This window comes from Halichoeres trimaculatus, unplaced genomic scaffold (genome assembly GCF_033239565.1).
Source record: "Halichoeres trimaculatus isolate MK-OKI-2021-1 unplaced genomic scaffold, fHalTri1.1 fHalTri1_scaffold_16, whole genome shotgun sequence".
Classification (NCBI taxonomy): domain Eukaryota; kingdom Metazoa; phylum Chordata; class Actinopteri; order Labriformes; family Labridae; genus Halichoeres; species Halichoeres trimaculatus.
The window spans coordinates 15,445,001-16,014,251 of NW_027437194.1; the positions used below are offsets into that span (position 1 = coordinate 15,445,001).

At 40.4% G+C, this 569,251-nt stretch overlaps 22 protein-coding genes and 1 long non-coding RNA gene across 40 annotated transcripts; 14 read left to right on the forward strand and 9 right to left on the reverse strand.

Annotated features, from left to right (window-relative positions):
* The first annotated feature begins 14,598 nt into the window (after window positions 1–14,598).
* On the forward strand, window positions 14,599–94,243 carry slc12a2 (solute carrier family 12 member 2). Of its 2 annotated transcripts, XM_074690519.1 has the most exons (27): window positions 14,599–15,610; window positions 53,533–53,652; window positions 55,745–55,820; window positions 57,644–57,739; window positions 60,814–60,953; window positions 61,599–61,709; window positions 62,162–62,270; window positions 62,392–62,516; window positions 63,463–63,547; window positions 63,632–63,786; window positions 63,866–63,973; window positions 64,053–64,176; window positions 64,423–64,524; window positions 66,741–66,896; window positions 67,445–67,544; window positions 68,156–68,267; window positions 71,111–71,251; window positions 73,526–73,632; window positions 76,359–76,438; window positions 76,726–76,869; window positions 79,299–79,346; window positions 81,553–81,675; window positions 83,428–83,539; window positions 86,229–86,315; window positions 88,136–88,271; window positions 88,554–88,621; window positions 90,169–94,243. In XM_074690519.1, exons 1-27 carry the CDS (start codon window positions 15,032–15,034, stop codon window positions 90,302–90,304), a joined length of 3,480 nt encoding a protein of 1,159 aa, XP_074546620.1. In that variant the 5' UTR covers window positions 14,599–15,031; the 3' UTR covers window positions 90,305–94,243. The 2 variants fall into 2 exon arrangements, with proteins under 2 accessions (XP_074546620.1, XP_074546621.1); XM_074690520.1 differs by lacking the exon at window positions 79,299–79,346.
* Window positions 94,244–95,854: 1,611 nt separating this feature from the next.
* Window positions 95,855–114,982, reverse strand: minar2 (membrane integral NOTCH2 associated receptor 2). The gene is made up of 5 exons (XM_074690332.1): window positions 114,892–114,982; window positions 113,996–114,117; window positions 100,596–104,002; window positions 98,401–98,652; window positions 95,855–97,184 (listed from the first exon to the last, which is right to left on the reverse strand). Exons 3-5 carry the CDS (start codon window positions 100,740–100,742, stop codon window positions 96,984–96,986), a joined length of 600 nt encoding a protein of 199 aa, XP_074546433.1. The 5' UTR covers window positions 100,743–104,002; window positions 113,996–114,117; window positions 114,892–114,982; the 3' UTR covers window positions 95,855–96,983.
* ajm1 (apical junction component 1 homolog) lies at window positions 103,142–126,226 on the forward strand. Its single transcript, XM_074690331.1, has 2 exons — window positions 103,142–103,364; window positions 119,618–126,226. Exon 2 carries the CDS (start codon window positions 119,672–119,674, stop codon window positions 122,948–122,950), a length of 3,279 nt encoding a protein of 1,092 aa, XP_074546432.1. The 5' UTR covers window positions 103,142–103,364; window positions 119,618–119,671; the 3' UTR covers window positions 122,951–126,226.
* Window positions 126,227–132,439: 6,213 nt separating this feature from the next.
* Window positions 132,440–143,519, reverse strand: mapkap1 (MAPK associated protein 1). Of its 2 annotated transcripts, none has more exons than XM_074691044.1 (12): window positions 143,343–143,519; window positions 140,047–140,538; window positions 138,720–138,809; window positions 137,960–138,108; window positions 137,036–137,208; window positions 136,785–136,961; window positions 135,771–135,880; window positions 134,859–134,966; window positions 134,168–134,308; window positions 133,559–133,696; window positions 133,366–133,463; window positions 132,440–133,025 (listed from the first exon to the last, which is right to left on the reverse strand). In XM_074691044.1, exons 2-12 carry the CDS (start codon window positions 140,327–140,329, stop codon window positions 132,903–132,905), a joined length of 1,590 nt encoding a protein of 529 aa, XP_074547145.1. In that variant the 5' UTR covers window positions 140,330–140,538; window positions 143,343–143,519; the 3' UTR covers window positions 132,440–132,902. The 2 variants fall into 2 exon arrangements, with proteins under 2 accessions (XP_074547145.1, XP_074547144.1); XM_074691043.1 differs by having other exon boundaries at window positions 135,759–135,880.
* A 4,719-nt stretch (window positions 143,520–148,238) lies between these two features.
* On the forward strand, window positions 148,239–160,070 carry mvb12ba (multivesicular body subunit 12Ba). 2 transcript variants are annotated; one of them, XM_074690716.1, is made up of 10 exons: window positions 148,239–148,447; window positions 152,879–153,001; window positions 153,235–153,342; window positions 153,428–153,524; window positions 153,696–153,825; window positions 153,955–154,098; window positions 154,849–154,943; window positions 155,156–155,211; window positions 155,342–155,401; window positions 156,899–160,070. In XM_074690716.1, exons 2-10 carry the CDS (start codon window positions 152,891–152,893, stop codon window positions 156,983–156,985), a joined length of 888 nt encoding a protein of 295 aa, XP_074546817.1. In that variant the 5' UTR covers window positions 148,239–148,447; window positions 152,879–152,890; the 3' UTR covers window positions 156,986–160,070. The 2 variants fall into 2 exon arrangements, with proteins under 2 accessions (XP_074546817.1, XP_074546816.1); XM_074690715.1 differs by lacking the exon at window positions 148,239–148,447 and adding an exon at window positions 148,454–148,573.
* Window positions 160,071–162,447: 2,377 nt separating this feature from the next.
* Window positions 162,448–199,075, forward strand: LOC141805382 (LIM/homeobox protein LMX-1.2-like). 2 transcript variants are annotated; one of them, XM_074690417.1, is made up of 9 exons: window positions 162,448–162,711; window positions 165,811–166,109; window positions 167,996–168,185; window positions 190,101–190,333; window positions 190,415–190,584; window positions 191,329–191,406; window positions 194,545–194,611; window positions 197,351–197,518; window positions 198,227–199,075. In XM_074690417.1, the coding sequence occupies exons 2-9, from the start codon at window positions 166,043–166,045 to the stop codon at window positions 198,373–198,375; spliced, it is 1,122 nt and encodes a 373-aa protein (XP_074546518.1). In that variant the 5' UTR covers window positions 162,448–162,711; window positions 165,811–166,042; the 3' UTR covers window positions 198,376–199,075. The 2 variants fall into 2 exon arrangements, with proteins under 2 accessions (XP_074546518.1, XP_074546517.1); XM_074690416.1 differs by lacking the exon at window positions 162,448–162,711 and having other exon boundaries at window positions 165,745–166,109.
* Window positions 199,076–211,712: 12,637 nt separating this feature from the next.
* On the forward strand, window positions 211,713–214,931 carry LOC141805397 (steroidogenic factor 1-like). The gene is made up of 6 exons (XM_074690440.1): window positions 211,713–211,814; window positions 211,906–212,047; window positions 212,435–213,069; window positions 213,916–214,035; window positions 214,144–214,291; window positions 214,494–214,931. The coding sequence occupies exons 1-6, from the start codon at window positions 211,713–211,715 to the stop codon at window positions 214,745–214,747; spliced, it is 1,401 nt and encodes a 466-aa protein (XP_074546541.1). The 3' UTR covers window positions 214,748–214,931.
* Window positions 214,932–216,982: 2,051 nt separating this feature from the next.
* On the forward strand, window positions 216,983–220,524 carry psmb7 (proteasome 20S subunit beta 7). Its single transcript, XM_074690114.1, has 8 exons — window positions 216,983–217,126; window positions 218,022–218,115; window positions 218,230–218,327; window positions 218,473–218,613; window positions 218,726–218,841; window positions 219,043–219,101; window positions 219,216–219,367; window positions 220,029–220,524. Exons 1-8 carry the CDS (start codon window positions 217,065–217,067, stop codon window positions 220,138–220,140), a joined length of 834 nt encoding a protein of 277 aa, XP_074546215.1. The 5' UTR covers window positions 216,983–217,064; the 3' UTR covers window positions 220,141–220,524.
* nek6 (NIMA-related kinase 6) lies at window positions 220,415–239,475 on the reverse strand. Of its 3 annotated transcripts, none has more exons than XM_074690113.1 (10): window positions 239,200–239,475; window positions 227,945–228,039; window positions 227,611–227,751; window positions 226,669–226,731; window positions 226,460–226,570; window positions 226,269–226,377; window positions 225,957–226,064; window positions 225,759–225,853; window positions 223,577–223,690; window positions 220,415–223,233 (listed from the first exon to the last, which is right to left on the reverse strand). In XM_074690113.1, exons 2-10 carry the CDS (start codon window positions 228,017–228,019, stop codon window positions 223,123–223,125), a joined length of 927 nt encoding a protein of 308 aa, XP_074546214.1. In that variant the 5' UTR covers window positions 228,020–228,039; window positions 239,200–239,475; the 3' UTR covers window positions 220,415–223,122. The 3 variants fall into 3 exon arrangements, with proteins under 3 accessions (XP_074546214.1, XP_074546212.1, XP_074546211.1); XM_074690111.1 differs by having other exon boundaries at window positions 227,945–228,042; XM_074690110.1 differs by lacking the exon at window positions 239,200–239,475 and adding an exon at window positions 236,106–236,232 and having other exon boundaries at window positions 227,945–228,042.
* A 2,086-nt stretch (window positions 239,476–241,561) lies between these two features.
* Window positions 241,562–261,461, forward strand: dennd1a (DENN/MADD domain containing 1A). 2 transcript variants are annotated; one of them, XM_074690225.1, is made up of 23 exons: window positions 241,562–241,710; window positions 245,365–245,429; window positions 247,858–247,901; window positions 248,425–248,474; window positions 248,943–249,062; window positions 249,583–249,652; window positions 250,200–250,280; window positions 250,766–250,819; window positions 251,301–251,411; window positions 252,426–252,526; window positions 253,140–253,185; window positions 253,294–253,395; window positions 253,489–253,614; window positions 253,978–254,079; window positions 254,255–254,342; window positions 254,442–254,482; window positions 254,582–254,653; window positions 254,835–254,891; window positions 255,136–255,285; window positions 255,535–255,599; window positions 255,855–255,992; window positions 257,080–257,326; window positions 257,486–261,461. In XM_074690225.1, the coding sequence occupies exons 1-23, from the start codon at window positions 241,694–241,696 to the stop codon at window positions 258,509–258,511; spliced, it is 2,973 nt and encodes a 990-aa protein (XP_074546326.1). In that variant the 5' UTR covers window positions 241,562–241,693; the 3' UTR covers window positions 258,512–261,461. The 2 variants fall into 2 exon arrangements, with proteins under 2 accessions (XP_074546326.1, XP_074546327.1); XM_074690226.1 differs by lacking the exon at window positions 255,855–255,992.
* Window positions 261,462–265,335: 3,874 nt separating this feature from the next.
* crb2a (crumbs cell polarity complex component 2a) lies at window positions 265,336–288,129 on the reverse strand. The gene is made up of 13 exons (XM_074690679.1): window positions 288,031–288,129; window positions 275,724–276,416; window positions 272,675–272,870; window positions 271,850–271,989; window positions 270,749–270,919; window positions 270,561–270,674; window positions 269,502–270,455; window positions 268,802–269,373; window positions 268,232–268,397; window positions 267,253–268,123; window positions 266,137–266,253; window positions 265,915–266,041; window positions 265,336–265,787 (listed from the first exon to the last, which is right to left on the reverse strand). The coding sequence occupies exons 1-13, from the start codon at window positions 288,095–288,097 to the stop codon at window positions 265,566–265,568; spliced, it is 4,410 nt and encodes a 1,469-aa protein (XP_074546780.1). The 5' UTR covers window positions 288,098–288,129; the 3' UTR covers window positions 265,336–265,565.
* Window positions 288,130–291,374: 3,245 nt separating this feature from the next.
* fbxw2 (F-box and WD repeat domain containing 2) lies at window positions 291,375–302,515 on the forward strand. The gene is made up of 8 exons (XM_074689795.1): window positions 291,375–291,654; window positions 294,732–295,024; window positions 296,923–297,145; window positions 297,241–297,435; window positions 298,581–298,714; window positions 298,822–298,908; window positions 298,996–299,165; window positions 299,494–302,515. Exons 2-8 carry the CDS (start codon window positions 294,758–294,760, stop codon window positions 299,780–299,782), a joined length of 1,365 nt encoding a protein of 454 aa, XP_074545896.1. The 5' UTR covers window positions 291,375–291,654; window positions 294,732–294,757; the 3' UTR covers window positions 299,783–302,515.
* A 1,051-nt stretch (window positions 302,516–303,566) lies between these two features.
* LOC141805082 (ras-specific guanine nucleotide-releasing factor RalGPS1) lies at window positions 303,567–378,739 on the reverse strand. 4 transcript variants are annotated; one of them, XR_012599686.1, is made up of 21 exons: window positions 378,366–378,739; window positions 365,527–365,657; window positions 363,119–363,223; window positions 362,551–362,601; window positions 361,842–361,925; window positions 361,433–361,522; window positions 358,733–358,825; window positions 354,970–355,096; window positions 326,671–326,808; window positions 326,490–326,583; window positions 320,462–320,529; window positions 311,381–311,507; window positions 310,475–310,626; window positions 310,307–310,355; window positions 309,117–309,197; window positions 308,403–308,508; window positions 308,225–308,317; window positions 307,938–308,043; window positions 307,759–307,850; window positions 305,672–306,429; window positions 303,567–305,545 (listed from the first exon to the last, which is right to left on the reverse strand). XR_012599686.1 is itself a non-coding variant. In XM_074689793.1 (20 exons), the coding sequence occupies exons 2-20, from the start codon at window positions 365,581–365,583 to the stop codon at window positions 306,400–306,402; spliced, it is 1,743 nt and encodes a 580-aa protein (XP_074545894.1). In that variant the 5' UTR covers window positions 365,584–365,657; window positions 378,366–378,739; the 3' UTR covers window positions 303,568–306,399. The 4 variants fall into 4 exon arrangements, 2 of the variants coding, with proteins under 2 accessions (XP_074545894.1, XP_074545895.1); XR_012599685.1 differs by having other exon boundaries at window positions 303,567–305,198; window positions 305,263–306,429; XM_074689793.1 differs by having other exon boundaries at window positions 303,568–306,429.
* LOC141805510 (angiopoietin-related protein 2-like) lies at window positions 339,042–351,224 on the forward strand. The gene is made up of 6 exons (XM_074690603.1): window positions 339,042–339,121; window positions 346,042–346,716; window positions 346,792–347,049; window positions 347,869–348,062; window positions 349,960–350,230; window positions 350,521–351,224. The coding sequence occupies exons 2-6, from the start codon at window positions 346,077–346,079 to the stop codon at window positions 350,724–350,726; spliced, it is 1,569 nt and encodes a 522-aa protein (XP_074546704.1). The 5' UTR covers window positions 339,042–339,121; window positions 346,042–346,076; the 3' UTR covers window positions 350,727–351,224.
* Window positions 378,740–380,559: 1,820 nt separating the features above from the next.
* Window positions 380,560–400,948, reverse strand: LOC141805172 (rapamycin-insensitive companion of mTOR-like). 3 transcript variants are annotated; one of them, XM_074689976.1, is made up of 39 exons: window positions 400,791–400,948; window positions 400,585–400,632; window positions 399,215–399,312; window positions 398,912–398,976; window positions 398,700–398,831; window positions 398,246–398,309; window positions 397,281–397,407; window positions 397,004–397,173; window positions 396,860–396,921; window positions 396,667–396,734; window positions 394,887–394,969; window positions 394,501–394,588; window positions 394,341–394,431; window positions 394,178–394,244; window positions 394,010–394,090; window positions 393,808–393,908; window positions 392,945–393,110; window positions 391,926–392,027; window positions 391,683–391,729; window positions 391,459–391,594; window positions 391,181–391,377; window positions 391,072–391,095; window positions 390,294–390,420; window positions 389,928–390,092; window positions 389,770–389,846; window positions 389,338–389,416; window positions 389,116–389,225; window positions 388,875–388,965; window positions 388,297–388,389; window positions 388,110–388,216; window positions 387,778–387,980; window positions 386,797–387,694; window positions 386,503–386,680; window positions 386,339–386,423; window positions 386,023–386,217; window positions 385,768–385,926; window positions 384,700–384,823; window positions 384,478–384,616; window positions 380,560–383,662 (listed from the first exon to the last, which is right to left on the reverse strand). In XM_074689976.1, exons 1-39 carry the CDS (start codon window positions 400,840–400,842, stop codon window positions 383,591–383,593), a joined length of 4,971 nt encoding a protein of 1,656 aa, XP_074546077.1. In that variant the 5' UTR covers window positions 400,843–400,948; the 3' UTR covers window positions 380,560–383,590. The 3 variants fall into 3 exon arrangements, with proteins under 3 accessions (XP_074546077.1, XP_074546079.1, XP_074546078.1); XM_074689978.1 differs by lacking the exon at window positions 391,072–391,095 and having other exon boundaries at window positions 388,875–388,962; XM_074689977.1 differs by lacking the exon at window positions 391,072–391,095.
* A 5,748-nt stretch (window positions 400,949–406,696) lies between these two features.
* LOC141805526 (proteinase-activated receptor 3-like) lies at window positions 406,697–410,619 on the forward strand. Its single transcript, XM_074690625.1, has 2 exons — window positions 406,697–406,863; window positions 409,183–410,619. Exons 1-2 carry the CDS (start codon window positions 406,797–406,799, stop codon window positions 410,265–410,267), a joined length of 1,152 nt encoding a protein of 383 aa, XP_074546726.1. The 5' UTR covers window positions 406,697–406,796; the 3' UTR covers window positions 410,268–410,619.
* A 1,840-nt stretch (window positions 410,620–412,459) lies between these two features.
* LOC141805749 (synaptic vesicle glycoprotein 2C-like) lies at window positions 412,460–479,277 on the reverse strand. Of its 2 annotated transcripts, none has more exons than XM_074690939.1 (13): window positions 479,227–479,277; window positions 451,780–452,663; window positions 439,547–439,727; window positions 434,922–435,073; window positions 424,906–425,039; window positions 421,986–422,075; window positions 421,752–421,862; window positions 421,584–421,672; window positions 419,651–419,815; window positions 418,668–418,801; window positions 416,340–416,543; window positions 416,094–416,253; window positions 412,460–415,997 (listed from the first exon to the last, which is right to left on the reverse strand). In XM_074690939.1, the coding sequence occupies exons 2-13, from the start codon at window positions 452,384–452,386 to the stop codon at window positions 415,814–415,816; spliced, it is 2,211 nt and encodes a 736-aa protein (XP_074547040.1). In that variant the 5' UTR covers window positions 452,387–452,663; window positions 479,227–479,277; the 3' UTR covers window positions 412,460–415,813. The 2 variants fall into 2 exon arrangements, with proteins under 2 accessions (XP_074547040.1, XP_074547039.1); XM_074690938.1 differs by lacking the exon at window positions 479,227–479,277 and adding an exon at window positions 461,740–462,051.
* On the forward strand, window positions 479,261–487,092 carry LOC141805752 (uncharacterized). The gene is made up of 4 exons (XR_012599730.1): window positions 479,261–479,336; window positions 479,623–479,711; window positions 480,034–480,156; window positions 486,886–487,092. It is a non-coding gene; the product is annotated as an uncharacterized LOC141805752 (long non-coding RNA).
* Window positions 487,093–488,394: 1,302 nt separating this feature from the next.
* On the forward strand, window positions 488,395–517,571 carry LOC141805750 (ceramide transfer protein-like). Of its 2 annotated transcripts, XM_074690940.1 has the most exons (18): window positions 488,395–489,049; window positions 491,077–491,211; window positions 504,833–504,949; window positions 505,051–505,116; window positions 508,692–508,799; window positions 508,928–509,066; window positions 510,206–510,295; window positions 511,175–511,332; window positions 511,457–511,549; window positions 511,634–511,720; window positions 511,802–511,894; window positions 513,749–513,844; window positions 513,972–514,104; window positions 514,194–514,264; window positions 514,349–514,477; window positions 514,565–514,694; window positions 514,955–515,091; window positions 515,183–517,571. In XM_074690940.1, the coding sequence occupies exons 1-17, from the start codon at window positions 488,939–488,941 to the stop codon at window positions 515,080–515,082; spliced, it is 1,884 nt and encodes a 627-aa protein (XP_074547041.1). In that variant the 5' UTR covers window positions 488,395–488,938; the 3' UTR covers window positions 515,083–515,091; window positions 515,183–517,571. The 2 variants fall into 2 exon arrangements, with proteins under 2 accessions (XP_074547041.1, XP_074547042.1); XM_074690941.1 differs by lacking the exon at window positions 505,051–505,116.
* Window positions 517,572–517,642: 71 nt separating this feature from the next.
* Window positions 517,643–525,546, reverse strand: LOC141805437 (3-hydroxy-3-methylglutaryl-coenzyme A reductase-like). The gene is made up of 20 exons (XM_074690503.1): window positions 525,399–525,546; window positions 524,089–524,295; window positions 523,894–524,005; window positions 523,700–523,787; window positions 522,684–522,768; window positions 522,483–522,588; window positions 522,293–522,399; window positions 522,097–522,216; window positions 521,686–521,819; window positions 521,314–521,600; window positions 521,093–521,235; window positions 520,817–521,011; window positions 520,570–520,728; window positions 520,336–520,493; window positions 520,081–520,186; window positions 519,821–519,991; window positions 519,596–519,736; window positions 519,365–519,523; window positions 519,112–519,266; window positions 517,643–519,020 (listed from the first exon to the last, which is right to left on the reverse strand). Exons 2-20 carry the CDS (start codon window positions 524,251–524,253, stop codon window positions 518,972–518,974), a joined length of 2,640 nt encoding a protein of 879 aa, XP_074546604.1. The 5' UTR covers window positions 524,254–524,295; window positions 525,399–525,546; the 3' UTR covers window positions 517,643–518,971.
* Window positions 525,547–526,364: 818 nt separating this feature from the next.
* Window positions 526,365–531,148, forward strand: LOC141805778 (beta-1,3-galactosyl-O-glycosyl-glycoprotein beta-1,6-N-acetylglucosaminyltransferase 4-like). The gene is made up of 3 exons (XM_074690969.1): window positions 526,365–526,453; window positions 528,186–528,260; window positions 530,026–531,148. The coding sequence occupies exons 1-3, from the start codon at window positions 526,365–526,367 to the stop codon at window positions 531,146–531,148; spliced, it is 1,287 nt and encodes a 428-aa protein (XP_074547070.1).
* A 3,304-nt stretch (window positions 531,149–534,452) lies between these two features.
* Window positions 534,453–554,205, forward strand: LOC141805036 (AP2-associated protein kinase 1-like). Of its 3 annotated transcripts, XM_074689712.1 has the most exons (21): window positions 534,453–535,461; window positions 536,677–536,795; window positions 538,076–538,184; window positions 538,329–538,471; window positions 539,007–539,128; window positions 539,395–539,476; window positions 539,674–539,806; window positions 539,924–540,027; window positions 540,289–540,371; window positions 540,509–540,669; window positions 541,046–541,167; window positions 542,219–542,548; window positions 542,666–542,799; window positions 542,887–543,062; window positions 543,146–543,235; window positions 544,553–544,648; window positions 544,854–544,961; window positions 545,212–545,382; window positions 545,873–545,980; window positions 552,818–553,258; window positions 553,361–554,203. In XM_074689712.1, the coding sequence occupies exons 1-21, from the start codon at window positions 535,299–535,301 to the stop codon at window positions 553,450–553,452; spliced, it is 3,087 nt and encodes a 1,028-aa protein (XP_074545813.1). In that variant the 5' UTR covers window positions 534,453–535,298; the 3' UTR covers window positions 553,453–554,203. The 3 variants fall into 3 exon arrangements, with proteins under 3 accessions (XP_074545813.1, XP_074545812.1, XP_074545814.1); XM_074689711.1 differs by having other exon boundaries at window positions 552,818–554,205; XM_074689713.1 differs by lacking the exons at window positions 552,818–553,258; window positions 553,361–554,203 and adding an exon at window positions 546,231–551,227 and having other exon boundaries at window positions 534,457–535,461.
* Window positions 554,206–554,355: 150 nt separating this feature from the next.
* amacr (alpha-methylacyl-CoA racemase) lies at window positions 554,356–558,396 on the reverse strand. 2 transcript variants are annotated; one of them, XM_074689715.1, is made up of 7 exons: window positions 558,329–558,346; window positions 558,037–558,117; window positions 557,111–557,367; window positions 556,835–556,978; window positions 556,562–556,722; window positions 556,245–556,431; window positions 554,357–556,161 (listed from the first exon to the last, which is right to left on the reverse strand). In XM_074689715.1, exons 3-7 carry the CDS (start codon window positions 557,355–557,357, stop codon window positions 555,752–555,754), a joined length of 1,149 nt encoding a protein of 382 aa, XP_074545816.1. In that variant the 5' UTR covers window positions 557,358–557,367; window positions 558,037–558,117; window positions 558,329–558,346; the 3' UTR covers window positions 554,357–555,751. The 2 variants fall into 2 exon arrangements, with proteins under 2 accessions (XP_074545817.1, XP_074545816.1); XM_074689716.1 differs by lacking the exon at window positions 558,037–558,117 and having other exon boundaries at window positions 554,356–556,161; window positions 558,329–558,396.
* Between the last annotated feature and the right edge of the window lie 10,855 nt (window positions 558,397–569,251).

The following is a 569,251-nucleotide window of genomic DNA, read 5'->3' on the forward strand; positions in this document are numbered from 1 at the left end:
AATCCACATGCAGCAGTTATTCTACCAGAGTCACAGAAATGTAACACAGAGAAACTAAACAACCACTCAACTATGCTAATATCCACAAAAAATACACAAAAGGAAAACCAGGAAATGGATATCTAGATGAAAAGTTTCAGTCATAACTGTTTTTTTTGTTGTTGTGTTTTTTTTAGGCGGATGGAGAATAAATTCAAAGCATTTATTAATTTTACTTGATAAAAATAAATACAAATGGATCATGCTATAGATCTCAGAACTTGGGTTTGACGTGTTATCGTGGTTTTGCAGCTTTCAAGCAATCCCTTCTAGTTATCTTTGATGAAAGAACTTAAGCAGCTCTCGTCCCCTCTTTGATTTGTTTCATTTCTTGTCAAGCTGAACAGATCATCAGTCCTCCTCTGTGCAGGCAGCATTTCTGTTTCTTCAGTTTTCTGTCAGGTCAAAGATGAAAACCTCACAGAGATTTTATATTTGCTCTCACCTCTCCTGAAACATTCCCGTGCTGTGTGGTAATTTAACACGGCTCTGCAGACTGACACTAAAGGTCACACCAACCCTCGGATGGCTTCAGAGGACTCTGCAGACGTTCACATGTTAACCTGTTGATTCAGACTCACTGCAGAAATAACTCTGAGGGTCAAACCTGTGGCACACTTCTCAGCTTACAGAGAAGGCAGAGGGGACGGAGAAGCAGGACAAGGATGTTTCTTTCTGTTCTCCTGATGGGGGCTGGGTCTTTTCTGAAGCTAGACTGATAATTTGGCTCCATATCAAACACACAAACTGCTTCTGAGTTTTTTTTTTTTGTTCAACTGTTTTCATAATGATATTCTGGAGGAAAATTTAGAGCAACTTGCATGTGTTGGAACTTGCCTCAAAAGTTGTATTTCCACATTTGTTAAAATTCTCCAACCTTCCTGATATTCTCCGGGGAAAGCTGCCAGCACCCAAATGAAATCTCCTCAAGAATTCGGAGAAAACTTATGTAAGGTCTGACAGGAAAAAGACTGAGTAATGTTCGTGTTCAAATTTCAGCTCCCTGCAGCCACTCATGCAATAGGGGAGAGTGGGGTGAGTTGAGCCATTCTTTTTTACTTATACTGTCCTCCAGGCAAGGGAAAGTAATAAAAAGGTAAAACAAATTGGTCTGACTTATTTCAGGATCTTCCTGTTAGTGGAGATGTTAAGGATGCACCCATGACAAAAGGCTATGAAAATATGACCTACAAGGATTGAACTGTAGATGATTGGGTAAAGGTTCTCTTCAGTGATGAATCCAGTTTGGAGTTGATGCCTACTCCACCCAACTTACTGGTTAGGAGGAGGCCTGGAGAAGCTTACCAACCAGACTGGGATGGATGTGTGATGATCTGGGGTTGTTTCAGTATGGGTGGAACAGAGCAAATACAACTGTGTGAAGGGCGAATGAACCAAGTCACGTAAAGGGCTACTCTTGAAAAAGGTCTTCCTTTATCAGCTGGAAATCTCTTTCCTGCCTCAAATGACTGAATTTACCAACAAGACAATGCCCCTTGCCACACAGTAAGGTCACATAAAGTCTGGACCAAGGGTGGCCAACCTGCAGCTCGTGAACCACATGCGGCTCTTTGCCTTTCAGTGTGCAGCTCTTCTATCCACTGTATAGTTATGAATAACAGTGTGCCGATCAATCTAAAATATTGATATACTGATGCCAAAGTTGGGCTCAGTATTGATTAATACTTGGGTAATGAGATTGATACTTAAGTTTCAGTTTCTCTTCTCTACATGTGCTCCTCTCTTGAGCTCATCTATGTATCTAACTATGTATCTATGTATCTATGTATCTATCTATCTATCTATCTATCTATCTATCTATCTATCTATCTATCTATCTATCTATCTATCTATCTATCTATCTATCTATCTATCTATTTAACTATCTACTGATAGATAGATAGATAGATAGATAGATAGATAGATAGATAGATAGATAGATAGATAGATAGATAGATAGATAGATAGATAGACAGACAGACATATGGAACATTTGTCTTTGACACAGCTCCAAATACAAATATAAACGCACTTACAAACACAATAAATCTCGCTTTGAAAATTGGAAACATATTCAGTTCCATTTTATGTCATTTCATATATGTGTGAGGGGAAGTGCATTTGTATGACCACGTGCGTGATGTGGCCCTTTGAAGTACCACGGTGATTTCTGTGGCTCTTGGTCTCTGACTGGTTGGCCACCCCTGGCCTGGACAGAGAACCTAAACATGTGAACCATGCCTTTGCCAGCTCAATCACCAGATCTAAATCCAACTGAAAACATCATCGAACTCAAAATGGAGAACCACAAGCCCAAAAAACAAAGCAGATCTGTTTGCATTTCTGCGACAGGAACGAGCTGCTGTGACAGCAGAGCGGTGTCAGAAGCTGGTTGGGAGCATGCCAAAACGCATGGCTGCAGTCATCAAAAACAATCGTTATGCAATCAAGTACTAACTCCTGTGTGTATTATGTGACTAAAACAGACAGAAATAAAAACATGGACAGCCTGAATGCTGTGCTTTTGGCAGTACAATGCCATAGTTATTAATGCAAGAACCTAAGTGATTTTGGTTAATATCAAGAAAACCATGGAAAACAGCGAGGTAACAGCCCTTAAATAAGCTCCAACAAGCTATTTTTTAATCATTATATTTGCCCAAAGAAATGTACTTAAAGCTGTACCAGACATTAAAATGAATTAGAAATTAAAGAAAACAAGAGGAGTCTTATATTTTTTTCTGACTGTATGCGGTTTGTTTGGTTCGAACCTAATAATCTGTCTCTTTATCCCTGTTCAAAAAAACTTCCTGAGTGATAAGTAAGAAAGGAAACGCAATAAACTGACTAATAAAACATGGATCATTATAATTGTGAAGCCCTAGTTTAGAGAAACACTTCAAATATGAAGGTCTCAGCAACATGTGCTTGACACCATCTGACAAGATTTACTCCACCCCACACCAGTTCAGCCACTGGTTCAGTTTACCCCAAGGCATTTGGCTGACTTTACCCAACAGCCACCATATTGGAAAAAAAATGACCTAGCTTAGGAATTCAGACTATTCTTTAGCTAAATGTTTCGCATGGTTTAATATGCTGGCAAATCATCAACATGTATGATAAACATTTTTAGACCTGGATGAAATTTGAAGCGTAAAAAAACAAAAACAAAACAAAACCGATTTTTTTGTTGATGAAACTCAGTTGGCAGCAGAATTTGGGATCACATGACTACAAAAATTGGGTATTGCTTAGATACAGAAGGTGGGTCAACATACCCACTGGTTCATCTTAAATCTCTCCCCTCTTAAGTAGCATTTCCAGACCTGGAGGCTGCAGATTCAGGTCCACTTAGTGCTTTTAATCACAGAGGATCCCAGTTTTAGTGTCTAACACTCACCATAACTGTAACTGTAGCACAAAAACAAGGGCCCTCGAGGTGCAAACCTGAGACCAAAGGCTTCACCTCTGCAGTAACATGTAGCTCACCCTGAAAATGATGCTAATCTCCAGGAGTTTGTCAATATGACAAAGAGCTTGTGTTCATAAATTGAGCTGAATTCACTGCAGAAATCTTTACAGCACATACAGAAAGTCACCTGGAGACTCCACAGGAGCAAAGAGACGTTTCATTGTTAGGCTGCAGAACAGGTTTGCTGAAAAGACCCTGCAGCAGAGAGGAGGCCCTGCAGGACCTCAGGAGGCCATCCCCCATCACTGAGGGAAGAAACGTGAACCGGCTAATCAGCAACCTGGAAACACATGATACATGATATGTGTCTTATGTCACATGACTCACGCTGCATTTGTACAGTGCATGTCAAAGTGAATAGAGCCATGAGCATGCAGCCAAGAGACTGTCTGTGGAGCTGTGACAGGAGCACTGAGTCATACTTTTCAAAAAGAGTCACATCAAAAATGTTGATCAGCTGATCAAGAGAAAGAGAAAGAGCAAAGACAAATAAAGGAATGCTCCTGAAAAGTAAATGTAGCCTGGATCTGACTCTTCACAGAAAAGCCACCCCAGAAGAAATTACTCAAATTCAAGATGAGCAACATATCTCCCTCTTCTTTTCTTTCACACATTTTGCCTTCACTTTCTGAGATAAAGCTCTCAGGTGATCTACATACTGCTGATCCAGTCAAAAACAAACAATGACAACTAGTCCATTATGTAAGTTAGGACCAACCAGCTTTGGAGTAGCTTTGGTGTGCCTCAGGGATACGTCCTAGGGCCTGTAGTCATTCAGTTTTTTAGACTCATGTACAGTTTTACAGACTTTGCAAAAGGATCTGAACATGGTCTCTGATACTTTTATCTGTTGATTGTTTTGTGTGTTTGTTGTTACCTGGATTGTGTTGTAATATTACTTTGTGTCCTGTGTAAACTTTGCCTTTTCAGGATTTTTATGTTCAACCTTTGTTTGTTTTTTTGTCTGCTTTGTTGATCATATTCATCTTTCTTAGCCACCACGCTAAAACCCAGAGTTTCCTAATTCCACCATGCATGAGATTTTCATTCGCTTAGCACCAGGTGTAGCGTTACCACCGTGATTTTGCTTCCAGGTCACAGTTCATGGAAATGACTCACTGTTTGTTGGGTGTGACTGTGCTGTCACTGACAACAGCTCCAAGGTGAATGTTAAATTTGTTTACAATGAAAACTCCCTGTAAAGGTTTCTACATTCAGAGGTGAGCACTGGAGGAGAAGCCGGGCCTTTACTCTGAACTTTCTTCAGTTCTCAGATGTAATTTAAATCAGCTCTACAGCACTTTTGGTAGATTTTCCTACTCTTTAGAAGCATGTCAGGGATCTTTTTGGTTCTCTAATATCTTCAAATAAGACATTTTTCTTGACTTGTCAGTGTGGCTCATGTTAAGTTTTTAAGACAGTTTTATAAAAGATAAGACACAAACACTGCCTGAGATTTCAGTTTTTTACAGCAGTGAGGGCACTGGGTGAAAGCTTGTATGCTCTTTGAACAGGTATGAATTTTTCCAGACAGTCCTCTTCAGTGTTAACAATCTGTTTCGATGAAGGCTTCAGTCCATGTGGCCGCTGTCCTCCAGTCCAAACATGTTAACTAAGATGATTTCCCTGCTTGTGTTGGGACTCTGGTGTAAGTACAGTGATTATGAGAAAAACAGCAGACAAGCCGTGACTTGAGGGTCTCATTAGAGACCCCGCTGGTCGTGTGAGAGTGTAGTTATGTTAATGCACTGATACAGTTACTCTATGTGTGTTCAGTTTGTGTGTGTGTGAGCTGAAACGACACGAGCAGGTGGAATATTTCAGGGTCCTGTTTCGGTCTGTGCAGCAGTGACAGCACACTACTCCTCCTTATATGATGGGTCAGCTCTGTCATTGTATCACCTGACTGAGACCACACAGGTTGCAGGATCAGGTCATAATTCGGTTGACTTCTGACCACCTGAGGCGCTGAATGATGTGTTTTACAAATTTTAGGGTTGTGATTTAACTCGCATACCATATTTTTAATGTACGTTAAAAAATCCCAACCTTTATATCTACTTTTCAATGGAGCAAAGTTTCATCTAGACCTGATGACAGCTGGCTGGACTTCTGCTTCTGCAGCTGTAGATTAACATTTTTCCTTTTTTTCTCTAACATAGTTATCAGTTTGTATCAGTACACCTGATCTACCAAAACCTCCAGGTGAAGGATTACCAGGTCCTGGAGTCATTTTGTTGTAAAAGATGCTGATAAATGCAGAACCACTCTGCACGAGTGCTTCACTTTCTGAGGAATTTAAAGAGACATCAGGTTGTGACAGTGTGTCTGTGTGAGCCCGGAGGATGACCTGTGACCTGCAGCTTTAGTAATAATTAGTCATTGTAATGATGTTTCAGTGAGAAGTAAAATCTTTTCATTTTCAGATTTAAAAAAAAAAACCTATTCTGGTGTCCCCTAAGGATGAAATCAGTAGTGTTTTTCCAGAAGGAAGACCAGAAAGTTACCCATCACAGCCTGGTTGTTCCTATTTCTTCTTTTAGCTCTTGTAAAGTCTAAATAATGTAAATATGCACAAAGGGATTATTGCAGGTTAAAGACAACAGTCAAGCAGTTGATAGTATTTCAACCTAACAACAATATTTTGAAAGAAATTTGGAAACCAGTAAACCACAGGGTCACCTGGAGACATTTTAGTACATTTATTTTTTTACTTCTGCATTAAAACCATAAAAGTGGACTCAATGTCCTGTTGAGCCAGTATTTTTGCATCCATCCATCCAAGTGAATCTTAATCATCTTAATGAATGGTCAAATTAAATAATACTCAGGAAGAAATCCAATAAACCCAACCCGAAATACAATGTCATATGACACAATGTTGACAAAAAGCATTTTAAACAGCTTTACCGGAATTTTTTCTAAATTGGTGCCCTTATTCGTCAGTTGAATAATAAAACCAATGATTGACTGGACTTATTTTACTGCCATTATCAGACAATGTTAAAGGCTAATTTACAAAAATAAAATGAAAAATAAAATAAAATAAAATAAAATAAATAAAATAAAAATAAAATAAATAAAATAAAAATAAAATAAAACAAAATAAGATAAAATAAAACAAAATAAGATAAAATAAAATAAAATATAATAAAACAAAATAAGATAAAATAAAATAAATAAAATAAAAATAAAATAAAATAAAAATTACATAAAATAAAATGAATTGAATTGAAATGAAATGAAATAAAATGAAATAACCTGCAATATGCCCTTTAACTAACAAGCAACGCTCTGAATTTAAAGTTTCTCTGTTCTTAAATACTTTAACAGAATATTTTTTTTGATAATTCTGCTCCAGTATGAGCTGTGAGGACAAAGCGTTAAAAAAGAAGAAGAATAAATTAATAAAAAGATTATAAAGACAAAAAAACTTGATAACTTCTTAGTGCAAAACTTTACCAACAGAGACACTTCAGGGTGAGTGATTAAAATATCCCCTTGACTTTGTTTGCAGAAAATCCTGAGTGAAGGCAAAAAAAATCAGTTTAGAGAAATGACTTATCTATAACTAATCTAAAAACTAATAACTAATCTGGTCACTGATAATCTCATTTTATGCTGAAGGTCATGAGTAGAGAGGTTAAGACAGTCCTCCAGCCTGTGTTCAAATAAGGTCATAATATTAGACTTTTCCCCAGAGAGTTAAACATAAAAATCTGGACTGAAAACTGATGTTGTTGCATAAGTTGAAAGGAGAGAAAGACATGTCAGGAATGCCTCAGCTACTCTATCAGCAGCTCGCTTTGAGGGTTTGAGTATTTGCAGCTCGAGATGTCGAGCTTGAATCAAGTCATTAATTAGTATTAATGAAGAGATGACAGGGGAATGTAATGAGGGAGGAGATGCGGGGTGTGAGCATACTCAGAGGAGAGAGGAGAGGCAGATGTTTGCTCAAAAAGCCTAAAATGAAGCATCTGTCAACAGATAAACACAAAGCTGCCACAAAGTCCAAGTGAAGAGGAAATGTTCCTCTGATTCTCCACTTTTCCTTCACCCAATCCTTTTCTTTCAAAGCCTGTTGCAGCTGCAGGCGGTGTGCAGAAAAACAAGGTACAAGAGGGTGAAGTCCCAAATGTGTTTTCGGACTGACAAGTGCTTAAATCTATTCACACCTGTAAGAGCAATTTAAAAATCCAATTCAAAAAAGAAGAGTCACAGAACATGAAAAACTCTGCACAGAGTTGAGAGTTTCACACGTTAGAAAAGAAATGATAACCACTGAGTCATCCTGCATTATTTATGACAAACTTCAGGGACAAACTGTCTCTGCTGAGAGCTCAAATATTCACAGAGCAAACATTTAGCTCCACTAAATGAATAAAAAATAGAAGCAGCACTTTTTCTAACATTTACTAATTTATTTGGTCCATCCATTAAAGTTTTTTTTTTTTTTTTTAGATTCAAATGCATTATTCTATGTCATGTATTTCTAAGATTTCCAGCTTCCAGTGTGGGAAAAGTTTTTCAAAGTGTCTCATTAGCAGGGTCAGGCTCTGTTTACACAAAAGAGTTTTCAGAGTTAAACATTATACAACTGGGATCAGCTTTTCAGATTATTAAAAACACAAACCTTAGAAAAATGGATACAGAGTGAGAGTTTTTTAAAAATAAAAACCCCACTTTTGCATAGTAACCATGTTGTCCTCTGAAAAGAATGATGTCATATCCCTATTTGCACATCCTTATGATGTACCCAGACAAATGGCCATGTAGGAACAGTTTTTTAACCAGCTGAAAAACATCAATAATCAGACCAGTTGTATCAATGGCTAAGACAGAAATCATTATAAATGCATTTATTTTATACTGCCATACTGTTATTCTCTTCTCACTTCTCTCTGTAAATCTTCCCTAAATTGTTTACGATCAGTTCAGATCACTTCAGCCAGAAGGTCACTCATGACATTTTAATATGGGGCTCTTTTTAGACCTCCTTACAACTGATGACATCATAGGGGTGCACATGTATTTTGATGATGAAAGTGGCATCTAGCTCTATCCATTTAGAGGAAGCATCAGTCTCAGGTTAGAAGTGAAGAGGCAATGCAGAAGTGCTACAAACTGCAGGTCATTGTGTATCTGTTTGAGACTAACTCCTGAAGTACCAGAAATCAGGGACACACCAAGTCAAAAAGATGATTTTTACGGCAAAAAATAAAGATGTTTACATCCCAGTACAAGAAATGTTTCTTGTCTGAGAGCTAAGTTCACCAATGGCACACACAGCACAGGGTTTGAATTGTTTTGTTGCAACACGTAACTGTAGACGTTACAAACAGTAAAAGGGTCTATAGCCCTGTTCCCATCAAGCAGTTCAGTTCGTTTTGTGTTTGTACAGCACAAATTTTGTAATGCTTATTTTGACCAATCCCAAGACACGTCCCAAAATTATTGACCCAAATTTTTGTTTTTTGGGACCCTTTCGTATGGGTGCCGGACTGACTTCCGCTCTCGGAAGGTGGAGCTACACACTGCAGACTATTGATTGGTCAAGAGAATCGTCACTTACCCCAACAGCGGCTGTATTTCTCCTGGCGGCACACAGACTTCTCTGAAACAAAGCTTGATTGCACTTTGTATCAAAGAGCTACATGTCAATCACAGAGAAGACAAAATGCTGCATGTCATCCATCTATGCTCTTTGTTTACTGTGTCGTGTTTTTGTTCTTCGTTGGATTTATTAGCGGGGTAAACTGTGTCGTGCTGCTAAGGCATTATGCTATTGTTTAACATCTGGGGCTTTCAGCATCCGGCTTACACGCCGCCTACCACAAGAGGGCACAGTTGTGGAAACGCAAACGGAATCAAGCTTAACTGTAGCAAACCGTGCCAAACCATACTGAACCGAACCGGACTGCTTGGTGGAAACGTGGCTATACTGATTTGACCCCAGAAGGTGGAGCTAGAAATACTGCAGTCGGTTGATTGGTCGAAAGAATCGTCACTTTCTGTGCGATAGCAGCTGCTGTATTTCTCCTGGTGGCAGCCTTCTCCAAAAAAAGCTTGGTTGTGGTTTGTAACAAAGAGCCACATGCCAATCACAAAGAAGATAAATCTTTGCTCTTTGTTTGCTGCATTAAGTAGGGCACGGTTGGCTATGGAAACAGAAATAGGATCAGACTTTACTGATCTGACCCGTACCAAACTGAACTGATCAGTATCAGACCACTCGGTGGAGAGGGGGCTTACGAAGACTGACTCACTTTACAGGAAAAACTCTTGTGGACCGTTCAAGAACTGCAGTTTTTGACGTTTTACTCACATCCCATTTGCCCTCCCCTGAGATGACCATCTGCCTCCTGCTCAGTCTTGATGCCTTGTTTTGAGCAAATAAAGAATACTTTTAGAAAATTTTATTAGAGATTTTGTTGAAAACAGAGCAGATGTGGAGTTTGAAGTCACTGAAGCAGGACTGTCCTGTCATGTAGTGCAGAGTCAGAGAATGCAGCTCAGTCCTGCCCAGTTTCAGTAATGATCTCCAGCTGTAAAGAGCAGCATTAACAGGATTAGCGGTCCTGCAGGCTAATGAGAAGGAGAAACTTTCTGGGGGGTTTGACCCTCCTCACTGCTCAGAGAATATACAACAGAGGCTGTCACAGTGTGAGCATCAGCAGGACATAGGAGAGGAAACTTCACACTTACAGGAGCAGCTGAAGAACTGTTTATATGTGATAAAGTCTTACTTGTCTGCTGTTTTAATGATTTAAAATAATGTCAATAATTTACCGTCTCCTTTTTTGTCTGTGCATGAAACATCAAAACCAAAGAGTCCCAAAACACTCCAGCCTCTGGTTGTCTGAACATGTTTGGGGCACTTTGACGGGGCTAAGTTTCACCTGAAGTTGGTCCACACCCATGAGTAACAGACCTGTTTTTGGGTTATTTGTGCCATAATGACACTTTCGAAGATCTCCTCTCTGATTGGCTGACAGGGACAATGGCTGCCTAGCCAGAGAAAAGGTGCTTGTTGGTCCACAAACAAACCTGGTGGCCTTATTTACATACTAAATAACACTTTTCTCGTGACGTAAAGGTGACGGGGCTCTTTAAAGTGATCAAGACAGCTAAGAAAGCAAAACCAAACTCACAAAAATGTACAAACGTGGCATTTTACAACACCTCCAAAACAAAATAAAAGAAGAAACAGATTATTAAAAAAAAAGAAAAAGGAAAACCTGAAACCATGAAACAAAAAGCACAGAGCAGGCAGTTTACACAAAGGTGGACACACATGAGGTCATTTTATGAAGCCCTTGGGATCAGAGTTTCCTCAGCACTGACTTATTGACCTATTGATCACAGTAACTTTATAATAATATCGTGTGAGACATCATCGCCCCACTCTGTCCCCTCAAATTGAATCTCAGTAATTAGGTTTGGCTGTTTGGAGGTAAATTGAGTTAGGCGCGGGACAGCTCGGTGTCCCCAAACACAGGGAATAACTGGATTCTGAAACTGCAGGAGAGGCTTCCCTGCTGCTCTCTGGAGGGGTTGGTCCTCAGCTGTGCTATTGAGCATATGGAGCTGTGCAGTCAGACAGAAAAACACAAATTAACTGAAATTTTATCTGGACACATGATGCCAAAACAGTACTTGACGTGACACAAATTTACTAGATGAGAGAGAAGCTTCCAGGAGACAGATTACAGAGTCAAATGTTCACACAGCAACCCTGCACCCGAGCTGTCCACTGAGTCAGAAACTAGTGATCCACGGGTGTGAACAAAGAGAGGCCAACCTAAAACAATCTCACAATAATGTTTTGTTAACTGGAGGAGTTATCCTTTTATAAGTGTTTAATAGAGCCAAGAAAAGCTGCTTATTTTAAGTTAAAACTTTAATGATCTTAAGTGACCTGCCCCTGTTATAAGATGAGCAGCTGAAAGTCTGCTGAAAGTTTTGTCTAGAGTGACTACTAACATTAAATCTGAGCTCAGAATTACAGGTTTGTTCTAAACACAGGCAGTTTACAGAAGAATTAGTTTTGTTTCTGTCTAAATAAAACATTTCACTTTGTTAGACCTATAATTTTCTTTGAGCTCAAAGATTTGAGAGTTTGTCCTCTATCGGTGTAACAGTTTGCTCAAAACAGCATTAAGATGAGAAAGGAGCTGTGTCACACATATGCCAGCATGTAGTCCTCTAATGACTCATTACAGAAGATCCAGTTAGGAAAAGACTCTAAAACTGTGCATAAAAACATGTGACAGTGCTACTGGGTAAACACCAAAAGGAGAGAAAAACACATACCAAAGAAAATTAGTTTTACAGAAAAATATAAAAGCAAAAGTTTAATAAAGTGAAGAATGTCAGACAGCAGAGGAATGTCCAAATCTTTCACTGAGGATAAAGGACCAGAACAGACAAAGCAGATGTTATTTGGAATATATTTTATTGAACTTAGAGTTATACAATACAATATCAGCATGAAATAAAATTAGCTGTGACCAAAATTTTAGGTCTTCAGTTCAACAGCAGTTCCTCTCTCGATGCTAGGCTAGGCTAGGCTTGTTCTGGGGTCGGGGGACAGGGGTCCAGCTCAAATATGGTGTTTGATTAGAAATCCAAAGATTGAGATCCAACACACAACAGCTAAATGAGTTACCTCTTAAGGGTCTCTGGACTTGTTGCTGAGAAAATAAAGTGACACGCCGGGTATGGTTTGCACCAACAGAGGAGGCTGATGATCAACGTTAACCTACAGCCTTCTTCGACAGACAGTTAAGAGATCATACAGATTTTTTGTCTGATATTATATAAACAAATCTCTGAAAGGTTCCAAAACAACAAACACTGCCCAAAGGTTCAGTTTAAGGACTGAAGGGACACCTTGCAGACAGCTGGCAGCCTCCATTTGTCAGTCACAGAAGCCGCTCCCCCAATTCTACCTTTAATCCTGAATCTGCAGGTGAGTTATAGGTAAAAAACAGACCATACAGTTGACTTAAGTGGAAAAATTAGAAATGCTCTGTGAAGATGGGCACTTTACCAAGCTTTTTGTGGACTGACACACAAACCTGCAGTTGTCCAGCTCTCCTAAAGTGAATCAGTCCCGTGGAGCCACATGTCAAAATGTCCACTGGAGGAACAGCACCTTTTTTTCAGCTATGGAGGTCTCTACTCAGTCATTGCTTGAAGCTGGATGGACATATCAAAATAATATCTTTTTTAAAAACATATTCTCAGTGACTGCTTTTGGACCATTCATTTTTGGGTCCAGTTAATTTCCACCTTCTCTAAAGGTTAATATCCATCCTACCCTTTAGTGCTCCTCTGTGTTAACCAGCCTGTCTCTAACTGTGTCTTTCTGCTGCTAATCAAATGGTGAACAGTGGCATTTACAGCCTTCAGTCTTACAACCACCACCTGCTGGGGCATAAAACAACACCATTAAAGCAGTGAGAGTGAACCAGGACTGTAAAGTCACAGCAGGATGTTGAACAATGAGATGAAACTTGAGCTCAGGAGGCCAAGATTAGCAGCCGATTTGGTCATAATTCTTTATAGAAGTGCAATAAAGAAAGCTATTTACTTTGGTTTTATATAGTTTAATGTGAAATGTTATAAAATCCTTGATTACAGATTACAATCACTCATATGTGACCTTTTACACAGGGGATTTCAAACATTTGTTTTTTTTTAAACATTTTTTTTAACTGTGTTACATTTTCCCAGTTAGTCAAAACTGTTGATGTACGGATTTTAAAACAGGGGGAAACAGATTAAAAGTAAAATATTTTTCAAAAGTCAGACCTACAGTCTAAGTACAAAGTGTAAAAAAATAATGTTAATGTTTGTACTTAACTTTTCTACTACTTTAGCATGCTTGACTTTATTGCTGACAATTGAAACTTAAAGGGAGTTTGAGGAGTTAGAAAGTGATCTTCAAAAAGTCTCTCTTATAGTTATATGCCGATTGTAACTCACATTTTAAAATTAAAATTATCAACGCCCAATAGGTCATTTTGAAAAGCTTCTTTATGTCGAGCAAGACTGGATTGATTTACGACACGTCCAAGTCACTGTGACAACACGTAGTTTAGAAGTGGCATATGGATATGTCATAGCACAAGGCTGCTACTAGCACATATAGCTAGCTACTGGCATACGATACAAACTTACATTTGCTTGTTGTCACATTTGAAACCACAGCATTACGTAACTGTACTGATAAATACCTTACCTTGTCACATTGTATTGGGCAAAAAGTTGTCTTGAACAAAGAAAATTAGTTCCACACAAAAACAAACACACGGCTGGTTAAAAGTAACACTTTTACGACAGTGTGCATGAGACTCCAGGCCAGAAGGTGGCGAGGCAGTCCAATTAAAAAAGATCCTCCTCACAGCATCTTTAATATCAGACTCCAAAATTAAGTCTTATTGATCTTGCGCTTTTGTGTTGCTATAATACTCACTTTACAAATGAACCAGATTTTTTTTTTTTTGTAGATTGTGACCTAGCTGCACAAGAGGATAACTCTCAAAGTATCAAATGTGGGTTTTTTGGTTACATCTTAACTCAGCTTTAATTTTTATTTATTTATTTTTTTAAGATACATCTTTATGTCACCACTAGCTAAAGATGCACAGATAATATGACTCATCATTCCCTGAGTTTATAAGAGTTATATGTTCTGTGGTGGATCTGAACACCGTGGATTTGAGGTTGGAAGGAGCACAGGTGCTTGACTTAAATCTACTTTTCTGGGCTACCTTAAAATTAAGCGTTAACCCCTCCACTGAGTGACTGAGTCAGTGGTATTAGCTGTAGGAGCCACCATATGGCAGCACACACTTGTCTCAGTTTACCCACGTGCAGCTCACAGACGGACGGACAGACAGCAGCACGCGCTCACACAATGCTCGGCCTGTTGGTGGTGCAGAGTTTCACCCCCTCCCCTCCTCGTCCTTGAGTATTGTGATGACTTCTCGCGACAGTTCCCTGCCCTTTGAAAAAAGAGACGGGATCGCTTGCTTATCGCGAGAGCTGCAGCGGCAGGAGCCCACCCTTCAGTGATGTCGACTGCAGTTGGTATAATAGCAGAGAGGGAAGCGCAGGGAGTCTAGGAGGAGCTGCGGCAAGGTCGACAACAGCATCCTGCTCCAAACCATCGACTTACCGACACTCTTAAGACCCGAGACGAGAGACCTGAGACCCGGTCTAGAGGGGAACCGGATTAAGTCTACCGGGGGGAATTTTGGATTTACTGTGGCAGAGGAGGAGGAGAGTGTCTGAAAGTTTGTCGCCTCATGTTCAGAGGCTGCTAACAGCTACCCTCCACGTCTCTCCGCGCCGCTTTCTGCGCCTCTCTGCCCGGAGCAGAAGCTGTAAATAGAAAGCAAGTGGTGCGAGTGTTGCGGGACTCCTCCCGGGCTTTCACACTTCCTCCCGTTAGTTTGTGAGTCGTAACGTGGCTCCCTCTCACTCGGCTTTCACGTTTGTTTTTGTGCCATGTCAGCGACATCTCCCGCGCCTTCCGCCCCGGCAGACAGCGCCGCGGCTGAAAATGACTTCCTAGCCCCGGATGCGGGGCTGAGGCCGCCGGGTCCGACGCCCAGCCAGAGCCGCTTCCAGGTGGACCTGGTGACTGAGGCTGCGGGCGCCGCCGCGGACTCGTCCCCGAGCTCCGACGCCTCCACTACAGCACCATCCAGCGATAAGGCCACTCCCGCTGCTCCGACAGATGTGCCGGATCCAGGGGCTGGTGGGGAGGAAGCCAAAGGCCGGTTTCGTGTGGTGAATTTCGCGGATCCAAGTGGATCGGGGAGCGCGGCCTCTCCGGAATCTGCACCCACGGAGGGACTGCAGAATGGGGACACGGTGATGAGCGAGACCAGCCTGCATTCATCCACCGGCGGTCAGCATCACTACCACTACGACACCCACACCAACACCTACTACCTGAGGACTTTCGGACACAACACCATCGATGCCGTGCCCAACATTGACTTCTACCGGCAGACAGCTGCTCCTCTGGGGGAGAAACTGATCAGACCCACCCTGTCTGAGCTGCACGACGAACTGGACAAGGTAAGCCGACACACATGAGTCAGAGACGGGCATGGTCATCAGTAAGTTTCGCTGATGATCACAGAGGATGAGCAGCGTGGCTTCCAGAGGGCGGTGAAGTCCAGCTCACATCTTCAGTCCATCCTGAAACCCCACACTGCCTCTGGTCATGTGTTGTACACACATGTAGGCTGTTTGTGCACATGTGCAGAGGAAACATGTGTTTCTCTGCTCCGGAGCAGATTTTAGCAGGTGGATAAACTTCAGTCACAGAGCAGGTCAGGGTGTTATTGATCAGGTGATTTCATTTGCTTCTCTCTTTATTTTATTTTTAATTCAATTAAAACTTTACAGCCCATTGGAAGTTTTCTGAAGTTTCCTACACACCCTCTTTTTTTAAATGCTGAACAAACAGAAGCATGAAATATCCACCTATGTCAAGTGAACATTTCCCTCTCATACATGAATGTATGAGCCACTACCACAGCTATCACTCACGTTTGAAGGGTTGCCAGCAGAAAGGATGCAGGGCTGGTTGAGGTTGAGGTCAGGTCTCTCTTTGTGGAGCTGCCTTTGTGAGCAGGGGTTATTGTCATGGTGACACAGGAAGGGATCATTTCTGTTTCCACAAAGTTGAAAGAACAGCAGAGTCTGAAATCAAAATGTTTGCTGTAGCACTAACTCCTCAAAAAGGGGGGGATGACGCTTGACAGCCAGGCTTCAGCTACTGATTTCAGTGACCAAAAAGGAGGCTGTCGCTTTTTACTCCTCTTATTTTCAGCACATTATCAATCAGCAGTGTAATGAAGATGTGATGTGAGCGAATGTGACAATGGAGGTTTGTGTTGTAGTGTCCCTGCAGACTTTGTGGCATGATTTTCTGTCAAGCTTTCAGATCCTTCACCTCCAAAGACCTCACTAGCTGTCCTTTCAATTTCTCACATCTTCCTCTTTGCTGCTTGATAAACGGACACATTTTCTGCCAGTGTTCAAGGACTACAAAACTGTTGAAACACACACTTCATTATCTGAAGTTTCTTCTCAGCTGTTTCTAAAGTAGAGCAAAGGAATCAGTGCACCTGCAGTGTTGACCCCTATTGCAAGAAATGCTAGCAGGGTTTGTTGTTTTTGCCCGCGTTGTTCTGAAAGAAGTGGTTCTCACTTAAAACTAAACGTTGCAAGCCTCTGCAGATGGATTTGACGAGCAACATGGCAACAATTGCTGTTTAAGTAGTTTTGACCACTAACTTTCTCAAACAAGCCTCAAAGTAAATCCAAAAGTTTCAACATGAACTTGTCGTGTGGTTACTGATAAATTTCCAATAACTAACTGATAATCATGTCGACTGATGTATAAACCTTTTCAAAAAGGCTCATTGCAGTTTCTGACAACTGAACACAGCATTTGTCAATGGCACCTGTTGTTGAAAGACTAGCAAAAAAAATGACAAAAAGGTGGAAATTACTCAATTTGAGAAGGTAAACCCAATTTCAAGCTGTAAAATTTAATTTTCTCAATACTTGTCAAATTTAAAGCTCATAACAGAAACTTTCGGCTGTGTTGGTTATGGCACCCCCTACAGACAAAGCAGAATGAGCCATCTCTTTGCTGCTCATATCCTAAGCATCCAAGACAAAATAGTCTTTCTTTTTTTTTTTTATCTCTGAGGGGTAGCTTATATTGGATTAGTTAAGAATCTGCATAAGCTTCAATTTTGACTTGCGAAAGTAGATGAACACCACTTTCACTTCCCATCAGAGGGAAAGCTCAGGCATTAGAACTCATACTTACGTATTTTCACCTGTTATTTGTCACCTGGTTGTATTTTTTCTTCCTCAGTCAGGCTCTGAAACGCTTCATCGTGTCCCGTCATGTACCGCTCTCTTCCTCCAGGCAACCTGAAGACCTGACAGATTGGTTTCCCCTCAGCAGACGTTGTTTTTTTTCTGAAATCAGCTGCTGTGTTTGTTGGGTATGAAGGTCACTGCAGCATGTGACCGATGACAGCTCTGTCTTTAAGATGATTTAGGTGACCTGATCTGATTTTGCAGTGTTTGTTTGCAGTATCACTCCCGCTGAATGTGAGCATGTTTCTTTCTCTGCACAGTAAACATGCAGCTATGAATAGAAGACTTTCATAACATGCAGTAATCTGTCTCCACCCGTATTTAAACATCATGTCCTTGAGTGCTTTTTCTGATTTAGAATACTGTCCTTTGATGCTGCTCAGAAGATGGTTATCAACGTTTAGTACTAAACTTAAACAGCGGTTATCAGTAGGTCACTGTGCTCTGGAAGTGTAATTAAGCTAGTTCCTGTAATAGAGCACAGATTTTATTTCAAAAGTTTAAAAAGAGCATGACTGTACTGCATGTGTGAGGCTGTTGATACTCGTGTTTATCAAAACAGATTATCAGAACAATCTCTGCTTGATTTGGTGACACAGATTTCTATATCAGCTATAGACTGTGAGAGGGACATTTTCTGAAGGTAGAAATAGAAAACATCTCTCAGGGGTCTGAGTCAGATATCAGAAGGCACTGGTGTCTGCATGGAGAGCAAAAGCAGGAGGAGCATGAACCAGCTCCCATCTGTCATGATCTGATGATGATTTAACTTCCTCTATAAACAGATAACTGCATTGAGAGCAGTAAATAATCTGTTACAGATCAAAAACATTTACACTGACACCAGCTACTCAGCGTGGGGTCACTGAAGAGTAGGGATGGGTACTGAATTAGGTACTTTTAAAACCAAAAGGTAGCATGTTTAGGTACCTAAACACACACATGTGACTGTGAGGGAGTGGAAGAGTAGGCGATTTTCCATGCTGGACATGAACACAGTATTGCAAGTTTATATATTGAAGAATAAATATGTTCAGTTGAAAAAAAAATCTATTTTATTTAGAGCCCGACCGATTAATTAGTTGGGACGATTAATTGGGCCGATTATGCCTGTCACCGATTGATCAATATCGGCCAAAATATAGCCAATTATAAAAATTTTTGCTCCACGGAGATTCTGTCACTCCTGCTCCTGTGTGTCTGTGTGTTGGGCTGCACACTGCCCGCCCCCTGCGTCCACCATTATGTAATGGAAGACTTAAGAACGGCGTTTTAATGTCGAGTTAGTTGCTTTTTTGAGAGATAAACAGAGATAAATGGTACTGTTATTTCACACGTCCACCATTATCTAATGGAAGACTATAATTTTATACTTACTGTGTTTAAAGTTTGACTCCTTTAATTTAATAGTGTTCTGTCTCTGTCTTGAATCATATAGGTATTATAATGATTTGTGATTATATACAGTTTATATCCTGTGTATATCAATGAATTTATTATATATATCAGCCGATATATCTGATATCGGTCAATATATCAGATATCGGTTGATATATCAGATATCGGTCGATATATCGGATATCTTTTTTTTTTGGCCCCAGTATCGGTATCTGCATCGGCCCCAAAAATCCCATATTGGTCGGGCTCTAATAAGATTTATTCTTCTCTTTTTGAAGGCAAAACTAACAGTAGAAAGGTGAAAAAGTAGAAGACAATCCCTGGCTTACTTTAGCAGTATGAAAATAAAAACCTGGGTCAATCCACCCTAGTCTGAACTTCTGTCACAGGGTCATTTCTTAGGCTGCTGATTGGACAGCAAACGGAAGTTTTAGCTGGAAGGTGAATTTGCTTCTCTTTTGGGGCCCAGTTTGACCCAGTCAGACCAGTATACCCCCCACGGTCACATGATAGTTGAGTCTACATGGCTCACATTCCAGTGAACACAGCAGTCATAGAACAGATGCTTCATGCCTCTCCTTCCTGTTGTTGCAGATCTGAAACTTGTATTGACTTTTCTTCAGAATTTATCTGTGTTGTGTCTACTTCCCTTTAACTCCTGTTAACAGCAATTCAAGGAGTAAAATCTACATTTTGGCCTGTTGTAAATGTGGATTGTTATCCAGGCGTTTGATGGTTCGGAGAGAAGATAAACAGTCAACTGTTGTGAGAGACATTATGGACAACTTTACGGTTGTTCACTTGTGAGCAGTAGAAGTTGAAGAGTGGTGACGTTCACACTGACCTTGTTTTAAATTCATCAAATATTCAAACAGAAATATCAGCCTGTTCAAGGCAAGGCCACAACGAGAATGTTAGCATTCCTCAGAGAGATATGAAAATGATTTGACGCATATTTAAAGACACTTCACCCTAAGCCATCACAATAATTTCCAAAGACTGCTGGTACCAGATACCAGTTTGGTAAGAGAGGAAGTCTGTCCTGTCTCCCGAACTCTACGGTTAGACTCTAACACAAGTCTGTCCTCATTAAAAACTGCTCTCCTGTGTTTCTACAGTGTAGAAAGTAAAGAGTCAAACACAAAGCACACATTTCTCTAACACTAATGAGCGGTTTGATTTATTCTTTAAGAAACTCAAATTAATTATGTGCCAGTGAAATGTGAACAGTTTCTTGTTTCTCTCCTTTTCTGTGACACAAAACTTAACGAGTTTCAATATAACAGCTTCACTTTTTTAACCTCTTTTCTTTTATGAGCCCAAAAAACTCATGAACTTCTCAGAATGTAGTCCTGCTTGTACCTTTTAAGGAAACAGTGAAAAATAAATGTTTGTTGTTCAGTTTTCCAGAGTGCAGATTTCCTGGATTAGACATATAAACTTTGTTTCTATTCATTTTGAATCTATGAACTCATTGCTTAAGAATCTCAGAGCTGTTAAAATGTCAACTCACATTAGCTCTGTACTTTAATGTGCTTGAATCATCCGCTCTGTAAATGTATGATGTAGGAAAGTAAAGTATAGAGTTTGTGACCTGGTATCCAGCATGTCAGGATTACCCTTTAAATCAGGATAATTAGCCTCCGTCATTGGGCTGTAACTGGTCTAAGCTGTGACATACATGCTGATGGATCTTTACATTGATTTGCTGCCTTCAGCTGGAAATGGTATGATGAACCTAAAATCCATTAGCATCACAGGAAGTTATGTAACAGCTGATGGGTTATGCATCTTCAGTCGTTGTTTTTGTCCTCAGCCTGCTGGACTTAATTCTGCATCGTTCTTCAGCCTGTGAACTACAGCATGCTTTAAGTACAGCCTCTTTATTTGTAACTTTACTGTAAGACCTCAAATTTACTCGTTACACCAGTAACAAGTCAGGTTTGGTTTCACCCCCCATCCTGGGTATTCTGTAAACTCTACACAGTGTCTACCACACCTGCCTTATCCGACAGGTCAAACTTCACGCTATGAGGGACACGTGGGACTAACAACTTTGGAAAACTGCAGTGGTAGATTTTCTCGAAACTGGAAAATTGATGTGTGAAAAGAGTTTAAATAAAAAAAATACAGGGAACATAATACAGAAAATAATCATAAAAAGTAAAACACAAAACATAGTTAACAAAAAAATAACATGCACCATAGAAAACATTCACTTTAAAGAAGTAAATCTGATGATCCCATCTCTAGGGATGGGTACCAAATTAGGTACCGTGTGTAGGTACCTGAATGCATCCTTGTGACTGTGAGGAGTGGAAGAGTTGTTAGTTTTCCATGCTGGACATGAACACAGCACTGCAAGTTTATATTAAAGATTTGATATGTAAAATTTTAAAATGATACATTTTATTATTTAACAAATTGATATTTTTTAGCACATGAACACAAAAAAGTACCAAAAGTTGGTACTGTTGAGTACCGGTACTGATTGCCAGGTCCCAGGCATCGGTACCGAATCGTTTCAAATCTTAAAAGTACCTATCCCTACTCATCTCACCTTACACTTATCTGGGTCCAAATTGCATTGAAACCTGGACTGTGTCTACCCCAGGGTCTCCTACCAGCTGGGCATGCCCATAACACTCCCCCAAGGAGGCTTACAGTAGACATCCTCACCAGATGCCTGAACCATCTCATCTGGCTTCTCTGGATGTAGAGGAGCAGCGGCTCCACTCTGAGCCTTGAACTGTGTCTCTAAGGCTAAGCCCCGAGACCCTGTGGAGAAATCTCATTTCAGCCACTTGTATCTGCCATCTTGTCCTTTCAGCCACCACCCACAGCTCCTGGCCATAGGTGAGGGTCAGTGCGTAGATTGAGCAGTAAATTAGGAGACTTCCCTTCTGGCTGAACTCCCTCTGCACCACTAAAAGCCGCTATAATGTCCACCCGTCACTGCTGACGCTGCCTGTTTGTCAATCTGTCACTCTATTTTCCCCTCACTTGTGAACAAGACCCCATATACTCGAACTCCTCCACTTGAGGCAAAGACCCTCTCCCGACCCTGAGTGGTCAGTCTACTCTTTTCTGACTGAGAGCCATGGCCTCAGACTTCGAGTTGCTGATCTTCTTCATCCTGGTGTGAGCTGGAAGTCAGTGTTCGATGAGGCCTGTAGGGAAACATCATCTGCAAAGATCTGATGATGTGAGTTAAAATTACACATGAGAGATAAAGTTCAGAGGACATACATAATATCACAAGATGGTTAAGAAAAACTCAATCATGTCCCCGTATTCCTAGAAAACTGAAATGTAATTTTTCTTCAGGAATCAATAAAGGATTTCTGATTCTGATTCTGAAAACTTATAAAGCTCCACTTACATTATTTTTTACATATGTCTCTGTGTTTAATAACATGGAGTTACAAAGTCATCAGAATTATATGTCACATGATCATATTTTAATTTTTGTTTACTTTTATTATCATCAACTTGGACAAAGGGGACAAAAAGGGTTACTGGGTTAGGACTTTGCCATTGAATGTAAGTCAAAGTCTTCTTCCCGTTCTTTATATTTTAAATGAAGAATGTTGAAAGCGTCTCTTCCTCTTCCTTATCGTGGTCCTGAAGTGATTTGTGATGAAAGGCTGCTCTCATATTTTCTCAAGGTTGCTCAGCTGACAGAGAGCTCCTTTCTTTAGTCGGAGTATATCAGCTCTTACCCGCAGGTTCATAAGAATCAGGAGTTTCATCACTTGTGAATTAATCATGTGATGACAGGATTTAATTATCTGCCGGGATCGCTCGGCTCACAGGGACCGGGCTGGTTGGACGGGTGTTTGTCAATCAGGTTTAAAATCAGAGAGTTTGAGTGTGTTTGGAGGTCGCTGTGACCGCTTCGTTTCCTCGTATCTCGTCTATCAGTGAAGAGTTTCCCTCTGAGAGGATCGAAAAAACACACAATGGAAATTCCACTGTAAGCATTGACTGATGTTCATGGACTGAACCAATCAATGAGTCATATTCTGTGTACTCTCAGGGCACATACTCACTCAGTGCTGCTGCATTATCGGCTGGTTAATGGTACACATTTGCATGCTCATGTGTGCAAAGTTTTTAGGTCACAGTCTGGTGTGATTAGTGAGCAGGAGAAAACTTTATGAAACATTTTTACCACTGAGTTTGAGACGCACAACTCGGGCAGAAGAAACCACAAGTTCATCTGCAAACAAAGCAAACCTGGCACCTTCCTGTCCGTGTTCGTGCGAGAGGGTGGATATCTTCATAAGTTCTGCAGAGAGTAACTGCTGTGAAACAACCAAAAGTAACAGCAAATTTTTCTTCTTCATGACTCGTACACTACTTCTCTTCTTCCCCTGCTTAGTTAAGATAATACTGTAGGTCTGATGAATGTTTGAATACAGTGACACTACAAGTGCAAGGCTGGCTAACCATGCTAAGTTACTAGCATGTGATAAATCTTTCGTCGAACTCTTTTGCCAAACTTAAGCAGTGTAAATAAGACTTGATGGTCCTAATTTAACATTTCGAGGAATCCAGATTTAAAAGTTATTAAAGAACAGATCTTTGACCATCCTTCCTGAATTACATCCCCCAAGGAGGTTATGTTTTTGGTTTGTTTGTTTGTCTGTGAACAACATAACTCAAAAAGTATCAAATGGATCATGATGAAAATTTCAGGAAATATTCAAAATGGGATAAGGAAGAAGTGATTAAATTTTGGAGGTGATCTGGATCACCGTCTGGATCTAGGATTTTTTTAAAGGATTCTTCATCATTGTGAGATAGGGCCGTTTTCACCATATGTCTATTTAGCTCCATGATAAATGGTCGGGTTGCTTTGCAAAGGAACACAAGACAACGTCATGATAATCTCTGACAGATGTAAAAGTATGATCCAGATCCTGCCAATATTCTGGATACGAAGATCTGGAATATGAAATATGTACTGGGTCATCATAATTTTCGACACTGTCAGATGTCAAATTATCATGAAAACCTGCAACTAACACCAAATTGTAGCAGACAGTCTGCTGAAAGGGAGTATAACATTAAAGTAGGACTAAAGTGTTCTGTGACATTCACAATATGCTTGATGGAGGTCTGAGCTCTCTGAGTGCTTGTTGTACAGCCATGGTGGTGTGTGTGAAGTGTGTGAATCAGCAGCAGCAGAGTTTTCTGTGCTGTAGGTCCATATTGACAAGCTGAAGGGGAAACAGTGACAGGACTGATTGATTGATTCAGGTCGGAGTGGGAGAGCATAAATGTGTTCTGCTTAAATATTGATGGGACTCGGTGTGGGGCTCCAGAGCTGCACATTCATTGTTTTCTGAGCAGGATTAGAGTCATGTCGAGCTTCTCTTCCTGAGATTTAGGCCAGTGGTTCTCACGCTGTTCCTCTTTTTGGACACAGATTTAACTTTCAAGGCTTCAGCATTTACGTGTTTTATTACATGAAAAAAAACGGAAAGCAGGAAGAAGTCATGAACTCTGTTAAACTGAGCTTAGGTTTGCGTTTTACTTACGTTTGATGGTGGACTAGTCATTGATATCTGAACCGATTACTTGACTGTTCATATATGACTTATCACTTATCTCTTCCAATCGCTCTGATCAGCAACAAGATCTGCTTCATAAATCCTGCACAGTCCTTTTCTTTGAATGTTTGGGGGGAAATACTTGAGACTTTCGGAGCTTGATGTGATGGTGTTGCATCAGCTGTGGTCGTTTTGTTCTGGTTTGTTTCCAGTTTGCAGTAGAGTTGGGACATTTATTGATCTTACAATATATCTTTGACTTGACCATACAATGATCAATAAGGACTGAATGTTTACATTTTAACTTAATGAATAAGGCTTTCTGAATAGCTTTCACAGACAATGTGCGTTGCTATGTTATGACTCCATGTGGTGGCGCTATTGAAATGACATGACATTAATCCTGCAAATTACCTTCTAAATTGCATTTTTTATTCTTTGGTTGATCAGATATTGTGATTCTTTTGCAGTATTTGTATTGGATGGCATTGTATAGTGGTTTAAGATAAAATTATCAGGCAATGTTAGTTTAATTTGAAAGCACCCTACATACGTAAAGAAATAAGAAGTGATTTCAAAGGAAGCATTTATGGAAGCATCTAAAAATGTGACAGTGAGTAAAAAAGGCTTTAAAACACAAAATATAGTCAAGTATAATGAAATACAGGATGGAATGACATTTAGATTATTTGGGATGAGATAATTAGAATGAAGTAAGGCTTGAAATGGATTGATTTTCTGCTTTTCCTCTGTAGGTTTGGGTTTGTCCTCTGTTGGAGCAGAGCATGGTGTTGTGCACCAGGGTTGTTGCGTGTCGTGCATTGCACAGTTGTCATGGTGTGTGTGCCGTGTCCCCTCAGCATCTCAGGAGGTCTGTTAATGAGAGTGGCTTGTGTTTACGACGTCTTCAGACCTGCTGTTTGTCCCATCCAGTGGCGTTAACCCCTTACACACACAGACACACACAGACGTCTCCATGGACACCATATGGAGCCACTGGGTGTGTAAATGTGTGTGTGTGAGACAGCAAGGTCATGTGACCTGTTGCTTGTTTTCACAGTGAAATATGCCGTGACTGTGACTCCTGATCAGCTCTGTGCAGAGATGCTCACGGTCAGTTTTTCCAACCTCTCGTGGGCTGAAATCAAAAACACCTTCTGGTCCTGAAGTTCCTGATGTGTCTGTGTGAGGAGAGCTGGTGGAGCTCCATGTGTGCAGGATGTAGATGTGAGGAAACATCTTGAATCTGTGAGCAGTGTTATCACGGAGGTTTCTCACATTTCACACACTCTTCCTGAATGTGAAAGATGTGTGTCGCCTCGTCAGTGACTCACTTTATTTTCTCATTTTCCAGCTGCGCGGGATGATTATTGTGTTTTTATTCAACAACATCTTCTCTGTCTTCTCTGTGTCTGTCTGTGTAGTCTACGGCTGTTACCATTTTAACATCTGGACAGCCTTGAGTCCATGTGCCGGTTTTTTAAACCTGGGTATGACGAGTGAGAGTGAACACAGCAGAGGTTGGTTTTAACGGCAGGAGTGTCTGACTGATGGATGTGAGATGTTTTACATCACTGATGTCTGAAGTAATCTGCTCATCGATGTTTGTTTCTTTTTATAGGATGTTTATGACATGCACTTTAATGTTGTTTTTGTAAATACATGAAAAAAACAACAGTTATTCTGCAGTTTCCTGTACAACAGATAATTTTTTGCTATCCAGGCATTAACTTTTGTTTCCTACACTTCAGAAGCAACGCTGCTTTTACCGGCTTCGCATTATAAACAGTTACCATACCTCAGCTTTGAGCCGAAACCTGACACAATATCTGCAAAGCTAAAATCTCTGACAACTTCTGTTTCATGACCCTGCTTTATGAGATGCTTTATATAAATTAGCCACTTGAAATATGTAGATTTAACATGATTAGCCAATTAAAAATAAAAACATATGTCTGCAGAGTGTGGACACTGCAGGTATTCTCCCTGGTAGGGCTGTTTTTGAGCAGCGTCAGCGACCACATACTCATGCTCATGCTGTGGCATAGTGAGAAACATGCCAATGATAAGATCTCACATGACATTACCTGAGTGAAAGCTGTAGGATTTAAGACCTTATTACAAGCACTTGAAACATGATCCAGAAAAATGTAAGGCCCCATTTACGATATTTCATCCCAAAATACTAAGACACAGTGAAAAAAAATCTGCGTTTACATGGAAACGCTGATGCACTGAAAACGTTGTAGTAAGCATGCCAGGCCTGTGGATGGTGCTGTAACTGTCTTGTCCAGAAGCCGCTTTTGGGAGATGTTCACCTAAGTAGAGTTGAACTGATCATCTGGTGTATTGGCCAATACGAAGTGCAGAAGTGTAGCAACAGATGCACATTTTGTTGAAAGACAGTCAGCCAGGGTGTCCGCGGGGTCTTAAAAAGTATTAAAATTTGATAAATCAATTTTGGAAAATTCTGAAAAAGTATTAAAAAGTCTTAATTGCGGTTTTAAGAGGTATTACGTTTCATAGGTATTCAAGCTTTCACCCAAAAAATATCCATGAATATTCATTTCCTCCTTGCAACTGTCCCCTGATTGGGACATTAAACATTCAGCCAATATAGTTCTAAAATAGAATAGAATAGAAAAGAATAGAGTTACTTTATTGATCCCAAACTGGAAAAATGTTGTGTTAACAGCAGAAATCAATGGAGTCAGTTACTCTAGTTACAATAAAATACAACAATAAGGATTGTGAGCGGTATAAACACCAGCTATAAATTAACGTAATTTCTAGTTTCATAAAGAGTAATTAAATACAACATTAAAGCAAATCACACTATCTCCCGCACACGTCCTAAATTTTAAAAATGATTAAATAATTTCTCATTTTCTTCAGCAAGTTGGCCTCGAATAACTGCTGTTTCTTTTTGTGGGAGTGTTGATAAACCTGCCTTTAGTTTCATTTGTTCGTTCAAGCTTTATTCCTCCTTAGCTTACATCATTTCTGTAAAAATGTAAACTACAACTGTTAAAAAGTGGATGCCAACCACAACTGAAAGTTGCGATAAAGTCTTAAAACTTTTTTAAAGGTTTTTGAAAAAGTCTTAAAAAGGTATTGAAATCAACCTCAGGATTTTAGCATACACCCTGGTCAGCAGATTCAGGAGATTGAGCAGCACAAGCACAACATTGTCGTCCGCGACGATTGTAACAATGGTACTGTTGTACTGTTGTTTGTGCTTGCATGAAGCGAAGCATGACATCAGCGTTTCCTCTGAAAATGCCGGCTTACTGTTGACACGGCAACAGTGTCGGCAGTGTTTCAGAAAAAATGTACTCTCGAATCCCTTTTCCAAAAGTTTGCATTTTGGGTCGGCTAAAACACAGTGTCCGTGACGTGAGGCCAAAACGTTTCTAAGTCTGCCTAGAGCTAGTTATGTAGAACTGAAATGCATGTGCATTATTGGTTCCATGAATCTTGGAAATTTGCAAATGAACCGGTTTTCGATATTCAACCCTAGTCTCTGGTTTCCATATTAACTACTGGGCTCAAGCTCCTTGCTCATGTCCTTTGCTCTGCTCCTCATTGTTAAAAATTTAAAAGGCAATGTGGTGAAATCTTAGTCATCAGTAGTTGTTGACAGCTTTGTATGCAACAGTAGCTAGTTCATTATACAGAAACATCAGTGAACTCACAGTATTTTTTTTCATTAAACTAAGAAAATACAGCAGAGAAAGTAGTTTTTTGAAGTAGACGTGAACACCTAAAACATAAGCAAGTGACTCGTAAGGCTAAGTGACACAAGCACGATTTAGCTGTTGCATCACAGTTGTGGTTGGAGGGCTGATGAGATCATGATTTATTGAGTGACCTTTACCTGCGTGAGTACAAGGTGTTCTCAGCTGTTGTTGTGAAAAACAAGACGTAAAGGTTTGATCAAGTATTATTTATCCACTTATTTATCAGTGTTTTACTGCTGAGCACCTAAACACTGTGTCCTGAGATTTAACCAGATTCAATCAGGTGAATTACTCCTCAGATTGACGTTCAGGTTATACCTTCTGCACCTAACAAACAGAAGTACACACACCCTGACAAACACACACACACACACACAGTGAGGTACTCGGGTTCAGCTTTCTGCTTTTACAGGAGGTGTTGTGAGCCTGCACAAAGGAACCTCTGTTTGACTGTTACGAGAGTTTTTCTGGTTTTTTTTTTAAGAGTCAGACCCCCCCCATCCTGACCCTCCCCCTCTGCCTCACCTCCTCCGCCCCCCTTTTGTTTGCTGCACAGACTGTACACAGAAATCGGAAATGAAGGACACCCGCGCCTCTGTCTCTGCATCAGGCCAGTGGCCCTACAGCTGTTCTAACACACATTGTAAACCACACACACACTCACACACACACACACACACACGCAGACACACTTAATCACGCACGCATGGACAAATCCCAAAAAGCTCCTAAACTTCTGTGTGTGTGTGTAAGAGTGTAAGCCTTTTGACTGCCAAGGACCTGGCTTCCTCCTTATCCTCACATCCAAGTGCGTCACACACAGACTGATGTCAGAAATAGACCATACCCCTAACCCTCCCACACACACACACACTCACACACACACACACACACACACACACACACACACACACACACACACACACACACACACACCTCCTGGGACCATTTGTACCCACTCCAGTGTGTAGTTATTAAACTGAGACTGTTGTAGAGTTTGGGTTGTGTTTTCCTGAAGCTTTCAGTCAGTTACAGCGTCAGCAGCAGACGTTGAGTTTCAGTGTTCAGAAAAAAGTTGAAAAGTTGTTGTGTAAAAAAGAAAAAGTTGAAGATCTTAGTTTTTTACGTTTGTAACACATAAGATAATACTGACTCTCACAAACTTTTTTTAGTTGTAACTGTGAGCTGAGACAACCGTAGTAAATACACATCCATATATATGTCTTGTCAATTAGACTGGGTTATATCATTCATTTTGCTTTTTGGTTTCAATTTCTAATTTTCTCTTTTCCAAAGATTCATGATGAAGTATTATAAGTTTGCTTTCAGTTAATCATTTTAATAATTTGTACATTTTCTAGGGTTACTTTTATGCAGGCATGTAAAGATATGATGTTGTTGTTGTTATTGTACAAAGAGGTGGAAAACATCTTTGAAATGCCATCATGTAAAAAGAAACAATTTGAGCAAAAGTTAAAATCTCTTTTCTTCTTACTTTGGATATGTGATACAGTGTTATTATTTAGTTGATGTTGAATGTCGGCTAAATTTTTTGCTGGTGTTTACAGTCCGCTGTGCAGCTTTCAAACCACTCTGGTTTATTTCAAAGACTATAGCAGAGGGTGGTGCTGTAAGTTGTATCCATTCCTCACTTAACTTTTGGTCACAGCAGAAGAAGAGCAAAAGTGTCTGGGGAAAAACATCTAATGAAAACAAAATGGTGAAAAACGGGAAATAAGACCTTGTTTCCTTGTTGTTTCTAACAGCTGTTTACCTCTGAACAACCACACAGGAAGGAGCTGGACTCTCCATCACCTGCTGCTCTGAGTTAGTCACGACACCGCTAACTGTTCACCTTTACAGCCTGATAGTTTTGTCAGATCTTTTTGGCGCCGCTGAAGTTGTTTCCCCATCTGCTTCTGACAGATAAGTGTCTGCTGTGTGTGAGCCTCACAGTTCTGCACAATGGTCACCACGTGGAAATGTCCAAAATGCAGCAACACGAAGAGCAAACCAGGAGGCTGATCCACAAACCCTTAACTAGATCACAAGTGATAACTGAGAGGAAGTATTTTGACCTTTACCAGCAGAGGTATCAGCGCTGTGAGCACTTCGGTAATCAAGAACAAGACAATAACTGAACTTTTCGATATTCATCAAATTAAAATCCTCTTGCTTCTACCCCCTGTCCTCAAGCTGTCAGAGTGTCAGGGCTCAAAATCACCTTCCAATTTGCCATTTTTTCCCTGCGTGAGGGAATAAACAACAGAACATTTGAAAGCAATAAAGCAGATGTCCACGTTTGCTTTGGTCAGTCCTGACATGTCACACACTCGTGTTACTTTTAATAAAACTTTCAGCTGAACATCACTCAAAACAGCTGAACCTCTGCTTTCAGTTTTCTTCTTTGGGTTTGTAGTTTTTGGAATAAACAACCAGCTGTAGAGCCGCTTCCTGTTTACCCTGGCACGCACATGCCCAGTACACTGTATGAAGTTTGACATCATAAGACTTACATGAGGAATCAATTTAAAGCTCCTGTGAGGAACTTTTGGTTTGTGTCCATTAGGCGCCTCACTGTAGCACTTTCAGGCATCCACTCCAGAAAAAAAAAAAAAGGAAGTCAACTGGAGGGTCTTTTTTTCTTTTTCCAGCTCCTTAAAGAGACATCATTAATATTTCCAGTCTGTTTTATAATAGTTAAAGACCCCACAGTGGTTTGAACCCTGAACACTAACTCACAGTCATAATTCATCACCTGCTACACGTCTGACGTCCCTAGAATCTGCAGAAGCTCATTGGGATTGGTGGGAACAGAGAATGTGGGTTAGGATAATATTTTCTGAGCAGAACAGAGGAATTTTTGAGCCTTAAAGGAGTGATGACCTTCATAATCACATTTCCCGTTGCCTGCAGTCTTTTCTCGCTCTGCAGCTCCGCACGGCGGATCGACTGTCGGCATAGGCTCTGCTACGCTCAGCAATTCACAGCACGGGGACTATTTTTACTCTGCACGGCATGGGAGGTGAATGTAGACATCAGTTTCTCACATGATATAACCCCCCACACACACCCACCCCAACTCCCAAAGCTCAGCCCCACACGAGAGGCACAACATACTCTGACAGGCGGCATCAATGGACGGACAGCGAGGAGTTAAAATGTGGCAAAAATTGACTTTTCTGACCAGCAAATCAGAGTTGACCTTTTTTTATCGGCCTCTAAGAAATTATCCAACATCTGATCCAAATCAACTATTTTAATATCGCCTGTGTCTTATGTTGGAGGGGAATTCCTGTGTTTTTATGACCTTATTATTATTTTTTTTGGGGGGGGGGGGTTGTACTGGTTTACAGGTGGCTTAAAATTTTGAACTTACTAATTTATATTTCTTCATCTTACAGCAGGCAAACAGGCTGCAAAGTAAACATGTATATGCTCAGAGTGCGTCCTGACAGAGTGACTTTGAGGGTCCTAGCACACTTTGACCCATCAAGGATCCATCAAATCTTAGACTTATTGTGAATCTGTCATTTTCTTGAAGGCAACCTCTCTGGACCCCATGTTGGCTGGACATCAGCAGCGTGACGTTTCAGGGCTCAGGCTTTTGTTGACACTTAATTTTATTCTGAAAGTCACCGGGTGTTTTCCTGTGCTTTCTGATGTCCAAGTTGACACATTGACATGAATAGAGTCGGTGCCTTGATGAAGCAAAGACAGAAAGGAGACACGTCTGGTGTATTTTGGTTGTAAGATACTTTGTTTAGCTGATGTGTAAAAAAAAAATTTGACTGCCTTTGTGGATATACCGCTGTTTTTGAGATGAATCATTCCACTGCTACTGTCGTTATCCTGTCTGAGTCATCTTAGGGGCTTTGTCAGTCAGTACGTTTATGTGCACACAGCTGTCTGACTAAGGTCACAGCTCAATCGTAAAGTCACAAACGGGCCATGAACGTCTCACTCTGTCATTTCTGCTGTGTGCTTATCAAACTAGTTTCTGTTCACCTGAAGAGGAAACAACGTTTTAGGGATGATTCCCGAGATGGATTTGGCTGTAGCTTTCTGTTTCTGACATACTACGTGTGTTGATAACATTACGTGGTGTTTGTTGTGGTCGAGTGCAGTGACCTTATTCATTATAGTCATCTACTTCCTCTTCAAGGTGAAGCTTGCTTGTGCTAAATGCCAAGGTGTATTGAGTCCTGCTGAATCCAACCACAGTCTGACAGCAATCACATCAAGCGGAGCTTGTGGCACCGCTCTCAGTGACGCAGAAGAGAGGGGCGGTATCAGCGGTGGCTCATTTACATATTAAGGTCACGCCCACTAAATCAGACCGTTCTGAACAGAGGGGCTATGAGAGCCTGGAAACAATGCTGCTGTGCTTGATTTATTGGCTTTTTGGACCAAAACATGTTACTACCATTTCATAAAGAAATCAATGATCCATATTAAACTGCAGAAAAGGAGAATAATATGGGACCTTTAAATGAACTTTGCTTAGTCTGGTCTCAGTCTGACTAATCTGTTTACATGCATCTGAATGGTCCAATCTTGAGCTGACCAAGCTTATAACCTGATTTTTTTTTTTTTAAGCAGTATGTAAACTTACTGAGGGTTTCATTCTCCCCACTGTGGTAACAATTGACTAAGTTTATTTAATGAGGTTTGAAATTCCAACATCTGCCTTTTAAAGTGAAACTTTCCTTTAAAACGAAAAGGTATGTTTGGTAGGCAAAGCTCTCAGTCTGTCTGACCTTGATAGAGAAAACTTACACTTAGACTGGATCCAGGTTTCAGAGTGCTCTGTCCTCTAATCTAACCTTCAGATAACTTTCACGCTACTTTTAATAAAGTCAAGGTTCCCAGCTCTCTGTTGTCCCTGTGGACCTGAGGACCTCTAAGAAAGGGAACTTTTGTGTGTGTGTGTGTGTGTGTGTGTGTGTGTGTGTTGATAAAGCTCATGTTGAGACGGCTGTCACCAGAACGTCACTAACTACTGTCTAAGGGTTCGTTTGATGTGACAGCTGCAGAATTTCCTTCTGAAGCTTAAATCAACTTCCTCCCGCTCGTGGTTAGCATCATGGAAAATCGTCACACATGAGTTTTTATCTGTTTACAAGCTGCCACATGTTTGCTTTGTGTGCTGCACATGCAAGCCGTATGGCAGGATGTACCCGCAGTCCGCTCAATTTACATCCAATCACAAAGTGAAGTAGTTCCTGGTGGCCCAGTTCTTCCACTAACACAGATATCCAAAACAGATGTGGTGGAAAGTTGGAAGTTAACAGGGCATGGGAGCAAAATGCCACTGGAATGTCACAATGAGACATTTTCACCAAACACAAAAAGAAAGAGGCATCAGGATCAGTGAGAGTGACGCTCAGAGTGCAAAGAAGGGGAGGCGTTTCAGATAAAGAAAAAATTAAAAATGTTCTTTGTTCATCTTTCTCACCAAATGTGACGAGAATACAGACAGTCAAGATTAAACAGAAATGAGTTGTATGTGCGTATTAGTGAGGCAGAGGGACAGAGACAGAGCAAATGGAGAAAGATTAGTTTAGCTGTGATACAGGAGAGAAAAATGAAATATCCAATGAGTGTAAGAATCCTTATCTTCCTCTCCAAACTAAAAGTTATCAATGTTCCCAGAATGAGCCCCCCTGCTGGAGTCCATTCACAGATTCCCTTACCTCTCAGATCAACAAAGCTCCTCTCTGTGCACAGAAGTCTCACTCCTCACCTCTTTCACGCTTATGCCAGAGTCCTACAGTAATTCGACACAATTCCCAAAACAAGAATGTGTGTGGTGTGAGTCTGAACCTTTCTGCCTCTGTCAACAGGCCTCAGCGGGCAGCAGGGAATCAGACTCTGGGAGAGTTTCAGCGCTCTGGAAGAATAATGAAATGAGTGGTGGGAGGTTTTTCCAAACAATGGGGAGATGTCTGAGGCAGTGGACACCTGATCACTGACAGAGCCACTCAGGCAGGGCGGGGGGGCGGTCAGACTGTAATAGGTATCTGTGAATCCATCTGCACCATTTGGCTCTGAAGAGGCGTACACTGCAGAGGAAACCAATACACGTATATCAGACACAGTGTACCAGGAGACACTGATGTGGAGATATTATTTACAAATAATAATGCTAACATAGCATGCTAATGGCCAGTTAGGAGCTGACTGCCTCTGCTTGTTTATGACAGTACAGTCTATATATTTGGTTTAGTGAATAAAACTTGAAAAAAGTCACAACAAGTTAAAGTTTGATCTGTCAGAGTCAGAGAAGACCAACAACTCCAATATTCAGCACAATAAACTTCTGTTTAGTCGGTGTAGTCTGATCTAGAGAGGGAGTAAACAGCAGTTTGTGGTTAAAGAAATCATCCTACGTTTTAACCAAAAGCTCTATCTGTGTAGGGATCTTTTCTGTAACGTCAGACTCTTAGAGTCATAAACTGAGGCTGTCAGGGACAGAAACGAGAGCATTTAGTGAACACACTTTGATTTGAGCAGTTCTTGCAGTCTGTCTCACAGCTGCAGTATAAAGACATCTACTGGAGTCATTGAAAACTTGGCTCTACAATGTCAAAAATAGAGGTTTAGGGTAGGGATTAGTGCTGCACGATTTGGGGAAAAGGTGCGATTTGCGATTAGGTGGACAATATTACGTTTGCAATTGTGCTTGCGATTAAATAAAAAAAGTTGTGTCATGATGAGTCTACAGACTTGCTTGGTTATCATGGAGAAAAATCTGAATTGCATGTGCTGACATTGCGATTGTGAGTGCAATTGAGATAATCGTGCAGCCCTAGTAGGGATGCACTGATACCAATCCTGATATTGTGTATTCGTTTATAGGTGCCCCCAAAAGCTGGATCAGTATTGGTAGGAAGGAGCCAATCCTTGGTGCCTATCAAGGCAAACAGCTCCATGCCTTTTTCTTTTTTTACTGGGGTTCTTGGCTACTTGATTTTGAATATTACCTGTGATGCACTTTGTTTTTTTTTCTACATTGCCAATCTCCAGGGTATGAAAGTTTACAATTAAAGTGATACTCCGGGATGGAACAAGTTGGGTCCTATCACAAGGTTTAGGGCAGAAATTACTCCTACAGCACTGTTTTTGTGCAGCAGAGGCCCAGGGCGCACGCACCAAAGACCCCCTCCCTGCTTGTCAGCCGGTTTCCTCTGCACTCAGATGGGGCCAATTTTTACTTGACCAAAATCACAAATAAACGGACTCCCTCCGAAAAAATCTGAAATCGGTCTGCATTCACGCTTTATTTAGAGAATTTTCCGTGCGTTACTTTCACACAAAAACACCGCTAAATAAGGCTCTAGTTCTCATCGTGTCGTAAAACAGCGCTACCTCCGCTGCAGAGCCACAGCTGGCTACGAGGCGCTCGCCGCTTAGTGTATCAGTCCTCGCGCGCGGCGTGCCAGATATAAACAAATGCAGGTAGTCTGCCAGGACAAAACACGATGAGAACTAGAGCCTTATTTAGCGGTGTTTATGGGCTTCTGCTTAGAGCTGCACGATTTGAGGAAAAGGTGCGATTTGCGATTAGGTGGAAAATATTGCGATTGCGATTGTGCTTGCGATTTAATAAAAAAGGTTGTGTCATGATGAGTCTACAGATTTGCTTGGTTATCATGGAGAAAAATCTGAATTGCATGTGCTGACATTGCGATTGCGATTGCGATTGCGATAATCGTGCAGCCCTACTTCTGCTGCACAAAATCACTGCTGTAGGGGTAATTTCTGCCCTAAACCTTGTGATGGGACCCAACTTGTTCCATCCCGGAGTATCACTTTAAATGGATCTTGTATACATTCTGAAGCATTGTTTTGCTGGTAGACATCTAAATGTTTTGTAGCTTAAACAAATTTGACTTCACTAAATCCATATAGTCATTTTTTGCCTTTTACCATGTTGGTTAATATTTATGTTGAAATGCTGACTCAGCATTTCAACATATTGTTCTCCTGTGACTTTATTCTTTTTTTTCTTCTTCTTATTCTTCCGTACGTTTTTTGGTTCGCTAAAACTCCTTCAAATTTTGTCCGATTTTCACCATTCAAATTTTAAACTATTCAGCTTCTTCTGGAGAAGCGTGCTATGACTCTTGTGGTATATAACCCTTAAACTTTTTGAATTATTCAGCTTTTTATGAAAATTATTCCCCATCTGAAATGCATTGGAAACTTCAGCTTCTCTTGAAAAATCTCCTTCAACTTCCAGAAGTTCTAGCCTCCTCATACTTCCACTTACAGACTCCATTTAAACTTTAAAATATTCAGCTATCTTTCCACTCTTCAGGTTTTTATCTGCTCTTAAATATCTTTTACTGTTTTTGAGATTTCACTGTTCAAGCAACATAAACTTTTCCCACTTTGCCCTAAAATCTCAGCTTCCTTGAGTGCAATCATCGTTAGTTAGAGTGCGGCAACTCTTGCAGAAAGGTTGCTGCTGTCTCTGGAAGAATTGTCATAACTTCTGAAACATTTACAGTACAAACTTAAAAAATACATCAAACAGTACTTTATCTTGTGCTGCTTCTGACAAAGTGGCTTTTAAAGCAAAAACATCAAGCACTTTATCACAAAATGACCAGCTGTCATGAAGTTTTTACACCCTCAAGCCATCTGCTCCAATGTTAATTCCTGAGGAGTTTTCTCAAAGATCAGTGGAATTTCCCTCATTTGCAAACTGCTCTCAATGACACAGTTCTGCATCTTCATACATGAAAGTTGCACCTTCAGCTTCCCCAGGATCTTGTGCTTCTTATGGTGTGTTTATTTTTATTCTAGCCCTCACGGTTTTGGCAAGATGACAGAAGATTCAGACTCTTGCTTCACCTCAAAATGCCCAGAGTAACACATGAGCAGGGCAAAGTTCTGCACCTGCAGACTAACGAGCATGTCTCCTTGACAACCTCTGATCTCATGCAGCTGTTTATACTCACTCATCAAAACATCCAGGAACAAAGACACACATGTACTTCAGTTACTTATAAGACCATACCTCCCCCTTTGACTTAATCTACATGCTCCACTATTCATACAACTTTTTCCCACACCTTATAATTCTCAAACTGCTACTTTTTCTTCTATTACTAGTGCTACATTAATCTCTGTACTGTTTTGTCCCCTATTTCTCCTACTTCTTCTCTCCATTCCACACTTTCAGCTCTGGTTCATATCTTAACCCCCTTTTTTTTAAACATTTCAAATGATTAAACTTTATTTAAAACATTTTATTGACAAAAACAGAGACTCAAATAATCTCCTGATCCACTGCAAGTCATTCAACTTCAACTGCTTCTACCCTCTGCAGACTTTGACTTAAAGACCTCATTCACAAATTGAACTGGTCCTATTACCCTTAATCCTATTTACACATTAGTCATAGATTTCTGCTTTCTTCTACATTTTTGAAGATTTCACTTTTTGATCTTGCTCTTATTTTTATTCTTTTATTTTAACTTTGTTAGGATGATTTACATTTCCACTATATCTATTAAACATTTCATCTCATGCAGCTGTTTATACTAACTCATCAAAACATTCAGGAACAAAGACACACATGTGTGTGTGCTCTTTCTGTCCCTCACACATCCCAGACCTTTACATGCAGTGATATTTCCATCACTACTTCAGTTACTTAAAATACCATCCCTCCCCCTTTGACTTAATCCTCATGCTCCACTATTCATACAATTTATTCCACCGCTTTTACTTGTCAAACTACTGCTTCTTCTACTAATATTAGTGCTTCATAAACCTCTGTATTTTTTCCAATTTATGCTAATTGTTATTCTGTCCATTCCACATTTTCAGCTCTGCTTCACATCTATAGCCTTTTTAAACTTTATTTAAACAATTTTACCAACAAAGACAGACACTAAAATAATCTTCTGATCCACTGCAACTCCTTCAACTTCAACTGCTTCCACCTTCTGCAGACTTTGATTTATGACTCTGTTCACACATTAAACTGTCCCTATTATCCTTTATGCTATTTACACATTAGTCATAGATTTCTGATTTCTTACTTCTGAATTACTACTCCTTCTTCTAATACTAGTGCTACATTAACCTCTCTACTTTTTCTCCCCTATTTCTGCTACTTCTTCTTCTCTCTATTTCACATTTTCAGCTCTGGTTCACATCTCAATCCTGTTCTTTACATTTAAATGATTTAACTTTATTAAAAAAATTTTACCATCAAAAGCAGAGACTGAAATATATGCTGATCCACTAAATTAGAGTTGCCCAATCCTGGTCCTGGGGACCCCCTGCCCTGCATGTTTTAGATGTTACCCCTCTGCAGCACACCTGATTCAAATGAATGGCTCGTAATCAGGCTTGAACAGAGCTTGATGGCATGCTGATCATTTGAATCAGGTGTGTTGGAGATGGGAACATAATACACATGCAGGGCAGGGGGTCCCCAGGACCAGGATTGGGAAACACTGCACTAAAAGTCCTTCAACTTCAACTGCTTCTACCTTCATCAGACTTTGATTTGCAACTCTGTTTACACATTAAACTGGTCCTTTTATCCTTTATGCTATTTACACATTAGTCATGGATTTCTGCTTTCTTCTACATTATTGGAGATTTCACTGTTTGATCTTTCTCTCTTTTATTATTTTCTTATTTTTTAAAACTTTTTTAGGCTTATTTATATTTTCCACTGTATCCACTGTCTTTATCCACTTTGTCTTCACTTTCATTGTCCTTACTTATTTTTTCTTCACTTTCTCTCAACTTTTCTTTTACTTTCTTTCTCACTTTTTCTCTTCTGCCTTTCTTCTTCACTTCTACATCACTTTTACCTCAACTTTTTTCTATACTCCTTCTTTACTCTGTCTTCACTATTTGTTCCCTTCCTCTTCCCTCATTCTACACTCCAAATTTTCAGTTCATACTTTGTTCAACTATTTAGCTGTTTTCTTTCACATTTTCAGATTTTTCCACTAGTATTTTTATTTCTTGAGCTTCAGCATTTCAACGCATTTCCTACAAGGAAATGCAATTTCTCTAGTTAACACTGTTATCGGTTGATACCCAAAGCCCAGGTATCAGTATCTGAACCAGGAAAGTTGGATTGGTGCATCTCTAATTTAGGGTACAAAGACACTAGAAATATGAAATAAATCCATGTTCTACCACACAGCATGATACACTGTGATGCAATGTGATGTAATCTTACCATTTTACCACATGGTAAGATGAAACAGGATAAGATGATACTCTTATCCTTAGTTATCGCCCTTTGAGAGAAGTTTGTCCTTGTATTTGTTGTTTTCTTCATCAGAGCTGTTTTGAATACTATTCTGTCCACACCACAACAAAAACACTGGAACACACTCTGGTGGAGAATATGTGTCTTTCACTTCAAGCATCATTGAAGAATATTGTACACATTGATTCTGAATGTCTTTTTTTAATATAATCAGCGTTCTTAAAACTGTGTTCAAGTGATGGAATCAATTCAATAGACGTATTCTCTTAACTATTTCTATTCCTTGATATTAATATGAGGATGAGGCTGAGAGTTATGTTCAAGGTTTTCTAAATCTGTAAACCAGAATAGAACAAAAATATGTTTAAACTCACTGTATTATTATAATTTTATGGGATTATAAATATATAGGTGTGTGGTGAGTAATTTTTTAATACTAACAGGAATCACTTTAACTGTGTCCATCTAAATTGGGAATACAAGTGTGAAATACCCCCCATACCAGTGATGGAGTTCAAACACATGGTTCATACTTTTGGAGTCTGTATCAAACCAATAACCAACACCTGAAACATAACCTGACTTCCTTTGTTTTAATTCTAAACCATGAGCTGTTGCTTTAAAACGAGATGTGAAGTATTTCTCAGACACTTCCTTATTGAACATGAATGCATTTGTTACTTTACTTTGTCTCCAAACAGTACCTCAATATCCTCTATAAACTTTCTGTTCTCCTAACAAAGCTCCTCCTCAAACCATGTTTTTACGACCACTGAAGCAAACTGCTAAAAGTCCTTCTCATGAATAGATGAATGGTAATAATGTGATTGTCTAGAAAAGACTATTCTAGCTCATATCGTCATCTCTGGGACTCGTGTCATCTCCCGTTTGTGGTTTTTTATTTAAAAGTGCTCCACTCTTACACAAGCTGACACAATCCCCTCTTCAGTAACGCTGAGTGCCAGTACTGATGTCTGATTTTCCATGATGAAGTGTTTGGAGTTCAGAGGGGAAACTGGCAGCATGGTGAACACAAACAGCAGCCTTATTGTTTTATGATTGGAGTCGCTGTGCCTCTCTTTATGATTTATTGGGGCTTCATTATTGTTTTGGGTGTAGTCAACAGGACAAAACATGTGTTTACTGGAACTGTAGAGCTGTCCTCTGAGGATGTCTTGTTCTTGATATCAAGTACTTTTTGAATGGCTTCTCAGAACATCTCAAACTTAAAGATGTTTTTTAAAGCAGGTTTTTATGAAGCCTTTCCTCCTCATCATATTTTCTACCGATGCCCTCAATGGAGAGTCATGGTACAGTGTGTGGTGGCGTGCTAAGCTCTCGATGCTTTGTCATTGTTGTGCAAAGCCAGCCTTTGTGTGGCTTCAGCCATGTAGATAATGTTCACTAACTCATCCTGTGTCCTCTGCACGGTTCTCTGTGCTTCATTCAACAGTGAGAGCTCTCAGCAGATACACCTCTTGAGTCCGTCTGTTTTATTCATGCAGAAAGTGAGAGCCGTTTAACACGGAGTGGAACCATCGGACATCCTCTCTGGATCTGCAGGGTTAAGAAAATACCTTCAATCAAACAGCTTTCTGAACTTCAGAGCTGTTTCCCTTGAATACTGCTACTGAGGCAGAAACAGGGGGACTCTTTCCAAGTTTCTCTGTCAGATTTGACAACAGTGGGACTCTTTTCTTTTAGCCTTTGTTCTGTGATTTTCCCAACTGGTCCTGAGAGGAGACAAAGCCTTGAACAGAAACAGAGCTGAGTGGAGCTTCCTGTCTTATATAATTTAGCTTTCATTTCCTAAAGTCCAAATAAAAATTCAGTTCAGCCCATAGAGAATCTTTTAAAGCAGAAAACCCTCACATCTGAAAGTTTTTTATCACTTTTTCGAGAAGTAATAAAATCCTTGGAGTCATTTTCTACTCTCTCAGTGTTTAACACACCGTTCGTTTAAATCTCAAAGACACCCAGTTGGCATCACCCCTGACCCTCTCCCACAGATCCTCCAAACAGATGTTCCCTCGCTGACAGAGTCCCTGATGCCTCGTCAGCAGCAGACATTTATATCAGCATTGCATAATGACAACAGCAGCTTGACCTCACATCACTTTCAGCTGAGAATGAGACGTGCCCCTGCACAGCTGTGTCCGCCTGTCCCTTTGGTCACAAACAGATTTAATCACACTCGAAAGGTTACAACAAACCTGACAGTATGATGAAGCTTAATTTGATTTTCATTCATTTCAAAATGACAACCTCGTTATAACAGATGAAGTTTGTTGTTAAACCCAGTCTGGTTGCTGTGGAAGGCCGGTTGTAAAATGCAGAGTTTAATGAACTAGCAGCAAACGTCTTGTGGAGGCTCTCTTTGTGCAGCCTGTCGTATGGTTGTCCCTGGTTAAAATAAGAATTTTGCTAGTTTTATTTGGTCTGTACTAGGCCTGTCACGATAATCAATAAATCAATTAACCGAACGATAAATAAAAACATCCTCTGTAAGTTTGCCAGCCTCGATAAACTGACACGCGCATGCATATTTGTTTTCCTCCTCTCTTTCGACCAAAGAGGCTGAATGAGAAGATGGCTCACTACGTCTATCTTTCCTAACATTGGGGTGCATAGGTTCTATAGCGGATTTAGCGGATTTATAGCGGAGTGAGCATCTGTCAAAAATGCGATCTTTGGGTTGAATACGGGGCTGCTCGCGCGTACACACGGAGAGAGATGAAGCGAGCGTCCTGAGGGGTAAGGAGTAACACACGCTAATATGAGTGATGGTACAAAAGATACGGTTCTTAAGCCGCCTGCCACAGTCCCAGTGTGGGAATATTTTGTTTTTTATCAGAATGAACAAAGTGTGAGCTCATGAACACCAACGAACTGATATGTCACATTTGTTTGAAAATAGTGGCGACGAAGAAGAAGAAGGGGAGGTGCCTTGTTCTTTGACAATCCGCTCTTACTGAGGCTTTTGGTCTGCAAAGTAAATAGAAATAAAAGCTCCAAATGGTGGGCGCTCAAAGACAGCTACATTGCCAAAGAAATGCAGCCCTTCAATACGGTTGAAAGCCAGAAATGTTAAAAATGTTTGACAGACAGTACGGATTGACTGTGAAAAAGTATATGTTACAAACAATTCAGGAACTGTATAAACTCCCTTTTATAAAGGCTATATATTTTATTGTTCTTTTATTTTATTTTATATATTTTTTTGAGTTTCATTTTTTATTTAGAGACAGGGTCTATGTTTTATTATTTATTTATTTATTTATTATTATTGTTTTCAATTAGTATTAATTATTTTCATTGACATGTATTTTTTTCTAAAAAAAGAGTCCATTTCATTTTCATTGTATTTTTTTCCTCTTTCTTGTTTGTTAAATTTATTATATTTTTTGTTTAATTTATTTTATTTAAAAAATCCTGACCTTTAAATTACATTTAAATACTCTTAAGAAATTAATTTTTTGATATGGTGTACTCACTTTATTATCCCATTTATCATAATTACATCAATGAAAAAATGGAAAAAAAAATCAAAATAATATTGACAATAATTTGGCAATAATATTTTGGAAGATTATCGCCTAGCAAAATTTGTTATCGTGACAGGCCTAGTCTGTACATCTTGTACTTGGTTGGTTTCATCTAACTGTTTGGTTACAGTTTTACAAAGCTGCCGCTTGTGCATTTGCAAAGTTTTGTGTCAGAACAACACAATACCAGAAAGAGTGACCAGGGCTTGTGAATGTACTTTAAATCCTCAATATGTGGCTGGACCCCTCATTGCGAAGCAAATGAAGGCAGGCTCCAACTTTTGGCCCAGAGTTTTTTTATCTGCTATGTCTCCAAACATTGGGCTGATATTCAGGTCTTTAAAGTTTGCAGCTCTGAGCAGTTTGCCTTAATTTTTGCATCTGGCTTTAACTGAAATCTGCTGTTAGCATCTCCACAATCCTCTGCTCAGAGCTGCGCTGTGGGCTCTCATCCTGTTCACTGTCTGATGAGTTGGATGGAGAAAATAATTTTTGACCATTCTGTTGTGTTGTGGGGTTATAGCAGATGTGACACAGATTTCACAGTTTATATATTTAGCGTACTTCCTGGAGCTAGTTTGCAAAAAAAGAGTTCATTCACTGCCACGATACAAACAAAAGAACTTCTTTGTGCATAATAGCACTGCCTGTGTGTGTGTGGGGGGTTGAGCTTTAGACAGCCTGAGGCTAATTTAACCCTTAATCATCAATGTCAGAGTAAAATAATCGCAGACTTTATATTATTTCTAGGTCATTCAGAATTGGAATGGTTGGAGCATGATGCTGCGTATAGTGGGTAATGAATTCCTCCAGCTCTCAGCAGATAGTAGATATGTAACTGTGGCTGATCAGGGCTGTTGGCATGGATGTTAATGCATCAGGTGATTTTTGCAGCAAGGCTTGTGAGCATGGAAAAAGGGGACATTTACTATAAACTAATGCAGGATTGCTTTTTTTTTATCTAAGCATTCAACAGTGGTGCACAGAGACTCTCACTGGTGTACAAACATCACTGAAGTGCCAGTCAACAGGTACTTTCACAGTGGGAAATAGACAGATTTTATTTAGGACTATTTCTCCTTCAGAATAAGGAAATTGCTGCGCTACATCAAGGTCTTGGGATGCTTTTGCTTATCTCATCAAAAGACCACCAAACCACCAAAAGACATTAAGCGTGCTTTAACAAACCTGGTAGGTAACTATTCTGTAAAGTTTGGCTACATTTAATCAAAGCAACAGATACAGAAGAGGCACTTTATGTACCAAAATGGTTACACACTTGCAAGGTGGACTCTCCATGTCCAAGCACGTCAGCACTGTGAATCACAAACTTTAGGTTGAAGCACAGTCATCGCCCTCTTCTGCTCATGGCAGCTACACCCAAACTTTGTCGTCTTGTTAGTTAAAAATGGTAATCCCACTCTGAATTCTATGTTGAAAATAGCCACTTAATAACACAATATAACTCAATGTAACTCTATGATGTGTTCAGGGTTGGGTCAGTAAAATGACTAAGGCAAAGTTTAATAAGAGGTTGTTGATAAAAGCAGAACCAGTTCTGTTAAAGCCTTTTTTGCGTCATATTTCCACTGAGAAGAGAAGTCCACCAACAGTCAGATCTTAAAGTGATGCTCCAGGATGGAACAAGTTGGGTCCTATCACAAGGTTTAGGGCAGAAATTACCCCTACAGCAGTGATTTTGTGCAGCAGAAGCCCAGAGCGCACACACCAAACACCCCCTCCCTGCTCCTCTGTCAGTTTCCTATGCACTCAGACGGGGCCATTTTTTACTTGACCAAAATCACAAATGAACGGACTCCCACGGAAAAAATCTAAAATCGGTCTGCATTCACGCTTCATTTAGAAAATTTTCAGTGCGTTACTTTCACACAAAAAGACCGCTAAACAAGGTTTTAGTTCTCATCGTGTCGTAAAACAGAGCTACCTCCGCTGCAGAGCCACAGCTGGCTACGAGATGCTCGCCGCTTAGTGTATCAGTCCGCGCGCGTGGCGTGCCAGATATAAACAAACGCGGGTAGTCTGCCAGGACGAAGAGGCACGATGAGAACTAGAGCCTTAGTTAGCGGTGTTTTTGCGTGAAAGCAACGCGCTGAAAATTCTCTAAATAAAGTGTGAATGCAGACCAATATCAGATTTTTTTCCGTGGGAGTCCGTTTATTTGTGTTTTTGGTCAAGTAAAAATTGGCCCCGTCTGAGTGCAGAGGAAACTGGCTGACGAGCAGGGAGGGGGTGTTTGGTGTGAGCGCCCTAGGCTGCACAAAAGCACTGTTGTAGGGGTAATTTCTGCCCTAAACCTTGTGGTAGGACCCAACTTGTTCCATCCCGGAGTATCACTTTAAAGTGTGCTCACATCTTTCAGGTCTGTGTTAACCTCGGACATTTTGAATGTTTGTGGGTCATGCATTATTACATTTTCTCCCTCCCTCTCCTTCATCACATCGACTATCGTCCATTAACTGAGTCATCATCACCCAGAGCTCCATGATGTCATCACTCTGCTCTTGCAGGGTCACCCCCCCACCCCGTAGAGTCCTGTGGGGGTTTCTTTCAAAGAACAACGGGTGAGACAGAAAATAATTCAGATGAGCAGATGGAAGTGTGAGTCATGTGGAGTCAGAGTCTTACAGTAAGAGAACACGGTTTGAGTCACAGCCTCAGAGTCCTTTAATTTCCTGTGTGTGTTTGTGAAGCTGGTTATCTCTTGGATTGACTTCAATACAGCACCTGCTTTTATTTCCATCCTTATTTCTTTGTTCTATCTTTAATGATTAGTTATTATCTAACAGACTTTGCAGACTGTTTACTGTTTAACAAACCAGTCATCAGTGTACCCATGGGCTTGGCAGTATTTACATCCTCCCATTGTCTTATTAATATCCCTTCAAGAGAAGGGTGGGGTGGTTTCTAATGAGGAAACAAGATGTTCTCTGAGTGTCCCGCTCTATCTTTGTAATTCCTGACCACTGCCTCTGAAAGCCCAGTGGTCTACCACCAAAAATAGATTTTTGTCCTATTAAAAAAAACACAGGATTAACATACAAACATATTTTGAGTAAGAATTGTTCAATTGATATTAAGAAAGCAGTAACTATTTATGTGTAGGGAGAGACTCGGTGGGAATCTCCAAGGTTTAAAAAGCCTGAAGCTGCAGTTCCTCAACTGGCCACTTGGGGCCCTGATATGAGCTATCTCATTCCAACAAAACCAGGTGTCAACTGTTCAGAAATTAAGAAGTCTTCAAAGCTGAGTAATGATGTTGAAGCTGAAGTCCCAAAACTGCAGTTCTCTGAGTGTCCACTAGAGGCGCTCCTTGGTGAGTCAGTCCTCAAAGTGACGTAAAACGTCCAACTTTACAGCAGAAATAAACTTGTTTACAGCCTAGTTCAAAACTTATTCGGTCTCTTTAGCTTGTTTCTCTATGACAACTGTTCAGCTGGACTTTACGTTAAACTCGCCTCAATAGGTCAAAGATTGCTACTGAGTGTTAACAGGTGGGACATGGCTCAAACTCTAAAATCCAAACACATGCTGAATAAATGTTTGTCAAACTTGAATTCTGTCATAGTTGGTTGTAGGCCTGTCACGATAACAAATTTTGCTAGACGATAATTTTCCAAAATATTGTTGCCAATAAATGATATTATTGTCAATATTATTTTGATTTTTTTCCATTTTTTCATTGATGTAATTATGATAAATGGGATAATAAAGTGAGTACACCATATCAAAAGCACGGTCACGTGACCCTGAGCTGTGCCTCTGATTGGGTGAGCTTGTGATCTTAGGATCCATGAGTATCTGCTTCTGTTTTGTTAGAGGAAGGAAAAGGATACCTCTACCTCAGCTTCACCAGCTCAAATGCTTCTGTGCATGTCATAGATCCAAAAAGCGTCACCAGGTAGATCCATCCACGCCATCATAACAGTGCTCTGGCTTCACTCTTTCACAGTGGGAGGAGATGAAGTCTGGTTGGTATTTTCTTTACACAGTCACTGGTGCGGCCTACTTGGCTAATAGTTGTATTTCTTTGCATATGGTGAAAATCTGAGTGCTCTCTACTGTTTGCACTGCATCAAAACTGTGACAGCCTCAGCACTGAATTTGAAAGCTCGAAACTTCAAACAGACTTAATGAAGAGTGACGTCATTGTGGTTAATAAGCAAAAGTTTCCCTTGGTGTGTCGAAACAGTACTCCAGTGTTTCTGTTTAGTTAGAATAAACAGCCACAGCTCCAGATCCTGTGTTCAGGAAATAAAACACCTGACTTTGAGATGAGGGTTCAGGTAGTGCAGAGCTATGAGCACAGTATGTGCTGACATGCTGTCAAATCCTGACTGGATCTCATTATTTCCCAGAAGGAAGCCAATGTGTCTCTGAGTGGGAGCAGAAATGTCATTTAGCTGACAGTGACTTCACACTTTCTTACAGCCAGACTTATTTTTTGCCCTTTTTAGACACTTTTTTCCAATCTCATGTCTTTTGAAAGGTGATCCTCAGCTATTTAGTAGTCAGAGTTGGACTTTAAATTACAAAAGGAGGAGTTTCCCTCCTGAATTACTGCTCGTAACTTAAATGAAAGCATCCTCTTGTGAGAGAGGATGTTTTCACGGTTTATTCTCCCGTCTCCTGCTATGAAGTGTTGTCAAACCATCTGAAAATGTTGAATCTTTCTCTGATTGCGAGCTCAGAGAACATCCGTTTTCATTCAGTCTGTCTGATGAGGACGTGTTCCTGCATAGCACACTCACATTACAACAGATTGATTTCCTTCATGCACCTGATTTGTCCACGGAGCAGCAACAAGGTGCAACATTTAGATTTTCTGGTAATTCAGCATTTTCCTGCACATCTTGATTTCCTCCCTTGTGTGTCTTGAGCATCTTGTGCAGTCCTCCAGCAGCCACAGTCAGATCCCTGCAGTGTTGCTGAGTCATTGCGAGGACACACGCGGGCTGATGGTGGTGACAGATGGATCAGGTGAAGTGAAGCTGAGTGATGCCCCCTCCCTCCTGCAGCTCGCTTGTGTTCATGTCAGAGAGCGGGCAGCCTTAGATTATTTATTACACCAATCAACCCACCCCAACACAGTATCGTCTTTCACATTTACTTTCTCTATCTCGCCATAAATCATTAAATCTATCTGTGTGCCACCATTGATTTGATAAAGGAGATTCCAAAGAAATGTTGGCACTAAGACCAAAAAGCTGTTCACTAATGAAGACAGTGACAGAAGATATTAACACGTAAACTCTGCTGCATGAACTTCTTTTGTACAGACCTTCGTTTTTGTTTGTTGATAAATTGCAGCTGTGCTGTCCTCCTGTTGATATTTCACCTGATAGATATCACACAGATTCATTACGAAGTTTGTAAGTTGAGGAAACTTCGAAATCCTTTTTTTTGAAGGTTTTAAATGTTAAAAGAGCATACAGAAAAAATCAATAACTAAAACATGACCTGCATCTTGTGAGTCAACCAAAAAATAAAGATAAAATAAAATCATATAATTAAAAGAACTTTCTATAACTTATACAAATACTATTTTAATCTGCTAAGTTCCATGTTTGGCGTAAATCAGCAACATGAAGGTGACCATTTGAAGTATTCACCTAGACTTTATAACTTTAATTGCATTTGTAGCAACACCTTTAAAAATATGAATGAAATATTGATGAGTGAAAAATTATGGGTTTTGATTCAGGATGGAAATTGCTCAGATTTTGTTTCTACCAGTGGCCTTATCTATTCTGCTAATTGATCAAATTATTTATTGCTGACCTGGGGAGAACATTTTTTGTTAAGTTAGGCCTGACAGCTGTTTTTAGCTAATTTTGGGTGATGATTTCACTGATTTCATTTTTTCTCTATCTTGAGAAGAAAGAAACAGGCATGACTGAAATGTTTATATATTCATTCAACACTATTATGTTTTTACAAAGGATATGGCTACTGGAGGGGCTACAGGAGCAGACATGATCTGGAACAAAGGAAATAAATACCTATGTAAATAAAACACTAAGATGAAATAGTAACAAGCTTTGAAAACCCCCCCAGAAGCATAGAAAAAATAGAAATGGTTTGCAGATAACTGATAGTACTGACCTATTGTGAGCTGCACACACCTCTCAGCAACTGTCTCAATTATGACTGCACAAACAAGTTGCCACGTAGCGGTAGATGAGTCCATTTGTAATCAGCTGTCAAGTGTTACTACAGCTAATCAGTGGAATTCTGCTTAATTGGAGGGTAAGCTGTGGAGACAAGACTCGGACCCCCCCCCCCCCCCCCCCAAAAAAAAAAAAAATTATAATAATAATAAAAATAAATAAATAAAATAAAAATCGAAAATAAAATAAATATGATAAAATAAATGAAGAAATAACTGAAAAAAAAAAAAACTGCAATTGTGGAATCAGCATGCCAATTTTAGTTTTAATCAGCACGAAAATCTGGCCCAACAGAAAGTCTTTTTCAGCTTGTTCCCCAGTGTAATTGATAAGATAATTAACTACAAGTGACGTTGATGGCATGATCCACTCAGATCTGGTTCTCATCTGGAGCTGGTTCTTGATTTCCATCATTACTTTTGTGTCTTGAATGAGCTTTAGTTTCACTCTGGGAAGCTTTACAGTCTTCAGTGCTCTCTGAAGGGAGCCTGTTTTTCTCTGCAGTTGAAAATGTATTCATATGAAAATGTTTTTGTAATCTAACCCCCTCTTCATGGTGGAAATCTGCCCAGGAGCTAAAAATGTCAGGGAGCAGAATTTCTCTGAGTCACGACATAGATAGGGAGTTTTGTCCCCTCCTTCCTCATTAAAGGTTTCACTGCGTGCTCAGCCAACACCAGCATTTGAAAATTATATTCTTCAACAGTTTCTCAAACAATCTGCTCCTCTGTTCCATCTTATCTTTTTATTTCCATCATCTGTGAAACATTCATTATCATCCTGCGAGGGACAATGCTCATTCAGTTTTTGTCTACAGTGAGACTACCTGGATATCTCTTCTCTCATCATGTCCTAATGAAAAGTGATAAACTCGCACAGTTAACTGGTGTAATTTTTTCACTGTGGGGATGTGCACGTTACACTCCTCATCAGTGCAGCCTGAGGGGCCGTGCACACATTACTGCTGATCAATGAGCAGCAGGTCAGGACTGTAACAGTGCACTTCCTCTGTCTGCTGTGAACCGGCACAGTGAGGATCCATTAAGCTGAAGGTCATCCATACAAACAGGAAACTCTCTGAATATGAGCGTTGAGCTCAAAAACATGTTTACAATAAGAGTCCAGGTTAGATTTAGAAAGTTCAGACTGTGATCTGTTTTGGTGATCACTGGGTTTCTAACCCTCGACATGTTCTCTTTGTGAGCTTCGTTCTTAACACCTGCAGGTATGGACTCTTTGGGTGTTTCCCTCTGTTGACAGCGGAAGTATACTGAACATCATTAGCATGTCGTAGCCTCCAGAGTGAGAAACTGAACTTTTGCATACATCAATGTTTGCTTCACAGTGTGTGGTAAGAGCGGAGATGAGGTGCAGCTCTCTGACCCCACAAATGAAATCCTCTGTTGGTTCCACTTTCTGGAGCCTTTTCTGGAAGCTTCCTCAGTGCAGGGTTTGAACAAAGTGTACCATGTAACAGGCAGGCAGACAGGAAGTTACTCTAAAGGCTTTCATGTTCCCAGAAGACCAGGCTGATTTTAGAGCAACCAGAGCTTTTCAACAAAACCTTAAAGATCAGGAAACCTAAAGTAGAAGAAGTAGAAGAAAAGAAGTCTGTTTTTAACCTGCACACAGAACAACAACTCTGAGTTTTGTAGTTTTTAGTTTGTAAAAAACAGATTGGATACATTTGGAATGGACAGTCACTGATAGAACTGATACAGGTGGGATGAGAGATCCAGAGAGCTGGTGAAAGGAAGTTAATGTTTCACCTTTCTGACTTTTTCTCCAGAGTCATTAAGGGCTGACTGAGAAGAACAAATATGTTTAAGTTGATTATTTCAGGAAATATTTGGATGTAAAGAATTTGATAAGATTAGTTAGATTAGTTCAGTTAAAGGCAGGAAGTGGGTCTGTGAAAGAGTCCTGATTTCTGCTTGACTTCCCTACAGATGACCTGTGTGGTACACCTGTTCAGACTAGTGCTGCACGATTTGGGGAAAAGGTGCGATTTGCGATTAGGTGGACAATATTGCGATTGTGCTTGCGATTTAATAAAAAAAGTTGTGTCATGATGAGTCTACAGACTTGCTTGGTTATCATGGAGAAAAATCTGAATTGCATGTGCTGACATTGCGATTGCGATTGCGATAATCGTGCAGCCCTAGTTCAGACATTGAATACAATGATGACTAGGGATGCACGATATTGGATTTTTGCCGATATCTGATATGCCGATATATCGAAACCCCAAGTTTGTTTGTTTTTTTCACTGTAAAGGAAACTAAGTCTATCCTGTACTGGAATTTATATGTTACTCTAATTGTGACGGTCTTATTTGTTTAAGAAACACACACAAAACAAGACAAAAAATATTTGATTTTACCATAAATAAGAAATGTATAATCTTTTCAAACTCAAGACATTCAGTTTTGAAATACAGAAAAATGATTTCTTTAGATCACATGAACTTTAAATGTACAATGCATTTTTAAATATAACCAAGTTGCATTTGATTATTTTAGAGCTACTGTAACAACCTGGTGACAGACACAGAGCTCTGCAGTGCAAATAAATGAAGTGCTACATTTTATTTAAGGAGCTTATTTTTCAGATGGAAAATAATAATACTAAATAATAAAAAATAATAAAAATAATAAACGTGTTTTTAAGCTTTTATCAGCCGATACCGATATTGTGCCGATAATATCGTGCATCCCTAATGATGACCGCCTTTTATGAAGAGCTTCTCAAAATATTAGATGCAAACAAATAAGATAAATTAATAAAAATAAAATATTAGGAGCAAAGTGCCTTACTTTGACAGCTGAAAAATGCAAAAATCAAATCTTTTTGAAGATGTAAAGGTCATTTTAAAGGTTTGATTTGATTTTGATATGAATAAAATCGAATGAAAGCGAGCCTTAATAAAGATCTCTCAAATTTTATCTTTTGATGTATTTAAGCCTTTTAGGTAGAGTCTACGGGATTTTCCATAAAAAATAAAATGTCAACTTTTACAGGAATAATCCTGCTCAATTGTCTCCTATAGGCCTCTATAGATGTGTGTTAGTGTCTGTGTCTGCCTCAACCCCTCCTCTGCCTGTATGTTGATGTTTTGGTTGTATGGGGACATTTCTGAGTGTGAAGAGTAAGCGTGGTTACATCAGCCAATCACAGCCGCCCAGCAGACGGGGTGGGCCTAGTTCTACTGAACGGTTACAGGTAGGGAATCTGTCTAAATCTTACAGCTATCAGTAACCACAGACTTAAAGGGTTCTCCACTTCTTGACTGATCTAACAGGAGACCTAAAGGATGATTGAAACCCCACAGCTCCTACACAAATGACCCACAGGTGTTCTTCTTTGTCCTCAGAGGATAAACCGTGTGTGCTCTCGGTGATCCGGTGCAGTAACAGTCACATAAAATCCTCCCGTAAAGTTGACGCTGATGTCTCTTTTTGTTGAGGTGTTGTTTGAGATGTCAGAGCTTGTTTCTGTCTGACATGGGGGTCCGCCATGTCCGTCCGGAGGTCGTTACCAGAGCGATAAATGCAGTCAGGACAATAAGACATGTTCTCCAAAGAGTCCAACAAGGACAACGACAGCGTCACCAGCATTGTGTGCTCACAGGGGGGAGTCTTCCTGTGTGGGGCCGCCGTGCTGACACACGCTCTGAGTGATTTAGAGAGAAATGAGGCGTTTATGTGTCCCGGTGTTCCTGTGTGTGACCGCACTGAAGTGAGGCTTACAGGTCACATTTAAATGCAGTCGGTCTTTTTTATTTTTCCTTTCAAACACAGACACCAGATTATTTGTTTTTTTAAAAAGTAGCCCTGCTGTGGAAAATTGATAGACAGCAAACTGCCTCAAACACCTGAATCCTGTCTTCTCCCTGCAGACCCCCAAACTTTCACAGCCTAACAGTTTATGAACTTTTTACAATGATTATTCTTTAAAATCACAATTTGAAATAAAAAAGGGATATGAACATCAATTCAGTAAACAGACAGAAGTCAGTGATATTTACTGGCATATTAAGAGCAGTGTGTGAGAAATCGTCAAACTTTGTCAAATTTACATGGACAGAGAAAGTCTGCAACAAAATCTGAACTTATTCATCCCAGCCCTCTTAAACAACAGTCAGTGATGAACCATTTCATTTTATCATATTTTGTTGAACAAAAAAGTTCTGCAAACTTACTTTTGCACATAGTTTCTACACATTGTTTTAACTATGTGTAGAACACTACTAACTAGTGTAAAAAGAGATCAGGGTTGAATCTAACAGTCTGCTTTGAGCATTTTGAATGAGTGAGAGATTGAATATCTCAAAATGCTCAAACATTTATGAAGTTTCTGTATCTGAACCTGAGATATTCAAACCTACATTGTTGTGTTTTTTTTGTCTTTAGGAGCCGTTTGAGGATGGCTTTGCAAATGGTGACGAGCTGACGCCGGCTGAAGAGGCAGCAGCTAAAGAAGCAGCTGAGTCAAAAGGAGTGGTGAAGTTTGGATGGATCAAAGGAGTGCTGGTGAGTCACTTCATTAAGTCGATTCAAGTTTTTTGTTTCCGTTTTGTTTCATAATCCTTCAATCTGTCACTGAACTTCCATGCCAAGAGAGCTGTTTTTTTTTCTACAAAGTGAATCCACTGACAAAAACTGTATATTACAAAGTCTTGAAAGTTTCAAAGAAAATCTAGCTCAAGGTTTAAAGGCAGGATCATACATTCTGGTGAAATACTCAACTGAATCTGAAGACTGAAAGTTATCTTAACAAGAAACAAAGTGCAGCAACCAAAATAACATCCAGGGCACCTCAGATATAAAAACCAAACTGTGAAGTGACTGAAACATGTTGTTCTTCAGTGTTTCGTCCTAAGTGAGAAAGGTTTTCCTCCTGGCCTCCTTCTGGCCTGGGTTGTCATTTTGTTTGTAACAGTTCAGTCTTTTGGATCTCTCTGGTTTTCATTTTTCTTTTGTTTTAAAAAAAACAAACAAAATAAATAAAATCAGAAAAAAACAAAGTCAGAGAGTTGAAGGATGAGTTACAAACTGTGAGCTTCACATGAACAACAACACTGAAAATAATGGCACAACTGAAAGAAAGAAAGAAAGAAAGAAAGAAAGAAAGAAAGAAAGAAAGAAAGAAAGAAAGAAAGAAAGAATGAAAGAAAGAAATAAAGAACTTTGGTGTTTTTCAAAAGGCTCAATGAAGGTATAGTTTTTTTAACTCTTAAGATAAGAAAACATTGACTTAGCCCTAGAGAGGAAATTCCTCCTGTAAGATAAATAAAGAAACTTTTCTAAGACAGAAAACGTAAAACCAACACACCTGAGAGTGGCTCTGATCTTGATGTTGTCATTCTCTCTCATACTCAGTTGGGCTGATTGAAGTGGAGCTCAGGTGAAAAGTGTGCCTCTATAAACTCACCTGAATGTGTTAGCACATCACACTGAGCTCAGGATTTTAGAAACTGACTGTGAATTACTCAGGGTTCAGTTAGAGGCTGTTGGCTAAAACCACAGAAGAAGAAACCTCCACTACGTGCTGAACTCTGAGTTTTATGAACTCTGCAGAAGACGCATCTTTTTGTTTTAAGACGTGTCTGGATACTATCACAAGGCTCTTATTTTGACAGGAGATGTCTCTAACTTCCTGGTTAGTATAAACATCACACATTGTTTCTACTTTTTTAAAAGTGTAGGAAATACAGTTTCTAAACTCAGTTGATCCATGAACATCCACCCTGCTTTTCTGGAGCTATGAGGTTCTTCTGTATGCAAACTGTGAGCAGGGTGGGGAGAAAAGAGGAAGAATGAGAAAAAAGGAGAAGAAAAGAAAGAAAGCAAGTTTGAAGAAATTCAGCCTCCAAATTAAGAAAGAAAAACAAAAAACAAACAACAGGAAATTCTCTTGATGACTTCACAGACTGTGCAATGTTTGTACTCATGGTTGAAGATGTCCTACTGTGCAGAATTATGAGGGGTTTTTCTCTTCCTTTATAAAAGATGTCCATAAAAAGTTTAATTTCATGAAAATTCATTTCTTGATTTGAAGTTGTCTCTCACATTCAGAACTCTTCAAGGCCCCAATGACCCCCAATACCCAGTCTGGATTAGTCATGTTAACTTTATGTAAAACAACAACAATTTCAATCAAAAAAGGTTGCATCTGTCTGAATTATAATGTTTTTATCTCAAAGGTAAGGCTTGTTTTTAACTGTTTTGATTGTGTTCTTAATCTGAAATACATAATTTCTGGTATACTCAGCAACTCTTGAGTGAAAATTTATTTCAACTTTTTTTTTATGGTTTATCCATAAATACATTATTTTTTCCCTTTTGGGGCCACTGGGTGTTAGATTAGGGTTAAACTTGCAGCAACCTCTACAGGGCTAACATGTAGAGACATAGACAACCGTTCACACTCACTCCTATGGACAATCTAGTGTGGCTGATCCACCTGTTGAGCATATTCTGGACTGCTCGGGGAAGTCAGAGTACCTGGAGAGAACCCAGGCTTGCACAGTGCTGTCCTCAGCAGCAGTTATAGTTTTTGTTAAAACTGTAATATTTGGATTGTCTAAACCTGCTCCCACAGTAACCGTCTCTCCCTCGACAGGTTCGCTGCATGTTGAACATCTGGGGTGTGATGCTCTTCATCCGCATGTCCTGGATCGTGGGTCAGGCTGGAATCGGTAGGTAGAGGAATCTGAATTTAACCTGTTAAACATTCAGTCTTGGTGGGTAAACAATGAGGTTGTGTAAAGAGTGTGAAACGGTTTCTTCACAGGAAAGAGTCGGTGGTGAAACATGCTTCCTTGTCACGAATGTGGTGTAATTTATTCTGCAGCAGTGTCATGGTAGAATGAGGAACAGAGGAATCAACAGTGACAGGTCTGTTATGACCTGACCTGCTTTAAACTCAGTGGAAATACTCTTCACCTGTTCACTTACGCACACACATATATACACACATATATACACATACTTATATATATACTTTAGCCATCCTCCAGCAACAACTTTAAGCATATGGAAGAAAAAAAGCCTCTGCAGTGTTTCTGTAGCCCACCTCCTGGAAAAAAAAACACAGCTTTCACTCAGAGATATTAGTTTGTTGTGCAAACATTTGTTGTTGTTGCCAACCAGTTCACCTCAGAGTTCTCAAACAACAAAGGCTACCACATGACATTATTCAGGAAAAGCAAGAAAGTCACAATAACAATCAAATTTTAGAGCACATCCCAGAGATATACAACACTTCAACACTCTCCTGTTCAGGATCAGATTCCATTTTAGATTCTGGATCAGATTCTGGATCACATGTAGAGTGGCCCAGGTTCTTCTTGATCCATTTTTTGTTAAGTGTATTTCTGCCTCTGCATCTTCCTTCAGATCCTCCACAGAGGCTGAATTCATGGTGTTTTAAAACTAAATTGAAAACTATGCTTCAAAGACAAAGATGACATGTCGTAATCTGCTAAATAATCTCATAATATGGACCTGTAATCTGGGTGACGTGTACAAGGTGTTGATAGTCGCCAGTACTAACTGATCAAATGGGATCTATAATGTTCTTAAAGGAGAAACATCAGCCTGAAAGTCATTCATTTAAACATGCAGGAGGCTTTAGTCTGTTTCCATGATCAGCTGATCTATCGGGGTTACCGTCTGACCCCACAGTCTGGTGTTTTTAACATTTGGCTCGGATCAAACTGGGTCGGATTCTTTTCATCTTTTATTGGTTTTAAAAAAAGTCACGCAGGCTTTTAACACCACTTATCTCCATTACTGTAAAGCACTTAGCTTAGGTGTTAGCCTAGCCTGTCTGATTCACGTGTAGTTGGTCTCCAGCTGGTGAACAGAAATATGACCACGTCCCCTGTTACTGCTTCCCTTCACTGCCCTTTTAATGATTCATTTTTGAAATCTTTGGCTTGTTTCTGTCTTTCTCTCTGATCTTTGATTTATTTCATCTGACGCACTCAGATCTACTGCCCAGCTGATTCTGCCTGTCCTGAGATCTAGACTCCAAAGCTCTGGACTCATCCTCCCTGAATTTCTTGTTAACGTCACATTTCAACCATCACCTCTAACTGAAGTCTGGTTAAAGAGGCTGGCCCCCGAGTCAGTTTGATTCACACTGATGTTTCACTTTGATGTGCCAGAGTCGGCACCAGTCTGATAAAAACCTCCCTCTTCAGAGAAGTCAGCGAGCTGTGCGGCACGTGGCCCATATTTATTGACATTTGGGTCTCACTGTGTGGCCGGCTCGTACTGAGTGTTCGTCCATCTGTGTCAGTTATTTTCTCACTCCCCACTGTCCCTGAACCCCCCCGTGTCATCCTCCTCCGCGGTACTTGTTGATAATTGTGCGCTTTGATGTGAAATATCATCACACGCTGACGCTCTGATGTTACTTTTCTCAGAACGGTTGGAGGAACCTGCTGGAAAACTGTTAATAGTTTCACATTCTCCTCACTCTGAAAGGTTAAACTGCTTCTTTTATTCTTCACAGCTCTCTCCTGTTTGATTGTTGCCATGGCTACCGTAGTGACAACAATCACCGGCCTCTCCACATCCGCCATCGCCACCAATGGATTTGTACGAGGAGGTACACGCCACTTTTCTTTCCTTCCACCCCCCCTGTAGAAAGGCAGAGTTTTCTCCTCACATTCAGCCTCGTCTTCCTGCTGTGCAGTGTGAAACCAGGAGATCTGTGTGTGTGTGTGTGTGTGTGTGTGTGTGTGTCAGTGATGGATGAATGGCAGCTGCTCATGCTGTTACACGCACACTCTGCGGTAACACGTTTGTATTTTTATTTTTCAGTGAAAAAGGGGTTAAAATCACAGCGTCTCAGTGAGAGCAGAAACTCAATCAGATTACGGCGCCAAGGCAGAGTGGGTGGTCTGACACAGATATTAACACATTCCTCCGTCACATTTGTCACCGGATTAGGCCGCTAATTAGGTCAATAAAGATTAAAATCATATGGAATAAAAATTACACAAGAGTTCAGTTTATCCTGCACTTCCTGGACTCAGTCATGGAGATTTTTACCTCATGGGAAAAAGGTTTTTAGATCAACGAGATGATGCTTTAATGAGAGTCTGTCAGTTTCCAACGTTATGATACACGAAAATAAAAGCTAATATAACTCTGCCTTTTATGTAAACTTTAAACTTTGCCGTAGGAACAAAATAAGGTTATAAAAAACGAATGGATAAAGGTCCTTTAGGGCCTTGGGCAAAATTTAGAGGGCGCCTCTTAAACCAGCAGTCATCAATTATGTTAATTTCACATCAACTTAAATTGATCAAATTTGTAGCTTGACAGTTAGCTTTGAGCAAAAAACAGATTTCTTCTCTAGGAAAGAGGAAAAAGCTGTTGTGAAAGTCAGCTGTCTGTCCCCTTCCTTGAATATTATTTCTCTGGAAGTGGCACCAGGTTTGTTTTGGTAAAATCGCTAAGTTGACTAGTTATTGAACTCTTACTATAGTTCATTCATGTTCTGCTGGCTGAGCTAACATGCTAACTGCTGTTGCCACAGCTCTCATTCCTGACCCTGGTGACCCATACTCAAACTGAATTCAGGTGTTCTCATTATTTGCCTGTTTGTGTTTTTAAAAGTAAAAAAAATCCAAAAGAAACACCAAGTAATTCCTGAGGACGGTGTTTCTGTCACGTTTTTACCTGTATTGACAAGAAGAAGAATCCAAACTGAGGTCTTTTCTGACAAACCTAGTGTGAGAGTGGGTTTTAAGTAACACCCAGAGGCTTATTTACAGACGACTGGAGCTCTGTTTGTTTTGAACTTTATCTAAGACCTCATCATTGAAAGTTTTCTGAGGATTACTGGAAGTTAAACAAAGAGCTACTTAGCTGTGTTCCCATAACAAAAGATTTTCAGTGAGTATGGAGGAAAAAAGTTACATCACTGAAACATTACTGCTGATAAAAAGAGATTCAGATGTTTACATTTTATATTTTAGTTTCTCTTTGATTTCAAAGCAGTTCTGTTTTCTTTTTGATAAGAATACTGTCTGTATAAAATGTGGGTGACGAGCCTCTTACACTTTTCCCTCTACTAAGCACTGATACGAGAGAGTGATGAAGTCCTGCCCCTCCCTTAAACAAAACCTGTGTTTCCTTTGTTGTTTCTTCTGATCTGAGCACAAGTGGCTGGTTTAAGTGAGAACGATGCAGCGCACAGAAAACTTTCTGAATTACCAACTGCTTGGTCAGTGCTGTGTGGTAGACCGTCGGTTTTAGATGTTCTGTCATACTGCAGTGTTTTTGAGCACACCGTCCCCTCCTTACTGAAGGCTGGGTTACAATAAACAGAGGCATTCTGGGTATGACTTGGGATCTGTAGCTAGGCTAAACAGCTGGAAGGGAGTAAGGTGTGCACTTTGATGTGAAGGGAGGACAAAGAAGGATAAAGAAGAGAGCCCAGTGATGCATGAGAAGACCGTGTAGCTACTCAGGAGAGGAGCGCTGTCATCTGTTTGGAAGTGTTTTGATTTTTTAAATATCTCTCAGGGACCAAAATTTATTTCCTGTAAAATATTTGGCGTTATAGTTATCTAGGGATGCACGATATATCGGTATCAATATCAGTATTTGCCGATAATGGTCAGTTTTTTAACATATCTGCATCAGCTTATATTTACTCATTAGTTACCGGCCATTTTCTGAGCATCTTGAACGATCTTTCAAGACCCATATAAACTGTTTTCTATGACTATGTAAACACCAAAACTACCCAAGAAGAGTGAACTCCCTTTTTTATGTTCCTCTGTCTGTTTTTGATCCAAAAAAACAGACAAAACGTACTTTTTTATCGTGTTCATCTTGGGTGCTACATCCTTTGATCCTCTCCATGGTTGTCTTTTCTCTCAATAACGCCCGTCTTTCTCTCAAAACTATCAGGACGCATCATCTCAGATTTTTTTTAACCAATATTAATAATGGTAAATATCGGTTATCTGCCATAACAGCAAAATTAAAAACTAAAGCCAAACTTTTCATATTGCTGCATCCCTACAGTCGCCTGATCTGAGACCGTCATCTTCTATGAGCATCAGTGAAACAGGGCAGAAATACTGCCTCATACTGCCCAGTACTATGCTCAATGCTCAGGAAAAACAGAGAAGCTGGTCATCATTCACAGAGGCATAGGGTGTGATAGGACAATTTATTTGGGACAAAGAAACAGATACTTTTTTATTTCTTATTAAGATTTGGGAACCAGTAATTCCCATTTTCTGACATTTTATACACTCAACAGCTCAAAGATTTGGGGGAATGAGCCTTTGTGTTTCATTCTGCTCAGTTTTAAGGCTTTATTTTTGATCAAAGCAGCTGGGAAGTGTTAGAGAGTGTTGGTGTGAACAGCTGCTGAGCTGCAGCTGATGCAGACAAAGTGTGAAGGAGTGAAAGTGGAGGTTTTGTGGATCTCTGTGGTTAACCTGTGAGGCCATCAGAGGAAGTTTGGTGTCTTTCTAGTCACTTTGGTTTCTGAGTAATACTGTGTCAGCCCCTGAACACCATCAAACATGTTCGTTTTCTCCAGAAGGCTGCTTGTAATTCCCTCCCAGGGTAATCCTTCAAGATGCAGACATGCTGTTAGATTATGACTCTATATGCCAAATAGAAATGCTAACTGACTCACTCATTCACCTCCAGGTGGAGCGTATTACCTAATCTCCAGGAGTCTGGGTCCAGAATTTGGAGGCTCCATCGGTCTCATCTTTGCCTTCGCCAACGCTGTGGCTGTGGCCATGTACGTGGTCGGCTTTGCTGAAACCGTGGTGGAGCTGCTTGCTGTAAGTCTCTCTGCGCGTCATGACTCTGAAACAATTACTGCTTCTTGTCCTGAGTTTCTAAAAAACTTTCAGTGAGTTTGGCAGAAAAAAACATAAACCAACATTATTGGTTATCACTTTTTGGGTCTACTAGCTGCTCTCCTGTGTCTCCTGTTGGCCTTTATGTAGGGTCTTAAATGTAAAAGGAGAAAGAAAAAGGAAAACAAGCAAATAACATTTGTTTTTCTGCTAAAAGCAAAGCACTGAGACCTGCCAACTCCAGAGCTGCTGGGAGTGTTTTTCTGACATTTCATCCATTTAGAGGAACGATGCCATTAAGCTGTCTGAGTGGGGAGGGAGGGAGGTGTGAAAACTGCTGTCAAAGTATGACCTGACAACATTTCTGTTTGTCTGACGTCCTAAATAGTCATGTTTCCTCTTTTACATACCAGCAGACAACAGCGTGCCTGTATAAAAATGATCGAAATCAGTAAATCAGTCTGTTTTTATTTTATTAGATGGAGTGACACAAGACAGAAAACAGTGAATTGATATTTTAGTAACATAACCAAATTTTGTTGGTAAAAACTACAAGGACTCAAAAACTGGTTCTGCTTTTGTCACGTTTTTTCTCCCATTCATGAACTCTTTGTTTTATTTTTTCAGGGTGTAGACGCCATCATGACGGATGAGATCAATGACATCCGAATTATTGGCACCATCACCGTGATCCTCCTGCTGGGCATCTCAGTGGCGGGAATGGAGTGGGAGGCAAAGGTGAGACCAGGGTCCCACCAAAAGCTGAGCATCATTTGCTGCTCGTAGCTGCTCCACTCAGGTTCTGATTTACTACGAGAATCGCTCAAATGATATTAAAGTGCAGACACACCCAGTGTTAATTTCTATCCACACACACATGGTGAGCTGGATGGAGAGGGATGTGCTAAAGATGGTCGGGTAATTAAGTCAACCTGTCTCAGCTCCACCTCTCTGCTTCCTACTGTACTGTGAGTACCACTCATCAAAAGTTGGTTAGAGTCAGCTTCTCTTATCCGGAGACCACTATCTTTGAGCTCCATAATGTTCCTTCAGAAACCACTGGATGATGTCTCAGAGATTACAGCCACATTTTATATGGTCTATGGGTAAAATTCAGCAGTACTTCAATCTGATTTGATGTAAATGTGGTCTTAATTGACAGTAATGAATTGTTAATGTGTTTCTTCCAGGCCCAGATCTTCTTGCTGATTGTCCTCATCACAGCCATTATCAACTACTTCATCGGCACCTTCATCCCTTTCAAATCAAAGGAGCAATATGGCTACTTTGGTTATGACGGTATGACGGATATCTGTTAAACTTCCAAACCCCTGATAGTTTTTTATATCAAGTATTGTCAGAACTGGCTTTGCTTTTTCTGTTATCTTTTTGCTTAAACATCTATTTTTTATTTCATCAGGTGTCATCATGTGGGAAAATATGGGTCCAAACTTCAGAGAAGAAACGTTTTTCTCCGTCTTTGCCATCTTCTTCCCTGCAGCCACTGGTATTTTGGCTGGAGCCAACATTTCAGGAGACCTGGCAGTAAGTTTCCTGAAACAAGACATTTATAGATGTGTAGCACGGTGTACGGGACGCACCGATCCAACTTTTCTGGTCTCAATAGTAGTTTATTATTGTTGATTCTTGAAGTTGGGATTTGATTCAATATTGATTTAAATTCTAAATAATTAGAGTTTCTATTGTCAGTTTTTAAATATTTATTTTCATGTCCATATGGTGTGTGGCCTCACGTTTGAGCATTTTTTTGTTGTTTGGTCTAGCGCGGCCTCATAAGCGCCCCCCACTGACCAGGAGGTGGATCAATTCAGAGAATTTTCTGAATCAGTTTTAAATAGGGCAGGGAAATACTGTAATGCATCTATTAATCAATATTTTTACCCACCCCTACTCAGCACCAATACTGATACCTGGACTTTGGGTATCAACCGATCTGATACCATTGTTAAATTAAGAACTTGTTTGTCCTGCTGTGTGATAAAACTAGTAATTTTCTGGGTAATAGGCAAAAAAATGAGTATACAGAAATACTGAGGTTAGTATTTATTTAAACTATGTAGTTTTTAGATGCCTACCAGCTGTTTGGTAAAAGCAAATCTTCAGAACGTACAGAAAATAATACTCAATGTTAAACTTTTATACCTCGTAGACTGGTAATGCAGCAAAATACAAAGAAATTGCATCAGAGGTAACATCCCAAATCAAGTAACAGAGCGCCCCTCAAAAAAAAGCATAGAGCTGGTGGCTTTGATCGGCACCATGAACTGGGCCCTTCCCACTGATACCTGTGTATCCCTGATAGTAACATAAGCTTCTTATAAACCAGAAAATTCAGAAAACGAGCCCAAATGCTATTCCAACTCTTTTCTGCTGCATCTAAGTTTCCTCTTAATGCTGATCTCTAACTTAAGGCTCAGTTTTATTCAGATTAAAGTTTTGTGCATCTCAAAGCCTGTTATCCTTTTTCCAGGACCCCCAGCTGGCCATCCCCAGAGGAACCCTTCTGGCCATCCTGATCACAGGAATCGTCTACCTGGGAGTCGCCGTCTCCACAGGTGAAGTAACATGCCTTGTTTTTAACCGATGCTGTTGAGATTTCTACCTTCTTACACTGACTTCCATCCTGTGAATCACACCAGGCTCATGCATCGTCAGAGACGCCAGCGGGAGCTTGAACGACACCCTGAGCTCTCAGTTCATCAACTGCACCGATGCAGCCTGCAAATTCGGCTACGACTTCTCCTCCTGCAAGAGTGACAAATCCTGCAAATACGGACTCCACAATGACTTCCAGGTACTGACTTGAAGGTGAAGTTAAAGCGAGAGCTAAAACAATCAAGCCATGTCAATTTTTTATTAAATCTTTCCTTTAGGTGATGAGTCTGGTTTCTGGGTTTGGTCCCATCATCACTGCTGGAATCTTCTCTGCCACGTTGTCCTCAGCTCTGGCCTCATTGGTCAGTGCACCCAAAGTGTTCCAGGTAAGTGAGAAGGTTTTATTTTAAGCTCAGGTAACAGGGAAGTATGACCAGCTGAATACCAAATAATCTGTTTTCACAGGCTCTCTGTAAGGACAACATCTACCCCGGCCTGAGCATGTTCGCCAAGGGCTACGGGAAAAACAACGAGCCCCTGCGAGGTTACATCCTGACTTTTGGTATCGCTCTGGCCTTTATCCTCATAGGTAGGTATTTTATTACAATAAACGAAGAAAACTGGTTAATTAGCTGCTTCTCATTCTTGGCTTAATGAACTATTGGAGTTGTAAATAAAAAGAAAGGTGGTGGAAAAGTTTCTATCACACCGGGCTGGCTAACAACCAGCATGGGATGTGTTGTTGAGATGTTGATGTTGTGATAAAAAGTGGTTTAGCCTGAGAGTTGAAGTCTTCTGACCTTGTCTAAGTTAACCGTTTGTTTTCTTCCTGCAGCTGAGTTGAACGTGATTGCTCCGATCATTTCCAACTTCTTCTTGGCGTCGTACGCTTTGATCAACTTCTCCGTGTTCCACGCCTCTCTGGCCAACTCTCCAGGTAAGATCCAGACCCAGGAACAAGCGTACAGGATATTAGAATCACAACATGATGGATGATCCAGGAATTCAGACAGCAGAGCAGCTTCTTATCCCCTGTCTGATTGTAAAAACCAGAACCTCATCAACCAGGATGTCTGAGTCACGAGTCCTGTGCTGTTTAACCCTGACTGTGATTGGAAATGACGAGGATTCAGAAGGATTTACTTGAAGCACTTAGACGTGGCCGGAGCAGCGAAGAGCTTAGTGCCGAGTTTTACTGCTCGTATGACTCCTGTCTGACTGCCGGTACAGAGCTAATGGAGATCTGAGAGAAAGCATGCTACATTAGCATAGAGATAATCAGTTAGAGTCAGACAAAGATCAACACGGCTGTAAACACAGCTGTTCCCCATTTTAATCTATCGGTCACTGAAATAAAACTGAAGCAGAGAGTTCGGGAGGGTTGGCGTCACTGTCATTGAGACACAGCCACATCAGAAAAATAATTTCTATGATTCACTCACTGATGACACTGAGGGAACGTTGTGTAAAGTCAGAACAAAGATCTTCTGTTATTTTTATTTCTGTTTGTTGTTTAATGGCTTCAGCTCAGTGTGATATTTAATGTGACAGAGACACTCTGCATGGATTTATCTCAGGGGAAACCCCCAGTGGTTTCCAATTTTTACAAACTAGCCTCAGAGACCACTACAAGTTTTTCCTCCTATCAGCATCCCTGCATGCATGCAATCAGCTCCTCTCCAGTGTCAGAGCTCCAGCTCAGACACGTCTCCTTCAACGTGATGAGAAACTGCAGTGATGATCAGCTGATCAACCAAAGGGACAGACCAGGAGCTATTCCACCAAATATTAGTTTCTCGATTGATCTTGAGTTAAAACAAAAGTGTTATGTGTTGGATTTTGCATTTTTGAGCTCTGAGAGTTCTGCATCTTTTTGATTTCATATACTAGTCTCTGTTTTTTGTAAATAAAAGACCTAAAGAAAGCTGGGAGAAATGTTCAACGATAAATTGTTGGGGCTTTATTTTGTCCCTCTGGTACCCTGTAGTAGCTTTACATGACTTACAGTGAAAAAAAACATATTTTCTCCTCACATTAGTGTTTTAGAAACTCTTAAATCAGCCGCAGTCTGAAACACTTTGTTGCTGTCTGTAAAACAAAAACCCTCTGGAGTCTGGGGCAGTTATGGTCAGACCTTGATGTTTGAGGCCCCGTCACTCTGGCGTATACTATGACCTTATGACCTCATATTTCAGTAAGTCTCCTGAAGAGATGGTGGTGTTTTTTGAACTGATCATTTTAAACAGCTCCCTCAGGGGATCCTAAATCAGGGATTTATTTTCATATTCAAAATATGGGAAAGCAGAATTCCCCCTCTTTAGATTCAGTCAGGTCAAATTATTCATAAATGCAAAACTGGAATTGGATCAGTCCTTTTGATGTCAGTTCTGATTGACTGGGTGAATAATACTCAGCCTCTCTGCATGAAGAAATACTTGTTTGAGAAAGTGTTAACACAGTTGAGTGATTTGAGTGAACTAACCCTTTAGATTGCAGTAAATGAAATGCATCTGGTTTGATTTTGTGCTCTTTTCCACTCGATACCAAAGCTCTTGCAGAACTCCAGGTACAGATTCCCTCTCCTCCCAGCAGGTCGTTTTGTAATTACATGGACGTAAATGGTACATGGCTCCATATCCATTAAGAGACCAGAAATAAAGAGTTAAAAAAACACAAATCCCTGACCCCACATTGGTGCTCTGATCTCTTCAGGCTGATTTCTCCTCAGAGAAATGAGGAGCAGCATCATGTACCGTCTATGTCCTGTGGTTAGACTCTGTCATTATGTAACCACACACAGTCCCATCACTAAAACCCCTCTAGTCTAGTCTCTGTGAATCCCAGTTCATAAAAAACTCTCCCTAATGTCCGGTGTCACCCTCCGGTGTAACCCTCTGGTGTCCAGGCTAACAGGATGCTAACTCTCATTCTTTAACCTGACTTTGTTCATGCACTGTAACAGAAACTCTGACTGTTTTAAACCACATTAAAGTTATCAGTAATGCTCTCTTTTAAATCGCAGGTCTGACTCTTCTTCCCAAACTAAACATGAAGTGCATTTCCTCTGTTTACCATGAGTATTAATATTTAAACACCTTTGTGTACAGTTCTTGCCTTTGCTTCTCCCTGACTTGTGTTTGCTTGGTGCTTCAGGTTGGCGTCCCAGCTTTAAATACTACAACATGTGGGTTTCTCTTGCCGGAGCCATCCTGTGCTGCGTGGTGATGTTCGTTATTAACTGGTGGGCTGCTCTGCTCACCAACGTCATCGTCCTGGGTTTGTTTATCTACGTCAGCTACAAGAAGCCAGGTGAGACACTGAGAGTTAACTAAAGATTGAATTTAAAAAGTTATGGAGTTTGAGGAACCCAAAGAATTATGCTCAATTTAAGTAAAATACTTCTCAAATATGAGATTGGCAAAAGCAGTGATGCAAACGACTTTAGTGTGTGCAAGGTAACCCTTGATGGCTCAAAGTGTGATCACTAAAATATGATTTCTCAATATGAAAACGAGACAGTTATGAACTCAATCAAACTGTTTCTTTTGGATGGTGAAAAATAAAACAGTGACCTTTGGATGGTGTGAACTGTTTGACCAGATTCACCAAATCAAATTCATGCACTAAGTTGCCAGACCCCACAAAGCATCGAGTCCTCCCTTCCCCGTCTGTCCCTGCAGCTCTGAACACACACCTGTGTGCACACTCAGTTTGACACACAGCTACACACACATTCAGAGTGTGTCGGTGCCTGTGACGCCACATGGGTCAGCTGACCTGCGGCCCAGCAGGATGACCTGTAAACACTCATCCTGACGTCTCCGTGTGTCTCTGTCTGCGTGCGTTCTCTCCTCCAGATGTGAACTGGGGCTCGTCCACCCAGGCTCTGACCTACCACCAGGCCCTGACCCACACTCTGCACCTCAGCGGAGTGGAGGATCACATCAAGAACTTCAGGTAACAAAAACACACAGAAACACCTGCTGGTCATATTTCTAATTCACCATACTAATAAGCTCACCATTAGCATGCTTAAATGTAATCCGTTGACTTCTCTGATGTTACCAGAGCATGTGATGAAGCTGCCATCAGAACATGTCAGACCTCAGCAGGCCGTATCAAACATACATGTTACACATGTTTTTTTATCTGGCTACACATGTATCACATGCTCCAGTCGTGTGTTCAGGAGCATATTAGAGCTAATGTGGCTTCAAATGTTCCCATGTCAGCAAACCACTGGGGAAATTAAATGAAAGACAGTTGATGATGTCTTCAGAGTGCGTCCATGTTCCTCTGAGCTCTCCTCTCACCACCTCCCATTAAATCCCACAGAGCTTAACATATTTGCTTTGATGTGAGCTACTCTGCTCCTGTTTTTCCTTTTCTTTTTGTCCTGTACTAAGAAGACGAGAGGCCGCCGTGAAGGTCAGGAGAGAGTGGCTACGAGTAATCCTCTACATGTGGAGGCAGAGATGAAATTATGAAGATATTTGGTTCTCGGTAAAAACTGGCTGTAACCCAGCTGATTCCTCTCCTCTGTGTGTGCTGTGGGTTGTTTATTTCAGGCCGCAGTGTTTGGTGATGACAGGTTACCCCAACTCTCGTCCAGCTCTCCTGGATCTGGTTCACAGCTTCACCAAGAACGTTGGCCTGATGCTCTGTGGTCATATTCGGACGGTGAGAATGTAATCTTGTGTTTTCCCTTCTGCTGAGACTCAAAATGCCTCCACGGTGGACTAATGTGACATCACTGTGAAAGGAAACCTACAGAAAACAAACCATTTAGTCAGAGATTCCTTCAAACCTCTCAGACTTTTATCACATGAGCTGCTGGTCTACCTTCCTCCTCCTTGATCAGTGAGTTTGTTTAAGTTATAAGCAGCCTCATTGTTTAAAGTAGTTATTCTGGCTCTAACTCAAACTCTGTGGGACAAAAATAATGCAACAAACCACAAACACATCCCACCCAAGGTAGATCATCAACCCCCGTGGTCTGCTTGATGAAATCACTGTTTGGTCAGTTGAGTTTGGTGGCTTTAAACTCAACAGAGAAACAACTTTTTGGTTGAAGATTTTTACTTCAATGTATTTTGGATTTCACCACGCTCTTTTTAAACCCTCCTGACTCTTAGAAAAACAGTATTTTTACTTTTGAGAACACAGGAGTTGGTGGTCTACCTCTGCAGGGAGAGAAGAAATCCTTTAGGTCATCAGGTACCTTAGTTTGAAGCAAAACATATTTTGTTTTCAGTATTTTATGCTCCTCAAATGTGTTTTATCCAAACCTGTCACTAAAATCAAACAAAAGAAAGGTAGAGCAGCAACTTCTCATCTCAGAGGAGAGACTCTTTTAAGAGAGGGGTGTGAAAGCTGTTTCTGGTATAAAAAAATCATAGTTGTTCAACAAAAATGTCTTGTCTCTGGTCAGGAAATTTTCTGTAATATTGTCTGAGTAACTCATCAAACTGATGACAGAATTTTTTTATACTACAGATACTTCCTCTTTTTATTGTTTCTCCATCCCTCATTAGGCAGTTGTCATGTTTTGTATATTTCATTTTTAAAAGCCGAGCTCCTGTTATACCTCACAGACTGCCATCAGTAAGCGAGCTGAAGGGAGGCTTAGCTCCTCTCTCTGGGCCCCTGTGTCAGGTTACTGCTACTATGTGTAAATCTATTTCTCAGTGAGACTGTAAAGTCCACACTAAGCCTTTGGTGACTGTTGGCTGTTGTCAAAATACTGATTGATGTTGCTTCGATCATATATATAGCTTCTACAGGGCTTGGTTTGGTGTTAATGAGACGAAAAAACACATTTAAAGAAACTTTTAATTAAATTAAAACACATCCTTGTCCATTCAGAGGTCTCACTTTTCCCTCTCTCCCTGCTCCTCCTATAGCTCGACTTGCTGTTTTTCATTGACAAGAAATTTTATGGTTTCTTCTGTTCTTTTTAAAAGTGTTGGAAGAATCAGATGCAAAACCAAGCAGTGTTATCGTTTAAAGTAGAAAGACAGTCAGACAGCTACGACCATACACTGCAAAAACTGAAATCTAAGCAAGTTTTGTCTCCTTTTTCTGTAAAAACAGTCTCATCAGACTGAATTTGAGCCACATTTACCTCACAAATCAAGCAAAAATGTCTTATTTTAAGATATTAAAAGACTCCTGGATTCACTGCAAAAACTGAAATCTTATCAAGTGTTTTTGTCTTGTTTTCAGTGGAAAATTCCTTTTAAGACTCAATATGAGCCACATTCACCTCATCAGTTCAAAAAAATGTCTTGTTTCAAGTTATTTAAAGACAAAAATGAGGTCTGAATTGCTCGTAACCAGTAAAAAAAAATCTGCCAATGAAACAAGAGAAAAGTAACTTGTATACAGACATTATTCTAGACTCAAGGAAATTTTCAAGCAATTTTTTCTTGTTCCATTGGCAGATTTTTTTACTGGTTACAAGCGATTCAAGCCTTATTTTTGTTCTCTGATAACTTCAAACAAGACATTTTTCTGGATTGATAAGTTGAATTTGGCTCATATTGAGTAGAACAAGACAATTTTTACTTAAAACAAGACAAAAACACTTGATAAGATTTCAGTTTTTTGCAGTGTTGCTTATGAAGAGTAATTAAATCTGCCAGTGGGAAAAATGACACTTCAAGTTTGTTGCATTAAGACTTGATTCTTATATTTTAAGAAACTTCAAAAGCACATTTTTTTACCTCACCCATGTTTTATTTGGGATAAATTTAGCCTCTAGGAAATTTCAGGAACTCTTCAGGAGCTTAGTGTGTGTGTGTGTGAATACAGCTTTGGAGAACCTATCCTAACCTGACAGTGACAAAGCAAAACCTTTCAGTGGATTATTTGATCACTTTAATGAATGTTTCAGATTTCACTGCCTGAGTTTTCTGCTGCAGGATGAAATCATCTCAAACAGCAAATCAGGCACTTTTTACACCCGTCAGTTATTTTGACCCTAGAATAATCAAACCTTGAATCTTTCTTTGAGCATGCTCACAGCTCAGGATCAAACTTGTCATTAAACCTCTGCAATACGCCTCATTCTTTCAATGCTTGCACCCTGTGTTAAAAGCCTTTCACTAACCCTCCCTCCCCGCCAGGCATGAACGCTCCACAATGATTGGATAAAAACAGTTCTGTGGAACACGCCGACCTCCTCGAGTGGCCTCCGATCTAAAACCTCAGCCTGCTTCTGTTGCCTCCATTAAAACTGAGTGGAGTGTGTAAACATTCCCAGCTAATGTAGTTACAGTTTCCTGGCTGAGTAGAAGCTCTGTGAGCTTTTTCTGCAGGACTGGGATCTGAAGGTTGAATCCCTCAGTGTAAAAATCTGGAAATGATGATTTTAGATTCACATGATCCAAACCTCTGCTGTGGTTATAACTCTGTGTGTGTGTGTGTGTGTGTGTGTGTGTGTGTGTGTGTGTGTGTGTGTGTGTGTGTGTGTGTGTGTGTGTGTGTGTGTGTGTGTGTGTGTGTGTGTTTGTGTTGTGCAGGGCTACAGGAGGCCAAATTTCAAAGACCTGCTCACAGATCAGGCCCGATATCAGCGCTGGCTGCTGAAGAACGAAACCAAGGGCTTCTACACGCCTGTTTTTGCTGAGGACATGAGGCAGGGGACACAGTACCTGCTACAGGTAGGATGAACAGTTTAGAGGGAGTCAGACCCTGGAAGAAACCGCTGTGTGTATTGGCTGTGTGTGTGTGTATGCATTATTCCCAGGAAACATTAATCCAGCAGCAGAAAACTGGAGGAAAGCAGTTCAGTTTGTGTAACTCTGAACATGTCTGTAACAATTTCATATCAAGGATTATTTAATTCATTCAGTTAAAGCCTCTAAAGTTAAAAAAAACTTCTGGCCAGCATCTCTTTGAACTGTCCAAAATCATTTCAGATCCTTTCATGCATTTTTCAACACACAAAGTCTCATTAAGCTGCACAGAAACACATTAATAAAGTTCCACCAAGCAAATTCAGCAGAGAGGCATTCTCTGCTCAATAAAGCACAGCACTGACACAATGTTTCGTATTGTTTATTGCTCATAAATCCAAAGACATAACCCAGATTAGCATGTTTCTGTGAGATGTCTGACTCTTCAGCTTCAGGTCCTTCAGCTTGTGCTGAGGATACAGATTACTGACGGCTCATAAATTAACAGTTTTATTCTGAAACTGCTTCAAGCTGAAGATTAATCCACATTTATGGAGTATTTGAGTCAGTGGAATGACACAGACTCACTAAGGCTACATCATTATCTTTGAAGTAGTTTTACACGGCTGTCATTCTGATCCTCTTTTGTCAAATAAACCAGTTCACACAGATTTACAGATCTACTGAAGGAGCAGACTGATGGTTACAAGGTTAAAAAAAGAACCAGAATTGAGTTTTGGAGGCAAAGGTCTGTTGTTTCCAGACGTCTCTCCAATCCATCAGTCATGCATGTAGCGTGGAATAAGTCCTGGAGTTGTTTGCAGATGTTTTCTGTGTCTGCAGCTGCAAAATCTGTTGTTCCAGTCACACCACATCCATCATGAGCTGGCTCTGTCCCACTGAAGAAATACAGACTTTTTCCATTTGATTTCTTTTCAAACTACTTAAAATGTCCTCAAAATGTTAGAGAGGAGAGTGTGATATAGATGAATTTATTAAAGTCTGAGGGCACAGGTGGAGAAATACAGCAGGGGGGTGGGGGTGCAGACGCTGCTGTGCATCATGAGACATGTCGGCACTAAGGCTTTAAAAACTTTTGAGCTTTCAACACCACATGCTTCAAAACAATACAGTCTGTTATTGTTTTATTTAGTAAGCACTGAAGCTTGTAAAAAAATATATGTAGAGGTGTGAAAACATTTTATTATCTGATTATTTTTCACTGTGGATGCTTCCAAAAATAGATTATCATTACAAATGTACAGAAAGAAAAGTTCAGGATTTGGTTTGTGTGTGTGTCTCTGCTCTGGTCTCCGTCAGAGCCACCGCACAGTTAACAGATCTCACTGACAGACCAGCAAATGGCTTTTTTTAATCGACATCTATTGTCTCAGAATGACACGTGTTACTTTTACATCTTTAAACAAAAATTCAAACACCCTCCCTGAACAGAAAAACATTTCCCCTGGTTTATTATGGAAAAATTCTGAGGAAATATTTTTTTCTTAGACATAATTTCCAGGAAAGTCATGAAATGAAACTGCTTTTTGTTTATTTGTTGTTGTTTGTTATTAACCTTGTCTGAAATGTTGCTCTGTGTTCAAAGAGTCAAGAGTGTTGAAGCTGGTGTAATCATAGTTTTATTTTAACCAGCACACCGCAAAAAATGAAGTTTTATCATGTGTTTTTATTTTCAGTAAAAAAAATGTCTTTTTAGACTTGATATGAGCCACATTCACTTGATAAGTCCAGAAAAGTGTCTTATTTCAAGTTATTTAGAGACAAAAATGAGGTCTTAATTAATTGTAACGAGGATAAAACTCAGTTGGTGAAGAAAAATGTACTTATATTAAGACATTGTTCTAATCTTGATAAGCTCTTATGCTCTTTTTTACTTGTTACAAGCAATTCAGACCTCATTTTTGTCTTTAAATAACTTGAAATAAGACATTTTTTTGGACTGATCAAGTGAATGTGGCTCATATCAAGTATGGAACAACATTTTTTTCTGAAAATAAGAGAAAAACACTTGGTAAGATTTTTGCAGTGTAACTGCTGAATTTAAAATTCTGGTATCATACCAGACTCCTTGAAAACAAGATGCTGCATCTCAAAGGGCTGTGCCTCAGTAAATTCAAATTCAAATACCTCTGGTCTGCACATCTCATGGAGCATGAGTTCAACATTTATAAACAACGCCAGTTAAAATCCAGATCTAACAGGTTGACAGAAACCCTGATCCCTCTCTCCTTCTTCCAGGCTGCCGGTCTGGGTCGCCTGAAGCCGAACACTTTGGTCCTGGGCTTCAAGAACGACTGGAGGGACGGAGACATGATGAACGTGGAGACATACATCAGCATGATCCAGTGAGTGTCTCTGGGTGGACAGATTTATATCTCCTCTTTTCTGTAACTGTGACTTGAAAAGGTCGAGACATCTCACATTTGCGGAGTAGATATGTCAGTGGAAGCTGTGCAGTAGAATAATAGTGGCTGTAAGATAAATATTATCACGATCTGAGCCAAGGTGAGCTGGTTTCTGGGAACAGTGATTTTTATACTTTATTAAACAGAGAGCAGAACAGTATTTCCTCCCTGAAGTCCCAACTGCAGTCATCAGTGTGCTGCTTTTGTTAAAACAAACACTCCCCACACAAAGACTTTTTGTTTACTTCCAGAAATGACAGCTAATCATCTGAAAAAGCTGGAAGCCGAAAACGTCTGACTCATTAGAAAGAAAACCAACTGAAGCGATCATGTCGTTATGAAAACACTTGGTTATCCATTTTCTTTGAATCCTCTCCCTCAGACCTTTGCCGCTCTAATAGAATACGTTCCTCCTGCCATGTTTTATTCATCATTAAGAGTATAATTTTCCTGGTCCCTCATTTTGCACACACTGCATCAGCCTTGGTGCAGCCGGCTCCTGCAGAAGCTGTGTGCATGAATACTGGATGAAGTGCTGTCAGACAGCAGGAGGGCAGGAGAGGACACTTTCTGGGACTGTTTTCAAGCTGTTTAGTCTCCACAGACTCATGAATGCAGGACTCAAACGTTGAGGAGTAAAAGAAAACTTGTGAGGTAGCACTGAGGCCCACAGACAGCCAGAAGTAGGCAGGAAACATCCTTATGCTGAAAAAGTTTAAGGTTACTGAAGACAGATTTGTTTTCATTTGTCTCACATCTTGAGTCAGTTTTGTTGTCTCGTCTGCAAACAGAAAACTTTCCTCAGAAAGTAAAAGTGAAACCTCAGAGATCATCAGCTCACAGTCATACAGCAGGGGGAGAATATAAATTATTAAAATTGCAGAGTGTGTGTTCAGTCCCAGTGTGTTACACTCAGCCTGCTCTCTTGCAGACAGGCTTCACTAACACCTGTGCTTTTGAAGCAGGGAGTAGATGAGAGGTTTAGGTCCAAACCTGCCTGTGTAGACTCACCTTTCTGTCTGCATGAAACCTGCAAACAGCAGAATCCAGGAATATCGCTGAGTTTATACACGGCTGAACTCTACAGTCTGTGCTCCATGAACTTATTTACATATTCAAAGAAAAGTAAACTTTGACTTTCTCCTCAACTACTCTTCTTGTCATCTTTATGCTTCTATTTCTTCCTCTTCTCCTCCATTTACTTCCTAATCTTTTTTCTCTGCATCTCCTCTTTTATCTTGTTGTCGATCTTCAACTTTGTCCAAATGCAGCTCTTCCTGTTTTGACACATTCTTTAAAGGAAGCTCCGTGTCGTCTACTGAAACATGACAGTCTTATCTCTTCTCTTCAAAATAATTTTAGATGAATTTGCTGTTTGAAAGCTCTTTTTCTTTTCTAACATTTGTACCACCAGTGATAACATCCTAACCCTCCAAATCTTTTTTGATAAGCCTGCATTGAATCTTGGGAAATGGAGGGTCACCAGTGATTGTGTCTCAGCTGTGAGGAGACTGAGATGGTCCTTAAAGGATACTTAGAAACAGCATTATGTCTCCTTCTTTCTCGCCCTCATCGTATCCTTCTTTAATGTCTCTTTCACCATCCCTTCCCATCTTTTCTCTGTCTCGTCTTCTTCTTTGTCCTTTCAATCTGTACCTCCTTTTTTGTGATGCTTTTTCTCTACCTTGTTCCTTTTTCCCAACTCCTGCTTTTTTGTCTTTCTCTTTGTCTCCTTCTTCCTTGTCTCCTCTGCTTCTTCTTCATTTCTGTCTTCTTCCCCTCCTCCTGCTCTTAGTATTCCTTGATTTTATTGTCCTCTTCCATCTTTCCTCGTGCTCTTCTCAGTCTTGTGTCCTTTACTGTTTTTGCTCTTCCTTCTTTCTTCTTCGCTTTTATCTCCTTTCCCCCTCCTGTTTGCCATCTTCTCTTTCTCCTTTTTTCCTCTTTCCACTCCTTCTTCTTTTCCTTCATCTCCTCTCTCCTGTAGAATCTTATCTGAGCTGTATATTTTTTTATACTATTGCACTGAAGTGTCAGTGTGCTTGTTCCCTCTCTTGCCTCTGGTGGGTGGATGTACATTTTCTTGTTACACCGTGTGTTTGTGTAGCCTAACAGTCACAGTCTCCATATGCGCCCACAGAAGGAGTAAGAGGTGTAAGGCTGCTGAGCTGAGACTGTTTCACACAGTAAATGAGCAGTACAAGTCTGTGTGTGTGTGTGTGTGTGTGTGTGTGTGTGTGTGTGTGTGTGTGTGTGTGTGTGTGTGTGTGTGTGTGTGTGTGTGTGTGTGTGTGTGTGTGTGTGTGTGTGTGTGTGTGTGTGTGTGTGTGTGTGCGTGCGTGCGTGTGTGTGTGTGTGTGTGGAATCTGTCCCCCCTGCTGCTCCCTCATTGGGTCATGTGAGTGTGTGTTTGGAGACTTTAATCTGAAAGAGTTTCTGATTGTAACGTGTGAGGATTAAAGTTTTAGAGCTGAAGGTCAGAGATGGTTCAGCTCCAAATATAAAAACCAGTTAATACGCTCAGCTATGTGCCCTTTGATTTACTCAGCAGCGTGTTCACACACTTGTTTGTGTTTGTTAGTCTTTCTTGGTTGATGTTTATGTCAGTGGGTATGCCTCAGTCTTTTTGCTGATCTGAATCTTTATTTCTTTTTTTTTTCCCGCAGTGATGCCTTCGACTTCCAGTTTGGTGCCGTCATTCTGAGACTAAAGGAGGGACTTGATGTGTCTCATATCCAAGGACAAGGTACCACACACACACTCTCACACACATGCTCACACACACAAACTGAAGTCGATTTCTCATATGTTTGAACTCCAAAAAAAACTCCCAGAAATTTCACCAATGGCTGAACACAAACAGTCAAAGATTTTACCCCAGCTTCCTCAGAGGTGACCCTTCGGTCCAAAGTGTGTTCATGTGTGTTGTCAGCTAAACCCTGTGGCTACATCTCATTTCCTGTGTCCTGTTTTCTTTAAATTTTTCTCACCCCCTGCTCCCTCTTCCTCCCTCTTCCTCCCACTTCCCCCCAGACGAGCTGCTGTCCTCTCAGGAGAAGTCCTCGGGGATGAAGGATGTGATCGTGTCCATAGACACCAGCAAAGACTCTGACGCTGATTCATCCAAACCGTCCTCCAAGGCCACCAGCCTGCAGAACAGCCCGGCTATTCAGAAAGGTCAGACACACCGTGAGCTTCTCCACAGATAAAATAACATCCACTCTTTTTCTAAGTTATTCTGCTGAACAGGTCTGACGGATTATAAACAGCTCTGCATCATTTTTTACATCACTGATTAATCCACACACCAGCTGATTGTTTACAGTGACATAAGCAGCAACACGTCCTCATGTACATGAGTATGGATCTAAAAAAATACCACTTCACTCAAGTTGTCAGAGATTTCTTTCTGACAAAACGCCACCTCCAAAAAAACTCTCCTTTCCAGATAAGACTGTCTTTGTTCATCTATTTCCTTTAATGTCACTTGCTCTTTCCACTTCATCGTCTCTGATAATCCTATTTTAACACAATCTTAATCCAGATTGTTGAGATCCAAGTTTGATTGAAAACTTAAGCAGTTTTTTTTCTAATTATTTGAATGAAAAAATTTTGATTTATAAAACTGAGCTGCTATAGACTGTACGAAAAATGGACATCGTCTTGCCTGTCTCGAAGTGGAGTTGCATCAATAACTGCTCCCCCTGGTGGCTGGCTGCAGTATAGGTAAAAAAAAAAAAGTCTGTCTCTCCAGTCATTCCAGATGGGCTGTGGTCAAACTTTAAAAAATGAATACACCTTATAAAAATGTTTCTCAAGTACGATTGTTGTGGTGATTTGAAGATATCATTTGGCCGTCTTGTATTCAAGTCCTCTTTTTTCTGAAAAGTTTCCTTTTTATTAGTTATAGAGGTTAAATACAAGGTTCTATGTCCCGTTTAACAATGATTGGCAGCTGCTGTTCTTGTGTATTTTTTTCGGGGATCGTAAAATATGTTGGGAGGCAGAGCCAAGAAGACATTAGACTCTTGAAAGAAAACAATAGTTATTATTTTTGTCACCCGGCTCCACTCTGATTTTCCCAGAATCCCTCCCTGATCAGAACCCTCAGGGATGGTGCTATGGCTAACATTAGCATTAGCTATTGTTGGTGTGTTGTGTCACATTACAGAATGACAGAATTGTAGGTTCAGGAGATGTAATCACACTGTGGGAGCTTCACATAGACACACACCCAGACAGAAACTAGCACATTCACGCACACACACACACACACACACACACACACACACACACACACACACACACACACACACACTCACACACACACACACACACACACACACACACACACACACACACACTCACACACACACTCACACACAGACTCACACACAGCGCTATTCCACCCTATCACCATCAATGAGAGGGGGCGCTACAGGGAGGAAAATACCACACATTAATTGGGCAGTAAGAAAAATGTTTCACTGTTATCTTATAATAATGATAGCTAGCTAACCAGAGGTTATTTATACTATGCTCTTCTTCTGATTGGTTAATCTTTGCCGTATAAACTTAAAATGATGATGAAGAGTTTTCAAGTTTGGACTCTGAGTGTTGGTGTTTAACAAAAAGGCCACTTAGACGTGGCACCAAAGAAGAAGAGCTGAGGTGTGGTTTTGGTTGTTTTATCACTTTTTATTTGCTAATAGGTTGATTAAATATTTTTTCTATTCCAAAATGAAAACACTCGGCTTAAATGTTTTTGTTTTTATCAAAACCATCTTACACACATTGCTCACAGCATTTCAGGTCGAACAGAGGAAGTCTGTTTGACCTGAAATCAGTTTAACACAGCTCCCACTTCAGAGTTAATCCATCAATGGTTCCTTTATTCTATAGCAAACACACACACACACACACACACACACACACACACACACACACACACACACACACACACACACACACACACACACACACACACACACACACAGGAAGTCGCCCCAGTGACCCTCGACCCCAGTGTTCCCACTGCGCCCAGTTTGTTTGTCCACAGATGTCTCAGGCCATTGTGTGTGTGTTTGTGTGTGTGTGTGTGTGTGTGTGTGTGTGTGTGTGTGTGTGTGTGTGTGTGTGTGTGTGTGTGTGTGTGTAGCCTCAGACTGTGAGAACTGTGAGTCTGGATGACGTCTGAGTGATGTTTGTGAGCTTTAGTCGAACTCTTCTTGTTGAATTGTCACAGATCGTGTGTGACGCTGACCGCTGCTTCACTGTCTGTGAATATTAATGATTATGAGCTGATGAAAAGGTGAACTCTAACAGATCTAACAGAAAAAAAACACCTGTAGCCTCCTTAAAGCTCCTGTGAGGATTTTTCTGTGTGTATTGAGTTTGGCGCCTCCTGTGGACAAACTGCTGCATCATTGTCTTTGCTAAATTTGTCCCACAGGAGCTTTGAGGTGATAAATTCAGTGGTAATTTTTGTATTTGAAGACAATCTTAATTTGAATACTTGAATTTGATCTGTTACCCAGAAACCTCTTCAGATCAACTTTTTACCTCATCCATGATTTTTTTCTCTCCCTCTTTCTCGTGTTTCTCAGATGACGACGATGACGGCAAAGCTCCCACTCAGCCCCTGTTGAAAAAAGGCAGGAGATCCGTTTTGTTGAGTTGCCTTAAAAACCTTCCTTTGCTTTGATTTCTCTGTTTCTTTGCTCCTTTCCTTCCTCCCTGCTCTGTCTTTTTGTCACCTGACCTTTGACGGTATATTTTGAATTCCTGTCCTATTAACACACCGTCCTGCTCCCTGCCGTCTCTGCTCAGCATCTCTTTGGTGTTTCCGGCTTTGGAGGAAAACATTTAGCCTTTCTCTCTCCTCCTGCTGCCCAGCCTCTGAACTCTGTCTTTGAGCCTTTAACTTGATCCAAGTCTGGACTTTTTGAACGTTGTGAGTGTGTGCAGATGTCTCACTTTGGGTCCCTCTCTCTTTCTGCTGCTTCTCGTCTCTCTGAGGTGACACTTTGTCTGCAGCTTCTTTTTTCCAGGATGAAAACTGCTCTCCTGTTTTCATGTTTCAGCTGACTCTTCCTGCTCCTCTCACAGCTTCTCTCCCTGTTTGTTAGCAAGTAGTATTGATGATGTTTCCCCTGTTCATTTAGGTCAAAATCAAAGAAATAAGACCATTAAATTTTTAATTAAAAAAAATCTGATGAAGTAAAATTCTAGAGAAAAATCATAATCACTGTGACAGTCTTTGTTTTCATCCACTAAACCTCATTTCATAGTTTAACAGCCTTTGTTTTCAATGAAACCAGCTTTCGGCAGCTAATGCTAGAAAGCATTTCATGGAGACGGAACTGTAACCATCTTTTTTACCATACCTCCCTCTCAAAGAGATTTGTGTTCGTTTTAAAACCTTTTTTTCTTTTTGGTCGAGTTACAAATCCTAACCATGGATCCCCCTGAGAATCCAAACATCCAGTCTCTGACTTTTCATTTTTCATTCCTAGAAAACTTACTTTTAAATCATTAAGAAGGATTTTCAAGCATCACTGTCTTCCCAAAGACGCATAATGCTACAGTAAGTGATAGACGTCACAGGAGGCTTGAAGGGTTCAGTTTAGTGTTTGAAAACTTGAACTGTAATAAAAAAAAGATTTTACAGGAGGGAGAACAAACAGGTTATGAGCAGATGCCCTCAGGATTTGTGTTTTCATTCTGACTGTTTCAGAGCTCCTGTTTGAGGTCAACAAAAGAATAAGGGAGCACAAATTTTCATCTGCTGATGCTTAAAATTAACAAAATTGTCTCAAAACAAATAAAGTAAACACATGCAAATTTAAAGATCATATCCACCAAGAAGAATTGTTAGAGTTGGTAATTATATTTTATTTTATTTTATTTTATTTCATTTCATTTCATTTTTTTAAATTTTATTATATTATATAATATTATATTATATAATATAATATTATATAATATTATATTATATTATATTATATTATATTATATTATATTATATTATATTATATTATTTTATTTTATATTATTTTATATTATATTATATTATATTATATTATATTATATTATATTATATATATTTTTTTTTATTTTATACCATATCACATTATATTGTTATATATTACATTATAGATAGATAGATAGATAGATAGATAGATAGATAGATAGATAGATAGATAGATAGATAGATAGATAGATAGATATTAAAATTTTGCCGACTGGATTTCTATTCATCAGTTAACCACAAAGAAGGGATTGAAATGTATACGTTTTACTTTTTTCTACTCCTTATGGAAATGTAAAAGAAGTTAAGTTGAAGGTGCGACACATTGGCCAATGGAACAAAAGAGTGGGAAACTGTGAATTTATTTGAAAAGCAGATTAAAATCTGCTGCAGCCTTGAAGTGGAACAGTCACAGAATAAAAGTAGTGGACATCATTGAAATTTTTGAACCAAGTATTTCAGCTGCCATCAAACTATGGTTTAAATTGAGCTCTATGATGAATGGGTGTTCAATTGTGTTTCTGCTGCCTCTGGTCTCAAATATTGAAAATCCCTCAAATTTGACAAAAGCCAATAAATGAACAGAGGAAACAAAGATCTTTGAGGTGTGACAGCTTGTGTTTTGTGTTTTAAAAAAAGGGCCTCACGTGGTTCTGTTCATGACTGACAGATAAACTGCTCGGTTTGTTTTCTGTCCATCCTGAGCTCTCCCCTCAGGACTCTCTCACAGACCAACAGACGGCAGTTGTCACGTCTCTATGTTGCCGTCTAAATGGGCTAACTGTTTGTGCTGTGTGTGATTGTGTCTCTGCGCATGTGTGTGCCTGCAGACAAGAAGAGCCCGACTGTCCCCCTGAATGTGTCCGATCAGAGGCTCCTGGAGGCCAGCCAGCAGTTCCAGAAGAAGCAGGGGAAGGGCACTGTGGATGTCTGGTGGCTGTTTGATGATGGAGGTGAGGCTGAGAGAAAGATGGATCCTGTTTTGTCACCCAGCACAAAAAACATCATGCCGATGGTTCACGGCAGTCCAAAAGGGTCAGACTATATGACGACTTGGAAACCTGGAGACTGCAGAGAATGAGGAGCAGTACAGACTGCAACAACCTTAATGAAATCCAAAACTTTACAGCTGTTTAAAACATAAATTTGATTTTAGTCCTTGTGTCACTGTGTTGAAGTCACTGTGTCCACTGCATGGATCCTCTTCATGTTACTTTACGATGATAGTTACAGAGAAATGTTTGATTCGTGTTCGACTGCTTCAAAACCCAAGTCTGTCAGTGATCAGAGGAGCTGACAGATGATACGTCAGAGTGACTCACTCAAAGATAACTTATTAAAGTCACAGGGCACTGGTCCATCAGTCAACAGCTGATCAACGCACAGTGTGTGTTTTTCTCCGAGGCTGACACACACAATATGTTTGTGTGACTCACTCTTTATGGAGTCTGTCAGCACAGCAGTGCATCAACATGTGAACCAGGCCACAGGCATGACTAATTTTCTGAACACAGTGTCACGTGTGACGGCTCGGGTCTTCATCGTCATCATCAGCATCACGTCTTTCCCCTTCACTACCAGGAGCACACACTTACACACACATTTCAACGCTAAATGACTATAAAACTGAAGCTATGAGATCATTTTTTCAATGTTTTTATTCCCTTTACAGTTTTTAACAGTCCTCTTTATTTTCATGGTTCTACCTTTGGGTGTGTTTCGCTCTAAATGTAATCCAGTTAGGAATAATAAGCATCAGGTGGGTTGTTACAGCAGAAACAATCCCTGGCAGGCTTTTTCAGGATTGTTGAACATGAAATTTGGTTTGTTAAATGTGTTTTTACCAAATACATGAATTATTTCCACAAAAAGCTGCTTAGAAAGGATTTATTGATCAGAAAATGAAACAGTTTTGTTTTTTCGACCAATCAGAATCAAGATTTCACAGCAGTACACAAATTACAATAACATCTCATTTACAGAATAAAACTAACATTGAGCATCTTTTAGACAGAGAAAAGGTAAAAAAAAGAAACGCCACGTGAAGAAATGATCAACGCTCTCACTGAGCCCCAAAGCCTCCACATGTCCTCCGCTGTGACCCTCACTCCTGAATTTTCATCACATCAGTTCAGCGTGAAGCCGTCTGCTCCTCAGCCGTGTGAACTCCGCTCCCTCTGAACCTCTTAATCCTTCTTGTTGACCTACTTGCAGTAAATTGCTCGCTCCGCGTCATTAGCTACTGCTGACTGATAAAATGTTATCAGAGTTACCGGCTCGTCCTTCATCGTTCAGCACATCAGTTGGCCTTTTTCGCCGTCTTTAGAAACAAGATCACAAATATGAGGGGTCAGCTGCTGTGACTTGGCTTTGTTCGTTAGCTTGAGATGGAAATTCAAAACAAGATGAGTTAAAAACAGCTAATAAATAAAAGCTCTAAAACCTCCTGGAGAGAGAAAAAGACACCTCAGGATCTTTCTCTCATTGTAGGAAATTATGCATGTGCATATGCATATGAAAAAAAGAGTGTCACAGTCTGCAGATCTCTCCTTTCTCTGTCCAAGATGCCTCAAACTTAAATTATAAACTGAGCCTCAGGGGAAATGTTGAGATTCAGGAACTCTGTTTTTTATCCTCCAGCAGCTGTTTCATGTCCACATGACAGGAGCTGCTCTCCCACCACCTGTTTCTCGTCTCTGTTTCAGGTCTGACCCTCCTGATCCCATACCTGCTGACTAACAAGAAGAGGTGGAAGGACTGCAAGATCCGCGTGTTCATTGGTGGAAAGATCAACAGGATTGATCATGACCGTAGAGCGTAAGTCCTAAACACACTCGTGATCCAGCACATTTGAAGATCAATAGGAGGAGAAGCAACATCCTGTGATTATCTGATGAAACTAAAACTGATGTTGGCGATCTACACTCTGTCAGCATCCAACAGAGCAGCTATTTGTGCTCATCTCTTCTGCAGAAACACATTGGACATGACTTTTCATTAGATTACTGATTTAACTTTGGCTGTTTTTAGTTTAGTTTACTTTCTATGACTTTGGTTTAAAAAGCTTTATTACAAATCTCTTTCTCTTTCACATTGTACTCAGGCTGAACGTGTTGCAGATTTTAATCAAGTATTACAAACTTTGAGCGTATAGATATGTTTATACTTCTATCATCTGTTGTTGCCTTGATTGCAGGACATGATGTTGCTCCTCTTTTCCTAACCAGAGTGGTTGGAGTTGGGATTTTTATGAGGCTCTGACCAATCAGAATCAAGCATTTATCATATGCATAAAAAAGTATATTAAGTTTGAATTACTATCCTGAGAAAAAACACCTGCTCTACTGAGAATAAATTAATAAACCATCAATAAACCAGGAACCGGAGCTTGATCCTGTTAAACACAGCCACCTGGACTGAACCCAGAGTAAAGAAATCTACCTGCTCTATATCTGAATAAACCCTCATGACAGAACATACACACACACACACACACACACACACACACACACACACACACACACACACACACACACACACACACACACACACACACACACACACACACACTTTCACCCCACGTCTCTGTCACAGTCTCTTATTGTCCCCTACAGCTGCCTCCCACTTCCTTTTGTTGGATAAAATTAGCATGGAGCTAGCAGCAGAGGCTTTTATCTCTGTGTTTAGGCTCATGGCTCGGTGTGCACTCTGAATCCACCTTTTGTTTGTTTGCTGCAAAACTAATAATCATAATATATTAATTAGATGAAAACTAACTTTGGACATGCTTCTGCAGATTTTTTTTCCAATAAGTTAGGCCTCGCTAGAGCCTGAAACGTAACAATGTCCCGAAATCGAATAAAACCCAAAATGTGACTCGTTTTGGGCTCAGCATCTTGTTACATTTTGCGTCAGTTATTACATTTGGGTTTTATTACATTTATTTTATTACATTTTGTTTGTTTTAGGTTGTTGTTACAAATCGTGCTCTAATAGACAAACAGCAGGTACGACATCCTTAATGGGTCAAAGTGTGTTCACTTAAAGGTTGTTTTTTCCTCCTTGACAAATTTAAAATTCTAACTTTAAAGGTGTCACAGGCAGGATTACCCAGGTAAGAGTGCGATTTGAAAACAAGCACAGCCCCTGTTGTCCTGTGTTCTCTGACATCACGCCCTTATGCAAGTTTAGCCCCTCCCACAAGGAGTTTACACACGAGTTTACGATTCTTCTTTTTGCTCTTCTTCTTCTTCTTCTTCGTGCTGTCCTGGTTTAACTCCTTGCTGTTTTGGGGGTTGAAAGTCCGACAAGGCAGGTAAATATGCGAGCCAGGACTTCCTCATGCGCGTTCATGAGAATGAAGAGCTTTACAACCAATCTCAATGAAGGACGAAGCGCCACCCCTCGACCAATCAGGATAGAGCCTCAGGGGCTCTTCTGATTGGTCAAAGATACCCGGAGCGGTCGAGAATCCTTGTCAGCTCATAACAGAAACAGATGGAAATGCTGCGACCTCGGGGTAGTGCAATTATACTACAATCATAAAGGTTTATCAATGGATACTCTAACATTTAATCCATAGAAGAAAAAATTAGCATTGACTAGCTAAATCCTGCTTACGGCACCTGTAAGTGTCTGACAACATTGTAGAAAAGATCCCAATAAGTATGAAACTTTTTAATCCTTTTTACCCCAAAACAGTCTTTCTAACAGACTCCATTGGGAAAAAAATGTATTGTTATCTGACAGGAACATGTCACAGCATGTTTACAGCAGCCATGATTCCTCTTTTTTTTGATTGTTTATGGGACTAAAGACGAGGGTTTTTTTGGTAAATTGGTAATTTACACAACAATTATACGACAAACAGTAAAACCATTGAAAGGAGCTCTGCTGATATTTGAGATAAAATGATGTTTTTTTTCTTAAAGAAGTCTGGTGGCTCTGAAGGAACAATGTAAAATCTGTTTTAAGAGACTTGACCTTTTCCAACATGTCGCCCCTCATTTTATATTCCACATAATTCCCATCTTTTCTTCAGCTTTCTCATCAATTTAAGCAACAATGCCTCAAAGATAAGTGTAAAAATGGCCCAAACTGTCTTTGCTTTGGAGGTGTGCCAGCACTTTGAAGCCTGCATCAGAGCTACCTGAGATTTCTTTTTATTGTGGTCTCAGATTTCAGTGCAGGGGGGTGACAGTTCAACATAAACCTTCTTCCAGAAAAGGATTTATAAAGCTCCTGAGCACTCTGTTTCTTTGAAGCTGGCTCTAAAGGAAATTACCGTCATACACAGAATGCCTCAGAGCTCCCAGTAAAGCCCGTCATACGTGCCTCCACCCTCCCAGAGTCTCCATGTTCAAACAGATCTATTTAAAACAGCTGAGCTAGGTCTCTGCTGTGACTCAGAGCTGTTATCTCACCCCACAGCTCCTTGAATGTGAAATGTCTTGCAGCTATTGTCCTGTATATATCCTGAAGCTCTGTGTTTGCTCTCTCTGTGCAGGATGGCCACTCTGCTGAGCAAGTTCAGGATAGACTTCTCAGACATCACCGTGCTGGGAGACATAAACACCAAGCCCAAGAAGGAGCAGTAAGTTCTCTTCAATACACTTCAAAAAGAGAAGAGCTAAGACACATTTTTACAGTTTGGATCATCACTTCTTGTTCAACATGCTAGCTTTGCTTCACACGCAGCACCAAGAACTAGTCTCCAGCTACAACGCACCTGTCTGTCAGTCAAATCAGCCCTGCCCCTAATTATGCGAACTCATTTAAAACTCTTACCCTTCATGTTATCTTTACCTCATTTTCATAACATTTTTGAAACACAGGCTTTGTTTTTCAACTTCCAGCTTCATTTTAAGTGATGCAAATCTCTGCAGGTCTACGCCTCACCCACAGTTGCAAGCAGACCAGAAATCCACCATCACCTGAATCTGAACCTGTCTGAATCGCTGTTCATGTGGAAAAACATTAAACAAAAAAACACAGTTGTACAGCTTAGTTTTATTTTTATGTAGAGGTTTTAATCATTGAAGATATGAATATTTAAAGTTGCACATTTGTCACTGCCATCAAGGAATAAAAAACTCATTTATGAGGCCAGCACAAAAGTGAATCACTGCTGCCCTCTAGTGGTCTGAGTGTGTAATGAGGACACTGAGACAATGTTTCAGCTTGTTTTGTATGATAAAGGTTTTTGTGTCTTTCTGTTTTTATTTTGATTAAATAATGATACTAGATGTGCAACCAAAGATTACACAAAATACTTGTTTGGATGTTGAGGACAGAAAAATGGCTGCAGTCATTCGAGAGGTTCCCAGTTTTCAGTCTCAGTCTTTTTGAACTGGTGGATGCCAGGAGCCAATCAGACAGGCCAACCTCTGGCTGCAGTAAATCATGTGTTAAAAAGAGCAAAATCTGCAGTATTCCAGAAAGTATACCTGAAAGTTTGACTGTTACAATGCACAGCACTCCATGCAAACCACTTTAAATTTATCAGACCTCAAGTTGATGATTCAGAAACTTTTTTTTTTTTCTATCAGCTTTATTTCTGCTTTCTAAACTGAAAACTAGCACAGCATACAACAAAACAGACCAAACTAAGCTCATAATAAACTACATTTCAAGAACACTACCATGTTCTATGCAGTACATTCATATGTAGCATGTTGTTGTAGTAGGCAGGTCATAAAACTGCTTCTGATCTCTGTCTGCTTGTCTTAGGACAAAGATCCACTCACTGACAGAGCACTTGCTCCCTAACACATGCTGGTGTGACTTCACCCCCCTTCAGCTCTGGTCTAACGTAGGAAACCTGCTGTTATTGTAATGAGGGATTATATTTCAGATTGACTTTGATGCAGTTTGACCCCGAATGGTTCAGATTAACTGGTTCGAGCTCTCTAATGGTGACTGCTGATGGATGTTCTAACTGTGGATGGTGTCATATGCGGCTGACAGACACCAGTCTTGTATTTCATCACATTTTATGACATATGACTGTCAGTTTGAATGTTTATGACTCATTTGGCTCATATGATCCCTTAGATAGACAGTGATCAACAGCACTCTGCCTCAAGAGCCTTTTATTCACAATGTCAAAGAAGCAAAACCTTTAGCACATGGACACGACAAAATCTCAAAGAGATGTGAGAAACCACTTTTCCTCAAAGGAGCTTCAAGTCCAAAAAAAAACAAGTTTACTATGAGACAAAATATGAGAGAATACATAATGAAATTAAATCATTGATGTTTTACAACCTTTACACAAAATAGGTTGTATGATGGGAATCATGGGAAAAATAACAAAATGAAGACTTGTGAGATGGAGGAGTCTCTGTCTGGTTCTGTTTCTGCCGTACTGGAGGATACTGACCAGTTTTCTTCTCTCTCCTTTCTCCTGTGAAGCGTGGCGGCCTTTGAGGAGATGATCGAGCCGTATCGGCTGAAGGAGGATGACATGGAGCAGGAGGCAGCCGAGAGGCTGAAGAACAGCGAACCCTGGAGGATCACCGACAACGAGCTGGAGTTGTACCGCGCCAAGGTCAGTTCATGCTGCTCACTGCGACTCTCTGTTGTCGCTCTGAAACACTTTGTCTTTATGTGATTACATCTTCAATGCCTCTGCAGCTCAGAGAGGTCAGAGGAGAGATTCCTCTCTAATCCTCTGCAACTCAGTTCATCCACCTCAATAAACAGTCTGAGCCTGATCCAGCTGTGTGTGTGTGTGTGTGCCTGTGAGAGGGAGCTTGCTCAGAGTCAGAGTGTGATAATTATCAGGTAATCTGACACCTTAATCTTTGAACCTGTTTCTGTTTGTCTGCAGACGAACCGTCAGCTCAGACTCAACGAACTGCTGAAGGAGCACTCGAGCACCGCCAACCTCATCGTCATGTAAGATGCCACTGTGTGTGTGTGTGTGTGTGTGTGTGTGTGTGTGTGTGTGTGTGTGTGTGTGTGTGTGTGTGTGTGTGTGTCCTGTGTGTGTGTGTGTCCTGTGTGTGTCCTGTATTAATGTTAGTGTGAAGGGATTTGCTCCTATCCACTAGCTGATTGGGTATTAACTCTCCAGCTCCTTCAGAGGTGATGACTCTAGTGTGATTATAGGAACACCAAAGCCTCAGACACAACAGGCATCAAAAACAAAGTTTAGTTTAATGATAAAAAGATTTTTGTAATGGAGACTGTGTTTTAAAAATGCTGTTAGTGACTCTGGTATCATCAGCTCATAAAAGAAGCAAGGTTTCCTCAATTCATTTTCTCTTCTTAACACCGACTCACTTAGCTAAACAGCCAATAACGGATGTTTACCGATATCAATATTTGTAAAAAAAAAAAGAAAAGAAAAAAAACTGAGATGATCAAATTTTGAGCATACTGAAAAACACGCAAACTGAATTTTTCAATATCTTTTTTTTTTAAATAAGGAGGTGACAGGGCCACCGTAAAACAAAAGTAACAGTGTTCACTCCACTTAAACTCAAATCTGTGAAAAAGTTAAAATCAAAAGATGGAGCGCCCAACATGAAAGTGATCAAAAAAAGTACATTTTGTCTGTTTTGTGGATCAAAAACAGGAAGAGAGACATAAAAGAGGGTCCACTCTTCTTACGTAGTTTTGGTTTTTACATAGTCATAGATAAAAATTTCATTTGGGACTTAAAAGATTGTTCAAGATACTCTGAAAATGGCCAGCAGCTAATAAGTAAATATCTGCCCACTTTTAGTCACACATTAATCACAGACTTAAAACTCTTCTCTACAAACGTACAAAGTTCTGGCTAAAAGCAAATCAGAACTGTGATCATTCTTAGTTTGCCACATTTTTTTTTTATTATTTATTTACTTTGAACTGGTTTGTGTAATTACTTGTTTTTATGTGAATGTGTATTTTATTGTTGTTTTGTAAACTTTTTTATTATTTTATGCTGTTAAATATTGTACATTTTCTGACTTTTAAAAGCCCAACTAGGGACAAGAGTTGGAAATTAGCATTTGCTATAAACTCTCTGTGCAGCACATCAGATTCATACTTAGTGATGGAACTATGTTAAACTGCATCGTCCCTATTAAATAAATAAATTCAATTTAATTCAACATCGGCCAATGCCAATATGTTAAAAAAATGACCTACATCGGCAGATACTGATATTGATACCAATATATCGTGCAACCCTAGTGTAGAAATTTGCCTACCTTCAGGTATATCAGGTGGGTTGTCAGTGCAGAAGAGTAAACCAGGCTTAACGCTGTGCTGATGTGTTTGTTGTGATATTAAACATTAAAAAAAACAGAAAGAAATGACCTCACTAAAAGCTGAAACACTGGTGTGCACAGTTAGACTTTTCTTCTTCATAGTTAATGAGTTTGAGGATAAATGAGGTGAATAAATTACACCCCACTCCACTTTCTCTCCTCCTCCTCCTCCTTGTCTTTCTGCAGGAGTCTGCCGTTGGCCAGGAAGGGCGCCGTCTCCAGCACTCTGTACATGGCCTGGCTGGAGGCGCTCTCCAACGATCTGCCCCCCATCATCCTGGTCCGTGGAAACCACCAGAGCGTCCTCACCTTCTACTCTTAAACACACACACACACATTCAACAACCACACACACACACATACACACACACCCACACACACGGAGGAGAACATCCATGTTTTTATCCAATGTCACATCCACCTCTGCCTCTGGGAGCAGACGCACACACACACCTCCCAGTCCAAACCTGACAGTAACCACACACACTCCAGAGACGTCAACACACACACTGACCGGATCAAGGCTGGGAAGCTGAGTAAAGATGGAGGATTGAGCGGTGGAGAGGCGCTACGAGTGATGGAGGAATGTGGAGGTGGGGGTGGGAGGTGGGTGTTAATGTCACCCACTCTGCTCCTTTCTTTCTATTTATTCCAAGATGTGTTTTTTTTGCTTGTAGCTCTAGTTTTTATCTCATTTCCTTGTTTTTGTTGTTGTCAGAGTTGATTTCTCTCAGGCAGTCGTGCACAATGTTCACGTCGTTCCCATGATTCTGAAAAATCTTGATGTCATACGGAGTAAAATCGGACCAGTCGTCGTGTTTGTGATGCAGCAATAATCACCCCGTCGTTTTTCCTTAAATGTTGGGAGAGAACTGCAGAACGCTTTGCAACACCTTCTAAAGCCTTATGGATGTGCCTTCCAGATGAATCAGATGACAGATTATAATCCAGATTGAGGATGTTACCTATGACGCTGGTGAAGAGTAGTTTTAGTGAGTTTTAAATGTGATTCCTTCGTAGTCGGAGCGTTGTATTTATGCGAGTGGATTGCATAAACTGAATGAAGGGTGTCCACTTGATTGCATTTCTCTTTCTCTCTCTTTTATCCTAATCAACATGTGTTTTATTTTTATTCACTTTTGAGTCTTCCTATTTAAAGCTGTTGAATATTAGCCGTCACCAGACACAGTTAGGTGTTTTTTGTCTGTGGTTAAAGACATGAACTGGTTTTTGAATCGCCCAGGTAGCTGCTCTGTGATGATCTTTTTTCCTGTGTTTTTGTGTCCACATGTTTCGTAAAGAAAGAGAAACTGCTCCACACAACAAGCTAGTTAAACTTTGCCTTAATGCTAACGATTGTCACCAGTTCTTTTCTCTTATAAGCCATACTGGCTGGACGCTTTGTGGGTAAACGCAGAGTGCGATCCATTCGTTTCTTCTGTGCTGTTCATTCATCTTATTTATACCCATCATCCCCTGCTTTAGCCTGCACAGCGCTGACTGTAGGTCCACATGTTGCTGCTGAAGTGCTCAGTCTCAGATGCGAACATGTTCCACTTCAGCTCCTCAGTAGTCAAGATTGTTTCTGGCTGTTTGATGGACTGTTGGTCTCTCGTACCCACAATGCCATGCTGTGCAGAGATTGAGCAGCGCGCTGCTTGCAGACAGACCCGCTGGTAGAAAGAATGTGACATGAGAATGTGTCAGGGCTGAGTGAAGATATACCTCTATGCATATGAGCTTGTAACGTACTTGTAATAAAAGTCCATCACTCCTTCATGTCAAAGGAAGGACTGGCCTCAGTTCATTTAAGGAGCACTTTCAGGCGCCTCACTTTTTCCGCACACTAATTATTTCCTACAAGAACACACTGGCTAAAGGTCCCAATGCTGCACGAGAAGCCATGTGTAGATTTAACACTAATGTTTAGAAAGATCAAATGTTTCCCCTCATACTACAGAGTGGATGGACTCTGCCACAGGGTGGGGACACTCGGAGATAACCAAAAAGGTCATTTGTCTTAAATCAAACGGTTTTTGCTGTTACAAAGCACAAGGTTCAGTTACATTCATTTTAAAATTTACACATGAGGAGTGCAAATTTGTTTCAAGTGTCTAGTTGCTAAGGCTAAATTCTGTCCTCATTAGTTCAGATCTTTAAACATGATTGAAAAAGACAGAAGTCTGTAGAGAAATACAGAATGTCAGCTACTTTCTGAAACAGAAATGTATCTGTAAAGTCCAAAACCTGATTGTTTGGCTTAGCTACTGCCTCAATTGCTGTTTGATAACATTACCCAAACAGAGAACACAAAGATTCAGTGAGATAATGTCGTGCTAAATGTGCTGTTATCTAAAAATAACCACATAACTCCAGAGACTGTAGGTAAGAAGTGAACACAGCTGCTGTGACCGTGACGCCCTCAGTTTGGCATTTTGCCAAACTCCTCCTCTGCTTCCTGGTCTGTGTGACTCTAAATGGGACCATAATCCACTAAATGAACACCTGCATTAAAGAAGACTTGAATCTAGAGCTTGAGATCATAAACTCATTTGGTAAATGTTTGCTGAGGGAACCAATCAGCTGAGAGGGAGGAACATTTGGTAAGGCACTGCTCTACACATCCAGACTGTGTTTAGCTCTCTCTGCTGGACATTAAGAAGAATGCAGGTTCGTGAGGCCTCACTTCTCTAACCCAGACTCTGTGTTCACTTCTTATTTACAGGTTATGGAAACAAACTGATCTTTGTCATTCAAGAGAAAGTGAATCTTACCCCAAACAAAGACCAGAATCAGAGGTTTTTACATTTCCAGTTTAAAAACTGCCGCAAACTGATGGAGTAAAACAGGGTTCTCTTTATTTGTAACATTCACGTTTTTTTTTCTTTTCTATTTTAGTTTTTTCCTCAGAAACAAGCAGGTTTAGCATTTAGCATACGTGTTCTCTGTCCTTTTACTGTATGCAATTCCAAAAGAGGAATGTGACACGATACTTAGGTTAGTTGAATGTACTGTAAAATAATAATGACCATGATAATAAACACCGCCGCTAGGAGTTAGCATACATAGTCTGTTTTTGTTTCCTGCAGTTAGCACAGTGTTGTTGTGCTGTTAGCATTTTTACTGCTGCATCCCATCACTCTGTATCACCTGCACAGTGTGTGGGGCCAGGACTTTGGTATACATACAGTATATGTGTATGTGTGTGCTGTGGGGAGAGCTTGTTATGAGTGTGTATATATATATATGTATATGCATAAGCAGTAAGTGTATACACTCATGTTCATCAGTGTAGTTATAATATCCTCAGTACTTTCATACTATGTGTACAGCATGCACTGAGTGAGGATCTTAAATTTTGAGGCACAAAGACCATCTCAAGTTGGCTTATAATGCACAATTGAGCCCCCAGAAGCCTTTGATAGGACTCATGAAAGATTTCAAAATATTATCAAAACAATACAGTGCACATCACAATATTGGGATATACTGAAGTACTGTAAGATTCATGTGTAAAGAAAACACTTTGTGCGTCAAATCAGAGTATTTTTAAAAGTAATGTCATCAGAAAAATACTTTTTTATGTATCATTCAACGTCAGATGATGTCAGCGTCAATTTCACATAACTCACTGTATCAACAACATACATGGATATCGATTGTTAAAGTCTTTTAGTTGAGATTGTACAGAATTTACATCAGTCATCAGTCAGACCAAACCTCATTTAAAAAAATGATGTTTTAAGAACTGTTTGCTCCTCACCTTACAGACTGACCAGACGCATTTTGAATTGAGACTTTTTTACAAATCAGCACCATATTGAAGATATTTTAGCATCCTTCCAGCCTGTTTCATTCATTTACAGATGTAAATAATGCCATCAAATCACAGTAGCGTATGTGTACTTTGACTGAATCACATTAACTGTCATTAAATCACAGTAACATCTGTTTGTTTTGGCTTCATAGCGCTATAATCAGACTCATTTCAGCTAATGGTAGTGTGATTGTTAGATACAGTGAGACTGAGACTCAGAGGAGCCTGATTGTTGAGCACTCCTCAGGTTGTTAATCAGCAAAGTCCTGGTTCTGATCCTGGTTAGCCTCAGGTATCTGAGGAAGGAAGCAGCAGGAGAGTTGAATTAAGGGACAGAAACTCAGCTGGAGGTCTAAGTTACAGGTGATGGTTTGAAATGTATGAAATATGGTGTTTGGTTTCCTGATCTGTTCAGACAATACTTGAAAAAGGTTTGAAAACACACATGCAGTACTGCTCATCGCTTATAATAATGAGATTATTGGTAAAGTACATGAATTTTATGACAATCCTTTGGCACAATTTGATAAATTTATTTGTGGCACAAATTTGGAATTAATATCAGCAAGCCAGGCTGAGATTCTGGCGTTAGGGGGCGCTGTTGTGCATTAAATTTTAACCTAGGAGCGTGTCTTTAAGCTGTTCCTGTTCTGCTGTGAAGCGTCACTCTCCCCTCTGTTACACATTTCAACAAGAACACGGGTTACTCTATATTTGTACATTAAAGACTATATAAATATATATAAACTTGCCTCTATATACACGTATATAAAATGTATCAGTAGGACCTGGAGGGGATCTTTATCTTTGATACACCACAAAGACCTGTCAGCATTTTACAACCAAATAATAATGGTGTTTGTGTGTCGTTGCTTCATTTCTGTCTGATGGATAGATCTCAGACTCTCTGTGTCCTACTGAAGAAACCAAAACACACCTGTACCTGTCCTCATGTCCTCACCTGACCCTCCTGGTTATTACTGTACGTGTTACTTTGCCAAAGCCCCCCCCCTCCCCAGCCCTCCTCTCCATGATGATGGACGCTGTGTAAAAACTCATCCTGGTCTTTATATCTCATGGTGGTCGAGCTCTTCTTCACACTGCGAACATGAACTAACCTGTAAATAAACTTTGTAGTCCAACGGCGTAAATTAAGGGAGGAGAATAATTAATTTCAATAAGGAGAAAGATATTTATTTTAGTTTAGATTTTCTCCACTTTTTTGTCTTCTATGGGTTTTGGTTGTAAGTTAATTTGCATGTTGATTTCTTTTTTTCTTTTGTTGCCTTTTGATTTTAGCAGATTGTCGTTTTTCTCTCAGTGTATTTCTGTCTTTTCGATGCCTTTTTGAAGAAAAGTCTGGAGGACAGCAGCAGATCAGACCTGTTTTCTCTCACACACACTTGTGGATGGAATCGACCGCGCTGGTAGAAGCAGGAATGTTTTGATACACTGTACTGTTAACAGTCACAGATATGCTTTTTCTAACATTTTAACATTTATGATTACCAATACTTTGTACATCTTTATTGCAATAAATAAATCAAATGAAATCTGATCTTTGTCAAACCTCTTTGTGCTGCTTTGATGTCTCAAGTGTTGCTTGTTAATAGTCCTGAACATGGTGCTATGACATAAGCCTACTGTGTAAAACTCATAATTCATAGAAAATAAATCCATACCTTTATTGCACTGAAACATCAGTAGTAACAGCCTCAGACACAAATCAGTGTTTTCACTCTCAGGTCTGAGTCCAGAGTTATCCCGTCGGATCCAGATTTCCCCCGATTTAGCAGAGCCTGGATTTAATCAACAAGATTTGATTTTTCAGTGTGGCAAAATCTGGATTACCAGAACTCGAAGTGAGGCTTCAGACTGCGGTGTTTGTCTAATTCATTCCTTTTTATTGACAATATATATTAGACTGTCGATATCAAAATCCATTTGGAGAAGTATTTCATGGTGGCATTTTTCACAGCCCTAATGTTTTCTTCAAATGTTTTTGTAGCTTTTTTTAATACAGCCTGAATCCAGCCCCCTTCTGTGGATGATCCTTTTATTCACTCAAACTTATTCCAATACACTGGAAAAATATATATATATATATTGCTCAGACACATTTCTGTCTTGATATCTTGAAATAATACACTACTGGAATGGTCTAATAAATCACATTAAATAAAAATTCAAAGATGTTTTTTTGGCTTTTGAAATTAGTGGAGAATGTGGCGGAAGACAGAAAGGGGCTTAGGGCTGGAAGTCTTTGTCCTAAGAAATCAATTGTGACTAAAAATCAAGCTGCAACCTCTTGTCTTAAACTATCAGGCATGCAAAAGAGTTAAAATCTGCAGTTCATCAAGTTGCAGATGTGAGTACTCAGACTGGCAGCAGGTTGAGTCAATAAACTGATTTATTCTGAATACAAAGATTTGTAAACCTTAGACTGATGTGGGACTCCCAAAGATACCAGGTGTCTGTTTGATTTCTTGATTCTTGCTGCAATATGGAAGAAAAACAAGACCCACCCTGCCTTTGAGTTAAGTTGTAAAGCCAATCAAAGAGTCAGCCAAGTTCGCTTGAGCATCCAAGTGTGGAGTTTCAGCTCAACTATAATTATGTTCCCTCCAACCTGCTAATGTAATGGATGTTTTCCCGTGCTGGATGCAGCCTGTGGATCTGAGATGTTACTGATGTGGGAGTCGGCATTAGGATGTGAAAATAAATTTCTGGATAATCTGTGAGTCTCTCAGGAAACAGAGGATAAAACCGTGATAATCCAGAGACACTGGTGAGATCTCTGTAAAGCCTTTCACTCAGGTGACTTCTAATGTTTGATCCTCGGCTCAGAGGAACATGGACACTGTCAGAGAGAGCCACGGAGAGGTTGGATTTACTTTAAAGAGGGGCTTTGAGTAAAGGGATCTGTCTCCAGATCCTTCCTCTGGAGGACATCCTTTATGACCCAAACAGCTTTAAAAGGACTCCTCCTCCTCTGTTGGTCCTCCGTCTGTATCTCCAATGTTTGGATGCCAAGCGACATGTGTGAGAGTGGCTTCTCTGTTCTCTTTCTTTCGCTCCTTGAGGATGCAGCCCAGCCACAGCATTCTGTTTTTACTTAGTTTGTTTCTTCGTTAGGTCACAATAAAAAAAAATCTGTGATGAGGTGAGCTGCTGTCTTCATCCGTCAGTTTTTCTTCTGTAAAACCAGAACTGGAATGATGATCACAACAAGGATCAAACACACTGACAAACTGACTGCAGAAAGGATTTTACAGATTTTTTTCCGTTTGTGTTCAGCTTCTGTTTTCTTCAGTAAAGAGTCAAACCCTGGAGTGTACAGATCCTCCAGCCAGAAGTCCAGATCTCTGGCTGTTTTCTCCTCCTCCTGCAGACAAGGAGGAAAACAAACAGAAACACCATCAACGTGAACCGTGGATCAATCAGACTCTCTTCTACATAATAGTTTATTACAATGTTTCTGACTTTGTTCAGGTTTTCCACGTTATGACTGTGGGTATAGTTCACTGAGTGAGTTTGTGTGTACACGTCTGTGTTTACATCTGTCCAGGGCTTGAGAGGTGCTGATGATGCCAGTGACCCAAGGTAAGGTGATATATATATATATATATATATATATATATATATATATATATATATATATATATATATATATATATATATATATATATATATTTTTTTTTTTTTTTTTTTTTTTTTTTTTTTTTTACTGTGAGTAATCTGAGTGTTAGGGAGAAAATAACTGTGAAAATGTTTCACTTAGTGGAATTGAAGCTGAACATTAGGTGGCAGTGTTACATGCTGTGCTCCACGACTCTCTTTCACTAATTTCAGAGTTTAATTGTTTTCAGTTGTTAATTATGACAAATCATCAAAATTACATTTTGTATTAATTTTTTTTTATTAACAGTCTAAATGTCAGAGATTTTTTCCTCCGTTATTTGCTCTTTTACGTTTCTGCAGGGTTAGAGCTCCAGCTTTAATAAAATCATTTTGGTTACTACCCAGTTTTTGACCCTGTTCCTTAACACTTATGCACTTCAAAGTTAAATGTCTTAGTCTATACCACTTGTGATTTAAAGCTCTTTTTTCTCTGCTTGAGTAATCTGTGTTTAAAAAAAGAAAAAGGAACATTTTACTATTTATTCATTAAAGCAACAGGAGCCTCAGCAGCCTGGCTCATCCTCGAACCGTTTCAGCCTGTCACAACAAAGACATAATCTACCAAACACAAACTGTCTTTATTTCTGTGTTTGTTTACTTAATATAGCTTCTACATGTCAAAATAAGCTCATTCTCAGCTGTTGATGCAGGCCTGGGTTAGTTTTCATGTGTGACAGTTCAAGCTGCTGGTCTTCTTTGTATTATGCATGAAAAAGGTTTCAGCACAGCTCCTCCTCCTAGGGATGTAACAGAGACTCACGTTTTTTTTTTTTTCTTTTTAATCATAGATCCTGGTTTACAGGGTGCTAAGCCTGAAAATTTGCAGTGTTTGGTTTTCTGTGCTCTGAAATGTAACCAACAGATGATTGTTAACCAGATCTCCATCATTGTCTTTCATGGCCTTCATTATCATCTCCCACCTTAAGGTAATCTCCCAGGTTTCTGTTGACGGTCTGAGTGTCGAACTCTCTAACAGTCCAGGATGGTTTCGTCTTCTTGTTGTCTTCCGTGTCCGTCACTTGGATGTCCATGTAAAGAGGGTTTTTCTTTATGTTGGACTTCAGGGTGACAGGTGTGATGTGTTTCTCCAAGTACCTGTCCACAAACACCACCTGTGTGTTCTCTGGAGACGGCGGAGACCTGCTGTCAGTCCGAGCCCTGCTGAGCTCTCTCTGTGGACATCAACGGAGACAGAGCTGTTATTTGACTTCACCTGAACACACATCTATCACGTTCTCCTGTTATTTATGTTTATTTCATTAAATGTTACCCTGGCATTGAGCTCATCTCTGCTCATGTGCTTTATTAAAACATTTAAAGAGGGGGTATCATGATTTTTTTTAATTTTATTTTTAAAATATAAATATAAAGTAAAAATGCTGAGTGTACACACAAAATGTGGCAGATTTTCTAACATCTCTATATTTATATGTTGGAGAAATCCCTCAATCTTTCTGTAAACTGATCAAACAGCACGAGACCTTCATGAGACTGACAGGTCTCCAGAGGGCTGACCAATCAGAGGGAAGGGGGTTTTGTGGAGTGGGAGCCTCAAAGAGGCAGTGTTTCAGACACAGGCTGAAATCAGAGTGTCCTAAAACACCAATGAGAGAAAAACTGGGATTAACTCAAGCTGTAAATCATGTGAGGCTACTGCAGGGGCACCAGAGGGATAGTATGAAGCCTAAATAAAGCATTTTACCCCCTCTTTAAATGCTCCCAGAGCTGCTGCAGAGCTCAGAGAGCAGCTTCATGTGGCGATAGTAACGTTTCATTCTGAAGAACATCTGTTGCTCAGTTTGTTTTTCCTGAGGGGCATAAAATCCTGAAGCTCTGATCATTTGAAACTTAAGAGAGACACCAAATCCTAACTAAGCAGGTCTGATTTCTGACTCTCGCCACTGCTGAATGTGTATTTATTACAATTTTTCTTTTATGTTTGAAGTTCCAGCAAATACAACACATACTTCTGCCAATGTTGTTTATTCTTGAGTCTGTTTTTATTGTTGTTGATGTTATAATTACTTCTCCTCTGCATGTCTCCAGCCTCAACACAGCTCAAGCAGATGTCTGTCTAACATGAGTCTGGTTCTGCTCGAGGTTTCTGCCCGTTCAAGCTAGATAAAGGTGAGATCAAATTGAGTCCCGCCTTGATGTTGATTTTTTTTCAATAATGTAATACAGAGTGAGATCTGAACATTAAACCATAGATAAATAAAACTGTGTTATCTAAAATCACGACCCAGTTTTTGGCAAACTCATTAAGAGGGAGAGTAAAGGACAAGAAAAGACGCTGTGAAGTACAAACTATCAGCACATATACCAACATGTTTCTAAATAACACCAGACAAAAGCTTAGCAGAAAAGACACACAGTCAAGGACACACTCAGCAGCATGAAGGTAGCAGAAAACAGAAGATAAATGAATATGCATGAGTCAACAGTCATTCAGACTGAAGTTAAAGAGGATTATGATGAAGCGAAGCAGCTGCATGGATGTCCTTCATTTGTTTCAGTCATCTTTTTTGTCCAGATACTGCAGCCTCTGCCTGAGGCAGACAGCAAAGAAAGCAGCACAGGTGCTGTATGTTTGAAGACTTTCAGCAGGTAAGGGTTTTTTTTCCACTGAGAGACACATAAAATTTAAGGATTTAGATCTGGTTTATGAGAAGCAGGATGTAGAGGATCAGCAATGACAGGGAGAACTGTGAGTGCACGGACAGATACTGTGAAGGACAGTAAAGGAAATGTAAGAAGATGAAGTTGAAACAAGACAGAGGAGTTGGAAGAGGAGGGAGAATGCCACTTGGAGCCAGAAGGAAAACAGCTCTTCTGCTTTTTCTTCCTCTGGCCTCTTCTCTTTCAGTAGTCTGAGTCAGAACAAGAAGCAGACACCTCCAGCAGCGCAGTTCATGGAGCAGGTAAAAGTTCATTAGAGGTGAGGAGGTAAAGGTGTCAGATCAAAGAGGCTTCTGGAGTCAAGCAGCACAGCTGAGACGACTACAGGATGGAGAGATCCTGTAGGCTGAATGAACATCATTATGAAAGGAACAAAGTTTAGTTAGAGAGCAGAAAAACATGTGTAGATGGTCTCTGTGAGTGTGTGAGTCCGTACCTGTGAGTAGACTCGGTTCTGCCAGTGTCTCTGACTGGACACCAGAGCTCCCACCTGAAACATTCCCGGCAGAGTCCTGACGTCCAGCTGCAGGAACTTCTCAGGGTGGTTGTTGTTGGGCAGAACAGAGACATCCACCCTGTCCATCCTGTCTCTGTAACTACACTCTCACACACCGACCGGCTGCTTCACCTGCCGGCTGGATGCACACGCTCACTACAACCTGCCAGGTGTGTAATAATAGATGAGGAGCAGGATATTAATGAGGCTCTGTCACTATCAGGTGTGTGTAACCTGAGCGTCCAGAGGATGACGTGTCAGAGGTGGAGTCCTCTAACATTACGTAGATCATATGTAGTATTACACAATAGATAATAACTGTATGTCATATGACCCCATTATTACTGATGGAATAACACCACACATGAATCATTAAAAAAAAAGTCTGTTTACTTTAGAAACAGTGAAAATGACTTGGTGCCAGGTCTTTGAGTGAGATGATTTTCTAATTATACACTTCATTAACGTTTATGTGGAAAAGCTTTCAACCACTAAGTTGTAAACAGTGTATAATCTACTGTTTTAATGTAAAAAAAATAATATTGGAAAAAAATATCTTCCTGATTCATATTTGTTATGTAGGGGAAACCAGATATGGTTGTAACACTATTTGCTTTAGCATCTCTAAGTCACTGAATTTTTGAGTCAGAGTTCTCAAACTTTAATGCAAAGTAGCCACATTTGTTTACTACAAATGGCACCAATTCAAACCTCTGCAACAATATCGCAGAGCTCACCAGGTGATGTCAGATACATGGCGGTGCTTTGTTACAACCTATCCCACTACTGGGGTAGGTTGGAAAGTGTTCTGAGGCCCCGTTTACACAACAACGTTTTGTCTGAAAATGCTAAAACGCTGTGAAAACCCAGTGAAACAAATCTGTGTTTACATGGAAACTCTGATAGACTGAAAACACTGTAGTAAGCATACCAAGCCTGTAGATGGTGCTATAACTGTCTTGTCCAGAAGCCGCTTTTGGGAGATCACCACCGAAGTAGAGTTGAGCAGGTCATCTGGTGTATTGGGGAATACTTAGTTAAAAAGTGGAGCAAAAGATGCACATTTTGTGGAAAGACAGTCAGCAGATTCAGCAGACTGAGCAGCACAAGCACAACACGGTAGTTCACGAGGATCGTAACAACGGTACTGTTGTCCTGTTGTATGCGCACGCGTGAGGCAGAGTGTGACGTCAGCGTTTCCACTGAAAACGCTGGCTTACTGTTTACACGGCAACGGTGTCGGGAGCGTTTCAGAAAAATCCCACTCTGGAGGCCGTTTTCAAAAGTTTGCGTTTTAGGTCCGCTGAAACGGCGTTTCTGTGTAAACGCGGGGCTGAAACGCAACAAAACTTTTGCATTTCACCCTAAAACCGTTGCCATGTAAACAGCCCCTTAGTTGTACATAAGGGGATGTAAGACTTTTTAGAGATTTGTTACAACCCACCCCACCCCTGTCAGCCAGTGTTTAGCTGTATTAGCATTGTGGATTGAAATTAGCACGGGAAAATGCATCACATTTTGCCCAAGAAGCTACAATTTATTCTGATACAAGTGAAATGCTTTTATCTGGAATTGTAGAAGTACTAAACAAACTATAGTCTTGGTCAAAAAAATACTTTCTTACCCCCAAATCATTTTTTTTTCTCTATAGAATCTGTATGCACCTGTATCCAGCCCCAACAATCACCGTGCGTGATCAGGGTGAGTGACGCCACACTTATTAAATACTTAAACACATGTACTAAACTTTGCTGCATTAAGTAAAAAGCTATTACAGGAACCAGCACTTTGTAATAAGTCACGCAATATGAAGAACTTATTATATAATGCAGCAAAGTTTGTTACATATTTCATTCAAGCGTTTTATTGCAAAATGCAGCGTTGTTACGTAATGAAGTGAAACTTATTACATTATTATATTGGTGTGTTATTACATTAAGTGGCTTAAAGGGTGGAAGTGGGTAAATATTGAAATGATCATATGACCCCTATCTTATCCCTGATTGGTGGAATTGGTGGTGTTACAACTCTCCCCATGTTACAACCATACCAGGTCTCCCCTATCAAAGTTTCTGAACACCAGGGTTTGTTTAGGAAAAACGAAAGAGGAAGTCTTTCTGGGTTTATACGGTTTCAACACCAGAGGTGGACAGCAGCTCTGAAGCACTGAGAGAGTATGAGCATAGAGAGAGGATTATATCAGATTATATCAAATGTTGGGGATCCCCTGACCCTCAGATTGACCCCTGGGTTACAGGGGATCCTCTGCTGCAGTGGGGCCTTTTGCTAATGATGATGGTGGTGATGTCAGTAATCCTGGGCAGCTTCCTACTGAGAGCATGAGTATGCACAACAGATTTCCTTTATGAAAATATGTTAGTCTCCGGCAGACAGATGGAGGAGGAGGAGGAGGAGGAGGCGCTCAGGCGGACTGCTTGGCGGAGGTTTAAAGCGAGCGAGCTTCAGTCAGTGCTGCAGGCTGGGAGAGAGGGAGGGAGGGTTGTGGCTGTGGATGGTGCAGCGAGGTTGCGCAGCAATCCACCAGCGATGCTCAGATCGGGAGGAGGAGAGTCTGACCAATAAGGCGGATATTGCAGCTTTACCTTTTGCACATGTCCGATGTCGTCATTGGGAAACCACTACCGCTCTGCCTCGGATCATCCTGGAGGGAAGATGGATGAGCAGAGCCTGGGAACCCGGACTGATGCGGTAAGACGTGCAGCCTTTTGATTAGCAGCACCGTGGTGTGGAGCTCAGTGCACGGCTGCAGGGACACTGATCCGCTCCTTGCAGTCGTCGAGCTGGACTGTCTCACCTCTCAATGTGTCTTTAATTTCACGGAATCGACCAAACACGCTGAGCTCGGTATTGCACATCCTGTTTTCTACTTTGTGCATGAATCCAAAAGCATGAAATGATTCGGTTCGTGCAGAGCGCGTCGTCCTGCGTGTGACTGCATGTTCTGCACACATTAGTGTCCGCTGCAGTCACGTCCCTGCCGGCTGATGTTGGACTAACGTGTCCCCGTCCTCGAACACTGACATCATCCTTCATTAGAGCCGAGGCTCCGGGCAGAAGCCCCTCTTCATGCAGCAGCAGCAGAAACCAGGAGCTGCTACTACGCAGTGTTTGCTAGCTCTGCGCTTTAATGCGACGTTTGCTCGGTTTGATGGGTTTCTGTGCGACCCAAGTTCATCCCAGTCAGGCTGGAACAGGCCCTCAGCTCTGCGCCGGTGCAGCCTGGCTGACGGTGCATGGGTGGTTCTGATTCTGTCGTGAGGAGAGGAGGACCGGCAGGTTAGCTTAGCCAGCTGCTGCAGAGGTGTGCAGAGGCCACACAGAGTGCTCTGAGGTAGACAGAAAGATGGATGGATGGATGGATAGGGATGGATATTATTTTGTGCAACTGCTTCAAAAATATTGCATCAAATTATTTCATGAAATAAGACATTGTAGAATAATTAAAAAAAAAACAAAAAACTCATTATCAAAGGACTCTTAAAATGAAAAACTCATGTATCTGTCAGAAACTCCTAACATTAAGCCTCTCCTTTGGCCCCAGTCTGTTCTGAGATTGATCAGTGGTTTACTTTCCCACCCTGTGACCTTGCCATAAATTAGCCAATCATTTAGCACCATGGTTGTGAAATTCACTGAGATGGTTTGTGATGAGCTCTGCAGCGCCCAGGAGGCCAAATATGAGAACATGTCTCTGAGGACAAGATGAGTGATGGAGAGAGGAAACTGCAGCAGAGGGGGAAACACAACGCAACCAGACTGTACTACAGCCCCTACGGCTGTGTTCATGTACACAGCCAGCTGTGTCAGAGATGTAGAGGGATTCTAACAAGCAGCGATGAAAAATGAAGCTTATGCAGGAGTGCAAAATAAAAAATTAAAAAAGCTGTTCCTCCAGTGTCCACTTGAGGGTGTCCCCAGAACCAAAGGAGACCTCTTTAACAATTATGGTACAACCCCCCACCCCCATGGTCTGATGATTTCTTTATTCATAGTCACAGTAGCAGAGTGGATTTTATTTCAAATCATCCATCATGAAAAGAGATGTTTCAAAGCATCTCATTTTCTTCCTTCTTTAAAAAGAAATGTGTCGTATAAATTCTAACTGACTAATCTAAAGAAGAAAAAAAACACTCAGAATTTATTTGAGCCTGATATTGTTTAACATGCCTCAACACAAGGTCACAGATTGTTTTGCTGAGTGTTGCTAAAGTTAGCAGAGCTAGCACCCCCAGCCTTTCGTCCTGTGCTGTCACAAACGGACCAAACAGTGGAAGACAATCTTTATCAAATAAATGCACCGTTCCTTTCTTTTTTTTCCTTTTTTTTTTTTAAATGCACCACTCCTAATTTGTTCATATTAAGGCATGTGGCACAACTTCAACAAGCCTGGTGTCTGTACTTCAGTTTGAATTTTGCAGATTGTCTTTGCATGTGTTTGTAGCTGTTGCATGGCTCAGTGGGCGTGTCTTTCATGCAGCATTCACATGTTCAAAATGTGTAGCGGCTGAGATCTCCACGAGGACACCAAAGCTCATTCATGCCGTCACAATCATTACTTTTATGCCCTTCTTTTACTTTTGGCACCTAAACTGCTTAAAAAGTTGTCCCTTAAAAAGTGGTCCCTAACTCTTGTTCAGCATCATGCTCTTTCGAGGTTCATTATGTTACATTGGCCTAGAAAGTGTCTCATATGCTCTTAATTATTAACAGGAACAGTGTAGAGCCTCCAACTTCCAAACTTTGATGCGGGATGAGAGAGTTTGTTCCCTTTTATGAGTCATATTTTTATTATTGGCATGATTTTTGCAGCATTAGTTTGGAAACTGGAGGGTAAACAGTGCGGTACATAAAGAGGCTGATGTTTCAGGAAGGAGGCCACGTGTGAGAAAGCGATGCTACAACATGCAGAATCATTTGACCTGTGTATGCACATGTTTTACTGACAGTTTGATTTTGACAGAAAGGATGAAAGGAGATTAAGCAATAACCTGCATCATTGCTGCGTTTCATCTGGATTATAGTGTTCTTTTTTCCTTTCACAGCCTCTTTCTCTTATTAGAAATTGTCAGGTATGTTGCAGTGTGTAATACCCCTAAAAAATAAACATATTACTTCAAACCTTGGCATGAAATATTATAACAGCAACAGGCATCTACAGAATGACCCAGCATCCAACACTCAGCGATCTGATTCTTATGTTTGATAATCCCACCCATGCATGCTGCAGCTGCCACACTGAGATTAGGATCTTATAATTACAGATCTCATTAGAAGATTCTGAATCACAATTAATAGATACAGAAGTCTAAATGATAGAAAAAATATCCGTAATTTTTTTTCACAACAGTACTGATTGTTATCAAATGGAGAAGCCTCCAACACTGAACACATTTCTGACACAGACTGAGAGGAAGAGGCTTAGTTTGGCTTCCAAAAGAGGAAAATCTCTAATGAAGTCTTAGTGAGCTCCTAAGCAGTCACCATCACGAAGATGATGCTTTAAAAATGATGCAAGAATTAAATATTAATATTCCTGATCCTGTTAAGAATGATTTTAACATGTTTTACTCTCAGCAGTCAGCTCCCCTCTCGTCATCAGAGCTTAATCGTTCTGATCTCTGTCAAATTAGCTTACACAGGCTTGTTGTGTTTACTGTAGGCTTAGATCAAGTTGAATGTCATGAATAATCACCCAGAGGCCACTTCTGAACAAGGAGAAACCTGCACAAGTAACTGATGTGAAAACGGGAGTCTTGCAGGACTTCATGCAAAGACAGACATGAATCGACCCAGTGTTATATTTTTTTTCCCTTTAAATACATGCAGTTTGGTAATTTAAATGCTGTTAAACACTAGACAGCACCACAGCACACAGCCAATGTGTCCCATGTGACTGAGGTCAGCCATCACTCACAACTACAGCACCAGGGGCATGAAAAATGAAGAGGGACAGTGATCGTCCTAAAGATTACTTCATGAATTATGACAGATATGGAAAAATTAACCTTATCCTGTATAAAACACAGCTGTAGCCTCACCTACTGGTTTCTGGAGTGGTGCTGAGAAGCTCAAAGGTGATGAGAATGCTGACTCAACCAAATTTTTGATTAGTCTAGAAACAGATGAGGAGACGACCAGAAGCGTCCTGCCAAACAGCTCAAAACTGCATCTCAGCTTTTCCATTACAGTGATTGCTTTCTGGTGCCAAATACTGATATTTCATTTGAAAGTATTGCAGCTCTCTGAACAGGTTCCTCTTCCAGTGTGACTCACTACTTCATGACTCTTTACAGTAGCTTTAATGGCATTAATCCTGCTCTTCACCTTTAAGGGGATTTTTTGACCAGATATCCTGAAATCCATTTTTAGTTTTATCTCAAAGTTATTTTTATGCAAAATTGGTCCTGTCAACTCTTATCTCATCATATGACATCTTGTAGGCATGTCACATTTTAACACATTGCATCATATCTGTCATATGACATCTGTTTGATGAGCAGCTGACTCTCAGCTCTGTCCGTCTGGTGTTTATTTATGTTCTGTGTGAATTATCAGCAGAGCAATAGAATGACAGGCTGATGTATTACAAAGCACGTCGTATATAAAAAATGCTGCTGAACAGTCTTGGGGCTGCAGATTTATCCCCTCTGTGCCTCGTACATCAGAGTCGTTCAAGAGACTCCGGAGGCAATCCTGCAAATGGATGCGGGAAAGAGAACAGGAAGCAGCGTTTATAGGGCTGAAGAGTCAGCTCGCTGCACGCATGTAATGGCACACTTCAGTCAAGGGGAGAGTGAGGATACTCCAGAGGAATCAGGAGCTGAAAGCCAGCAGAGGGAGGACGAACATGGAAACAGAAAGAATTATAAACCTTCACCTGTGCATGTGAGGAATTTCATGCATTTCTGTTCATTAAATAGTTTTTGATAGTACACGGCATATACAAGATAATATCCAGTGTTTGAGTTTCAAAACATGAGCAATATTTTTGCCTCAGGTAAAAACAGAACATATTCATACAATACAAGAGCCGTCTACCCAATAGACATTAACATACATGTTGGACATTAGATGATTTCAGCCAATCAACAATTAAGCCAGAGTTATAAACCATGGCTGTTTCCCTAACCGTAAACTACACTAGCAGTGCCTACTATTTTGCCTGGAATTCAGTTTGTAGTACAGGGATGTCATACTCATGCCATGGAGGACCAAGAGGCTGCAGGTTTTCTTTCCAACCAAAAACTCCACCAGCTGAATTCACTGATTAGTCCTTGCTCTCTGCTTGAAGGTGAGGTAATTAGTGAAATCAGCTGGTGGAGTTTCTGGTTGGAAAGAAAACCTGCAGCCTCTTGGCCCTCCATGGCACGAGTTTGAGATCCCTGATGTAGTAGGTAGTATGCAAAAACTTGCAAAATCTGCAGTATACTAAATAACTTATTCACTTTTTAAACCATACGTGGATTATACAGAAGTGGTTTTTCCATCAGCTGTAAAAAGAAAAATCCCTTTCAGATTTATTTGCAGTAAACGATATAACTTTTGGTGTAAGATTATAAATCAAGAAAAAAAAAAAAAAAAAAAAAAAAAAAATATATATATATATATATATATATATATATATATATATATATATATATATATATATATATATATTATCAGTAGCTCCGCTTCCGAAACTGGAAACCAGAGTAGTGTACCACAAAACAGACCCAACAGAATAGTTATATTACATACTACAAGCAAAAGCAGGAGGTAGTATGTAGTAGCTTCCAAATACTACATTCACTTTTAGTATGTTGCAGGCAGTTTTGAAAACAGCCCTTGTGAATGCTATAAACTGGAGTAATGCTAATCTAATGACTGAGCTTAGCAACTCAGCTAGCTGCCCTTTCTGCTGGGTTAGGTTGTTCATTGAGGTTACATTTACAACATCAAACAGCTTTATTTAGTTTTTCAGTCTGGACTTTGGTGTGAGACGTGGTCAGATTTCTGGTTGTAATCTGACTAATCTGCACTTGACCAATCAGGTGTCAGGAGGCTTTGTTGTCTGCAGGAAAAAAAACAGTCTGTATGGAGAGTAAAAGCAGGAGGAGAGCAGCCAACTTTATGTTTTACATCAAATATCAGCTCATTTTGTGTGCTGAGTTTTATTTTCTTTGTCTCATTTAATCTAAAAAAAATTGCATCTCAAACTTGTGATCAAACTATAATAATTCACAGGAGAGGAAGTCTGGGCTGGATGTCCTGATTTACTAACAGCTGGGTATCAGAGGGGGTGAAATATAATCAGATGATAGCTGATAGCTAAACTGCAAGTTAAGATCATGTTACTAATTGAAGATTCACCTTGTAAACACCTGGTTCTTAAATGATAGTAACTTCTATCATAATCAGGATGTTTCTGTGCAGGCAGAATTTTCACATTATGAATGAAAATAAATGTAAAGCTCAGTCTGAGTTTTGTCCGATTGCTCTCCCTTAAAAAGCCAATTAAGACATTAATGACTGTTAAACAAGACAACTTTCTAAGGTGATTTGGAATAAAGTTGCTTCAGTTTCAGGTCAGCATCAGCTGGTATTTAGTTAAGATTAATCATGCAGTACATTAACGCCTGTGGTAGCTTGGGGTGTGTTTGTTGATGAAAAGTAGAAATGCACACACACACACATTCATAACCCAAACTATCCATTATAATTCAACACATTTTGGTGACTGAATTAATCCCTGTTCCTCTTTGATTATGTTGGTATCTGAGTCTTAATGTAAAGATCCCACAGGCAGACCAGGCTGTTTGATTTCTGTGTTTGCTCAGACTGCACAGCCGGCAGAGCAAAGGACTGAGAAAAGAGCTCTTTTCATCATAGAAAATATAAAGTACAAATAATATCAGGATAAAACTGTTGTGGATGAGACTGAAGGCCAACACAGAGTCTATCTCCGGCTCTCCTTGCTCGGTTTAAAGGAGACCTGAACACGACAGTTTCACATCCTCTCAGGCTTGAAAGGCCCAAATCATCTGACCCTCAACTAACAGCTTCTTTATCTGCAGCGCTGTGGGTCACAGAGCACTCACAAAGCTCAGCCCACTGACTGAATAATAATGGAGCTTGCTACCTTTTCTTAGCATTTTGCTAAGTATCAGTGCCTGTCTCGGTGACACAGTGTAGTTAGTCGCCTGACCCCCCCCTGCCGGCTGTATTAGCAGGAGTGAGATAGAGAGTGACATCTAACCTAATTCCTGCTGGGAGCAACACAGTGGAAATTATTGTCCTTTTTTCCTGCTCTGACCTTGTTGCTCTGTGTTCCTTTGCATGAATTATCATATCACAGCTTTTTAAGAAGGGGTTCACATGTTTTTACAAGTGTTACATCATTTGGACTCTGCTAACATCAAACATCTTTTTAATTATTCAATTTTCAGCATGGACTTGGTTGTTTTGGTTCATCTCAACATGACTGCTAATCTGTCTTGATGGCTCCTTCTGAAGGCATGACAATGTACTTTAACTGTACTTAGGGATGGAAGATAGATGACATCCCTCCTTCTACAGTTGTATGACCATAGACCATGGACTTCATCTCGCTCAGTTTGAAGTGAGGTCTCCACAAAAACTGCTCCCCCCGGGTGACTGGCTGAAGTATAGGTTAAAAACTCTGTCCCCCCCACTCATTCCAGATGGGTTGTGTTCAAACTTTACACATTATACACCTTGTAGAAATGTTTCTCTCATCCGTATGGTGTGGTGATATCAGGATCAGAATCAGAAATACTTTATTAATCCCAGAAGGGGAAATTGGTTTTTAGTTGCTGCTTCTACTTTAAAAAGATAAAAGTTTAAAGTACAAAATAAGAAATTATAAGATTTAAGAATATACAAAATATACAGATATAAGAAATTATAAAATTAAAGATATAAGAAATTACAAGCATACAAATATAAGAAAGTGTAAAAATGGAAGCGTAAGTGCACGTGAAATTTAATGTAACTATTAAATATAAGTATTAGCATTTGATGAGAAAACATGGAACATAAGTTATGAACTATTGCACATATATTTAAATATGTTTATTGCACAGAAGGTAATTATTGAACCTATTGCTTAAACAGTGAGTCCAGAGTAAAACTAAGAGACTCTCAGAGTGAGGAGTTGTACAGTCTGATGGCCACATGCAGGAATAATTTCCTGTGATGCTCAGTGGTGCACCTGGGTGGACTCAGTCTTTCACTGACAGTTCTCCTGTGGCTCACCAGCACGTCATGGAGTGGGCGGGACACACTGTCCAAGATGGCATGCAACTTAGACAGCATCCTCCTCTCAGACACATCTGTTAGAGTCCAGCTTCACTCCAACAACGTCACTGGCTCTGTGGATCAGTTTGTTTGATCTGTTGGTGTCAGCTACATGCATAGGGTATGTATGATATATCACATATGATGCTGTGACACAGAGACACCAGGTCCTGGTGAATAAGTTAATATTTTGTGGACTGTTAACTTCTCACTTCTCAAGTTTAACCTTGATTGATTCATGTCACTGTTGGGAACCAAAAACCAGAACTGTAACGCATATGTCTTATTGAATTTAGGCTTCTCAGAAATTTGGAACTAATCTTCATCCCAAAACCTGCTGCTAATTCAGAAGCATTGCATACGGTCAACAATCCTCATGATCAAAGAGTGAACCCAGAGGAACATGCCTGTGTTTCCACAGTCCTATGTTCCCACATTGCACAAACTTTTTAGGCCCTATGTTGCCACTTTTTTATAAATTTGTGTGAGATTTTATTAGGGATGGGTACCTTTCACATTTAAAACAATACCGTACTGATGCCTGGTTCCTGGCAATCGGTACTGATACTCAACGGTTCCAATTTTTGGTACTTTTTTGTGTTTACGTGGTAAAAAATATTAATTTGGTTAAACTCGAATTGGTACCTGGTACTTTTAACAGAATTCTGTTGGTTCCTATAAAAGTACCAAATTTGGCATCAATCCCTAGATTTTATCCCCTTTTTCCCAATTTGGCAGGAAGCTGCACCTAACCTATGATACAGTAGCAATGGACTACAAATAGAATGTAGTTTTAAGCTAATTCTGGTAGTTATAGTTGTATAGAGCCCTCGCATTGACAAGCTTCTGGTCACATCAGTTGTATGAACAACAGCATTTAGACGGAAACCATAGTTTGCTGTGCATCATTACTTCTGGAAAGTTGGGTTGGCACAGAAAGAGGGGGACTTGGAGACACTTCCCAGCGTTTGATGTTTTTACATGCTCTCTAAAATTCAATCGTCAAAACTTGAACAAAGAATAAGATATTGCACTGATCTTAAATTCCAAAGTTTCCCCAATAAGTGTTAATTTTTTTGTCTTTGACTCCAACACTAGAGAGAATATCTACCATACTCCATCTCTTTCATTATTGACATGTTTTTAGTGACAGTTGCTGTACCGTTCATGTTTTGATTGCATGAATCTCTGTAGGTCGCACTGATGGTTTGGTTTTCATTGTGGGTAGCAGGAATAAAAACAGCAGCATCACTTTCCCTACCCCTGAAACCACTCTCCTATTCCCCGCTCTGTCCTCAGCTGGCAGATATTCAACTCTGGAACAAACAGCTCAACCTTCTGCTTTAGGTCAGGCTGCTTTACAGTGCTAGAGCGTACGTTGAGTCTGAGAGCAAAGTAAGACACTAATGTGAAAACCAAAGTGTCAGATGGAAATGGGGCAGTCAGAGTGGTGATAAATGTTGGGGGAGGGGACGTCTAGAGGCGATGAATTAGTTTTGCTGGAGAGTCAGACATTTTCTACGGTCTTCATTGCCATTGGTGCAGTGTTGCAGTGCACTTCAAGCTCTACTCCATAGAAATTACCCACAATGCACCATAAAACAGAGCTCACTGCTCGCTGACCAGAAGTAACACATCTGCACATCCTGAGATAAATGACATCCATTCCTCGGGATCATTGAAGCTCCAGTGTGAGGCTCAAAAATTCATATTATTTTTACTTTACAGGTGCTATGAATCAAAGCAACGATTCGACCTACATAAAGAAATATGTAAAATACATACATAACCATCAGCATACGGATTATGTTGCTGTCAGTGATGTCATGTGTAAACCCTCTGAAGCTCCCTCAGGGTATTTGGAGCAGAACTGACAGACGGAGTGTGAAAACAGAGTAACACTCACTGCCCGCACACATTTGGGATTGTAACGTGTCAGCCTATTACGGGCTCTTACAAATATACATTTTAAAGTCTCGGAAACATGGAGTCACTTTTCAACTCTCTTTTGTAAAGTAAGGTGGAAAAGTTACCTCCTTCCTCAAGGCATTAATTTTTATAAGGATTATGAGAGACCTGACTGAGTCCTGGGATTAAAAAAGGGAGTTTCTTGTTCAAAGAGCTGCATTACATGGCCTCAAAATGAAATCCCAGCACACCCAAGTCAGTGTTTCAATCAGTTTTAAGCCGCAGATGTTATTTCTAGCATACAGTGCACTATGGTGGCTGATCGATCTGATCTTCATCTGGAGAATCTCGCTGTAAACTGAGAAATGATGCGTAAACACATCCAGTGTGTGGTGTCATGTTGAGAGGACACAGGATGTAGGGACCTGTTCTGGCAGTAAAGATGAGTTTCACTTCTTTGTGGTGATTTTAATCATCATTATCTTTCAGAGGGGAGGGTGTCTTTTGAATCTGTGTGTCTTCAGTTCATTTTATAACACTTGGATTCTATCTGCGACAGTCTGTTCTGAGCTACATACAGTTATATAAGCTATTTACAGCCTAATAAGATAAGACAAAAGGCCTGCAAGCTAATCTGGAAATGTTCTCCACAGCTGCTGATGGGCAGAAATCATCAAAGCTGTAAACACAGATAAAGAATAAATCTCTTAAAATGGTGTATACTGTTTGCTCTGGGGCACAGGAATGAGTTCAGCAGTGCTGGTCCAAAACAGATCATGAATATTCGCTTTTACTGTTTTTATTGAAGTCAAACCTGAGTCATTAATTCATTTGACAATGTCAAGAGAGATGAGTGGTCAGAGGAACAGTTAGAGCTGAGATTAGAAAAATAATGTTGCCAAACGTATTGTACAATCTTTTTCTCTTAATTTTTGGGGACGTTTTTGTCCTTCAGAGACGGGACAGCTGAAGAGAGACAGGAGATGTCTGGAGCAGGATGACATGCAGCCATGAGGCTGGAAATCAACCCAGTGACCGCAGCAATGAGGGCTCTAACCTCTGTTTGTGGGGTGTGTGTTTAAACTGCAAGGCCAGAGTGCCGTGTGCAAACCAACCTCTGAACCCACAGGTTGCCATGTGATGATGTTATATCCTCTTGGAGCAACGGCCCACTCTTCAGGACTTCTGCTGTGGTCTGTGGTCCACTAGAGAAGACTCCTCTACTGCTCCCGTAGTCCTGATGGAGTAAACAAATACTATTAGAGAATTTGACTGCACATATCTGTTTAAAGACTCTAATTTAAACTAAATTGCTAATAGATGAGCTCTGTGATTACAGCTGATTGGAATTTGCCCATTTTGCAATCTGCATGCATTTTCCCATGAGCAGGAGATGCAACTGTGTCCTCAACAAACAGAAACTGGAAAACTCTCAAACATTCCCTTTTTGCTCTTTTATTAATTTTCAAAATTAATTTTATTTTTTATTTTTTTCGAAAGTCAGCCTTAAAAAAAAAACAGAAACAGCAGGGGGTGGAATCTGGTGGAAAACCTTTAAACAAATAAAGAGAAAACAATTTCAAACAATTTAATTTGTTTTCTCTACAAACCAAATGGCTTGTTCCCATAATTATTTTTTTTGTCCCCATAACTTAAAAACTCCTTAATATACTAATAATACTATATCATTTCACATTACCTGTACTATTCAACTCTTTACTTTAATATTTCCCATAAAGCACCATTTAACCCTTAAAGAAAGTATCAGCACTTCACTTTTCATTTATTCAACCAAAGGTTTAAGAACAATGGATCGGAGGTTAAGTGGGCACCAGACCCTGCAGCAAATTAATAATCAACCAAATAAAGATCAAAACGATCAAACGACCCTGCCAGCCATCAAGTGTCCTCCTCCAAAGGTCCCTCGTCTTACCAGTTTTCGTTTTGGACTTTTGCATAGATCTCCGGTTTGTACAACTCCACTCAATTAATCAGCGGGAAATGGATTTACCTGGAGTAACCAAGCAGCACCCTCCGAGTTAATTCACCCTCAAGGATCAGTCGCTCCATGTTCCTCAGATCATGTTTTGAGTCGTAGTGTCCTGATGAGAAAGCATTGTTGACAGGCTTCTATGTGTGTAACCTTGAAGAGTTAATACACAGTATATTCATTTTGATTGCTCTTGTCACCACTTCATCTTGGTATTTCTACAGTACTATTTTTGTCTTTTCTATCTCCTTTCATGAAACTGCTTGTATCTTACTCTGCACTTTGCAGCTTAGGAACATGTTTTTCCCTTTTGTTGTTACTTGAGTACAAACTCTGTTTGTGATCTTGGTTGGATGGATGTTGTGGATTTTCAGAGTAGACGTATTATACCAGAGGTTGCAGGTTGTCTGTTACAGTCCCTGTGTTACACACCTGGTGTGCGTCGGGTTGCAGGTGTCAGTTGTTGCACATGTAAACAGTTGACACCTGAACAGTTTGGTGCTTTACCCTAATGTCTAATTTTGAAATCTACCAAAGTTTTGCAGCTCTAGTGCCAGCAATGAGTCGTACTAAAGATTTTATATTCTGAAAATCCACTTCAGGGTGGATTGATCAGCGATGACAGAGCATTCCTTCCTGCAGATGGTAACACCATTTATCCAAAGCCCAGATTAGGATGGAAATCTGGAGCTGTGACTGAAGACGTTTCAAGGGACCTGGATGTTTTGATGCAGAAATATTTAGAGAAGCCTGGTTGTGTAGAACAGCTGAAGAGTAAGCTGTGTAATGCATCTCAATTTCAGGGGGTTCAGCTTGGTGCAGAAGATAGCGCTGTCTGCGATGCAAACTAAAGTTATCCCAGAAGTTTTCACGTTGCATGTCAAAGAGGCACACAGTCGTGCTGTTTTTCGGCATATTTATAAAATGATCCTGCTGTCCTGGAAGACAGAGCCAGTCTAGTAGCCATGGAGTTCACAACTCCAGTCACCTCTTAGAGAGCTGGGTGCATTGAGTCAGAACGTACTGATGTGTTACCTGGAAACTTCAAAGAGAGAAATTCCCCTCAGGCCACTATAAAGCGCCCCTCTCTGGCAGTAATAGTATGGACTTACTGTACGCAGCCCAGATGTACTCCTGTTCATTGGGTAACCATGTGCTTTCCTATGCAGAGGATTCCAGGACACCTCACAAAGCAAGCAGAGCAGAGAGGCAATACGTCATTATTGTGATTCTGAGTCAACAGAGCAGTTTGGTCTGGATGTTACAGAGGGTGAGTGTTAAGTAGAGTATCTACAGACACAGAGGGTATATCATGCTTCTAGGACCATCTAACTTTGTTATACAATGACAAGTTTCAGGGAGTCCAGTGATTTGAAAGAGCAGCAGCAAGTCTGTCGATTACATCCTCATTATCTGAGAGAAAGACAATTGTAAAGGAACTCGGATCTGCTTCTGTATTGAAAATCTCATTTTTAACAAGGTTTACAGATGAGCTTCTCAAAATCTCATTCCAATTTGAATGGCACTTCTGCAGAAACTAGATGGGTGAGAATATAAGGAATAAATCTAAAGGAGGAAAAGCATTTCTCCCAGATGACAGTTATACCTGTCCCTCAGTGCTTCTCAAAAACAGCTTGGATGTTGTCATGAGTAAGAAATGATCATAATGTCTGGATGCACGAGCCTTGCTTCTCCTTAGAGATCTCCAAGTTGCTCTGCTGTTGGTCACAGAAAAGAAAAAAGGAAAATGATGTTACTGCTTTTTGTTTTTGTCAATGTATCAGCTGCACTTGGTCCTAATTTATTTGTTGGAGCGAACCACTTCACCTCAGATAGCTTTAACACCAAGGACAGACCCATAGATGTATAAAACAAGGATATGTCACTCGTCTGTTTCTGAAACAGAAAATGAAAAATGAAGGAAAATTAAGCATATCAGCTATTGCGGCCATATTGGAAGTGGCAAGGGCTACGAGCACAGCTATAGGGCGCCTGCTGGTCACGTGGCCCTGAGCTGTGCCTCTTATTGGGAGAGCTTGCAATCTTAATATCCTCTAAACTGCCGAGTCAGAAAAAAATTAAATTAAAAATTAAAATTAGCGACTCAGGCAGGAGACTTTTTTTTTTAACCAGGCTGTAAATAGGTTAATTTTGCTTTGAAAACAGATTTTTTTGGCTTGGTGTGTATGTGACCTTTGGTACTTGGTAGCCAGCCTCAGGCGGGCACTCAAGAAACAGCAGATTTTAGCACTTCCACAGTGTCTCGTATTCTTGGACAGACCACATAAAGCTTCACTTGAGAGGCAGGAAAGTAGGAAAAGCACTATAATAGTGGACTGGTTGAAGTTCTACCAGAGTGCTCACCTTGTTTTGTTTGGGGCTTTTCCAGCTGTGATCTAGTCTGCCCCTCCCCCCTCATTAGGCGACCAATTAGCACACTGCCTCATCATCATAGCATCCTTGGCTGCTCAGATCACTGGATGGATGATGAGGTTGGAAAGTGAGAGGCTGCAGATCCTCTTCAGATTCCTTTAAAAACCACCATCACATTGGACCTTTAGAACTGGTGTGTGCTGATTGTGTGACCTGGAGCTGGATTGTAATTTATTTTGAAGTCACAGGATGCATCTGCGGCCTTCCCTGAACTCTGACTCAAATGATATTTACAAATGCATTTTGGCTGCAATCGCCACAGGATGTTAGGAGGACATCAGCCATGTCTACACCATAATCATCCTCCATCTGCTGCCGTCTTAGCATCTGTGCTACCAGTTGGTCATGTGGGTCAGCTCCCTCTCCTGAGGTGGACTCACACAGGTTTCAGCAGCTTGTAGTTTTTAATTAGCATAACAGAAAATTTCACTTCTTTGTCATTCTGCTATTTTACTCCTCAGCTTTCACTTTATTCCCTCTCTAAATAGAGATTGTAGTATTTCTAACAGATGCCTGAACTCTCCTGTAAAATTCAGTGAACACCTTGAAATGACATTTTTAATCAGTGATTTTTAGGACTTCACCTGGTTTCTTCTCTCCTCTGGCTGCTCATGACAGATCTCACCACTCAGCTGCATCTCGTCGGCGTGCACACTGTCTGTCACTTTTCATCTGCTGCCTTTGAAATGATATGTTAAATTCATGCGGATGGGAAATGCAGTCAGTAAGATCAGAGGCAGCAAACAGCATAATTTATCATTCACCAGGCTTTAATTTGCAAGTGACTTTCACCATTTAAAGGCTTTTTACTGTATTAAGCTGATCCTTCATCAAACTAAATATCCAATTTATCATATAGAGGGAGGGAGACATGTTTTAGTAATGACTTACAAGTGAGACTAACAACGGCTCAACACTGAAAATGTGCTTTCAGTGACGTCAAATCAAACTCATTTGTGGAGACCATGGGGGTTGAGTTGTTGGGTTGGCAGCTTCTATCTTTGGACTTCATAACTGTCAAGAAACCAATGGGTGATGTCAACCAGACTATCTGCACAGTGTTTATGGTCAACTTTTCAGCATAGCAACCCAACTTAAAAGTATTAAAAAAATTGCAGATTACCATCGCCCCGTAAGTCTATTTTTTTCCAAAAAGACAAGATTCTCTACTCTTCGGAAGACAGTAAACTCATGTAGTTGAGTTTAGTGGAGAATCAGGCCTGCATGTCATTAGCACAGAATTGTAAAACCGCCTCCAATAATCTAACTGTAAAACAGAGCCTCTGCCTCGCTCCTAGCAAGTGTGAGATGCCATCATTCAGATGACATCATGTTTTTATATTTGGCTGTACTTGTGATATCACTGCAATCATTAAAGACTGTGTAAAGTCAAAACTCATCAGAGGAACTTGTTTTAGCCTTCAGTGAATTTCGTGGTTCAGAGAGGACAGACAAATATGAGATGTATCTCAGAATAGATGTTTCTGTCGCCCCAGGAGGATTCAGTGTGTTTGAAAGAGAGAATGCTGTGGAAGTGTGGGTCAGTAAAAACCCACAGTGTGGACCACCAATTTTAACTAAGGCACACAATCAAAAAGTTACATTTGTTTTTTAATCTATTACTTTAGTGTTTCTGAGTTAAAGTCAGAAGTAAAATGTATTTGAAAAGAGATTCAGCTTATAAAAAAATACCAAATCTGCATTTAAATTTCCAACCAAAGGACTCATAAAGTCAAGTTTCAGTCTGTTTTTCAGGCGTTTTTAATCCGGTCCTGCAGAGACCTGTGAAGACTTAGGAAATTATTGAGTAGACACAAAACAAAGGGTGACCATACCATTAATTTTAGATGTAACACAGATGCAGAGCTACAATTTATCCCTGCAAATTGCTGTTTCTAGTTCAGTTCAGCCTCAGTTTTGTCCTCACAGGGCTTAGGTTGGGTCTTCAGTTCGTGCTGCCATTTTATCAAAAGCTCCTGTAATGTCTAAGGGCCAGGGCCATAAAACCCCCACTCTGCAGACGGAGGTCTGCAGAGTGGGGGTTTTATGGCCCTGATATATGAAGTAGAACCCAGTTCTTTTGTTAAAATGAACTGAGTTCTAGCCCCTTCAAAAGAAGAGCGTGTGACAAAATTGTATGGAAGTCCATTAATGTTTCGCACAATTCCTAATACACCATGCTCTGATCAAACAACCCAAGTGCCAGTGTAAAGTTTAGGCCAAAGACTGACTCTGTTATTCCTGTGTCTGACTTTGACTTCTATCTATGACTTTGATGAATGTCACTGACTGATATTCTTGTTTTTCCCTCCAGGCCTCACCAACATTAAAGCAACTTAATGGAGAAAACTAGAGGAGTCCCTTTAAGATGACACGCACAGACCCGCCTGACATACTGGTATCAACTGTGCATCAAGAAATAAAAGTGGTCCCCATTTCGTCACACTCTAAGTCCCTAAAATCCTCCAAACAATGTGATTCTAGAAATTACAGCACACTGGAGGACAGAAAGAGCAAAGTTAACAAGAGGCACTGCCGAACCTTTGACTATAGGTCACTGGAGTACCCAAAACCCAACAAATACTCAATGGAGTCCCCATACAGGAAGGCCGATAGGCATGCAGCCAACCCAGACATCGCCTGGAATGCCTTGGGCCGCCAGCAGAGATATCGCTTTTCTGCTCCAGACATTTTTAGCCATAGGTTAACCCCTCAACCGATGGTTGCAGAGATGGCCAGTGAGGTAGTTGTCCATGAACAAAAAAGAAGGACCAGGTCCAAAAGTGCCCCTCGGGTCCAGACAAGCCTCACACCTGTGTCTTTTGAAGGGTCTTCTTCTTCAGGAAGGAAGGGAAGGGAATCCCAAAGGGCTTCGAGAGACTCTCGCTGGAGACCAGAAGTATCACCGCGTAGGGAATCATCCTATGCAGCTACAAGGGCTCACATGCATGAAGTCCATCCTCTAAAACTACAGCCCCAAATCAGTGACACCAGTAAATATTCATCTCACTATACGGCTGATCATTCAGAGGAAGGAGGGCTGGATAAACCAGCAACCAGTCCTCACGTCAGGTGTCGGGTCGACATCAAACCTGACGACGCAGCATTACATCACTCAAGAGACAAACAGACCACTCCTCACGTGGACATACCGTGGCAGAGACACCACAGTGGAGGGAGCAGGAGTTTGACTGTGCCACGCCATTTCTCCTACTCGAGAACACCAACTCCCACTGATTCTTTGGGTACAGAGAGTCGGCAAGCTTACCAATACTCCCGCAGCATGCCAAATAGCTACCTACAGCCCATGGAGATCCCTTTGCAACGAATGCCTTCATCAGGTGATTACTATGGAAGGGAACGCAGAGCTCATTCCAGTCCTAATGTGCCAACCAAGTTCTTTTATGCAGATGACCCGGGGAGGTACGTTACTACTGCGCCTCCTCAGCCAAGTTCTTATCTTCATGATGAACGTTACACACCAGGACAAGCATATACCCCAAAAGTGCAATATGTGCAAGATCCAAGGACTCGAATGGTGCATGCTGTAGCTACAAGACCCTATTATCCTGAGATGGAGACCTATCCATACTCTGTGCAGACAGGGTACCCCAAACCCTATGCAGCCAATGAGCCAGGGCCCTACATTATACAGACACCTCCAACACGGATATTCTATGGGGATGATCCAAGGACTTATCAAGTCCAAACTGCTCCGCCAAGGTTTTACTATTCCAGCGACATGTATGCAATGCCACCAGAGCATCATATCCCTGCAAGGGCTTACTACACAGAGGGACGAAGACATGCCAGAGTCGTTCAGCCTCAATCAGATGACTGGTATGGCTCTGAGGCATCTGGTTACTCCACCAATCCTGCCTCTTACGTATCCCAAGTCACTCCAACCAGAGTCCGTCAGGAGCCCGTCCTAACCCCCTGGTATGCCAGCCCATGTGTAGAACCTCAAAGAATCGGCACAGACTCCAAGTCTTATTCCAGGTCCTGGGACAATATTCTTAACTCTCGTGTAGAGAGGGAGCAGCCTCTTCCTGTACAGCGGGGTCAGAGCTATGATGATCTCCTTGAGTCCAGAAAGCCTGCTGGGGCCAAAAGTGACAAACCACAACCAGTCGTAGTCAACCTGTCCAGTTCACCAAGACGCTATGCGGCCTTATCAATGTCTGATAACTCACTGATCGACAAAAGCCCTACAGAAGCATCAAAGAGCCCCACGAGTAAACTGTGGTTCGTCACTCCTGAGATAACTATCACTGATAACGACATGCGACCAGGAAAACTGAACAAAGCTGAGGGACGCTCTGCCAGCTGGGATGTTCTGGACTCCAGAAGCACTGAGGGTCCAGAAGCGTCTCAGCATGACTTCCAAAGCATGACCAAAGAGAAGCCACATGACAACGCCTCGCTTCAGCAAAGCCTTGAACAACTTGATGAGCTTTTGGCAGATCTGGTGACTGATTACAAGCCGCCCAGTAGACGAGCAAGTGAGGACATTCTGGATCAGCTGAAGAAGTTAATTGATGAAGAAGAAGCAGTATCCCTGTCCAGAAAGAGCTCAAGGGCTGGTACAGATGAACCCCCTCCTCTGGACAAGCAGCCAACCTCAATCAGAATGAACCCTGATGCTTACCGAGACATGGATGCAGCCAGCGACGCCATGAAGAGCGCAGATGAGTGTTCACCAGATCAGAGCCCGGATGAGGACGACACAATGATGTGCTCAAACAACAAATGCCGGAGAACAGAGACCCTTTTCAACGCTTGCCTCTACTTCAAATCCTGCCACAGCTGCTACACCTACTACTGCTCCCGAAACTGTCGCAGGGAGGACTGGGACATTCATAAAGAAAGCTGCCTGTATGGAAGGATCGGCAGCACATGCCGTCACATCATTAAACACTGCCGGGAGACTGTAGAAGTCCATAAAGCCTTCTCCCGTATTGCCAAAGTTGGCTACCTTTCTCGAGGTAGAGGAGTTCTCTTCCTTGGATTTCCAAACCCTGCGTCATCCAGCAGCTTCCTGCAGTACGGTCTGGATAGCCTGCCCATGTCCCCAACATACCTGTCCCTCCGAGAGCTGGAAAGTTTCAGGGACAATTTGGGAGAGTACTGTAAAGAGCTGCAGGAAGCTGGAAAAGAGTATGACCCAAACGAATGTTTCATCCTGAATGTATCTATTGCTGTTGGTGACCAACTGCCCGACGGGCCATCGCCAAGGAACCAAGCTCCAACTGTGAGAAAATATGCAAAGGTAGCACTGGCTTCCTTCAGTCCTGAGAGAAAGGTTCACAAGAAAGAGAGTGACATGGAGACGCTTATCCTCACTCCACCTCCAGGAACGGCAGATATCGACAAAGAGGGAGAGGAAGGCAGGAAGGCCAGGGAAATCTGCTTCATCAACATACAGCGGGAGCTGAGGATTCGAGGGGTTTTCCTACGCCACGAATACCCACAGGTGTATCAGCAGCTCTGTGAGTTTGTGGAATGTAACAGGAGGTTCACACCCACAACTATTTACCCCATTGATAAGAGGACCGGGAAACAGTTTATGTGCATGATTATGGCTGCCTCAGAGCCCAGGACTTTGGACTGGGTCGGCACCCCTCATCTCCTTGATGACATTATTTAAGTGCACCTTTGGTTGTAAATATATATGTATAGAAATACATATATATTGTTACACATATTTATATATCAATCCAATTACAAACATTTGTAGATAAGTATTTTGTTATCAAAATGATATATATTCATGTGTGCTTGGTCAGTATTATTCTTTTTCAGAATATTTCCTGTCAGGTGCAGAATGAGTACAGTGCATTTTTTATTTCAGTCTTTTTACCAAGTACAGTTTTTTTATCCAACACCAGTCATTTACCTGTTTCCTGCTCATCCACTCTATCAACACGTTCCTCTGATAGAGATTACTTCAGATCACATCCTGGTATGTTTTTGTAATTATGAGCAACGACTTTGACACTTAGTCTCTTTAAATTAGAAAGTTCATCTGTAAGTGAGTACAACATGACTATTTTTCATGTGACTTAACGGTATATCAGGCAGAAACTATTAAACATTATTTTCTTAGCTACTTAAATACTTTCTATGCAAAGTTGCTTCATCAGTTAAGTACCACATTCCTGTAGAAGGGGTTGTATCCGTTATATAATATATTATAAAACAAATTATACAATGTAACATGATATTAAATGATGAATTATTTATTATTGCATCTGTTATGGAAGTTATGTTGAAACTGAGATGAAATGATGGCAACGTGAATCCTCATCATGAGAAAATAAGGAAACAGAGACAGACGTGCTGCTTGAAAAGAAGCGTTAAAAAAAGGCACATACTTTATTGTACCTTCGGTGGGAGAACTTAATGTTTTCCTACGTCTAATGAGGGGCTCTAAAATGATCAGAGCCCCGCTGAACTTTAAAGCAACATCCATAATGGATACTGAAATGGTGCCAGTTAGCAGCCACACATGAGGTGTTGGCCTGAACTGTTCAGTTAAAAACACTGTGAATAGTGAGAGTTAAAATAAAACTTGGTAGAAAACCAAGAAATCATGCAATTTCCTATAACACTGAAGTGGATGAGTTGTATTTTTAGATATATTTACGAACAAAAATATATGAATTAGCAGCTGGAGTTATTGTCTATAGAAAAGGTGAGCCAGGTTTGGCACAGTAGCTATATGGTACATAAATGCTTGGACAGGACATTAGTTGTGTAATTGTGCTGCATTAGGTTTACTACATGTTTACTACATGTTTACTACATGTGTGATTTATATTATCCCTTCTGGTTTTAGTAGACCCATAACCATTGCATCGCTCATTGGTTGCTGACTTCATTCTTTAGTGCAACTTAGCTATGTTACCTTTCCAGAAACTTCTCACAGTTTCATTAAACCTTAACTTTTCCTGCCAGCACACTGATCGTGAAACTCAAAGTTCAGTTTTAAAGAGCCAAAAGTAAAACTGGAATTTTTGGAAAACCAAAATACAAATCAAAAGATTTAAAATTGCATTATTTGATAAATAACTCAACATATCTAAAAGACGTGAAAAATCATTTATCCGTCAGTAAATCTGGTTTTCTTTGATTCATTTGTACTCCAAAGTCACCAAACGCAGCAGCTTGGTTACTGGCTAGAAAATATGGAGTGGTAGGTTCCTCTCCAGTGTCATTTATGACCCAGTCTGGGATCCCATCAGCTGTTGTCTTGTGTCAGGACAGCCTCTTTGAGCTATGGCTGAATTTCCGAGGCTTGAGGTGTCGCAATAAAGAACTTTCTGCCAAGGATTTATTTTCCTTGCGTGCCTTTGTTTCCGTTCTGAGCAACAACTTTAGAAGTGGGAATGGAGTTAGAGTTACACCACATTACCTGACAGAAAGGGATGCACTGATATAAAAATTTTGGCCGATACTGATATCGGATATTAACATTGCTGATATGGCTGATAACCAATCTTTACCGATATCAATATTGGTTAAAAAAAAAAGTCAGAGATGATGTGTCGCGGCAGTTCAGAGAGAAACCATGGAGAGGATCAGAGGATGGAGCGCCTGAGATGAAAGTGATCAAAAAAGTATATATTGTCTGTTTTTTGGAAAAAAAAAAAAAAAAAAAAAAAAAACAGGAAGAGAGACAAAAAAGAAGAGGGTCCACTCTTTTTAGGTAGTTTTTGTGTTTACATTGTCATTTGAAAACAATATTATTTGGGTCTTGGAAGATCATTCAAGATGCTTGCAGCTAATGAGTAAATATCGGCCCACTTGTACACATCAGCCGATGCCGATATGTTAAAAAAAATCACCAACATTGGCAGATACTGATATTGATGCCAATATATTGTGCATCCCAAAGAAAAATGTTAGCTTCACTGACTGTCTTGTTACAGACATGTGAAAGTGGTGTCGTTTGATTACAGCTGAAAGGTTTGGATCTGTTCCGCCTCCCTGACTCTCCTCATGGCAAACACCCAAAGCTCACTTTAATGCAAGTGAAGGCTAACGGCCAAAATACATAAGATTTGTCTCCAGCCCGGCTCAGCTCCACCACGGCACAAGATCAGATAGTTTTCTATTCAGTGTGTCAGCTCACGATGGATATACACAGACTCCTACTTTTGCTTGATGCCAGAGCAGTGACACATCAATTTACAAAAAGCAGATCAGGCAGGACAGGAAGTCATGCACAGAAACTATTTAAAACACGGAGTGACTTTCAAAATAAAACAAGCCATGTCAAAATCAAATTGTATTGACTTTAACAACAAACTGACGTAATGAGCCATAAGGAGCCAGTTTTATGCTGTTTCAATGGCCAAACTCTGTTTCAGCTCTGTTGTGAGATCTCAGTGTGTAAGGTGACCTTCTTATGCTGTTTGGTAACGTGACACTGGAGCAGAACCTACAGAGTCATGTTCTGAAGCCACAAACTAAGCTGCCATATTTGGCCTGTTTGGAGTAGTAACATATTGGTATCCTATTTACATTGTTCTTCACATCAGTCTTTCCCAGCTTATGCCAGCTTCCCTCAGAGTGTCAGACAGAGTTGGGCAAAGCACATTTGGATATGAGTGACGGATGGTGCTGTACAGATTCAGTGAAGAGTTGCTGGCTGCATGTGTTTTCTATGCTCTGATCTCAGTTTAACATGGCGTTGACGATAGTAACTTGCTCGATGAATGGACTTGTGAAAGTGAAACTACTATGCTGTGTAAGAAAAAAAAGTGAATTTTCCATTTTTGTCTGTCATTGGAGATAAAATACCGTGTCAAAGACGGCGAAGAAGAGACCTCACTGAAACGTCTAGTAATCTTGTATTTTTTATACTTTCAACATATGTGTCTGAGTGTGTCTATTTATAAACCATATCTAATAAATGGAATGGGAACTCTGGGTGCTGTCAACTTCATTTTACTCATGCAAAGCACTGAGCGTGATGAGAGCTGGGCTGAAGGAAGAGAAAGATGTCACAGGGATGAGAGACTGTGTGCACCAAAGGAAGTTAAAAGTCTCAACTTTAAATATGTTTGGGAGACTGGACAGTTTTAACTCATAGAATAGATGTAAAATCCTATTTGTGCACGTCATATGACACACTGGTGGCAGAAGATTTTTAAGAGTAAAAAAAAAGTCTTTACACTTAACCTTAAAATCTCAACACAAAGCTGTGCATCTAGATTTTAACATTTGCAAACAATAGTCAAACTTGATCTTTACCTAATGCAGTATATCCTTTTTTACACACACACTTCCATACGTCTTTTGTCAATCTCCAGGATGTGAAAGCTGCTGTGAAAGGAGAGAATGGGGAATTCAACGGAAACTATCCTCACACAAGAGCCCTTGCTCTATGAATTGAAGTGAAGTCTCTTTTGTTAGAGCCCAATCATTTACAATGACCCGAAATGTAATAAATTAAAAATAATAATAATAAAACCTGAAATGTTATATTACTGTGAAACAAAATTGCTGAGCCCGTAGTGTTATACAAAAATTATAAATTAAAAAAAAAAGAATTACATTTTAGGCTTGGCACTTTTTTTTTACATTACCGACCTGTTACATTACATTTCAGGGTTTATTTCTCTCTCTCTCTCTCTCTCTCTCTCTCTCTCTCTCTCTCTCTCTCTCTCTCTCTCTCTCTCTCTCTCTCTCTCTATATATATATATATATATATATATATATATATATATATATATATATATATATATATATACACATATATCTCAGGTTGTTACATATGAGGCTTTAACAGCCTTTAATTTTAAGTTCAGATATTTTTTCACTTCCTTGTGAAGGAATTTGAAGGTATCTGTCTTAAGTTTAACTGAACTTTCACTTTGGCATCTTGAAACAAAAATTAAAAGAAGTGAAAGAGGAAAACTATGGAAGCCCAATGCTGCCAGGCAGAAACAACATTCTGGTAAGGGCAGGTAAGGCTCCATAGACACAAACTGTGCAACGACCCCAAAACCTGGTCACATAAAAACATGATCATTTAGTATCACCTAAAAACATTTTGCATATCAGAATTTAATGTGATACTTATTTCTTTTTTTTCTTATTGTGTGGCAGCAATAATCTTCCGTAGATAACAGCTCACCTGACAGTCTTTGCTCACCATCAACAAAAAAAAAAATCTCCAAACTTTTCAGCCTGCAAAAGTCTTGAACAACCGTGGAGGGACTGATAGTCGATCTCTGGGTTCTGTTTAAAGACTGACTGAAGATAAACTACTGCCATCTCAGTTAGATTTTAACCACCACCCCTCCCCCTTTCTTTCAGCTGGACTTGATGGAGCCTCAGACCTTAAAGGTGAGATGATCCCCCCCACCGTCACTGCTCTGCTGCTCTGACCTCCATCAGTCCTTCATCCCAGTGTGCTCCACCTTCGATTTCACAATCAATAAATCGTTGATCTTTCTCAGGCTTTGTTACAGCTGTGTGTGTGCGTGTGTGTGTGTGTGTCTGAATGTAGGCCATGACAGTGAAAGAATGTAAAGCAGTGAGGGTAGCGAGGAGCGAGGCCGGGGTCCTCTGGCGGAGAGTCAAGCCTCTCAGCTCAGCGTCTTTTGTGACGGCTGGCAGTCTGACAGGCTGTGCAGCCTCAGATAAGTGCAGCACATTAGAGCACTGCAGTTCATTCATCTGTAGACTCCGTCAATACCAGCGCTCTGAAAACCCAGCAGTGAGTGTGTGTGAATGTAGGCCATGTGAAGAGCAGAGGGGTGAGTGCACAGAGCCTCAGGATTCTGGCCCAGAGTCAAAGCTGCTCTCTTTAGTCCTCTGTGGGAAGCTGACAGAGAGGAACAGATACGCTTTAAAACTTTTCACTGACTCAAAGGACTCAAGAAGATATTTAGTTATAAATATATGTGTATCTGTGTACATGACTGGAATAACTTAGTTATTTGCATAATTCAGTGGTGTTTCCAACCCGGTGCTCCAGTTTTTGTGGAGTGTTATGTATAAATGTTTGTTTTGATGTGTCTGTGTCATTGTTTATATCTGGGCCCCTCTAAGGACAGTAATTACAAATTACTTATAGAATAGAATTTTTTTTTTATTGTCATTGTAACAAGTGTAACAAGTGTACAATGAAATTGAAGTCACAGCAGCAATTAAGAAAACAAAAGTAAGAAAGTGTAAAGAAAGTGCAAAAAGGTCCATGAGAAAGTACATGCTCACAGCTTGTCCATCATTTTCCACCTCCACAGGGTCCAGGACTGAGCTTCTTCAGTCATGCTCCATCTCTGTCGCCTAGATCCTGTCTGCTCACAGCAGGTGAAGCTCTTCCAATGTGGCGTTGGTGTCTGGTGTTAGCTTCTTTAGCTATGTCTGTGAATAGCATGATGCTACTTTGCCCTCTGGTATTCCCTCTGTTGCTGGGTTAGCACAGCTAGCTCATCCATCTTATTGGAAATAGATCTTGCATTCCCAATAACGATGGATGGAAGGACAGGTCCATGTCGTCACTTCTTAGCTCACACCTGAGAACCAGCAAGTCGTCCTCACCTCCTTCTCCTCACCTTGTGGGAAAACATCAGGCCTTACACCAGTTAGCACTGACATGCCACAGGCTGCTGACAGCTGAGTTTACATGTGAACAATGCAGCCATGGTTACATGTAGGATCTCCAGACAAGCACAGGAGAAAAAGTAGTAAAAATATCGCTGAAGCCACAAAAAGTTTGGTGTCCATGACCAACAAATGAGCCAAAGTAATGATCCACTCCAAATACAAAGATTGCGAAAAAGAGACGAAAAAAAATTACAAGACAAGGACAAAGAAGAGAGAGCTGCTGCAAAAGGCAGCCATAGCCAACAGGGCGGCGCTTAGCCTCCCTGTTATGGATAATAACTGTACAATATGGAGTAGTTTGAGCCATTACTAATTACTCATAATATAGTAATCCATACCAGAAGATGAATGATACTGTTTTGGTACATGTTTATATTTTCAAATGTATTTCCCAGACACCTGAGGGTGAAAAGCTCATAACCCATCAATATTCAGTTTTTACCAACTCTAACTGTTGTCACTTTTGTTAAAACTTAAAAACACAGATCAGTTATGACTTTCCAGCTGTCATTTTTAATGTCAAAGTCTCAGTCCAGCAACTGGGCTGTTAAACTCATCAGACTCAATGGACTTACGTCAGAAGCCAATAAGCTCCAACGTTGTGAATAAGACTGTGAATGTGTGTAAAGATCACATCATACAGCTCAGCGTAGTATTTAAAATACAGGAAATCACATACACACCCAGCCAAAAAGTAGAATTTAACAGAAAAAAGCCTGGTAAAAACAAAAAACAAAAATGTTTGGGTGCTTAATTGGCACATACTATATGAAGTAAATTTCTTCAATAACTTATTTTCTAAGTCATCAAACTGTCTCCAAAAAAGGTTTGCTTCATCCAACCTCAAATGGATCTCAAGTTGAGTTCAACATTTCTAGTACGACTCCAGTTCCAACATGGACTGCTTATCGGGAACTAATAAAGACACTACATCCATACAACAGGGATGTTCCATTCATTTTTTTTTTTTGCCCATTTTTTTTTAGAGTCATTTGATTTTTAGTATCTGCCAATACTGAGTCCCAATCTAATACCTCTACTCCGATACATCACACTCCTTAGCTTGAAGCTCCTGGCGTGTTCTGCTCTGCTTTATTGCATTCAACCAATAGCGTCACTGCAGCAAAATGATGTCATGTAATGACCAGGTGCATTCAGCCACCTGATTGTGTCGACCATGGACTTTGAAAAAAACAAACAAAAACAAACTTACTCTGCTCAAAGTGAAGTCTCCTCGAAAACTGCTCCCCCTGGTGTTTGGCTGCAGTATAGGTCGAAACCTCTGTCTCCCCAGCCATTCCAGATGAGCTGTGGTCAAAATTTGAAAAAATAAATAAATTTCTCACAACTTTATGCAGTGATGATATTGAGATGTTATTGAGCTGCGTTGTTTAAGTCCCTTTTTTTCTTTCATTAGTTATTAGAGGTTAAAATGGAGTTTGACCTCACATTTAACGATGATTGGCAGCTGACGTTCTTGTGTAGATTTTTCAGAAATATTGAGACAGGTCTGGAAGGACTTCAGAAGCGTAAACGGTAAAAAGCAGAGCTATGCTGTCCATTCTGTATACAGTCTACAGCAAAGAATAAATAAGCACATTTTTTTTATAGATAGAACTATATTGTCTTTTTAAAATTCATGTTGTAATAACCGATTGGAATAATATTGGATCACTTCACTCAAAAACATTTGACCATGTTCACATTTCAGCAGTCTAAAATCCTCTCTCTGGAGGAGTCTTTGGTTTTTCTCCACAATGGTCCGGCTGAAGAGAAACCTGGCGCTCTCTAAATCACCATTACGGTGTCTCTGGGGGCCCAGTCCAGCACAGAGTCCTGCATCTCTTCATGAGTAAAAGCAGATAAAGAGCTAATGATCCAGATGGGCCAAGAAACCTTGGTGGTCCCTGACCAGTGGCTCATTATTATCTCTTCATTTACATAATCCTCCGGCTGTGATTCTCTCGGCAGCGTCTCTGACTCATGTAAACCTGAGCTGAACTGTGCAGCCTTTTACCAGACTTCATTCAGAGTGACTCAGATTAACTGAGGATCTGCTAAAACACCGTCGTGATATGTCAGTCAGCTCTGCTTTAACATCTTAGCTCCACTGCTGATGTCTGAGGCATTAACATCCACAGGTAGAGACTGTGTAAAAAATAACCATAACTTTACTGAAATCAGTGCTTTTAGAATTTAACACACCAGGCAGCCTTCAGAGAAAAGCTATGTTTTTTTTTTGTTTTTTTTTACCTCTAACTTCAAAACATGGTATTTGATTAGCACTGTGAGCAGACGCCAAAGTTTTCTATTTTAGAAAGAGGAATACATTTTGTCTGAACTCCAAGGAACATTTTTCAACTGTTACTGTGAGTTACTACTATGGGCGGACCTCAAACACCAAGGTCTGCCCTTAGCTTTGCCACCAACAGGCCTCTAGAGAGCTGGCCAATCAAAGGGAAGGGAGTTTGTTGAGTGTGGAGCCTTAAAGAGACAGCAGCTAAAATAAAGCACTTCAGACAGGGGCCTATATAAAGGTTTTCTGAAACACCAGTGTAAGAATTTTTTTTTTTGAGCTGTAGGTCGTGTAAAGTGACTACAGGTTACCAGAAGCACAGTATGAAGCCTAAAATAGATAACAATACCCCCTCTTTAAATTAAAAAAATGGTTTGTACTAATTAGTGAGGCCATCAGACTGCACAGACAAATGCTCTGTGGACTGTTTTCTGACTCTGGGTGAAAGAAGAAAGGAGAAAGCCAGTCAGCAACCCACATCAAGTTTCAGCTTTCATAACCTGTGTGAGAAGGTACAGGGTGCCTCGGCTCAGACAGAACCATCATTTCTGTCTCTGATGTGTCAGAGAGTTGTACGTGGGCTCTGTCAGGTGTGTATGTGGTAAGTCTTTCAGGGAAAATGTGTGTTGTCATGTTTTCCTGTGGGGTGAAATTTATTTTCTTTTTAACTTCAGGGAAATTAGAGAAACCATATTTTGTTCAAATAAATAAACAGTGAGTTAATGAGCAGGGTTTTCTGTGACTTGGGATGACGATACCACCTCACCTTACAAACCCAGGTATTTGGTTCATACTTGGCCACCAGATGGCAGTGCAACTGCTTTAGAAAGCACGGGCTACAGGGTCAGAGTATCACAACTGTAAAAAAAGAATATTAGGGCCATCTGCGGCTCAGAGGTACAGTGGGTTGTCAACTTGTCTCAGTTAGGTTGATGGTTCAAGTCCAGCACCCTCCGTCTGCAGGCTCAGCTGTTGTTGGGAAGAATAGTGCAAATTTCTTCCAGTGCTGCAGTGAATACTGTCAGAGGCATAGAAAAATGAGCCCTACCTGTAGATTTTTTAAAATTACGATTGTATTACACTGGACTGGTTTCAGCTTGGTAATGCTGATGAATAAAAGGATCAGGTGATATTTAGTATTTTCTATAAAAGCGATCAAAAATTAATCCAGACTTCTTGTTTTTTGTCATCATTATTTAATTTCATGAATGTAAAATCTTTATGTACAGACATTAAAAATGTGACAGTTTGTGTTAAATCTGTTAAAGATGGAGGACAGAAGCAGAGATATTAGCATGTAGCTTTGATTCAATGTTGGACTATAAGAAGCTGAATGAATCCATCTGAAGATGGAGGCAGTGAATGAAGGAGAATTGATGGCGACAGGCAGCTTTAAATCTGTCCCACATTTCTTCAAAGTCTCTTTCTCTCCCAAAAGAAGGACGAGGAGCGCGTTTCAGCTTGTGGACTCTTCCTCCGTGAGTTTCAGAGGATTTCACAATCGTCTCTTCCCGCTTCTCATCCGTCGCTCTCTCAGCTCATCTGACTCTGACTTCATGTCAGGTCTCCTCCTCTGTCAGCGTGACGCTGTCTGAGTGAGACTGTCAGGCCTTTTAAACGCTGTCTGTAAATAGACAGACAGGTGACAGACAGACAGGTGTCTGAGCAGCGTCAGTCTGTCTACTGACCCGTCTTCTTGTCTTTCTGGAAACTGAAGCTGGTCCTGCGGCTCAGTTTTCTCTGTTTCTGGGCAAAGTAATCGGCCCGAGAGGTGCTGGCCCGCGACTCGAGAATATAGTTCACCTGAAGATAAAGAGGAAGGAAAACAACACCTCGTTCTTTATACTTAATTTTGTTCAAACATACAATAAGTTGTTTTATTCCTTCTTCAAATACATGGGTAACAAACAGGACAATTTATAGGAACTTATAAATTCCTTTTTGAGGTAATCTGTTCCTGGAAAACTGAAAAAAGATATTTCATTGCAAACTTCATAATTTATTCATCAACAGCTCCTAGAGCTACAGCGCTGAATGAATGGTAAAAAGCTCATAAAATATTTGCAAATGTCCCGAGGTTCAGTGAAAAACTGATCGAACTGATGCAGACCCAGACTTTTTAAAAAGGACAACCTAAACTCACCTTGAGCACTATTTCATTGACCGTAGCAGCATCAGACTCAAAGTAGAGAGGCTTGTAGTCATGGTTGCTGAGATAAGTGAGTTTAAAAATGGCATGACCTAAAGAAAAGAAAGAGTTTAACAGACAGTGAATGTCCTGCTCAGGTGGTGATGTGCAGGGCTGTAAAATGGGTGCTGGGTGTGGGTTCACTCACTGGGGCTCCTCTCCTCGACGAGGTCACAGGCACAGAGGTGGTCTGAGTCGATGGAGATTGGTTTCTGTCGGATCCAGAACTTGGTGCTGGCCTTCTGATTGGTGACAGGATCAATCTCCACTTTCTCTCCTGAAATGCCTGAACAGAAAAAAAAAGATTTCAAACATAAATTGTGATTGACCAGCAGGGATGCTGTGCTCCACAATAATAAATGAACGTTGGTGGGTCAGGGGTCGAATCTTTTATTTCCTGGTCGTTTATCTGAAACACTTCAACAGACTGAATGAGGAGATTTTTTTTTGCTTGCTGAACATGAACATCTGAGCCTGTTTTTGGCTCCCTCTGCTGGAATGATTGTGCAGTGTTGGTTGTAGGAGCCTCAAACTGAGCTGTGTAGGAGTGGTAAAGGAAGGCAGGCAGGACAAGGCATCTTGTGTTCCTGGATAAGACATGCTGCTTAAAATTGTTGTTGTCGGATTAAACATCTGGATCTCACTATGTGCACGTACTGAGCCTTTTAAACAATTTAAGACAGTCTTTGTCCTAAATGTGCAATCTGCAGCTAAAAAGAAAGCAACACTTAATCATTTTTCAGGAATCAGTGTGTACCTAGCTGGACATCTGTGGTGAAGCGCAGCTTGTGGATCATACTGATCTTAAAGGACTTGTAGTGGTGACTGCTCAGCATGTCCTGCACTGTAGTGATGTCAATGGGAGGGTCTTCTTCTGAGCTCTCTTCGCCTCTGGAGCCTGGAAACAAAAGAAAATCAATCAATAACACATCTAAATATTCTAAACCGGATTTAAAAATCACTTTTTTGACTGGCTTTGCTAGCTGCTGTGGGGACAATCTGTTTTGCATCAATTGCAGGGACAACTTTGGCCAGAGTCAGAGTCATTTTTACAGGATGAAGACTCTGATTCCCATGAGCACCATCACCGACTGTTGTCATGTCATGCATTTGTTTTCAAAGCAAGTTAATGGAGAGAGGATTGTCTTTTTACACTACTTTTCTTTGCTCAAGAAAACTTTCTGTTCTACATGCTGTAAGTGGATCTGTGTTCCTCTGGGGAAAATCCATCCTGGCCACAGAATGTGGAAGAATAGAATTTGGAAACAACAAAGTTTTGCTCTGATAGTCTCATTTTGAATCATGGATCATAAAAAGGCAAATGTATAAAAGGGAGATTATTTCAAGGTCACTCAAAAGTCCTCACAGCGTCTTTCACAGACAGTTAGAGAAGAGTTTAAAGAAGCTGTTTGTTTTTATTGGTCAGCTGATCTCTCTGTGTAACGTACTGTTTTCTCTGACGAGACAAAACTCCAGGGTGCTCTGAATCTCCAGCGTTGAGTCCAAGTCTACAGCAACATTTGGCTCCGTCTGCTTCTCCAGACGATACATCGGACCTGACAGAGAGCGGACAGGACAGGCGACAGAAACACAGCTTAGAAATTCTTCTTTCAACTGTTGTTCTGGAGCTCAGATGTTGTTTGTTTGTAACCTGTATTACTGTTTATCTGCTCATGACTGTCATGGGGTTGTTAATTCTTATCACAGCACAGACATCATCAAATCTGATCAATTAAAAACTATAAGATTCAAAAACAGCTAACTACAGCAGAAGTGTTTGGTACAAAGCAAGTTTTTGTGTCAGTATTTGAAACAACTGCTTCTGCAGGAGCGAAGATCGGAAATATCATCCTGACGGGAGCAACTCTGAACATCCTAGAGGAAGCAGGTTGACTGAACGTAAGTGAGAAGACAATGACTGTGACTCCGAGTTTAGAATACGTGATCAATACTCATATAAATGTAAATGAGACAGCAGGCATCTTCCAACCGCCTGTGTGTGAAACTGAAAACCATCTGTTAAGTGTGTGCGTGCATGTGTGAGTGTGTAGACCGGCCCAATGCAAACTGTGTGCAACAATAATCTCACCATCTTAAATGGATCCTCCTCTGGAGGTACAACAAATAAGTTAAACAGGAGCTATTCTCAGCTTCAGGTAAAAATATGCAGAGTGTTTTATTTGATGTCTCACAGACAGTAGGTGCTACAACCAACCAAAGTAAACTCCACCTTTTATTTGAAGCTCATCGACAGGACAGGAATATACAGGGAGAGAAAATAGTCGAAACAAGGACAAATGTTCTTCCTTTAATATGAATGAGAGGAAAGAAGGTCGGACAGTTGGTACCTGTGTGATTACCTGAGCCTTTCTGGGAACCTTTCCTCTTCTTCAGCGCTTTCTGGAGGATTTCCTTCATGGTTACCTTCAGACTGTCCACGGGGATCAGAGAGAAACCATGAGCAGCATTTCTAACAGGAGGAGAAACACAGAAAGGGTTAGGTTAGTCTCTGCATCTCCATCACCAAAAACTATACTGACCAGTTAAAGACAGCTGAACAATCAACATCAGAATGATGGAGAAAAAGAAAATATTCAGTTTAAGGTTATTTATAACAAAAATGAGGATGGTTATCTTCATGGGGCAGCATGGCTCAGTCTGTAGGGACTGTGCTTGGGAATCAGAGGGATGCCAGTTCAAGCCCAGGCTCAGGCCGAGGTCTGCTGGAGGGGTGCCAGTTAACTCTTTGAGGAGTGGCCCCACTGCACAAGAAAAATGTGCAATTATGTTGTAATTCAGAAAAATACGAGATAAGACCTTCCTGTTGTCTTTTTTGCTTTTAAATTAAAAAATCTAACTCAGGGTTTTAATTTTCAGCATCATTATTCAGACCTTACTCTGTGGATCCAAAGACTTTACATGTGAATTAGGAGCTTGAATAATTAAAAAACTATTGCTAGTTTCATATCATAATATGGACAGGAACCATTGTCTTAAACAATGAACTGTATTTTGTGTTTGTAATTGAAATGCATTTCTTGTTATCGGTAAAATGTTGTTTTTTATTTATTAATATTTCTCATACGTAATCATGTGGTGATGCTGATTTTACAGATAATACATTTCCTAAACATATGACCATCTTGTACTTCCCTGACTCCCTGATGCCAGAATTTGCTGTGACAATATCTGAACCAATGAAACTTCACTAATTCAATTCCCCACGAGGATAAAATACGCCACAAGCGTAAAAATATCTGTGCCTCTTTTCTTTCTTTCATGCACAGATCAAAGTCAAAACACATATTTGGAGCATGATGCTGGATGCTGTCACAAACCTGGACAGCATCAGGACAGCTCTTTATTTGACTCACATTCTGACAAACAGCGACTGTCTGTACGGGAGGCCCGGTGACGAGTATTTCTCCACCAGAGCCAGCGTGCTGAAACCAAACTTGTGGATCGGCTCGTTGGAGTCCAGAGGAGGAAAATCCGTGTCGACTTCCCCGTCGTCCTCTGCGATGTGGAGGCAGTACGCGTTCACATTCTCACTGCACAGGAGAAGGATTGGTTACGCAGGTTTCCACGAGGTATTAAATCAGTCAGGATCTGTGTTTGCACTGACTTGAGTTTGGGTTCTCGTCCCTCGCTCGTGTACTGCCAGCAGATGAGTCCGATGAGGTCGTGGACACGGGCATTGGCGATGGTCACCACGGTCATGGGGTGAAGCTTCTCCTGAGCCATCTGCATGGAGAGGTAGACGTCGATCTTCTTTGTGGCTGTTGTGCCGATGTGGCCCTGGAAACAAAAAAGATGACAATAAAGACATCAAGGAGATTACCCAATATACAGCAGCAAGGGAATAATAAGTATGAAACATGTTTCTGAATGTCTCCAGTGGATGAATTCATCCTGCAGTAGTCAATGTGCTGTAATGTCTGTGAAATAATTCTTGATGAAGATGTATAACTACTAACAGTTCTTGTTTTCTATCACTGATAGGTTTACGATGTCTGTCTGACAAAACTCTGTGGAGCTCTGTTATGTAAAGCTCTAATGAGTATAAAGGGCTGGTAAGAGCAGAACACGTCGCTGCTTTGGTTGGTTACTTCCTATCAGCAGACCTCATTCAGAGAAACACTTATTTTATCTTTCAGAGTAAATCAGCCTTGTCTAACTCTGTCTTATTAACATCAATTCAAAACAAACAAAACAAAAATGTTATTCTAATACAAACTTCAGAGACCAGGGCTGCAGTAAAACAACAACTCCTGTCTTCAACAAGCTAAAACGACGGTTTTCATCAGTAATGTGTGGTGTGGTGTGCGAGTGATGTAAAAACTGTCTGTGGTTGTGGTTTCACAAGCTTTGTCTCTGTTATGTTGTTAAACACTTAGAGACAAAAACAAGAGCACACTTTGATCCCAACACATGTAGAAAAGGCCTGGAGCTTGATGAAAATGGTTCACCTCAAAGACTCTCTTTGGTTTTGGTTGAGAAGTAATGTGGTCCAGTTTTGACTGAAAGATACCAGAGTGGGATAACTCACCTTCCCGTCAAATTTGGAGTATTCATTGAAGGGGTTGTTGAGTTGTTGAGGACATTGCTCCAGACGAAGTGAGAGGGTAGATTTGGTACCTGGAGTCCGTGGCCGGTCCTTTAAGTCCCGCTTTTCAAACAGCAACCCCAGATCCTCCACTGCTCAGAGAACAAGATGAAAACTTGATTTTGAAAATAAATCTCTTTGTGCTGACAGTAGGTATTTTCTGCAAGAGGAATTTAAATTTGGGGTAGAAAAGTATCAACTGTAGATAACAACAACAAGCTCCTTCTAAACACCAAACGCTCCCATTGCTCTTTAAATCACTTAAACTCCTCAACCATTTGGGCAAACGAAAAAAATTCAAACAGTTCCTGAAAGAAGAGCAGATTAGCTTCATGAGTATGACCTCTGACTCTTTCAAGGACAAAATGACAAAAAGAGTCCAAGTGGCCTGTATAATAATTGGGTTATTGTGCATGTGACAACTTCTCTGTCCTGGTACCAACAGTTTCGGAGTAATCCATTCAAATCTGAATTAATGTATTGGATCAAATCATGTGAAGCATTGTTTACAAGAAAGGTAAGGATCAAAAACTGGATTAGATTTAATTTTTCAATCCGGATCAAACCCTTTTTATTTTGAATACAAACTTTAAGTAGGATTTAGGTGTCTTTGACGCCTGTAAATCTGGATTATCTGGTCCCAGAAACAATGCTGGATTTAATGAACACAATGAGATGTAACATTATCAAAGCTACTACGTACCTGACTGGGAGGACTGCCTCTCTTTCCACTGTATGTTTTTACATTTGATTTGGTTTTGTCGTTCCTTCCTTAATCTTTCAAGTCTTTGGGCTGAAAACAGAAAATAAGCTTTTAAATTCTGTGACAGGAAAACTTCAAGCGGTGCCAAAAACAGCCAGAGAGAGAAAAAACCTCTTAATACATAAAGAACAAAGCAAAAAGGAAAGAACACTGTACACACTGGGTCAAATGAGGGCAACAGCTCGGTGACTGATTACTAATGATGGTTTGACTGTTGCCTTCCTGTAAAGACAGTCACACACACACACACACACACACACACACACACACACACACACACACACACACACACACACACACACACACACACACACACACACACACACACACACACACACACACACTTCATAAATAACATGTTGTCCATCCCTCGTGCCTTACCAGCAACCCCAGGTTTCTCTTGGCTGTCTTGTTGCAGTCCTGATGGAAACAGCCACCACAGGTCAGTGCTCAGGGCTGAAATCTACCCACAACCCAGGACCAGAACCAGGACCAGCACTCCACCAAACTCAGTGCCAAAAAAACTAAAGAAAGCCAAAAGGAGACATCCAGTCTACCTTTGGACTCCCTGTCTCCCCAAATTACCTTCAAATTTAAAAACCTGAATGATGCTCTACAAGATTCTTAAACCCAAATTAAACACAACAGAAACATTTCATGATTTGATGTTGATCAGGCACTAAACCTTGATCAAAGTGACTTGCACAAAAGATCTGGTGGGCAAAACTAAAATCTGACAAACAATTGTCTGCGAAACTGAAATGCTAACACCAAATCTGCCTTGGTGAAGGATTCTTCCTAAAAAAAAAAAAAAAAAAAAAGGGGGGGAAATGGTAGCTCCCTATACCATCTGTAAGCTGGGTGTCGAAGTATATATGAGATCAGGGAGAGAAAAAACTAAATCCATGTAATGACTGTCAGATACTGAGCCCCATCAGAAGAGAACTTATTAACTCAAATCCAAATTAAATTTGACATCAGAATCAAAAACAACAATGACACACACACTGCTTGATTTGAGTGATAAAAAAGTTTTCGTTCATGTTAATCTGATCGGGGATACTCACCATATAAGAGTTAGTAAGATACACGTGATGAAACACAACCTGACCCCATGCTGATGCTTGTGCAACAACAATAATCAACAACACACAATTTGACTCAAGCTGAACTAAGGTCCCGGATCAGACAAACAACCCCAAAACAGCAGCAGAACGGGCTTTCTGAGCACAGGAAGCCAGCCCTGCCTGACAGTGCTTATGTTTACCTGTGTTTGAGCGCCGACGGATGCCAAAGTCCCAGCTGGAGGTGATGTCCATGGACTGGGAGAGGTCACAGGCGTGATTGTCCGTCACACTGGTCCCCCCCTCGCTCAGAGAACCAGAACCAGTCGACCCACAGCTGCTGCCAGGCACCAGAGCCAGCTGGCACTTCTCCAGGTCCACATCCTGGTCGATCAGGACCATCTCACACATCCCCGTGTCATCGCTGGTCACATGAGACTGTCTGATGTGGGCCAGAATAATGGCTGGATTGTCCAAGAAAGCCATTTCCTCTGCTTTATGAGGGGTGGCTCAAAGCTGTGGGGGCCTTCTTCTTCTCTCACGCTCTTTGCTGAAAGCCAGAGGAGCCTTCACGCTCTTCAGTATCTCTCTGAGAGCGTTAAAGTGGAGCCTGATGACGAGTGGAGAGCAGTCATCTTTTCCATCTCCTTCTCTCGGTTAATCTCTGTGATCCGAGGCAGGGAAGAACCGAGTACCTAAGTGAGGAGAAAAAACATTTCATGCACTTGGCTTCATGTCACTGTGTCAGGAACAGACGGGTAACATAGTGTTGTTTTACACAGTTTAAGGTTTGGACAACCTACTGCTCAGTTATGTCTGTGCTACAAGAAAACAAAGCTTAAGGATAGTCAGAAGATGATGCCAGGAGATTTGTTCAAGTGTTGCTGGAAAACCGCAAACTTTAGCAGCATGTTTTATTGATCACTTCTTATTTACAAGACAACAAATCATGACAAAATAACCTAGAGGTAGACAGAAAGACATGCTACAGTTAGGGATGGGTACTGAATTAGGTACTTCTACTGGTGCCGACCAAATTCCATCTGTAGTACTGGATAGTGATTAAATATGTTAAATTGATTTTTTTTTTAATTAATTTTACAAATTAATATTACCAAATAAAAACACAGAAGTATCAAAAACTGATATGGCTGAGAATCAATACGAATTGACCGTTACTGTGCATCGGTACCTGAATGATTTCGAATGTGAAAGGTACCCATCCATAGGTGCAGGAGACAAGGCACTGTGCATCTGGTGTGTGTATGTTCCATTTATACATGTTTATCCTTTTTTTATTGTTTAGTGCTGCAGGTCTGATTGTCTCATTCTAGGTTTTATCACATTAAAACTTTCCTCTCTTGTTTATTTTTTTGTCATTAAAGTTGTTCAGTCTGATCAAATTTAACACACTCATGACTTCAGACATGGTCTGACAACTTTTACAACTCAATAACCTTAGTGACCTTAATAACACTTAGTCTCTAACACAGTCAAGGTAGATGGCTGCCTAACACGAGTGTGGTTGTACTCGAGATAACTGCCTGTAAAAAGGAAGTTCTTTCTTGTCATTGTAATTTGTTAAATGCAAATTAAAGTGCTTTACTCGTGGCAGATTAAGATGAGACCAGCCTTCTTATGTTGTCTTAATGTTGTGTCTTAGCCAGTCCAGACCAGCTAATGATTTTGGAAAGTGTCCTGAGAAAATGTTTGTTCTTGTTTAATGCTATATAAATGAAGATTGATAAAACGTGGTTTTGTTTCCAGAAACTGATTCTAACAAAAACAAAAGGGCAATGAACTAAATATGACTTGTGGTGATATTTAAAACATGGAAGTGTTTATCTGTAATTGAAGTTGAGTGGCTCATCAAAGCAGAAGTGAATATTAGAACAGCATGATTAAAATGCAGTTCACAGAGCTTTAAGTTGTTCTGTGTTGGCCTGGTAGCCAATCACCTGGTGAGTCAGTTAAAGAACAGTGACCTCAGGAAAAAAAATGTTGTGATGTTTCATAAGAATGAACCCCCATTTGTCAAGTTTCTACAATCAAAAATGTATATTAACACTTTTTTTGTTTAAAAAACAAAACAAAAAAACTACTATTATCTATAGCACTGTCTTCCAACCAATGTATAGGCTGCGGCCACACAAAATACCATATGTGTATGTTATCAACTTTTCTATTCTGTGTGATGCAGTATGGTGACCACTGTGGAAGGGGAACTGCTTCAATGTAGATAAACAGGGCTCAAATGCAAATTCATTTTTATTCAGTGATTAAAGACTTCTTTAAACATACAAATAAATATTGTGTTTTATTTCTACCAAGTATTTTCAATAAATGGCACTAAATAAGAATTGTATTTTCGAAAATACCTACCCAAAGTGCCTACCACCAAAAATCTCGACCCATTAGTTTAGTTTCTGCTTCAAATGCAGAAATTTGTTAATGGAGATTACAGTCTCATGAGCTGTCAGCCTAGAGTTCAGAAAGCTGGTCATTTGATCATTTAATCAGGCTAAATATGTGTCCAGTTATTTTATAAATCATCTGACATTCACATTGTAGATCATGACATGTCATGGGGCAACCCCAGAGTCTAAACAATAACCTGGCTTTCTGTTAACTAAACTCAGTTTTCTCCAGTATGTTAGCACCCCTGTATGGACCAGTGAATGTTCCCTCACAAAGCACGAGAAAGACTGTTCTGAGTGTTGACACTGTGGACATGGAGTTGTTTGTAATTTAAACACAGAGAGGAGAGCTGTGTGTCAGGGCAAAACAATTCAAACCCCTTAGTGTCACATTAGCCGGAGTGAGAGCTAGTTAGCATGCTGCATGCTAATGGTGAAGCACACAACAGGTCAAGAATTTGAGCAGTCATTCGCAAACACACACAAATATCATGTTCAGGTCGAACCCAACAGCTCCTCAACTGTGTCGGGTTGCACCTAAAATAAGAAATCACCTTAAAATGCTTCTGACTGTGTGTGCAGCTAATGCTGAAGCTAAGCTGTGGTTTTGCTGTTAAGTTTGCTCTGTCACTTTAAAATAAAACAAGTGGCATGTTAGTTTTATGGTTAATTTCACAAAGAGAGGATATTCTGCTTTGTATTTGTTTTAGGTTGTACCTGTGGCTACCTTTGATTATCCTTAAGCAAAACTAACCAGTCATATTTCCCGGTGACTTCACTAGTTTGACGTTATCTATGCTACTAGCTATTGTGGCTTCTGAATTTCCAAAGCCAACAGGCTAACGCAAATCTCCTCAACCTTGGCTGCATTAACGTCCACCTACTCTTTGACCCAATACTGAAACTTAAATCACATTTAATCTAAAATGTCAGAGCAATCTGCATCTGTTTCATCTACTTAGCTCGTTAGCTTGTTAAGGCTATCATTACTGAATCCCTTTATTGGACAGCTAGCAGCGATTAGCTTAGCAGCTAATCTAGCCTCCCTAAACAGTTAACGTTAAGCAACAGCAGAGACATACCTTCAGAAGTCACATCCAAAGAGGAAAAACTATCTTTGCACGGCCCCATTTTATCTCAGCATCCTCTTGGTACAGATATAAACCATGTTCATAAGTGATAAACCGCTACAGCAACATCATAATAGAACTACAGCTCAAAGGTAACCGCTGTGTCCAGCCTACCGGAAACCAAACGTGTTAGCTTCCGGGGCAATTTCTTCGAAATAAAACACGATTTGGAAAAAGGGACTCATTAATTGGACAAAAAAAAACTGATTATAAAAGAACGCATTTAATCAAAATAATACCAATAATATATTTTTTTCTTTGAATAATTAGGAATTATCAGTTATTTATAACAAAAAAATGAAATAGATGCAATAAAATAAAATAAAAAGAACAATAAATATTTTGTTTTCAATCATAAAAAATGTAGAGTATCCAGATGAGAAAAAGTCATTACTAAAAATCTCTTTTACAGTAAAGAAATAGAAATGATTTCATTGCATCGAAATGTATTGAATGATAAAAGATTGTAAAAAGATTATCATTGCATCAAGGAAAATGAAACAGTACAAAATAAACCAAAAAATAAATCAGAGCACTATTACACAAAAATGAAAGCTCAAAAAGGTACAATATCTGTTTAATGATACGTATGGAAATCAGTGTAGCACATCTCCTTATTTGAAATTATACAGTGGAACAAAATATATGTAAGTTTTAAGTACTTAAAGTGTACATTGTTAGTTAAGTCAGCTAAGAAATATGATTCACATTTTTAAGCCCCTCATATTTTTTTTGCCATCCATGCATTAGTCAGTGGACTAGTTGGATCACCCTTGTCAAACAGTGTAGATCTGCCAAGGAATACTGTGAATTAAAACGAAATAAACATAGAACTCCAGAATTCAGTGTAAGGCATATCCAACTTTTTAAGATAATGCTTTTCATTACATCATTAGCAGCATCACTGTCCTCATCACTGCTGGTGCAGGAGTCTATTTATTGGAACTGTTGGATGCAGCGCACGCATGAGATGCAGCTGAGCGGTCCTAAGTGTTTATGCACAGAGTGGACAGCAGACAGTAGCCCAACTCAATGTGAAGGCTGATAACAGAGCACACCTCTAGGGGAATGTTTTACACATGTGGACACAGCCTCTGCTCTAAGCAGTCTCTGTTTGGACTCCAGCTGCTCCCTCCTGCTGGGTTTAACAAAAGTGTTTCTCTGCAGTTGTGGACATGGAGGACCAGGGTTAGGTGATGTGGGCTCTAAGGCCCCGTTTACACGACGCCGAAAACGGTCGATTCCGCAAACATTTCGTTGCGTTTTGGACTTCCGTTTAGACGAGACCACGTTGCGTTTTCAGTGAAAACGCAAACTTTTGAAAACGCTCCCCAGAGTGGAAAGATCTGAATCCGCTCCGCCATCCAGCTTCGTGTAAACACAGAGCGGAGCGTCTCAGGGTGAAACGCTGACGTCACCGCATGCGCACTCGCAGTTTCAGGTGAAGGCTCCGCGCTCAGCCACATTTCCAGTTGAGCCAGTAGTTGGCGGTAATGCGCGTCATGGTTGGATTGCCGACCGTCTCACACAACAAAACGGCAGAAAAAGAAAAAACAGAAGAGGAGACTTCTCCTCCTGGAGTCGTATGAACGCGGATCGTTTTCACGCCGTCCTCATGTAAACGCGGGTGGCTTTTGAAAACGCAAAGGAAGAATCGTTGCGGGAGTCTCCGTGTAAACGGGGCCTAAGTGTGGGGATTCTGCTGCCCCACGTCCTGGACGGATCAGACAGAGGAAAAGGAAGCTGAGGACCAGGGGTGTACTCCATCAGATTGCAAGCATGACCGACCAGGGTCTGGATGAAGCACAGTGAATGTTTGTTTTGTTTTGTTTTGTTTTGTTTTGTTTTGTTTTGTTTTGTTTTGTTTTGTTTTGTTTTCTTTTCTTTTCTTTTCTTTTCTTTTCTTTTCTTTTCTTTTCTTTTCTTTTGTATTGACTGAAGTAGATAGCTGATAGAGCTTTGTAACATGAATAACAGGTTAATGTTATCATACATCAGGAAGGAAACTTTGAAGTATCTATCTATGAAGGAGGTCTTCTGTGCTCCCTGTTTCGTTCCTCCTCAGTTGACCTCTGGCAGCAGATACTGTACATCTCACAAACTTGGCCTGGGGCAGAACACAGCTTGAGTAGGATCAGATCTCTGCTGCAGCATCAGAACAATGAAGTCTTGCATGGAGACACTGCTATAAACTGGCACAGTGCCTCCTCTGTTCACGTCTGTGAGAGCCTTGCAGGGAACAGTCTGTCAGAGACATCAACAGTGAGTCAGCGTTGTGAGTGGTTGGATGGAGAGAGGATGAAGAGGAGAGCAGACCAGTCTTAAAACCTCCTCTGCCTCAGGTCATGAGATGAGACAGAAAGAGAGAAACTTTATCATCACCAGCTTCTTCTCTACAGTCTCTGAGGGGAACAGATGAGACCACAGGAGCTGGAAGGGGAGGGGATGTTCAGAAACAGAATGATGGAGTTGTGAGAGATCCCTAACCCAGCACACCAATAGTCCTGAAATTATGTACTCAGTATGACTCATTCTTTTGTCTGAATGTTAGTTTGTGTGGGTGTGTTATTCTGTGCAAGATTAGAAAATAAACAAGGAACCCTTGCACTGTTATCATTGCATGGATGTTTATGGGCATGATATGCTCTCAAAAATACATGAGATCAAATAAAGCTCCTCTGTGACATGTTTGACTAAATTCATTTTCAGATCTCCTCTCTTTTGTGTTCTTGTTGTGCTCCCAGCATCATTCACTCTGGATAAGTTCCTGGTCCATGTCCCTGAGGTGAGGATGGGAATAATGGAAAGGGGTGGTGGGGTCCTCAGGAGAGAACCAGTCAGTCACAGCACATTGGAGCTGCCCCATGATGCTCAGAGCTGTTCCTGCTGTAGTGCAGAATGAGACACAGTTTTGACCTGATAGAAAATGCTGCCTATCTCACACTGATCATCCATATTCAAGATTTAAATTTGGGTTTATGTTTTGTGTTAACCCTTAAACAGTTTGACTGATAAATCATCCACTGATGATGAGTTTGGACTATTACACAAACATGAACAGAGCACTCTCTCTTAGTTTGAGGGCTTGGGAGGTTTTAGCTGACATTTACTGAAAGGTCACCACATGTCATGTGTATGTCTTTACCTTTAATGCTCTCTTGTTTTTCAGCTATAACCCCTGCAGGCTCTGCTTACTACCAGCCTGTAGACCCTTAGAACACTGCAAGATTTTAATTTTAATAGTCATAAAGCAAGCTTCATTGTTTGTACAATAGAGATCTTCAGTCATGGTCCCAACAGCCAAACGAGAAAAGATTTACTTATGGTCAATATATTGGCATCTTACAGAGAGCCTGAGAACTTCCTGATCCAGTGGGCTACAGGTTTTACGCTTCCTGCTAATTCTTTTTCCTTCCCCTGCTAAAGGAAAAGTGTCCCTGCTCCTCTAATGCTGTCTGACACATGGTAATAACAGAGAGAGATCTGTCCTGTCCTCTGTCAGCCCCTCATGGATTGGCATTGGGGTGATCTCTTGCTGATCCATCCCCCTGAGATGGTTTTCAGGTTCAGCTGGGGTCAGATGAGACAAGAGAGCTCAACATCCCTCACTGAAGACCCACTTCACTTTACCCCTGTAGATTCAGAAAAGTAGCACAATACAGCAAGCAGTCTTACTATAGGAGGTGAATTTTAGTATTACACAAGCAGTGTTTGCTGATCCACCGTGTGTATATTTTAAACATGATTTTGTTTCATCTGTGCAGCTGCTAGTTTACATGGTTTACAGCAAACTGCCTTCAGCACTTTGAATTTGGCACAGCACTGCATGTGCTTGTAGAAAAGGTGTTTTTGTTTATGTTTGTTTAAAGCCATAACACTCCAGTCCTTCCTCTAGATGGATTATTTTCAACACAACTTTTAAACATACCAGTTTACATTAGTGAGGAGGCATCTCATGAACTGCAAACAAAACATCTCCACCATCTAGTGGCTGAGACAGTAACTGACTTAGTGTACTGTATTAGAAGAGTCAACTTCAAGCACAGTATGCTGTACGTGCATGTGTCTGTTAATTTTCTCAAGATTCTTTCAGGTATTGATAAAAATAGAGGCTTGACTCCATTCGAAATATGATTGGTTGCCCTAAAATTCACAATCATGACTGGCTGGGGCCTACACACCAATCATTTACAAGTAATTTGTCTGTGTCACAACAATGAGCAGCATGAATGTCAGCAGATCTTTGGGTGTAAATGTCACACATTTTGTTTGCACATTGTAGAAAGTTATTTATTCGCTGGTTTTATGACTCAAGTACATCAGAAAGGAATAATCCATCAAGGATTGCAGACGGTCTGACTTAAAAATATATCTTAATGTCAATATTTCCATGCCAAAATGTTCCAGAGATGTGTGTTTGAGCAAACATGACAGTGTGAAAGTAGTTGGATATTACTCAAGTATTTTTGTCTAGTCCTAACCCTGTTGAGCAAAGAGGACTTTACTATTGTCTCCACAGACAGTTTAAATCGAAGACCAGATCAACAGCCCTCCCAAGTGAAGCTGAGAATGTGAGAGAGTTCCTCCGAATGACCACCTGCAGTGTAAGTCATAAAGTCCTGCTGCATGGGTCAAAGCCAAAGTTGGGCCACCACAGTGAAGAAAAGAGTGTACAGGCCTATAAACCTGCTCTTAGGGGTTTGGGCTCCTGATAGACTGCTTGACATGCAGTCCTAATATGATTTCAGTGACTATCATCAATCAGTGATACATTGGCGGCATATGCTCTAGGGGGCAGGCTCCTCCAGATGGCAGCAGCGCTGTTCACTCCCCCTCCTCATACCTCCTCCTCTTCAGATCCCCCCCTGCTGCCCAGACCGCTAGATGGGTGTACCACCATGAAAACACAAACAAAGCAGATTACATATCGAATTACTTCGTCGGTTGTCGAAATTTCACAAAGTATGCGAGTCTCCACAGGACTATGAGAAGGTGCATGAGGGAATAAGTGAAGAAAGCACGCGACGCCTGGCTCGATCAAACTATTTACCTCACTGGTAAGTGGACTAGTCGGCTAAGCTAGTTAGCTAGCATTAGCAGCTACTGCAGATTGGGTGTCCTCAAGCGACACTGTGGTGTGTAAAAGATGAGTTTGGCTCAAACTGTGGAGAACTGCATGTATGGTAAGGTCTTTTATAATCCGGGTGAAACGTTTGTCCAGGTTTAAAGCGGAAAAAAACATTTAGAGTCTTTGATTTCCTTGACCGTTTGTCGCAGTTGGTGTTTGGTTACGTTTAGATTGCGGGCTAGCTTGTTAGACTGTTAGCCGTGTCTCTTTAGCCGACGTGTGTCGGTTACAGTTTGCTATTGGATACATATTAACCATCTTCATCGGGTAACGTAAACGTGCACAACACATCCAAGCAGGATAGCGTTGGCAACGAAACGTGAAAGAATGTTGGCACTTCGTCAGGTAGTTGACTAGCAGGCTGGTCTATCTAGTGTATCCAGTGCACTCCCTGCGTGGTGTTCTGAGAACATGCAAAATCCAATGTGTTTTTGTCTCATGTATTGATGGTTCCGCTTTCTATTGAGTTTTTGACTTTTGTCACAATGACGTGACACTTTGTTTTAACTTGTCAGTGTGTTGTAGTAAATTCGGCATTTGATGTAGATAATTAAACATATAAGATTTTCTAAAGGCAGCACAGATTCATGCAAATGATGTTGACACAAGGAAGTCAACATTTGCTTTGGAGGTGATCTCTGCAAACAAGCTTTACACGAGCAAGTAGATCAAGTGAAAGTGTCTTGAAATGTAATGAAATGGCTTTAACTTAAAATAAAGACAGATTAAACATACTAAACTACAATATTCAGTTAAACTTTTATATTAGGAACAATTGCTTTATCACAAGGAACCAACAGAAAGGTTTATTCAGCCCATACTCTGGTCACTATCCCTTTCTCCTACACTGTGTGAGGTCTATAACTGAGATAATTTAATGAACCAATTAATTAGCAGCTTATTTCCGAGATGCCAAGTCCGTATTGGTTTGATCTGTAATATTTAACACTGAAATATATAGAAAAATATAATTTCCACAGTAGTTTCTCTAATTATGTGGTGGTGTCTTTCTTTTCTCTAAATCTGTAATATTAATGTCATGTTTGAGTGAAACCTTTTAAATGACATCTACACAACAGAAATGTTGAGACTGATTACAAAGAGCCTTTGTCAACATCTGCAGCTGTTACTGAGCAGAGAGACTGTTTCCCATCAGCCACTTCTCTGATCTGAAGCTATAAACAACGCAGCAGAACACATGTCTGTTTGTAATCACTATCAGGCAGGTAACTTGTTTACAAGTGCAGTACAGACGTGTTGTAGCCAGCAGAGGGGCCAGCTGTGTTCTTGTTTGATCTAATTCTTAATCCCTCAGACATTCATAATACGCCTAAAAATAATATGCTTAAAAGCTGAAGCAGTCTGTAGATAGCAACTTACATCCATGAGAAAGTGATCTGACATTTGCTGATGACAGTTTAAGTTACTGTGTTAAAAATAAAGTGCAGCTTGCAGTTCACAGATGAGACTCTGCAGTTTCTATCATGACTAAGTTTGTAACACAGCTCTTCCTCTCAGACAGGGAAGAAGTCTTCTCCCTTTATAGAGTTGGCAGGGTTTGAAACCGTGTCTGGAAACATTAAGGGTATTTCTCAAACCTGATGCTAATCTTAATGTTGCTTTCTATCAAAACACAAAAGTTGTGGCTGGCTCTTTTAAAGATAGTTATCAGAGTTACAAGGCAGGCTCTGACTTATTCTTCTCAGCTAACAGAGCTATTGTTAGCCTAGTCTGATCTTTTTTGGTTTATTACAATGACGAAAGATGTGAGATGTGGTTGCTTATGAACATTTCTAAAGACAGTTTCTTTTTTTTTTTAGATAACTCGTGCTAAGACCTCACAAAACAAAACGCACCAACAGAGCTTCTTCATTGCTGTTGACCGTAACACAAAAGTCTGATCAAAGAGCTTATAAGCAGTTCATCTAGTTTTTTTTTTTTTTTACATTTATTACAGAGCTATTGATTTGATCCAACTTGTACATTGGCTTGATTTTTCTGTTGATGATGCATTTCAGTAGGGCTTGGGGTAAACAATTATTTTTAAAACGATTAATTGGGCGATTATTTTATCGATTAGTCGAGTAATCTAACAATTAATTGGACGATTAGTCTAACGATTATTTTTCCTGTTGTTCAATTATTTAAAAGCCATAATAAATCCCAAGTAAATGCCAAAACGATCTCTCTCATAACAGAGTTTATTAAACAACACTGTTTTGCACAGCAAAATGCAAAATATAGAATAAAATTATAAAAAATAAAAAGGCCAGTTTGTTTACTCTTACAGTCCAATAGGGCTGCAACTAACAATTATTTTTAAAGTCGACTAATCTATCGATTATTTTTTCGATTAGTCGTTTAATCTAGGTTATTTTGTGTTTTAACCTAATTTGACCTTTAAAATGTGCAGACCTTTATAATTCAACCTGTGTGTTGCATTTTCACTGCATTTACCCAGAGTTAGGTTCTCATCTCTGATTGGTCAGCCCTGTGTCATGTTTGTTTGTTTGTTTGTCTTTATTTCATTCATGATGACATAAAAAAATATAAGTACTATAGAAAAAAAAAATCTCAAAATGAATGAAGCAGGTAACAGGGAAATGAAGTTTTTGTACGCAGTGTTGGACAGACCGCTTATTAGTGACTTTGGGCTTGTTTTCTAATGTTTATTTGCTTATTGGGGCTTGCTTTGCTCTCTGTATGATCCCGCCTGACTCTCTCCCAGCTCTCCATGACAACGCGTTTAGTTTCGTTTCTCTACATGCGCTACTTCACTCATGCACATTCCGCCCCTCCTCCTCCCCGCTGAGTGTTACCGGTGCAGTGTGAGCTTGAGAGTGAGAGCTCCATCAGATAAATGTCATCTCTTTTCAAAAGTTAGGGGAGTTTTGACTCTAGTTTGTGACTCAGATCCTGAAAAACTCTCTGTAACAGAGAGTGAAGGAGACTCTCTTAATCACGTTATCAGACGCTAAACTCCGGGAGCTGTCAGTCTGTCCAAACCGGAGGTGCAGAGCCTCCGTCAGTGCACAGCGCTCTCTGGGAGTGGAGATTTTTCCTCATCAATATTCCTCACTTAAACTTAGTGATCTTTTCCCATAAAAGTATCCAATAACACAGCACCTCATGCTGTGAAATGAAGTTACAAATGAGTATTACCCCCTGGTATTTGATTTCACCATGTGACAACCACAATAAAAACAACAATACAGCTATTAAAATTTGTGTTGATTAATTTTTATCGTCGACATAGTTGAGTATGTCGACTAATGGTTGCAGCCCTACATTTCAGGGCTGTAGGATCAAGAGAAGGTAAGAAAAGATCACAGATTTGGCAAACCCCGATATTAACTAGGGAAAAAACTTGTTTAGTATACCAATTTTAAGGCTAATCAATCCAAGGTAGATTTGCACTGATCACATCTTGAAGTCTGCATACAGTAATACATTTGGATTTGTTATCATTCTGTACTGATCTGATTGGAAACCAGTATCCATTTATGAAGATGAGACTGAGACTTGTGTTGTGGTAACTTCAGGCTTCTATAACTTTGTCGGCTTAAATTAAATAAAGATATATTTAAACTTTTTTAATATTTTCAATGTTTTTGATCATTATTTTGAATGCTCTACTAAAATGCATTCAAGTTGTGCTGTTAGTACTTGATACCAGCAGTGTCGTGTCTCAGATCAGTGATCTGCATGGTCAGTTTTCCTTTCAAACTTCAGACACACACATACACCACACACATACACACACGTCAATATGGAGTCAGTCAGGCCTTTATCCTCTGTGTCTTTGTGTGCCGGCTCTGAACAGAGGATTGTGGTGGTCATGGAGACGCTGTGCAGGAGGCCTCTTTCTACAGACAGCTTGAAGAGGGTCTCTGTGTAAATCCCACACTTCTTACTGCTTTTTAATATGCTGCTGAGCTGCAGGAAAACACTTGGCTAGATTGTACAGTTTTCAGTCAGAAATTGTAAAGTCCTGCACACAATGTAACACTGAAAAACAACTTCACCCTCTAAAAACTCAAATATTCCCAGTTTATGATCTGTAAGTTGGCTAATCTTCTTGTTCATAAACTGAAACTATGACACAGTACCTCAGCTTGTGTAGGTGTGTGGGTTCATGGGGAGTGCTGTGTTTTCATTGTGATGTCATGCAGTGGGAATGCTCACAGTTGAGGGTTGAGCGTTCACACGGGGAACAACACTGTGGGAAAGGTCAGATTGGTTGTAGAGTGAGTTTAGTTTATTATTTACTAAATGTCCTGAGTGATTGATAGCCAGCACAGCATGTTAGACAATCCTCTCTCTCCATAAGTGAAATCAGTCCTGATGTGTGGTGTTTCAGATCTGCACAAAGATGCCGGAGGTTCGGGACCTTTCTGAAGCTTTGCCAGAGATGCCCATGGACCCCATCACTGGAGTAGGAGTCGTGGCCTCTAGGAACAGGGCCCCCACGGGATATGATGTGGTAAGTCACTGAAAGCACATCAGCTCAGGAAGATACTTGTCTCCTGAACATTTTATAGCGTATGAATAAACTCAACTTTGAAAATCACACCCATCTTGTACAGAAATCTGGTCTTAAATCTGTTAAAAATAAGCAGATTATGCTGCTTTTTCAACAAATATGAAGGTTTAGAAAGCGGTCAGTCACCCTGACACTTGGATATTGTCTCAGCGTGACTCTTGGTCTTCCTCTAGGTTTCAACAACAACAGACGGCCTTGATGCTGATCTTTGGAAAGACGGCCTCTTCAAATCCAAGGTGACCCGCTACCTGTGCTTCACCAGAGTCTTCTCGAAAGAAAACGTAAGAAACCAAACCCACAGTGTCCACGTTACACTCTAAGCTCACAGATTGAGCATTAACTTGTCATGTTTTCATCCCTTCACAGAGCCATTTAGGAAACGTTCTTGTGGACATGAAGCTGATCGACATAAAAGATACTCTGCCTGTCGGATTCATCCCCATCCAAGAGACTGTCGACACACGTGAGTTACCAAAAATAGAGGAACTTCAATGTGTGGTTCCAAGTGATTGAAAATAAATCCCCTCTGGCTCAAAAAATATGACCTGCTATTCATCTTTTGAGAACCTTCCTTGAGTTAAATGAGGAGAAATCTTGCAGTTCTGTAACACTGGGTTTGTTTTGTGTCCAACAGAGGAGCAGGCCTTCAGGAAGAGACGACTCTGCATCAAGTTTATTCCTCGAGACTCCACAGAAGCGGCCATCTGTGACATCCGCATCCTGGGACGCTCCAAACAGGCCCCCCCTCAGTACACCTTCATTGGGTGAGTCTGTTTTTGCTACAGGCACCAGAGAAAGCAGATTTGGATCTTCCTAAAATAGGAAAAGATGGCATTTAGCCTCTGCTTGTAACTTTTGATTTCTCCTCATTAATGCTTCTTCATTGTTCACAGGGAGCTGAACAACATGGGGATCTGGTACCGGATGGGAAATGTTCCTCGGGCCCAGGACTCATCACACACACCGACCTCCAATAGCATCCAGAACATGAACTCCTCCTCCAGCTCCAACTCAGTCCCTGCTGCTCCCATGCCAAAGTATGTCTACTCTGATCATGTATTTGTACACGTTTGTCACATGTTTCCTGACACTCTGAGCTCAGTGCTGAAGTGAGGAAAGGGATGTTCAGTGTCCTTGAATCCTTCCCTTTGAGGGAGGAAACAGATCTATGTTTAGATCACAAGGAAGGAGGAAACAAAGGAAACTGTCTGACAGTGGGGAAAAAAACCTTTTTAAAGTGTCAGATCACACGAAAGATTCGTTTTTAAGGTGACAATATCCTGCTTTTCATTTAAATGTTGTAGAATAAAGCACCCCATCTCATGATTTAATGAGGTGACGGCAACATAAATTTTTTATTGAAGTGAAAATAATGACACCAACTGGACCAACTTTTTTCCATATATATGATTAAATCCCACCTTTTTAAACTCAGTTTTTGCTTTTTCCCCTAAACAGGATGCCCTATATTTTCTTATTTTTATTATCAAGTCTAAGTCATACTTCATGGCTTCATCATGTCCCTCTTTAGGTGCTCCTTATCCATTAAAATCCCTGCTTTGGTGGGCACATTTGTCATCTTAGAATATTTCAGTAATCACATACAGAAGTACTACTCACTAAGTCTTTAGAGGAAAACAACTCAAATGTTATTATCGAGGTTTCCAGAAGACGCTTAAAGTGCTGTGGACAGGCTGTGTGTGTGCAGTGAGGGACATACTGTGTAAAGTTAGCTTTTAGTTTCATCAGTCTTATCAGAGGCTGTGTGTGCTTTATTCTATGTGAAGGCACATCTCCATGACGCTCCCTGCCAGCTTCAGAGGGAAAAACACCACCAGACCAGACTACGAGCACCAGAACTCCAACCTGTACGCCATCTCAGGTAACACATCGGAGCTCATGTTTCATGTTGCAAAGTTTTGTGTACAACCCCGAAAAAACTGTTTTTCAAAAATATTTTATTGTGTGAATCGACTGTAACACCCATCCCACCACCACCACCCCCCAGCCTCTCTACAGAAGCAGATTAGTTTCTCTTATGATAGTGTTTATTATTGCTGCTCCTGTCAGTGATCTTTGACGTGTCTCTTTCAGCGATGGATGGAGTTCCCTTTATGATCTCTGAGAAGTTCGCCTGTGCCTCATCTGATGTATGTGAGACAAATATTTACCTTAAAAGGGAATGTTTTTTTTTTAGTTCCAGATAATGATTGGTGAAAGGTAAAATTGAGCTGTCCTGGAAAGTCTTGATTTGTTGTCCTCTCTTCTCTCCCTGTTCAGTTACAGCAGATTGATCTGATGGGGATCACCATCAAGTCTCTGGCTGAGATTGAGAAAGAGGTGAGTGTACTGATGTAATCCAGTGTAACCAGCTAATCTGTTGTAATCAGGTAATCTAACACTTAGTCACAGTTCCAAGAAAGTCTGGAAAATTTGGGAAACGCTTTAATGTGCTTACAAGTTTATGAACATGCCTAAATTGAAATGTACTCCCTGAGTTCAAACAAACCTTTCATTTTTTTATTTATTTACTCATACATACTGTTTCCACAGTGAGATAATTCAAAGTTGGATCCTCTGGAACCAATATGACAAAGAGGGGGGCATTTTGACATCCTGGGGTGTCATGATGGTGCACCTGCTTACAGTGAGGGCACGCGTCTTTTGATTTTACATTTGAGCTGATCTCTGTTCATGCTCAACAACATGCCAGGCTGTGGTTCTCATGACAACATTTAGGTATTAAAAATGATCTCAAGTGATCTGGAGAATCTGGAAATGTTTTGTTTAAGTACCTGAAAGTTCAAAGTGACTTTGAAAACCTTGTTTTTAATGTCAATCTGAAACACACACTGCCCTGAAGGAATGATGATAATCCCCGGATGAATGGTAGATGCAGGGGGGAGATGTTGAAATAAACTGGAACAGTCTTTTAACTGTTCCTGTTTGCAAAATAACTAAGAGATAAAGATGAAATCATTTCCAACAACAGATGAGCTGGTGAGGAAAAACTTGAGTCCACTGCCATTTATAGTCACAGCAAAAAAAAAAATGTTCATGCAGTTCCACACTGTGTCCACAGGAGGTCAGTGTTCATCTCAGCTTGATAGCTGAACTGGTTCCAAATGGAAGGGTCCCAGCCCTTAGCTGTTATATCTTAACATCCCGTTGTGTCAGCAGGTTTGTTTCAGAGAAATGTCTTTTTGCTCAGAACACTCAGCGGATAAAAACAAAACAAGCATACACTGTTTTAAACCAACATCCCTCAGTAGCTGCTCTGTCATCTCTAGAGCTGGATTTGAACAGATACTGTGTTTTTATTGAATTGTGTTTTTCAGTTGCTGGGGTGTAAGGATGGGTACCAAGTTTGGTACTTTTTAGCTTCCACCTGTCGTACCAAGTACCGATTCCTGTAAAATCAAATGGTACCATGTTTAGGTACCCAAACGCATCCTTGTGACTGTGAGGGAGAGGGGGAGTAGGCAATTTTCCATGCTGGACATGAACTTAGCATTTCAGGTTTATATATTGAGAAATGAATATGTTAAATTGAAAAACTTAGAGATTTTGTCATAAACAAATTAATAATTATTACAACATTAAAACACAAAAGTACCTAGAATTGGTACCGTTGAGTACTGATACTCAATGCCAGGTACTGGGCATCAGTTTCAAATGTGAAAGGTACCCACCCCTATTGGGGTGTGGAACCACAGATCTTCAGACTCAGCGTTTGTCACAGATGTCCTGTAGATGTTGAACAGATTCAGGTCAGGTTGGGATCTTTTTCCTCAGACCAAATAACATCTGTGTAACGTTTGACTCTGTGTGTGTCAGTATGACTACAGTTTCCGCACAGAACACAGTGCAGCCGCTCGACTTCCTCCCAGTCCAACACGGACCTCCCTGAGCTCTGAGGCCTGAGGACCTCCCTAACCTCCTCATTACATCATCATCCTCCTGTACCGACCTGCAGCAGACACCTGTACACAGCTACTGAGGAAGTCCACACAACCAACACCTGTTCTGAGAATAAAAACCAAGGATTTGAAATGAAACATTTCACACAACAACGGATTTGAAACAGAGATGGATTAAACGGGAAACAGAAGATCTGTGTCTTGTATTTTTGGATTTTTTTTTCTCAATAGAATCGTGACGTGATGTTTCGTGTGATTTGAACAACCGCAGCCCATCAGGAGGATTTGTTACAAAGAGGAGAAAAGGATTATGAAGATTTTTTCTTCTGACAAAGGATTGCTTTCAGGCCTTCACTCACTGCAGCTTTATGAGGCTGAGAGACGCCGTCATATCCTCCTTCATTGCAGCTGTCGGGCGGATCATTGCCAGAAATTAAAAACTGAGGCTTCCTCACGTGGATTTGAGTTTCAGCTCCTCTGGACGGGAGAGGCTCTGATGTTCTGTAGATGTTACTGTAAAATAATGTTAGTGTGACTGTGTGTGCACTTTGTTTGGGATTTCAGTGTTTGTTAACCACTCTTTGTGCTGTCTGTGGACATGAGCTGCAGCTTTACTCACATTATGAACCACTGTTACTGTTTTTAAGTTGTTGAACCAGATTTTAGGTTACTCTGCTGCACTAAACAAACCACTAACCTGATATTCTCAGTGTTTATGGGCATGTTTGTTACTTTTTGGGGCTTGGTGTCACTTTTTCTTATTGGTGATGATGGAGAAAACCTACATTTTAGTACCAGTACCTAAATAATTATCTTGATACATTTGAATAGCCAATATATACATTTTTAACTTGGAACAGCCTATTTAAGCTAAATACATTCTACCATGTGTTCATAAAGGGTATCGGGATCTGGTTGCAAAAGCTGGACATTACTTAAAGCTCCTGTGTGGACTTTAAAGGTGGCTATGAAACAGACTGAAACTTTTACTGATGTTGAAACATCTGCTACAAAAGTAAACAAACTTTCAGGATTAAGACTTTTTTTTTTCTATCAAGTTATTTCAGTGTCTGAAACCTGTGCTGCAGGCTCAATGTGAGATTTACAGTAACTGATAACATCAGAAAAAATTCAGCAAAGAGAACAGACACACTGTTCTGTCCACCGGGGGCGCCAGAATCCAAACGGAAAATTCTTTACATGAGCTTTAAATTTATTGGACTCGGATAATGTTGTCTGTTCAGAAAGCAGCTTAACAACCGCAGCTATCATTGTGTTTCCATTTTTAATTATTCCAAAAACAACCTCTGAGATACACACATCAAATTAGATAATAACTAGCTGAAAAGTAGATGTATGCCAACAGGGCCCATACTCTGAAAATAAGTTGCCTCATCACAGTTTTCTTTTGATTTGGGCCCAAATTTTAGTGCCTGATCTAAATCCACTTTTGTTTTTCTCCTTCTGTCCAGTTGGTGGAGCTAATGTAATGCAACTATAAGCTGGTTTGCCATAAAACACTACGGGAGGAGAGAGAGATCATTCATCAAGTTTACAGTTTTACATTTCAAAAAGAAAAAAAACAGCCAATCACATTTCTCTATATTATCAAAACTTTTAAACTACTTTTTTATTCCCTGTAAAGAGCAGCAAAGTGTCTCAAACTGAAGCAGAGTCAAACTATACCTCTTGGATAGTTTGAAAGAGCTGATGTGAAACCAGGTTAGGAGTTTGACATTAAGTTACACAGAGACAGACATGTACTGAAGTATTGAGTCAAAACAAACCTTTAAATGTGTCTCTGAGATGGATATATCCAAATGTCAAGTTTACTGTGAAAGTTTATTTAGCCTGATGTTTTTTTTTTTACTAATGCAGAATAACTGCAAATAACCGTTTAGCAGTTTACCAGACATTTTCACATGCTGCCAGATGTTCTAAACATGCTTTGTTCTGTTGTTTTTTTAACTAGTCACTGAATTAATTTGCTGGTTGTACAGTTTAAACTATGACTGTGTATTAGGGACAGATCTGAGATTCAGACAGTATCATGGGAGTAAAGTTATCAAAGAGTAAATCTGGCATTTAGAAATGAGTCGTTAAAAAAACAACAGTCCTTTTCTAACTGTTTTCTGAAACATCTTTTCAGATTTTAAGTTTTTGTGAAACTTTGCTGAAGTTTAATGTCTCATTATGATTCGCAAGTATCATTTAGTGCAGGCTGCTCTTCTGATACTCCTCTACAGATAACATATAAGCTAACTACAGACTAAAATAACGACTTTTCCTCATAAATAACACCGTCATTTCTCTTTAACATGACCCTAATATTCCATATTCTGCCTCCATGGTTTCTTTTTTGCATCATTTTAGTTTATATCATCAGATTTTATCGTTTAGTATCACACTCAGAGCTCTGCTGTTCCTCTGCAGCAGAATTTCTTTTTAAGGGCACATATTTTCAGCTGTTTTCTCTTTTATTTTCAGTAACTGTTTGAACACCTGTTAGTCAAACACTTCAGGATCACAAAAGCCTTCGTTTAGTCACTCCATCAGTTTTTTATTTGTCTTAGAATAAAAATGTGTTATGGTTTTAAGAAAATAACATGATTTTATTTTATCACTGCATTTGTTACCAGAGCCAGATGTTCAAAAAGTTTGTCTCATTTGATTTTTCAGAGATCAGTGCCGGTGTTTAATCACATCATACTGCATGGGTTTAACGTTTTTATTTTACGTTGTCTAATTTATTAGTCATGTCAGTATTGTGAGCCTGTTGTTTTCAGACGAGTGTACAGCCTGTGAATTTGTCCTTTACCGGCTCATCTCCATGTGAGGCTCTGTGATCAGCTTCACATCGTATCATTTCTCAGCTCTGGTGTTTTAATATCTAATCTAGTGTCTGCAATCGATAACTACAGTAACTGTCTTATTTTGAAGTGTCTGATAGTTTGCATGCAGGTCACATGATGTCCCGGGTTCAAAGGACAACTGTTTGTCTCAAAAATAAAATTTTTTTCTGTAAAGAACGAACACGAACCACTCCAGTAGAATTTGTATTCAAAGGATGTTTTATTAAAGGATGATGGACTGACTTTGACTCCAAGATTAAACGTTTGTTTAAATGATGACATCACCGTTAAAAACAACGCATGCTTTACTTATTATGACTGCAGACACAAGCTTTACCCTGACATAGAATAGAATAGAACTTCATTGTCACTGTGACAAGCACAACAAAATTGAAGTCACAGCAGCAATCAAGAAAACAAAAGTAAGAAAGTGTATAGAAAGTGCAAAAAGGTCCATAGGAAAATAGATGATGACAGCTTGTCCATCATTCTCCAGTTCAGCCAGCCTCCACCTCCACAGGGTCCAGGACTGAGCTTCTTCAGTCATGCTCCATCTCTGTCTCCTGGATCCTGTCTGCTCACAGCAGGTGAAGCTCTCTTAATGTGGCGTTGGTGTCTGATGTTAGCTCTGTTATCCATGTCTGTGAATAGCATGACGCTACTCTGCCCTCTGGTATTCCCTCTGTTGCTGGGTTAGCACGGCTAGCTCGTCCATCTTATTGGAGATAGATTTTACATTGCCAATAACGATGGATGGAAGGGCAGGTCGATGTCGTCACTTCTTAGCTCACACCCGAGAACCAACATCTCGTCCTCACCTCCTTCTCCTCACCTTGTGGGGAAACATCAGGCCTTGCACCTGTTAGCATTGACATGCTACACTAACAGGTGATTATACATGCAAACAATGCAGCCATGGTTACATGTAGGATCTCCAGACAAACACAGGAGAAAAAGTAGTAAAAATATCACTGAGGCCACAAAAAGTTTGGTGTCCATGACCAACAAATGAACCATACAGAGTAATGATCCACTCCAAATACAAAGATTATGAAATAGAGACGAAAAAATTACCAGAAACAGACAAAGAAGAGAGAGCTGCTGCAAAAGGCAGCCATAGCCAACAGGGCGGCGCCTAGCAACATCCCGCTGAGTTGGACTGTGAGAGGCTGCTCAGCATCAATCTGCTAAAATCTCAAATTAACAGGAAGTGCTTTTGAATCAGCAGAGGGGAAGTGACATAATGACATTGAAAAGCACTTGAAAGCCCCACAAAAACATCAAAAATGACACTTTACATTCATTAGAGTGATCAATGAGGTTAATTTTAGATAGATGAAATATTATGGCTATAAACAACTGATCAGAGTGTTTGGTGCATGTTGGACAAACACAGACTACTTTAGCTCTCATTAAAGGCACTCAGAGGGTTTTGTCAGTGATCTTGAAATATTCTCACTTTCATATATTTTCACATTTCAAACTATGGAGCTAGGTTACTGCAAATTAACACATCACTTATCAAAAAGTGTCTAAAACAAGGATTTTGAAAAAGAAGCTCTCCATTTGGAAACAAAAGCACACCTCAGGAAGAGTTACATCCTCACGACAGTGGACAATGGTGCTCATGGGAAACTGTATCACTTCAGTCAATGCTGACAGATAGTCCTCACAGTGCCTTTGAAAGGAAGTTTAGAAACCCATCCTATCATGTCTTTATTCCAGTATTACCCCTGACTGTTAATGAACCCAACACAGGCCCCTAATGTCGCCAAACACCCCAAAAAAGAAAGATTTGTATTGACAGTACATAACCAGGGTTATCAAGTCAAATTAGGCTCCACCACACTTAGAAGGCTCCACAGGAAGCTCCAGAAACTCAGAACCACCCCTTTGAGCCAGCTTTCACCCCCATCATACAAACACAAGAAAACAGTATAAACAGAGAAATAGCAGTGGAATTGTCTGTACACTTTACCTCTATACTACTCTGTTTCACATGTAAAAAGAGAGGGAGAATGAAGCCTGTAGAGATTTGGTAGATAAAGGACATTTTATTCATCATGTTTCTGTTTACAAGTTGTTTATTGAGCTATCAATCTAAGTGGAGGACCCTTTTCTGGTGTCAGACTTCTGACTTTAAGACCACCAATGCCTCCTTAAAGCACAAATTAAATGAGTGGAAAGGTTCTACAGAGAACAAAGTACTTTAACAAGCTTGATCTAACACTCCTGTGGTGTTGTAAAAATGACAGCTTTAAAGTGTCAGAGCTTTGGTTTCAGATGCTTCAAGTGTCTCACACACGGCACTGGTTTTTCACACATGATAAAGGTTCACAGAGAACTTTCATCTCCATGTTAGTTTACTCAAACATGTGGCTCCTTCTGTCACTGCAGCCACAGCCTTGAGTTCAGGGTCTCACACTTAACCACCACAGAGAGCAGCCATGGAAAAACTCTGCACATTTGATGTTGCTTCATCACATCATGCTCACGTGGAGGACTTGATGTGTAAAATATCTCAGGGCTTTTGTTTGATAAAACAGAAAAAAATTCCCAATAGATGTATCTGAATGTAAGAGTGATTTCCCGTTATCTGTTTAACCCCAGTGAGGACTGAGGATCAGAGAGCTGGACCAGTAACTCCTGTACAGGGGTAATTCTGGATCCATGGAAGATGAATATCAGAGAGAGCTCAGTGGAAAAAGTCATCAGGTGCCATTCAGCTGCTAACATCCAGGATCACATGGTGAGGATGTTCCTGGATTTGGACCAGATGCCTGTGAACCAATCCGCTTCATACACATGACCCATAAAATACAGAAGACTATGGTCTGATGCCCAGGAGAGTCTGCTGTTCTTGAAAAAGTTTGCACAGGTATGGACCATTATTGTTGAGAGGATAGTTTCTTTTTTCTTTAATATTATTATTGCTTCTATTTATTTTAAGTGAGGTTGTATGAGGTTCTTGACAACATGAAATGATTTATCCACAGGTGATCTCGGTCATCTCACATACATGTTCCTTTGCCTGATCAGCTGTTGGGGTTTATGGCGTATGAGCCACTAATGAGATTTTTCATATTTCTGAATCTCAGTTTGAGAAACTGTGGATATAACTGAACATTTTAGTTTAGATACAGGTGTGTGTGTGTGTGTGTGTAGAGCTTATCATCTCAGCTCACTTCCCTCTGCAGAAGGTGATAGCCGAGCCTCCGGCCACTTTTTCAACAAAGGGGTAAAGCTAACTGAGATAACCTGTGGGTAATACACTTACCATTGACCTGTACCTGGTACAACCAAACTTAAAAAAAACACTTTTTGTTCCTTAAAAGCTGATTAAATAAGGCGCCACTGGTTTAAAGGGCGACACAGACCACCTGCGTGGATGTCAACATTAACAACATGCCCTTTAACAGCAGCTCGTTTCAAACAACTTCCCAGGATGCTCTGCTGGTTTCACCACAGCTCCTTTAAAACTCCTGCCTAATTTTCCACGACCATCAAACTGCCTCAGATCCATCAGGGACAAAGATGTAAAAGCACTTTATAGGACGTCAGTTGGTTTCCTCACAGTCTGTTTCACAGCTTTGCTCTGACATCAGCAAACCACAGGGCTGATAGAAGTCAGTGTGAGTGGCACGTTAAAGTTCCCACTGAGGTGTTTACATGTGTTACATTAAGTTCACAGGATTGAACCTCCTCTTTGTGTGTATATCTGTTATAAAACAACAGTGGGTTCATTAGCAGAGCAGGTTGTTAAAGTGACTCACGCTAACGTCAGTGTCTCATGTATCTGTTGTTAAATCTGCTGGGTGGATTTATTCGTAACTATGACACCTACATGTGAAGGTGTTAAAGTCTAAGAATGGATGCTAGTCACTCAATCTATCATCTGTATAGTCTGTTGCTTAAGTTATTTTCCCACTACTTTTATCAAGTCATAACAACAGGCCACTCACCTGACAGGATATGCTTCCTGCCTCTGTGAGATGCCTGTTTCTGTCTATCATACCATATGTCATTACTGCTGTACTGACCAATAGATTATCACACTGTACACTTAGATATTAAGTTTCCACAACTTTAAAGTCCTCTCAAAGCTTCTCAAGTATAAAGCAGGTCTTTCACTTAGAAGTATCAGTTTCTGACCACAAGAGGGTAGTGTTAGACCGTAATGTATTCACAGCTGTGCAGCTTTGATCTGAAAACAGTATTTAAATGCACAAAATAATTGAAAATGACTGTATATCAGTATAAAGATTTTGACCTGCTACACTTTAACTCATACTTTTACAGATGTCCCTGATTCACTGGGCCTCTCTTATTGGGATCAGACACAAGACGTTAGGCCCATGTCAGGACAAACCTATTTAAAGCTTGCAGATGTAATTCAGAGCGAAAGATGGACTTTAATGTGTTTTATTAAATAACGGCTTCTGTTTTATAACTTAACTAACATGAAATTTACTCTGATGATGTTTTTAAAGGAATCCACTGCAGAAACTTTGGAGGTCACTGGTTTATGGTGACTTCTTGTCTTTTTAAAACGTATTTCTCTCATATCTGGTTTTAAATCTATATTTTATTTTTCTTTATCAGTCTGTTTATTTTTCCATTTCCCCTGCAGATAACCTCCCCTGTATTTAATCGAACTAAAGTGCAGATAAAACCTTTAATGTGAAGGTAATAATGTGTCCTCCGTCCTCGTGAGCTGACCCCGCCCCCTCGTGCGTCCCTCTGTCTTTCATTTCCCGTTATTATGCGTTCCTCACGCGCAAATAGATGTTTTGTTTGCGTGTGTGTCTGTGTAGAAAGATGATGAAGGTGTTGGATTGATTTTCGGTGATCAGAGCTTCTGATGGATCCTACAGGTTTATGAGAAAGAGACTGAAATCCCCGTTTGTTGTTGGAAACGAGCTCCTCAAGTGTTAAGGGAATTATTCCGAGCGAGTTATCTCACTTATACTGAGGAGAAATCTGACAATTAAACGCCAGGCTGCACGTGCACTGATTTCATCTTGGGTCACGTGACGGACTGAGGTTTGATGAGACTTCTTTTAAATTCATGATCAGTCAGAGATATGTGGAGCTTATATTTACAAAGATTATTCTTTGGAATATTTCCATATGATATCTTTGAAGCATCAAATAAATCCCTATACCAGCACAACTGATATTGTAGAGCTGTATTTTTAACCCCCCTGCCCAAAAAATAAAAAAAAATAAAAAATAAATAAATAAAATAAAATAAAATAATATAATATAAATAATAAATATAAACGACAAATCTCATTTTTTAATTGTTCAGAAATGTTGATAATGCACAGGAGGAGGACCACAGGAGAAAAAAACAGATGTTGTAATCTCAACCTGTATGTTATTTATTGTGTTTTTCTCATTATGAATTAATTTACTTTATTATTATTTTTTATGATTTAGAGCCGTTTCTATGACGTTCTGGTTATCCAGATTTTTAGTTTCTCGGTAACTCATAAAATAAAAAAGATAAGGGGCCAATTACTATCGTTAAAGATACAGGAGAAATACTATGAAGTAATTGTTGGGTCATCAGGCTTCTTTTAATTTTTCAGTTTTAGAAATATTGGTCTAAATCCCTCCTGCAGTGAGCTGATTGAGAAATGATGATTGATTTCCTCAGACTGACAGTGAAACATTCAGAACAGGCAAACCATGGTTTCCATTCAAACTCGCTCATTTTGCTGAAATGTGGAGAAAGTTTGTGTGAGTGTTAACCCAGGGTTGTTTACAATCAGAGATGTGACTTGATATGCTTTAAAGCCCCACGGGAGGATCCCACGCCGCTGCAGGGTCTGTGGGTGTTTAGTTTTTTGGGATGAGGACTGTGTGGAGGCGGATCCATTAGATTCAGTCCAATGATGGAGAGAGTGTTTATAGGAGAGGAGGAGGGAGTGAGATGGCTGCTCCCCCTTTTGAGTCAGACCTTCTTCTTCAGGATGGCAGAGAGACCTCAGGACCTCTGGACCCGGATCGTCCTTTGGATTTAAACCCAATGAAAGCTCTTTTCCTCTGACGGAGAACTCCATACGGTTTGAACTTTTCGGAAATTTACATTTTCTTCATCGGAAGACAGGAGAGCCGGAGCAGATCACAACACGAGTCACAGAGGGTCTGGAGCGCGTGGAGAAGCGCGTGCCATCAGAAGTCCCCTTTCCCTGCGCGTGAAGATGCTGAACGACATAAAGGTGGAGGACAGGCTGAGGGCAGAGGACAGCTGTCTGCAGGAGAGGACCGGTAAGTCTCTTTTCTTTTTTAATTTTTTTTTTATTTCTTACAACGCTTAGGATTCAGTTTGTCCCGAATCCTAATCCAGTTTACGCACAGCTCAGAGCACCACATCTGTCAGTCTTCACCGCCATCCATTAACCACTAATTCAGGACATTTGGACAGTGAAAATAATGTTTCGTCTTTATCAGCTGTTTGCAACTGCATTTCTTTTTCCTTTATTTCCCTTTCCCCTAGATAGAGGAAGATTTTGTTTTAATTTTTTTTTCTTAAAAACAAGTGCACCCTGAGGCTCAGAGCCCTAATGAATAAGAAGTGATGTTAATTTTCATCTATGTGATGTTACACTCAAGACTGTTGTGCTGCTGCAGCCTGCGGGACCCGTTAAAGCTGAGGGGATTTGTGCGTTTCATCGCTGAGCTCGATCACAACAGGAAGAGCAAGAATTAAAAATAAACAAAGGGATCAAACAAACTGAAAACAATCTTTTTTTGTTTGAGTCTTCAGTGCATATTAGAGATGAGTTTAACTAAAACACTTAATGTAACATTCAGTATAAAGCTCGATCTTTACAGTCTTTCCCTGTTTAGCACCTCTGATATAAAAACTAATCATTATTATTAGCGAAACATAAAATAGATTCACAGCTCTGATCTCATCCTTGTGAGTATATTTTGAAAAAAACAAAAGAAAACAAAACAAAAAAACTGATGCTTTTGGAGTAATATTTAAAATGGGTCTTAAGTTTTGTTCTTCAGTAAATTTGTGCTCGTGATTGTTTTTAAAAAAAAAATATATTTATTAATTTTTTTTCTGTTGTGGAAATTGTTTATATCTTTATTCAAATATATTTTTTACATAGCTAGCTGTTTGTGGTTGAACATTTCAGCCATTTCAACAGGACTCACTTGCTCAAATAAAACGCAATAAATTAACTGAGGGAAAGTGAAAACACTTAATTTCTTCGTTATACACAAACAAATAAGCAAAGGCTGCTTGAGGATTTACAGCCGTGAATTTATGCTTTTGTAATTTGAAAGATCCGCCTCCCAAATTATCAGAGGAGAAATCAAACGAATTTATTTTTATGGTCTTTTTTCTAAAGGAGAAGATTATTTCTCGAAGAAGTTTAGCCCATGCAGGTTTTTGCCCCGCTTAGGCCAAACAGAAATTTACAATTAACGGCTGATATTTAGCATCCAAGCTTCAAGTCACATCATTTAACAATTTCATAGGTTTTTTTTAAAGCCATAAAAATATGAATATGATCAAATTCAGAGAATATACTGTATCCTTCCACGATAATCTCTAAGAACAAGTAGTCTAGTAGAAAAAAAAGGTTCGGTTTGGTTTTCCCCAAAATAAACCTGAGCCTATTTTTTTTATTTTAAAAGAAAGTGCCACTCTTCTACAAAAGTACTTCTTTGACACTTAACCCGCTCCAGGTGGTTTCCTAAAGGTCCCCCAGGCTTTAATTAAAGAAAGCACTCTAACACATAAAGCCCACCAAAAACTCACTCCCCTGGTGTGTCAACTTTATTTATTTACGAACATTTGTGCCTATTCTTTTACATGCAGAGTAGCGGTCATACTGTAACTTCTGTAAGCACGCGCAACGGGGACAATAATAAACAGTGCACGTGCGCATTACGACCTGTATTAAACCCACCAATCACACAGCCATCACTGGAGGACTGAGTGTACAACACACACACACACACACACACACACACACACACACACACACACACACACACACACACACACACACACACACACACACACACACACACACACACACACACACACACTCCGTCAGGTCAGTCCACATGTTACACATGTTGCTGGACATGTTGCGTTGACCTCATCCTCTCTCCTCCTCTTTCTCTTCCAGGCTCGTGCTCTCCCCGGCAGCAGCTCGTGTGTGAGGGCTGCACGCGGGTCATCTCGGACCGCTTCCTGCTGCGGGTCAACGGCGCGTCCTGGCACGAGGAGTGTCTGCAGTGCGCCGCGTGCCAGCAGCCGCTCACCGCCACCTGCTACTGCAGAGACTCCAAACTGTACTGCAGAGAGGACTACCGGAGGTAAGACATGGCTTTATCCTGCTGATACACACAGAGAGGGTTCAGCAGGACCGGGAACAGGGCTCTGGATTTTTGTATTTTCTCATTTTGGAGTTGATCAGTCTGATTTGTTAATTAAGTAGATCCCAAAGTGAGTTTTTCATCCCGTGATGGATCCGTTCTTCCAGGTTGAATGCGCCTTGGGTTTCTTTAGAAGTTTTTTTAGTAGTATAATTTCCAGAATTATCCATGTAACTGTCTGGTCCGTTTTCCTCCCAAAACTAAGGCCTCTTTTCATAAATTTCAAAGAGATCAATCAGTTAGGCTAAATGAGAGTCAGACATTGGGTTACAAAGAAATAGTCGAAAATGTCGAAATAAATATTTTAGAATGAATTTAGAGAAGTCATCTGAATGATGCCTGTAGGTGTTGGTTGGTCTAATGGTCTCACACAGTCTGCTGGAAAAATGAAATCACTCCTGTTTAATTTTGTGTATTCTGGTCCTAATGTTAAGTTATAATTTTCACACACAAACAAATGAATGAAAAAGAATAAAAATGAATAGTTTTGAGAATATGACATTATATAGCAAATACCATTAAGTGAACCAGAGTATGAACCATCTTGATCAAAGGCCTCAGAATCCACTGGCTTCAGGATTGCTGGGTGGGTGTGAATCTTGTTGACCTTCTGTTACATTCAGTTTAGATTAATGGGCAATGGATTAAGGCTGTAAGACATGACTGAATCAGCTGGTTAAACCTCTGCTAGTTGAAACCTCTGCTGGTAGAATGGCTGCTTTGTTAAACTCTTCACTGGGTCATGTTTCCAGCTTTGGGTTTTGTGTCTCCCTGTTGTGTTATGATGTAGGTACAACTGGACTGACTGACTGACTGACTGGACTCACTGTCTTTTTTATGTTTTTGGATATTTGAAGGTGACATGAAGGTCTACAAACCTGCGTAAATTTATCAAAAATACAAATACAGTAGGAGCAGTTGTGGTAGTCAGGGACCATGAGAGACAGATGGAAACAGAGGAAGACCGAGAAGACTTCATCAGGCTGTTAGAAGGTGTTTTGATTCGGTTTGCTTTGTGTGTGGGTTGTGTAACGATTAACTATGTTGTTGTTGTTGTTGTTGTTGCTGTTGTAGGGTTTACCCTGAAGCTCAGTGGTCTCTCCCATCATGTTTCATCATCTCACCAGTAAAATAACAGCAGTATAATTTTTCCCTGTTCATCCCATTGGATATTTGACATTTTATAAAAAGAAATAGTTATTTAAAAAAGGCTTCATCAAGTCAAACAGCCTTAAAGCACAGCTTACAAACAGTTTCAGACAATATGTGCAGATATTTTTCAGGGGTCTGTTGTCGTGTGGTCTGAGTCTCATCCTGGAAAATGTGAGGGTCAGGTGTGGGTAAGAGTTGGAGCAAACAGTTAAAATGAGCAGATCACACAGTGCGGATCTCTGAAGGTAAATCTAGCTCTGTAATTCTGATAAACATAATGACTTCTACTTTAGTTTTTCTCATACAGTAATACATGATTGACAAACCCCACATAAAACTAACAGAGTGTAAGTCGTGCAGAAAAGGTTGTTTTTGATTGGTAGAGAAGTTTAAAGACTTGTTCTGGAAAAAAAATGCAGATATTTAATTGACAGTAGTGGTTTACTTTAAGTTTTTAAAATTCAAAAGTACACACAAAAAAAAGATACAAGAATGATGGAGAAATGAAAATGTGCTCCAACATTTACAATATCTAGATTTATTTCACTCACTATGTGTACCTGCTGACCCTCTCTTTAACTTGATAATTTTTATTTTCTTTCATAAATCCAGCTCTATTTTTCCCTGCACACAGTTTGTCAAAGTTTAAAGTTAAAATTAAAGAACTGTGTGTTTTAATGTCTTCCAATCTATCATTTACTATCAGTCAGAGATACCTAAGATAGGAAATCATAAAGGAAATGTCTGGGGTTGATATCCTGTCTTCTCTGCCTGTTATGTTCTTCCCTTGTGATTCAGCTGCACTTTTTATCACCATCTATGAAATCTATGAACCATGTATGAAATCCAAACACGTCAAGTCAATAAAAAAGAGGTGACAGAGGGTTAAGTCAGATCTCTCTCCTTCTTATAGGAGCTTCATTCTACAAATCAGTATAAACACGTGGTTACATATAATCAGTTGGAGGTAAATAAACTTTGACTTAAGGTAGAATTTAGATCTGATTTATTTTATATATGGCTTGAATCCAGCTTACCCTGTTTCAGTTTGTCATTTGGCAGTAATCACATTTGGAGTAATGAGATGAGATCTTCTGCAGAGAGTTTGAAATTGACATCTTTAGGTTACTTTTTAATTTGTTCCTGTGTTACTCATTTTGTAAAAACACTCAAATTGTTTTTCAAGAAAGAGAAGGACAGGAACTATTTTCAGCAGCGGATTAATCCATGTGTAAGCTTTTTAGGGAGGTGTATCATAGCTGTTTAACGGTCCACATGCATGGGAGTACAGGGCTGTGGTGCCATTATAAAAACAGGTGTAGTCACATCACAATAAAGGGGTGTGAATGTACAAGAAAGGGTTGTGCACTGAAACTAAACTGTTTTTTTTAAGCCTGTCTGCAGCATTACTTAGCTTAGACTCTGTATAACTCTGACTACTTTTGTGTCCCTAATAAGTCCATTTCAATTCTGTGTGAAAAACATCAACACCACCTTTTTACAGCCTCTCAGCTCTTTGCAGCTGTGCTCCTTCTTCTTCCTTTTATGTAATATTAGTTTACACACTGCCTGTGTAAGAATGACTCAGATGGTTTTATAAAGTGATTGGAGGCCATTTTTAATTAATATTCCCCATTAGATAAGCGTTGTATCGGTTAAATATATATTTTTAAATTTTTTGCTGATAATCTGTCAGACTGATGTCCTAATTAAAGATCTAAGAAATAAGCAATAAAATCTAATATTACAGTGATCAAATGAGAGCATTGGTGGATGTGCTGAAAACAAACAGTGCAGCTGTGTGTTGTGAAAAGTCCTGTGTCTTCAGTAGCATCTGTACTGTCATGGGATTTTGAGCTGTAATAGTTTTTAGCACAGTTTACTTCACTTTAAAGTTTCATGCCCATCCTTTAGTCCAAACACAGCATTTCAGAGTGCTGTTGAACATTTTGAATGAATTGTGTTTGTCCCCTCTCTTTGTTTTTTTCTGCTCCCATTCAAGTAGTCTGCTGAGGGTCAGCTCTCTTTTATTCATCAGGCTGCACATTGTATATTTGAAGGATACTTTGGCTTCATGTTTAAGAAAATGCAGCTCACACTAGTTTAACACAAATAAATGCAGGGGGAAGGAGAATGTGTTTCAAGCTCGGAGCGTGTTAAATGTGTCCGGTCTGTTTCATACGGACATCTTAAAGCTGCTGTGTGCGCTGACACTCAGACTTTGTTTGATTTACATTAGATTAAATTTCTGGACTTTGCCCTTCTTGTGTTCCCTCTTCGTTCCCTCTTGTGTTCCCTCTCCATTTTTCGCGTGTGAACAAGCAGTCCTGTGGGACGTGTCACAGTAAAAGTTCACTGGTTTGTTTTATGGCTAACCAGGCGACTTGGTGACTTAAACATCAATCAAATCAAAGCGCTGCCCCCTGCAGGTGAGGATCCAGGAGTAAATCCTGGACCCAGACTCAGCAGGCCGTCTCCCCCCTCTGGGCAGGGGTTACAGAAAAGAGGAGGGGGTGTACAGAATGTGCACACAGGAACAACAGAGGACCCAGCAGGAGCTGCTTTAAGCTCTGCTCTGTTTGGATTCCTCAGCTGATCGACGGCTGAGCTCTGAACTACAAAAACAAGCTCTGCTCAAACTTTGGGGATTATGTTTCATTACCTCTGCAGAGTGTGAGCGAGCAGCCGCAGGTCGTCGTCCGTCCTCAGCCTCCAACACCACCTAGAGCTCCCCTAACGCACACAATGATTAATGCTGCTGGTTCTCTGACCCTCCTGCACTTCAAACAGAAACAACTTAAACCAGAGAGAGGAGGAGGAGGAGGAGGAGGGCAGATTTCAGGACTTCTGTTTCTTTGACTCTTTAAACAAACACTTGAGGTTTTATCATCCTGTTGAGATTGAAATGTTGATAAAATTATTTTAAAAAAGGACTAACAATTGTAAAAAGGATCCTATAACCCCCTTTTTTCTAGTAGCTAGCTCACACCTGAGGACACAGCTCACCTTTTTGTTAAGTTAATTTTGGTCGTGAAGTCAGGTGTTTGTGAACTTGAGGTGTGCTTCTCACCGACCTTAGACCAGCTCTGCATTCCTCTACCATACTGAGACAAAGTCTAAACCAGGGGAGGAGCACCACTCATGACGAGGCTGGAGGCATGAACACATTAATCTGCTTCTGGAAGTTCAGGAGACCCCATCAATCAAAGCTTCATACCTTAACTTTACTGTGTGTGGGTGATCACAGTTACATCTGATTTGAAATAAACTGACAATTGCATCAGAAAACTTGATTCTGATTGGTCCAAACCCCATAACACCTGATCACACACATAATATCAAATTACTGCATGGATTGTGGTCCGTCACATTCCCCCTCTGCTTGTTGACACTGTGGTAAAAAAAAATGTAATAACTGGAGCAGCATCCTGTCCTGCAATCAGGGCTACATCATCTTTGTGTTAGGGAGAAGAGGCTGATCCCTTATTTCTGACTCTGGATCTGCAGACAGCATAAAAAGTGCGATGTTGTGACTTTGTGTCCTGAAGCGACAGCACATTTGAAGGAGAGTTTAGGTTTTCTGTGATGTCTGTGACATCAGGACAGACTGAGGGGAATTTTCAACCACAGCAGTGATCCGAAGCCACACAGCTGTTTTTAGGATTCTGTTCTTTATGACTGAGTGAGAGTCAATATGCAATAAATGGTGTCTGGTCTATGCGATCACACCACATTCTCACTACTCATGGTTAGATACACGAAAATTCACTTTTCTGCCCCAGAAACACCTCTGTGCTCCACGACCGAGGAAAGAGAGTTGACATCCCCAACACAGAGACACTTCCACAGAGGATTCATTACAGGGATCAAAGAGCAAGCCACAGCAGCTGAGCCAAACCACGGAGTCAGGGGGCAGGGAGCAGAGACTGGCTCGTCGTATGGACTGTAACAGTCAGATTTATAGAAGGCAGTGTGGGTGAGACAACAGCTTGTTAAATTAATTCTCTACAAGAGCAGTGACGAGGCAGGGAGAAATACAGAGCAGATCCTCTTGTTCCTGTAACCAGGGCAGACAGACAGTAAGACAGGGTTTCTGTCCAGCCTTATGTCATGTCTTAACCCAGCACCCTGTCAGACGGAGTAATGATCAGTTGTGTAGTTTTAGCTTCACTCTGCTGCAAATGTTCTGACTCTGTCCTCTACAAACACATCAAGAAAGAACATCTTTGGTTTGTTTTTGATCCTTTAGACCTCAGTCAGTAAGACACGTTTCACTCTGCTGTAATGTACCCCCTGTCTTCTGAGTGAAGGTTGCTGCTTCAAGGTAACATCATAACTCTGCTGAAGCTAAAGAGGTATCCTTAAGTGTGATTGACGCCATCTTCCACTTTAACATGCTTTAGCAGCTGCTTTTAGGCAAACTACTTTTTTTCTTTAGGGTCTTCCCAAGGAACTCTTTGGCACCTGTTAAAGGTGGAAAGGCACTTTTTGGTAACCTTTTGCATCTGTATGAGTTTGTTTTTGTGTCACTGTTTTCCATTTTAACACAAACTTTTGCAGCTATTTCAAGGTTTCCCTTTGTGTCCCCTATGTCTGCAGTTTTCTTTGGTAGATCTTCGGTAGTCTCTTTTGATAGCCAAAGACTGTCTTTGTTAGTCTGTAGCAGCTGCTGCTGGTCAGTCAAGGAAGGGAAGCTAATTTTTTCCCGGCCTACATCATAAATTTGTTTATTTATTTAAACTCAATTTCTACCCTCCGTGTCAGCTTGTTAGCAGCTGGAGCTGCTACATGAGGCCATGTCAGGCTGTAAGTTTGAGTGACAGGGGGAGAAGCTCCGCAGCTGTAGCTGTAGCTGCTTATTGGTGAATAGAGAGAGAATCTTTAAATACATCGCTCATCGTTTTTAAGAAAAGTAAACTCACTGGGGATCGATAAAGCCTCCAGATCAGTCCACCACAAGTAAATGTAAAACTCAGAATTTGCTCCAGTGGAGGGTTATACTTTAAGATCGCTTACTGGCTCATTTCACTGTCAATCAAAAAGGGATTCAGCCTCAGACAGATCATCCAATCATCATGCAGAAGCACAGCGTCCAGGCCAGCCCACTGCCTCATAGACCCCCAGAGACACTCAGCATCCGATGGCCGGGACTAAGCCCAGCATTTATCTAATGACCGTCCAGTTTCCACAGTGGAACAACCCACTCTACGCTTCCCCGCTGAAGTCAGAAGACTCTGAGCGTCCGACTGTGTTAAAGCGCTGAAACGCTGCAGAAGAATGAGAAGGAGGTCGAGCCAGTTACTTGTGATAGGAGCTGATTCTGAACAAAAGATGAAGGAATTCTAGCGCATATTTTGTCAATGAAATGTACACACAGCAGTACATGTCACCACTATTTTTGAGGAATTTTAGAGGAAGCTGAGCTTCCCTTGCAGTCTTAGAGCAATCGCTGCTTTTCTGTAGCATTTGTTTTGCGTTACCCTTTATCAAAGGTGACGTGAATCAGTGAAAGTTAACACAAACAGTTCTTGTGATGATTTTACCTCCTCACTTTGGTTAACCTGGAGGTTTGTTTTCAGTCTGATCGTCTCATTTGTAGATTTTGGCCTTAAAGTGTAAGTTGTAATATTTTTTCGTGTTACAGTCCAGTTTTTTTCCTCTCTGGTCAGCAGCTCCAACTCTCTCAGTGAAGTTGTCTGAGCTCAGAGGACAGCAGCTCTCAGCAGATACTTGTTTGCCAGTTTTTGGCTGCACCTCCCTCTCCTGTCTCCCCCCTCCTCCCCTTTTAATGGTTTAAGCGCTGGAGCCTCTCCTGGGACTCCGGCTGGTATTTAGCATGCTGAGACCCCAAAGGCTCATCCAAAACCTGCACGCTCCAAGCTGTCCACATTATTAGCTGCCTGCTCTCTGAGGAGACCTTAGATACTTACACACACACACACACACACACACACACACACACACACACACACACACACACACACACACACACACACACACACACACACACACACACACACACACACACACACACACACACACTGTTATTCTCTCTCTGTCTCTCCTCTTCTTCTCTCTTATGACCAGCCTCTGGAGCGATAAGACAAAATTAGTTTGTTTTCAGGGGGTAACTGTAATTGCAACCTTTATATTCTTAATTAAACTTCTGTTTTTGCTGCAGATAAATCTTGTCTTCATCATGAGGTCATCAGAGGTCTGAAATCGGTCTAACAGAGGTGCTTCGTTACAGTAGGAAGGAGTCAGATACTGTCTTATTAGTCAGCAGAACAAGTCCTTTACCCACTCTGGAGTTCAAAATGAGACAGATTTCCCTTGAATTGACCTCTTATTACTTCAATTTCTGTTGATGTGATTTCTCAACAGCAACCAGCACATTTTTAAAGTTTAATCCTCCATAAAATAGTTCTTTGCATTTTTGAAAGTCTCCCCTTTCTCAGAAATCACCTGATTCCCGTTTCCTCTGCTAAAACTGAAAGAGCTGTTCAGTTCTGCAGTCAGGACTTCAGGGAGGGTGAGGTACATGCACAAAACAAGTGCTGGTACTGAAAAAAAATTGTCTGATTTCCCTTTGAGCTGATCCAAAGTCAGAAATCTTCACACATAGTAGCTTTAAAAATATAAGTGTTATATCTCCTCTCCCCCCCTGACATCCTGTGCTTTGGTAAACATGATCCTGCTGTGCTGCGCTTCATATGAACTGTTACTCTTCCTGCCATTTGGCTCCTGCAGAACTGGGGGTTGCCATGTGCAGCTTTGAGGGGGATAACTCTGAACTCTCCAAATACACTTAGCAAACAGAGACATCTTTGGTTTTCAATGCCGCACCACTTCTGACAATCTGGAGCTCAGCGCAGATCATCAGCTTCCATCTGACACGTTACAGACAGGAGGAAAAATGCATGTTTAACACAAAGACATGGAGTTATACTATAGATGCAGAACTTTAGGAAGCACTTCCAGGACTCAAAGATCATCACTCAATGAACTTGAAGGAATCAGACACAATTCAGATGAGGTTCTGTACTTTCGATGCTTTCACATTTGCTGGGGCTTCATGGATTCATCTTTGCTGGAAAACCAGTCGAGGCACTGTCCTCTGACCACAACACACACTTACCATGTTACTAAATGTGGTCACTGGTCCACACCAGAAGAGATTATTGTGTGGTTTGAAGCAGACACTCACAGTTATAGAATTAGAATAGAATAGAATAGAATAGAACTTAATTGTCATTGTAACAAGTACAACGAAACTGAAGTCACAGCAGCAATCAAGAAAACAAAAGTAAGAAAGTGTAAGAAAGTGTTGTCCATCATTCTCCAGTTCAGCCAGCCTCCACCTCCACAGGGTCCAGGACTGAGCTTTTTCAGTCATGCTCCATCTCTGTCTCCTAGATCCTGTCTGCTCACAGCAGGTGAAGCTCTTCCAATGTGGCGTTGGTGTCTGATGTTAGCTCTGTTAGCCATGGCTGTGAATAGCATGATGCTACTCTGCCTTCTGGTATTCCCTCTGTTGCTGGGTTAGCACGGCTAGCTCGCCCATCTTATTGGAGATAGATCTTACGTTCACAATAACGATGGATAGAAGGACAGGTCCATGTCGTCACTTCTTAGCCCACACCTGAGAACCAGCACGTCGTCCTAACCTCCTTCTCCTCACCTTGTGGGGAAACATCAGGCCTTACACCAGTTAGCATTGACATGCTACACTAACAGGTGATTATACATGTAAACAATGCAGCCATGGTTCCATGTAGGATCTCCAGACAAACCCAGGAGAAAAAGTTGTAAAGATACCGCTGAAGCCACAAAAAGTTTGGTGTCCATGACCAACAAATGAGCCATACAAAGTAATGATCCACTCCAAATACAAAGATTATGAAATAGAGACGAAAAATTACAATAAACGGACAAAGGAGAGAGAGCTGGTGCAAAAGGCAGCCATAGCCAACAGGGCGGCGCCTAGCAACTAGGTTAGCAACATTCAACATTAGAACCATCAGCATTTCTATGGCACTTATTCACATGTGCCAACACACTGTCTGACCATGTGACAGAGAGGCTGATGAAATGTAAAATATGGTAATACATCAAATGTAAACCTTTTCTGAAGCAGCACATTAAATTTTGATGACTGAATATACAGATTCAGACACGTTCAAATCAATTATCTGTTTCCTATCGTACTCTCAGTTACTCCCTCTGCTGTGAATTTAAAGCTTCTCTAAGAAACATGGGAGTCTGTGTTGAGCTTAGCGCCCCCTGTGGACAAAGTGGTTCATCATTTCTTTGGTGATACTGTTCTGTGTGTTGTGTCTATCCACGCCACTAAAGGTTGGAGGTTTAAGACCATAATTCTAGGACCTTGTCTCTTGGTTGAAATACGTTAGACCCTAAAATGTGATCCTTGGCAATCACTAGGTGGTGCTGTTGCAGACAATAAGGTTGTCAGAATTGTGGCCCCAAGTATGTGGTCTTGAATCTGCTCTGGTAGGTCGTGTTTCTCCCTGTTAAGAAGCTTCAGATCTAGGTGTGGGTCTGTGTCAGAGCTGCCCAGGCTGCAGAGAGACAACCTGCTCTGTCACTGACGTGTTTGTTCTTCCTCCTACAAATGTGTGTAGAGGGGATGAGGGGGGTGGTTCCTCTGGGAAATAAAGTCTGCCATCGACCCCCCCACCCCCTCCACCAAGCGCTCTTCATCTGCTCAGAGCGTGTGCGTGTTTATGAGGGTATAAGTGGTGTTAAGTCCCTCAGCCTGCAGCATGTTTGTTGGGGTCAGGTCCAAACTTAACCACAAGCTGAATGGTGAGACTGTCTGACCTTTGACCCTCAGAGATTCACATCTCAGTAAATTTCAATAAGCTGGAAAAACTTGTATTGTTTAAGTAGATTGATTCAATAAGTGAAACTCATGTATTATATAGATTTAGTACAAATATTTCAAGCATTTATTTTGTTTAATTGTAATGATTACTTTCAGGTCTGACAGGTTTACTGGCTAATCAGGCACAATGATATTGTGGTAATTTAACCGGTTCTGGTCCTTTTGGCAGTGTAGGCAGGTGTTTCCATTTCATTTTTCAACATCGTTAGTTTACAACAATTAACTGTTTTACAATATTCCTTTTTTTGAGACGCTGAATTTTGAGTTTGATTAATTTTAAAGAAATAATCAACATTACCAAGATAAACCTGTTCATGTGTCCACGAGCTGCAAAATCAGGCAAACATCAAACTGTCAGTTGCCAGTTAAAATCCTTTGTACTGATACCACTAAACTCTCCTGTTCACTATTTATCTTAGGTATTCAAAAGTGTTTTCTTGTCTTATTGTTATTATTGATATTATTTATATTTTATCTTGAAAGAACAGCTTAATCATTTTTGTATATACAGATTTATTTGACATGTCTGGTTGTGTCTGACATGACTTTAGAGTAAGCCAGTCACAATTAAGTTTTCAACTCATCAGGACATGACGCTGCCTGGTAGAGATGAAGAAAGACCTGTATAAATAAATCAGAAATAATGAAATGAATAAATGAAGAGGGTTCACAGTCTGAGTCAATAAATTTACATCGGGGAGCGTGTTTGTCCTACTTAGAGGACAGACGTTTGGTCACAGTTTCCAGCATGGCAAAGAGCAGACTGTGGTTCAGTTTAACAAGGTAACACCCTCTGAACACACACACACACACACACACACACACACACACACACACACACACACACACACACACACACACACACACACACACACACACACACACACACACACACACACACGTGCGCGCACACACAGGGTCTGCAGACACATTGGATCTCTGAACAGGCCTCCAGGGTGTATTACTTATGACTTTTTTATGTAAATTGAAAATGATTTCTTAACAATATTAAACATAATTCCAGTCACAGTTTAGTTCAATAAACAGAAAGAAGTCAAACAAAACGCCACAGTAAACAAACTTGTTTCAGTGTTCAGGACATTATCAATAATGAAGAGTCTGTCATCCCCGTGGACTCACCTGAAAAACGAGAAGTTTCTGTCAATATTCTCTTTAAGTTATCTAGGACAAAAATCAGATATCCCCTAAAAATTACTCCAATATCTGCCTGTCTGATAACAGAAAATATCTAAAATGCTGGGGTTTCCTCATTAATTATTACAGATTAAATCATTGAAATACAGACTCAATCTTTTTATCCTCAGCAGCTCCCATGTCACTGTTTACGTGCAGAAGTTACATCTAGAGTTCACAGAGGGATGAAATGAAAAAATACTCGACTTCTCTACTTCAGGTGACTTAAGCATGACTGATCTGATGCATGAATATTTAGGTCAGTGTGTGTGTTTTAAAGGATAGAGGAGCAGTGTAAGACGTCTTCATTACTGCTGTTACCATCCTCACCTTGACTGACAGCTCAGTCTGACAGGTGTGCAGTTCACTGAGCACGAACAAGAGCATCACCTCTCGCGTGCCTGATCAATAAACACAGATACAGTACACAGGTTAGAGTTCAGGCGACGCCAGCTCACCTCACAGAGACAGGTTTTCGACAGAAACAGGCCTGAAGGAGGGTGAGTCAGTGCCGAACGATTCCTTTAATCTGCGTTCAGAGTGTCACGGTTTGATCCAGCAGGAGGGGAGTGTGTTCAGTGACTCTTTGATTTAAAGTTTTTAAGGTTTTTTTTTCTCTTATAGGTGTTCAAAACCTGTTCTCTCCTACCGCTCATTTCTGATTCTTAATTTAAACATTTTACAGAAAAACTGATAAATGTGTCCAATTATTTCACTCACTGACCTGGTTAGGAGAATTTTGTCTATCATCTGTCAATGCATGGGCACTGCTGTGTTTAAATAAAGAGATCATCATTATGTGTGTGTGACTGTGTGTGTGTGTGTGTGTGTGTGTGTGTGTGTGTGTGTGTGTGTGTGTGTGTGTGTGTGTGTGTGTGTGTGTGTGTGTGTGTGTGTGTGTGTGTATTCTGCTGTTTAAAGAGGACTCAGGCCTGTCAGCAGCTCTCAGTGTGCAGCTGTGATGCCATTCTCCTTTCCTCTGTCAGTTTAGGCCGATGACATGCTTGGTGAATATTGTTCTCTATGAAGCTATCTCTGTGAAACCATGATAAGAAGAAAAAATATTTTTGATATGTTTTTAAAAAAAAATCTTGAGACCCGTCTCTGCTCTCTTTTATTTCTCTCAGTTTTTACGGCTTTGTTTTCCTCTGCGTTTCATGAGATGTTTTTGTTCAGTCATTCAGAGTGAAAGTCTTTTCACTGGTCAGTGAGTTTATCAGTGAAACCCTGATCAGGCCCCCATGGTATTTTTAAATGTCAGTAAAACTGCAATTTGTGTTTTCTTTTCTCATCATATGCATTAGTATAGAACAAAGATCTTTTAACATCCAGTTTTGCATAAGCGTCAAACGTTTTTATTGGTTCTTTCAATATTTTTAATATAAATGAGTAAACTGCTTGCTGCATTAGACCCTGCTTGTTGTTGCTATGGAGGCAGGATTTTATCAAGTGTGGGACTTACTTTATTTTTCATACTGAATTTTACCATAAATATTTCCTGAAGCCTCTGTCTAATTTATTTATTTATTTATTTATTCATTTATTCATTTATTTATTCATGTTATTAGCAGTGGCTTTATATTAAATGTCTGCCAGTGTTGTTTTTGTGAAAAACAAAATCAAAAAAATATTTTATTTAGATAAATTCAATAAACATTGTAAGCAACCTGGAACTTCTTAAGAAAATTGCCTTTCAACAATACTTCGCCTGAGCTTAACAGTAACAGAAATAGATAATCACCGTCTATCTACTAAAAACATGAAACGTTTATTTCCTGGTATCTTGAAAAAAACAATATATTATTTAACTGTTAGACCAAAACAACTTCACAATCCTGAGCACCTTACTCGACACACCACACCAAACAAATTAACCAAAGCTTATTCAGAAAGAACCTCCGCCCTGAAAATTTATGAAATGTATTTTTGCCCTATGGGCCGAATGTTTGAAACACACTCACACACTCAGAGAGTTCCCACTGAGCTTAGACTGTAGCTCTGCTCTCCTTGTTGTTGTGCTGTGTGTGTGTGTGTGTGTGTGTGTGTGTGTGTGTGTGTGTGTGTGTGTGTGTGTGTGTGTGTGTGTGTGTGTGTGTGTGTGTGTGTGTGTGTGTTTGTTCACAGTAAATCACCTATAATGACATGCCTTATTAAATTTCTCCTAACTGTGTGATGTAAACAAACCTCCCTCTGTTGTGGTCCTCTGTTGTCACTGAGTCTTATCTCAGTTGAAAGTTAATAATAGAAAAAAAATATTCAGACATTTATTCATTTTTTGTTTCTACTTTTTTCTTTAACATTAATGAAACTGACTCTGCACACGCCAGAGTGTGAGTGAACGTTGTCGTCTGAACACGCGGATCACCGAAACAAACCAAACAAGAACACCTGCAGGCTCAGTGTGTATGATTTATGCTCACGTTAAGATTCAGAGATTACACATGAACAATAGTAGATCTAAATTCACCTGAGGCTCAAATTATATCACACACACACACACACATACACACACATACACACACACACACACACACACACACACACACACACACACACACACACACACACACACACACACACACACACACACACACACACACACAGACAGGGGCGTCCCTTTGATAACAGTAAACACAAACATCAGAGCTGCGTGCTGAAGCAGGATCAGAACTTTTGGGTTTGCTTCAAAGACTCTTTTTTTTAATGTGCCAAAAAGTCTAGACAGTATTTATGATCTTATCAGTGCAGAAACAAAAACACACCTCACACACACATCATCAGTCGCCAAGTTACAAAAGTGTGTTTAAGGAGGTCTCACTGTTATTATTTTTAAGGTGTTTTTATGGTAACTACTCTCAGAGAACGTCTGTTTCCTAGCATTCAGCTGTCACAAAAATAACACAACAAATTACCATTTTATACATTCTTGATAAAAAATAAATAAATAAATAAATAAATAAACGAGAAAAGCACACTTTAGTCCTACTTTAATGTTATACTCCCTTTCAGCAGATTGTCTGTAACAATTTGGTGTTAGTTGCAGGTTTGTACAATAATTTGTTACCTGACAGTGTTGAAAATAATGATGACCCAGTACATATTTCATATTCCAGATCTTAGTATCCAGAATATTGCCAGGATTGTGATCGTACTTTTACATCAGTCAGAAATTATGGTGACCTTGTCTTGTATTGTTTTGCAAAGCAATCCAACCATTTATGGTGGAGTTATATACACATATGGTAAAAACAGCCCTATCTTACAATGATAAAGAATCCTTTAAAAAAAATTCCCTGGATCCAGACATTAATCCAGATTACCTTCTAAATTTAATAATTTCTTCTTTATCCCATTTTGAACATTTCCTAAAAAATTCATCAAGATCTGTTTTTTAGTTTTTAAGTTATGTTGTTCACAGACAAACAGACAAACTCTCTCAAAAACATAACCTCCTTGGCGGAAGGTGATTTATATTTGTGTGGCCTACATCCTTGGTGGTTTTAAAACATCAGTGCAAGATGAAGCATTTACAGGTGTGTTTACAGAGGAAGAGTTATAATTAATCATGTCATCACCGCACAAACCCAGGACTCCCCACACTCTTCCTTTTAAATCATAGACACCTCCAGACTCAAATTAAAAGACTTCTCTGCATATTTCCAAACTACCAAAATGACACCACAGTTTAAAAACCTCAGAGCAACCAGAATTATCAGGCTTACTGTGTCACAAAGTGAAAAAAAAACCTGTCTGTAAACATGAACATGCACACACTTCCACTCCTACTACAAACACCATTTAAACTAACAAGGTCTTAAACTCGTGATTAACAGTCTATAATCTCTGCCTGACACTGCCTTATATTTATTAATGCACCCTTCAAATTTTGTTTTTATTTTAATAAAAAAAAAAAGACCAAAATGGTTTTGAAACAATCCTTAATGTTTGAAACGTCCACTGCACACTGTTTAAATCCATCATCTTTGGTTACAGGTATGGCTTTTCTTTCTTTAAAACTGAAAAGAATCAAACTTCATTTTTCAAACTAAAGCTTTCAGAATAGGTTGTGCAAAAATTTTGACCTGTGCAGAGCTCTCCTACTGATCAAATGTGTCAAACACAGTGGAGGAAGAAGAAGAACCTGTTCCTGCTGTTATCAAATACTGCTTTCAGTGCGTCATTGTACATAAAGCGTTACCAATAAAGTTTTTTAAAAACATCACTATAGCTGTGCGCTCTCACACACTGCTCCTCGGAGCGACCCTCACTGTCACTAGTCTCTATGACATCACTGATCTGTTTCTAAAGCAGGGTTTTGAAGCTTGTTGTTTGAAATGCTGACTCAGCTAAATTTTGATCCACCTGTAACAAGAGGCACAGAGGTAAAGCTGTGACAGGCCTTTAGATTCCTCACTAATAGCTACAGTTTGCTCACTTGTCAGTCAAGTTAGCAATACTCATAATTATGCTAAATCCATATTTTTCAACATCACCTGAACGTAGATAATTTCACCCTCTGGACAGTGTGCTGATGGAATAATGATAAATGACTTTTGGGCTTTGAGCCTGTTTATTCCTGCTGAAACATGAGCTGTTTGATGGGTGTGTATGTGGCTTAAGGTGCTTTTGGAGGCTGCCCCAGGTGGACATTTGGGGAACTGCAAATTTCTGCTTTTTCTTTCTGCTTTTCTCAGGACCGTTGCTTGTAGCCTTGTTTACACTGTTATTTATCAAACTGTGATCGTCACATGTAAGCTGAATTTGTCCTCTGGGTAGTTTACATTACTTCATAATTTCCTCTGGAAGATATCATGTTCACTCTTTTTAAAATTCTTTATTTCAGAAATCAGACTTTGATTAAAAGTCTAGACACATCTGTTTTACCTTTCTGTTTTTTTCCTCCTCCATATCTTGATCTGAAAACTAAAATTGAATCTCATACTTTCACATTCCTGCTCTGTTCAAATGCTAGGAATACCGCGCTTCAGTGTGTCATTCAGTCTGCTGTCACAAAAACATGAGGCTGTTCATTCATCTATGTTCACAGAATAACATACCTAAACTTTTTCCTCCAGCTCTTGTTGGAATCAAAACAATAGAATTTATGAAATAACTTCATAAAAACTGTTGCACCCTGATTTGAAGTGGTCAGCTCATTTGAGTCTAAAATACAAAGTCCGAATAATCCATTTGGAGATTTTGCCTCCCTACCGAGGTCCTGAGGATCTCCTGAGGACCCCTCTGCTGGCTCAGCCTCCCTCTCTCTGTCTCTGACTCTCTGTGTGGTTCTTGGCATCAGACTTTCTTCTGCTTTGTTGCCAAAAGAAAACAAGTCCAACTTCAGCTCCCTGCATCTCCTTTATCTCCTCTCTTCTTTACAGCACTCTCCAGCTCTGCAGGAACAGTGCACAAAATAAAAAAAAACAATCACTTCCACCTGGTCAAACATGGCACTGAATGATGGAAGACTTTAATGTTCTGGAGCTGCATCGAGCTTTCTGCAGAGTTTAAAAGCTGGGCAGATACAAGCATTGCAAATGACACAGAACAAGCATCAATAACGTGATTGTATGCGTTTAAGTTACAACTGTAAAGATTTCCCGTCTTCCTCTGCAGCAGTGCCTCCGACGATGAACTGGAGCTGTTGATGGTGGACCTCAGCTGCATACTCCGTCACAGCACAAGTAGAGAGAAAAGGGTGAAGAGTTTGTTGTCTTGAAGAGTCAGACTGCTGTCGTAGCTTTCTGAGTCACTGAGTCTATGCAGTCGAGGCCACAGCAGCAGGTCCCATGACATTCAGTAATATCAAAATGAAACGAGCAGACATTAAATTAGACCTATTGATTGGTAATCATGTCCATGAGTATTTCCTTAGCTTTGTATGTCAGTATTTGCATAATTTTAGTATTTGCAGCTCGTACGCTGCACTTGCAGATGTTTATGTTTTTTGCAGTGTGTTTCCATCATTTTTTTAAAACATGCTTTTGGATCTATAGTCTGTTCATACTCATGGAAATCCCTTGAACCATTTCATCATAAATAAGTTAGACTTGGCTCTGTTCTGGGAGCTCCCTGCCCTTCAACATGTCCATGTGAAACACTAAAGCCTGAGTTTGGGAAAACACACCTCTCCTCTCTTCTTATGAGCCAACACAAAGACCCCTGGTCGTACAGAGCACAGCAACATCAGTGACTTATACACATGGTCTAGTAAAGTCAGACACAGCAGAAAATGAAGGAGCTCTCAGAGATGGATTTTAAACTGTTTTTTAGGGAAATCGTTTAGAGTACGCAGGTTAAAGCAGTTGAACAGTCATTTTTGTGTGGTAAGAGCAGCTCATGTCCTGGAGGTCGAGCTTGACTTGGTGGCCCTCCTGAGTTGGCGCTGTGCTTAGTTTTTAACCAACATACGACAGGACAATTTTTTAATGGTGGGTTTTTAAGTGTGTTAAATGCCTGTTAAGTTACAGCCTTTAAGAGATCAAGATGTGTCTTATATAAAACAACAAACTCTTCAGCCACAGGAGGTCAAAGAGGTTTTTATTTTTGTGTTAAAGCTCCTCCTGTTCCTCCACCTGTGTCTGAAAAAACAGATCATGACTGTCAACCAAAGTGTTGTGTGCCCTGTCTGCAGCATTCTCTTAATAATGATCTTATAGTACCCTGTTTAAAGGGTATTCTGGTGTTTCCTTTTACACCTGCCCCCAAAAATGTGCAGGGTATGAAACATTTTGTTCTAAATTGTCTTAAATTACAAAAGGTTTTTGTAATGTTCTGAATTATTTCTTTCACCTGCAGCAGGTTAAAATGCTGCATCACAATCCTTTGTGAATCAAAGTGTTTCCCTTAAAAGTTTTTTTTTTTTTTTTCTTTGTCCTCGATAGGCTCAGGCTGTTATTGTCAGTGTCTGAAAATGGGTTTCAAATATTTTCTCTGATATATTGGTTGTTTGAATTATGATAACCTGTCTGGTCCCTCCATTCTTACCTCTTAAACAAACAGATACATAAAGAAATGACCCTGCCAATTTGCATTGATAAAATGTTTTAATATAAACATTAATTTAAGTGTGGCGTTAAGCAGAGGAAGGTCGGTCCTGCAGCAAGCTTATGATCTGGACTTTTTGGACAAGTGCAGAGCAGTGAGGATCTGGCACGTTATCAGGCTTTCTGTAAACTTCTGTCTGTTTGCAGAGATGTGTCATCTCTTCAGCATCTTCTCTAACCTCCCCTCTCCTTCGATCTGAAGATAAGGTGAACCTCCAGGAGGTGAATAAAGAGTTAGTTCTATAGACTCCCAAGATCATTTTCCTGCTGACCAACCCGTCGCAGTGATTCCCTGGAGAATCTCCACGTCTCACTCTGACTTCTTGAGCTTTGGCTGAGCAAACAGCTCATCCCCACTCTGTGAATCCTGCTTTTATTCCCCCCTGCCTCCCCAACAGCCATCTTTTGATTACTCCTGCTAATTAAAACGCCAACAAGCTGCCACCCGAAGCCTCCGCCCCCCTCCTCCCTGCCTCCTCCTCCAGGTCACCCGGCTCCCCGAGGAGAGAGAGCAAACAGGAGAACAGAGGAGGAACACACACAGTCTGTTTTTCGGCTTCGTCCTTTCTCCTCTCCTCTTATCCTCTTTAATCCTGAACCTCTTTATGCTTGTTAAGCTGCTGGAGCCGTGTGGAGCACAGGGAACAGGGCCAGGGGGTCAAGAAGACTCCTCCAAAGAGCCCCCCCTCCAGCAGTGGTGGTCCAGGTCCTCAGTGAAGAGAGCCGCATGAATCCTCTGCTGGAACAAACACTGAAAGCTGCACCAAACAAGAGTTTAGAGTAAATAAGACCAAAAGTCTAAAGCCCGACTCTGGACTCCTTGAAGAGGCAGATTTCAGACCCCACACGAGTTCAACACCTACAGCTGAAAGAATATACAAACTTTGAAGGCTCAAAAAGCTGTTGAGGTAAATACTGAAGTTCTACCTGAGGGTAAAAACTGTAAAAAAAAAAAAGTTTATTATCTTTGTAAAATTAATGTGAGCAGTATATTTAATGAACTCTGTGAGTTAGTGTGACACTAAACTTAGCATGAAGGGTTCACATCAGACAGACAAATGCTTTTCTTAAACCAGTTTTACAAACATTGAATATTGTTGTCCAACAGTTTTATTTCTTTCTCATTTTTTTTCTTAGCTTTTTCTCTAAAAATTAAAAAAAGGAAAAATTCCAGATCAGTCTGCCAAGATATTTAATCTTCAGTATTTAGTCTGCTCCAAATACTCGAAACTGCCAAATCTAAAGACAAAGCTTCAAACTGAGCTCCCTGCACAACTAAGACTTAAAATAACAAAACCATCTATGCACCTAGTTTATTCCAGCTCACAAGAAAAACATCCTGCATGAAGATCAGACCCAGAGTTCCTTGGCCTGGTCTCTGCGTGGATTCTGCGCTGTCGTGAGTTGTCCACTGCACCAATTTCCAGTCCCGCTACTTTGCCTCGTTTAAAAAAAAAAACAAACATGATGACAGAATTGGAGCTGCTAAATGTGGAGCAGCAGTTGATCATCAAGTTTGTGATTTTGATCATTAAAGAAGGGGTATTGTGCATTCCTGTATTTTAAACCTGGATATAAAGAGACATCGCTGGATGTTCAAACTGAATATATGCCATCCTTCAAAACAAAACATGTTCATATGCTAAAGAAAAACCTGAATCTGTCTGTAAACTCTTGAAAACATTATTTACCAATAAATAAATCAATATCTTCACTCTCTGAAAGTTAACTCTTTGAAACAATGAGGCCATTACATCAGGAGAGGGGCCCTCAAAAAGCCAAAAGCCGAAATGAAGCTTTTCATACAGAGGCTGAAATAAAGGATTTCTAAAACTCCACTGTGAGGAAAATAGAGATTTATTTATGTATTTATTTATTTATTTATTTATTTATTTATTTATTTATTTACATTTATTGTTATTATTATTACTATTATTATTACTATTATTATTATTATTATTATTATTATTATTATTATTATTATTATTATTATTATTATTATTATTATTATTATTATTTGGCTGTAAATTTAGTAAAGCTAATTCAGGGGTGCGAGTATGAAGCCTAAAAAAAAACAAGCACCATACCCCTCTTTAATTAATTTACTCCAACATAGTGGATACACAACAAGATTAATGTAGAGATTTCTTTGACACAATATCTTCTCAGATTCTTTTGAGTCTCTTGACAGCATCTCATACAATAAATAAATATTAAAACTTACAAAACTGGGCTGAACAGAACTGAAGAACAAAATAAACAGAACACTAATGAGCATTTCAGGACTATTTGAAGCCAGTTTCTTGGAGCATTAATTTGTGTAGATAGCTCAAAGGTGTAAGTTTCTGGAGCAAAGTGCCTGCTGTTTTCATGATTCATAGTGTTCACTGCAGACGACAGTTACTCGATCTGTAGATGGATTAGCATCCTGTGGTCGTCATGTTTGAAGTCATCTGTGTCCTCTTTGTGATGTGACTCACTTCCAGTCTGTTTTCATCTTCATGTTTCGTCTCTAACAAACTCTGAATGTGAGTGTGAGTACATGTGAGCTTCAGAAACTCATAAGTCATGTTTGTTCTGGGTTATTTTCTCATCACTGTGTTAGTTCTTTGATTGTAGTCAGAGCAGATGGATGAGTTTAAAAATTACATTTGAAGTAATTATAATTCATACCAGCTCGACATCATACCGTCATTTTCTTTTGTACTTTATACCAAGCGGTCTTTGAGGCCATGTGTCAGCCATGTGTTGTTGAGTTTGCATGCACTGAAACAGTTTGCATCATTTTAAAACCACAGCTGACCAGCGCACCATGTGACCACAGAGTCAGTGCATGAGTTAAACCAATAACAGGCAGAGTGTTGGTGAGTTTATGGCACAGAAAAACAAACAGAGAGATGAGAGTTTGACAGAACGATGTTAAAACTATGATTATATACAGGAGTCGTCAACCGTACTCTCACTTTTCTCAGTCATACACTGAAAAAAGGACAAAAAAGAAACACATTTAGGAAGCACCACTTTTTGTGGTTAATGTTTGGAGTAGACAAATGTCTTCCTGAAATGCAAAGGTCCAGTGAGTAGAAGTGAGAGTATGCTGCAATGATTCCCTCCCTTGGTCACTCCTCTTATGGCCTTTAAGGACAAGAATCTCCCGTGATGCATGAAAAGTATGATCCTCTTTTTCTCAAGTTTTTGTCTTCATTATTTCTTTTTCTTCTTCCAACTGGTGCGTTTCACATGGGTGAAAGGAGGAGGAGGAGTGCAGCTGTCCAAATACTGAGCCCCTTTTGTACCTGCATACAGACACCTCTTTTTTCCTCCCTTTCCCTCTGTCCTCTCCTCCTTCAGGGAGGGAAAGAGGATGAATCTCTGGTTTCTGGTCAGGAAATCTGGCAAGTTCTCAGTTTTAGGGCCAGTGTTGCATTTCTAGTGGAAAAACTTGGTGAAATTAAAAAAAAAAGCAGAGCAAAGAGGAGCTGTACTGGTTTCGAAAGGTCATTTGTGAACATTATTTTTTCCTTTTTTTTTACACCTCTTATTCTTCTGTGTCCTCAGGTTGTTTTCCACAAAGTGCAGTGGCTGTCTGGAGAAGATCGCCCCCACAGAGTTTGTTATTCGAGCTCTGGAGAGCGTTTACCACCTGAGCTGTTTCTGCTGCTGCATCTGTGAGCGCCAGCTGCTGAAAGGAGACCAGTTTGTCCTGAAGGATGGTCAGCTGCTGTGTAAGAGTGACTACGAGAGAGAGAAGGACCTGTTCAGCGCGGCCAGCCTGGACTGCTCAGACTCAGGTAACAAACACACTTTACCGCCCAGTTTTTCAGGTACAATCTGGAGGAAGAGACAGAGATGATGTGTCTGCTTGTTGACAGATAAAAGCGATGATGAGGATGGGAAGTCAGATAAAGGACCTGCAGCAGGAAAAGGCAGCGATGACAGCAAAGACCCCCGTCGGCCCAAACGCCCCCGCACCATCCTGACCACCCAGCAGAGGAGAGCCTTCAAGGCCTCCTTTGAGGTCTCCTCCAAGCCTTGCAGGAAGGTGAGTCCTAGATACTCCAATCATCTGGCCAGAAAGCCTTTACTTTGAAACCTTACCGACAGACAAACAAACTACTGGAACAAATGAACTCCAAAGACATTATAACTTAAACTTTTACAACTGGAGGGGAAGAACATCCAGTGTTTTTTTTTACCTCTTAAGACCTGAGCCTTTGTCTGGTGTGCACTTTTTAGACTCTTCTTGCTATTTGGAATATGTAAGACCTAATAAGTTTATTAACTTAACTTGGTCATTGTACAGGAAGTTTGATTATTTGTGTTTTAAGTTCTCTATTAGTTGTTTGTTTTAAGTGTTATTGTACTTAAAAACATTGGAGGATTTTCACTAAAATGGGTGTAATGTTGTGATATCATCAAAAGATGATGTGAGCAGTGTCTCCAGATGTGGCTAATAGGTTAAAGTTTTACGAAATAAAGTATCATGGGTCTGAGAGGCAGAAATGTAACGTCCACATATGTGAACTTGTGGTCTTAAGAGGTTAAAGAGCAAATAAAGTATGGATAGAGTAAAGGTTGGGCTGATGTGAGTGCAAAAAAATCCAGATCATTGAGAACTTGCAGCTGTCAACAGAGCTTAAAACCAGGTGAAGATGAGCAGGAGTACTAAACCTGATGGCAGAGTTACATCACTGCACTTTTTAGCAGGTTCAATATTTATTTCATGCAGAGCACAATGTTAGACCTTTAACAGGTCTGTTGAGTAAACCTGTGCTGTGACCTACAGGTGAGAGAGACCCTGGCTGCTGAGACTGGACTCAGTGTTCGAGTGGTCCAGGTCTGGTTCCAGAACCAAAGAGCCAAGGTCAGTTTTTCTCCTACATTTGATTTTTTTGAACCTTTATCCTGCTGGTGTTTCAAAGAGACGGTCCAGACCATGTCCAGTGCCCTGCTTCCACGTAGCACCCAGAGCATCTTCCTATCTTTCTGGCACAGGATGACAGTAAAGCAACACTGGTTTGGCATGTCGGTTCAAGGTTAGTCAGAGCAGAGCATGAGCCATGACCATACTGTGCCCATGATCACACAGGAGAGGTAGATGTAGCTGGAAGATGAGCTGGAAGGGGTCCAGTCTGGTCAGTTCTGGTACAGTGCAGCTCACAAATAAAAATCACATTTTATTTTCAGGATTTTCTGTGTGTGAGTCAGACATGTGACAACAGCAGAACAATTGGTCTAAGCTGTTAACATACAAACCCTGATGAAAATCAAGCTGTTCATGTAGCCAACACGGCTCCTGTGTGAAGCATCAAATGATTCAGGAAGACAAGCACACTGTAAAAACTGAAACTGGAGCAGGTGTTTATGTCTTTTTTATTTTTTATTATGTCGTTCACCTGGCAAGTCCAGAGATATGTTTTTAAAAAAGACAAAAATGAGTGTTTGAAGTCAGTAATAATGTCTTAGGTCAACAAACTTGATCAGTATTTTTTTCCTACTGACTTCAAGCAATTTAGGTTTCATTTGCAATATCTTGAAATATTAAATGTTTCTGGACTTGTCAAGTGAATGTGGCTCATATCACATATAAAGATATGTTTTCTCTAGAAATGTGATATAAACACGTGCTTCCTTCTCAGTTTTTGCAGTGTAAGATCTGTGACAATAGTGATATCATCTTCATCCTAACAATGACCTGCCTGTCAGTTTTTAATATGCACCAAAGCTGGATTCAGATTTTAGTTGTCTCTGTGTGTAAATGTTTTTATTCATCACTTTAAATATATCAGCTTGTGTCTCCTCTCAGCTGGACTGTGGTGTCTGGATGGTCAGTGGATAGAGTTTAGAGAGATTTTGTGGAGGAAATATTTGCATCCCACCCCATCCCTGGAGGAAAAAAACCTCCACTGGTGGCTGCCAGTCTCTGATTTTCAGTCTTTAGAGGAGATTTCAGCTGCCTTACAGTCTTACTGACTAAACTCAACTGTTCTGATCCAAAAATGGATCCGTACTGGCATCAATAAACGCAGGACTACAAATCCAAGGATAAATAAGACACCTGTCGACTTTTAACTGAACATTTCTGAGGAAATTTTGACTTTGTGCATTCTGGTAAAGGTGTTAATCTGTTCACTTAGGCTGCGTCTGAAAAAATCTGACTGGGCACAAACTCACCAACTGGTCTTATCTCAAGCTGTCCATCAAAAGTAACAGATGAGTGTTTTCTCAGCAAAGAAAACATAATCGCCGTTATGTGCAAGACAAGAGTCACACAAGTGATGGAGCTGGTTGAGATGCTGAGAGTGCTGACAGGCCTCTCCACAGCTCTGACTGTCTTCCTTCAGAAAGAGTCTCGACGTAAAGACAGAGTCCGTCCTTGACTACTGGATCCCAGCCTGAGGGGACGTGTCCACTGACTCGTCCCCCTTTGTGTCTGACGTGATTCGAAGTCAGTCAGATTTACTGTTGTCATCCAGATCCAGATCACAGTGAACTTGTTGGGTCTTGTTGCTTTGGGTTTTTATGCCAGAGGACTTAGTTTCTAACACCAGTTCTTCATCAGTTAATCTTCAAAGGATCAGGAACTGATAATCTGCGATTTGGTCGGCTTGGTGGAATTTGTGAGAATAATCTGAACAAAGTCTGAATATCCAGTTGGCCTTTTACTGCTGTCATTTATCAACTTATATGAATTGCATCATTGTTTGCTCAGTAAGTCCTCTGTACAAAAATATCCACTCTGGAATGAATCCCTGTCATTGGTTTCTGTTGTACTGAGCTGTTATGGTTTCATCTAGTGTTAGTTTGATGAACTGATCGGTTGTTTGATTTAAAAATTTAAGATGATGAAGAAAAATGTAGATGAGTGATTCCCAAAGCCAAACACAACCTGGACATCTTGTTCTGCCCACGGCATAAAGATGTTTAGACTAATTTCCTAGAAAGAGAGGAGAGGAACCGGGGCTCTGGAAGACTGAACTGACTTTAATTTTACCCATTTAATAAACCATTTTAAATGTCTCTACCTCCAATCAATTTATGAACTACAGGAAATATAGTTGCACATGTAGAAAATGAAACACAAATGAAAAATAGATAACGTTTAGTGGGGGGCTAAACTAAAAACGAACAGTTCCTTCAGGAGATGTGCTGTAGGGGCCCAAAATAAAAAGAAAAAAGGGCTCATCATGTGGCCCTCCTGGAGAGGTGCAAAAATTAACAACAAAATAAAGCACAAACAGAAAAATACTCATTACAGAAAAATTAAATAAAATTTCCCATTGTTTAATCATGCTCAAATTATTTTTTCCCAGAAAAATTAAATACAGTCAAAGACTTGTAAACGTGAGGTGGTACTTAAGCTCAGTGGTCGACTCTCTCTTGCATGTTCATCCACTGTCCCATCCTTCCAGTAATTTTAGTCTCTCCCGAGCTGTCGTTTCAAGAGAAGAGGAAAAAAATCCCAAAAACAATGTAAGGAGGGACAAAGTGAAAAAAAAATGTGAAGGTGGTTGAAACACAGCTATGATACAGCTGAGAACAAAAAGAACGTTGTGTGAAAAAGGAAAACAGAGCATCACCAAGAAAATATGTAAATGCATGTTTTGAATCCTCTCCAGACTTCGTCTTTGCAAAATAAATAAATAAATTAATAAATCAACAAACAGTGGCGTTAAGCTGAAACTCTTCATGGGGGATTGTTTGAGTTTTACGCCAGGAGTGAAATCATGGATGGAACAGCACTCAGCGGAGGACAGGACGCTGAAAAGTTTGAGAGCACTGCTGCACCATGTTTATCAATCCTCTGAAGAAAATAGTCTCCTCAAAAAAACATTTTTATCTTGTTTGATAGAAAGAAATGAACCTTTTTAAAACCAAACATCAGACTTAAGTCAGAAATAAGACATTTTAAATGAGTAATTTAGAAGTGAGTGACAGCTGTGCATTGTTTGCTCAGTGTTAGTCTCATGCTAATCTTTTTACTGTGTTTATTTATTTATAGATGAAGAAGTTAGCGCGCAGACAGCAGCAACAGCAGGAGCAACACAGCAACCAGAGGCTGGGACCAGGTGAGGGTTTATCATCTGTGTGTGTGTGTGTGTGTGTGTGTGTGGGTGTGTGTGTGTGTGTGTGTATGTGTGTGTGTGTGTGTGTGTGTGTGTGTGTGTGTGTGTAAGCTTGTTGTCTCCACACAGAGTCCTCAGTGGCTCCTCTGCAGGTGAATCAGAGTTTTTCCATGGCTGAGGTCGTAAACGTTGATTCTTCGAGCAGCTCGTCTCCTGCAGCCTTTGGGCTTATTGTCTCTGCGTTCTCACGGCGGATATGAGCAGACAGTTTAGATAAGTGTCGCGGTGCTTTGGCAGGCGCTGCCTCTCTCTGTTCAGGGACTTCCTGCGTGTAAATATTGGCAGAGCAGCGGCTTTATTACAGTGAAGCTGCTGCTGTTAACCAAATGAGCAGAGCAAACCAGCAAACGGGGGATGTTTGAAGATGATGTTAGGATGAAATGAAGCCTCCTGCATGAGTGGAGAGACATCCTACAGATCAAACACACGCTGGATTTACACAATGACTGTACAATAAACTGATTATGCTGTGTGCATTGAAGGGAAACTATTGGCTTCATTGGGCTGTGGATGTATAGCCTGTGTTTATCCAGAGTGAAAAAAATCTCATTTTTAAAGTTTTTAAAGTAATTTTATCTTCAGTTAAAATTCATACAACCATAACAGAGAGCAGTCCAATGTACACCTATCTATGAGCAAGAGCATAAACCTGCAACAGATTAAAACAGGCGGGTATCAGTCTTCATTCTGCTCGGACAGACTCCACTGATTGTAAAAACAGTCTGGTTGTGTAGCAACCTATAAGATACTGATTGTCCTTCTAAGCTGATTTATTCCCACAGTAAACATTTTCCTGATGAGTTTATGGTCTCAATCTCTGGTTTTTAAGTCTTCCTCAATACAACATGATATTCATTTTGTAAATTATGGTCCCATTTAGAGCCACACAGGCCAGGAAGCAGGTGAAGAGTCACCACTAGTGACCTGAAAGATGTAATGTTCAGGATTTGGTTTTATTTACAGACACTCAGAAGAGTCAGCCTTGTGATTTTATCAGTGAGGATATTTGGTAATCCATGTTTTGCTAAATCCAACATCTCTTCAAAAAATTACTTCAGATTATGTATGAACCTGAGAAGCCAGACGTATTTAATTTGACTGAAACAAAAACTGTCATAAAGGGAAGAACCACTCTGAGGTGGATCTGAGGTTTTCAGAGGCTGATGAAGAAAACATGGATGGGGAGGAGCTCATCACTGGGGAAGAAAACACAGTGATCCTGTCATGACAGTGAGGAATCCTCAGTGCTGTGACTCCAGCTCTGAAAAAAGTAGAGCTGATGGATGCTGACAGACAAGGCTGAAGAAAGAATAAGACGTTGGTCCAAAGTCAAAACTTGAGTACTGAGAGAAACAAACTGTCTCAAAATACAGAGCTGTAATCAGGGTGTTACAACACAGCCGTAACTGTTAGTTCAACGCAAGTCCTGCCAGTAAGAGGGCTAACAGCCAGAAAAGACTCCGATGTGAACTCAGGGGTGGCCGATGAGAACAGGGTGAGGACATCCCCTTCTGCCCTGTAGCTTCATGCAAACAAGCTAACAGATGTCAAATCATGACAAATCAGCTGAGAAGTAAGCAAACGGATGCATTTTTAAGGCGCTTCAGATCGCCACTTAAAAAAACTTACCCACAGTCTGTGGTGACAGCTAATAGGTTGTTATTATTTTTATTGTTATTACAGATTTTTACCACCAGGGACAGAATCTGATTTATTATATTCATTTTGAAAAACTAAAATAAAAAAATAATTTAACTGGAATTTAAAAAAAAAAAAAATTACAGTTCAATTTCAGGTCAACATGACATGACCCTTACTTCATCTATATCTGTGAGGAAGAGTAATCAGGCACAGATTCACAGAAATCCTCTTTAAGTCTGCAAAAACTTAAGCTTCAAGCAAAATTTGTGGTGGAGGTGACTGCTTGATTCTTCTACCTCAGGCTTGTAGATGATGAACTGGTCGAGCCAGGCTGAACTGAGCTGAACTGTAACACTGAATCTGAATTGTGCGAACTGAAATTAAATTTAATATATTTGCATTTGTGGAAAAAAAGAGAGTTGAATTTTTTAGTGGTTTGAATACAATTTTAGACCATGCTCTTCATTCATTCATTCATTTATTCATTTTCTGAACCGCTTATCCTGTTCAGGGTTGCAAGTGGCTGGAGCCTATTCCAGCCGTCATTGGGCGAGAGGCGGGGTACACCCTGGACTGGTCTCCAGCCGATCACAGGGCTGACATAGAGACAGACAACCATTCACTCACACACACACTCAGACCTACAGACAATTTAGAGTGTTCAAGTAACCTAATGAATACAGACAGACTTTTGCTTATGTTTTAGATATTTTAAGACATATGTGTTGTTTGTGTTTGTACAGCACTTTGGTCAACTTCGGTTGTTTTAAATGTGCTCTATAAATAAAGTTTTGAGTTGAGTTGAGTAATGAGCATGTTTTCGGACTGTGGTATTCATGGGGATAACATGCTAACTCCACACAGAAAGGCCCACCAGCCAAGTTGGTAATCGAACCGGTGACCTTGCTGTGAGGCTGCAGCGCTAACCGTTGCTCCACTGTGCAGCCCTTTCAAATTCATGATAATAATTTGGTGTCTAGTGACATAAACTTCAGCCCATCAGACTGCTGCTGTAACCTCTTTCCTTCCTGTGTGTTTCAGACATGTTGTCCGGCTGTATGGAGGGTCTGCTCAGCTCTTACTCAGGACCTCTCCCTCCAAACCAGCAGCAGCAGCTGCTCCCTATGGATACCAACGGGTACAACGCAGACCCCTTCCAGCAGGGTCTCACACCCCCACAGATGCCAGGGGACCACATGAACCCTTACGGTGAGACTACCAGCCATGGCTGTTTGCTGCATATCTTTCCATCCTCTCTACTCCCCATACTTCCTGTTTCTCCTCAGCTGTCCAAGAAAAAGTGCCCCCAAAAAATATCTTTAGAAAGAATACACATTTGTTGCTTTAATAAACCTAACAGTAGGAGATGAGATGCTAACACTCTAAAAAAAGGGAAAAAAAAGAAAGTGTTACAGTTAGGTTTTCTCCCTCCCTCTTTATTGACTTTCGCTCTGTGTCCTTAGAGTCACCACGACAAAACCTCTGTTTTAACCTCAGCCCTGTTTTATTGTCAGAGCTGAGTGAACCAATAAGGTTTGACGGCTAATTAAAAATGGATGAGTCATCAAGTTGTCATCGTTTAGACGTAGTCAGACCAATAAACCAGAGTGACACCCGGGAGCTGTAACACAGACACACACATCTTTAAAATTAAACTGAGGGAGAACACACACACATACACACACACACACACAGGCACACAACGATACAGACACTAACAACACACCCACAACTGAAAAGGGGACTTCCGTCGACCAGTATGGGTGTTAAAATAACCTATTGACTTGTATTTGAAAACATGTTGTGTTTTTTTTTTTTCTTTTTTAGATAAAGGACCATTACGTGCATTTAAAAAAAGAAAATCCGTGGTTTGCATCCCTCATGTGTCAGCATCTGTATTCACCTTTTTGTCTTCAGGCACTGACTCCATCTTCCACGACATCGACAGCGACACCTCCCTGACGAGCATCAGCGACTGCTTCATGACCACACCTGATGTTGGCCCCTTACAGGGAAACCCCATCGACCGCCTGTACTCCATGCAGAGCTCGTACTTTGCCTCCTGAGACCACTTTCAACACCACAACTCACCCCTTCCCTCCACACTGCCTCCCAAGCCATGAACTGTGCAGTAACAGGACACACTGGATTCTCCTGCAAGACAAGGATCAGGGTTAAAGCAGGGACTGCAGGACAGAATCCTCCAAATAAACCTGACTGACCTCCAGCAGCCAAAGGAAAGGGAACACTTGAAGCTGAAGCAGCGACTCTGCTTTTTTAAAACACATTCTGATTGTTGGAGTAATCACTGTCCATATTTGTACAGAATGCCTTTTTCTTTTATTCCTGTCATGAAAACTAAACTTAAGCTCAAAGTGCAGCAAAAATTAAGTGAAACATCGATGAATCAATTTATTAATCCTGCTTGAGTTTGTTTTAATTAAACAGGTTGGGTGATCAAGATAAACTACAGACTCTCCAGGTGAACACAGTGATAGAAATCTGTCTGTGAATGTACATAATGGTCTAAAAGTAAACCCTGTTCCCCAGAAACATCCAGGTTTTCCTTCAAGAATACACAGCAGTTTATTTATTTCTCAACATGAAATCCAAAATGTCAATTTTAAAGCACAATCTGATCCTGTTATGGTGTGCAAGAAGAGCACACACATCCTGAGTTCATCCCTTTGTCTCTGCTATTTATAAATTCTTTGTGCTGTGTTAATGTGTACATTGGTATAGCTTTGCTATTTATTTTTGTCAAGAACAGAGTGCATTTTGAATTTGCTAACTTATGAAAAGTGTTGGTATTTCAAATAAAAGTGCAGTCTCTTGAAGTCTGCTGATGTGATACATTTTGATGAAATTAAAAATTGTGCAAATTTTAAGGTCGCAGGGTCATTACATTTACAACAATTCGAAAGAAAGAAGAATCGTCGGGTAAGATTCTGATTTCATTGAGATAATTCAACTAAAAAACAAAGATGTCACCATCTATAGGTCGCAAAGAACATTACATGATCACTTAAGAGCAGAATCCTCAAACTCATGGCCAGTGAAACCATAACATGCAGCATAATGACTGCATGAATTCGAGCAAAAAAACACACATTTGGCACTCTGCTAATGTCCACAAAATGTTGTGAAAGTAAGATGTCTCTTCCAAAAGCCAAAAGAAAGACAAAATTTTTTCGGGAGAAGTTTGAGAAAGATTATTTCTGTCTGGTTTTCACCTGTTTATATATGCAGAGAGGAAACAGCCGCTCTAAAGGGGTATGACATCGCGTGGCGTTATCCAGCTGGGATCAGTCCTGTGCTCCGACAGCCTAATGGTCCCATATTTCTTGGACACTTTCAACATTTTCTCTCTTTTTCCTACAATTTCCTTTAATTTAAACCCTATCCTCCAACAAGATTTTATAGTAAAGAAATGAATGAAAGAATGGACTAGAAAAGCACTTAGAGAGCACAGACCTCTGCCAAGCATATTGTGATTGTTACATAGTTACATACACACATGGTGAAAACATCCCTATCTCACAATGATAAAAAATCCTTTAAAACAATCCTGGATCCAGACAGTGACCTGGATCACCTCCAAAATTCAATCACTTCTTCCTTAACTCATTTCGAACATTTCCTGAAAATTTCATCAAGATCCATTTGTTACTTTTTGAGTTATGTTGTTCACAGACAAACAGACAAACAGACAAAATGTAGCGTCCTTGGTGGAGCTAATGAATAATTTTTTTTTTCAATTATCAGTAGAAATCATCAGAATCACAATTATTACAAGACAAAATAAAACAGTCTTCTCTAAAAGGGTTTTGGTTGAAGCAGAACTTAAAGATGCCAAACACTCATTTCCTAAAGTCAGACAAACATTGTTTGGGAACAACATGGGAACACAGGCACAATCCCATTCAACTAAACACGAGGAGCAGAATGCAAAGGATAAGTGGGCACAACGAGCTGCGCAGCTAAAGAAAGAGTCAGAGCAAAAAAATATATTCCAGTGAGCAAGACAGGAGACAAATCAAAGAACAGGTCCAGATTTAATGATGTCCATCTTCAAGCCACTGAGGTTTTCAAACTACCACCCTTCTCGGAAAAAGTGTGGCCCTGCTATCTGAGGATAAATGCTCTCAGGTGTCTGGCGGCTCAGCAGGCATTTGGCAAGAAAAGCCAAAAATAATGAGACGTGAACAGACATTGTTGACATCGTCCTACTGGAGCTGAGATTTACCTCCAGGCCTGTGGGTCTTACAAAAATTGAAAAAAAAAAAAAAGTTTGAGGTGTTTCTGCTATACAAGTCAATGCAGGAATACCTCAAACTTTTGTACATGGAATTTATCTAATTCAAATAATCCTGAAAAATCTCAAGGAGAGGCAACATTTCCAGTCCCCAAATAAAATGCCACTCACTCATCATTTACAGGAGAGGTGTTTTATTTGGACTCTGCTGCCCTGGTGCCTTGCTGCCTTACCTTTTAAGGTGTTGTTCATTTGGTCTTGCATGTATTGTTTACCTGGGTATGTATTAATAATACATCCCATTTAAATGGTTTAAGGTGTTTGATGCGATCATCTTAAGGGTCATTTAATGGGCTGCTTTAGCCTCAAAGGACCACAGAATTTGGTTCATCCTTTATTTTTGCATCTGAAATATTCAGTCAGACTATGAGCTGACAGTAACTCTGTGCTATTTTTACTTTTAGTTGCAGACTTGGGGAATCTCTGCAGAAACTTGGGCTGAGTTTAAGTCCTTGCAGGATTTCCTCCCAGTGACCTGTGAGACTTCCAGTTTAAGTCAGCAGAAGTCAGACTGCTGCAGGTGTGAAGCTCAGAAAAAGTCTGCAAACACTCTCACCTCTGATTTCAATCCATGACTTTCTGATGTGTGATTTTAAGCTCATGGCTCCTTCTTGCATACTGATTGGTAAACAGAACATGTGGCTCACTCACCTATTGACTGACAAACAGCTGCAATATTTACCCATCATGCATCAGGTCTGTGGTTGTCTTTGTGTGAGCTGCAGGTGAACACGAGAGGAATCATTTCTTCCGCCCCGTCGAGCTGCTGGCTCTAAGACAAACAAACGCCTCTCTGCCAAACGATCGATCATAAAAAGAGCTGCAAAAACAAAGAGAGCTCATGGTTCAGGCTCAGTCAGCTGGAAGTTACAGAGAGAGACAGATGTCAACGGCTTTCTGCACGATGAAACCTGCAGCCCGACAACCAGCCAAGACACATGTTACCTGCAAACAATCCACAGGTGATACAGAGGCCAAGGTGACTGAACAGGCTCTCAGCAGTCATCTGGGACTATGTTTAGAGGTCTGATAGATCAGAGGAGAAACAGGTATTTGAAATCCTTATTTCAGGGGAGAATGAGACATTTCATTTTCTAAACTCCACAAACTGCTCTCCTGAGTTACAGGTTCGTAAATTAATGATCTTAGCTGTGTAGCTCTTTACACTTGTCTGATACCTGCTGTAGTTTAACTTTCGCTTGACTGTTTTTGAGCCTGTTTTTGGGTTAAAGATCAGTTTAATCCTCGAAAAAAATTTTCGACACTACCAATAAATAAATAAATAAATGAATAATTAAATCTCTGTCAGGCCAGAAAAGACACAAAACATCTGGCTCAGAAAGCTTGGGTAGATGTTGAATATTTATCCAACATTTAAGACTTCTCGTCTCAGTTAAGAATAGTTCTGATTTAGTCTTTAGCTCTTTCTCGTAACACGTCTGCAGATTTGTTCTCGTATACAGGAATGCTAATCCTCACACGCCACATTCCTCTCTCTGTTCTGTTAAAGTGAGATAAATAGAGAGTGTGTGTCTCTGGTGTCCCTCAGGGCTCTGCTCCGGGCCCACTGCATCGACCTGTGGGATAGACTCTGACAACGTGCTGCGTCTCTCCATCTTATCACCCAGGTAATCTGACTACGCAGGTGTGAGCGAACAGAGCAGTCCACCAGAGCCTGCGCTCCTCTCAGCCCTGAGGGGATACCTGTGCTGTCAGAGGCAGCGCTGCTACCTGCTGACCCTCAGAGACGCGTTCACTCTGTAACCTGCTGCCCTCACTCACATTACTGCCATACCTGTCCTCACCTCAGAGAGATTCTCCGTCCTAAGTGAGCGAGTGTGAGACAGGTGTGTGTCAGCCAGGGGGCAGGGAGACGTTCACACTCTGTTTGATGGGTATCAACCTTCTGCTTTGAAACAAGAGCTTCATTTTGACACCTCTTATCAGACTCTCTGTTTTTAAGTGTTCACTCAAATCTAGACAAATACTGTCTGTTTGCTTCACTGAAACATGTTGAAGGTGTTTTCTTTTTTGAGTAAAATCTCATCTCATCTATTTGTTTTTGATTTCATGCAAAATGTAAAATCACAGCTCAGAGGTTTAAATTCTCCAGGAAAAAAAATGGAAATTAAACCACACTTTTAATCTGTTTGATATTTTTTTATGTCTGTTCCCACAAGAGCATTTAAAACCACAATTTGATGGTTTAAGAAGAAATTAAGTCCATGTTATTTTCTTTAAACCAGCATTTCTTAATGCATGGTGGCTGTGCTGTAATGTCAACAAATAAGAATGGTACAGCCAATAAAACCTCACCTACAAGTCACCCTCAAGTTAACTGCTCTTTTTTCTGCCTCTTCCCAGGTATCAGTTATGAAAGATGTATTTGTTATTCTGAGGAAAAGTTTTGTAGAACTTCAGGTTAAATGTCTCTGCCTTTCAAGGAGACAGATTTGTATGCTGAGAAAGTTCAAATCAATCACAACACCTCTCTGAAAGAGATGACTGACATGCCTGGGAGCAAACCTTCAGGTAGATTTTTTTCAATCTTCCTGCAGACTCAGCAGTTATTATGAGACGACCTGATGTAGTGAAGACAGGAGGGGTGTCACTGATTATCTTTACACTGTGTTCGATATCACTTTCCATGTCAGTGTCCTCCTTTAAAGAGCCAAAGCTGCAACTGATCATTTTATAACTTATATATTCCTCCAACTTGGTCTTCATTGGAGTCACAGCCTCATTCAGGCTCAAGTGATTTTGGCACCCCCTGTGGACAAAGTGGTGCAACATCAGGAGCTCTGTACAAAGAATTCAGAGCAACAATCACAGGTTTAGAAAAAAAATAAAGCACTCAGAGAGCACAGACCTCCACCAAGCATATTGTGATTGTGGCCAACACTTTAGTCTTACTTTAATGTTATACACTCTTTCATCAGACTGTCTGTTACAATTTGGTGTTAGTTGGAGGTTTGTACGATAATTTGTTACCTCAAAGTGTTGAGAATTATGATGACCCAGTACATGTTTCATATTCCAGATCTTAGTATCCAGAATATTGACAGGATCTGGATCGTACTTTTACATCTGTCAGAAATTATCGTGACCTTGTTTTGCAAAGCAATCCGACCATTTATCGTGGAGTTATATACACATATGGTGAAAACGACCCTATCTCACAATGATAAAGAATATATAAGAATATATAAGAAATCCTGGATTCAGATGGCGATCTGGATCACCTCCAAAATTTAATCGCATCATCCTTATCCCATTTTGAACATTTCCTGAAAATTTCATCAAGATCTGTTTGTTACTTGTTGAGTTTTGTTGCTCACAGACAAACAAACAAACAGACGAACGAACTCTCCCAAAAACATGACCACTTTGGCGAAAGACTCCATTAAAGGAAAATTTCACCGTAAACAAGAGTAAGGTAAATGTGGTTGAAACACCAGGATTCTAATCAAGTTGTCAGCCTGACAGGCCAGTCTTTAAAATCCAGAGCTGTGGTGCTGTTACATCAAAGCTTATGTCTCCTCTAACCTGATGGCAGGACGTAGGGGTAGCTATCAATGTCCCTATTTTCCCTTGAATTAATGAAAAAAAATTAAAAAGTAGATTGTTTTAATGTGTTTTTGAATTCTTACAGATGTTAATTGTGTGTGAATTGAATTCCCTTATTTCCATTTTTTCCCTTTCTACTACCCCACTGCTGATCCACTTCTTTTGGTCACAGCAACAGAAGTGTCACAGCAAACTGTTAACTGACCGACTGTGTGAAGCATGTCTGAAGATTTGCTCACATTAGTTGTAATTATTCCCTCTCCCTGCAGTAAAAATACACTGTAATATCTGGACGGCTCTGACAGCTCAGAGCGGACCGCCTGGTTCACATAAGACCTGAGATCAGCAGCACCTGTGCTCTGACGGAGAGGAGAACTCTTTAAATTCTTCAAACAAGGATTAACTGACAACATGAAACCCCAAACTAAGCTCACTGTGGGATGACTGTGTTATCTTAACCTACTATCATCAATCGTCCTATAAACTAGACACGCCACCATCACATTTTTTTTAACTTTTCACTTTCTGGATGGAGGAGCGGCCTTGCTCCAGACTGGGAAACAGCATGGGCCTAAAGCCTGGGCCTCTCCTGCCCCACTGCTCCTGGGCTGTTTCCCAAAGCCCAGGTACCTTGCCTTGCCTTGCCTTTGAAGGCAGTGCCTTCGAAGCCACTTCCTTCCAATCCAAGGCAAGTGTCCTGCCTCTGCTCAAAAGGAGATGCTAATGGAACAGCCTACAAAGGCATATTTTTTACCAATCAGATTCCTTTCACAATTTTTGTGTGATTGAAGTTACATTGTCTTACATTACATATGTTGCACTGTGGACAGTGTTTGGAAAGTTAAATACAAACGTGGGAGTAGATCATATGCTTTTTGCTTCTTTATTGTCGCATCATTGACACTCTGAAGGTGCAGCTTTTCAGTAATTATGGTTACTTGAGTGACACACAAAAGAGTCAAGTGTTGGATGTGGTATAAGTTGTTATTTTCAGAGGTGTATTTTGTTGCTTACATTTGAATTGGAATTTACCACGCGCCTCCACTGGAGCGTCTCTCTCTGGTGTGTCTTTTCCTTTCATTTTTTTCCTTTTTCGTAGATTCACACTTTGCATGTTGGGTATTTATAGCCATGGCAAGGCTACAAAGGATACACCTGTGTCTCCTTGGTCAGTTAGCCACATGCTAACCAAACGGAGGACATATGCCTCCAGAGGACATGAACATTGGAACAGCACTTGGGCAGTGACTGATGATGTGGATGCCTGCCCACGCCCACCCCACGCCCACATCAGACCAAGGCAAGGCAAGGTACCTGGGCTTTGGGAAACAGCCAAGGGTCCTTATGTTTGTGTGCAGCCTTTAGCCATTTAGGGGGCAGATCAGCCTGTGAGTGTGTGCAGTGCCTCTGCATCATCTCCACAGATATAGAAATGTACGGAGAAACATGTCACATACACATTTTCTGGGTATTAAAAATAACCTGATCTCATTTTTTTATTATAATCACCACTTAAAACCTCCTTAGAGTAAGTTCAATGTTAGAGATCTACGTTACCATGGTGATTATAATAAATAATAATATAATGAAGATGAGGAAATGATGTTGGTCATGGTTGGACAAAATAAATCTAACTGTAGGAAACAAGAAATGAACAAATGTCTTAAATTGTGTCTGAGAATGTTATTCTATAATCCTCCACATCCAAAGTAAACAATGCTGCAGCACATGAACCTGATGTTAGAGTCTAAAGTTCATGTGCAGTTAGCGGGCCCCGCTCTGCAGTCTGTCAGTGCTGAGGCCCCTGAGCTCCTGTTGTGTGTAACTGGAGCTGCTGAGGCTGATTTGTTTGTTTTATAAGAGCTGTGGAGAAACCTTAGCCCCTGCTGCCTCAACTTTATTCATTAATAACAGCGTGACATCATCAGCGTCCAGAGAAAGAGCTCTGTCATAAACATTAAAGATGGCTGACACCTGTCTGCAGACACATTAGCACACAGCTTAAGTGTGTGTGAGAGCGCTGATCTGCTGGTACCTGCTCCAGGTGAGACTGAAACATGTTTGTCAGCAGCTGGCACAGTGTGCAGGTTTAAACCCTGAGGGACGATGTTTTGTTTAAGCAAATAGGTACAGAGCTCACAGTAATGCTGAAATGTAAGAGCAGGCATGATGCATGAGTGTAGCTGAAAAAGATCAGGACCTGGAGGAAGTTTTCAGGCCAACCACATCATTAATCCACACAGGACGATTATTTCCACCATCTAATACAACCCACAGTGGAGTTTCCAAACACTCATTAGTTCATGGGCTGAGGAAACAACCTGAGCGCTACAGATCACTGCAAAGACAACAGGAAGAAGTTATTCTTCGTAAAAGAAAGAACAGAATCAGCAAAAACGTAAGACTGGTTCATCCACAGGGGGCGCCGGCATAGAGAGAGAGATGAGGTATAAGTAAGCATCATAAAAAGCTTCCTGAGTCTCCTTCAGGTGCATTTAAGGTAACCAGAATATCCTCTGTTAAGGCAGGAAGGGGAGGATGTGGGGTCACAGAATAAGAAAGGAAGCAAGGAGATGCAACTTTGCATAATGAAAAGCATCCGACATGGTGAGCACAGATCCAAAAAGAGGATACCTGAGTGACTTTGCCCGGGGGAGAGGGGTCTTATTCATAGAACAGATCTGAAAGGGTTGTTTCAGGACGGGTTTAATTATCAAAACCAAAAGAACAGGGAGTGTTTCATCCTCAGAGCATCCTTACTAGGAAACAGCACGCTTCCCATGCAAAATGTAATGATGAGGTTGAAAACTTTCCCCCATTCATCGTGTACTGGGTAGATTCACCATGTAATGATGCTGTGATATGTCAGGACACAAACCAGGCTGGTTTTGCCACTTGATAAACATAGATGAGAGTTGTTTACAGAAACAGTTTGGTTTCCACACTGTCTTGTATGAATGTAAAGGGTTTCCTAAATGGCCTGGGCGGTCACAGGTTATGCAAGGCGCTCTAATTGAAACAAACTCAAAGAAAAAGAGACAAAGTTGAATAAAACGTTGAAGGCTGGTTGCTCTGAATACACATGGTTTCTATTTTCTTCTCTAAATCCCACTTAGCTGCATCCCAAACCGAGCTTCTCAGAGCGGAAATCCCGCGTTAGATACACGAGGGATAGATGGGATCCATCCTCCTTCCTGAAGCTGCTGTCCTCCAGACAAACTCCACTTCTTATTAAAGCACTGAGGACATGTAGGATGCTTCAGGCAAAGACTTTGAAATTTAAATTTACAACATTCACAAAGTTGCAGAGGAATTCTCAGAAAATAGAGGCTCATTCTTTAATTCTGCTTGTAAATACTGCTTTCTGAACTAACCAATCAATTCATTCGGGAAGCAGTCAGAGTGTATTAATCAGACAAACACTTTTCCTGCCACTCATTCTGTAGTTAAGTCTTATCAAACTAGTCAAAAACAATTCACTTTCCCCATAGGACGTTTTCTCCTCTCATTATCTTTAATCATGTACGAACAAAAAGTGATCCATAAACTGTCTCTGATGGGTGAGTTTCACAATGGTTTGGTTGCAAGAATAGCAATGCATTATGGGGCAGGTGAGGATTACTCATCCTTAAGATTTCTGGCATGTTTTATACATCAGGTATTTTTCTCAGACACAAAATCACATTCTTTAGAAAGTGGCACATGCTCAATCTGATGCCATGCTGGATAGTCTGATAGTGTGTTAGCTTAAATCTGCTGTAACAAACACAATTAACATATGTAAGAATTCAAAAACACAATAAAATAATCTACTTTTTACATTTTTTTTCATTAATTCAAGCAGTAAGGGGTTAACAATCAGGGCATCCCAGAGTGCTTGGATGGTGTCTCTTTTCCTTGGTCCTTTGCTAAACCTGAAATAGTTTGAGATCCAGCATGTTAAGGACTGCTTACTACTGCTCAAAGAGAGAGGATCAAGTAGAGAGGACAGAAATCTAAGGAGAGATAATAAAGGATACTGGAAATAGGTTGGAAAAACACGTTGGTGTCTCATGAATCAGCACAAGAGAGCCCAGGGGTCACCAAATACCATGTGCTAACACTAGCTCATTTAGCTACAAGACATCCATAACTGAGGTTACTTGATGCACTGATTAAAGTGCCTCATATGCACAAGCCCTTAACAAATGAAATGGTGCATTAAATTTACTCCTGTAAAAGAAAAAAAACACTGTAATGAAAGTTGTTTTCATGTCCTAACAGACTTTACATATTCTAATTAAGACTTTTTTTTAACTATTTTTTTATGAATCTTCATCATGATGTAGTAACATTAACATTATTCCCACCTTCCTGTGATAAACCATGATAAAGTTTATTTTGGGCTAATAAACCAAATTACAGATGACCTCTGACCCCTTGTCTGCAGCAATGGCTTTGCACTGGTGAATTTTTACAGGTTGTTTTAAAAATGTTTTGAAAAACCACCATAACACACACGCCTCTTGTGAGTGTGAAAACTTTGGACCTCAGCTGAATGTTTCCTGAGAAAACAGGCCCCATCCTTTCTCCTCTGTGCACTCTGTGACCATACAGGAGCTGAAGAAACAAGCCTGGATTCCTGCGTCTCTCCACAGGATCATTCACACAAACCATGGGATCTACAGAGTAAGACAGGATCCAGATGGAAAGATGTGCTCAGTCCAAACAGGTGGAAACACTTTAATGTTTAATGAAAAGATGATTGGTTGGGTTGTCTGATCTGTAATCTGTCAGAGTCGTATGAGACAGAAGCCTTGCACTGGACTTTAAGAAACTGAACTACAACTTACAGCGTGGACTTTGATTCACCAAAAGAACAACTGACTGTAAAAAAAAAAAAAGTCACCAATGCTGTTATCACAGACATCTATCTGCTCAGAGTTCAGCACAGACAGAAGACAGAGAGCCTTCACCTCCGTCCACGCCCCCTGCCAGAAAACCAGGCTCGGATAAACTCCATGCAGCCCAGCGTGACCTCGGCTCTGCCAGAAACGCCTGCAGTCACCCTGAGCTCCTGGATCTCGCAAAGCCGTCCACATCCCCGCAGATGCTCTGACCGCCTGTGAACTCAGGCCAGATGCTAAAGATCTCAGTTCCTATCTTGAAGATCCAACCTGGAAGAACCCGGAGTTCAAACATCCTCTGTTGCTGCCTCATCTTCCTTAGATTCTCAGAAATATCTGGAAAGGGTCCAGTCTTCTGAATATCGTCCATGTTTGACTCAAGGTTAAGGTGTTTAAAGGTTTTAAGGGTAGAGAGATTATTTAATTTTTCTTTTAAAACTTTTTATCTAGCCATGGTTGTAATTTGAGGTTTGAGCAGCTTTAAAAACAACTCTTTTTTCCTCTTCTTGCTGAGGTATTTCTTGGGGTACACCTGGATCAGTTTTATTTGGAGTTTCTACTTTTGGAGGTTGTTTATGCATGCAAGGACTCAGCGCTTCCACAATCTCCTGTTTTGATTTATTTTTATTACAGCTTTAACGTTTCATAGCTCTTTTGTGTTTTTGGACAAAGTTTCTGGTAGTTAACTAAGTTGTTTTAACATTGACATTCATTTTTTTGTCAAGATCATTTCCAGCTTTTGTTAGCATTTATCCACCCAATAAATGCTCAATTCCAACATGGCTCATCTTCAAACCAAACGTGCAGGAGGTTTTCTGGGAATATGAGAGATCATTTGGCATAGTTTCACTTCTTCACATGGGAGTAATCTAAGTCAGTCACTAATCTGTGTATTAGGAAGTCCTCTGTGCTAAGGAAGTGAGTTTAAGAGCAGGATTTGATATTAAATCAGCTCTGACTCTGCCTTATGATTTAGACCAGGACTGATGCTGACGATAACTTTGATGCAACAGCTCCACCTGCTGCTTGCTGACTCCCTGAGTTACTATGATGAGGTCTGCACTAACAAGGCCCTCTGTGATGAGCTCTTTGAAAAAAAAATTGTAAGAAACAAATTTCAGGCTCACTGGACACAAAAAAAGCTCATTGTGACCTTTTATGACCTTTGAACTCTTCTCAGTAGATGCAGGGAGTGATTCCAGGAGACACAGGTACTAAATAAACCCACAGAGGAGAACTTGATCTGCTGAAAAATCTTTTAAAAAGAAGAATTAAAAAGAAAACTAGCAGGGTGAGCATCATTCTGAGAAGCATTTGAACATTTTGAAATGATGATTAAATTAAAAGCCCTGCAAAGGACTGACAACTTGTCCCGTGACAGCCGGGACAGACTCTCTTTTCAACACAGAAGAAGAAAACAAAACAAAACAAAAAATTTAAAAAAATTCCAGTTGTGTTTTCAAATCAGCCTCTGAATGGGTGACAAATCTTAATTAAGTTTTGTCTTTGAATGCCTTTGAGTCTGTACAGTGTCCGAGTGCAAAATGAAAATGAAAAAAAAAAAGTGATATCAAGAACAATATCAAGAATTTGAAAGAAAAAGAAAGACTAGTAAGTTTTCTACCATCTAGTTCCTGAGAGTCTCCTCTGTTGGACTTACACATGCACAGGACAGCAGAGAGGTGTGAGACACCACTTTGTCCAACCACACAGACGGGAGGTTTGATTAAGATTAAAACCTAATTGGTCATGTGATCTAATTTGTAATCAGTAAATCTGTTTTTCTTTTGAACAACCAGATTGTAAAATCTGATCCAGTCTGATAGCTTTCATTTGATCACACAGATAACTTCTGGAGAGCCAGACCCTGTGAACCACGTTTTCAATAAAATCAAACAAGGATAAAACGACTCTTCAAAAATATCAATACTCTGGTCATGCCTCCCTGCTCTATGATAGCAATTAATCTAAGGCAATCACTGACGGTAGTTCAGATTTATCATATATCCTCATTATTTTACACATCTTGTCTGGATTTGTTAAATCTAGACCTTAAAAAAAACATTTTCAGTACATTTTGGTGCAGGAAGTTGTAGAAAAGTAGTCATATCAGAGCGCTCTTCATGCACTATGTGCTGGGTAAAAACACTCAAGCAAAAAAAATGCAAGACATTACAGGGGCTCCACATCAACACAGAGACAGGTGAGTCATTGATCAGCTGATTGGCTGCAGCTTCAGATCAGGGCAGGACCTCAGACTCCTGCAGGATCAGGACCACAGAGAGGGACTGGTCTGCAGGATAGGAAGTCTCAGATCACTGCGCGCCTGGAGGTACATTTACTCTGTAATTATCAAACTTTTACCAAAATGAAAAAGTTTCATTATTAAACACACTTTGAACAGTCAATATTTGACCATTTTTTAATCGTCATTTTTTTTCTACGTTCTCTTTATCTGTACATTTTTTAAACCTTTTTCTCAAATCTGTGCATTTTTTTTCTTAATCATTTTGAACCATTATTTCAAACTTTCATTTATTTCTTGTTGACACACAGTGAAAATAATTGATGTTTATTCTGAGATAGTTAAACTTCTTTGTAGTTTCAGTTCTTCTCCCGGAGTGTTTTTTCCAGGATGGAGCTCAGATCTGACAGTAGATTGGAGGAGATGTGTCCTGTCTGTGGAGACAAAGTCTCTGGGTACCACTACGGGCTTCTCACCTGTGAGAGTTGTAAGGTACTCGTTGTTTTTCTGGTACATTCATTAGACACTGATAAGCAGTGAATTTCCACCAGAGTTCTGCTTATGCATGACTTTTCTCTAACAGGGCTTTTTTAAAAGGACTGTTCAGAACAATAAGACATACGTGTGTGCAGAGTATCAGGAGTGCAGAATCGATAAAGCTCAGAGGAGACGGTGTCCATTCTGCAGATTTCAGAAGTGTCTTCATGTTGGGATGAGACTAGAAGGTAAGAAGAAAGAAATTATTCTGAGTATTCTGTGGAGAGCAGAATTAAACTAAACATGTGACATTAACAAGCTGTGACAGAGAACAAAATTTTTATGTCACTCTTCAAGACGCAAAAAAAATCAGGTTTTAGGTCTGGGGGATTTCCAGAAAACTCTCTTTGTAATTTGTAGATAATGCTATTTTCCAGTTCTTAAAATTGAAGTCTGCATCAAGAGTTGTTTTTGGTACCACTTATATCAATGTGCTGACATTTTTATTGTTTTTAAAGGATCATGGTTGACAGATTTTTATCTGACTTTAACTTGATGTAGAGACTTTAGTCTTGCATAGTTGACCCTCATGTGTTTTATCCTGCACTCCAGATTTAACCTGTTCCTCTCCTCAGCTGTTCGTGCAGATCGGATGCGAGGAGGCAGAAGTCAGTTTGGTCCGATGTACAAACGAGATCGAGCTTTGAAGCAGCAGAGGAAGGCTGTGATTCAGGAAGGGGAGTTCAGATCTGAAATTGGCCCCTCTCTTGTCTCTTCAAACCCCCACAGGGACTGGACCCTTCCTCAGGGCCTCCACACAGTCTCTCTCCTTCATAGCACCCCCATGCCCACATTATGGAATCACTATATCAACCTTCAGCCTCCATCACTCAGCCCCTTTCTGCCCCCCATCTCCCCCTCTGCCGTCCAGCACCACAACACTCTCTCCCCAAACTGGACCCCGAAGTCTGGGCCCCCCAGCACCTGTCCACCTGACTCTGCTGCAGGACTAATCTCAGACCATCCTCACGCCATCCCTCTGCCTCCATGCTGTCCTCGGACCCCTCAGCTGGTCCTGGAGCTCCTACATGGGGGTCCAGACGAGCTCCAGCTGCAGGAGAAGATTACAGCTCGCCTCCTGCAGGAGCAGACCGGAGGTGGGGAGCACTGGACTCCCACCAACTTCAGCCTGCTGTGCATCATGGCTGACCAGACACTGCTGTGCATGGTGGAGTGGGCACGCACCTCCAGCTTCTTCAGACAGCTCAGGGTAAGATGAACGTGTGTGAACTGTGTGTTCAGTGTGTAAGCTGAGTATATGTGTTTTCTTCAAATGTTGATAAACTTGTAAGTTACAGTAAATGTATGTTGGAGCAAACTAGCATGTAACCATTTCGAACAATATCTCTATATTCTTCTTTTAACCCATTGACCACAAAAAAAATAAATAAATGAATAAAAGAAATTAAAAAAATAAAAAAAGTAATAAAAAAACACACATAAACACACAAGCACTGCAAAAGCTGCAATCCAGGCAAATGTAGGTCTTTTTCATAGAGATTTTTTTCAATTTGCATGACAGACACTGCACGTATAACTCGGTAGTAAAGCTGTTTCTGTTTAATCAAAACCTTAAGAGTTACAGATAAAATACATAAATAAATGGATCTACAAAAAAATTCCACATCAAGTACAGGTATTTTCAAGAGCAGCAAAGTCCCTGCTTTAATATTAATCTATGAAAGTGGGGAAAATGATTCAATTTAAATTTACTCAAATGGAGAATTTTTTTAAGATAAGATTATATTGTTAACTGCTCCCTACTTTTTACCTGATTATACAAATAATATCCACCTGAAAGGATCTGATCTCACTAAGCTGAATGACCCTTGTGACCTGCTGTAGGCAAAATTTCTGGTACACTTTCAACATCTGGCCAGTAGGGGGCAGTGTGTGGAATGGCCTGTCATCCTGATTTACGGGTGTCTGGTTTTGTTGTTTCATTAAAAGGCAGACTAACTGAATGGGCTACCACTTCTTGTAAAGTCAAGTTCTGATAAGGGCTAGGCCTAGTCAATGAGCTGATCCTCAGTGTTTCATCTTCCTCCTGCTCCAGGTGAGTGACCAGATGAAGTTGCTGCACAGCTGTTGGAGTGATCTGTTGCTGCTGGATATCGTCTGCAGACAGGTTCTTTATGGCAGAGAGGGCCGTCTGCTGCTGGTCACTGGGCAGGAGGTGGGACCCCTCTAATCATAACTTTGACAGAGACCGTACTGTGGGCACGTCTTTTCTTTCTGTCTTTCTGCTGCGAGTCTGTGTCTGAACTTTGCTTCTTTGGTTCAGATTGAACTGTCAGACATCTCCTCACATGCTGGTCCCGCCCTGACTGATCTGGTCCTCAGAGGACAGGATCTGGTCAGGAAACTTCATATCATGATGGTGGACTGTGAAGAGTTTGTGTGCATTAGGTTCATCATCCTCTTCAACCCAGGTTAGTGACTATGGTTGCTTTAAAGAATAAAACTTTTGGATTTTTCTCAGAGTTAAACCAAAGCAACTTTCAGTAACTTGTGACTCATACAAACTGTTGATGATCTGTTAATCCTAAAGTCCCGTTTGTAGACCTTCAGTTTCCTCCTCAGTGATGTAAAGAGGTGTGATCCTGCATCTACTGGTTGTCTCTTCTCTGACAGATGTTCCAGAACTGGACGATCATCAGTTCATAGCGAGCGTGCAGGAGCAGGTAGAGGGAGCTCTGCTGGAATACACCCTGAGCTCCTCCTCTCACCTGCTGGGACGTTTTTCTCACCTGTTGCTGTGTGTGTCGGAGTTACGCTCTCTCAGCGCTCTTGCTGAAGCTTACCTGTATGACAGACACCTGAGCGGAGAGCTGCGCTGTAACAACCTGCTGCTGGAGATGCTGCACGCCAAACATGAGCAAAGATGAACTCTTAGAGGCTCTGCGTTCATCTGTAGAGTTTTTTTTAGATGTGGACCATGCAGCTGTGACTGGTTTCAAATGACTGGAACATTATCCCTCAAAAAACACCAACAATGATCGACACTTACAGTACACAGGAAATTTAACATATGTATGATTTCATTTAAGAAGTTAAGGTGGTTATGATTAATGGAGATACCAGACTATGCCATTTCAACCCCCTAAAAAAACTGAAAAATAATTATCTTTGTTACGAGTGGTTATTTAAGTTACTGCTTCCTTTCTGTCATTTGGAGCAGGTCTGGCCACTTTTATCCGACCTCTGACATCAACAAGGCACTCTGGCCCACTTTTTGAGAACATTCGTTCTAGAGATGGTTGTGCATGAAAATCCCAGTAAATCAGCAATTTCTGAAATAAAAACACCAGCCCATTTTGCACTGACAACTATGTCATGGTCAGTCACTTGAACCATCTTTCTTCTTTATTCTCTTTTTTTTTTTTTAAACTTCAGCAGCTCTTCTACACCATGTCTACATGTCGAAAGGCATTAAGTTGCTGCCATGTGATTGGCTGATTAGATATTTGTGTTCACAAGCAGATCAACGGGTATACCTAATAAAGTGGCCAGTGAGTGCATAGACATACATGCTACTGTGTATGCTCTATCAGGACACTTTTCAAAAAAAAAAAAAAAAAAATTGTGAATGAATGACATTAGTTTTAGTTGATCTCACTAGCAGCTGTGTGGTGCTTTAGAGGAAGGAATATGTTTTGAGAAGAGAGAGTATGTCTCATTTTGAAGGTGTGGAGTTCTGGCAAAGAAGTTAACTCTTTTAGTTTCTGTCTACAGTTTAAAAGAAAGAAGCTACAGGTTCTTAAAATAAATGTTTTTATGTTCAGGTTAGACATTAACATGCTTTAAATAAAAAAAAAAACAGAGTTTAATTCAATTTGAATTAAATTCAACAAAATAAACGTAAAACATGAAATGAGAACTGCACCAGTTTAGAAAGAGCTCTTTGTTTTTAATAAAGGATGTTTTATATTGTTGAATTACATCACACCTTTAATAAAACATTTTTCCAACTTGACACATGTTGTATTAACACACTAAATTGAAATAAAGCTTTATTGGTAAGAGAAAAAACAAAGTCCTGATAGAGCTACTGATGAGCTGAGTAAGGAAGAAGAGGTTACCTCAGGTCAACACCTGCTCATTAATACAAACTTTACTTTGTATTATGCAGATTAACAAAACAACCCGAACCCCCTCAGAAAAGAGACACTCGATATTTAGTTCAGGGTGATTTATTAGAACATGAAAACAGACACTTCCTGCAGGTCAAACATTATGAGAATTACACCTCCATCCACCTGTTTCATCCCCACTGCTGTAACAAAAGGCTTCATTAGTTTAATGCACTCATTAAGCTGTGTGGGGGCATCATATCTGATCTGGAGCCCGAGCTCCTGCTCGACCTTGACATCCAGCTGGCAGTGACTTGGCATTGGATTAAATACATGCTGCCAGCTGAGGTTATAAGGGTTATAAATCAACAAGGCTTGGTTGTAACAGAGGTCACAGGTAACAAACTTACATTCTTCTTTGAATAAACACTGGTGAGTGATGACACTTCACCAGCTCATGCTCAAAAAGATTTTTTCTCAAAGCTTAATTTTGAGAAGTGTGTGCAGCCTCTTTCTGCCACTGGAAAAAAATATTAGTGTATAAATGAATATAAAACAATTATAAGTCACCATTATTAGTCATTATTATTCATTCAAGTCATTATTAAGACCCAATCAATTAAGCTTCTGAAAAAATATCAAAGCTTTTTTTGGTTGAAACTTCAAAACTTAGAGACAAAAACTCTTTGCATGGGGGATTTGATATCCCACATTCAGAAACTTTCCCTGTTCAAGCATTTTTCTATTTATTTTTAATCTGTTCTGATTGTGTGCAATGCCAGGTATCGTTTTGGTAACTTTCATGATTATTTTTTCCTCTTTCTGTTTTGGGTTTCATTGTGTTTGGGCTATGTTTGTGTGTGTTCTAATGTGTTCCCTTCTTGTCCAGTTGAGAAAAAAATCACTAATCGTATGTTTGAAATAAAAGGGAGACTATAACGCAAAATGTTGTTAAAATGAAAAAGGAAAATTCTTCTTTCTTTTGTTAGCTTGTTATAAATTTGAGAGACTCTTGTTTTGAATGTGGTCGCTGGCGGAATTCCAGCTGCTTGTTAACCCACCGTAGAAGAAGAAACGCTCCATCAGTGGCTTTTCCTCTACTTCCGGGAAACATTACTCCTCATCCTCAAAGATGGCGACGCTGACAATGAGCCGGACGCCGCTCGGCGGTTTCAGTTTCGACAACTGTAAGAGGTAAGCTCCTCACAGCGAGTATAAAACAGGAGAAAATAAAACCAAAAGCAGTAACAGAAGCGCGTTTGGTGTCTAAGCGCGCAAACGTAATGTAGAAAAAGGACTTTTTAAATCTGTTTTCTCAGTGATGCCAGCTCAAGTTGAGTCCATACAATGACTCAGGCTTTTCGCTCGCTAACGTTAACGTTCACTCTTTTCAAATGTTAGCGAATACTATTTCTACTGGTTACAGATACTTGTTACTTAATGTTTTGTGTCGCTTTGAACAAAACTATACTTATATATTTATATAGAACATATTGCTCGGGAAATAGCATGGCCTAACATTTCTTGTGTTTATGCTCAGCCCCGCTACCTGGAAATGATAAGCATGGGTATGAATCACTGAAGATGACAGATTATAAAAAAGTAACACGGGAAAAAAAAGAAAAAAAAATCCAGATCAAACATCTGCATCACAAGATTATTTTTAGTCTTCGGTTCTATGTATTTAATTTTTTGCACTTTGGATCAAATAAAATCTATCAAAGAGAACATGTAATCCAAAATGACCCTACAGATGGTGGGACTCATTTTAAGAGGAAAAGTTTTACATCTGACGCTTTTGAAATTTTCATGTTTTTCCCCTTTAATCATGAAGGTTGACAGTTTAAGGCTGAAGTATTTCCATCGATGCAATTTTTTATTAGCTTTAATGTTTGTTGTAGTGTCTAACTTTCCCTTTTTCTGTGTCTTTATCCATAATATATATTTCAAGACAAAGTTTAATTCCTCAGCAGGTGAAAAGTAGCTCTGAAAAGCTTGTGATGTTGAGCTACCGTCCATCTTTAGGACAAAAGTTTTTTTTCTTTATTCTGCAAACAGAATTTGAATTGCTTGTGTGTGTGTGTTCCAGAAATGCAGTTTTGGAAGCTGAAGCCAACAAAGTAGGAAGCAGTTTACCCACTGCTCGTAAAACCGGAACTACAATCTGTGGTCTTGTTTTTAAGGTGAGTGGCACAGACACAAACTGCTGTAGGCCATAAAGTCTGGACTGACTGTGGACTCGGATTAATACAATAAAATACACGATACTTGGTTTTGACACACACTGTCCTGTGCAGGATGGCGTTGTCCTGGGGGCCGACACCAGAGCCACTGAAGGGATGGTGGTGGCCGACAAAAACTGCTCCAAGATCCACTACATCTCTCCCAACATTTAGTAAGTCACCAGAGCTCAGTCTGATGCTTCAAATTTTTCTTTTTTTCCAAACCTTTGAAGACTCTGATGAACAGGAATGAAATACTGTTCTTTGCAGCATCTTTGTCAGAAAACAGGTTTTTGATTTGATGTTTCTCTCCTCCAGCTGTTGTGGAGCAGGAACAGCTGCAGACACAGAGATGACCACTCAGATCATCTCCTCCAACCTGGAGCTTCACGCACTCTCCACAGGAAGACTGCCACGCGTGGCCACTGCTAACCGCATGCTCAAACAGATGCTCTTCAGGTACGCTTCTTAGATCTGATCAATGCATTCAAAAACAATTAAATTATCATCAAATGAAAAAGTGAGTGCCTGCAGAGACATGTAAAGATAATGGTGTGTGGTGTGTTTTCAGGTATCAGGGCTACATTGGGGCCGCTCTGGTCCTGGGAGGCGTGGACTGTAATGGTCCCCACCTGTACAGCATCTACCCCCACGGCTCCACTGACAAGCTGCCCTACGTCACCATGGGTCAGTGTTGTAAAGCAACATGCCACTTTTCCTGCTGGATCAGCATGTTTCTGTTATAGCATCAAAACCTCTGTTGTGTTCATCCTTTAAAATTGATTAAGAGTACAAATTAACTCTAATGTTTGAGGATGAGATGATGCTGATTTGCATACCCCCCTCCTGCTGAACACATTCGTAATGTCAGTGATTTTTCTCTGACAGGGTCTGGGTCTCTGGCTGCCATGGCGGTGTTTGAGGACCGGTACAAACCTGACATGGAGGTGAGCTCAGCATTTATGATTCAATCTGCATTAACACAGTTATATGAGGAGTTCAGAAAAAGGTCTTTTTGGTTCCACTTCAGAGTTTTTTTTTATGTTTCTGTCACTCTGCAGGAGGAGGAGGCGAAGCAGATGGTGCGAGACGCCATTGCTGCTGGAATCTTTAACGACCTGGGCTCAGGCAGCAACATCGATCTGTGTGTGATCACCAAAGGAAAGGTGGACTACATCAGACCACATGATGAGGCCAACAAGAAGGGTGTCAGGTGAGAACCACAACAAGGTGAACTATGGTTAACCTGCAGTTAGACTCCATCATGATCCATGTTAGCTTCATCTAATTGCCTAACATTGAAATAACCCTGTCATCAGTTAGAAGCTGGGGTTAGCTTCAAACAAGTTTTAATTCATCTGCCATGCTGTCCAGGAATCAAGATGAAATCATCAAATGTGACTTTTTGATCACCAAACCTCTGAATATGCATTAAAACAGTTTTATCATCATTTTCTGACTGCTAGCTGGAATCTCAGACTGAATGGAAGCTGTCTAGGTGTGCAGATTTTAAGACCGTGCATCATGTGGACTCACATTTTTACAGAGCATGCTGAAGTCATGGTTTTCCAATCATTAACTGGCTGACTTGTTGTCTTGTTACTTGTTCTGTTGGAAGAGTAAATGAGGGGGCACCCTTACAGCTGTGAGTACAGATACAGAGTGACATGTCAGAGTGCAGAGTTAACAGCTTATTGAATTTTTTTTACTAACCACCTTTTTTAAACATCCAAACACTAGTCTGCTTAGTTTGGGTTGACATCACTAATGTGTGCCTGCTGTGCTGATACAGATTAAATTCCCCTGTTGAGTGAAACCACATTAGCATTAATCTGTTTAATTAAAGAGGTGCCTGTAATCCTTTCTCTGTGCAGAACTGGTGACTACAAGTACAAGAGAGGAACCACGGGTGTGCTGGCGAAGGTGGTGACCCCGCTGTCTCTTGAAGTGATGGAAGAAACCGTTCAGACCATGGACACCTCTTAAAGAAAAACGTATTCATCTTTGTAACTTCCCCTCTAAGTTCCTGACACACAGTGTGTGTTTGTATGTTTTTCCCCCATGATTTACAATAAAATTGATGAGTAATGTATTTTTTTTCTGTCATTCAAGACATTGGACTAAAAATAAAACTGTAGTGATGCTTTTTTGTAACTCAGACAGTTCTGTTATGAAGAATGTTTTCTGTTACTATCTAAAAGATACTCCCATCAGTTTAAAAAAAAAAAAAGTAGGTCTGTTTTTTAAAGCCCCAATTAAAAATATCAAGAAACAAAACAAGCAGGAGAAGAGTTCACTCTTTATTCAATTTACAGTAGCACAACACAGAGCCACTATGAGCAGCTTACATCACGGCTTTTAAGGAGTAATGGCAGAGATGAGTTTGGAAAAATATTTATTCAGCCGTGAACTGAGATGTTGCATCTGCTCATCCACCAGGGGGCGCAGCAGTTCCACAGAAGAGACAGTGAAACCACTGGTACTGAGTGATAAAGACAGTTTAAAGGAAAAGCTTCTCAGACAGATGTTTATTAGGCTTTGTGTTGTGTTTGTAATCTCTCATCAAGTTTTCTGTCGGAATTTATTTTATTTAGCACTTACACGACAGCTGTGCAGAGATGTGCAAAATATTAAAGTTTCACTTAGAGTCATTAATCAAAACAATACTCTCCAGTGGTTAAAAACATGTTAATTTCTTCTTTTTATTAAAAATGCCAGCCTGAAACAATAGACTGTTTCACACAGGCTAAAAACTGACAGATAACGTTTTAAAAACAAAACACAAACTTTTGAGAGACAGCCCCACAAGGATAATAAGTAAAGATGACTCATTGATGTTGTCTAAACTGTTTAAAATGACTTTTATTTGAATATGAGCTGTTACGAACAGATGTAAATAAAATAACACACTTTGCATCAAATCTGCTCCTTCAGTGAGGACATTTTTTTAAAACATTTTCTCTTACAAAGACTTTCACAGCATCTCATTTCTCTGGAGTTAACAGTTTCACAGTTACACAGGTCCAGATCTGCACGAGTAAACACTGGATTCTGGCGTTTAACATTTTATAAAACAAAATCCCTCAGCAGCCCCAACCACCACCATGGAACAAAGATATCCAGATAAGCATCTGTGTTTTTATCTGTTGCTAACAGAGTCAGAGAAAGACACTTCAGGGTTAGAAATCAATACAAATGTTTTTTTTTAACATGGTTTTCTTACACAAACAAGATGCTGTCTTTTCTTCTTTATTCTACTATAAACACTGACATGATACATAAAACATAAAAAGGAAACATTAACATGGTGAAAATTCAAAATATACTGAGTGAGCATGACTGAAAGAAAAAAGATGGTGATCTGCATAAATTCATACATTTTAATAACACAGGACACAGAGAGATTAGATACATGAGAGTACAGCTCTGTTTAGAAATACACAGAGAGGGGAAAAGGGACTAGGGTAGTTGATGATGAAGGTGATGATGGGATTTATGACCTGCTATCTTAATCTTACAATTTCAATTCCCCGGTAAAAAGCTGTTTAGCAATTTAGTTTTCTTCAGCATTCATCACCCGAATCCTAAAACCTAAAGAAAAACTAATAAATGATTAAAGCATGACGTTAAAAACTGGAGCAGCTGAGCCCAAAACAAACTATTGCTCTTTGTTTTAGAACGCCCTCTCCCCGGGATATTAAGAACTTGAGGTTGATAACACTTAATAAAAGCAAAGGCTTTCTCATTGAGTTTTCATCATCTTCCACTACGAACAGTATAAACAGAAACCGAATGCCTTTGACCACTCATCCATGCCGTGATAGTTATGTTTACAGCTCATTGTGCTGCCCCCAAGTGGCCAAAAATAGTGACACAGATGTCGTCAAAATTGGTCTTAAACTGAAGAACAGCACTCTTGCTTTCTTCAACCATAGTCTGCCACCTCAAAAGTGAAGCCAAAATACCTATGGGTCCTCCTCCTGCTGGCTGCAGTGGGGTTTAAAACCCTCAAATCCTCCATGTTAAAAAATGAGGGTCAAACTCTAAAATCAAAATACAGGTCAAATAAATGTTTATCAAACATGGTTTCCGATATTACAGCTCCCTCTTATCATCCTGATTTGTGTCACAGTGTTTATGTTTTAAGTTTAGTTTGAATTAGTTATTTGATGCTATAAAAGGCTGTAACACCATGATGGAAGGATCTGTTGATTAATGAGGCTGGACTGAACCCACCTGACCCACCCAGGGAGAATTTGGCAACTAGAAAAACATGGGTTTGTTAGAAGAAGAGACAGGACTTATTTAGGTCCTCCAGCTGATCTCTGCTGATAGACTGCAGACGACCACACCCACGATGAAGGATATTTTAGCTCCACTTTTGTACAGCAGAGGAAGATGGAGACATGTTGTCCTCTTCATATACAGTTTATGGCTTCAAGACAGAAGGCTGTCTTACTACAAACAGTTTACAAAGCTGCATTCCTGCAATAATCTAATTCTTATATGACATGAAGTTTTCACTTATTGTCCATTCAGACCCCGCATGATGCACTTTCTTTGACGATACAAAAAAGAAGTATGATATGGTTATAATGATAGACAATAGGTGATAATACAGCTCTTTACCAGGCACACAGAGGGTTAAGCTTGGAATGAACCCCGTGTGGAGGTTAATGTAAAAGAAGCTCAGAAAACTGTGCAGTCACACCATCACACACCTCCAGATCCTGGACTGCAGCAAAGAGCAGAGATGCAGTCTCCTCTCACACGGACAAAACGGCTTCAGAAACTCCACCTTCAACACCCCTCGTAACCTCCTCCATGACACAAAATAAGTGTTGGGGTGTCAGAACATCACTGTCCACTTGTGCAAGTAAGTCTATCCATGGTTCCCTCCTGTCCAGGTGAGACCAGGCAGATCTGACTTCAGGTGTTTTAGGTCCTCGGACTAGGCGCGACCTGGTTTCAGGTGCTACAGGTCCACATGTGCATCTGTTTGGAGATCTGCAGCACAAAGACGATGTCCGGACGCTGGTCTGGATCTGGGCTGATGCACATGCTCACCAGTTCCCGTAACTGTAGAGGTATGACATCATTAGCTTCAGAGATAACTTCATCGTCTGCACTCAGAAACAAGATAAGTCTTTAAAAAAACACAACTTAATGTATACAGTACTTTTATATTTAACAGAAATTTTAGTTTAACTTCTCAAAGTATCATTACACACAGTACAAAACGCTGTATGTACACTTATCATAAATTACACTATATAAATTACCTAATATAAATCCAAAGCCAGCTTTAAGTCAATCTATGCTACTTCATCTGTTACAAACTAAACCATAAACTTCAGACACCAAACATCTTTTTCATGTTCCTGGCCCAACCGCCCCTCATGCCCAGTCCTGCTGCTGGTACCTTCTCAGAGTAATGGTCTGGAGGGAGAGGGGGATAATCACACTGCTCGATCTTCTGGCAAAGAGCCAGCAGGTTCATCTTGTCCCCGTAAAACGGACTCTGCAGCGCCGCCATCTGGACAAACAGGCATACAGCATGTATGTGGGAGTTTAAAGTTGGGGTATTATCCTATGTTTAAAACACGTGTATAAAATAACAAGGCTGGATGTTCAGACAAAACGTGCAGATTTTTAAACACTACGTATTCATATGTTGTAGAAATCCCTGAATCTGTGTGTAAACTAAACAAAACACTCCTTTGAAAAAGGCACAAGAAATTTATAAGAATTGCTGAAATTATGAGGTTAATGCTTCAGGATTTCCTAATGACATTTTGGAGCATTGTGCCTCAAACACAAAGGTCTTTCTATAGCCCTGCCCAGACTGGCCAGAAGCTGGCCAACCAGAGGAAAGGGGGTTTCTGGAGCAGGAAGCCTTAAAGAGACAGCAACCAAAACAAAACGCTAAAATAAGAATTTTCTAAAACGAATATGTGAGGGGAAAAAAAAGGATTCCTTTTTTTTTGAGCAGTAAATTTTGTGAAGCTGCTACAGGGTACCTGATGGAGTTCTATCTCCACATTTCAGAGGCTTCTCATCCAGGTTGAATGTATTTTTGCTGACAGGAATAACCTTTAAATTAGATATATTGAGATTTCACCCTCTATAAGGCCCAGCAGTCTCTCGACCTGATCCAGGGGGAGCTCTCAAATGCCACGGATAATGCTGATGACCTGATAGAGAACAGCAGTCTGACGTCACAGAGAGAAGAGATTGACAGAAAGGAGAAAATGACTGCAGGTCTGAACCAAACAGCCAGAGAACTGCAGCAGCTGCTACAAGGCGTGAGCCGGCAACTTACCAAGGGACAGGAAGGGGAGGGGGAAAAAGACCTGTCCAAGGTATAGTAAGAGGACAACAGACCCCCACCCCACGCAGCCATCCTGACTGCACTACAATAAGATCCAGATGATTCAGATGGTGGATCCTGGTCTAAGCTTAAGCGGAGCACAAACAACCTGGAATCTTGTTAGTTTAACAAACAACCTCTTGTTTCGTATCAGACGTCTGGTGAAACATGTGGCTTCAGGCAGTTGGTGTGCTTTTTGCATCAGATGCTGGGAGAGGATGCTGACTGACACGATGGGAACATTATTTAATTATAAATCAATTAGACGCTGATTAGATTATTCTGCTTCTCCCACAAGTCAGTCATGATAAAATTAAAACTTCATTTTTCAACGGAGTGAAGTCACTACATGATGTTAGGGGCAAGAAGCTGAGCATCTTCAAAACTACAACAACATGACAAAGAATTGAAAGTTTGAGGATTCTGAAAGAGTAAACAATGCTGTAACATGAAGCTGCTCAGGCAGTCTCTGTTGGCACCGAGGACTGAGAAACCTTTGTGTTTGCAGAGATGTTTCAACAAAGACTCAGCGTTCCTGAGAAACAACAGAAACATGATCCAGAATAACGATGATAATTTTTAGTTTCTTTGTTTTCTGGTTATTGTGTTCACAGAGTTGGCAAAGTGAACCTGCATTTCTCCTGTCTGCTTAAGTTTCAATTCATACCTCCTCTTCACACAAAAAATCTGATCCATCTATCACGACTGATACCTGCTCATGGCTCAGTGGGTGTGAAATAGCCGACTTTCTGTTCCTGTTGCCAAACACGCACGAATGTCTGTTATCAGCCGCTCAAATCTCTGTTTTTGGTCTTTAAAAGTCAGAAAGAGAGGAAACAGGAGGCAGAGGTGGGGGAGCAACATCCTGTGAGGCAGGAAGCAGAGAGCTTTCATTGTTTCTTTTTTTTTCTTACTAAAACTTAAAGAAATATGAAGACCACAACTTTCAGACGGTCAGGTCTCAAACCTGTCTACAGTCTGCAGAGAGGAAGCAGCAGAGCCCAGAAAACTATCACTTTACTGTGGGTGTAAAGTCTTTGTCGTTACTCTTAAAAACTTGAGTAACACTGGTAAAACAATTAACTTTCAGCTTTTAAATATGCATGTTCAGTCCTGTGGATGGCTCCCACACAGCTTCGAGCAGTGTTTAGCTTCTAAATCTGACTTTTAGGAAAAAAAATGCATACACCTGTGTCAATCCCCTCTCAACAAAGATAAAATGAAGTAATCTGACCTCATACAGAAGACATCCCAGAGACCAGATATCAGACTTAAAGTTGTATCCGTTCTCATGGATCCTCTCAGGGGACATGTAGTACGGAGTCCCCACTGACACAGAGAGGAAACACACAAATGAAGTCACGTGTTTGAAGGGTGCATAAAAACCTGAAACACGTGAGTCAGCGTAAGTGAGTGTGTGAGTGTGTGTTACCTAAAGAGTGAGCAGCTGTAGTTTTCGAGCTGAAGAACCGTCCTAATCCCAGATCACCCAGTTTCACCTCCCCTGTCGCTGTGATGAACACGTTTGCGGGCTTGATATCTGTTTGAAAACACATGCACACACAAATTAAAAGCTATCAAAAACTATGAATATAGTCTTTCTAAAAACAAATAATTTCTCCTGAAAGATGCCTAATCTTTTTTATTTCTGTAATCTGCATAGAAACAAAAAGATTATATATTTATTTATGATGCATGATGCCTTTGTGGGGCAGGTGGAGTAAATATGTGTGTATCTGTTTACCTCGGTGCATCACCCTGCGTGAGTGCATGTGCTCCAAAGCACTGCAGAGCTGCACAAAATATTTCCAGATGGTTCTCTCAGGGATGAGCCGCCGCTTCTTCTTAAAGTACTGAACACAAACAGGAGGACTGTGAGTTGTGTGAGGAGCTTTTGTGAAACTGAGTCGAAACCCTGAGTTATTCTTCTCTAACCTTTATCATCTGGGACAGATCTCCAGCATCTGCCAGCTCCAGAACGATGTTGAGCTCGTTGTCTTCAATGAAGGAGTCGAGGTATTTTATTACATTGGGATGATTTAGCTGCTGCAGAGGACAGGCCGGAGAAAAACAGCTGTTAACAGAAGCTTAAGCTCAGTAGTACTAGAGTTTTACTCTTTAACTGATTGACTACATCTCATTACCTTGAGCAGGTCGATCTCTTTGATGCAGTCCTGACGAGCCTTGGCATCCATCATCTCAAAGATCTACAAGGACACAAATGAATCAATATTTAAATACCCAAAAACAGGGGCTTCGAGGTCCTTTCCAAAGTTACGAAGAGAGTCACTGGTACTTTCCCAAAAATAACTGAAACAGAGACCAATCAGCAACTGCAGGGTTGCTAGTTAACCCTCTCATTTCAAACAATGAGATCTTCTTGTTGTTTCTCATTACAAGAGTGATGAAAGAAACGCTGGTGATGCGTTTCAATTAGAAACTCTGTCTCAGAATGTTTGTCTTACAATTACAATTGTAGCCATCATTGAATAAAAGACTTTGAGTTCAGTGGAAAAAAAAACTGATTCAGGCTTCAACAGGGGGTGTACAGCCACTCGGATTCTTAATTCATTCTCTCTGTAGTGATTCAAGTGGGTGGGGAGGTATGATAATGAGCGGCTCTGCTGAATGGATGCCTGAACGTTGTCTAAGACGGTGGGTGTGAAGTTTCAGGACAAATGCGGAGGTGGAAAAACATTGAATTAAACATCACAAGGGCTCCAGAGGAACCTGTACCAGTACACTACACATTATGATCCAGAATCTGACAGAGATGTGCCTCAAATTTCACAGCTTATACCCAGCTATTCCAAAAAAAAATCTAGTAAAAAACAGGTAATTGAGATAAAATGTGTTTTGTAAATGAGGAAAGAGAAGGTAGGAGTAACTTTACATTTTTTACACTATTTAAATAAAGTATTATATATATTTATAATCCATAAACAACAGTCAAAGCAAACTATATTCTTGTTTGAGACTCATGGTCAGTTTTATACTGAATGATAAATTTCAAAAAAAGGTTTTGGCACAAACAAGAAAATTATAGTATCGTATGAAAGCAGACAGAGAGATTTGACTCTACTCACCTGGACTTTCTTCAGTGCCACCAGCTGACCCTCCAGCAGGTACCTGGCTTTATACACCTCACTGAACTGACCCCGGCCGATCTTCTTCTCAATCTGGAAGTTTGCCATCGTGCAGCAGAACTTACGGCCCGACAGGTTTTTCTGCACAGCACAGAAAACTTAATGACGTGTTTTTTTCTGAACAGTTAAGTATCATGACAAAAGTTTAAAGCTTATTGGGAAATACATAGATGACATGAAAATTGACCATTGCAGTTTAGAAAAGAGAAAGAAGCAAACAGTGAAGAGCCTCAGTGAAATCTGATGAGACAAAGAGAGGTCATTTTCATCCTACCTGGTCGTCCTGAGCAGCAATCTTGTACAGATTGTTCAGGTTGTCTAACGTCGACTGGTTGTTCTGTGCCTCCATGGTGGCATCACAACCTCTGACTGCTGCAACAGAAGAAAACATGTTAATTTAAGGTTTGTGTAATTTTCAGCCCTTTGACAAAGTTTTTATGCGTCAGTGTCAGCAGAGAGCTGAAGTCAAAGTCAGTCAGCTCAGAGACCTGCTGTAGGAGACAGGCAGCGTGTGGTCCACATGTCTAAATCAGATCAGGAAACACGTGTGGCAGTCGGAGATGACTCGTGCTCTTTGTGCCACCTGCCTGCTCTCTGTCGTGCGTCCTCGGCTTTCAGAATGACTTTGAAAATGGAAACTGTAAGTGTGTGACTGATAAAAGGAGAAAGGAAACTTCATGTGTTATAAATTCATTCATGAATCTAACAAGGCTGTCAGAATGTTTCTGTCCGCCTACACCTGTCAGGTGTTCTATTTTTACCAGCAGGTGTCTTACTCTTTAAATGGGTATGTCTGTTTTGAAGTGTGTGGTACTGAAGTGACAAATAAACTGAATCTGTTCATCCAAACAGACTTTGACATAAATACACACAAATACAAAAACCAAGCAAGAATGAAACAGCACTTGAGTGAGTTACACAACAGGAAGATGACAACTGCAACATGGAAGGCTAAGAAGGTGAGAAGTCATAATAAAACAAAGTCACATTTGAGATAAAATAGAATTTGTATAATAAACTAGGGGATAAAAAGTCATAATTGCAGGACAAAACATATACAGTCATTATTATGAGGTAAAAAGTTTGAGCTAACAAAACTAATCAATGATGTAAAAATAAAGTCAATATATATATTGTGATATCAGAAATTATAATTATTCGTGGATAAAAATAAATTGATCACAATCATAATTTTAAAAGTCAAACTAGGAAAGACAAATCGTGGTATGGTATAAATGTTATTCAGCAGAGTTAGTTTTCTTTTTCTCACTATCAAAGCTTAATTTTTTTTTTCTGGATGAAATGAGCTTCCCTAAGCAAAATGTTTCACAGTGTTAAACTAAATCTGCAGAAACAATCTGAAGAACACGCTCTGTCTGTAATGAATCGACCATTTCTAAATGACCTTGAGCAGCTCTAACGTTTCATTCCTGACATTTCTGTATTTCTAAGGCCTCCAGTCGCCTAAGGCTCATGTTCACATGTGAGGAATGTGTTAAAAACCAAAGAGAGAATAACCAAGAAAACCCTGAGGACAAACTGAGACGTCCCTCTAAACTCAAACTGTTAAACTCAGACTGAACACAGCTGAACAACTCATATCGCATCAGCAGGCGAGGACACACACTGAGTTTCAGAACTTATTTTTATACAGCAATAAGACTCGAAAAAGCTCATATGAAAGTTTCTTTCATAAATAAATAAATACCAATACTGTAGACAGTGCTAACAGTAAACTATTGAGTCGGAGCGCCTTCTGCTGGACGAGTTACATTATGACACCATCTATAAAATCTCCGAAGCGTTATTGTCTGGAGGTACACATTCTGTAAAACAGGGTTTCATATCTAAGAATTCTATAATAACCGTACTGATATTGATTTATTGGTTTCTGATGAGGGGCTCTGAATCTGAGTCAGTCTACTCAGCTGTGCTGCTAATAATATAAATTTATGTAGAACTCATAAAAGCCTTCATTTAATCTTAACAGAGTGTTTATAAAAATTAACCCTGCTGCAAAAAATATAAAATAAGTTACACACAAAAAAAAAATTCTTTAATGTATCAGGCTATAAATATGTTTAACTTTGCTGTAAAAACAGGCAACAAGCAAGGGGAGGGGCCTAAAGGGGCCTCTTGGGCTCCTGTAGCCAGCCTCTAGAGGACTGCTGAGGCACTGCAGCTTTTTTGGCATTTCCACATCGGTTTCGTTTTTTGAGACTGGGGTTTTCCACTTGGCTTGAACACATGAAGCAAGGTTATAGCAAACTGTGGGACAGCACTGCTACACTAAGAAAACAGATGATGATGCTGTGATGAAACAAGCAAAGCATCACTCAGTTAAGTTACTTTCCGAGAACTCCATCAAACTAAAAAAGTAACTCATAATTAATTGAGATGCTTTTTCAAACTCATGGCATGGATAAATAAGTCTTTACAAAATACAAACAACACATTTAAACCTGTCTGAGCGGAGTCTATTACATATCAAATCAACATGGGGCACACCCCTGAACTCTGGCCAGCAGAGGGCGCACACAAGATACAAGTTCCAGTTTAATGTCCTTGAAAGTATGATCCCTGTTTGTGCACATGCTACACATGCACAGGTAAATAACCTGAGCATGCATGAAGATAACTTCATCCTAACAGGAAATAATCCTGTTAGCATATGGTAATAATCATCCCGTTTGGTGGGCTGGTTATGTCTCTTCTGGAGTATTTGTGTTGGAGTGTACATGTTCCTGAATGTGCTACCTGTTCCTCCTGATGCTGTCCTTTAAAGCAGCTGCTGTGTGTTTGCCTTTGTACCAACAGACTTCTCAAAAGACCTTAGGCAGAAGATTGCCGAGTGCTTTTAGTGATGACTCATGCTGTTAGAGACTTTGTTCTGGTTTTAACTGGAAATAAATGTCCATTTCCACACAGTAGGATCCCTGGGGGTCAACAACTGTGAGCTGGTGACCTTCTTGTGACTATCTGAGTCATCTGAGGTCTGATCTTGTGCTTCCTCTCACCTCTTTTCTACAGAAACAGCCTCATAAAGATTCCCTTTAGATTCTCGCCTAAGACATCGATGGCTTGTTCTTATCACAAAGAGCTCTAAAATGTCTGAACTGGGTCAAACCTCCTCTCTGCCCTCTTCCACCATGACTCAGCTCTGAGCGATCAACTGGTCACCTTCACCTCCTCAGCTCCACTAACCAGTAAAATGTCAGAAATGCCAAAAGGGCCTCCTGCCATGACTCTGGTTTCAGCAAAGAGGCAGGCTGCTCTGAACGTGGTAATGAGCTCTGTGCTGCTGTTTGCTGTTAAATCTCTCAAACACACTCATCAGCCTGTAGATCTGCAGTCTGCTGCTGCACTCTCAGACATCTGAAACACAGAACTCCTGCAGAGAGAGAAACTCCCACCAAAGGAGCCAAACCACCCGAGAGCAAACACCTCAGATTTATAGATTTTTGTGATCCTGTGATTCAGTGACCCACGGATCTTCCTGTCATCTTCTGCGCAGCTTCAGCTCGTATAACGTAAGATATATTCCAGGACAGAGCTCCAATTCAATCTCCCCCAGACAGACATCATAACTTTTAAAGAGCAGCCTCATAAAAGAGCGGGGAAAGATAAACACAGGAGACCCTGAAGAAACACAGCACGAGTGTCGAAGCAGGGTGGGATTGGTTTATGACTGAAAATAATCTGAGTTATCAAAATATTACCCTGTGATTGCTTCAAGCTAAACCTCCAACAGGAATCTGAACCTTAATTGTGAAATGAGCACCACACAAAGTCTCACAGACAGCACAGGCTGTTTTTCTAACTCATGACTCTTTGGTTTCTGTCTCATGTGATTCACTGACTTATGACATCCAGCTCTTGATAAATGAACTAATGTTTGGGGATAAATGTTCTAAAACAAGTCTCACTTTCTCTGACAACCAGGCTTGTTTTTACTCTCCCATCTCAAACATAAATGCATCATCTCCACAGAGTATAAGGAGCGTTTCATCCACAGTGATGTCACCCATAACTCAGTAAAACCACTTTTACAAGCTCACAGATCAGGGTTTTGATTGTCACCAGTTTGGTTGAAGCAATCAAGGTCTTGGGATGATTAAGATGATCTGCTTTGCACCGTCTCTATCCTGAACGACGAGTCGCTGTGAGAGCTTTTTGACATAGACAGGATTCTAAAATTCTGGAAACTGACCATCACGTAGCTAAGATAGGGGGTTCTGGTTTTCAACCTGGTAAAACTCAAACTGAAACTCCTTAAATATCAGAAAATCAGTTTTATTTTAAGCTTCATACTGCCCAGAGTGAAGCCTCTGTGGAACTTCCTTTTTTACAGTGAAAGTAGTTATAGTAGTTAGTAGTTTTACAGTTGCTCGGCGCCGCCCTGTTGGCTATGGCTGCCTTTTGCAGCATCTCTCTCTTCTTTGACCCTTTATTGTAATTTTTAATCTCTTTTTCATAACCTTTGTATTTGGAGTGGATCATTACTTTGTATGGCTCATTTGCTGGTCATGGACACCAAACTTTTTGTGTCTTAATTGATATTTTACTACTTTTTCTCCTGTGTTTGCCTGGAGATTCTACATGTAACCATGGCTGCATTGTTTACATGTTAACTCAGCTGTTAGCAGCCTGTAGCATGTCAGTGCTAACTGGTGTAAGGCCTGATGTTTCCCACAAGGTGAGGAGAAGATGGTGAGGACAACATGCTGATTCTCAGGTGTGAGCTAAGAAGTGACGACATCGACCTGTCCTTCCATCCATCGTTATTGGTAACGTAAGATCTATCTCCATTAAGATGGACGAGCTAGCTGTGCTAACCCAGCAAAAGAGGGAATACCAGAGGGCAGAGTAGCATCATGCTATTCACAGACATGGCTAAAGGAGCTAACATCAGACACCAACGCCACATTGGAAGAGCTTCACCTGCTGTGAGCAGACAGGATCTAGGAGACAGAGATGGAGCATGACTGAAGTAGCTCAGTCCTGGACCCTGTGGAGGTGGAGGCTGGCTGAACTGGAGGATGATGGACAAGCTGTCAGCATCCATTTTCTTATGGAGCTTTTTGCACTTTCTATACACTTTCTTACTTTTGTTTTCTTGATTGCTGCTGTGACTTCAATTTCGTTGTACTTGTTACAATGACAATAAAGTTCTCTTCTATTCTATTCTAAACTGAGACTCATCTCAAACAGATGAACAGGGGCTCCTCTGAAAAACTTCAGAGCCGAGAAATATCATTTATTCAACAAATCCAAAAATGAGACTGTTACTATTATCACTGTCACTTCTAAAGATGCCAATTGGACTGCTAACAATGCTTTATGCAGAAAAGTAAGTGTTGCCTTGATGTCGTTTTGCTACATGCTAGCTTGACAGCAAACTAAAAACAAAATTGTGCATTGTTCCCACAGGAGGCATCAAAGATACAAACTTCAGAGATGAAAGATGAATATGTAATATTTTTCTACTTTCTGGTTGCTCTGACTCCATACCTCTTTAAATTTTGCTGTTGCAAAGCTCTGTGACTCAGGAGGTTTGCATTGCATGTGTTATACTGATGAGTCAGTGTTTGATTTCACATTACATTACAGCTCCACACAAGCATAAAAGGCAGGACATGTAAACAAGAAGGGCTTTCACACACACACACACACACACACACACACACACACACACACACACACACACACACACACACACACACACGCAAAATTGTCTACAAACATTAAGAGCTGTGGGGAAAAAGACGGAGCTTTTGTAGAAAACCGCCATGTCATAAGATGATCAGTTTCTTTTTGTCTTTCTGACTTCTTCCTTCAGGGGTATCCGGTGCAAAATTTCTTCACCTTCACTTCCATGTTGCAGAATTTCTTGAGAAGTGTCTACATGACATTCTTGCATCACATGTGCCAAATGTGCATGAAAGCATCGATCCACGAGAAACAAGCGAGAGTCTTCCTGTAGGTTTGGAGGTTTTATGACGGCTTTGTAGTTTGTGATTCTTTAAACTATGAATGATTAATGATTGTGACAGGATTACTTTGTAGTCAGCTAATTTATGTGTATCTGGAATTTATTTAGCAGTGTTCATTCTTAATTTTAAACATGCCTTTCTGAAGCTTGATTCAGTTGAGTTCAAATCTCTCATAACTTTGTAAATAGATGCAGGGAAATGTGGTCAGATCTTCTGTGGTGCTCAGCAGGGATATATATGTCGTAAATGTTCATTTCTGAGCTCAAAATGAAGATCAAATGTAAAATTTAGCCAACTCTCCTTTTTCCTCTTCCTCTATTACAATGAAAAGCAGCTCTGACGAATAGAACAGTTATTTCCACAGAATCAGTGGGAGGTGGTTTCTTATTACAGGAGAAAACAGTCACATTAGTCACTCAGAGGTGTGATATGAAGCCTGAAAACTGTTATCGACCTCCTGCCTCCTGCACAGAGCATGCTGGGATAGATTTCAGCCCCCTGCAGTGGACACAAGTCACCTGACCTCTGTCTTTAGAGATAACACACACAAACTACATTCCTGTGAGTCAGAGAAAATTCTGGAGCAGCGACATGGTGCCACAGGGAGGACCGCACAAGCAGAAACATGAACAACCAACCAGCTGGAGTGAAACCTCCATAATGTATCAGAGTACAGTCCAGACCTGTTGTCTTTAGATCAGGATCAGTGCCCTACGTACAGATAACTACTGATCCACAAAAAGATTTGAAAGTTACTGTTGGGGGTCAAAACAGCAAGGTGAACTGTTATTACTCACACATCCACTAACACAAGCAGCCTAAGGTCAGTCTGTGTTTGGTCTTGAAGAGTAAAAAAAATAATTGTTCAAAAAATGTGGATTAGCATGAAAGTTATCCTTAAAGTTTGTGCCTTGTCCACAATCCAATAAGTGTCCAGATTAGTGTCACCTGCAGCCCTGTGCTCAGTCTTTGTTTGTCACTGACTGAATATTTGACATTTTTCAGGAGACCTCATGATGTCAGCTGTTCTGTTGCACTCAGCAGAGAAGCAGACCAACAGAGATGTGTAGAGTCATCATCCTGCCAACCCTCCTCAATCTGCTCTTTGTTTTCACACAGATCCAGCTCTGACCCCATGGAGTCCAATAACCCCTGTGTCTCTGCTGCTTTGACTCACTCCACTCCTCAAGGCCTCATCGGTTTTGTCCCGGTGTCTCATGGCTCTGTTGCAGCTGAAGTTTCATACTGAATAACAAAGCTGCATCAGGCTGGCACGTTTTAGATTATTATTCCACATTCAAGTTACACTGCAGTCATGCATTATCTGACTGGGCCAACAAAGCCCAGGTTGATTCTATGTTTGCAGCTGCAACATGCATTACCAAGGAAGTCTGTCTGCACGGAGTGAACTTGAGAGTAGCTTTCTGGAGATATTTAGAGCTCACTAAGCTAACCATTTGTGTTAGATTGGGGCAGTTCAACCACCAAGACTGAAAAAGTTTGAGAGATCCATTTCTAGCTTGTAAGCAGGATTAAACACATTACAAGACTTTGACCTTCAAGATTAAACAAAAAAAAACATTTATCTTTACAGAAATGTGTAAAATAAAAAATCTTCACAAACAGTTTAGATGGATTAAAAAACAACACACATTCGTATTACCCAGTTTTTAAATCTGCTTTTGTCCAGAGTGAAATACTTGATTCTGATTGGTCAAATTGCACCACAACAGTTACAGAGCCTAAAAGCAACACCAGGGACAAGACAGTCAAGGTGTGTCAGCGTCAAAACTCTGAGAAGAAGAAAAGCTGGGTGATGAGAGAAATGTCAATACAAATTTTCCTTTAGAAGTCCTGTTCACCTGCTCCAGTGTTACCTTTAAAGGAAGTGTTCACTTAAATGTGAGTTGAAATCAGAAAAAGGAGGGTCTGTTTTAAGCTGTACAAAAAATTCAGACATTAACAAAAACCTTTGTTAAATCAATATGTCAATGTGTCAATTTTTTGTCTCAAGTCTGCATAAGCTACATAATGCACAGACAGAAAGACCGGAGAGCAGGACCCACGTGGGGCATCATTGAGACTTCCATTTTCATTCCGCCTATGGTCAGGTGAGGAGAACACCTAAAAAAACACACAGACTGGACTCTGAAGCACTGACCACTTAAGTTAACACTCATGGTTAACACATGTGTTGTATTGTAAATAGAACAGAAAGGAAACAAAGATGTAAATACAAACACAAAGTGTTCCTCCAGCAGGTTCAACTAAAAATCAAACTGATGATCTCTGCACAAACCTGGTCTCAAAATTTCAGAATAACACTTTCTGCATCTCTCAGCCTGCTGTTACATTGTTAATGATCCTGTACCAAGAGGTCCTCTTAATCTAGATCTACAAATGTTTTCTTACTCTCAAATCAATCATCAGTAGCCTCCTTACCATTCACACATCCAGACGCTAAGCTTGAAACTGTTCGGTCCTCTTTATCTGCAGCACGTTCAAACACTGAGTTCCTTGTTCTCGACACCAGAATATCTCTGTGGTTAGTCATCTCTCCACTTCCCTGTAAAGCTTTCAGATCAGTTTAATCTTTCAACATCACCACAGACTGGACCCTGAGTGAATCATAGTTTATGGTCATTAGTCATCCTGTCTGGGCTACAAATGATTTATTCTGATTTTTATTGATGAATGCAGAATAATTTACAGTTTTTTATCCCCCGAGCAGCAAAGTGCCAGGCAAAACAACCACTGACATCAAATCATTAGAATTAGATTAAAACATTGTTTTGTTAAGAGTTGGGCATTGTTTGGAAGCCAAATGACAACTAACATTTTTGACATAATTCTACAAAAATGAAATTTATTTTTAGTGACGCTCTTTGCTGTCTCGTTACAAAATCACTCTTCTTAATTGCTGCCTTTCCAGTTCTGCAGAGGGGCCTTAAACCTACATTTTTTCTCATGGCCTCCAGAGGGCGAGTCCAAAATGGTTCTGTGACTAATTCACTGAAAACATTTTTCTAATAAGTTCATGGCCTCAAATTTTAGTTCCAAGTTTGGGACACCTGGAATAAAAATGTCATGGAACAGTAACGAGAAAAAAAAGTTTTGTTAGAAGTTTGGTTGGACCACAACTTTGAAGAGTAAGCCAGTTGTAGAAAAACAAAAACATTTTCCAAAAGTCTTTTTGTATCAATCCCAAACAACAATCCCCAACACATCACAGTTACTATGAATGGAAGAAGCCCCTGAAAACCAAGCTAGCACAATAGTAGCTAACGTCAAACTCATGTTTATTTTATGAAAGCCATTTTTAATTGAAATAGATATCATAATCATATTGAGATAAACAGCCTTTTACAAAGTGAAGATTGGGCTGTTAAGACTTTTAGATACATCACTGGAGAGGTCACTGATATGGATAGTACAACAGTCAAGTAGTGAGGTCAATATTAATAAGTTCCATCATTAAACATACCAATATGCTCCATTTGAGGGCTCGCCTCTAAATATTCCAGTATACTTTTTTCTACTTTAGGATTAAACTCAATGCATGCACAGCAGACTTTTTTAATCCACATTAAGTTTCTCACCTGTGACCTCCAGCAACTTCTGCCTGGCATGAAATAAAGAAAGACCAGACAGTGCTCATAGCAGCGCAGCGTTTACAGCTCCTAAGTGAGGATGAGTGAGGACATGTCGTCCTGCTGGTGGACACTGACCAGTCCTCCCAGTCCTACAGGACACTGCTCCATGTCACAGCTGACACGTGACTAATTTTAGATAGTTATGTGACCTTGTGTGCCCAGGCATCCTCATAACACGCAGCAAGCAGCCCTTCAACACGCCCACCCCCTGCCAAACCCCCATTACGAACACAGGCACACATAAAACACCCTCCACAGACACCCTGCACCCGCTGCTGCTCCATATGATGCATGTCATGTTCACTTATACACACAAACACCTACATACAAGGGTCACACATACAAACACCCATACACAATTTCTTGACCTTAACGGAGGGAGAACGCAGCTCTGACTGATTGCTGTCAAACATAAACTTCTTTTCAAACTTTAAAAGTACTGTGAGGAGTTTGTAGCTGTCAGCGTAACAGACTTAAGTTAACATAAACACCTTAAGATGAACAGCAAACGCAAACAAGACCATCTGTGAGACGATGCAAGCAGCACAAACAGCCTTTTATAAATTTCACATTAACAATTGATCGTGAACTGAATGTAATACATCTAAAATAAGAGCTGGGCACACGTATGTTAACAGTGTTACTGTACAAGTTGTAACATGGAAGTCTTAATCTTCATTAAAAAAAAAATTAAATTAAAACCTTTACCTTCTAAATTAAAGGGTCTCTTTAGGGTTGTCATTTTCAGTCTTCTGACTTCACTGCAGGGACACAGCTCTGTTACAGCAGACATCAACACTGAGGTGGTAAGTATCTAGATATGTCAGTTGAGAATGACTCAGCTCTAGGAACTGGCTCCTGTACATGAACAAGATACTTGTTACTGTATTTATTGAAGTAAGATACATTGTACACATTATGAGTCAAAACATTGTAACAAATAGCTTATTAAAAGCCAAATTGTTACATTGAAGAGCTCTGATCTGATAGCTAAAAAGAGCCTGGTTTCCCATCACTGGGAGAATATGTGCATCTTTGTTCATACAATGTGAGGTGGGCACAGAAGATAAAACCTTTGTATATCATTTTGTATCTTAATTGATCATACTGTTAAAGATGTTTTTTTCTGGTTAGCTTATGTTTGTGGTTGGTGTTGTCTGTAAGCCCCTCTCTGTTCATGTAGATACATGCTCCTTCGGACCAATGTTCCGGGTCATGAGAAACAAGTTATCTGGATAATAATTCAGGGTTTTCTAGTTGTTGTAAGTTGTTTTCATGTCCTCATTTCTTTATGTGTTTGTGCATTCATATATGACTTGGGTTTCTTTTTATAAAGGAGAAAGAAAATACAGAGATAGTGTGATATTTTCCTGTTTAAGAACAGCATATTCCTCTCAGGGGTAATGGGTGTCCCGTGCACAGCTCTGTAATGTTGTGTTAAACAGCAGCATAGCTCCATGTAAGCAGCAGAGCATTACACTGAGCTGGCAGAGAGCACATGGAAATGAAAACTGTGACCTGGTGAACAACTGGAGTAGAGTTTCAGTCTCAATGTTGTGCTCTCATTTAAATATACTCGTGTCTTCTGGAGACTGGTCTTGCAGTGCAGCTTTTCAAACGGGATAAAAACAGGTTTAAAAGAGGAAAAACAGGAATCAATGCAGCCGCGTTTCCGTCAAGGCTGCTGTGGGTAAATATCATTTCCATATGTCGCTCAGCCCGACCGTGTAGCTGAATGTACCTTACAAACGGCAGTAAACACACATAGCTCAGGGCAAATTCAGGAGATACAAGACTCACAAGAGATCTGAATCGTGCAAAAACACCGAATGTCTGGGAACGCATCACAGAAAGTTCTGCACGATGGGCGCTTCAGGTCTTACCTGCAGAGGAGTCAACAGCGTCCTGCGACTTTCTGACCACTGTCCACAACTTACATCGGTCCAGAGACCTGCCTTTGAGCCTTTGAGCAACTCCACACAGCGACACACTAACCCCCTCCCTCCCCAGCCTCTCTCCTTCTCTCTGTCTTTATGTCTCTCTGCGGTGTTTGCTGCCACGCAAGCTGGGAGAGAGTGAGCTAGAGAGGAGGGATACTTCAAAGAGTGAAACCTCTGCGGAGTAAAGTTGTGGAGAGGCTGACACAAGTGTTTGTTGTAAAGTAGGTCAAACGTCACTTCTCTCTCTCTCTCTCTCTCTCTCTCTCTCTCTCTCTCTCTCTCTCTCTCTCTCTCTCTCTCTTTCTCTACTTAACCCCCCCCCCCCCCCCCTTAAATTTGGGAGGGGTCTATTGTTTGATGAAACATGAAACGAATGTTTACATTTGTGACAGAAAGTATAAGTACAACATGTTGTGTTATAAGTTTTAAGATTATAATTGTTTTTTCTCAAATCTACCCTGGTGGTCATTAGGTGAACTGCAGCCCAGTTGTGCTCCCATTCTGCAGGGAATAAAAACAAAGAAGACTTTGCTGCTGTGTTCCAGCTGTGTGTAAATATGAAGTATGTCAAATCCAGTCACATATGGACACGTCCAACAAATCATCATTTCATTGTTTCCTTACTGATCATCAAATGATGAGTCATCATGAAAAATCTGTTAAAATCCGTGCTGTAAGAACCCATCGGGAGTCCCAACTTAAAATTTCAGGTAAATACCTTCACAGCCTATCTGGGTTTATTCAGTTCTTAGAAAAAAATGTTCAGCATCATGTTTCCGGCAATTTTATGACATAACGAGTACATAGCTTGACATGTGAAGTTGACAGAACTTTTTCGTCCAAGTGAAACATCTAAGTTGGCTCGGTAAATATTCAACAATGGCCAACTTTTCTATGAGAGGCCAAGCTACCCAGACCTTTGCATTTGTTGGGTCAAATAAATTTCCCTCTTGTTTTCGTTTTCCTAAGTCTTCTATAACTCTCATTTAAAGTATCAAGAAGCCTCAACATTATGCAATGTGTTTTCTTAAGCCTCACCCTGATACTAGCATGGCTTCATAAAAAATATTACTTCACAAGATTGTTTTAGGGGGTGAAACAGGGTGACATCAGGACACATGTCAGTGCAAAACAATGTATCTTCCAATAATCCATCATTTAGCATTAGAGTGCCTGTGGCATTGTTTATATATTTATATTTTAACCATATTCTTGTTAATTTAAAGAAAAATAATGAGTATTTGTACCTTAGCTGTAGGCCTACAGAACAATTTCAGCAAAAAAAGGAGGCATATCACCTTGTTACACACTTAAAAAGTTCCTTACTCAAGCTTTAAAACAGGTTTAAAGGCTATAGAAGCAGAGGTACCATGAGACAACTTTTGTCAGGTAACAACTTTTAACTCCCATGAAAAGGGCTCTTAGTGAGGTTGTGGGTGCTGTTGGACCATTAAAATAAACAAACAAAAAAACAAATACTGTTACAGGAAATAGTCCCTGAACCTTTTATTCACCTGCACTAAGATGATGTACAATGAACATAACTAGAAAATAATAACTTAATCAAAAAAAGAGCTTTGTAATCTCAAAATAGATTAATCGATCTGTTGAAATGAGAAACCGGGTTTGCTATATCAAGACAATAAAAGATTTTTATCTCAAGACTGCATCTGAAATTAGCTATCTCATTACCCTTACAAAACCAAAATTGATATCTCCAAATAGATATAACGTTACACTTTTAGGAGTTGTTTTGTTAAAAATTTAAAAATTTTAAAACATTAATTTACTTCTTGTTTTTATGCTTCACCTTTTGCCAGGTTAACTTTAACTGTTTGAAAAATGTGTCTGAGATTACCTGTTCAAATAAATTTGTAAAAAAGAATCCTTGATTAACAGTTTTAAGCTAAATAAGTGTCTTTAATTCCAAACACACATCTTAACGTTTTAGTAATAAACGTCTCAAAGTATGCTGGAAAAAATGCATAAACAGTCAAATGGTTTAATATCCACCAATGCCGGAAGAAAAATTAATTTTGTAAATATTTCGGAATTTTGATTTATATATTTATATTTGATTTATATATTTATGAAAAATGACATGATATGCCCCTCAGTAAATAATTGACACATGTAAGGTAAATAACGGTAACTTTGTCTCGCTCGTATCACGAGACTCAATCGTTGACCCTGATGTGAATTATGGGGGCTGTAGTTTCTACACCAGCTCGCGCGTTATCGCAGTTTCCAACGGCTGTTGGAAATGAACTACAAATCCCATGTGTAACTGCGAGAAGGAACGTGATCTACTCGTGTAGACGGACCATGGCGCTGTGTAGCTCAGTGTGACAGGTTAGCATCTGTACAACACCTCCAGACCGACGCGTCTGCGCACTGACATCCTCCGCAGACAGCCACGGCGGGGTGACACACAAGGATGGGGTCCCGAATCAAGTAAGTACCACGACCCGCTGCTTTCACTGAGCCTTTTAGCCTCTTACTGCTAAGCTAGCTGTGTTATTGTGAGTCATTGAGGAAGACAGAGACCAGCGAGGCCCTGACTTGTTGCGACAGACAGGCTAAAAACACACTGCTGCTGTTGGAACTTCGAATAGCGGAAAAACAAAAACGTTTAATTGTCTCTGCCCGTCATTCACAGGCTGATTAAACATATTAGCACGAAGCTAACAAGACACAGGTAGTGATGAACACACAGTCAGGGGCATCTTTGTGTTTAAACAGCTAATGTAAACATGGTAACTGTGCAATATTACATCAAACAGGATGTCAGTTTTGAGGCCAGAGGGGCAGAACAAAAAGCTGGGTTTGTTTTCCTCCAGCCTGATGACTCTCCTCTGGCATAATGTAAATATTGTATTAAGGATATGACTCATCTGTCAACAGGGTTTGGCACAGTAAGTCATGCTTGTCCCATGTTTTATGGTGCACTTCTGGGCTCTCAGCTACTGTATTTGTTGGAAAAATCAAGAAAGTTGTTGACAGACCTCTTTCTTCATATGAAAACACTTTAGTAGTTTTGTAGTTTTGTCAAGGTCCACCGTTCAGCTGCAGAAAGACAGTAATAACAGGGGCATGTGCACAAGTGTAGCCAGGGGTGGCATGGGCCCACCTTAAAATTAGGTGTCCCACCCCTGCTGTCACTCCAAAACCAGAAAACATGATTGGCTGTTTGCCTTTTTAGAGCCGGAAGTTTTATTACAATAAGCTGCATGCAATGTAGAAGTTTCAGTCCACAAACACATTTAAATCCCAAATAATCATAAGATTGTTCATAGTTTGCAAATTAATCACATTTATTTTTACTTTTACAAAGTGTCATAAAAGGATATTTTTCAAGCTTGGTAGTATTTTTTATCAACTTAGGAGTGAGCACTGCAAATATACATTGATTATAATGGCAACAATCCAAAACAAAGACTAATACAGTGCAGAGAACACTACACAGTATCTGTGTGTCTGTTGCAACACCCTCTTCTAGTTTAGCTGTCTGGTCTTAACTCAGGTTGTGTATCTCGTCATATTGGTGGCTCTTGAAGGTAGCTCAGTCGTTGGATGCATTGTGAATTAAGCAATAGTCTGCCTAAGACATATTCCCCTCCTGATGTAACATATTTCATCATATCACTACATCATGACTTATGGTGGCACTTATGAGATTAAGCCTGCCTCGGTGTTGTTGTGTTCCTCAGATCTCGTGATGTACCCTCAGATGATTTTGTATTGATGTCTCAATCATCATAGAATCTCTGTATTCTGATTTTAATATGGTTATGTGCAGTGTACCAGGTATTGTATTCTGAGCTGCCCATGGTTCCCTTTCTCAGTTTGGGAGTTTTTCTGCATTTCTACTACCCATTTGTTAGCATGTTGATCATAAACAGGGTCCCAGCATTTTTTTGGACCAGTTCAGAATCAGTTCTGACTCAGGTCAGAATGATCCAGATTTCAAAGAAGTGCATGTTTTTGCTTCAGGATCTGTGAACACTCTTTTTGTATGTCCCCTTTTCTCCCAAAGCTACATTTGATTGGATCAGTCTGATCCAGATACAGACATTCAAGATTATCCACTTTGGATTAACAGTCCAAAGGGACTACATATCCCAGTGTGCACTACTACAGATTAATAGATAGGGAAGCATGTGTGCATGCCACTTGAGATTTTCACACATTCAAGGATTAATTCTTTCTCAAAACCCAAAGATTTAGGTTTGAATAAGTTATCTGAGACTTCATTGTGATATGGAGCTCTTTATTAGCTGAAATCTGGTGAAAAAACAGGTTTAATGAAACAGAGGTTACAGATCACTATACTGTCATTTAATTATACACAAGGCAATTAATGTACAGGTTTGAGTAAAAAAGTTTGGTTTTACAGCAATGCAATTTCCTTTTATTTTCATCTGTAGCTGTGCATTTATCACTCATTGCATGCAGCGTCTCAGCATCCTAGACAGACTCCGTGTCCACAGTGTCTGGCTGTATATTCCAGGCCACAGGGGCTCAGTATTTTATAAACTCATATTGTGACTCACTGCATTGTTGATTTAAGACGGCTGTGTCTTGGTGGTACACTCACAGATGGATCATGATATTAGGTTTTCTCTCAGCTGATTGGTGTTTACCCGTTGTGCCCATGTAAACTCAGATTTCTGCTGTTTTCATCGCACTAAAGATGGCTTATGGCTAAGTAGCCTCTGGTTATTTTGCCAACAGATGATGAGAACACTATTCAGGAAATCAGGCGGTCTTGTTGTTGGTCAAACAAGTAAATGTCTTATTTGTGAAACCCATGCAATTTGTGAATTAATCTGAGCTGTCCTCATAAAAGATGTCATCTTTAATACAGTGAGCAGCTCACATTTTCTTAAGTCTGGTGTTGGCCTGCACAGAGCCACGGAGGGCTCAGATGTTGTTTTGTTGGTAAAATGATGCTGGGATTTAGGAAACAACTACTGTACAGGAACTGTTACAAGGCTTGACAATATAAGTAAGAAATAATTCATACAGCGGATAACCCCAAAAAATGAGCTGATATAAAATCTAGTAAACAACATTTTTTTTCAACATGTGGGCTGTGTTGTTGTCCAGAAGTTGCATATCTGGATTTCTCCAACGTAATTTAATTATTACAAAACTTCAAAGGATGATTTCGGTTTATACAGCTTTTCCTGATCCAAGCAGTGCTTCGGCAGATATTTAGATCCAAAATCGTGCAGCGGATGTCCGTATAATGGGATCCATCGGGGCATAGACAGCGCCGCTCCTAAAACTGCATTAATCTTCCTAAAACTCATGTTTTTCACCAATATTCCATCATGGTTCGCTCCGGGTTAGTCCTCTGCTGCAGTCTGTGTCACTCCAGACAGCGCTGTGTGGCTGTTATGACCTCTGAACTGACGAAGACTTTGTTTACGTTTGCCCCTCAAAGAAAGGAGGAAGTCAGCAGTCAGCTCTCCAGAGAGTACTGCGCATGCGCGGAGGGGTAAACGTAAACAAAGTCTTTGTCAGTTCAGAGGTCATTACAGCCACACAGCGCTGTCTGGAGTGACACAGACTGCAGCAGAGGACTAACCTGGAGCGGACCATGATGGAATATTGGCTGAAAAACAAGAGTTTTTGGACGATTAATGCAGTTTTAGGAGCGGCGCTGTCTATGCCCCGATGGATCCCATTGTACATTTTAGATCTAAATATCTCCTGAAGCACTGCTTGGATCAGGAAAGCCTTCTGGGTGAGTATTTTGTTCTACTTCATTCTATAAACAATGTAAAAGCTGTATAAACCAAACTTATCCTTTTATCCCAAAAATGACAGCCTCTGTGATATTGATATTACCCTTGATACTTTGTGACCTTGATTAATTATTCGATCTAATGTACAGCAATAAATAAGGTTTGGTTTAACCAGTTTAACTGAAGCAAAGAGAAGTAAAACACTCAGAGTCAATATTTGAAAAGAATCACAGAGCTCTGACTTCAAGCTATGTTTGAGAAAAGTACACTGCTCCTCTGCTTTTGTAAACATGCTCACCTGATTTTTATCTAAAACCTGACACAGAAAATAAGAAGTTGTCCTCCTGTGTTGCAGGGAGAGCCCTGAGTCCACGTTTGAGGTCTATCTGGAGGTTTCACAGCCTGGAGTGCACACCTCAGGTGAGTCTCTGGGTTGTCCTGGATTAAAGCCATTTTTTATGTTTTTATACTTTGTATAGCCATAATGAATATGCTGTGTTTCCCCTCTTTGGAAGTCAAGCTTATTTTATTTTCCATAGCCATGTCCAAATGACAGCAAAAGTAACTTAGAGCCACCTCTTTCATAAAGCAGGTCTATGCCTTGTTTTTTTTAACATAACAGATGAAGTAGCCTTTTGTTTTTTCTCTAATTTACATGATGGGACATCATTGCATTCACATTTGTCCTCGTGCTCTCCCACGCATGGTGAAGTTATGCCTCAAAGTGTTCACAGACACACAAACACGTGCACAGAAACAAGCACACTCCGTGTAGCGGAAAGAGAGCTGTCGTCCGCACTGTCGCCCCCCCTAGGCGATAGACCTATGGAAAACACTGATATGTTTAAAGATATATTGAATATGAAAAACATTACACACAGACACTGAGCACATCATTCAGGTCACTTCTGATAGACTTGCTCTGACAACAAATGAACGTCTCAAAAAGTCCTGATTGAAACAGATATTGCAAGTTTGGTTTATGGCTCAGTGACAGAAAGCTGATGTGTCCGGTGTCTCTGTGGTTTCTTTTTTTAAAACTGCAGTTAGTGATTAATCAGACTTCCTGGGTACACATGTGTCGGGCTGTTTCTAAGAATTTGTTTCTGTTGGAGTCTTCTTCCTAGCATCATATCCTGTTCAGTTTAAAGATGCTGTATCACCAACATGATACAAACCGAACGTCACAGAAAAGCTCCATTACCATTATCATGTCATTACTGCAGTGCATGTATATGAACTAGATAATGAGAGTCATGCACTAGAGATTAATCTGCAGAGGAAAAATTCTTATTAGCTTCATAAGTTTGCAGGATTTCATCTATTTGCACCTCACTCAGTTTGCATGGGTGAAAAACAATCTGCAAACCTTTCTCATGTTCAGACACTTCTTCTAACTGAAAGAAGGGTTTGCACACATAGAAAATCCACTCACTGGAGAAAACATGCAATCAAAACCAGAAAGAGGTTTTTGTGTTTGTTTTAAAGGATAAACTCCACTGGTGAAAATAAAGTTTTGGAGCACATCCAGACCAAAACACTAAACTCCAAAGAAAGGAGGTCTGCACTCTGGCAGCTCTAAAAAAGTGCTTTATTTCTATTTTTCCTGGCATCATTTCATCAGAACCCCCCTTAATAAACCCCTTTTTCAAACACCATCTGTGGATAATGAATACAAGTTTTTTTGTTTAACAGTACAGGGGTGATCTGCATTTTTTATGGATCACAAGAGCAGCTAAAACTTGTGCATCCACCTTTAAAAAAGCAGCGTATACTTACACACACTGAAGATAAAATTCTGTATTACCAATAACTTCCAAGGTCAAACATATGTGCCACTTTATTACATGGTAATAAAACCACTATTTAGTTTGAGTGCAGACTTTTATTTGTCCCCAGGGGGTGATCAGTTCTGTTTCAGTAGAAGGAAAAACAGCAACTCAGTGTGAGACTGAGAAAATAGAATGCTGCACATACATAACCATGTGTAATAAAACCCTTTCTAAACACAGGGGTCAAAGGTGAACACATGACACACTCATGGTAGAAGAAAGGTGCTGCACATGCTTTACACTGTCACAGAGTTCGATGTGGCTTCTGATTCAGCCTTCTCCTCTCAGAGAAGTTTAAAGCCTGATTGAAAATTCTTGGCTGATTATTTGAGACAAATGTTTTGTTTACGCAAGACGAGGATTGCAGATTAATTCCATCAGATACTCCCTGTCAGTAATAAAACACACAGCATATCAGAACAATGGCATACATAGCTGACACATCTATCCATACCATCTCCTCATGAACAAAAGCGAATCCAAAATGCATGTTTCTCATGTTCCTCTGCTCTGATATATCAGTGCACTGAGCAGAAGCCTCATTAGTCAACAAAGCTGTCAATCATAGTGTTATAGTTTTTCTATAGTATTCAAATAATTCATTCAAAAATTTATTGTCAGAAAAGTAAACCCTGTATAATAAATTATCATGATTAGACCTAACTATAAACAGAAAACCGTGTTTCAGAACCATTTATTTTACCTGAATTTGGATTTTAGAGTCTGAGCCACGTCCCATCTTGTTCCCCTGTTTGAACTGTACTGCAGCCAGTCAACAGGGGGAGCTTTTATTGTTTTGGCTTCACTTTTGGAGAGCTGGCATCCCGTCTTGTTTTCTACATTCAAAGATGAAGCTCTGCTTGGTGTGAACCCCCCTTCACTTTTTCACTTTTGTGTGTGTGTGTGTGTGTGTGTGTGTGTGTGTGTGTGTGTGTGTGTGTGTGTGTGTGTGTGTGTGTGTGTGTGTGTGTGTGTGTGTGTGTGTGTGTGTGTGTGTTTTTATCCATCTTCTGCAGGGCCGGAAGTGAGGAGACAGTATCCTACAGATTACACAGACCAGGTGTGAAAAACTGGATTTACTGAGCTTTATTATTCTTTTGTTGGTCTAATTCTCTGTCCTTACTGTTCATTAGCTTTCTTTACTCTGTTTCTCCTTCTCATAACACATTGACTGTTACTTATTCCTGTTAACTCCAACATGCTGAGTCACTTTTTAATGTCAGAGACAGAAAACAACCCCTGAAATACATCTCACTTAATTTTGTTTGTCCTTTCCATTAAACTGACAATCATGTTTCACTAAAATACAAAGCTAAACTATTTTAATTAATTAATTAAATTATTCAATGTTTTTGGGTCATTTACAAAGTTGTTGAATATTTGCTTACTCCTTTTGATGATAATTTTACATTTTGCTGCTCAGTTGGACTTTTAAAACAACTCAGCGATGTATCTGCAAGGGAAATGTGATGAGCAGTTTCTCACTGTCAGCAAACATTTGTTAAACAGTGTTAAACTTTGTATTAAGCCCAATGTAATTCCTGTGAGCTACTGTTCTCTAACCCTTTATCTGTGTCTGACAGGAAACTCTCAACACAGTGCCCAAGTTCTGCTTCCCCTTCAGCATGGACAGGTATACACACACACACACACACACACACACACACACACACACACACACACACACACACACACACACACACACACACACACACACACACACACACACACACACACACACACACTTTGGGACATGTTTCCAAAGTTGTCTGAGTATGTGGATCTACTTAAAGCAAAGGAGAACAGCAGTGCTGCATGTTTGAGAAGGCTTAAAGCAGACGAGCAGGTGGTGTTCAGATCATCATTTATTTGACTTCTTTTGCTTCAGTGTCTCTGCACAGACTGAACTCATCAGTAGTGAATTAATTACAGCCAGCAGTGATGACCCAATGTCCTTCAAGAGCTCAAAGCTGTCCTCAGAACATGGTCCAGAGGTGGTAGAGGCCTAAGAATGATCTATCTCTGCTTCAGTCATCCATCCCTCTTTCTCCTTATCTCTGTCTGTCTGTCTGCCCCCCTCTTCCTCTCTTCCACCCTGCAGTCTGACAGTGAACCAGGTGGGACAGAACTTCACGTTTGTGCTGACTGACATTGAGAGCAAACAGAGATTTGGTTTCTGTCGTCTGTCCTCAGGGGCTCACACTTGCTACTGCATCCTCAGGTCAGTCTCTCTCTCTTTGTGTCTTTACATTAAGTGCTGTTTCAAGTTTCAGGGAGTTAAGATATCAGTCTTCAAGTACTGATTAATTAAAAGTACAAATTAAAAGCAACAGCGACCACTTTAATGCTGTGAATGATGTGGTTGAACTTTTTTGCAGCATAGGTTTCACAAGTCACCGAAAAAAAAGTCTTGATGCAACAGAGTGGACATCCTCCCTTGTTTCTTTGTCTGCTCACAGGGAAACTCACCACAGTTTTCTAAGAGGCATTATGCTTCATTGAAAAATACTTAGAAGAGGAGATTGAGAGCAAACTTTTTAAGTGTTTGGTGAGGAAATAAATTGGCTAAAAAGGAGAATCATTTTGTCAGAGACTTCTACCTCTTGGCCAGTAGAGTCGCCCCCTGATGGAGAAAGAATGCACAGCGTTTGTTTTACTTTTCAGCTCCAGAGCCTATGCCCACTTCTTATAAATCATCTGAATGTCAAATAATTTCAAAGAACTACTCTCTGTGCCATTAGCTACCTGCCCTGGTTTGAGGTCTTCTACAAGCTGCTAAATATCCTGGCAGATTACACCATCAAAGGACAGGTGAGTCATGTAGTAGACACGTTTCATTCATAAATCTGTTGGTCAGTTTCTTCCCGGTAACACGTGGCCGTGTGTCAGCTATAAATCTGAAACTTCCCTCTTCAAAGTTCCTGTTTTTTCTAGATTCGTTGAGCTGGCTTTTATATATAGGAGAACTTGAAAACAGCAAGCTAAACATGGTGACTGTTTCTGTTAAAACAGACTTCTGTCTCTTCCTCTGTAGTGGACAGTAACTAGGATGTTTTGACATCAAGACTGAGAGTACTAAAGATGGCAGTAATATTAGTCAAACTGTTGTCTAACAAAAACAAGAAGGTTTCAACAGAAGTAAGGTGTGTTTTCATCACACATACCCATATGTAGAGGCTGAAGGCCTCATCCCAGTGGTCACTAGTTCAACCCCCAGTCTAAATCCTTTTCTGCATGTTGCTCCTAAAATTTCCCTGCTCTTTCAGCTGTTGAAGAAAAAGCAACACAAAACAAACAAAACAACAAATTCAAAGAAAATAGCCGGTTGCACTGATGTCAAATCATGTTAATTTTTCAGGAGAGTAACTGGCACGAGCTGCTGGTGTCTCTGCACACTCTTCCCATCCCTGAGCCTGGAGTCCCCGTTCATCTTGGTGTTGTGAGTCCAAATTTAAACCACAGCTTTGCAAATCCACATCTGCTCATCCAGAAAAAAACTGTTTGGTTCACAGTCTCTTTAGTTTTTTTTTTTTTTTAAATATGCTGTCAAAAATTTAGGGAGTACATTCAGGGAAATGTTATCAGAAAAATTAACTGTGTCTTAGACTCTTCTTAGTTTTAATCCCTGAACAAACACAGCCTGCAGTCATGTCTACAGGATAGGAACAGACTGACAGACATGTACATGGAGGCATATTGTATCTTAAGCCTTTCAACCTTTAACTGAGATCCTTGTATATTCTCAAACAGATTATAGATGCACATCTGCAGGACAAACACTAACACCTGTTATTAGTTAAATCCAGTCTGATCTGCAGATAGGCATCATAATGCTTGTGAAGGAATAAAATGTCCTCCCTGGTTGTTTTTTTTGTCTTATTCAGCACATAAACACACTGATCCTGTTGTTTTGTGTCTCTGCAGCATTCCTTCTTCACTGTGCCTGACACAGGGGAACTCCCCAGCATACCTGAGAATGTGAGTGCTGTCATTCACTGATGCACAGTGACATCCCAAACAAACCACAAAATCCATGACATTTAGCTGAGCTGAAAAACACTTTGGATACTGCTGACGAATTATTTTGGAAAAGTCATGGGTCAAAGAAATAAGAGTGATGGATGAGTTAATTAATGACATTAATTGAAATTAATACACCCATTTAAACATAAGATAAATATAGATTGTAGAAATCCTAAGTCATTATTTACTCTTACTCATTACTTACTTCATCATCTTTTTCAATTTTCTTTTTTTTGTTGTCTAGAAGCTAATATGAGATGTTATTGCGATCAAAATGTCGATGTATTTTCTTTGTATCTGCAGGGTACTCTCTGTTCAACATTTGGATTTTCAGCTTTAATAACAGTTTATGTGATTGATACTGAACAACTGATCTTCATCCCAACTCTGACTCTGTTTTTCTCTTATCTCTTCTCTTGTCCTTCTTGTCTCACAGAGAAACCTAACAGAGTATTTTGTAGCAGTAGATGTCAATAACATGCTTCACCTGTATGCCAGTATGCTTTATGAACGTCGAATCCTCATCTGCTGTAGCAAACTAAGCACTGTGAGTACATCCACCTCCTGTTTCCCCTGTCATGTCAACTTCTGCAGATCTGTCTTAAAGTGATACTCCGGGATGGAACAAGTTGGGTCCTATCACAAGGTTTAGGGCAGAAATTACCCCTACAGCAGTGTTTTTGTGCAGCAGAAGCCCAGGGCGCTCGCACCAAAGACCCCCTCCCTGCTCGTCAGACAGTTTCCTCTGCACTCAGACGGGGCCAATTTTTACTTGACCAAAAACACAAATAAACGGACTCCCACCGAAAAAATCTGATATCGGTCTGCATTCACGCTTTATTTAGAGAATTTTCAGCGCGTTACTTTCACACAAAACACCGCTAAATACGGCTCTAGTTCTTATCGTGTCTCTTCGTCCTGGCAGACTACCTGCGTTTGTTTGCGGAGGTAGCACGTTTTACAACACGATGAGAACTAGAGCCTTATTTAGCGGTGTTTTTTTGTGAAAGTAACAAGCTGAAAATTTGCTGAGTAAAGCATGAATGCAGACCGATATCAGATTTTTTCAGTGGGAGTCCGTTTATTTGTGATTTTGGTCAAGTAAAAATTTGCCTCGTCTGAATGCAGAGGAAACCAGCAGACGAGCAGGGAGGGGGTGTTTGGTGCGTGCGCCCTGGGCTTCTGCTGCACAAAAACACTGCTGTAGGGGTAATTTCTGCCCCAAACCTTGTGATAGGACCCAACTTGTTCCATCCCGGAGTATCACTTTAAATTAAGAGGCTAGAAGTAACAGGTTAGAGGTTCGAGGTTAGAATAACAGCAGTACCTATTTAAACTGTGGAAAGGGACTTTAAGGAAAGCTATACAAGAATAATTTATGTAGTCATTTTCATCCACAGTTTCATTCAGCCTGGTTTAGTATTATGTGAAAGTGAAAATCAGAAAATATGTGTTTTTTAAAGGATTCTAGACTCAAATTTCTTTGTAACAAGTGTAAAATTAGAGCAAAGTTGAGTAATTGTGTGACATCAGCTGTCATAAATGTTGTATCTGTTCACAGTTAACGGCGTGTATCCATGGCTCTGCAGCCATGATGTACCCGATGTACTGGCAGCACGTTTACATTCCTGTCTTGCCTCAACATCTCTTGGACTACTGCTGGTGAGTACCAGGATGTTCATACAGAGCCCCTGAAAGTCTGAGGAAGTTCAAAACATACTTTACATGGTTGTAAAATTTTCGGTTGCCAGCTTACACTGTGGAAGCTCAGTTCAAGAAGCATCCTACCCAGAAAGATGGTTTATTTTTGGCATTGCAATGTGCAATGCCAAAATAATTCAGTCATATTTGTTGCACCATCAGACCTGCAGACAACACTACTGCTCACACCTCACCACATTCTAGCTGGACATAACAGTTAGCATGGTAAATACAGTAATGTGTGTTTGTGCTTTTTTTTACATAATTTGTAAACATTACATGAAAAGTAAAGAAATTTGTGTTTGTTCGATTATTTTTTCTTTTGTAACAATATTTGAAAACAACAGGAAACAAGAGTCAACCGTAGAACAAGCTGTTTAACATCCACCTTGTTGTTTGGTCTGATAAAAGTCAGTGATTTGCAGCTTATGTTTATGTTTATATTTTGAATATCTTCCTTGAGCATATTTTGAAAAAAAAATGCAAAAGTTTATCACTACTGTGTTTAATTTTGATAAACAGCTTATTCCTTTGGCATAATTTGTTGTAACCGTCAAACTGTCTCCTGTCTCAGTGCCCCCATGCCCTACCTCATCGGAGTACATTCCAGCCTGATGGAGGTAGGTGTCTGTGACTGGCACATGGAGTTACTATGAAGATGTTAAATGAATGATTTCAGTGAACTTTAAACCTTCTTTCACTCATGTTTTATTTCCTACTCCTTGTAGAAAATTCGGGGGATGGCTCTGGATGATGTGGTGGTGCTAAACGTTGACACAAACACCCTGGAAACCCCGTATGATGACCTACAGAGTCTGCCCAATGACGTGGTGAGGAACTGCAGCACATTTAACTACATTTTTTTAAGATGTAAACATAATCTTAAAGAAGTATTCACATAAGTCTGACTCCGTCTCATTCAGGTTTCATCTTTAAAAAGCCGTCTGAAGAAGGTTTCTACAACCACAGGGGACGGGGTAGCTCGAGCGTTCCTGAAGAGTCAGGCCTCTTTGTTCGGCAGCTACAGGAACGCTCTGCAGATTGAACCAGTCAGTATAAACTTTGGACAGGAGACTCAGGCATCAGATTTTACAAACAAATATTTATGAAAAATACAGGATGTCAGTGCAAAAAATGGTCTTATTTTTACGTTTTTTTAACCTTTAATATATATTTTTATTCTTATTCTTATTTTTATGTTTTTTATTCTTGTTCTCCTCACATTTCCCTTTAATTTCTCTTCTACTGTTCTTTTTTTTTTTGTAAGGCACTATGTAAGCCTATTTTGAAAGGTGCTATATAAATAAAGTTTTTTTTATTATTATATATATAGTAATTATTGCTCACAAATCATGAGACTCCTGTCTCACTTCCTGTCATGGAGATTTCTGACAGTCTTTGTGTGTTCTCAGGGAGAGCCAATCACGTTCAATGAAGATGCGTTTGTTAACCATCGTTCCAGTGCCATGAGACAGTTTCTGCTGAACGCAATCCAGCTGCAGCTCTTTAAACAGGTACACACACACACACACAAACACACACACACACAAACACACACACACACAAACACACACACACACAAACACACACACACACACACACACACACACACACACACACACACACACACACACACCAATGGATCCCTCTACCTCAGGCACGGCTGTTCACCTTTCATTCTTTCCACAGTTTATCGATGGCCGTTTGGACCTGTTGAATTCAGGAGAGGGTTTCAGTGACGTCTTTGAGGATGAGATCAACATGGGAGAATATGCAGGTGAGATGGCGCTCAGGTTGTTGGATTCTATCATCACTGAGGCACAGGGAGCATTTTTTGTTTCTGGTAATTTAAAAACTGTTGTGTCTCCCCCTACAGGCAGTGATAAGACCTACCACCAGTGGCTGTTCACTGTAAAGGTGAGATAGAGTTAATATTACTCTGCAGAGTGTCAGAGTAGGTCTGTGTCTTAAACCTTAATTTTTTCAATAACTAAATGTGGCACATGTGTTTGACAGAAAGGGGGCGGGGCCATCTTCAACACAGTGAAGACCAAGGCGAACCCAGCCATGAAGAACGCTTACAAGTTTGTAAGTACAGCTTGTGTCAGCAGTCAAAGTGGAGATCAAAGAAGCTGAGTTTAACCTCTGAACATTTTTAAATCCTCCCTGAGCTTTTTGCTCTCTGAATGGTTTCAACCAGGCTGTGAACAGAAAGTGCTCATTGTGTCTGTAAGAAATGAAAGTGATCTATCTTTGTGTTTGCTTTCAGGCTAAGGACCATGCAAAGATGCGCATCAAGGAAGTGAAGAGTCGGCTAAAGCAGAAGGTATGAAGCTCTGTGCTGAGGAATGACTTCTCCACTTGTTGATTAAAATCAGTTTTTATTTGCAGCTTCAGCAGCAGAGCTGGTTAAACTTCTCGGTTTCTCCTCTGACTTACCTGACTCACCCCAAACACCTCCGTAGCCACGGCGTGCAGCCTCTCTTCCCCTCCCTCTCCCCCTGCCCCTTCAGTTCCATCTCTCCTCTCGCCTGTGTCAACCTCCTCCACCCTGTGTCTCCCCTCTGCAGGAGCAGGCAGAGAACGGCTTCTCCACCACGGGATCAGCCGTCATCGATGATGACAGCACAGCAGGGTTCACCTCCACGGGTGCAGTAAGGAGGGAGGGGGCACTGAGAACACTAGAGGACCACCGGCCAATCACTGTGCACTTTGGACAGGTAGGGAGGAAGGAGAGGATGCAGGGATGAGAGGAAGAGTTCATAAGAAATTTTGCAGTTATTTACTGGAGTATCAACGGTATGATTTCCAGTATATTCTGATCTTTCCCTTGAAGCGTCTCTTATTGTTGACACATTTTTCATATTATTTCATTGATCTATTTCTAATTTTGATCCAGTCAGTTATTTAGTTAAAGCCTCTAACTAAGCTGGTTCTCCTTTGTGATTATGATTTTGACCCTGACCCAGGCTCGACCTCCTATGCTGCTGAAGAGACCGAGCAGTAACGTGAGTCTGGAGAGCAGCCTGGACCAGTAAGCCTCTGTCTCATTACCAGAATGATGATTTTCTTTATAATGAACTCACATTGGTTGGAATGAACACATAAACAATAATTGATCATAAACAAGTAGCATAATGAACTTTGCACACTGGCTGTGAATTAAACCAGAGGTGACTCTCTTGAGATGACTAATCCTGAACTCTTTTTTTTCTTCCTCTTTTTAAACACTCTTTATTAACCCACCGGTGAATCTGTCCCGCTCCTTGTCCTTCTGTCTTGGCTGTAGCTCTATACGTCCTACTCGTCACTACACCGTCTTTCTCTCTGAGGATTCATCCGGAGACGAGCTTCAGTACGACGATGAATCCATCTCTGCCTTTCCTGACAGCTTTCTCTTCTCCGTCCCTTTCGAGTGGTCTCCTCTGTATGCAGCACTTTCTTTCTTTCTGCACTGTTCACACATTATATAATCTCCTCTTCTCTTTCTGATGTTGTTTGTGTGTCTGCATGTTGTTAGAGAAACTAATACGCTTGTTACAGTTTTGAAAAACGAATGAAATGATGCTGCTTCAGTCTGTACCAGTGAGGTCATCTCCTTGGTGTTTATCATTTTAAAAGCCTGCAGCAGGCTGAATCACAGTGAAGCTCCACTCTGTTTAAACTGGTTAGCCTACAGTCTGTGCACTTGTGAATGAGATTTTCATTAACCGACCAGGGGAATCTCTCAAAACTGTTACGTGATTTTGCCAAGTAACACTTCATAAAACTGTTAAAAAGTGTAAAAGTGTTAATTTCTTACTTTGGTTAAAAAAAATCTCATTAGACTTAGTATGAGCCTCATTTACCTGACATGCCAAGAAAAAAAATGATTTCAACATATTTTAGACAAAAATGACACCTGAACTGCTTGTGAACCTAAAAAACTACCAACACAAAAATAGTAATAAAATTAATACCACTACTACAAATAATAATAATACTAATTATTATTATGATAATAAATTTAATTGTTACGTTTTTTCTATTAACCCTCCATTGGGTAAGGAACTATTTTGTTAATTTCTGCACAAACTACACAATGAAAAACTTTGAAAGATGTTACAAAAAAAAAAAAACAGTTTCACGTGCACCAATAATGCTCTCAACTTAAAACTTGACAAGTACATTTTTGCTACCCCATTGGTTGATTTTTGACTCTTTACAAGCAATTTAGGCAGCATTATGTCCTTTAATACCTCAAAATAGGTCAATTTTCTGGACTTGTCATGTAAATGGGGCTCATATAAGTATAATAAGACATGAACATCAGCTCAGATTTCAGTTGGTGCAGTGTTTCTTATTAAAATCCTTTAGTCCTAATGAGAAAAACAATAAATTGCCGCCCTTGTCTTTGAAAAGATCAGAGTCTAACAGAGGGCAGCTTAGAGCTCAGTATGTTAAACTCAAAATAATGTGAACTGTGAATAAATAAATTCATAGAAATGAAATAAAGTGTCAAACTGTCCCCACAGGCCTCAGCCGTACCGCTCTCTGAAGGAGGTGGAGTTGATAGAGGGGGATGATCCAGGTTTTGGTGCAGAAAGCCACACAGCTCCTCCAAGCCCAGTCACTGAGAAGTTCTCCAACATCAACCTGCTGGGAGACATCTTTGGCTGCCAGGACGAGCCAGACACCCAACACATGAGCCTGGCCAAAAGCCTAGAAGACCTGAGGACCCCCAAAGACTCAGACGAGCTGCAGGCCAAGTTCACCTACCAGGTCAGAGCTGCAGAAAGACATTTTAGACTGAGATATGCTGTTCCTAAAGTAAGAGTGTCAGGTCCAGGGTCAGGGTGAGAGAACAGCTGTTTTGGACCTCAGGAAATGACCTGACCTGTGTCTCTGTGTGTGTCTCTGTGTGTCTCTGTGTGTTTTCAGCGGATGGACCTGACAGCGGGTGAACACTCCCGGACTCTTCCAGGCCTCAAACTTTCCAACCAGTCTTACAACAAGCTGTGGAGCATCGGACCGGAGGACTCCGCCCTGCCAGTATCTGTTCCTCCTCTCTGCAGCAGACCTCCCTCTGTCCAGCTCCCTGTTCGGACTGACGCCCCATCCCCAAGCCGGGACACCTCCAGCCCAGCCCCTGACCCTTTGGACCCCTCCACCTCGGGAAGCATCACCATTCCCCGCCCTCACGGCAGGAAAACCCCCGAGCTGGGGAGCGTCCTGGCTCCTCCTGTGGCTCAGCCTCGTGCTAAACCTGAAGGAGGGTCGACATCAGGGAGGCAGGAGTTCAGACAGGCCCTGACCCTGAGCTCAGACCAGGACCTGCTGAAGCCGTCAAGGCCTGCAGAGGACAGCATAGACCTGCTCAGTCTGCTGGACCCCCTGAAACACTCTGCCCCTGCCAGCTCCACCTTGTTAAATGATGGTGTGAGTGTATCATCATCATCATCATCATCCTGCAAACCCCCTCTGCCCCCCCGGCCGTACCCTCAGGGTCTGCCCCCATTCCCTGTGCACCCCCACATATCACTGAACCCCTTCACCCCCTCCCCTCAGCTGCACTACGCCCCCACTGTGGGCGGAAACCCCTTCAGTTCAGTCTACGGACCTCCACCTGGCTCATATTTACACACTCCGACCCCCCCACAGTCCTTTTCCACACTGCCAGGCCTCTACAGACAGCAATCTCCAGGCAGCTCCGCTCTGCCCCCCTCCTTTGGACTGATCCCCTCAGCCTTCCCCACCTCCATGCCCTCCTCCTCCTCCAGTAACCACGCCCTGTCCACCCTAGTGGACTCCCCCTTCTCCTCCTCCTGTACGAAGCCCCCCAAACCTGAGGGGGACTCTCAAACCGCTCAGGATCCATTTGGGGATCTGCTGACTTTAGCCAAGCCGGCAACCCCCCAGAAGAAGAAGGTGGAGGATCTGAGGAGGAGGTGGGAGACATTTGACTGAAAGCTGTGAATATGAACTGACCCCCTGCCCCGTCACGACACGCACTGACCCTCACTGCGGGATCAGGACCTTCTGTTGCAGACCAGCAGCATCAGCTGGAATAAAAACACCTGCTTACAGGGGTTGAAGGTTTTACAGGTGTGTTTGGACCAAAGTCATTTGACAGGGTTTGTTTTTCTGATGTTTCTGGCAGAGGGAGTGTTTGTAGTTTGTCCCAGTTTTCAAAATGGTGCCAGAACACTCTGCTCCAAAACAACCACAGATTTTATCCTGAGACACGGTTCCTAAACTCAGATTGTGTTTCGGGGTTTTGACTTAAATCCTGTCGAAGACAAAGATCAGCTCAGTAAGGGTTCATGTGCTCACCCTGTCAGGATTCAGTAACTACCCATCCACTTGACTCTGTCTCATTAACCACAGACTGAAAACATAAATAAGCTGAGATGATCGACAAAAGATGACTTAAATGATTTCATGATTGCTTTTTGATACAGCCAACAAAAAAATCCCTCTACACTCTCCCAGTAACAGATTGTTTTCAGTCCCAAGGGGGGATGAATTAGCAATACACTGATCATTTTAATAATGACAACTGAAACATTTATAACAAGGGAACATGAGCCAATGGCTAACTTTACTACACAGTATAAGATTGTTGTATCTGTATTATATTTTAACTTTTGTTATTCTGGAGCTAAAAGTCACTCTATGACAAGAGGATGGAGTTAAGGGGAGGTGAGCGGCTATCGGCTGACTCTGGGTTGATTCACCAGATGCTATCATAACTCACAGAAACTTTTTCTTTGAGTAATAAACTGTGGAAAGCTTAAAAAAAATCAGAACAGAAAAATGTGCTCACTGGACAACAGAACTAACGACTTAAGAGTGTCTGTAATGTTAATGATATTGATGATGATTCATGCAGCACTACAAACATACATAAGATCCCATGCATCAACCAAACACCAAACAAGACCTTTTTCAAATGTCTGACTCCAAACTGACTCTTAAGTGGTTCATATTTTACCAACAGAACATCATGCTTTATTAAAGAAGACTTCAAACTAGCAAGTGAGACCATGAAATCATGAGAAAAATGTTAATAAAGGAAATGAATCACGTGAGAAGGGGAAGGAAGAGTTTTGCCACTTGTTATTAACAGTGTTTTTATGTATAAGCCGAGATACTTTGATGTTTCGTTCACATCCAGAGCTGTTTTGGTGTTTTGGTAAAGTTGCATATCATTATCAGCTCTGTGGAGAGAATTTAGCTCGTAGTTATCTTTGCATTTATTATCCAAGATAGATCAGAATCACAGGTATGCGCATCACTTAATGAGCCATGTTGTTAATTTATTATCCTCCGTATCCCAGAATAAGTTTTTCCTGACAGGGTGGCTGCTTAGCGTGGATCTGCTGCCCCCAGTGTTAAAGTGCTGTTAAAGAAAGTCTGCAGATCAAAGATAACTTCACGTGAACCACATTTGAAAACTACTGGGACTAAAACAGGTTATCTTTGTTTGAGCTTTTATAACTGAAGAGTTTGTGTGAAAGAGCTGTGTGTATGAAAAAACATGTTTTATTGTTTGTATAACTTGTGTGATTTTCATGTGCAATACCAGATGTGAAACCCGCATCAGTAGTGATGCATTATAACTGCAACAGAAGGTCCAGATTGAAACCCTTCACACCCTCACACACACACACACACACCCTCACACACACACACCTTTTGCTTCCCTCTGCTATCAGCTCTCCTGCTGACCGCTGACAGACTCCTGAACTCACCTGAACCCAAGCGTCACATGAATTTGTTTTTTTTTGTGTTGCAGCCTTGTTTTAAAATGATCTGATGCCAACAGTTCTCTGGGACTAAATGCTAACACTGTTCATTGCACAGCAGGCTCTCTGTCTTTAATGCACCACATTAGCGTAGCATCAGTTTAGCTCTGTGACTCTGAAAACATCATGCAGTATTTCTTAAAGAACATGACAGTGACATTAGGATAGGTCTTGATGATGTGGACCTCTGAGATTAGCTTGTGCTGTCAGTAGCTGTAGCTGATGAACATGCTGTCAGTAGCTACAGAGTGGTGCGTCTCAGTCATGCAGTAAATTCACTTTTTAATGTTTGCTTTGTTTGTTTTCAGCCTTCTGGTGAAACCTGCTCTCTGTCTCTGATCTGAAAAGTTTTGCCTCTTTGTATCTGTTTGTTTCTTTTTTTTTATAAAGACACTTTTAAACAGCCTGTCACGTCCCCAAGATGGTTCAAATTATAAATTTGACTCTGTGTTTTTGTTGTTATTATTGTTTTTTTCTGGCACTTTATCGTAAATTCAGTTGTTTTAAAGACTCTTTTTGCCAATTTTACTTCTATGTCTGCACTATGATTACCTTTGTTGTTTTTTTTATTTTTATTTTGCCTTACTAACCTCTCTGTGATTTGCTAACTACTCCCAGCTTCCTCCCAAACAGCAGCACCTGTCCCTGGCCTCTTCAGGTGTTTATGTGTCTGCCAAAACGTCCCTCAGGCTTTCAAAGCTGTACAGGTGTAGTTACTGTTGTGTGTGTTTGTGTACAGATGACACTATATTTGTTCAGAGACTGATTATAGAGTGGCGGCTGGTATCATAATGTGCTCATCATCACGTCACTTATTAAAAATTCACCAATGACTGCAGTGTGTCTATCTACGCAGGACATGCAGATTAGCTTGTTGCTGTTTTTTTCTATAGATGATGGTGATCCAGAGTGAGACGACTTCTTCTGCACATGAAAGGGTCATTCATGTATTTTTAACACACAAATAAACTCACTGAACCAACCTCATTAATAATGATATTATCCTTTTAATGACACACATCTGGATCTTTGACCTCAGCGTGTATTCTGTCTAATACCAGGTTTGTTATTTTGAAGGACACACAAGAACACTTCTATACATTTGTTAATATACTGAAATAGTTAAGCTTTGATTCTGGGGTGATTCTGTCACTATTGTGATATGGTTCCTGCTTAGCTAATAGGTGGTACACTGCAAAGAAAATAAAATCTTATCAAGTGTTGTTGTCTTATTTTCAATAAAAAATATATTTTTAGCCTAATACGAGCCACATTCACTTGACCAGTTCAGAGGAGTGTCTTATTTTCAGTTATTTAAAGACGAAAAATGAGGTCTGAATTGCTTGTAATGAGTAAAGAAATCTGCCAATGAGGAAAGAAAAGTGTACTTCTATCAAGACATTGTTCTAATCGTGATGAACACATTTCCCTTACCCCACTGGCAGATTTTTTACTTGTTTCAAGCAATTCAGACCTCATTTTTGTCTTTAAATTTGAAATAAAACACATCTCTGGATTGATCAAGTGAATGTGGCTCATATTAAGTCTAAAAAGACATTTTTCACTGAAATGAGACAAAAACATCCAGTAAGATTTCTTTCTTTTTTTTTTTTTTTTGTAGTCTAGCTCAAGCTCAGAGTACTTGAATGATATTAATTTGGCCTATCAGCTGAGTAGTTTTGTTGTTTTAAACTCAGATACAGTTTGTCAATCAGATGCACCGGTGTTATTTTTCCTCACAGCAGCATGAAGAAGCAAGATGCTGTAGCAGCTCAGCTATGGTGTGCTGAGAGGGACCAAATAGCACACAGCTCCTAAAAAAAAAAAAACAACCTATCCCTTTCAAACTTTAACCATTTAACCATATTGTGATTTAATTTTCCTAATTTGTAAGTTAAATGATGACTCAGTACATATTTTGTATTCCAGATCTTAATATCCAGAATATTGTCAGGATTTGGATCGTACTTTTACATCTGCCAGAAATTATGGTGACCTTGTCTTGTATTGTTTTGCAAAGCAATCTGACCCTTTATGGTGGAGTTATATACACATATGGTGAAAACGGCCCTATCTCACAACGATAAAGAATCCTTAGAAAAAATCCTGGATCCAGATGGTGATCCAGATCACCTCCAAAATTTGATAATTTCTTTCTTATCCCATTTTGAACATTTCCTGGAAATTTCATCAAGATCTGTTCGTTACTTTTTGAGAAACAGCCAAACAAACAAACTCTCCTAAAAACACCACCTCTTTGGCAGAGGTAATTAAAGATAAGTCAACAGTTTAAAATAACTCAGATGTGATAGCCTAGCTCAGTATGATGGTTTAAGGCTATGGTTGGTTCATTTCATCACTAGACTCAGCAGCCAAAACCAAAACTCCTGAATTCTGAGTGAACGTGTTTCCTGTTTCTTGTTATGATGACTCTTCTAACATCCAGCTGATGTTAGTGATGTAGTGTTTATCCAATCCGATACATTTACAGAGTGCTCCTTTGTGGAGTACCATGTGAAACTAAGGAGGAAAAGTTCACTTTGTGCTGGTTGCATCTTGAAGCCACAAGACGTCAGATTTTCCCCCTCTGAGTCTGAGCGGCTGGATTAAAATCTTGAAATCACTAAGTTTGCTTTTAAAAGCAGAAGGATCTCATATTCCTGTTCATATCAATATTAAGGAGAGAAAGCTTTTTGTCTGACAGGATGAATTTGTTCAGATGGGCCTTTAATTTTGAAGCTTGTCACTAAGCATGCTGGGAAGTCTACAGCTACCTCCTGGGATTCAGCTCGCTGATGAAGAGTTAGAAGACTTCAGAGACAGTTTTTCATTTTATTGCATAATTTTACTTTTATGTACAGAAATAAAGAACAGAGATGTAGTGCAGCACAGACCCTCTGTACATCCAGACTCAAAGCTAACATGTAAAAAAAAAATCCACTGACAGAGAGCTTCACATTGTTCACACCTCAGTGTGACAGGATTCTCTCAAATCACTTTCAAGGATAGTTTCTTCAGATCAGCAGAAAAGGCTTTACCATTCCTCTTCAGGAAACTGAAACTTCTTGACTTTATTTAAAACTGAGTGAACAGATTTGTGTAAAGACACCAGCAGAAACTCCCTTTGTGAAGCAAGAACAGTAAAACTTACAATCCTGTGAAACTCCCAAATAAACAAATATACAAACTTTACAAAGAAAAAAATCAGACTGTACATCAGGCTGCGCTCAGAGCAAACTAATTTACACTCAGCTCGGTGAAGCTGCCAGGAAACATCTGCAGCTCAGGTTTAAAACAGTGTTTATTGTTTTTTTCAGTTTGGGTGGTGGGTTATGGAAGCATTTTGCTTTAGGAGGGGAAAAAGGGTCGGTATCAGGTTATGACATTTAAAAAAATGACATTTTCATCTGATAACATACAAAATTTTCACTTATAAGATGAAAATGTTCTTGTTATAATGATATAACCCACTATTATCAAGGTATAACGTAATAAATAATAACTCTTGTTGTAGTAATGTTAAAGGTTTTATGTTTAACATGGTTAATCCTGTCTTTAAACCCATTTTTGAGTGGGAAACAGATAACAGATAGTTTAACATGGAGAAATTATGAAGTCTTCTGATACATCACAATATTGTGGTGCATCTACATACTGTAAATGTGGGACTATGGTGGTGCTAGTTCACTACAACAAATGCCCATCAACTGGAGTCCACTGCCACCCAAAACTCATCTCATTATAACATTAATACAAATAACTGTTGGATATTTTGAAATATGTTGTTGTAATAACCTAAAAATAGGAATGTTTTTTCACATTATAGCATAATGCTGACTGGTTTTCTTTTCTCACCTCACCCAGCAACACGCTTCATAGAGGGGAAATTGTTTGGTAACCATATTTTCTTTATGGTCCAAAACTAGGGACTTGAAAGTGTAACAGGTGGTTTGCTATCCCCTACAGTTTGAACCAGGTGTGACATTTATTTAGCGCCTGACTGTACTTATTTTAATAACCTAATCAGTCAAAAAGCCACAAATAAATCATCAACCGCACTGCAAAACCTGAAACCTTATCAAGTATTGTCTTGTTTTGTGTAGAAAATGTCTTTTTTTTTTTTTTTACTTAATTTGAGCCTGATCACCTGACCAGTCCAGAAAAATGTCTTAGTTCATGTTATTTAAAGACAAAAAAAAATGAGGTCTGAATTGCTTGTGACAAGTTAAAAAAAAACATCTGTCAATGGAACAAGACAAAATGACTCATATTAAGTCCTTACTCTAGTTTTAAGCAAATTTTCAAGCAAAATTTTCTTATCCTGTTGACATTTTTTTTTACTTGTTACAAACAATACAGACCTCATTTTTGTCTTTAAATAACATGAAACAAGACATTTTTCTGGACTGGCTCATATTAAGTCTAAAAAGACAGCTTTTACTTAAAATAAGACAAAAACACTTGATAAGATTTCAGTTTTTTAGCAGTGCTGCACACTTTGGGCCAGGTATTTATTGAATTGTAGTGAAGGAGCACTGCTCTCTGTCTCTGGATCAAAGCTCTAGTGTCAAGCAGCGAACACACTCAGCGGGAGATCCTTTCACACGTCAGGCTGCCTACAACCAGCCTTTGAGTGATTTTTCCAGCTCCTCTGTTCACATTATTTTGTGCAACAATAAAAATTAAAAAAAAACATAAAGCAAGTACACCTTTACTTGCACATGACATCAAAACTAGAAAAATAAAATGTTCTGCCCTTGAGCAATACTTTTCAAACCAACCCAACACAAAATTTTTCAAGCATCAGCCTCTAGTGGCCTGAAAAGGAACAGCAGCTTTGAAGTCCTGCATGTCCAACATCCTCCGTCTTGAGATAAAGCCCTTAAATTGTGGACTAGTCCAGCATGTGTCCCACAGGTTAAAACCCTGTGAGAGACAAACTACAGTGTGTAGACGCATACAGCAGATTGTCTTTGTTCCCTATCAAATAGTTTCTGTAGTGCAAACAACTCCATCTCCTCTCCAAGCAGCTACAGGTGTTCAACACATTCAGCAGCACTGAGCCTGTACCTGCTCCCCACCAGCAGGGGGGGCTCTATCCAGCATCACAAACGTCCCTCCACAGAGCTCAGGTGCTGGGAGGAGGCAAAGGTTTAAGTCTGCAGAGCTCGTGTCCTCAATGACTGTTCTCTGTGTGTCAGTCTGAGCCATGTTTAGATGAGTCTCTCCTCAGGCGGCACCTTCAGCATGCTGTCCATCTCTAACCGGGCCCCTGCCAGCTCCTGAGCGCTTGGACTGTACGCCCCCTCAGACTGACGCTTCTTCCTTGCTGTGAGCACCATAAAGGTCAGACCGATGACGAGGATGAGCACGCAGCAGCAGAGCAGAGGGATGGCCACCATCAGCCACGGGACACCTTGAGAGCGGGCCTGTTTCTGCACAGACCCAGAAGACAAGAGAGGTTTGTCATCACAGAGGGTCTACAGTGAAGTTCCTTTTTGTTGTTTGCATTATTGGTTTAAGTTTGTAAAATCCCAAAGAAGAAGAATGTTGCAGACTTACGTTGGTGTCACATGTTGGTCCGCTGTAACCTGGCAGACATTCACAAACAAACATGTTGAATCGATCTAAACAGGACCCTCCGTTTCTGCAGGGGTTGGACTCACACTCATTGACCTCCAGCTCACACCTGAGGAGCACAAAACACAAAAGTATAAAAACACATCCACCTGATTTACCTGAGGTAACGTTTTAAAGAGATCAGCCTAAAACAGACACGCTCACCTGCTCCCTGTAAAACCAGGCATACAGGTGCAGTTAGCGCCCCACAGCCCTTCAGTGCAGATCCCTTCGTTGGCGCATTGAAGGTCTTCACCACACTGGATCGGGGGATAGCTCCACCTGGTGGATTAAAGGGACCAGAATTAAAAAAACGCTGAAGTTATAAATAGGGATGGGAATTGATAAGATTTTGTCAATACCGATTCCCTTATTGATTCTGCTTATCAATCTGGTTCTTTAACGATTCCCTTATCAATTCCTGATGTGAATTCTCTTGGTACAAAAAGTAGCTTTACAGGTTTTCTCTATCAACAACATTTAATTGAGTTTATATTGTAAGTGAATAAAATGTAATTGGTCCCTGAGTCTGGATATTTCTGGGCATAAATATACCGAAAAAGGTAAAAATTTCACACAATGTGACGTTGATATTCTGTGTTATAATATATTAATAATTAAAGTAGGCCATCTAGTGTCTCAAAGTGGTTATAGCAATGGTTTAAATTGTTTGGAAGCTTTCCGTAGTTATGAAGTCAGCCATGAGCCTTTCAATTGTCTGTTAGCTTTTGACATTTAAATTTTTTTAAGTATTTTTTACAAAGAGTTGATGTGATATGTTTCTGTGATGAAAGTTGAAATTCTATTCAGAAGCTGAAGTTACACTGATGTATGCTAACTGCTAGCATATCAATGCAGTTTCCCATATACCTTAGCATCAAGCTTGTACTATTTTGTTATTTTGGTAAATAAAGTGATTTATACCATTTTGAATGTAATGAATATGAATCTCCTGAGAGAGTGTAATGTAAATTTCTCCATAGAGTCAGTTCTTCAGTAAAACTTCAAGCTGAAAATCCTGAAACAGATTTTTCTTGGGAAACGTTATCAAACTGCTAAGCTAAGATAGCTGCAGCAGACTAGTCGACGGTGGCTCTGGCACAATGTAAAGAATTGATAAGGGAATCGTTAAGCACAAAGGCTAATGATATTGATGGATTGAAACATTTCTTATTGATTCTCAACAGGAACCGGTTTTCGATTCCCATCCCTAGTCATAAAGGCTTTTTAGAGGCTAACTGTTGGTGTTGTTTCACCCTGTGATGGTATGCGAGCTCTTACTGGCACAGGGGGCCTCTGTAGTCCTCAGGGCAGATGCAGGTGTAACCGTTTTCTCCATCCTGACACGTGCCTCCGTGCTCACAAGCGTGATGCTCACACTCATCCATGTCTTCATCGCACAGTGTCCCCACGTACCCAGGGTGACACCTGCACTCAAACCCTGCCAGGTAGTCCTTACAGCTGCCGTGCACACAGGGCTGAGACGCACACTCATCCATGTCCGTCTCACACTGCTCGCCGCCCCAGCCCAGGTCACACACACACCCAAACTTGTTGAACAGGTCCTCACAGGTGGCGCCGTTCAGACATGGGCCTGACGCGCACACAGGAGCGCTGCTGCAGCCCAAACTGATGTGTGGTTCACCATGGAGGTGGAACTGAGACTTCTGAGGAGCTTTATGGTCATCCACAAAGGGAAGGTAGACCCCACCCACCCTGACTGCCCCCAGACACCCGGTGAAGCTCTCTGCAATGGCAACCATGGCCCCCTTCTCATTCAGAAAGCGTAAACTTCCTGTCCTCTGCGGCAGGCTGCTAGCATCTGTGATCCCATCCACAGTGATGACCCATGGAGATGTTCTACGCCCCAAATCTGCCCGTGAGATGTTCACACGGTGCCAGTTCCCATCAGCCACACGTCGAACACCTGTAAAAGTCAGAGTCTCCACATTGTTCCCTGTGTGGATCTCCACCTGCACCGAGGAGTCCAGCAGGCCCACCAGGAGGAGGTCTGAGCCTGAGGACGCCCTCAGCAGGACGGCGTTCTCTGAGCGCGTTCTCAGCTCCATGTAGATGAAAGAGACCGGCTCAGACAGCGAGCCCGCAGCGGTGTAATGAACGGCGTTGTTTTCAAACGTGGCGTTGTACACACCTGAAGGTCAACACAGAAAAAAAAAATCTTTGTGACCTGAACATTTTCACCTCACAGAGACGGCATCAAGTAAAGGTTTTCTGAAGGAAAAATCTCTGATGTTCTTACATTCGTATCCGTCGTGCAGGTCCACGCAGAGTCCTCCATTCACACAAGGATCACTGACACACCACACGCGTGTCTCACAGATCTTTCCCCTGTACTCATCCAGACAGGAACATGTGAAGTCATTGAACGTGACAGTGCACTGTCCACCATGAAGACAAGGCTCCACCTGTAGAGAGACAGACAGGTACTTCATTTCATCAAGAAAAAACAGACACTGATGAAAACTGTCCAACGGTTTCCAAAGATTTATGTCACTTTGGTTTTAATCGAACTGACATTTTGAGGTAGCTGTAAAGGCTTTGCAATCCTAGCTTACATGATAAAAATAATGAGAGAAGATTCTGGCTTCACTTTTGTACAACAAGAGGAAGTGGAGGCAAGCTGTTCTTCTTTACATCCTTCAAGTGAAAAAGAGATTATGTTCAGTGACACCTTGTGATGACTAAGATTCTTACAGTGTCCCATGACCAATGGACTCTGTCTCTGCAGCAGGATTAGACATTAGACAGACAAACAGACCTGAGGATACATGAAATCATTCAACACCCCAGAGCCGATTTAAGTTCTCACCTTGCAGGTGTCATCACTGATGCATCCCATCTTCACGTTTTCAGCATCACTGGGTAAATAAACCTCCTCTTCCTCCGAGCTGTTCCAGGCATCCACATCCAGGTGCACAGAGTCTAAACGCAGGTCCTGCAGGCAGCCTTTGTAATGTCCACCCCATGCACCAGAGTCCAGATCTCCTGGTAGTCCTCCTACATAAACCTGATCCCCACTGTTCACCTCCACCTCAGGGATCTCACCAATGCCGTACCTGAGCCCTGCATGTTCAAAGATCACCTCTCTGTGTTTGACCTCCACCTGCAGCAGCATCTTCTCTCCACTGCTCACAAACACCGGAGCTGTAAGGGGGGAGCTGTTGGGGAGGGAGCTGACAAACACCCGGCCCATCCCCAGGTAGACTGAGAAGAACACCAGTCCCCCCTCCTCTGAGGGTCTCCTGAGCTGGAACAGCAGCCCCTCCGTCTTCAACGTCCTCAGGAAGAAGGAGATGTTGAAGCTGCTGCCGTGGCTCTTTGATACATCGTAGGAGCTGAAACTCTGCGTCTCCTCGTGGCTGTACGTCCATGAAGGATACTCTGTCAGGGAAGGGACAAGGTTCAAATTACTCATAGATCAGGACTATTAGACAGTTATGTATCTAGACCCCATGGGGACAGGTTTGATGAGGTCTATTAGGAAGCTCACTGATATTAAAAGCTCTTACCCTCTGAGCAGCTCTCACTGTGGAACGGTCTGTCGCAGTCACACCTGTAGCTGGTCCACAGGTCCACACAGAGTCCATGTCCATTGCAAGGATCGGGTTTACACCACTCAGTCTTACTGCAGCCCAGCTCATGGCCCTGGTCCTCAGGGAGAGTCTGGGGCAGGATGGGCTTTGAGTCGATCATCAAGTCCTCCATACACCCGATGAAACCCACGGCACCTGCAGAGATCTCCAACAGCTCCTCTGGAGCTCCACCCACATACACCTGAGAAAAGGCCTCTGAGGGCTGGAAGAGAGGTTCATCAGCACCTCCATCTATCACCCTGCACCCCTCCCTGTCACAGCCGGGACCCTTCAGAACCAGAACTAGACCTTCGTCATCCACAAACACATGAGCGTCCCTCCAGTCTCCATCGTTGACCAGACCAGGAAACGTCACGTCCAGCTCTGTGTCCTCAGAGGAGGCTTTGGCATGGAGGCCCCCGTTAACAATCTCCAGCAGGAGATGCGTGTCCTGGTCTCCTCTGAACAGGAGCAGCATGTCAGGGAGGGTGGTCCTAAACCTGAGCTGCATCCCGTAGCCATGGTGACCCTGATGCTCCACCTCCCTGCGGAGTCGCTCGTTCAGCACCACCTGGATGTGGATGAACCCAGGAGAGGAGAAGGAGAAGGTGGTCCTGGTGGAGCACTGGTCGTCATAGTAACCATGGGGACACAAACAGGTGTGGACATGCTCTCCGTCCTCCAGCCTGGGGAGGCAGGTGGCCCCGTTCTGGCACTCATGGTCCACACAGCCGTACAGTTTCACCTGGCAGTGATCGCCCCCCCAGGGAAGCTCCCCTGGCTCTGGCTCTGGACAGTGACAGGTGTAGGACGCCCGGCCGTCCTCACACCAGCCTCCATTCTGACAGGGATGACTCTCACACTCATCAACATTAACCTCACACAGATCACCTGCAGAGAGGCAGACGATGGTTAGAGACAGACATGAACTGGATAAAGGCTCAAATCAAACTGTTCCCACCTACAGTCAGTCCCAACATCCTCCTCCAGCCTCACCTAAGAACCCCTCTGAGCACGTGCACGTGAAGCCATTGATCTGATCCTCACAGGTTCCTCCGTTCTGACAGGGCTCAGACTCACACTCATCAATGTTGACTGAGCAGTTTTCTCCTGTAATTGAGAACAAGGTCAGTTTCTTTCCAGCTGTGTAGAGGAATGAACAGAGGCTCTGTGGTTTGACTGACCTGCAAACCCAGGCTGACACTGGCAAATGTATCCAGCAGCATCTGCAAAGCTCAACTCCCAGTCCAGCTCCCAGTGAGATGCATCTGAACGCTCGAAGCACTCTCCATCGTTCTCACACGGATGCTCAGCGCACTCATCTATGTCAGCCTCACAGTTTTGTCCTTCATAACCTGAAGAGAACAAGAACCAAGAAAAGAAAACAAATTTTACAACAGAAATCACAAATAAATATGTGATTCTTTGCTAATATTTGACTTATTGTTTGTACTAAAGCAGCTTTTATAAACTTTCTCCACACTTCTAGGTTCAATTTGTTCTGCTTATTGCACCATGCCAGAACATTATCCACAATTTATCAACACTTTTTAAAGAGGTGCTTTTCAGCTTTTAATTTTTGTATTTATTGATTCATTTGTATTTATTTTTTTCCAGGATAATCCCTCTGGTACCTCTGTGTTAGCTTTACATAATTCACTTTAAAAAAAATCTAAATTTTTTCACACTGACGTTTTAGAAAAACCTTATTTAAGCGTCTGCTTCATTTTCACTTTTGTCTTTTTATGGCTTCCCTACCAACAAACCCTCTTCTCTCTGATTGGTCAGCCCTATGGAGGCCTGTAGGGAGCAGAGCTATGGGTGGACCTTGGTGTTTTAGGCCCATCACATCCCTGTATCATGACCTCATCATTCCAGACAGTCTCATACAGATTTGGTGAAGTACTCATCCCTGCTTGGAAGAATTTACAGTCAGATTCAGATTTTTTATTTTTTTAATTTAAATTATTATTTTTTTAATTTATATTTTAGGCCCCAAATTGTGATGTTTTGCTGTACTAAATTGAAATAAGAAAGTTCTGAAGAAAGTTAGGGTTGTAATTAACAATTTCTAAGGAGACAAAAAGTAAGATAATCAAAATGCTGGCTTTGATAAAATTATATTCATCATGCTTCCTGTGTATTTATCTCAGGCTATGTCAAAATCCAAAGCTTAGAATTCAAGTTTCAGAGTAAGAGAAAAACCATCCACAGTTCCATTCAAGTGTCTGCGCCTTTCCTCAAGCTACTTCTACATGTTTAACACGCAGGGTGCAGTTCAGTACCTGGCCAGCAGAGGCAGATGTATCCATTGATTCTCTCCATACATGTGGCCCCGTGTTGACAGGGATCAGATTCACACTCGGGGATGTCCACCTCACAGAGGTCACCTTCGAATCCAGTGTCTGTGCAGTCACACTCATAGCTGAAACAGACATAAAGAAATTTAACAACACAGAAGATAAAAAGAAAAAGAAGAAATGAATGAGCAGAAGGATATGAATCATATTTCCTCTGAACAAATGTGAATCACCAGTCCAAAAACTATCCCAAGATTGCAGCTGATCCCTGACTTTTCATTTACTGCTCTGATAACCACTGTTGAGGTGCATTACTGCCACTTACTGTGTTGAAGTTTAACTACACCACCCAACTACTGCAAGCCAATTTTATCATTTCATCACAGGAAACAAAGGAATCGTCCTGCAAAATATTGGCACAGCCATCAATTTAGGGAGCCCTGAAGTGTGTTGTATTCGTCTATAAACGTGTTTATTTCTGCTGTACAGTCAGACATTTTAATGTGTGGCTCCATAAGGCTTGACTCGCTGCAGGGCCTGTCTCTAGTGGACACTGGAAGAACTACAGTTCTTGTAAAACTGTGATGACTTTATGTTTCTGCCAAAATTTTTGAAGCTGGGGTCAATAAAAGGTATGGGCTCATTAAAACCAAACAAAGACATTTTTTGGATGCTTCAGTGAGAGAGATGGATTATGAGACTCTGAGCTGCTTTGGCACAAACACATAAAACTGTCGAGCCCCACAGAAACAGGAGGCTAAAAACACTGTTCCTGTACTCATGGAGGTAAAGTTAGGTCCAGTGGATTACCTGTTGACCATGTCATGACAGACGGCTCCATTCTGACAGGGATCACTGGCACATTCATCAACATCCACCTCACAGTGGACACCGCTGAACCCGGGTGGACAGTCGCAGGAGTACATGCCGATCAGATCATGACAGGTCGCTCCGTTACGGCAGGGACTGGACTCACACTCATCAATCTCCAGCTCACAGTTCACTCCTGATGGAGGGAGAGGGAAGGTACATGATGAATGTTGTTGTTGTTGTTAAATGATCCGTCTGGCTCTACCAGTGTGTCTGTTCTGAGCTGATTATGTTTTTCTGAACAGACTGACTGAGGCGGGACAGACGGGAATGCTGAGCTGCTGATCTGAATGAACACTCTCTGATAACATGAAGCTCCTCTGACACAGAGCAGGCTCTGCAGAAAGAAACGGGTGTAAGAAAAGAAAGACAAGAGTGTTTTTCCTTCACTTTATCTGAGCCTCAGATAAGAAACATCTCAGGGAGCACTTAAAATACTCCTCGTGCTGCGGTTATCAGGAACAAACTAAACACTGTGGGATTAACAAACCACTGAACAAGACACAGAGGAGAAAATAAGGTCTGTCAGAGGGCAGGAAGTGTTTGTCACTGCTGATGTGATTTCTGAGGAGATGATTCATGATGACAAATTAGAAAACACCTGCATCCAGCTGATGGAGGAGCTGATGAATCTAAATCAAGAGATATAAAAAAAACAGCACCATGTCCGATTTCTTTCGTGTTGAAACATCTGAATCACTGAAGGTTTTCTTTTCAGGTCTCATGTCACTTTTATCTGCTGTGTGTACGGGACCATACAGAAGTCAATGAACATTCAAGTGTATGAATTTTTACTATGATTTAGTAAGAACAGTGTTATTAGCTCATCCTTTCTCGTAAAAAATCAAACTAAACTTGAGAAAAGTTTTATGATCACCATAACTTTAACACATTTTTCTCATGGGGCATGTGCAGAAACCGAGATGCAAAAGTGAGGAGTAATTAGGGTTGCAAAGGGTTGGAATGGGAATTTTCCCGGGAAGTTTTATCTTGAAATTCAAGAACTTTTCTTCTTTTTTTCCCCTTGTTATCAATTTGATTTAAAACTATTGTGTTAAACATGTTTCTATAAACAAAAAACAAAATGTTAAATATTTATGAATGTATATGACTGAATAAATGCAGTTAATTTTAAAATTCCCCGAATTCCTGTTGATTCCCATCAATTTCCAAAAAAGTCCCATTTAAAGTTTCCAACTTTATTTTGCAAACCTTGGTATGATCACAACCTTCATTGCAGAAAGAGGAAGATTTCCAGAGAGAGGTGACGGGGGCAGGTATATGCTGCCTTTGGTTAGTGTGTCTTACACAACTGCTCATAGACACTTCATCAAAAATGGAGAGATAAAGAGAGATGGAGAGAGATGGCGTGTGCATGTCTCACACATGACCTGTGTGCACACCACTATGACACTAGGAGATTCAAAGCACTGTGGCCTGTGAAACCTCAAAGTGGCTAACATGGCCTCTAAAGGAAAAATGCTTTCACGGGGTGGAAATTTGAATACAGGATTAATAACTCATGACACCCTCTGTAATTATTACTAACTATCAGAGATAGGTGAAACTAACGCCATGCAAATGATTGTCACTTCTCCTCCTGATCGTTTTCTGGGATCATAGTGTAATTCAAAATGAGGACAATAAAAGAAATCATATTCATGTTACTCATCAGAAGATGTTTAGAACCTCCCCTTTCTTATTGTTAGTCTGTAAGTCAGTCTCACACAAGGTTAAAATAGTTTTGGATTTGTCATTATAGTTTTGTTTTAGGTAGTTTTGACAATTTTTATCCATTACAGTTTAGTTTTAATTAGTTTTAGAGTGGGCATTCTAGTTTTTATTTAGTTTTAATTTTTGCAACAAGGCTTAGTTTTAGTTTAGTTTTAGTTTTTCATACCTTATTAACCAGGTGCAGGATTCAAAAAAGTCAGAGTAAATATTTTGTAATACTGTTTATTTTCAAGTCCAACATAGTGCTCACTGCTCAGTCAATGCTGATACTGAACTGTTGGCTGCTGCCTTAAACACAAGAAAATAATATAAACTTAATATAAAAATATAAAAATAAATCATGTAAAATAATGTTAACGTGAATTAAATAGAAATAAAAAAACATAAATTATATAGAACAATATAATATGAGCTTTAATAATTAGAAACTTGGACTCTGTAACAATAAAGTCAGACTCAGATGAAATTAAACTATTACAGATGCTCTAATTCATTGCTCCTCTATGTTTGGTTGCAGCACAGCGCACAGCCAGTCAGTGCAGTAAACAAGCACGTCCCAGTACGTCACTATGATGGTGCTGTGTGGCACTGACAACTGCCTAAAACTGTCGTAAAATTGGTTGGGAAAATGTGTCGGATTAATTTAAATCCTAAAGGCTAATACTGTCAAAAACTATAACTAAGGACATTTTCTCTATAATTTTAGTTAGTTTCAGTTAGTTTTGTAAACACAAGATACAGTTTTAGTTTACTTATCGTTTTTGTTTTCTTTTATAGTTTTTATCAGTTTGAGTTAACTGCAATGTATTTTAAATTTTAGTTTTCCTTTTTAGTTTTGTTTTAGTTAACTATTACAACCTTGGTCTCACATCGTTCATTTGTCTTACAGAAGGCAAAAGTTAGTCTTTTTTATTGATATTTAGTTAATTTTGTCTTTATTAGCATGTTTTGTATTAGAGTAATCCAGAAGTAGTTGAAATTAATTAAGTAACATTTCTCTAATACTATAGTTACTGGATTACTTTATTTTTATTTAACCTTTATTTAACCAGGTAGAAAACCTATGACATTACTAATTACAGTTTTTTAAGATTTTATATCAGTATCATTATTTTATCTATTTATTTTATGGGGGTATTTGATGCCTTCACTTTAAAGAGGAAAGGACAGTGGATAGAGCAGGAAACAGGACAAAAGTGGAGAGTGACATGCAGGAAAGAGGCCACAGGCAGGTTTAGATCAACCTTTGACTTACCTGTGAACCCCAGCAGGCATTCACACAGATAGTGGTCCTTCTCATTGATGCAGGTGGCGTTGTTCTCACAGGGTCGTGATGCACACTCATTGATGTCAATCTCACAGTTGTAACCCTGAAACCCGGGCACACAGAAGCAGTGAAACTCTGCCACCCCATCCACACAGATGGCTCCGTTCTGACAGGGCTCTGATGAACACTCATTGACATCTTCCTCACAGGTGTCCCCCTCAAACCCAGGTGCACAGTGACACTCAAACCCTTCAGGTTTCAGCACACAGGTCCCGTTGTTCCTACAGGGTTCATCGATGCAATCCGTCACATGAGTCCTACAGTCCCATCCTCCGTAACCCTCAGGACATCTGCAGAAGTATCCGTTCAGCCGGTCCACGCAAAGAGAGCGTGGCTCAGAGCACGGGTTACTCTCACACTCATACACCTCCTCAGTGCAGTTATCACCTGTCAGACCCTCTGGACAGGTGCAGTGGTACTCGGGGGTTCCTGGGATGCTGGTGCAGTTCTCACAGGGTGCAAAGGAGCAGGCATCGTATAGTTCATCACAGTGTTTACCCATGAATCTGACCCCCCCACTGGGACAGACACAGGCATAGTCATCCATGTTGTCCACACAGGAAGCTCCGTTCTGACAGGGAGCAGACAGACACCGGTCTGACGTGGCATTGCAAAGGATTCCTGGAAAACAAGGAAATGAGGAATGATTTATGCATTAGAGAAAATTAACTCCACAACCAAAGATGATGGGTGAGGATGTCTACTGTGGCTCAGAATAATTAGTCCATCACAGAATACTCTGTTTTTTGCATAAAACCATGAACATCACTGATTGGTTGATGAGCTGAAGCTCGAGCTCAACATTTTGATTGAAGCTGAGTTGTTTTCTTGGAGCAGGAAGATGCCATATTTAGATGAGGTAGATACTCAGGAGCTTAAGTTCAGGGATTGAATGAGCAATCGGCTGGCAGTTTCAATCCTTCAATCAAATGCCACGCCCTTAGTTCTACCTTGCTTTAATCCTTAATCGTCTTTCAGCAGTTGTATCGATTCAGTTCGTGCAGGTGTCATGAATGAAGAAATGAGCTAAAGACACTCAAACTGCTCTCAAGTTTTAACATGGGCTTCTATGGGGACTGACTCACTGCAGGAGACAGTCTCTAGTGGACAATGAAGGAATTTCAGTTTATATCAAGTTTGATGAATACATTTTTTTAACAACTGCTGATGATCAGAGGAATTGATTTAAAACATTTCAGGTTGTTGTTACCCGGCGTTTTGTTTTCAAATACTGCAAAGTGATTTCAAAAATATAAACCAAAATTTGAATTATTTGCATTTATCGTCTGATTGACAACTTGAAGTGGTTTTCTGGATGTGGATTCATTGTGAGACTGTGGTTTCACGTCAGGTCAGTCACATGACCTTCAGGGACAAATCTTAAATGTCTCCATTCAGCAGAAACAAACAAGTGGATGAACTTAAACGACCAAATGTGTCTGATTCTATTTAAACCTGTTCCTCTCATTCCTTCTGACATGCCCACTAATCTGCTCACACTCCTTCCTGGCACTGATGTTCAGGAGTGTTAAACCCTCACATACACACACACACACACACACACACTGCAAGACTAAACCCTCTCTCTCACACACACACGCTGTAGGACTAAACCCTCTCACACACAAACACTGCACACCTAAACCCTCGTAGACGTCACATTGTCCGCTCCAAGTGTGTATTCTTGAATCACGCTGGTCCAGCTTGTCCTGGGACTCATGAACCACTCTCACTGAAACTCTCCTTTATCACTGATGAGTTTGTAAACTTCATCTGATATCATAAAATCAAACTTGTCCTCAACGTGACCCCTGTAGTATTTTTTAAATTAAACAGGAGTAAAAAGAAACATTGGTCTCAAGTCTCTGGAGAACTGGTGAGTTATAGTAAACCCCAAACAAAGATGGACTTTGACCCCGCAGACTGCTGTGTAGTCATGTATGAAATCAAACATCAACACTGTGTTATTATGTTAACACATACTCCAAAAGCAAGCTGCTCCCTTTTGGCCTGACTGCATGATCTGCTCTGCTCTCAAAAATGCAGCTATAAGACATTAAAATATTCACACATCACTTTATAATTTCAGATCTTACTTATTTAAATGATTTGGTCACCAGATTGGTCTAAGACTTATTTAGAAGAGTTAGTCAAGATAAAGTCCCAAGGCAGATTTGTCTGACTGAAGGGGGTCAAGACGAGAAATTGTACTCTGAATCTGCCCAAATTAAACTCTGCTTGATATCAAAACAAAGGTTAGAAAGGAGTATAAATCTGACGGTACACGGTTCCTCAAGTGTTTTGACCCTCATAGACTTTGATATTATCATGCCTCTATAAAAAACAAGCTTAAACATAAATTACACAACAGTTTCAGGAAATACAACCATGGAGTAACGTTTCCAGAAAAACATGTTTTGAACAGGACTATGTGGTGAAACAAATGATGAAGTCTAGGCAAAAGTCTAGGATGGAGATGAAAATGTAAAATTCTGTGAAAAAGCAGCACCTGCGTTGACACTGTGGGGTGTAAGTGGGGTGCTTCATGAACTGCTCCTAGGGTCCAATTGTCTCATATTTTATCCATGGCCTCTAGAAGAACCCCGGCTTCCTGGGTCTCTATTAATGAACGCTGGGTTCATCTTCTGACATGAATTAATTGTCTGTTGTCTCAGTCAGCTAGTGGCCAGAGTAAATAATGACCACACTGTGCTTTATTCTACTCTCAAAGCCTGGAGGTGGGGGTGGGGGGTGTGGGCTTTCTGTTTGTCAGTTCACAGTGAAAATAAACACTTTAATTTGAAGGAGGGGTGAAAAACACAATGCTAATGCTGTGTGCCCTCATGAGCCAATGCCATGAAGTCTATGTATAAACGCTCCACATTCCAGTTATTAAGCTGGTCCCCCCCCTCACCCATCGACACACACGCTGCTCCCATCAGCCTCCCAGCCCCCCTCACACTTTGATCATTGTCCTGCTTCCAAATTCTCACTGAAGTGGAAGTTATTAACAGTGAAGGGAGTTATGGAGAGGGAGGGGGGAATAATGAGGACCCTCAGCGTGAGAGGAGGTCACACTGTATTCGTAGCAGAGTTTGACATCATGACGAGCAAACATGGACAAAAACAAGATGCTCAATAACTTTGGTCCTTTCTAAAATGACAATAAACACAACTTATTAAGGAACAACACATATCAGACTGTCACAGCTGAACCCCGAGTAAAACAACAAACACAAACTCACAAGCGTGAGGTGTACAGCACAGTGTAAAACAATGCAAAGTGAAACAAGGGGAAAATGAAGTACTATAAGATGCAGTTCCCCAAGTGTCCACTTGAGGCTGGTTACAAAAGTACCTGAAACCACATACATACCCATTGCGAAAAGCCAGTTTTAAAAGTAAAAAAGAACTTGTTAACAGGTTTAACAAAATGTGGATTTGGTCTGTGTTGATTTCAGCACTCATTGTACATGATGATAATTTTTTATTTAGCTCATTGGTTCAGAAGCGTAGACTGTAAGAAACATGGACGTAGTCTCACCAACGTCACATCAGTTTCTGAAACGGAAAATGAAGCACATCAGCTATAGCGGCCATATTGGTAGTGGCAAGGGCTTTGCCTACAGCTATAGGGCGCCTGTCGGTCACATGACTCTCAGCTGTGCCTCTTATTGGAGGAGCTCACGATCTTCATATCCTCTGAACGGCCGAGTAAGAAAAAAATGTACCCCCTGAACAGTGGGTGCTGGTAATAAAATTACTCAGACAGGAGACGTTTTTTTAAACCAGGCTGTAAATAGGTTAATTTCTGCTTTGAAAATGGCTTTTTTTTTTTGGGTGTGTGTGTGACTTCCGGTACTGCCGGAGCCAGCCTCAAGCGAACACTGAAGAAACAGCAGATTTTTAGCACTTCCACATTGTCTCATATTCTTAGACTGGAGGTTGCCACTTGTTCAGACGGTAACGATCTTTAAAAGCCAGACCCATCAAAAAATAGCCAGAAAATTCTAATTTGTTGGAACTTGACGCAATGGGCGGTTTGGCAACTTTTCCACTAAAGTTTTTAGTAAAGGAAAAAGATCAAAGATTTTCCAGGAAAAAGTTGTTTGGATGGTTCATGACAATCAGACAAAATACAACTTCAGCTGCCTGAAGTGGAATGATAATCCTGGAGGGGGAAGAATACTTTTTACATATATTATATATATTTTCTTATTTATCTATTTATTTTAACTTTCAACAGGTTTTTACCATGTATTAAGTATAATACATTCAGTATATAAGGGTTAAGATCCCAGGTTTGGCATCATCAAAGGCACAGCTTCATTGACTGCCAAGAGGCAACACTGAGGGTGTTAGCATGGAGGCTAAAAACACGCCTCAGCTCCGCCTCTTTGTGTAGGTTGACCAGAAGTTAGGTTGAGTCAGCTTTCCACTATGTTGTCTCCTAATAATTGGCTTCGTAGGCGATGACACATTCAACAGCGTAGGGTCACGACACAGCGTGACACTGAGCAGTGTGACACGATGATGAGAAGCAACCTCAGTAGCAAAGCGACTGGACTCCAACAGTCAGTCAGAAAGGCCTCCTCTTTCCCAAATGTAAACCAGATGATCTGACACACACACACGTGGCCTTGTGTTGTCGATTCAATGTCTACATCATGGATGGTGGTCTCACCTCCGTACTTCTTTTCCTGACCCAGTGTTGCTAACAGCTCAGAGTGTCTGCAGACTTTCTTCAGCCGTCACAGAGGATTACAGAAGTCACCCCCAGTTCTAGTCATTATAACCACTTCAGAAGTCAGAGATAATACAAGCTATGGTTACTTAATCCAAAGGCCTGAAAAACAAAGGTGCTTTCTCCTTTCTTTGGGAAAATTCTGTTCTTCCATCCTCTAAAACTGATGTGTATTGTTGTATAATCTCTCCTGCAGACATCATGTGATGTTTCCAGAGCGACGGTTTGCTCCATGCTGCAGTTGTGAGAGCAGCTCAGTCATCATTTTGGTATAGTGCACAGGCTGTAATCTGTCTTTCTGTGCAGATATTACAGATTACAATCAAAAATTATTTGAGTGACTCAAAAAATAAATAAATAACTGGTCCTTTTTTTGTGATCAGTGCGTCACAGTTTGACTGAGACTTTCTTCGGTCTTCATGTTCACAGGACATCCCTTTCTACTGCATCCATCTTTGAATTCTTCTTTGTTGTTGTTTTTCCTGAAATTTCTGCCTCTTTTTTGACATGTTTTGTGGAGTTTTTCCTTGTCTGAATAGGTAGTTAAAGAGTCTCGGAGCTGGGAGTTTGTACAGACTGTAAAGCCAGCGTTCCAGGAAAGGCATTTTACCTCTGCGTCCCAGCATCACCTTATTGAGGCAGAAGGTTTTGTCATTCCTAATTCTGACTGATGTGCTTGCTCTTTCAGTCAGCTGACATAAACTGTGTTTGAACTCACAGATTATGATCACTGACTGTGTTTGAACTTCGCAGATTACAGTGGTCTGCAGGGGAACGCGGGCCACCTGCGGACAGGAAGAGTCCCAGGTGGCTGCGGACGGTTCAGATTAGGTTTTGCTGGATGTAAGAAGGAGCTCAGGATAAACACTTTAATTGAGTGAGGTGGTGATCCTTTAGCTTGCTTGATAAGAATCTTAAGTTGAGGTTGTTGTGTCAAACATCGAGTCAAATCAGAACACTGCCTTCAATCAAGAGTCACGAGGGATTTAATGTTTCCTGGCATTTCGTTATAAAAAAAACAGGTCAATTCTTCTGTTTTGCAGATAAGAAAACCCCTCTCTCCAATTCAGTGCTGTTTAACAGTCCGAACATTAGCATTCATTCTGATAGACTCAGCCCAAACTTACTGTTCCTCAAGGGTCCAGGGCCATATACTTCTTTATGTCCCCCAAACAGATCCAAAAACACCAACCCTCACCCTCTTTGTGGGACAGCAGAATATGACCTTCAAATGTCCGTTCATCACATTCTCCAGGGGAAATTTCCCTGATAGAAACAACTGAATGAGCTACTAAAACGTTTTTGAGGCGCACATGTTAGTCCATTGGTCAGGTCTCAGTTTTCATTGTAAAAACAAGCAAGCAAAAAAAGTTACACAGCCCACAACTTTGACTTTGTGTCGCTAGGTTAGGGTTAGGGTAGGAGTCAGGGTTGCTCAATCAAAACTGTGACACAGAAATCTTCATAAAAAGTCAAATTTACTCAGGTCTGTTCTCAGGAGAAGAAGGAAACAACTTTTTTGGGTTAAATGGAAGTGAGAGCCTACATTTCTGATGCGTTCCAGGAGGTCAGAAAACCTCAACGCTCATTGTCTTCGGTGACAAAGCATCAGGCAGATTGGTGTCTCAGTGTTAACGTTTAATCTAGAACAGACTGTTAGCTGCCCTTGCATGCAGAAATAAATTGTCCTCAGATTACCGCTGATGGGAGCCAGGATGTCATTGCGTTGTTTTGTGTTCCTCCTGCTTTTGCTCTTCATACAGACTGTTTTTCCTGCTGTCACCAAAGTCTGCTGATACCTGATTGGTTACTGCTTCTCAGACTGAAACCAGAAACCAGAACACCTCATAACCTAGAATCTCAGTTCTGCTGTTGCAACATCTGGCATGATGTGGACCAGAATTCATCTCCTGCCTGAAATAGCAAACTTCTGAAGGGGGGAATTGACGGGGTCAGCATTTTTGGCTAAATTTCTTGTAAAGTGAGATCTACAGGGTGGGCTGTAAGTTTCCATACACAGGAAAAATAAACGTTTTATGCTGGACAACCATTTTTATTAATGTATCATGCTCAATATGATAACCATTGTTTCAGGTATTAATGCGTTTTCAAAACAATAGTGATCACATAGAACACATTATATAAATAAAAACAACTGTCCAACATACAATGTTTTTTTTTTCCCTATGAATGGAAACTTCTGTCCCACCCTGTAGTTTTAGATCTAGTCTAGTCTTTGTCGCAGCGTCTTTACATTTGAATCTTTTGCTGCGTGTCCACCCTCACCCTCTACTCCTCCTTTTACTTAAAAATATATCATAGTAATAATAATAATGTGGAGACCTTGTTAAATAAGAGCAGGACAATTAGCATCATGTGTGATCTATAGCATCAAACAGATGTCCTTTGTACCCAGCTTTTCCCTCCTTGATCCCTCTCTCAAGGACCGTCTCTTTGTCCTCCATCCACCTCTACTTTTCATCCTACTTTCCCTCCCCCCCTTTCACCTGAGCAGGTTTGACGGTCTACATGACCTCTGGAGTGTTTCTCTGTTGTAATCCCTCTTGCCTCTTTGGGCCAATCCCCCCTGCTCCTCTAATCCCCTTGTGGCAAGATACCTGCACAGATTACAGCTCCGAGCTTCAGTCAGCGCATGTGTCACCTCTGTCACCTCCTGTCAATCTCCTTCACATGATCTTATTCTTCTTTTCGTCCTCTCCTTTGTTGTCTTCTTTCAAGTTATCCTGAAATATCTGCTTCAATCGATAAAACCATCAGAAAAAAAAAAAAAACGGAATAAATTTTCATTACTGTCAAACCATCTACATTTTACTCAGGGACACCTAACCTGACTAGGATGTTAAAGATATTAAAAAAACGTTTCATGGTGGTTCTTTCCTCTGGCTTTTGAGATCCCACCTTGGGTCAATAAATGTGATTTTTATTTTGCTGTTATCTCTCAAAACCACAAGAAACTTGACTAAGACTTAAAAAAAAGCAGGTAGTGCCCATCTTGGCCCTTAGCCTGCAATAAAACCTGAGAGTCAGCCAAAATGAGACAATCCAATCTATGAAGGATTTCCTGTTCATGTAACTCATAGTTCCCACCCTTACAAATGCCTCATGTAGCATCACCAATATTGCCTAATGACTAGGGTTGCAAAATTCCAGGAATTTTCAGAAATTAGTGGGAACTAACAGGAATTTTCCACATTTTACCTTCACAGCATTTACCTGGTCATACACATGTGTAAATATCAAACATTTGGCTATGTTATGAGCAGACATGCATGCAAACTTGTCTAATGCATTACTTTTAAATAAAGTTATTTACAGTTAGCCTGATTGAGATTTGAATTGTATTTGAGAAGATTTTTCTTTTTTGTGTGTGGAAAGGGGCATAGACATGCATGTAAATGTAAATGCAAATTTCTCATTTTGTTACTATCCCTGACATTCTAATTTTTGATACAATTTTGTTTTTCGTTTATTTATTTAATTTTATTTTTCTTTTAAATTGCTTTAAAGAAATTTTGTTATTATCATTACTTCAACATTAACACTGTTCTGAAAACGATATGTTTTACTTGTCTTACTGGTTGTCCTTATTTCTGAAAAATGAATGTATCTTTGTCTAGCTGCAAAACATATTTTAATTTTGTGTTGAATAAAAACTTAGATATAAAAAAAAAATCAAGTTAATTACAAAAAAAAAACATTCCTGTGCTAAAATTTCAGTGGAAATATTCAATGAAGTTTCCTGAAATTTTTGCAACACCATAGACAACAGGTATAGCTATTATGATTGGAAACCAACCCTATCCTCAGAGAAACATCTGAAGAACTCTGCTCCATGAAGTGGACACTGAAACAAACTGTTCCTTCTGCTGGCTCTTTCGCCTCTCTCCTGCTCTGACCCCTCTTTACCTGAGACCAGTTTATTTGACTTTAAAGCTACAGGTGTTTGAGATTGAAGTTGTGTACACACACATCTGAACTTTTCACCTGTTTAACTGTAAAACTGTCTGTCATTCATTTAATCCATTCGACACACACGGTTCAAAGCTGTCAATGAGGTGATGGTCAGAGGAAACAGGTGTGTCATTCACAGGACACAGGCACAGTAAATACAGATCCAACCTGTAGTGAGACCACACACATACACACATACACAGCACAGCTGGAGGCACACAGCTCAATGTGCGATGACATGATATCATCTCTTAATCTGAATAATCTGTCTCTGCCCTCTCTCTGAGACGATTATCAGATAATCAATTTACTCTTTGAAAACGAGAGTGCAAATTGTTAATGTGTTTCCTGAAGACAGTTGGTTGGATCCATGTCTCTTCCTGATCTTATCCAAAAGCTTCCTCTGGTGTAAATAAAGCACAGCTGTGCTCCTGCTGGCGGTTTTATTCTCTGATGAACAAGACGCTGCATGGAGTATGAATGCATGTTAATATGCGCAGTGTTTGGTGTTTTATATGGTCACATGATGAAAAAAATATATAATTGCGATTTATTTTCACTTGAGGGTCTGCTTTCATACATCATATTTGACAAATTTGAGCATGAACAGCTGTAATTGGGCTCTGCAGCTCATTGTGGAGAGATGTTTACTCTCTAAGCCTAAGATAATAAACATCAAAGATCTGAAGCTGGAATAAAATGCTGGAAATGTTCAACCAATCAGTAAAGCTCAGTATTGCAAACTCCTCCCTACAAGTTCCTGTTTCATGAAGCACACTCTGAGATGATGTGAGCTGAACAAGTCACCTCTCAAATATGACCTGTCCACCATTTATTAAATTCTACAGACAGCTTGAATCACATCCCTGTACAAAAGTCAACAAAAATGACAACAGAGTACTTAAGCTCTGTAATCTCACAGAATAAGACTATTGCATGCGTCTCACCACATTTTGCTTGTTACAGGGATTAAACAATCTGGTCACTAATGTGGGCAAAGGTTAATTTGCTATCCACACAACACAGGCACTGGGCCTGACAACACTGACTGCATCAGATAAAAGAAAGAGCAAAGACACCTGCGCTGCATGCCAAGACGCACCAGGTGTATGACAGAGCCCAGTAACTCTGTGGTTACACAATAAAAACTGTCTCTGCAACTCCTTTTACATTTTTGTACCAACCTTACTACTGCTTTTACACACAAAATATGTAGACTGTGTTTTATTATTTTTGTTAAAAGTGATAAAAAAATTGTACTTTTTTTTAACTTTGTTTTGGTAAAAATAATAATAATAATAATAATAATAATAATAATAATAATAATAATAATAATAATAATAATAATAATAATAATGATGACTTTAATGCACCATTGAAGCCAAGGAAAAACTACATACTTAAACTTACAGTGGACCTGATACAAAGTACTAAAACAGAAAACCTAGCCAATGACTACTTTATATTACTTATTACTCATTTTTGTAGATGCATCATTGCACCTTTCATATGAATATCTTTGTACTCGTAATGATTGTTATATAGTGTGACTTGTGAAAAGCTGTTTTCCCATATTTTAAACATGGACATAAAGTCACAAAGCTGGATGTTCATATAAACCTGTGGAAATTTTTAAACTTCTTCAGAAGACTTGCTTAAATGATGAGTTTATCACAAAAGTATCCCCTAACTGGTCCACGGTACAAATAGCACAATAACCCCTTTTCAGTGTTCATCAATTACATTTATTGAGGAAAAGACCAAATGTGCTGGCTGACATTTGCAAAACTAGCTTTGCATTTTAATGAATTTGCTTTAAATGCTTTTGGTTTGCCCTTTTTCTTTTTGATTTGCAACCATCGTCCTTTATTTATATACTTTATGAACATGTTTCTGAATTTTCACCTTTTCTCTTTGCTGTCACAGCCTTGTTGCGTGTGTTAGCCAACATATAAGAGGGGTCAGAGGCACTGAAGATGATTTTAAGCCCAATAAAAAAGTTCCATCACAACATGTTAAAATTTAAATTCTTGATTGTATGTCATATTTCTATTAAATTCTGTTTTTCTACATCATCTTCTTTCTTTCATTAACCTGTAATATAGAGTTATTTCAAGTGCAGCATGTGAGGGGTAAAGGTCTATACCATTAAAAAAAACCCATGGAGACAAGAAAGGGAGAGCACACCAGTCAACAGATGAAGCCACATCATAATGAAGTACAAAAAGTACAAAAAGCTTTGTGTGTTCCTGTTCCCTACTGTAGGTGCTGTTTTCAGGAAATGACACACTGGTGCCCCTGCAGTGTCCAGGAGTCTGATGAGGGTCAGAGACTTTCTCTGACCTGGTTCTGTGTCTGTGTTCATGCAGTTATGAATGAGCTGCTCTGCCCTGTTTGTTCTGTGTGAGTATGCATGACTGAGGATTCACAACCAGTCATGTGTCTAATCCAACACAATGGGCAAGTAAAAAAACCAAAAAAAACCCCTGAACTAACGTTCAATATTAGCCACACCCTCCACTTTAACATCCAATCATACGACGGTTTCTTCAGATAAAAACCAGAGTAAGGGTCTGTTCTGCTGCACGGTTATTGATCTTGTTTGAATCACTGTCTTTACTTTTATGTGCAAAGATAGATTCAGGTGCAAAACTTTAATGTTAATTAACTAACATAAATATCTGATTACGGGAAAATAAGTTTCTCCAAACTGTGGCTACCTTGACAGTGTGTTGAGTCTGTGTTTTATGAAGTGTAAAAGTGTGTGTTTTAGTGATTTCAGCTTAATTTACCATGACACTTTTCTGACTCAGTGAGCCATGGGCAAAGCTTTTACTCCATCTTCCCATCCACACAAATAACCATTCATTTACTCTATTTAATCTTTGACTTCTTCTCATATTTACAATTAACTACACCTAGCTTTAAATTCTAGCCCTTTTCTCTTAATATCCAAAACTTTCCTTGTTTCCATGTGTCATAAACAACTCCCTGCTTCTCATCGTCTCTACCTCTGCGTTAGTGTAACTGAGGGTTCTCCTGATGACATTTTGGCGTTCTCATCCTCCTTAATTATGCCTGTAACAACCCCCCCAAACTTGTCTGCATCTATTTGAGTCTGTGGGAGCACAAACTTATCCCTCCTCCCACAGTCCACTTGTGCTCTTTTGTTGGAGCTGTGCAAGCATCTCTGAGAACGCTCTCTTGAGAGCTGCTCCTGATAACTTTCAGGTTAATGAAAGGGAGAATCCTCCTCAAGAAATGATCAAATCCACACACTGTGAGGATTTTTAATTACAGCAGACGTGAGAGGAAACTGCTTCTGTTGGTATTAATGACTCTGCAGTAAATCTTTCTCTGCAACCTGTTGCTTTCACAGGAACAGGATTAAACTTTAAACTCTATAACAACCAGCAGGGTGGGATTTTCCGGGGATTTGCACTCAGGGTTTTCCTTCAGAATACAAAAATGATCATGAGAAAAGAAAATATCAATCAGAGAAGTGATGTGTCCACTCACCCCATTTGAACATCATCATGGTCAGCAGCAGCGTCTTCAGGTTCAGGTGAACTTTTCCAAGCTCCATGCTGAAACCTGGCTCACCTGGTCTGCACAGGACCACAGTTAATCTGTAGAAGGAGAAGGATCCTACAGTCCTGGCATGCTGCAGAGAGGTGGAGGAGCTCCTTGCTGAGTGTGTACTCTGTGTTCACTATCTGGCATACTGCTCTGTCTGTGTTTGGGCACTAATGAAGAGGAGTGACACAGACTGCCCTCCCTGCTCCAAACTCTGAGTCTAATCAGCCGAGAGAGACGGGAGGCGGCGGGAAAACAAGAGCTGGATCAACAGGAGCTGCACCAACACCTGCTGGGACTGAAACTGAACACAAAGAAACTCTGCATAAGATGGGTAAAAGAGGAGACAAGAAAGAGGAAACCCAGTATGTCAAAGAAAGATCATAGATCAAGGCATGCTTTAAGTGTAACACAGCAGGAGGTGTTAGTTTGTTGGGGAAGAAAGTGCATTATAAATTAAAAATGAATAGACATGTCTAAGTCTCTTTGTTCGGGACTAAAACCAAATATAATTTATCCACATCTTTTGATTTTGAGCTGCAGTGACAGTAAAGATGGTTTACATTTGAAGGATTAGCAAAAATTTGTCGTTAATTTAAAATTTCAAATAAAACATTTAAAATCGCTATGTTTGGGTAACTAAAATAAGTATTTTTGAAAATATATTCTAATTAAAACAATACTGACATATCAAACACAGATAACATGTGAAGACTTACAAAAAACAAACTTTAAACTGCTTAGTCATAAAATGTTTTAACTATTTAAGCAGTCTGTTGTTTAAAAACATTACATTATGGATACTGAATATTTTGGGAGTTATTTGATGAACTCTAAGCATTACTCTGGCATTGTGAATCCAGTCCAGGTTTTCCCTCCCAGCTCATCTGAGTCTCCAGCAGCATTAGCAGTTCTTTATAGGGGAGCTTAGTAGCCAGGCATCAATCACTTAGTCTGTTAGGGTTAGGGTCAGGGTAAGCCTGACACCCCCTCCTACACACACCAGCTGTACCTGACACCCCACAGCCAAAAGATTCACGCCAATAACTGTGTGTCATAAACAGGAACTGCAAATGATCACAATAAACTAGATTAGAATCAGTAGGAGGGGAGAAGGGGTGAACTTTAATGTGAAAGTTTAATAATCTGAGCCGAGTGGACTGACCTCCACTGAGAGAAACAGGTGGTCCAGAAAGCAAAAGGAATTATCTGCTGATCTAAGCGTCTTCTGTCCTCTGAATTTTCTCTAAAACCCCCAAGGCCTGTGTTAGAGATAACAAACTATAAATCCTTATACCTGTCTGCTGATGTATGTACAAGCTGGCAAAAATACATCTAAATTTATTAAAAACTAGCAAAAAGTGCTAAAACCACAATATGCAATAAATGAATTTAAGATTTATTACATCATAGGAAATGTGATTATTTGCATGGTTCAAGAAAACAACAATAAAATTTCATGTGTAGCTATTCATGGATGAATAAAATATTTTGTGTGTATCTTGAGAAGCAGAAACCCTTACTTTCATGTTGAAAAAAATGTACAGAAATAGATGTAAAAAAAAAAAAATTCATGTCAACGCTAGCTGGGTAAAATATTCATGCACAGCAGTTGATGCACATAATTAACATTTGCAATGATGAGATGTATAAAGAATTAAGGAAGTTCCAAAATTTTTATAGTAATTAAAAATGTTTACGTTTTCACTTTCAGTAATAAATGTGCGACACTTACATATGTGAAAATAGATGTGACAAATTTTTCATACGCGATCTTAGATGTGTAAGACCTTCAAGTACAAAAATGATGTAGAAAATTTTGAGGGCATTTCTTTTCTTTTTTTTTTTTTTTTTTTTTTTTTTTTAAGTACATCAAATGAAGGTTAATATTTTTTGTCCTGTGACTTCAAAAATGTTTATCTGCCAATGAAAAAATATTCACAACCAGTGATGGATAATCATGCATTGATAATCGTGTGCACTTCTTATAAAGCTAGTTTCAGGAAAAAAAAGCCATTAAGTACTGATGACTAACATTGTTTAGGTTTAGGTTACAGAAGTCAGCAGATGCAGTATTTTTTGCAGTATAAGTGACAGCTGAGTCAAACTGAATCAGAACTGAGTCACACATTCTATGGTATGTTTTCTTCCTGTGATTACAGTAGGATGAAGGTAAACTGAGTTAAATCCAGGATGATTCATGCTAAACTGCAGAAATTGAACTGTTGCAGCAGATCTGATGTTCTGTCCTTCAGAAGTTCTTCTATTATCAGTAACAGATAAGTGTGGAGTGCAAATCTAAAGGAGTGAGGGACTTTTTTTTGTTAAAAGCAGTCTCAACAATCTGTCAAAAAAAAAATATATATATTTTTTTTACATTTCTTTATTTTCACCCTAAGGTAGGTTCTTCATACCTCATAGCCTTATACGGTTAGCAAGCAAATCTGCTTGTGTATTTAAATGCACTTTCCAACTCTTCCTGCAGTTTATCAAATTAAAATACAGGGGGAAAAAGTAAAGTTCAGACTCTTCAGATTTTTTTATTTGTAATTACTGTGAACCCAAACAAAATTAAAATGAAAAACATCCTGAAAACACTAGACAGAACTTTGCACGTGTTTTTGCGAATGACTTATCCATCAATTCATCATCAGTTAAATCATAGGGGTAAATATTGTGAAGGTCTGAATCTTCTGATTTCATGCTGACGTCCAGACTTCATTTCACATTGAAACATCAAAATGATATGCAAGAAGTTTTTCCTATATTCGTGATAATTTTGCCCTCTGGTGGAAATTATCATCACATTCCTTCTACTATATAGGCTGCTTGACACGTTTCATGCCATTATATGTTTATTTTGTCCACGTCCGCGTTACCTCTGAAAAATGCAAAACGCCAGGGAAAAATAAAAACTAACTGAAATCAATACACAAATTGCGATCGACTCCGTACCGCCGACAAGAGACGGACATGAACGAGCTGGCTCTGGTCACATATTTCACACCGCTCCACATTGTACGCGACACCGGAAGTTACTGTCTCAGGGCCTTTATGTTATATGTGACCTCAGCTTTGTTTAACAGGCAGAAAAGATTTTATTAAGTGAGCTCACCAATGTCACTAAAAAACAAACTAAATAATACTTCTGTTGAAAAAAAATATGCACATAAATAAATATATATTTAGCATAATTTTCTTAAGGTTTTTACTTCACATACCTGTTTTTCCTGGCAGCGTAAGCTCGTGTGGTGCCTCCTGTAAGGCAGTGCAGAGGGCATAATTAGCTTCTGGGCAGGGATAGCGTTTCTATTATGTTCTGGTTTTCATGCTGTCACAAGCTGCCATCCATCTATTATATTACTGTAGAAATGAGAAGAAGACTCCTCCGTTAGAAACATAATGTGATTTGAGTTCTGTCACCATGTTACTGAGCTAACGTTAGCTACGAGGCTAGGTTACTTTGACAATCCTTTTAAGTTGCTCGCTGACAGGTTAGCTTGATGCGGCTAACTCCGCTATGTGAACTAACTCAGAGGCGATAAAGAAACTCCCTGCAACTCTCAGGTGGGTGCACATTCTGGCTTTACAGTTGGATGTTAATATACTCACTAGGAGATACCGTTATTTGTTACTGCATGTGTTAACCATAGCTAACATTCTGTAATATTTTAGTATTGTTACTCTGCTAACGCTTGCTCAAAAGTTGCTAACTAGCCAGGTGGCTAACTTTGACTGAAAGGTGCAGATACTGCAGTTCGTTACAAATAAACCTTCAGTGTTACTATTGGTTAAAATGAGACGTGTCATGAGCCACCCGTAAAGTCAGTGTAGTTTACTTCAGCTAAGGGAAAGCTGTGTAAGCTGTCTGAAGCCTTTTGTGACAGATAGGGGCACAGGTAATTATTGCTGAATCATTAATAAACCAACTTAATGTCTCATCTTAAATCTTCAAACTGTGAAACCTTAAAACATTCTGCTTGTTAATGCAGCTTTCTGTTAATCAGCTGTGAAGGTTGATCTTTCTGAAAAAATGTTTGCATTATTCACGATATAAGCTGAAAATATCACACATACTGGGTGGAGGAAACAGAGAATTATTAGTAAATACTGACATCGATTAATTTGTGAACTAATGTTTTTAATTTTGTTCTGGGAGATCACTACAATAAGGAGGATAAGATAAGGCAGCAATGATCCTTGAAAGGACACATTCTTTTGTTGCAGCAAAACTAGATTTGAATACGTTTATACAGCTCTTCATCTAAGGCACAGATAGAACCATACTGGGCAGTTAGGACATGTTATGCTGTTAGTGACAGGATGAGGTTTCAGTGAGGACTGAAAGTGACATGGCATGATATGATGAAATTGCAACAAGTTCACTCCAGGGAGATGTAAACCGTGATATGAGGTATAACATGAGTCAGGTGCAAGGTGCGATATGTAGTGTGCAGTAAAGGAGGCAGATCAAAAGATGAAGCAGCAGTACGTATAGACTAGAAGATAAAACAGAACAACTGTGCATAAGTGGTTGATAACAACTACAGTTTTCCAATGGCTGATATATTGTGACAATATTATGTTGAAGGCACCTGATTGTTAGCACATGGGGTTACCAGAAGCTCAAAACAAGAGTCAACATCAGAATCAGCTCTGATGCTCATGCCTCAAATGCATGCTGTTTACAAACGTGGAGACATTTAGTAATCAGGCAAATAAAATGGCTTTTCAATAGCATAAGATGTATTGCCAAAAGCATTGTTACAACAGAGAACTCATCTACCAAACACAAATTGCCGTACTTTTTGTGCTAAGTCAAAATATGCATGTGAAAAGAGAATCATAGTACGCTATGTAATACAAACAGTTTTAGTTAGTTTGTTTTTCTTTTAATGATAAAAGGAACTTGATCCAGCTGTCATTGGGCAGGGTAAATCATGGCTTACATATGGAGACAGACAACCAGTCTGACACTCATACCCAGGGTTAATTTAAGGTGACCAACCAACTTAATGTGCGTGTTTTTGAACAGGCTCAGTGGCAGTATGTGACAATGTGATAAAACTTGGACAGGAACAGCAGAGAGCCAGGGCAGTAACAGTGCTGAGAGTCTGAGTGTGAAAGCTACTGTGGACTCAGAGTTTTTGTTACTGTGAAGGTGGTTTTGTTCTGGTTTTGTTCTGGATAAGGTTTGTCAGAAACTCTGCTCATTGACCAATCAGCAGGGGCATAGCTACAATTGGGCAAACACAGGCAGTTGCCTGGGGCCCCAAGATTCCCAGGGGCCCCCAAAGCATCTCTTAAAAACTGATTTATGAAGTTGTCTTCAATTGAAAGCATTTCTTTTTTTCTAAATCTTACTTCACATGCTTCAAAATACATCAAAAGACTTAATCTTTAATGATGGTTTTGGGTACTCCCCCTCCCTTCTTATTCAATGGGCTATTCCATGTTACAACACATCTGAAAATGGGATTCAGGAAGAAAGAGGGAAAAAGCACTTTTTTGCAGATTTTTTTTCTAATTTTCAACCAAGTCGGAAATAAAAACAATGTTGCTCTGAGATCCGAGATAAACATATAAGACTTTTAGGATTTTAAGGACTTTATCTAGCCCAGGAAACAGGATAATTTTCTCAAAATCAAACTCTTTGAGTTGGTGATAAACATGATTGTACAAAATCTATTTTTTGGATACATAACTCACTGTACAGGGGGTCAAATAAAAATACATTAACTTTAAAATAATAGCACCACAAAGTATAGTAACTGTAAATCTCACCTCTTTCAGTAGATTTTTTTTCTAGTTTTATGTTGCGCTTGATATTTACATATTTTTTTCTTTACTAAATTATTTTTTTCAGTATTTACGTATTGTAATGTTTTTCACTACATACTTATTTGTTTGTTACTGTTACTCTGTAAATTCACCACTGTGGGACAAATAAGCTGTCAATTGACCATAAAAGATTTCAAATCCAGGACAAAGTGGACTAAATTATGTATTCACTTTTTTCAAAATCAAACTAAAGTACAGAACTTGAGGAAATGCATTTAGTTGTGTTAAGTTACCATGTACAAGATTAGCACTGTATCGTGCCTTGATTCTCGGAAAGAGACAGTGGACCCAGGGAACCAGTCTAGCTCTGAGGAAGATGAGTTACAAGGACATGGAGGGCCCCGACTAAATACGCCCCTGCCAATCAGTTGTCTTGATCATGAAACTCTGCCAGTAGTTTTAGCCTATCTATTAGCTTGTCAGTATGATGCTCTCACTTTCATTTTTTGTTGTCTTCATACTGCTCTGCATCCTGACAGCCCTTTGCTGGAATATTACGTCTATAGCTGTCAAGGCTCAGGAATGAGTCAGGGTAAGAAATTAGTTTGAGGGATTAAAAAGGAGCTATGATAGTCAGCTCTGTCAGCTCTGATGATGGGAAAGTTATGGAAGTCCCAGTTTTCTCAGTGACTCTCACTGTTTTTGTGTTTCTCTGACACTTCTTCTTTTGGGTTGAACTCGCTGTTTGTTAAGGCCTGTGGCTGCTGCTGTTATGTTTACATGATGTGCCTCGAGTGATTTCTCCTTATGTAATCTTCTGTATACTAAACATGCTGAATCCAAACCCTGCCTCTCTCCTGCAGGTGTTGCAGGTCGCTCTCATGTGCCCATGGAGAAGGCGGCCTTTGAGGGGTGGCTGGAGTCAGTCTCCGCCACTTTCCTTACTCTGAATGACCAGCAGAGGAACCAGTCTCTGGACCAGCTCATCTCCCTTAGTGGTGCCGTACAGCTGCGTCACCTGTCCAATGGGCTGGAAACGCTGCTCAAACGGGACTTCCTGCGCCTCCTACCTCTGGAGCTGGCCTTCTACCTGCTGCGCTGGCTCGACCCTGAGACCCTGCTCACCTGCTGCCTCGTCTGCAAACAGTGGAATAAGGTACTCGCTTGGCTCCGTGGAGGTTGGACCTTCCCTGGTGTTTGCAGAGATCTGTTTCTTCATGAGAGTTGATGGAGCATTATTTTTGGGAAAATTGAATCAACAATAGTTAGCTGGTTTTATAATTGAAAGGGTTTTCGATGATGTAAGCATCCCAACGTTTTCTGGAGATGAAGAGTGAGCCATCTCAGTTTTTTTCCTAGCACTGCTCAGGTTTCAAAACAAGACCCAGAAACTACAAGTAAACAAAAAAATAACAAAATGACAGAATCAAACATCATTGTTGCATTGTTTTACGACTATAATACAACAGATGCGTCCCCATCACAGCACCAGACAGGTGTTGCAGTCTGGCTATATGGCGGGTCCAGCAGATGGCAGGTAATACGCAGCCATCCTACTTTTTCTCGCACAACAGAGCTGTGACCATAGATTGTATTTGTATAAAATATGAATGTATTTCCTGCAACGTCACCCATCTGTCTCCTGATACAGTGGAATGAAGCCAATCTGTGGACGCAGCCACATTGGATAAAACGCAGGCTTTGAGCCTCCTTTGTGTCAAGTATAGGGCAACCGTCAGTCATGTGACATCAGATGATCCTAATATCTTCTAAACTGTTAAGTTAGAAAACAATCCCCCCCTCATACACTGAGTGCCAATCCAGAAATTGGTGTTTTAGCCTCAAGCTGTATTTTGAACCAGGCTGTAAACAGGTTTTTTTAATGCTGCAGCTAGACTCATGCGGATTTTCCTTGAAAAGCAACCTACACCGGATGTTTCCCCTTTGGCTGTGGTTCATAAATTCAACGTAGGGAAGATCGAACAGAACAGGAAGTTGTGCATGGAAACAAAATGTGTCCAGACCAAATTGTATTTAGCTTGACTACAATAATAAATGGACATTATGAGCAGAGCCAGACCAGGAGTCGACAAGTTTGAGGTGTTGCAGCCAAACATAAATGAAGAGAGACTTATCAATGGGACCTTCTTGGTCTGTGACTCCAGCTGTCTGTCAGTCATGCAGCTTGCCAGACTGAACACACAGTGGATTAATGAATGAGTTAACATGCAATAGAGCAGAGCTGGACTGGAGATGTATCTGGTGTATTCAAGGCGTCTAACTTCTGTAATGTATCTGTGTCACTTGAATGTTTTCACTTACAAAACGAAAAGGTAGCTGTGTAAGGTCTACCTGATACAACTGGACCTTACTCCTCATAGGAGGATATTGGGGATGTGCGAGTGTTTGAAAAAACTTGGACTGTTAACTTAACAGTCCAAAGTCAAAGCATGCTGTGATTTTACTCTTATTTATATTATTAGTTCCTCACTTCAACCTTTCCTCAACCAAATTACGTCAAGGCCCAACGTTTGCCCCCTCCATGTTACAATCAGTAGTCCATCTTTAAAGCCAGTCAGAAAAAAAGTGTCCTCTATTAAAATGAATATAAATGAGCCTGGCAAAAGTCCTGGCAAAATCAAAATCTAAATGCCAGCTCAGCCTCCATAAATCTGAGCAGGACGTAGGTAAACAGAAAAGAACAGAGCAACAGAAATCTTGGAAAAAAAGATCTGGAAAATTCCAGAAATAAAAAAAATTGCAGACTGCATCAGGCTCATATCTTTACTAAAGGGTCTGTATGAGTCTGATAAAAAAGAAGGGTATTGCAGTGGGAACTTCTCTTAATGCTGAATTAAGCATAAGGCAGGAATCAATTGAACAGAAATTTTAAGATTACAGGTTAAAAAACCCCCCACATTTCCGTAAAGCTTATCAGTCTGGAGATTTTTAAAAGCCCAGAGAAAAGTCCAGAGACCATGATTCTGTAAACCTGCTCACATTTTTTAGTGAACACTTGCACTGTAAAGATTTGAAGCATCCTTCTCTCCACAGGTGATCAGCTCGTGCACCGAGGTTTGGCAGGGAGTGTGTAGGGAGCTTGGCTGGAGGATCGATGAGTCCGTCCAGGACGCGACTCACTGGAAGGGGGTCTACCTGAAGGCCAGACTGAGGATGATGCAGCTGAAGGACCAGGAGGCCTTTGAGACGTCCTCCCTCATCGGACACAGTGCTCGAGTCTATGCACTCTACTACAAGGATGGACTGCTCTGCACAGGTATGATCAGCCCTGCACACAAACGTGTAAACATGTGTAACCTGTGTAATGTGGTAAGCGATCTGTGTTCACGTGGATGTCTCCTCTCTTTCCAGGATCTGATGACCTCTCTGCTAAATTATGGGATGTGCGCACAGGGCAGTGCATTTATGGGATCCAGACACACACCTGCGCCACAGTGAAGTTTGATGAACAGAAATTAGTGACTGGCTCCTTTGACAACACCATTGCATGCTGGGAGTGGAGCACTGGTGCTAAAATCCAGCAGTTCAGGGGCCACACAGGAGCAGGTTGGTTCATACTAAGCGTTTATCTGTTTTAGTTTGAGAAACTCAAAAACGGGTGAACAATTCTTGGATTAGTTTTAATTAGTGCTGTCAGGCGATTAAAAAAATTAATCTAATTAATTACAGGATTTGTAATTAATTAATCTAATTAATCACATTTTAATCTCATATCTGCTTAAGGTCCCAAAATAAAGAATTTGAATTCCAGGACATTAAAATTACATTTAAAGACATTAAAAAAACATTTAAAAATAAGGTTGGAATATATACAACACATTTTTAGGTACCCTGAGGCATAAGGAACACATAAAAAAAGTTTTATGGTTCTGTCTTTACACAATCTACAGTCCTGCACCTAAGATAAGCCCATTTGATTTTTAGGACGGTTTTTGCTTCTGTCACATTTTTACTCGATGTGGACTCAATTTTCACTGCAATATGAACTTTTATACTTCTATTAGGTCAGGAGAACCAGGGCTAAAGGCTAAAAACTGTGAGGAACTATGTACAAAACACTTTATTCAAGTCTTGGATCAAAGAAAAGTGAAGTATTTTCAGTTTTACATGCTCTGAACACACAAACTGTTGCTCATTGGTGCAGAGCAGCCCCTAGCTGAAACATGACACCAGGAAGATGGAAGCAAATTTTCAAAGAATTCTTTAGATGTAAATACAGGACAAATATCGATAATTCAGGGCTTGTTTAAGGCAGTAAAGAGTGTGGAATTATCTGTTTTTTTTTACAGAACTGAGCTAGAGCAAACAGTTGATTTTCTGCAGATTTTCAAAAGGACGTGTGAATAAACAAGATGTGGACGGCAGTCCCCCAAAAATCATGCTCGCTTCTCCCCCGGTTTAAAGCATGTTGCAGACGTCACGTGTGATACATTCAGGGACTGTCGGAAATTTGAAAAATCTGACGAGAACACCACTTTTTCCAAGTAGGACAAACGGTTTGTAAATGCCAGACATTTGAAAATAAGTGCGTCTTTGAACGCCCCTCGGTTTTAGGATCCAGATTAATCTGCGTTAATTTTTATAATGCGTTAATTTGCAGTGTAATTAATTAATCTAATTCACGCGTTAAAATGACTGCCCTGCTTTTTTCATTGTTTTGAATGTGTGCTTGTGTGTGTGTGTGTTGTTAGTTTTCAGTGTGGACTATAACGACGAGCTGGACCTGCTGGTCAGTGGCTCTGCAGACTTCTCTGTGAAGGTGTGGGCTCTGTCTGCTGGAGCGTGTCTCAACACTCTGACTGGACACACCGAGTGGGTCACCAAGGTAAGATCATAAAAGCAGAGTCCTGTTATTTTGGTTCTTTTATTTCATTTAACTACTTTTCCAGCTGTTGGGTGAACTGACCGTGTGTATCTGTAATCTCCACTCAGGTGATCCTGCAGAAGAGTGAGGTTGAGTCCATGGTGCACAGTCCTGGTGATCACATCCTCCTAAGTGCTGATAAGTATGAAATAAAGGTAAAGCTCCTCTCACCTGCACTTTAATCTTAGTGTTGTAGTACTGGAAGAGTCCACGAGATGGCACTCACTTTATTTCCTCTGCAGGTCTGGCCTTTAGGCAGAGAGATAAACTGTAAGTGTCTGAAGACTCTGTCGGTGTCGGAGGATCGCAGCATCAGTTTGCAGCCTCGTCTGCAGTTTGACGGACGCTACATCGTCTGCAGCTCTGACCTCGGGGTCTATCAGTGGGACTTCGCCAGCTTTGAGATTCTCAGGTGAGATAATACACCTGACAGAACAGGGCTCTCTGTGGTAAATTTAAAGTCAGCTCTCTACAGCTGGGGTCAGAACAGCACATTCTCGTATGTTCACCTGAGGCCAAAATAATACTGTCCACAATAAAGCCTCTTTGACATTTAGCCAATCAGTAGCTTTGAAATGTAACCTCATGGTGACTGTCATCTCCCACACATTTTAAGATGATTGCAGACGACCTGACACTGCTCATATCCTCACCTCTAACCATATGGTCAAAAATAAGTTTTAATCTATATTAATCCATCATCTCACTTTTTCCTGTGTTCTGTTTTTGAATTCTCTTAGGGTGATTAAAACACAGGACCCAGCGAACCTGTCCCTGCTCAGCTTCGGCGAGGTCTTCGCTCTCCTCTTCGATAACCACTTTCTGTATGTAATGGATCTTAGGACTGAGATCATCACAGGACGCTGGCCTCTGCCTGCCTACAGAAAGTCCAAACGAGGCTCCAGCTTCCTGGCTGGGGTGACGTCCTGGCTGAACGGGCTGGACGGGGACAATGACTCTGGACTGGTGTTTGCCACCAGCATGCCCGACCATAGCATTCACTTAGTCCTTTGGAGGGAGAACGGATAGAAGACGAGGACACGAGCCACCGTCACTGGTGCTCCCAACAGCCAAGATACATCATGCATGGACCAAAGCATTTTGTTTTTATCTGTTTCTTCCTCTGCTTACAGCCCTCCTCTTCACACACACGCACACACACACAGGAGACTTCACAGACTGAGAAAGACGCTGAAACTGTCGCTGTGAACCTCTGAGCAGTCTTCTGAGCGCGGACAAAGACAGGAAACAGACTTTTTGAAAACCAACGTGTATCAGCGCCTACTAAAAACATGTCCATATGTCCATAAAAACTTTCCTGTAGGAAACCTGAAGACAAAGTGTTTCTGTCAGATCTGCTCTCTGCTCGCTCCAGCATTGTGCCTTAAAACACTCCCAGCTAACCACGAGTCAACACTGTCCTCTGACCTTTACTCTTCAGGTAAAGCTGTGTCACCTGTGCTGTAGCTTCAACATGCACAATGCTGGGCGGTGACTGAGCAGATGTGCAAAAACAACTGAAGAAGAGATGAGTCGCCTTAAATACAGATACTGTAAATAATGGAGGACGTCTCCTATGATGTCAGAACCAAACGTTAAAGGGGACTACTGGAACATTTTCAACCTAGAGCTACAGTTTAACTCATTTTGAGGTCTAAACATCTGACTGGTAGAAAAATCAAAAAGGTCTGCTTTATCTGTTGGGTTTTCTCATCCTGCAGCAGGTAAACAGGCTGTCATATCTGCAACGTAATCCTTGATGGATCAGAGTGTGTACACTAGAAGTTCTTGTTTTTGTCCCTAACAGCCTCGAATTGTTGTTCTTTGTGTCGAACAGTACAGAAAAGATCTCTACAGAGACACAGCTCCACATCAGAGAGGGGAATGTTTCAGGCACACCAACTCAAACAGGCATTGGTTACTTTATTTTAAAAAATCCTCCAAAATTTAGGCTCCAGGCACCCGCAGCCCTGAACAGGATAGGCGGTTCAGAAAATGAATGAATGAATCCTCCGAAATTCACCTGAAAACAAGCTCAAACACACTCTTGGGGTAGATTAGTTAACCTGAAATGTCTACAATCTGAAAAATAAATCACTGTTTTTGTTTGAAGAGTCTGATTTGTTTGAAGAAAGTGATACAACACTTAAAAAGTCAATTTCTCTATGTACAACATAATTAAGAGTAAGATATACCAGTTTCTTAAAGATGTGCTTTTATTAGCTGTGTTCGCCCTGTTCACAGATATTAAAAGATGAATGTGTCTACATCTACCCCGATGAAGACAGAAAAGCTAAAATACCCATTCCTCTGCACTGATAGATTTTGCATTCAGTGGTCTTTTTTTATCCTCCCTCCTCTACTTTGATAATTTGGTGCACACTGTGCCATGGGAGCCTCATCATAGTGTCGTGGCCTTGGCATAGCATCAAATAACTCATTGAAAGTAAACTTGTCAGATAACAACATGATCAGAACTATTATGACAGGCTCCATTTCTGACAAATATTTATTTGGTCTGTATTTTAGAATTTGACCCATGTCCAGTCTATTAACATGGATGAGGAGGGCTATATGAGCTTTACTGCAGGCAGTCAGCAGGGGGAGCTCTGGATACTTTTGCTTCACTGGTTAATCCTTTTGTACAATCACAGCCTTCATTTTTAACCATGACAGCCTGTTTGACTCTGTTTGACTGCTGCTGGCAGGAGAAATCTACTGGAAATGTTCAAATGTGATTTCTATCAGTTATTTGGACCCTAAAATGTATTAGAAGGGCCCCAGGTTTAAAAACAGATATCCTTTTTAAGGGACTGTGAGTTTTTTCAGATAGTCCACTCAGAGCTGTGTACTGAGTGCTGACACAGAGAGATGGTCTGGCACATTGTTGTGAACAATGTCAATCTTAGTGAGTTTCTTGTAATCACAGAATCTGCTTTTTTATGGGGTGTCTGGTTTAAACGTGGGCTTGAGAACATGTGATGTGCCTTTTCAGTTGGTTTGATGTTACAAACTAGAATTCCCTGGCACATGGCAGCGAGATGACGACTGCATTGTAACTCTTATTTTGATGTTTTTCATATTTACTGTGCTCTAACAGTCCAGGATGTCTGTAATTTTATAGTTATCTACCTGACCTGACTCGCTCAGTTAGTTGCTTTTATGAATCATTGACTGTGTGAAACATCAGGTTTATTTTTCTAGGGGACTCAGTTCATCACAGTGAGGGAAGGACTCAGAAAATGGTTATGGGCAGAAGTGTCTGAATTTGTTGTTTGAGGTGGAAAATTGGTAAAAACAAAAATCTGCTATTGCAACCTAAACATGATGGAGTGCTTTTCCAGAATCTTCTCTGATGTCTTCCTTTAGGCAGCACAGATTGACACATGCACCAAACCTCATGGATAAAATGTGAGTTTTTTTTACAAGCTGTACTTCACAGAGACAGACTTTTCCTAGTGTAGGTGTAAACACCAGTAAAATGTATTCTGTCTGAACAATATACTCTCCCTGCACTTGGCCCAAACTTCAAACTGAAACGTGATGTGTACATAAAGTGACTATGTGAAACAGGACATGAAGCTTGTGTTGATGTGTCTCTTCAGAGAGGATTGCATTGAGCTACTGCACACTGTTATTTCTCACACACGTCTACTGCACCGTAACAGCTCTTTGGTCACCTGCATCAGTCCACAATCAGCTCATTACAGCAGTCTTTCAATAAAAACAGAAAATGCACCAACTTTCTCTCAGTTTGTCTCATGTTTTTTTTTTTTTTTTTTAAATTTGAGCTCATGTTACCTTCCCTGGACATTTTGGTTTGAAGTAAACAATATTTCAAGACGGTGTGAGGTCTGTTTGGGAAAGCTAGTGTTTTAGGACTCTGTTTCCCATGAGCACTTTCACCCACTGTCATGAAAATATGAGTCCTATTAAGGTGTGTGGTTTTTTTTGTTTTTTTTTTTAAAGCTAATAAATGGAGAGCAGATTTTATATTCAACACTACATAAAATTTTTGAGACAACTTTTTGCCAGAAATTTTTGTGAACTCAGTTCATACTGTACAAACAGCTTATCCTGTGTTTTAGCTCGTGCCCTATCACTCTCCTGTTCAGCTTTCCTCTGCTCTTCTGTCGTTTTCTTTGTGGCAGTTCAGCTCCAGTGTCCACCTCAAAGTTCATACAAAAAAGATGTCTGTATCAAAGAAAAACCAAGCTCTTTTCTCACTGCTAAACTTTGTTGGCTGATGTGGTGTTGTCATAGAGACAATCAGTCAATCTGGTCCTGGATGAAAGGCAAAAATAGATCTGAAACCAGAAAAAGTTTGAACTTCAGTAAATTAAGTTAGTGATATTTTGATTACTTATAAAGACTTTTTTTCCAACAATAGTCCAAAACTTAATTTCAGCTTCATTCTATACAGTCTTATCATGTCATTGTTATCTTATATATAAGTGGTGTGACGACAAATGGGTTCCTACAGTTGCTTTACTTTTATGCAGCATTATTTCTTTATTCACTTTTTTTTTTGAAAAAGGAACACCCCCTTCTGATTTCCACGAGAGCCGAAAGGGAAGAATCCTCTCTAAAATTTTCAAGATAGACAAAGTTTTGCAGTTTCAGGGTCAAAAGAGCTCAGCTGCTTTGTTCTCCATTAAACATCACACTGTTGCTTTCACAAACTAATCTCAATGCCTTGTTTTATCTCCAGGGACAGTCTGTTCATCACCTCATCGTCTTAAGACTCTGATTCTGTGTGAAAGGGGCTCAAATGTTATTCCAGTGTGTCACATAAAAAACACCAGGTCATAAACTTTCTGTACATAAATTTTTATTCCCAATGATCTGAGTCTGAAGCTGAAAAATACAGCAACATGTAGCGATGTCATGGTAAGAAATAAGTTAGCAAAGTAATCACAGACTGATCGTCACCACTCAGTGATCTGATTCACAGTTACAACACTAAAAAGTTTTGTACACAAAAATACATGCAATGTCCCCAAAACACTCTGACGTACTGCTCAGAGGGTAAAAACTGAAACATGTTCAAATCTGACACTACGGGATTTTAAAAAGTCAAAGACACACGTTTTTGGATTAACGCTCAGAAAGTAAAACACTGATGATATTTGAAAACTGATTGAAGATTTCTGAGACAAGCTGCCTCTTCACCATCCATGGCTTTATTTTGGCAAACTCCCTGCTGCACTTTGGAGCTGATTTCACTAAAACCAACGTATCTCTCAAGTTTGTTCAGGAGGGATGAGGCAGTCTCTCCTGTAGAGCTGCAGACACTCAGGATCCCTTCAGCCGTCACAGTTCATGCTTTTGGCGTACTGTACAAGGGTGGGTTCATGAAAACTGTGGCTGCACGCTTCCTTTGTTAAACAATGAGTCCATTTTTAAACTTTCTGAAAGTGTTTTGATGCTTTAAAACTCTTCAGAGGAGCTTTAACAGTGTTTTATCTGAGTCAGTCCCTGTCTGTTTCCATAAGGTGTCCTGACTGAACTTTGGTCATGATTTGGCAGTTTATAATAAAGATTCACATTTCTTATGCAGCAGTTGTTTTTTTTGTGACTGAAAGTAAACTTGTCACAGCTCTTAAGTGGGCTTACCACATATTTCTTAAAGCTCAAGTGAGGAACTTTGTGTCGATTTTGGCGCCCCCTGTGGACAAAGTGGAACCTCTAATCTACTGCTGTATTTGTGGAAGATGTAAAACCACTTGCTGTGAGTTCCCACCCTTAAAAAACAAGCGCTCACAGCAATGACAGGACTTTAACATAAACAGTCTGGTCCTGTTGTTTTCCATCCCTTTCAGACTTTAACAGGAGCTTTAAAACACTCTCTGCTGCAACACACTAAGATCATGTCTACCAATATCCAGTCCAGCAGGATCCAGGGTCCCCTGTGGGTTATCAAACCAGTTACAGCGTTTGTTAAATGAATAAGTCCAGTGAGAGCCTGAGATGAAGAAAGAGCAGCATGATTTGTAGTGTATTATTAGTAGTGAACTAAACTTATTCTGGAGCTCTCCCTACTCTGAGGGGGAACACAAGCCTTCATGACAGTATTTATCTACAGACAGACAATGATACTGGAGAACAAACAGACTGAAGACATCCTGACTGTTAGTTCATTCAAAGTTAAAGTTCAGAACAAAACGTGAAAAGTTCAGAGCATTTCTGAATTTCTAACAGAACAGAGAACATTAAATTTATCACTCGTCTCATGTTTTTGTTTTCTTCCAGCTTTACCACTGATTTCATAAATTACATGAACCAAACTTTACAAGAGGAAACAACAGAAACATGACTCTATTTAAATATGACCATCTATTAGTACAGGTTGAACTTAAAGTTTCTACACTCATAAAGGATCATTTCTCTTTAGTTACTGCCTGGATCTGTTTTTGTAAAGCTTTTAGAGAGCTTTAGGTGAGACCTGGGAACACGTGGGACAGACGATTCTTTTAACAACTGCAGTGTTCCCAGATCTCAATGCGTACCTCAGAGAATAATACTGTTTTTTTCTTGTAAATTAATCAACAAACCTACAAAAACAAAACTCAATCAGAGCTGTAATAAAGCAGATAATCCTTCAAAGTCAACAAAACATTTAGCTTTTAAAGCAAATAATTAACAGTACAGATACTGATGAAGTCTTCCCTTCATCCACAGTCCTTCAGTTTGAAGTTTTAGGGTGTCTTCCACCGTCAGTCAGTGAGGAGCAGCTTCATCAGCAGGTGAGTTGAAAAGAATCCTCTGCACGTTTTCCCTTTTTATGGCCAACTGTTTGAAAAATAAACTCTTTTACAAATAAATACAGTATTTACACACACACAGGTACGACCGTTAAAAACTTAATTATGACTTTAATTCACCGAGCAGACCGGAGGACAGATGATGCCTGCTCACCTCTGATGCTCTCTGCAGAGTTCACACAGAGTCAGATCGCTCTGTGTAAAATATCAGCTGTTCGTCTGTAAACTTGGTATGTACAAGACCAAACTGCTGTACAGGAGGACTACCAGCTGAGGTAGTGAGGGGGGGGCACAGCCACAGGGACTCTTATTTTGAAATCCAGTTTTGCTGTGAGTCACAGGGCTGCTGAGTCTCACTGACGCTTCCTTCTGCTGCAGATCTGATCTGAGATGCTTTCAGTGAAAACAGCTCCTGTTCTCCGTCAGATCCAAGTCCATATGTGAGGATGATGTCACCTCCCTCCTCTGCTTGATGCAGGAAAATGCTGCAGTATCATATTTACAGATTCAACCTAAAATAAGAGTTTCTCCTTCAAACATGTCTGCGACTTCAGAAATATAACACTAAGTGCAGCTCTGTGCACCGACTCCTTTCTTTCCAGTGGAGCAGAAACCCAACATGGGCTGAGAAATCCATTGATGTGTGTTCACATGTTTTTAGCAGCGTTAAAGAATAAAACCTTCAACCAATCAGTTTCAAGAATTCACATCCTGGTGAGGAAGGCGTCAGGTCTGTTGGTGTTTACAGTCACATCTGAAGATATCCTTCATCTCAGCAGAAGCCACCACACTCCTCTTCCTCCTCTGCGACCAAGTGTTCTGTCAAAACTTCCCAAACAAACAGGGTTTGGCACTTGAACGTCCTGCTGTTTCAAACTGCTCTCACTCAAAGGACATGAGGTTTGCTGGTATCTGTGGAGGAAACACGACCTGAATTCATTCTGTGTCACCGTCTAAATGTCAGTGAAAATACATTGAGGTTTATTAAGAGTTTATTAATATTACTGCTACTGGCAGCAGCCAACAAGGCCAGGGGGCTCTGTAAAGATACAAGGAGAGGTGTGCTGCAAAGTCCAGAACATGCAAAAAGTCCAAAACAAATGTGAAAGTGGAAATATTAAGCAAAGAGAAAAAATGCTCAAAAAAAACAAAACAAGTGTGGTGTGATAAGGTTCATGACTGGTGGGAAAATGACATTAGTCAGATTTACATATTAATGGGCCAAACTGGGTGGCATATTTGCCTTTTGTTTAGCAGCTTGACATAAAAACTGGTAGACCATTAAGTTACAATGTTAATCTTCTTCTATTAATCTAGTTTTCGAAAGATTTTTTAGGTTACATACAATATCTTCCATTTTTGGCTGCGCACACAATTTTGGAATTGCAGCTAGTTACTTCTCTGAAAAGAAGAACGAAAGCAACATGAACCTGTGTGCTCAAGTACGCCCCCTTCAGCTCGTGCTTTTTATCTATGGTTGGCAAAACCAAATATGAAACACACAAGTATAACACATTACCTTGACTATGGAAACTCAGAGTGTTTATCAAAAGTGTCTGAAAATATCATACTGGCATCTCACCCATGTATTTAAACACTGTTTATGGTGACAGCAGAGGCTTTGTCTCACTTGCCTACATTGACAACACACCCCTGCTATGAACTGTCCTGTCCTCTCTAAATAAAGAAATGAAGGCATAAAAAGAAAAATGAATAAACAAAAAAGAATGCAACTTCATCAGCTGCAAAAACTTCAGCAATACAAAATCAAATACATTTCATCACTGAAAACCTATGCAAAAGAAAATAACGCTGCACATCCAGCAGTACTACTTGTGGCCTACAAGGGGCGCTCACTGGGCTTTTAAATCAGGTTATCTTATCTGCAGCACATAACTGCTTAAGTACTTTTTCATGACAGCTGGGATTTGAATCTTTTTGTGAATTTGTTTCTTCAAAACCATTTGGGACAAATACCGCCTCAAATGTGTGTCATCGTCAAAGGTAAGAGATATCAGACAAAGTGAAGATCAGTAAGACATTTTATAAGTTTATAGATGATTTCTTTAAGATGCTTTTAGCAACTTTTGTTTTAGAGCAGCTAAGAAGAAAATTATTAAGTGAATTATTACAAAACAATACCAAACTAAAGCATGCCAAGTATAAAATTATTCGGTATTAATTTATCTAAATCAGTGGATGTGGAAACACGTGGGTGTAGAAAAGAGTCTCTGAGCATACCTGAGGTCTGCTGCTCCGACACGCCTCCTCCAGGTTTTTGTGCCAGATGATGGCTGAGAATCTGGATCCAGTCTGAAACTTGTAAACATTACCTGAGGAGAGGAGGCACACCTGAGTGATTTTCTGAGGTAAAAGGAGGATACCGTGTGTGTTTCTGTGTGAGTGCGTGTGTGGCTCACCTTTATCTGGGTCATTGAGCTGGAAGATGTTGGGTCTGGCTGGGTCGTCTGGCAGAACCACCATCCATCCGGTCACACACACCTTCTTACAGGGACTGGACTTATACTGAGACAGGTAAAGCACACAAAGGGTCAGAGTCAATGCAAAGTCATGAATTGTGTGAAGTCTGTCATTGAAGAGGTCAGGGAGAAGTTTCTGATGTGTAAACTACACACAGAGGAGTGTCTGAAGCTTTGCTCAGAGTCCTCCAGTCAGACAGAAACTGATCTTTCAGCATCAGACTCACATGTTTCCTTTCAGAAGCTCTGAGAGCTTTGGCTCCGTAGAACGTCAGTGTGGATCCAGACAGAGAGATCCAGAACCTGGTCCATGAGGACAGCTAAACACAGACATAAAACATGTTAGTCCATCTGATCAGATCAGTAATGGGCTCAAATAACTGAACAGGTCACAGATGGACTCACCCGGGGTTTGCGACCCTCTTTCAGCAGCGTTTTCCTCCTCAGAGGTCCTTCAATGGTCACGCTACCTGCCTCACTGCAGCCGTAACACGAGGTGGCAGCAGATGAGCTGAGGGAGCAGGTGAGAAATATCAGAGCATGCAGGTCAGTGTTTACAACGACAGGATGTTCTCTGAGTGTATAAACTATGATGTGTTCAAAACAGAGCGCAGGATTTCCTTAGAGCTTTAGTTGAAAAGATGCAGCAGGGGCAGAGAGATGTTTGAGTGTGTTCAAAGAAAAGAGAATGACAGAGACAAAAATCCAGCTCCTCACAGAGTGAACATGCAGGAGAACATCAGAGTGAAGCTGATCGGTAGATGAGGAGACAGACATGAAGCACACGGCTGTACAGAGACTGCAGCAGAGAAGGAATGACCTGATCTGACTGGTTTTGTGATATCAGGCTGAGTTTTATTTTTAATTTTGGATATTCCGCAGAAAAAATGTAAACAAGCTGGTTAAAAACACTGAGTTCAGTAAAGAGTTGTGTTGAAATGACCTGCGGTGCTCACACTCAGTGATGTCAAAGCTTCAGATAAACTCAGTGAATCAAAGAGCCCACAGTTCCTCTCTAACCCTGACTGTGTAGCAGCATGCAGTGACAGGATGAAGTGAAGACATTCTAGTCAGAGGTCAGACAAGTTAGATCTCATTGGTTCTCCCTCTGCACTGTACCTGTAAACATAGCTGCGGCTCCGTGGGGAGTTTCGGAGTGGAACCCTCCAGTTGGGGCCCAGAGTGGCGTACATGCGGCCCCTGTTTGTCACACATGTTACAGTCAGTCTGACGAGCTCAGTGCACTCTGTGTCCCATGTGACCAGATGAACCACAGCCACTTTTAATGAACTTTACTGGGATACATTCAGTCACAACAGTCTGCATTTAACCTGCCTCTTATTAGAATTAATCAATAAATGTCTCTGTCTTCTTGCTGGGACAAACACAGATACACAGTAAGATTAAACCTGACACAGGATGTTAGCAACATTTAAATACACCGATATCACAGCAGCACAGATAGAAAAAAATAAATTACAGTTAATTCAACTCATTGGTGAAAACCTTATTTGTTGTTGCAATATTCTTTTCAGCCACAAGAGGCAGACATGTACAACTTTTTGAAACAGTGATGTGCTTCTCACCTCACTATGTGCCACATGAAACTGAGTTTGAATAATTGTATTGAATTTGAAATTCTAAGTTTGAATAACTGATTCATAAAACTAATAACTGATTTTTTTAACATTATGGAAGTGAATTCATTTGATTTAAAATTTTAATTTAACCTATTTGGTTATTGAAATCCTTATAGTCAGAAATTCAGGGTTCACTTTCAGTTCACACAATTCATATTCAGATTTTTTAATTCAGTTTTAGTTAAGCAAGGCACACCGCCAACCCCGAGGACGAGTAACCAAACACAGATTTAGTTCACTTAAGCCTTTTTTTTTTGCGTCCTTTAAACAGACATCTGACAGTGAAATGATCTGTCAAACTGATATCATTACGGTAAATCATCATATCTTCAAATGTGTGTTTAAGGTGGATTAAAATGAATCCGCAAGTTTATAGTTGTAAGTGTTTTCAAGACTTTTCAAGCCGAGGGCAGAGAGTCATTTCTGACGGTTAAATATTCAGAGACAGACTGACTCACTTTGGTCTATTTTCATGGATTTGTGGACAATAAGAAAATCAAAATGTAGTTTGTCTCCTTTTCAGTAGAAGTACTTTACAGTACGTCTATAAGTTAATAAAGTTTTTCCATCAATTTAATCCTTGAAATGGTGAATCATGTTTTTTAGGACTCACAGATCATTTGTAAGATTTTAATAAAAGTATTTCAGTACATGATGATTGGCTCTCACCTCTCCATCCCAGGTGACAGCTCCTCCCCAAAAGAGCTTTCACTGCTTCCTGTGAAGGAGCAGAATACCAAATTCATTAAAGTCTTCAGTTTATGAGAAATTAGGAGATCTTATAGACAAAGTAGAGCAGACACAGAGAAACAGAGTGATGACGGTGTAAATACTGACCTAATGAGAGCCCGTTAGACACAGACGTGCTCTGAGGATCATTTCTGACCGGACTCTGAGACTCTAAGAAGCTATCATCCAGAAGGTGGCGTGCTTTCTCTATAGGAAAGGTGGCACTTCTGCTCTCTGACATGCCGTACTGACACATCATACTGGGGACACAAAACTGAAGCGTTAGACTGAGAACATACAAAAAGAGCAGGATTTAATCACTACACATAGAATATTCTGTTAATGAAGGTTAAATGAGTAAAGGATGACACATTCTAAGTGCATTATCAGCTCATTAAGAAGACTAAACCATCAACCATGACAAAGTCATTTGCAATTAGAATACATTCCTTATATTCCCCTCCATCATCCACAACCTCACAATCCTGTTTCTACCTGAAACTCCATGAAAACCAGAGACAGAGCTCACTCTGGGTAGAGGATGACCCTGAACATGAGCACAAATGCACCATGCTTTTCCTTCTTTCACTAAGTAAAGTTTCCAAATATCCCTCCATCTCTGCTGCTATTACTTTTTGGCTCTTTACCGACTGGCCAGCCTTGGTAATGCAGCTGGTTGTTACATAAAGTCATGTTTTTGACCGTGGACTGAGCTTTTCTACAAGACTGTAATCAGTGGCAATTATTCAGACATCCAGCTGTACTCCCATCATGCCTTGTTTTGTGAAATGTGAAGACCCAAAATAGAAAAATGTAATGAAATACTAAAATTAAAGTATGGAAACTTGCTGCATTGTGTTGCTTCATTTGTTGAAGGTGTAGTGACCAGTGTTTTCCAGCAGGCGTTCCACATTTTACTGCTTCTTGTCATAATCAATCATAGACCATCCTCATACATGCATTTACAGTTTTTATGTCCTGAATCTGTCTTCGGGAAAGGCACGTCACACTCACTTGTTCCCAAGACTGTGGCTTTTTCTGTGATGGGAGGGTGGGGGGGTGGGAATGTGGACCCCCACGGAGGCATCAGGGCAGGTGGGCCGCCTGTTGTACCTCATAGAGGCAGAAACCTCTGACAGACCTGGAACACAGAAAAGACACCATCAGTGTTGATAGACTGTAAACCTCAGGTTGTACAAATAAAAGAAAATAAAGATTCCGCTCAAGTATTGAATCAATCTTCACATATTTTCATCACCAATACTGGGACTAAGTCATCTCAGTGGTTTCTGCTATTAAATGTGCCAATGTGTAAATCTTTGTGTTGTGGACTAAAAAGATATTAAAGAACATCTTTGAGAAATACATTTTTCAAAGGTACCATATTATGCAAAAACCACTTTAAGTCTTTTAGTGAAATTTGTGGGTCTTTGGCTTTCCTCCCAGCCCACAAAATGTGATATTTAATGATAAAACCTGTACTTAGTATTGCTTGTGAATATAAAATCCTGACCTAAAACGAGCTGTTTGGATTTTGGGGATTTGCTGAAATCAGCGATTCCCTAATTTGACCAATCAGGAGCAAGTCTGACCTGATTGGTCCACTGGAGCAGATACCCCAGTTCATTTATCAAGGAAATGTGCCAGCTACACTCAGTAAAACTGTGCATGTGTGTGCTAGTCACTTCACGGCCGACTGCTTTTCCAACTGTGGACAGTACAACAGAGGGCTAGCGAACAGACTGGTCCTGAATCCAGGCGCATTACCAACTATCCGCCAACAAACCTTGGACCCTGGAAATGTGAGTATTTTAAATGCTGTGTCCTGTGGAGCAGATGTAAGAGCTTTTCCTTATTGTCCCCCTGTCTCTGTGTTAGCTTCAGGATGCTAACTTTAGCTGCGGTTAGCCTGTTGTTTTAGCCTCTAATGTTATGGTAGACAAGCATCACTATTTTCTAAACATTGTGCACTCGGAGCTCGTGGCGCCGCTCTCAGTGATGCGGAAAAGCGGGGCGGTATCAGCAGTGACTCATTTACATATGAAGGTCATGCCCACTAAATCAGACCGTTCTGAACAGAGGGGCTATGAGAGCCTGGAAACAGTGCTGCTGTGCTTGATTTATTGGCTTTTGGACCAAAACATGTTACTACCATTTCATGAAGACATCAATGATCCATATCAAACTGCAGAAAAGGAGCATGATATGGGACCTTGAGAAGAAGTGGTTCACCCTAAAATAGTGGATAAATTAAAAACAACAGACATCACATGACCTTTTATTGTCCTTAAATATACAATAAAAAAATGAATGAAAATAAAAAACTAGCTTGATTTAGACTAAAGACAATACTAAAGTTATGAAATGACTTCATTAAATTCATCAGAATAATGGAGATCATTTTCCTTCAGGAGAAGCAGAGTTTGCTGGTGTTGGCGGAGCACGTTACACTGCAGAAAACTGACCACTGTATCAACAGACAATTGGGGGACAGGAGAGGTTTGATTTCAAAAGTCTGTAATGGTGGAAAAAGTTTATTTGGTAACACTTTGTGACAGATATTTTTGAGAAATCACTGAAAGAAACAAACAAATTGATCACTCCTATGGTACTCTTCCAAGTTGATACATGTGTCGGTGAAAGCTGCTGGCCCTTGGTCATTTTTACGAAAACCGCTGGCGTAAGACATTGCTCAACTATACTTGACTTCATCAGTCACAGGAATCAGTCTAACCATGTCTTACTGAGCTTAGCTGCACCACGCTAGGCTGTAGAGGCAATGCTGGACTGTAGGGACTGCATAGATGTGCCTGTGTGCCTGTGCTGACTTGGTCCTGTGTGTTAGATTTAATAATTCATGCAGTTTTATTAAGTGCTGTGAGAACATCTGAGCCACTTTCTGAGGACCCCCTCCCCCAGAATCAATGAATCAATCATCCAGACCATAAGAGTCTGACTGCAGCAGGACAAACTGTGTTAGCACTGTTCTCCTTAGAAAGTTAATTTGGTGTATTAATTTCTACAGGCCCTCAGCGCCTCATGAAAAGTGTGAGTGCTGCTTTAGAAGACACACACACATGCACGCACACACACACACACACACACACACACACACACACACACACACACACACACACACACACACACACACACACACACACACACACACACACACACACACAGCTGGTTGTGATTTTGCTGTCTGCTGGTTTTGGAGGGGAAAACATTGAGAATATTCCAGCTGATGGCGTCAGGAGTTTGTTTGAATCTGAATCTTTCCTGAAAACATGAGGGAAATATTTACTCATCTACAATTTAGTAATCATGAAAAATGGTGTGGTGGAGTGTGAATTAAAGGAATCCATGTAAAGTGGCAGCTTAATGTGATCCCTCAGGGACAGACCCTGTCCTCATCCCCCCCCCTCTATTTACTCGTAAGCACACTTCTGGTTCTTTTTCTAGAAAACTGCACACTCAGCCAAATTGGATGCAAGTGTACTAATATAAGATGAAACCATTTTTTCTGTTTTCCTCTCTGTTTCTTCAGAGGGATTGTTGTAATATCACTCTTTCCATAACCAAATCTGAAGTTCAGGTTCATTAAAATGTGGTCGGCAAAAGTGTTCACAGGTAATCACTGGAAAAAACTCTGAGAATCATTTCTGAGAGGTAACAAAGTGTACAAAGAGCATGATCATGGCAAGAAATCAAATAGCAAGATTTTGGCAGCTCTGCCCAAGTGAAGCCAAAGCATTCAGAGCCCCCCCTGCTGGCCGACTGCTGTGCAGCTCATAAAAGAAAGAGGCACCTGCATCATACTGTGACTGTAATGAGCATTCTGTCAGTGCTGCATGGAGTATTTTGGCTTCACTTAAGTGTGGTGGTGGTGGAGCGCGTCATCCATCTGTACGTACATACAGTGGTACATGCCTACATGAGAAGTAACATAAAATCTTCCTGTGACACTTCCTGTTGCTTTTTACTCCAATCAAACATCTTGCAGAGGTGACTCTCTTGTTTGTTCACTCTTTTCCATTTTACATAAGCAGACAGTAAAGCACTCTCAGTATTGGACCAGCATGTTTGAGCAATCAGGAGCTGAACATGTTCCCATTGAGCTCTTTGAAAAGTCAGATTCCAGGTGATGGATGTTAGCCTGTGTCCACGTGTGCTTACTCAGCTCCTTAAAGAGCTGCTAACACAAAAACAGCTTGAATGAATTAAACAGACTGTGGTCAGAAAGTCACGAGAAGCTCAGTCTCCAGAAACAGATGATTTATGAAATACGATGATTTCAACGAGATAAAATTCTGAGGATGATCCTGGTCTCATCCAGCAACATGATGCTAACGCGCACACAGTGATGCATGAGCTGATGAATTCATCAGGTCACATGTGGTTTCTCTTGTTTTTGTCTGTGCACATGTTCCGTGCACTGTGCCATCTTTCTCCTCTGTTTGAACACGGAGAGAGTGAGAGCAGCAGATTCCAGTGTGACTGAATGACACTTGTTTATACCGAGCGAAGCCGCAGGCTGCTGGTTACAGCCAGAGCAGAGTTTTCCTGCCATGTTACATAACTATGACTGATGGTCTGACCAGCAGGAGGAGAAACACTTACTCAGTGGTGATGGGACTCTCCTGAGGATACATTTTGAACTGAACAACCTCATTAAAACCTTTGATTTCTGATCACAGAGGGGTGAGTAAAGACACCATGCAAATACCTCAGCGTTAACACCGGCAGAAGACTCTAAAACTATAACTAAATGTCATGAATGAGGACGGATCTCACATTTTGTTTCAAATTATTGCCATAAACTCAAAGTTTGATTTACATTTCTTTATTCTAAGTGAAATACTCTTCCCATCATCCATTTTCAAGGTCTTTGGAAAAAATTAGAGGTTTTATTTAGACTGTATCAAAGTACATTTTATTACAGTCTTAAGTTTTAGTAAACAGAAATTTATACACACTCATTTTTCCTACTTGTTTGGACTTCTACTCCACTGCATTACATAGAGACAAACTTCTGATTTTTTTCTTTTAATAAAACATGAGGCAGTCTTATGAAAGACTGAGGAGCATTTTTGGAAGGGGTGGGGTGGGTTGATGGATGTAACATAGTTATTAGCTCAGTGAGGAGTTAAAGTGATTTCTGTTTTCACTATTTGCTTGAAAAGAAAAATAAACTCATGTTCTAAAGCCAAATTTTTATTCTATTAAACCTAGGGTCCTGCTTCTGCATAACTTTGGGTTAACTTTGGGTTCAACGTGCAGCAGTAGGAAAGCATTAATGAAACCTGCTTGATTTTATGGTTTCCTACCTGAGTGGTGCAGCACAGCACAATATAATACAACTCATTATTGTATAAACCAGGATGAGGTCACCTCATTCTGGCCAGTTTGTTTTTAAACATAGACTGTATAAAACATGGACGTAGTCTCTCCGACGTCACCCGTCTGTTTCTGAAATGGAAAATGAAGCACATCAGCTATAGCGACCATATTGGTAGTGGCCAGGGCTTCACCTACAGCCAGAGGGAGCCTGTCGGTCACGTGACCCTCAGCTGTGCCTCTCATTGGGGGAGCTCGCGATCTGATCCGAATAAGAAACCCCCCCCCCCCGTACAGTGGGTGCCGGTAGTAGTAAAATTAGCGACTCAGACAGGACAGGAGACGTTGTTTGAACCAGGCTGTAAATAGGTTAATTTCTGCTTTGAAAATGGCTTTTTTTTTGGCTTGGTGTGTATGTGACTTCTGCTACTTCCGGAGCCAGCCTCAAGCGAACATTCGAGAAACAGCAGATTTAAGCACTTCCGCATTGTCTCATATTCCCAGACCTGAGGTTGCTGCTTGTTTCTAAGTTGGAGTTTTGAAGCCTGTAATCTGCAGGTAGAAATGCAGAGTCAACCTCACTTTGTTTAAGGTAGACTCTGCATTGTGCCAACAGTCTGCTCGCCTGTCAGTCAAGTCAGCTGTGCCTCTAATGCAAAATTTGTAATCTTAATATCCTACAATTCATAGGTCGTAAAGAAATTACACCCCATAGAGTGTGTGCTGACAGAGAAACTAAACATTCAGACCTATACTTTTTTGTACAAGGTAGTAAACATGCTGATTTTAGCTGTAAAGATCTGCCTTTTTGAAATGGTGTGTAAGGGGTTTCCAGTACTTCTAGAGCAAGCACCAAGTGGACACTTGAGGTACTGCAGGTTTTAGACCTCCTGCAGTACAATACAATTCTTTGTTTTGACTTAAACAACTTCTTTCTACTTTCATTCCTGTTGCTGTCTAGACATGAACAAGGGGTTCATTCATTTATCCTCTACCTGAATAAAAGGCTGGTGGCTGCAGGGAGATCTTCATGGTGAAACATCTGAAACACATTACTCTCCTCTGACTGGCTATTTCTGTCCGTACAATAGCGTAACACTATGATCATCCTATTATAATTTATCATCATAATAAAAGTTCTCCGACAGGCTGTTGTGTCAGAATGATAAAATATGTCTTTATAAATATGTCTTTATGAGTAAAGTATTTTCAGTAATGATAACACAGAGCTGTTACGGAGACACAAACCAAACGTCCCCCTGAGGTTTCCTCCTGCTCTGCAGCCAAACATTTCCATGCAATAAGTCACACACATGCTTCCTCTGTCATGACTCACTGATGGTCTGCGTATTGCACAGACTGCAGCTCATAACACTGCTGGCACTGAGGGATGGCTCTGCAATTAAAACAAAGTGAAATCAGAACGTTCCTTTATTTTCTGCAGAGATCAGTCCAGAAAACACCTAATGGCTCTGTCAGCACAGATGTGAATACAGGAGGATGTAATGATGCTAAATGATGTGCTGTAGAGAAACAGAGAGAAAGAGCAGCAGTCAGTACAGTACCAGATCTGTGGAGGTCCAGAGTCTGCAGACATGACTGTATGGAAACATGTCCACGTGTCCGGTCCCAGAGGACACAGCTGAGGACAGACGGCTATTAGCTGCATCATTATCTAAACCCACGGGACACTTTAGTCAACTTTTACCACACAACCTTAAACTCTACAAAGAGTTAACTTTCCAAACCGCCTCTGAGTGATGTGAGTTTATTGTTTTCCATAAATGAAGAAATCCAGCCTCAGTCAGCGAGCTTTCCTGATGGTTACTGACAGAGATGTATGACACACGCCCAACACAAAAGTCACTTCAGTCCCTTAGTGGAGGCTTTACTTAAGCTATTAATCAGTTTTAATCAAAGCGCATTCAAATGTTAATATTTGCACACTTAAAAGTTGAATTTATCAACAAACTGTCAAGAAACAACTATTGCCAAAAGAGCAGTTTTCAACAAAATTGTAGTGAACTCAATTACTGAGGAGGTAAGGTTAAGATTAGTTTCAGGCCATTGCCACTCATAAACAAAGCAATGGGACGGAAAATCACTTGTGATAATATGATTAACTTCATGCAACTTCTGGTGTGCAGACTTTTCTTCTTTTTTCATTTACAGTTTCTGTCCAGCACCCAGTGCTTCAGGATCTGGATGAGTGTGCTACCCCTGCCCAGGGCTAGGATCAACACCAAGACTGAACACCTGATAAATACCAAAAGGATCATTCAAAGAAGTAAATATAGCTGCCAAAAAGAAAGAGCTGTATTGACCAATAAGGTGTCAGTATGCTTTGGTGTATGCAGGAAAGTCACCACAGTCTGTGCGCAGGGCAAAAGCAGGTAATCCAAGGACAATGTACTTCTCCATAAACAGATAACATCTGTTCATGATCAAACATTTACACTGAGACACAGATCTGCTTAATGGTGTGTCACAATCAACATTTAGATCTCCTGACTTCCTGGAATGCATCTGAAATGTTTGATCTCACCTCCATTCAACAAACAACTTAAAAGTAGTTTTCTTCTCCTCTTGAGGACAGACCTGACAAAGCTTGAATTTGACTTTCACTAATCTGCATCAAAATGTTATTTTAGCAAACTGAAGATCCTTTAATTCCAAGAAAATCTGTTCCTTTTTCAGGTTCATTCAGCTGAAGTAAGCCAGAGTAATGAAGCTTACTTTTTACAGCGAAGATGATTAGTGGCTGATTAGACTATAAACAACTTAGCACATGGGAAAAGGAAGTCTCTGGAAATGGTTTAAAGCTAACTGCTGGCTAAACTGGACATACAGAGAAACTGGCTCTCAGATGATGTAGCAGCAGTTAACCGCTTATTTATTCTAATATTGTGATATGTTGGACACATGACTTCAGTCAGCTTGTGAGTAAAATGTTCCCTCTGAGTGAAAGGTTTAAACTGATAGATTAATTTAATTATCACACAGACAATAAACGTCCTTATGAAATGTATCTTTGTTAATTTAATGTAACTGTGATTATTTCACAGCAGATATCTTGGACATGACTTCATCTTAAAGCCTCATAACGCTCTCACAGACAGCTGCAGATCTCAGTTCTGTCTCAGATTTGGCCCAGGGGTCTTCTCTCGTTATCACCCTGACCCACATGCAGCTCTGAGACCCTCCCTGCTCTGTTACATCACCTCACTCCCGTCAAACAGCGCAAATCGAAGGAAATAAAGACACCTTCTGAAACGTGTCCTCATGTCAACCTTTTCAATCAGCTCCCACTGAGCTGTCTAAACACTTTATAAACAGAGGAGGAGCGTTATTTGATTCTCCCCGCAGTGACATCACAGATCACAGAAAGGTGAGGAGGAGAAACAGGAAGAGGATGTTTGGTTTGATTGTTTTTGTAGTTCACTCTGTACAGTCTGTTAGCTCTCTGCTGCTGCTCTCCTGTCCAAACCAATCAAATGATGATCACTCTGCTGTCATTACACAAACCTGACCTCACTGAGAGCACCTGCAGAGAGCCGTTAGTGAGCACTTACCATGCTGAGTTGGACCAAAAACTGAAACACATGGTTTTTATTTATCACACTGTCTCCTTAGGAGATTTAAAGAGTGATATGGCTAAATATTCTGAATCTTGATTCTACTTTATTCGGTTTTTCCCTAATAGTAGAATAGTAGAATAGCAGAATTTATCTTAAGATCTCCATACATTTAACTCAAAACCCACCTTCTCAAGACAGCTTTCAAGACTTGACCCCTGCCAATATAATCTCTCTTTTCTCTGTTTTTCCTTGTGTTATGTAGTCACATCTGTTTTGTTAGTGTCTTTGAGTATTTTTAAATCTTAATATCTTTAAAAAACACTATTTAAATCTGTTTAATTGTTATTATTATTATTATTATTATTATTATTATTATTATTATTATCGTTTGTGTGTTTGTTTGTCTGTGAACAACATAACTCAAAAACTAACAAACAAATCTTGATGACATTCTCAGAAAATGTTCAAAATGGGATAAAGAAGAAGTGATTAAACTTTTGAGGTGATCCCGATCACCATATGGATCCAGGATTTTTTTTAAGGATTCTTTATCATTGCGAGATAGGACCGTTTTCACCATATGTGTATATAACTCCACGATGAATGGTTGGATTGCTTTGCAAAACAATACAAGACAAGGTCACCATAATTTCTGACAGTTGTAAAAGTACAATCCAGATCCTGGCAATATTCTAGATGCTGAGATCTGGAATAAAACTATGTACTGGGTCATCATAATTTTCAACACTGTCAACAAATTATCGTACAAACCTGCAACTAACACCAAATTGTAGCAGACAGTCTGCTGTAAGGAAGTATAACATTAAAGTAAGACTGAAGTGTTGGTGACAATCACAATATGCTTGGTGGAGGTCTGCGCTCTCTGAGTGCTTTTCTAGTTATTATTATTATTATTATAGTTATTATTATTATTTATCTATCTGTATCTCTCTCAATTCTAATGTATCTGTCTGTCTCTCAGTGTAATAATTCTTCCATTTATCCATCACTACATTTTTTCATCAGTCTCTCACAGTCATTCCTCGATTCATCAGTTCACAGCAAACAATCTTTGTGCAATCTATCAGTCCATTTATCCCTCTGTCCATCCCTGAATTCATCCACCCAGTCATCCATTCGTCTTTGTACTTGGCTTTGCTTTTCCTCAAGTGTGTCCTACCTGCCAGGTCTTCTTTAGAAGAGGCGATGCGCGGGGAGCTGTTCCCAGGTTCAATCTTCAGAGAAAGCCTGAAACAGAAACAGGTTTCTATCAGACACATTAGCTATCAGACACGTTCACTGTTCAGTTACTGCAGAGTCATCATGAAGAGCAGGTAAATGAGAGTCACTGAATCAGGGAGAGTCATGGAAATGAAACTCTGATCTCAGATCTCTCCACTCTGGGGAGCGTTTTCAGAAGTTTGCATTTTCACTGAAAACGCAACGTGGTCTCGTCTAAACGGAAGGCCAAAACGCAACGAAATGTTTGCGGAATCGACCGTTTTCGGCGTCGTGTAAACGGGGCCTGAGCTGTGGCTTGGCCTCTGAGATGACCAGCTGGTCAACTGTTGACGACATTAGCCGGACAATATCTCATGCTCTCACTCTTTGATGATACATTGCTGGCTCTGATTTCTCTGTAGGATTTTAATATATGAGGTAATTCATTTAACAGGATTGACTTTAGTCTCAGAGATGAAATCTAATAAGTTTGTCTGAAGATGAAGCAAAGGGTTGTGTTTTTATTGGACACAACAATGGTGTTGTCCTCAAATGGACACTCAAGGAACTGCACCCTTTGACCTTGCTGTGAAATCAGCCTGACTGTATAGAAGAGATAATGGCCCTCCCTCTCACCCGATTTATTCCCTTAACCAACGCTCTCCTGGTGAGTTCATATCTTGATCTCTAGCCCCAAATTGTCTTCAGTGCTGCACGGTGTTCCTTTTGTGAATTATGGTCCGTCACACAGACCAGGAAGCTGAAGAGGAGTTAGACAGGGCACCACCTTTGATTGACAGGCTGCTATTACATCAACCTTTACCAAAACAAAACCTTCAGTCAGGAAAACCTTCGTCATAGATTTTAACCATTTATTGCCAAATGGAAATACAGTTGGAGTTGGTGTTACAGGCTCAACTTTTCACTTTGGCAAATGACTGGCGTGTGACTGTTTTCCATATGGACTTAAACAAACTGCAATTGTTGTAGTTGGCCAGACTAATTATCCTTTGATAAACTGGAACTTTAATTTCAAAATAAACAGAGATAACATCAGTCCTTTGCGTCAGGGTAGCTTTAGCTGATAGTGTATTTACTTGATCCTTTGTAGCTCTATCCTCTTCTCCAAATGTAGTCTTGGAAAACCAAGATTGTCAGGAAGTTAAACCTGAGAGTCTCCAAAGGTTCACAAACTAATGGCTGATGTAATCCTGGCTATTTCCACTTCGTATACGTGCAGTCTATGATCTCACTATGCAAAAAAAAGTAAAAGCTGCATGCAACAATAAACAGAGGTAGTGTGGTCTATGTTCACTTTGGTCTGGTTTTTATGTTTTATTCAAACAATGTGCAGATCTTTGGCTGCGTTTCACTGTAAATGTTAAACATGTTATTCCTGTGAGAGCTCTTTGGAGCTTTGAATGGGATAATTCAGTCTCACTGTGACATGCCACCTTATTCAGTGTGATCAGTGGAGCTACTGGTGTCTGCAGGACTCTGGGTTTTTCTAGCTACAGATGTCTCACACTGGTCACTCTGGTCCACCTGAGTCTGGAGCCTAATCCTCAGAGACGTTGAGTCTGGATCCAGCGTCCTCCTCAGACAGTCTGCACACGCTCACTTTGGTCCACCGGCACATGGAACAGTCTCATAAATCTGTTGTTGGTGAGTGTGATTCTGCCACTCAGCAACACATTTGGAAAGTATTTATGGACTCAGTGGGTGGGAGGAAGTGAGGGGAAAGCTCCTCTTAATGAGTGAGCAACTGTTTAAGAGAAACACAGAGGAGAGGACGAGAGTCGTGCAAACCTCAAACTGTCACGCCTCATGACCGCGTTACATCATATGATCTGTGTGTCTGGTTTCTGTCTCATCAATGCTGTCATTAACACGGTCTCATCACTGGAAACATGATCAACACTGTCCAGAGCTACAACACCACAGCTTTAAGTTATTCACAGACTTATGTAATCTCTGCTGGTATTCATTAGACTGCTGTGGATTGTCAAACCTTGAATTCAGTGCTGACTGTGCGTCTTTTATCACAAAGACAATGCTGCAGTGGTTGGTGCTGTTGCCTCAGAGACAGAAGGTCTCCGGTTAGATACCTCTGACTGGGCAGGGGCCTGAAATGCTCATTTTTATTCTTGACAAAAAAAATTGACTTGAATGTTGATTGAATCCCTCTAAAAAAGTTTCTCCATTAATTGTCGACACAATTGAAGTGTTCTTGGTTCTGTTTGAAGCCAGAGTAGTAATTTTCCAGTGTCTGTGGGAAACACAGTCTGCATGGAGAGCAAAGCAGGAGAAACACAATCCAATGTGATGACAACTCAGCCCCTGACATTTGTTCCTCTTTATAAACAGATACACAACACTGAGACACAAATTCTCTTGGTGCTGTGCTACTAAAACATCAGCATTCAGATTTCCTGGCTTACTGGAGTTCATCAGAAATAAAGGATCCTGCCTCAAGGGAATTTGTTTTCTTTTTTTTTTAGGACAGAAAACATTTTGACTTCTTTCTGCATCAAGATGTTGTCTCTCAGCAAACCCAAGACCTGTTAATAACAGGCAAATCACATTCATACCTTTGAAGTAAAAGAGTAAAGCCTCTGTGAAACTTACTACTCACAAGAAAACTGAGACACGCAAAAAACTGAAGAAGAGGAACTACTGCAGAGGATAACATGAAGCAGGAAATGGCAGAAACTGGATGATAGTTTGTGTTTTCAGTTAGTTTAAGATCATCATACACAACATACAGGTAATTTCTTTTAAGTTAAACAAGCATCATGGTTTTAGGTTATCATTAGAAACCACAAACTGGATGTACATGCCCACAAGTATGATTATCCCCAGAATGGGAAAAATCTTCAAACTGCAAATTAGGATGAGAGGAGTCACAGTTCTTTCCATTAGGGCTGGACGGTTTTGGGAAATAATCTAATTGTGATTTTTTTTGGACCAATATTGCAATTGCGATTTAGCATGTAGTTTTTGTTTCTTCTGCATTGTTCACTAAACACAGGAAATATATCATTCTGTAGTACGACCATCACAAAGGATACTGTCAACATATAAACAAAACTTTCCTGTAGGCCAAGCTTACATGTTTTAATGAAATGAGATAAACTGATGCATGAATTGATACAAATAACATATCTTTATTTAACTACTACAATCATGGTAGAAGCCTTGTTGACGTGTAATATTTGTGCCAGAAAAAACAGCATATTGACTTTTGCTGGTTTTGTAAGGAAGAATGAATACAAGTTTCTATAGTCCCTCCAGGTCTGTGTACATGATTTTTTTTCCCTTTTTTTCTTTTAGTAAAGCCTTTGCAACTTGAAAAATGTGTTTTATTACATCGCAATTAGGGCTGAACAATTAATCAAATTCTAACCGACATTGCAATGTACGACAATGCAATTTTCAAATCGCAAAGGCTGTAATAAAAAAAAATAAAAAATAAAATAATAATATGCATTTACTTTAGTTTGTGTTTTATTACTGATGAGAGATTAGCAAGATTTTTATACAATTTCTATTTAAATTTATGTTCACACATTTATTATTTCTTTTTAATTTCATAAAAAGTGTTGAAACATGTTGAAATATTTCAGTGGTTGAGCCAGAAATTTGGTCTTATTCACAATTCTGCACTTTATTTTGTGTGAGATTCATGGAAGAGAGGATTCATATTTTTTTTGTATTTCATTGTTCATACCAGGCCTGTTGTTCTGCAGTGCTATTTTTCTCATTTTCTGATTTTATTAAAGGAAATTAATAATTTTATTACACATCTACAAGGATTGAAGTTAAATCAGTCAATATTCAACTGTGATTGTAATAGTTAAATCAAGATGTGATATTCTTATCAATTCCTGCTTCAATTCATCTAATTTCATCATAACACGTAAGTTGACAGTATTCTTTGTTGTGTTGGTCATACTATAGAACAGTGCATTGCTTGTGTTCAGTAAATAATGTAGAAGATAAACATCCCCCCAAAAAATGGCATGCTAAATCGCAATTGCAATATTGGTTGAAAAAAATCTCAATTTGATTATTTTCTGAAATCGTTCAGCCCTAATTGCAATGTCGGTTTCAATTTGATTAATTGTAAAGCCCTAGTTTCTATGTTTTCTATGAGTATGTGTGTCATATTTACATACTTAAATCTTGCACTCACGCCGTATGCATGCCCACCACACTCCCATTGCAAGCACTCAACTACACTTACTCTGCACTTACTCATGCAGCGCTCAGTCACATTTCACTGATCAGAAGTGATCAGAATGAGCAGAATAATATGCTCAGTAACAGTCTCAGTATTTCTGATGTGCTAAAGAGTTAAAGTGATGAAATAACAGATAATGTAAAATCCACTCTGGTTGTAAAAGTTGTTGCATCATTCAAAGCTTTGATCCCACTGATGTGAATTTATGATTCTCAGTTACATCAGTGGAAAACGGTGAATCACATAAAGTTTGACTGTTCCATTCTGTTATCTCCATCATGTTTCTGCAGAGCTGACCCAAACCTGACTGTCACAATGACGGTACACGCTACACACACAAACCAAAACACACTCTGAGGTCTGGAGAGTGTGTTTCCTGTCTGATGATTCAGTGTGTGCAGCTTGAAAATCATCTTGAAGCTCCAAACAGATGATTTGTCTCCCTACATTATCTCCATAATAATTTTCCAGTTTAAGGATTAATTCTTACACATTAACAGACAATAAAAATGACTTTTTGCTGGAAAACGGTCACAGGATAAGTTTCCAGACTCAGCAGCCTCCCCTCAGACTCAAAGAGCTGTTAAACCTCTGTTAGATGGTTAGGAAACAGAAGAAGGTTCAGTTATGTCACAGATGATCTGAGCATCCTCTGAGATCTAAAAGGCACTTTTTTGTATATCCTCATGTGTGCAGATTATTTTTTGCTCTAACTTCCTTTTAGTGAGACACTCAGGAACAGAAACAGCATTTTCAGCTGTATTAATATCAAAATGATATGTGTTGGTGATTCATAGTGGAAAGTTATGCTCCGAACATCTTGTAGAAATAAAAATCTAAGACTTGCAAACTGTCTCTTTGTTTTGGCTGCTTTAACATGACCCAAGATCAAAGACTCCAGCCCCCGTGGTTTATATCTGATATAGTGTAAATGACACACACGTGTTTGTGAGGTATGTTGTATTACATGTTGTCCTGCTTGGTCCAGTTTCCTTTGTGGGTAGTTTGAGCAGGCTGATTTGACAAACCTGAAATATACAGTACGAAAAACAAGCAGTGCAGCTGATGATCTCTGTTTCTTATTTGTTAAATTGAGGAGTGAGGAAGAGGCTGAGTGAGTCCTGAGCTCACATTAACCATCATGAACAGACATTCATATGAACCAGTCTGAGGCAGGAGCAGAGCGTGTGATTTATGACTTTGAAATTTCCTCTCAGGAAAGGAAGAATGCGTAATTTCCTTTTTTGTTTTTTTACAAATTACATAATTCAGCACAGACCTTCCCTTCAGCAAATCATCAGGACTTTTTTTATTTGGATGGAAATCTCTTAATGTTGACTTACTGATGTGAATGTACTCTAGGTTCCTGCAGACTGAAATAAACTCAGGAACAAAGACCCACAGAGACACACGGAGACACCCTGACATGTCGTCTCTGGCAGATGCTCAGCCGTGTTTTCAGATGTGGTCTGAGAAAGTCATCAGAGCTGCTTGCTCTTTATCTTTACTCCCTGTGGAGACAATAAAACCTGCAGCCTGTTGAGTTTATGCTGCTTCCTGTGGAATGAGCCGACAATTTCACACCTTGTGTTCTCAGGTCAGAGTAAAGTTTAGAGTGTGAGCAGGGTGAGCTGAGTTTAACTTAATGTCTCTGTGATCCCTCAGTATGTAGGACAAGAAGCTTTATCCTCCTCTGGCCTTAAACGTGCTATACTCTTTTATCGATAAGTGAGAGGAAACTTACTTGAAGTTGTCATCTTCTACAAACTTCTGGAGCTCCTCGATGTAACGTACCGACAGCAAGTACTTCTGAACATGAGGGAGGGTCACCAGGTAATCTGAGGACACACAGTTCAGAGAGGTCACGAAACAGAAATCTGACCTTGATACTGTGTGAGTCTTTCAGGAAGTCTGTTCTCTCTTACCGTAATTACAGGACATCTGCAGGTCAGAGATGACTCTCAGCAGGTTATTCATCTGATTGGTCCTCTGCTCCGTCTCTATGATGCTGTCTGACGCCGGATAGGCCGAGTCGATGTAGATGATGTCCAGCAGGTAGATCCCTGAAACAAAAAACAAAACAGATGTTTAGACGGAGCGAAAATCTTTCTTTCTTTCTTCTCAGAGGAGAAACAGTAAAATTAGCTTACAGCGGAAGGGCAAAAAATAAATTTTATCTAGCTCTTACTCATGACAACTTTTTAAACAAATGGCGATGAGCTTATCTGAACAGGAAAGAAAATCCACAGAGCATCAAGGGACACCAGAGTAATCTGGAAACCATGATTTGAGTCACAGACTTTCCTGCAGTCTGTCTTAATTACTGTGAAATAACTGTTTCTAAAGAGCTGCCAGAGACTCGCTCTGATCCTCAGGACTCACCACAGCACGTCTGATGTGGTGTTTACACACACACACACACACACACACACACACACACACACACACACACACACACACACACACACACACACACACACACACACACACACACACACACACACACACACACACACAAATGTTACACACAGTTTTCCACATCATTTTCCTCAAACACATTACCGTTAGGAGCAGGAATGTGATGTTTGGTTTCACTTAAATAACTTCAGATCTATGAACATAAAAGATTAAACAAATTAAAAGATGAAGAAATATGAATGTTTCTGGTTTTCTGATAACAGCATAATATCTCAACATCACAACTCTAACCAAACAAAGCAAATCTTTGATTTTTCCCTGAAGGTGAAGTCAGTCTAGGCTGAAAAAAGCATCCTTGGTCCATTTTTGTGCAGTCATTAATGTAAAACAGAGAAGAGCCTCTCATCGGGTAATTACCAAAAACTTCATCACCCTTGTTTCTCTTCTTCTGATTTGATTTGATTAATTTCCCTTTTTTTTTCTTTTTTTTACATCTCAGCATTATTTTTTCAACTCTTTGATCGGTAAGAGACAAAAATTTCACTGCATCCCTAATTAATTATTAGAAAGCCAGTTTCAAATAAGAGATAGAGATAACAGCAACAATGCTCAAAGTTGTGACATTTCACTTATGTTTGAAGGTGCTTCAATGTCAAAGCTCTGAGAGGACGGAGACCTGAATGTGGAAGGACATCAATAAAATTACAGATCAGAATCTGTTGCTGTGGAATCTGAAGTATTTTTTTTAGCAGCATAAATGAATCATCTTTAAACCACTCTTTTGAGTTAGCTTGTTTTAGTCATTAGGCGGTGGGGTAATGCAGAATGAGCTTTGCTTCAGGTTCTTGCTCACCCTGCAGGGATTCTAATCTGAAAATTGCAGGCTTACTATACATAATCCCTTGTTTACCAACAGAGTTGGTTACTAGAAATAAAAAAGGCTTTAAAATATTCTAAAATAAAACCCTTTCCTTGCTTTGAGTTCTTGCAGTGTGTAACGGTTCTGCACAAAAACCACCTGTGGTTTTTGTGCAGAGAAACTCTCGGCTCAGACTGTGAACGGCTTTACTTCAAGACAAGCAAACGTGGTTACATCTTTTCAGCATCTATTACTCAAAGGTCCACAACAGAACGAGGTTTTCACGACCAAACATGATCCACCCAAACACCTGGATGCTTTAAAGTTACTGCTGAATTTTCATGAAGTTATTCAGAGCAACTGAACTTAAGCAATTTGCTTAAGTCGTCCTACACCCTCTGCCTCATGCCTGAGCTGATGTGCAGGTATAGCATAAACTGTGTACAGGCAGTTGCTGTGTTTATTTGAGTATTGGACTGTGTTTGTAGTAGAAATAATATTTTTAATGTGTCAGAAAAAATAAAAAATAAAGGTTAAATGCACTTATTTTGCTATGTGCTGCGTCATTCTGGCAGGTTTTTAATCTTTCCATCCTTTTAACAATGTTGGACAGTGAAATGTATAATTAGAGACCAATTCAAGGTTTCCATATATTACGTCTCTGTAGCAGCACAACGCTGGCAGAGTCACTCATGGGAACTAATTCTCCCTCTGAAGATTACAACGTTCATTTGAGGTCAGAAACAAGAAGCCACCAGCGTCTTTCCCTGAATCCTGAATGTGTCCCTGTGGAACTCAGATGGGGAGAACTGCTCACTGTGGTTTCTGCTGAAGTTAACAACCGCTCTGATAAACGCTGCTGTTACATAACATGGATTAAAGCTACATGTGGTGGTCAGGAGAGCCCACTGCTGTAGAAGTATATAAATCACAAACAGATGCAGTAAATAAAGACACTCATCAGCCAGAATCACACACACACACACAAACTGCATCATCACGTTCAGTAAACGGTCTTGGACTGAGCTCAGTCTCAGGCGTCTAACTGTTTGATATCAAACCACTCATTTAACCAACATGACATAAGGAAAATGATTCACTTTCTTTGGCTAAATTTATCATTTGATCCTGGGTATTATAAAGCGCCACACTTTGGGAACAGATTGAGATTGAAATCGTCACATTTTCACAAATGATCAATCAAAGCCTCACTGTACCACCATGAGAGCCAGTAACACACTCGATGCCACCTACGAGCTAAGCATGCAGGAGCAGCTAATGAGGCTGAGGTCACCACATCACAAAGGCCAACAGAGCATCATTCAGGAGAGAGTGAACTGATGCAGATTCCTTCAAAGTCGTGGTTTCAGGCCAAACTGACGTCAGAGTGCAAGATTTATTGAATACACTGCAAAAAGTCAAACTGAGAAAGTGTTTTTGACTTTTTTCTCGCAAAAAAAATGACTTCAATTTAGCTAAAATATCAAATTTCAAGATCTTACCTGGCGAAATTAAAGCAGCATTACTTTGAAATGCATAAAAACTCTGCCAACGGTTTAAGCAAACAAAATGCTTCTCATATTTATTAAATTAGACATCAATATTTCTTATTCAATTATTTTGTTTTACTTATTACAAATACCGATATTTCAAAATTTTTTTTTTTTAGGATTTGTCAGATGAATGTGTTAAGTCTAGCAGGACATTTTACTAGAAATTAGACAAAACAGTAGATTAATTTTGAAAATTTTGTTCTACAATGTCAATGTGTTTAAGTAAATTGGCTTTTAACTCCAGCGAGACTTAGTTTCTTTGCCTGGTCTTATTCTCTTTTATTTTCTTTTATTTCCTTTTACTTGCTTTTTATTTGCTTTTATTGTTTTTACAATGTTTTTCTTTTATTTGTCTGTTTTTACTTATCTGTTTTTATCATTATATTTTGATCTACCTGTACAGCTCTTTGTCTACAGCTGTGGTTGTTTTTAAAAGTGCTCTATAAAAAAAGCTGGTATTGTATGATATGGTATGGTAAATTAGTTAAAATGATTTATTCCCAGCCATGCTTATTCCCTAATGTGAACTCTTTGGTTTCAGACAAAAAAAAAAAAGTTTATCCAGATAAAGTCCTGTATTAGTAAATCACAGATTATAATCTGGTTTGACAGATTCTGTGTTTTCCTGGATAATGAATGAAATCTTATAACAAAGGTTTTACACTAAGTCTCTGCTCCTTCTGATGCTCATAAACACAGTTGACTCCCACATCGTCTCGTTCTGTGGGAACCCACTCTCACTGTATTGGTTCAGTCTGGTCAATGCAGAGCAGAAACACATGTCCTGCACAGAAAGCAAAGTCTAACACTTCCAGATCACGTAAGAACAGTTACACCATCAACCTCCTCAGAGACGTGAAGCTTTGGCTGTTTAAATGTGTCAGAGGATGGTTCATCACGCTGCTCTCCCAGGCCGATGGAAACATTTAACATGCATGTTGTTTGTTTTACAGTTCATATGGGTCTGCTGTAATCTGAGGGATTAAACTGAGTGTTAAACAGGAGGTTGAACAGTGAAGAAAAAAACAACACTCTTCATGCATCTTGCTAAGGATTGTATCTCTACGTTCAACATGTTTCAAATGCTAAATCTCAATAGGAATGAATGAACAAAAAGACTGAATCTGCTCTGGTTGGGGAACATTCCTCTGCTTAAGTTTCCAAACCTGCATGATTATCGAACTTTTAGATTTTTCCTTTGAGCTACAGACAGAGGTTAGCGCGGACGTTAGCACACAGCAGAAAGATCCAGACCAGAATCCAGACTCTGTTCCATGGCTCTGAGCTGGAAACTGCCTCGTGTCTGAGGTAGGAAATGGAAAAAGGAGCATACGCAGCGTTTTATAGCTCTTTGGAAAAGTCCAGAGGGCACAGGTGGATGTGCTGAAGAATGTGCATTCATAAAACTTACAGGGCTCCAATAAAAAACACCCACAATGCACCTGTGCAGAGCAGGAAATGTTGGCATACTGAGTGAAACAGATGTATCTATTAATGTCATCAGTTTTTTCACAGAGAGAGATTTAGAGTCAGACCTCTTAAAATCTGCTGATGCAATCATAACCTGTTTATTCATTTACAGACTCTAATTAATTCCCTTTAATCTCATCATCACACAAACATTTAAATTAATGTGAATGTTTAGTGTGCATTTCAGAACCATATCTCCTGGTTGTACTGTGCTGTTGAAAGATTGGTATACTGAAGATATCTGCAGGGAGGAGTGGTGCTGTAATAAGAGTTTTATAAACACAGAAGTATCTGCATTTTTAAAGGTCACTAAAGTTGCAGTGTATTTTATTTTAGCCACATTTATCAAAGCAGACTGTAGAATTGGGACATATGTCCAAGTATGTTTAAATTGGTGTTGGGGAGTTCATTGTTAAACGTGTCGTAAAGCCTTGATTTTAACCTCTTATAACTGATGAAGATGAAAATTTTCAGAAAAAAAGAGAACTTGAATACAAGGCAGCCAAATGATATCTTCAAATCACCACAACAATCTGATGTGAGAAACATTTCTACCATGTGTATTAATTTTTCCAAGTTTGACCACAGCCCATCTGGAATGACTGGAGACATGGATTTTTTGACCTACACTGCAGGCAGCCACCAGGGGGAGCAAGATGAAGTCCACTTTTTTACAGTCTATGATAGGGACATACCGTATTCCTTTCTGTAAGGCTGCCATCTTGCACCAATTTGCCTCTATGGTAACACAGAACAGACAAACTAGTAATGCACCCGTTTTTGTATTTACTGAGAAGCCGTGTGAAATGCACTAGCTGGAAGAATAAGAGTGGTCATTGTTTTAAAGACCTTTGATGGTAGAAATGCTACAATTGGATGATCTCACTCATGCATCACAGGAGCTTTGTGTCCTTAAAAACCACTTTCTCAAGAGGCAGGTGCAAAACTCAATCTAAAATCTGACCAATATTCCACATATTCACATATCTTCATCCTGTAGCTGTAATCGTACTATTTTGCTTCTTGAATGATGCAAAAAGACAGTCAAAAGAAACAATCCTTGGGATTCTTTGTCCTGTGTGTGTGCTGTTACAGCAGCTTTTAATCAGCTTGTCTGAAATCTCCCCTGCATTCAATTTAACAACAAATAAATATTCAGTCTTCTTTCTGATGGTCTGATTTGCTTTGTGGGTCCCAGAGGCATCAGTATTAACCTCAGTCTGTTTTATAAGCAGATAAAACTCTTTACAGCAGCTTTAAATAGTTTCAGATAAGTAACGTCAGACTGGATCTCCAGGAGTCAAAGACCAGTGACCTCTGTCTAAAGGCTTGACTCATAAAGGGCTTTTATTTTGTAGTTTAGGTCAGAGACCTTTCCGGTTCACAGACTCGTACTCTGGGGTTGACCTGCTGAAACTTGTAACTATGGAGACATTTCATTGTGAACAGTCACATTTTCCGTTTTCAGAGCTTTTTCTTCTATGATTGAGCAAAGTGTCCACATTTAAACAAGGCTTTCATTTCAAGCTGGTTAACTCAACTAAAAAAATGCAACTCATGACTAAATGCGGACTAATTTGAACTTGTTCTACATCAATATTAACAGAGAAAGAAAGAAAAAATAAAAATATACATCAGGGTTTCTTTTCCTACTACCTGGGGTTGACTGCTGATGACCTTTTACTTAGTAACATTAATGAAAAAAATGGGCTGAAAAATGCTGCAATAGTTGAGTCATCTTGATTCTGAAGTCCCCCTCTGTCTCAAAAAACAAAAAATCCTTTGGTAGTCAACTGAATCCCTGTTATTGCTCTGTAGACACCTCAACACCCTAGTCTAGTGTTTCACAGACTTGTTTATTGTAGATAATAAAAAGCAACAACAACTTTCCTGTACACAAACAAACACAGCAGCAGATAGCACACACATCATAGATTTGTCAGTCTGTGGATATGCTCTGGTGTGTTAACAGCGTAAAGAGGGGAGACATGCCCCACAGGAGGTCAGATATCACAGGGGTCAGAGAGGGGTCAGAGAGCAGGGGTCAGAGGTCAGGGTAGCTTGGCCTGTTGCAGCCACACTGAGAGGCAGATCCCCGAGAGCCTGGGACTGAAACACTCACAAAGTTTACTGTCACTGCAGGCAGACACAGACCTCCGTCTCTACACGTCTGTTAGTTCTGTTAGAGTGTGTGTGTGTGAGTGTGTGTGTGTGTGTCAGTTTTTTTAAACTGAAGCCTTATTATTTTAGTTCAGCTGGTCCGAAATAGACAAACCTCAGTCTGTGGGGATGAACCACCAGTGTTAGTCTCTGTTGAGATGTTGGATAATTTTATGTTCTCCTCAGGGTCAAAGGTCACTGCTGCAGCGCTACATCTGCTGCTCTGGTTAGGGTGCAGACCAAAAGGAGCTTCAAAGAGCTTCAAGTATTGCTTTAGTCAAAACAGATCAAACCAAGGCAAGAACGAAAGAGTCACAACCAAGATCGTACCAGCGTCAGCTTGATGTAAACCTGTCACAGCATTAAGAAGTCAGCTGTTACACAAAAATGTCAAATAAAAAAAGAGGGTTAATGGGAGAGGATAGGGCAGTAGAGTAGGAAAAAGGTGGGAAACAAGTCACAGGCTGGATTTGAACCAGGGGTACCCGCTTGAGGGCATAGGGCACATTGGGTGAGACCTAGACCGCTATTCCATCTGTGCCCCACTTGGGAACTTCTTGAACCGATCTGAAGGATTCACCTCATAAAAACAAACAAAAGAAATCATTTAGACTTGTTTCCTTTTTCACCTGTTTATTTCCAAATGAAAAGTCCTGTTTTACAGATGATTTCAGACACTTCCTGATACTGCTGTCACTATACCTTCACAACACTCCTATAGGTGACATAGGTGACATCTATTCGCTCTTACACTGAGTTGAAATTCAGTTCAAATGAAACCCTGGGTGAGTAAAGCTTTGCACACAAATATGCAACAGAGACCCTGAACTTTATGCCAGTGCCAACGCTCTACAGAAAAATGATGTCTGTGTGGTGCTCAGTCTTGCTCTGCAGCATTATAAACTTAACAATCAGCTGATACAGTATGAGGGTGTGCACTTGTTGTGGGTGCAGGCCTGAAAGAATTCAGTTGCTCTCCTCTTATCTTAGTTCAACACTTTTGTGTTTGAATAGTTAATTTGGTGAAACTCTTGGGTTGAATTTAAGTAATCTGACTTTTATACGCAGCGACAGTCATTCTCAGTCTGTTTGCAGGGCACTACATGTACTGACTACCAAACATGTTGTTCTCATACCTGTGCCTGAGGTTCTGTTCCTGTTACAGACGATTATCTCTGTAAATAATAATGACAGACACATAAAGTCTGAGGCTATTTTTATTCAGCTAACTGGAAAGATTTTTTACACCCAACAATGAGGAAGGGGAGCTTTATTTAAAGACCACACACCAACGTGTGCATCAGTGCCAACATGAAGGACTGTAAAAGGTAAAGTGAGGAGGCTGAGGAGGAGAGCAGTCAGTGGAAATGTTGAGTAGCACCTCAGGCTGTGATGGGAGGATTTTACAGCTCACTTTTAGCTGTAGCTAACTAAAGCCTGATACAGGCTGACTGATAAACGGCTGTTCAACACATTTCAGAAAATTAAAATCTGAAAAGGGGGAAAGAAAACAATGTTTATCTGAGCTCCAGATGTTCAGATATGTTGCAGTTGGTGGAAAATACACCAAGTCTAACTCACGTCCAGAATAAGACTTCATATTTCTTCAGCTCCTCTGACGTCCCCTCCTGAGTCCCTGCGTGAAACTCTCCTCTGTTACATTCCTCTGCCTGTTCCACCCAAACCCCTCTGAGACGAGCTGACCCTCCGTGATATCAGCTGTGCTGGCAGCTCCAGACTCAGTATCACATCTGCACAAACCAACATGATAACAAATATTTGCCGATGATGTCATGCTGATGGATGCACAAGGCATCTCAGCTGTGCTTCCTGTCTCCATTTATCACTGCCGCTCAGCTAACAGGCTTCATTACATCACATCAGAGAGTCATCCAGGAGAAGCAGTCAGCAGGAGTTCACTGCAGTCTCAGCAGCTTCAACAACACCATCCTCCAACTCTAAAATACAGAGTTCAAGAAGCACTACCTTACCACACAGTTTGCAGAGAACAAACCACAGCCGATTGTCTTCAGGCTGGATTGTGAAATTCCTGATGTCAGAGGAGAGGAGCTCCTGGGTTTGGACCTTTCTGTCAGTCACATACACAAATACTGTTCACTGGTTCACTGAGTCTGTAAAGACCTGAGGAGATCACAGCATGTCCCCTTCATTTGAAGTATCTTCATTTCCCAGCAGCACTCTAGAAAAGTCCAGTACAACAGTTTTTATGGAGATTTCTGAAGGACAGCTGCAGTTTGTTGACTAAGTTTTAGAAGGAAACTGATGCATGTTGCCAAACAGACCAGTTATGTGTCCTCATCCTGGTCTGAAGAAGTAAAAAGAGAAACCAGCAGTGAATAAAACTGTAATATCTGGTATTCAGCCCATAGAGGGCGCTGACACGATGCAGCGGATTATTCGCTGAAATTTACTTCAGGTAAATTTCAGGTTCTCTCCTCCTTTGGGCAATTTTGGATAAAATACTACTCGCAATCAGCAATAATTCAATTCAAAGAACACATTTTTACAAAAATAAAGCAAAGTTAAAGCAATTTTACACAGAGGCTCTAAAACAGAAACAAATCTCATTGTAGGAAAGTCACAAACCTTTGTAATTATAATTAAAAAAGAGGCATAAAAAGAATATATAGAAGATGGAGAAGAAAACTAAGAAGAAGAAGAAGAAGAAGAAGAAGAAGAAAACAATGAAGAAAAAGAAGAAGAAGAAGATGAAGACGAAGAAGAATACAATAAAGCAGAAGAAGAAGAAGAAGAAGAAAACAATGAAGACGAAGGAGAATACGATGAAGAAGAAGACAAAGAAGAATACGAAGAAGAATATGAAGAAGAAGAATACGAAGAAGAAGAAGAAGAAGAAGAAGAATATGAAGAAGAAGAAGAAGAATATGACGAATACGAAGAAGAAGAAGAATATGACGAATACGAAGAAGAAGAAGAAGAAGAGGAAAAATGCAATGAAGAAGAAGCAGAAGAAGAAAAAGAAGAAAAGGGAGACAAGGGAGATGAAGAAGACAAAGAAGAGGAAGAAGACAAATAAGAAGAATACAATAAATAGGAAGAATACGAAGAATACGAAGAATACGAAGAATACGAAGAATACGAAGAATACGAAGAATACAAAGAATACAAAGAAGAAGATGTCAAAGGAGACAAAGAAGAAGATGTCAAAGGAGACAAAGAAGATGAAGAAGACAAAGATAAAGATTAATAGGAAGAAGAATAAGAGGAAGACAAAGAAAAAGAAAAGCAAAGAAGCAAAGAAAAGCAGGATCCAAGAATTATGGTTTTATACTTGATTTTAATGACTACATTATCTAACTATCTCGTGTCTCTTTTACCGCCAGTATTCTCTGGTTTCTCCACTCATCATGTACAAAGGGACATGAACAGAAGAAAACTTCCTTCATATGTTCAGTCTTGTTGGAAACCTTTTCACCCAAACCCTGCAGATGTGCATCTACACAAAAACTTTTAGAACGCAGGGGTAAGATGAGGACTTAGTTGGTTTAGTAGATAATAGATATTAGTTCCCATCATATATAGGCTGCTTTGAATCAGGACCGTTCTGTCCCGGATGTCTTGTTTCCTCTTGTCTCTATCCTGCAGGTGATTATCTTTGTCCATCAGAGCTGAGTGAAGCTGTGGAGAGCTCACAGGCTGAGACATGTCCTCTCTTACAGATCACAGAGAGGAGCACACTCAGGATAGCGTGACGTACAGTGAACATTAAAGAAGAGCAGAGAACACAGATACAGGAAGCTACAAAACAAAGAAATGAAGAAGAGTCCTGGTCCTGGTTTCACGCTCTGTTGCGTCTCTGAGAGCTCTCAGCTTTCAGAGACACTTAAACCACAATTAAAGTGTTTTCTTTAAGAGTTCAAACTGCCCACAAAACGGCTGTGGACCAGAGTCTTGAAACTCCTCTGTTGTGTCTGTGAAACAGGATGTTGACTCTGCATGATATTTTTTGTGGTTTTCTATGTTCTTTATTAATAATACAAAAACCTGGGGTAGACCAGCTGAGTGGAAAGTAAGAAAAACATGACATCTATTCTTTGTTCATTAGACAACAGTATATCCCTCTGAGTGGCCGATGTTTTGATTTTCCCACTGTATCCAGTAAATAACAGCAAATAACAAAAAATCTTTTCTTTCATGCTGCAGTTTTTACAGTCTAATTCTCAGATGAGAAGTCATCTTATGTTTGAATCAAAGAGAAAATAAATCCAGCCCCCTCATCCCTATTTTTTAGTCTAAGTTAAGCAGGCTTCACCGTGACTTATACTTCAATCATCGGTATGAAAAGAAACTAATTCTCTTGTGATTTCTTAAGATAATCTTATACTTAACGAGTCTTAACGTTTGCTGAACAACATGATGATATAGCTTAGTAAAAAATCAAGCTTGCTAAGGTCTGTCCTCAGGAGGATAAGGAATTTATTTCACGCTTGTTGAATGGAGGAGGGATCCCTGGTTTCTAATGCATCCCCCGAAGTCAGGAAATCTAAACACTGGTTGTCTTTAGTGACACAGCATTGGGCAGGTCTATTTCTGAGCATAAATACTTAAACTGGAACAGCTTGTTAGCTGCTCTTGCATACAGATATCAGAACAGTCCCCAGGCTGAAGTCCAGACCTCAGAGTACAGATCCCACTCTTTTATGTTAATAGAGATCAGCTCTGCAGAAACAGCTGCAGGAAACGTCCTTCAGAGGGACATCTTTTACTTTTATATTCAAAGGCCACGTCCAAAATTTTACTGCAGGAAAGAAAAAGTAAAGCACCACTTCTAGCCTACCAGAGTTTATTTGTTCAAAGCTATCTGTGCTCTTTCATCAGCGCTGTATGTGGGTACTTCTGATACCGAAACAAGATAGTAGAGTTCTCCAAACGTCTCTGAGGAAACCTCGTCTTCTCCCATCTGACCTTTCTACAAACTGCAGTTTCTTTTAATTCCATGGATGACCGCTTATCATCCATCACCAGTTTGTGATTAAAAACAAATAGGGTGAGTCACTGCCTATTTGTTCACAGTGTTATGTAAGGTGTAATTACTATGACAACACAACAAACTGGAACCAGCTCCTCAGTCCCTGCATGTTCTCACAGATTAAATCTCATGTTTACAGATGATGTCGAGGGCGGGAAGGAGCAGATTCAAAATCCTACAGCGGGGATCTACAACCTTCTGCTTTCATATGAGTCCAGAATTATGGTTCTGAATAAAGTTGGGAATATAAACTCTTATGGTTTTTATTTAATCTCAGTGGAACACCCTCCAGGAAAACCAGAAACAGAAGATGAAACCCCCGTTTACAACATTTAAACATGAGGCAAACATCTTGTTTCCAGTATCCTCCCTCTGTTAGAGGACTTCAGGATCCACATGCTCGGACCTGTGAGCTCTCCGCAGCTGCTGCACAGCCCTCCCAGTCCTCCCAGTCTCCTCCTCAATGGGAGTGCTGGGCCGGCTGGAAAACGGGGGGGAGGACTGTGGGGGGATGATTCTGACAGTCTGTTATCGAGGGGAGGGGACAGGGCGTCTCTGAGCTCACAGCTTCATTAGAGCAACAATCAGAGTCTCTTAGTGATGGCAGGCAGAGGGAGGAGAAAGCACTGAGCCAGTCTGAGCTCTCAGTCAAAGAAACGTCAGGTGGAAACTCCTGCAGAAGGTGAATGAATAACATCTCTACCTGCTCGCTGCTGTTGCTCGGACTCTGAGGGACTGTCAGAAAAAAAAGCTGCAGCCAGGACAGTCTTCTCTCTGGTTTCCTGTTTTAATCCAAGGACATAAGATGAAGACTCAGTGACACACAGAGGACATGTGGACGGACTCTGAGTGGTAACTTGGAGTCAGCGTTGCAGAGAGGAAGGAGACTAAAACACAGACACGTGGTGAGTCAGATTATCTCACATTACTTTACACACATGCTCAGCAGCATCATAGAGACAGTGTTTTTATGCTTCCCTCTCAGGGAAGTTAAAGAATCCTTACCAACTCTAAAAGTCTGCAAATGATGACTCAGGATGATTCTGATTCAAATCTTATGAAAGGAGAATTTTCTTGAAGCACACATAGTTAAAATGAAAAGCTATTACACCTCTTATCTGAATTGATGCTCCTCTTTAAAGCTCTTCACTTTTCAACTACTCCCCTGGTTAATGCAGTAAAGAGCACTGCTCCTGTTGGGAATGATGATGCTCACAGTGCAATTAAAACGTTGACTGTTTCACCTCTTTACACATCTGCAGTGGTTTCAACATTTCAAAACACCACAGAATATAAATAGGGTGTTTTTTTAAACTCTGGTTAGATTGAGTAAGAAGGCTGAGGAGAGAGGAGGAGTGTAGAAATGTGAAGGGACAGGAACAAGTGGAACACATCCTTATGCAGTTAATAACACATTACAGCAGCGAAACAACTGATTGCATACAAATGGTTTCATTCAGATTTATTACTTGATGCACATCTTAATCTGATCATCTCATGTAGAGTCCATGGAAAAAGAGCCATTGGGTTCTCTAATCTGAGAGATTATAATCAGATTGAAGGAAAACATGCATCTGTGACCTCAGCTTATGTGTATACTTCATAATTTTTTATGAAGAAAAAGTTTGATGATTATTTTTTTATTTAATTTTTTTTTTACTATTTTTTTTCACAATTTTTTAAAATAACTTAATATATTTTTAAAATATCTTGGTGGAAAAAGGGCCTGTGAATTCTCTAATCAGAGAGGTTAAAATTAGATTGAAGGAAAACACACATCTGTGATCTCAGCTTATGTGTTTGTTTTTTTTGTTTAACTTCATAAAAAATCATGAAGTAAAAAAAAAGTTTGATGATTATTTTTTTTAATTTCTCTTTTTTTTTTTAAAAAATTCACAATATTTTAAATGAATTTTATAGATATTTTTCTTTTTTTCATAATTTTAAACAGGCTCTTTGCGTCAGATTTAAACAGAAAGTGTCCTGATCTTAACCTCTGTGTGGTAAAAGCTGAATTCATTAAAGTGACAGGGGGCTTGGTGTGTGAGTGCCAGAGTCAACAACACTGAATGAATATCAGACTCATTTAACAAGCAGTCTTAAAAGTGAGCACCTGAAGTTCGGTGTGTGTATGTGTGTGTGTGAAGAATAAATCAGCTGTTTTCTGCTCTGACTAAAGCCGTGAGGTGGTTTTCAAAGAGCTACTGAAGGACTACTGCAGGAAGTTTTCTTCAAGAGCAGAAGATAAACATGATGTATCTAATGTGAGAGACCCATATCAGTCTTCAGAAACAGTCACATTAATCCTGCTTTATTTACTCTCTGTCTCCTTCCTCTGCTTCTGCTGCTGCTCTCCCTCCAGCTGTACGAGAACACAGGATTATGAAACTGTTGGCGTAGCCGTGAATTGCGTCACAAGTGGCAGCATGCGTGTGCACGTGCAACCTTTGTTTGTGTGTGTGTGCACGAGACAAAGTTAAAAAGCTCCACATGGATGCTTTTATTCTCCTCAAAAGTGAGTTTAGTGGATGCTGGATGTGTTTATGCAGAGCTGCAGGGATTTTCAGAAAAGTCTGTCCTGGGTTTTTCCCACAATGACAGCAAATCACAGTCAGCTCCACACAGGCCCTGAATAACCAGGGTTAAGAATTTCTTCCAAACATTGAGTCGATTAGCTGTTGACTCAAAGACTGCAATAATTAACCAGTCGTTTCAGCGTCTGCTCAACAGTCAGACGATTCTCAGACTGAATCTGCTGAATGAGGAGAGACGAGTTCCCCCCTGCGGGTTAAAGAGCTCAACAGAACGCTCACCTCTTTGACACCAGATGCAGACGAATGTTTGGGCTGCAGACGAGTCGCAGCCAGGAGCAACTGTTGCTGCTGAGCATGTGTGTGTGTTTGAGACCAAGTAGGGCCAGAGACAGAGAGAGGAGCAGAGATGAGGAGGATAAAGCGTACTTCTTTAATTCAAGTCTGTGTTTATGTTCTCTCTTAATGATCTCAAGTCTCCTCAGGGAGCTGTTTGCCTTCCCTCAGCAGGTAAAGAGAGACAAAGAGAGAGAGGGAGTGTGTGTGTGTGTGTGTGTGTGTGTGTGTGTGTGTGTGTGTGTGTGTGTGTGTGTGTGTGTGTGTGTGTGTGTGTGTGTGTGTGTGTGTGTGTGTGTGTTTGTGTGCGTGTGTGTGTGCCAGAAACCTTTCTTCACGTGTGTCTGACAGATGGTGATCCAAGTCTGAGCTGCTTTTATGAGGTCTGACCTGAGTGTCTCACAGAGCTCAAGTCTGACAGGTGGTACTCTGCAGCTTCACACTGACCTGCAGTCTGTGTTTGTGTGTGTGTTTGTGTGTGTGTGTGTGTGTGTGTGTGTGTGTGTTCACACCATTGACTGTATATAGAGTGGACAGCGTAGTTCCGCCATTTACCATTGTACAGTTTTGAAGCCAAAATACCCCCGTCACAGGTGCAGCCATTGAAGCAGTTGTGCAGCCAGAGTCTGCGCAGTAGAGACTGTGAGGGATTCTGAGAGAATCTGAGTGGAGCTGGGTGACAAAAATGATAGTTATGTTTCTTCTTTGCGAGTCTAATCTCTTCTTGGTTTTCCCCCAGACATATTTTACCATCCCCGAAAAAAATACACGAGAACGGCAGCTGCCAGCCAATCATTAAATGTGATGTAAAACCTCCTTGTAACTAATGAAAATGGAACTTTTCAGAAAAAAGAGAACTTACATACAAGGCAGCCAAATGATATCTTCAAATCACCACAACAATCGGATGAGAGAATCGAAGTGTATTCATTTTTTAAAGTTTGACCACAGCCCATCTGGAATGACTGGGGAGACAGATTTCTTAACCTATACTGCAGCCAGCCACCTGGGGGAGCAGTTTTTGAAGCGACCTCACTTCAATCCAAGCAAGATGACGTCCATTTTTTTAAAGTCTATTTTACAGTCACACACAGACACACAGGCAAACACACACACAAGTCGACATAAACCAGTATTGTGTCTGGAGGTCAGCTAGAGAAATCTGATGTTTTTAGATGAAGTAATGTGTGATTGTTGGCTGTGATGACTTCCTTTAAAGCTCCTTTGGGGGGTGGTGTGGGGGGTTGTGGCTGTGGGTTTTCTTTTTGTCAACAGTTAAACAGGAAATGAACACTTGGTGTGATCAGAGTTCAATGGCAGATGAACACTGCAGAGAGCTCCAAAGTCAAGTTATTAAACAATGTCCATTCATAGGACGTTAAACATCACAGGAGGAAGAACTTTGACATGTTTACTGCTGATTAAATCAAATCACGTGCAGTGTTTAACTCTGTTCATCTAGACAAGCCAGCAAGCTGTAAGACAAGAATATCATCAAATTTAATATGCAGAAATGACTGAAACGAGAATACTGAATCAGGTGAATGTCACAGCGGGTGTGATTGTAACAATAGCTTCTGAAACTCAAAAAAGGTCAGGCTGCTTGTTTAGTTTAAGGTTATGACTTTACAGTAAACCCATCAGATATTTCATTAATGAAAAACTGAAGGTAACCATGAGAGAAGCATTGGACTGAATGTCCCCAGTTAACAGGGTCACCATTTACACCAACACACTGACAGCATCAAAGTCTAAAAACTGACGTTCAGGTTTGACCAAAAAAACATCATCTGCTGACACTCTTAGCCTGATCACCTCATAGAGAGCAGCACAGTGAGCTTTTCATCAGCTCAAGGTTTTTTTTACGGCCTGATGCCAAATAAGTACTGAAGCATTGTTTATATTTAAGAGAGTATTTCAAATATATTTCATTTTAACCACTTCCAAACACATCTGGTGTTCATGGATATACAAGCAATCTGTGTTTGACTGGAGTGTATTTATGTATGCTATTAAAGCCTTTTATTTGTCTTTATTAAACACATCCAGTCAGCCATAATACTCTCTAATAAACTCAGCATGAAGTCTACAATCACAGCTGCAGTTCGAAGGGATCAAATCATGAAATCAGCAGCTACGTGTCAGTAAACTGAGCTCAGAGATACACTTTAAAATCTTCAAACCCTTCTTCATCAGATCTATTAATTATCACCACTGCAGCTCTACAAAGACCTGACTGCACGAAACACACTCAGTCTTTATGTGGATACATTAGATAAGCATGATTTGACTATACTGTGGTCGAAAACTTCAACAATCATTTTATTCAGCGACTTTGCACAACTTCTCCTGCTTATTTCTTACTGTCAAAAAAGTTCACTTTGCTAAATGTCAGATATTAAGATACTGTGTGTGTCTGTTATATGATCTATGCCGGGTAACAGAGCCTGCAGCGTGAAGATCAGTGAACGTCTGGTTGTATCGTTGTTACATTCGCAAGGTGATCTTGAGTAAAGGCTCCCTCCGTCCCTAAATAAAATGCACTACAATTATTTGGGCATGAGAATTGGCAAGAACCTCATGAAACGCATTACGATGCTTGGGTCACGATATGATACACACCACAGTGTCACAATATTGTGATATGTTGCGATATTGTATGCAGTTAACTATTTGATTGAAAACAGCTTTCCTATTTTATTATGTTTAAAGTAAAGACAGTCAGGTGCAGTGTTTCACACATACACTTAACTTAAAAACATAAAGTGTGACAAGTTGTCACTTAAACTACTGTGACATCAAACTCATGTTGCAAAAAAATTATTGGGTAAAGGATGTGGTCAGTTGGTGAAACTGATAAATGTCACTTGGTGTAACCAGTGTTAGTCATAAAATTGCACTAAACATGACTATAATTATTATTTTATCAGTCTACTATACCGTAAAAATGAAGCTTAAAAACATTTATGTTTATGCAATCAAAACCCACATCATCAAGTTAAGAAATAACAAATTTGAATATACTTTGAGATTATATTTATTATACAGTTTATGGGCAACAAACAGAGGAGTAGCTCTTCAGTGCCATCTACAGTGGTGAAGGTGCGGAAAAAAATATAGTACTTCCAATTCACTTAAAATATGAATTTTTATTTTCACAAAAATATTGATATCAATGGTTGACATATCAATATTTCATCACAGGTCAAAGTATCCCAATATATTGCCGTATCAATATTTTTTCATACCTCTATAATTATTATCAACATTATGATTGTTAGTTGTTAGAATATTCCGTTTGAACACAGAAAAAGAAAACTATATGATGTTCCAGTTGAAAGGACGAACAGTATTCCTCCTTTGTCAAACTATCGTTCAGCCGTTAACTTTCAATTAAAATTAAATTTGAGCTTCACTACATGCTGGTCAAAAATGGACCAAGACTAAATAAGGCAGAAAACCAGTCACCATAAAAAACGAGTGTGAGTGTGTCTGCTTCCTGAGTCTATTAAAGAGTGTGTCAAATTGAATCAGTGCTGCAGAGAGATTCAGGCCCAGCAGGATAAACATGAGTATTACGGAGTAACCCGATCAAGAGGTCGTAGCGTAATCACAGTCTAAAAGTGACCACATTTACATCCAAAGGTTTTACTGGAGGATCATGGGAGGTAAGCATGCTCCTTGTTTTAAGCTAACACTAGTTCAGTCAGACGTGGATCACCCTCATTCTTAGGGAGGTGGTTTGAATCCAGTCTGTGGCCTTATGTCACTCTCCACTCTTACCCTGTTTTTTCCTCCTCATCCACTGTCCTCCCCAAACTCGTTATGGCATAAAAAAGCCCCTCAAAAAGAAAAAAAAGTCCTACTGCCCTGAAAAGTTCCCAGAACGATGAACAGACAGAGCAGAAACTGGGAGGCTTCAAATCTGAAAACTGAAAAGACAAAACAACTCTATCCCTGCCCAAATGTTGAGCTCACCATGATTCTGTTGTGTGCGTAATAAATGATTTACAGTCCTCATAAAACCCCATGCTTATCATCAACAGAGCCCGCTGCATGATGGGAAAATAGTGAGGTCCACTAACAGTGAGTGTAGCGATCTAACTGAAGCAACAGTTGGCAGAACAATGTGGTTATGATGTAGTAACGTGGCGATAACAGAGACTCTGTGAGGGGAGGTTCCTCTCTTTCTGTTATAGAACATTCCAGAAGGGTGAAACATTTTAGCCCAAACCAGAGACAACCAGAGGACCAGCATCCAAACACAGCGAGAGATGTTACACAACGTTTGAGTCGTCACTCCAGGAGACAGAGAGCATGAGGAGGACGTCTTAGTCATAGTTTAATAAAGAGGACACGTGGTTTTACTGTGTTGTTTAAAGCTGGGTCACCGTGAGGACACGGTTTACTCTGGGATTCTCTGTTCATGTTTTATCTCCGACTGCTAATAAATCATAAAAAATGAAGCTGAACTGGAATTTCACACATGATAAAAAGAAAGTAACGCTTACAGGTCGACCTCTGGAGTTCTAATAAATTCAACCATAAGGTCTCCTGTTATTGATATTATTACCATCACTGCCATTTTTCCAAGAAGGACTTTATAAAAGAGCTTATACAGACATAATAATTTGTTTTTACTGACTCATTAGGAATAACTTTTTATCATACACAAACTAAACATCTGGAAAATTCCTGATACAACCCATTCAGCTGTAAGAGGAAACGCCAGTAGGTGAAAAGTTTCACCCCAAACTTTTTCCAACAAGCACTCAGGTAAAGTTTCCATGAGAAGTTGGAAGTAAGCTGACAAGAAAATGCAGCAGGAAATATTCTGGAAAACTCCCCATGAGCACTGTTCTGCTTACAGCAAGTTTCTAAATGCATAAAAAACAAAGCAGTCTCGACATCCACTGTTCTTGTCATATCACTGATGATGCTCCACCTCTCTGTCCCAGATATCCTCTTGTTTTAGGTGCAGCAGGACTGTGCCATGATCCTCCCCGTGGTGGTTTTGTTGCTGGTCCTGGCTCTATCTGGACCTGAGTCATCTCTACAGGAGAACGTTCAGGAAATTGGGACCAGCGATGACATCCTGGAGAGAGACTTTATGTACGCAGCAAACCGTCAGAAACGAGCTGTGGTGGACCACAGTGCGTCCCTATCAGAGAAGTGTTCGTACACCTTCATAGTCCCACAACAGAAAAACACGGGGGCTATCTGTGTGAACTCCAAAGAGCCAGAGGCCCTGCTGGAGAACCGGGTCAACAAGCAGGAGCTGGAGCTGCTGAACAGCGAGCTGCAGAAGCAGCGGCGGCAGATCGAGACACTGCAGCAGCTGGTGGAGGTGGATGGAGGTCTGGTGAATGAGGTGAAGCTGCTGCGGAAAGAGAGCCGCAACATGAACTCCAGAGTGACGCAGCTCTACATGCAGCTGCTGCACGAGATCATCCGCAAACGAGATAACGCACTGGAGGCCTCACAGCTTGAGACACGAGTCCTGAACCAAACCAACGAGATGGGAAGACTCGCCACACGATACCGGGACCTGGAGCTCAAGTACCAGCACCTGTCTGCACTCGCCAGCAACCAGAGCGCCCTGCTGCAGCAGCTGGAGGAGACATGCAAGAGGGGTGGAGGACAGACGTACAGGGGGGGACAAACATACGGTGGAGGACAACCCTTCGAGGGTGGACAGGCATATGGAGGGGGACACTCTTTCGGCGGGGGACAGCAAACATACAGCGGGGTGCCTGAGAGGAGCCGTCCCGTCCGTCCTCAGCCTCCTCTGCAGATGCCAGCTCTGTCTCCAGGAGGGTACAGACCATTCCACCCTCCCACATACCCCCGTCACACCAACAACCCCTTGACGAACGAGATCCAGAACGATCAGAATGCCAAAGCATTACCGCCTTCGTTACCCACAATGCCTAGCACCATGTACAGCTCAACGAACGAGCCCTCAGGTGAGTGAAGTACTACAATCACTCCCATAACTCAGAACAAAAACATGGGGCAGATGTCAAAAGGAGGATTTTTGCAGATCGATTTGGAAAAGCTGTAGAGCCACGTTTCATAAGATGCCTGCTGTCTTTCTTTAGGAAACTTGCTTCTTGTTCAAATGGTTAAATTAGTTTATAAATGCAATTATCGTCATTCCCCACTTCAATATGTTTCCAACCATGGCTCATCCTGAAGGGAAAAGACGACGCCACTGTGGGTAAATAAGCAGGCCTGTTGTTAACTCACTCCTTCACAGTAAAAAAGACGAACAAAAAAGCTGTTCAAACTGGAGAAACAGAGAAAAAACTCTGAAGACCAGAAAAAGACCCAAATGCTAAAGATTTTTCACACCATATATACCTATACTGGCTTCTATATCAGAGAGCAAGTCACACAGGCTGTGTGTGTCTTCTAGCGTTTACTCCTCACACCCTTTTTTTAACACCAGGACAGTATCACTGCAGACATGTACTCCCTGAACGATGAGAGCTGAACACAGTGAAGTCATTCAAACAAGTTGTCTCTGTGTTTCCATGAGCTGGTCAAAGTTAACAGCTCAGTTTTGCTCCTGGTTACATAAACTACATCACACAGCCTGGAAAGCTTTGGTTAAAATGTTTGAAAGTGCACAGTCAGCAATGACTTCACTTGCTCTAAATGCCTCTTTTCCTGCTGCAGCGTTTCTGAAAGACTTTGTTAGATTCAGGCTGACCACAGTACGGAGGTTTTTATGTTGGCCAGTCATTCACAGCATCATCACTCAGCAGTGTGTGTTCTTGCAGGTCCGTTCAGAGACTGCCTGGAGGCTCTGGAAAACAGATACTCCACCAGTGGCATGTTCCTCCTCAAACCTGACAACAGCAACAAACTCATGCAGGTGTGGTGTGATCAGAGACATGACCCCGGAGGCTGGACTGTCATCCAGAGACGCCAGGATGGGTCGGTTAACTTCTTCAGGAACTGGGACACGTACAAGGTAACAATGAGGAGGCTTGTACCAATTGGCCCATACGTACAGGAACATTTGATGTGTTTTTCCAGACAGCTACGAAATACAGTTTTTAAAAAGAAAAAAAAAATTCAAAGGTCAGTCCTCATCCAACACCAACTTATTCACCAGAGTACATCTGATCTGTTTGCAGGACAATCCAGATTTGAGGCCCGTAGACGTACGTTACAGCCCAAACGCTGGTCACAGTCTGAGTTTAGCACGTTAGACATCAATGTATGAGCCACATTCCAAGAAATAAATAAGAGAAGTCTTCTTCTTCAAGAAAACTTGGGTATCTTCCCTGAATTTAATCTATGAAATAGTCGGAAAGATAATTCATCTAAGGCCAAACCGTTTAGCTCTGTGGTAGCAGTCGAAGGAAACTTCAGGGATCAACAGCATCAGTACAATCTTTCCTCTTGTCAGTGAAAGTAGAAATATCATACCGTCACATCTGAGAGTCATTGGGATATTTCAATCCACACCAAAGCAGTGGTTGACCAGACTAAATTGCTTTCCATAGAGTTGATAGAAAGAGTAAAACCACTTGTAATATGAACAACATGTGAACAAGCAGAGAGAGCTGTAGGGAGGAGAAAGAGTTAGACATAAGCTTTAAAGTTTTACTTCCAAATTTGATTCCTCTTGACAGGGAACTGGAGGTGGATGGTGTTCATACTGGGACAGATTTAGGCAGAGCTGAGAAGCAAGACTAGACCTGGAGATTTAGTGCAGAAAGTGATTTGACTGACTCATGACAGATGGTTAAAAGAGGATGACGGTTGAATCAAAAAAGGCACAGATATCCCAAAGTCAGCAGGTGCAAAAAATTAATCAAAGAGTGAACAAATTTTTACACTTTTAGCCTCAATCTGCCTAAAATTACTTGGTCTGTAGTACTATATTCAGTTGTAATCAAGTCTTGTTTAAATTTTCTTTGTAAATTCTGTCTTTAAACTATTACAGAAAGAGAAATAGCTGCTATAAAATGTGTCAATAAAGTTAAAAGGTCTTTATCTTGAAAATGAGACGCTGTGGGCAAACAAAGGTCTTTCAGTGATAAAATAATCAAACTGTAATGAGGTTTAAACAGCTGAACTCTTAACAAAACGAGCCTTTGACTGATCCAGCTCATTGTGTAAGATGTAATCTGAAGAAAAACTCAGACGACTAAATGTAATCCATGAGATCATATCACGAGAGCTGAGAGCAATTCAGATCAAGTCAACATGTTTTCAGAGCTTAAAAACCAGGGTTTGTTTCCAGGTTAGAACTGGTGGAACCTGACGTTATGTAAACGCACAGACTCAGGGTAAAATTCTCGCCAAAGGGTTTTCATTCTTCATTCCCTGTTTGGGATCCATCAGCTCCCACAAAGTGCTCTCTCGTCTGGGGCCAAAGATTGACGTCCTGTGGTCTGAAGTGCGGACAGCCCAATCTGCAGAAACTCTCAGAACTTTAAACAAAACCAAAACCAACAAAGGTCTTCCAACCCAATCCTTCGCCAACCCCCCTCCATGACCTAACACAGCACTTAGAGCCAATTACACACTCTCATCTGGCAGAGGAGTGAGCCCCTGCTGATGAAACCCATGTGTGATGTAACTGAAGCTGGATTCAGACATTCAGGGAGCTCTGGTGGCTGTGCCATGCCGCCGTGACCATTGGCCTCTCGCTCTGACTTCATACCAGCCTTCCACAGAGTCGCTTGGAAACAGCGGTTTGTTGCTCAAAGCTCTTTACTGGATCCAAAACCAGAGGAAACTGTGTCCCTTCGAGCATTTAAAACAAGAAACCATTTTGGCACTTCGAAATTAATTAGTGGTAGGAACAGTCTGAGGGAAACTTTCCTGACTGGTTTGATATCTCTCTTTTTTTGCAGCAAGGCTTTGGAAACATCGATGGAGAGTACTGGTTGGGACTGGAGAACATCTACTGGCTGACCAATCAGGGGACATACAAGCTGCTGGTGACGTTGGAGGATTGGGCCGGCCGAAAGACATTCGCAGAGTACGCCAGCTTCAGAGTCGAGGCTGAGTCCGACTTCTACAAGCTGCGAGTGGGACGATACCATGGAAACGCTGGAGATTCTCTGACCTGGCACAACGGCAAGCAGTTCACCACACTGGACAGAGATCACGACGTCTATGCTGGTGAGAGTAATTGTAAAAAGTGGTTGTATCTGTGTTGGTGTGTATTTAACAAACAGTCCACTTGTAGTACCTTTACAGTAATCTTTCCTCTCCAAGCTGTGTGCAGTTTGCTCTTGTTTTGCATCTGATTGTGGAGATTAGCTGTTAGCATCTCCAATCTCTGCTACTCAGAGCTGAGCGCTTCATGTCAAAGCTTTCTAACCGTCTCTTCTTGGGCTCCTGACCTTAGTTTCTAAACTGGCAGAAGAGCAGAGAGCTCAAAGTCCTGATTCAGTGTCATGTGTCTGCAGGTAACTGTGCTCACTACCAGAAGGGAGGATGGTGGTATAACGCCTGTGCTCACTCAAATCTGAACGGCGTGTGGTACCGAGGAGGACATTACAAGAGTCGGTACCAGGATGGGGTCTACTGGGCTGAGTTCAGAGGGGGGTCTTACTCTCTGAAGAAAGTCACCATGATGATCCGACCCAATGGGAACACGTTTCAGTCGCACTGAGAAACCTCAGGACAGAAGGACTCACCATCAAGAAACCAAAGCGGTCAACATTTACAATCTACAGAACAGGCAGTCTTCATTTCATCCTCAGAGTGAACTTTGTTCTGTCTGACTCTTCACTGTAGATTCATGACATGGACTCAAACATAAATCTCAGGCAGCGACGCAATAGGATCCATAAATCAGTCCCGTATTTAATCCTGCAGGTTTACTGGTTAAGACTCAGTGACCAACATGGTACACATCAGAATCTTGTTTTACTCTATTTTGTCAATATACAGGAAAGCAGACTTTTAGGACATAGTTAATAGTTGAAATATCAGAGATGATTTTCTGTATGAAATCATGAAGATCTCACTGAAACAGGAACCAAACAGTACAACTCAGTTATTGACTCAAGCCCCTGAATGTGTCCTGGTTTCTGAAATGTTTCAGTCACTGTGTTATTGCACAGATACAGTGTAAACCAGGTGCTATGTCTGTATATATATGCTGTTTCATTAAGATTATTTTTTATAGTCTGTATCTTACAAGTATTGCAATAAACCATGTACAGCCCTGCTGGTTTCCAATCATTAATCCAGTTCAGCTGCAGACTGTCATCATGACTCCCTCAAAACTGCTGTGGGGAGATTTATGCTGTTATAGACAGACTGTAACTACACAGACAGTAACAACTCTATTGGATCAGACTACATGTGTCGGCCCTCCTTCCCTACACACATCACTGAGCCTCTGATGCCTGATGGTACCTTCCTTGGAGCCTTGCAGACCAGGAACAACCTGCAAGGGCTGCAGGTTAGGAGAACCAGTTGCCTAACCATCATAGTTTGAGGAGTGGGGTACTCTATACTTAAGATAAAACAATCTACTATTGTGATTCATTAGTTTTTAAGCTGTATAATATTTACAGCCGCTCAAAGTTCAGGATAGCTGCTATTCCACGAGTGACACCCTAAACTTTGAGTAGGTATCACTCTGAAAACAAATGTTGAACTTCCTCAGATCATGCATAAGCACATATAACCACGACCAACTCTTTCAGAAAAAGGTAAACACAAACTTTTAGCCAAATGGATTACATATTTAGACTACTTTCAGTAAAAGAAAAAAGGCTGTAATAGAATTAAAAAATAAAAAACTGTGAATTAACTACATTTATTTTTAAAAAAAAACATAAAATTGACACTTTACAATTCAAAGTATTACAATGTCATGTAACGAGAAATAAAATGTATACACTGACATAAAGTATGAACTAAGAATGCTGACTTCAACAATAAGAGACTTTGTTACACTTTTCTAGGTGTTTTATGGACTTTTATTGAAATCCAAGAAAGTTAAAGCCAAACACTTTTTGCTGCTGTGACCATGGTTCCAAAAAAGACCTAGATCACCTTTGCAGAGAAACTTGTGTGGCTGCGATATGCCTGGCTGTCAAACACACAAATAAAAATCAAACTGACTGTTTCAGTGGTCGCATAACAAACCGCAGCCTGTCAGTCATAAGCCAAGTATGACAGCAGCATGTTAAAAGCCAAACCCACAAATAATTCAGTCAAGGCTCAGAGTCATGTGTCATTATCATTTATGTGCCTCGTCATGTCGTAAAACCATCACAAAGAATAACGTGACTATTACCGGACAGCTGGTGAACGATCTACACCCTGACTAGAAAAAAAAAACAGTCAGTATGGAGGTTTATCACTTCATCTGACTCTCCTCTCTGAGCTCATGCACACACTTCACAAGGTTATTCAGATTATCATGTGTGCCAGAGGTGGTATCATTCCACTTCACATGATCTATGATCTCACATGATCTAATATAACCTCATTTGATTTAATATGACCTCACAACAGCAAATGCAACCAATCACAGATGCAAAAACCAAAGCAGAAAGACAAACATGTCTAGATGGTTAGCTCTGATCTTTGGGGATAGACCAAGAGTCAAAACCAGTTAACAAACAAAGCATCCATCAGCTGACCCTCTAGAAGTTTCCAACTGGCTTTATGAAGTCTTGAGATTTTAATCTACTGTGTTCAATTCAAGTCTTCGGTAACGTGTGAGGAAGTTTCTCTGAGCAAGCTGAAATCCAAACAATCTGTATTTAACTTGTAGACAGAAGCACTCAGGAATATATGTTAATAAGCATGAAATCGTGTGGCTCAAAAAGCAGGTTACACTTCTCAGTGCTACTTTCCTTGTCACAGATTATTAGGAACATAAAAATACACTTAGCTCATGATGGTAATATATCTCAGATGTGTGTTTACAAAACATTTTTATCACAACTTTCAGAGAGAAACAGGTGATGTCTCATGAAAGTCATTTTTTTAAATATTTGACAGAACAAAAACATTTTGATAAACAAATAAAAAAGCACCTCTGAAATTTTCAGAACACCAACATGGCATTGGTTTATTCATTGCTTTTTATGGTAAACAAACTCAAAGTTTTGGCACAAAGAGGAGCATTCATTACTGTTGTCACCTACTTAACCTGGTCACTGAGAAGTTCATTTTAATGCTGATGTACTGATGTATCAGCTGACCCTTAGATAAACACCCTGTTCTACCCCTGATGTCGGTAGTCAACGTGTACCTGTTGTTTTCAATCAATGTTAAGTTGACAGGCTGCTGACTCAGCGAGATGGGATTTGTTGGGTTGAATGAGTCACAAACGGGACAGAACTGTGGGCAATCTATGTCTATCTTGGAGCTGTGAGCGAGATCCCAGACAGTTTGTGGGAAACATCCCAGAGACATTTCAAGAAGAGGAACAGGCAACATTTTAAAGAGATCAAATCGCAAGGCTCATTGGAATCGCAGGCTCAAGGAATAACATAAAGGTAACATGTTTTTTTCAAACATTCATATTATTCAAATATAATATGACCTGATTTTCACAAGCCAAGCATCTCTTCTCTTTGTGATTTTGGAGGCATTCGTGTTACCTTCTGACTTCACTACCACACCCTGGACAGAGTGGATGCTCAACCTAAAATCTCCCCTTCCTTACACCATGTCACCTCCAAGGGGTAGTGGCTGAAGAAATGTGAGGATATACAACAAAAGAAGACCAAAGCAGACAGCGCCACCTGTAGTTTCAAAAAAGAATATTCCAAAAACTTTTTGTCTAACTGATCTGAATCATCTCTTATTTGCATAGAGGTTTTGATACAATTGTAAAGTATCGTTAGAGAGAATTTGTGTGAACCCTTGGTGAACATGTTTTCTATCACTGTCTTGCAGGAATCACGCAGAGGAACAAAATATTATATGTTGCAATGCCAAAGCTTGCTGTGTTAAACTGTATTGTTCTATACAGTGTAGTGTTATGTTGTATTGTGTCTTGTCATGTCAGATTCTAGTTATTTCCATATATCTTTTTGTGTCACACACTGCCATATCGTGTCTTGTTTGTTTGGTATACTTATATCATAACATGGGGTATGTAGCAGCATGAAGTCATGCCATGCTGTGTAGTAATGGACTGCACTACATTTTATCTTGTTACCTTCACCAAGGAGGTTATGTTTTTGGGAGAGTTTGTCTGTTTGTCTGTGATCAACATAACTCAAAAACTAACGAGCAGATCTTGATGAAATTTTCAGGAAATGTTAAAAATGGGATAAGGAAGAAGTGATTAAATTTTGGAGGTGATCTGGATCCAGGACCTTTTTAAAGGATTCTTTATCATTGTGAGATGGGGGCCGTTTTCACCATATGTGTATATAACTCCACCATAAATGTTTGGATTGCTTTGCAAAACAATACAAGACAAGGTCACCATAATTTCTGACAGTTGTAAAAGTACGATCCAGATCCTGACAATATTCTGGAGACTTAGATCCAGAATATGAAATATGTACAGGGTCATCATAATTTTGAACTGTCAGGTAACAAATTATCGTACAAACCTGCAACTAACACCAAATTGTAGCAGACAGTCTGCTGAAAGGGAGTATAACATTTAAGTAGGACTTAAGTGTTGCGTCACAATCACAATATGGTTGGCGGAGGTCTGTGCTCTCTGAGTGGTTTTGTAGTTATTTCATGTTTTGCTGTTTCGTAACTTATCATTTTGTGTCATGTCATATCCCAGTGTGTCATGTTGTATCGTGTCCTAATGTATTGTAACATATCATGTCGTATAGTGTCATGACATGCCATGATGTATCATGATATGTCATTGCCCTTCAATCATAAAAAGCACAGAGCACAGATGGAGGACTCACCAAGGTAGGGGATGCAGGGCACCATCTTCAGGGAGCGGATGTACTCTCTCATGCGGGTGTAGTTCTCTTCTTTAGACGTCAGATAGTTCAACTTTTCAAATGTGGCTTTGTCTTTCCGACTGATCAGCTGCAAAAACAGAGAAGAAGAAATGACACATCTTTGATTCTCCTGAGTGGAAATACGCAGGTTTTACATAATCACAAGTCACTTGAATATAATCAAGGTGAGTCTTTGTTCCAGAAGTCGTTAGAGGATAATTAATGATGGAATATATTTAACTTATCTCAAAGTTATTTTTCCTCTTTAGAGTATCCAACTCATCAGGATCTGTTAATGCTCTTGGAGAAAGAGTGGATTTGCACTTCATCACTCTGAGTGAGTAAGACAAGTTTGGAAGAGTCTGTTTCACGTTTTTGCCAAAGTGGAAGCCAGTGCTCCTGACCAAGGGTAGAGGAAGAGGGTAAAAAGATATTTTGATGGTGTTAGTTTCTATAAACTGTACAAACTAAGGAACAGAGAAGGTGCAGGTGTTAAAATCCAACCTGTTTCCAAAAGTAAACAGAAATTTAAAAACTGTTTTATGGTTTGGCCTGACACAACCGCTCTCAGTGAGCCACTGAAGTCAACAGTTCATGGTTAAAGATGAGCAGCATCGTGACTCTGCAGAGGAAAGCAGAGGAAGACGGGCTGAACAATAACCTGTGTATAGTAGTATTGTTGTATGAACAGTCTTTAAGTACTACAAAAAATGAGCTTAAGACTGTGTCCTGCAGATCACAGTGAGCTTTTCCAGGTCATTATAGAGTAAAGAGCCTGATCCAGCTGCTGAACACATGGACGACTCCTCTCACTCTCAAAATCAGTCCTTGCAGATACTTTCATCAGACGCACAGTCTCACTAGCTTCAAGTTTTCCTCCACAATAATTTTACTGATCCAATAACATGAAGTTAAGAGGGATAAAATCCAGTACAATCTCTGCTCCTCCAGTTTTTCTCTGCATGACAACACAATGCTTGCTAGTCTAACAGAAGTGTCAGAAATGAAAATACAGTACGTATTGGATATTTTACCTTTTAAATCTTTTTACAATGGAAACACAAATAAGAGTGTTTGCACTGATTTCACGATTTGGGGAGTTGCCCAGCCACATTGGAGGTACACAAATGTTAAAATTGAATGGATGGGGATAGAAATGCACTGTAAAATATTTTTTTCTAAGATGTCTAATCTGCTAACAAATGTGGAAAAAAGCACAGAGCACACTGAAACCTATGTGAAGGACTCAACCAGCAAGAAAAGGGGGATATTTTGAAAAATGACGCCTAATAGGTGAAAGAGACGCATACGAGGAGTTAGCATCTTCATCATCATATACCCAAAGGTATGAAAACAAGGTTGTGAGGAAGGGGATCAAATTAAACAAGGTTCTCGTCAGAGGCACTTAAAAAAGAACTCTGAAAGACACTAAGTTTTACGATGTATTAGCACAAATTACCTCACAATCAAAGTTATTTTCTATCACAGGGGTGGCCAACCTGTGGCACGTGAGCCACATTTGGCTGTTTGCCTTTACATGTATGGCTCCTCTGTCCATTCATAAAAAATCAGTTCATTGTTATGAGCAGTGGTGTGCAGATTGATATAATACATTGAAAATCGATACTTGTGTGATAAGATCGATACCCAAGTTTCAGTTTCTTTTCCCTGCATGCCACTCTGCCCCTCTCTCTTCCCTCCTGCTCGTATGTAAGGGGCCATTGCACAACAATGTTTTTTGGATGAAATGCAAAAGTTTTCAGCTTCTGGTTTACACTGAAACAGTGTTTTAACCAACCTAAAACACAAACTTTGCGAGTGGATTTCCTCTGAAACGCTGCAGCCATTTAAACGGCAAGCTGGCGTTTTCAGGTACCCATAAAAATACCTAATTCGGTACCCATCCCTGATCATGTGTATGATGTGGCTCATAGTCGTAACACTACAACTTGTGTGGCTCTTGGTCTCTGATTGGTTGGCCACCCCTGTTCTATCACAACATATTTACTTTCACTAAAATGTGATTTTAAGATACTATGGACAGAGACTATGACCTACCCAACAAGAAATGCTGTGAACAGACTCAAACTTAGTACAGATAATTGAGTTGGAAATCCTGGTGGGGCTAAGCTAGCCCCAACTTCCTCCATTCTTCTGATAATTGTTTGCACTCCTCATCTTGGTATGCATTACATTTTGGAACTTGTGTTAGTGTTTTTTTTTTTCTCAGTCCGACTGATTAGTGCAGCCAAAAAGTCTAAAATGAACCTTGTCTGATGTCTTGGGTTATCTATGATCAGATCAGATGCTAGTGATTTGAGCCAAATCATGCGTGTTTACTCTGACTGTTGAACACAAGTGTTACTGTCATAAGCATGTACTCAGAGAAGGTTTTGTTACGTCTAAATATCAAAAATGAATAAAAAATATAATGTACAAGCACAACAGATTAGCATTAAAAGATGCTCTTTACTTACAGTTAAACTATTGTTAACAGAGATGATGGAAACACTTCATTTGGCGAGAATTAGATTCACACTTGAAGATAAACTTGATAGATTTGAAAAAGTGTGGCAACCTTTAATCTCCTTTTTGCAGAGCTGAATAAGGAAATCTTGTTTATGAAAATGGAAGATGGCATTACTAATAAAGATAAGCCTGTTGAATGACAGTAACAAAGCTATCAAACTAACTCTTTCATTTGGAGAACTCAGACCTGTAGAAACTATTGTTATTTGAAAAAGAAACATTTATCTAAAAGCTCTGTAGAGATCTTGAGTTATTCTTTGAATAAATATATTGAAGCGAAAAGATTTTCTTCTGCAAACACAGAGCTCATGTGCCCTGGAAGGAACATCAGATTGTGTGTTAAAACATTCATGATACTGTCAATATTTTGAGTGAATAATAAAAATCCACCAGCCTCAGATGGGTTTCCAGGAAATTTCCCCTCACACTCTCATAAATTCTATGTTCTATGGACCAAATAATCATTAACAGAGAAAACACGGTGAAGAGAAAATGCTTCCTGGTTTCAGCTCTGGTTGGGCTCGGATCATTAGCTACAGCTGATCAGTTTAATGCTTCTGGATCAGGACCTACAGTAGCTGGTGAAAAATGAGATGTAAAGTCTCTGTGTGGAAACTGAAAATGATTTCCAAATATAATCAGAGCTTTTTAAAAACCCTCCAGCTCTTCACTGATACAGTACATTTCCATCTGTTTGGCTTAATAAAGTAAAATCAGTAGGATCCCTGCTGCTAAACACACTGAGTGGTTCTCCATGCGCCCTGGCTCTGATGGGTCCACTAAGATCCAGAACTGTAAAAGCAGGGTTCGTGGTGAATAGGAAAACAGTTTGTACTTTGACAGTTTGTAAAGGTCTCACAGCTCACTAACAAACTGTCTGTGACATGAAGATTATCATTAATGCTCCGGTAGCTTCACTTTATCACAAACACCACCTGCTTTCTCAGTCTACTCTGACTCGTGTTGATCTGAACTGTCCGAGAAAATCTGGATCCGTAACGGAAACCACTCAGATCCCTCTCATATTATATAACATTATATACTACCTGTTGCTCCTGCCTGGAAACTTTCAAACAGAATTACTGGTTTAGAATAACTCCACTCATGAGGCCGTCTGTGACTGAACAGAGCGGAAACGTTCAGCTTGTTTAAATCAGGTGATCTTAGCACCGTGGTTCTTGTGTCAGAAACTTACCGCCCAGGTTTTACTGAGTCTGAAGATGGGAGCGCTCTGCAGGGCAGAAACCACAGACACCAGGGAGTGCAGGTTGTTCAGCTCCAATAGTTTCTGCAAACAAACAAACATACAAAAACAATGACGTATCGACTATGTGTGTGTTAACACGACTATCTTCTCTTTGTGTAAATTAGGGCTTTCAGCATCAACGTGTTAATTACAGTGTAATCAAAGCCAGAACTATCAGGTTACTATTTTAATCCTGTGCCTTTTTGTCCCTTTCTGAACAGTATAGTCAAGACTTCCTGCTTCCTGCTGCCACTATGTTCGAAAAATAACAACACTGCTTTTCAGAAAGACACTTAACATTTTACATTTGCCGAAAAACTCAGCAGAGACATGAGAAATGATGTACACACTTGATGAATGAGCACATACTGATTGGACATTTACAACATGCACTCTTTAATATTTCTTATAGAGGGTGTATTAATCTCACCCACATTTTAAACATGGATTTAAAGTAACAACACTGGATGTCCATACTAAAGGAAATCTTGCTGAAATGACAAGGTCACATTAAAATCTCCTAGCTGGTCCATGACACATTGGAGGGGTGGGCCTCTAACACAAAAGTCTACCCATAGTTTTGTCCCTGACAGGCCTCTTGAGGGCTAGCCAATCAGAAGGGAGGGGGTTTGTGAAGCAGGGAGCTTTAAAACGACAGCAGTTTAAATGTGTTTTCAGACACAGACTGAAATAAGGTTTTCCTAAAACAACTGTGTTTTAGGAATTCTTTTTTTGAGTGTAGATCACGTAAAGCTGTAACGGGATACCAGAGAGATAGTATTAATCATAAAAATAATAAAAGACCCTCTCTTTAATGTGTAACGGTGTTATTATCTTATTAAACTCGGTATTTTGCAGAATAATCACTCTGAAGCTGTCTCCCCTTGAGCCATGGCTCCAGACCACACTAGTGTAGCAGTGTTGCATTTATTTCAACAGTTCTTTAAGGCAAGATCATAAAGTGCATTATTACATTCGTTTGCATCCCAAACCTACATACTGCTAAAAACTTCTTTACTTTGACAAAATGGACTTAAATACTTTTTGAAGTACAGAATTACAGAGCTCTGTACGGAAAAACAGAACGTTTAAGAATGTTTTTCAGCCTGAATACTCATGATCATTTTGTTTCTAATTGTTTAAAGTTTAATATCTCATGTCTGTGATCAGTGTTAGGACAGACAATATCCCACTTAAGAGGGTTTCCTTGTGGATAAAAATATCTGGAATGATTAATAAAAACATCATACTGTATCAGTAATACAGTCAGAAGTAAACAGCCTCACTACCTCTGTTACATCCTGTTTAACCCTGCTATAACATTCAGAACTGTTCTGTTCCCCAAAACATTGACCAAGAGCCCCCATTGGCTTCTTAATGTCATGTGTTCATTTTTGTAAGTGAAGGTTAGGGACTTTTTTAAATGAGAACTCTGACTTTACCAACAGTGAGATATAAACAGAAACCTATGAAAACAGTCACAGAGACATGCAGAGTACATTATGCACAGGTTGAGGCTTATAACCATCCTCAGTACGTAGCATTAATGTCATTGTAACTGGGTTCAGTCCCACTTTCACTGGTTTATGCTACATTAACTTTCAATTATTTCCCTATTATCTCCTTTTAGAGCCTCAGCCCAGACCTTTAGTGAACGTCTCATTACAGTCAGCCATAAATCTGAGTCCTTTACAGCAGAGGGACTCTCAGCGGTGACACACTCTGGCTTTCTTACAGTTAGAGTCAGTTTAACATGTCTCAGTACTTTCTGATGATATTATATAAATCCTTTTCCAGTTTTCCAAGAACATCATGTCAGGTCTCCAGGTTTCCTCTCCCTCCCACACCCCGACCCCAGATTTTAACCACCACAGCCACTGTTCCCTGATCCACCACAGGAAGAGTGAGTGCATCACCACCACCATCATCATCATCATCATCCTCTGAGTCTGTGCCTCTCTCCCTGCAGCGTAACACAGCGTAATAAAGAGGCCGACAGCCGACAGAGTTTATTAGCTCCTGTGTTCAGTTAGTTTGACGAGCTGCTGGCAGAGACACATTCAAACAAACACAGAAACACTGTGTGTGTGTGTGTGTGTGTGTGTGTGTGTGTGTGTGTGTGTGTGTGTGTGTGTGTGTGTGTGTGTGTGTGTGTGTGTGTGTGTGTGTGTGTGTGTGTGCATGTGTGTATAGCAGCAGTGGATCCAGCTGCTGTCTGACAGTCACTGATACAAACTGCAAACACACACATGCACACTGCACACTGCACACACAGATCAACAGCACACATGCAGTAAACACAGATCCTCTGCACACACACACTGAACACACTCAGATCCATTTGAACAGATCCACTACACACTCACAGATCAAAGTCTGTTGATGGACTTTTACAGCTTACAGCTTTTTAAAACACTACACTGATGTTTAATCTGGGTAATGACAAATCATCATCATAGGGTGTTAATCTCTACGAACATGTTTCAGCTTAAGGACAGTTCAGGATCAGATTAGCGCTCTGGCAGTCAGTCTGTGAGATCCAGAGAGCATCACACATGTTTGAAAGAACAATTCCATGAAGCAGAGATGAGAGATAAAACACAATTACCCACAAAGTAAATAAAACCCCTTTTAATAGTTTGAACTCACCTTGGCTATTTTGACAAAGTGCCCAAGTATCTCTGCTCTGATTTTCAGCGTCTGAGCCGTTAAGATTTCTCTCACCAGCCAAAAGCTCACCTGAAACATCAAAACAATAACACACATTTACCTACAAACACAGATCTGAGAGTGTGTCAATCACATGGACACTGAGTTCTACCTGTGAAGATCCTTACGGTCTGAATTTATTTTTAAGAGACTGATTCATTGAAAAGTGAAGCAGCAAAGGACTTAACAAGAATTTATTTGAGACAGTAGATTAGTAGAGTGGATGATTTTCTACAATGGTTCCTGGTCAGGTAAAAACAGTGCACTATTTCTCTCACCTGAACCAAAAGAGTTCAAGTCACACGGCTGATTACAGATGAATATATGCATAAAAACATGAGGGCTGTACCTGGTTGAACCTGCGTGTGAAGGCGACCACGTTTGGGGCCAAACTGTGTTTCTCCTTCCCATTCCATCCACAGCTAGCCAGCTCCTAAATATCATTAAATACACAGTATCCAGCAGAATTAATGATATATGAAAACAACACTCTCATCCGTTTGGTAGTGAATGCGTCCTGTTATAGATCTAAACCTGGGACGGACCATCAAAATCACATACTGTGTTTATAAATCAGTAATGAGAAAAAAAACATTTAGAAAATCAGGGATAAGAAGTTAAAGTCTGTGCAGTTTCAGCAATGATTGCTGACATTTGGACACATTTAAGACTTGAAATGAGTCATACACGTTGTGCCTGTGAGGCTGCATCATGAGTTAGTCTCTAAAGTCTCTGATTGTCCTCCCTGAGCTCAGTATGATGAAAGGAAACCCTAGAGGGAGGATTCAGAGGACGGCTCAAACACTGAGGCTGATTGGAGGTCAGCTGAGTGGCTGCAGCTGTGAGGGACATCACGGCAGCTCTCCAAATATTTCGAAGATCAACAAGACCAAATTATGCCTAAAGGAGGAAGAGAGCTCTAAAGAGTCCTTTCAACATGCTCATGGTTTATTCGGGGCATGTTATAGATCTACAAATAACCTGTTAGTTCAAACCATTAGTGATCATTACAGAAACCCTGGAGTGTGTGTGTGTGTGAGCATGTGTATGTGTCTCACCTCTGGCTGTATGGCTTTAAACACTGGGGCATCCATCAGAGTGATCTGACTCTGAAATTGTTGGAAAAACAAAGGATTGTTATTTCTCAGTTTGCAGGAGGCGAAATGCAACAGCACACATGCAGGTAAGCTGATGATCGAACGTGCACTGAGGCTTAGACCTCATAGTGAGGAGGCTGCACCCTGAGTGGCCTGGGATTTGGTGGCTCACTCAAGAACACCACAGAGAGTGAACCAGCACTTTTGGCTGTCACAGATCTGAGTGATGTTTCTTCTCCTTACAGAGGAGATATCAGATTGATAAAGAAGAGACACTACACCTGATCCTTAATAAGAGGCTCAGATAGATACTTCTGCTTGAAAGATACATAAATATGATGAGCTGCTGTTGGTCTGATGCTGCAGCTCATGTGAGGTCTCCATCTCCCAACTGAAACAACAATCTGATAGTCCTGCTCAGGTCTGAAACATTTTGACTTTGTTGTGATCGTCAAGCTCTAAACTACACTGTATCAGCTCTGATTGGTGTATTTCTCTCCCTGTGAAATCAGATCTGAATCGTACTCACAGCAAACTCCTCTGGTGTCACCTTCAGTACATCAAAGATGACAGCATCGTAGCTCTTTGCGTAGTCGACACATGGTCCATCCAGAGAGTCGGAGCTGCTGCTCGCCTGAAATGATACACAGAAAATAAGATTAATCTAGCTGATAAATATAGTACATAAAAGCTGTGGAGAGAGGTTCATTATCAGAATGTGCATTGTTTTAATTCAAGGGGGGGAGTCACAGCTTTAGTCCATCTGGAGACTCCTTTAACCTCTTCATTCATCACACTGAAGAGTGTCTTCAGCCTGCTTACAAAACGCCCGTATGAGGCTCACATCAGTGACCGACCAATGGTGAAGGAGCATGCTTCATTTCAAACTAAAGTTTGTTTAACTGCATTAATATGCCTGCCCATACATGTGCATCCCCTAGGGGTGGTGAGAGTAATATGACCAGTAAATTACCATCAAAGTCAGTGCTAGATATCATTTTAAATGTACAACAATTCACTGCACCATTTTCTTTTCCTATAGATAAAAAACCAGTATATCTGTCCCCTACTCTTTATGCAGTATATCTCTTATACAGCTATGAGGTTATTAAAAAAAAATCATATTTCGAGATTTTTTGCCCCCAATTTTTTAAAGTAACATTTTTGGGGCTTTTTTTGTTTTAATTTGCAAATATAGGTTAAAAAAGGTCAGTTTATGCCTCGGTTAATTAATCTCAGTGTAATCCAAGCTTTTATGATGAGTTATTAAACTTTCTCTTCTTTAAGAATTTAGCGATTACTCTCCAGATGCTGCTTGTTAAATGTTGATTTTTTCAGTAAAATTAAATTTCATGAGATACTCTTTACATCTGATCCATATATTTTAACAGACAGGAAACTAGGGATGGGTACCTTTCACATTTGAAACGATACAGTACCAATACTGGGTACCTAGCAATCGGTACCGGTACTCAACGGTACCAGGTTTTGGGACTTTTTTGTGATTATGTGGTAAAAAATACCAATTTGTTTAATAATATATTTTTTTCAATTAACACATCTATTCTTCAATATATTACCTTGCAATGCTGTGTTCATGTCTGGTATGAAAATCATCTATTTTTCCACTCTCTCACAGTCAAAAGGATGCATTTAGGTACCTAAACATGGTTCCTTTTGATTTAACCTGAACAATACCTGGTACTTTGGACAGAATTCGATCGGGACCTACAAAAGTACCTAATTCAGTACCCATCTCTAGGGGAAACCAAGAAATAGTTAGTCCTGCTGAATAACAGTCAGTGGATTCTCAGTTGTTCAGGGAGCGGACAGGTGGAAGTGACGTGTAAAAGACGCACCAATCAGCTTTCGTACAGAACGAAGAGGAGGACTGTGATCCAGTAACCATGGGTGTAAATAACAGCAGAGTGTTATTGATAATGGCATAATTCTTTGTGGGTGTTTGTTGAGTAAATAGACAGAAACATTTGTTAGTTTGGGGTAAACATGATGTGATTCAGTGAGAATTCAAAGAAAAAGAAACTCCACGTGGCTTCACCAATAAGAATTCATTTAACCGGTGCACTGCAGCAGCAGACTTCCAGAATAAAATCCACTTACATAATATGATTGTGTGGTTATTATAATGAATCCTAAATAAAAAACAGATGTTAAGTTTGGGGCACGTTACCCTCTGTGGATGAGGACAATCTGGCATGAAAAGCTTGTATGTTTCCTGTTTACTTAAACTGATTTCATCTGCTCTGAATGTTCACCTCTCCTCCTCCTCCTCCTCGGGTCACAAAGGATCAGCTTGGCATTTTAATCGACCAAACCACATGAAAAGACTCCAAACAAAAAAAAGCTGGAGAAAAGAACAACATGTTTACATGAAGACACGTGTATGAGTCATTTTTAGAAACTCTGCAAATATTCAGTGTTTAAGGGAAAATAAACAAGGATCTCTGCCTATTTTTTACTGAATATGTCGTATAATCTAATTTGTTTGGTAATTTCTTTACAATAAAAAGTTACAGCATAGAGATATAAGAATAAATATAATGCATCATCATCATCATCCTGTGCATTCAAAAAAAATTACGCCACCTTATCATCATCTGAAAGGGTAACACATTTGCAACATGGTACAATGTTGTGATAATTCAGTGATAAAGTCAGATCCTATAATCACTGTGTTAATGGTCTGATCTTGTTTTAATTTTAAAGACTCACAGAAATACACCTCTCATCTGGAATGATATCAAGGAGGTTTCCATGCTGTGTGTAGATCTGCTGCTTTCTGAAATTAACATCTGGAGTTTTTTTCTTTGTTGTTTGTTTTCTTTCTAAAACAACAGCATTGATAAAATAACACGTCAACCCTGCAGGACGGACATTAGCCCACCTTTGCTATAAAGAAAACAGTGTGTGTGTTACCTCTGAAGTGATGGAGTTGATGCTGGTGCCATCTGAGAGGCCGTTCCTGCGATACATGCTCACAGAGGGACCGGAGGGCGGGGGCAACAGAGGCCTTCAAGGGGGGGGCACACATAACCTCTCATCCATGCCTGAAAACAGAAAACGCAGGTCAGGCTGTGACTTCTTTGACTATTTTCCATATTTAGATTAATCCTCCATGAAGATCATGTTTTATAATCGAGCAGCAGAGTACCATCATTGGGATATAAACATCATCACAACATCTCAAAATAACCAAACAGTAAATAAAGCCATTTCATGTACTTGTTTCAAACATTTACACCCAGCATAAAAACATTTTAACTGCAGCAACCACTGCTATTTTTTTTTACTTTTTGCCAACATTTCTGTTCTAAAATTTAAAGTACTTCATCAGTATGTGTGAGGATTTTTCATCTTTTTAGTTTGATATTGATGCACAAGAAAAAAATGATCAAATAATATAAAAAGACACATTAAAACTAAATGATTCACAACACAGCATGTGAAATGAGTTTCCTTCAGGTACAAGACCAGATCACAGCCGAGTTCACTGAGCAGCAACACACAGATGTGACCACTAGATGGCAGCAAACACAAACAGAATTCTTTTGCATGCAGCAGGAGAGGATAATTACCAATCATGTCTACATCTATAAAACTCAGCATCCCATAATGCACTGAGGCTGCTAAAAGCTAACACAAGTTAAAGAGACATTGAAGTGAAACAGGTTAGAAATACAACAAATTAAAAACACGAGAATTATAATCTCAGAAAAACTGCCTCTGAAACTTGATGTTTTCATTCATTTTGAGTGATGTGGGGTTTTTAAAACTATTTTCATGTTTACTTTTAACACAAAGTAAGGGATTTTCATCTTTTTAGTACAAGATTTTGTATATAGTCATTCCAAATAGGGCTGAACCATTAATCAATTTTAAACCATCATCGTAATGTAATAGAATGCAGTTTTCAAATCACAAAGGCTGCAATTAGAGAAAAAAAAGTTTCATGTACACAGACCTGGAGGGGATATAGTAACTTGTACTTGTTCTCCCTTGAAACCAGCAAAAGTCAAAAAGCTGTTTTTTCTGGCAAAAAAACCCTGTGGGCTACAAAGATCCATCCAGTCGACCGTAGAGCCTTACCCCTCTGTCACTTTTTTCTGTGTAGTTTGTTACTCTTACTGACAACTGGGGGTCAGTAAAATTTCACAAAGTTCCTTTTTCTTTTTCAATTAAGAAATGCAAAAAAAGACTTGTTAAAATGCTAACAGTATCTTTTGTTGGTTAGTCATACGATAAAATGACTTAAAACTTGTGTTAAGTGAACAATGCAGAAGATAAACCCCCCCAATTATCGCATGTTAAATCGCAATCGCAATATTGGTCTAAAAAAATTGCAATTAGATTATTTTCCAAAATCGTTCAGCCCTAATACTAAATTCAATTTATAAGTAGAGATTTCATCCATTACATGTGGTAACTTTTCACAACATAAAGTAATCTCAGACAGTTTCTAGTTACTTTTTGCAGGCAAATATTAACCTATAATGTGATGTCAATTAAATTAAAAAAAAAGATAACCACTAAAACAAACACATATTTCATTGGATTTTTCTCTTATGTCAAAAAGTCAACAAATTTGTTTTTGCTGTGATTTTATTTTGTGTTTTATACCTCCACCATTACAGAAACATGTTAGCCTTGTTTTAGCCTACACACCACAAAAGACATTTTTATATTATATGGTTACCACATTTTTAGGTTCAGCAACCAAAAGCTGATTTCTTAAAGCCATCTAGGAAGTCAGTGCTACGGCGCCACTTTGGCGTGCTTCATTAGGCTTTGGCCTTCAAAGCAGACGACCTGGGTTTGACTTCAACCTGCAGCCTTTTAGCGGTCACCCCCTCTTTCACTACCATTTCCTGTCCTGCTACTCTTTCCTGACCTCCCAATAAAAAAAATAAATAAATAAACGTAATATCTTAAAAGTCAGCGCTGAGCTGGACTCCTCATTTATCTGTGAATAAAATCAAAGATAAGCAGCAGGAGTGGGTCTGTTGTGGGGGGTTGATCTACCATATATAGTGATGTTTAATATTCATAAGTTTATTTTGCACACAGCTCCAACCTGCACAGACTAAAAATGGAGGAACATGAAATGTTGTTGCATCACTCTCAGATTACTCCCCTCCTCCTCTCTGCTTACATCGTCATAATTAAACTAGCTCCTCACTGAACAAACACTTTTTATGGGGGGGTGTCCCTGAGAGGTTTGCAGAAAGGGGTCAGGGATAAATTATCTGTGAGGCAGCAGGGTAATCAAATTTTAAGGAGCCATCTTGCAGGCTTGGGGTGGAGAGGAGGAGAGGGGGTGCTACCAGCTAACTGGGACTAAACAGTATCACTATCCTAGCTACTCTTTTCAGTCTGTGGACATAAACTGATTTAATGTGAAGCCTGGCAAAAACACACATTTCTTTCTGTCACCAAGCTTTTTTTGTGTTTCATTACTTTGTTCATTTTTCTGCTTCTTTCTGTTTGTGTGTTTTCATTGTGTGTGTTCCATGTGAGCTGCATGTGTGTATGAAAGGTGTTGTATAATTAAAGCTGAGCTGAGTTCACTCATGTCGTTTACAAATTAAAGAGGCTCAGAAACTGGGTTACACAGCAATATCTGACAGCAGCACTCTGTGTCTTCACTTTGACTCATTTAAAGATGTGCATAATCTAACCGGTAGCCGACATACTAAGGATGACCTGATATCTGACAACGAGTAAATCCTAATCCCAATTTATAGTGTAGATAACAGAGCCATATACTTTTTTAATCTTGTCATTGTCATTGTTGATTGGTTTTGTTCATTAAACCTACAAAAGTAAGCTAATTCACTAACACACGTCTTCGGCTTAGCCAATTAAAATAAGTCGAGCTAGAATTGATTTATTAGCTTCACTTAACTTAAATAACTTTAACACCTAATCACAGGGGTATGCAAATTTGTCACTCTCTTCATAACTGTACTGACAAATACCTCACCCCAGCAAGTTGTATCCAGTAAATAGTTGTCATTGCGATCCAATCTACATTTAATTCCAAAACAGACACACACTTCACTAAAAGTCATTTATGCAGTGTACATGAGACTCCAGGCCAGTAGGTGGCGAGGCAGTCCAACTGAAACAGATCCTCCTCATAACATCTTAAAAGAACAACAAAAAAGGGTTTTTCTTCTAGTCAGGGTCTAAATGTTATTTCGTTGCTCTGAAACATGTGCAGTGACAAATAAAGCTATCATCATCATCATCATCATCATCATCATCATCATCATCATCATGCTATTACTTGTTCATAAGCCAACCCTCACTCACATCACAACACTCACAGCAGCAGGGGACAAAATATAGAGAGACACAGTATTCGTCAATAAAAAAAGGAACTCAAAAGTTGGTTGAGTTATTGAATGACTGAGGTAAAGTAAGGATGTTGATTTTAAGATGATAGAGATGCAGCGAGGACATCAAACAGCTGTTACTGAAATGAAATATGGAGTCACAGAGTGTAATGTCTTAAGATGCTAGAGGTGTGAAAAAATACTGATACAGCAACATATTGCAATACCTGACCTCTAATACATTATCAATATTTCAACTATTAATATTGATATTTCTGTCACAATAAAAATTCATATTTTGCTTGGAAGTAAAATACAACGTATGTACCTCCACTGCAGTAGATGGTGCCAAAGAGCTACTGAGGTACTCCCCAGTATGTTGCCCATAGACTGTAAAATAAATGTAATCTCAAAGTATCTTTAAAATATTTTATTTCTAAACTTGATGTTTTGGGCTTTGATGCCATAGACACCAATGTTTACTCTCTTTTCTGGGTCAGCTGAAATCATATAAAGTTTAAGTTTTGGAGTATAGTAGACTGCTAAAGTCAGACTCATAGTCACTATTATACAATATCAAATTCTTATGAGAAACATTGGTTACACCAATTAACATTTATCAGTTACACCATTTTTTTGTATTAACATTAACATTAATTATCCAATAATTTCTTTGCAACATCAGTTCAATAGTTTAAGCGGCAAACCTGACACACTTTTGTTTTCAAGTTAAATGTATGTACGTAACACTGCAATTAGCTTTCAGAATTTCAAAAACAGTAAAATATAAAAGTTGTCTTCAATCAAATAGTCTTTTTAATTTTGGGTAATATTGTGTTATTTACACAAACGATACTTTTTTTTCTTAGCTAACTGCGTAGGACATCCCAATATATCACAATATGGTAATGCATCCTGATACTGTCCTTTTGTGACCCAAGTATTGTGATGCGTATCTTATCATAAGGCTCTTACCAGCACTCACCCCTAGAAGATCCACAGTACAAAAAAATAGTGAAAAATGATTGAGTGTGTGAGTGTGTTACTGAAAAAATGTGTGGTTTTGGTGTAAAGAGTGACCCCTGACCAAACAACAGTTAAAAGATGAGCTGAAAACTACCCGACTGTTGACATAAAGCTCTCTAAAATGTTTCTGAAGGTTCTGGGATACTGCCATAAACATTTCATACTTTTCTGACATTTACAGACTGGATTAGTTGAAGCTAAGAAGGAGATTACTTAATAAAGAAAGGAGCTGTTAGCTGCAGCCCTGCAGCAGTGCAGAAAAATGTCAGATAAACATTTTTTTACTGATCAGCTTTTAATAAAACTCTGCTTCCGAACATCATTTCTTACTCTCAGCTGCTCTTCTCTGCAGTCTCCTCAGGAAAGAGCTCAACCGAGACTCCAGACCTCTGAGAGGGAGCTGTAGGAGGATCACACATTTACAACACTGACACACACTCACACAGCTGCAGCATCTTCAGTTCCAGGAGATATTATACGACAACCTCCGGTCTTAAAATATGAAGCCAATGCAGAAGTGTTACAAACTGCAGTTCTTTGAGTGTCCACTTGAGGCTGACGCTGGAAGCACCAAGAACCAGATAAGGGGTGGGGGGAAAATTGTTGTATGATATATCAGGATTTCTTGTTTGATAATATCAAAAGCAAGGTTCTTTGTCAAAAATTTGTTGTTGTTTTTTTCAAACTCATATCCTTCATTTCAGTCTTTGTTTATAAACTGGATTGGAAAAAAAGTTACCACTTTTCTCCAGCAGAGGGTGAAATGTTTCTCTCTGACTCATGTGACGTGCATTTTATGGAAAAATATGGATCCTGATACAGTCTGTAGACATTATCATCACCATTTAACTTTTACACATGCTGTGGTGTTAAAAAGCAAACTAAAAGGGTTGCAAAAGGGTGGAAAATTCCCAGTAAATTACTGAGAAGTTGCAGGGGAATTTTCGCTCAGGGGAATTGGAAATTTTAGGGTTTTGTTGCCATCAACTTGGATATTTTTTTTTTCTAAAAATTCCTGGGAAATTTTGGCTCTGAATTTTTTTTCATGTCATCTTGAATGAGGCTTTCAAAAATGATCTCTTGGTTGAAACAACTCGATTGAATGCAAATTCAGTTGTGTACCTTGAATGAAGCGTGCAAAAAAAAACTATCTCTTTAAGGCCTCCTGCTCCACAATCCCCCTCGCTTCTGATTGGCCATCCCTCTCATGGCCTGGTGCAGAGATATGAGCAGACCTTGATGTTTGAGGCCAGCTCTTTCAAAGACACATGAATCATTTAGCAGATCCTTATTTATGAACACACTATTTCAGCAAACTTCATGAAGATTTGTGCTAATTTTGGAATAGTTACTTTGTATCCATGTTTGAATTATGTGAAAGCAAAATGCCCCCTCTTTAAACGTCAAAGCACAAACTGTACATACATGTGTGTTTGTAATTATGTGTGCAGATATGTAATGGTCAGCATCTATAACTATAAAGCAGACAGATTCAGGTGACAAACAACTTGGAAAGCCACGATCCCCCTCCATCTTTGAGCTGGTCAGAAAATGACTCAGAATGAGACGTGTATCAAGGTACACTTTTTTTCCCTTGAGTCACATTTTTAATACTTAACCAATAAATATCTGCATCCTAACTAAGTGAAACAACAGTGGGCTGAAGGCAGGAAGCATATCTCTAAATGTGAGGCCAAAAGCTGCTTTCTCTTCAAAGAGATCATGCCGCCTGTCCTGTGTGGCTCCATCTCACTGATTCACTGATCTGAGCTGATCTGGAGTCAGCTGAAAGAGGAGAACTGATCCTGACACATGGAGGAGGAACAACAGATGGTGTTTCCCTTTTATTCCCCTCGAGCAGATTGTCTCACTGTCTCTAGATAGCCTGGTGGCAGGGGCTTTTCACAGGGAGAGGGTGAAAAGAAACACTCTTTTATTCATTTTTACTTAAAATAAAATGTTGATTTGCTCCAGAGCCTACTTCACATATGTTTCATGTTGAGATAACTATCAGTAAAAACTTCACGTTGCAGGTTTAAAGTCTCATCATTCAGTTTATCACCGCAGAGATAATCAGGAGGTCAAGCACTCTCTGTGCTCTTTGGTGTCTCTGTTGGATTCCTCGGCAAACATCTGCAGCTGGTACAGCTGGCTCTGAAAGCCACAGCACGTCTCTGTAAAAGTGGAGTTCAAAGTCCAAATATGTGGAGGCCTGCTGCGTGTCCGAGGCTCTGAACGAAACCCGCACATCAGACACCTCCTCCTTTCTTCCTTTACCTTCAAAAGAACAAATTCACACCTGAAACCTGGAACCTGACAATATAACTCACCTCGCTAACCTGAAACACACATTCATTATCACTACCAAACTGTCACTAAGCAATCTGAGGAGAGCTGGCAGCTAGTTCAGCTTCATCTGACTGCATGCACCAAGACCTCCATCCTACAGATAACATGTTTCTGCACATTTATCTGAATCTATTCAGAATATTTATTTATTGTTAATGCTGATACAGCGATAAAATGAGGATAAAGTTGCAATTTTAAGTGCCATCTGACTTCAGAAAGTCAGAAAGAAATAACTCAATTAGAACTAGAACAGAACTCAGAAAGCGCAGACACTTTAGTCCTACTTTAATGTTATACTCCCTTTCAGCAGACTGTCTGCTACAATTTGGTGTTAGTTGCAGGTTTGTACGATAAATTGTTTTCTGACAGTGTTGAAAATGATGATGACCCAGTACAAATTTCATATTCTGGATCTTAGTATCCAGAATATTGCCAGGATCTGGATCGTACTTTAACATCTGTCAGAAATTATGGTGACCTTGTCTTGTATTCTTTTGCAAAGCAATCTGACTATTCATCGTGGAGTTATATACACATATGGTAAAAACGGCCCTATCTCACAATCATAAAGAATCCTTTAAAACAATCCTGGATCAAGACAGTGATCTGGATCACCTCCTAAATTTAATCACTTCTTCCTTATCCCATTTTGAACATTTCCAGAGAATTTCATGAAGATCGGTTCGTTACTTTTTGAGTTATGTTGTTCACTCTCCCAAAAGCATAACCTAATCATAAGTTTACATAGAATAAATTGACTCCACTGCAAAGTTCTTAATGTCAAATGTTGGCACTGAAGGCTACACCTCACCTAGCTAACAGTGAAGAAGAAAGATGACAATGAAGAGATAGATGAAAAGAAAAGAGGAAGAAGAAATGAAGACTTAAACTCTCTAAACCCTTGGTAACTCTCTTCATGTCGGTCAGTTCTGGCCGTGGACTCTGTGATTTATGAATGAAATCATCTTAATAAAGACAGAGTAGGTCAGCTGATCAGTCATGTGATCAGTGGTGCAAGTTAGATGCTGACATCACACCTGACAGCACATAGAGGTTCCCATCCACCACATTAAACATCAGCTGCAGGGACTTTTAGACTTTAAGGAAGTTATTAAAACAGTTAATCACACACTCTTTGTCTTTTTTGTCTGTTTTTCATCACCTGTCACCATAACTCTCCTGCTTTATAGACTTTGATTATTACTGAGGATTCTTTCATTACCTCTTCATATTTTTGTCTTGGTTCACTGTGACTAGAAGTCACAGCTTTACATAGATGTCTTAAAATGTCTTTTTTTAAAATGTACATAAAAATCAAACCTATAGAAACAACTATTGTGCAGGCTTGAGTTAAAACACATCAGGTTTCATGTTTCAAACCGCTAAAAGAGAAGTGTCATAACTGATCCCAAACAGCAATGGCAGACATACTGCATTCTGGGATAGATTTTTCCAGTCTCCATTGCCTTGTGTAAATGATGATTTTTTTTTCCTTTGAAAATGAAACTAAATCTAAACCAGTTACTAACTATTGCTAAATATTAAGTCTATAATGATGTTTCAAATAACACAGTTAAATATTGTGTCTCAAGAAATTATCAGTCGTTTTCTGAAATCTATCATTTAACCCAACATTATTTTTTAAATTGAATATAGATTATTTTATTTTAAAGCATGTACCTAAAATAACAATTCTATTACAATGTGCATTAAAAATGGATGTAATTATAATTTTTTTTATTGCTAACGAGTGCTAAAAAACAAAACACGATATTAGCATTATGTATCGCCATTGGCTGAGTTGCTCCCCATTTATCAGCATAAGCCATTAAAAATGAATACTAGTCAACCACTGGAACAAAACCTCATCTTCTTGCATTTTGAAGAGCGTGGCTACTCTGAGAGGAGTTGTTTATTACTAAAAGAGTTTGTCTTGTACTTATCTAACCAGGTAAGAGCACCTGTGTGAGTCCACTGACCTACCACAAGGGTAATGCCAGTCCATTTCTGTTCGAATAGCAACACCATCCATCTTAAGAAATACTGCTCACATTACTTTCATCAGGGTCATCCACGAAAACTCTGTTTCTCTTCTTAATTGTGACCTTTTCAAAGCAGACCTAGGAACTCCCAGCTTTGTGAGGTCTGTTCTCAAGACAGAGGAAAATAATGTTTTACATTTTTATTGTTGAACAGAGGTGGAGCCATCATTTTTATGATTTACAGGAAGTCAGAAAACCTTAACGCTGGTTGTTTGAAGTGACACAGCATCAAGCAGAGTTGTATTCAAATGTTTGATCAAAAACATGATTGTTGGCTGCTCTTGCAGAGATCTGTTTATAGAGAAATCATCCTCGAATTACAGCTGATAGTAGCTGGGATGTCATTACGCTGGATTGTGTTCCTCCTACTTTTGCTCCCTGTACAGACGTTTTTTTTCTACATATTTTTCAGACAATGAACAGGCAACAAGGACTACTCACCACTTCTCACAGCAAAGACTTTCTATGTGTTTTATTTTCTCTGTATTCATGAGTTAAACTGAGTCTTCATGCTGACTTCTGCTTGAGACTCAGATGAACTGAAACATTCAGCTCCGTCTGTCCCTCTCTCTGCATGTCCAAAGTGCTGCTTGAGATAATAATTATATGGTTGATTTTTGTGTGTGTTGCTGTTGTATTTTTAAAGCTTTGGCAGTGATGCAGCTCTGGGTATCCATGGTAACAACTGCTTCCTGTCTGTGGAAACAGAAAATAAAAGTCCCACAGAGCGGCTGTTTATTTTTAACTTCAGTGTGTTAATACAGATATGTTCAGGATGATTGGTTACTTCTCATCCTGCAGTCTGACATCAACAAAGAGAATCAAACATGATTCAAAGTGATGGATTCATGTCAGACTAAAAACATTAAAATACAAACACTGTGCAGTAAGGAAACAAAATAGTCAGTGTATTTATATTTCCAGAGTAAATCATCAATTTCAATAACCAGTGTTTTATAATTCATGATGTAAAGCCGTTTTATCGCCAAGCTGCTTTTAGATGTTTGACTTCTATTAACACTGCAGGTCTGAGAGCAGGACACTTTTTCAGACTGACAGATCATTTTCATTTTCACTTCTGATAACTGTGAGGTATTTCCTTCAGTTATTACTGGTTTGGTTTGTACAGTAATGCAGATCGGTGTTTCCCAAGATTTCACCCTCTGTTGTCTCGTTTCATCTACAACAAAAAGACATTCAGTCTCCTTTCTTTTAGAGGAAGAGAGACGGCAGCATTATATTTGCATTTGAGAAGCTGGGATGTCCTATTTTCTACTCATGAATTAAATCCAAATTCTGACAGAGCAAATGGTCTATAGGGGTGTAAATAATGTCAAAAGGTTTGCAGAGTGTGGTCAGAGTTGTAGGTTAACGTCTACATACCTGTGCTGGTTACTCATTGTTCTGGAGTGGTTATGAATCAGTTTAAGTAGACACAGCCCATCTACACCTAGTTTAATTATCCTTTTTTTCTTATACAGAAACGTCATACACTAGGTCAACTAACCACACCAAGTTATCAGATGACATCTGTCATATGAACTTGTTTACATTTAGATAGTGGAGCATTACGGCATTATGGCAGAAGACATTAACCAAAGCTGCAGCCCCAGCTAGAGGAGGGTGGCTGCACTACAGCTCAGGCTCAACATGTGGCCAACATTTCCAGCTTACAAAACAAATATTAACAATTTCTTTAACTGGTCAGTGGTTCTAGTGCCATCGGATGAAAGTGACGATATCTGAACTACTATTAGACTAAATCATAGACTGTACATAGAGTGGACAGCATGGCTCCGCCATTTATCATTGTACGGTTCTGAAGCCAAAATACCGCCGTCTCAGGCGCCATCATTGTAGCAGTTTGGAGCTAGATTCCGCGCAGTAGAGACAATGAGGGATTCTGGGAGAATCTGAGTGGAGCTGGGTGACAAAAATAATATTTTTTTTTCTTTCGAGAGTCTAATCACTTCCTGACTCTGCCTCCCGACAAATTTTACCATCCCTGAAAAAAATACAAGAGAACGGCAGCTGTCAATCAATAAATGTTATGCAAAGCCTCGTTTTTAACCGAGCTCGTATAACTAATGAAAACAAATCTTTTCAGAAAAAAAGAGGACTTCGATACAAGACAGCTAAATAATATCTTCAAATCACCACAACAATCAGACGTGAGAAACATTTCTACGAGGTGTAATATTTTTTTTAAGTTTGACCACAGCCCATCTGGAATGGCTGGCAAGCCGTATTTCTAAACCTATACTGCAGCCAGCCACCAGGGGGAGCAGTTTTTGTGGAGCCCTCACTTCGAGCCGAGCAAGCTGACGTCCATTTTTTTTTACAGTCTATGGACTAAATGTGCACGCTTCTGTAATAAAACATTGTCTTCAAAAAACAAAACAAAAAAAAAGTTGTTTAATGTACAGAACAGTACATTTATTTTAAATTAATCACTTCAGTTTTGCTGTTTTCTGCTACTTTCTGAGCAGGTTCAAACAGGAACTTGCACTAATGTTTGGTAAGGGTCTTCTAATTTCTTTGTTACTTTTTGTTTAATAATGTCTGAACTACAGTGTCTCACTTCAAAGAGTTTAGCCCATATGTTACTACACCTGTCATCATGGTGTAGTAACCTCAATGACAGGTATCATCTGTTTTCAGATGTGAACCACAAAAAAGGAACTGAACCGTGACAGTCTGGTCCACAGGATTTTATGTTTGGATCAGTTACTTCATGAACACCAGTATAACATAGCGCTGAACAATTTCCTAACGATGGGTAGCTAGCTGGCTAATGTGACTAACTGCCAAGCACCATGCAACTAGTGTCATGTAACTAATTAAACCATCTAAATCAAATACTATCACTTAGAAGTGTATAACTTATTTGTTTCAGTTGGCACTCAAAGGGTTATAAGATATGTTGGGCCATGAAGGATGCCTCAGTTGTATCTTCCACAGCCCAGAGGATACAAGTAGGACACACTTGTCAGCCAACTTTGAAAGAGCCTTGGAAATGGCACAGCCTAAATGCACTACAGTGATGGTTTCAGTCTTCAAATGCAGCCTTAGAAGGCTGCATCTGAATTGAGACCAGTGCACACATTGTGTAGTGCAGTGAGTGCAGAAATTTTTTACAGGGTAGTGTTGTCTTGACTCAAGCACTGCAGCTTCGCACGTGCCAGAAAGGACAATCTCATTTGACAATTGTTCACCACTTTTTTTCTATACTGTCAGTATGGACACAATTCTGCACTTAAAATACTAAGAGTAGTTACAGAAAAAAATGATAAGTGATGTATCAACAATTAAAGTCTGAAACATTATAAAGGAATGGCTGCTTATGGATCATACTGCTCCAGAGCATTGAGCATAAACAATGATCAGAAAATCACAGAATGATTTTAAAAAAAGCGACAATAACAGAAAGTGTTAGGTTAAACACAGCCCTTCTAAGTAAGCAGCCTGTGCTACTGCTTTTTTGTTGCGCTAAAAGCGTTGGTATGCAAAACTATTATTGTTTAACCTCTTATTAAGTTATCTGTCACTGTCACCACATTTTAATATCATCTATTCAGCCTCCTAGTGTGAATTTTTACAATGTAAAACACGTTACAGTTCTTTTTTTCTGTTTTATGTCACTGCAGGAAAAAAAGGGGGCCATGATGTGTTTCAGGCTCATAAAAAGCTGGCTCCGGCCCTGCAGCTCACACAACATGTTTTTATGGCACAGATTCACACACAGGAACACACCTGCGCGCGAGGACAACACAGGTTGACACACAGCAGCCATGTCGGTATGTGTGTATGTATGTCACGATGATATCACGAAACGAAAGCGAGTGTACAGTCTGTTATCCCCTAAAAACAAAACACACACACACACACACACACACACACACACACACACACACACACACACACACACACACACACACACAACCGGGCCTGCTGCCGCTGTGTGACCGAGCCCCGCAGCCCCCTCTCCCCGCTCCCCTCCTACCTTTCCCCGGGCACGGTCACTCTCTCTCCGCCGCTTCTCTCGGTGTTTTGATGAAAACGATGATGATGAAGAGTTCACATTACAGACCCGCACGGAGGCTAATTAAACCCGAGCGGTGATCTCCTGCAGCTCCGGGGGGCTACTCCTGCTTTGAGCCGAACATGAAGCCAAGGTCGTAACGTGTGTACCGCAGGGTCCGCGAACCGTGCGGGATTCATGAGCCGGAGTCATCCACGCACGGCCGTGACGTGAAAAGCCAGCTCGTGTCGAATGAAGAAGTGAAAATGAATAAAAGGCGACAGCAGGAAGTGACAGGTAGGAGCTCTGAGCCTGACAGCCAGGTGTTGTATCTAATCATCCGCTCTGTCCAGCGTACAAAGCCCGCCCACAAACACAGCCCACCAATCAGGGAGCGGCTCTAAGCCAGCGTCCTTAAGACGCAGGTGCATCTGTGGTGCGTTCACGGGCTGTCTGGCAGTTCGTTATTCAGAGAAGCAAGAACCAAAAACCTGGTTTGTTTAAAATTGCTGCAGAGATTTTAATGTTTAAAGCTGCTACTGGGAGCACCGAATCAGCCGGACAACTATTACTGCAGTCCTTGGGTTCAGAAAGTTAAACTCTACAAATATAGACGACATTTTTTAAACACAGAAAAACATGAATCCAAAAAACAAAGCAGGATCCTAATTGAAATATTTTATAATCACATCCAGAGCTTGTCTTTTATTTTTGTTTTGTTGACAAAAACCTACATATTAAAGATCATTGTCTAATTACAACTGGTTTTATTCCCTGGTCGTTTTTCTGTTTTGTTTTGTCTTTTTATAATTTATGCTAGAAAATTCTGTTAACTGCAGCTGATGAAAAGTTTAAGCCAGAATCAAATACACGGTTAACACTTTGATTTTAAATAATTTACCATTTACACAACTCTGTTTCCATCTTATGAATGGTGTAAGTCTTTGACTGTTGTTTTGTAATAAACACGGCCATAGTACCTAAAAAAAGGTTTTATTTTTTGTTGGTTCTGTTTGTAAAAGAACTATAATAGTTTGTCCCAAATTTAAGCTGAAGTTCGCCCTCAAAACGACTGATAATTCTCAGTAAAATTAAAAATTGGACTTGTCTCAGCATTTAAAGCTTTACAATCCTTTATTGTAAATCAAAAGGGGGAAGTAAGTTCAATAAAACAGAATAAGATGCTCTATTTTCATAGTTTCCTGCTTAATTTTGCATTGCTTACAATCAATTGCTTGATTTCTCATGTGTTCCTGTTCAAGGACTGGTACTGTAATTTAAGCTGGAGGAAATAAAAACATAAATGATTGTTTGAATAACTAAAAGTCAGTGTTTGTCTGATCCAGGAAATATGACCTTATTCAAAAGTGAGATTAATGATTAATGACTGATTAATGAACTATGCTAACTCATGCTGTATGAATTTGTTTTGTGAAGGTAGACACACGAGCACTGCAGCACTAAAGGAAAGATGAGGACTGTGTGGAACACAAATGTTTAGCATTAGACTTCATTGACTGATCATCTTTATCTCTCTCAGATATCTGTACATGGAGGGAGCAGGAAAAATCTGAGCCACTGCGTGATCACTGGTGACCTCTGGTGTGACTGCATGTTGCGATTATTTCTGACTGATCATTTCTGACGTGATTTTGGAGAACAGGAGGAGACTTAAGCCTCCTTCCCTGCTCTGCAGTCCACTTTTTGCAGGTTTGTGTCTCCTCCTGTGCGCCACCTAGTGTCTCCTCGATGAGCAGCTGGAATGCAAACAGTGAGTCTGTAGTGGAGACTGAATGTGGTGGCACTGGAGGTCAATCGTTGTGTGTGTGTGTGTGTGTCTGCATATGTTTGTGTGTGTGTGTGTGTGTGTGTGTGTGTGTGTGTGTGTGTGTGTGTGTGTATGCTGCCATGCTGTTATATCTTTCCATTTTCATTTCTCTGTATTTACTTCATCTTCTTTATATCTAAGTTTAAATGAATAAATAAGATGTAATTCATTCAGGCACATCACATCAAAATCATAATTTCTAATCAGGATGCTTTGATAGATGAATTCAGAAAATATATTTTGTCATGTTTTCATCATGTTGGGAATTCTTTAAGGCAGAAACGTCAATGACTTCCTCTTTATCTCAGACAGCAGTAACTCAGACAGAAAAAAACATTTATTGTCAATATTTCATGTGAATTTTTTATCATACAGATATTATTGTTAAATAATAAAAGGCAGACAATTCTTTTCCCTTTCAGTGTCACATTTATATCATTTATCAGTTAAACATGATCCCCAGAGCATTTCATCAGTCCATCGTAACAACAGGAGATGTTAAGGTTATATTTCATTTAAAAGTGCAAACTGAGGTTAAATGAGTCATGACACAGTTAAATACCAGAAACTTTTCTATCACTCTTGCATGTATTGCATGTAATAACTCTGTAGAGACAAAGCAGCTAATCTCTGTTTCAAGTTTTTTAAAAAAGCTAACAATGCTAACTCTTAGCTGAGTCTGTGCAAATTTCTGTGAAGAAAAAATATAAGATCTGAGTCCATCTGACATGTGGATTCCCGGTCTCTGCGCCAGACAACCAGAGTTTTGGTTCACAGTTTAAAAGTTCTTCAAACTTGACGTTTCAGCTTTTTCAGACCAAAAACATTGCTCTTGCTTTTAAATTCTTTCTTATGAAGGATGTTGTAACCCCTGCTCTTGAAATGTGCTACATAAATAATTTTACTGTGTTACTAAATTTTAATTTTCTGAACTGTTTTTTTCTGTTTTTGCAGCCACTGAGCTTACACTTTTCACAATGAAAACAACTCAGGACTGAAGTCATTTTCAGCGCTCAGTGTTCACAGTCAGACTTGTGAAAATGGGATGTTATACAGACCAGTCAATGCTCAGCAGTCCTAAGAGGTAAACGTAGCAGTGTTTAAGGACTAATATATTGTCACATCAAAGATGTGAAAAGGCAGTAGTAATGTTGTATTAATGTTTGTGCAAATATTAATTTGTGCAATTCTCTTAATGTGCCCTTTTTAAAAATGTCATTTAAAATTTGATATGTAAGACTTCTTTTTTTTGCATAACTTGGCATATACCTTATGGTTTAGATTTTTTGGACCTCATGATGAAAGCTTTTGAAATATTTAGACTGAATTATTTATTTAGTTGCTTATAAAAACACAGTTCTCATGGTTCAGTATTGTTAAATATATCTATTATAAAGCCTTAAATGTAATAGTTTACAGATCAATCTGTGCCTTATTCATGATGAATGATTAAATCACACAAACAGATTCAGTTGGCCATCTTAAGTTCAAATTTTAGGACCAAAAAAGGAACAGGACTAAAGCTTTTAAGAGAAAAAGCTGAAATTTGTTCACAGATTTTTAACTCACTAATATCAAACATCTGCTGCAGAAACCAGCTTCATATGTTTTTAATTTATGTGCAGATTCTTCATGTGCTCCTATGTAATACATCTCTGTATCCACCCTGATACGATAAGGTTCTTTGTGCAAATCTCAGAGGAATGATCATCTATAGTTTGACAGATAATCACATCTGTCTATCTCTGTGTGTTTTCTGATTGGTCAAACACACATCCTCATTTCAGAGTGATTATATAATGATGCAAAAGTGCAGATAACAATGCTTGGCAATTTGTAGATATCATTTCCTTTTGTAGTTTGTTCACAGTGCTTAATGATATTATTATCAAATATAATTTAACAAAGACATTAGTTTGGTAAAGCAGCAGTCATATCAGTGCAAACACACAGAAAATATCTCCCTTCATCTCCAGCCCTGTAATCCTACACGCCTTTTCTACCCATAATCCCTCGTCTTTAAAATCTGTTCTAAAATATTAAGAGCTTTGATAGATTATACAGTGAAGACGTGTAGGCAGTTTTAGCACTGATCAGCTATACAAACAACAATACCCTGATGCCATTATACACAAATATTTTCACTACATACCAAAAAGTTCTTCTGACAAATATTATTATGAGTGAAAACAGTTATTGCTACCACACTGGAGGAGCAGACTCCCCAAATGTCAGTGTTTCATTTGTGTTAGTGCTAAATATTGCTAAAATAACTTCAGTAAAGAAGGACAGAGATAAATATAAGGATTGTCTGACTTTGAACAGCAAAAACTCTGACTTTTGAGTGTTTTTGTCTTATTTCTGGTCAGAATGTCTCATTTCTTACATTTAATGTAATACATAAATCTTTTTTTAAGTTTTACAGACAAAAAATAGGGCTTCAATGTTTTTATTTACTAAACGGATGCCACAGGAGTCACCTCTGTTACATCTATTTCCATCACAGGCAGCTCAGGCCTTTTTTTCATCACTGTGGTTTCCTTACAAAGAAATAAGATATTTAGATTAATCAAGATTAATAAAAGAAACACTTTCAATGATATGAGTTATTGTAGTGTATCACACATTTTTATGTGCAAACCTTATCCTTTATCTGATATAGCAGAGAGTTAATCAGATTCCTGTCTCTGTGAGATATATTAACATAAAGTATTACTGATACAATCAATGTTTGACAACAGCAGTGCTACACTTCGATATAAATGCATACAGCAGGCAACTCTGGGGTTCCTGCGAAAAATTCCCATTTGTACCTCGCTGAAAACAGCAGGTAGACCAGCATACACACTCATACATCTTTGACTTCAGGAGTCTGATTCAGGTATCAAACACGCGGAAAGAAGCAGTCTTCTTCACAGTTTGTATGAAAACATTGATGACATGACGACTCCATAAAGTGAAGCCAAATCACTTAGAGCTCCTCCTACTGACTGAATAGGTCATTGTGCCCACTTCATCAGTGTTAACAGATGGGGCTCGGGTCAAACTCTGAATCCAATTACAGTTCAAATAAATATTTGACAAACATGATTTTTGTTGTTATAGTTAGCATGATGATTTATGTCACACTGTAAGTTATTTGAAGCCACAGAAGGAGGAGATTTAACACTATGAGTGACAACACTGTTGACCAATGTGTCATCCATCTTTGTATACAGTCACTGATCATTGTGAGAATCAGCAGCATCATGTGAGGGGAGCATCTGAACAGGCAGTGTGTGATGTAAGTATGTGAGGAGATGAGGTGAGGTTACGGTAAGGAGGTCAGAGAGTTGATGGACGTGCAGGGTCTTCACACACAGAGATTGGTCCAGGAGAATCAGGCGTCAGGGGGCAGAGCGGAGCCTCTACGTGGTGACATGGACAGGATGCTCTCTGCTTCTTCATACAGCTGAGATGCACAGACAGACAGTAGATGCTGGTTTACTTATTGTAACAGATGTCCAACAGCATCTGACCTGAATTCAAACTTTCACCACTGAGGCAAAGATAAATTCTCCAGAAATACTTTGAACTTTGGATTTGCTGATTTTTATCACAATGGAGAGGCTACCATAATAAGCAGTTGCAAACTATATTGACATCAATTCCTTCTGTCAGTTAGTTTAAAGAGGGGGTTTTCATGCCTTTTTCTTGCCTTTATACTCTCCCTCTGCTACTTCCAGTAGTAGTAGTAACTTTACCTGAATCCAAGTTGATAAAGATCCATATTTTTCTCATGCTGGTGTTTAAAAAAAACACTTCTTCTAGCCTCTGTCCAAAACATTTCATTTGATCTGCTCCCTCTTTAATGCTCCCCACTCCACAAACCCCCTTCCTGTGATTGGCCAGCCCTCTGGAGGCCTGTTGGACCAGAGCAATAGGCAGACCTTGGTGTTTGAGGTGTTCTCCTCCAAACATGTCATGAACCATTTAAGAGGTCTTTATTATTTCATCTAGTCTCAAAAAGAGCTTGTGAAAATCTAATATGTAGAGGTTTTAAAATTTGTACACATTAAGTATAAATACCCAGCATTGTTACTGTATAATACAAAAATATGGGTAAACATTGGTTCCCCGCTCTTTAATAACATCAAGGAGTTTATAAAATGCCATTTTAGCTTTCTCAAAGTGAAGTCTTTCTGCCTGATCTCGAGCCAGTGGTGTAGACAGATTTAGGTAGGTAGGTTTAAACACAAAGATACTGGTGTTATCGGTGTTCCTTACTGGGTTGAAGGGAACATCTTGGAAGAGTTCCTGTATAAAGCGACGGGACTTCAGACGGAACGAGCAACGAGCGAGCAGGAAAGAAACCTCAGAGTATAGACAGACGTCGTCAAATGCAGATGGGAACTTCTCCTTTATTCTGAATAAAAAAAAACAGATTGAGAGAGAACATGAAAACAGGGCTGAGGTAACTGTGGAGTATGACAGCTTTCTGAGCCTCACGTCAGCAGGCTGGTCTCATGGTTCTTCGTCCCCACAGAGGAGCTGAGGTTGATGATCAGACGAAGAACTTCTTTCCTCAGGAGGACTTGACCAGCGGGAGTATCTTCAGGGATGGACTTCACTCCTGTTATAGAGCAAACAATGAAATAAGTAGAGGAACAAAGAATGTCTGGTAGACAAAATAATACACTGGAAATCCAAAAGACAGACACCTCAAACAAATATTTATAGGTATAGCCACCTGAAAATTGACGAAAGAATAAGTGAATTTTTTCAAATTTATGAATAAAAAACAGTTTAAACTTAGTTTCATGGATTTTACGGTTCCTAATTCTTCTGTGGTAAGGATTACTGTAACACACTTTATGTTGGAGTGAGTCAATCCCTGCTCACGTCTGCAGCTGGTTCATGACTTTTAACAGGTGTGCCCAAAAGAGAGCACATCAGCCCAGTTCTGGCTTCACTTTAATGACTGCCTGTGACTTTTAGAGTTGAATCTAAAATTCTTATATTCGTTTTTAAATGTTTAAATGGTTTTGTCCTGCCTTACCTCTCTGAACTTCTTCACCCCTATTCACCTTCTAGGTCCCTCAGGTCAGCGGACCAGCTGCTCCTACAGGTAATGAGGTCCAGGAAGTAACTCAGAGGGGACGGGGCTTTTTCTAATGCTGCTCCCTGATTGTGGAGCAATCTTCTGCTGCACTTTAGAGAGGCCCCTTCACTGTCAACTTTTAAAAGGCGTCTTTAAACCCATTTTTATTCTTTGACTTTTAACCTCAGGGAGACTTAGTTTCTTTGCCTGATCTTATTCACTTTTATTTTCTTTTAGTTGTTTTTAACATGTTTTCTATTATCTGTGTCTGTTTTTCTTATCTGTTATCTCTTTTTATTTTATCTACCTGTACAGCACTTCGTTTACAACTGCGGTTGTTTTCAAAAGTGCTTTGTAAACAAAATTTTTATGGTATGGTAGTTGGAGGATGTGATTCCAGTTTTAGTATTTCTGTGGGAAACTTAACTTTAAAAACTGTGTGATGCCAGTTTCAGCTGGCTGTGATAACTACCCACCCAGAACTAGTTCTGTGCTGCACCTGCTCCCTGCAGACCCCTGAGACATGGCGTCACTGCATCCTGATCCCCCCGACTGCTCTGTTTGGACCAGGACCTCAAGATGGTCGGATGGAGCTGAGCAGAGTCTGCCTGAGCTGGGCGGGTTCTCTGTGTGGCCTGAAAAACAAACAAACCAAAGGATCCTAACAACAAAAACAAAACCTGCAGCCATGAGCAGCTTCCTCAGAGTCTGGAGCAGACCAAGAGTCCCACCTGTGTCCCCATCCTCAGAGTTAGACCCCATCACAGTCAGTCCAGAACAGTACAAACAGTTGTCCTGATTGTGATCCTGCAGGCCGGTCTCTTCTGAGTCCAGGACTTGCTTCTGATCCCCCCTGCTCACCATCAGCAGTTCGCTAAAGCTGAGCTGGGGGCGGAGCCTCGCAGGAGCGTCCTTGTCACTGAGACCTGAGGACACACGCAGAGCAGCTAACAGATGCTAATGCTGATGTTAATTATAATAACTACAATCTGACACAGGCAGGAAGTGTTCTCATAGATTGATCTGATATTAAAACGTGATTCTTACCATCAGATTCTCCAGAGAAGAATCCGGCAGAGCCATCCTCAGACGGAGGACTCAGCCTCTTCTTAAAATACGGAGTTTCTTTAACCTAAAGGAATAAAACATGAAAAGACTGCGTTAGTCCACAGAAAGTCTCAGATCTCTGTTTTCACAGGTTGTTCTCCTACCTGAAGCATGTTGTTGATGTTGACAGGCAAGGCCAGGCCCATAAACTCCTCAGAGCAGCTGTAAGATCCAGAGGAGACGATGGAGCGGACAGAGGATGAGGTATGAAGGAAGTTCTGGTTTATGGGACTCAGCAGATCTTCTTTATCCAGGGATGCAAAACTCAGAGCCTTCAGGAACCTAAAGACAGACAGAGACGGGGACAGACGAACGGGTACTCAGAAGACGAAAGAACAATAAAACAACAACACTTTGTTTGTTTATCATCTTTGGATGATTAACTGCTGGATCATCACCTCTGAGCTGTGCGTCTGGAGTCCAGGCTGCCAGAGTTCATGGTGATGGTGTCAGCGAACAGGATCTCTTTGACGGGGGAGGCGCGGGCCTCGCTGTGGGACACAGACGGCTGGATGCGTTGGTGCTGCAGCCTCCTCAGGGTGGTGTAACCCAGAGCATCTCGAGGGCTGGTGCAGCAAGAGGTGGAGCTGCAGAACAGGCTGCAGTCTGCCAGGCTGCTCAGAGCGCTCGCTGAGGGGGACCTGAAGGACGAGGCCCGCCGAGGCAGCGTGTGGGAGGAGCCAGGAGGGACCAGGTAGGCAGAGCAGGACTTTGAAATGGAGAGAGGGGTTTTCCTGGTCTCTGAAGGGGGGTGCAGTGTCTCCCTGGTTGGGCTGGAGCTCATAGAGCTGATGCCACTGGTGGTGGTGTCGGTGTTGAAGCTCTGGCTGCGGCTCTTTAACGGGACTCCGCCCCCTCCTGAGGGCCCGTCGTCAGCCAGACGCTCCTGGCAGCATGGCTCCCTCTGCTGGTTCTCCCCTGAGCCGTTCACCTCCCCCTCCCCGAGACTGGGGCTGCTCCCTCGGTTCTCCTCACAACAGGTCTCCCCTCCACCTGAGGGGCTCTTGGACAGGTGGCCGTTGTTGTAAACAGAGATGTCGTCCCTGTGTCTGTGTTCCTCCTCCTGCTCTCCTTCAGGCTCCAGGCTGCTATCCTCGGGGTGAAGAGGGGTGCAGGGTTTCTTTCCAGGGAGGTACAGCGAATGCAGGAGGCGGCTGCGGAGGCTGCAAGAGGCCAGCATGGTTAGGGGGCTCCGTTCCTTCATTAGTTTGGGACCGAAGTATGGAGAGGAGGAAGACGGCAAGTCTTCTGGGAGGTCAGAGTCCTGCAGCCTATCAGTGTCGAGCACGCACACACCTGCACACACACACACACACGAAGCAGCAGCTCAGCAATGTTCTCCACATTTCATCAAATGTATGACTGGACTCTGGTCTTACTGGGCTGTGCAGGGTCTCTGGTTGACACAGTCTTGGGTACGGAGGTGAGCAGGTCTGCATGTCTGGACTGAGGCTCCAACTCCTCTGGGACCACAGGCCACAGGGTCTTCCTGCTGTGTCTCACCGAGTCCCAACCCTGCTGTTTCAACAAGTCACAACCCTGACGAGTCTGACTGAGGAGACCCAGAACGTACAGACATGTCCTGCAGAGACGGAGGGAGACAGAGAGACTGACTTTACCTTTACAAAAAGAAGAGGAGGAGGAGGAGGCTTTGATTACTTTTATGAATTGATTAATTAATAGAACAAAATCAGCCTGGAGGAAGTCGTACCCTCTAATGGACAGAACCTCACAGCTGTGAGCCAGATCCACTATGTCAGGTATCACCCCCTCCTCTTGCAGCAGGTTCAGACCCCAGTTAGATGAACCGATGTTCCCCTGCAGGTAAAGACAACCAGTGACCATCTGACTGTTCTTTCCTTCAGTCACAGATAATAAAAGGGAGAAAAAGCGCTGACCAGAGCCCAGAGAGCTGCCTTTAGTTGTTTGATCCCTTCCCATCTGTCCAGGACGGGGGAGCGGATGGTGAAGCTCAAATCAGGGACAACGTTCTGCATGAAGGGAGAGATAAGCAAACAGACTACATTAAAAACCAACAAACATCTAAAAAAAAAAGGCTCTTGCACTACTTTTAATGGCAATAGTCGTATAAATGCCAAGTTTCACAAGAATGTTTTAGCCTGCTGCTTTGCTGGAAACTGTAAAAGCTCAGATCGATTGCATCTTATTCACTGCATGAAGTCTAAACACTGCAAAAACTGAAATCTTAGCAAGTGTTAATGTCTTATTTTTAGTAAAAACTATTTTTAGTAAAAAAGAAAAGAAACCAGAATTTCTTTTCTTTTACAGCAATTGAGCATCATTTCTGTCTTTTTCAAAACCTGTCAGGTGAATGTGACTCATGTTGAGTCTAAAAAGACAGTTTTTACTTAGGGAAAGACACAAACACTTACTCTGATTTGGGTTTTGCAGAGTAAATACACCAAGGTATGTTGAACTAGTGACGCTACATCAACAACGAACCAACAGAAAATACCTGAGCCTGAAGGAGTTGACAGCCAATTTTGTCATGAACCAGCTGACCGTACAGGTGCACAGGCAGGTAAACATGTGGCTTCTGTGACCTGCTGAACACACAAACAGTCTCTCCATTTTTATGAGCCTCTTTCATCCAGGTGAAGACAAACTCTGATATAATGATGTTGAATCAATGAGACTGAGGAAGCTGAGACGTGTGAATGTTTTAAACCTTGATGTGAGACCCATCAGAGACTGACCTCTGGTTGCTGCGACGTACGTAGTCTTCTCCATTAACAGGTTTTCTGTAGGTGGTGAGAGCCTCGTTCAGCTGCTCCTCTACCAGGTCCACATACTTCAGGTTAAACACCTGCACACACACACACACACACACACACACACACACACACACACACACACACAGCAGCTGTCACAGGTTTGAACATCGATATAAAACAGGCTGCAGGTTGCTTTAAACGCACCTTCTGCCATCTGTCCATCTCTGCAGTGATGTATCCTCGCTCACTCAGGTAGGAGAAGCCCTTTGGAATAGACAGAAACCTGAGAACAAAAAAAAAACCTTTTCAAACACCAATTGAAGCTCACACAAGTCCAACAGAAAGCGTAAAAGAGCTAGATGCACTCTAACAAGGCTTGTGGTGTAGAATAATATAAAAGGGAAGGAAGGAAGGAAAGGAAAGGAAAGGAAAGGAAAGGAGAGGAAAGGAAAGGAAAGGAAAGGAAACGAAACAAAACGAAAAGGAAAGGAAAGGAAAGGAAAGGAAAGCAAAGGAAAGGAAAGGAAAGGAAAGGAAAGGAAAGGAAAGGAAAGAAAAGGAAAGGAAACGAAACGAAAAGAAAGGAGGAAAAAAATCTCTGACCAGCACTGTGGCGTTGAAGAAGAACACATTTACCTGAGCATCAGCAGCACACCTTTGTCCCCCAGGTGAGACAGAGCAGGTCTCATCTCTGTCAGAGCGTGGAGGTTAGTCTGCAGAGGAAACAGAAGCTGATTGTGATTTCAAACCAGCAGCTGGAGCTTCATTTGGTCTGTGTGTCTCATGTCTCTCACCTTGTCTTCACAGGCTTCGTCCAGGATGTCCAGCGCCTCCATCGAAATGGTCTTATTTCTGTCATAAAGCTGAGTGACGAGGAGCTCGATGCCCCAGTTACTGAAGAACTCCACACCTGCACGCAGGAGGACACGCAGATGCTTGGTGGCGTAGAGTCTGCAGCTCTGCAGTTATAGGAGACAGCAAAGGAGAAACGGGGAAGAAGTGATTGTTCTGACTTTTAGAAAAATGTCTTTAAGTTTTCTTTTAATTTAACAGTTTAACAACGAAGATCTGAAACTCTCAGTGCTTTCACTAATGAGTTCAAAAGGTTGTGTTGCACAGAGAAGACAATCAGGAAGAATCATGCAAAATGTGAGCCTCACATCGCTGGCAGCGGTGAGGACTTTGGACAGAATGACTCGAGACAGACCGTCTCTGCTGTAGTCCAGGGTGGAGACGGTCAGCTTCAGCAGGTGCTCCTGATTTTTCAGACTGCACACGCTCAACAAACTGATATAAGACACAAGAGAAAACAGACAGGGTTAGAGCCAGAAACATGGAGTCCTGTTTAACTGGCACAGCAAGAGGCTTTAAGTTCAATTTGAGCGTGAAGTCTGTTCACTTCATGTGATGGAGGCATTTTTAAGAGAAGTTATGGCAGCAGTCAGAAGATAAATGAAGTCATGATAAATCCTCTGGTGGTGGACGCTGTAAAAACTGAAATCCATTCACCTGACAAGTTTGGAAAATCGTCTTTTTTTTAAGATGATAAAAGACAAAAATGTCTTCATAAGATTCAAATCAGCACACTGTTCCTACTTGGTCAGCAGAATTTTTTACCCTTTACAAACAATTCAAGGCATCATTTTTATCATTTTGTATCTTGATATAAGACACTTTTCTGGTCATTTCAGGTAAATGTGGCTCATATTTAGTCTAATCAGATAGATTTTACTGAAAATAAGACACAAAAACGGCTTAGATTTCAGTTTTTGCAGTGTAGTCAGTAACTTCTCACAGTTCCTACAGCTCATACTCTTAATAAAGTGAATCTCTGAGTTTAATTTTATCTGAAAGTTATGGATGAGTTGCTTCAGTCAGTGCAGAAAAGGTGATATTACTGACCTGAAGTAACGACATTTAATAGGGGCTGATACATACCCCAAAACATCTACAAATATAGATCTGAGACAAAGAAAGTTTCAATCCTGTAAAGCAGAAAAAAGGTGATAATGTTAACACTTAGTTAAGATGTCGACCCTCTGCTGACCTCTGGAAGACGCTGCACTTCTCCAGCATCCTGACGCCGTGTGTGTGAGCTGACAGAGAGCCCAGGAACAGGAAGTAGTGCTGGCTGAGTGAGGTGAGCAGCTTGCTGCCTGACAGACCGTGCTCGGGTTTAACCTGAGCTGAGAACAGACTCTGAACGATGTCCCTCACCAGGTCCTCCAGGTACACATGACCTTCCTGAAACACAGAGAGGAGTCAACTACAGAGAGGACACTGAAAGACGAAGAAAAGAGATTATCTATCAATATATCCTCTCACCTCTTCAGAGAGGAGCAGGAAGTCCACAAACTGACAGCCCACCACAGTCAGCTGTCGGGCCTTGGGGTGCTCCAGCTCCAGGCTGCCGTACTGCTGACTGCTGGGCTTATAGAAGAACAGGAGACGCTGCACAAACCTGCAGGAAATGAAAGCTGTGTGAGGGTCAGTTTGGCAGATTCAACAAAAGAGTGATAAGACGACAGAGACACTGAACAGGGGCCTACTTGTGCATTTGTTCGTCCTTATGGCTTCGTAAACTCATGTTTGGCCACTGGAGATGAGAAGAAAGCATGCTGGTTAGAAGTTTTGGTGATTTAGATTTAGATCTTACATCTCATAGAAAGAAAAGAGGATCAATGCAGACTGCAGGCGCCAAATAAGCTGAGTCTTATTCAACACTTAACTATAAAGTTTGTTAATGCTCGAGGGCTGCTGTGCTGCAATAGAAATGAAATCAATCTTTTTACCTTCAAAATGGTTTCTATCAGGCTCCAGTTCCAGTCCTGGTGGTCTTTGTAGTTCAGGATGTGACTGTCTCTCAGGTGGGACATCAGAGCATCATCAGAGTCCTGCAGAACAAATGTCAGAGTGGCTCATCAAGTCATCTAGAGACCGACTTAGTTTTCATCTTCCAGATATTTCAGCCTCAGCCTTGGTTGGTCTCACAGCAGTCTTATGTTTGTTTATGTTTGTTTTTTGTTTTTCTAAGCTAACAGACCCAGAGGATGTACACTGAAAAAAATGGAATCCAAGAAACTGTTTTCTTTTAAGTGAGAAAAACATCTCATTAAATTTAATATGATCAGAAAAAATGTCTCACACCATAAATGATGCCTAAATTTCTGATACAATGTGAAAAAAATCTGCCAATGGGTTAAGAAAAGTGTGCTTGTCAAGTTTATTGAATAAAAAAAAATAATGTCTTAATGTAAAAAAAAAAAAAAAACTAAACAAGACAATTTTTGTTATCTGAATTTTCAGATTTATTATTTTTTAATATCTTAAAATAAGAAATTTTCAATAGAAGTAAGACATAAAGACCTGCTTAGATTTCAGTTTTTTTCAGTGTAGTGAATCTCTTCCAATCAATTCTCTCTGAAAATGTTAGAGCCAGTGTGCTGAATTTTGATTTGCCACTGGATCAGGCTTTCACACCCATTACTGTGTTTCTCATGAAAATGGAGGTTTGTCTTCCTTATATAACAGAAGAATGGAGAATTGCAAAAACTTTCCTTTTAAAGCCATAGTTAGCACATGACCTGACGTCTCATTATGAATTTTTACTGACTCCTGAAACAGTCTCATGCCATTAACTGAAACCAAAACAACTGTTTTTGTCTTATTCTAGCAAAAAATGTCTTAATGGGCTCAATATAAGCTTGATTCACTGAAAATTCCAGTCTTTCTTTAATGTAAAACCACTGTAATACTTGGATATCTAACAATGAAGGTGTGGACCAGGTGAGCACACACTCAGGTGTCGTACCTTGATGATGAAAATGTCTCTCTGAGGTCGAAAGCTCTGCTCTCTGCAGCAGTGAGACGCTCCCGATGTTCGAAGGATGTGGTCCAGGTACAGGCTGTCAGGTGTCACTCCTCTCTTCTTCTTCTCATGGAAACACTTCAGGTGGTTCACTGCAGCGCTGGCTCGCCTGAAAAGCGACACCCGTTTACCTACTGCACCTACACTGTAGGTGATCACCGTCTGGATCCAGGATTTTTTTTTTAGGATTCTTTATTTTTTTTTTAGGATTCTTTATTATTATTATTATTGTTGTGAGATAGGGCCGTTTTCATCATATGTGTATAGAACTCCATCATAAATGGTCAGGTTGCTTTGCAAAACAATACAAGACAAGGTTATGATAATTTCTGACAGATGTAAAAGTAAGATCCAGATTCTGGCAATATTCTGGATACAAAAGGTCTGGAATATGTAATATGTACTGGGTCATAATAATTTTCAACATTGTCAGGAAACAAATTATCGTACAAACCTGCAATTAACACCAAATTGTAGCAGACAGTCTGCTGAAAGGGAGTATAACATTAAAGTAGGACTAAAGTGTTGGTGACATTCACAACATGCTTGGCAGAGGTCTGCGCTCTCTGAGTGCTTTTCTAGTTTTTCTTTCTTTTATTCCTGGCTATCCAAAATAAGAGTGTGAACCATAGCTTAGCATATGCTAACCCCTCCCTCCTCTCTGGAGTCCAAATACGGTCACATCTCACTTTAAAAACCCACCAGACAGTGACGGTCAAAAAGCTGGATATGTCTTCACAGTGACTCAGCTCGTCATATACAGCCCGTGTCAAACATGTGAAGCGTGACTGTGTCCAGGTACTTACAGTCTCTTCTCAGGTGTGATGTCAAAGGAGGCGGCCATGTTGATGAGGGAGGGTAAGCAGTGCAGGTGGTGGCTGTGGCTGTGAGGGAGGATGGTGTTGGCCTACAAGAGGGAAATCACATAACTCTCTAAAATACTTCAAACATTTAGATAAAATAAATTTCCTGTTTCAAACAGCGAGAGGGATTACAGCAAGGAGCTACCATGTGGAGAAGCTCTCCTAGTAGGACGGTGGCACAGACGGACAAGACCTCATCACTGCTGGTGATCACCTCAATAAGACCCTGCAGGGAGTGAGACAGAAAGGCACATGCTGAGATATAAAATACACACACACACAAACACACATACACACTGGTGAGTGATCAAACCTCTAACAGCCCGCTGCGGATGAACGCAGAGAGAACCAGAGCCAGGTAGTTATCCATCAGGTCCGGCCTGGGACAGGAAATGAATTCTATCAAGTCTTTGCCCTGATGATGGAGTAGATACTGTTATCTTTGATAAAGAATAACAGTACACTCAGGGTTTTACCTGGAGCAGGATCGATGTGGGAGGATAGCTTTCGCCTCAGAAGCCACAAACCCATCAGAGAGTCGCCAGCTGTCCTGACACCTGCTGGGATCTGACAGGAAAAGTTTCAGCACCAGATCCGACCTTTAGACATGGATCAGAGTGATACCATCATACCTACCTACACTAATGACAGCTTTGTTAAAGTCTGCAGTCACTACAGGTTTGACCAGGTTGAAGATTTCATAGAATACCTCTAACAGAGCTTTCTGTGGAGGAGAGACAAGGTCAGTTTGGTTTCAGCTCACACAGCCTTCCCTCCTCCAGTTTATCCACCTTGAGTCTGACTCTGACTAGAAACAGCTGATAAACAGTAGATTAAGTAGAGCTGTTGATTAAGGCAAAAACCATCACAGTGATTCTGGTTTGTACTAAGATCATGATGGTTTAACTCAGTGTCATAAATTCACAGTAGACCAAAAGGCTGCTGAAGGTAAGTGACATGAACACAAAAAATTACAAAACAATCCTGATAAAGTTACAGAATCATGTAACAGTCTGACCTACCCGCACCTCCGTATTTGGTATACACAGTAAACCAATCAGAGACTGGAGTCCAGAGCTGCCTGACTTACACAAGTTAATGATACCTGCACGGTGAACGAACACACACACACACACACACACACACACACACACACCCACAGAGCAATGTTTTAGTTCACAGCACAGTGAATGTTCATAAAGCCTGTAAACAGTCTGAAGGTTAATGAGGCTCTTATGATGAACACATTTTGCAGAGGGAACATTGTTATTTACAGAGTGGGCCAGAAAGATTTACCCATCGTTTTTTCCGCACTATCCAAAAATGCTTGCAGGCAAACATAACAAACATTGAACACAGTTTCTATTCTTTATTCTCTGTCACCAAAAAGATTTACATCTCAATATGGCCACCCTTTGCCTTTATAATAGCCTAGAGACGACCTGGCACTGCCTGGCATGAGCGCCGCACTGTCTCTGCATCAAGTTTTGACCATGACTTCATCAGAGCTGTCTTCAAAGCGGTGACACTGCTGTGAGATACTCTTGAGACCTCCCTCTCCAGGATAGACCAGATCGCAAAGACCATTGGATTGATGTCCGGACTTGATGGCGGCCACATGTTCTTGCCCCAGAAGCCAGGAAAGTGATGCTTGCACCACATCTGTGTGACATTGGATGTGTGAGCTGCTGGACCATCTAGTGTGAAGACATACTGGTTTCCAAACGCATTGGTGCACCAAGGCAACACTTTTTCTTCAAGCATGTGAAGGTACACCTGGCTGTTCACTTTCACACCCTCCTGAATGAAGACCAAAGGAGACTTTGAGCCATCAGATGTAACAGCAGCCCACACCATGACACCAGCTGACTTCTGACGGTGAAAATGAGTTCTGTGCACTATGTGCTTAAACCCTGTCATCCTGGGAACTGACCACTGACTGAACGGTGAAGATCTTCTCATCAGACCAAACCAGGACTTTAGTCTGTGGCACTCTGGATCTCCTGCAGCATCATATTCTCCCTGTCAAGCTGTTTTTTCTTAGATACGGCTGAAATCAGTTGTCTGTGTTGCATTTTTAGTGCTTTCAGTCCGAGATCCTGTTTGACGATTCTTCTCAGTGAAGTTCTCGTGATGTTCACTTCCTTTGCTGTTGCCCTCATGCTCCTGCGAGGATTCCTTTGGATTCTCTTCCCCACCATCTCAACAACCCTTTTGGTCCGGACTAAACGTTTTCTTCCAAGGATTGGCTTGCTGGTGGTATTGCCAGTTTCCTTGTACCGTTTCATGACATTGTAGACAGTCTTGAGACAAACATTCACCTTTTTCATGATTTGCATTGTTGTCAGTCCAGCCTCCTTCAAGGCCACAATCTGGTCGCGCTTACCCTTTGATGCCATACTCAACAATCATTAGGAGTAAACAAATGAACTCAGGTACATCAAAAGCTATGCTTTTTAAAAGAAACTATCCAAAATTGTAACTTTCTAGGACAAAAGCTAAGCAAACAAAATAGAGATATACAATGGGTAAATCTTTCTGGCTCACCCTGTAAGTGCCACATGTTTCAAATTTGACACTTTGTTGTGTTCATATATTTTTACCACCATATTGTTATGTTCCCAACATTAAAAGACTATTCCCACATTTTGCTGTTAAATCTGCACATTTGCTGTTTTCTGATGAAGCAGGAACTTCTGTCTGTCTGACAAGCTGTTACAGCTTTAGACTCACTCCAACAGATAATTAGAAGAAAGGAAACAAAGAAAAAGAAACAGGATGAGTTCAAAAGGCAGAATTTACCTGACCAGGAGCGAAAAGAGGCAACAATGGACATTTTGCTGGCAGTGAAGTGAGCCTGTCTGTCCTCCCTGAAAGTGACAGATCCGTCATGTTAACGTGGTTCACAAACACTATCATGTTAGCACAGAGGAGGAAAACAAGCTTCATTCTGGAGGATGTAGAAAACATGTTTGCTCAGACTGTGTGGACTCACTTCAGCTGTGCTGAGTCTGGACTGTGTCTGTAGTGGAAGTCTGTGTATGGGGCCAGGATTTGCTAAAAACACAAACAGAAAGGTTCATGTTAAAACTCACACACACATTGTCAGAGCTGTTTGTGTGAAGGCCTGTTTGTTTACCTCCAGCTCCACCTCAGCACGCACATAGCATCGTGTGTGTGGGTGGTTGAGGAGGTGCAGGACGGTGGTGATCAGAGCCTCATTGATCCGGATCAGCTGACTGGCTGTCACACTCCTCAGGATGGTGCTGAGACCCCCCCGCTGTGCCACCACAACGGGGTTCTTTAAGGCTGCAGAATAAAGAGGCCACACACATTGTGACAGCACTGACGTCAGTCTGGAAGAGTGTGTGTGTGTGTGAGTGTATGTGTGTGTGTGTGTGTGTGTGCCTACTCACACAGCTCACAGATTATGGCAATGCAGGCTCGCACCATCCGATCTCGCTCATGCAAACCGTCGTTCCCCACCGCAATGAGCGAGTTTGTGAGAGAAGAGGGGAAGAGACGAGCATTCACACTGATCATCTGTGTGAGGCAGAACACACAAACACACAATCTGATAAGCCATCTCTCGTTTGTTGGACCTTTGCTTGTTCGTGTTTGCTGTTTCGAGTGTGCACATTAGCAGCCTAACCATTAGATCATGACTTGGAAAAAACACATCATCATCACCCATCATGAGACTTTAAAGATCCAATGACTGGTACGATTCAGTCTAGGCTGCACAGTAAACTGCAGTCAAACTTTTATTATTCAGTCAAATAAAGTTAATCTAACAATCAGCGACCTTCAACCTCACTAGCACCAGTGTAGTTAAGAAAAAAACACTTTTTGGGATTTATTTTCTAATTCAGGAAGGATGTGTTGAGGGAACAGGTAAGACAAAAAGCATAAAGAAGAGCAGGCATACAGAAACTGTGAATTCCAGTTGATAAACACTGAATGTTTTCACAACACTGAGCGTTTACATACATCACAGGTTTTCCTATATCAGTGTGCAGGCTCAGAACGTGACCTGTGTGAGGAGAATTACAGTGTTTGCCACTTTTAACCAAACATACTCTGAAATATGGCTGTCACTGTGGAAGAGTGTGTTGTTTTGTGCATTGTGTGTGCAGATCAGACCATCATCGGCGTATCACTACAACTCTGATTCAGAAAGATGTGAAAAAACATATCTGAGTATAGTCTAGACAGATTTTGCTTATGACATATTACATGTTAGACCCTGAGTACCAACCACGAAGTTTAGAAGGGGCCAGAAAATCTTCATCAAGAAAAAAAGAGTAGGATGTTTCTGTTTGGTGGGAGTTATGGTCAGAGGCAGAATCAGCAAAAACAAAACAGTAGAAGCAAAACTCACCTTGCGTGCCAGTCTGACGGCCTGAGTTCTTTCAATCTCATTGCTCTGCTGAATATCAATGCACCTGAGACAGAACCAAGAGGGAACCTTTAATATGACAGGAATTTAGTAAACTGCAGAGATGAAGTAGTCAGTGGTGTTTCAAATGGTCCAGAGCATTTAGTTCTGTTGCTAAATAAATTCCAGTTGGAGCAGTTATGCAGATAAGACTGATGTGAATTTTATTTTGAAACTCTCACTCCAAGAAAACAGCTGTTAAAATGCTGGAAAACGGAGTCATGGAGTCAGTGGATTAAGTTAAAAACAGTGTCCAAGGTGCATGCTGGCGAAAAACATTCAAAGACTTTCACTGCACAGTAAGAAGGTCAGACTGTGAGGCTGCTGAGGAGGCAAAATCAGAAATTTCTCTCACTGTACTTTCAAATCTGAAGTGTTTCATCCACTGACCACTTACCTGGCGATGAGGTAGTCCACCTGCAGTCTCAGCACCTTCTCCATCACTCTGCTGTCTCTGATCATGTATCGCAAAGCTCGTAATCCTGCAGCTCGGACCTCTTTTGCCTCATTCAACAAGGCTAACCTAAGACTGGGAAGAGGCAGGATTCAGGACAGTGTCTCTATCAGAGTGTGAAACACAATGCAGCATTAACGAGTTCAAACACTCACCAGATGGTGATCTCCTCATAGGTGAAGCCCAGTTTTTCCTCTGAGTGACCCACGCTGCACAGAAGCTGAGCAGATGATTATTTCATTTTAGAAACTTTGTTACAGGCCAAGTATTGCTTTGGCTAAATGAAACCCCTCAGTAGATCTGAGTACAGATTATTAATTAATGTTCCCTGAGCTCGTCTATCAAGCTTTACAAAATGTCCTCTAACATAGCATCCAGATTACATTTTACAATCTCAGTCAAACTTTATGACATTGTCTTTTCTTGTCTAACCGCTCTTCTGTTATTTCTAAACACACCTTGACAAAGTTGTTGAGGTATCCAAGCTTCCTCATATTGGACACTTCACTCTGCTTTGAGACATTTTGAAGGATTTCATGAAGATTTTCTGCAGGATCTGAAATCAGAGGAAGAGCACACAGGTCTGTTTAAACACGACACCTGCATCTAAACAGGACAGTGTTTACCTTGCAAGGTGTAGGGTCACAAAATTCTGGCAATTAAAGTTGGAAACTTTTCATGTTAATTTTCAGAAATTATTCAAAAGTTACTGGTAATTTACAGGGGTTTAGATTATTGGTGAAAAATCAAATAATTTTTTAGCAATCCAATTTTAAGAAAAATTCATTCAAGTTTACGCAACAAAACCCTTAAAAACTCTCCTGAAATTTAACGTTAACATTCCACTTCTCTTCAACCCTACACAGGTACCTGTGATAACATTATCACAGTGACAGTGTCACCCTGGAATAATGAGCACATTTAACTGAAACACAAACACTTGGGTAAATAGTGGTACCCACAGAACATGGTCCATTTCCTGAGTCTGTAACAAGCGTCTTTTCCAAATTGTGACTTCAACTGGACTTAAACTAGACTTCAATGACGCCAAGGCTGCAGATAATGGTTATTTTCATTGAACCTGAATATAATTTTTGTATCCATCAGTTAAAAATTTGTTCAAAATAATTAAGTTATTAAAGTAGAAAAACTTGTGTGCCATATTCCTGAACCACAGCAACTCCCAGAACATGTTTATCATTGTGCACACTGTCTCCTCTGATACTGTGAAGTGTTGTTTTCATGTGGAGTATTTCACCTGTGTATTCTTGCTCCTCTGTGTTTTTTATAGTACACAGCTGATTGTCTCTGCCCCGTCGTTTTCTATTTTAACATCACACACATAGGAGATCTGTCCGCTACACCAGTCTCACACAACATGAAAGGAGAACAATTATACAGAAAGTATCCTCCTTCTTCTCCAGCTCCGTGTCTCTTTCTCTATCCTCAGTGTTTGACTGATTTAACTGGGACACCATTGTCTCTCTGTAATGAGGACACCATCTCCTCTCTGATGTCTGGGTTTTGTAGAGATACTGAGGAATGAGAGATTAAACCCAACAACATTCACACTGCACCTTCTGATATGATTAAGTCCCTAAAATAAGGAGCAGACTCCACCTTGAAGTGTTTGGATATTCAACACAAAAATGATACACGACTTAAAACATTTGTTTACAGGATCCTGCAGGACAGATACAACTGGCAATAACACATCATCACATATATAAGTAAGTGTAAGTTTGAGCAGCTTGTCAGATTCATCATGAAGTTAGCGGGTGACCTGCAGTCAAAGTGATGCTGAGGGTGGATGCTCCATCTAACTCACCTCTCTTTAGATCCAGGGGGACTGCTTCCTCTCCGCTCTCATTCCGACCTGTCACGCGCAGGTAAACAGGACACGCACATGCACACCACACCCACACCCACACACACATACACGCAAACATTCATTCAGCATTTTAGGTAATGTACAAATGGGATTAAATTGTGCGTGTGTTTCTGTGTGTGTCTGCGCGCGTGTGTGTGTATCACCTCTGAGTCGCGCGCTCCTGCTTGGCCGGACTCGTACGCCGCTCACCGCCATCTTTACTGAAGGAGCACTCCGAAGGGACTGAGAGAAAGAGAAAATATCGCGAGAATCTGCATCCTGTTATCCTCTACTCAGCCTCCTCCTCATCAACCAGACTGTGGGAGAGAGGAGGCACTTCCTCCGACTGAGAAACGAGCCCGTGGGGTAGGAGAGAGTACATACCGCCCTGTGAGAGGTGTTCATCCCACAGACCGTGCGTCAGAGACCATTCCACCCACACCTTTTGAAGAGGGATCTTAAACACTTTGATGAACAGGGATTTCTTCATGATTTGTTTTGCATTTGATGGCTCTATGCAAATTTTGGACATACACTTTTTAGGAGATGCAGAGGTGAAGGGCGACCCCTGGTTTTCTCATCAACTCATAAAGAAAAAAAATCCAAATCTGAGTAACATTTGTCACTACAGAAACTTTAGATGACTCAAGGAGACTTTGAAAGGCTATAGAATTTCTTTCCATCAACAACAACTCTTCAGTCGTACACCCTTTTTTGATTTTGTTTCTTCTGGATTCCTGTCTGATTCAGCTCACTCTTCACCTGTGAAACCAAGGGCTGATGTGTCTCTATGTGCCAGTGATGTAACAGTGTATATTGGCCAGTCTTTTTCATTTTGTACCTTTTTCTGTACATGACGTTTGTTAGGTCTTGAAAAATCTAGATCTAGAAAAATCTAGAAATCTAGAAAACCTTCAGGACCAGACTTGTTGGATTCTTAGTTATTGAAGCAAGTAGTTGATTTCATAGCAGATATCTTTCTAACCCTACAGTAGTCTGTATAGACTTTTATCCATTTATTGAAAGGGGGTTGCCTGAGTATTTTGAACAACTAGGCCTATATCAAACTTGTCAGCACTGGTTAAAATCCTTAAATCTCTTTAAAGTGATCAGCTAAAGTTCTTCTTTTTTTTTTTTTTACTCCAAAGATGTTTTACCACCTTATCAATGAGGTTTCAGAAAGAGACATAGCACTTTCACAGCTGCGCTGTGAGTGGTTAAGGACTTTTCTGTCACACTAAACAAAAAAACAGCCCTGTGCTGCACTTTTCATTGATTTGTTCAAAGCTTTCTACATAATAGACCATGACGTTTAAAGTCTGGCCTCTGAGCTCAGGACTCTTAGAAAAAGCAGTTGCTTAGTTCTCAGTCCATCACAGTACACCAGATATGATGGTGTAAGTTGAGATATCCTGTCTGTCCACAAGGGTGTGCTGGAGGGCTCTACATTAGGTCCACTTCTATCGAAATGTATTAGATGCAACATTAGATAGATAGATAGATAGATAGATAGATAGATAGATAGATAGATAGATAGATAGATAGATAGATAGATAGATAGATAGATAGATAGATAGATAGATAGATAGATAGATAGATAGATATTATACATTTATATATTTGACAGCAAAAACAACACCAACAGTATATCAGCTGAGCTGTCATTAAAGCCCTTAAAGAGTAAACTGTAGCCATTGCTGCCTGTCATTCAGCTGTGTTTTGGTACCTCGGAGGTACCAATTTCAGTTTTTCCTTTAAATATTGATTTCCACATTTCCTTAAACCCCATCATTACCATTGACTTACTGGAAACTATATATTATATTATATTACCACCAGAGAAGAATATAAGTTCCAATACTTTGAGAAATAAGCTGTTAGTGGGTTTTACAAACAACCCACTTAACCTGAATTATCAAAACAAGCTTTTAGCCTGACTTCCATGTCTCAGAGGACAGGCTTGAATTGATGTTGTGTGTACTCAGGAGCTTTGGATCAAACTGCTGTGAAAACAATGACACAAAGAAGCGTCTGTGGTTTAAACAAAACTTAAAAAGTAATAGAGTTAGGGAAATGTCGCCCTCTTGTGGTTGAATTTGCCACCTTTGTCTTCTTGTTTCCTCCAAACTCCAGTTTACAAACAGTTGAATCATCATAAATTCAGTGTTATTCTGTTAACTCATCCAAACCACCCTCACTCTTCTTCTTTCTGTCTCTTCTCAGGGGTAGCATGAAGAAAAAATGTGAAGACTGGATGTCTCCAAAAGTTATGATTTTCTTTACAGATTATTTTTTAATTGATGCTGAAATGTATAAACAAACCAAATGTATTAAACACAGCTAGATGGCCCTTATGATTGTAAATATTAGAGCTAAATGTGCTCCCTTATATCAATAAGATCATTTGTTGACAGCAGTGAGAGTTGGAGAAAAAAAATATTATTTAAAGCACATCTTTAATAAAACTCTTCAATAAAACTTTAATTTATTTGATATTAGGGTTTTGAAAAACAAGTTTATAAAAATTCAACCTCTCAACAGTGGGTGCCGTTAGAGAAATGAGCTATTCAGAACACAAGCACCACTGAACCAGGCTGTAGACATGTTTATATTTGGTGTTATACTCATCTTTTTTGAATGGGTGTGTATTAGGTTCCCAGTTGTTCTGGAGCTGGCCTCAAGTGGACAATTGAGGAACTGCAGATTTAAAGCAATTCCGTACTGCCTTCTTATTTTTACAGTTGTTTTTCAAGCTTTTAATGCCTTCATTTGGAGAGGACAGGACAGTGGAAACAGAGTGAAACTGGGGAGTAACATAAAACCTGGTATGCCCACTAGGCCTCACATTTTAAGTTTGGAGGTTGGCGTTTTGCTCTATGTTACACTGCATGTTATTGAAACAGGCCTGCTGGGCCTGTGGTGCCTTCATATGTGGTTGGTAGTTTTCCATGTTCACAGGAAGTTTCTTTATGAACGCCACCCTTCTATTTAAGACATTGTTAGTCAAATTTCTCTGAAAGCTTTAAGTTTTGATGTGTCTGATGATGTTCTAGGGATGCTGGGGCCCATGATATCCAGTTTTGCTGAAAGGGTCTGTAATCAGAGGAGCTAAATTGGCTTGCATTAGCAAGAGCGCCAAAAGGGGCCATGGCAAGTGTGACTGTAGAAGCCCTTTAACTCTTTTTTTCCTCTGTGTTTTTCCTTCATTACATCCTGGCTTTTAAATGTGATACTGCTTCTCAAGAGGAGAAACAGAAAGTGATGTTGTTGAGCTGTTGTACAGGAAACAGATGCTCAAAAAAAAGTTCAACTAAAAGGAAGTGATGCTTTTGTATCCGAAGCCTCAAACAGAAGTCTGTTTTCCCCTCTTCAGATTGTCTAATTTGCAAGATCTATTTCCTTAAATTGAAACAAATTACATACAGCAAAACTTAATCCATGTTTCATATCAGAGCAAACTCAACCTCCCACTTTAATTCATCACGTCAAAAAGAGAAACCACATTCTATTGTTGACATGATGCTAAACCACACAAAGTGCAGAGCCGGTGCATTTATCTCCTCTCAGTCTGAGTCACCGTTGATGTTTATGTGTTTGTAAGACATAATTAACGTCACAGGCGGAGAGGGGTCTGTTTGTGGGGCTCAGACGGATGCTGGGACTGAAAACGAACCCACAAACAGAAGAAACAAAAACAGGACAAAGGTCACAGCTGTGATCAGCTGGACGTGAGAATTCAGAGATCAGGCTGTAAAATGAAACTATCGCTGGAACATGAAAATAAAGTCCTCAAGTAACACGAAGCAGAGTTTGAGACACTGTTGAAGATTTTCCTTTAAATATGGGCGTAAACTAAAGGTATGAAATCAGGTAACTAAGTTAGAATGTATTAATACATATATTTAAAAAAAAAAAACTACTACAGAAATTAAGAAGTTTAGAAATTTTCTCTGGCAGCATTTTTTCATTCTCCATTTATGTCTCTGTAAAGGTTTTTTTTTATGTTTTACGTCCTTTAAGCTCATTTACAACCAACTTTAATGTCCAAGCTATTTAAAAATCAGACAAACGCGTCAACCCTTCATATCTTAAAGGGGCTGTGAGGAGTTTCTAAGTAATCTCGACATATGCCTGATCCTTACCCACATTTTAAAATGAGATTACCAGTGCCAATATAGGTTAATTGGAAATGCTATTTATTAGCTTCCTGATTGGGTTGAGCAGGGATTGGTTCACCGCTAAGTATCTATGACAACACACTGAGGACTGATGAAGTTTAGTAGTGAGAAGAGAGATCCTTCTCTGCTGAGAAGAACTTTTTAAATTCATTTTGTAGTGATGATGGACACATGAGCCTAACTGTCAGAAAGAAAAAGGACAGGAGAGCAGAAGAAAGCTAAACAGGAGAGTGATAGAGCACAAGCTTAAGGCTAAAACACAAGCTAAAGGCTATAGCATGGGCTAAGCTGTTAGTGATAATGTCCATTTCAATGTACATGCAGCAGTTATTCTGCAGTGGTCTATTCAAACTTGAGAGTCTATCAATAAAATGAAGAGTGAGATTATGCTAGCTCTGCTTGGTAAATGACTGGTAAGACATGGCTAACCAGGATTTACTGACTTTAGACATTGCAGACATGTCTTAGAGCACCGAGCCGCCATCAGTGCTAAATATAGATGGCTACTCAATTACGTACAAATTGACAAAAGTTCACTTGTTGTCACGTTAGCCTTTGGATACATCTTAGAGCATTGGGATACCAGAAGTGCTACATATAGCCGGTGACTAAACTATGGTACAAACTGAGAAAGTTTGCTTGTTGTTGTAATGACATGTGTAAATGTTGATGTGCAACAGTTATAAGTTTGGCCAGCAGGTTGAGCCTTATGCCAAAATATGCATGTGTGTATTGTGAGCTGAGCTGGTTAGATGCAGACTTGGACCCACACAAACACTCCAATTGTCATGTTTCAAACCGCACTATAAACACGTTACCTCATCGCATTGTACCTGGTAAAAAGTTATCTTGAACAAAGAAAATTTGTTTCAGTCTGATCTCCATTCATATCCACGACAAACAAAATGCCTCGCTAAAGTCATGTCTTTACAACAGTGTGTGTGAGACTCAGTCTGATCTAACCAATTTCACAGCATGTTAGTTTATCAATGGACTGAATGCTGGTTATATGTTTGAAAAATACCCAGTGCAGCCACATATCACTAGCTGGGGCTGCAGCACCATGATGTCATAATGCTTTACAACCCTGATGTAAACAAACACAGGTGACAGCAGCTTGTTTTAATGACAGTTTGTCTTTTCTTCAAGGCAGTCAAGTAAAGAGATAAAAAAAAAGTTTCAGGGATTTTTAGAAGACAACACACACACACTTTTGCAATGTTTTATCTCATAATGTGTGAGCACATGTGATATTTTTTAACAGCTGACGCACCACCCTGCTCTTTAAAGGCCTCATGAACCAAAACATGATGGACATCTCTGTGTGTGTGAGACAAAATGAAGAGGAAGTGAAGACTAAACAAAAATGCTCCAGTTCAGACGGGCTTATCATCTTCAGACAGGCGTTTCCTATCGTTCCCAGCTGCCTCTTTCCAGCTTATTACATCACAAAAGCATCCCTGCTGACACTGCTTTACCGGAAAACTTGAGAAGAAGATTCAGAAAGTTTCCAAACATGCTCCATAATTTACATATGTGTGGATTTCCATTAGAAGTTGCCTAAAGGAACCAAAGAAGAATGTGAACAAGTTGATACAAGATAACAAAGATTTCAAACTTGTGGAGGGAAGTTTTCAGGGAGAATTTTGAGAACTGTTCTGAGGTCAGTGTAGTCATAAAGGTCAGTGTAAAATAGATTAGCACTCAGGTGTGGTGAGGAGGAAGCTGTTTTCTCTGCTGCTGTCACCTTTGACTCCCATAAACCAGAGCACACTCTGTGCATGTTAAAACAGAAAGCCATGGCCGACCCACATTCCTTTTGAATCAGAGCAGATGTTTTTGTGCTGGCTTCGACACGGGGAGGTGTTTGTGACTTCAGAGGTTCCTCCCACACAGTGGCTGCACTCGGAGGGGACGCTGAGCGAGGGAGACGTGAAGAAGAGAAGAAGGAGAAGTGACTGACGGTTGAGTATAGAGCAGCTAGAGAGAAAGATGGGGCGACGTTTCCTGTTGTTGCTGATTTTCATCCTCTGTTTGAGCGTTACTCTTCAAAAGAAAGGTAAGACAGGTTTTGTTTCTTAAACATCTCCTGAGATCAGACATCTCTGAGGGATCTCTATCAGCTCACAAGTATTCAGATTAATCAATAACAGCAGGCTTTAGCATGCACACGAGTGATTCACTAGTTCGCTGTGACTCCAAAAACATTCTGTACACGTGACACAAGAAGTTTCATCATAAGGATTTAGACCAAAGGAATGTTTTCTGGACTGATACTAGTCTCATTAAAGGTGTGACATAGGTTTTTTTTTTATTTCGTTTTGAAACTAAAGGTAGAAATGTTAATGGAAATCATGTGGGAAGTGTCCTCCAGTTTTCTGATTCATGGTTTGGTACCAAAAGATTTTAAAATTTCTTTTCTTTTCTTTTCTTTTCTTTTCTTTTCTTTTCTTTTCTTTTCTTTTCTTTTTAGTCAATTTTGGAAACACTGAAAAGTTTCTTTGCAAAGTTAAATCAGGCAATTTACAGTAAAGCTTTCTAAAACAAAACATATAATACAGTTGCATGGAGCAGCACAGATCTTTATATCAGAGCAAGTAAGGTTAAAAAAAAAAAAAAGTGGGTATCCAAAGATCCCAAAAGAAAACGGAAGAAGAAGGAGAAAAGGACAAAGAAGGAGTTGTTTTGCTTGGTTTTCTGCAATAAGTTCCTTTTCAAAATGTGAAGGTGTCAGCTTGAGTTGTGGAAGTTGTCCCTGGGTTAAATTAACATGGTCCCTTGTGCTTACAGGGACATCTTTAGAGGTGTTCAATGTGTGCCTTTTTTTACCACTTGGTACAATAAGAGAACCAACCAGATGTAAACTCATTTCTCGACTTTGAGACAGAAGTATTTTTGATTCTAACTTCCTCTTCTTCAACTGATTAGAATTTGTTGCAGATGATGCAAGTTGATTCAAGTTGTCTTTTTATTGGCCTGAGAAAGTTTGAACACGTCTCCAGTTCTGGCAGTTCTCCTGTAGTTCATATTTTATAGGTTGACACAGGTTTTATCCTCTAATTTCATCTTGTGGTATCAGCATGTTTCACTACTGTTTCATGTTTTGACCGTGGGGCTTTAATGTCTCACTTCTGTTGGACTGTAAGCACATTATCAGAGACAACTTCACCTGGTCTTCAAGAAGTGAGATAAAATCCATCCATCATATACAGAGCTCAAGTTTTCTGGCAAAAACAACCATCTCTGAACCAATTACAACCAGAGACCCGCTTACTGTGAAAGCCCGCCACATGCTAATTATTTTTAGATGTCAAACTATCTTGATATTGTGGGCGACCACGCAAATAAAAACAGTTCACACTGAATTGTATCATGATATCCTTGGACCACACACATCCTATTTGGGGTAACTGTTGCACAGAAGTTCAAGTGATCAAACAGCATTAGAAGATTAAAAAAAAAACTAAAAAAAACAAAACAAATGGGGATGAGCACTGTTAGCTCTCATTGTCAGGGGCAGACAGACCAGCAATTTTAGGTATTAAACATGTTTAACCATTTAGTCCAGAGTCAACATTCACTTGTATGTACTTATGACCAGATGGAAATGAAATGTGCTGAGATTCACTGAAATACACATAGAAAGAGTGAAACTTTTGTGTTTCTTTTTATTCTTTTATGACTGGCTTTTTGACCGCTGAGATTGATGACATCATTTAAAATGATCTAAACTTTGCATCTAGGTTTGAAGGGATAAATGGGCATACATAGTATCTGACCTTAAAGTATATGCATAAATGTTGCAGGCAGTCAGGAGCAGTAGTCATATTTACCCGGTTAAAACGAGGCTAGCCTTAGAGATTCTCTCTCCAGCTCTGCTGCTGGTGCCCAGAATGCAGGACAGGATTCTTTACAGCCTGTTTTTACGGGTAGGTTTGTCAGAGTAAGGGTTAGTTAGGGTTAGGTGTTAGGGGGTTTAGGGGTTAGGGTCCAGGGTTTTGGATTAGGGTTTGGGATAGGTTAAAGCAGCTACAGCTCAGTTTTTGATCAGGACACAGTTTAACAGGATGATGAACAATTTATAACTCATTTGTTGAGAAACTCAAACCCAACATACCAGGTCAACAGATAATTAGGATGAATCAGCATTTCCAATATGTTTCTGAACTGATTCACTGGATTTGGATTTGTTCACAAACATTTAGATTCAAATCTGAACTCGTAAAATCTGGTAAATTATCAAACAAATGGAAAAAAGTGGAACTTTTTACTCTCGGGGCCTAAACAACAAAAACTACCACTGATCATTTTTAAATATTCTTTGCTGTTTCCAGTGTTTTGATTCTCCTGAAGTTTATTTATCTTTTGTTTGTTTTAGGAGGAAAACGGGCGAAAGGACAGAGGAAAAACAGCTCAGAGGTTATTTTCCCTGGTCCCAGAACTTTTAAAGGAGAGCCACCACAGCCAAACCTTCAGCCCAGATTTATTTTTGTCCTGAATGGGACTAAAGCTCCTGTCACATCTGTCCCCTCTCCATCACTGTTGTCTCTGAGTAACAGCACAGTGGGATACCTCCACGGCCCTCTGAGCACGCGGGTCATCCCCGTTATTTATATTCTGGTCGTCATCGTCGGGATCCCGGCCAACATCGCCATCTTGTGCACTCTGGCGGCTAAAATCAGAAAAGTGTCCTCTGCCATCCTCTACTGCAGCCTGGCCCTCTCTGACCTCTTCCTCCTCCTCTCCCTCCTCTTCAAGGCTCAGTACCATCTCCATGGAAACCACTGGGTGCTCGGGGAGGCCGCCTGCCGAGTGGTCACAGCTTGTTTCTATGGGAACCTGTACTGCTCGGCCATGACTCTTGTCTGCATCAGCATCAAGCGTTACCTGGCCGTGGTGCACCCGTTCATGTATAAACGGCTTCCTAAGAGGATGTACACAGCGTGTGTGAGCCTGACCGTATGGGGTGTGTTTGGCGCCGCTGTCCTGCCTGAACTCCTCTTGCAGCAGAGCTACTGGCTCCCTGAGGTGGACCGCATCACCTGCCATGATGTCCTGCCTCTGGACTTCAACCCCCATGTCTTCCTGATCTACTACAACCTCTTCCTAACCATCTTTGGCCTCCTGGTTCCTCTCGGGGTCACGGTCCTCTGCTTCGTCTGCATCATCTCTGAGCTGCAGCAATCACACCATGACTGGGTGATGTACATCAGAGCCAGCTCTCTGGTGTTCGCCATCTTCCTGCTGTGCTTCACCCCCGCTGGACTCCTGCACTTCCTCCACTATGTGCAGCTCTTCACCAGTGGAACAGAAACTTTGTACATCTATTTCAAAGCCGCTGAGTGTCTGTGCTGCGTCCATGCCTGTTTGGATCCCTTCCTCTTTCTGCTCATGTCCAAGTCTGCAGGCTCCTCACTCTACTTCAGACCCTTTGGTGGAAAAACTCTGAGTATTTCTTTATGAGAAAAAGTGACTCAAATGACAGTTAGGACTGAGATTTTGCAGCTGATGGAAAGGGGAATTTCTCTGTGGCTGGAATCCAGGGAGAGAAAAAAAGTTTTTACTCAAAGCAGTTTGATTTCCTGTCCTCTGCTTGCTGAACAAAGAAAAGCTAGGGGAAGAGAAATATATGCTATAAATAATAATAATGTACATAGTTGTGTCTATAAAATTAAAAAAAAAAGTGTATTAAGCTGTTTAGTTTTTCTGGTGAGGTCTTCCTGGTGGAGACATTACTAAATGTAAAGCTGCATGAGTCACACACTGATGTCAAACTGTATAATTGGCCTTTGTGTGTCTGTTTTTGTTGATGTCTGCGGATTAAAAACTGAAAACAAAACAAATGTGACGCTTTCTCTGCTCATGTCTGTGAGGGCATTACAATTCCTGTGAACAATGCCTCATCAGATGTACAGTTCCAGATGTCTCTCTCAGTGTTTCTATATCTGGAGTGTTGTTTAACTTCCCTTTAGGCTCCTAAAGGAAGCAGAAATGGGCCTAAATTACTCCCATCACCCCTTCCTCTCTGAGTTGGCGTTTCCTGCCAGGTCTGACAGGATGCAGTGTGACATGGCTGCGAAGTGAGAAGCGGAAAAAAAGTTGTAAACAATTTCCAGAGATATTTCTGACTGATCATATCACTGTGGAAACTGGTACAGAGTCAGGGGCTGCAATTACACATACATTCAGTGATGAGGTTATGAGAGTTAATCTATTTTTCTACTTTATTGTCTCTTTCTGACTTAACCTGTGATCATTTGAAATTTTAACTCATATCTAGACCAAACATTTGATTTAGTTTCATATGACACAACCACTTTTTACAGGTCTGTACTAAAAGATGTTTGAAAACAAACAACCTCACAACTGGAATAATGATTCTGAACATGATGAACTTGTTGTTCCTGGTTTTGGGAAGCATAGGGGATCTGCCTTGGAAGAAAAACAGGAAGGGAGAGCTATAGAATGTGAGAAAGACCAAATGTGTCCAACTCTGCTCTGTTGATTGTGTAATCTCTCATCAGTCAGCTCACACCAGCTGCGTGTTCAGCAGATCCTCAAAACAGCTAGAGTCCCAGACTGAGGAGTTCCCTTGATTCCCACATTTATGATGAGCCCCTCCTCATTCATGTTGGGCTATAAGAAAAAACCTTAAACCTGTGGAATCTTGTCATAGCTAGCTAAACGCTGGTTTTGACACGATTTGTTGCATTTCAAAAGTCACTTTGTGTGTTTTGTGGCTTGCACGTATCATTTTCAGTTTTGTTCAGTCTGCTTTTTGTAAATTGACCGCGTCACAGCTCCAACATCCAGCAGAAATAGAAGGCCTGCATACCTGACTTCTGACTTACTGAAGCTGTGAACTGACACAGAGCCAGACAAAAGATACATGTGGTGTTTTTTTGGCTGTAAGAGTGCTGAAAGAGGTGCTATTAAGATGAGGTCCTACTCTTTCTGTATAGAGCCACTTCTAGTGGTGCCTGGATTGCAGGACAGGATAGTGTCCTGATGGACAAAAATGATTATTCTTAGTCAATATTTCCACTGTGGTATGCGCTGATGAGTTATCACAGAGATGGTAACAAGTCTGATAAAGTGTTCTTTGATCTGGTTAAAAACCTGTGAGATGTCAGACTGATAACTATTTTATCCAAAAAAGATCCACCTTTAAATCTACAAAGATATGTCCTAAAATGTTTGTGATTAAGAGCTTGGATCCTTCTTTCTCAGAGCTCATGCTCCTTCTGATGGGATTTAAGGCTTGTTTTAGTGATCCAGGTAATCGCTCAACAAAATCAAGATCTTTTAGCTTCTAAACAACTTTCCATAATACTGTTCACTAACAAAAGCAACAAATATACTAATTGCTTTTTGTAAGTAAATGTACTTCTTAATAAGGATGTAGTAAGGGTTTCCTTTTCTAAATAATCTTTTTCTGCCTCATTTTATTATTTCTTTATCATTTGCACAAAATACTCAGATGTCATTTTCTAAAATAAAATTGCACAATCGATTTAAGAAATTAGAAAAGCGTGGGCTTTGACCATAGCTTTGACTCCCTGGGAGGCGGTTTTGTCATTGGTAGTGTTGAAATGGCGGCATCTGCTGGTATGAGTGGATGCAGCATGAAGATAAACAAAAAGGCCCACAGGTGATCGAATGAACGTTTTTATTCAGTATGGAGACACCAGAGGAATCCATCTTTACACTGCATCCAGTTGAGCCTTTTCTTATCAAAATAAATCATATCAAGGACAGGTTCATATTTTACACACACCTCAATGTTTCACTGCAGAGGATTTCAAACCTGAGGGGATTTGAACCCCTCTGCTGGTTCACGCCTTGTACACACAGCCTCCTCAGCACCAGCATGTCCTTTCACAAGTCAACTCAGAACACTGAACACCTGTCCACAACAAATCTGACGACACACGAGAATGATACATTCACCTTTGATCCAGGAATCACATATCTGTTTCCCCCCTGTGGGGGAACAGAGAAGACACCGAAATGGGAAAAGCACACAACGGAAGGACTTGAGTAACAAACATGCAGGGTTTCTGAAACAGAGAGAGTTTGTTCAGCTCAGGTTGAGGTGTTTGTTGAGGGAAAGTTGTAGACGAGCAAAAGAGCGCACCAAACGTCAGGAAACCAGGTACACACCCTCAAAGTCAAATTATGTCGTTTAAAAAAGAACTAGCTGCACGAAGAGGTCATTTTCTGCACAAATAGGCTTTTCAAAATAAAAGTGTGAACATGATCAGAATTAAACAGTTCTATACTTTTGTTTTACTCTCATATTATGAACAAACCAATAAGAGGACATGTTACGGATATTTATTTTACAAATTCCTCTAATGCATTTAAACACCAAAACACTGATATTTTTTTTTAGCAGCAAGAGTCGTATTCATTAATTTTTAAAGGTTCATTTCACCCAAACCACGAATGTACTTATTTGTTTTAAGATTTCTGAACACAATGCAGTTTAATTTGTTTTGCCTGTGTTGCTCAGAGTGATGAAAGAGCAAATACTCTTCAGCAGTAATCAAGAACAGGTGACAGTGTTGACTTTGAGTTTTGGAACAAACTAAAGGTCTTATTCACAAAGGATTGTGCAGCTTTCACACCTTCAAAAAGGGTTTAAATGAGTCAGAAAGATTGCACATCAGCTTAAATGCTCCACAAATTGTGCTTCAGAGCAAAATGGGTCTTTTCTTTTATAATTGCCCCTCATGGAAAATTATTTTGACACATCTATGCACTCTTGAGCCGACATGCTTAAAAGCTTTTATTTTGTAGATAAAATGAAACATCTGCATAGCTACTAAATCTGTTTCCTTTGTGATTTGGGTGAACTGATCCTTTAATCATGGCTTTGATTTCACTGAAGCACAGGTTTTAAATCCTCCAGGTTCCTTGGTATAGACTGAAAACTCTCAGAGATGGTCACTGTATCTAATAAGGGTCTGTCTGAACACACACACTCACTCAAACACACACACATTAAGTCATGCACACTGAACTTTCAAGAGATGAGACAATAAAAAAGCAGGACAGAGCAGCAAAGCTTCCAGCAAGGTTTGGAAGAAGAGACGGGCTCAGCAGAGAGAGGCACGACATTTGAGAAAGGCCTTTGAGTTGTGGAGGGAGCAGCAGCGAGGCAGGGTGGAGATAAAGACAGCGAGAGGATGAGACACGGTAAAGAAACGAATGCTGATAGAAAAAAAGGAGAGCAGATTATAACAGCAGAGTATAAATTCTTCTTCACAGATTGCAAACAGAGAGCGAAGCCCTTCATGGTGAGCTCAGCGCCACAAGACGAACACGACACAGGTACAAGAGAGGGAGAGAGGAAGCATTCAGACAAAAGGTTTCCAATCCCAAAAGTCTCTGACTGTAAAAAGCAGAAAATGTAAACTTCTTTTCATCTTTAGAAATGTAGCTGCTGAAGTTGTTGGTTTTCTCTAGTCTACTACATCGTTTGGATTTTTTCTATGGCCTTGTCATTCTTGCAAAGTGCTGCAAAAGGCTTAAACATCAACAACCTTTATCTTAAAACAGGGAGTCAGGTCTGCAACATCAAACGAAACTAGTGAAACAATATATTTCATATGATACATATCATGAGGGTCAGAGTATCTTTCTTTCTTGTCAAAAGACATTTGAGTAAGTTTGACTCCACCTTCACATTTGTTATCAAAATCTGGAGCTACAGGTAACAGCTAGCTTAGCTTTACACATTAAGCCTAGCAACTTTCAAAAGTAACAACATACAAGAAACTCTAATAAAAAACAACTTTAACAAGTGATACCCTATGAGTTTGAAAAGAAAAAGATTGGGAAATGCAGAGGCGCAAAAAAACTGCAGTTCATTGAGTGTCCACTGGGGCAGACTCCAAAACCAAAGAAACTACGCCAGTAATGTTTATTATGGCAGAAGTAAACATAGCTAAAAGATTGGTTGAGTAAAGAATTATTTTATTTAGAGAACAAAAACCACTGCAGAATTGTTTTTGTTAACTATAACCATCTGCGACAGTGTAAGGTTCCAAATTATGGATCAATATTCATGTTTAGGGGCAGCACTAATTTGGATTTACAGGTGGGTGCATCGCAGAAACAACCTTTTACCATATCAGTCAGCCCACTGCTGGATGCAGCAACCATCAGCAAAAAGAGACAAGATGCCAGACGCAAAACATTGTTATAACATAAAACTACAAAAATCTCCTAAATTATTTGCACAGTTAAAAATGAATAAATACATAAATAAATAAAAGACTATTTTCCCTAAATAACACAACACCAGAGAAGATGCAACATTTTTATGGAACGTATTATTTATACAACCAAGTCGTAGTTTGCTGACTGCCTATCTGTGACACTCTGCTACATGTGCTGCAGTGCTGAGAGCCATAGCGCCCTCTGCTGGAAAGATAATGTGATGCGATGTTTTGTAATCACCCAGTAATCCTTTCCAAATATGTTCACTGAGCCACATATAGCTCTAAAAGCTTTTTTTGGTGTCTGTAAGGTTTAACTTCAGAGCCAGGCTAACTGGAAAGGCTCCCCTCTTATTCCAGACTGGAAGCTAACCAGTTCCTTGGAGAAGCAGCTCTGGTTCAGTAAGGTTGTCTGAAGTCTAAGCCTTTTGCAGCGGTGACACATGCATGAGAGTTTTGCATGTGTGAAACAGCCAGTAGTTGATAATGAGGTGCTGATATTCAGAGTTTCATTGACACCTGGTTTCTGGAAGTAACATCGGCCACCAGGCGTCGACACTTGGTCTTTATCTCTTTATATCTACAGCTCATTGTAAAGTTTAACTGCATTAAATGAAACATTATTTACCAGGTTAACACTCAGATAGAAGAACAATAACTCGAGTTTGTGAGCTTATTTTTGTTCAAACGATAATTTCAAGAAGGACGAGTGCAGGGCTTGTTTGGGTAAATTATAGCCCACTGAGTGAAGACCTGGTAAACAACATACTGCTGTGTCGAGGTCTACATGAGGACATTGGCTCGTGTGTCTGGCAGTCGCAGCCCCACCAGCCCGCCGCCAACCAGCACAGACGAGGCCAGTAGGATAGGGATGGCTTTGGTGATGCCAACCAGAGAGCCAAAGATCAGGTTGCCCAGAACGGCTGCCAGCTTACACATGGCGTTACAGAAGCCGAAACCTGTGCCCCTGGAAAAGAAAGAGACGGAGAGACCCAGTGTGTGACTTCCTGAATGTCTTCCCCTTTGATCACATAAAGGAAAACTCCAGAGCTGCAGCACTCACCTCCTGTCTGTGGGGTACAGCTCAGTGGTGACCACGTCCAGAGAGTTCCACGCAGAGATACTGAGACCATTATAGAGACAGAGCATGAAGATCATCATGGACTCACTGGTGCCAAACCAGAGGAAGAAGCAGCTGATGCCTGACAACACCATAGAGCCTCCTGCAAGATGACAGCTTCAAAATCAGCCTCAGAGTTTATTATTATTTAAAACATCTTGTGTAATAAAAGAATCAGAGCATCTTTACCCAACATGCTCAGGCGTCCGATTTTATCCATCAGCAGCGCAGACACAATGTTTCCAGGCAGCACCGCCAGCGTCCCCAGGAAGTTGACGAAATAAACCCAGTATGCACTGTAATCATCGTCAAACGTCATCTGACAGCCTGTCTTGTTTTGATGAAAGGAGCTGTTTATCACCCTTGAGTTTGTAAGTTTGGCATCGTCGATATCTGTAAGAGTCAGGGACAGGAGAAGAGTTTTTACACCACGTTTGAATTATTCATGGAGGTAACTCCTCGACTGTATCTGTGAGGCAGCTTCTGGGATAGAAACACAAAAACTCCATCGCCTTGTGTCCTCGAAATAAGGAGCTCATTAATGTTTGATGAGGAGCTCATTTAGCCTGAGGATGCACCTTCTTATTCTCATGAAGTAAAACTGGGAGATAATTTAGCTGAAGTCAGCATAACGCCCCTGAAAAAAGAGATAACATCGAGCCGGGATCTGGTCTAAAGTTCCTTTCAGGAAGCAACTTCTGTGCTCTTAAAATATAAAGCCAATGAATAAGTGTGTAAGGCTGCAGTTCCTCCAGTGTCCACACGAGGCAAAAAAGACGATCTGTACAACAAAAGTAAACATGCTTACAGCCTGGCTTAAAAACGTGTTAATCTGTGTCTCTCATTTCTCTATCAGCCTGACAACAAGATTAACAAGAGTGTGATTAAGCTGCGGGACGGTTTGGTACAGTTACGCCTGATCCCATTTGTGTTTCCACAGCAGACTGTGCCCTCTCGTGGTGGGCGGCGTGTAAGCCGGATGCCGGAAGCCGTAGCTGTTAAACAATAGCGTGACGCCGTAGCAACTTACCCTGCTATTAAATCCAACAAAGAAGAAAAACTCGACAAAGTAAAAAAAGAGCACCGATGGAAGACATGCAGCATTTCGTCCTCTCTGTGATTGGCATGTAACTCTCTGTTACAAAGTGCCATCAAGCTTTGTTTCAGAGAACTCTGTGTGCCGCCAGGAGAAATGCAGCCGCTGTCGGGGTAAGTGACGATATTTTTGACCAATCAACCGTCTGCAGTGTGTTGCTCCACCTCCGAGAGCGGATCAGTTCAGTCTGGCACCCATACGGAAGGATCCCAAAAAGTAGGTTGGCTCGTCTCAGTTTTTAGGGATATGTCCCAGGATGAGTCAGTGGAAACGCTGCAAAAAGCGCCGTACCGAGATGAACCGAACCGGTCTGCTTGGTGGAAACACGGCTTTAGTTATTAAGATTCACATCAGAATCAGATTTGTCCTGTTTTAAGTAAAATATTATCAAGTTTGTTGTACTGAGCAGGTCAGTATGCCACAGATAGCAATATTCCTCTTTATTTTGGGGTCAGGTGGTTTAAAATTATTATAAATTTCATTTTGCAGTGCAGTAGACTGCTAAATGATATTCATAGTAACTGTTTTGCACAATATCAGATTTTTTATGAGAAACATTGATTACACCAACTGACATTTATCAGTTTTACCAACTGACCACGACTTTCATCCATGCACTTTTAAACATGAAACAGCCTTCCTCCACAGGAATTCAACACATGTAGGACACTCTGTCTGGTTTATCTGTATGTTGTCTCTAAATATAAACTCCGGCAGCTGCATCAGAGAGAAATTCCTCCCTTCTCTCACCTCTCCTCCCTCCATCCATCCGTCTCTCCTCATTTGTCTTTATCCCCCGCACTCTAGAGAAGCTTCGCTGGAGGCAAAGAGACTGCATCCCTGAGGGGGCATTACAGGCAACCTGACGTGCCCTCACTGTTTCCATGTTCAGCTCTTTTCTTGAGTGCTGTGGGGAGAAACATTTCTCCACACACAATGCTCCCACAAGGTCTGAATCAGCTGCAAACATCCTGCTTCTCTTTTTCTTTTTGCACAAGTCCAGAATGATTAGACCGCAAAGGAGCTGAATGAAAAGTACAAATGGATGTTTACAAAGCTGAAGCAGATTTGTTCAAATTAATCATAGCGACAATCCTGAAACTTAGATAAAGAGTCACCTCAGCATCTTGAATGTTAGCAAAAATCCTAAAATAAAATCTCTTTTCTGTGGTAACAAGTAGTCAGTTTTATCACTTTGCAGCTCAGGCCGGTTCAGTTTCTCCTTCAAACACAGTGGCCTGAGTTTGGAAAGGCAATCTTTGCAGGGCCGGAGAGGTTGAGCAGTAAATTAATGGCCATAAACACTCAGACCTCATTCTCCTGTAGCCAGAAGCTCCACCGTTAGACCAAATATGAAGTGTCGGGAAGTGACGGACGCTGAGTGAGACTTATATGTGGATGTTTTTAGAGTGGAGACTCACCTGTGTTGAAAAAGAAGCAGTCGATGAAGGTGCAGTTTTTGAAAGAGGAGCCAACAGTGGAGACATCTTCGAAGTAGCAGTTGATGAAAGAGGAGTCGATAAATTGTACGGCCTTAAACTTCATGGCGATAAACCTGGAAGAGAAGGAGGATGACAGTGACCGTTTAAACATAAAGGAAGAAGCACTTAACAGTGAGAGATTTGAACCTTTATGTTTACAGATGCAGATGGTTGTGACCTGAAGCCTCAGACGGTTTATTAGTCAGTTATTGATCTTTACTATCTGTTGCATGCTGCTGAACACAGTTACATGGTTTTAGTCTTGATACGATCTCTGACCAAGCATGCATTGTGGTCTGAACTCTGCAGCATCTTCTGCATCTTCTCTCTGGCCTTTGTGCAAGAGAGAATGAGGAGAAGATTTGTGTGTGTGTGTGTGTGTGTGTGTGTGTGTGTGTGTGTGTGTGTGTGTGTGTGTGTGTGTGTGTGTGTGTGTGTGTGTGTGTGTGTGTGTGTGTGTTTGTGTGCGTGTGTGTGTGTGTGTGTGTGTGTTCGGTCAGGACAGAGAGAAAGAAGGGAGAAGAAAGAAAGAGAGATAAGCTTTTAATTTCCTGGCTGTGCGGCAGATAAAGGAGGCAGGATTAATATTACCGGCAGCCGTGTGTTGTTTACGGGAGTGAAGAATAGTCTTGTTGTCCCGCAGCAGGACAAAAAGAAGCTTCAAGCACAAACCTGTGCACAGGGGAGGCTCACAGGTTTGGATCACTGGAGATTTACATCCTATCTCATACATTTATCCATTTGTTTAAAGCTCCTGTGAGGATTACTGAGCAGATATTAACAGAAATGTCTCTTTAAGACCTTAAGTAAGATCAGAGAAAAAGAATGACTTTGTCCACAGGAGGCGCCAAACTCAACTCATACAGTAAGTTCCTGACTGCAGCTTTTCAGAGAAAGAAAAAAGGATTGGGGACTCTGCTCACCTGTCGTTGATAAACGCCCCGTTCCTGTGGATCTGGTTCTCCAGGGTGAAGTTGAAGGTGAAGTCTTCGATGCGTTCGTTGTTGTGGATCTTCACTCTGGAGGCGTACTCGTCGGCCTGAAGGTGCTTGATGACGTCAGGGAACCAAACAGAGAGTCCGTAGAACCTGGACACACAAACAGCTTCAGTCTATTACATGTGGTGATTGTGGGACCGTTGAATTAGTTCTCAGTTTGTAAACTTTAGTTTGTTATGTCACAGTATGTGATATTCTGAGATTTTAAGTTTAAAAATCGTCAAGCCGTGTTCATGGGGTACATGGACATAGAACACAAGGTACCCTGAGAGGCTGGGTGATGGAGTGTATTTTTTTAACCCTTTCCAAAGCCACATCACAACCGAGAAAAGTATCTTCTTTGGATAAAGTTGGGCTGTCGACCACAACAGCAACTCAACATTAATAAAATGAACAAGGATGTCTCCATCCTTTCTCAGGTAAGCTGACATCTTGTTTGAGACATGTTGTCACTTTGCTGGAAAGAAATATAAAGTCATCCTTAACATTCTTAACTTTAGCTAATGTTAGCTAAAGTTAGCCTAATGTTAGCTCTTAGCCGTGTTGTTAATCATGTCACTTTGTTGGGAGTTCATGGGCCTATTTTGCTCTGTTTTTTTGTACTTTGGTGATTGAACATCGTTGTTAGCTGTTGTCCAAAGGACTTTTGTAAAACTACCATTAATCTTGATTGAGGTGGTAAAAAAGCAACAGAAAATGTTACTTTTTTTCATATTCTGAGCCAAAAACTTTACTTAGGTGGTGATGGTGATAGCAACAAGATAACTGTTTATCACATTTGCACTGGGATCTGCACATTTGCTTGTAACTGAAGTTTTTATCAACCTTCTCATCAATAAAATGATTACTACAGCTCTCCGATGTGAAACAGTTTTGTCCCTGCTGCTATCACTGAGTTAACAAGATGTTGCGATATTTGGTTTTATTTTATTATTGCTTTTTTTTTCTTGGTCTTACTTTTGTGGTTTTTACTTTTCTATTTTATTTTAATTGATTCAATTGATTTGTTTTTTTATTTATTCAGATGTATATTCTCAGTGACATTCGTTCTCATTCTAATTATGGCTGGTGGAACGAGGGTGCCATTTTAATTATGTTTCAGTGTTTTAAAAGTGTGTGTCAATTCTGACTGTTTTGTATAGTTTCCTGTTTATGTTATTTATGTTGTTTGGATGTCATCATTTTGCTGCAACAACAAAACTGCTACAAATAAAGTAACCTAACCACACTACAGAAGTTTTACAGGACATTATCACATCACAACTGAAAAAAGTTACCTTTTTAAAAAATATATCACATATTCTTTTTTTTAATAAATATTTGGCTTTAGTTAGTTCTCAAGTGTTGAAGTTTTGGCTTGACTTTCACCTTTGACCTGTAAGCATTTGTGCAAAATACAAGTGTTCATGAAATACTGTATCCACAAGAACAGGACGGACAAACAAAAACCTAATCTCCCTCCACCTGTCTGCCTCTGACAGGGATAGAAACACAACTCTGAGATAAAATCTGCCAGGCTTGAACAGATTAAAATCTATTTTTTGAAGCTCTACCCAGCTGATTTTTGTCTCCTTAGGGCTAAAACTTTCTGACACTTCCGTACTGTATTTCATTAGCTGAAGCCAGCTGAAAAAAAGCAGAATGACACCTTCCCTCTAATAGCTTCTCTCTTTCCAATCTCACCTGTCAACATTCATCAGGAGGACACATCTGCCTCAGTGCTAAACACTTCACTGAAACCGTTATTAAGCTGCAGAGTAACCGTGACTCTGCAAAGTGTTGCAGAGGGCGTCGTTTAACACGCTGCAAGTGAACAATAAAAAGAGATGAAAATAACAGAGAGAAGAACATCTCTCACCCAAAAGACAGAGTGAACCAGACTGCAGCCAGCTTCAGGGTGTTGTCTTTCACTGGGTAGTTGAAGCATTTCATGAAAGTCAACCATATCTGTGAGGAGAGGGAGAGGAGCTTAACTCATTTTGGACATTTAATAATCAAATAAGTTAGGGTAAGAAAAGCATCGTACTCCTCTGAGCTCCGTCTTGATCTTGGAAAGGACCTTGAGAGCAGGATTGGCCGACTCGTTCTGCATCTCCACCAGCTCGTCCAGCTGTTTGGGGATTTTGATCCTGTTGACCTGTAGGGGGAGACACTGATCTGTCACCTTCTCATGGCTCTGCAGCCAGGAGGACGTGTGTGTGTGTGCGTGCGCGCGCGCGTGTGTGTGTGTGTGTGTGTGTGTGTGTGTGTATGTGCTCACAGTAAAGACTCTCTCCGGCTCTCCTCGGGCTCGCATGTTTGTGTCATGGATCTGTTTGAGCACCATCCAGGCCTCATCGTGTTTTCCCATCTGAGACAGAGAGACAGTTTCACCAACGCAGACACAGCAAAGACTTCAGATGTTCTCAAGTGGCTTCTGATAAGAACAGCACAGATCGCTGACTGGATTTTAACTAAAAGTTAGATTATTACACAGGTTTGCTTATATATGATTGATGCACACGTATTTTGAGCTCTTAAACTCTATAAATATTGTCTTTGAAGCTTGTACAGAACTTAAAAATTGTGCACTTGAATTCAATTTTGCATTACTCCCACTCTAAAAGCCTCTTAAACCTACATATATGTGGTAAGCTAACTGAGAGCTACAGCTATAGCATAGATTTACTTGCCTGTATTCAAGTCAAGGTAAGATGATACTTAAAGAAAAAAATTGTATTAATAAAGATTTAAAATAAATATTTTAAATGATGTATCTACACTACTTTATTTTTTTCCAGACTGAAAAACATCTTCAACTTTGAGGTTTTATGGTCAGGTTGTGCAGACAGGGTTTGTACAAACTAACTTTTCTTTAGTTTCCTTCTCCAAACTAAACTCAGCTAAGTGTTTTCTGTTTCCTGGAATAAAAAAAACTCTAATACTTTAATTTAGACAGAGTTTAACTTTTGAAACTCCAGCTCGCTCATTAATGTCAGGGCTTTATTTCCAACCAATCAGAAGCAAGGGGGTGGGGCTTCTGGGGTCAAATATAATGTCAGGTTCAGAGCTGCTGGTCATTTTAAACAATGTCTATCTGCTGTTTTTACAATTTCAGAGAAAATTGTTACGGTAAATATTGCTGCCATATAAAAAAAAAAAATTCAGTGTCAAGTTATTTCATGATACTGAGTTATGATGTTATTAAGTGATACATTTTTGCCAGTGTTGGACTGGTGCAGTTCGTATCTATGGAGCCTTTCTTGCCTCTCCAGCTGATTGATGATAAATGAAGCTACCTCCAGAAGATTAGACTGAATTTTCATTCCGTAGAGCCCCATGCATTTCAAGATCCATCTTAGTGAGCTGTATTCAACGAGTTCTCTGTACAGTTTCTTGTTTAACATGAGTTAAACAGTAAAAGTGATCCCATAGAAACATGACAGTTTAGTATGTTGTAACAATGTGATATTTCAGTATCAGTGCTGGCATTAAAAACAAAATGTGAGGCCTGTAAGGTCCTTTGTTTGACAATTTTTAACGATACGTATATAACATAGACTGTAAAAAAAATGGATGTCCGCTTGCTCGGCTCGAAGTGAGGGCTCCACAAAAACTGCTCCCCCTGGTGGTTGGCTGCAGTATAGGTTAGAAAATCTGGCTTTCCAGCCATTCCAGATGGGCTGTGGTCAAACTTAAAAAAAATTGAAATGTTTCTCACGTCCGATTGTTGTGGCGATTTGAAGATATCATTTGGCTGGCTTGTATTCAAGTCCTCTTTTTTATGAAAAGTTTCGTTTTCATTTGTTATACGAGGTTAAAAACAAGGCTTTACGTAAGGTTTAAAGATAATTGACAGCTGCAGTTCTCGTGTATTTTTTTCGAGGATTATAATGTATGTCAGTAAGTAGAGTCAAGAAGAGATTAGGCTCTCAAAAGAAAAAACTTATTATTATTTTTGTCACCCAGCTCCACTCAGATTCTCCCAGAATCCCTCACAGTCTCTATTGCGCAGACTCTGGCTACACAACTGTAAAAATGGCTGTGCCTGTGACGGGGGAATTTTGGCTTCAAAACCGTACAATGATAAATGGCAGAGTCACACTGTCCACTCTATATACAGTCTATGGTATATAAGATATTAAATATATAAATATATAAAAAAAGATACTAAGCAGAGGAGATACTTTGGCCTCTGAGTCTGTGAGTTTGCCATGGACTGAACCTGTTTTTCAAGATTTGGATAACTGACACTACTGTGTTATTAAACACACAGCTCTGCCACAAATTTTATGAATATTTAATGTATACATTTTATATATCTACAAGGTGGAGGGGGGCCTTCATCTTCTGCCTTAAAAGTTCCCACTTCATGGTGTGTCAGGTCAGGTGGCCAGGATTTTAACACAGATGTGTAAATGAAGCTAATTTAGAATCATTTCTAGAACTTGAAAAGTTGTTAAGATCATGAAGTAAAATACTTTTTGAATACACTTAGGTTTAGTATTGTTAAAATTGCACTTATTTTTCTTGAGAAATTCCAGGTTCAGGGTGTATTTTTGTATTTTATTTTGGGTGTTGTTGTTGTTTATTGGATATTTTGCGACATTTTTAATGGTCAAACCCACCTGAGATCAAATTGTTCCTGTATGTAAATTAAGCCAGCTACACTGTGCTCCCGTCAATTATACAAAAATATATAAAACTGAATCTCTTTCACAGCAAAAGTCTCAGGTGTTAGAATTTATTCCATCTACAGTTGTGATGAGGAGCTTGTTTAAGTTCTGACTCAACATTTTTGTGACCTGAATCAGAGATAATGCTGACTTCCCTTATTGAAACAATTTACTTACAAAACTGCAGCAAGTACCTTTTCCTACATCACTAACCAATCTACAGAAACTCACTTAATTTAAGAAAAACACTGAGAATTAACACAAGTAAAATTGAGAATTCGTCTGCACATTTAACTCTCCACACCTGCTCGAATGCCTGGAGAGAGACCTACCGTTCAGTTTGAGAGCTCTGCATTAACAAAACATCTTAATTTACATAAATGTGCCGTCTAAACACTTCTCCTTGGGTAACAGTCCTATACCCAAAAGGTTTAGATATACTCAGATGACTGTATGAATCCTTATCTCAGTCATTAGCAGTAATAATGGAGCTGATGGTATCTCTTAAGACTCTTCATTTCTTACCTCCAGGTAGAAGCGGGGGCTCTCAGGCATAAACGTTAGAGCGACCACGGCGGACACACACGGCAGCGCACACACCACCACGAAAACTCTCCAGCTGTGGAACTGGTATGCTGAGCCCATGCTAAAACTCCAGCCTGCACACACACACACACACACACACACACACACACACACACACACACACACACACACACACACACACACACACACACACACACACACACACACACACACACACAGAAATAATACATCAGACCAGAGTTCAAAGCAGCGACATGAAAGCACATAAAACATGAATAAAACAAACAGAAATATTTTATGGCTGCTGCTATGATCGCTTTTCTCCCCTCAAGGTTGGCAGTGCTGCAGGTCTTATGTCTGGACACTAACAGACAAACAGTCATGATGTTTCTCTGCCACGAGCTAATAAAATTAATTAACCTGCAGGTCAGCGAACACTCTGGTGTCAGAGCGCACTCTTTGGCATCTGTAGACACAAAGTCTTTAATCTCTCTCTTCCTCTCAACTCCCCTCTGTCCTTCCTCCTCTGAGGGTTTTTAATTCACAGCAACAGACATGATAAAAAGAACTATCTCAGCTGTCAGAGGCAAATATGCATAAAGGAGGTTAGTGCTGAGGTGTGGTTAATGGTTACATTTTTAACTGGGTTGCAGGCTCCTTACTCAGGGTGCCAACTGAAGTCGCCAAAATCAGATTCACTTCTGTGAGAGGAAGCTGGAGAGAACCCATGCATGCAGGAGGAGAACATACAAAATCCTCACAGACACTGTCCCAGAAACTTTATTCCTGTGAGGCAACAGCACTAACCGCTGCACCACCTGAGATTTGTACATATGAACTAATATCATCACAACATACTCCGGTTGTGGATAAAACCTTGAGTATGAAGCTGCAACCCTCGATCTAAAATAATAAAGCTTATGTGTAATTGCTACAAACTGCAGTTTTCCAGCATCCACAAGAGGCTATTTGCAGAAACACTTGAAACCACATACACACCAAGCCGAAAGAGCTGAATTTTGCAGCTAACAGTTTCAACACAGGTTTTAACAGTTAATTTCTGCAGCAATTTTTAAAAGTTTATTTTCAAATCTATTAAACTTGAGAGTTTTCCCCTGTATAAGAGTGTGGCTGACCAGCTAGATTAAGTGCAGCTAGGGATGAATACCTTTCACATTAGAAACAATGCAGTACAGATGCCCAATACCTGGCAATCGGTATCGGTACTCAACAGGAACAATTTTTGGTACTTTTTTGTGTTTATGTGGTAAAAAATATCAATTTGGTTAACAATAAAATATATATTTTTTCAGTTTAGCATACTTATTTTTCAGTTCATAAAATTATGATACTGTGTTCATGTCCAGCATGAAAAATCACCTTCTCTTCCATTCCTCCACAGTCATAAGGATGCCTTTAGGTACCTAAACATGGTACTGTTTGATTTTACATGAACTGGTACTCGGTACTTTTGACATAATTCAGTTGGTACCTATAAAAGTACTTTATTGGGTACCCACTCCTAAGTGCAGTAAATGTCTACTCTATGATGGGGCACATTATGGCGTGGCGTGGTGTGGCATGGCTTGATACGGTAAGATATTGCTATGAAGCTTAGCGCAAGTTTTTTTCCCGCTCCTCACTATCAGCTGACCAGGGGGGTATCAGCTTTTGACTCTATCCAATCATATTGCCACATCTTCAAGCGTAAGCCAGTCATCACATAGTTTAGTAGTTTAAATGCTGTTTCTTCTCAGTTGTCAGTTTGTAGCACAAGCTTCATTTCTCATAGCTGGAGCTAACTGCTTACTAAACACACATTTTCCTACCAAATTTTGGCAAGAGCAGTTAATTGATTTGTAATTCTGGTATTAATCAAACACTTTTCTGTAAGGGTCCTGTATAAGGATTTCCTTTTTTAAGGCGAGGGGAAAACTACCCGTACCAAGTTCAGCTCTAATGAAACAAGCTTGGAAGCATGGAGTTAATGATCCTTTGTGCTATAGATTCAGAGCAGAAAACAAAAAAGGACACTCAAAGTAGATGCAAATGATCTTCAGTGAAAAAAAAATGTGTAAAATGTTACAGCAAGAGGTTAGCGTTATGCACATGCCTTTCCATTACTCTCTGTAGTAAAAATGTTCTGCTTTTCCATAAGTATGATTAACATTTCATATCAAATAGCTGGAGAAAATTGCAGTACACCATTCATCAAAATGTGGTGAGTGTAACAGTGTGACAGAGCTCATTAAGTGTGTTTTTAGACCACACACACACACACACACACACACACACACACACACACACACACACACACACACACACACACACACACACACACACACACACACACACACACACACACAGCTTAAAATCATTCAGTCTGTAAACTGTGCCACAGGAACAACATCAAAAAAGAACGGCATCATGGACGAAAAAGTCGGTGTGTGTGTGTGTGTGTGTGTGTGTGTGTGTGTGTGTGTGTGTATGTGTGTGTGTGTGTGTGTGTGTGTGTGTGTGTGTGTGTGTGTGTGTGTGTGTGTGTGTGTGTGTGTGTGTGTGTGTGTGTGTGTGTGTGTGTGTGTGTGAGTGTGCGGCCGGCCTGCGGGGTTGCTCCAGCCTGTACCAGTACAAACCTCATTAGGGGGATTATAGCTTTAATGGACTGGAGGGGACGGCTGACTGATTCGGATACTCAGCAAGATTTATGTTCCCACAGTACAGTAAGTGAGCGCAGCTGAAACACACACACTCACACACGCACACATGTACACACACACACACACATGCACACACATGTGTACACACTGTCCTTGGCTTGTGTTCAATTTATAAAGGTATGTGCGTGAACTCAGTAAAACAAACACCTGACATCTCACACTGAGACAAACACAGTACATCAAACTGTGGCTTCAGGATTGGAGTTTGCAAGAATGTGACTGGAAGAGACAAAATCACACACACACACACACACACACACACACACACACACACACACACACACACACACACACACACACACACACACACACACACACACACACACACACACACACACACACACACACACACACACACAGCTCTCTGGCCGTTGTCCACCAGTCAATGCAAAGAGCACTGCGGCGGAACCTATTACCCACACACCACTGCGTCCTGCAGAAAGAATGTGTTAAAACACTGGCGTCTAATCAATTGACCTCAATTATGAGCCTCAGCCAGCGCTCTTCGCTCATGCACACGAAGTTTGTGATGAGGGACACAGAGACACAGATATATCTGAGCTGAGAGGGGGAAAACTTCTGTAACTGCTCCAGAGCTGCTCATGAAACATGAAGGAGAAATTAATTTCTGAAAGCTTCTGGGTCTTAACACTTCATTTTTTCATAACGTAAGTATATTTTAAGGTGCTTATTAAAATTGAAAAGCTGATGCAACATGACATGATAGGATATTCTATTATCAGGCTCTATACTGCGTGTCATAAGGTATGATACAATATGAGAGATAATACAAAGTGATAAAAAATCAATACATTTTCAATACATTTTTACATGATACTATCTAGATGAACAGAGATAGCGATAGAAATAGACAATATACACTTCAAATACTATACAAGTGTACACTATACTTCAAAATACTTTACAACACAACATGATACAGTTTGGTATGGTATAATCAGATGTGCTAGATATACTGGTATTAAAGCATACTCTGGTATACCATTTTATAATGTGATACATTATAAAACTGGTTTGATATAACACAATATATTATGAAATGACTGGTAATCAAGTGTCATAATATGATATATACAATATTTCATAGAACACCAGACCATGTGAGAAAGTTAAATAATGATGATGATGTCTACAGAATATATCAGGAGCCATATTTTCCCACAAAATGCACATCACATGAGTCAGAGAGAAACTTTTCACCTTCTGCAAGAGAAAAGTAGTAACTTTTCTCCAATCAGGTATGTAAACAAAGACTGAAATGAAGAATTTCAATTTGAAAAAAAAAAAAAAAAGATTTTTTGACAAAGAATCCTGATTTTGATATTGTCAAACAAAAAAATCCAGATATATCAATTGGGGTTTTTTTTTCTCCCACCCTATCTATCTATCTATCTATCTATCTATCTATCTATCTATCTATCTATCTATCTATCTATCTATCTATCTATCTATCTATCTATCTATCTATCTATCATCTGTAGATACATCAATGGCATGGTATCATTATAAAACAAGCAGACTTTGTTGTTGTATAATGCAGTCCAACACTTCACTGTAGCTTTATCTTGTGTGTTTCAGTGACACCAGTGACAACAGCAAACATTAACGCATGTTATCCATGTTACACATTTTCCACATGAGTAAAACAAAGTGTCTCAGGAAAAAAAGGTTCCACTCTGTGACTTCTCCTGTGTTCTGTCAATTTTTGCACCTGCATGAAATTGAAGCTTGTGTTTTTCTGATCGGTGAGGATGCTTAAGAGTCACAGATTGACATATTTAAACCTGGAAACTGTATCTTGAACTGGACGTCATAAGAGGAGAGTGAAAATAAGAAATATGGTCTCTTGGTTGTATATCTCAGCCAAGCAGGCAAGCTGCAGTCTATCATCAACCATATTTCACAGAAAGTAGCGGTGTAACTCTGTCCAGGACGGGACACAAACATTTATCTGTGTATTAAAAATATTTGATGGGATTAAGTCCCTTTGAGTCACAACTACTGAGTCAGGAGGACTCTCAACACAAAAAGGTTGAGGACCTGAGGACGCCATAATGAGCTAGCTGGCCTTCAGGCGTTTCTAAGAAAATGTTAAACAAGAATGGAAATGACTGGGATTGAGTGACCTTTGACCTTTGATCACTCAATCTAATCTATTCACCTTAACATCTAGGTTGTAGGATGATGATTTGAGGCAATTATCAGGTCAAACAACACTCAACTTTGAACTTACAGAAATTTCTCCCCAGAGCTTTGTTTTTTTTAAAGGGGTGGAAAATCTAGCATTAGCACTAGCAATAAAGACTCTGCTTCTCATGAGCTCCAAGCTCTTAACAAGGCATGTGTTACCTTTTGAAAAATGAATGGAGATCAAATCTTCTTTTTAAACTCTACTTTTTAACACTACTTTTTTTTCTTCGAGACAACTTTTTACCGGACACAACTGGGCAAGGTCATGTATTATCACTGAGTTACGTAGTGCTACTGTTTGAAACATGACAAAGCGTAATGCAGTGTAGTTTAGTAACCAGCTATATTTACAGCTACTGGTTATGTCCTACCAGTGCTCATCTACCAACTCCAACCTCACCAAGCAGAGCAGACGTAACCTCACAATTTAACCCATGTTTCAGCCTTTAGCTAGGCCTGTCACGATAATCAATAAATCGATTCACCGAACGATAAGTAAAAAAATCCTTGGTAAGTTTGCCAGCCTTGATAAACTGACATGTGCATGCATGTTTGTTTTCCTCCTCTCTTTTGACCAAAGAGGCTGAATGAGAAGATGGCTCACTATGTCTATCTTTCCTAACATCAGGGTGCAAAGGTTCTAAAGCGGATTTATCGGATTTATAGCGGAGTGAGCATCTGTCAAAAATGCGATTTTTGGCATCTTTTGCGACGGGGCTGCTCGCACGTACACACGGAGAGAGCTGAAGCGAGCGTCCTGAGGGGTAAGGAGTAACACACGCTAATATGAATGATGGCACGAAAGATACAGTTCTTAAGCCACCTGCCACAGTCCCAGTGTGGGAATATTTTGTTTTTTATCAGAATGAACAAAGTGTGAGCTCATGAACACCAACGAGCTGATATGTCGCATTTGTTTGAAAATAGTGGCGACGAAGAAGAAGAAGGGGAGGTGCAGCGGAGCCTTGTTCTTTGACAATCCGCTCTTACTGAGGCTTTTGGTCTGCAAAGTAAATAGAAATAAAAGCACCAAATGGTGGGCGCTCAAAGACAGCTCTACATTGCCAAAGAAATGCAGCCCTTCAATACGGGTAAAAGCCGTTTGACAAATGTTTGACAGACAGTACGGATTGACTGGGAAAAAGTACATGTTACAAACAATTCAGGAAATGTATAAACTCCCTTTTATTGAGGCTATAGTTTTTATTGTTGTTGGTTTTTTTGGAGTTTCGTTTTTTTCTACAGACAGGGTCTATGTTTTATTGTTTTTGATTCATATTAATTATTTTCATTGACATGTATTTTTTTCTAAAAGAGAGTCCATTTCATTTTCATTGTATTTTTTTCTCTTTCTTGTTTGTTAAATTTATTATATTTTTGGTTTAATTTATTTTATTTAAAAGATCCTGACCTTTTAGTTACAGTTAAATACTCTTAAGAAATTAAAGTTTCTTGCTTTTGATATGGTGTACTCACTTTATTATCCCATTTATCATAATGACATCAATGAAAAAAATGGAAAATGGAATGAAAAAAAAATGGAAAAAAATAAAAAAAATATTGACAATATCGTTTATCTGCAATAATATTTTGGAAAATTATCGTTTAGCAAGATTTGTTATCGTGACAGGCCTACCTTTAGCCTTTGTTTTAGCCTTTAGCCTGTGCTGAATAACCCTTCCATTAAACTTTCTTCTGTCCTTCTGTACTTTATCTGTCAGACAGTTCAGCTACAGTGTCCACCATCACTACAAAATTAATCACAGAAATCATTTTCAGCAGAGGAAAACCCAGATCCGTCCTCTCACTGGCAGGGTGTTCCTATAGAGCAGGGATCTCAAACTCATGCCATGGAGGGCCAAGAGGCTGCAGGTTTTCTTTCCAGCCAAAAACTCCACCAGCTGATTTCACTGATTACTTCACATTCAAGCAGTGAGCAGGGACTAATCAGGGAAATCAGCTGGTGTAGTTTTTGGTTAGAAAGAAAACCTGCAGCCTCTTGGCCCTCCATGACACAAGTTTGAGATCCCTGCTATAGAGACTTTGCACCATAAACCAATCCGGTTCTGTCTAGCCTAATTGTGAAGCTTAGAAAAAGTATGTAGAAATTACCTTTATTGGGGCTGATAATCTTATTTTGAATTGTGGATTGTGATCAGGCATAGAAGGAACTTTTTCAAAACCACTCAGAAAGTCCTCACAGTTCTTTTAAATGAGAAGGAGATAATACGTGTTGACCAGCAGCTCTTGGTCACCTCATCAACCCCATGTTCAAACATTATAAAGTCACACACTCAGGGAATCGCCTCCAGCAAAGACAAGAGTCCCGTTGGCCTCAATCCAAGATCAAACTCCATTATCGCAGATCAACACCGCCTTGAAAATGCCAAACAAAGGAACTCTTCCTCCTTATTCATCCTCTCCCTCTCCTCCTCCTTCTTTTATTACTCTTTCTCTCTGTCCTTTTCCCTTTGTTTTCTCCCGTCAGCCCCTCGAGCTCTATCCCTTCACCTTTCGATTATCCCCGACACAGGCCACATAAATCAAGTGCTCTCTCCCCCTCGTCCTCCCAATCTCTTCCCCTGCTCCTCTTCTCCTCGTCTAGCGGCCTCCGTGCTGGATTGATTTCATTTTAGCTCGTTTTGTCCTTATCCCTCTGACACACACCTCTTTCTTTCTCTGTTATCCTCCTGTGTTGCCTTACTGTACATGATGAGAAAAGAAAAGCTTTTACGTTCCCTTCTGTTATATATTTTTCTGCCTCTGAGGATGTCACAGAAAATGCATGAAATGAACAGTCTGCAGATACTGTGAGTTTTTGTTGATTTGAAATAAAAAGTCAGGAATAATAAATCAGAGAAAATCCTTCTTGTGCATATTCCCCATGTAGGTTGCTTTGTTGCTTTTGCGCCTGCTGTTATCGCCACCTGCTCTGTGTTTGTGAGCGCCCTGCAGAGTCTCCATTTCTAAATTAAGCCCTTGGACTATAGGGAGGTGTCTGCAATGTTGCAATGTATATGCATCACTTCAGCAGGGAGTGTGTAACGAGCAGAGCCACACCGCCCGGTTATTGCCGTTTCTATCTGCAGCAGTGTTTAAACTGGTGAAGCGAGTGATTCCTGACAGTGGGGATCTTCAGTTTTCAGACGGGCTCTCTAGAGCTGAAAGCAGACGTACATTAAGACATTTTGTCCACATTTTATGCTCTTCTAGTTTCTCCCTGACTTCATTTCTTTATTCTCATATTTAAGCATGATTTGTTTTTGCAGATGGGGCATGTCCTGTGATTCTTAGGATATGAATCATTCACTGTAAAATGGAGAAACAAAATGTATCAGAAGCTCAAAAAAGTCAGAATAAGCTGAATTTGCCATTAGCCCATTCCACAAACTAAGCTCTGCCGCTACTCCCACAAATGCATGTCTCTTACAAATGTGTCACCAGGGAAAATTAAAAAGGCTTTCCAGCATTTTAAGATCTAGAGCATTGGGTATTTTTAACTTTTTGTGCTCAGCTTGAGTTAAATATTTCTTATCGCTCAAATCACTTGTCCACTAGTTTAACTTACATTCTAGTTACTGGAAGTTTTAAAATGATTCTGAACAGATTAACTCTTTTTCTGATGCCTCTTAAAAACCTGCAAAGTGACACCAATGATATGATTGGTTATCAATTAACGCTCTGCTTGTGAAAGACGCCTGATGCTCCCAGCCCAGCGCGGCTCCAAATCACTAGCCAGACTCTTCTCCTCTGTTGTGCCCAAATGGTGGAATTAATTACCAAACTCTATACGATCCGCAGTCCCTTTCTACTTTTAAGAAATGTCTGAAAACTCATCTGTTCAGGGAACACTTGTGCACTTAAGCTGACCCTTCTCCTCTTTGCCCTCAGGGGTAGAATGAGTCAGTAGGTCTAAGACTCAGATCTTATAATTTTTTAACACTATTACTGAATTTTGTTGAAGATTGAGGTATACTGTTGCAGCAATTTATTATGGTTTGTTGGCTTGTTGATTATTGTACCCCCCCCCCCCCCCCAAAAAAAACAAAAAACAAAAAAAAACTTGCACTTAATGGTAGCACCTACAGCCGAATAACTTGTAGCACTGTCGCACTAACCAGGTGTTTTCTTCTGTCTAAATTCTTGCTTGTGTTGTACGTTGCTTTGGACAAAAGCGTCTGCCAAATGAAACCGTAAACTGTAATCTGTTATTTTTGAACCTGCGTTCAAGGTCAGTTTTTCCAACTCTAGCTCCAGTAACTTCTTCCCCAGCTAAATAGCTCCTGTGGCACATTGTCTCAGTTTCCAATGAGGATTACGGCTGAAACACCAGATACATCTGCAGTGCGACTCCGTTGTGCTGCGTCTGGACTGCGTTTGTCAACTTACACTGGCTGCGTGTTCAGTCCGACGAGCTGTGTGACTGACAGACAGCTGGAGTCACAGACTGAGATTTCCCGTGCTTCCCACTCCATTGATAAGTCTCTCTTTATTCATGTTAGGCTGTAAAATCTCAAACCTGTTGACTCCTAGTCTGGCCCCACTCATTATGTCCGTTAATCATCATAGTCAAGCTAAATATGAACTGATTTTGACATGGTTTGTTTAATTTTAAAAGTCACTGAGTGTTTTTAGGTATTTTCCAGACATGACTTCCTGTCCCGCTCGATCTTTCCTACTCTAAATTTATGCATCACAGCTCCGCATCACCAAAAGTAGGATAGTTGCGTATTACCTGTAACACGACGGACTAGCCGCGCAGACGTACTGCAACAGAACGGATCCAGTGCGAGTTGACACATTGATTTGAATGAAACTTATTTAATGTTTACCATGACCAGACCAATGACGTCTGAAAAGGAAGTTTCACTACATCTCCAGACCAGTAGAGGGCATTAAAAGAAAGACAAAGGCTCTAAACAAAGATGAAGCCACTGGAACTTTAAGTTCTTAGAAAAAAATTCTCAGGAACCACATGGTTCTTGTGGTTTAGAAAATTTCAGGTAAGTTCCTTGAAAACTTCCATTGTAATTTTCCATCAACTTCGAAAATGCGTTCTCTTACCGTAGTGCGGGATAATGGCCCAGGCCATGGCCGAGGCGTAGATACCTCCGATCATCCAGAACATGCAGAGCCAGCTCAGGTGCTCTCCTCTCTTCTCCCGAGCCAGAACCTCTGCAAAGTATGAGAACACGATGGGTACCGCCCCGCCAATCCTGTAAAGAGAGGATGAGCTTCAGTAATCAACAGTTCACTTATCAAGATTAGTGTGTAAAAACAGAGTTATGTCAACTCTACATGTTATTCACTTGTGGGTATAAATTCATCACGTTTGGTGTGAATACATCATAAAAGTGAGACTATTCAAACTCCCCACAGTGTAACTGAGTTTGATTAAAGAGGTGTTAATTTGTTTCTACAGTAGTTTTCTGATATGTCGCAGTGCTCTCACTGAGCCGACACCAAACCTGTTCCTTTCTTCTTTGTTTGATCGCTCAGCTTCACACAGTTTACAGCTCGAGCAGATTGCGATATTATGGTCTGCAGAAGATATTCCCTGAACTCTGTGCGTCCAATTCAAGCGTTCAGTGTGAGCCAGAGAGGGAGACTGAGCGAAACACATTGTTCCTCTTTCATGAGAGAAATATCAATCCCTCAAAATGCTTTTCAAAGACTTAACTTTTTCCCTCTATTTTTAACTTATGATGTCTAATGTCATCAGTCTTGTTTTAAAAGAGGGGGTATTGTGTTGTTTTCAGGCTTTATTTTGCCCCTCTTTCTCTGTAGTAGCTTTACATGATACATATCTCAAAGACCCTATGTCACTCATACAGGTTTTAAAGAAGCTCTTATATCAGCCTCTGCGTGAAACACTGTCTCTTTAAGGCTTCCAGTTCCACAAACCCACCTCCTCTGATTGGCCAGCCTTCTGGAGGCCTGTGTCAGAGGCCCAGCCCCTCCAACATTTCATGTGTTGACATCATCATTTTAGCAAGTATCATGATAATCTTGTTAAAACCTTGTGCATTTAAAAAAAAAAAAAAAAGGGGTTGTGTTTTGATCAGTTTACAGACAAATTCAGAGATTTCTGAATATGCACAAGTTCGAAAATCCGTACACCCAGCTTTAATACTTCATATCCATGTTTCAGAAACAGAAAAGCGGAAGACCCCTTCTTAAATCACATATCCTTATATTCATTAGGGAGACCCGCTGAAACTGTGTGATTTGACAAATTAGCAGTTTAATCTCCTTTTTTTCTACTTTGTTGCCTCGTCTGCAGGCCAAGTTAATGAGGTGAGAAAAATCTTAATGAAAGCAGCAGGACGTGGTCAAAGTGAAGAGTAAACTCAGTCGTATGTCTCTCAGATTAAGGTTGTTCAGAAAGAAAAACCTCAGCATTCATTTTTCAATCTGTTCCTGAATGTTTCACATCCCCAAAGCTTCGTTCATGAGCATAAATCACTTTAAACACCACCATCAACACACACATGCATACAGATTAAGAATTAAGTGATAGAGTAAAAGCTAAAGCTACTAATTAAAGATTTAACACAGTCATTAAAGAGAGAGCTACTTTTTTATCAAAGCTTTCTGCTTTTACAGCTGTAATCAAACCGTGAACCCAGAGCAGATCAGGTGACTTAAACAGAGCGTAATGACAACAGGCTCATTGATACAAAGATATGTAAACAACGCACTCCCTCATTTTGTCTGTGTAATCTGAGCATTTTGATTCAAACAGCGTCTGAGGAGAAGCAGCAGCACAGCAGGGTAATACTTTACAAACCAAGTTTCACAATGACCTTTCAGCGGTAGCTAAATCATCCAAGGTCTCCTACTTTCTGAACAAGCGGAGCGGCTATTTACAGGCTTTAAAAGATAAGAGGAAGAAGAAATAAAAACCTGAATCAAGCTGACTGTGTTTTTCCTTTGACCAGTTGGAAATTACTTTAGGTGCAAACCTACCTCCTGCTCACTTGTGGTCACTTGCATACAAAAATCCGCCCAATAAGCTTTCATCCATTAAAAATGTTTAATAATAAAAAAAAACAGGATTTTTTTTTACTGACAATTTGTCAAGATAGACTGAGTCCTGGTCTGGATGAAATTTAAGCTTAAAATGTATTCTGATTCTGTGACAAGAATCACCCAAAGTTCACATAGAAGACCAGTAACACTTCTTATTGATGGAACCAGCAGATATCATCCATTACATCAGCACCCAGGAGTCTTTTCACCTCATCACACACATTTTCACACCAACATAACGATTTCCACAGGAGTTAAATTGTTGAGGAGTGAGATATCCTACTTCTTATTTTACTATCTTTGCTTATGCATCTCTCAAGGCATTTGTTTGCTCTTGCATGTGCAGCAGGATCTTGTTCACAAATAGCAATGCATTTAGAATAACCCAGACCACATCAGCAAGCACACATGGGTAACTTTAACCATAGAGTATGTTGCAGTACTGCTTTTGACCACTAGGTACAGAGTTGACTTTAATGTAGCTATTATCTGTTGGAATCATAGACAGTAAAAAAATGGATGTCCACTTGCTTGGCTCAAAGTGAGGTCTCCACAAAAACTGCTCCCCCTGGTGGCTGGCTGCAGTATAGGTTAAAAAATCCAGCTTTCCAGCCATTCCAGATGGGCTGTGGTCAAACTTTAAAAAATTAATACTCCTCATAGAAATTTTTCTCATGTCCGATTGTTGTGGTGATTTGAAGATATCATTTGACTGTCTTGTATTCAAGTCCGTCCTTTTCCTGAAAAGTTTTGTTTTCATTAGTTATACGAGGTTAACGCTTAACGATGATTGACAGCTGCTGTTCTTGTGTCTTTGTATTTTTTTCAGGGATCGTAAAATATGTCGGGAGGTAGAGTCAAGACGTGATTAGACTCTCGAAAGAAAAAAAATAAATATCATTTTTGTCACCCAGCTCCACTCAGATTCTCCCAGAATCCCTCACAGTCTCTACTGCGCAGACTCTGGCTACACAACTGCTACAATGGCTGCGCCTGTGACGGGGGTATTTTGACTTCAAAACCGAACAATGATAAATGGCAGAGCCACACTGTCCACTCTATATACATACATGGCTGGAATGTGAATGACAGGTCATTTGGGAATCAGGATTTTATGGAGCATGTTTGAAGTTGTTTATGGGAGGAACTATCAGTTGTTCCCAGTAGGTGGTGCAATTCCTGTGCCTTAAATACATTTCGTTGACTTCCGATAGATCTTGTGGGTAAAATTTGGTAAAAACTGGATAAAGTTTTTGAAGCTAACACCAAGATTGGATCTTATATAAAGGAGTTACATTGACTTCCTGGTTCAGGGTGAGACATCAGAGTTTGACACAGCCCCCAAAGACATACCCTTTGAGGTATGAGAAATTATTCTTCAACTTTTCATCTTTAGTGTGTGTACATCACACAAAACAATTTTGAAGTTGATTGGATAAAAAGCCTTAGATCAGTTTGTTCAAATACGTACCCAAAATCATCATTTTTTTTTGAGACCTTGCCGACCCTTTGGTCAGACTCAGGCTCTAAATATGTTACTGAGGAGTGAGACATCTTGCCTAAGTCCCAGCTCTGCTGTGTGGCACATGCGCAAAAAAGGTTCCAAAAAAGAGCAAATGAACACAAAATAGCAAAAACTGAAATCTAAACAAGTGTTTATGTGTTATTTCTTTTAAAAACGGTCTGAACAGATTAATTATGAGCCACATTCACCTGACAAGTCTAGAAAAATGTCTTATTTAGAGACATCAAAGGGCAAAAATCACACCTGATTTGCTTGTCAAGAGTAGAAAATCTGGCAGTAGAGTGAGAAAAATGTGCTTTTCAGTTTCGTGTATTATGACATTTTTCTTACTTCAAGACACTGAAGGACATTTTTCTTTCCCCTCTGACATTTTTTTTCTCCTTTTACCAATTCAGGTATTTTGTTTCCCAAGATCTGGAAGTCAGAATTGGCCCCATAATGGGGGGATGTCAGCATATATTCATGTTTGAAGGAAGAAAACAACTATCCAGAGTTAAAAGCAAATTTGAGGTTTCTTGTCCTTTGCCTCTAAATCTTTGTTGTAAACCTCTTTCGTTTTGGGTGGAAGTTTTGGGCTCACACAAGCAGCCCACCTGGTAGAATTCTGGAAGTTTTCAGGAATTTTGTGCACGTGTGAATATGGTTTCAAACAGCTGGGCTGGAAATATCGTTCTCTGGAATTTTTTTTTATCAAATACACATGATACTATACACAAACATGTCAATGCCCAAAGGTACAACAAAGGTTTGAGGTGCCTCTGATTTTTGTGCATGTTTTATATTATTATCTGCATCCTGCTTGCTCAGCAGCTTGTTTTTTATGGAGGTGACCTTTCAGAGTCATATCTATCCAGAGACGTCAGTCTATAGAGACGAAGGATGGGTCTTTATGAAGGATGTGGGCAGCCAAGCAGACCCTAGCAGCTCTAAAACACACAGATGTTCATTTTCTGTACTCAGCTCGTTTTGTTTTTTCCTCCTCTCCCTCAGGTCAGGGGACAGAGATGTGCTGTCACACTAACCTACTGTCATGTTCTCTGACTTTGAAGGAGAGTAGACAGCAGAGGAACCACTGGGAGCGTAAGGAGACCTCAGAGGAGCTTCAGAGAAAAGAAGAGATCAGAGGACTCACCCAAAGCCGGACACCATGCGGCAGAAGAGGAACATGCTGTAGCCTTGGACGAAGGAGGAGAGGAAAGCGAAGAAGCCGTTGACAGACATGGATATCAGCAGGCACTGTCTGCGGCCCACTTTATCCGACAGGCCGCCCCAGAAGAAGGCTCCAAACATCATCCCCAGATACACAATGCTGCCTGGAAAACAGAGGAGACGTTAAAGACCTGAAACTATCTGGAGACGGACATTTCATCAGAAAAGTGCTGATGGAGAAACACAAACTACACGTCAGGTGTGCAGCACCAAAAGTTACATGAACATTACACATAACTGAGGTCTCACACACACACACACACACACACACACACACAAACACACACACACACACACAGAGCAGCCAATCTTCCACTAACACATAAAGTGGTGCCTTGCAGGTGCATCAGCTGAGTAATATAGAGCTCCTGCTGAAATTGGTCCTGTTGTTTCCTGGCTGTAGACAGACCACTGAGAGGTCACATAAAGTATACGTCCATAAAAATAGCAGAGCGAGAATCAATTAACTCAACACTGTACATCAGTTTGACCAAAGTCATGGTTTCCAGTTCATGACTCTGATTATGGTGATTGGTGTGTCTGCACTGCACAGACTATGGAAGGCGAGATTGTCATCTGACAACAATGTGTACAGAGGGTTAAGTTAAAACAGCTGCAGAGAGGTCTCTGCTTTCAAATTCCCTTTTTTTTTCCTTTTTGTTTGTTTGTTTGTTTTTGCTGAAATTCAAGCACATCAAGTCCAGTGAAAAGCTTTAAACAGAACAAAAGTAAGTGGTAAACTGCCAGAGGTTAAAGATGCTATGAACAGGATCTGTTTTAATTGCACTCCCTCGCCACCTTGTGGCCTGGAGTCTTCGCACACTGTCGTTAATTACTTTTAGCGAGGCGTGTGTTAGCTTTGGAATTAAATAGAGATCAAATAGAAACACATTTTCTTTATTCAAGGTAACCTGTTACTGGATACGACACACCAAGGTAAGTTATTTATCATTACAGTTACATAGTGCTAGGGTTTGAAACGTGACATCAAGCAAAAAGTGTAGCAGCCAGCTATATGTATAGCAACATCAACAGCCTGCTGGTCTGACGCATCTGTAGCCATTTATATTTAGCGCAGTTAGCAGTCCGGTGCTCTAAGACATGCCCATAATGTGTATCATTAGTAAATCCTGGTTATGTCCTACCAGTCATCTACAAAGCAGAGCTAACACAACCTCACTCTTCATTTTATTGATAGACTCAAGTAGGGATGCACGATATTATCGGCACAATATCGGTATTGGCTGATAAAAGCTTAAAAACACGTTTATCAGTATCGGCAGGTATGTAAATTTCTGTCGATATGCACAGCCGATATTATTATTATTATTATTATTACTATTATTATTATTATTATTATTTTCCATCTGAAAAATAAGCTCCTTAAATAAAATGTAGCACTTCATTTATTTGCACTGCAGAGGTCTGTGTCTGTCACCAGGTTGTTACAGTAGCTCTAAAATAATCAAATGCAACTTGGTTATGTTTAAAAATGCATTGTACATTTAAAGTTCATGTGATCTAAAGAAATTATTTTTCTGTATTTCAATACTGAATGTCTTGAGTTTGAAAAAATAATACATTTCTTATTTATGGTAAAATCAAATGTTTTTTGTCTTGTTTTATGTGCGTTTCTCAAACAAATAAGACCGTCACAATAAGAGTAACATAAATACATAAACATAAATTCCAGTACAGGATTGACTTAGCTTTCTTTACAGTGAAAAAAACAAACAAACTTGTGATTATCGGTATCGGCCAAAAGGGGTTTCGATATATCGGCATATCGGATATCGGCAAAAATCCAATATCGTGCATCCCTACTCTCAAGTTTGAACAGACCACTGCAGAATAACTGCTGAATGTGGGTTGAAATGGACATTATCACAAACAGTTAAGCCCCGGTGTTATAGAGTGATACAGCCTCAGGTAAAGGCTAATTAGCCTTTACCTGAGGCTGTGATGCATCAGTTTACTGTATTCAGCTGGACAGGGAGGAGTTCACAGAGACCACCTAAAAACAGCCAGTGACTTTAAAATAAAACAAAATGTGCCAAAACCAGATTGTATTTGGCTTATTTAGGTCAGTGGTCAAAAGGTATGATGTTCTACAGCCCAACATAATTGAGGAGATGATGATCATTAGAGTGGGAAGCGCCAGCGCCTGTCTGGAAGTCCTGCAACATGCTGTCCATGAGGGGTAAAAGAGTACGCAGTCAACACACGACGGAGCGAAGTCAGACCAGAGGTACATCTGGTGTATTCCAGGGGTAAGAAAAGTGGCTTTCCTGGGCCATGAAACACCATCAACGGACTACTGAAGACAGGAAGATGGTGCTATGGACTAATGAAGCAACATTTGAAATCTTTGCTTCATCATGCAGGATTTTGGTAGGCTTGAGTCGGCTTAAAGATGGTTCCTTCTTTGGGAGTGTGTTTTGATTGTCTTTTTTTACAGACAATCTGTACCATATATTGCTGATTGTTAAATAAATATAAAAACAACAACTCATCCTTCCTCCTGAGGCAGTATTTGACCTTACAGCTCTTTCTTCTCTTTGCTGCTTCTCCTCTGCAAGAAGTCTGGGGTCATTTCTCTTCCTGTCCCCTGCACCACGCAGCATAAAGGACAGGTTTACAGAGACGAGCGGGGGGGTTGTCAGGCCAGTAAATAATTCACTTTACCTTCTATGTGCTAATAAAAATGCTAATGTGCGTGGAGGGAGGGGTGTTTGTTTGACAATGCAGCAGAAAGAACGCAGACAGAAGAGAGGAACTCTTTTTTTTCTTCCTCCGTGTTTGAGGTGATGGGACCGATACGCTGAAAGTAGAGAGTCTTATCAAGCGGCGCAGACATGATGCTGAGAGCCAGTGATTCATTACAGGTGACAGCCTCTGGATCTATCTATGCACAGCTGGTGCAGAGAGGACTCAGGATATACGCCGAGCTAACAGCACCACTGCTGGCTCACAAATATCAAAGAGCATCAAAAAGTGCTGCATTCGGCACAAACTGGTCACATCTTCTGATCTGTGTAGCTACTCACAAACACGGCGTGTGGAAGAAGATGCTATCTGGGTAACAGCGGCTCATTTGTTTTATGGCTCCCCTTGCAGTGAGGGTTTGTAACTGTAATAAAGGGGGAGGGTGTGGGGTGATGGGGCATCGGAGACACAGTATGAATCTTACTGAGATTGGATTTGTGGTTTCCAGCAGGGTTCAAACTCGGGTCAGACCCTTAAACCTCCTCTTGCGTTAAGGTTGCAGCCTTTATGTAAATGAGAGAGGGTGGGTTAAAATCTGTGAAGCAAAGAGGCGAGAGATGTGTTTATATGTTCAGCCTTGTAGAGGTAACATGCTAACAGCTTCAAGCATCTTTCCTGTTCAATAAAACTGTGGAGATTTTCACATTGTCTGGGCTTTTACTGTGTGTACTGACCCTGCCTTTATTGGCACCCTGATCCTGAGAAAGGCTTTTAATTGATATCAATTAAAAAGTTCTACAAATTTACCAGTCTTTATTTCCAAGTCCCCAATGTTTCCTCCAAGAAAGGTTTCTCTTTTTGTGACACAAACTCAACAGTCGGACAGCATCCAGACTCTACAGTTTTCTCTGCTACTTTGGTAAAGCTAATGATTTGTTGACTTGCAGGGAAAACAGTTGGTGAATTCGGACATCTAATTTAGACCATACAGCCATACGGGGCTTTTAAATGAGACCCTGCCTTTAACCCCTTGATGCCTGTTGTTGTTGTTTGGCACATACCCTGTCAGGACTTGTTGCAAATGAAATGACCTTTGTACCTCATTATTACCTTTTAATTCATATTTTACACATACTGAAGATCATATCAGGTCCACTATGTAACAATATTTTATATATATATATATATATAGTATAATATCAGATAATTTAACTCAATTATAACTATTGTGTGCACTATACTCGAACTTACAATCTCCACTCAATCTGTAAGAATGTAAAAACACATAAAAAAATAGGGATGCACGATATTGGATTTTTGCCGATATTCGATATGCCGATATATCGAAACCCCTTTTGGCCGATACCGATACCGATAATCACAAGTTTGTTTTTTCACTGTAAAGAAAGCTAAGTCTATCCTGTACTGGAATTTATATGTTACTCTTATTGTGACGGTCTACTTTGTTTAAGAAACACACATAAAACAAGACAAAAAACATTTGATTTTACCATGACTAAGAAATGCATTATTTTTTCAAACTCAAGACATTCAGTATTGAAATACAGAAAAATAATTTCTTTAGATCACATGAACTTTAAATGAACAATGCATTTTTAAACATAACCCAGTTGCATTTGATTATTTCAGAGCTACTGTAACAACCTGGTGACAGACACAGAGCTCTGCAGTGCAAACAAATGAAGTGCTACATAGGGCTGGACAATTAATTGGATTTTGATCGTGATTTCAATTTTGCCATCTGACAATCATAAAAACAATATAATTGAAGAAAAACAATTTATATGCCACACAGTGTAGATGTATGCAAGTTCCTGTGCTTCATAGCTCTTCTGTGTTCCATGTGCAGCCACATCGAGTGTGTGTGACTTATGTGTATCAATAATACTGTATGTGCCACTTGCTGGTTCTTTAAAGTTGTGTTTAAATCAGTACTGAAGTTTTTGAATAAATGAATAATTGTGTGTATTAATTGTGATTTTAATATCACTTAAAATAATTGGGATTCTTATTTTTACCATATTCGCCCAGCCCTAGTGCTACATTTTATTTAAGGAGCTTATTTTTCAGATGGAAAATAATAATAATCCTAACTGAATAGCACCTTATCGGCTGTACATATCGGCAGAAATTTTCATATCTGCCGATACCGATAAACATGTTTCTAAGCTTTTATCAGCTGATACCTATATTGTGACGATAATATCGTGCATCCCTAATAAAAACAATCTGTTTTTATAATTGTTAATTAATGCAGGCAGTAAGGGGTAAGGGGACACAGTTCTCAGTCTCAATCTCAAATTAAAGAGCAGAATCGTTGTTGGTCGATCCCAAAGCCCAGGTATTGACATTGGTATCTTGAAAAGTTGGATTCATGCATCCCTCCAAGAGACTAGGACAGATTTTCCAGGGGTTACCGTCCCATTACTCTCGCAAGCACTGGTTCTACCCCATTGTCTCCTAGGATGTGCCTGACCAAATGAGGCCTTTAAGAGCAGTTTTATCCAGAAGCCTGGACCACCTCAACTAGCTCATTTCAATCTAAAGGTATAGCAGCTCTACCCAAAGCTCCCTTCAGAGCTTAGGGTAGAGCTCATGGCCATTGGCAACAAACTAGAACACCTAAATAGCAAAACAGTCTGGTCCCGCAGTCTCCCAAACAAGATTCCACTATACTGAACTTCTTAACTCAAGGAAAGGCTCACTCTCTGCATGGAAAAAATAATCCCTTTTTTCTCTAAGACCTGCCCTCTCATTTGACGTAATACGTAATACTGAAAAAAACAACTTAATCTCTTTAAACACAAGAAATTTTCTGTGCTGAAGCCCAGAAGTTTGATTCCATGACACAGACGATCTAATGAAAGTTGTTCTGGTCTCACCTGAGCTACAGTGCTAATCTTCTCCCATCAGAGGGAGTCTGAGCTCTCTTAAACGGTACACTGTGCAGCTTTACTTTGCATCCAGAGGGATTCATTCAGCTAATTCTTAAATTGTCTGCACGCACCCTGCTTTTTTTCCTCCTTTCAGTAATTAGCTCTTCTGTTTGAGCGTAATTCTCTGTTGACGTCTTTCTGCTCTGTTTTTCTCACAGTCCGGGCACGGATGAGAGGCAGACAGACAGTGGTCGGCAGAATTTCCTCAGCGGGACCGTTCAGGACATTTTGTGCGAGCTGGAGGGTTTCAACAGCTGAGGGGATTCCCAGAGGACAGTGTGTGATTGACAGGTGGGTAGCAGCAGGGAGGAAGAAGAGAGGAGAGGAGGAGGAGGAGGAGGATACACTCATGGGAGCAAGGCTTTTTCCTCAGGTTTTAATTACATTAACACCTGCTGATTTGTATTTGTAATGTTGCTGTTTACTCAAAGCTTCATACACTGTTAAACTGAATTTTCACCTCCTACAGGGATCCATCCAGGTTAGGAGCAAACAATTACCACAGCAAAAAATGTATTAACTCTTCACTTTTATCGACAGGCTGGGATGAGTTCATGAGCAGTCAGGACTTTACTTCCCTTTCCTTCTACCCATACATGAAATGTTGTCCCATTCTTGCCTGAAAGAGGATTTCAGCTGCTCGACAGTTTGAGATATCCTTTGTTGTTGTTTTTTATGTCATGATAAATCAAATGTTCTCAAAGGGTGACAAGTTGTGACTGCAGGAAGGCCAGATTAGCCCCTGGACTGTTCTACTTCTGAGCCATCCTGCTGTAATACTTGCTGAATGTGATTCATCTTTATCTCTAGCTCATACTGTCCATGGCTCCAACTCAACAAACACCATATGATATCACTTACATAAAAAACAAAAAAAAAAATAAAGAGCTCCAGCTGCATCTATATCAACCTTCGTCATCAGAATGTTGCTTCCTCTCCGTGTGAACTAAAACTAGTTTGATACCTAAGCAGCTTCATTTATCATAAAAGCACTATCTAAGCAGAGGGAGACATTCTGGGACAGAAGTCTGTTCCTCTTTTTATGAGGTATGACAGTAGTTGGACTTCTGCATGTATTCATGTTGCTAGGCGCCGCCCTGTTGGCTGTAGCTGCTCTCTCTTCTCTGTCCGTTTCTTGTAATTTTTTCGTCTCTTTTTCGTAATCTTTGCATTTGGAGTGGCTCATTACTTTGTATGGCTCATTTGTTGGTCGTGGACACCAAACTGGTTTTGTCTTCAGTGATATTTTTATTATTGTTGCTCCTGTGTTTGTCTGGACATCCTACATGTAACCATGGCTTCATTGTTTACCTGTGAAATCATCTGTTAGCCTGTAGCATGTCACTGCTAACTGGTGCAAGGCCTGATGTTTTCTCTGTGCTGATTCTAAGGTGTGAGCTGAGAAGTGACGACATGGACCTGTCCTTCCATCCATTGTTATTGGGAACGTAAGATCTATCTCCAATACGATGGACGAGCTAGCTGTGCTAATCTAGCAACAGAGAGAATACTAGAAGGCAGAGAAGCATCATGCTATTCACAGACATGGCTAACAGAGCTAACACCAGACACTTACGCCACATTAGAAGAGCTTCACCTGCTGTGAGCAGACAGGATCTAGGAGACAGAGACTGAACAGACTGCTGAAGAAGCTTAGTCCTGGACCCTGTGGAGGTGGAGGCTGGTTGAACTGGAAAAGGATGGACAAGCTGTCATCATGTGTTTTCTTATGGACCTTTTTACACTTTCTATACACTTTCTTACTTTTGTTTTCTTGATTGCTGCTGTGATTCCTGATTTTCCTCTTCTGGATAAAAAAAAGTATTTTCTTTTCTATTCTATTCTATTGTATTCTATCCTATGTAAACGTACTGAATGACAGTAGTTAAATGACATGTTACAGCTCAGAAGACGAGAGTGGCCCGTCTTGAGGAGCAATGTTCTTGACTAAAAGTAGTTTGAAGGAACCCTTCTGCAAATGATCCTAAACATCATCTTAGAAGCCATTTGTTGCATTTTATTCAAGTGCTTTTCAACATCCTTAGACAGCTGTGTCAAGACACCTGATGACCTCTTTTCTGAGGCTTAAGGCACATTCACTGCCAGTTTGTTTTAGGTAACATCATGTTGCAGATGACAAAAGAAACCTGGACTAAGGTTCATCCATCAAGCACTTCCACCAACCCATGGGCACAATATCAGTCTTCAACTTTATTTCCCACAATTGATGGTGGTGATGGTTCACATTTAATCAGAGTTATGTTAGTTAGATTAGAAAGCTCCCTTTCTATAGATGAGATTTTAAAAAGTTCAGAAACTCAGTATGAATATTAACAACCAGACTATCCCAGCATACTGACATTCACATCTTAAGGATGAAATCTGTAGCTCCAACTCCAGCCCTGAAACTTGAAGGACCACCTAACAGTTCAATCAGGTTTAACGGTAAATCCCCTCTGAAGTGTAACCTGGACACTGAATAGATCCTGTTTTATTGTGAAGGAGAAAGAAGAAAGGACAGGGGGTGAAGAGATGGTGCCCGCTGTCCCTGGATGTTTTAATTAGCTAACCTCCGGCTGCAGCAGAGGCTGTTTATCACCACTTTGTGTTGGCTCACGTCAGCTGTCGATGGGCTCTTTGATTGCACACGTGGCGTAAACGCAATTCAGAAAGCAAAAGCCAAAAGATCTTCAAACTGTAACTATGGTGCAGAAAAACGCCTGCAGAGAAATCACAGCCATATGTTGTGGAATAGAAAAAAAGAGAGGAAGATGGGGGTGTTTAGAGGAGGTGTATAAAAGCAGCACCCCCCCCCCCCCCCCCCCCCCCTCACCCTCTCTTTCTCCGAGGAGCTACGTGAGCCAGTCTACCATGGCTAAACTGCAGTGAAGCACAATGCTGCAGAGATTAACTCCAGCACATATCTTCAGATCGGCTGCACGGCTATGAGACACAGAGAAGGTGTAAGAGGGGGATTACAGCGGGAGGTGTACAGAGGACAGACACAAGCCGGGAGGGGGAATACAGGAACATCCCAGATCTGGATAGCGTCTCATCTTGTATTAGAAATCATAAAGAGTGGAAAAGACCGAGCTCTGAGTAGATTCAGTGATGCAGGCTCGTGAATGAACGGAAATACAGATACAGATACTGACAAATATGTTGAAAGACATTTGGTTCATTTATTCGGTGTCATGTTGCGTGTTAAATAAGTAAAATAGAAATCCAGCTTTGCTTTTATGAAGCGTAAATCTGTCAGTAATCAGATTTGTTTTACTACTGTCAGGAGAATTGGCAGCTTATGAGAAGGTGATTAGTCCTAATGAGCAGAAAGTTTCCTAATTTACGGGCTAGAAGATTTAAACCCTTTTCACAAGGGACTAGAATGAATTGGGGACGTCTGATAATTTTTAGTAGTTGTTTAAGTCTGTGATTTGAATCCTGTGAGAACTAACCCTATCTGTTGACTTGAAGAGTAAAAATCCCAGGGCTCTGATAATGTTAACCTAATCTAAAACAGTGACTCAGGACACTTTGGTGAAAAAGTCTCTCTCTGCACCTCCTCCGACTAAACATGATGGAGTCTATGTTGGACACGGTAACAGAGTTTTTCTTAACCCCTTAATGCCTAAATTAATTAACAACTATAAAAATAGATTGTTTATGTGTTTTTGAATTCTTACAGATGTTAAATTGAGTGGAGATTGTAAATTTGAGTATAGTACATACGATAGTTATAACTAAGTTATATTATATATTTATAGACATGAGAAGTTCATCCTCTGACCAAAATATTGTGACATAGTGGATCTGATATGATCTTTAGTATGTGTAGAATATGAATCAATAGGTAACAATGAGATTCAAAGGTCATTTCAGCTGCATCAAGATCTGACAGGGTATGTCACAAAATTGCGACAGCAGGCATCAAGGGGTTAATGCATGATGGACCAGATGCTATTTCTTCTGCAGTGCAGTTTGTGGAGCATTTAACTCCTGGTTTCATCAGCCAGAGGAATGTATTGCACTATTATTCCCCCGGTCTCCTGCATCACACAGAGAGCAGCTCGCATCTTCTTAGCTGTAACACATCATCTAACTACTAACAGTCTGGTGAGGGTTTAAAGGTCCCATATACAAAAATCACTTTATTAAGTTTTTTTTAGTGAAATTTGGCTTTCCTCCCAGCCAACAAAATGTGATTTTAATGACAAAACCAGTACTTAGAAGTGCTTGTGAATGTAAAATCCTGACCTAAAACGAGCTGTTTGGATTTTGGGGATTTGCCGACATTAGCAATGGAGAGAAATCTCTCCAGCAGCGGGGAGGAGAATGCAGAAGTTGAAGAGCCATCACTGCTCTGTTTTTGGGTGTAAACAGCCACATACTTCCATGCACAAGCTTCCCATCTCAGAAGAAGACCAGGCTAAGTGGCTAGAGTTCGTTTATCAAGGAAATGTTCCAGCTACACTCAGTAAAACTGTGCATGTGTGTGCTAGTCACTTCACGGCTGCTTGCTTTTCCAACTTTGGACAGCACAACAGAGGGCTAGCGAATAGACTGGTCCTGAATCCAGACACATTACCAACCATCCACCAACAAACCTGGGACCCTGGAAATGTGAGTATTTTAAATGCTGTGTGCTGTGGAGCAGATGTAAGAGCTTTTCCTCAGTGTCCCCCCCTGTCTCTGTGCTAGCTTCAGGATGCTAACTTTAGCTGCGGTTAGCCTGTTGTTTTAGCCTGCGATGTTACAGTGAACGAGCTTTGCTGTTTTCTAAACATTGTGCACTCGGCGTTTGTGGCGCCACTCTCAGAGACACGGAAGAACAGGGCATTATCAGTGGTGGCTCATTTACATATGAAGGTCACGCCCACTAAATCAGAGTGTTCTGAACAGAGGGGCTATGAGAGTCTGGAAACAATGCTGCTGTGCTTGATTTATTGGCTTTTTGGACCACAACATGTAACTTCAATGAAGACATCAATGATTCATATTAAACTGCAGAAAAGGAGCAGAATATGGGACCTTTAAGGCAATAGGCCATGTCCACATGTAGCTGGGTATCTGGGAAACTGCATCAATATTTTTTATACATTTAGGCCTGTTATCCACATGAAACCACTAAAATGATGTTTTCTACAAACTCCAGCCAAAATCATGATTTTGGAAAACTCTGGCTAAACAGCTTGAGTGGTGGCCTGGAAGAGATGGGATAAGAACGGGGCTTCTGCTTTTCTTCCATCCAGCCTCTGCACATCCTGTAAGCCTGCAGACAGTTCATACACATGGACCTGAAAGGCTCCTCGGTCTGAAACAGTTACAGCTCCAAACAGAAGCAACATAACACAACCTGGCAGGAGCCTTGACCTGGGAATGAGTCAGCAGAGCATTGCTGGAAAAACCCTTTTCACCTAATCAATATCTATTTCTGTAGGAGTGATGTAACATACAGGACTCCATCCAGCTGAGGTTTACAGCACTGAACAGCCTGCTGCTTTTAGAGGCTCAAGAATGATGCAATGTTTAATGTGACTATTTTGTTCCTACATACTCTAATTTAATGACATGTCATCAAAGTTATTCTGTTTGCCTCTATTTCTGCTGGATGCACTTGTATCATTTTCTCTCCTTCGTCGAGGAGCCACTTATGAGTCTCTTTCGACCACTTTAAAGAGTCACTTAACCCTCGCTGAAAAACTGTGGTTAAGACACCAATCAGCTCTATTGTGTCAGGTTTATTCTTCTGAGTGCATCCACAAGTGAGTTTACACACACATACATTATTTATGTGCTGTGTGTGTGAGAGAGAGACAGCGAACTGGCGAAATGAGTCATTCTTTCTATATTCTCTCTCGGCTGTCTCCCACTGAGAGATGAGTCAGAATCCGGGTGAAACCTGGGTGAATGATAAACTGTCCTGCTCCGGAAAACAAACAGAGGTAGCTTTTTGTTTTGTTGCATTAAAACCACGTTATGATACTGCGAGGAGAGCTGCTCGATGCTTTGATTTAACAGTGATGAGACAGAGCAGGAAGTGAAAGTGCCAACATCATGCAGCTAGTTTTCATATTTGTGAGCAAACAAACACTCCAGACGTACAACTTTTCCCCAGTGTGGGAGAAATTCATCTCGCTTAACACACCTCCTACTCATGTATCCAGATACCTGGTGCCATGACAACACTGGCATGCTCTGAAAGCAATGAGATAACTGTTGCACCAGTATCATCCATGCTCATTCCTGCATGTTGCATCCATCCATTCTGCTTCTTTCTATATTTATCCCAGCTCATTACATCAGCCAGACTGACTTACCATGTCTGCTAACTTTCATGCTTCTTTCTGCAGGTGGTTATCTACCTCAACATCTACTACAAGCAAAAACAAGAGGATCTCGAAGATTTGGCACTTGCACTTTTCTTGGTCATGAATCCAAACACATATGCATCAATCTGTGCAAAACTGCAAAGATCTGTAATGCCAGTCCTTACCGAGCCATCCAGCTCCAGAGTTTGGGACACACATGTCGGTCTCGGCACTTGGTAGCACAAAGCCCACCACAAACACCTCCACGCCATCCGACATGAGCGCCAGCCCGAGAACAAAGAACAGCTGCCACTGGAACCGTCCGTGTCCACACTCCTGCATGATGAGCTCGTACTGCTGGGCCAGCTCCTCCTCGTCCGCCTGCCTCTCATTCTCCAGCTCCTTGCGGCTCTTTTGACTGTCAGAAACTGGCTGGCCCAGAGCCACCTGACCATCCCGCTGCTTCCCATCGTTGTAGGCCGGCACACCTTGGTACTCCCCTTCGTAGATCTCATCTTCATCGTCGTGGCCCTCTGTGGCGTCACTGGAGGCCCCATCCTCATCGTTGGCTGCGTTGTCGCCATAATGACCATCCTGCTGATGGTAAGAGTTGTAGTTGTTCTCTTCATCCTCCTCGTTCTCGAAGCGGTTGTAGCTGCGATGGGCCGAGTATTCGTCAGAGGCACGATCAACGGCTTTGGTGAAGTTCTTCGAAGCGTGCCTCTTGGCCTCTTTGGCGATGTCCTTGGCACCTTTGACCAGGGAAGTCCTGTTGTTATGAGTTTCATCCATCTTGGCACGAAGAGATCAGGCACTAAAAGTCTTTTAACTCAACACTATTTAGCTTTTATTCCACCAGGAGCTACAAACATATGCTCTTCTTTCTCCTGACAGATCAAGACTTAAGGCAGGTTCTTGGTGCTAAAAAGCCACTCAGCCGCCAGGAAGCTAATGATTAAGTAATGATGTCTAATTCCATTGGATGGGAGAAGCCAGATGCCGCTGAAATGGAGACAGTAGATCTCAAATCGGGCGGTCCGGTGAGAGCTCAGCAGAAGAGACGATCAGCCTGTGGGGACAGAGAGAGAGAAGAGCAGGTTTAGCCTGATTAAAAGCCGCCCGTCACAAACACTTGACTGCAGTGTTTCTTGGCACACGGAGAAGAACTTCAAAAGAACATTTGGTCACTGAGACAGCCAAGCTTTCCTCTGAAGCTGATACAAACAGAGATCTGCTGCAACTGGAGAAGAAAGCTTTACTAGAAGAGAAACAGAGTGATTCATTGATAAGTAACTGGGAAACAGCAAAAATGGTCTTTATTCTAGATTAGCAAATGACGACAGGCTGATCATAACAACGCCAAGAAAAGCACAAACGTTTGCAGCAAATCCTTCACCTTCTGATTTTGTTGAAGTATCAGGATGTTGTTTTATTGGCAGCAAAGAGCAACAAAAACTTAGAACTAAACATAGCACATATACAGTTACATAGCACTATTTTAGAAGTTGGGTAAGCATTAACAAGGATGGATATTACTCAAGGATCAAGCCACTGATTGGTTGATTTTCAATCAGGCATAAATGTGTGGTTTCCCAGCAATGGTATCAATACAAAACTCAGTTGGGGCCTGGGTTGGGGACTTATCACAGGAAAATTCTTCATCTGTAGATACAAAGACATCAGACTGATAGAAAGCCATTGCATCCTGATTTCCAAGACTTCCAAAGCTACTACCAATATCTCTGCAGACCAACAACATCAGCTGAAAACTGGACACTGTGCACCTGAAAGATTTTTCTGTTCAGATCTCTTGATGCAGAAAACCCAAATCTGTAATAGCAATTACATTAGCGGCAGTAGCTGGAAATACTGGTCTAAGCGCTACAAGTTTCAGAAACAGAGAAAGTTGCAAAGACTGAGCATAGTGGTAAAATGTACAGAAACACAGTACGCTGCTGCGCCACTGAAACACGGACATAAAAGATGAGACAGACACTGCCGGTGCCAGCTACACGCACCACCACGGGTAATGCTCCTGCCACAATTCAAACCCTTATTCACCCCTATGCAGTGTGTGCAGGCAGAGAGTTGAGTTGTTCGGACCAGCTGCAGGAACCTTCACGAAGACACTTGATGGAGATTTTAGCACTTCTGCATCAGCTTCATTTCTTACGACCAGAGGTTGCCATCTCAGAGGAGCTACTGGAAAGATCGTTTGTTTTCAGGTTTTTCTTCTAGGCTTGATGCTAAGCCATCGGCTGCAGGATCAAACCTTGAAGTAAGCGCACAGATATAAACTGATTGAAGTCGTCTCATTGATTCATCTGCAAATTGGGAAAACAACTATTTCCCAAAACACATCTCTGGAAGTAAAATTAAAGTCAATGCAAACAGGGAAACGGGTCCTGCTGTTGCATTTTGTTTTGTAATGTTGATACTTTTTTTCCAGTACACTTTTTCTTTGGGTTTCTTAAAAATCTTTGTTCATTTTCAGAAATATTCCATCTTTGTGAATTTGGATCTTCAGAGACCATGTCTTCTGCCAGCGCCCATCATGTGTGGGTTGGATGTGGACATGTATGATTGGCTCCCCTCAGGGCTCCGTCCACTGTGGCCTCTCAGCAGACTTGTCAACACATCAGGCCCGGGCCGTCTGTCTGCCACACTGCAGCCAGAGGTCCCAAGGCTCAGAGACTCCTGCAGGAGAGGGACCGGGGAGCTGGAGGCCCTCGATTTACACTCAGAAGCTCTTAAAACACTCAGCTACTGACAGGTCAATTTCACAGCACGGTCGGGGCTCTGCACAGGAAAAACACACATGAAGTGGTCTTTTATGGTCTGCGGTTCTTTGAGAAACACTGAGCTGAACCACCCTGTAGTGGTGGCATTGGGACATTGTTTAATATTTGCAGATTAGTTCATTTAACGGTGAACATCCTCCGTTCACATAAGCACTGAAGTCCTTGTAAGACTGGATTTGATAGTTTCTCCCTTTCAATAGTGTTTTCATGATGTTTTGTAGTCTTACATTGTGAAAAAATCCATCTTTCATAGACCCCCATGAGCTCTACTCTATAAGTATCTGCAGTCCCTGGAGTGGAAAGCATACACCGAGGTGTTGGGACTGGGTTAAGTGCCTAAATAGACAGTGGCAGCTTGATGTATGGTGTTTCTGCTCACCTTTGCTCTGCAGCATTAGATAAAACATCAGTTTGAATCCGTCATCTGGACGTAAGCACCGCGGCTCCACAGCGACGTAGAGCAGCCCGAGAGATTTTGGTGCAATGCAGCACTGAAATGAAGTAAGAAATGTGTTGTAACTAACTTTGAACACGTTGTGGTGATGAGACAGCGACTGCCGCCGGCCGTGGATCTATCTAAACACAAGACGGAGGCTGATGCTGCAGCTTCAGGGCTATAATCAGGAGCTAGATTTGATCTGATTGTTTAAGATGTGAACGCAAAAGAGAGAAGAGTTTAAAAGTCAGTGTAATTGTCAAATCCATGGCGCTTGAGAGTCTAAGGTGTAACGTTCGTTCAAACAGAGCTAGAGATTTAGCAAAATGCTCGTCAGTTCTCTTGCAATGGGTTTGTTAAAAATCAGACTCATATCTGGTTGTTAAGAAAGGAAGAGGATAGATTTCATTCACCCACTGAGGCTGAAACATGCACAAACAGAACCTGAACATAGGGAGGAGGGCAGACAATCAAGCTCTCCAGCAGTTGGAGGTTCAGACCCCACAGACTGAGCTTGAAGAACGAGGGATGAGTCAAATATTTCAATAATCATTCAATAATAAGATTTTTTTTCGCTGTTAGAGAACAAAGCATCTGTTTGGAACTGTGAGACTCAAAAATGGAGAAAACCTAACACTTTTTTGTTGCTGCAAAATTACACCAGATGCATCTCTGCTCAGTCTACTCTTCGTCACAGCATCAGATCTGATAGATTCCTGTTTTCGCTGATGTTTTCTGGCTGCGTCTCAGCTCCAGCAGGTCAAAGCCCTCTGGGTCAAAAACAAAAGACTTTTTTGCTGGATATCAGCAACAACTCATCAATGTACAAAAAAAGCAGATTGAGCAGGAAACCACCTAAAACCTGGATTCGGTGAAGCTGAACAATGAGCTAAAACTGGACTCCACCTGCCCTCGTCATACGTGGTTTAATGTCACGGAACAAGAAATACGTTCCATGCAAAGACATACTTTTCTCAAACTCCTCTTTGCAAACTTCGCAGAGCTCATTTCCAGTGCTGCAGCTCCTCCAACTTACCGTCTGACAGCTGAGACTAAAGGCTGAACTCTGTGTTAGACCTCATGATTTGCTCTGAGAGTTCCTGCACCAAATGGCCAAGAAGAAAATAGCCAATCAACTCGCTGCACTGCAACACCGAGACCTTTTTATTAAAGAGGGAAAGTGAATAATGGTGCAAAACAGGCAGAAAGGTGTGTGTGTGTAATCCCTGTTCTCTGTGGTTCACCATTTCCTTCTCTTTGATCCTCTCATCTAAGTAAATTTCAGAGTTATGGTTGTGATTGTAATGCAGAATATGAAGCATATCCCTCTTGTGTTGGCATTTTATTATTCATGATAGGCAAAGCGCTCTCCTCCTTATGCAAATGGTCATTATTGCTGACATTTAGCCGCCTTTGAGCTCCACAGATAATTCACTGAAGTCCAGTCCAGACGTCTGCTGCGTTACTGAAAAAACCTATATGGCAATTTCTCGCAGCATGTCCTGCTGATATAAGGGAACATGAAGCTCCCACATCTGAGCTCACTGCCCTTTCCCCCCTATAAACACACAAGCTAACATCATTTACGATTGCTTTTATTTCCTTTCTGCTGTGATGCAGTGATCGGGGTTATTATAACAGCACCTTCATGATGTGATTTCAGCAATCAGCAAATATTCCTGCGAGCTCTGAATCAGCAGTCCACGGAGAGGGGGGAAATGATTTCCTCACAGCCGTGCTGTCATGGCCCGCTGACGCCGTCCAGTTACGTTCATTAATCACTCACCAAGTCACACACATACACAGAGGATGCATGAACACACACACGCATACACTCTGCAGGTGCATGCTCCTGGACCCTTGCAGACCCACTCATCGGGTGTGTCGTCAAAGTACGTAAACGCTTTGTGCAGGATGTCATTCTTTTCTAAATAAAAACAGAATCATGCTTATCAGGTGTGGTATGAAACTGTTAAAATGGTAGTAAGAGAGATAAGATCCCAGATCTTAATGTGACCCAATACTGGTTAACAATATGTAAATGCAAGTGGTGTGTGCAGAGCCCTGCAGGCTTTCTGCGGCGCCCACAGATGGCTGCAGTGAGCGTTTGCTAATGCACATCGTGTGAATGGAAGTACACGCCAAGCTCAGCAGATGCCACATGAAGCCAGGTCGGGGTTTCGGAAGGAAAAGATCAGGAGATCACAGCTTAACGCAGAAGCAGAATCTATCCATCTGGAAAAGAAACAAGCTTCACAGCTGAATCTACCCTCTTGGTAGTCCTTGATTTAATCATGCAGACCTGACTCCTCTGTCCCCCTGGAAAATAGATAAGTTGAATACCTCAAATCAAAAGGATGATGTGCTGCAGCTTTTCAGGCTTTTCAGGCACCTCTACCTAGTTACCTTGACCTCAAAAGTTTTCTTGAATCACAGAGGAGGTCTGTGATGTAGTCCAGCAAATGCACAAGACAGGAGAGCACCACAAGGAGATCGTCACACATTTTTATTAGCTTTCGATGACGATGATCTTGGTATGGTTCATCAATAAAAGCAAAACATTTCCAGAGGCATGCAGAACAGACAAAGAAAGCTGAGTTTCCCTTTAAGCAGGGCCACACCGCCCATGCATTCATGCTGTATTCAGGCAACGTAAGCTTTGTCTTGGCAGTATTTCTTAGGCCACATGAAACGGCTGGAACTACAACACAGAGGGTATGTGCTACAACTTCAGGCATATTTACAAAACCTCACTCCAAACATACATGAATTGAGTAGATAATAGATAAACAATGATCTCTATAAAAGTGCACATGATGTCATTTAAAACTAAAAATTCACATTTTAGAAAGTGTACGTTTCAGAGAAATTTCAGCCAATTTCGTGATCTTTGTATGAGGAAAAAACAGAGGAAGCGATGTGATTTATTCAGCTTGGTGTATCAGTGTGGTGGGGACATTTACTGCAGGTGTGAGGGAGAACACCTCTGAGCATCTCTTCTGTAAAAAAAGAAACAGATCAGCCACCCCAAACATCTACAAAAGAAATTTTCTACATTTGAAAACTTCTTTTCTGCTTTCTCAGAAAAAAAAACAACAACAAAACAGGCTGCTGAGTTAAGAAAGTGCTTAAAACACGCAGCCTCCAGAGGCAGCAGCAACAGAGGATGAAGAAGCATGACTGCCGAGGGAGCCGAGGATCCTGGGTTTAGATTAAAGTAATAATCATGAAGTGTGTTACAAAGCTGCTCAGAGACACACTGAAGACAAGCCAGGAGAAGGAGGAGTATTCATTCAAAGATTCTCTAACGCAGGCCTACAAACCTACACAACACACGAAAAAACAGCCACTGGAGCGCACACACATGGACACACACAGCTGCCTGATTGTCTGTATATAATGATAGCTGTGAGGGTTTACTGACTGCTGAAGTCCAGCCAGCTGCTGTGGAGGTCCCAGTGAGGATGCCCACGCTGCGTTTCAATGAGAGAGTGTGTGTTTGTTTTTGTTTTTTTGTTTTTTTTGCTGTTGTTGTTTGTTTTGGTTTTGTTTTGTTGACTGGTACTAATTTATCTCCATCTAAAATATGTATGGATTACAGATCTTACAGAAAGGGTCTGCTTTCCCATATTTTAAACATGGACTTCAAGTAACAATTCATGATGTTCAGACTAAAAGTGCAGTTTTTCAAACCTCTACATATTGTTGTAGAAATCCCCGATTCCATCTGTACACTGGTCAAAGCTCTCGAGATCTTCGAGAGATCTTCACGGGACTTGCTGATATGATGATGAAGTCATCACATACAGATCTCTGTACTAGATCAAAACACATTGGGGACGTGGGCCTCAAACACCAAGGTCTGCCCATAGCTCCACCCCCAAAATGGCTGCTCAAGAGGGTTTGTGGAGCAGAGAGCCTTAAAATAGGGCCACAACAAAGCGTTTCAGACAAGCTGAAATACAGATTTTCTAAAACACCAGTGAGAGGAAATAGGATTTTTTAACTAAATCATGGAAATCTATCACAGGGACCATAGGGACAAAATAATGACAAAAAAAAGCACAACACCCCCGTATACAGCAAGGAGGTTACCATAGGGGATGCTGAATGGTTTATTTGTAAAAGAGCGCATGACAAAACAGGCTGGCATTCGTTTTTTTATAATCAAATGATTACAAATTTACTTTCCTTGGTGCCTTCAACTGATACAAACATAATTTTAAGTTCTTAGATTTAATGTAACTTCACAAGATTGATGTGTTGTCAGTCTGCTATGTTTCTTTATAAAGGAATACAATTGTACACAAGAATATGAAAGCTTGAAATGGTAGTTTTTAAAACAGATGGCAGAGACGGAAGGGCCTGACGTCAGCGCTGCACTGAGCTCACCCTGGTACAAACAGGTCTGGACACGCCCTGTATGAGCCGGCAAACAACAGAAATAATACAAACTATTATGTTTTAATTTTCTTTCTTTAGATCCCCGTTCCTCCTTTCCCTCTGTAGCTCTCTTTATTCTGATTAAATGTTTTTATTGTTTTTATTAATCTATTTTTGTGATGTCTTCCTTTCCTCTATTTGGTGGGGTTTTTTAGCCCTATACATTGTATAATTTCTTTAGTTAGTTTAGTTGTCTTAGTTTCTCAATTTCTCTTTCACTCCTCTTTCATCTCTTCTTTTAATTCTTTCATTGTTTGTTTCATTTTGTACAGCATTAATATTGCCTTTGAAAAGTGGAATATAAACCAAGTTGATAATAATAATAATCATTATTATTATTACTATTATTATTATTATCACGACTGAACAGTCAACAGAAAGATATCATTTCTTTCCTCAGTTTTGAAAAATAACACCTACTTTTGCTGCACTATCTCCTTTTTACTTACCGGTATCCAGTAAGCAAATAAACAAAACATTTAAAATTTGTTTATTCTGTTCTCAATTCAATAATATATTGCTGCTTTTGATGGCATGTAAAAAGTGAGAAATCGATGTTGTTGCAAAATAAATTAGGAAAGCTTCTTTCACACATGCACCCCAGGAACATTCTGCCAAGTTGCTTGTACAACATGTCCCACACAACAGGAATTTTCTGCAGACAGATTAGGAGGACGAGGGTGCCTCGGAAGCTTGCTGTGGAGGCCATAGGGCAATGTTTGCAATATGGCGGTGAACCAAGTTAGAGAGACCAACTTTATGTTATGTTTTGATGTTCTGTTATGACAGTTTCCGCATTTCTGGCAGCGCTGTATGCAAACAGTTTTATTTATTCTCTTAGTTGTTTTTTGGTTTGCACCAGTCGCTTCAACCTCATCACCCTTGCTCAGCTTGTGCACTTGTATGTTGTTCCCCTAACACTGGATCCTTGCATCAGCTCACCTCAGCTGCAGGGAAAACTCTGGATAAGGTCGTCAGAAATGTTTAGATGTCTGGGTTTGCATCACATCCTGAAAATTTCAACAAGTTTTCAGGAGCTGGTGCATCCATGAATATAACAACAAACGAGAGAGTTGGAGGGTTCTCTCCACTGAGCTCTTCTGTCTCTGTCTCTCTATGAATGGTTGCACATTTGAACAGCTTGATGATGCTCCTCTCTCCCCTCTCTCCGGGCTGCTGATTGGCTGATGGAGTGCCTCCTGGCTCTCATTTATGACATGTAGTGCAGACCCATTCAAGCTGAACCCTCTTGTGTGTTTAGTTGTCAATGAAATATAGATGAAGCCGAGATAAGGCACAATAGAAAAAGGTGAAATAGAGTGAGCAGAGGCTTTGATTGTCATGTGCCGAGCCAAAGCAAACAGAGGCACACAGGGCCAGAGGCAAACATTAATTTACAGACTATTCAAAGTGCCTTGAAGCAAACACCTGGCTGGAATTTTTTCATGCTTGATTCAATCAAACTTCACATTCAGCCTCGTGGGGCAGCTTTATGCAAAACTCATCCCTCTTTGTTCCACTACTGCAGCTTCCACACACACAGCGGCTCCACCGGCTGAGCTCAGCCCACAGACCACGTACAGGAAGCAACATCAATCACCGCGGAGTCTTTTGACGCAAGTCGCGTCCCGTAATTAGATTTGGGCCGTCCTGCAGTCTGCGAATCAATCCTCGTGCTGCCTGCGCGGCGCGCGGTACAGTTAGCTGACTGTCCGCGCGCTGCACCGTGCACTAAATCCTGAGTAATAGATGGATGTGTTCCGAGTGTGTGCTCTCTGCAGACTCACTCCTTTGCTGCTCCGTGTGTGTGTGTGTGTGTGTGTGTGTGTGTGTGTGTGTGTGTGTGTGTGTGTGTGTTCGTGCGTGCGTGCGCGCGCGCGCAAGATGGACGGGAAACGCGGAGTTACCTCTGCCGTGTGCGCGTGCCAACTCATGTTAAACACGATTTATGGGCCCAAAAGAAAGGGAACACCCCCTAACACCGTCACCAAAACCCCTCTTTGTTGGTGTTGGAAAGATGCTAAAAGTCCCAAAAATCACTTCTGAAATTGCACAAAAGCAGCCTAATTCTCTCATTTTGACGCATCTCATAAAGAAGCCTAAAGTTTTAACGAAAGCACAAACTGTTTCTTTCCTAGAATGAATATTGAATACAAAGAGGCATCATTTTCTTATGAAATGTGGGGTATTTCATATAAATATGCATTCTTAACTCACTTTCAGAGGCTCAAACTCCTCAAAAGTTCTCCAACTCTTGCGTCAATTACACGCACACTGTTAGCATCATCGCCAGCAGACTAAGCACACACCAGTGTGGATCTCCCAATACCTGCAGTTTCCATTTTGCATATTAAATGATCCAAAAAGGCGTATAAAGATGAGATCTATGTATCACGAGGAGCGGAGCGCGGAGGGAGATGAAGTTCTAGTTTGTCTGCACGTTTGAACAGGAAAAGAAGACTTACAGTGCGCAGAGGACCGCGATGCATCGTGCCGAACTGCCGGTGAGTCTCCCCTCTCTTCCTCTTTCTAAACAGCAACAGGGAGAGAAGGCATCGCGCCGGAGATTTCTTGTCTTGAGCGATGCAGCGGTTTTCAGTGCTGCAGTCCAAGGAAGAGACGAGAGAGAAGCAGAAGAGGAGGAGGGGAGGAGGGGGAGGTGGGAAGCGTGAGTGTGATGGGAGGAGGAGGGGGGATAGCAGGAGTAATAGGCAGACTGAAATCAATAGGCCTGTATCCTACGGACAACAGTGAGCATTTCCGTACAGCACACAGAGCAGTAGTGATGCAGGAGTGCTGGCTGAATCTCTGAGATGATGGAACAAAGAGGAGGAGGAGGAGGAGGAGGAAGCCCTTAGAAGAAGTTCAGTGAGGGATTAGGAGGACTGTTGCAGACTGCAGGAGTACCACACATAGTTAAACCACCCAGAGACTCCATTATCTCAAGTTAATACTCAATAATAGTCACTTTATTGCACCGTTATGTAAACTTTATCATTCGAAATCACATTAAAACACTTATACTAGGGCAACCAGTAAATCCAGTTCCACTCTAGATCAATGTTTTATTCCTAAAGTAATGGTTTGATATGAAAGACACCAGACTGTAGTGAAAATAATTTAGTTCTACCATAAGGGATGTATTAAAAAAAAACATTAAATTGATGAACTTTAGAAGTCAGAGAAAGCTAGGACATGGAAGTTTCTTATGCTCCTTACAAAATAATTATTTATAGGGTACTGATGATGTCTCTGTGCTGAAAAGTCGGCAATATTCTCAGCAGTGCTTTGACAGAAAATCAGCTACTGATTCCCCAATACCCACATACTCAAGAAGGGATAGGTACTGAATAGGGTACTTTTATAGGCACAGACTGAATTCCATCTGTAGTACTGAGTGCCGATTCACATAACTCAAAAGGTAACATGTTTAGGTACCTAAATGCATCCTTGTGACTGTGAGAGAGTGGAAGAGTAGTCGATTTTCCATGCTGGACATGAACATGGCATGCAAGTTTATATATTAAGGAATAAATATGTTACATTGAAAAACTTAGGGATTTTATTATTAAATAAATTAATATTTATTACTGCATAACCATACGAAAGAACAGAAAATTGGTACTGTTGAGTATTGATACTGATTGCCAAGTACCGGGCATCTGTACTGTATCATTTCAAATGTGAAAGGTACCCATCTACGCCAAAAGTTAAGTGGTTTATGTATCTTCCAGAGCCCATACTGGCCAGATTCAATATATGTTGTCATCTTGCAAAGCTTCTTGCTGATTTCCTTGTTCCTGTTTGGGGAGTTCGAATCAATCGACTTCATTTTGGAAAAAGACAAGGAACCAAAGACTGGCTGCAAGCATGTAAACAAGGCGACCAGTGAAGTTTTGCACAGATACAGCTAAAGTAGCAGTTTATCAGAGCTTACTATCTATGTTTACATTAATTCATTAACCCTTTCAATATCTGAATATTAGCAATAAAAGCCATGTAAACACCAATATCCCTTTCTAATTCGAAAATCACGCCTGGGTTTCTCCTTTTCAAACCCAAATATTTGGTCATGTATACGTCTATCAGGATCCCCATGTTCTGTTTGCAAGGAATCTTGGTCGTGTTCAATTTCTGCCACGCTGCTGCTGTTGTTGTGTGTGGCTATTTTTTAATCAGGATTCTATTCGATTCCATCCTCAACCCGAATATTGACAACATGTAAACATAGCCAATAAATATAAGAGGAGCAAAAACAGCAAGAATCAGTTTACCTAGGAATGGAAGGAATTTCGCAAGTGGCCACTAGAGGTTGTGGTGTTATTCAAGCAAATATTAAAGAGACATAAGGTATCGGTGTTGCATCAACAGGCTGTCAGAGTAGGCAGAGCGCCTTTAGCTGTCTTGAATTTTTCTGATTAAGAACTTCTATAGAGTAGGTTTTTGTGCAAAGACAGGTTATTTTTCAGTAATCACTCTCAATGAGAATCCAAATCTCCCACCAATGAATTAGCCATAAGCATAGGCTGTAAAATTTTGATATCCCGGCAGCTGCTTGTGTCTCATCAGATAAATCAGTCAACTTTAATTCCAAGCCATGTTCCAAGCCCATAACATGCCACCTGTACAAGGTAGTGATGAAAGCAGTCTCTGTACTTTGCTGCATTTTTGTTTTTCTGTTGCTAACTGTTGCCTAGAAAAAGGCTCAGAGCTCAGTGAGTTCAGTGCGGACGTCTGGGCAGAAACAGTTCAAGCAATCCCCCAAAAAAGCCTGTCCTTTTCCATGACCAGAGAAGGAGCCATTAGGAACCAGAGTGAATAAGCTCTCCTCTCCTCCGCTCTCAGAAAGAACCATTACAGGGGAAATCTCGAATAGCGAGGAAGGAAGCCTGCGAGGACGTCCCCCTCTCTCTCTGTCTCATAAAAATGCAGATGCATTTGCATTTCTATCAAGCAGCTGTTGTTTAATTTGAGGGCTAAAATGAATAAAACCAAACACACACTCTCACATTATTCATATCAGGACATGTCTGCACCAGCACACACACATGCAGAGGAGAAAAGTACCCAACTGGCAGCAGCTCGCTCTCACATTAACATTGCATGAGCTCAGCTCATCATGTCAAAAATCAGGATCTGGGCATGCAAATTTTTCTCTTCATGTGCTCTCGTCTTTTTTCTATCTTTTTTTTGTAGAATCGTTTACCCTCGATAAAAAATGGTCCGCAGAGTTTTAGCAGGTGAGTGGGTGGACACAGATCATTACCGAGAAAGGAAAGGAAGCAGGAAGAACAAAGAAGAGTTCGCCTCAAGGTTGGAGTTAAGTTATAAGATGTTCCTTCAGGGAGTTTTCTTTTTTGGAATTATGCACTTTTCTGTGTTTGGTTGCCCTCCTGAGAATAAGGGATGTAATTTTACAATGGGAAGGTATCTAGTTAACTTTACAGCACCAAAAATCATCCAAAATACAAACCAGACGATAAAACAGATCTTCAAATACCTGTTGGACCAATTTCTGATTGTGGTAAAGAATCACATATATCTCAGTCTTGCTCTTATAAACGTTTGAGAGAGCAACCACACACACACACACACACACACACACACACACACACACACACACACACACACACACACACACACACACACACACACACACACACACACACACACAGCTACCAATCAGCTTTAACCTGACATCTCTGAACCTGTCAATATGACATTCTTTGGTGAATCCTGAGATAATAGTTCGGAGTAATTTGGCTGGATGATTGATATGGAGTTAAATTGATTTCTAATTATACACCCTGCTGGACTCATAATTTCATGTGTAAAAAAAACAAAGGGGGTTGTTAGCACGCTCTGCTTTAGAATGCATCAGGACGCACAGCTTTGTTTCCCCTGTAATTACACACTCCACTCATCTTCCCTATCGTGCGTCACACCCACACACCTCTGAAAAATGTACTTTGAGAGAAAGGTAATGAGTTGTTTTTGCTATAACTTCCAAACCACTGGGTAAGTACTTTGGAACATGACCGACTGATTCAAACAAATGAAAGGACAAACTGTATTCAGGGGTGAAACGAACAAACACTACATGAAGGCTTGATGCAAAAATAAAAGCTACATTAATCTGATTATGAGAGAACTCCACAAAAGGGCATATCGAAGCTTTTTGGAGAGGTAAAATTATATTCAGATGTAATAAGAAGTGATATGTAATGTCTGTTTTGATCACTACTCCAAAACTAAAAGTTGTATCAATGATGTATCATTTCTCAAAATCAAAGATGGTTTAAAAGTTGAACTTACTATATATTGTTGAAGTCAGAGTGGTGTCACCCACTGGTTTCTGGTTTCAAAGCTCAGCAATGGCGATGATCGTATTGGAAATACTGATTCAATCTTAACCACTAATCAACCGAAAGTCAAAACAGACAAATTAGAGAATGTGGCCAAACCAGGCTGTAAACGTTTGTTGTGTGCTTTAAAAACGGGCTTTGCAACATTAGTGTTAATGGGACTTCTCAGGCTTTTAGAACTAGCCTCAAGTGGACACTTGAGGAACTACAAGGGGTTTTTTTTCATTTGCTATGCACCTCTGCATTAATTTTACTTTTTAAGAGATTGCAGCTTATACATAACAATGTAAGACTCTAGGATAAACCTGTATGTGATACACAAAATCACCTGACAGATCTGATAGTACTGACCTTTTTGCCTCCAAATCATAAACATGAGACTTGCAGATGGTTGCTCTGAGCACAGCTCAGAGAGTTGTACCAGCTGAAGTGAGTGTCGCTGTTTTTATCTAATTTCAACTTTACAGTTGTTTTTTCCACTTTTTGCAGCAGTTACAGCATCACACATCTCTCGTACAGTCAAATCGAGTCAAAAGCTTTCCTTGGAAATTAAAATTAATCCATCCACTTTGTTTTCCAACTTGGCCAGATTTGCTGGATGGTGTTGAGATCCAGACTTGAGAGGGGCAGTCCATCATTTTCTATGTTCCTATATAAAGAAAATAACTTAAATCTCTTTATGATGGCTCTACTTTATGATTCATAGAGCATCATGATGACTTTGTAGATATTTCATTTGTTTTATTGGTATTTAAACAGCCAATGCAACCAGGCTGAAACCTCCCAAACATGTCAAGGGGACAAATGTTATAATAATTTTGGAACCACTGTATGTCACAGAAAGTAACAGTTTTTAACTGTTTAACTGTTAAGACCAGACAAGAATCAGATCTGTGCGATGCTCGACTTAGGAGTTTTCATGCTTTTCACTCCAATTATGAGCCTCTCCTCGTTCATGTTGGGCTGTAAACTTAAAACCTGATGACCCCAGGTCTGGCTCTGCTCATTATGTCAGTTTCTTGTAGCAGTCAAGCTAAATATCATCTTGTGTCAACTTAATTCAAAGTCACCGGATGTTTTCCTGTGGTTTCAGTGCTCAACACCCTGTCCTGCTTGAGCTGCACTGTGCAAATAAATGCAGTGTTACTCAGGCATGAATAGAAGTCTTGCATCTGATCTGGAGGGCTCTGACTGGTGGGATCAGAGACATGGCCGGATCGAGGACACAAAGAGGACACAGAGTGCGGTAGCAAATTGATTCAAATGAAAACCTCCCAGATCCAGAGCTGTGAGGGGCCCAGAGTTCCTGATCTACTCCTGCACAGCCTGTTCTTGTTTTTAGCTTAACGTTAATAACATAAATGATTTACTGGATTTAATCTACTAAGAAACTCACTAAAACCAAAAAACGACAACAAACAAGGGATTTTTTCAAATCATTACCTTGACTTCAGGGGACTTCATTAGAGCTTACCAACCCCTGCACTGATTGGTTCAAAGCAGGACAGTGAAAACACATCTTTTTTTTAGACATGGTCAATAGTGAATGTGTAGAAATTTGTCTGTTAAAACTCTTTTCACAGACACTTTTGCTTATTCTGCTTTCATGGAGCTCAACAGAGAGCCTGTGAGGTTTATTAGTCCTGCAGGTTAAAGCAAGGTTAATTACATGACTGAACACACAGGGATGAGGAAGAGGAGGAGTAAAGATGATTGAAAGATGGGGAATTGGTTCATGGAGGGAAGGCAACTTTTAAAGTCAGAGTATTTCTAACATTTGTTAACCTGAATGTCCAGAACAGGAGGGTTACGAAACCCTAAAACTGTTCGCAATCAGAGATTAAACTGAGATTTATGCTGAAGCCTTGTTTTTGTTTTAACCATCAGGATTAATTTAATGTGTGAAATTCTTTTTCTGTCTCTCGAAGGAAAAAATTAGCCCGTTGGGTTTTGGCCGTCACACTGGAGCTCTTACTGAAGCCTGATTATGCTGTATAACACAGCAACATGAGACTGTTTATTTCTGCACTCAGTACAGAGATTCAAAAGGAACATGCAGTCACTGCATTTGTGCTAAATGCTGTATTTGACGTCTTGTTCCTTCTGTAACCTGAGAAGTTCTACGACAGCAGCCGGATTTGCCTCAGCCCTGTGATCTTTCTCCCCACAGGGAGCAGATCCTTTATGTCCTCAAACCTGCAAATGCCAAAGTGTCAAGTCCTGCTCCTTGGAGGAAATATGACGCAAACAGGTTATTTAAGAATCTGAAGATCTTTTTTTTTTCTTATGTAACAGCCTGTTTCAAAACCAGCTAATGAACAATTCATTCTTTGGAGGAACCTGAAGCTTTGGTGCACAACATTTGAGCTTCATTATTTATCTAACTTGTGGGACCAGACTTTTAGAGCGACTTAATGTTGATATTGTAAGATCTGCAGGCACCTGATTATAATATTTCACTTTTATCTTTGTTAGAGAATATATAGAAATTTTTCACATCATAGGAACAAATACAAGCCAGAGGACCAGAGACAAAAAGAGAAACAATGTTTTGTGACTAAAAGCCTGGTACCAAAAAAGTTTGTTTCGAAACAAGTTAGTAACATGACTGGGCTTAAAAAAAGAAAACACCCTAAAGAGGCTGACTCTCTGAAGAACAGATGTTCTTATTTATTGAGAGTCTGTGTGAGACAATAGTCTGAACATTTTAGAGTAATGTCTCTGGCATAAAATTTCAATTACCTGTGATTTTCAATACGACCTGGGCCATATGCACGTCCGCAAACGAGGCCATTAGTCAAAACATACAGACCTCAGTATTATTCTCCTGTACTACAGCCAATGTTGCACCATCAGGCAAAACTTCTTGGAAAGCCCATTCAGCAAATTTAAATAGCACACACGTACTCTGCATTAACAGTGATAACCATGAGAAAACTAAAGTCTCCTACATTTAAATTTGTTGTTTATCTTGGCACCGTCATACTTTTCCAAAATGATAATTTGATCCCTAAATAGCTGTTCTGTTTGCATATTTCAGTACATGATATGATTAAAAGATTCTGAGAACCTGGAGAAATCTCAGTACAAAACTTAGGCAACACAGCATCAAACACATACATGACTCTACAGTGGAAGTCACTACATGGGCTTCAACACTTCCAGAAACCACTTTCTTTAAACACAGTTTGCTGTTACATCCAAAAATGCAGGTCAAAACTGCGTCATGAAAATGGGACACCAGATACAAACATGATCCAAGGACTAGAAGTGTCCATGGCATGAGGAGCTTACACATCTGTGAAGGCTTCATTAATGCTAAACAGTATTTAAACGTTCAACATATTTTGCCAGCCTGACAATGATTTTTCTAGGAAGACCTAACCTATTTCAGCAAGACAATGTCAAACCACATTCTGTACAGATTACAACAGCATGGCTTTGTAGTAGATTATATGTGCGAAACACATTAAAAACATGTGACACAATATGAAAGAAAAACATGCAAAACAGCCCCTGAACTGTTGTATACGCTATTTGTTTGGTCTGCTGAGGGAATTAGATCATTCTCCTGAAGAGTACACATCTCTAGTCAACAACCAATATGTGTGTGTGTGTGTGTGTGTGTGTGTGTGTGTGTGTGTGTGTGTGTGTGTGTGTGTGTGTGTGTGTGTGTGTGTGTGTGTGTGTGTGTGTGTGTGTGTGTGTTTATTTGTTCATGTGTGGGTGTAGAGGCACCGTCAAGGGCACTGATGAGTAAGTGTCATGTGAAACTTAATGCAATGAGGCACGCGTGGGCGTCAGAGAGGACAGGACTCATCAGTCAAAGCAACGTGTAATTATTGAGCTGACCTATAGTCCAGTGGGAGGGTTAGAGAAAAATATAAACAAGTGCTGGATTTAACAACTGACAAATGGTCATTCATGTAAGTCAGAACAATGGAGTAAAGTCAGCTTATAAAGGTGAGCTGGATTTGGAGATAGAGACAAAGAGCATCCAGAGGGAAGTGAAGCTGGCAGGGTGATGGTCCTGATGATGAGAAACATTTGCGGTCTGAGGACCACCTGTGCATGGGGTCTACTAATCCCTCAGAATAAGACCAGTCACATCATACAGCCTAATGATAAATGATAAATAACCTGACAATGGTGAAGTGGTGGACATACTTTTACCTCAAAATGTTTTAATCACTATAATGAATAATGTTCTAAATTTTGTGTTCCTTTTACATTTTCTGTCAAGGTCACAAACGAAACCAAAGTAGCCGATAACTAGTGACATCCCACTAAAATACATATAGACTGAGCATAGGCTACTTGTGTAACACACCAGATACGTCTGCAGTGTGAATTTGTTGTGGGGCGTTTGTCAACTTACACCGGTTGCGTGTTCGGTCCAACAAGCATCGTGACTGACAGAGAGCTGGAGTCACACGTTCTCGTGCTTCCTACGCCATTGATAAGTCTGTCTTCATTCAAGTTGGGCTGTAAAACCTCAAACATGTGGACTCTTGGTCTCTTGGTTTGGTTCATTATGTCTGTTTGTCATCTGTTTTATTTGAAAGTCACTGGGTGTTTTTAGGTAGTTTCCAGTCACAACTTCCTGTCCTGCTCGATCTTCCCTACGCTGAATTTATACTTCACAGCTTCAACCCTAACCCTAACCCTAACCCAAAAATAGGATGTGTACTACCCGCAAGACGACGGACCAGCGATGCAGACATACTGCAACAGAACAGATCCAGAGAGAGTTGATACATTGATCTGAATAAAACCTATTTGGTCCATTTGCCATAATGGAACAGAAACACACTGCATATGTATCTGGTGTATTTTAGCTGTAATGCTAAACATCTGTACATTTTGCAGAAACTCAACACCTCTCACAGCTGACATCTTTGATAATGGTATTTATCTTGATGTTAAACTTGGGGAGTTCAAAAAAATACATAAGAAGACACAATACTGGATTAAAGATGCAGATTTTTTTAACAAGTGTAAAAAGTCAGAAAATGGTTTTTCGTACACTTAACATAATCACTGGTACCCAAGTACCTTATCTCGCAAAACTTTGCATCCTGGGTCTATTTCCAGCTGACTTTGTGGCTAGCGCTAAAAATAAGACTCTGATCAACTTGGGTCTCCTGCAGGCCAGAAGGATGATCGCTCTATCTCGGAAAGAGACTGAAGTTTCTTCTATACAGTCCTGGATAAGGGAAATGATACTGTGTGTTACAATGTGAAAAACTAACTTGTGTTATGTGAGGCAGGGCACGAGAATTTGAAGAGGTATGGACACCCCTAATGAGCTTTCTTGAACAACAATAATGACAACGAACTGTGGAGTGTGACAGCCACATTTATCTATTTATGTATTTTACTTATTTTTTATTTATCTATTTATTTTTTAAAATATGTACACTATTACTGTTGTTATTTTGAACTCTCGATATTTCCTTCAGATACGTTTTGCTATTATTTATTTCTGTATTACTGTCTATATTATTGTTGTTTTTTTTGTTTTTTTCTTTTGCCTTTGTTTGTATGTTCATGTTGTTTAAAAGAAAATGTTTGTTCCTTTTTCTAGTGTATTATTATTTTTTGTCTGTTGAAAACTAATAAAAACGTTGTTCAAAAAAAAAGTGTAAAAAGTCGGTTAGCACCTGAAGAAAAAAGTGTTACACATATACCTGGTCTCCCCTATCAGGCATTCTTTTAGAAATGTAATGGCACATTGCATGTGTGTGTTATGCTGCAGGCCTGAGGATGGTAATGATTCCAGTAATAGCCTGATATACCTGCGCTATCTTCTTCAAAGATGACTCGGCTGTTATTAAATCTAACTCTTGCTGAGTCACAGTGACATCAGATCCAGTTAAATATCTTTCACACTGCAGGAAATTGTCCAGCGGCGGCGTCAGAATTGCTCTCAGCCTCTTGTTCCTCTGAGCCGGTGCCACAGGACATCGTCAGACCGTGAGGTTGTTAAAGGAGAGACTGAGCAGCGTCGTAATAGGATTAGCCTTGTCATGTAGGCGGCGGTTATTTCTAGAGGAGCTGCAGAGTAATACCGGCCCCTGTGCATTGATTCAATTACACCGCACACAGACGCAGACATCCAAACGTGCATGAAGGTTTCCATACACCCCCCATAACCTCTTTAAAAGCTCTCCTCTGACTGGAAGATCTGAGTAATAATCTGACCCGCGTCTACTCCTCCTGTTATATATCACTCTGGTTTCTGCCCCCACTCTGTTTACTACCTGATCATTGATCAATATTTGTAGTCTCTTCTTTAACCCTCACCCTGCGCTCTCATGTATCACCTCCTGTCGCTCTTGGATGCTTAATCAAACATGAATCCCTGTGAGGAGCAGTCAATACTTCATAGAGCTGCTGTCACTCTGCGCGCCATATTTCACCCTGAGGCCTGTGTTCCTCTTCACAAAGCTTTCTGGAATAATATCTCGCCATAAAATAGATTACATTCAACTGTTGAGCAGGCTATTCAATTATCATTGATATTCAGTCTCAGTAGCTGAAGCTCTGGTGTTTGTGGAGTGTGTGCGTGCATGTGTATGTGTGTGTGTGTGAGCAGTACACAGATCATAGTGGGAGATGGTTGAACTGTGTAAGTGCTGGGTTTGAATCTGAATCCCATTAAACTGCTTTTATTTTAGTGCAGTGGTCGTGCAAACTAAAGCCGTGTTTCCACCAAGCAGACCGGTTCGGTTCGGTTCGTTTCGGTACGGCGCGCATTTTGCAGCGTTTCCACTGACTTATCCCAGGACAGATCCCAAAAACTGAGACAAGCAAGCCTACATTTTTGGGACCCTTCCATATGGGTGCCAGACTGAACCGATCCGCTCTCAAAAGGTGGAGCTACACACTGCAGACCATTGATTGGTCAAAAGAATCGTCACTTACCCCGACAGAGGCTGCATTTTTCCTGGCGGCACACAGACTTATCTGAAACAAAGCTTGATTGCACTTTGTAACAGAGAGCTACATGCCAATCACAGAGAGGACAAAATGTTGCATGTCTTCCATCTGTACTCTTTGTTTGCTGTGTCACGTTTTTCTTCTTTGTTGGATTTAATAGCGGGGTAAGCTGCTACGGCGTCACGCTATTGTTTAACAGCTGGGGCTTTCGGCATCCAGCTTACACGCCGCCCACCACAAGAGGGCACAGTTTTGCTGTGGAAACGCAAACAGGATCATGCTTAACTGTACCAAACCGTCCCAAACGGTACTGAACCGACCTGGGCTGCTAGGTGGAAACGCGGCTTGAGCAAGGGAAACTGCTTTAGAGGTTAAGAAAAAAGGTAAGGCTACCCAAACTGAAAAATAATAAACAATCATGTATTATCCTGGAAAGCCTTTAAACAATTTTAAGTTGTTCTGCAGAAATACAGAATGATCAAACTTTGAAAGTTGGGGCTACCATTTCCTAAAGGCGTCCCAAGTTTTCTTGATTCCTTCCAACCATCTGTGTGTTTATAAAAGTAGAGCTGGGACACACCATGGCAACAGATCCTCATGATTGAGCATTATTGAACAGTATTGTGCTGCAGAGAGCATAATGCTTCGAAAAATGACTAGGAAGAGACAACTTTTAATGAAAGAGAGAGAAAGCATCAGGACATTTCAAGAAATATGTCTTTGCTACAGAGATATGAAGTCAAAGAAAGTCGAGGTGAGGTCAGTGAGTCCAGTTTCCTTCAGCTTCCAAAGACACTCAGAAACTGGGACTGGAAACTCTGACAGGAAGAGGTGTGGTGGACCCAAAGCCAAAACAGAATCAGAAGACAAGTTTCTGACAGTCGACAGTTTGTACGATAGGCGCTAACAGCTTCAAGCTTCAAAGAGGTCATACCGAGCAGTTTCAGTTTAAGGGCACGATCACACTGGCCATCGAACTGTGCCGTACTCAAGCACTATGCCTCTCCCTTCCCTGCTGGCCTGTACTACCTGTGATTACACTACTCCAATATGAACCAGACTTAAGGCAAGCACATGGCCCACCAATGTCAATGTGAAGCGTGTGATTACACAAAGTGCAATCTCATCATAGTCAGCACAATGAGACACAGAAAACATGGCAACTTTAGTGACTTTTTGGCTTATGCTAAGTAGTTTTGTTCCAACTCTGTCAAGAGGTCACAGCAGTCATAAGTCATGGTTCATGCATCATGTCCACATGCTTGTGCTTGTGCTTGTGCTTGTGCATGTAGCGTACCACGCTAAAGCACACCTCTCTGAAGTGTGCCAAGGCAGACGGGTGAATCTTGCCTGAGCACAGCACACTTGTGGTCACACTGTCCAAACAAACTGGGCTTTAGAATTGAAGCATGTTTGGGCAGGATTAAAACGGCTAGTGTGTCTGCATCCTCAGTTGCAGGATGCAGAAGATGTTGAGATGCAGCTTTGACAGCTTGAACTGCGTAAAGAAAGACATCTATCCCTAAGGCAGAGTCAGAATAAGAAAAAGAGGCTTGCCTGGGCCATCAAACACTGTCCATGTGGTACTGAAGTTAGGAAGATGGTGCCATGGACTAATGAATCAAAGTTTAAAATCTTTGCTTCATCACCCAGGATTTTTGTACGCTATAAGATGAGCAGGTGAAAGGATGGTTCCTTAGTGTGTGACAACACATGTAAACATGGAGGGGGAAGCGTGGTGGTCTGGGGCTGTTTTGCCTGAGTGAAAAACAGCTCCCACAGTATTCTGCAGCACTCACCATGCTACCAATGGGATGAGCCTAGTTAGTCAGGGGTTCATCCTGCAGCAAGATAATGAGCCCAAACATCAGTCCAAGCTCTGCCAGAGCTACTTTGAGAGTAAAGAAAAAGATGGTCAGCTTGAAAACATGGAGTGCCAACCCAGCCTCAGTCTGACTTAAACCCTATGGAGCTGGTTTGGGACGAGCTGGACAGAAAGCTAAGAAACCTACAAATTGCCAACATTTAGAGAATTCCTGCTGGAACAGAGCTGGGAAGAGCTTTCTAAGAAATATTTGATTTTCAGGAGCCAGGAGTGTGTCCAGCTGTTAGATCTGCCAAAGGTGGAGATTTTGATGAGACCAAAGTTCAGAAGTGATTTGGCCAAGCCGTGGTCTGTACAGTGGAAAATAAAATCAGGAGCGAGGAGAAAAAGAGTTTGGGGGTCTTTCTTTCTTTCTCTCCTGGCGTCTCTTCACCACTCGCAGGCTGACAAGGAGGGGGAAAGTAATTAACATCACTGTCACTATCCATCTATTATCCTCCATCCTAATGGAAGATGACAAATTATGGAGTGCAGTATGGGATGCCACTGCCCACCTCCTACACCCTTGTCTGTGTGCGTGTGTGTCAAGTGTAGGTGGATAACAGGGAGAAAGTGAGGGAAGTGATTTCCATAGTTTATTATCCATCAAAGTAACGTATGAATGCTTTATTTCTTTCAGAGATTTCTCATCACTAAGTGTTGGGCAGTAACATCCCTGCAGATAGCGACGTTAGAATTTTAACTACGTTTTCCAGTAACAATGTGGTGGCGTCAGTCTTTACAAATTGAAATAATGTTTCAATAGCTTCGCTCAATTTTTGGTCATGTTGTGCAGTAGCAAACACAAACTCTGTATTTTCCTAAACATTTTAAAATGATTGAAGTTGAACTGCCATAGAGAGGGAGCTTTCTGCTGCAGTCTCTTGTCCAATTTTAAAGGATGAGACACTAGCCACGTATACATGAGGAGTTTTTCGTCTTTCTGAATGTAATCTTTCCGAATGACTGAAGGAATATTCCAATCTCTGGTCTACATGCGCTGCTGTAATCAAACAGAATAGTCAATGGGGCATGCGCAGAAAAACGTAAACATCACAAGATTTATCAAAGCTGGAGGACAACAGTTTGTTTATCACGGTGTTGAAATACTCTGTATTGAGAGTTTGTCGTCCGTCCAGTCTTGATATTATGTTCATTTCTTTCAAAGTTTGGATCAAAAGCAAACTTTCCTCCAGTGCTGACGGCTCGCCGCCGTTTTTAAAATTGAGGAACGTCTCTAGTTGCGTCTTACGTCATATCTGAGCATGCGCTGAAAGAACGCATCCTGACAACTTTCCGTTTGAGTGGATACATGATACCTCAATCGGTTTGGGGAAAGGAATATTCCACCTGATTAAATTTTCATTCGAATTGGCACTTTTCTTTCGGAATGAGGTGTATACAAAGGTTAAATTCTTTCCGCTTGAGCAAATAACCCGAATGCAAGCGGAATATTTGGGTCCATGTATACGTGGCTAGTGACACCGTCTCCAAACACAGCTACAATCTGCAGTTCCTCAAGTCCAGAAGTCAAATATACACCAAGCCCCCCAAAAAAGTTGTTTATTTACAGGCTGGTACAAAAAAAGGTCTCCTGTCTGAACCGCTAATTTCACGATCGGCACACACTGTACAGGGGGTGGATTTTTTTCCAACTCGTCAGTTTGGAGGATATGAAGATCTGAAGTTCGCCCAATCAGGGGCACAGCTTAGCTCATGTGACTGACAAGTGCCCTGTAGCTGTTAGTGTGGTGACTCAATGCCTGCTTCACTTCCAATATGGCCGCCCCCGATAATTTGCTTTAAAACGCCGTTTCAGAAACAGACAGGGGATCCTTGGGAGACTACGTCCAAAACTTACACAGTCTATGATGTGAACATAAACACGCTACTTCTCATTAGCTAACAGTTCACATGGCTAATGAGATGATGGTGGTGGTTGTGTGTGTGTGTGTGTGTGTGTGTGTGTGTGTGTGTGTGTGTGTGTGTGTGTGTGTGTGTGTGTGTGTGTGTGAGTGTGAGTGTGTGTGAGTGTGAGAGAGAGAGATAATGATACATGTAGGATGAAGAAGTAGCGGAAAAAATGAGATAATGAGATAAAATTAATTTTGACACCAGCTAGCAAGTGGCTCAAAAATGAGGAAACTAAAGTGTTGGCATAAACAATTAAAATATCTCAATATACACTGAAAAAAAACTCATCCTGATCCTGTCTTAAAAAATTCCTGACATATTTCCCTTATATTGCCCCCTAATGGAGGACATTTTCCTTGAGAAGACGTAGAGTTTGCTGATGTTTACACAGCACTCAAGAAAACTGACCACTTTTTATTTGCTACAAGAGATGATTGAGGGGCAGGCAAGGTTTGGTTTCATATAGTAAGTCTGTGACGATGGCAGGATTATGTTTCACCACACTTAGCTCACATTAGGATAACTCTAATCTGAGAACCTGCACAGTAGAAAAGATGTATTATTTCGTCTCCACAGTCATGGAATACAGAACTTTGAAATTCTAGCTGTTTAATGATTCAGTACCAGCGTCAGCACAAACCTTCAAATACTTCAAAGTGCCGCTGAGGATTGCAGAGGGAGCGGGTTGTGCCCTAACTGGCAGGCGAAGGAGAATCAAAAGGAGGAATGGTGGAGGAAGCTTGTGGGAGACTCACAGAATCACAGCCAGAGACACAAAGAAAGATGTATGAGATGAAAATATTATGATCCGTCTTTGTGCATTATGTGTCATCATATCATTGTGTGACATTGATGAGAGCTGATTTGCATTACACTGAGGATTCCTCTTTTAAGAGAATGAAGCAGATGAGCGGTGAAGGCAATCAGAAACTTCCCTCCCACACTGAATGTCTCACGCAACACTTCACCGCGCTATGACTCACAGATGGGAATTCCTCGGGTGGTGAATCCGGCTGCTACAGTAGATCCTGGGCTCAGCACTTTCATGTGAATCAAGCTGACAGGTTAAAGCTATAAATGAAACCTTCTCTTAATTACTACCATAACAAGCAGCCATTATTTTGTGCAGGCCGAGGAGAGGACTCTGTCCTATTAGTGTGAGCACACCGGTTTGTCGCATCCATCAGGACTCTTTTTGCTGTAGTTAGAGCACAGATAATGTGCTTCCAGATTCACTGCAGCCATTAAATGCCCAGCTAAATCCAGCAGACCCCCACTATTCTCCTCAGAGATAAACAAACACAGGGATACTGCAGTGTATAGGAGATAAAAATAGCCTCGTACTCAGCTCGATGGAGAGCTTTAGATCTTCTGGTTTTATATCCAGTGGGTGCTCGTGTGCCTGCCCCAGCTTGAAAACAAAAATGTTTAGATTAACACAGTTTGATGATACAATAAAATAACCATCAAGCAGCTTTATGAGCCTTTACCCACCCAGCTATTTCAAATCTCAACCCACTCACTGCCTTAACAGCATCGCTCTCTGAAATGGTGCAAGATCTGCCTGGAGTGGGTTTCACGACTGCTGCAGTTATTTCGCCAGCAGCACCACCTTGCATTATTTGGTTGGCCATTTGGATCATGAGTCACCGGTCAGCAGACAAATAGATGTTGTTGCAGGAGACCTCATCGGAGTGCATTAAGTCGTAAGTCTGCTCTTGCATCAACGCATCTAACCAGGCCGCTCCTGCAGCGCCATAAAAGCCTGCCCTCAGGCCTGAGTCTCCCTTTCACTCCAAACTGAGCTCAAAGAGAGCAAAAACGTGTGTTTGACAAGGAAATATTAATCCTGCTCAGCTCACATCACATGCATTGTTTCTTATCTTACACATTGTTTTATGTTTCCTTTGCTAGATTTCTTTTATGTTTACTTTCTATATTGAAAGGACAAAAATAAATCCAAGGAGCAGATATATTCATGCAATATAAGTCGGAAGAAACTTAAACATTTTTTTTTTTTAACACTATCTGTTAGGATGTGAAATATTTTGTTTTCCTTTCCTTCCTTCACTGATAAATCTGATATCTATGTGTTTGTGTCTTATTTTGAGTAAAAATTGTCAGTTTTGTCTTAGTATGAGCTACATTCCCCTGACAAGCCCAAGAAAATGTTTTATCTCAAAATATCAAAAGACTTAAAAAATACCTGAATGGAAAGTGTAAAAAAAACAACATTTCTTTCGCCATCGGAAGTTTATTTTTAACTCGTTAGAATAAAATTCTGGCGTCATTTTTGTTTAATTATATCTTAATATGAGACATTTTCAGGTGAATTTGGCTCATATTTAGACCAACAGATTTTTTATACTCAAAATTGGACAAAAACACTTATCCCAGCCCAACAGAGAAGTGATTTTCTTTGAGACCTGTGACTTAAGAGTTTATTCCTCTGTTTATGTTGATGTAATTAAAGATTTATGTTTCTGTTTGAGAAGCTTCTTTTGATTTGTGCATTTTGTTTGTTTTTTTATGAAACCTTTTGTCTTTATGAAGCTCCTGTGTTCTTTACCTTGGTTTTCATTTTGATTGTCACTCTCCTTCATCTCACAATCATCCTCTTAGCGTTTATGAGTGAATGTTTGGAGTAGTTTGCTGAACCAGGTTCAAACAGTGTGCCACGATGAAAAAATTTGAGTGACAAACACAGGAAGCTAAGCATTTCATTTCCCCATTGGTCTCTGGAGTTTCTCTTCTGTCTGTTTTCGTAGTTTGTTGAATCAAACTACAACATAACAACATTCATTCCACTAATTTTTGGCCGCAGGTGTTTAGTGGTCGGGAAAACAATAAATGAGGTTCAAACTTACCTTATTGAAGTGTCTGAACAGCTCTCCATTTTCTCACAGCCTCATGTTTGGAAGAAGACAAAAAAGGCCAGAGGGCGGGCTTTAAAATGTTGGGGGCGTGGCTCAGTCAGGTGAGTGAGGTGAGATTTCCTTCTTCTTTTGTTTTTGGGGATACCAAACAGCTTTAAGGCGCATAACACCACCTACTGTATCAGAGTGTGTAGTATCATGTAAAATATCTTGAAAACAAGACATGAAATTGGTTGACAGATTAGGATATGTATATTTTGAAAAGGTAAGTAACACAAGCTCTAAATTTTCTTTAATACCACACCTGTCACAGCAGTTGGTATTCCTTTTCCCCAGTTTGTGCAGCATGTTGTTAAATCTAGCATGACTCACTCTAACTCTTCACAGAAAATCTTCCTCTTTCCTGCTCCTTCTCCTTGAGAATCGTTGTGGATCTGTATTCTGGAGCATCTCTTCCTTTCTGGTGCCCATCCCAGGTGGGTGAGGTGAAGTGTTAAGTGGAGACTTGTAATCTATGTGCAAACTGCAGCAGTGAATCCTGTTGGTTTGTTCTCCGTGTGTGTTTTCTACACAATGACTGAAACTCATGTCTTTTACATTTCTGTCATTTATTATTCATTCACTCTGGCTCCCAGTCAATGTTGCCCTACATTGCATCAATGCAGCCAGAAACAAATACAGCGCAAATAGCCTGTCAGAGCTCAGCCAGTTTATGAATCTAAGAAATAAAAACACCAGTGACAACTGTGGGATATATTTTAATCAGGACTCTTAAATTTGCATGTTTTTCTCATGCAGGCGTTACAGTCTCTTCACCCTTTCATGGATAAGGGAAAAGAAGTCCTTCATCACCCAAGACAATTACCTCATGGAGAATTAAAGAGTACTATTCCTCCAGCTGAGACAGGCAAACTCCAAGAGGTGGGAAATGGTTTCATTACTGGATAACATGTTAAACACATTAAACAGAATTATTTATTAGTTAAGTGTGTTTCTATTTTATCATAAGTCAAGATTAGAAAATATAAAGATTTCAGGGAAATTTGACCACTAAGTTTTAAAAGCACATGAAAGATTTTGATAGTTATCTTTTCTTTGTAATGAACAAAGACGAGGGAGCTGCAGAAGGAGCTGTAAAATGTCATGTATCCACCAGGTGTCAGAGTATCCCTCTCTTTGAGATTTTAGGATCTGCTTTGGTATCTGAGAGGAATCTAAAACATCATTAAACTTGGCGCTCAAGCTCTTAAAATTAACTAAGGGGCAAACAAAGTGCTGATGGAGCTTTGAACAGATGTCAAGTATTCATATCAGTCTACAAAAAAGAGGAGAAACCATCCATATATATATATATATATATATATATTTATATATATATATATATATATATATATATATATATATATATATATATATATATATATATATATATATATATATATATATATATATATTATGATTTAATGGGGACAAGATACAACAAGATTGTTTGTTTTGAATCAGTTATCCAAATCCTACTGAAAAGTTCTGAACAACACAAACAGAAGGTTTGATCCAGATTCAAACTAGGATTTGATAATGTGATCTAATTGTATCTGATTTCAAAATCCTTTTTTCCCTTTTGAAGAACCCATTTTCAACATTAGATCCAATCTGATAACCAAAATCAAATCAGACAACCTTTGCACAACTGGCCCCTAGGGATCCAAGGAGCTGCAGCCAATCCCAGCTGATACTGAGCAAGCGTACTGGACACAGGTCATGGGTTAATCACAGATCTGAGGTATAGAGACAAACAACCATTCATTCCTACACTAACAGGCAATTTAGAGTCACAGATTAGCCAAATAAGCATGTCTTTGAACTGCTAAGGGAAGCTGGAGTCTGAGGGAAACAAACTCAGACTCTAAAAATCCAATTGATTTCTAGACAAGTCAGTCAAATCAAGTCTAGAGTCAGAAGATCTATAGCTTTGAAAGAAAGTCTGCAACTAAAGTACGAGGATTCATGAAGCAGGTATTGGGGGAGGATTGTCAATACTTGACCCAAGAGTGTCAAAAAGAAAGAAATATGGAGACGTTTATTCCCACTCTTCCCTTTTAAACCCTCTAGGATTTTACATTTGATGGTGTATTGTGGTTACAGCTGAAGTGTTGATAGTTTTAACCTGCATCTCTAGTCATTTCTAAGCACATTAACCATCTCCCTCCTCTCAGAACCCCTGCATGGCCCCCGCTTCTGTGTGTTATCCTGCTTGTTGTGTTATGTGCTGCTGTGCCGTGTACGAGAGGAGAAGCCGTCCTCACTCATGTGGATGACGACTCTAATTCGGCTGGAAAAGGGAAACCGCTGAGTCGGCAAAGCCTGCCTGTCTTGGGAAGGTCAAAGCATTCCCGTGTCACTGACAAATGAGCTGTATTTCAGGCTGCCGTTCTGCTCTGTTGTTTTTTACAACAGGGATGGAGAGGGGAGTGGACACACACACACACACACACACACATACACACACCTGCCTCACTCAGAAGCCTACAGTTCTTTTGTATCACAGTGTGCAGACAATACGCAGAAGTAAAAAGTTGTTGTCATATAGCATTGCTTCACCTACACCGTGTGAGTTGCATAAAAGCAGCAAGAATTTTAATGTGAGTGGAGTTTTAATCTCACACTGGGACCCCAGCACCCCTCATTCAGACTGAGACACTTTGCAGACTTTTTACTTCAGCTGTGAAAGAGTTTCTCTCCATTCTGAATCCTCCCACAACTCAGCGGCTCAGTGTTTCCTCTTCCAGGAGACACCTTTCGATTCTGTAAATCAATTATGGAAAGTAGCTGCACAAGTGTAGCGTGACAAAATACCCTAATGGGGGTCTGCAGGTGTGAGGAATGGAGTCTGTGTGTGCAACTGTGGGTGTGTGTTTCAACATTAACAGGAGATACCTTTAACAGGCTCTATCCTCAGAGGATACAAAATCATATCGCACTATAACACAACACTCCCTTTGGATTTTCCAATCAGTCATCAATGAAACATTATTGCTGTTATTATACATTGTTGATTTGTCATCTTTATTTTGTCCATCAGACATGATTTGTTGTAATTTCTGAACATAAAAGCTTCTGTAATGGACTTAAGTTTGTGCTGATTTTGGCCCCCATGTGGACATATCAGCTATCTTCAGTCTTGGTCTTTGACAATTTTGGCCTCTAATGTAATTTTAGTTTGTTTGTTTTTGTTTTGTTTATTCATTTATTATCTCCTTTTTGGTCTGATCCAACCCAGACTTTTTAAAACGCAAGCTGTATCATTAATCATCTTTGCTGTCGAAAATAGGAACATAAATAAACAAATAAAATCAAAGGTCTGTTTTGGTAGCTTAAAGTAAAGGACTTTGCTGAACACAGACCTTATGGCAACACTTGTGGACATCAATTTTTTTTGTCTCTTATGGTTCCGGTTGGCTTTTATTACTCATAAAGACCCAACAGCAATGTTTTTTCCCCATCTTGAACAATTAACTTAATTTGCTGAAGCTATATTTCTGTATTATGAATAGTTTCACCTTATATTATTTGTATCTTGAAAAATCTCTAGCTGTACACTACTGGCGTTACCAGTGCTAAATTTATGAACTTGATTTACGATGGGGAAAAAACTGTATTGTGCCTTTAAAAGTAATTGTGAGCAATAAAGATAACAGAGAAATTGAATATTTTCCTTCATCTCTGTATTTCCCTCAAAGCACAAGGTATTCTGAAACTTAAATAAATATTTAAATTTTAAAATGTTTTAACTTTACCTTTAAATCATATCTCACTGCTGAAAAGGTAAGGGGTTCAGGAGGAAGTGTTTGGTCCCCTATAAGCTAAATACCACAGTGCCCTCTGCTGGTCAAACCAGAAACTCTACAGTTCTGATTTCTGTAAGCTGAATGTGAAGCTCTTTGGGTGTTTTCCTGTCTTTAAATCCATCTAAACTTGAAAGAGTCAAAGAATATAGATTTTTTTTTTTATATTTCTGGATTTATTTTTTTTTATTTTTTTTTGCATATACAAAACTGTCTGTTTAGAGTTACAGCAGGCTGGTATCATTTGAATAGAAGGGCAAAAAAACAGAAAGAAAATAAAGACAAAGCTAAGTGAGGTGGTTTCTGAAGGTATTCTTGCCTCAGTCTGAAAAAATGTAACAAGGTGAGTATCAACCAATTTATTTTGTAATAATTCTCAGAGTTCAATCAAGTTTTAATAGTTCAACATAACTCCAAACACAACAAATGCTAGCTCATGACACTTCACTATGCTGTTGTAGCATTAAATAAGACCAAAAATACGGACAAAGTAAGGAGTCTGAACTCCCCTTGACCTTCCATGAGTAGAGACCTTTGAGCAAAACCAGACACACGTTGCCTAAATGGTGGAGTTAGAGAGAGGGACATGAGTTGTTTAATAAAGTCCTCTCTGCACTAAAGGACTCCTTGTTTTCATGTTGAGCCCTGATAAGCTTGAAAAATGACACTGAGATAATCCTCAAAGATAAAGTGACCCTGAAAACTGAAAACAGAGAACACAGGCAACGTTTGTTGCAACAAACAGAGCCTGTAATAAGTTGTTTCTTAGTTTAATGAAATCATTTATGGACGGCCTGCTCAAATTATCATCCATAAAGTTCATCTTGAAATGTCAGCGATATGCTTAATTAGATTCAGTCACACAGACATTAATCTGCCTTTAGTTACAACTTCAAAAGAGGTTTAAGATTTATTGATTGTCTGATGGAGCAGTGCTGAGAGTACAGACATCATTCAATCATTACAGTAAAACACAGCAAATGGTTTCTGCAGAAGCCAGGCTGAGACAAAGAAACAACAACCAGACATTTGTATTTAAAAAAAAAAAAAAAAAAAAAAAAAAGCAAGAGTTGTAGAAATAGCAGCAACAAGAGATTGAAGATTGAAGAGTTTTTTAATTAGCTCAACATTCAGTATCTTCCTTTTTCTAACCTCTCTCTTGATTATTTCAATTTTGTAAGACCAAACCCCTAACGATTAATCTCTTCCAAGTATTGTAATATTTAATAGAACAAAAAACACCATAGACCAGAAAATTCATTATCAAAAAGATCTTAGTTCACTTTTACTTCTTCAGACTTACCTGAGCAGTCCAGCATGTCAAATGTATTCAGGAGCCCTCTCTGCTACAGAGGAGGAAATTGGAGCCACTGGAGGCAAATATTTCTCATCTGTCTGGACGAGAGAGTGAGAGGACAAAAAGAGGCTACACAGCATCCATAATGCATGAGTCCACACTGATCTGCCTGTCTGCATGGACAAACATGGTCTAATCTTAGCCCCACCACTGAAATGGCTTGTCTGCTTGCTGTCGATCCATTCAGACCTCACAGGGATCTGTGGATGGTACTGGTTTTAATTTGGAAATCATACTAAGTTCATATACGACTATTATAAAGCAATAGTTAAGAAACCAAACTGTCTATATAAACATATACGATAAACCACAAACAAAAAGGTGCTGACGTTATGTCAAAATGATAGTATCATATCTTTAATTTAAAGTATGAGCCTTTGCATATCATTGTATATACTTCCTTCCTTCTATAAATCTCACCACCAGGGGGTGCTGCTCTCTACATCTTCTCTGTTTTTATCATTCAAGCATTTTGTAGACTTGGTTTTTAAAGGTGCTGTCCAAAATAATGACAGTGTTAGAAACAATTGCAGTCAAAATGTACATTATGATAAACTTCCTGACAAATATGATTTGCACTTTGAATAAAAGTTGGTCCTCTTATTACATCAGAATGAGAAAAGTTAGCACTTGCTTTAATATCTGCCACAATTTTGCCGCCTAATATTGTATTTTTATTATTATTCAAAAAGGGGTTATTAGTTTCAATACAGACATCTGTCTTTTGAGTATGCTCTCTGTAGCAATGGAAAAAATATTTGACAACGTCTTGAGTAAACTGAGGCCAACATCATGCATATTCTCATACGGGTTGGCTCCCAACTCAAAGGTTGGATAAACTGTATTTAAAAGTTAAGAGTAGATTTAAAAAAACAGTATGACTCGCTTAATGTGATATTAGTCATGCTCAGAGCAACCACCAGCATGTTAAATGATTTTGAGGCAAAAAAAAAAAAAAAGAAAAGAAAAGAAAAGAAAGAAAAATCTGTCTGATGTTCTATCTGATAACTTTGTCCACCACTTTATGAATGTGTTTTTCTGGTACACATGCAGCATGTTAACATTGGCACTCGCTGCTCTTTGGTCCCCTTGACCAGTTAGTGTTGTCACAGTGTCAGGATTAGTGTCACAGCTGCTGCACTTGATGAGATAAAACTGCGCGCACACACACACACACACACACACACACACACACACACACACACACACACACTCACACACACACACACACACACACACACACACACACACACACACACACACACACACACACACACACACACACACAGTGTTATTACTGTCTACAAAGCAGCTACCAGCAGAGGGCACAGCAGGCTCACAGGGCAGGTCAAACCGCCCCAACCTTTCCTGAGGCTTCTTATGCAAGACTTTTCCTGAGACTGAACACTGAACGACACCCCCATCTGAATTTACTCCTCCACAGTCACGTCCACACGCAGCTGGTGCATAAATGCTAATAAATATCACTTGCGAAGGAAGTGTTTGACACCTGAATAATACCAGATAATTCTTCCTGCTTCTTTCACTTTTACCTACTTGTAGCAGATGACCCGTGCAGCTGGAAGGAGGATGTGATTTAATCTCATTACAGCCTGATCAGGCTCGTATGAGTCATGGTCGTCCACTCACAGCCTCTAAATGAATCAGAGTGGTCAGGGTCAATTTGTATGTCACAGTGATTAGATCAGCTGCTGCAGTCCTGACCAGTCAAACCACAGGTTATGTCGAGGCCTGACGGGGCTAATCAATTTGATAGTAAACTCTTGTTTGGGTCCCTATCAGACATTGGTCTACTCTCTTAACTGTGATTTATTGTGTTTTTGTTTGCAAAAATGAAGTGATGAATTTTGAATTAAGACTTAGTTTTATTATTTAGGGTATATCAGTGGTTTTACACTAAACCTGGATTTGGACATGCTTGTATTGATCTAAAAATGATGAGAATGGTCAGTACACTTGAATTAAACTGCATCCAAAGTTTCATATGACTGCCACCTCATCTAAACAAGCCAACTAAGCTACTATTGCTCACATTAAACATCTACAGTGATAGTAGACACACACACAAACACACACATATATTTCCATTCGGGGATGGCTATATGTTCAATCAAAGTGTTTTGAAAGTTAGGGTGGGTCTTATCAAAAGAATACTTATCCAATCTAATAACAAAGTCTGTAAATTATTTATTCATAAGAGGAAACAGGCACAAAAACAAACATTATTTCCATTTATGACTTATAAAATCAGTTTGTATTGTATAAAGTGGTAATGGTTTTACAATGTTGTGGTTTCTCCAGCTTTCTAAACCCTATTAACCGAACTCCATCCCTCTGCTTCCTGCCACTCACACGTTCCCTTTTACTGGAGAAGAGTTGGATTGTTGCAGCTAATAGAAGTCTTGTGGTTTCTTCTTTTCGTTTCAGGTCTCATGACTCCGCTGAACTACATCCGACTCACTAACTCATGACATGGCTGAGAGCTCTCGTCTCATATCTCTCTGAGCCACCGCTGTTTGAGTTATGGGAGGTGCATATGTGTGTGTTGGTGTAAAAGGTGTGTGCTGAATTGCAAATGGATTATCACTTGACTTGTGGTTAACATAACAGGCTTTAGTCAAGTAGGGTAAGAAGACAGAGAATGTGTTATGTCACTGTTATAATGCTGTTAAATATTTTAAAGTCTTAAATTGGAGTGAACTGCCTGCTGGGTTTCCCCAGTTGAAGCACTTAAATGATGCGAGTCTATTTACAAGGTTGTTAATGTCATTAAATCGTTAAAACTTGATTTGAGAATGGTTCATAATGTTTTTCATCATTGAGTGCTGACAGAAATCTCAAATCTAGAGCCATCAATTTACATGTGTAAACAAGAAGAGTTATTTGAAAACAACATGTTAGCTTCTCTCCTTAATGTTCCCAGGAACAGGAATCAAACAGTAAGTATCTGAGTCACAGCCCTGCCTGCAGTTTTCACTGTTATCCAGGCTCTAGAGGTGCTGCTGGGACTCCATGAGGCACTTGAGGAGTTGAACAATTGCATCCACATTAAATTGACAAATAAATACTGCTGAAAGTGTCCTTGTATGAATGAAGACTCCAAAATCAAATCAAATCCAAAATATAGTGCGCATGCGCAATATGATAGTAATGTCCCGACAGCTACAGGGAAAACCCAAAGCCAATTCAGTCTTAAAAAATGTTTTATCTAGATCTTGTAACCTGAGCAGAACATGATTCATAGCTACGAAGTAAAGGTCAAAAGAATTCCTCTACGTACCTCTCAAGAACATTTTTTATACTGTGCACAGAGGATGACTATTTTTTGCTCATAAGAGAAGTATTTCCAGACTCAGTCAGCACCATAAAATTACCTTGATAAACCAATCATTATCCTGTGTACAATAAATAATTAACTCAGAATAATTATACTGAGCATGATTTCACATCTTGCTTGCACAATATGAAATATTTTTACCTTTTGAGATATCAGAGACACAGTGTTTCCTTAAGTTGGAACACTTTTTCTATTTTACTCATAATATAAAATAAATAAAGGAAAGTACAGGAAAGAAAAGGCAAGGAAAAGAAAATTTGTCAATGCAAATCTAGGTGACAACATAGGTGCCCAAGCAACACAAGATGGGCAAAGCCATTTATGTAAAATAAAATTAGTATCCAATACAAGGTCTTGTTCTCTGGTGATGCTATCTTTTTGGTAGGGAGGACCTTACAGATTTAAACTGCTTAGATTTCCGGGCTTTCCCTTCGGTGTTTTTATGCTAACTTGGGAGAAGCAGCTGTACTACCAGTAGTTTCTGGATGGACTCTTATGAAGCGCTACCCTGTCTATTTTCAGAGGGGGAGGAGTCTCTCCCGCTTTAGGAGGAGATTTGATGACGTCACCAGAGCCAGCGCCCCTGCGCAGCACACAAGTCTGAGCACGCGCTCACCCAACAGAGGGAGAAGACGCTCGAGACATCAGTTGAACATGGCGTTGATCTGGAGAGCTGTCAGCAGTGTACTGAGGAAAACAACTATCAACACCTTCTCTGTCTTCGCCTGAAAGACTGTGAAACGGATCAAACTGCTGGCCAGCGAAGATTTCTGGAGCAAATTTGTTTGTGATTTATTATTTTCTGCCACTTTTTCGGGACTGTCAAAGGAGGAACAGCCGGAGAGCACAGTTGACAGCTCATGATACGAAAGGTGTAGCTAACGTTTAATTACCTGGACAGCTTGACCACAAAATGTGTGACAACCTCTAGCGCTTACTGACGCTAACTGGAGCTAACTGGTTATCGATCCTGTCAAGCCTCCAAGCTATTTGGGTTAACTCCTCAGAGGCATTAGACAGTCAATAATAACACAGCATGACCCAGGGGACTGTTTTTAACTAAGGTACAGACAGTTCAAAGAGCTAACACTACCAGCCTTATATCGTTGTAATACAAGTGTTAGCATTTAAAGCGTTAAGGAAATGTCTGACAATCAAAGCTGGAACTCTTCTGGTTCCGAAGAGGACCTGGAGCCCAGAGAGGAGACTGGACATCTGGTTGGTGTTGTCGACTTAAGTGGAGTCCTCAGTAAGGTAAGCAACGGTGCGGCAGAGCTGTAATTCCTGCGAGTACTTAGCTTGTTGTATGTCTCCACCAGGTGCTCAGGGCACAACTGTCAGGTGGACGCTTCTACATGCAACGTACATACGACTTACATGCTACAAATGAGTGATCCTGGTGCATGTGAGAGGCCTATGTTTGTCAACATGTCCAATTTCTATCTTGGGGGAGTTACAAGAAAAGTCCCCACTGTCGCAGAGGGGAAATTTCGCAGTTGAAACATGATATGTTAATCCTTAATTGACTCCCAGAGGGGATATTCAGGTGTTGCAGCAACACAGAGCAAAAAATTAACAAGTAAATCAATACAGCAGATAAAATAAATGAAATCTCAGGCCCATATACAAGCCTCCAGTGAAAGAAAGTGAAAAGTTGAGGTGAAATGACATGATTAATGTAAACATTTTAACAAAGTAAGGATTGAAATTACATGGTACGGTTTATAAACTAGCAAGAAAATTGATTGGTTGATCTTTCTTCAATAGTTTGTGATTTTAATGTGATGTAGCAATGCAAAAGTAATGTACCATTATCAGGTCTGTTCAATGCAGTATGATGCAATTCTAACTTAATGTTTTTCAAATTAAGAAAAAAATAAATTAATCCATATTTCAGCAGTATGCATCAATTTAAATATGCCTGGAGTTGCACAATACTAACATGCCATTCCGAGGTAAGGAGGATACTTATCAGAGAGAGAAAACAGATTTAAGTACAAAACATATCAGAAGATTATTCATAGGACAGCACACAAAAATGATAGAATAGGTGCTTTTGATCCACAGATCTACAAAGGATAGGCTAGGCAGGATAGGCAAGAAGAGCATGAAGCTCCTGGGAAACAGGGCATCAGGAGAAACAAATATTAGTCATGAGCACATGACTAGTTTGTTTTGAACTGGTGTTTGAGTTATTTTTAAATGATCAGTAGTTCTCACACTCCAGGAATGTGTGCATCTAACAGGTATGATGCAAAATACAGTATACATAAATAATAACCACAGGGAATGAAAGAAGCACCTGCAATCTGTAAGAGGAAGGGTAAATGTTTGCTGTTGGAGGTAAATTTCATACCTTGTGCTAGTTATATCTTGTTTTGAATGAGAAAACATGACTATTTCTAAGAATTTTCATGTGAAAGTGGGAATGAGACTGCACAACATGAGACTGATATCCCATTTGCAACAACTTTGATTCATCTTTTGATAGTGAGTATAACATTTTCTCTGCTCAGACGACAGTATGGAAACAGCAAATGGTGTTTGCATTCTGGGTGAATGTCCTGTAATGCTCCTAAAATTACATCAACAACAGTAAGCAACATGCAGGGACCCTTTTATATGTAAACTGAGAGCTCTGTATTAATAACACTGCAAGCTTTTGTGAACATGTTCTGTTCTTCCTGGGTAAACAGACAGTTAAGCCGTCTGCCAAACAAAGTGCTGGTAACCTATTTGGCCATATGCTTCTGCACATTTGGTGCAAGACGTTGTTTTGGACAAATTGCCCGAGTTTAAACGAGTTAAGCTGTTTGCCAGCTAATGTGGTATTAATCTGACTGTACGACAGCCGCCTGTGAACAGATTGCACGGTGACCTGCTAACCAAGCATATTCTGAGATTAAGCAGATCTGTTTCGAGAAAAGCTCACCTGTTCAATCATACTAAGTCCAGTCCACGTCATACTGGAGGTCTTGTGAGGATTAATGAGTGTGTATCTTACGTAAAATCCCTCATGTGTCAGGTTTTCCATTAAGTGCAGGGTTATTGGGAGAAAGATTTGTGTTTACTTTACTCCTCTCCAATGAAAAAATACAACATGACCACCCTGAAAGCGTACTTTGTGCTATTTGGCTTTGTTTAATGTCCCTGAGTAGTGAGTGTTTAATGTGTAGTTTCTTTTTTATGGTGCAAGAAAGACAGAATTAAATCTAAATTAAAGTGTTTCTTGTCTTTTAGCGCACAAAGACATTAACACAGGTGCACTTTCTTTTTCACAGTGGACAAATTACATCCATGGATGGCAGGATCGCTGGGTAGTCCTGAAAAACAACACTCTGAGCTACTACAAATCTCAAGATGAGACAGAATACGGCTGCCGGGGTTCCCTTTGCCTGAGCAAAGCTGTCATTACTGTGAGTACTATTGTAATTCTTCACTCCAAAGCAGCACCTCTCCTTCCTGTTAGCTGTCCCAGAACTCATTTGATGCAAGTTCTGTGTTCTTGAACGCAGCTTTATTGGCCCTTTCATCGCACAAGGGTAAATATTGTTGTTTGTGTTTGCTTAGATGGAACCACCAAACAGTTAACGGTCAAACTTTCTTCAGTACACACCCAACTACTATTTTGCACTCAGCAGGATACTCTTGTGTTTATCTTATTTAAATGTTTATTTAAATAGCAAATGGTAGTTACAAACTACCTTTGCCATCTCACTTCACTTGCTATTGAAGCTGAGAGGACTCTTTCTGGAACTCAAACAACAAAGCGGTGTCCACAAAGAATTGTATGACCATGACATCAAAAGTGAGTATGATTTCGATTATTGAGTGTGATGAAGGACAGCTTTGCTTAAGAGTGGAACAGAGGTATATTGGTGATCCAGCTACAAAAAAAATGGGCTAAGTAGGGTTATGGTACTCAGTTTTTTACTAAGTCAGATTTAGGGGAAAACACAGTAAACCTTACAGCAAATGTGTCAGTTTTTGGTAGTTATAAAGATTACTGAGATTATACTAAAACTCTTATACATATGGTTAGTTAGATAGGTAGATCGCAGAGGACACAACTCAGCAAAAGCTGCTTTAAAACAGTAGACAGAGAATAGGATAGTAAAAATATAAGTGTAACGTACATTTGAAAACGTAATAATGTTGATTTGACGGCTTTCAGTTATTTAAGATTTGTTTGTAACAGTTAAACTAAGTGTTCTCTGCTGATGCCTGTGTAAGGATTTTTTTGTGTTTAAAGCTTGTTAAAGAACGGTGAACCAGTCAACTGTGTCTGTTTTGTGCAGAAACATTGGCTCTTCCACTGCAAATTTACTACATCTCAAAGTCATACTGGATTATCTGGTTATTCTGGAAAACTCTTCACTAGTATGATTGACGATTCATGGTACTGTAAAATTCCCCAGGGACTTTCAGCAGGAGCAAAATATTAGTCCCAAGCTTTCATTTGTCATGACTTCACTTCGTGTTTTTTCAGTTTTTATAGCAGAAAACCGTGATGTTCTGCAGTTTTTTCTCCTCTCGTGAGCATTCTCCTCCTTCTCTTTCTCCTGTAACCTTTAACACAGTTTTGAGAAGTCTCACATATGTTATATTTGATGTGATTCAGATGTCAGGCATCCATACACCACATGCTTCTCTTAAATCCATGAAAGCCAGGCTCTGCTCCTCCCTGGATCCATATGAAGGCCTGAGGCTTGTTTACAGATAGAATCAGTTGGGGAACTTTACCCTACAGTTTCTCAAACTTGTTTTTCTGCTCCAAGATCTTTTTTTTTTTAAAACAAAGATCGCCTGATTATTTCTCAAGTTAGGCTTAAGGGTAAATTGGCTGTCAGGTGGCTGGTGTGTTACAACAGACTGTGTGGTAACACTTGTCTGGAAACATCATGAGACTGGTGATGCTGTGTCACTGTATAGGATTGTAGAAAAGACTGAGAAATGCGTAGTAACATTAAAATAGAGTCACATGGCTGCTAAACCTCATTCAAAAACCTCTCGTAGAGTCTCAAAGAGATGCACTGCGTATGTGCTCAAGCAAAATTTTACTGAGGTGCGTCAAGTACTCGCAGCACTTCACTTTTTCCACATTTTGTTACGTTACAGCCTTATTCCAAAGTGGAATTAATTCATTTTTCCTCAAAACTCCACACACAGCACCTCATAATGACAATGTAAAAAATGTTGTTTTTAGCAATCAGGAGAGAAGAGCCTTAGTCAGAGAAGTGACCTGGAACCTGACGGTCACTCTGTCAGAGCTCTAGCAGCCCTCAAGGTGGGGTTGTCACGGTATTAAAATTTTCAACTCGATACCGATACTCAGGAAAATATTCAATACTCGATACTATTTTCGATACCACAAGGATAAAAAAAAAGAACCCAATATTTAAAAGAAACATTTTTATTAACAAAAAAATGCAAATATAACCTCTGTTGCAACATGTAACAATTAACAGTACCACACACACAACAAACAGTTGTGTAAAAAGAAAGTTTCAGGCCTGAGCACACACTGAAGACATTTTTACCAAATTTTTTGCCTGATTTATGCGCTGTCCACTAAAAACAGCCCTGAGACCCACATATGGGCCTCCAGCCACAGGTTGAGAACCACTGCACTAGTAGATTGTATTTGAAGCTTGATCCTTAAAAGATTGCTCACATCATGAACAATATGTGACTCAGGGAACCTCAGGATGAATTTATCATTTAGAAAACAGTGAGTGAGTGAAAACAGCAGCTCGGATGGACTGATGAACAATGCTGCATTTTGATTCATCAAAAGGTTGACTCGTCTTTTTGAAGTCTCTGTGTTCATTTAAAATGTGCTCATGAGCTATCAAGACACAGTTTGAAATAGAAAATCACATAGTGACTGACGATCTCTCACCGTCTGCTGGGATGCACGTCTATCTGCGCCTTTAAGAACGCCAGCACGAAGAGGAGTGCGCGTACACGGAAAGTGAAAGTTTAAGTTACACACCCATCCTATAATTATGTTTTATAGTGGTTATATGGTATTTCTTGGGGGTTTCTAGTGGGTATAGGGTGCATACCTGCGTATCTTGTATATTACACAACACGACCTCTGCGTCCTCTGTGCTCCTGTGCCTCTGACTTGAGCGTGAGAAATCTGAGGTGTGGCATGAGTGCGGGTGAAACCATCCAAATGTGTGAGTCTCACGGCGATTGCGTGACAGTTGGCAGCCCTATTTATAATCATTAACGTTACTTCAGCCTTTAATCGCTCGTTGCGGCTAATGGCTAACAATAACACGGCCAACATTAATGTGGGCCACCGGCCACGATAACATCAGTAATAGGTTTGAAATTAAAGACACTTACCTGTCGAAATTCGCTGAAAAGGCCAGGGTGTCGGTCCTGCAGGTGTTTGGCCAAGTTGGAGGTACTGCTAGCTTTGGTCGCCACCGCCTTGTAGCAGTGTTTGCATACTGGCTTATTTGTGTCCTTCGGTTTTCCAAGCTCGTTAGCCTCGAAGGCAAAATACCTCTAAACAACACTTTTACCTTTTTCATTTTCGACCAAAACTGGTTGATTTGGCCCGCCTGCAGCAGCACCAGCCATGCTGTTTTGTTATTGAGTGCGTCACGGAGAGGGACGATACTTTTTTAAGTATCGATACTTTTGACAACCCTTACCTCAAGGAGAACCTTTCAGAAGGACAGTCGCCTCGCAACAATCCACCAATCAGACCTGTGTGGTAGAGATGGCAGACAGAAGCCACTCCTTAGTAAAAGGCACATGGCAGCCCGCCTCGAGTGTACTCTCACACCATGAGAAAGACAATTTCTGGTCTGATGTGACACAATTAAACTCTTTTGACTCTGTGTTTGGGGGAAACCAGGCACCTCTCATGACCAGGCCAATACCATCCCAGCCGTGAAGCATGGTGGTGGCAGCATCATCTTCATCATCAGCATCATCCCCATCTGTAGGGATGGGTTTTTCAGGAGCAGGGACTGAGAGACTTGCGGATTGAGGATGAATGCAGTAATGTACAGAGATGTCCTGGATGAAAACCTGCTCTGGGGCGATGCTTCATCTTTCAGCAGGACAACCTGATGGAGCTTGAGAGGAGCTGCAAAGAGGAATGGGCCTAACTGCTCAAAGAAAGGTGTGCCAGGCTTGCGGCATCATACTCAAATAGACTTGAGGCTGCAAGTGCTGCCAGAGGTGCATCAAAAAAGTACTTAGCAACGGCTGTGAATACTTATGTGCATGTGATGTTTTAGGTTTTTCATTTTGGATAAATGCAAAATTTTCAAAAAAAACTTTCCTCACTTTTTCATTATGGGGTGTTGTGTGCAGAATTTTGAGGCAAAATAAATGCAGTGCTGTGAATACTTTTTGGATGCACTGTAAACTACCCCAGTGTTGCAGACTGGACCTTGTATCTTTCTTCATGTTTAACCCAGGTCAGTGTTTGATAGCCGAACTGTCTGCACGTCTCTCCAAAAGAGTAACAAGGGGACTGAATAAGTTACTGTTCCCATGCAGCATAAAGCAGGCTTTGCTGTTCGCTGTATTTGTTCAGCTTCATCCATTCCCAGCCTGCGTAAACATTAACCTCCATGTGGTGATCTCCTGCAGTCATTTCTCATTCCAAAGGAAAATTGTGGGAATAAATAATGAGGAGCTAAAGTTAGTGATTGTCAAACATGGACAGTTGTTGCCTTTTTTGAACATTTTATCTTCTGTTTTTCCAGTAATTCTTTCTTTGAGTCCTCTGTGTGGCCCTCATGTTTACTCTTCCTGAAAAGAAGATAGTACGGTATGTTCTCAGTGAGGCTTGTAATGTTTCCAAGAGTATGTTAAATTATTTGCAAGGGATTAGCTATTTAATGTGTATATTGTCATTAAAGCTGCATAAGCTTGGTTAGAGACCATCTTTGCATTTACATTTGCATGTTTACATTGTGGATTTAGTTACACTTGTGAGGCTTCTTGCTTTGCTGTGCAACATTCTGAGGTCAGGCTGTAAACAAGACGGAAAGAGGAAAGACAGGAATCGAGGAAAGAAAGTGTCTCTCATGTAGACCATCCTGTCATTGTACTGCATGGATTAGGACAGCAGCTATAACTCTGTTTTCTGCATAGATTAGGTGTCTGGTTACATTCTTGATAACAGGGATGTTTCCCCAAAAAAGTCACAACAAATCAATTCAAGCCACTGCAGCCCCTTTGATCTCAGTTTTATCTCAACCAAATGTGATTTAGATCTGTATATTTCTTCACTTAGAAACAAACAGATTGTAGTTAAATGTAAAGGCAAACACTTGGCAGTTTGCAGCAACTATTAGCAGCAGTTACCCAGAAAGTTTTTGAAGAGCGCAGACATGGGTGTCAAAATTTCTTGTCTTTATTCACACACTTCAGTCAGGAAATGGAGAAACTTGTGAAGACTTGAAAATTAAAGGTGTGATTTCCACTTTGCAGCAAGAACAAAAACTCAGAAAATAAAATGCACTCTGACCACATAGTGAGCACACACACAAATTTAGAAAGTGTTTATTCCAAGCACAGTCAAATAGACTATGGAGCCAAAATAGTGACTTTAATGTTTGGTATTGAAAATAAAATTTGGCATTGAAAGACTTATCCTGAAACTGAAAAAAATTCAGGATGGGTTTGATAATTTCAATGATGTTTTTATTTTTTGATCACTGTCTTTCTTCAGTTTCAACTTTCTGTCACTCTTCTAGCGTGTAGGGGAGGGTTTGGAGGGAAGGGCCAGGAGGGCTCGATTTGCACATCACTTGCATATTATTGGAACATACCACTGCACTAGACTGGACTCATTTAACAGTCTATGGCTGGACCCCACAGGACTTGGGAGGCCCTTGAGCATTAGACATCCACAAGTTCACCTGAAGCTCCAAAACCACAAGTTAGTCTGTTTCTTTCTGCTGTTATTTACCAAGAAGGGGAATTAACTAAATGTAGTTTTAAAATGAAGTAGTAATCCTCCTCCTGTATAGTTTGTTTTAGAGTTTCTGTTTTCTGCTGAGCTGAAGATCAATGCGTTTGTGAGGCCTTGGCAGTGATGACGTAGGCCTCAAACTCCTCGAGAGATAAAAAAAAAAGTCACAAAGAAAGACTCTATCTTGCTCACGATTAGCCACAGGTTAGCTGGATTACGCCTACAGCTAACACTAGCTAGCTTATTTCAGCGGTCCTCTGCTAACCCATTACATCATTTTTAAACCAACTTGAGTCCATTCCACTTCTTTATGAATGAATGAACAGCAGGGAGAAACAGACTTATTTGTGGTTTTGGAGCTCCGGTTGAAATGGAGATGGCTGACACTCAGGAGTCTTGAAAGTCCATGGGGTCCAGCTGAGTGCTGTTGTATTTGCCAGAAATATGCAAATGATATTCAAACCACATCCCTCTTTAGCCCTTCCCCTTAACCCCTCCCTCCATGCCAAAGTGTAAGTGACAGAAAGTTAAAACTGATAAAACACAGTAACCAAAAAAAAAGTGTGATTCAAAAAAGAAAAAATATCATTGAAATGACAAACTTTCATTGAAAAAAAAACAATGAAATCAAACAAATATCATATGGTTTTAATTTAAAAACATCAGAATGCAAAAGTTTATAAAAAGAAAATAATTTAACTTTGGATGACCGTGTTTTTAACTGAAGGGAAACATTATCAATGTCATTATCTGTTTCAATGCCATGTTTTTCAATGCCAATGTTTCCTTTTTCAGTTACAGGGTGTTTTTTTGTGATGCCAAATTTTATTCCCAGTACCAAACATCAAAGTAATGGTTTCGGCTCCATAATAGACCTGCATTGTAAAGTAGTGGCTCAAATTGCAGCAGAATGGAAGCACCATCTGTGTGACACTGTTTCAGCTACAGTGGAGTGTTCATGGCATAGATGAAGGATTAAATTGCATTCCCCACCTGTCAACACAATAGCTTTGGTCTGGTGTAAATAACCCTCATGGTATGTTACTTCAATTCAAGGGAGCTCAGTGACATCAATGAACTGCATTTACAACAGTGTTAAAACTGTTTGTTAACACAGATAGAGAATTAATGTGGCTTTAGCATTAAGGAGGTCTGAAATATAAATCATTGATAAGCCTTATAAAAATGATGATAAAATCGATAGATTCCAAAGTCATTTATTGTGATTTTGTTTTTTCAGATAGGGGTAATTCAACTTTATCCTGGACTGCTGGTGTTTCTCAACTGATGGCAACACAAAAGGTGGGGTAGGGACCTTTGTCAGGAAAAGAAAAAAAGGAATTTTTCTATGGAAAATTCCTGTGATATTATTGTAAAAGGGATTTTTTTGTGTATTTATTCACACTCCAAAACAGCGGGTGGCTATAATACCCTGTCAGGCTAAGTGACTGCATCTATTTTACTGTACAGAAGAAAACCATTATTGTAAATTTGTTTATTGTGAGAAATAATACAACCGAATACAACAATTAAGTCATTAAGTATGGATGTTGTTATATTCATAACAAAGGAGAACTAAAACCTCAGTGTGTTTTGTGCAGTAGGGTGATAGCAGGTGGAAGTATGAGGCCATCAAAACTAAAGCAGCATCAAAGATAAACCTGAGTTCTTTTTTAAGTCAACTTCAAGACCTGAGGACATCACAAAAGTCTCTCACTGCTTTATGCTCAAAGCAAGAACACCAAGTGGCACGTTGTTCAAACAGCACCATCTGTTTATTAACTAAGTTTGATAAGTTAGAAATGTTGTCAATCTATGTTGCAGCTCGTCATTGAAGGGTGATGGGTGAGGCCAGAAGCCAGACCAGTTGAGAACCGCTGCTGTAAACAAGAGCTAACACTCGGGAGGCTTTGGCACGCACATTAAAGGGGACATATCATGCTGATTCCTGATTTAATACTTACATATAATATAATAAATTTGACAAGACCTTACACCCCCTGAATTTTCAAAAAATTAGATATTGTATTTTTTCTGATATTCTAGAACGAGATTTGATGCCTCTGAAAATAGGTCAACCTTCGTGACGACACGAGGATCCTTTCTTTTTATTGGAGTAATCTGATAAAGCAGCTCTTCCTCTGTGATGTCGGTTAGTCACACAACCGCCACCGAGGGATACACCCACCAAGAGCCGAGTATCCCCCCCTTAGATGCTGGATGCAGGGACTCTGCTCTGCGGAGCAGCTTGGCTTTACATGGTGAATTAGCAGTTAAAACACTGTAGTTTTAGCAGACGTCACTCATAATACTTGTGAGACTGTGATATTTGCATGCTTGTTCTGACATGCAATGTGAACCTGGACCACAATAATGCTGCGGTAATAACATAGTGACGAACTGTCGGTAGAGGCGATCTTTAGACTACACTTTCAGCATGATGGATAAAACAGATAAAGAAAAGTGAAGGAGCAGGATGGAGCCCTGTTATAGAAATAGTTAATGGTGAAGTCTGCCTATATTTCCACGTATAAACTATACATGTTAGAGTACAGGTTTGACTCACCACACTGAAGCGTCCTGAGATGATCTGTGTCGAGGTGGATTTTCTTCCTCCTGAGCTGCAGAACCGTCCGGGTCTGACTCGGGGTCCAATACAAAAGGACGTATCCTACACTCTGCCGTTTTATTAGTGCTATCAATGCCTTACTGTGAAGTTTTGGCAAACAGCAAACTCGCTCGGTCTACTCCATTCAATGTGGCGATTTTGTAAATACTGCCATGCTGCAAAAACCGCCCCCCTGGCTCTACCCCCTCCGCCCCTCTGATAGAGCTGACCAATCAGAGCACAAAGGGCTGTGACGTTGCAAGGTTACTGGAGGTCATTCTCGAAACGGAGCGTTTCAACGAGATCTTCAGAATGGCCTAAAATGAGGATATTGAGAACGCTATTGTGGGGCAATGAAGGAACTAAATGACCTGTACTGAGGGCTTAAATGCTTTACAGGCATCCTAGTCTGGCATAGTGAAAAGGAGAAACAAGCATGATATGTCCCCTTTAAATATTTTCCATTTTTTTATGTTTCCAATTTTTCTCTTGAGGCCTTTTCATTTGCTACAAAATAAGTGCTTGATGAGTCGCCAGTTTTTAAAAGTATTTACAGGATATGACAAGTTGAAATTTCATCTTTTAGTTATATACCTTATCGAGTGCATTGATTGCGTAAGACTTCGCTCTTCATATCCTTCTCTAACCTCTAACACAGACCACACTGTAGTGTCCTTGTTTCCTGTTCTGACACTGCAACAGTTTCCACTCTAGTACCGTTGACTGTTGTTTTTGTGTTATCTTGTTATTTTGTGGTTAAGATGATGGTGAGCTTGCCTTGTGTTTTGTTGGCCTCCAAACACTGCTTTTTGCAGCCGTCCCCACGCAGTGTGTTAACCACTGTGACCATTTTTAGCTCCATAGCCGGTTAATGGGAGCACACTGGCCTACTTGTGATTTCTTCTCTCAGTGGAGCTGATGAGTAGAGCAGACCCAATCTGTCGTTGTCAGCAATGGCGAGTCTGATGGTGTGGCGTTTTCTCCATTACCTCTGTCACAAGAGAGATTAAGGAAAGAGAAAGATGGAAGGTCAAGTGGAAGTTGAAAAGATTGACTTCAGGTTTTGTGAAAATTGCAGTGTCCTCAGTGAGGAAATGAGGCTCTTCCTCATAGCACGCAACTTCCTCTACTGGAAGGGGGTCATGCACCATATATTTGTCTTTAGGTGTGTGTGTGTGCGTGTACTTAAATGACACAGAGTTGTTCTATCCTCCCTCAGTTTTTTTTAGCCTTCCCTTTCCTTCAGTTTCACTCTGGCTGTTAGGTGAGTCAGTGTTTCCTCAGAGCCACGGGGATCCCGTTCTGGTTTCAGAGGCTGTAAAAAGACATTCCTGGCAGCTTGGTTTAGCTGTTATTTTGGAGAAGGAAAATATCTCGTATTTATCTATCTCCCTTTTGCAAAACAGTGATGTTGAACTTGCATAGATGAGTAATGAAATGAGGTAGGTGTGGTGCAGCTGTGTGGATATTGTCAGTGTTTGCGTTGGTTTAAGTCCTCCTCACTTTCAGACACTGGAAACACTTCTAAAACTTTACACTAGCTCAAGATGGAAGAGAACTCTTTTATTAAAGCTGCTTTCTATGTCTTTTTGATAATACATTTTTAATTTACCCTCCTCTGTTTTCTCCTTTGAAAGCTCAAACCGTCCTAAACAAACACACAGATATGAGCTCTTAAATCAAAGAGAGTGACTCTGATGATCCAACGTGGGATGAAGTGAAGAAACTTACCGGCAGAGGCTTCTGTCCAAAAAAGAAAAACTGCTTTGTTGTGTGTCTGCTTGTATCCCAGTGGGTGAGACCTACATTTGTGTTGCTTGCACTCATGGAGGGTGTAGTGGTTTTATTTTACACACACTGGGCACTGGGCTTTTGGTTGAAGGTTTAAAATGATGGCTCAGAGGCAGTCAGGTTGGTGTTACTGCAGACCATCGGTTGTTAAACTGTTATGTTGCCTGGTGGTTTTCCTTCATCCATCAGCTTGACTCTGCGGTTCAATCCGTGGCTTTCTTTGCTTGATCCCTCTGAAAACCTCTAAACTACCCACTTTGGACCACCAAAGCTCCAACCCTAACCTCAACTCTAACACACACTCAGTGCTCTTACAAGACACAAGCTAAAGCAGCATGTGGAAGATCTATCAGTCGAAGAATCTTTGTGAATCATCTGAAGTTCAGACTGGATAGCCACAGAACGTCAGAGTTAATACCAGTTAAAGTATTATATATTATATAAAACAAAGTTTCAATCAGGAGATGAAAGGAGAAAATTGATTTTCTTTTACAGTAATCAGTGAAAGCAAAGCTCTCAGAATCATTCTGGAGTTCATGAGCTTTGGCCTGACCTGATCACAGCAACACATCATGACTTTCTGACTGAGCAAGATTAGAGGATGATGTAAGACTTAGGGCATCTCTTTTAGACATATAACGTTGTGTTGAAGAGAAAACTTTTGTTTTGGTGTTTAAACATAAATTATTTCTCTGAATATTTAGTGCATCTTTAAGACCTACTCCCTCTTTATTTTGACATCCATTCCCATAAACTCAACAAGGTAATCCAGATATTAACAGTAATGTACTTAACTCAGGTTGGATCTAACGTCTGTGTGTTTATGTGAGAGAAGGCTGGATGTATTCTTACAGAACACTGAATCCAACTCCAACACCTCTCTCCCTGTGGTCTGCGTGCCTTTCACACAGAGCCCATCATTAGCACGTCATCCTGTGAAGCACAAGGCCTCGGCTAAATTGTCCTTCCTGTGATGGATTATTGTTTACTGTGGCCTCGGATCCCAGTGACCTCCTCAGACCCAGCACAGGCTTTCATTTCTAAACCCTGCTTACAGATCAGCTAACCCATGACCCCACAGTCCAGAGGCGATCAGGGACGCAGTTTCACAAGTTTTTCTTTACATTAGAAAGAAGCAGAGGGACGTGCAGTGGTGAGGTTAGTGGTTTTTATGATCTAATCTGCTTAATCACTTCATGATGGGGATGGACATTTAAGGCAAAAACAATATTGGATAGTTACTGCTGACTGTCTGCTGATTATTCAGTCCCTTATCTCTGCATATATCCTGAAATATTGAATGAAGGGATGGGTATTGATAATCAGTTCCTGTTAAGAATTGATTGAAATTGGTTAAATCCATCAACATCGTTAGCCTTCATACTCAACGATCCCCTTGTTGATTCTTTACATTCCCCCAGAGCGGCTGGGCCATATAGAATAGAATAGAATAGAAAATACTTTATTTATCCCTGAGGGGAAATTCAGGAGTCACAGCAGCAATCAAGAAAACAAAAGCAAGAAAGTGTATAGAAAGTGCAAAAAGGTCCATAAGAAAATAGATGATGACATCCCGTCCACAACTCTCCAGCCCAGCCAGTCTCCACCTCCACAGGGTTCAGGACTGAGTATCCCCAGCAGTCTGTTCAGTCTCTGTCTCCTGCATCCTGTGCTCACAGCAGGCGAAGCTCCTCCAATGTGGCGCCGGCGTCCGATGTCTGCTCCGTCAGCCACGTCCGTGAACAGCACGATGCCACTCTGCTCTCCGGCAGCCCCTCTGGGCTAGCACGGCTAGCTCGCCCATCCCACCGGAGATAGATCCCACATTCCCAATAACGATGGATGGAAGGACAGGTCCACGTCGTCACCTCTCAGCTCACACCCGAGAACCAGCACGTCGTCCTCACCTCCTCCTCCTCGCCTCGAGGGAAATCATCAAGCCTTACACTAGTTAACATTGACATGCTACAGGCTACTAACAGCTAATTTCGCATGTAAACAATGCAGCCATGGATACATGTAGGATAAACAGAAAAGTAGCAAAAATATCGCTGAAGCCACAAAAAGTTTGTTGTCCATGACCAACAATGGACGAAGAAGAGAGAGCTGCTGCAACAGGCAGCTACTTGGGCAGCGCCTATAGCAACGAAAAGTCGACAGTAATGTCCGTCAATATGTCGACCTTGCCTGCAGTCAACAGCAGAATTTCCAAGCAAAATGAGCCCGGCCAGCTGCTTTGAGAGGCCCAAAGTGTTTATTCTTACCTGACTGAACCCCTCCTTTCTCCATTTTTCATTGCTTTAGTGAACTATTCAAGAGGAACTTGTGATGCCCTGACTCCTCACCCTCTTGTTTCCTGACAGTTTTGCAAAGTCACACTTCACAACATCACAACACCACCACAGAGGTTTATTCATCACACTGCTAAGCTCATGAGTTATCACAATCTGCAGTTTGGGCTCAAGCTGTACTTACTTCCTCTGGATGCTTTATTTCTTGACCCCCATATAGAATGTTGTGCTTTCCTTTAATAGATTAATTAGAGTTTGCACACTGGAACAATCAATACAGTTTAATTATAATGCACACTCTCACAAAACTGTATTGATTCAGTGAACAAAAGGATCATTAGAAGCTTCATTTAAGCATCACTAATACTGGAGAAGGCTGAATTAGCTGTTATTTTTCTGGATGCTTGCCCCCAGAATTTAATCCAGCACGTCTTATACATTGAAGCAAGGCTGGGAACAGGGCTAAAGAAAGAAACGTGGTGGTTTCTCTCTGTCGCTTTCAGTTTTACTGCAGTCTCTGGAATTTCTGCTCATTCAGTCTTTTCCACTTCTCAAACTGTGTCCTGGAGTCCGATCCAATGAGTGAGCCCGACTCGTATATCAGCCCGCTCTTCCTCTGCGATTAGACTCTGAGAGTGTTTCAGCCTTGAGACTCACTGCAGAGGCGTTCTGATGCATTCAGTAAACACCACACAGCAGGTAAATACCACTGCTGTCACTACCACTCCCTCCACCTCCTCCCAACACACACACACACACACACCCTAGTTGCTAGCATTGCCGGTGCAGCAGTTTTACAGCGCTGACAATTCACTGGAGAGCCATTAGGAATATGCTCTGTCCTGCAAGTTGCCTTAAAAGGCCAGTTATCTGCTACTTCTCCTCCTATGGGACTGATGGCCTGAAAATAGAGGCTGCTTTGCATCTCCTCTCTGACCTTTATCTCTCTGAGATATATACATTAGATACACTTGGAGTGAAAAGATATTTCTTATCCTTTATCCCATGTGTTTTGGATGTCAAAGCTATCTCCTGAACAGATTGCCACCCACCATGCAACAGGAGCGCGGGAATGGCAGTTTGCTATTTCAGTGTCATTTTGATAGCTAGCCACAGAGTTGACACCCTCGCATATGCCTCCTCGTGAGCAGGAAAGATCTGTGTTTCCCTTTGCTGTGAAAGGGAAATGACAGTTAGCTTACACATCTATGACAGGATACAGCCAGGATGGCGTCCCATAACTGGCCTCATTCGAGGATCATCCAGGTTTCATTCTGTCGTTGTATTTCTTCAGATTAAGTTAAACCATCTGTTCATGTTGTTAAAAATCAGACATCCCAAGTTGAAATGTTCACTCACCATCCTCTGTTCTGTTTTTCTGTGTGTGTTTTCAGCCTCATGAGTTTGACGAATGCCGGCTGGACATCAGCGTCAACGACAGTGTCTGGTACCTGCGAGCTCAAGACCCGGAGCACAGACACCAGTGGATCGACGCCATCGAGCTTCACAGGGTGAGTCTGCACACTCTGTTATCTCTCAAGCTTTTACACACTTTTCATCAAACTTACAACGTTGGGATTTGTGAATGTGTGTGTGTGTGTGTTTCTAATAGAGTATCAGAGAGGGGAGGAAAGAGAAGGGCGGAGTCCAGGGAACAATAATCATCCCTCCACCACTGGTGCGTTTGTTGGCAAGTCTGTAGGACAGTAGGTCCCCTGAGTGCTACTTGTGTTTAGAATAGTGCACTTTTGTTCTAGGTGTGTATTTTTGTTCAAATGTGCATCTGTGTTTGCACTCATGCATACAGTACTTTGCATGTGCGTTGTGCCTGCAACATCACAGATGCTCACCTTTGTACTGTGCTGGTAACACACAGTTTTGAGGGGTTCCATGGTTTCCAAAAGGAATGCCAATTTTTTTGAAACAACAGAAGAGTTTCCATTTTGCCAAACCCATCCAACAACTTTCACCTGCTCATCAGAGATCGGGTCACAGGGGCAGCCATCTAAGCAAGTTGACCCAGATGTCCCTCTTCCTGGCAACGATTCGTAGTCCCTTCTGGGGGATTCAAATGTGTCTCCAGGCAAGAAAGGACATAAAATCTCTCCTCCAAGTTGGGTGACCCCAGAACACCTCCAGAGGAAGGGGTACAGGATGTATCCTCATCTTAAAGGCTTGAGCCCAGCCACCCTTCAGAGAAAGCTCACTAGTTTCCTCATTCTTTGGATCAGAATCCCAAGAGCTCATGACCATGAATGAGGGTTTGAACTTAGTGGGGAAATAGAGAGCTGATCATGTTCATATCTAGTTTCCTGGTTGCATGCTACACTTTTAAACTGTATTTGTGGATGTAGCAAAAAAAATGCTCGTTTTTGGAAGTGATTTTGAGTCAATGCAGTGATTTCCACTACAGTCTGAGACATAGTGCTCCCTGCCAGTCTATAAATCACAGCCATATGGTACTGGTTTTCAGTCTAGTCTCTTTTTGTGCAGACAATTCATCAGATTCTTTAAATATTTCATATTGATTATGTAATATAGAAGCAGTTTCTCTGTTTCTTTCACTGCTAATGGCTCAGACACTTCAAGTATAAAAAGCTACACTTTGAGCAGTGTCATGTGAGCCACTGATTTGTGCAGAACATGTCAACATGAGCTGCTAGCCCTACACTATCAAAAAGTAGCGATGTTTTGAGCAAGGTTTTCTTACAGTAATGATTTTCTCACATTTTTGTAACTGCTTAATTTGGATATACAGTTTTGCAGCGAAAATAACTGAGGGTTTCAAGGAAATGCTTTATGTCTTCTTTATTGATTTTTGACACAAAAGCCTGCAGACGTGAGCTTCACCTGTCCTGTTGGTCAGTCAGTGGTGTGTGAACTGTAGTCAGGGTTTCCTTGCTGTTATTCTCCAAAAAAGTAGCACAGTGTGTCTTTACACAGTGCTACAAAAATGTGCCCTTTAAGCTTTGTGAGGAAAGCCTTGTAGTGCTGAGAGAGCTAAAGTTGCTCCTATTGTTTTCAGCTGGTGTCAAGGACAGAGGAAGCAGGTTTCAGTCCCTACTGTGCACTGCGAGGCATGGAACAATTGAGGAAAGAGAAAATGTTTATTGTCACATAAACAGTAACTGACCACAGACAGGTGGACTATGTTGAAGAAAGCTTATTTTAGCTTCACAGAAAACTGATTCATGATCACTCAGGAAGATTTCGACATCTAGAAGTCTTAACCTAAGGCAGATATAATCCATCTCTGAGCTCTAATTGTTTTTTTTTTTCTGTCTGATATCAACGAGGAGATATCAGCCGCCTCACCCTCAGTCTGTCTGCAGAAACACACATGCTCAGCTTTGGGAAAACCCCCTGAACCCCTCCTATGTGCTCCTCACTCACTCATTCCAGTACGAGGGAGGCACCGTGACTCACACATACACATGTGCACGCGAGTGCGCGCACACGCAGACACACACAGCAGACTACAGAATCCCACCCACAATGAGTCACCACAAAAAAACTCTCCTCCTCTCCGAAGCCCCTTCTTCCTCTTCAAACCCACATTACTCACTGCAGCAGCACTCAGCAGTTTAACATCTCCTTGGAGACACAACACAATACAGCTAACGTGTCACTTTCTGATCATTTAAGACCTCAGAATATCAAAACAAAGACAGTCTCCAGGATACTGGTTTAAATTTAACCAAACTAAATATGACAACAAAACAAAATAAGATTTTTCCACGAAAGAAACTTGCATACACAAAAAAAAAACATTAGGAAGAAAAATATTTAAAGCTTAACTTTTTCCTCCTGCAAATTCAAGAAAGGGTCAAAGCTTTTTAAACGCCGACTTTAAATTTCCTGATTATCAAGAAACAAAAGAGAAATTTTAACAGTTGATGTCCTTGTCTAACATAAATCATCACTGCACTTCCTGGTTTAAGCTTTTTCAACCACGGAAAATAAATGTTGTCAAGTTTGGGTGCAATTTTTTCATCATGTGATTAACAGATCGGGAAACAATTTCAATCAGACCTTCAAATTATAATCCTTGGAGTCTGTACCCTGTTTTATTCATTATTTATCTGTCCCACATTTTCCTTCATAAGGTCGTACTACTTTGTGACAAGTAACCATCATTATTTAATGTGTTGCTTCCCTCCCCCTGAATTTCCTTTCTAAATCCTAAGCTCTCCTCTCCTGTTAGGATCCTGTTATCAGACAGAAGAGCTGTCCTCTTGCAGACAGACAGATAGTCCTATCTGCTCTGATGCAGTTAGCGGGGTCGCAGCAGTATGTTGGCTAAAGGGCAGGCAGCAGCAGTGACTCAAATCCATGTGAACACAGGGAGAGTTACTTCTGGTCGTTGACCGACAGTAACCCTGGCCCTTGCAAATCCCAGTCACGTGCGTGTTCATCTCCTGCCCTCCGGTGGTTGGAAAAGGAAGTGCCTCTTAAAGGGGAAACAGGACTGTGATCCTGGTCCGTGCCACTGTCTCCCTCTTTTGTCCCTGACCGTCTATTTTGAGGAGTGAGCTGTTATGTAAGAGCGAGGGGAAACCAGGGGAGGTTACGGGAAGTCAGTTGATGTTTCAGTTGTGTCGCCAAGGTGACTGAATGCATGTCATGATGTGTCAAGATCACAGCTTCCTGTTGAAATGTCTCATTACAACATCAAAAATATTTATATGACTTCCTTCTAGAGGGTTATTTTTACTGCTGCTTTTAATGTGATTTAAATGTCAAATTGAAAAGCTTGTTTAATTTTAGGTGTTCAATCTAGTTCTCTTTGTTTTCATCATTGATTTTATGTTGACTGTTTCATGCTGAATCATGCTGAACTATTTTCCCCACCACTCCAAGAGATCAAGTTCCTGTCATGGTTGATTTTAACAGTGAGGCATGGGAACTCTGATTTACATGTGTGCTTCTCTTTTGATCAATTAGAACTGATCTGATGTTTAATACATTCAATAAGATGTCATAAATCTCTCAATTGCATGACAGAAGCATGACAGAGACATGTTAAATAAGCTGGCACTGATTGTGCAACACAAAGCTGCAGATGCCAGGTGAGAACATTTGGATAAGTTAAACAGCATTAACAGAGATTACACGAGTCAATTCAAGTGAAGGATTATTAACCACTGAACTCTTGTTGTGTGTCAGGAGCTTTGTTGTGTTAACTTTTTTCCTCCATCTCTGTTTTAAGACAAACTCATGTAACCTCATGTCTCTGCTTGTTTCTCCTGACAGGCTGATTCTGGATATGGCTCAGAGTCCAGTCTGCGGAGACACGGCTCCATGTTGTCTCTCACCTCAGCCACCAGCGGCTACTCTGCCACCTCCACGTCCTCCTTCAGGGTAAATGTTTACCGAGGCTGAAGAAGCTTCATATTTTTTTACACACAAGAGGTTAATTCTGCTACAAATGGTTGCTTTCTGTCATCTGTAAATATAAACAACAGCTTGACCGCTCTGTTTCTTCGTAGAAGGGCCACAGCCTGAGGGAGAAGCTGGCAGAGATGGAGACGTTCAGGGACATCCTGTGCAGGCAGGTGGACACGCTGCAGAAATACTTTGACAGCTGTGCAGACGCTGTGTCGAAGGATGAGCTGCAGAGGGATAAAGGTACGGCCTGCAGACACCTGAACTCCAGTTAACCTCAGAGAAGATCTGAAATAAAGATTATTAGATCAGTAAAAATGACTCCACATGATCTCTGGTGACAGATATTTTCAGGATGAGGTCATAAATTACTCGATGCTGATAAGTCCCTCTTATGTTCAGCTCTGTAGATGGATTTTTTGTCTTTCATGATGCAGATTTCAATATTTTTTATTATTTGATCAGTTGGTATTATAAGTGTTTTTTTCTCTGTGCAGTGAACTACAAATACACAGCTGTTTTACTTTAGCCTCTTAAGACCCAGCGTCCACATATTTGGACATATATCTCTGCCTCTCAGACTCATGATACTTCATTTTTTAACCTTTGACCAATTTGCCACACTTAGGGACACTGCCCTCATCATCTTTTAATGAAATCATAACATTACACCCATTTTAGTGAAAAAAACAGCAAATTTAAGAACAATAACACCACAAACAAACACTAATAGAGAACTCATAACACAAATAATCAAACTTCCTGTACAAAGACCAAGTTTAGTTATTATTCTTATTAGGTTTTACCAAAATAGCAAGGTCAATCAAAAATTGCACACCAGACAAAAGCTTGGGTCTTGAGAGGTTAAAGATAAAGACTCTTAAATAGTTTTTTACTTTATTTTTCTCTGGTTGTGCTTCAGTGTTGTAGATAAAGCTAATATTTGTTGTAAGAAGATGCAGGCTCTTGCATTCTTGTAGGGAACATGTTTGTGTGTGTTGTGAGTCAGAGAGCAGTTATTCTTCCAGCCCCCCTCACCCTCGCCCCGTGTTGGCCGGCTGAACATTTGCTCATGGCAGCCTGCGCTGTGTCTCTCCTGCGGATGAAGCCCTGCTTTTGTTCTCCTCACCTCCCTCTCTCCCTTCCTCCCTCACGCTCTCCTTTCCTCTCTCGCCTTCTGTCCATTCTAAAGATGAAACCAGACCATTGTCGTGTTGTCCAGCACAGCAGAGTTCTGTCAGTCTGATGGTCTGCTGGGCTGCAGCTTCACTTGTGAATGGGCCACAAGGCGCTGCCATGCCCTGCAGCTCAGCTGGACTTCACACTTCACTGCAGCTACCTGTTAATGGTTCCTCTCTGAAATGCTCCTTCTCTGTTTTCAGTCGTGGAGGATGACGAAGACGACTTCCCAAATACTCGGACTGACGGGGAGTTTCTGCACAACAACAACAACAATGGGAGCAAAGAAAAACGTGAGTGATGCAGAAATTACAAGTGCATGTTTTAATCGCTTTCATGTCTCTGAGTTGTGTTAATGTGAATAACTTTGCCGATATGAACCACTGTCTCAAAGACACAAACTTAAAACATATTCTTTTACATAAGAGAAAGTATTAGCGGATAACTGTGACACTCAACTAGAGTGATTGGTCCATTTGTTCAAAGGTTCAATCTGGATTTGATCAACTGTTTCACTTCACTTTTCTCCATAATTTTTTATTACACTGCAATAAATTTGTTAAAGGGACATTATTTTTTGACAACAAACCTGAATTTTCATCATATGCCATCCAGCATTTAAAAATACAGGCCTTTTTGCACATCATCCCAGTACCTAGACCTGATCTTCTCTACTTGTCTATATTTCTTTACATTTTTTATTTCATATTCTTATTATTATTATTCTGTTTTTTATTGTTATTGCATTATTGCACTTTTTCTGTGAGCTGCTGTGGCAAAAAAATCCCCCATTAGGGATCAGTTAAAGAGCATTCTATTCTATTCTATTCTATTCTATTCTATTCTATTCTATTCTATTCTATTCTATTCTATTCTATTCTATTCCATTCTATCAGGACAAAATACTTGGAATTTTTTTTACTTTACTGGACTACGAGTGTGATCATCCCTTTAATGCTAATTTTAAGCTTTGATTAACTTAAAAAATGTGACCAAATTATGCTCCTCAGCTTCTAGTAGGGGAAATATCTCCACCATCTAAGTAACAATTATCCATGAGTTCTCTGTGGACCCCTTTGTTGAGATGTGTTCTGTACATTGTTGTGAATATATCTGATCCATTCATATTAGCTGTTTGCTCTGAGTTTCAAGTGTCCCCCTCTTGTGTGTAGTGTTCCAGGCCTTGAGTCCTAAGGGAATCAGTGGCATAGATTTCAAGGGTGAGGCCATCACATTCAAGGCCACCACAGCCGGGATCCTGGCCACTCTGTCCCACTGTATCGACCTCATGGTGAAGAGAGAGGACAGCTGGCAGAGGAGACTGGATAAGGTGAGACACACGTAGATATAATCAAGCACATTCCTCTCCGATGGACTGAAAGTTCTTGTCAGCATTCGTGTTCAACAAATTCTTCTGCACTATTGTTTCAACTCGTGGATTTCTTTGTGTGCAGGAGATGGAGAAGAGGAGAAGAATAGAGGAGGGCTACAAGTCAGCGCTCAATGAGCTGAAGAAGAAGTCTCATTTTGGAGGTCCAGATTATGAGGTAAAACTCTTGGAGTTCATTCACAATGCAGCCTGATATTTAAGCTGTGTGGATTTTAAAGTTCCCTCTTCTCTCTTTTGGCAGGAGGGTCCAAACAGCCTCATTAATGAAGACGAGTTTTTTGATGCGGTCGAAGCGGCGCTCGACAGACAAGATAAGATCGAAGAGCAGGTGAGGAGATAATCATCAACACAACCCCTGCTTTAATTAAAATGACATAACCCTTAAAGTTAACATTTCTTTTGTGTTCAGTGTCAAACAGAGAAAACCAGGATACAGAGATCCAGCCCCGTCCCCCCTACAGACGTTTACTCCTCCTCTGGCTCACACAGATTCTCCACCAAGGTTAGTCGGTGCTTTCCACACCACTATCAGAGCAGGGGAGGGTGGACTATGAGGCTACAGGGAAGATGAGGATGAAGGGATGAAAGAAAAAACCAAGAATATAAAGAAACAAAGTTAGAATAACAGAACATGAGATGTGAAAGGAAAAGAAATGAGAGAAATAAAAGGGAGGAGAGGAGATGAAGGTGGGGCAGTGGGAGGGATGCACCCCTCCTCATCCTGTCCACAGATACAGTACAGAGGTAACAGCTGCTCTCTGTGTGTCACATGTTCAAACCTAACAACACGTCTGCATGGCTCCTGAGTAAAAAAGCACGGGCAGAGACTTGGCAGCCTGAGTTTTATGCTCATTTTTATGCTCATGATTTAACATATTTGAAGGTCTGATAAACCAAATTATTCAAAGAGATTTGATTGTTTGAGTGTGTCAGATCAAAATATGTTAACTACACAGCAAATCTGAAATCTGAGCAACTGTTTATGTCTAACTATGAGTAAAAAGATTTTACTGGAAGACATATGAGCCTTATGTCTGATTTCAAGATATTCAAAGACAAAAATGATGCTTCAAAATCTATTTTTTAGTAAGAAAGTGAATAAGTAAATGTTTTTTCTGCATTGGCAGATGTTTTCACAGGTCCGGCATCATTACCTGGCTGTAAATATTACATTCTGATTGGCCACAGCCCCATAACAACTATGGTTTATTCTCAAAATCAAAAGAAACATCAAACATCAAATCAATCCATGAAGAGACGACTGTCTCTTTTCCTCACTGCCTGTTGTCAGTCATCATTTTCTAGTCTTGAGAGTGACAATATAATGATCTGAATGTTTTTGGTTTAAAGTACAAAAATATTCCAGTAACTTCCTGTGTGCATTCTACCTACACTTGTCAGTAGCAAAAAATGGAATCTAAGCAAGTGTTTTACCTTTATTTCAGAAAAAAAATGGATTTTTAGACAATATATAAGCCACAAAAATTATAACCAATTCAGATAAAAATTCCCCTTTTTTCATTCAGTATCATTTTTATCTCAAGAATCAAGATGATTTTTACCCCATTTAATGGTTTTTTTTAACAACTCAGGTGTCATTTTGTCCTTGAATATCTTAAAGTCAGACTTTTTTTCTTGACTTTTCAGGTGAATGTGGCTCATATGAAGTCTACTGAGACATGATTTACTGAACATAAGACAAACATTTACTCAGATTTCAGCCTTTACTGTGCTTTGTTTTTTGTTTGTTTTGTTTTCGCTACTGACAAGCTAACCTTTGTGATATTAGAAACAGTGATAATACTTCTTTTAATTAGACAAAGAGTTATTATATCCTCACTGTTGGGACCTGCCTGAGACACAAGTGGGTGATTTTACCACAGTGTCAACAGGCTGAGGGGAAGGAAATTGACTTTTTTCAGTGGGCTGATTTGATAAGATGTAAAGGGATTGAATCCTGGTTGTTCAGGGGTTTTAGCCAATCAGAATCAAGTATTCACACATCCAGGTGATAAAAGCACAATAACACAAAAAATGAGAGAAGTAGTTAACAGTGATCAACGTCCACGCTCTGTGGGGTAAAATAACAGTTTCCAAAGGAGACTGGTCATCTTGAGTAGAGCAATGTTACAACTGTTCTCTTCAAAATAAAAGTCTGATTTTGCCAGGATGCTCTCTGTAGGAGGGAGAATAATTTGAGCTTGACTGTGGGAAAAAAAAACATAAAAGCACTTATGCTTCAACCTCTGCATACACTGACACTATTAACACCATGCTCAACTGATATATAAACCGGTGAGTTTCATGACTTCTTTGATCATATATCCTCTTCGTGTTCCTGTTGTTGTGTTCACAGGTGGAGGAGATGGTGCAGAATCACATGACCTACTCTCTGCAGGACGTGGGAGGAGACGCTAACTGGCAGCTGGTTGTTGAAGAGGGAGAGATGAAGGTGTGAATGTTGCAGAGTCTGTCAATCACATTGTGGAGTGTTCTACACATGATGCTGCTACTTTAGACCTTGTATGCATCAAACCTGATAATAAAAGGTCTAAACATGAGCTTCTTATGTCCTGCAGGTGTACAGGAGAGAAGTGGAGGAAAACGGGATAGTTCTGGACCCTCTGAAGGCCACTCACTCAGTGAAGGGAGTCACAGGTCACGAGGTGTGCCACTACTTTTGGGACACCACTTACCGCAACGACTGGGAGAGTAAGTCTGACGTAATCTCACCTCAAAAAGTACAAATCAGTCAGTGCTCGGTTTAAGCCATTTCATACTCTGCTTTCTGCTTCTTTCAGCAACAATTGAAAACTTCAACGTAGTGGAGTCATTGTCAGACAGCGCTGTGGTCGTTTATCAAACTCACAAGGTGAGGAAGATGGATCTGTTTTTCTCTGCTCTCTTTCTATCAGAATGTGAAGAATCTGGAATAACGTTTCTTCTTGTGTTTCAGCGAGTGTGGCCTGCGTCCCAGAGAGACGTCCTCTACCTCTCTGCCATGAGGAAGATCGTAGCCAACAATGAGAACGACCCAGACACCTGGCTGGTCTGTAACTTCTCTGTGGATCACGATGACGCTCAGGTAATCAATTGGCTCAGGTAAACATTTGGAGATGATTGTCGAGCCGCTGCTCTTTCTAAACTCTGCCTGTCTCCTGTCGCCCTACAGCCCAGCAGCAGGTGTGTCCGTGCCAAAATCAACATCGGCATGATCTGTCAGACGCTGGTCAGCCCACCAGAGGGAGACAAAGAGATCAGCAGAGACAACATTACTTGTAAAATCACCTACGTCGCCAATGGTGAGAGTTTATTGAGACTTACTCTCTCAGATTCCAGAAAACTCTTCACTTTGCACATTGAAAAGGCTTTTTGGAGCAGTGATATTTCTGTTTTTTTTTTTTTTCTCATTCCGCTCGTAGCTAAAACCTGTGACATTCAGTTATCATACGTTATAAACGAGACCCAATAAAAGAAAAAGTTGCATCTGATTGCATCCAATCAGATGCTACCATAATGATCAAGAATTAATGTGTGTGTATATGTATGTGTGTGTAAACAGTGAATCCTGGGGGCTGGGCTCCAGCCTCTGTTCTCCGAGCCGTGGCTAAGAGAGAGTATCCCAAGTTCCTCAAACGGTTCACCTCCTACGTCCAGGAAAAGACGGCTGGGAAAGCCATCTTATTCTGAGACCCAAAGGTAACTCCTCCCCCGGTGTTTATTTTTTTAATATTAAATCCTTTAATGCTTTCTAAAGCTTGAAAACTGAAGTGTTTTTCCTCTCGTACAGTTTGGAGATGTGAGGACACGGGAACCTCCTGAAAACCTCCTGCTGCTTCGACAGATGGAAAAACTCCCATTGATTAAGTTTGTCCTTCCAAATTCAAGGGTTTAAAGCCCCTTCTGGTGGCCACTTTGAAGCATTTCTTACATCCGACGATCTTTTGAATGCTTCTAATCGTCCTAGGATAAATTCCTGTTTTTTTCTGTTCCTTCTTACTTAAAATCATGAAAAACGTAATCACAGAGTTAGTTTTGCACGTGAGCCAAGAAACAGGAAGTAAAGATCATGTTACAGATCATACTCCTGATGCCACAACACATCCATACAGAGGCCTGCCGTGTCCGCCCACATCTCTTTTCTTACAGATATATTAATATATAAATGTACGTATGTTCAATAAGAGGTTTGTACAAAGAAACAGATCTTTGCTAATAGACAGAAACAGTTTATCTTTGCCACGTAGAGCTCCTATTTTGTAGATTTTCACTTCATTTTACATCCTCAGCTTTCTTTACGAGCTGCTAATGTTTCCTAGCAACACATCAGAGATCGACTTGGTTTAAAGAGATTCATGCTGAGTCCAGAGGGCTGTCATTAAGTCATGACCCCGATGATGTAAGACTCGAGCTCAGTGACCGTCCCTCTCATGAAAACACCGCTCAGGGTGCTGATGGAGGGTGGAGTCCAGGCGAGTGTCATGTACATGTTTTCTTTGCTTTATGTTTGTGTCAGAGCACATCTTTGAATGTTCTACTTAGTGTTACTAACATTTCTCTGACCGAGTCGAGCCCAAATGCCTTAGAAGAAAGAGTAGCTTCAGAGAATCAAAGGCTGCTGCAAGAACACCAAGAAATCTCTAGTGAAGTGCCTCAGAGCTTTTTCTCCTTATTCCATTTCATGAACATTACTGAATGAATGACGCGCTGGGCCTGTGAGTAAAACTCTGGTTAGTTTAAACCTTGGCCCTAGTTTTACGAACTTTTCATCTCAATAACCTGCAGAGGGAAAAAGAATCTTGATCGGTTGATTTTCATGTCTTCTTCAAAGCCACCAAAGCCCAGAGACAGAAACAAAAATGATGCTTCACAGGAAAAAAAGCATGTGTTGATCCATATCTGTTTATTTTGTTCATTCTTTTATCTTTTGATATGCATTTCCTGAGCATAGATATGAGTTAGATCTTACGGATAAGCTAACAGAGAAATTAAAGCTGAGGTAGACCAGATAGTCTCACATCAGACAGAGTTAAATTCACTTTTTGCTCAGTGGGGTTTGGTGGCTTTGAAGCGGGGGATGTAACAGCTGTTTTTTGTTGTTTAAAATGATTCAAACAAGATTTTTCATTTCCCAAAACTTGTATTGATTTGAGTACAGTGGCATGGCTATTTGAAGCCTAAAGATTGCTGCTGTCATATTGTAAAAGCCGACTTTACCGATGGCTTTAGTCGAGGAACCAGCAAGGTTCAAGCTGAGGCAGACTGTTACTTTCCTAACAACTTAAAAAAAACAGGCTGTTGGAGTTTGTCAGATTATGTCTGACTTTAAGCATAAATATAATTTTATTAAAATGGTTTAAAAGTTTGTAAAACTGTCTTTTCTGGTTTTAAAACAAGGGTTCCCAGCCTCTAGTTGACACTTGGAGATCTGCAAGTATGTTTTTTTTTCTAGGCATCCTTTTTATAATGTTGTCAGACACTCTAAAATAAAAATTAGAGCCTAAAATAAAGAACAGTTTTGTAAACATGGCTTCATCCAGGACCCGAATATCGAGCTGTAAGAGTTGTTCTGAATTTGATATTTTCATTTAAAGGTTAAAAAATGGGCCAGGGTTTAAAGTTCCAGCAATTGTCTGAGGTTGAAGATACTGATGAGAAACTTGCAGATTTATTTCGATGTAGGACTTTGTTGGGTTAATTTTCTGTCTGAAAAATGCTGCTGAGTCAAATGCAGAGCTGTAAAGTCCAGGAAACAAAGAATCAGCGCTTCACGGGTTCAGCATTTAACTCTGGATTTTACAGCTCTTCATTTGTCTTTTTAAGAGTTTTTTTACTCATTCTGGTCTGCATTTCAACAAAAGTAAAGCATCCGTATCTGAAGAGTTCTGTTTCTACCTGAACAGCACAAAATGTTTTCTCTCGGGTTGATTCTTTGCAGTTTTTGGTCTCTACTTGTTGTTGTTTTTTTAGCTTTTAGCAGAATGACGTGGACGAGAGTGAATCCTGATGAAGCTCAGTGTCTGAGTGGAGAGAAGCTCCTCCTGAAGCATTTCAACATTTCTAGGTCAATTGAATGTAGTTAGAAAAACCTGTTTTTGTAAATAAACTGTTGATACTAACGCTGTGGGATCAACTTACAACATGTACTGTGACGACGTCCACTTCTGCCGTTTGAAAAGTGAAATAAATAAGTTCATCCTTCACTTCTCTGTGTTTTCATTCATGATCACAAACCAGACGTCATTCAGAGGGAACATAGTGTTATTTATTTTTAAATAAAACAGAACAATCTTTTCCATTGCGGAGCTTCAATTCATTATTCTATCTAAACATGCTAACGCTGAGCTTCTCCTGGACGTACTGTGAGTAAGGCCACTTCATCAAGGACAAACCTGCAGACTGGATCAGTGAAGCTTCATATCTCATTGGTCAGCTTTTTAATCTGCTGCACGAGAACAAAGTACCAGAAAAAAAACTAAAATAAATTAATATGGCTTTGATTCCCCAGTTTTCCTCACTGCATGAAGACAAAAACATCAGGAAGCTTTTAACAGGCGTTTCCTCTTCCTGGAACCAGCAGATGCTCTACGGTATACACGGTATACAGCAGCACAACGATTCAACGTAAGGTGAAACCTACGACGCCACTCAGGAACACATTCATTCAGGGAGGAAGTTGGCATTTTGAGCCACACTTTAAGAGGCAACAGCGCCATCTCCAGCAAAGTTTTGGCAAGTGCAAAGGTTAGAGAGTGAACACCTGGGCCGAGTAGGTTAAAAGTTGAATCGTCAAGCTTTTGTCTGAGATGTCACTGGATTAATCCATCTGGCTGTCGACTTTTAAAAATTCCATATTCAGAATTCAGACTTGATGTTGTTCAAACTCTGTCCACAGGAGAGCGCCAAAATCCATGAAGACAGACAGTTGCCCTTTTAGCAATAAAATTAGATTTCTATTTTTTATCTTATTTTTTTTAAGTGTCTGTAAGGGTTATGATCCACCCTTTAAGGAAAAAAAAATTAAAAAAACGTATAAAATGTTTTACTTTTAGTTCCTGTATCCCAGCCCTCTGCCGGGATCAGGAGAATCCTGATTTCTTAAAGTAACACAGAGTACCTGATCTTAACTCTAAGATGTTGTACCAATCTGTTAGTTGATTTCAATCAGTTTTCTCCTAAATACCCGGGCCCAGGGATTTAATGTTGTGTGTTTCAGTTCCTGCAGATGTTTCTCTCTTCCTTATAAGACAGTAAAAGCTGTTTGGCTCTTCAGAGGCACAACTTTTGGATTTTGCAAATCCAAACAGCGTCAATAATTCACAGTTAGTCTCAAGATCAGTGCCAGAAACAATAAAAATGTCCATTCGCGTTCAGCTGCAGACAAATGGCAACAATAAGTAGCTGCAGCGAAAACATCTCGACCTGAAAAGTCTTTGTGCAAATATCAGGCAAGATGTGAGCAAGCACATACTGGTCGAGGACTTCATCAGTGTTTGGCCTCATTTTAAACCTTTAGACCCACAGGAAACCAGAACACAAGAGACCAAACCCTCCGTGTTGAAGCAGTCGTCAGCTGGTGTCACGCAGCCGACTTCGATGAAGGTGTTTCTGTCAGGTTGTTTTTAGATCTATCAAAAAAGAGGACAAAGTCAGCGTCACAGGGAGGAATCTTCCACAAATCAAAACTATGAAAAAAGAGAGATAACCGTCTCCATTCACCTGTTGTGGGTCATGTGACTTTTGACAAGGTGTCCAGCAGCGAGAGCCGCCATCAGGGAGAGCTCTCCTGCCAGCACTGTGCCGCAGACGATGCGAGCAAGCCGCCGGGCGTTCTCTCCTGGCTGTTCTGAACGCGTACCCTGAACACCGAGCATCTGAAGAGAGCCACAGACACGTTTGATCAAAGATGAACACACATTTACTGCAGAAGAACAATCATTTCTTCTTCTCACAGAAGATGTTCCAGCATTACCTGCAGACAGGCCTGCTGCGGCGGCAGGTTGGTGCCTCCTCCCACAGTTCCCAGCTCTATGGAGGGCATGGTGCAGCTGATGTACAGATCCTCTCCTTCAGGACCAGCGGCCTCCATCTGAGTGATGCAGTTTGAGCTTCCCACAGTCTGAGCTGGGTCCTACAACACAGACACTGTCATTAAAGGCTTTCTTAAAAACACATCATGCTCCTTAACATTTTTGGACATTACCTGTCCACAGGCGATGAAGATTGCTGCTACGATGTTTGCAGCATGAGCGTTAAAGCCCCCGATGCTGCCGGCCATAGCTGAGCCCACCAAGTTCTTATTGATGTTGAGCTCCACCAGAGCTGCTGTGCTGCTTTTCAACACCTAAAAACAGGTTGTTTTAATCATACAGAGATCATTCAAGAATAAGGTATAAATAAGCCTGAATAACAAAATCACGCTCTGTACCTCTCTGACCACCTTAGCAGGGACAGTGGCCTCACACACAGCAGACTTCCCTCGGCCCAGGATCCAGTTAATAGCTGCAGACTTCTTGTCCGTGCAGTAGTTTCCACTGACTGAGAGGACCTCGATGTCTGGATGCTGCTGCTGGAGCCTGTACAGAGCGCGCTCAGTGCCCTGAGAGGAAGAAAAAAGCTCCGGATTTACAAGAGAAACTAGAAAACAATGTACAGACACCAAAGTAAGACAACTCAACCTGTTACTACCTTGGAGAGCATGTTCATGCCCATGGCATCTCCTGTCTGAGACTGGAAGCGGATGTATAAGCTCCTTCCGGCTAAGGCGACCAAAAGCTTCTCCAGACGAGCAAACCTGCAGAATAAAGAGCAGAGGCGAGACTAAAGTAACTAAGAAAGCAAACTCCAGCAGTGCAGACGTGCTGCAGATACCTCAGAACCAAGGGGGGGGAGTTATAATTTTTTTTTTCTTGTCTCAGTCAGGCTCTAAATATCTTCACTGACCTGCTCGTCTGGTCGAAAGCATCTTTGATCAGGTTAAATCCGTCCAAGGTCTCGAGCCACACTTTGACCTCTGCAGCACGGCACGCTGAGGGCAGCCTGACCACAGGACCTCGGGTCATACCGTCACCCAGGATCCTGCTCCGGCAGCCTCCGCTCAGCTGGAAGAGAAACACAGCTGAGTCATTAAAAAGTCAAACACACACAGAGTCTGAAGAGGCGATGATCCTTGCTTACAGAAAGAGCTCTGCATCCTCTGTTTGTGCTCGCCACCAGGCATCCTTCTGTGGTTGCCATGGGGACGTGAAACTGCTCGTCATCCAGGAAGAGAGGACCAGCCACTCCAACAGGCACGGGCATGTAACCAATGACGTTTTCACAGCAAGTGCCCATCACCTAAACAGAACCACAGGAACAGGATTTTTTAATAAAACAAAGACAGAGAAATTGATCCTCAAAGACAGCCATCCGTCCTTCTCAGTACCTTGGAGTAGTCGTAGTATTTATAGGGCAGCTCTGTCAAAGCAGAAGAAACAGGAAGTTTGGTTGCTAGCATCCCCCTCCTTATAGCCACGCCCCTCTCAGGAGTCTCCAGGACAGTTTCCAGTTTGTAGTTCAGGATGTTGCGAGAGGCGACAAGGTTCATCACCTCGGCATCGCTCAGGAACCTGGCGCCTTTCTGTAAAGCACAAACCAGTTATTTGTGCAGTGTGAGGTGAAAAAGCGGAACATTTGATGTCAGACGGCTCTGAAAGCTCACCTGAGGATCTGAGAGGATGCTCATACACTCCTCCAGCGGCCGTGGCTCAGAGCTGCAGCTGCTCGGTGAAACAGGCGCTGGAGTGGAAGGCTCCGCCACACAGGGAAGGCTGAGGCAGGTAGCTCCCTCTGCTGGGTGGGAATCTGCAATGAGACAGAAAAGGAGTCAGAAATCTGAACAGGTGTCATCTCGCAAAGCAAAAAAATCCTACCTGGTCTTACCTTTCTCTCTGAGACGCACGTCAGCCTCAGAAGGAGCTTTAGAGTCCAGGGGAGATGAGAATGAAGGTCTGGTTTCTGGAAGACTGTTAAAGGTCTTCAGGGGTTTTGGGGCTGGGACATCCCTCCTACAACAGTCTCCTGTGACTCTGGGCTTCTGAGTTGAAGGAGAGCTGATGATGGGACTCTTTAAAGAAAGGGAGGACTCGGTCTCCGTCTGTTCGAAGAAGACGTACTTCACAGCGAGGAGAAGAGCAAGACCGAGCGTGATCACCTGCTCCAGGTCCATGCTAATGGGAGGAAGAAGAAAGACGGTCAGGGATCAGTAAGCAACTGGATGAATCAATTAAAATCTTCCTTGTTTGATGCTTTTACCTGGTGAGTTTTAGAGGGAACATCGGACCAGCAGAGTCCAGTCTCTTAGCGATTGGCCCCTCAGCTGTGCGGTTGTTTCCTGGATTCTCGGCTGCTAGTCGAGTGTGAGCGTGAACTAAAGCCAAGCCAAGAGACTGAGGGTGTCAGAGAGAGAAATCAGAGTTTGAATCTATTTTTGCAAGCAAAAACATTAAACTTTTTTTTTGTCAAACTGTTTGGGAAAAAGCCCTGAGTCAGTGTGAGTCAACACACGTTCATTTAATGTTTACTTTTCTGATAACTGCTTTTCATGGCTCGCTTGGATGAGACAGAGAATAGTGGGTCATCCCTCAGCTGCTTTATTCTTAACACTGTTAACATACAAAACAAGTGACACACAGAAACAGGTGGAAACTGATGGCAGACTCTCACCATGATGATTTTCACTCTCTGTGTCACAGGATTGGGCTTGTTGTCCTCTTCCTCAGCCAGCACACAAGCGAACTGGCTCAGCTGCCAGATCGGCCGGCCCTCACGGCTTTCCCTGGAAAGCTACAGACACAGAATTATTAGAAGATGAACTACAACTGAACTTTATGGTACTCAGAGTGCTGCAGATCATTCTTACCTCCAAGACAAGGGAGACGCAGGCAGGGAAGAAAGTCATGAAGACAAAGTAGTTGGCCAGGACGGACATGCAGCCAAAACAGCACATGATCTCTAACTGAGGCACTCCTGAAAACAAAACAACACAAAGTTTTAAACTTACACTAAAAATTTAAACTTTAGAAAGAGATGAGGGGAATAACAAATGTTACCTGACATGGTGCCAATCCCGATAACCAGACACTCAACAAGGGCGTCCAGAGTGAAGGTGGGACCCAGGATGGCCATACCCTGAGAGATGTTCTCCCTCACCTCCTCCTGTACACAACACACAGACAAAGTTTGGTTTAGTTACACTTTGATTTAAAATAACATTTTCTGCACTTCAGTTGTATTTCATGCATGACTTTTACCTGGGAGTTGGAGCTCAGGGCAAATTTGGCCAACGTGCAGGCTTTGGAGAGGTCAATGAGTAGGAGGAAGAAAGGCAGAGCTTCACTGCAGGGAGAAGAGTCAAATAGCATCAGGGACAGACGAACATTCCTCTGCAGCTGTTTTACATAACTGAAAAGTCAAACAGTGACCTGAAAGTCTTATTTAGTCCTAGGACATGGTCACACTAGCAAACCGTACAGTGCTTAAGCACTCTTCACCCTGAATTTCAGTTTGTTTGACCAGCGTGACTGCAAGGGTGCTGTACTTCAGCGCAGTTCACCTCATGCACACTGACATGAGATATGATCCAGGACGTATGATCACTGAGACTGCTCTGCTCGACAATCATTTTAAACAATAGCGTGGTTGTTAGACGGCTGAGTCAGACCAAAATGACTTAAAATAAACCAAAAAGTCCCTAAAGTTATAGCAGTGTCTGCGCTGAGTGATGAGACTGTGCTTTGTATTAACAGGTGCTTCATGATGACACAGGCAGGCCATGCATATGTGTGATACCTGCTAAAGTCTGGTTGAAGTTGGAGTAGTGTGACCGCTGGCTGTACTCTCCAGCTTGAGTGCGGCACAGTACGGTTTGCCAGTGAGACCGCACCCTTAGTTAAAGGTTCGGTTTGGCACTGATTGAAGTGACACTATCTCCCACGAGCATTATCACCCACTGTCAGAAAGATGTGCATTTGTTTGTTTTTTTTTAACACTACTTTTCATTGTTCAACTCTTCCCAGGATGCAACTAGATCAAGCATTTATTCACCATTTGAAACATAACAGACAAACTTTGTAAACTCAGTTTGTTGTGTAGTTTAGTGTCCAGAAGGTGAGCAGACTATCCTTTTAGTGTTGCTCACAGCCCTGTGCTCTAAGACGTGTCTGTAACATGTAAAGTTGGTGAACCCTGTTGTACCAATTCCAACCTCACCATTGAATAGCTTCAATAGCATTCACCAGAAGTGTAAACATGGATGTGAAGAACTTACTTTAGCCCTGTCAGCTCTTTCCCGAAAAAATGGATGACCACTGTACTAAAGACAAAGCTGGAGAACACCGTGAATAATCCTGCAATACCTGTAGAGAAAAGAAAAATATGACTTGAAAAGATGTAGTACCACATTTCAGTGACTTCTTTACTTTACTGATATGAATCATTTCCAATCAAGATAAATATACAAACCCAGTATATATTTAGACCCCAGCTGTCGCAGATTCTTAAACTGGAAATAGATGTAAACAATAGCCATGCAGCGTGTGATCGTAAGGATGATGACGTCACTGCTGTGAACTCTCTAGAAGGAAAAAAGGCATCTGGATTTAACACACAGCCCATACATTAAAAATAGCCTTTTCCATCCACAGCATCCAGACTCACCTCCTCCTCCACTTTGGGGCAGTCATTCCAGCTGCAAACCTGGCTGCTTGCTGCCAGGCTGTTCATGGACATGAGGCAGACAGTGAGCGCCAGGGTGCCCACGATTACCTCCCAGGGGTGGGAGGCCACCAGCAGGCCATGAAGCCGGAACAGGCGCGCTAACATGTTGCCAGAAAGCTTTCCTTCTACCTTCGGTCACAGACTTGCCTGTTAGTTGGAAAAAATTACATGAAAATTTTGATTAGAGAAAATAAATTGTATCTTAGCTTGTGCCTTCTTGCTGTTTTACTAGAATTCATAAAGCCTGCAGTGTGATTTCTATGAGAGTCAGATCGCCTGCTTCTAAACCTGCTACATCCAACACAGAACTATAAACCAGGGTTAATACATTTTGCAGCTAAACCATGTGAAATAAAACCAGTCCCATCCAAATGACTTCGCTGAGTGTACAATGAAACGCATTGATTTTCATTTATCCACCAATGAACTTAAACCCTTCACACAGACTTACAGGCACCTTTCTGACGATCAACTGTCACATAAATTTGAATCATGAAGTTGATTAACATGAACCTAGAAACTAAACACAAAACTTGACTGAACAGGTTCGGTAAGTTCTTGTTCAGCGTCTCTCTTATTCTCACACGCATGTTGCATAATACCATCAGCATTTAATGCAGTTGATTTAAGAGTATGAAGCGTTACATGTATTGTATTACTTGCAATTTCGTTGTACTTGTTGCAATGACAAATAAAGTTCTACTTTATTCTATTCTATTTCAGAGACGACAGGCATGGTGATCGTACTATTAGTAAAAACAGGTCTTACGGAGTTATACTGTGCTGTGGAGGTGCTGTTATAGGATTCATAAGCCACGCAATACGGCTTTTAATATCATTTCAGCCAAATTCGATGAACAGCCTACAAGTTTCACAGGGCTTCAGCCCTTCATAAATATCAATACAGATAAAACAGCCGGCTAACTGATGTAGCTGACAGCTGTCAAACAATAGCTCCTTACAATGCACTGCCACGATTACCGGCATCACAAGTTGACTTTATCATCTTATCTATTCTCCTAAAGATTTTAAAGAGTTAATAAATGCGTTGTATCTGCTCCTGTAAGTCGCTGGTATTGATATGCGCTGTCAGCTGAACAGCAGAGGACACCGTTAGCATTCGTTAGCATTAGCCACATTAGCAGACCCACCCAAAATAACTTTTGCAGCCTGACACCAAGGTCATGAATCTATTCCGAGTCAGAACGCGTTAATAACGAGTTTCTTAAAGTCGTTTTAAAGTAACTCACTTGAAAAGATGGACTCTCTATTGTTAGAGAGTCATTTTCTTTTAGGTCGTGCCCCTTAAGCGAAGCACTCTGCGGGCTAGCTTCTTCTTACTGATGTAACCGGATGTAACCAAGCTAACGTCATGGCGGAAACTCTGACGCCATCACGTCCAACGTAAACTCAGGTAGGCCTATGTAATCTGTATATCAGCAAACGAAAAGCCTTGGATGTTACTTTTAAGAAAAAAAAAGGGAACGTATCTGGGCTGCAATAAAGATTGGTACAGTACATGTCACTAAACAATATTATCACGGACATGTAGGCGACAGATATTTCATGAATGCATTTATGTTCGTTTCGTTATTTCCGGTAAATGTTTCACGTAGTGTGGCGAGAGGTTTTACCTATCACTAGTATTTTACTGGCACAGGTTTGAAGAGTCAGAGAGGAGTTGTTACAGGGTATTATTTCAGTACTTCAAACAAACGCAGCTGATAAAAAGGATAAAACATTTGTATTTATTTATTTATTTATTTAGTTAGTTAGTTAGTTAGTTAGTTAGTTAGTTAGTTAGTTATTTTTGGTTACGGTGTTTACCTCTTTACCAGTAGGTTGCGGAATTGCACCCTTCTTTGTTTGCCACCCGACGAAGCCCCAAAACAGAAGAAGAAGGTTTAAATTCTGTGGAAGGAGGACAACAAGGAGAGGCCCTACACCTGTTCACCACACGTAAAGTTGGCTTTTCGCACCGTAACTTCTCTTTTTGACGGTGATCATGTCTTTTCATGTTGATGTTCGCTCCGTGTTCATGATCACACTGTGTGGCTTTTGGATTCATGTGGCAACGGGAAATAAAACAAGAAACGAAGCCTGTGAACTACTCGTTCTCCTTCGTGTGCGTCAGGCAAGCTTCCCTCCTCTTGGCGACGTTTGGGTTTGGAGTGAGGTCTTGTATTTGCTTGGTGGAAACGCAGCCAAATGTCAGCATGAACGGAGACCAAAATCAAAGCCACGGGCACCCATCTGGGCTGAATCCGCACACGGAACAACGGCAGTGCCACCATCGCATCAGCAGGTATGTAACCCATGTGTGCTGTGTTTGTGCTTTGATGAAAACGCAGTGTTTGAGGGGTTATGGCCGCCGGTCGCGCTGTGTGTTTCCGGCGCGTTGCTGGTTGCTGCAGTGCTTTGTTTGGAGCTGGAATTGTGTTGCTGTTGGAGCCAGTTGTGCTGTGTTTGCGGCCTACGACTCTGGCGCGCGCACTCCGCGTATTGGAAGCAATGTGTTTTTAATGTGCGTTTTCAATTATTCATTTCTATTGATGCTGATTTTGATTTTTGTGGAATTCATCCTACCCAGTGGATAAGCAACAGTCACAGGTTCTGATAGCAATGCCTGAAATGGAAGGAGCGAATGAGCTCTAAGACTTGGACTTGGACAACAACATGCTGAGTGAGCGCTGGGAGTGCAATGGTGTGTACATGAATATCCAGGAGAAACCCCTTACTCTAAGAGGAATCCTCTACAATGGTCAGCTCCTTTTGTATGACCCCTTGGGAATCCTTGCTTCTGTGGTATTTACTGCCTAAAGGATACTCAAGGACTTGTGCCATAGAGATCTCAGATGGGATGACATTGCATGTGCAACATCAGCTGGAGAATGGATGGACTTGTTGGAGGGATTACACCAGTTGGACATCTTCAGTATCAGAAGATGCCTTAAACCACTCAACTTTTGGACTGTTGGGACTATTGGGACTCTCACTCATTGGACATTACGGCTGTCCTATTGGACCTGACATACCCTTTAACAGAGGGTTTGTGCTTCAATACAAAGGTAGGTGCCATTTATAATACAAAAGTGTGCATTTTGGGGAAAACACAAACTTTATTACATTTGCAATATAAAAATGGTGTGTTTTGAAAATACAATAACACTTCACTCACTCAAAACACAAATGGCCCCAACAATCTAAAAGCCACACTCCGTTAGAGTGAGGGTGTATTGTTGGTTATCAAACGATAACGAAATTAAAGCTCAACTTAGGCAACTAACTAACACCAGACTCATTGGTACTGACACATCTCAACCTTTTAGTCCGTTATTCTTAAGCACTTTGCGCTATCGAAAAGTTCCAATTTTTTGCAAAGCTGAGATGGTGCTCCTATATCTGATATGTGGTTTTTACGGTAATTTCAGACAGGCATTTGAGGAAGTTTGGGAATACACAAGTGCCGATCCAATGGATTATAGGAGCATTTCCCACAAAAGCCGAAAAGAAGATTCTCCCGGGTTATAAAGCCCCTTCCAAAGTTTCTGCATGATTCTGCGACCAAAGGAGCATAAGTTGGAGCAACTTTATCCAAAAAAGGTAACATTGGATGGGATGAACTTCGTGATGAATGAAGCTCTCTTTATCTAGTTTTTTTCCGGTATGCATAATTTCACATGTTAATTGATGCTTGTATTGCATATTGACTTTATCAGAATAGTGTGCCAAGTCTAATTTCTAAAATATCAATATGTGCGAAATTCAAGTTTGACAATGTGTAATAACCTTTTTAGAACAGAGTACCATGCTGCGTTTGTACTGTTTATGTGTAAGTGTGCACGTTGTGCAGCTTTTAAAATAGTGCATGTATTTATTTTGGGATGTTAGAACTGTGCACAAACTCGTAAAAGTCAAAATCGTTTTACTGTATGACCATATGAAGCTTTTCTTGTGTACTAACCTTTGTAAAACAATGCACCATGCCTTATTCGTACTGTACAGTGTGTGTAACCAGCTGTATTGTTCTCCTTTAGTTTCACTTTCAGTTTGTCCCCAGATGAGGGGCAGCAATTCTCAGGTGGTGTGTGCTTGAGAAGAGAGAGAACTGTGTGGATGCTGGAGATTCTGGCAATGCTGTCAGCGCCCTTTTTGTATTTACAAAATTATTTACAGTCCGCATAAACAGGACTCAATCATTTACTTAATCTTGCAATCCATATTTTGTTTGTTCTCTTCATTTTAGAAAGTACCTAACCTACATTTGTATTTGTATGTCATTTCTATCTACTTTATTTGTGTTTTTGTGTTTTTTTCATTTCTATCCACTTTATATGTTTTTGTATTTTTGTCCTTTCTGTCCACTTTATTTGTATCTGTATGTTTGTCCCATCAGAGTTTGTCCTGTTTGCCAAGTTTGTCATGTCCTGTGTCCCCAATCATGGCCTGCACCTTTTCGTGGTGAGTGGGCTTTCAACTAAGATGGGCCACCTGTGTTGAAAAGCTTGTTACATGTATTGTGTTGTTAAAGGAAGGAGAAATCTCAGACACTATACATTTTTCTTAATTTCATTTAAATAGCCACATCAGAAACAAATTCAAAACCAGACCAGTCAACATCAGCCCAACAGCAAAAACAAACATATGGTGAAGAAAGCAAAGAACTGCAGTTTGATACAAAGTGCTGTGTATAATTTGTGGTGTAATGTAAACATCATAACTACATTTCATTAATTTAATTTCATATGATGTAATTATGGGATATATTGTATTATTCTATGATACATTATTAACTTTATTGTCTGAATTTTAGTACACTGCCTAGCGAGGCCTGGGTCAATAAAATGTTTTGCTAGAAGATATACAGTATTGGCCCACAATTATTGACAATAAACAATACTCTTCACAATATTAATTTGAGAACAAATTGATCACCATTGAAAAATAATTTATCATAATAATGCAGTACACCCTTTCAAATGCAATAAAATTTTATATCTCTTGAGTATTTTTTGCTATAGTTATTGGAATATCAATAATTTCGAAACATCAAAAAAACAAAAAAACAACAAAATTAAAATGGGCTCTCTGTCAAATATTGCACTCGAATAAAAAACAGTATTAAAGTGCAGCGTTTCTTTTGCAATTTAGGGAACCACACTTTGTGTCCGTGTAAATTCTTACATTGGAAATATATTTCAAGATTCAACACATGTTCAACTGTTCCTGTTTCTTGACAGGTTCCTTAAGATCACGTTTCTGTACATCTTGATATATGGTGTGTTTTTCAGGGATTATTGAAACTCCTGCAGTTTCAGTGTTAATATGCTGTCTCCAGTGGGAGTAAAACAGGTCAGAACATTAGCATCCAATGAGTAGCCAGCCAAAGCCTCGTTTTTTATTATTGGTTAAAACACAGGGTGTTTTGCCCTCAGCTCTCTTGACTGGCACTCTTCACAAGATCCACACGCACAGTGACATGTTTGAGGACTTGGTGACAACCTCTGAGCCACAGGTAAGTAATGTTATGCGTAGTAAGTGAGGTAAATAAATTCCAAATATTCTGATTAAAAAAAATCAAGGTGAGCCAGTCTTTATTTTGATGTTTGTAAGAACTGAACGTCTGATTGACTTGTCAACTGTTAAGTTCAACTGTTGTGCTGAGTAAAATCTAAAGTTTGATTTTGCTCTTCTTATTGAACTATGTCTTTTGACTCTACACAGGATGACCACGAGATATTATTTTGGGAGATTGAGAAGAATTATTTGCCTTTCTTTCTTACCACTGCTGATTCTGCTGTTATTGCCTGCAGTTAGGGTGAAGGACAACCATATTTTTAAATCTTTACCTCCACCTAAAGACATTCAGACTTTCAGCAAGTACAACATCAACTGTTTGGCCATATATGACCTGGACCCTGTGGAGTTGGAGAAATCCCTCATCATCAGGCAGAAACAAACTGTTGAGGACACAGATGAAAGTCTGTTTGAACTCACCTCAAACTGTCCAAAGTTCATCAAGGGAAGAGGTTATGACGATGTGTGTGTGACTGAGGAGGAGAGAGATTTTCCTCTAGCTTATTCTCTGGTTGTAAATAAATATGCATGGATGGTGGAGAGGCTGATCAGGGTCATCTTTTCCCCTGCTAACATCTACTGCATCCACTACGATGAAAAGTCTGCAGCACAGTTCAAATCAGCTATTGAGGGCTTAGTGAGCTGTCTGCCAAATGTCTTCATCGCCTCCAAGAGAGAGGTTGTTTATTATGCTCACATCACTCGATTGAAAGCCGATCTCAACTGTCTGTCAGATCTTTTAAGGTCAGATATTAATTGGAAGTATGTCATTAACCTCTGTGGGCAGGATTTCCCTCTCAGAACAAACATAGAGCTGGTGTCAGAGCTCAAGAAGTTAAACAGAGCAAACATGCTGGAGACGACTCGACCAACCAAAATCAAGAAGAAGAGATTTACTTTCCACCATGAGCTGAGTGACCATAACTTTGAATACAAGAAAACGCCAAAAGCAACAAACCAGACGAAGGCACCGCCTCCAAATGGCATAGAAATATTTGTTGGCAATGCCTACTTCGTTTTGTCAAGACAATTTATCATACACATCAGCTCCTCAACTGTGGTGAAGGAATTTCTGGAGTGGTCAGAGGATACCTTCTCGCCAGACGAACACTTCTGGGCCACACTTGTACGTTTCCCAGGTGCACCTGGGGGGATTCCCAGATCCCATCCAGATATCACCGCCCAGATGAGTAAAACCAGACTGGTGAAGTGGAAATACCAAGAGAATAAACTTTATCCATCGTGCACTGGAATACACAGACGCAGCATCTGTATTTTTGGAGCAGCAGAGTTGCACTGGTTGCTGAACTATGGTCACTGGTTTGCCAATAAGTTTGACCCCAAAGTGGACCCTGTTGCGATTCAGTGCCTTGAGGAGAAGCTGATGGAAAGACAACTGATTTTTGATGGCTGTCAAACATAAGACAATTGATGTAATCATCCTAGTCTCACTTTCTTTAGTTTGAAACTGGCTTTGTTTAAACTCCAGGGTGTCATCACAAAGGAACTCCTGCAGGTGGTGTTGTTTCCGCACATCTAAGCAAGTGATTGATACATTCACCAATTGCTAGGCGCTGTCCTGTTGGCTATGGCTGCCTTTTGCAGCAGCTCTCTCTTCTTTGTCCGTTTCATGTAATTTTTTCGTCTCTTTTTCATAAGCTTTGTATTTGGAGTGGATCATTACTTTGTATGGCTCATTTGTTGGTCATGGACACCAAACTTTTTGTGGCATCTGCAATATTTCTACTACTTTTTCTCCTGTGTTTGTCTGTAACCATGGCTGCATTGTTTACATGCAAACTCAGCTGTTAGCAGCCTGTAGCATGTCAATGCTAATTGGTGTAAGGCCGGATGTGTTCCCACAAGGTGAGGAGAAGGAGGTTAGGATGACGTGCTGGTTCTCAGGTGTGAGCTAAGAAGTGACGACATGGACCTGTCCTTCCATCCATCATTACTGGGAACGTAAGATCTATCTCCAATAAGATGAACGAGCTAGTCATGCTAACCCAGCAACAGAGGGAATGCCAGAGGGCAGAGTAGCATCATGCTATTTACAGACATAGCTAACGGAGCTAACATCAGACACCAACGCCACATTGGAAGAGCTTCACCTGCTGTGAGCAGACAGGATCTAGGAGACAGAGATGGAGCATGACTGAAGAAGCTCAGTTATGGACCCTGTGGAGGTGGAGGCTGGCTGAACTGGAGGATGATGGACAAGCTGTCATCATCTATTTTCTTATGGACCTTTTTGCACTTTCAATACTCTTTCTTACTTTTGTTTTCTTGATTGCTGCTGTGACTTCAATTTCGGTGTACTTGTTACAATGACAAAGTCCTATTCTATTCTATTCTATTCTATTCTATTCTATTCTATTCTATTCCATTCCATTCCATTCTATTCTATTTCTTCACCAGATAAAATGTTACTTTGCTGACAAAGAAGAGCTTGAAAAACAATCTCACCAAAACAAATGAGATGTTTTGATAGAAAAGCCAACCCTGAATTTCAAGTTAACAAAACATTTTCAAATACAGTAAAACTGTCCCTGTGTCCCACTAAGAAGGCTCGTCAATTTCACAACCTTCAAATGTTAAGTTGTGGGTTTGATCCTAACTCCTGCAGTCACGTGCCAAATTTTTTAGAGCAAGACACTGAACCCCAAAATGCTTCCACTGTTAGTGCAGCAGTGTGTGGATGGGTATGGATGTGTTAGCTTTAACTCATAGTTTCATTCAATACAAGCATCTGCCATCAGTATGTAACTGTGATGTGTATGGGTGAAAGAAACCAGAGGTGTGAAGTGCTTTGAGTGGTCAGAAAGATTAGAAAAGCAGAGTAAAGTAGGCTTCTGGTCCATTTACTATAAATCACTGCATGGCACGAAAGAGGTAGCAGAAAAAAGGCATTGAGAGATTATATTTGTTGGTTTTAGTTCCTAAACTGTATTTCTCTGAACCAACAGTGTACAGACTGACAGCTGTGCAGTGGATAGAGACAGCACCTGGTGTGCGATGGTCAACACCATCTACTAAAGGTCAGCTGGCTGTGACAGTGTCTTCACAAATGTGTTCACATTTTTCCAGGTTTGAAATGTATATTATTCTTGTGCAGATGCAGCACCTCCCAGATTATCTGTATCTATACTTAATAAATCATAGCATATTGACACTCATGTACAGCAGGCATTCATAGGTTGTTGGAAACAAGAGGCAGGTTGTTTTCATTAACTTTTGTTGTTAAGACACAGAAAACAATAAGCTATCAACAAGGCCAAGGCCAAGGCCAATAAAAAGTAAGACAAGAGATTTTTTTATGTTTAACTTAACATCTTAATCACTCCATTTCAGCTTTCCATGCTCTCTGTGTTCTCAGCAGTAATAAGTTGGTGACACAATTTATTCAGAATAGCAGAGACCACTGTGTTGTGGCAGCCACAATATCAACACATTTTATTTGCTTTGTATAAGCACATGGGTGTAGTTAAATAAAAGGTTATACAGGTGTGTGAACCTGACTCAATACTGTAAAAAAATTATGACCCCGAACTGAATAGGAGTATCACGAACGTGACTCAAAAATCACAAAGAAGTAATGACCCCCAACTTGACAATTAATAAGAATCAGAAGTGATGACCCCAGACTCATGAAAAATGTAATGACCCCAGACCTGAAAAGGGAAAGTCATGACAAAAGATATTTTACCTAACTTCAAGAGGAAATTAGAAAAGTAATGGCCCTGGGCCTGAAGGTTAAAATCTACGGATGCACAATATTGGATTTTTGCCGATATCTTACATGCTGATATATCGAAACCCCTTTTGGCCGATACCGATTATCACAAGTTTGTTTGTTTTTTTCACTGTAAAGACAGCTAAGTCTATCCTGTACTGGAATTTATATGTTACTCTTATTGTGACGGTCTTATTTGTTTAAGAAACACACATAAAACAAGACAAAAAACATTTGATTTTACCATAAATAAGAAATGTATTATTTTTTCAAACTCAAGACATTCAGTATTGAAATACAGAAAAATAATTTCTTTAGAGCACATGAACTTTAAATGTACAATGCATTTTTAAACATAACCAAGTTGCATTTGATTATTTTAGAGCTACTGTAACAACCTGGTGACAGACACAGAGCTCTGCAGTGCAAATAAATGAAGTGCTACATTTTATTTAAGGAGCTTATTTTTCAGATGGAAAATAATAATAATCCTAACTGAATAGCACCTTATTGTCTATGCTTATCGGCAGAAATTTTCATATCTGCCGATACTGATAAACGTGTTTTTAAGCTTTTATCAGCCGATACCGATATTGTGACGATACTATTGTGCATCCCTATTAAAATCATGGAAAAAAAAAAATTAACTTCACAATGTAAATAAATAGATAAAATGAAAAGAAAAAAATGAAAAGAAAAAGGTGATGACTGCTGACCTGACAACAAAGATGTAAAAAAAAATACAAGCACATATCCCCTGAACATGCAGAATATGTTCAAAGGACAAACTGTGAAAAGTGCTGAAAACGTATGGCAGATTAAGTTAAGTTAAGTTCAATAAAGTGGAAGAACAATATGCTGAAATGCTGAATCTGCATTTAAGCATAATGAAACCAGGCGGTGTTTTCCTCTGTTTCCACGTTTACAGCCTCCTGCATTGACTTCAAGTCAGCTTTGCGAGGGGGAGGGGAGGCTGCAGCTGCAACACTAACTACAATACCCACAATCCCATCCGCGCGTCAACAGCAACAGCTAGGATGTTGCGATATCGCTGGCAGCCAAAGATTGCTGTGGTTGCAGAGATTAGGCTGCTGGGTTTTAACCTCTGACTAATAATTTCTTCATGTCTGAAATCCGCGGTTTATTACCAAGAGAACCAGTAGTTGCAGACAGGGTGTAGTTTTCTGTCGTCTGCGTTTGTTTGTGTTGACGAGGGGCTGGACCGCGCTCGACCGTTAGCTGACTAAAATAAGACTTTAATCGTAAATGGGAGCAATTAAATAGCAGCTATGTGCCAGCTAACGGAGGCTTCCCTTCACTGAGGATGGAAATATATTTTCGGGCAGCTGTACCAAACGAGTTACAAGTCGGAAACAGCGTACCCGAGACGTTATCTTCAGTGGATAACCTGGATAACCTTACACGAAATGTCATAGCGCGTAAGTAGCTAGCACTTAGCTAGCTCGGTAATGGCTTGACGAGATGGAGAAGGACCTAATGTTATCATCATCAGCAGCCGACCGTGAGCAGCTGCATGGATAGCTGAAGAATACTTTCTCCGGGGATGCTTTAGCCTCCTGGGTGGTGTAATTCACTTACATAACAGCTAGCCGCTCTAGCTATCACCAACTGGCTTGTGTTGGCAAGCAAATGGGAATTTTGCCACCAAAAAATCCGGGTTGTCTCAACATCATCTTAACTGACTGAAGCATCGCTGCAGGTTTGAGGCTGCGAACAGACATACTTGAAGCTTCAGATCCTGCATCATCTTATCAGTGCAATAATCCAGAAACAAGCAGCTCATCTGTGATTGAGATCCTCATCCTGTCATTGCGACAACATGAGGAAGTTCTTTGATTCCCGACGGGAGTTGGTGAGCTCTGGGCCTGGTTCTGGAGGAGGAGGCAGCAGCTCTGGGTCCAGTCATGCAGGCGCAAATTTCATTGGTAAATCCTTCACTGTCGGGAAGCACCAAGTCACTGTGGAGGAGATCATTGCAGAAGGTGAGATCGAGCTGCACAGGCTAAGTGTTTTCATTTATTTCCCTGCATGTTGTTGAGTATGATTCATGATGTGAGATATGAGTCACATGACAGACTGGGGATGTAACTTTATGCCATGCACCACAGGAATGATGGAGCCCTGCATCAGATTGCAAAATAGAGGCCTACTGCTTTTCTCTCAGCTGGACTCTGACTAACAACAGTTTCCTGTTCGCTGTTTTATGATTCAGAAGTGTGATTCAAGCAGACCTGTAATTTTTTCCCCTTAAAATGAATGAAGGTTCTGTGTGCTGTATACACTATAAATCATGCTTAATTTCTGTATTTTGTACATATTCCGGTGCGTGCACAGTGCATAAACTGTTTCTCTGAAGTATTAGCAATTGGAAAATGTGAATATTCTTTGTTTATGCTCTACATTACGATTTTGGCAGTGTATGCTGGTGTTAACACACTCTTTTAATCTCTTTTAAGTACAGTTTAGGATTTACACAAGACAGTATTGTGCTACTATACACACTTTCTAAGGAATTTCTTATGATAAACCTTTCTATTGTTTTTAAGGTAATACTCTTCTGTTATATTCTCTGAAACGTGTCAGAGAGTTTCTATCAGTGTCAGCCCCCCACCCAATTTTACAAATCCAGACTCTTATGCATGTCTAAAGTAGGTAGCCAGTGTTAAAAGGCAAATCGGGGACTTCAGTATTTGCATCGGAAGCTGATGCTAACCCTCAGTCTATTGGTATCTCTTTCACATTTACAGAGCTACAGTGGAACACAATACCGTTTAACACGTGTCACGTTGAGGTTGCAGCACAAGACTGCCTGAAATTGATGACTCTGTCACAGCCGAACCTCAGCAAAGTGAATTTGTGGTCTGTGTGATACCAGATGGTTAGGCCTGGATGTAGGCCTCCACGTAAACCCTGCAGCAATGACATAACTAATACATGACACTATAAGGCTGTTCCATTTGGGCCCTGTCTTCCCTTTAGATGTGAGGCAGCATGGAAAAAACATGGCATACTTACCCTGAGAAAACAAACAAGAATGGTGTAAATCTAAGAGTCTTCTCTGCATATTTTGTAAAAATCTTCTCGATTTGATGTAGATTTCTACCCAAATCTACATCCTCATGGCTTTGGTAGTTTTGTACTTTCTCCATTACAGCTGACATCTCCTTTCAGTCTCAGTCTCTGTCTCATCCCCACAGGTGGTTTTGCAATTGTGTTCCTGGTGAAAACAAATCAAGGGGTACGCTGCGCCCTGAAGAGGATGTATGTCAACAATGAGCACGATCTGCAAGTCTGCAAGTGTGAGATTCAAATAATGGTGAGTCGCTGGGATTAAAGGTTTCTCTGCTTGTTTTATCACTACATTCAGGTTCCTGCAGCAGTCAAAAAAATCCCAAACAAACCTGTAATTGTGCTTGCAAACTTTTGAGAAACTGATGCAATCCCTTTGTCTTATACAGAGAGAAAGAGTCAGTACACATAGAGCCAGCAGCAGGCTTGTTTTGATGGTTGTACTGTATTTACTCAACTGGTTCTCGTGTACTGGACTTTTGTTTTTATAGTGTCATCTTGCATATTTTGCTCTCCTCTTGAGATTCATTATGGAGAAAGTCTTGGGGCCATTTGTAGTCATTTCAGGACTGTGTGGTTCTTATTGTTTTATTTCTTAGCGATTGTTTTGTTTGGAGATTTGAAAATGTATTCCTGCACTGCCTGACTTCTTAAACCTGTGAACATCTGAACAGAGCTTGGATTAGTCAGAATGGACACCAAATCAATTCTTTTTGGTGTTCAAAACATTCCATTCGATGTATTAAAAAATATATATTTTTCTACTTTTTTGGTGCTTAACTCCACTGTTTATCAAGTTTGTTCACCGGATTTGTTTATTTACATCCAAGGGGAAACTCAGGAAGGGAAGGGAGGAAGCGGGGATATTTCAAAGCACATAAAAGTGTCTGATTGTATCAGCATGAGACAGAAAAACAGATTGTACACATTCTGAACTCAGGACACTGTTCAAAATCAACACTTGACAACTCACAATGTTCTCCTTTCTGGCACATATGACATGCTTCCATTAACTCTGTGTCATGCTTCTAGTCCCCAGCTGCCCCCTCACACACATGCACACACTGACACAGTGCTTAACCTCAGCTGCAGGCTGCAGCGTACTTAACATTTTTTCATTACCTAATAGGTTGCTGATTTAAGCTTACTATTGCGGCTCCCTCTGCTGGTGATGGGCTGATACTGCATCATGAAACACTGACCAAGCTGAATGAAAGGCTCCACATTCTGACATTTGATCAAAATTCACTGCAGAAATGTTTCCTTGTCTTGGCGACACAAATAAATCAGTTTTTTTCTACAGTAGTCGCTTAATTTTTTAATTTATTTAGTCTCACAAACATAAGGAATTATACAAACAACACATGGCGTAGCCACAACAATAAGTTGTTTCAAAGATATTGAAATACACAAAAAAACACCACATGTATTTCTCCCAGATACACAATGTGTATACTTTTTGCACCAGCAAAACTTTGTGTACACCGATTTGTTAGTATTCTTAAATTTGTGTTAATGTTCCTGCAGAAAGACCTTGTTGGTCACAAGAATATTGTTGGCTATCTGGACTCCAGTGTCACAGCGATGGGATCCCGGGATGTATGGGAGGTTTTTATTCTTATGGACTACTGTAAGGGTGAGTGCTGAAAGAGATTTTAAAAAGGAAACAATCTTAACACAAATGAAAACGAATTCCTTTGTTGAGACCGTCAGCAGTCAGGATACACTCATGTACCGGTGACGTTAATCTCTCCTGAAGCTTGTGCCTTGTTATTTGCAGGAGGGCAGGTGGTCAACTTGATGAATCAGAGGCTGCAGACCGGCTTCACTGAGGCAGAGGTGCTGCAGATCTTCTGTGACACCTGTGATGCTGTTTCTCGCCTGCACCAACGCAAGACACCCATCATCCACAGGGACCTTAAGGTGATACATTTTTCCACTTTTGTCTAATCCAATTCTCCTCTCTGCAGTGAGTAGGTAGTTTATCATGTGTAGGCTCATCGTCAGTCTCTGAACCCCTCTAGCAGTCATATGATGACATCATATGCCAGGAAACTGAAACCACCTTAACTTTTACCAATGCTTAGTCATCAGCATGGACTTCCTTTACGGACCGAGTAGCAACTTAGACAGCATGTCACTTTGGCTGACCACTGTGATATGAATCTATACAAAAAGTGGTTCCATTCAATTTTCTTAGGCCCTGTGAGGACTTCATAAAAGATCCTGTGATGGGGTCAGGCTTTCCTACTTTGCTCCTACAAAAAGTTGTCTTGAAAGAAGAAAAAAATGATTGTCAGATGCACTTTCAAGCAGATATCTGTTGCTGGTCCTATATGTATACATTTTTTTCAGTCAAGTGCATATCTTGCAAGAGAAAAGAAAACTCTCTAAACTCGCAGCTCTGCGACTGCTCATCTTTGTGACTGCTCATCTTTCATATGTTATATACCTTCAGGTGGAGAACATCCTCCTGCATGACAAGGGTCATTACGTGCTGTGTGACTTTGGCAGCGCCACCAACAAGTTCCAGAGCCCCCAGACAGAGGGAGTGGCCGTCGTAGAGGAAGAGATCAAAAAGTTTGTGCCTCCTTTCATGTGATTTGGCTGTAATTGCAGGTTACAAGTATTAGCACCCCTTCAGCTTTGTTGTTAATTTATTATTTTTTTTCTATTTAGCTGATTGAGGTTTGTAGGTGTCTGCAGACAAAAATGTTGTTTTAAATGGATAAAACCCACAGAATGGAGTGTAGGCTGTTTAATTTCCCATGCCACATTAAAGGCTGGTGGTTTTCTTTCTAATTTTATCCGTTCTATTCCTGATACTTCCGTTTGTTTTCTCTCAGGTACACTACTTTATCATATCGTGCCCCTGAAATGGTGAACCTCTACAACAACAAGATTATCACAACTAAAGCAGATATCTGGGTGAGTGAATGGCACGCATACTGTATGTATTTTTTTTTTTGCAGCTCTTAATTTTATAAAAGTGTCAATTGATACTTGTTTTTTTTAAGCAAACAGATGTATTCGTTGTGTTTCTAATGATTCCTCCCTTACCTAAGCTTTTCATCTTGCCCCTTTCTCTTCCCTTTCCTTTTTGGGATGTAATGTTTCTTCTCCAGGCGTTGGGCTGTTTGCTGTACAAGTTGTGTTTCTTCACTCTGCCCTTTGGTGAAAGCCAGGTGGCCATCTGTGATGGCAGTTTCACAATTCCTGACAACTCCCGCTACTCTTATGATCTTCACTGCCTCATTCGTCAGTCCCACTTCATTTTCTTTTCCTACACAACATATAATTCTGTTTTCTCTTGTCATATATCTACATCTCTCCTCCATTTTTGAGTTTCATCTGATTCCTTCATCCCCTCTGTAGGATACATGCTGGAGCCAGACCCTGACAAAAGACCAGATATCTACCAGGTGTCCTACTTTGCTTTTAAACAAGCTCAGCGGACCTGCCCTGTTCAGAATGTGAAGGTCAGTCTCTCTCAGCACGGCATCAGCACAAATTTAGATTTAGCTTTGCTTTCTCTCATCAGGAATTGATTCTCATTTCTTTCTCAGCTCTTTTTTTTTCTGCCTGACCCAACAGTTGTCACGCTGTGGGAGGAAAATCTGCTCAAATACATCAGTTTTATGCAGTAGAATATACTGAAGATAATGAGTACTTCCATCCACTGTGTGTTATTTGTGTTCAGAAATTTATTTTTTGTTTCAATTTTATTTCCCATGATGCAGAATTCTCCAATTCCAACCAAACTTCCCGAGCCAATCAAAGCAAGTGAAGCTGCAGCAGCAAAGAAGAGCCAGAATAAGCCCAGGTAAGTCTGACCTGCTCACGCTTTATTACTGTTTAAGCTGTAGTAACACCACATTTAGAGGGTATTATGGCTAATGACACTCATTAGATCATTACGTTGTGATGATTAACACAGCCCTCATGCCCCCTCTGTTCCAGACTGACAGATCCAATCCCCACCACTGAAACCTCCATCACCCCTCGCCAGAGGCCCAAAGCAGCCCATACTCAGCCGACGGCTGGCATCCTACCCATCCAGCCTGCTGCTCTCACCCCTCGCAAGCGAGCTAATCTCCCTGGTGGTGCAGCTCAGCCTGTGGGTGAGTGAAAGACTCTGTCCTTATTCTGCTTTGTGTCACATCTTGTGAAGATGAGCATGAAGAAAGGATTCCTTTTAATCCTTTGTGTGCACGGTGAACAGTGCCATTCACTTAAGGGACAGATCGAGTGTGCAGGTCAAGACTTGTGCACAGTGACTTGATCTAACACAGGCCTAAACTCATCATGTAATTATTTTCTCCACACTTCAATAATTGTATCTGTTACAGATCACTTTGAATTTTTTGACAGTATTTACTCTTTATATCATCCTGTTTGTAGTACCTACATTCTTTTGCATCTGAGCAATTATTGAGGTCCATGAGTGTTCATGCTGCAGGGTAACATGCACTCTGTTTTCTCTGTAACCTCCCCCAGGAGTCAGCTTAGACCTCTCCCAGCCAGCTGCAGCTCTGCAGTCACAAAAGGCTCAAACTTCACCTCTGCCTCTCACCCAGTCACAAAGCAATTCCAGTCAGGCTGCAGCTCAGCAGAAGCAGGTGAGCGAAAGAAATGCAAAACATGTTTTTTTAAACAAATCAAGTTGTGCACAAAAAAATGTATGGGGACACAGGGTTATTCACCTGAATGCTGGAGAAACTAATTCATCAATCAGTCATTAAATGCAAGAGTTTTTGTTCAATTTGTCCAAACTTGCCTTCAGTTTTTATCATTATGTTTTAGTTAAGGTGGGACTCAGTTAATGAATTAATGAGTTGCAACTAATCACATTTTAATCATTTATCAATATTTGACAAGAGAAGCAACATTTTAGAATTCTAGTGGATTAGAGATATGATGAGTGAATCAATAAATAGACTTAGCCTAACCAGCAAAATCATGTACATTTTTAATCAAATATCATTTTTAAATGTAAGGTGCAGCTTTTAAGACTTTTCTAAATATGAATGTGGGTTGGGAGCTCTGCATGCTTGTACCTGTTCTGGCAGTGGCATTTGTGCTCGCTGCTACTATTAACACTCCATGGCCGCTACATGTGGAGCATTGAGGTGATACCTAGGCTAGAACTGCTCCAGTGATATGCAGATCATTATGACATAATTTGCACTGTTCTTACACACACTTCCATTTCATTTTTTTAATTACATCTCCATCCACCAGGCCAAGCAACGCCTCCATAAGGTTTGTTGTCAGTGTGGCATTATGAGGGTGCTCTCCATCCTTTCTACCCAACTTTTCTTCCAGAACACTTCGTTGTTGCACTGCAACAATGAGCTGCTATAAAATATGTTGGTTTTTTAACACAACATTTTTTTATTAATTACTTATCATAATCACAGTCCAAGCCTTAGTACTTGGCACTTTTCACGGGGATTATTGAGTTTAGGTGCATTTCCACATTGAAAAGCAGTTTCAAACAGAGTTTCCATCTTCTAAAATAATAATCTATCACAATAATCTTCTAAATAAATCAGGTGGGTGGAAAAGAACAGAATATTGAAGAGGAAAAGAAACTGTAACCGTGCTACTCAAACAGCCTGTCTGAAGATGTAACCTCCACAAATTCTGTCATCTGTCTTTGCGTGACAGCCAGTGCAGCCAATCACAGTCCCAGCAGCCACAGAGACAACAGCAGCAGCAGCGACAGCGGTCGTCTCCCCAGCGATGAAAGTGGACATCCAAATGCAAGCACAGCCGACAGTTCAGCAGCAGACCACACCTCCCTCTGTGGCTGATCAAACTCCATCCAGCCCCGCCCCCCCTCAGCGCCCAGCTCGACGTAAGCAGGGAGGCCAGGGTTCACCCAGCAAAACGGCCCCGAGTCAGCCGCAGGTCTCTCAGCAGACACAGGTAGCTCAGCCCTCTGCTGCCCCGGCACCGGCTGCCTGCACTGAGATTAGCCAAAAAGCAGCTGAGATGGTGAGTGGCTGTCACCATCACTGCAGATCTGTCAGGATTTGACACTTTTCCTTCTTTCCATTTGTCAGGTATCTTTGAACACTGACAACACCCACTGTGAACCTTTTTTCTCCTCAGACTCCTCCTGCTTCCCCAAAGACGACTGAAGAAAGAGGCCATCAACGCACACCGAGTGATGCCACGCTGAGCAGTGCTGCCACTGACTTCTCACAGCAGCCACAGGGAGCTAACGGAGACACTACTCTAAACCAGTAAGATGAAGATGTATACTTAGGTCCACTGGAAGGGACAAAATGAACTCCTTTATGTGTGGTTTATGCATTATCATCTTTCCTCAGATCAATTTCATCCCCACCAAACACAACTCAGCCCTCTGTCAGTGAAGCAGCTCAGGACCAGAGCAAAGCTGGATCCACAAACACTCCCACACAGCCTGCATGGAATCCATTTGATGACGACGGCTTCCCCAGCCTGGCTGGAGATGAAGTCCAAGCGGAGGAAGTGAAGTCTGCCGGTAAAGTTTGTAATCTTACAGTTGTTTTTAGTCTTGTTAATGTGTAACAGTGTTTAAAGAAAAGCTGAATTCCTGTTTTGCAGAATTACCCTCAGAATCTGAACCAGCACCCCCTGAGGAGCTGATTCCTGGTCTGCTGGCCTCGACTGTAGAGGATACCCCCCAAGAAACCGGTGAGTCACAACTTCTTCATATGAAATACACATAAGATTTAGATTTCCTGTTTAAAATACAATTTGTGTATTGTATTTAATACAATACAGAAAATTAAACACTAACAGCTTCACTTTCCACTCTCTAATGTGAAAGCTGTGCTCCAGTAAAGGTGCCTTAGTGCTTTGTTGTTTATTTCACTGTTAAATATAGTCGTAATGAAGCTTTACAGACAGTATGGTGCCAGACTGAATAATTACCCCTTAAAATAAATAGTGAAAAGTCTACAAGACATCATTCCCATTACTTCAAAAAATTCTTTGAAAATATGTCACTTAAACCCCATCTTTAAAAAATCTGTAATGGTTTATTTCTGTTTTTATTTCCTCCGCCGAGGAGGTTATGTTTTTGAGTGAGTTTGTTTGTGAACAACATAATCAAAAAAGTAACAAACAGTTCTTGATGAAATTTTCAGGAAATGTTCAAAATGGGATGAGGAAAGAGTGATTAAATTTTGGAGGTGATCCAAATTACCATCTGGATACAGGACCTTTTTAAAGGATTCTTTATCATTGTGAGATTGGGCCAATTTCACCACATGTGTATATAACTCCACAATAAATGGTTGGATTGCTTTGCACAACAGTACAAGACAAGGTCACCATAATTTCTTACAGATGTAAAAGTACGATCCAGATCCTGACAATATTCTGTATACTAAGATCTGGCATATAAAATGTGTACTAGGTCATAATAACTTTCAACACTTTCAGGTCACACATTATCGTACAAACCTGCAACTAACACCAAATTGTAGCAGACAGTCTGTTGAAAGGGAGTATAACATTAAAGTAGGACTGAAGTGTTGCTTGACAATCACAATAAGCTTGGCAGAGGTCTGTGCTCTCTGAGTGCTTTTCTAGTTAATCACTAATTTTACATCTTTATGGAGATATATGTAAAGCATATTTAAAGAATAATAACAGGTTATTATAATAAGTTTTAGTTAACAATTTAGCATGAAGCCGACAAAATAAAGCTTAGAAAATTGTTTTGTTTTTTTTTAGTTTGTCTGGGTAACTGTGTCTAAGATATACAGTGAAAAAATCTCGATATACAGTCCCAATACTGCTGTGGTTCTGAAACCGAATAATGAACAAGTTTTAAATAACTTAATGTAACATCAGAGCTAAAGTATGAACCTCTTAAAGCACCTGCTCCATTAATCTTTGAGCTCTAAGAAGCTTTTAAAAGTAAGCGCTGCTTCTGTGCATCTCATCAATAACATTAAAGCTGTGTCCAGAATGAAACAGACTAAACACTGCTTTTATTTCCAGCTGAAAACCTGTCAGCGATCATTGATGTGGATGGTGGGGGCTCGCTGTTGGCTGTGCCGGGCGCTTTCAAAATGCTGGAGCTGTCAGATACACCAGGTAAAGACTCCAGTCTTTGGATTTCAACGGTGACCTGTAGAAAATGTGTAATGTCAGTACAACAAAAAAAATATTTTACCAAGATCCTGGATGATAACGCCCAGACTTCTTTTCTTCTGTTACAGAGAAGTTCTGTTTCATTCTGTCAGACTATTTTTTACTAATGAATGTCTTATCTTGTCTTTAATTCTTCACCGGCCTCCAGAGAAGCTGATTGAGGGACTTAAATCTCCAGAGCCGTCTTCACTCATGCTTCCAGACCTTCTGTCATTGTCTGATCCCTTTGGTGGCTCTGTGGAGGAGTCTGCAAAAGGTTTGTTTGTTTTTACTGTGACTTAATGTAGTGCTATTCTGTTGTTAATCAACAGCATGTTCACCATCTTGTCTTAGAGATGACAACTTAATGTTTTTTCTTTTTGCACTATTTGGCATCATTGAGACCTTTGATATTTTGTTTCTTTGATTTAATAGATCATTTATTACAGCGATGTAACTCAAAGAAGGACCCAAAGAGCATTTAGGGCATCCTCTTTGATTCTAACCCCGGTTCTCCTGTTTCTCAGACCCACTAACTGCAGACGACTCTCTCCTGGGCTGCTCTCTGATCTCTGGTGCATCCGCCCCTCCAGCAGCAAGCAGTGCCACCTCTTCTGTCTCCTCTGCTCCCACCTCTGCTGCCTCTGCTTTGGATGATTTCAGTCTGTTGTCTGGAGACTCTGGACAGCCTAAAGCTGGTAAGCTGGAAAAATCCAAAGAGGTCCACATACATACACTTCAAATAAACTGCAGTAGGATTAAATCACCAGCAGGAGATTGACAGGAGATTGCAGCCAATATGGCAGGTTATTTGAGACCAAGATATCTACTTTGATTGGAATATAGTCTTTTAACTTTTATCTGAAAACTGTGTTGTGCCTCCTCAGTGAAGGGCTCCTCAGCTTTTCTACTTGGCTGTGTAATAAAAAACGTTAAACTGCAGGTGACAGCTCAGGCTCTTGTCACAGTCACAGCATGACTGTGTGACCTTTATTACCACTGATCTCCCACTATTCACACACACTTTTTAGTACTGCAGACTGTCTTATGTCTTTTTGTGCTAATTGATGATTTCTGGAGCATTTTTATGAGAATTGCCTCCTCTAATTGGCCTGAGTGCTTTCCTTTTTATCTAAATATTTCTGCACTTTGACTTTCTTACTGTCATATCTCTGCCATCCTCTGCAGACTCATCTCTTCTGATCTCGGACCTTGAGCCACAACAGGCCGCCGCAGAGGCTGGCGAGGAGGATGAGTTTGATCCCATTCCTGTCACAGGTCGAAAGAACTCACAAGGTAAGTTTCACATTTCAAACGGAAGCTCAGGTGGGTCAAATGGGATTAAAGACGCAAGCTTTAATGTTTAGTTTCACTCACTTGCATGCCGAATTTTAGAAATGTACTGAACAGGTAACGGGTAAACTCTGCCCTGTTTCTCTCTGTCTCTGTCTCACCCTCTATCCCCGCCCTTAACTGCTTGTTGTGACCCCTCACTCCTCTGCTTCTCCTCCCTTCTGTTTGCCTGTCCCCCCGTCTCTCTGGCCAGTTTCAGGAGGCCACTCGCGCAGTAACAGTGGCGGCTCTGAATCCAGCCTGCCCAGCTTGGCTCGCTCCCTGATGCTGGTGGACCAGCTCATCGACTTGTAGGCGCCCACCCAGCCCCCGCACCCCTCCCATAGAAGCTGTAACACTGGATTATAGACTGGCATAGCATAACAGCAATCAACACTGTTGTCATAGCTAGCTCCCTGCATCCCCCCAGCTGTCATCATCATTCTAGTTGCTTCCGTAGAAACAGCCTTTCAGTGTTTCCCTCTCTGCCATAACATCAACTGCTTCTCCTCACCTCTCATCTCTCACATTTTCTCTCTTTGTTGTTCTCTCTTCATATCATCCATCGGTTTAAAAGTGGCCAGTAAACTAACATCATCCTTTCTTAGCATTACATCTCTCTTTCAATCAGGATATAATACAGCTATCCCGTCTCTTTCAACAATACTGCATTACGTCTAATAGCAAACAATAGAAGATCATTGTTGTAATGTACAATAGGCATAGTTATAAGTGGTCGTAGTTTTTATGGTGCACAAGTGAATTTGTCGTTGTTTGCCTTTTTAAATTCTCCTCCCCAGATTTATTTGCACATTTTAGAGTCGAACCATAAAGAAGTGAAATGACCATTTTTTTTAAATAACGTCAGATTATTGTAGCCTGATTTGCACAGTAGCATAATTGTTAACTCTGTTGGATGAAATATTTTAAGCTGCTATTTAAAAGACTGAAAGATGACATCATTGTATGACCTGAAAAAACAGCCATAACTATACGTCCCCTAAAGACACAACACTACCATAATGTCTGGAAAAGAAGAGCGTGACACTAAAGGCCTGGTCTTAAACTGGACGCACAGCAGCGCACAAAGCAGTGCAATAATCCTTGATTGCTAATAGCTTGCATTTTTCTCACACTTCAGTAGTAGGTGTGTTTGCACCTACTAGTTTGAATAAGCAGAAAAGAAATGCAACAAAACCCTTCTGCAAAGTGTTCTCCTGCTGACTTAAAGGCACTGTGAGGACTACCCATTTGGCGTTGATTGCAGTGACACTTTTGGCCAAAATTAGCAGGAGGACATCACGTCTCATGAGCACCGTCAACCACTGTGGCTCTAGGGTTGACCCAGAGGTTTCTGGTCTCACTGAAGCTGTCTCCCTGTTAAAGCAAGAGAAATCACTTGTTAAAATCTGTGTCAGCTCATGTCGGGTCTCTTGCCCATTGGCACATAATCTGCTTTGCTGAGATGTCAGTAGCTGATGTTTGTTTATCTTTCAATTGACATGAATTTAATGCTGGCTTGTAGCTAGTCTGCCCAACTGCTGCTTCAGAAATGTGGGCAGAGGACTTATTTGTTTTATGGTCAAACATTAAAGAAAGTGTAGACAGTGGGGGAGTACATGCATAGATTTTGATGTCACCATTTGTGTCTAATACGGATTTTCAAAGCTCATTTTAGACGTGGAACTTGACCCACCTTTAGTCGTAGTTGGATGATGTAAAGAGGCAGGTCTTAAGCCTCTTTACAGACAGCTACAGGATGCTTGCCTGTCAGTCAAGTCATTATGCCCTTGTACGGGTAAAAGTTGTGAGTTTGATAACTGGGAAAATAATGAGCTATGAAAAAATTCACCCTCGTACAATGAGCGTGCCGATAGAGAAGTTAGCCATTCATACCCAAGCGGTGTTTCTGAACTTGGCTGTGAAGATGTTTTATGCTGTAAAGAATCAGCTCCAGCTAGGTGTGTATGTGGTTGAGCCAGCCTCAAGTGGACACTCAAAGAACTGCAGTTTTTTTTCTTCCACATATGCTGTATTTCTCATGTCCGGATTATTGCCTCTTGAGTACAAGAAACCTTCTACGAAATTTGACCAGACTTGCAGTTTTGGAGACATGTAGCGACCTAACATTGGCATCAGAATCTGCTATAATCACTTTAATTATTTCATCAACCCTGGCTTTGAGACAACACTTAAAAATATAAGTAGATATACCCTGAAGACACGTACAAAAACTGGTGTTTTGTGACTGCACACAACTGCAAAAGTGGGTTTAGTACGCCCTTGATGCACTTGCGCTGTGCATCTTTTGTTTCTGACCATGCATTTTACGACTAATAAAGGTCATCAATATATTTGAACAAGGCCCTGGAAGTTTCCTTGACAGTCTAAGCCGTAAAAAGCTATAAAGTAATAAGTGACACAAACTGCTCATCGTCCAGAGAGAAGCTGCTCTCATTTGCTGATGTTCTTGTAAGCAATAGTTTATCATAGAATTAAATGAGGAAATGTTAACAGCGTGTACAGGAGTGTGCCATATCAGTAGAAAATGCATGAGAATAACTAGAATAATCAGCAGAGCTTTATTGAAACACAGTAGCCATGATATAAAGACCATTGGAGGCTATTCCGGTCATTTTTGGCTCTAGCAGAGACAGCCTGATATAACATTTTAACAATAACTTCACTCACTTTGTTTTTCTTTTTATGTCACCACAAGCATTCATTCACATTGTGCAATCCTCCCCACATTCCTGTCATTTGTTTACTGCTTATTTCTGTAAATAAACATCTGCAGGCTCTTATTTAGACCTTAGAGCTGCTTATTCCTCCCTGTATATAAGAAGTCATTGTCATAAAGCTTTACTTGTGGGAAACATATTGCTTTACTTGTGAAATCTCGTATATATATCTTTATATATATAAATATACATATTATCTGTATATAGATATATATATGACTGAAAAATGACATGGTTTTCCTGTTAATAAATGTTAATATGAATAGAGTGTTAGAGAATGAATGTAAGAAATAAATATTAGTCTATAATAAAAAAATATCTATGATTCTTAACTCCATAATCACTGAGTAATATGAAGAATATATACATATTTCATTCCTCTTTGTGGAGTTGTGTGTTGAGAAAGTTTTTTTCCTTTGGTTATATCTGCTATATTATTGTTGGTACATTATAATGTATAGCTGATAATCCTAGTCTGGAGATTAGGCCGGATCCCGTGTCTTATTCCCCCTCCTCTTCCCCTGTGAACAGAAAGTGAGCCTGTGTTTTGTTTGTTGATGAAGGATTATATTTTTATTCCAAACCATTTTTTTTTTTGAAAAGTGGACTCTGAATCTCTCGTAGCCCTGTTTTGTTTCAGCGCTGAACTATGACTCTTTTCTGAAACTTGTGCTTTGTAAAGCTTTGTTTTGACTTTACCGGTTGGTTTTAGTGATCACAGAGTTCATATCAAAAAGCATGGCAGTGTTGTTGAATGTTCTGTTCATGTGTGTTGGTATACAGTGTTAAGATAAGTATGTGTGAGTGTGCGTGGAGTCAGAATTGTTGGATGTGTTTTTCCGGTAGCCTACTTGTGTTGTTGTTTGCTGCAAAACATGGCGACAGACGTCATTAAAATCTCTTCTGAAAGCACAGCTCCCCTCCCCCTCTTTAAATTCTCTCAGGAAGTCAGAGCTACATCACTCTCTGAGATATGTATTGGCTTACTGCTTCCCAGTCTGCGCTCCACAGTACAGTGTAGAGAAATAGTCTGGTAGTTGATGTGTGAGGGGCTCTGTAACGTGTGAAAGGGTTAAAGATACAACACTGCTGCAGCATCCAATCAACTTTCCAGGGTTTGAAAAATCAGCTCCGATCAGCAATATAAATGTTTCTGTAGGATCAAACAATGTTAGTTTTCTTCACAGTGGGCAGACTATCTCCACCTCCTTTCTGACTTTATATCATCTTCAAATAATGCTCATTGTACAGTTTTTTTTGTTAGGGTATCTGTCTGAAATAATCTATCTGGAAAGTGAAACATCAGGAAAATTAAATTCAGATACACATAAGTCACAGCATAGTTAGATGCTGAAAAAGAGGACAACAACGAGTAGTAGTGCACATAGCGGCTTAACTTAATAATGTCTAATAATAATAATGACCCCATAAAAATATGGACGGCACGCATCCATCGCCTTTCATTAAAAGTAGAAGTGAATCCGAACAAGCGCCACAATTGGTGTTGTACTGCACTGATGACAGATTTTGTAGTCGAGGCATGTGCAGAAAGAACTTTGCTAATCAGAAACAAAAACTCAAAAAAATCTTTATTAAACATCTAAAATCACTCAGGTAGATCGAGGTAAAACAAAATCTTACGCTAATCAGCAGCAGACGGTTGTGGTTATTATATTGTCAAAGTATCCTAAATTTTTGACTTTTTGTTTCACAATTTTAGTTTTTATTCTCACAATTTGGGCTCAATTTCAAATTTTTATCTCATAATTTCAACTTTTTGTCTCAATAAAGTTTTAAACTCATTCTTTTCACTTTTTATTTTAAAATCCAACGTTTTTCTCAAAGTTTTGACTTCTTATGTCACAAGCTAATCTTTTTATCTTGACATTTTTGACTTTTTATTTCATATTTCAACTTTCTAATCTAAAAAAATTGGGCATATCTCAAAATCTTTAATTTTGATATCATAATTTCCACTTTATTATATTTTCAATTTTTGTCTCATGTTTGTGACTTTTTGGTATAATTTATTTTTTTTTTATCTAAAGAAATAATGAGCTGCTAGTTTGAGATCAGTATCTGTCAGGTGAACACAGAAAGTTTGTTTCTTTATATCATCCTCTTTATGATCCTTCCATCAAACGGCTCCATCATTCGCAGTCAGTGTTTGAACCTATGCAACTCCCGAGCTTTCTCCCTGTAGCTGCCAATGTGCTGTTGTGATCGGTGAAGCCAAACACCTTGTGAGATTAGTCCTCGATGTGAAACAGAAGCCCCTCGTTTCCTCTGTTGTTTTGCCAAAAACGAACGCTGTCAATTATCTCAAACTAGTGAGTGTTTTTGAGACGCCTCTTTGTCTTTATGGCCCAAACCTGCGTCAGAGCTGTGGTATCGTGTGCTCCTTCTATTTTTGTGAGATAATTAAAGAATTATAAAGGGATGGCAAATAAAATACAAATGTGAATGTCAACGTGTGGAGTTTTTATTGTACATATTACTCGTTTTCTGAAAGTTCATAAAAAAGTTAAAGGGCAAATTTTAGCATTTAGATAATTATGAATTGATCTTACATAGTTTTGTACATTGAACAAGTATTAACAGTGTTGTTGAATTCATATGAGCTGACACTTTTTATTTCTTCTGTCTTAATAACCCTAAGTTAATTGTTTTTTTCTGGTTAAAAAATCTCATGATCCTGTCATGATTGTGTTCCTCCAGGGAACACATCATCAGTTTTCAGTGTAGCCTTCTTTAATCTCTAATTTTCAGCTCAACTTAAAAAAAGATACCCTGAACAGCCCGTTACTATGTGTTATGTTGTTTTTAAATTATCAATTTATGATCATTCACAAAGCATGTCCAATCTCACATTTTATATTTTGTAGTTCTGGAAATAAATCTTAGAGGATCTAACCTTTGCAGCTTCTTGCATACAAAGACGTGCATGAAGTCTTTGTGAGACTGAAGTAAATCATCTGTACAGGACTGCTGAATGTGAGGGTTCATCCAGCTGTGTGTGTAATGCACTAATCCAGTTCTTATTCTGATCAGATAGCAGCTTAATCCTCTCAGGTAAGACCAAACATTAATTACACGCCCCATTAAATATACGTCCTTTTTATTTTTTGTAATTATTTATTTATTTATTTTGTCTGCTACATTTATTTTACTACAGCTTTGTTTGAAAGGATATTCTCATTCTGTCTGCCCAAAGTAAAAAATCAGGAAGTGGGTTAAGATCCTTCTGGATCGTTAAGTCAGAAATTGTATGAAAAAAAAAAAAAAAAAGAGTTCAACACAAGTTATTTTCCCCAACCAAATTTAAAAAGTTCCCGATCTAAGATGCTTCAACACCAAAAAAATAAACAAATGCTGTAACTGATGAATCTTGTTGTAATATTATTGACCTCTGTGTTGAGGTATGACCTTATATTAAAAACTCAAACATGGCCAAGTTTATGTGTTATATTTTAAGTTCGAATTGCTCATTTCGCTTAATGTGCTGTACACAGATCAGAAAAGTCCAAATGAAAATCTTTCTTTTTTCAAGATATACAAGGGAAAAATAGAGACATGCATAAATTTAAGGGGATAAAAATGGCCAGGGCATCAAGCAAAATATCCAAACTGTTTTCATGAAATTATTTTCCGTGAAAAAATTTCTGCATCTCGGAAAGTTACCTTGATATAAGATCCAAATCAAGTCAGTCACACTTATACTAAGCAAAGTTAGACGCATGGACTTGCTAAGCTTTGAGTTTGGTGCTGTTAACAGACCTGACTTCGATGGGATTGTCTTGGAAACCACTGCATAGAAGTGATCTGTTAATTTTTGAACAGTGAGGAAAATAATCTTTTTAAATGACAGATTTAAGCAAAAAAGAGAAAGAAAATCAGAGCATGTATTCCAAAAAAAGCATTCCTGAAATCCAAAACTCAGAAGTTCTGTTTCCTCTTTTTGTCCAATATTTAATGACAAAACTACACCACAACAAAGTATTACTGTGCATAATACATATATATATTTTTACTCACAATCTTTGTGTTTTTTCTCACACAGACCAGCAGAGGGAGCTCAGCAGCTCTCTGCAGAAAGCAGCCCAGTCTGAGGGGTCTGTGCTATTCGCTGAAGGTCACGAGAGGTCGCAGATCCATCAGAGGACTGTTCCGTGTGTCGTGAACAAACACACACTAGCATCAGATGGAAGGAGCTTTAAACACCACACACTACCTGCTTCTTCCACCAACCTGAGTTTCAGCCCGGTCGCCTCTGATGTTTTCCAGCTGGCTCCTTTCAAGAAAGAACACAGGATGCCTTTCAGCAACTCCTTTTCTTCATCTCTTAAACCTGCTGACACGTCCGATGTTTTCCTCCAGGCGCCGTTTGGAAAGAGGCAGGAAAATTGCACATTTAAACCTGGATCCCAGCAGATCCGACCCATCAAACACTGTCCGCCTCACTCTCTGAGTGTGCAACCCCCTCCTTTTCCTCTTCCTCTTCCTCTGCACCCTGAGGCCCCTCTGCTTCAGCAGCCGGTGACCGTACACCGCGTCGTCTCCAGGATTGGTCAGCAGGCCGCTGTAGGTTCAGTAGCCGTGGGGCCTCTGCATGCCTGGACCATCGGAGGAAGGGGACTGGATGATCCGTTTACTGCTGCACCTTTTCAGCCCAGATGCTCCCAGGGGAAACCTTGATGATGAAATAATTGGAGCTCTCTGTACTTTTAAAGGAGCCAAAGTAAAGTTCAGTTGCAGTATTCAAATAGCTTTGCTCCTTCATCATTATTTCAGTATTTAAACAAGTTATTAATCATTTTAGCAACGAGAAGTTCTACCTCAGTCATGTGGTCTGCTTTTAGTCAGAGTCTGAACTTGACTTCAAACTTTAAAAAATAAGGTCTTTAGTACTCAGACCTTCACAAACATGGCTGTTGTAGACGAATATTTATCTGAAAACATTCATAGCTTTAATGTGACTCTTGCTCTATGTACTGAAAGCATGCTCATCAATCTGGCAGTTGTAACAGTTTTGTTAGTTTTAAATATTTCTTCTAGTTTGTTCTTGTGGTTATGTTCAGATTTCAAAATTGTGCCTTCAATAAAACAAGTTGCCAGATGGTGAGTCTGTTCAAAAGTTAGCAAAGATCATCCAGCAAGCCAAAGAAGTCTTTGGAGAATGAAAGTTATGGTGTGGAGATGCTTGTCATTACTTTGACACATTTATAAAGACTTGAGCTGCTTCACTGCTTCATAATGCTGCTTTAATCTCTTTAAAATCTGTTTTTATTTTATTGTAAACCTATTCTTAACCAAATAATGTTGTTTGTAATCATGTCAGTGTTCTAAGTGAAACATATCATGTTGTTTGCTCACATTTATCTCTGTTAAAACTCATCATCATCTCTAAAGGTTGTACTTTTAGAAATCTTATCTTTAAATTATGCTCATAATTGTAATAAATACTTAAAAGAAGTTTTTTAAAACCATGCTGCCTTTGCTCACAGTGTTTGAGTATTTCTGTATCATCTTTAATACTGGAAGTAAGAATGGCTGCAAGAAGAAATAAAAAAAGTTCTGTATCATTGATGTTTACTCCTTTACAATACACACACTGTGTACTTTAACGTTGATTCAGACCCTCTGATGTCATGTGTAAACACAAATCTCACTCTCTTCTCTTGCTTTACTACTAACTTGTTTCACTTCAGCAGAAAAGTTAAAAATGTGTCGTGTTTGATATTTTATGAAGAGGACAATTTCAGGAGCAGGACCCTCACTTTATATTAAGTTAGAATCAGGACCTTAAAGTCCCAGAAATTTTGAGCTGAAGTGATAACAGCAGGAAGCAGGTGGGCAGGGTTATGATGTTTACATCATCTATGTCAGGTGGTGCAGACACAGGAGACCAACACATAACACGAGTGTTTATAAAAACACCTGATTTTGATATAAAATTGTTTTCATACAACAGTGAAAGTGTTTAAACAACTGTTTGTTAGCATGTCTGATGAATGCAAAACTTTCAGGAATAAATCTGTTCTTATATTGGCCACCATGTTTTAATTAGACTGTTAAAGGAGGTAAAGGTTTTAATCCATGTATTCTGGTGGTGTCTGCTCTTGAACTAACTTTAATGATTACATTGAAAAATGTTGCCATTAATGCTTCATGACACCCCAAACCCCTTAAAGGACTCCACCAGAACTGCCCCTGGATTCCTGAAAATTTTGCAAATGTCAGTATAAGTGATTTAAGGAGTAGAAAGCGCTAACTGTCAAATCTGGACAGCACAATAGCTACCACAAAGTGAAGCCAAAACCCATTGGCGCTCCCCCTGGTGACTGGCTGCAGCATTACTCAATTCTATAACTCACCTCCTCCTGTTATAAACATGTCTAATGGCTGTTAGCTTTTGAAGAATATTTTTTAATTAGTTATTTTGTGTTAAAGAGGAGATGTGTCATCTTGATTGACAGCTTTGTAAACAAACACATGCTTACAAACAAAAACAAAAATATTGTCCCCCCTTTGAGACAGATGTTTGATGTTTTAATCTGGGCATCAATCCCATGTCTTCAGCAGTCAGATGACTTCTGTGCATGCCCCTGCTTTAAAATACCAGTCCAACATGTCAGTGGAACAAAAAAAAAGGTGCATCATCCATATTTATGTACAGTCAGTGGAGGCAGTGGTAGAGACACTGTTTCGTTCCTGTTTGACGCTCTTGAAGAGAATTAAAGGCACTTAAAAAAGGCCAGCGATTACTAAATGAATAACACAAATTCTATGTGTGCATTTCAAGATCTGGGAGTTTTTCCTGGTTTCTCTTCTTTTTTTCGCCGTTCATTCAGTTTATTTTGATCCCTGTTAAGATATTTAAACGGTCAATCAGGCTGCAAACAGAGCAGTCATCTTCATCTCGTACTTTTTTAAAATGAATCATCAGTTAAGTTTAGTCACTTCTACAGAGCCATTCACATTAATATATTTGACTTCACAGCTTTGCTTTGACAGCATTAGACTCTACAACCCCAGCTGCTCGCATCTTGTCTATCTCAGCTGATGTGAAGCCGTATTCCTCCAAAACCTCGACGGTATGTTCACCAATAGCAGGATCAGGTGCCAGGCACGGCTCTGCAGGAGTCCGAGAGAGAACTGGGGCTGGGCGAGGGCTTTCTGCGCCATTCGAGTCTTTAATGAAAGAGGCTCTGTCCTTGTTATGTGGATGTGAGCTCACTTGGTCAAAAGATAACACGGGTGTCACACAGGCATCGGTGCCATCGAAGATCTCTGACCATTCAGCCTGGGACTTTGAGGCAAAACGCTCCGTGAAGATCCGTCTCAGCTCTGGCCAATCGGTGAAGCTCATCTGAGGAGGTAACTCAGCAGAATCAAGCTCCAAACCTAAGAGGAAAAATGAAAGTCACACTCAGCTGCTTGGATAGTTTGTTTCATCTCAATATCATCAGTATTTCTGTAACACTGACCCTTGAGAAGCTGTTTGTAGAACTGCGGTTCTATGGCACCAACAGCCATGAACTGTCCATCAGAGGTCTGGTACGTGTCGTAGAAAGGCGCTCCACTGTCCAACATGTTTTGTCCTCTGGAGCGGTCCCACATGCCGATGCTGCGAGACTTCCAGACAAATGAACCAACATATGCAGCTCCTTCTACCTAAAAGGGTTAGACAGTGAAAGAAAAAGACCAGATCTCTAAACTTCTCAGATCTTCCTGTCGTGTTGTCCGGCTGAGCTGATGTGACCCAAAGCCTCAAATCTGTTTGAAAAACTAATAACACACTCACCATGCTGGCGTCAATGATCTGTCCTTTCCCTGACTTTGTCCTCTCCAACAGCGCCATGACGATCCCAAAAGCACAGGTGAGACCACCACCTGCAAAGTCTGCCACCAGGTTCAGTGGGGCATAGGGCTTCTCATCACTGCGACCCAGACGAGATAAAAGACCTGTGAGGGAGAGAAGAGGACTGATGACTTCTTTCTAACATGAACTATTAGAGGAATCTGAAGAAGTTTTAGGTTCTGAATGCCTTGTGCGTGTGTGTGTGTGTGTTGTTACCTGACATAGCAAGGTAGTTAATGTCATGCCCAGCAGCTGAGGCGTAACTTCCACTCTGGCCGTACCCCGTCAAACGAGCATAAATAAGACGGGGATTCTCCTTTAACAGCTCATGAGGACCAAGGCCAAGCTTCTCCATCACACCTGACAGGTCAGAAAACAGTCCTTCACAACATGACGAAACTAATCAACATTAATCCAAATCAAGCCTCCTTTTCGATGCGAACTGGCTGTTCACGTCAATAAAGTTTCCCTTCATTGTTCTTGCGGTCTTACCTTTACGGTAAGGCTCAAGGACCACGTCAGACTGGACGCAGAGTTTCCTGAGCACAGCTACGCCTTCTGGTGACTTCAGGTTGATGGCCACAGATTGCTTCCCTCGCCCCTGAGTGTCTAAAGACATGGCAACCTTTGTCCTGTCCACACGGATCACTTTGGCTCCAAAGTCGGCCAAGATCATGCCACAGAACGGCGCTGGGGCCAGACCCGCCAGCTCGATGACCCTCACTCCTGCCAGTGCCATGACCAAAGGACTGTGAAGTAGAAAAGAAAGAGACAAAGCAGAGAGTTGTCATCAGACATCACAGGTTTTCTTATCAAAGTACAACATTTGGCAGCAAGGGACAAATATTTTCTTTTTTCATGAATCCTATCACAAGACCTCTTCAAGACCTATCCAAGTAATATATTACTTGTTGCAAGTGTATAAATGTCCACTCAGGGCTTCCGTATATTTCTTCTTTTGAAAAGCAGCGTTACATTTAGAACCTGGCAGGTGTAGAAATAGTCTTTTTTTTGGAGTACGCTGTGACAATGGTAGTTTAGACTTTCGACTCTGAAGCTGAACAAGTTATCTGTTTATCAAAGTCCAAACAGGGGCACTTCAAGAACACCAGCTATATTTTAGAAAAGCAAACTGGGCGGTAAACGTAACTGAGTTTGTCGTCAACATAACATTAAATGACACATTATGACATGGTAAACTTGATAGCAGGTCGGTTTTAATACGCTATTACTGATATAGTAATGTGCAGCTCATCTAGTACAGACGAAAACAAGCTCGTTAATTAAGCCAAATGGACGATGTACTTTCTCGTTAAGGATGCCAGAGTAAAGAGCCTGAATCAGCTACTGCGTCACACAAACTGCTTCAACAATGAAGTCTGAAAGTAGCCTCAAACTATAGACATGATAAAACTCACCTCTGCTCGAGGGTTACACCGGAGACTCTACTAAAGGCTTGTACTGGTACAGAGTGTACGTTAGGTGGTGTACGTTCGCCGCTGGTAGACAAACCGACGACAGACAAAATGTTGCTAATATACCGTAGATGCGCAAAAATACAACTCTATATTAAGTTATAATCAATCGCTGAGACTAACATACTGAGCAACCAGTGTATTTTAATAAATCTTAAACAAATAATGCTGATATGAGTAAAGATGTACTATAGAAGGTTAACAAGTGTCCATTATACATGCTTTTAATGCTCACCTGTTTGTTTTTAACGTGATTTTGAACAGATGAGAGTAAAGATTGAAAAGATAAAAGAGTACACGCCACACTTTCCCTGGTTTTTATATACAGCGCTAACTCCGCCTAAAGGGCGGCCGGCGGTGTATTCCAGTGTACAATTACAGCGAACCCTGTGTACAGCCTGCTTCCTGGTGACCGCAACACAACGCTCTGAAGGATTCTGGGAAATTGAGTCCTTTAATTATTTTACACTTATAACTCTGACAGACTTTTTTTTTTTCTTCGTTTATTTTAACAAGGCGTTTTGAGAAACAAATTAAATCTAGATTTAAAATCAAATAAACCTTAAAATAACTGTTCAAATTAAACACCTTAATAGCTTTTTGTAGTTTATTTTTTTTAATAAAAGGGGATAAAAAATAAAAGATGTAACAGTCTTCTCTGTCCTGTACTCTGTGATTGAATGAGCCAATTGTTGATAATGTAGCATAGTCATTTTTATTATCAGTTTTTCAGGACTATCTATAAATCAGTTCTCAGACCTGTTTTTTTTTTTTTTTTTTTTTTTTTACGATAGAAGAACCATTGCTTTTATTTTGATTCTAAAGATTCACAAAAAATGACCAAAATTCACCTTCAATCATTTCACAGTTGTATAAAACACAGAGCAACATGTTCTGTGTTGGCTTTAGTACATTTCAATCAAACTATAATCTACAAATCTCAGTGTAAACTTCAGAAAAAGCATGTACTCTAACAGCTGCAGAGGTAGCACAAGCTAAGTGGCAGATCTTTTACTGACAGACTTGCCCACAGAGATTTGATGTCACCTTGTCAACCACCCTGCGAGCCAGAGGAGGCTGGTGGGTTCAAATGAGGGCAGACTGAGACTGGAAAAAATAGAAAGATCAAACAATGCTACTGAAATCTGCTGCCCCCTTTTGGTCAGGCACATCTGACAAGTAGGCTTCATATAAAATTTAAAATCAAGTTCAACCTGCACAGATAATTGTTTCAAGCAATAAAGTTGAAGGACCAATCTCTCTTTGTGCACCTGTGTGTTTTTCGATTCCGCAAATTCACCTAAACACTGTTCACCAGACTCACCTAAGCATTTTAAAGTGAGGAAGTTCAAACTGCAGTGTTGCTTTCATACTTTTTTTTTCCATAAGTCAAAAAAAACATTTTCAAAAGTGATTTACAATCATGTGACATGCAGCTCAGGGAAATATCTATTTTGCCTATACACATGACTCCATGTGATTACAGGTTGTACATAAACCAGGGCATCAGGTTACCTGGAATGTCATTTGCATAACGTTCGACTATCCCCATGTCATGACTTTGAACTGCTCTAGGATAATCTGACATTTTTCTTTTCCAACTCATGTGATCTTGAATTTTTTCCCCTTTAAGTTGCTGTCATTTTTGTGTCTATTTTGGTGACCCCCGCAGTCAGAGCCACACTTCTGATCTTGCCCTGTGCATGCATAATCAGCAGATTTCTTTCTAATGATAGATATGATTACAGGAAGCAACTGTGATATATATATATATGTGTGTGTGTGTGTGTGTGTGTGTGTGTGTGTGTGTGTGTGTGTGTGTGTGTGTGTGTGTGTGTGTGTGTGTGTGTGTGTGTGTGTGCTAGTGACAAGTTCTGATGCTCAGCGGAATCTAAGCTCAAGACCCCTGCCCATAAATGTCCAAACTTATTTTAAAGAGGGCTACTATGGTCTTGTGAAAATGGCCAAGGTCCATCAGCTCTTACTGCTTTTTTAATTTCTGAGGTGATGGAACCCATTTTTTTACAAGCTTTTACTGTTGGGTCCTACAGTCAGTACTAAGAGACAACTCTGATTTTAAAAAAGGGAAACTGGTGGATAAACAGGGTTTAAAGATTTAACTCTCCACTAACGATGGTTTCAAACAGTGTAAGAAGGTCAACGAGGAAAATGACCCAAAGGACAGTTTGCTTAGCGTGTCTGCAGAACACTATATGTTTTAAGTTTGAGGCCTTCAAATAAAAGGCTGTAAAAGCATTTGATACCACTTGTAGCTGCAGCAGGTAAGTTTGACATGACACCTGCTTCATGTATTCCTTTAAGGCGTTTCAGGAAGTAATGAGCATGGCAAAGGACATCTGCCCCAGGTTAGTATGTAATTCACTGGGTAAACATGCAAATGCAATTATTGCTGCATAATTGCACCTGTGCACTTGGACTTTGAGCTTGAAAAAGAAGGAAATCCTACAAACGTATTAGACCTGCACTTGTACTTGTTTGTAAGGAAAAGTACAACATATTATTGGATTCATTTCTATATCCTGACTGATTTGAACATAGACTAAGTATCAAGAAACATCTTGAATTTGGGTTGTTAATGTAATTTGGGCATATCCTTAATTGTTTTATGGGTGTTCAAACATTAACCCATGATGTGAAACTTCCTGTCTCACGCTCACGCCATCCTCTGTGAAACTGGGTCAGGTATTTCTCCCCCCTTTTTCCACAGTATCTTTGTACCGGGAAGCAGGTTTCCCTTCCCGCCTGACACGCACTGTCCATACATGAAGTGACCAGGAAAGACCCCTCCTGTTGTCCCCATCCTCCAGACATAAAATGTGATTGTTTTAAAGGTTTAAAAAAAACGAGAACATGACCATACCATATGTGCTTACAAGTTTGAACTCAGCCATAAAACTTTAAGAGCCACGGGTATTTAGTCACAAATTTAACTTTGTGTACAAATACAAGCAAGCGTCTCAGCAGATGATTCAATAAATGAGTAAATCATGTGTTCAGAACACTTTTGCTTCTCGAATTAACAGAATGAACACTTTATTGCCCCAGAAAGACAATCCCAGGATGTCTTTGTTAAAGTTTCAGAAGGAAGAAAAACACTAACAGCAGTGACCCGCTCTGACCTTTCTTCTGCTGTGCTGTTTTTTTAGGTTGTGATGTGGATTTCACAGCTTTTTTTTTTTTTTTTTAACTTTTCTATGAACTTATAAATGAGAGGTTTTCTTAGAAGAAAATGCCTGGCCCTCAGAGAATAAACCTCAAATACATCTAATGTTTCCCCCTTGGGCTTTTTTAAATCATCACAAACCCTACAGACCAAAAAAAGGTGTACACACCAGGCCAGCACACGAGTTAATTGTCAATTTGCATCAAAATATTTAAATCCTAATTTTTCTTTTTTTCCTCTTTTCTTTTTTTAAAAAATTGTTTTCACAAATTTTTACTCATATGGTTTTGTTTTACTCTAATCATTAAGGGCTACATCATTTCCATATGCTCTCTGTTTTTATTGTAAAGATATATTAAACATAATTGAACATACATGCAATATAAAAGCTGGCATTATATTCATTATCATGAATATAAACTCATAAATCTTGTAGTAAAACTAAAAACAAGGCTCAGTTTGCTTACATAAAGCATTCTCAACTATTGCCTCTGATATATTCTCACCTGTATCAGGACGAATAAACACCACAACACTCTTACCTGGACTTATTTCCTAAATATTAGCATTTCAGGACCAAATATTGACCTTTTCAATCCAGAACACTCATGTAGAAAATTGCTGCCAATAGTTGTTTGAGTTTGTTTGTGTTTCCAGTGCTTCTGTCGGTCTATGTGTACCGCACATATTTATTTCACTGACCTGAAGGTGTTTCAAACTGTCCCTGTGAGGCATCAGCATCCGACACCTCAGGCTCAAGAGTGAGTCACTTCCTCAACAAATATTCATTTACTGTTCAAACACTAATTGTTGCTGAAACCAGGCCCAGTCCCATAAGTGATTACTGTTTTTTTTGTTCTTACTGATTATTTTACAACAAACACATTGTTTCCCTTACGCCCATTTGCTGGTGGTCCATCTGCTACAGATTGCTTGCATTGGTCAACCAAGCTGTCAATTAACCCCCTTGAAAATCAAATAACTGAAATTAGGTAATCAAGTGTAATTTTTATAGTTTTATCAATGTCTTTTCTGTTATAAAAGAGGAAGCAGGGTTTATGACCTGTACTGTAGCCAGTCAGCAGAGGGGGCTCTAAATTTTTTGGCTTTGTGAAGTGTCATTTCTCCATGTGGTATGTATGAAAGAAGCTTCTACTTTAGTATCAGACACTTGTGATGTAAACACTGCGTGCTTTACCAGCAAGATCATAGCTTTAACATGAATTCCTATTGTGTGTCATGACCCCGCTGTTATCTAAATGATTGCTGTCTCTTCAACATTTTCTACAAATATGTGCTCAAAAGACAAAAGGGAAAAGTTTATCTTAGTGACCTCAGATCATCTATTTTCTGTGTGTTGGCGTTCTTTGTGAAAACAACTCAGTGGTCTTGGCAGGGGGCTTGGGGTGTTCTCCAAAAAGTCCATTGTCTCATGTTGTAGCACATAAATCTGTCTACCAAACTGGATGGAAAAACGGCAACCCAAAAAGTAGCCACTACAGCATGCTTATCCAACGTCAGACCCAGGAGCTAGTCATGTCCCAAGATCCATCTTTACAAAAACAAAAACAAAGTTTATCTAGTATCCTCTTACTAAACTATATTTGGTTTGTGCATAGGCTAGTTGTTTAAAGCTCAAGCTCTGTATATTCTGCAGAAACTCAAGAAATCTAACAGCTTTAAATGAATGTATTCATCATGATGTGAGAATGTGAAAACACATCAGAGGGCACATGAACAGATTAGATTAATGAAATTGAAAAAATGTTCAAAATGTAGGATTAAAAAAGGATTCGGGACAAAAAAAAAATTTTTGCAGGTCAAAATAGTCTGAATACAAAAAATAATCCTGATAAAATCCAGATACTGATCTTGCCATTAAAGAACCCTGGCATATTTTCCCCATGTCGCCCCATTATGGAGAACATTTTCCTTGAGACGAATCAGAGTTTTCTGATGTTTACACAGCCAATAAAACTGCAGAAAACTGACCACTTATCATCCCTTTTTTGGGAGAAAATTAAGTGACATGTGAGGTATGATAGTGATGACACAAAAAAACGGAACATTCATATTTTACTATAACACTTTATAAATTTATCAGTAAGAGCCTCCGGCCCTTGGTCATTTTCACAACATCAAATGTGGCCCTCTTTGAGTCTTATGTGTTGAAAATATTAACACGTAGTTCTGACTTCTATCGTTAATGTTGTTGTTGGTTTTATTTTTAGAAACACTCTCACATCAGAAGATAATGGCGTAGATATTGTGAGGTTATTGTTTGGTGCTCACAGAAAACAATCAGCTGCACTTAAATAGAGATCAGCCCTGGAACACTTTAATAGGATGTTCAGTATGCTTGTAACAATGGTGACAGCTGTTTGGTGGGGCTCCAATTTCACTTGTGCCAAGCTGAGTTAAAGTTCATCTGGAGGATATGAACACAATGTAATACAGAGTTAAACTATCAAAATGAATCCTGGAGTCACATATCAATGAACACACCTATTCATAGATTCACAGATTTTCTAAATACATCTGAATCTGCATAAAACGTCAGCTTTAGAGCCGGTTGTGGTGTCAATGTCAACCTATAAACCAACTATCTCCTTTGTTTGGGGTTAGGTGTGGTGGACTGCGTTCCCCTCCAATGTTTCCTATCCGGCATCAAACTGAGTGTAACAACATTAGGAAGTGAGATAATCGTACACACGGAGACCAGGACACGATACATCCTGTGCAGGGCATGATCAGAGACTCAGAGTTGAAGAGAGGTGACAGATGGATACGACCCTAAAATTGATAAAACATCAAATTGAAATTCTGAGACAGTTGGCTAGAGTGTTGTGGGTAGACCCGAAGTACTAACTTGATGGAAAATGTTGCTTCTTCCAGAGAAGGCAAAGAAAACAACAAAAACATCAACATGTGTCTTGTCATTGCATTTAAGCTAATAGAAAATTGTGAAGTACAGAAAGGTGAATGACCAGTGTATTTATTAAACTGTCAGGGAAAATTCCTGGACAACTCCTTATGAATTCCCGCTAATGCAATCAAGCATTTTGTCTAACAAGGATAAACACCAAACACTGAGAGGTTATTGCGCAATCACATCCTAGCTCAGGGTCCTATAACATGTCAAGTCTTCCTTGGGAAATGCGCTCCCCCTACTCTGTTCAGGACTGATAATGAGGAGAAGAATCTGGACAGGGTTTACATTAATAAAGAGAACACACCCAAGTCCTGTTTGAAGGCTGCTTGAGACTGAGATAAGATGTTTTGACGGTCACACTGCAGATATTCTCCCTCAGTTCCCATGACAGATGAGACGTGTGAATGCTCGTCATTCGGAGGAGGATCAAATGGGTGACAGTACCCACGGTTCTTTTCAGCACTTCTTGGATTTCTTTCAGATTGTACGAGCTGTAACACTGTGTAGTAATACATGTATCTCTAATTCTGCAAGGCTTAACCTCCTTCATCCATTGCATTTAATTCAATAACACAAAGTTTATGTTACTGCTGCAGACAGGGTACTGCAGGTCTAATACTACATTGGTTAAAGACTTTCTAAGCGATCTTGAAAAGTTTCACTTTTATATATTTACCTATTCACAATCCATGATTTAAAGTGAGAATATCAACATGAAAAGCTGTTATTTTTAAGTGCTATTTCTCAGTACCTGTGGTTTGGTCAGATCATAATGAAACCCCCTTTGACGACACTACCAGTCCGCAAAGTTTAGCAGTGAGAAGCCAGATCTGTCCGCTTCTAGAAGAAAAGGCTTTCTTGAATTTATTTTGTAGTGATAGTGGACACTGGAGCTGGACTCTCAAAAAGAAAAAGAACAAGAGAGCAGAAGAAAGCTGTTAAGGTGAGGGATAACTCTTGTTTCCACCAAGTAGTTCAGTTTGCTTTGTCTCAGTACAACACACAATTTTGTGGCGTTTCCACTGACTGATCCCCGGACAGGGCCCCAAATAACCGGGACAGACTGTCCCACTCTTTGGGTCCCTCCCGATCTGACCCCAGAAGGTAGAGTTACAAAACCGCAGTCCGTTGATTGGTAAAAGGAATTGTCACTTCCTGTGCAACAGGGGCTGCAGTATTTCTCTTCACAGCACACAGCCTTCATTGACACAAAGCTTGATTGTACATGCCAATCAGAAGACAAATTGCTGGATGCATCTTTGGTTACTGTGTCACATTTTTCTTATTCACTGGATTTATTAGCAGGATACACTCGGTCGTGTCATGCTATTACGAAACTGACACAGCTACCGGCATTGAGCGTACACGACGCCTACTAAGAAGGGCACAGTTAGCTGATCCAAAAAGCTCGGTGGGAACACGGCTATACAGCATGTGCTAAAACACAAACAGCTGCTGTTTGTGATCATGTTCATTCCAACCCACATGCAGCAGTTATTCTGCAGTGGTCTGTGTAAAATTGAGAGCCAATCACTACAATGAAGAGTGAGGTTATGTTAGCTCTGCCTGGAGTTGGTAGATGAGCACTGGTAGGACATAACCAAGGCTCACAAACGTTACACAACACAGACACTTCTCAGAGCACCGGGCTGAATAGATAGTCTCACTACCTTCTGTACACTAAACTACGCTAGAGCTAATTTCACAAAGTTTGATTATCACTAAGTTTCAAACATTAGGGCTCCATAACTACAAATAAATATGTTACCTTATGACTTTGCTCCCTGTAAAATGTTGTCTTGTACAAAGAAAAGTAGTGTTTAATAGGAGATCTGCTCTCCATTCATTTGCTTCCTTTCGAAGAAAACAGAGTCTTGTATTCTTATATTTAATCGTATTATATAAATTGAATCAAATAAAAATAGTTGAAAACATTCAATTAAAAAAAAAAGCTGTAGCTTGAGAAAGGGCCAAACATGCACATAATCAGTAGCAGATCCATCATTGAGTTCAGCTGTAACAGCTGGAGACAAGCTGCCAAGTGGTCTCCTACATGCAGGAATGTGTTATCTACAAGGAGTGTTGTGACTAGAAGCAGCTCATGTCCGTGAAAGCTGAGCTTCTCTTATAAACACCTCTGCCCTCAACCCTCCCTAAGTGAACTGTCCTCTCCTTGGTAATGTGCACTGATGCTCAGCAGGCCTGTGGGTTTTGATTAATTTGCTCAGGTCCTTTGAGAAGTATACCTGTATAACTGTGTGTTAATAATTTGACCTGAAATCATACACTACAAGAAGTGATGCAGAGCAGATACAACTTTTCAAAAAGTGAGATGAACGTAAGCTTCCTCTCTGTGTTGTATTTGTTACACTCTCTTCTCTGTGGTGTCTCTGGATCAGATGATGGCGTTAGGCCTTTGTTCCTCATGCAAAGCTAATGTCAAAAACAGACCTACGCTATGGAGGAAGGAAGAGAGGTTCAGGCACATGGAGAACACAACCCTAATGGTTATTGGGGATATGTCACGTGTTTTTAATTTACCAAACAGAAAACACACTTGTGTGGGCCTGTATGGGAGACGTTGGGAGAACTAAAAGATCAATCACTCATGTATGGTGCCGTGAGGCTGAAAGTGGAGAAAAATGTTCTCTGAACCCCTTTGGAGCGATGACTCAGTGCCCCCCAAGTGCTTTCACTAATATTCAAATTTTTGTCTTCACTAGGTCAGGCTGTTAAAATGCCTTCAAAAATGCACATACTGCATGTAGGGTATGAAAAAGACAGGCAGGTTGAGGGAAATTTTGTAAATGTAACCAATGTATATACAAATACACTGACATGGCTGTTTCTGAAAAAACAAATATGCATTTGTGGGGAAAAGTCACAGCGTATGTCTAATATTTCATGTTTTTAAGGAAGCATCAGGAAAGTTTATGCAAACTACCAAAACCAATTTTCCTGCCTCATGTTCAAACACCTTACATTGTTACAAGCCTTCTGTACCTCTCTGTTAAAAACATCATGTAGAATATCTTGTTAGACTTGGATATAGCTTCATACTTTCCTCAAATTGTCAGTATCCCTTAATATAATCTAATTTGAATTTGATTTAAGACAAATTTGTAAAACCACTGTCATTCTTGTGTGATTATATTGTGTGTATGTATATATCCTATTACTCTTTCAGTGTTTCCTCACATGGCAATACAAAGGAGCAACATCCTTTTGGAACCAGGAGCACTGCTGATTGCATTTTCCTGTTATGTTTAACATAAGCTTGATGTTTATAGATAGCTGACTTCTCAGCCCCAGAGGCCAATACAATGCACTCTACAGGGGGACAACATGAGACAATGGATATATTTCCCATAGGCTATTTTTAAAAATAGGACAGCAGATGAAAAAGTCTCCGGATTTTGTTCTTCAATCAGCTCGTTCTTTGAAGCTACAGTATATTTTGTCTGCGTTTGCATCAGCTGCTTTATTTGCATCTCAAAGCTACTATGACAGTAAAAACAAAACACCCTCAGGGCCTACAAAGTGAAGTTTTGACAAAATAATGGTCGTAAAAAGGCATGTTTCCCTCAAGGTTGTACCGTTGTCCCCTCAAGGTTTTCCTTCAAGGCAGCTCAGAGGAACAACAAACTAGTTCTGACAGCTCGGTGCTACCGTTTCAATGTAAGACAGGGCAGTGAAAACCAATAGAGGCCTTCTCAATCTATGTCACTCTGATGTGTTGCTGTTTTTTTGTTTGTTTGTTTTTTTTTTTTTACTGTAACTAAAGTTAATACATGTTTGAGAGAATCACTAGTTCAGTAGTGTACCTAGTTCAGTTCTTACTCGAGGAACAGAAAGGTTTAAAATATCACAGGACCGTAAGGCATAGTGGCTTGTAGTCCTCCGCAGGAGAGAGCATAAGTACAATGGAACCAAGCCAAGAATTGCTTTATATATCAGTGCCAGGCAGTGCGTGTACCTTCGTGCATTTAAAGAGGGCAACCCAGAACGAATGTACAGGTCACAATGATGTGTGAGGCAACCATCACCCATGACAAATCTCAATGCACTGTGATAAACAGTGTTTAAGGATTGGAGACATTTTAAAGGAGCGCTACAGCACATCTCCATAGTCAATCAGGGGAAGAAATGTTGCTGACACAAGCAGTTTTCGGGCTCTAAGTGAAAAACAGGATCTGTTTCTGGAGAAGAAACCAAGCTTGACCCTGAGTTTGTTGACTAAGCCAGCAATGTGTGCTATAAAAGAAAGCTCACGATCCAAAAGAAAACCCAGGTACTTATAAGTGGAGACCAGCTCAATTGGGTTTCCTTGTTGAGTTACCACTGTCGGGACATTTGCTGGTAACTCTCTTGAGTTTGAAAAGACCATGAGCTTGGTCTTTTCAGTGTTTAAAACCAGTTTCAGGCTTCTCAGGCGAGACTGAACAACATTAAAAGCAGCTTGTAGAAACTCAAAAGCCTGGGTGAGTGAGGATGAACAGCAATAAATAATGGTATCATCTGCATAAAAGTGATAAAATGCATTTGACACAGCAGAACACAAACAATGGATATATATTGAAAATAAAATGGGTCCCAGGACTGAGCCTTGGGGCACCCCAATAAAATGGGTCCCATTGCTCTGCAATACTCCGCTGAAGCATTTGTGGATCTTTTGTTCCCAATCAGTCCATAAAATGTACGGCCAAATTTGTAAATGCAGGGTATTCCATGCGTTCCAATTACAGGGTTTGCGGCCTGAGTCATTGCCATGCTTAGTTATGTTTTAGAGGAGTTGCACATCAGGTATAGGCCTCTGTGATGGAAAGAAGCTATGCAGACCTACAGAGTACGGGCATTGATGCAACAAAGAAATATAAACTGGTCTGGCCTCGCTCTACCACAGCATCAGATCTGATAGATTTCTATTCAAGTAAATGTGTAAACCACTGGCTCCACTCTTCTTTGCGTATGCTGCGTTTCAGCTCTTACAGAGCTTACCAGATACAGTCTGGTGTCAACCATGTTGACACCAGACTGTATTT

What these genes read in the sequence shown, in the direction of transcription:
- slc12a2 (XM_074690519.1), top strand. Translation starts at nt 15,032, where the DNA reads ATGTCAGCGACATCTCCCGCGCCTTCCGCCCCGGCAGACAGCGCCGCG. An exon ending in GATGGATCAAAGGAGTGCTG is followed by an intron (nt 53,653 to 55,744) that starts GTGAGTCACTTC and finishes CTCCCTCGACAG; the next exon opens with GTTCGCTGCATGTTGAACAT. An exon ending in CTCTCTGGCCAACTCTCCAG is followed by an intron (nt 64,525 to 66,740) that starts GTAAGATCCAGA and finishes TTGGTGCTTCAG; the next exon opens with GTTGGCGTCCCAGCTTTAAA.
- minar2 (XM_074690332.1), bottom strand. Translation starts at nt 100,742, where the DNA reads ATGGACAGGGTGGATGTCTCTGTTCTGCCCAACAACAACCACCCTGAG. An exon ending in AGAACCGAGTCTACTCACAG is followed by an intron (nt 98,653 to 100,595) that starts GTACGGACTCAC and finishes TGATGTCCACAG; the next exon opens with AGAGAGCTCAGCAGGGCTCG. An exon ending in ACCTGGGAGATTACCTTAAG is followed by an intron (nt 97,185 to 98,400) that starts GTGGGAGATGAT and finishes CCTTGTCTGCAG; the next exon opens with GAGGAGGAGAAAACAGCCAG.
- ajm1 (XM_074690331.1), top strand. Translation starts at nt 119,672, where the DNA reads ATGACACGCACAGACCCGCCTGACATACTGGTATCAACTGTGCATCAA.
- mapkap1 (XM_074691043.1), bottom strand. Translation starts at nt 140,329, where the DNA reads ATGGCTTTCTTGGACAATCCAGCCATTATTCTGGCCCACATCAGACAG. An exon ending in CAGTCGCTGTTTGTCAGAAT is followed by an intron (nt 135,881 to 136,784) that starts GTGAGTCAAATA and finishes TCCTCCTGTTAG; the next exon opens with AAATGCTGCTCATGGTTTCT. An exon ending in TTGTCTCGTCAGAGAAAACA is followed by an intron (nt 134,309 to 134,858) that starts GTACGTTACACA and finishes TTTTGTTTCCAG; the next exon opens with GCTCCAGAGGCGAAGAGAGC.
- mvb12ba (XM_074690715.1), top strand. An exon ending in CCTGCTGCTCCCATGCCAAA is followed by an intron (nt 154,099 to 154,848) that starts GTATGTCTACTC and finishes TTCTATGTGAAG; the next exon opens with GCACATCTCCATGACGCTCC. An exon ending in CAACCTGTACGCCATCTCAG is followed by an intron (nt 154,944 to 155,155) that starts GTAACACATCGG and finishes TGTCTCTTTCAG; the next exon opens with CGATGGATGGAGTTCCCTTT.
- LOC141805382 (XM_074690417.1), top strand. Translation starts at nt 166,043, where the DNA reads ATGCTGAACGACATAAAGGTGGAGGACAGGCTGAGGGCAGAGGACAGC. An exon ending in TGCAGAGAGGACTACCGGAG is followed by an intron (nt 168,186 to 190,100) that starts GTAAGACATGGC and finishes CTGTGTCCTCAG; the next exon opens with GTTGTTTTCCACAAAGTGCA. An exon ending in GGACCACATGAACCCTTACG is followed by an intron (nt 197,519 to 198,226) that starts GTGAGACTACCA and finishes TTTTGTCTTCAG; the next exon opens with GCACTGACTCCATCTTCCAC.
- LOC141805397 (XM_074690440.1), top strand. Translation starts at nt 211,713, where the DNA reads ATGGAGCTCAGATCTGACAGTAGATTGGAGGAGATGTGTCCTGTCTGT. An exon ending in TGTTGGGATGAGACTAGAAG is followed by an intron (nt 212,048 to 212,434) that starts GTAAGAAGAAAG and finishes TCCTCTCCTCAG; the next exon opens with CTGTTCGTGCAGATCGGATG. An exon ending in GCTTCTTCAGACAGCTCAGG is followed by an intron (nt 213,070 to 213,915) that starts GTAAGATGAACG and finishes CTCCTGCTCCAG; the next exon opens with GTGAGTGACCAGATGAAGTT.
- psmb7 (XM_074690114.1), top strand. Translation starts at nt 217,065, where the DNA reads ATGGCGACGCTGACAATGAGCCGGACGCCGCTCGGCGGTTTCAGTTTC. An exon ending in GGTACAAACCTGACATGGAG is followed by an intron (nt 219,102 to 219,215) that starts GTGAGCTCAGCA and finishes GTCACTCTGCAG; the next exon opens with GAGGAGGAGGCGAAGCAGAT. An exon ending in GCCAACAAGAAGGGTGTCAG is followed by an intron (nt 219,368 to 220,028) that starts GTGAGAACCACA and finishes TTCTCTGTGCAG; the next exon opens with AACTGGTGACTACAAGTACA.
- nek6 (XM_074690110.1), bottom strand. Translation starts at nt 236,217, where the DNA reads ATGACTAACCACAGAGATATTCTGGTGTCGAGAACAAGGAACTCAGTG. An exon ending in TTGCTGCTCAGGACGACCAG is followed by an intron (nt 227,752 to 227,944) that starts GTAGGATGAAAA and finishes TGTGCTGTGCAG; the next exon opens with AAAAACCTGTCGGGCCGTAA. An exon ending in AAGAGATCGACCTGCTCAAG is followed by an intron (nt 226,571 to 226,668) that starts GTAATGAGATGT and finishes TGTCCTCTGCAG; the next exon opens with CAGCTAAATCATCCCAATGT.
- dennd1a (XM_074690225.1), top strand. An exon ending in AGCTGCAGCTCTTTAAACAG is followed by an intron (nt 254,080 to 254,254) that starts GTACACACACAC and finishes TTCTTTCCACAG; the next exon opens with TTTATCGATGGCCGTTTGGA. An exon ending in TGAAGAACGCTTACAAGTTT is followed by an intron (nt 254,654 to 254,834) that starts GTAAGTACAGCT and finishes GTTTGCTTTCAG; the next exon opens with GCTAAGGACCATGCAAAGAT.
- crb2a (XM_074690679.1), bottom strand. Translation starts at nt 288,097, where the DNA reads ATGGAGCTTGGAAAAGTTCACCTGAACCTGAAGACGCTGCTGCTGACC. An exon ending in CATGATGATGTTCAAATGGG is followed by an intron (nt 276,417 to 288,030) that starts GTGAGTGGACAC and finishes CTTGTTTTCCAG; the next exon opens with GAATCCTTTGCAATGCCACG. An exon ending in TACAGAGGCCCCCTGTGCCA is followed by an intron (nt 266,254 to 267,252) that starts GTAAGAGCTCGC and finishes TTAATCCACCAG; the next exon opens with GTGGAGCTATCCCCCGATCC.
- fbxw2 (XM_074689795.1), top strand. Translation starts at nt 294,758, where the DNA reads ATGGAGAAGGCGGCCTTTGAGGGGTGGCTGGAGTCAGTCTCCGCCACT. An exon ending in TCTGCAAACAGTGGAATAAG is followed by an intron (nt 295,025 to 296,922) that starts GTACTCGCTTGG and finishes TTCTCTCCACAG; the next exon opens with GTGATCAGCTCGTGCACCGA. An exon ending in CAGGGGCCACACAGGAGCAG is followed by an intron (nt 297,436 to 298,580) that starts GTTGGTTCATAC and finishes GTGTGTTGTTAG; the next exon opens with TTTTCAGTGTGGACTATAAC.
- LOC141805510 (XM_074690603.1), top strand. Translation starts at nt 346,077, where the DNA reads ATGATCCTCCCCGTGGTGGTTTTGTTGCTGGTCCTGGCTCTATCTGGA. An exon ending in GGAACTGGGACACGTACAAG is followed by an intron (nt 348,063 to 349,959) that starts GTAACAATGAGG and finishes CTTTTTTTGCAG; the next exon opens with CAAGGCTTTGGAAACATCGA. An exon ending in AGATCACGACGTCTATGCTG is followed by an intron (nt 350,231 to 350,520) that starts GTGAGAGTAATT and finishes ATGTGTCTGCAG; the next exon opens with GTAACTGTGCTCACTACCAG.
- LOC141805082 (XM_074689793.1), bottom strand. Translation starts at nt 365,583, where the DNA reads ATGTATCGCAGGAACGGCCTCTCAGATGGCACCAGCATCAACTCCATC. An exon ending in GCCCTGCATCCCCTACCTTG is followed by an intron (nt 326,809 to 354,969) that starts GTGAGTCCTCCA and finishes TTTTTGTTTCAG; the next exon opens with GGATCTACCTGCTGGACATC. An exon ending in AGCCGCAGCTATGTTTACAG is followed by an intron (nt 308,509 to 309,116) that starts GTACAGTGCAGA and finishes CTGCTCCCTCAG; the next exon opens with CTCATCTGCTGCCACCTCGT.
- LOC141805172 (XM_074689976.1), bottom strand. Translation starts at nt 400,842, where the DNA reads ATGGCGGTGAGCGGCGTACGAGTCCGGCCAAGCAGGAGCGCGCGACTC. An exon ending in AGATGGACAGATGGCAGAAG is followed by an intron (nt 389,226 to 389,337) that starts GTGCGTTTAAAG and finishes GTGTGTGTGCAG; the next exon opens with GTGTTTAACCTGAAGTATGT. An exon ending in CTTCTCTGGAGAATCTGATG is followed by an intron (nt 386,218 to 386,338) that starts GTAAGAATCACG and finishes GTGTGTCCTCAG; the next exon opens with GTCTCAGTGACAAGGACGCT.
- LOC141805526 (XM_074690625.1), top strand. Translation starts at nt 406,797, where the DNA reads ATGGGGCGACGTTTCCTGTTGTTGCTGATTTTCATCCTCTGTTTGAGC. An exon ending in CGTTACTCTTCAAAAGAAAG is followed by an intron (nt 406,864 to 409,182) that starts GTAAGACAGGTT and finishes TGTTTGTTTTAG; the next exon opens with GAGGAAAACGGGCGAAAGGA.
- LOC141805749 (XM_074690939.1), bottom strand. Translation starts at nt 452,386, where the DNA reads ATGGATGAAACTCATAACAACAGGACTTCCCTGGTCAAAGGTGCCAAG. An exon ending in TCAAGACGGAGCTCAGAGGA is followed by an intron (nt 421,673 to 421,751) that starts GTACGATGCTTT and finishes CTCTCCTCACAG; the next exon opens with ATATGGTTGACTTTCATGAA. An exon ending in GGGGCGTTTATCAACGACAG is followed by an intron (nt 418,802 to 419,650) that starts GTGAGCAGAGTC and finishes CTTCTCTTCCAG; the next exon opens with GTTTATCGCCATGAAGTTTA.
- LOC141805750 (XM_074690940.1), top strand. Translation starts at nt 488,939, where the DNA reads ATGTCTGACAATCAAAGCTGGAACTCTTCTGGTTCCGAAGAGGACCTG. An exon ending in ACGCCATCGAGCTTCACAGG is followed by an intron (nt 504,950 to 505,050) that starts GTGAGTCTGCAC and finishes TGTTTCTAATAG; the next exon opens with AGTATCAGAGAGGGGAGGAA. An exon ending in TCGTTTATCAAACTCACAAG is followed by an intron (nt 514,265 to 514,348) that starts GTGAGGAAGATG and finishes CTTGTGTTTCAG; the next exon opens with CGAGTGTGGCCTGCGTCCCA.
- LOC141805437 (XM_074690503.1), bottom strand. Translation starts at nt 524,253, where the DNA reads ATGTTAGCGCGCCTGTTCCGGCTTCATGGCCTGCTGGTGGCCTCCCAC. An exon ending in AAAGAGCTGACAGGGCTAAA is followed by an intron (nt 522,769 to 523,699) that starts GTAAGTTCTTCA and finishes TTCTCCCTGCAG; the next exon opens with TGAAGCTCTGCCTTTCTTCC. An exon ending in TTCCCTCTAAAACTCACCAG is followed by an intron (nt 521,601 to 521,685) that starts GTAAAAGCATCA and finishes TCCTCCCATTAG; the next exon opens with CATGGACCTGGAGCAGGTGA.
- LOC141805778 (XM_074690969.1), top strand. Translation starts at nt 526,365, where the DNA reads ATGAACGGAGACCAAAATCAAAGCCACGGGCACCCATCTGGGCTGAAT. An exon ending in TGCCACCATCGCATCAGCAG is followed by an intron (nt 526,454 to 528,185) that starts GTATGTAACCCA and finishes GTTCTCCTTTAG; the next exon opens with TTTCACTTTCAGTTTGTCCC. An exon ending in TTGAGAAGAGAGAGAACTGT is followed by an intron (nt 528,261 to 530,025) that starts GTGGATGCTGGA and finishes TCAGACTTTCAG; the next exon opens with CAAGTACAACATCAACTGTT.
- LOC141805036 (XM_074689711.1), top strand. Translation starts at nt 535,299, where the DNA reads ATGAGGAAGTTCTTTGATTCCCGACGGGAGTTGGTGAGCTCTGGGCCT. An exon ending in GTAGAGGAAGAGATCAAAAA is followed by an intron (nt 539,129 to 539,394) that starts GTTTGTGCCTCC and finishes GTTTTCTCTCAG; the next exon opens with GTACACTACTTTATCATATC. An exon ending in GGATACCCCCCAAGAAACCG is followed by an intron (nt 543,236 to 544,552) that starts GTGAGTCACAAC and finishes TTTTATTTCCAG; the next exon opens with CTGAAAACCTGTCAGCGATC.
- amacr (XM_074689716.1), bottom strand. Translation starts at nt 557,357, where the DNA reads ATGGCACTGGCAGGAGTGAGGGTCATCGAGCTGGCGGGTCTGGCCCCA. An exon ending in CCTTGAGCCTTACCGTAAAG is followed by an intron (nt 556,979 to 557,110) that starts GTAAGACCGCAA and finishes CTGACCTGTCAG; the next exon opens with GTGTGATGGAGAAGCTTGGC. An exon ending in TAACTACCTTGCTATGTCAG is followed by an intron (nt 556,723 to 556,834) that starts GTAACAACACAC and finishes TCTCCCTCACAG; the next exon opens with GTCTTTTATCTCGTCTGGGT.